Source organism: Sorex fumeus, unplaced genomic scaffold (assembly GCF_029834395.1).
Source record: "Sorex fumeus unplaced genomic scaffold, SorFum_2.1 ptg000125l, whole genome shotgun sequence".
Lineage (NCBI taxonomy): Eukaryota > Metazoa > Chordata > Mammalia > Eulipotyphla > Soricidae > Sorex > Sorex fumeus.
In genome coordinates, this window is record NW_026606182.1 from 3795103 (window position 1) to 4371818 (window position 576716).

Below are 576716 nucleotides of genomic sequence, written 5' to 3' on the forward strand. Positions count from 1 at the left end.
TGGAGCGATAGCACAGCGGGGAGGGTGTTTGCCTTGCACGCGGCCGACCTGGGTTCGATTCTCAGCATCCCATATGGTCCCCTGAGCACTGCCAGGAGTAATTCCTGAGTGCAAAGCCAGGAGTAACCCCTTTGCATCGCCAGGTGAGACCCAAAAAGAAAAAAAGAAAAAGGCAGAAGAGGAGACCTCCCCCCATCTTCCTGTGCTTCCTGGAAGCCTGGCAGTCATGCCCACAAACTGCCTCTGGCACCATAAAAGCTCATTAACAGCTGTGATCCAGAAGCTCAGAAATAAATCTCTTGGAAGGGAATAATGCCGCAGCGATGCCTCCGGACCCCAGAATCACATCCAGTTTTAAAAAAAATTTAAATTTCACTCAGCTGTATCACTGTATTTAAAACTTTAGAATCCACATCTCATACTCCCCACCACGGATGTGCCGAGACAAGGGCTTACTGCCTCCAGGGTGCAACACAACATCCCTCACACACTGTCCTTTAAGGAAACTTTGGGGATCATTTTTAGCAGATCATTCAGAACAAGCAATATAAGGGGTGGAGCCAATAGTACAGCGGGTATTGTGTTTGCCTTGCACATGACCGACCCAGTTTCGATTCCCAGTATCTCATATGGTTCTCCCAAGCACCGCCAGGAGTAATTCCTCAGTGCAAAGCCAGGAGTAACCTTTGATCACCGGGTGTGACCCAAAAGGAAAAAAAAAAAAGAAAGAAAGAAAAAAATCCAAAAAACAAAAACCAAAACAAAAAAATAAGCAAAATAAATAAATTTATTTTATAAATAATAATAACAATACAATCACTGTCACTGTCCTCCCATTGTTCATCGATTTGCTCAAGCGGGCCCAGTAACATTGTGAGACAATAATAAGAATAACAATAATAATAGTACAATAATAACAATACAAAATAAATCATTATTTAGTAAATAAAGTCCTGCTTTGGGGGCAGACTTTGAGGGGGTTGTTGGAAACATTCGAAATATGGTGGTGGGAAGGTGGAATGGTGCTGGATTGGTGTTGGGATATTAAAGGTAGCAAATTATTGTGAAAAACTTAAAAATAAATTTTTTTTAAATTAAAAAAAAATAAAGGGGCTGGAGCAACAGCACAGCGGGTAGAGCGTTTGCCTTGCACGTGGCTGACCTGGGGTTCAATTCTCAGCATCCTATATGGTCCCCCAAGCACCACCAGGAGTAATTTCTGAGTGTAGGACCAGGAGCAACCCCTGTGCATGGCCGGCTGTGACCCAAAAAGAAAAAGAAAAAAAAATAAAGGTGGAGGGGTCTGGGACAGCCTGCCAGTGCCTCAGTTTCCCCATCCAGAAAACAGTGAGTGGGAAAATTACCAGGTGCCCTGCATTTGCCCCCGCGGTGCACTGGAACAGACAAGTCATCGTTCCCACGTCTTGGGAGCCCCGCGGGTTGGCCCAGTGCCGTGGCTTCGCCTTCTGCCAAAAGAGGCCCTTTCAGGAAGCGAGGTAGAAGAGACAGTGAGAAGCGGCGGTCACAAGGGTGTCATTGCACAAGAAACAGCCACCCGACACATGCTAGAGGCCGAGACATGGCCTCTCTGATCAGCAACCTCTGGGAGGTGCCCCAGTGCCAGCTCTCGGCCTGGCCACACCTTGTGACGGTGTTTGCTCTCAGCGGCCCTGCCTCGGGGACCTGGGCAGGCCCTCCCCATGGCTGTGGGTTAGTGGGACCGGAGATGGCTTTGCAAACATCCCCAAAGCTCTCCCGACAATTAGGGGCCAGTGCAAAGGGTGGCAGATATCCATAGAGGTAGGGCCGGTCCAACCGGCTGCCTGACCCCAAACCTGGGTCAGAATTGTTCGCAGAATTGTTCGCAGAAGGTGCACTGGATATTGTCCAGGCCAGTGCATTTGGCAGGGCGGAGAGCACTTTGGGTCGCCGCCCACCAGCCACTAAACGTGGCTCCCACCACCAGCAGTAAGCCAAGTGTATAGAACACCACAGTGTCTAAGAAAAGCATAGTGTGGGCCAGAATGATAGTACAGGATGCAGGGCTTTTGCCTTGTATGCGGGTTCGATCCCCGGCATCCCATAGGGTGCCCCCAGCACCGCCAGGAGTAATTCCTGAGTGCAGAGCCAGGAGTGACCTTGAGCATCGCTGGGTGTGACTCAAAAAGAAAAAAAAATAGCATAGCATTCTGGGATCAGACCTGCCAATGAGCACACTGTCACCACAAGTGTTCTGACGCTCAAAACTGGGAACCAACTACTACTATTACTACTACTAAATCCTGCCCAGGTTGCCGAGAGCAAACAAGGAAGCAAATGCCTCCGCTTCATCACACACCCACCTCGGTTGCCTTTAAGATGTGGATTGGCTACGCAGCCCCCAGAGCAGCCCTGTAAAGCCCAGGCTGTGAGCCAGCAGATCCTCTCCCCCCTGAACCCCCACCCCAGTTCACAGACTCCATCCTCACACCAGGCTGGGCATGCCCCGAAGGTGAGTCACAGGTGGCCACTTGTCATCAGCACCCCTGGGGATGTGGAATCCTTACCCTCCAGTGCCTGGCTGACCTACTGGATCCTTCCCGGATGTGTATCGAGGGAGGCAGCTTCTGTCCGGACTGCACCGGAGCAACTCCATGTGGTTGGGGGTGCAGAACTTGGTTGCATGCCCAGACTCCGGAAGGTGTGTCCTGTGAGGTGCTTGGACCGGCAGCAAGATCAGTGAGCACTCTTTCTACTTTAAAACTGCACAGACTGGGAACTGGAGTGATAGTACAACGGGTAGAGTGTTTGCCTTGCACGCGGCCGACCCGGGTTCGATTCCCAGCATCCCATATGGTCCCCTGAGCACCACTAGGGGTAATTCCTGAGTGCAGAGCCAGGAGTAACCCCTGTGTATGACCCAAAAAGGAAAAAAAAAACTGCACAAGAATGGTGGTGCTTAGGGGACCATGTGCGGTGCTGGGGATTGAACCTGGGTCTGCTGCCTGCAAAGCAAGTGCCTTACCCACGGTACTATCCCTCAGACCCTCCGGGACGTTTTATCAAATATTCAATGCAGACAAACACATATCAAACCATTATGCTGCATGCTTTAAGTGTGGGACATTTTTTCAGTTATGTCTCAATAAATCTGGAAATCCATAGTACATATGAAAAAAATGCTACTCCTTCACACACAAATCCAAATTAATAAATATTCTAGTACTTACCCCAAAAAAAGCAAAAGAAAACAGAAGTGGAGTGATAGCATGGCGGGTTGAGCGCTTCCCTTGCACACAGCCAACCCAGTTTGATCCCCAGCACCCCATAGGGTCCCCCAAGTCCTGCCTGGAGGTGATTACTAAGCACAGGGCCAGGAGTAAGCCCTGAGCACAGCCGGATGTGGTCAAGAAATAAATAAACCAAAAATAAAAATCTCTGCATTGCATGGGATGAAATCTTCGCTCAAGGTTGGTTTCATGATCAAAATAACTGCCTTTTTTTTTATGGAAATGAGCTTCCTGTTCTCCAGTACCCAAACATAGACTGCTGAGACTCTTCTAAAGAAAAAAAAAATAATAAAGCTTATAATGGGGACAGGCTTTGGTGGCTCTGGATTACTTCTATGTTCTGTCAACTCTGCAGGTCACCCCACCTTGTGAGTCCCACTGTTTGTCCTCAGCCCCAACTACAGGCGGCCCAGCCTCTGGAACTGTCACCATTTCTGTCCCTGTTGACTACTCCCCACCAGACTGAGGTCTCCAACGGCATGGCGGCTTCTTAGGTCACTTGTGTAGCCCTTGTACCTTGGAAATCATTTCTAGGTTTCCAAGTTTCCTAAGGGCTGGAGGGCTGGAGGGCTGGGGATAAGACTCAGTGGTAGAATCAGTGCCTAGCATGAGTGAGGCCCTGAGTTTGGTCCCTGCCTGCCGGTTCCCCCAGCTCAACCCAGCGTGACTCTGTATAACCTGTATTTACTGACTTATGTTTGGGCCTCTGGAGTGATGCTCAGGACGCCTGGGGATCCTCCCAGGAACTCAGCAGGTGGAACGGAAACGCTGTTTGAGGGCTGGAGGATTTGGTGTTTGGGGGCCCCTGTGATGCCAGGGATTACCCATGCTACCCTGGTGTGCTCAGGAGGCTTCAGGGCCACCCCAGCAGTGCTCAGGGCCCCCAGGACTGCACCCTGTGATGCTTGGGGGACCATATGATGCCAGGGAACTAAGCAGCATGGCTCACATACGAGGCTTGCTCGCATTTTAACCCCTGTACTATCTGTCCAACCCATATATATATGTATATATATATGTATATATGTATATATTTTTATAGGGCTGGAGTGATAGCACAGCGGTAGGGTGTTTGCCTTGCACGCAGCCAACATGGCCGACCCGAGTTCGATTTCTCCACCCCTCTCGGAGAGCCTGGCAAGCTACCAAGAGTATCTCGCCCACACGGCAGAGCCTGGCAAGCTACCCATGATGTATTCTATATGCCAAACACAGTAACAATGAAATATCCAATGGAGATGTTACTGGGCCCGCTCGAGGAAATCGATGAACAACGGGAGGACAGTGACAGACTGACAGATATATATATATATATATATATATATATATATATATATCACTGTGTCACTGTCCTCCCGTTGTTCATCGATTTCCTCGAGCGGGTGCCAGCAATGTCTCCATTCGTCCCTGTCTTGTGCCAGTGTAGCCCGATGGCGTATTGGGGGACTCTTTCAGGGTCAGGGGAATGAGGACTGTCATTGTTACTGTTTTTAGCATATCAAACACGCCACAGGTAGCTTGCCAGGCTCTGTCATGCAGGCGGGATACTCTCGGTAGCTTGCCGGGCTCTTCAAACTTGTACCTCCACAGCAGATTTTCCAGATTACCTTCTTCCTCATGGATTTCTTCACTGCAAACTCCTGGCTGGCTCGCCAAGTACTGATGTCAGTGGACCCCACAGGTGGCTCACATGATTCCGGAGGAGAAAGACAGTCACTTTCTCCCAATCCGCCTCTGCCACCTAGAAACCAGGGTTACTGGATTCTTATATCGCTCGCAGAAAAGAATTTCAGGAGTAGACAAGCAGTGAAGTGAAACAGATTTTATTTGGACGTTTTTGAAGGAAAGAAGGGATAGAAAGTGGGAGAGAGTGGAGAGGAAGAGAGACAAAGTAACGCGCTCAAGAGACACATGGGCTTCTCCAAAGGCGGAGAGAGCTCCTACACACACCCCAGCATTAGATAGGAAAGCATAAAAGTACACATCTCAAGAGGGGAGATGTGGGCGACACATGTGCTCTGCCACGCGGGCACAAGCAGCACACGAACTCGGGCAGCATATGTGCCATATATATATAATATGATATTTACTGAATATTTTGGGACTTTCTGTAATCAGAGCAATTCAGAAGCACAAAAATGAGCAAGGCGCCATTTGTTTTCCAGGAACTTACAACTGATTTGGGAGACAGACGAGTCCAACAATGCACCCAGCTCTAGCCTAAGGGGTGATGACGAAGAGCCAGCCAACCAACCAACTCAAAATGTAGCTGGAAGGTTTGGGATTAAGATCTATTTCTCATCCATTGTGTTCGCTCTTTCAGAAACCCCTCATGCTGGACAGTCATTGTGGGGTGACGTGCCTGTCACTGTCAGCATGCAGGCTCCCCGGTCACACGCCACTCCTGATAGGTCCTTCTGCTGGCAGTTGCCCTAGAAAATACCTGCCACTTACTCCTAATTGATGTTTGTGACACGCTGTCCCGTCCTCAATTGAAAGGCTGTAAATGCTGAGCGGTGACAGCGGTTGTTTTATTATTAAAGCAGCGCGAAGGAGGTTACACAACAGCGGGGATCAGGAAGGAAACAAGGGCGGCCATCCCGCTGAGGCGGCAGGGATCGGGGACTGGAGATGGTAAAATGTTAATTACCCGAGTTGGAATTCAGGCTGGAGTCCAGGCCCCCGCTCTGCACATCATTTCAGTCCCGAAGGCTCTGGAGAGCTGGTTCTCTGGCAGCGGGGCCTAAGCATTCTGCCCTCCCCTGGCTGGAATGCTGGATTCTCTTCCCTGAAGCCTGCCACAGAGAAAGAATCCAAGGATGGCTAGGAGCCCGGAGGAGGAGGCATCTTTCACAGTCTCCAGGGCTACTCTGGGCCTGGTCCAGGAGCCCAAGGGCCGGTCCATTTGCATGCAATAAATAATTTAATTTTAAAGAGATGTGTTCCTTATTTCTATTTCTTAGGCTTTCTTTCTCCTGGTTTCCGGTAGGCACTTGAGGACGCTCTCCAAAGGGGGAAGCTGGGGATGGATGGGTTGGGTTGGGGGGAGCTAGGCTTGGCACTCAAGGATAAAGGTCTATTTATAAAGTCGAGAAAATGAACAAAGCGGCAGATAGGCTTCTGTTGAGAGGGGGAAAAAATAAAAAAATCTCATCCTGTCTCAGGGAGGACGGGGAGGAATGGGTGCTAGAAGGGATTTGGAGACAATGACCTCACTATGGCCTTAGCCCCATACACTGTCACTGCCAGAGGAGCGCGGGTCCTTGAATGAAACGCTCCTAAGATTCTGGCTGACAGTGCTCTGGGCTACTAAGCATAATGAAAATTTGCGGAGCTCTGAAGTCTGAGAGCCCTGACTCCCGGCGACGACCCTGAATGACCTTGGGCAGGTTTCCTAAACTGTCCCCTAAAATTGCAGAGGTTGGGAAACGCACAGGTTGACCCAGCATAACACCTATAAAGAATTCAGCACAGCAGCTGGGGAGCAAATTAGGAAGACAGTATAAACGGTGTTTTTATTACCGTCGACCACTAACAGGCCCAGCGACCAGACGCACCCAAACCGTCTGGCGAACAATTAACATTTGCAAACCCACAGCTCACGGAGGCGCCCACTCGCCCAATCGAGGGCGAGGTAAGAGCTCAGTGGAGGGCAGCCAATGGCAGTCGCCCTTGTTGCGGGGCGGGCTCTCCGGCGGCTCCGCCAATCGCGTGAAGACTCGAGTCGCGAGTGACATCCGGGCCGCCCAATGAGGCGCCAGCAGCCCACACTCAGCCCTTCGGAGGGGATAAATCAAGCAGCCGGCACGTATAGATTCCGTTATTAGGCAGTCCTGGGTGGAGAGAGCAGCGGAGGGTCAACAGCTCGAGGGCGAGGCACTCGTGAACTGAAAAAAAAAAACCAGAAAGAAAAAAAAAAGACCATGGTTGCGCCGAGTGAGCTCGGCCGCCATCATGCTCTAGTTTCCCCTTCGCCTCTCCGGGTCCGCGACCGAGGAAGCGGCCTCTGGGATGCTGAGGGGGTGTGTCCCCGGGTGATTGGCGCAGGCGGCGCAGCCAATCGGCGCTCGTCCAACGGGAAGCGCTGGGCCAATGACCGGCGACGGCAGCAGCGCGGCCTCGGAGGGGCGGAACCGCAGCTTGACGGGCACCCGAGGCAGCCAGTGAAAGCCGGCGGCATCTTCCCCGCGGCCAATGGCGTGGGGGCCGGGGCGGGCGCTCGAGTGTTTGTGTTGTGGTTTTGGGGGAGGGAGGCGGAGGGGAAAGTTTGTTTATTTTGTTTTTAGTTTCTGGGGTCCCCGTGTTTCTGGGCGGCGAAGCGGGCGGGAGTGACCCTCGGCGCCCCTCAGTCCCCTCGCTACGTCGCCTCCTCGGGCCTGCGGAGAAGCGGGGGACCGCGCGCGCATCGCCTCGCCTCCCAGCGGACCGCCGCGCGCCGGGAGCCGAGCCGGCTCGGCGGTGAGTTGAGGCGCCGCGGCCGTGGCCGCCCTCGCCGCGCCCCCGCGCCGAGGGCCCGTCAGAGCGGGGCGGCCGGGTGGGCGAGGACGCGGCGGGCGGCGGGCGCGCGCGGCGCGGGCCGGCCTGTCAAGGCTGAGGCGCCGCGTGTGCGTGTCCCCGCGAGGGAGGGAGCGCGCACGGGCGCGCGCGCTCGCGGCGGGCCGAGGGCCGGGAGCGGCGGGCGCGCGCGCGGGGGCGGCGGCGGCGGCGGCGGGCGGAGGGCGGGCGGGCGCGCGCTCCCGCCGGGGCCGGGGCTGGGCCGGGGGCCGGGGCCGGGAGGGACGCGGCGGGCACGCGCCGCCCCGGCGTCACGCACCGGCAGGTGTGAGCCCGGGGAGGCCTTCCGGGGGCCTCGGCGCGGTTGCCCCGCGACCCGGCGTCAGCTGCGGGCCTGCTCGTGCACCGTGGTCGCCGAGCCCCGCATCCCCCCAGAAGGCAGCCAGCCCCCCGCCGCACGCTGCAGGACCGGCCCGGCCTTGGTTCTCTGGGCAACAGGGTGCCTGTCCGGGGCTCCGCGGGCTCCGTGCATTCTCGAGGCTTCTGGGTCTATTGCGTAGGTGTGGCTGTCACATATGTAACGTGCATATTAGCCGGTTCGGCTCTTCCAGTCCCGTGCTCCGTGCCAGGTAGGGATGGAGCGAGGGATCCGGCGCCGTTCGGAGGGGCCATTTATTTGCCTTACCATGGAGCCAGATGACAGAGTACTACTCCATTTGGCCAGCGAGATATATATATATATATATATATTTTTTTTTTCCCCCCGTGGCCCGTACAGGAAACGTCATGCGTGCCTCCTCCGCAGCTGAGCCTCCAAAAATCAGGGGTAGAAAGAAAATCTTGCAGCCAGTGAAAGTTTCCGTGTCTCCGGAGGTCATCACCTTCGGCGGTCTGTTGGGGGGGGGGGGGCGGTGGCTGGCAGAATTTCAGGCTGGCTTGTTGGATGGAGCATCAGTGATCTGGGCTTGGAGATGGGTCGGTGTTATGTAAATGGCTTGAAGAGGCACAACTTTCAGCCCATGGTCTGGTGTGTGTGTGTGTGTGTGTGTGTGTGTGCATGTGCAGCCTATGGTCTGGTGTGTGTGTTTGTGTGTGTGTGCATGTGCAGCCCATGGTCTGGGGTATGTGTGTATGCAGCACATGGTCTGGGGTGTGTGTGTGTGTGAAGCTTGTGGTCTGTGTGTGTGTGTGTGTGTGTGCAGCCCATTGTCGTGTGTGTGTTGTGTGCAGCCCATGGTCTGGGGTATGTGTGTGTTGCAGCCCATTGTCTGGTGTGTGTGTGTAGCCCATGGTCTGGGGTGTGTGTGTGTGTATGCAGCCCATTGTCTAGTATGTGTGTGTGGTGTGCAGCCCACTGGTGTGTGTGTGTGTGTCTGTCTGTCTGTCTGTCTGTCCATGTGTATCCCGTGGGCGGCAGGCAGGTAGGTAGCAGGGGGGACGGGAAGGTAGCTGGAGCCAGGGCTTAGATCCGAAGGGTTTGCCCCACTGGGAGGCAGCGATGATTCAAACAAGCGAAGCGACCAGGCAGCCCTGTGCCTTTAGAGGCTCTGGGCTCTTGGCCTTTCTTAAGTGCTTGTCCTCGGGACTTGAGCGGAGAGATTTCCGAGAGGAATGCAAGTGGAGAAGAAAGAAATTCCCACACTGCTCTTCTGAGAGACCGTGTAAATGTCATATCCTTGAAGGAAAGGCGTGACCCCCCCCCAACCCATTCGGATGGAACCGTTCGGTTTGGCCATGGGAAGCAAAAAGTTGCGATTTCCCTGGGTGAAATGTGGAGCAGGTAGAAAGAACCTCTGAGAGCCACGACTAGGAAGTTCAAGGTCTTAAGTTCGTAAATTTAGGCTCATGTCTGTCTGGTCCCAAAGGCAGTGCTGCTTCCGTTTTGCCTCAACTTTCCAGAGGAAGAATGGAGGAAAGGCCAGTGAAAAGTTGAGAGAACCGAGACGGGCAGTGCCACTGGTGATGCCGTTGTCCATGCCCAAGGGAAGAACTGAAGCGGCTCACTATTGTTTTTTTAGAAATTGAAAACTTTTTTTTTTTTAAACAAAAACACATCCAAGGGCTGGAGCGATAGTTCAGCCAGTAGGTGTTTCAGCCTGGCACGCGGCTGACGCGGGTTTGATCATGGGAACCCCTATGTTCCCCCCTGAGCCATGCCAGGAATGATCCCTTGAGAGCAGAGTCAGGAGTATGTCCTGAGCCCTGCTGGGTGTCACCCAAAATCAAAACCAAAAAAAAAAAATCAATAAAATCTAAGCTTTGTTTTTATTTGTTTGGTTTTTGGGCCACACCTGGTGGTGCTCAGGGCTTACTCCTGGCTCTGTGTTCAGAAATCAGTCCTGGCTCAGGTACTATATGGAGTGCCTGGAATGGAACCCGGGCCAGCCACGTACAAGGCAAGCGCCCTTGTCTATTCTAGCTCTAAGGCCCAGCTTTGCTTTATTTCTTTCCAGTTTTTTTTTTTTTTTGACAGCAGGTGAATTTATTGAGTTGGTTGGGGAGGGGTGCTGTACAGGGACCCGGGGCAGGTCCGAAGCTCTCACCATTTGTCCAGAGGTTCATGATGAGGGATCTGAATCATCCCACACAGTGACAAGCTGCTTTCAACCACTCTGTCGTAAGATGTTCCCACGTTGAACTTGGTAAAGCCCAGCTTCTTGGAGCCGTGGGTGGCTGGTGGTCTGAGCGGAGCTGCAGTCACAAGCACCTGATTCTGCAGTTCAGTGTGGATGGACATGACTCCTTGGCCCTGCCCACTGTGGCGGGGGGCTTTCTGATGGAACCTGAGAGTGGGGATAGCGTGAGAGTACATATGAATGTCGACCCCAAATAGCTGTCTCCAACCTCCCATAGGGCAGCCTGTCCATACTACGGGGTAGTCAGGCTGTCGCAGAGGCCGCTGTTTGCAGCCACTGTCCATGGGTGCCCGTGGCGTGGATCTCTGTTCCTTTACCTCGATATCAAGGTAAATTCTGATCAGTGCTGTGCCTCCCAGGGACCAGGCATCATATGCGTGTGTACCTAATACATTGGATAGGATTATGCCTGTTAATGTCAGTTAACTAAGGAGCGGAGTTTACACTGTAATGACATCAGACTCCTCCCTCCTTTTAATAGTGGAATTACGTGACTTAGATTAATGGGACAGAAAGTGAGTCGTTGGTTCGTGTGTCAGATGCCTGTGTGTTCTGGGAGAATGCTCCCCGCGGTATTGTGAATATAGCCAGTATCCTGTGTCTGAGAGGAGTCACTCGCGGGGGCTTGGGGCTGGTTTCCCAGTGTCTCAGTCTTCAGTTCTCCCCTGTGTTTGCTGCTCTGCTGCCTGTTTCCTTTCCGAGAAGACACACGGCGCTCAGCCTGCCCGCTCCTCGGCTCAGTCGCTTGTCCCTGGCAGTCTGGCGCCCAGCCTCCCCGCTTCCTCCCCCAGGCTGCCCCCAGGATTGCCAAATACCTGATGGTAACGTTTTCCGAGCATCCTTTCAGGCTGGTGTCATTCTCCCTCCCTGTCAGTGTCTTTGGCTGCCCTCTTCCCATGAAATGCAAGCCCCCCCCCCCCTTTTTGCTTTTCGGTTCCAAGGATGGAACCCAGGCTCACCCCATGTGAGGCTTGCGTCTCCATCCAGCTTACCCAGCCCCGCCTCCTCTCCTATATTCCTTTGTTTTGCTTTGGGCCACGCCTGGGAAAGCTTCCTGGCTCTATTGCTTGGGACTGCCCCCCCCCCCCCATGTGTGGTGGCAGGGAGTGAACCGGGGTGGTGACTGCTGCGGCAAAGCAAGTACCCTGTTTTTCGTCCCATCTCTCTGGCCCCTGTTGTTTCTTTTTTTTTTCTTTTTGGGTCACACCCGGCAACGCACAGGGGTTACTCCTGGCTCTGCACTCAGGAATTACCCCTGGCAGTGCTCGGGGGACCCTATGGGATGCTGGGAATCGAACCCGGGTCGGCCACATGCAAGGCAAACACCCTGCCCGCTGTGATATCACTCCAGCCCCCTCCTTTTCACCTTTTTCTACTCCTTGAATGTTCACTTTGGGAAGGACTTAAATGATCTCCCAACCCACTTGTAACCTTCATATATATATATATATATATATCAGACCTCTCATTACATCCCCCCTCCCCCAATTCCTATTTACCTACTGGGCTTCTTCATACCGCCTTCATGTTCATTGTTTAACTTACGAGGCGAGTCCTTGGAATCCCTGGTCATGTGACTTCCCACTGACCGCAGCAGGTTTGGGATCTGTTTGGTTTTGTTTGGGGGCTGGGTGGAGGGGGCACCCAGGGTTGCTGCGGGCTGACTCCTGGCTCAGTGCTGAGGGATCACTCCTGGTGCTGCTCGGGGAACCACATGTGATGCCGAGGATTGAAATCAAGTCGCCAGCGTGCAGCCTTCCCCGCTGTACCGTCTCGCCCACCCAGGTGTGGGGTTTTGCTGTTCCTCCCTTGGGTAAGGCTCGGCTGGTCTCCGCGGGCCTTTGCAACTTCTCGAGCTGCCAACCTCCCTGCCATTCCGAGGCACCGTCTTGCTTTCAGTTCTTGAACTGCCCTTCCTTCCAGCCTGGAGGTTTTGGTGTTGAGGTCTCAGACCTGGGCTGCTCCCCACTTCCTGCCGTCCTCACCCACCTCAATGAAAGGGTTTAGGGTAAACTGCTACTTCCTCAGCGAGGCTGGCTTGTGACCTGTCCTGCTGTCCCCACCCTCGTCAGTGAGGTCCCTCCGAGTTCCTGTTCTTATTTCCTAACCCTCACCGCAGTTGTGATTCAGGACGGTGACTGTTTTGTTCCCCGGTGTCTCCAGAGCCTCGCTGAGTGTCAGACCCAGCCAGTCTCTCAGGAAATGTCTGTTGGCTGTGCGGAGTCTGGGCTTCGGGGTGGTTTCTGGTACCCGGGCCTATCCCTACCTTCCCTGAGGCCGGGTGAGCACGCGCGAGAGACAGAGACCAGGGTGGGTATGCATCCCACCCAGGTTCCAGAGGCCCCCCAGCACCCCAGACGGCCCCTGTGAGGCCCCCAGAAGGGATCCTGTGCACAGAGCCAGGAGCAAGGCCTGAGCCCTGGTGGGTGTGGCCCCCAGCGAAACAAAACAAATCCAAGAAGAAGGGAGAATCCACGGAGGAGGGCACAGATGCAGTTCTTTTGAACAGCCCTTCCCAGGCCGGCTGGATCTCCCCTGGCCCGGGTCTGCGCTTGCTGGGGTATCTCCGTCATCCGGGCCGGGGCCAGAGCGTGCAGCTGTTCCTCTCCCTCAGCTCACCCAGCCCCAGCCTGGAAAGACCTTGTGTACCGTCCAGGGAGTCTGTTTACCCTCTGGCGCTGCCCGGCCAACTGGCTTGACTTCTGCCTCCGGAGTCTTGACCCTCCCGGTGTTCCCCACGCTGATTTTCCTGAGAAAATCAGGGTTGGGTGTTCCCTCTTCCCCTCCCCAAATCCAGCAATGGCACAGAAGTTTGAAGACCTTCTATGGTGTTCTTCAACTAGAGGGCTTCAAGCGGCAGTCAGTTAGTTATGGAAGCCTTCGTCCGGGCTAGTCCAGCAGAAGTAGGCTGCAAGCTTCAAATATGAGCCCATCGTGGCATTTTCTATCGTCTGGTAGCCAGGTTTAAAACAGTAGAAAGGGTGGGGCTGGAGTGATAGCACAGTGGGTAGGGCGTTTGCCTTGCACGCGGCCGACCTGGGTTCAATTCCCAGCATCCCATATGGTCCTCTGAGCACTGCCAGGAGTAATTCCTGAGTGCAGAGCCAGGTGTGACCCCCCCCCCCTCCAAAAAAAAAAAAGTAGAAAGGGGTGAAATTGTCTTTTTTTTTTTTACTTCATTGTATTACAAAAATCAGCACTCCCCTTCCTCCCCACTAGGGAAGAGAGCTCAGGGCTAATACGATTTCCCTGGTGTGGTTTCACCCTCTCTGGGGGCAGCCCTCAAGCAGTGAACCTGGGGTAGCCCCCAAGCACTGCCAGGGGTCCACCCCCACTAAGAAAAAAGCAAAACAATGTGTTTAAAACATTGCTATCTAGGGTGGGAGAGAGTACAGAGGGTAAGGGTTTTACCTTGCATGTGGTCAACTTGGGGTTGATCCCCAGCACCCCATATGGTCCCGTGAGCATTGAGCCCAAAATAGCCCCTGAGCAATCGGTGTGGTCCCAAATCCCAAAAAACAAAACCAACAAATTACTATTTAGACATGTAATCAGTTATAAAAATATATTCAAGTATTTTATATTCTTTTTTTATCTTTTTATGTTCATGTTCAGTCTGAAATCTGGAGTGTATTTTTCTCTTACTGTATCTCAGCGTAGACCACTACCTTTGTGTCAGATTTTGTTCTTATGTGCAAGGAATTGAGTTCAGGGCCTGATTGATGTATGTGATACATCTGCCTGCCTGGTCCCACCATTTCCCAGAAATAGAACCAGCTCCGTTATCCAAATACCTGAAGCTTTTTTTCTGAGGAACCCTGGGGATTTTAAGACCACACCTAAACATCAGTTCTCACCATCTCCTCTAAATCCTTTCACATTAATTTGTTTGCATCTTTTAAAAATATAGCGATTATTTAATATTTGCGTTATAATTAGGGGTCACTATAACTGTTCTCCCGTTGTTCATGTTCATCGATTTGGTCAAACGGGCCCAGTAATGTCTCCATCGTGACACTTGTTACTGTGTTTGGCATATCAAATACGTCATGGGGAGCTTGCCAGGCTTTGCTGTGCAGGCAAGATACTCTCGGTAGCTTGCCGGGCTCTCTAAGAGGGGCGGAGGAATCGAACTCGGGTCAGCCATGTCGGCCGCGTTAAAGGCAAACTCCCTACCCGCTGTGCTATTGCTCCAGCCAGACAGTGCTATAATTAGGGGTAATATTAAGGTATTTATCAGTTCGCCCTCCCCTGCCTGAGGGGTCATGTTTTGTCCATTTCCCCCACTGGGCTGTTAGTTCCTTGAAAGCAGCCTTTCCTTTGACTCATTTTGCCTCCTTAAAACAGCTGCTGGGGGCTGGAGTGATAGCACAGCAGGTAGGGCGTTTGCCTTGTACCAGACGGACCAGGGTTCAATTCCCAGCATCCCATATGGTCTCCTGAGCACTGCCAGAACTAATTCTTGGGTGCATGAGCCAGGAGTAACCCCTGTGCATCGCCGGGTATGACCCAAAAAAGAAAAAAAATAAATAAAATAAATAAAACAAACAAACAGTGCTACCCTGTATTTTATTTTATTCTTTTTATCATGTTCGGTTTTATCTTTTCAATTAGAAACTAAATTATAAGCCCGTTGAGGACAGAGATCATGAATTATGAAGAGATATGACATATTTTCTTGGATTGTCTCCTTAGGAGCGTGTCTTCTGAATGAAGACTTGCTTTAAAAAAAATAATATAACAGTTTCAATATTGTTTTGGGTTTTTAGGCTGGTTTGGTTTAACTTAATGAGACTTAATTTCTTCTGTGGTTTGCCAGTCAGCTGTGAAAGCAGCTTCAAAAGAAGAGATCCTAGGAATTAATGCTTCCAGAATGAGGAACATTGTTGGTTACTGGAAAGGCCTCGGATTGGAAGTCAGAAGTCCTTGGGGGGGTTGTATTGCATTTGCTTGAATATATTTCTAGTTCCAAGAAGAGGCAAGATTGAGAATTCAGAGACGCTCGTAGTATGAAAACACCCCCCCTTGTCACAGGTGAGCCGACGGATTCTTTGTGTGGTTGGTCTCTTCCCCTCTGCCAGCTTCTGCATAGCTCCCTCTGTGGGTGGGCTGCCCTCTGTCCTGTTCCAGGGTCTGTCTCCCCAGGATAGTGAGTTTAAGAGAAGGACCACATTGCTGCCGTCTCTCCCTTGCTTTGCCTGCCATCTTTTTTTTTAAAAATTTTATAAGGTGGTTCATAATATTTGATTACAGTTAATTTTCAAACACCAATCCCACCACCAAATTTGGGATGTTTCCATCCCATGCCCCTATCCCTGTCCCAAAGCAAAACCGAAATAATATATTTTGTATGGTCTGTTATGGAAAACCGCGGAAAATGCTACAAAAAAGTGTCCATAAAGGAGACAGTGTGAAGATTGTTCTATTTTGGCAGGGACCATTAAGACAGTCTTTAAAACATCACTAATATGTTGTTAAAGGTTGAGTGATGTAAGCTTTCGTATATATATATATATATATATATATATATATGTAAAAGGTAAAGGCCCTCCCGTTGTTCATCGATTTTCTCGAGCGGGCCCAGTAATGTCTCCATTGGAGATTTTGTTGTTACTGTGTTTGGCATATCGAATACATAACGGGTGGCTTGCCAGGCTCTGCCATGCGGGCAAGATACTCTCGGTAGCTTGCCGGGCTCTCCGAGAGGAGCAGAGAAATCGAACTCGGGTCGATCATGTTGGCTGCGTGCAAGGCAAACGCCCTACTGCTGTGCTATCGCTCCAGCCCTCATATATATATCTGAAACTATGTATATATGCATATATGTATTTGTTTCCCTCTATGATTTGTTGCCTATTATTTGAACATTCCTCCCCCCCACCCGTCCCGGGCTGGAGCGGTAGCACAGCAGGTAGGGCGTTTGCCTTGCACGTGGCCAAACCAGGTTCAATTCCTTCTTCTGTCTTGGAAAGCCCAGCAAGTCACTGAGGGTATCCCACCCGCATGGCAGAGCCTGGCAAGCTCCTCGTGGTGTATTCGATATGCCAAAAACAGTAACAATAAGTCTCACAATGGAGATGTTACTGGTGCCCGCTCAAGCAAATCGATGGGCAATGGGGAGGACAGTGACAGTGATTTGAACCCCATCAAATGTGGTGTGGTACTTATGGAGAATGGGTAGGGAGTATTTTATGATGTGTCACGCAGCCGCAAATGTGGCTGTGCGGTCCAGGAGTACATTCAGGCATACAGAAATGCCTGCCATCTTGGAGGGACTGAAAAGTGTGTGTAATAACTAACCTCAGTGTAATGAATTTGCAGAGCTTTAGTTTTTCTTTTGCGGCAAGAGTGTTCTCTGCCTGCCTCGGGAGCTGAGGGGCAGCGGGCTTCTTTAAGGACCACGTGTCCAAGTTATGAGGGGGGCTGAGACCCAGAAGCGACTCTGCATACAAGAGCCTGGGTTACATCCTGAATCACACAGTCCCCTGAACATTGCTGGGAGTGATGCCTGCGCCGCCCCCCCCCCCCCCCACCACCAAGCAGCACCTTGTCTTCGGGCCTCACATTGAACCATTGACCCAGTTGACTATGATCACAGGGCTTCAGAGGCTGGTGAGCCTGCCCTCTTCACCAAAAAAAATTAAAATTAAATAAAAAAGGAAATTTGGTAATTCGAATGATTTAAATACATTAAACAGAAGGCCTTAGGGAGGGGCTTTCTTTTTTACATGGCTTTTTGGGTCACACCTGGAGATGCTTAGGGGTTACTCCTGGGTCTGCACTCAGAAATTATTCTTGGCGGTGCTTGGGACACCATTTGGGATGCCGGGAATCGAACCTGGGTCTGCTTAGTGGAAAGCAAATGCCCAGGCCTTTTTACTATAGCTCTGACCTCAGCCTTTCTTTATAAGTTGCTCCAGGCTCTGTTTTTTCCCTTCGTTTCTACTTGTTATGGCAAGTTTTTTAGGAATACTGAAATAACATTATAATGAAAATGTTTAATTTGTCAGAAAATTTGACTTAGTTATTGTAGCATTTAATGGATATTCTTTTCTTATTAGTAGAAAGAATCAGAATGTGGTTATTGCTTTAAAAATCAGTTATGGTGGGGCTGGAGCAATAGCACAGCGGGTAGGGCGTTTGCCTTGCACGCGGCCGACCCGGGTTCGATTCCCAGCATCCCATATGGTCCCCTGAGCACTGCCAGGGGTAATTCCTGAGCACAGAGCCAGGAGTAAGCCCTGTGCACCGCCGGGTGTGACCCAAAAAGAAAAAAAAATCAATTATGGTGGGGGTCTTTGGACTGAAACTCTGGGCATTCTAGGAGTGGGGACAAGCCCCTTGCCCCACTGCCTACGCCCCAACACCCACAACCCACACCCCACAGCCTCCAGCATATAAACAGCCGAGCTTCACAGCTTCATGACTGATCTCAGGAGACATCAAGCCAAAGAATCATCCTGGTCTACAGCTCCTGGGTTGTGCAGCCACAATAGCGGCCACATGACACCGCCAAATTCCACAGTACGACAGCCCAGTTGGAGCACAGCAGATTAGATGAGAGAGTCCCATAGAAGTCCACTGAGCTCAGTAAGTGAAAATAATAACACAGAAGGTTTAACCAGCAACACACAGCTCAATAGCCCCTCAGTCAATGACTTTCACACACCGTTGTGAGAGAGAACAGTTTTCACATTTTTTCTTTCCAGTGACAACTTTTTGATAATTCCACTTACCATTTTATTGTAACAAGCAATATAAATTATTTCATGCCTGCTAAGCGGGGGGAGGTGGGAAATGGGATGTTGGTGGAAATTGGTGTTGAATTTCATTCACTGGTGGTGGGATTGGTGTTGAAAACTCGAATGATTGAAACAAGTGTATTGTAAACAACTTAGTAAACCATGGCATTCAAATAAAGTTAAAAAGAGAGAGCTGTTATGGTGAACACAGCTGGGTGTGACCTTAAAGACAAACAAAATCTGTTTATGGAAGGCTGGAATGGCAGAGCAGTTGCTAGGGGACTTGCCTTGCGTGCAGTCAGTGCAGGTTGGATCCCCAGCCCCTCATGAGGACCCCCAAGCCCTGCTAGGAATGCTATCTGAGCTGAGAGCCAGGAGTAAGCCCTGAGCCGTGCTGGGTATGTCCCCCAAACAAAATAAAATCTTGGGGGCTGGAGCGATAGCACAGCGGGTAGGGTGTTTGCCTTGCACGCAGCCAACATGGCCGACACAGGTTCAATTCCCAGCACCCCATATGGTCCCCTGAGCACCGCCAGGAGCAATTCCTGAGTGCATTAGCCAGGAGTAACCCCTGAGCAACGCCGGGTGTGACCGAAAATGCAAAAAATAAATAAATAAATATAAAATCTTAAGAGTATGGCTCGTCCTTCCAGCCCCCATAAGGCCTAGTCTGTATGCTTTGCATGTGAGAGGCTTCTGGTTCAATCTCCCGCACCACAGAGACCCCGACCACTACTGGGTGTGGCCCCCAAGCCAATGGAAAAAAAAAGAAAATTAAAATCTGTTAAGTCCTTGGCAGCCTACATTATTACAGTCTCACAGAACCTTTGAGTGTGTCATGGATTGAGGGCCGTATCAGAAGCTGGGAGCCCAGCTTAAGGGGATCCTTGTTCCCAAGGGGTACCCGGTGGGTCGTGATGCCTGTGGGTCGAGAGGGGTGCTGTTTGCTCTACCAGGGATGGGGAGGGGCGCAGCTGGAGGGTGAGATGGATAGCCTTTTCGGGGCACTGTGGCCTGGGGGAGCCCTGGTCCTGAACTGTAGGCAGGCCTCTAGGGTGGGAAAGAGGAAAAGTGCCGGGCATCTCTGCAAAGCCAGTCTGTCATGGGTGATGAGCATTAGGGCCCGGAGCTAGCTTCCAGCCTAACTGTGACCTCCCAGGCTCAGATTCTTGGCTGCCTCTTCATTTTAGAACTGGAAATGGCCATCAAAATAATGATGCGATGCAATTATATTTGAGTTCCTAAACAGCGTTCTCGAAGAAGATCAAGAAAGACCATCGTAAACCAGAATGGTGCTCGTCACCTGCGGCTAATGTGCGGACTTGAGGGTGCAGTACAATGCGAATCCAGGTGTCGCTGGAAAGCGGTGACTCATTGAAGCTTATCTGTAGGAAGTGACCTCTGGTTCACCTGAGGCGAGTGCCCAGGGCTGGCGGACAATGAGCCAGTGAAAGGGATGAAATCAAAGGATTACCCGGAGGATTTCTGCAGCTTGAAGATCTTTATATATCTCTAACACTCTAAGTAGTTCACCGGATGCGCATTCATTTAGCTTGATGCGGCCACCAGAATTGAAAGCAGACTCATTGACTGGAAATCGAACCCATTTCCCTTCCTCCTGCTCCTCTTCGGTTCCTGCAGCGCCTTGATCTCCTGGCTCTGTTTCAGCCTTCTGGGTCCTGTTGCTTTCTGGGGCAGTGCGTGCTGTGCCCTCTCTGCCCTCCCTCTTGCCACCTTGCCGTGGAGGGTTGCTGACTTGTTCCCAACACAGTTAGGAGTGCCTGTGCCTTACTGGCTCATCCGCGTTTCCCAGGTGGAGGTTGGTGGTTTGGGAAGGCGTTTGCAAAACGTTTTTTGCCACGGGCAGGAGGGACTCAGGGCTTTGCTTGGCCCGGCACTCAGATGTTGCCCTCGGCAGTGCTCACTTCGGTCTCCTGCACGCCAGCAAAGCATAGTCAGCTTCTAACCCCTATTTCTCAGTTTCTTATATTGAGATTTTGATGGTTTTTTTTTTCTCACTAAAATGAGAGGTGATTAAGTTTTGGTAGCGCTGCTCACACTCAGAAGATGCAAATGGACTCATTGTAATGGCAGTGAAAACAAATTCTTGATATTCCTTTATTGACTGAGATGACACAGGCTGAGGAAATCATGATGATGGAAATGATTGCAGTGAGTGATTTATTTTGAGATTTGTTGTTTTTAGGGGTTTTTTTTTGGGGGGGGAGGTTGGTGGGACTTTTTGTTGTTGTTTGTTTTTGTTTTGGCAGTGCTTAGAGGTTACTTCTGGCTCTGCATTCAGGAATCACTCCTGGCGATGCCCGGGGGACCATATGGGATGCTGGGGATGGAACTTGGGTTGGCTCCTACAAGGCAAGTGCCTTCTCTGATGTACTATCACTCCAGCCCCTATTTTGAGATCTTTAGGGAAAAAAGGAAGGGAAAAAACAGGTCGAGAAGCATCTTCCCATCCTTTTTGGGGTGGTGGCATGTCATAAGTCTACCAAGTAGGAAGCGCCAGGAAGAGGGGAGTTTATTATTTTTTAAATTTTAAAGAAAATCTGAGGGAAGGCGTATTGTCAGGACAATTGAAGCTGTCTGAATAGTGATTGTAGCAGGTGACCCCCGGCTCCGACCAGAGGCACCGCTGGGATGACCGTCCGTGGAGGCTGAGGCGAGTGTTAAGTCAGGGCATCTCATTTTGAGCACAGAACAAGTTGATAGAACTTTGGTTTTTTTCCTCCAGCATCCAGCAGAGTAGTTTGCACAGAGCCAGCATAAACAGGTACGTTTACAAGCCTGCAAGATAACGGCCTGCAGCTGTGAGCGCGCGCGGTGTTCATCTACAGAGCATGTTATCTGTGGCTGGTGATAACCTGACTCGGGGCTGGGTGGGGAGACCATGCCATGCTGGACTGAGCCCAGGCCTCCTGCGTGCAGAGCATATGTGCTCCAGCCTGCTGAACTGTCTTTCCAGTCCCCCCCCGCCCCATGTTTATTAATTCTATAATCTCATTTTATTTGTGCGTGGGACATACCCAGCAGTGCTCAGGGCTCACTCCTGGCATTGCCAAGGGTTTACATGCAGGGTTTTGGGGATCAAGTTGGGGTCAACTCCATGCAAGGTAAATACCTGCTATTTTCTTTTTACTAACCCCGGAACACATTTTGTTTTTTAAACGCCACCTTGGCGTGCCTAAGTTAAAAACATACATACTGAAAACCATTGGAGATGGAGCTGGCTTAAGGCTTTCTAACTTAGGCTCAGGACAGTATAGCGAGGGAGCTGTCCTGTACTATACCCACTGGATCGATGCTAGGGTGGACGAAGGAGAGACGGAGTAAATGATGAAACTGGAGTCCTCTGGGGAGCTGGGCGTTTTTCCCTGCTGTGGAAATGTTGCTGATGGTGCACTTACTAGCGTTCTATTTATGAAGAGATGGTTTGCCCAGATGTGTATCTCTGTAAGACTTCTGGTGTCATTTCTCCATGGGCAGCAGATTTTAAATTCTTTTCTTCCACCTATTTTTCTCCAGTTCTTCTCTCCACCTTTCTGCAAAAAAAAAAAAAAAAAGTTTTTCTGTGTGTATTTTATGTGTTTATACTAAAGTCTTTCAGCTTTATGATATTTTTATTTTGCAGTTTGACCCATAAACAGCAGGACAACCTCATGACTGATTTGCGTTTGTTAAGTTTGGTTTTCGGGCCGTACTTGCCATGGCTTGGGAACTGCTCCCAGCAAGGTGCTCAGAGGACAGGACGCTCCTCACCCACATACAGAGTACTGTTACTCCTTTGAGCCAGGCCCACAGCGCAGGACATCACAATGCAGTTGCAGCCCTGCACGCACTTTTAAGCCACACCGCACAGCCTAAGTGCAGGGCCAGGCTCAGCACGCACGTTGGAGGCAGGAGCTCTCGACGCTTACTCACACTTCCTCGAAAGGTGCCTTTCGGGCTGGAGAGACAGTCCAGGAGGGAAGACACTTATATCGCATGTGGTTGTGGTGGCCGTGACCCTGGTTCAAATCCCCAGCGCCACATCTGCTCCCCTGGGCACCAGCGGGGCTCACTTCTGAGCACAAAGCCAGGAATAGTCCCTGAGCATTTCTGGGTGTGGCTGCTAAATTTAAATATTTTTCCACCTGTTTTTCCCTGACCCCCTCCAAATAACACTCTCCCCCCCAGGAAGAAATGTGTATTTAGGTGCGACATAGAGATAGCTCAGCGGGCTCAAGCACACGCTTTGTATGCGGGAGCTCTGAGTTCAGTCCCCAGCATGCATGGTTTCCTGAGCACCCTAGGAATGCGCCCTAGCACTGAGCCAGGAATAACACCTGAGCACCACTGCATGTGAGCCCCAAACAAACTGCCATTTTTTCTTATTTTTCTTTTCTTTTTTTTTTTTCCTTTTTGGGTCACACCGGGCGATGCACAGGGGTTACTCCTGGTGGCTCATACACTCAGAAATTAGTCCTAAAAGTGCTCGGGGGACCATATGGGATGCTGGGAATTAAACCCAGGTTTGGCAAATGCCCCTACCGGCTGTGCTATGGCTCCAGCCCCCCCTCTTCTTTTTCTTTAACGTACTTTTGAGACCTTGGGTGGCTGAGGGTGCTTTTCAGAAGCCAAGTGCAGGGTCTGAGGACAGGCCTCTCTTCGCTTCCCTTCCAGTAGTTGAGTTGCTGAGTGCCGTCGTTGGTGACCAAACCGGAAGCTTGAGCGCCTGCAATGGAGTTGTGAAACTCTGCCACAAGCTTTCACTCTTCTTCCCTCTGTGACTTCCGGGCCCTGGGCCTCTCATTTTTGTGTCCTTGCCCCCTTCCTGATGCTAAGTCGTTCTCAGGCTGTCAGAGTGAATAAAATAGCTTCTCATCTTTGTCCTCCTCCTGGTTCCTCCCCAGGAAAGATGACCTACATATGCTTTCCTTCCCCTGCCATCCTGTGCTTTCTTATTTATTTTCCTTTTATGGGTGGGGGGTCACACCCGGTGATGCACAGGGGTTACTCCTGGCTCTGCACTCAGGAGTTACTCCTGGCGGTGCTCAGGGGACACTATGGGATGCTGGGAATTGAACCTGGGTCGGCCGTGTGCGAGGCAAACGCCCTAGCCACTGTGCTATTGCTCCAGCCCCAAATCCTGTGCTTTTTTTTTTTACTCTCTGAAATCCCAGTACCCGTGTCTTCATCACACTTCTTCACATTTTCCATCGAGGGCTGGTTTATCGGGGGAGCCGCGTGGTCCTGGGGGTGGAGCCTGGGATCTCTGCCTGTTGTGCCTGTCTTCCAGCCCTTGGGCTGTTCCTCTGATTCCTCTTCCTGCAGCCTTCTCTTGGAGCGTTTTCTCACTTTCCTTGGGATACTCTTCTTGTTCCCATGTTTATAAGGGATCTATCAGGCAGAATCTTTTCCTTCTGACTGCTGAGCTGTTTTTTCCCTTCCCATTCAGGAACCCCTTTCTAAATTTGTCTTCCCGAAAGTCTTTATTAAATCCTTCTTCATTTGGGAGAGAGTTTATGTAATTGTGGCCACAGTGATCTAAATAAGTCAACTTTGCTAATTTCATTGTTTCTAGTGGGCTACTTAAGAAAACTTTTTATTCGAACACTGAGATTTACAGAGTTGTTCATAATATGGTTGTATAGGACATACAGTGCTCCAGCATCAATCCCACCAACCTTTTTTGACCTTCTCTCCACCAGTATCCCCAATTTCCCACCCAGCCCTCAAGTCCGCCACCTTAGCAGGCAAAAAAAAAATTTTTCCCCTTTTTGGGTCACACCCAGTGATGCTCAAGGGTTACTCCTGGCTCATGCACTCAGGAATTTCCTGGCAGTACTCAGGGGACCATATGGGATGCTGGGAATTCAACCTGGGTTGGCCGCATGTAAGGCAAATGCCCTACCGGTTATGTTATTGTTCCAGCCCTGGAAAAAACAATTTTAACTCAACAAAGTGGCAGATGAAATTATAAAAAAAAAATTACATCAATGAAAGTCAGTTATTGGGGCCGGAGTGATAGTACTGTGGATAAGGTGTTTGCCTTGCATGCAACTTACCCGGGTTCGATCAGTTTATTTATTTTCCTTTTATGGGGGGGTGTCACACCCGGTGGTGCACATCCTTCCCCTGCCGGAAGGGGGCATCCTGTTTGGTCCCCCGAGCACTGTCAGGAGTAGTTTTTTGAGTGCAGAGTCAAGAGTAACCCCTGAGCATTGTCCTGGGTGTGACCCGAAAAGCCTAAAACAAACAAAAAAAGTCAGTTGTAAAAATTATTGTATTTCATAGTGGTGTTACTACGGTCATTGAGGGTTTCCTGAGCTATAGTTGGTGCAAACTGAACCATCTGTGGTACTGTTTTTGCTCATTGAGCCTGGTGGGCTTCTGTGCAACTTTCCCATTAAGTCTGCCGTGTTCTGACTGGTCTGTCGCACTGTGAAGTTAGGGGGTGTCTCCGCTCTTGGAGTACTGTTTAAGGTGAGGCGCGCTTGTACTCACTGTTACTCTTCATCTTCCCAGCCAGTGCAAGTTTTGCTTTGATTTTATTTTTTAAAGCGTCTGAGGAATTATTCAGGAGTTACTTCTAGAGAATGAAGATATTCTTTGGAATTTCCGTGGGGGAAAGTCTTCATTCTTTCACGGTGAATTTGATTTTGGGGAGCAACCAAGACTCTGTTTTCCGGCCTGGTTAAATGATTTGCCTGAGTAATACTGTTTGGGGTTCAAGAGGAGTTCCAAGTAATGAGGCAGATTTCCTTATAAGATCTGGAAAGTGGTTTGGAAGCGCAGTAGGAGTTAGAAAGTGTTTTTTTCAGTCATGGCAGCCGAGTTGGGACAAATAATAAAGTGTCTTTGGGAGTATGGTAGAAAATCATTTCTTTCAGATTGTTTCAGTATATTCATTGACTTTTTTTACGTGGAGGGGCGTTGTGGGGTCTTTGGGCCTTGGCAGTGGTGCTCAGGGCTTTCTCCTGCTCTGTTCAGGCCTCACTTCTGACCTGGCTCAGGGCACTTTATGGGGTACCAGAAACCAACCTAGGTCGTCTGTCTGCCATGCTGTCACCGTGCCACTCCCAGCCATTATCATTGCACCGTAGCACTGTCCTCCGGTTGTTCATTGATTTTCTCGAGCAGACACCAGTAACGTCTCCATCGTGAAACGTGTTGTTACTGTGATTGGCATATCGAATACGTCACAGGTAGCTAGCCAGGCTCTGCCATGAGGGCGGAATACTCTCAGTAGCTTGCCGGGCTCTCCGAGAGGGGTGGAGGAATCGAACCCAGGTTGGCCTCGTGCAAGGCAAACGCCCTACCTGCTATGCTATGGCTCCGGCCCGCCGTTATTATTAGAGAATGATAATAGAAGTAATCTCTCCAGCCCCTGTTTTACCTTTCTAACACTAATGTTAGGTTACCGCTGTTAGCTTCAGAAAATAAAACCCGCTTTCCCTTTTTTTTTTTTTTTCAGTCAACAGGATATGAGATTAAATCTGTTCTCCACGGGCTAGTTAATAGAAATGAGGACACCTCTTCACCAAGAGTGCCACCTTAGGTGGCTGGCACTGGTGTGTGACATTCACCTTGCTGGCTTCTGTCAAGAATCTCCGAGTTCCCTTCTGTTTCATTCTCCTTTCCCAAGTGCACTGTGCTAATAGTAAGGGGACATATTTCAAAATGTGCGATACTTCCCATAAAATACACCCCTGCCTGCCGGAGTCAGGTTTCAGAAGGAGCAGATGCTGTCTTCGGATAGCCCTTTCCTGCTGTTAGTGAAACAGGAGAGCTTAGGGGCAGGAGAGAGAGCACGGCGGGCAGGTGAGGTGCTTGCCCTGCACGCAGCCAACCCGGATTTCATCCCCTGGCACCTCATAGGGTCCCCCGAGCCCCACCAGGAGTTTGATCCCTGAGTTCAGAGCCACGAGTAAGCTCAAAAACTGCCAATATAGGGGCTGGAGAGATAGCGCAGCGGGTAGGGCGTTTGCCTTGCACGCAGCCAACTGGGGTTCGATTCCCAGCATCCCGTATGGTCCCCTGAGCACTGCCAGGAGTAACTCCTGAGTGCAGAGCCAGGAGTAACCCCTGTACATCGCCAGGTGTGACCCCCCCCAAAAAAAGTGATAGCCTAAAAACAAATCTTTGTAAGCAGAAGCACATATTTATGGCGAAATAAAAATTCACATGGTAAAAAGTATAAATAAAAAGTAGAGGGACCGGAACAATAGTACAGCAGATAGGGCTTTTGCCTGCATGTGGCTGACCTGAGTTCGATCCCCAGCGCCACATACTGCACCCTGAGCACTACCAGGAGTGATTTCCTGAGTACAGAGCTAGGAATAAGCCCTGAGCATTGCTGGGTGTGGCCCCCACCAACAAAATAAAACAAAAAAGAATATTCCCAGGGTTAAAAGGAAGTAAGGGTGGGGGCGGGGGATGTGCTGTAAAGAGGTATTTTGGTATTTTCTAATTATAAACTGCTTAATTTCTTTTTTTTTGTTTATTTTGGGGCCACTCCTGACAGTGCTTGGACTTACTTCTGGCTCTGTGCTCAGGGACCACTCCTGGCCGGGCTTGGGGGACCATATGGGAGGTCATGGATTGAGCCCGGGTCAACTGCATGCAAGGCAAACACTGTGCTATCTCTCCAGCCCAGGCTCGATTTTTTTTTCTTTTTGGGTCACACCCGGCGGTGCAGAGGGGTTAGTCCTGGCTCACGCACTCAGGAATTACCCCTGGCGGTGCTTGGGGGACCCTCTGGGATGCTGGGAATTGAACCCGGGTCGGCCACGTGCAAGGCAAGCGCCCTACCTGCTGTGCTATCACTCCAGCCCCGCAGGCTCAATTTCTTAAGAAGGCATATCACTCCTAAATGTGAATATAATTAATTACAAAGTACGTGAGGTAGGAGGAGCTGGGGGCCTCGGCTCCATCCCCAACACCACATGTCCCTCAGCATGACCAAGAATGACCCCTGAGCACTGAGCAAACCAAAAGGGGGAAAAAGGGACTGAAAGGTAAAACAGACAAATCCACAGTTAGAGTTGAAAATGCCACCGTTTCTCTCAGAAGTTGATACGGAGAACGAAAATAAGAAAAGAGTAGAAAGACCTGAACAGCACCCACAACCGACATGACTTCCAGTAAGAGCTCGCTGCTCCAGAAGGACAGACACGCGTCCTGTCTCACCGCTGCCCTTTCTTAGAGAAGATGGGGACCAGAGCGATGGTACGGCAGGTCGGGCATGTTCCTTACACACGGCCGTCCCAGGTTCGAATCCCCGGCAGGTGTGATTCCTGAGTGCAGAACCAGGAGTAACCCCCAGGCATCGCCGGTGTGACCCAGAGAGCCAAAAATAAATTTAAAAAAATAAGGAAATAAGGTCCACACAGAAGTACTGGAGAGGGGCCAGGCCACTCCTTTGGGTGCCTGGACTCAGTACTGCGAGAGGGGCCACTGGTGACACCCAGTGACATGCTGGGGCCACACTCGGAGCCATGTGTATGCATGCTCTCCCTTTAGAGAGCCCAGTTGGAGCTGGCACTTCGTTTTGTTTGAAATTCAGTCTTTCCATCTTGGCTTTGTAATTGAGGTGTTTAGACCATTTACGTTTATGTCATTTTCAATATGGTCGGGTTTCAGTCTGCCATTTTGCTATTTGTTTTCTATTTATCCCATCTGTTTTCTATTCTTTCCTCTTTTCCTGGCTTCTTTTATTACTTTTTTTTTAACTGTTCCATTTCCTCTATTGGCCTATTAAGCAATAAATCTGTTTTATTTTTATAGTTGTTACTCTGGATTTTAAAATATGCATCTTTAATACTGTGTGCCTTCAGATCACGTGCCACTTTATTTACAGAGTAAAAACCTTAGGAAGTTTTCGCTTTCCTTACATTTTAAGTTTTTGGTTGTCTCTTCCTTTCCCTTTCACATGCTTTAAGCCTGTCGACTGCTTGGTACTGCTTTTGTTTTGTAATGAGTTTTAGAGACTGGAAAGCAGGCCGGCTTTTATATTCGTGCTTGGCCCCCAGTGGTCCTCATTCCTTTGTTTAGAGCTGCACTACCATCTGCATTACTTTTCTTTTAGTCTGTAAAGCTTAAACATTTCTTGTCGGGAAAAATATGCTGACGGTGAATTCTCATGGAAAAATCCCTTCATTTCTTCTCCATCTCTGAAAGCCATGTTTGCCGGATCTTAAATTTTGTGTGGACCAGTTTCTGTCTTTTAGCACTGTGGGAGAACTTTCTATGGGTTGAGATGGCCAGTCAGAGCTGCCTTCTTTACTGGCGTGTGTGGAATGTGCTTTCTTACTCCGACTGCTTCAGAACATTTTCTGGCACTGGTTTTCAGCAGTTTGATGATGTCATTGTGCTTTGGGGTGGTTTGTCTTGTGACTGTTGGGACCATAGGCGTAGGATTTTCAACACACTTGGACAACTTTTTGCTTCCTGCTTACCTCCTTTCCTCCCTCTTTCCTCTCTCGTTTTTTGGGACAGGCCAGGCAGGTGCTGTCAGGAATGGAACCCCGGGCTCTTGCATGCCGAGCCTGAGCTCGCTCTCTCCTCCAGACTTGATTTCTTAAATAATTCCCTCCCTTCGGACATACTTTTTTTTTCTTTTGCTTCTGGGTCACACCCGGCGATGCACAGGGGTTCCTCCTGGTTCTGCACTCAGGAATTACTTCTGGCGGTGCTTGGGGGACCCTCTGGGATGCTGGGAATCATACCCGGGTTGGCCGCTTGCAAGGCAAACGCCCTACCTGCTGTGCTAGCGCTCCAGCCCCTCCGACATACTTCTTTAAGGTCTTAAATTGCAAAGACTATTGACACTCTTCTACAGGTCACTGAGTATTTGCTCATTTTCTTGATGCCTGGGTGTTTTTCGTCTCAGGTCTGTCATGCTGTTAGGTTTATTTATTTGTTTTTAATTGAATCACCATGAAATACAGTTACAAAGCTTTCATGCTTGAGTTTTAGTCATTCAGTGATTGAACACCCATCCCTCTTCCAGTGCACATTTACCACCACCACTGTCCCCAGTATCCTCCACCCCCCTTTCCAACCCTCCCCCTGCCTCTATGGCAGACAGTTTCCCCCATACTCTCTCTCTACTTTGGGGCATTATGATTTGCAATACAGGTACTGAGAGGCCATCATGTTTGGTCCTTTATCTACTTTCACACACGTCTCCCATCCCGAGCGATCCCTCCAACCATCCTTGCCTTAGTGATCCCTTCTCTATCCCAGCTGCTTCTCCCCCAGCTCATGAGGCAGGCTTCCAACCGTGGTGTGCTCTTAGGTTTAGACTGTAGCACACTGTAGCACTGTCCTCCCGTTGTTCATCGATTTGCTCAAGCGGGCCCAGTAACTTCTCCATTGTGAGACTTGTTGTTGCTGTGTTTGGCATATCGAATATGTCACGGGGAGCTTGCCAGGCTTTGCTGTGCGGGCAGGATACTCTTGGTAGCTTGCCGGGCTCTCTGAGAGGGGTGGAGGAATCGAACCCGGCTTGGCCGGACTGGCTGCATGCAAGGCAAATGCCCTACCGCTGTGCTGTCGCTCCAGCCCAAGGTTTAGACATGAAATTGTATTTCATGAACTGTGTCTTCCATCTCTAGGAGTAGTGTTGCTTGTCTGTAGAAGCATATGCATAATAACGACATGGTGCCTGGGACTTACTCCTGGCTCTGTGCTCCGGGAAGGACTTGGGGGACTTTTGGTGACTCTGGGAATAGAACCCTGGTAGGCCATGTACAAGGCAAGTATCCTACTCGCTGTGCTATCGCTCCAGCGCTAGGTACCTTTTAAAACTTGTAGTCATCTACTAACTTCATTACTACCACTAGTTACTACTAATTCTATAAATTTTCTACCTATTTGCCAGCTAATCATTTTCTTTTGTCAGACTTATACTGTGAATGTTAACATTGTTCAGTATCTTGATTTGTTGTCTTTCTTTAGAGGGTTGACTTTGGACTGGGCAAGCAATTAAGTCCTTTGTGAGATCGATTCTTGGATTCTTGGCTAGTTTTGTTCATTTGTTTGTTCTGGTGGGGGGACGCTGGTGGTGTTCAGGGCTTGCTCCTGGCTCAGCAGTTAGGGATCACTCATGGGAGTGCTCAGAGGACTATTTGGGGATGAGGGGGCACCAGGGATTAAACTTCGGTCACATGCAAGGCCAAGTGCCTTACCTGTCATGTCATGCTATCTCCAATCCAGCAGTGTTCCGTTCCAGATTTTCAGGTTGTCTCTCTTTTGTGGTGGAGGTGCTGGGGTCAAGTCCTCACCTGGGGACACATTCCCCAAGCCCCTTAGTCATTGTTGCTAGGGAGCTTGCATAGTGTAGCCTTCTAGTTTCCCCCTACAGATTGGTACTTTCCAGGGACTGCGATCTTCAGAGGCATTTCTGTGCTGTAACTCCTGCCTCGCTTGCACTCTGCCCTGAAGATTCTGGCCGCCTCAGCCTCCCCAGACCCTCTTCCCTCGAGTCACACAGCTCGGCTATGCGATGCTCAGCCCTGCCTCTGGGCAGGTATCGTCAAGCAGGAACCCGAAGGCTCCTGGGAGCGGCCAGCCTCTGTAGCTGGGGTCTCTGGGGTCACAGTGCCAGCTCGAGCTCAGTACCTGTTGCTCCATCGCCGTCTGAAGCAGAAGTCAAGAGGTTGGTGTTTGCTCGTTGATGGTGCGGGCCGGGGGCATGCATTCTCCAGTGCCCCCAACCAGAAGGTGCTGGAGAGAAGCTCGCAGACCTGTGCCTCGTGTGCAGGAGTCGCTGCCCACACGGTCCCCTGAGCACCAAGCGGGGGTAATCCCTGAGCACCAGAGGAATACCCCCAAAAAACAAAACCTAACAAAAGCAAAAACATGTGAGAGCCATTTTTAGCTAGTAGGTCATTGCAAAGACATCATGGGCAATTTTTTGTCTGTGTTCTGATAGTTTCCTCAGTTTAAGACTCTGGGCAAGGGCTGGAGCGATAGCACAGTGGGTAGGGCGTTTGCCTTGCACGCGGCCAACCCGGGTTCGATTCCCAGCATCCCATATGGTTCCCCGAGCACCGCTAGGGTTAATTCCTGAGTGCATGATCCAGGAGTAACCCCTGAGCATCGCCGGTGTGACCCAAAAAGAAAAAAAATAAAAGACTCTGGGCAGTGTCTTAACACTTGGGATTTTCCTGCCGAAACATTAACATATATTCTCTGTTGTATCACTTTGAGTCTCGCTAACAAGATTTAGTAGTCTGCTGCCGGCTTGGGACAAGCATATTTTTATTTCCATTTTTCAGTGAAGAGACCGTGGCCTGAAGAGATTAGTTCTGCATCTAGCCCTCTGCGAGCCACCCACCCCCCGCAACACCTGATGCTGTCCCCTGCACCTGTAAGACTGACAGAGTAGCCAATTTGATTTTTAAAAAACATGCTAAGTTGGGGCCAGAATGATAGTACAGCAGCCGGGTGGGCATTTGTCTTGCAAGCGGCCGACCTGGGCTCGATCCCCAGCAACCCATATGGTCCCCCAAGCACTGCCAGGAGTAATTCCTGAGTGCAGAGCCAGGAGTAAACCCTGTGCATTGCCAAAAAGAAAAAAAATAGTAATGCTAAGATAGGAATGGTTCCTAATGGCTTCATGTGTTTCTCATTCACGAGAATTGCAGAATCCTAGGCCTCCAGGCAGGAAGCTTCAGACATTCAAGATACCAAATCCTGATTCTGGCCAGAGTTGGAATCCCGCCGCCAGCAGCTTGTCCTTGACCTTGTAGGCCATGCTGCTTTCATCTAAGGGCCACCGGTTTTGTTGGTAGCCACTGGTTTTGTTTTTATTTTTGTTTTTAATTGAATCACTGTGAATTACGAAGTCATGAAGTTATTGGAGGTTGAATTACAGGCACACGGTGTTTCAACGCCAGTCTTTCCACCTACTATGTGTTTTCCTCCTACTATGTTTCTTTAAATCAGCAAGTGTGTGTGTGTGTGTGTGTGTGTGTGTATGTGTGTGAGAGAGAGAGAGAGAGAGAGAGAGAGATCGTGTCCCCTCCCTCTTAACTTCAGTCAACGTGGGACTCTCCAGCTGCATCCACAGAGCTGCAAGCTGGTGACTTCATCTTTTCTTACACTCCAGTAGTGTTCCATCGTGTGTATGTAGCATGGTTTCTTGAGCCACTCATCTGTCTTCAGGCTTTCGGTTGCGCCTGTTGTGATTTTGGTAATTGTGAACAGTGCTGCAGTGAACATAGGAGTGTGGATGTCTTTTCCGCATTGTGCTTTTGGGCCTTTGGGGTAAATTCTCAGGAGTGGAATTGTTGGGTCCTGTGGAATCTCAATTCCTAGTTTTTTGCGGAATGCCCGTATTGTTTTCCAGAACATCCGGATCAGTTGACATTTCCACTGGAAGTGAATGAGGGTCCTTTTTTTTTTTTTTTTCCCCAACTCCGGCACTGGTTTTTGTTCTTGATGTGTAGCCATTAGTGTTGGTCTTGCCTTCTGGAATGACCCAGAACAAGGCTGTTATCTGCATGAAACTTCTTTTTTTATATCCTCAACCCTTTTGGCGTTAACCAGCAATTTCCCAGCGTTTCTTATAAAACTGACTTCTTCTGTTTTTTTTTGTTTTGTTTTGTTTTGTTTTGTTTTTTGGGTCACACCCAGCAATGCACAGGGGTTACTCCTGGTTCATGCACTCAGGAATTACTCCTGGCAGTGCTTGGGGGACCATATGGGATGCTGGGAATCGAACCCGGGTTGACCGGGTGCAAGGCAAACGCCCTACCCACTGTGCTATCATTCCAGCCCTAAAACTGACTTCTGATCCCCCTCCTGGCCTGTTCTCCTTTCCCTTGTCTCAGTTTACCAGTGGTTGTGACATGTGTGTGCTTACTCAGAATAAGGGTGTAGGGGGCAGAGATGCATGGCAGTGAAGCTGAACCCCCAAACTGTGGTGACTGAAAGAAACTAGAGGATGCAGACGAAGGACATGCAGAGTGAGTCCATTTGTAAGGAACTGTGAAAAAGAAACGTCTTCATTGACAGAAGGAAATCAGTGCTCACTGGGGGCCAGATCTGGGGTGAGCAGAATTGACTAAGGGGGAGCACAGGAAATTCTCAGCGTGATGCAAGTGTTTGCTATCCTCATGGTGATGGTGTTTTACATGGGTGTATAAACTTGTCAGGTTTGATACGAACATTTCACTGCAGACAGATATTAATAAAGTTGATTAAAAATATAGAAGTGAAGGGGTATGGTGCCGCCAGCAGGTGAGTCTGTACCTGTGAGGTGAGTGCATCAGCAGCCTCTTGGCACCTTCAGGCTTCCAGATACCCCAAAATTGCTGCTGTGCCTTTGGCCAGACCCCAAAAACTTGGGGCAAAGTTTACCAAGAAAGTAAACGGCCAAAAATTAGGTATGTGGGAAACACACCCACAAACCACCTCTGGCTCAGCTATATAATTAGAGGCATGGCCTCTCTTGTTCATGATTGAACTGCTTAATGGCCATGATCCCTGAGACTCAGAAACAAATCTCGAAACCCAGTGGCTTTTGGCAGAAATGCGTCCGGTCCCTGCAGTAGGTTACCGGTGCTGGGCCCACCCAGGTGGGAATAGGTTTTGTACCTTGGCCTGTTCCCCTGGGCGGCCCAGTGGCCGCCATCCTTCAGAAGCCACTGGACAGTTAGGTTTGGGCCCCCAGTGATGAGACACGCAGGGCCTCATGGGATGTGGGGGGAGCCGGACCTGTCCTCCCCACCCCAGCGAGACCCCAAGTCATCGCCCACGAACAGCCTCTCTGGCTCCTGATCAAGCTGCTTAATGGCCATGATCCTAGAGACTCAGAAACAAATCTTGAAACCCAGTGGCTTTTGGCAGAAATGCATCCGGACCCCACAGAATGTTACTGTCGCCAGGCCACCCCAGGGAGGAAAGGTTGTTGTCACTCCGCCTGTTCCCCCTTGGCGGTTCAGTGGCCGTCATCCTCCAGAGGCCATTGGACAGTCAGGCTTGGGCCCGCAGTGATGAAACTTGTTGGGCCTCACGAAATTGGCGGGGGGGAGCCGGGCCTGTCCTCCCCACCCCAACGAGACCCCAAGTCTTCGCCCACAAATGGCCTCTCTGGCTCCTGATCAAGCTGCTTAATGGCCATGATCCTAGAGACTCAGAAACAAATCTCGAAACCCAGCGGCTTTTGGCAGAAATGCGGCTGGACCCTGCAGTAGGTTACTGTCGCTGGGCCACCCCAGGGGGGATAGGGTGCTATCCCTCTGCCTGCTTCCCCCTGGCGGCTCGGTGGCCATCATCCTCCAGAGGCCATTGGACAGTCAGGCTTGGGCCTGCAGTAACAAAACTTGTTGGGCCTCACGGGATGGGGGTGGAGCCGGGCCTGTACTCCCCACCCCAACGAGACCCCAAGTCATCGCCCACGAACAGCCTCTCTGGCTCCCGATCAAGCTGCTCAATGGCCATGATCCCAGAGACTCAGGAGCAAATCTCGAAACCCAGTGGTTTTTGGCAGAAATCCCTCCAGATTTAAGTGTTAAAATTTCGGAATTTGAAAATCACATGGCCCTACTGCAGCCACAGACATCATATGTTATTCATAACCAGCAATAGAACACAAATTGTCTGTTGTTGCCTTTTCAGCAGATCTGAGTGTTAGGGTAAAATCTCAAATAATAATGGTGGGTCTGGTGTCAAAATACTGAATGTGACCACCAAAGTAGAGAGTAATGTGGAAATCATCTGCCCCACAGGTAGGGGGAGGGCAGGGAATGGGGGTATACTGGGGTTTTTGGTGGTGGAGAATGGGCACTGGTGAAGGTATGGGTGTTTCATTGTATGACCGAGACTTAGACCCAAAAGCTTTGTAACTGCTCTCATGGTGATTCAATAAATAAAAGTATAAAAAATGAAAAACAAATATAGAAGTGAATGTGGAACTATAGCTGTGGTTTTACTTGTATAAAACATAATAGAATTATTACTTCTCTCCTTCTGAATTACCTACTAGTAACTTGCCTGTTGTAAGGAACACCATCTTGTTGATTCACATTAAAACAATGTTTCAGGGCCAGGGTGATAGCTCCAAGGACTAGAGTGCATGCCCTGCGTGCAGAAATCTTGGATTCTAACCATAGCACCACCGAAAGGATCCCTAATCACTAAGCTAGGAGTGGCCCCCAAATACCATGAAGGGTAGTCCTCCCCCAAACATGGTATTTCTCTAAAACTTGATTCAAATGTGTTAGTATCATCCCAGATAAAACTCCTTTTCATGTACAGTTGATTGCGAAATACATTTTCTGGGTTCCTAGAGCACTTCATTAACTTAGTCTTGTGATAATAGCACTAGGCTTATTTTGTTGTGATGTTTTTGTTTCTCTGCCTCTCCGATTAGATGGAGCCCCTTTGTCACCTTGGATCCTGTTTAGTAATTGGGTGCCATAGACACTCAGTAAATGTTTGGTTGAATACTAATGAATATGGAATGAAATGCACTCTTCCAAACCCATCTCAAATAAATTTCCTCCACCTAGTGTTTTCTGAGAACTCGAGCTTATTCGCCAACGTGGCTTGGCGCAGGCCTCAGGGAACCGCAAACGAACGTCTGAACTTGCAAAGCAGTGCAGAGAAGTGATAAAGGAAGACCTCAAAGAAGAGCAGCAGTGCTGGCAGATGTGGCAGAAGCCGAGAAAAGCATTCGCAACGTCCGCCTCTCCTTCGCCAAATACAAGACCAAGATGACCGCCCTCCGATGTCCTGATGGATCTGTCACATGTTCCAGAAGGGCAATGGAGAAGATTGTCCATGACTTCTACTCGGATCTCTTCAATAGCCACGTCCACCTGCCCACATACCAAATTCTGCAGGATGGATATGTCGTTCCCAACGTTCTCCCTTCCAAAATCCGACACGTCATTTCGTCGGTAAAGAAGAAAAAAGAACCTGGCCCAGACAAGATCAGACCCGAACACCTGAAGAATCTGCCATCGGTACTCGTCAATACACTGGCTCAGCTCTTCACACGCTACCTGTCTGAATGGAAGGTTCTGTCCCAATGGAAAACCAGCAGGATTGTACTACTGTACAAGAAGGGAGACATCCACAACATTGGCAACTATCGCCCGATCTGCCTATTGTCTGTCGTCTACAAGCTGTTCACTTGAGTCACCCTGAGTAGGATTGGCAGAACACTAGATGAAGGACAACCATGCGAGCAAGCTGGGTTCCAAAAAGGATTCAGCACCATTGACCATATCCACAGGACACCCAAGCTCATTGAGGTTTTTCGGGAGTTCAAGATGCCACTCTGTCTAACGTTCATTGATTTAAAGAAGGCCTTTGATTCTGTTGAGACGGAAGCAGTCATCAAAGCCCTAGCCAAACAGGGCATTCAAACTCAATACATCAGGATCCTCTGTGAGCTGTATTATGGATTCACTACCAGGATCTCATCATTCTACAAAGAAGTGATCATCCATGTCAAGAGAGGGTTCGGCAGGGTGATACCATTTCACAGAAACTCTTCAGTGCCACCCTCGAGAATGTCATGCGATGACTGGAATGGGAAGGAATGAGAGTGAAGATTGACGGTCGGCAACTACACCACCTCTGCTTTGCTGATGACATCGTTCTAATAACACCACACGTTAGCCAAGCAGCACAAATGCTGGCCGACTTCGACTGTGAGTGTGGAAAGGTCGGACTACAGCTGAATCTCATGAAGACAATGTTTATGAGAAACAGTCTTGTTCCTGGTGTTCCATTTGCTCTCAAAGGAACAAATATCTCTGGGTGCAACAGTTATGTGTTCCTAGGTCGAGAAGTCAATATGACGAATGACCTGGCAACTGAGTTGTGCAGGAGGAAGAGAGCAGCTTGGAACGCCTTCAAGAGTGTCGAAGAAATAGCTAAGAGGACGAAAAACCTCTGGCTCCGGGCACATCTCTTTGCTTCTACTGTTCTTCCTGCGTTAACATACACCTCAGAGACCTGGGCACTACGAAAACAGTATGAGAATGTTATTAGGGTCTCCCAAAGAGGAATTGAAAGAGCTATGCTTGGAGTATCACGCTTCACTCAAATGAGAGAAAGAATTCGGAGTTCCGACCTTCATTGAAGGTCAAGAATCAGGGACGCTCTCGTTTGCCATGGTGTCTAAAATCAAATGGGCTGGACACGTAATGAGATTTGGAGATGACCGCTGGACTAGAGCCGTTACCGACTGGATTCCATGGGATGTCAAAAGATTGTGTGGCCACCCACCTATGAGATGGTCAGACTTTTTCGTCAAGACCCTGAGCAATTGGTTTGAGGCTGTTCATGTTCTTAGAACTAGCAGACATCATTGGACTACACTAGCATGTGACAGGGATGAATGGAGACCTTACTGGTGCCCACTCGAGAAAATCGATGAGTAACAGGGATGTCAAGTGATCAAGTGTTTTCTGATTTTCTACTTTTTAAAGCTAGGTTAGATGTTTACCCTTGTTATGTCACTCACACGCTATGCTTATCTCTCACCATCTATTACAGTTTTCATACCCAGAGATACTCACTGAACTATTGTGATAGTATAAAACAGGAAACAACTGACCTGCCCAACAGCAGGATGGTTAAGTTGCGATTCACGGGCCAGAAAGATAGTACAGGGCTTAAGGCGCTTGCCTTGAATGCAGGCAACCCCAGTTCAGTTCCCAGCCTTGTGTATGGGCCTCGGAACACTGCCAGAAGTGGCCTCTGAACACCACGGGGTATGCCCCAGCCACACACCAATTATGATTCATCTTAACAGTGGAATGTGTGGTGTCATGAAAAAAATATTTCTTGGCTTTTTGGGTCACACCTGCTGATGCTCAGGGGTTACTCCTGCCTCTGCACTCAAAGAATTACTCCTGGTGGTGCTTGGGGGACCATATGAATGCTACAGATTGAATCCTGGTCAGCTGTGTGCAAGGCAGATGCCCTCCCCACTGTACTAGTGCGCCGGCCCCATGAAAATATTCTTAAACAAATTTTCTAAATACAGAAAAAATGGTTCTGAAACTAACAAGAGAAAAAAAATGCAGACTATATAATCTTGGTTTTAAAGAAAATGGAGAATACACATGGAAAACAACCAGTCCATCATAGGTGTAGGAGTGCTTATCTTTTCTTCGTAGGGAATTATCAGAGATTTTATTTTTCCCTTTTCTCCTCTTAAAATTTTGTTTGGCTCTTAAAAAAATGTGTTACTATGAGCTGGGGGGGGGGGGCGGAATACTTCTTAAAGTACATAAAGGAGATGACAATGAAATGTAACGTGGGAGTTCTGAAATCGAAAGCACATTCATGCAGAAACTGGGCAAGTTAGATAACTGACTGCAGCCGGCGTCTGTAGCAATCTTAATGTCCTCATTTCACTGGCAGTGCCACCGGTCTATCTGTATATGTCTAAAGAGCGTACTTACGGGAAAGATGCATGAGTAGGATAATCTTTGTCACTTTTCTGTCTAAAATTATATAAAAAAGTTAAAAATTAGGGGCTGGAGAGACAGGACTTCGGTTAGGGTGTTTGCCTTGCAATGCAGCCAATCTGAATTTGTTCCTTGCCCGCCATATAGTCCCTGAGCCCTGCCAGGAGTGATCCCCGAGCTCAGAGCCAGGAGTAAGCCCTGATAAGCCCTGAGTTTCGAGGGTGTGCCCCTTCCCCCCCCCCAAAAAAAAATAAGAGACTTATACACAAAATATTATGGAGGTGGAGAGAAGATAGAGGATATGCCACTCTGGAAAATTGAAGAATGCTTATTGAAGAGAAGTGCCTGCTGTGGGGGAGATGGGGGGGGGGTTGAAGGAGGGAAACTGAGGCCATTTGGGAACTGTACACTGGTGAAGAGATGGGTGTTGGAACATTGTATGATTGAAACCCAATCACGAGCAACTTTGTAACTGTGTCTCACAGATCGGTGGTTCCAAGGTTCGGTAAATAAATAAAAAATACACCACACACACACACACACACACAAACACCACAAACACACAATGCTTATCCAAAGGAATTTATGGTAGTAAAATTCTCCCACAAGAATGGTGAATCAATTTGAAAAGAGGAAATCTTACATTGTCTTGGGTTGGACAGACTGGGCCAGCTTCTTAGTGGTTCTGAAAGTGAGCATGAGGAGAGGAGAGGAGAGGTGGACGGCGTCCAGAAGAGCAGAGTGGCCTTTCCCCGAAGACTCCGTTCCTGCCCTGCTGTGTCTCTGAGAAGCAGAGACTTGACGGTTACAGATTCTCAGATGTCAATCTGTATTCTAGTGGCTATTGTAACTGAAATCGTTGGGCTATTTCAGAGTGCGCGCATACATATGCATTCATAGTTATTTATACTTACTGTATGTGGCATATTCATTGACTCATTCCGCAAGTATTTACTGAGCGGTTTGCAAAGGAAGATGATGTCATTCCCTCCTGTGGCAGACGCCCCGAAGGAGAGGATCCTGGATTAGCACCGTGCTCCGAGTGCAGTAACTAAATGAAAAGTTGGAGCCCCACAGGTCTGAGGTAGTTTCTGAAAACCCAGGCGTGCCTCCTCCCGTCGAGCGCCCCTCTTAGGCTCTGTAGAAGATACTTTGCTGAACTCACGTTTCTGTGAGTGCAGTGAAAGTCTCAGCAGTCCCGCGCTGTGAACAGAGGAACTTATCAGAGGTGAAAGCAAGGGAGTAATTCCTTCCCGAGAGGAAGCGCTCCGGTCCCTCACTCCAGCCCGTGAGGGAAGCAACTGTCCACTGACCTTTCCCCGACATAAGGCTTCTTGGACGAGTAGAGATTTTCAGTTTTGAATCATGCATCTGTGATTCAGTACTTGGCATTTGCCAGTGGCAAGAATCCACTGCTTTTATTTTGTGTGATGGGAACTGGAAACAGATAGCAACTTTTTATGACACCAATAACAAGTTTTAGCACACAAATAATATCGTCGACAAACTCAGGATAGATGCATTTCTGAGGATTTCTGTAGACCTATCACACTGCTAACATTTGGGGGGGGGGATCTTTCTTCTAAAATAGTTGTTTTGTGTGTTTATGATTTGGGCTCCACCCAGTGATGCTCAGGGCTTACTGTTGGCTCAGTGCTCGGGCATCACTCCTGGTGGGGCTTGGGGGACCATATGGGGTGCCAGGGATTGAACACAAGGATCAACTATTTGCAAGGCAAGTACCTTCTCTGCTGCATTACTCACTGTGGCCTCTCTCTCTCTCTCTCTCTATATATATATATATATATATATTCATCACTGTATTACTGTCCTCCTGTTGTTCATCGATTTGCTCGAGCAGGCCCAGTAACGTCTCCATTGGAGACTTTGTTGTTACTGTGTCTGGCATATCGAATACGTCACGGGGAGCTTGCCAGGCTCTGCCGTGCAGGCGAGATCCTCTCGGTAGCTTGCCGGGCTCTCCGAGAGGGGCGGAGGAATCGAACTCGGGTCAGCCATGTTGGCTGCGTGCAAATATATGTATGTATATAGTTTATCTGGATATTTTAACGAGGGCCAGAGATTCAGTATGGGGTTTAGAGTTCTTGTTTTCCACGCAGCTGGCTCTGCTTTGATACCCAGGACCACATGCCATCCCTGGAGCACCACCAGGGATAACCCCCTTGATATTTTTTTTTCTCTTTACCAAAACGAAGGGAGCACTCTCCGTTTTTTCTCCAGATGGGTCGTCAGTTATCCCTGTGGCACTCACCAGTGTCTCCTTTCTGCACCAACCAGATCTCCGTCAGATCTCCATCTCTGTGTCCGTGTCTGTTTCTGGGATATGTTCAGTTCTATGTTAATCTGTGTGCGCACAGCTGTTGGTGTGGGGTTTATTTTAGTTGTTGTTGTTTTCGTGGGGGAGGGCACACCTGGTGGTGGCCTGAACTACCAGGCCGCACCCAGCAGCATTAAACATTTCCAGCGTTAGGGGCTGGAGCGATAGCACAGCGGGTAGGGCATTTGCCTTGCACGCGGCCAACCCGGGTTCGATTCCCAGCATCCCATATGGTCCCCCAAGTAATGTCTGGTCCCACGTGGTCCCCCATTTTCAACGTTAAAGTCCCCACCCCATTTTTTTTTGTTTTTGTTTTGGGGCCACACCCAGCGGTATCCAGGGGCCACTCCTGGCTCAGTGCTCAGGGAGCCATATGCATGACGGCGCTGGGTGGAGCCAGCATTGACTGCGTGCAAGGCAAGTACCTTGTCTCCTGTACTACCTCTGCACCCCTAAACCTAGACTCCACATTACATATGTGTACCCCCCCACCCGCTTGATTTCCCCAAGTCTGATGGCATCCAGCCCTAGCTATTCTCTGAGTGTTTCTTGCATAATCCAGCCCTCCCCCTCGCTTTTGTGCAAAACCCCCATTACTTACCTGTCTCACGCTCCAGTGCGCCTGTCTTGACTTTGAGAATTCAGTGTTGGTTTCTCTTGTCTGTGAGGCGTTCTTAGTTTTCTGAGCGCTGCACAAGAAACACTCTCCCGCAGGGCATCAGGGAACTAGTACAGGGGGTGAGGCGCTCTCCTTGCCCGCAGCTGACCCGGATTTGATCCTGGCACCACCTGGTCCCCTGAGCATCCCCCGTTGCAGTCCTGGGTGTGGTCCAGAAGCTCCTGAGCACTGCACGGGTGGCACGGAAAATCCTTGGTACTGCAGGAGCCAGCTGCACCCTGTCCCCATCAGCTCAGTGACCCCCAACCCGGAGATGCTGCTTTCCCAGCACCAGTTGGGGGGACCACCCCTTGCCTCCCCCCAAAAGGGGGAAATCCTCCTTCTCGCCTGGTACTTCACGCATAGCTTTCTCCTCGCGCCTCATCTGTTGTCTGGCGTCCACAACTTCTAGTGCTGTGCTACTCATTCCGCAGTTTTTTTAAAAAATCGGGGATTCTTCGAAGTATCCTAGGTGCACAAGTCATACTTGATGCTACATCGCGTCCCTACGCACTTTTTCCCCCTCCACATACGATTTTTTTCCGACTCCATTGCTCAGTGGTTTCCTGCTTCGATTTCAGGCCGTGTTTGGGGCTCACCCCTGCAGGCGCCTCGCTGTGCCTGCTGGGTCCTGATGTTCCTCAGCCAGCCGAGACTGTCCTGGAGAGAGGCAGCCCCGCCTGGCGAGGACTGAGCGTTCGTTGGAGCGTCGCGTCTGCGGTTCAGGAACCGAACTTCTCAACCTGGCGATGATGCTTTCTGGCTTTGTGGACTGTTGCCATTTAACCTCCTAAGCCTCAGAGTCTTGAGGGATAAAATGGAGATAATAGTAGCTTCATCAGGGGCTGGAACGATCGCACAGCGGGCAGGGCGTTTGCCTTGCACGCGGTCGACCCGGGTTTGATTCCCAGCATCCCATAGGGTCCCCTGAGCACCGCCAGGAGTCATTCCTGAGTGCAGAGCCAGGAGTAAACCCTGTGCATCGCCGGGTGTGACCCCAAAAGCAAAAAAAACAAAACAAAACAAAGAAAGCTTCATCAGCCTGATGAGCCTCACAGGGTCTCGGACCAGTTGGACCACACCTCCCCGCCTCTCAGGGGCCCTGCCTCGGATCCAGAACATACCTGACCCTCACCAGCTATCACGCTCGCCTCATCTCTCTCCTCGAGGCTTGCAGACGACTCTCACTTATCTCTGAAACCCAATACTTGGCGCAGAGCCTGGCAGGGAGAAAACTGATGAATAAATCACCACCTGCCCTCAAAACTCTCCCCTGTGTCTCTGCTCTCCACCGCCTTCCTGTCCTTTGCTCTAGCGTCCTCTTTGACTTCTCACTAAAAACAAAGCCGGAAAAAAAATTATCGAGTGCTTATCACAGGTCCCAAGTGAAGAAGAGAAAAATGATGCAGTCTGGGTCCGTTTGGGCTTGGAGCACAGCAGCGGAAGTAGTTTAAAAAGGAAGTTACAAAAAAAAAATCTGTCTGCTCACTAGACTGCTTGCTCTCCCTTTTGTTTATGTTTGTGAATTTGCATTTTGGATGCTAGGGATAGGCAACCCTTACCTATGCAGAGCCATCTCCTCAGAGCCTTCGCCCAAATTATTTTCTTTTCTGGGTCTCCCCAGCAGTGCCAGGGAGACTGTGTAGTGCCAACTGCTGAGTCCAGGGCCTTGTGCGTGCCAGCCATGCCCTTGCCCTGTGAGCCATCTCCTTGCCCCTCTCCCAGAAGGTTTTTAAATAGAGGGATGGATAATTATGAAATGCCAAGTACTGTGAAGGAATTATTGAAGGGTGATCTTAGAAACCTCTAGGAAGAAACATCATAGATTTAAAAAAAAATGGTCTGAGGATGGGGTCGAGAGAGATCGATTAGTGGGTAGGGCTCTTGCCTTGCATATGGCCGGCCTGAGTTCCACCCCCAGCACCCCAGGAGTGATTTCTGAGTACAGAGCCAGGAATGTCCCCTGAGCATCGCTGGGTGTGGTCCCAAACCAAGCCAAACCGAAAAGGTCTGGGGAGTTGTGTTTTTGTTTTTGTCTTTTTGGGTCATACCCAGCGATGTTCAAGGGTTCCTCCTGGCTCTGCACTCAAGAATTCCTCCTGGCCGTGCTTGGGGGACCATACGGGATGCCGGGGATCAAACTCAGGTTGGCCGCGTGCAAGGCAAATGCCCTCCCCACTGTACTGTCACTCCGGCCCCTGGTCTGAGGAGTTTACATCTAAAGCCAAGCCTGGAGATGAGAAGGGTGTCAGCAGAGGGGAAGGTGTGCTTGGCCTGCGCTGGGCCCAGAGGGAGAGCGGGTGTTAGCGTCAGCAAACTGGGGGTTCCGCGGGCTGTAAGGCAGTGTGGAGGGGCGATGCTGAAGAGCAGATAAGCACAGCCTGGATCGCTTACAGCCGTGAAGACAGCGGCGTTCAGATTTTATTCCTGCACAGGGTAAGGGTATTGGAGACTTATGGGCAGGAAGGGCCTTGTGGAATTAACTGTGTTTTAAAGGTGTGTGTCAGGAAGATCAGGGGAGACAAGGATGGAACAGGGAGGTCAGCTGGGAAGCTCTTTGCAGTCGTGTGGGCAGGATAGGGGGGAGGCAATGGATAGGAAAGACTGAACACACTTGAGATACAACTTCAAGATAGCTCGGAGGGACTTGGAATAGAAGGGCGGGGGGGAGGCGGAATCCAGCATATGGTGTCAGAGCTTTACACTGTCTGTGCTGTTTGCCAAGATTCAGCAAAGCAGGGGAGCCTGGGGAGAAAGAGCGAGTGAGGATTTATTAGGCTAAGTTTGAGGGGCCTTAAGGCACCCGGTGGGAAGTGGCTGATAAATTATGGTATCGATACAGAAAAATCACAGTTCCAAGGAAACCTCCAGGATATAGCTATACATTTCAAAGTCTGCATTATAGGGTAGTTGTTAGCACCATGAAAACGGGTGGTTCATTTAGGGGGAGAGTCAAGAAGAGGGTTTTGGCGTTAGACTCGGAAATAGAGATGCTTAGAGGAGGCGAAGGACGAAGGGAGCGGATTCAGAAGCAGAAGGAAAACCAGCCGAGTGATGTGTCATGGAAGCCTGTTTGCCCATGGCAGGGTCTGGCCGGGACTCAGGTTTCGCAGCCTGGCTCAGAAAGAAACACACACACACAGACACACACACACACACACACACACACACACACACACACACACACCCTGACTCAGAAAGAAACACACACACACACACACACCCTGACTCAGAAAGAAACACGCGCACATATACACCCTGACTCAGAAAGAAACACACACACACACACACCCTGACTCAGAAAGAAACACATGCACACACACACACACCCCGACTCAGAAAGAAACACACGCACACACACACCCTGACTCAAAAAGAAACACACGCGCGCACACACACACACCCTGACTCAGAAACACACGCACACACACACACCCTGACTCAGAAAGAAACACACGCACACACACACACACACACCCCGACTCAGAAAGAAACACGCGCACACACACACACACCCTGACTCAGAAAGAAACACACGCGCACACACACACACACACACACACTAAGGATTGATCATGAGAGTTTAGTGCTGCCGAGGGGTGGTGAGAAATGGGCATGAGGTAGGCATTAGACTTGCAGCCTGGCCATGGCAGGCAGTGGTGGGCAAGAGTCATTGGAACGGATCGAGCAGAGTGTGCAAGGGAGATGAGAGAGAACAGCAAGTGTTTGCTGTGTATTTGCTTTTTTTCCCCGTTAATAATGGCTGGGGAGGACCTAGAGCAGAGGAGTAGGAGTACGAGCCGAGGAAGCACAGAGGTGGAAAAATAAGTTTTGTTTGTTTGAATGTACGAAGATGGGCATGACCTAGGAAAGAGTCGATGGTGGTTATGGGGGATTGGAAAAGGAATGATTACCAGATTGGAATTTGTGAGTCGGAAAGAAGTGGTCAGATCCGGAGTGTGAGGGGAGAAATTGATTATTCCGAAAGAAGGCGGAGGGTCAAGTCTGTTGAGAGGGGAGAGGAGGTCTGGGCGGAAAGTACAGCAGCAGGTAAGGCGCTTGCCCTGCATGCAGCTGAGCTGGGTTCGATCCCCGAGATCTCATACGGTTCCCTGAGCCCGTCAGGCAGTTCCCTGGGAGCTCAGCACCAGGAGTAAGCGCCATTGACTGTGGCCTCAAGACAAAACGAAAACGAACAGGCAGGGGGGAAAAAATACAAGCAGGTTTAGTAGCATGTGTATTAGAAGACGGCCAACTTCTAGTTTTATTTTTAGGGTTTTTTAGTTCTCAGTGAGGAATCAAGAACTCGCAAATGCAGGGCTAGAGCGATAGCACAGTGGGTTGGTTGTTTGCCTTGTACGGTGCTGGTCCAGGTTCAATCCCCATCATCCCATATGGTCCACCGAACACCGCCAGGAGTAATTCCTGAGTGCATGAACCAGGAGTAACTCCTGTGCATCGCTGGGTGTGACTCAAAAATTTAAAAAAAATAAATAAAAAGAAAAAGGACACTGAAATGGAAGAGGTAAGTTTAGAAGAAATAAAGATGGATGAGAAATAGGACTGGAGATGTTGTCCTGTGAGCTGAATGACCCCTGGCACCGCAGGGGGCGGCCCCTAAGCACAGAGGGAGTAGTCCCCGAGCACTGCTGGCTGAGGGAAGGAGGGAGAGAGGGAGGAAGGAAACAACCTTCGAGAAGAGAGGAATGAGAAGGGCACTAGTAGAAATTGACAGTGAAGATCGAAAGCCCTTTTAGGACCTTGCATTCATGGTGAAAATAATCCGCTTAGATCCTTTCCTATCAGTGCTCTTGGCATGGAGGATGCAGTTTCTCAGGAAATGAGATACAGGAGGGAAGGTGCTTGCCAAGCCTGCAGCCAACCTCGGGTTCCGAGCACCACTAGGGGGCACTCCCGAGCACTCACGGGCACCCATACCTCACTCCCCCTCTTCCCCACCACGAAATGGGAAGATGGGAGTCTAATTATTTGAATAATACGTGAAAATTGGAAGATTTTTTTTCCCACTCCCAGCTCTCTTCAGGGCTAGCGGGACCCCAACAGACGGCGCAGGGAGCGAGCTGTGTGGTGAGATTAAGCCGTGGCCGGCCCGCCACGCTCCCGCCCAGCCCTGGGCCTCACGGGGGCCTTCTGAAGAAAGAGACCTTGCGAGACAGTTAAGGAATCTTGCAGAGGGTTGATTGTGATTATCAACCAGGATGTTTTAGTTTAATAATGAAAAACTGAGGAGACGGATGGGAAGACTCGGAGGACTGAAGAATTTCTGTCCGTTGCGAATTTAAGTTGTTTTTACGGGTCTCCTTGGTCTGGAAGGATTGGGCAACGGGTAGTTTGGAAAGATGCAAGATGGACCAAGTTTGGCGAGTCTGAGGCCAAGTGAAGGGAGAAAGTGCCCGGAAGTCGAGCGGTTGAAGATTTGAGAGGTTCAGGGGCTGGAGAAAGAGGACACCAGGTGGTGGGTCCGATCCCCCACGCCCTGTAGGGTTCCCCCAAGCCCTGCTGCACTGTTGGGTGCAGTCCCCAAACAAAACAAAACGGAAAGAACCGAGAGGCCCAGCCGTTGGCTCCGTTACCCGTTTGGGTGTTGGAGTTGGGTTGAGCGTGGTGACTAATTGTGCTAGAGAGTTTAGCACCAAGCCAGTGTGCTGAAATAACAAATAGTGAGAAGTGTTTTGCGAAGAATTAAAATTAGGCTCAGAAACCATAATGCACAAAAGGAGAGAGAGAGAGGGAGAAGAAAAATGCCTGCTATAGGCAGGCGGGGGGGGGGGGCATGTTGGGGGATGGTGGGGGGACATGGGTGATGGGAAATTTACACTGGTGGAGGGATGGATGTTGGATCTTTGTATGACTGAAGCCCAGTCACGAACAGCTTTGTAATGCTCTATCTCACGGTGGTGCAGTGACAATTTTTTTAAAATCAAATTAGGCTCTGGGATAGAAGGGGGGTAGCCGAGGGGCTGGAGATACAGTTAAGCAGGCGGGGTTCTTGCCTTGCACGCTTGCCTTGAGTTCAGGGGGCAAAGAAAAGTTTGGGGGGAGTGACTCCTTCAAACTGTGTGGCCTGCCCCCGGCCCCTGGCATCTGAAATGGTTTTATATAGTCTTGGTTTTTGAGACAGCAAGATGTCTGGGGTTCTCTTTAACATTTTCTGTCCCAGTCCTGAGTCATGATTTCTTCAGAGTGACTCAACTTTTCCAGTCTGAAACCTACAGACCAAACCTCAGGTGTTTGGTCTCGTGTAGCAGATTTTAAAGTAAATATTGATGAAAGTCGGTGTCAGGAGTGGGGCGGGCACTTGCCTCGCGTGCGGCCAACTCAGGTTTTATCCCTGGCACCTCATACTGTCCTCAAGCCCGCCAGGAGTAAGCCCTGAGCAGCGCTGGCTGGGGCCCAGAAACAAACAAGAACATCTGAGTAAGTTACAGGAGATCCTTTTATGGACTGGGAATGTGGCTTGTGTGCTTTGTGGATGTGAGGTCCTGGTTTGGTCCCCTAGTTCTCCATCCCCCCCCAACACACACACACACACACACACACACACACACACACACACACACTCCCAGCACTACCAGAAGTGGGGCCCTGGCACTTCACCGGACCCCCCACCCTGTTCCCCGTCTATTTGCTGCGTGTATTGACTGCCCCTCTGTGATGGGGGCACGTCCACGCTGACTGAGGTGGATGGACCTGCCCACTGGGGGGCTCTGCTCACCCAGCTTCCACACTTGCTCCCTGAGGCCACCTGGAGTCCCCATGCTCACCAGGGCGCGCTCTCGCGTTCCCGTGTGCTTCCTGGGGACTGCGCTCCAGACCACAGAGTTTGAACCTTGGTGGAGTGAAGGGAGGGTTGACCCACACGCACAGTGCTCAGGGGATGCTCCCACTCAGGGCTCAGGGGTCACTCCCAACAGCGGTCAGGGGACCCTGAGGTGCTGGAGCTAGAACATGGGCTCCAGCCCTTCGAAATGAAAGCTTTATAGGGAAAAAAGGAAAATGAGGTTTTAATTCCCCCTTCAGATGAAGTGTCTTCTGTCTGCCACACAGGATTCACTGCGTCCAGTTGAGGTAAACGTGGAGGGACCTGAGAGATAATACAGTGGGTAGGGCATTTGCCTTGCATGCTGCTGGAGCGATAGCACAGCGGTAGGGCGTTCGCCTTACAAGCGGCCAACATGGCCGACCCGAGTTCGATTCCTCCGCCCCTCTCAGAGAGCCCGGCAAGCTACCGAGAGTATTCGATATGCCAGACACAGTAACAACAAAGTCTCCAATGGAGACGTTACTGGGCCCGCTCGAGCAAATCGACGATCAACGGGAGGGCTGCTGACCCAGTTTCGATCCCCAGCATCCCAAATAGTCCCCTGAGCACTGATTGCCAGGAGTAATTTTTGAGTGCAGAGCCAGGAGTAAGCCCTGAGCATTGCCAGGTGTGGTATACCTTCTTCCCTGACCCCCCCCCCCCAAAGATAAATGAGCATTTCTGGTGATGCAAATGTCAGGTAGTGTTCAAAGATAGTTATGGGGGGCGTGGTGGAGAGATAGTACAGCAGGCAAGACGCCTGCCTCGCTCATGTCTCCCAGGTCTGACATCTTACGTCCCACCCAGCACCCATATAGGCTCCGCCAGGAATGATCCCTGAGCACAGAGCTGGGAGTAAGTTCTGGGCATCACCTGAGTACCATTGGGTATGCGCCCCCCCCCCCCCACCAGCCAAACAAAAAAAGTTTTTTAAAGGATGGCATTTCATTTCTGTTTAAAGTCCCTGCATCTGAGTTCCCCACCCCCGGAGGTTTCTCACCCTTACCAATGCCTTCTTGGCCTTTTTTTTGTTGTTGTTCACACCCATTGGCTCTGTGCTCAGGGGAGTGTGTGGGCTACTGGGGGTTTAAACCAGGGCTGTGGCCGACCTTGATACCGCTTCCTCCCCCTCCCCCTCTTCCTGTCCCTCCCCCCTCCCTTCCTGGCATTTTGAGAGGGAAGACACTTCATTTGAAAAACGTTGGGTCTGTCATCATACCCTCTGTCTGTGTGTATCACGAGCAAGAAATGTTTCTGTGACGGGCATGAGGAAACCCTGTTTCTGGAAAGTTTGATCCCTGAAATTTACTTACTGTGAGAGGATGAGAACGCTATTCAGGTCTCCCAAAGAAGAATAGAAAGAGCTATGCTTGGAATATCACGTTACACTCAAATGAGAGAACGAATCCGGAGTTCCGACATCCATCGACGATCAAGAATCAGGGACGCTGTCTTGTTTGCCAAGGTGTCGAAAATCAGATGGGCTGGTCACGTAATGAGATTTAAAGACGACCGCTGGACTAGAGCCGTTACCGACTGGATTCCACGGGATGTCAAAAGGCCGCGTGGCCGCCCACCTACCAGATGGTCAGACTTCTTCGTCAAGATCATGAACGATCGGTTTGAGGCCCTTCATGTTCCCGGAGCGAACAGATGCCATTGGGCTACACTAGCACGCGACAGGGACAAATGGAGATGTTACTGGCGCCCGCTCGAGCAAATCGCCGACTAATGGGAAGTTAAGTGATTAAGTGATAAGAGAGGGAGTTATACAACTAGCGTGGTTATATATTCAAATTATAAACCAACTTGGAGGAGAATGGAATATTGCCCCCTTAGGGGAAGACTTTAAAGTTGGGCATTTTAAATACTTCTCCCCAATTTGCCATTCCGGGGCTCCAACCCAGGTCCCCCACAAGCGGACACGCACTCTGCCACGAGCCACATCAACAGCCCCATCTTTTCAGTACTGACAACCTGATCTTCCCCACCTTCCTAGTATTTGAGATTCAGTTTTATATCTGACACACTAAGCGTTTTTACACATTCATTTATTCATTGAGTACTTAATGAGCATCTATTTATATCAGGCAAGGGCTCGGAAGTGGAGATAAAGAAATAAACAGAACCCGAGTTGACCTCCACCAGGGAAATGTTTATCTGTGAGAGAAAGACAGATCAAGGAGTCGCGTGAATACGTGTTTCACTGGTGGCAACCTGAATTCTGGAATGTGGGAAGAGCTCAGAGGTGGAGTCTGTGCTTTGCAAGCGTGAGGCTGTGTTCAATTCCTGGCTCCACAAAAAGGCAAAGATCTGAGTTGGGAGGCTCACAGCGGATCAAGAGAGAGAAACGCTTGTTAGAGCCACTGGCAGAAAAAGGCCCCAAGCAAGAGTGGCCAGAGAAGAACGGCAGACGCCACCAAGGCTCGGGGCTGACTTGGAAGCGAGTAAGCAGAGTGCAGTGCTGAGAGAACGGGAACCGGCTTCCCGGAGTGAAGGCGCCATCACAGCACGTTGAAAACCGTTTGGATGATGATGGAGGGGACTGTAGAGTGTTTTTGAGTCTTTAGTCGTCATGTCAGACTGAAGGGCTCAGCTGTGGAGCCAGTTTGGGTTCGACGGTCACTTAAGTCGTTTCACTTCCCGGGTTGGGCTTCTCCTCCGTGGAATGGGATTGCAGTAGTACCTTTTTTTCATGGGATATTTTAATAACTAGATAACTTTTTTGGGGGGGTGGGGGGGCTTTTTGGTTCATACCTGGTGATGCTCGGGAGTTACTCCTAACTCTGCACTCAGGAATTACTCCTGGCTTTGCTCGGGGGACCAAGAGGGATGCTGGAGATCGAACCTGGGTCGGCCTCGTGCAGAGCAAACACCCTCCCTTGCTGTACTATCTCTCCAGCCCCAATAACGTCTGTGTGGGGGGTGTGTGGGGGAGGGGGGCCGTGTATACTGGGTGATGCTCAGGGTTTACTCCTGGCTCTACACTTAGGAATTACTCCTGGTGATCTTGGGGAGCCATTCCTTGAGGTGCTGGGGATTGAACTCGGGTTGGCTACATGCAAGGCAAATGCCCCACCCACGGTACTAGTGCTCCAGCCCCTAACTAGATAATTCATTACATATATCGTGGTATGACCGGCTCATAATATGCATGCAGTAACTATCAGAGGAGTGGGGAGAGAGCTGGGGGGAGGGGGCTGGAATTCTTGCCTTAGATGCTGCAGCCCCGGGTTCAGTCCCTGGTGCGATAAGTACCCCAAGTGCCACAGGGCCAATGGTGACCCCCCCCCCCGTATACTAGGTATTACTATCATTATATTTTATTTATTTATTTTCTGCCAGGGGTTGAAAACAGGGCTTCACACATGCACGGAAAATGCTCTGCCACTAAGCCACATCCCTGGCCTACTGTTGCCATGTTTTATTGGGCTTAAGAATCACTGATTATAACACATCATTGTTTTATGCTCCGTTAAGAAAGAATGCTTGCCAGGGAATTGTGATGTGTAAGATGGCTTTGATTGCAAAAGAATTTTAATCTCTTGTCATCTTACACCAGTGAAGATGGCATGTGTCAGAAATACTGGGAGCAGTCTCTTTTGGCGGGGGGTGGTGAGAAGGAGCCCTCGTCCACTGCTAGGGGGAGGGCTGTCCTTTCCAGCCCCTCTGGAAAACGGCACTGAGAGCACTCAGTAAGCTCAGAATTGAGCCTCCACATGGCCCAGCAATTCCGCTTTGGGGTATCTATTGTCAGCACAGAAAAACCTTCATTAAAAAAAGACAAAACACAACGTAGGCACTGTGACCATTATTCATCGAAGCACTTGGTGCAACAGCTAAGATTTCGACTCAGCCTAATATCAGTAATAATCCTTGTGGAGTCCATGTCCAATTCAGTCAGCCTAATCAATGATTGAATAAGTAGCAATACTCCTACATTAAGATAAAAAATAATCCAACGACAGATGAGTGGATCGTGAAGGTGCCATAGATGTACACAGTGGAATACTACACAGGTGTTATGAATGATGAAGGCAGGCAGTTCACAGCAGTGTGGATGGAGGTGGAAGACGTTGTGTTAAATGACAGAAGCCAAAAGAAGGATAAACACAGGATGATACTTTTATATGTGGTATTGAGAGTAACCAGATGAGGGAACGCAGTAATTCAGCAACCCTGAAATCAAGAGACCCAAACGTTACCAACCAAACTTCGAGAGGGGCCTGTCAAGAGGGCGGCCAGGGGCGTGGGTGGGGCAGATGTGGGAACAGATATGGGAGGGAACCTGAAACTTTGATGGAGAGAAGTTGATACTGATGGTGTGACCAGTACTGCGATATTGTATGTCTAAAACTCAACTATGAATAACTTTCTAAATCACAGGGCTTTAATAAGAAAACATGGGGAAAAAATTTAGATCTCTTAATTTCAGAGAATTTAACATGTAAAGAAAAAAAAATAACACAAGATGAATATTTTGATAGCAAATACACATCCAGTCCAGGTGACAGTTTCTAAGACATTATGAAGAAAACACCAAAAGGAGCCAGAGTGATAGTACAGTGGGGAGGGCATTTGCCTTGCTGGTGGCCGACCTGGGTTCGATCCTTGGCATCCCATATGGTCCCTCGAGCACCGCCAGGAGTAATTCCTGAGTGCATGAGCCAGGATTAACCCCTGAGCATCGCTGGGTGTGTCCCCAAAATAAAAAAAAAGAAAACTCCCCCCAAACACATTTTAGGGGGACTGGAGTGGTAGCACAACGGGTAGGGCATTTGCCTTGCATGCGCCTGACCCTGGTTCGATTCCCAGCATCCCATATGGTTCCCTGAGCACCACCAGGAGTAATTCCTGAGTGCATGAGCCAGAAATAACCCCTGTGCATCTCTGAAGGAATCTGCAATCTTTTTGCTTTACTGGATTCCTCTCACTGGAGATTTTTATACATAGAAGATTGGAGGTTAAGGCCATTTTACTTCCATTCTGTCTATGTTTGGCAGGTAGGGGCCACATCTCTTATTTTTCAGGGGCTCCTTCCGCCCTCATGCTGTGGGGTCACTCTGCCCAATGCCTGGAGAACTGTGTCACGATGTGGGGATTGAACTGTGTCACTTGCGAGCCTGTATGCATGCCTGCGCCCAGCCTGTTCAGCCGTCATCTCCCCCTCTCATTCCTTTGGAAATGAGCGTGAACAATCAAACAACCCTTGAGAGAAATCAGAGTTTTCCAGGGGCAGAGGCAGGCGCTGTGGAAAGACAGGTTTTGCCTATGGAGCATTCCAAATCAAGTAGAAATTCAATAATAAGAGAGCTGGATGCATGGTAATAATGTACTCATAAAACTGATCATTACAGCCAGAGTAGTTGCATCCTTCACTGGTGATTTTGGAAATGTTTGGAATTTTCTTTTCTGGTCTGGATTTTGGTGGTTGCTTTCATGTAGTTGCGAGATTATATGTGTCCTTGGAGTCCTTCTGTTTTGGTGGGTCTCACTGCTGAAGGTACTGCAATATTCTCGTGCATTGGAAGCATCAGACCCTCCAGACATCTCATCGTTTCTGAGCGGCTAAGGAGGGTCCCGTCAGTTAATGCAGTGCACTGTAGAAATCTTTGCAGTCGCATTTTCACAGAGGAAAAGAGTACGCTCATTTAGTTATTAGGGGAAAATGGCTTTTTTGTTATTACAGTAACAGTGTGACTCTTCCTCTGGCTGTTATGGGCTATTATCAATTAGAAATAAATTAGACTACACGAAATGGAAAAACTCAACTTTGTTTTTACCAAATCAAGACTGAATTTTTTTTTTTCCTTACACAACAGAAATGGAGTAACCCCTTGTTGCTGTCTCTGCGGTGCTAGTGTCTGCGATCCTTCTGTCTGTCCTTAGAGGTCTCGCTCTTCGTGGTGGTGGCAGGATTGGTTCTTGCCGCCCGCCAACACCACCCACTCCCGTGGAAAGAAGGGAATGTACAGCGGGCTTCATCTCATAGTGTGTTTCATTGGCCAGAGCGGGGGCCGGGCCACCTTCAGTCACGAGAACAGTGGGTACTATGTTAAGTGGAGTCAGACGGAGAAAGACAAATAGCACTTTTATGTCACTCCTATGCAGAAGAGAAGGGAGCAAAACAAACCAACAAGCAGAACACAACAAAAAATAGGGGCCGGAGTGAGAGCACAGCGGGAAGGGCATTTGCCTCGCATGCGGGCGACCCGGGTTCGATCCCCAGCATCCCACAGGGTCCCCCGAGCATCGCCAGGAGTGATTCCTGAGTGCAGAGCCAAGAGTGACTCCCGAGCATCGCTGGGTGTGAGCCAAGAAGCCAAAAGTGAATAAATCAAGAAATCTCTTCGACTGTAAGAACAAAACGGTGGTTATCAGAAGGGGAATAAGGGGTGGGGGATAAATCCGTTTGGAGGGGTCAGGTGTGTGTGGAAATCAGACCTTCAGTAGTGAACATGTATGTATGTAGATGTCAGATTATAATATCATACACCTGAAATCAATTATGTTAGAAACCAGTATCATTTTGGTTAGAAAAAGAATGGTTGGTGGGGCTGGAGTGATAGCACAGTGGGTAGGGGGTTTGCCTTGCATGCGCCCAACCTCGGTTATATTCCCAGCATCCCATATGGTCCCCCGAGTACTGCCAGGAGTAATTCTGGAGCGCAGAGCCAGGAGGAACCCCTGTGCATCACCAGGTGTGACCCAAAAAGCAAAAAAAAAATCATATGAGGGGTTCAGGCAATGGACCTGGGTCAGTTATGTGCAAGGCTTAGCCAAGTACTCTCTCTCACTCCCCCGTTTTGTTTTTTAAGTGTCAGATTTACATAGACCTTAATTTTTGTGTATCAAATATAAAATACGGATATGGCTTTCTACTCTGAACTCTTGCAATGTCCTACCAGTTCTTTCAGAGTCATTTCTTAAATAAATAGTTTCTTTTCTTCACTGATTTGCAGAATCCCGTTAATGATGATTTACCATATCCCTTCTGTGTGTTTTTTCTCCTCGGCTGTCTCGAAGCCCAGCTGTGGACTCAGTAAGATTAGTATTTTAGAGAAGGTCGGGGGGAGGGGAAATGGAATTAAGTTTAGTTAGAGGGCTGTGGATCAGAAATGAGTAACACGTGGAAGAGGTTTGGAGCAAAGTCCCTCTGGATAGGTGGGGCTGGAGAGGGGAGGAACATTATGGTTGAGATTCCTAGCAGATCCCCAGATTCTGTCCTCATTTTTGCTCATTCCTTCCTCTTCTCAGTAAACCACTAATTCCGAAACTTTAGACTGCAGCAGAAGCCCCCAGGCGCTGGCTAAACACAGTTTCCTGAGAAACTGCACTCCTGTGGATGTCGGGGCAGGCCGCAGTGAGAAGGGCTCCTGGGACACTAAGCTTCCCGGGCTGGCCTCGGTGTATGTGGGGCTGTGAAAAATCTGGGTCTGGTGAAAGATTTCCGAATGGGCTGCAGCCCAAAACTAACTCAGAATCGAGCGCCTGGGGACCCCGACGGGTGTGGCAGCGCTTGCCGGGATGAAGGCTTTACTAGTGGGGAAGAAGCAGCTTCCTGTGAGATCGGAGTGGTAGTACAGTGGAGAGGGCATTTGCCTTGCATGCAGCCGACCTGAGTTCAATCCCTGGCATCCCATACGGCCCCCCCGAGCACTGCCAGGAGTAAGCCCTGAGCATTGCTGGGTGTGGCCCCCACCCCAAATGAAAAGCAACGCCCCCCTGAAAAAGCAGCTCCTGGTTAGAGAAATGACGCCGGCACTTCACCTTCAGGACAGGTTTGGGGTTAGTTTTGGCTTTGAGTTAGTTTTTGGTCACCGAGGCCACATGCTTTCCCCAATTAGGCAACCCCAGGTTGGGTGACGAAGCAGTTTAAGAAGCTGCATATAGGGGCTGGAGCGATAGCACAGCGGGTAGGGCGTTTGCCTTGCACGCAGCAGGCCCGGGTTCAATTCTCAGCATCCCTTATGGTCCCCCAAGCACCGCCAGGAGTGATTCCTGAGTGCAGAGCTAGGAGTGAGCCTTGAGCCTCGCTGGGTGTGACCCCAAAAAAAGCAACAACAACAACAACAAAAAAGCTGCACGTAGAGTTGGCACCTCGGACTTTGCTCTGTGGTCACGCCATTGACCTCGAGTTTGCCTTCAGTGCCAGTTTTCTTGTCCTTTAAACAGGCCAGGCCTGCCGGGGTGAGGGTGAGGAGAAGAGAGCGGGTGGGACCAGGAAGGTGCAGGAAGCAGGAGAGACATTTCCTCAGCATCCTCGCCGACTCTGTCTCCTGAAAACCCTCTTGCTTCTCACACGTGCCCTCCCGGAGCATCTCAGTGATAGGCATCTAAAGCGAGATTGATTGGTACAGGAAACAGCTGGCGGTGACGCCCGAGCCGTGCGGTTTCTCCTGTTCCGTCCAAGTGGAATCTCATTATGACAAATGGCTTTGCAAGTAGATTTCTGCGTTCCCAAAGACTTCCAGGCCTGAGCCGGTGACCTACTTTTAGCAATCGTCAATTTAACAATTCCAGTTCAGCAGACGAACTTGAACAGCATTTTAGGACGCGCAGAATTTAATCTGAAGTGCATTTGTGTAAAGAACCGTCCGTTTCAAAAAAGCCCTAGTTAGGAAGCCTTGTTCGTTGCATGTATTTTATGATCCTTTTATCTCCCGAAACGGCGCGCTGTCTGTATTTACCTTTTTCTTGCTCTAGCTGCTTGGCAAAACAAAGGGCAGGGACGTGGTGCCAGGCCTGAGCGCGTGCGATTACAGATGCAGATGAGACCCGCGTGGGCATTGTGCAGGTGGGATGAAATAAAGCAGACGACAGTGACGCCTGCTTATCAAGATCAGTGCTTATTGCTTCTGGGTTGGAAAACAAGTATCGAGATGGGCTTTGGGTTTTCAAGATGTGTAGTATGTGCCATTTCAGTGTTTTTTTTTTCTTTTTTAAAGCTGGCTTTTCTTGATATGCTTTATTCTTATGCGATCTGTCTTGTGGATGGGTGAGACTTGGGAGATGTGGGAATTATAGCTAGCTGGGTCTAAGAAGTGTCAAGTAATTGTGTTTTTTTAAAAAAATATGTTTATTGAGGTATAATTCCTATATTATAAAAATATCCTATTTAGGTGTGCAGTTAGGCACTTTTTAGTAAATTTACATAGCTTTGTAATGATCACAGCCCCTTTTAGCACTTCTTCCATCATCCCAGAGAGATCTTTCTTCATCCACATTCACTGTCAGTCCTTATTCCCATTCCTTGTTCTGGGATAATCTACTTCCTGTCTCTGGATGGGCCTTGGCTGAACTTTCATGGAAATGGTATCATGTAGTGTGTCCTCTCTCCGTGAGTCGCTTCTGTCACTGCACGTGATGCTGCTGCAGTTCATTCGTGTTGTAGAGATCACATTTTTTTTGCAGTCCTTTTTAAGGGGGTAGTTTTGGAGGTGTTGGGGCCCTTCCCAGCTGGCCGTCAGGCCGACTCTCACAGCTCAAGGTTTGGCGTTGCTCCTAGCAGTGCTCAGCGACTGTGTGGTGCCAGCAATGGAATCTGGGCCTCAGACATGCTGCAGTTCTTTCTCGGGGCGGGGGCGAGGAGGCCCACATGCAGCTGTGCCCGGCGCTTACTCCTGGCTCCGTACTCAGTGATCAGGCCTGGCGGCACTCGGGACCATATGTGATGCTGGGGATCAAACCCGAGTTGGCTGCTTGCAGGGCAAGCAGCCTCCTCACTGTATTGTCTCTCTGGTCCTCACTGTAAAATATTTTGGCTGTAAAATAAAAAAATCTTAGATGCCGTAGGATGACATCTTAAAATTAAGATGTCATCTTAAAATTGTATTAGTCCTATATTACCCCTTAAAGCCCTTTTTAGACCTGAGCCCAAACAATAATTCTGTAGCTTTCGGTTGACTTGGGGGCCACTTCCCAGGGCTCAGGGCCACCCTTGGCTCCTTTCCTTTGGTCTCCTCCAGTGCAGCTCGGGGAAGAATGTGCTGCTGGGGTTGACCCAGGGGCTTCTGAGTGTAAACTCCCGCTCTGACCCTTTGAGCTGGCTCCCTGGCTCCAGTTCTGTCCTATAAAGGCAGTGAAGCTCCGGGAGTCGAGTTTCCCGGTTTCTCAAACAATGCTGCCCGCTTCCGCTCCGTCTGTTGTGGTGTTGCTGTCTCTAGGAGTCACGCACTTGATGTGGTGCTCAGCAGCTTGCAGCCGTGCCGGGGTGCTGGCCGCGGGTTCCACACGAGCTGAGTCAGAGATCAAACACCCGTGGCGGCGGCAGGAGTCCCAGCAACCGTGCACCAGGGTCAGACCCCGTGATCTGGGAGTCGTTTGGGGATCTAGTTCATCACCCTCCAGCTGCAGGACAGGCGCTCCGTTGAGCCTCATGTCTGAACACCCCTTCCGCCCACTTTCCTGGGGTGGGGTATTTGGGGCCACGCCTGGTGAGGCTCAGGGGTTACTCCTGGCAGTGCACTCCGGAATTACTCCTGGCAGACCTTATGGGATTGTGGGGATCAAACACGGGTTTGGCATGTGCAAGGTAATGCTGGTCTGCCCCCCACCCCGATATTTTTTTTTCGGGGAGAGCCACACTTGGCAGTGCTCAAGGCTTACTTCCGGCTCTGTGCTTAGGGCTCACTCCTACTAGGGGTAACTACTCTTATCAGGGGCCCCCTATTAGTGCCAGGGATTGAACCAAATCGACTACATAAAGCCACGCGCCTTAGCACTTAGCAGGCCCGCAGTCTGAGGGACTTGCTGCCCAAGTCTCGCCAGGGCTGGGCTTCCTCTGCGACGCCTCAGGAGAGGCAGCACCATAAGCATCCATGCGGGAAGGACATGGGTGTGGGCCGTGTGGGGAGCGCCGTCACGCTGCAGACGGTCACCGGCCAGGCCAGGGCTGGGTGTTCGACGTTGAGGCTTGGAAGATTTCGCCTAGCACTGAATGGATTTCAGGGAAAATAAATGATGACACTGGTCCCCGGAAACCCAAGAGAAGAAAATCTGCCTGGAGGAGTTGAGGCCAGTGGGGGGCAGTTAGCAGAGAGTGTCAGAAATCATATTGGCTACTAGGCAGCTACTGGCAATACTAGGTGGGAACACGGATCGCCACTGGGCCAGCGATAGCTCGGTAGTATCAAGGACCTACAGCCAAGTCTTCGCTCTGGCCCGGCACATTCCAACCATTTTGCCCATTTTTCCTCCTTTCTTCTTCACGGCAAACCAGCGGGGCAGGTGTTGTTTGTCCTGTTGCAGACAAGGAAGCTAGGGAACTTTTCGTGGTCGCCCAGCTGGTCAGCTGGGGACAATGCCAGCGTGGCTGCCACGGCTGTCCCCTGTGAAGGTTGAGACTGTCGGCACTCGGCGCGGCGTTGTCATGATTGGGCGGTGACTTCATGGATTTCTGCGTGGGAACTGCTGCCAGGAAGGGCCGGGAAGCCCACGGCCTGGGCACGGAGACTGCGGGCGTGGCAGGTGGACAGCAGGAGCTGCCCAAATAGGACGGGACGGGAATGCCATCCTGGGACCTGATTTGTTTTCCACAGTGCCGGGCCTCGGAGCAAGCCCTGCATCTTCGCCGCTGTCTCCAGCCTCGTGAGCCAATTTTGTAAGAAGTTACACCAAAGACAGCCCCTTTTTCTTTGATTTTAGTTTTGTTTTGCTTCAATTATTTATTTTCATTGGGTGGGGGGGGGGCGCTTGGGGTCACACCTGGCAGGGCTGGGGGGCCATATCAGGTGCTGGGTATCGAACCCAGGAAGGCCACATGCAAGGCAGGCACCCTGCCCGTTGTGCTACTGCTCTGGCTCCATCGTGACTTTTTAATCAGGTCGTGAGGCCGGAGAGCTGGCCCAGGGGTTAAAGGTGCTGGCTTGCGCGTGGTTGACCCTGGTTTGGTCCCCAGCAGCCGTAGATGGCCCCCAACACTGTCGGGAATGATCCCTGGTGGACTCCCGAGCACAGAGGCGTAAGTAGCCCCTTAAGCCACACCTGGTGGGGTCCCCGAAATGATGAAATCACCAGCAGTCATGTGCTATGTAGTCTTTCATCATCTGTTCACTGTGTTTGTGACATTCCTTGTGTGTAACTGCTCCTTCCCATGCCCTGCATGTGCTCATCCGCTTGATGAAGATGTCAGAATGTATTTATCCAGTCTGTTGCTGAGAATACATGAGGCCTGTTGTGAAGAGTGCTGCACTGAGTATTTGCGCCCCTGTCTTTCGCTGAGTATGTGCAGGGATTCTGTGGGATATACCTGGGAGTGGGATCCTTGTGTCAGGAGGAATTCTGCCCAACCGTCTCCCTAAGTGAATTTACCCATTTATATTTAGAGAAGTAAGAGTACAAGAGTTTCCGTCATTCCCCATCCTCAGCAACGTTTCATGTTTTAAGACTTTTTCTGTTTTATCCATCTTCATATAGAAAGATGCGTAATTAATTCAGAGCAGTGTCCTTTTTGTATAGACACAGGAACAGATACATTGAGCTCTCTTGGGGACATCTCGCTGTAGATCTCAGACTACAGTGCTCAGGCTGTATTAATCTCTCCTAACCCTAGCAGGGTCCTACCCTAGTTGTTACTTTTTGAATCATGACAGAATTTGTCCATGACCATGCTCTTAACTTATAGTTAAGCATTATGGTGCTTTGGCCTGGCCCATTTCGATGCCAGGGTAGCTCACTGCTTGCCCTGGGTCCATCCAGTCCCTTGTTGGGGCCCTGCTTTTGGGTGCTAGGAAGTCGGGGCAACTGAGGCTTAAGTTGAGAGAACAGATGCCCCGTGGTGACTATCATTCAGAGTCAATTAACTCCCAAGTTACAAAAATACAGCATTAACTGGCTTCCTGTGTCTGTACAAAAAGGACATTGCTCTGAATTAATTACGCAAAGGACTTAAGGAGAAGAGAAAAGCAATATGTATAAGTTAACAGCACAAAGAGGTTACAAATAAACACAAAGGAATGGGAGCACTGTGATGGGAGTAATCCCATAAACCTAAGCTCCCTGTGGCAAGGCAGAAAGGACAAACCAATGTTATCCTACAATACACCATTATGACTTGCCTTCACATTTCTTTGAAGTAAGACACTTTTTCATTATGGGTTTTTTTTTTTTGTCATTTAAGTTATATTTTTTTTAGTTTTTTCAGGTTTTTGTTTTTCATTTCACTTGACTTTCCAAAATGATATGTTCTGCTCTTAAAAAGGACAATAATTAATATATTTACTAAAAATAGTGAAAAACTAGATATATGGTTGTTTCTAATTTTGAATATTTAAAAAATTTTAGATACCAGAAAGAAGTTTATTTCTTCTGAGTGTCTTTCAGCTACAGAGTACTCTTAGATAACTTGAAGTTTACATTAAATGAATGGTTGTATTTAGTGCCAGATCATTTTTGTTTGTTGTTTTGGGGTCACACCTGGTCGTGCTCCGGGCTTACTCCTGGCTCTAGGCTCAAGGATCACTTCCGGTGCAACTCAGGGACCATACGGGGTTTGGGTGATCAAAGCCAGGTTTGCAAGGCAAACACCCCGCCCACTGTACTAGCTATTCGGCTCAACCAGATTTTGGAACTTTTATTATGAGAAAATTTTATATTAGAAATACTCTCTGGGGCTTGAGCGATAGCACAACGGGTAGGGCGTTTGCCTTGCACGCGGCCGACCCGGGTTCGATTCCCAGCATCCCATAGGGTCCCCTGAGCACCGCCAGGAGTAATTCCTGAGTGCAGAGCCAGGAGGAACCCCTGTGCATTTCCTGGTGTGACCCAAAAAGCAAAAAAAAAAAAAGAAAGAAAGAAAAGAAATACTCTCTGGCATTGATTTAACGCTGGTGACAGCCGCCCCGACCCTCCCCATTTCTCCATACACTCGAACCTTCTCTGTAGGCCAGGGATGGGGCATGCAGGCGCGTCCCGAGCGACTCGGTGTGCGTCACAGACCGGCGGCCTCGCCCAGGACCGACGATGCCCCAGGAACTGTTTTTACAGTGCCCAAGAGGCACGGGGACGGAAGAGCGAACTCGCATGGTCATTGGCAAGAAAACACTGGCTGTGTGGCCGACGCTGCGTTTGCTCCAGATCAGGAAATGTCTGCAGAGCTGTGAGCAGCAGCGCGCAGACACGGCCCGGGAGGCCGCGGCCAGGCAGCTTCTCTCCAGCCACTTGCAGCCTCTCAGAGGAGCACACGGCGTAGGCGCCAGAGAGGAAAACCTGACGTGGCCTCCGGGGAGGGTTGCCAGGGGGAGGAGAGCCTCTCCCTCGACGTGCACCCGCACACATATGCACACACGCACATGCACACGCACATGCTTGCACACGCATGCACACACACCCACGCCCGCACACACATGAACACACATCCGCGCGCACATTCGCACAATGCAGGCATACCCACATGCACACGCACGAACATACATATATGCACACATACATGAACACACACATACACCCACATGCACGCACATGCATGAACACATACCCACCTGCACACACATGCACATATCTACACCCACGTGTACACACACAAACACACGCATACAGATACCCAGCTTGCTCGACCAGGCCCGGCTGTTGCTGTCCGAGAGATGGACAGTGGGGTGAGGCAGACTGGGGTTCAGCCCAGAGAGGGGTGGGGGCAGCAGGGAGGGCCGGAGGGAGCACATACCCCACTCCCACCCCATCCAAGACCCCTTCCAGCGGTCCTTGGAGTCACAACTATTTTCATAATCCCAAAATGACCTGTGCCCTCTTAACTGTTCTCTGGGGAAAGCAGGTGTTAGAATACAATGTATTTTCTTAAGAAGCTAAAGATGTCTACAGAAATGTTAAAGCACTAACAATTTTCTCCAAACGGGGGAGTATCACACCCAGCCGTGCCACACCCAGCTGTACTCCTGGCTCTGTTCTCAGGGATTCTTTACCCGGGTACTTGGGGAACTGTATGTTCTGGGCATCTCACTGGGGCCAGCTACGTGCAGGGCAAGTGCCTTTACCCTATACTGTCGCTCCAATCACGGATTATTTGGGGGGAGAGGGGCCACATCTCGCAGTGCTCAGAGCTCACTCCTGGCTCTGTGCAGGGATTCCTCCTGACAGGGCTCAGAAACCACATTCAGTGCCAGAGGTGGAACCCAGCTCCACCGAGTGCCCGGCAGGCATCCTCTAGGCCACACTAACCCGATGGTGCTGGTGACTGAGCCACACCTTGCAGTGCTCAGAGCTCACTTCTGGCTCTGTGCTCAGGGATCATTCCTGGCAGGGCTCAGGGGACCACCCGAGGAACTGGGGACTGTGCCCAGGTTGGCCGTGGTGAGGCAGGCCCCTTACTTACTGTAGATCTCTTTAGCAATGAACACCCATTCGTGGGAGGCCTTAATGATTTTCACTGACCGCGCGTGGAAGCCCATGGATGCACTGGAACCCTCATCTCTCCGAGAACCCACTGCCCCTCGCTTTCTCTCCTCAACACAGCTCTGGGCTCCATCTTTGTGGAACTGCTCAGCTTTGCTCCTGACTAATAGGTACCACATCTCTGGGGACAGGAGTAGTATCTTTTTTAAATTTTGTTTTGTTTTGGTGCCACCGTGGCGGTGCTCAGTGGCTGTGGCTGGCTCAGTGTTGGGGGTCATTTCTGGCAATGCTCAAGGGACTGTATGATGCTTGGGATTGAATCTAGGTCTCCCATGTGTGAGGCATTGCATGGCCCTTCAAGCTACCTCCCTGGCCCACGGATTGTGTTTGTTTTGTTTTTGCTTTTTGGGTCACACCCGGTGCTGCACAAGGGTTACTCCTGGCTTTGCTCTCAGGAGTTACTCCTGGTGGTGCTGGTGGAGCATACGGGATGCTGGGAATGGAACTTGGGTCGGCCACATGCGAGGGAAACACCCTACCCTCTGTACTATCACTCCAGCCCCCGGATTGTTTGTTCTGTGAGAGTTTTCCAAGCTCCTCATGATGTACAGTGCTGATATAGTGTGTCCAGTTGTTAATGGTTACTCATAATATTACTGTCTCCAATATCGATATTAAAATTGCCCTCATTACTGGTTTATGGAAGAACCAATTTGTGTTTAAAATTTCATGAACCGGAATAGGAATAGCTATTTGATCTTAAGAAATGACATCAAATTAATATATAATACGAATGAGTAATGAAGGCTTTTAACCATAAATTGTCAATGGGGTATTCTTTGAAAACTGGACATGTTAATCTACTTCATTGTGATGTGACCAACAATTGCATTAAAACCCAGCCATAGGCCCTCGCTATGAAAATCGTGAGCTTCGTGCCGAGTGCTTGGTCAGCGTTCGGTAACGTTGGTGGAGCGGAATCTGCAGTTTCAGTCACTGTCTCAGTAGCAGTTTTCCATCTGCTGTTCCCAGCCCACGGCCGTTATTCCCAGCCGGCTGCCCCTCCCGCCACGTGACTTGCTGTCTGTGTTTTAGATGTGCAGAAGTTAGTCTCTGTTCCTGAGATTCTGTTCGTTAAGAGAATTGGCAGATTCGGGAGGAGGCGGAGTGGGGTCAAGTGGGTGCCTAGCATATGTGAGACTCTGAGTCTGACCCCTGGTACCATAGGGTCACTGAGCATCTCCAAGTGTGGCCCTGGTGGCCCCCCAGCACCACGGGATCCAGCATTGTCTGTGAGTCCCATGTCACCAGTCCCTCGGGTCCACAGCACCACTGGGGAGGGCCCTATGCCCTTGCCAAAGAATGGGCAGGTCATCCTCCGCTAGGCTCAAGGGTCCTTGGTGAGTTGGCCTGAGTCAACTGTTAGTTATCTCTGCTCCAGACCCACTTAGGGACCCTTTGTGGCTTACAGGCTAGGGGAAGGGCACCCATTCCCTGCTGTCCGGATCACAGCCTGTGGTGTATGCGCTCTCTCTCTCTCTCTCTCTCTCTCTCTCTCTCTCTCTCTCACACACACACACACACACACCCTTACCTCTTTCCCTCTCCCTGCTCTTTCTCTAACATTTTTCTAAATAAAACTTTTTTATCCCCCCTCCCCCCGTACGTATAGATCCAAAAATGTGTTCGCATCGAGAGAGAGAGTGTGGGAATTAGGGCTCCTGCCTGGCCTGTGGCCTCCCCTGGTTAGGTCTCCGGGCCATATGTGCTCCCTGAGCATGGCTAGGAGAGACCCCCGAGCACAGTTTGGGTGTGGCCCCCAAACCAACCAAATCATCAAAAAGTCATAAAAGAGGTAATACAGAGGTGAAGGCACTCGCCTGGCGTGCAGCCACCCCTGTCAGAGGTTCAGCACCCCCGTGGTCCCCTGAGCGCAGAGCTAGGCATGCCCCTTCCCAAGACAAGCTCCCACCCACTGTACTATCTCCTAGGCCTCATCTTGCGCTTGCATGCTCTCTCTCTGTCTCTCGCTTTCTCTCCCTCTCTTTCACTCCCTCCCTCCCTCCCCCTCTTCTCTCCCCCCTCTTCCTCTTCCCCTCTCTCTCTCTCTCTCTCTCTCTCTCTCTCTCTCTCTCTCTCTCTCTCTCTCTCAGCTTCTCTTCTGCAGTTTCCCTGCATGTCCCACATGCGATCCTGTCAGTCGAGAGCCAGGGAGATCAGCCCCTGGTCCAGCCAGGAGACCAAGAACGGCAACCGGGGGCACCTGGCCCGGGAACTAGGTCTGCAGAAACCATAAGCCAAAGACAGGGAAGGGGCTGCCGGCGACAGAGCTCAGGCCGGGCCGCTTTCTGCTGCACACATGCTGAAGAGAAGAGAATGCCAAACAGTTGAACAATGTTCGTTGTATTTAACAACGGGATCGATTGGAAACAAATCAAATTCCGATGCTCGATTAGTGAATGGGGCCCCGTCTGGCTCCATGCTGAGGGGATTTGGCCTCTCGTGACTGCGGTCTCCTGCGGGCAGTGCCGTGGCCTCTTGTCTTTCAGGTAGGCCTGATCAAGGGCCCATTCTTAGGGACACGAGGTCTGGGACCTGTTGACAAAAGTTTCAGACTAACTGGGGTAGAAGTGCTGTACAGGCTTTAGATGTTGATGTCAATTAGAGGGGCCCCTTCTCGTCCTGGGTGCCCCGATTCTAGGGCTGGGCACGTGGTACCTTCCTGTCTGCCACGCGTGTCCTGGCGTCCGTGCCTGCCCCGCAGGCGAGCGTCCCAGCCCTCTTCCCTGTGTCTTCTGCTCCCCGCGTCTGCTGCCTCCCTGCAGGGGCCTCTTCCGGATGCCGGGCTTGAAGTTGGGCCAGTCGCCAAGGGCAGTCAGGGTTTTCCGTTTTATTTATGACTCAGACGTTCAGAGCATAGCCTCGGCGTCTGCATCCCAAGAGTTACGCCGAGAGCAAACCTGTAACAGGGGCGATTCCTGGGGCGGCCAGGGTGGGGCAAGGGGCCAGAGAGAAAGGACCGTGGACAGGACATTTGCCTTACACGTGGCCAAACTGAGTTCGATTCCTGGCACCTCATATGTTCCCTCAAGCACAGCTAGGAGTGATCCCTGAGCACAGGGCCAGATGTACACCCTGCGCACTGCTAGGTGTGACCCCAAAACAACAATAACAAATCAGAATGTGCATGAGGGGACAACAGTAGAGGGCCTCGTCATATAACTTCTTTTCTTGTGTGTGTGGGGGGCGGGGCCTGGCCCATGCCTGGCAGTGCTCAGGGCTTGTTCCTGGCTCTGTGCTCAGGGATCACTCCTGGTAGGGCTCAGCGGGCACCATGGGGTTCTGGGGATTAAATATGGGTTAGCCACATGCTGGACCAGCACCCCAGCCGCCATATTATTACTCCAGCCCCCGGCCCCTTCCATTATTTAGATGAGAGAAGTGAATTTAAAAGTATCATGTTGAGGGGCTGGAGTGATAGCACATCGGGTAGGGCGTTTGCCTTGCACGCGGCCAACCCAGGTTCGATTCCCAGCATCCCATATGGTCCCCCGAGCACCGCCACGAGTAACTCCTGAGTGCAGAGCCAGGAGGAACCCCAGAGCATCGCCAGGTTTGACCCCAAAAGCAGCAAATAAATAAATAAAAGAATCATGTTGAATGATCACATTTGAAAATTACAATCGAAATCGTAGTTTTGATGGCCCGCCATCCGGAAGGTACATGGAGTACTTACGGCTTCCTGAGTGAGCGTTTCTCTCCCCTTGCCAAACTTCCTCACAGAGACTGAGTTGGCTCCGTGTAGGTAGTGCTTGGCTGTGAGGAAGCTCCTGGTCTCTGCCGCAGGTTATATCCGGGCCTGGGGGATGGTTTCACCTTCTGTCTTCCTGTCCCTGTGGCTGTTGTTTGGATGTGGGGAAGCTGCGGGGGTCCACACCACAGGTAGGGGTCATGTGTCAGGCTGACAGCGGAGATGCAGGCTCGCGTTGGCTGTGAGCTAAGGGAACGGAACCTAGGGCCTCATGCATACAGGGCGGGTCTGAATCCCTGTGCCAGGCCCCAGCTGAGTCTTGTCTGAGATCTACTGTGCCTTCCCCTTTGTGCGAATGTGAAGATCAGCCGTGGCCCGTGGCAGGCTAGGTCGTAGCTTCGCAGCGCAGTTCTGAGCGTTTCCGAACGGGCATTTCTGTCAGAACAGCTGGTTTGGATCAGGCTTTTATCTTTTGAGTCAGACTGTTTAGGGACTGCGCCTGACTCAGTGCTTGGGAACTTGCTTCTGGAGTTGTCGGGGGTCAGTGGGTTGCCAGGAGTGGGATGCTGGACTTCTGGGGGCTCCGGGGACCACGCAGGGTGCCGGGAGATCGAACCCAGGTGGGCTGCATGCAAGACGAGGGCCCCACCCGCGGAGCTGTCTCTCCAAGCGCTTCCTTTTCTTTGGCAAGTCTCTGGGACCCGCTGCCGAGCAGGCGAAGGATGCATCTGGCCACGGTGACCTCTCAGCAGGTCCAGACAGGGTCTGGAGTCACGGGCTACTTGGTGGAGTCAGTGCCGCCTCAGCCTGCCCGGAAGTGTGCAGAAATCCTATTTAACCTGGGCAGGAGCTGATCAGGATGGAGAATGATTCACATAGCTCTCCGGATCGTTCATGGTTGGCAGAATACTGACAGAATTCAGTCTTTCCCTGACGAGCCCACTCGGCTTCCAAGTTCTGTGAGAATTCTCCCGGTTTGGGACCTGCCGCTGGCGTCTCAGCCTGTGCCCCAGCCCCCACCAGGCCACGTGGCGACTGGTCCGTGTCAGGACTCCAGTCAGCTTCCAGAAAATAGGTCAGTAGACAAGAACGTCCCCGAAGGCCCCGAGTTTCATACACACTGGCGTGCACACACGGCGTGGAGAGAGGAGAAGGAGGCCCGGATCGGGGGGGACGAGGACCGCTCAGGGCAGGTTTCATCTAACATGCTTGATTAGACATCCAGGGGTCAGGCGGGGAAGTGGCAAGGTCAGCTCGGGTCTAGGTCCTCTTCCATGTCGGCGTTTTTGAGCAAATGAGGTAAAATAGATCACAGAGGCTGCAGGGTGGTTTTGATGTCTCTCTGGGAGGTTTTTCACGCTGAGGATGTGGCGGGTGGTAAAGCAGCCGCCTCCCATGTGTGGGGCTCTGGGTTCGCGCCCCGATGCCCGTTGCGGGAGGGGAGTGCTGCTCAGGTTATTGATGACCACGTGCCTGTCCTGAGCCCGGCCTTGAGTTGTTGGATGTGTGTCTTTCACCTGAATTCCAAAGAGCCCTTTGAGAAGACGCTGTTTGGGGTTTGGTTTTGGGGTGGGGGTGGGCAGACTCCTTGGGGGTGTGCGGGGGGGCCGTGGGTCTGACATTGCTGCTGGGGCCCCCCGAGTCGCAGCTGCTGGTGTTGGGGGAGAGGGAGAGATGAGGTGCCAGGGCCCAGACTCAGGCCTCCTGCACTCCAGCCCTGCAATCATCCCCTTTGTCCCCGCTAAAGAGACTGTTTCTGACCCTGATGTTGCACGAGGAAGCCGAGACTCGAGCGGTCGGGCTGCTGGCCGCCCCCAGCCATTAGCTGGAAGGTGGATGGACGGGAGACGCGGCTTCCGGGGCGCCTTGCCGTGGAGGCGCCGCTCACTGTCACTTCTCTCTCTTTTCAGGCTCTCGGGTTTTTTTGCACTGAATGTAGCCTAGACTCCTCCTCAAGGGCTTGTGTTGCCCCCAGCGTACTGTCGAAGGTAAGCCGGGGAAGTCGCGCCCCCTGGACCGGAGGCGGCCCGGGAGCCTCTGGCAAAAATAAAAAAAAGGGGGGGGGGACAGGGGACCGTGACCCCGCTTTGCGCTCTGCCAGCCCACTTGTGTCCTTGCTTCAGCAGCTCCTCACAAGGCCCGAAGCAAGAGCCAAGAGCGAGGCCTGGGCTGGATCCCAGTGCTGCACGGTCCCCGAGCACTGTCCAAGAGGCAGACGTAATGACAGAACAAAAGCTCGCCTCGTTGGGCCGCAGCTGCAGCCCAGCGGAGGAGCTCTCGGCCTCGGGCTGAGGCCCTGAGCCCCAGCTGGGAAATTCGCACCAGGAAGCGGGGCTCTCTCCTTGCCCCACACCCCGACCGAGGGAGGGACCCTGGTGGTGCTGGGGACCATGTGTGGTGGGTGTCGGGGACCCAACTGGAATTGGCTGCATGCGAGGCAGGCGCTGTAATCTTCGTGCATGCTCTCTCTCACGTGCTCTCTCTCTCGCTCTCTCGCTCTCTCTCACGCTCTTGCTCTCTTGTTCTCATGCTCTCTCTCTCTCTCTCTCTCTCTCTCTCTCTCTCTCTCTCTGAAGGCTGGATATTTCAAACACAGCTTGCGTTTCGCAAAGTTTAGAGCTTTGTAACAGTGGCCGCTGGTAGCCAGTTCCTATGCTGCCTGGACAGGGTTCCTCCCTCCCTCCCGCTCCTCTTTCCTTCCTTCCTTCCTTCCTTGTGCCTAGGATCGTCTTCATTTCCGTTTCCCCAGCGAGTTGCCTGGCACAGCAGGTTGAACAGGGAGCTTCCCCGGTTCTGTTCTGCGTCTTTGAGATTCACTGCCTTGAGGCTTACACATCACGAATAAATCCTCCCAAGAGTCTGAAAGGGCTGCATGAGGGAAGTCTTTGCCACTGGCCGTTACCAGGCCTGCCGGATCAGGGTCAGGGGACAGCAGCCCGGCATGCCACTGACCTTCAGAGAGGCTTCAGGACCGTTGTCACCCCCTGATCCCATGACCGTGACTTCCTCCCTCGCTGGCACTGGCAGACCCACAAACCTTGTCTGAGACTCCGGTGCCTGAAGCGTGCAGCCCTTTCTCCATAGAAACAGCCCCTTAACCAGTCGGTGGATTGACCAAAATAACAGTCATCCCTGGCCCTGGGGGCAGCGGAGCCGTTAGGGCAGACGCCTCGCTCGCACACAGCCCAGGTTCCATCCCTGGCACTGTAAGGTCCCCCGGCATCACGGGGTACAGCCCTGGGCACCTGCCCCCGCCCCGCACAGTGCCCTGCAGTGGCTCCCAGCCCCACAGGGCCTGAGCGGCACTGCGTCCTGGACTGCTGTCCGCATGGTCGGCAACACCGGGGAGAGCCCGAAGGATAAACAGGAAGGAAGCAAAGTCACCCCTCGGTCAGGCTGGGGTGCGGGTGACGGTTTCTGAGCTTCTAGTTCAGCCTCAGGGGTTCAAAGTTCATGCACAACTGCCTCAGCTCCCGGCCTGAGAGAAGCCTTCGCAGAGCCCAAACCCTTGGCCCGGAGTCTGGACCCCCACAGGAGGCCTGGAAATTCCACATCTCCCTCCCTCCCCCAGGTTACACTCTGTGTCTCTTCACCAAGAAGCTCACCAGAAATGACGTGGAGGGATGGTGGGACTCAGGGCAGGACACAGTTGTATACCCCTAGACACATGAGCAGCAGTGTGAGGGGCCTGTCACCAGATGTTTACGTCTTTGAGAGACCCAGTAATTGGCACACTTCCCCCTGGTGGACATCTGTACTGAGGAATAAAGTAAGGATCATGTCAGTGATGGTTCAGTGGATATGGTCCCCTGTACACCCCCAGGAGTGATTTCTGAGTGCAGAGTCAGGAGTAACCCCTGAGCATCGCCGAATGTGACCCCTCCCCTCAAAAAAGTCATGTCACTTTGTAGACCATAAATATTAATACAAAATTTTTTTTCTTTTTTTTTTATACTTTTTGGGTCACACCCAGCGATGCTCAGGGGTTATTCCTGGCTCTGCACTCAGGAATTACTCCTGGCGGTGCTTGGTGGACCATATGGGATGCCGGGGATCGAGCCCAGGTTGGCCTCATGAAAGGCAAATGCCCTACCCGCTGTGCTATCGCTCTGGCCCAATAAAATTTTTTTTTCTTTTTGGGTCACACCCGGTGATGCACAGGAGTTACTCCTGGTTCATGCACTCAGGAATTACTCCTGGCGGTGCTCGGGGGACCATATGGGATGCTGGGAATCGAACCTAGGTTGGCTGCATGCAAGGCACACGCCCTACGCGCTGTGCTATTGCTCCAGCCCCCCAATACAAAATTTTTGGTTGAAAATTTTTAAATAGAAGCCAGGGCGATAGTACAGCAGGAACTTGCCTTATACACGGCTGATCTGGGTTTGATTCCCAGCACCTCCTAAGGTCCCCAAACTCACCAGGAGTGATTCAGCCAGGTTGGTATGGTCAATAAAGAAAAGAAAAGAAAAACTTTCTGATTGGAAAAAAAGAATAGCTAATTTTAAAAAAGTAAGTCTTGCATTTGGGAGATGAGGATTTCAGATCCACTTCTAACAAAGTTGGGAATGTAACATCTGCAGACACATAGCTTTGATTTGGGGGTGTCCTCATCTGTATGAGGGCCACTGTCACCTTTGCCAAAACTGTACAATTATAGGTATCTTGAATCTTAATGTTTCAAGCCTTTTTCCCCCGGCTTTTGGGCCATGTCTGGCGATGCTCAGGGATTACTCCTGACTCTGCACTCGGGAACCGCTCCTGGTGGGCTCGGAAGACCATATGGGATGCTGGGGATCAAACCCAGGTTGACTGTGTGCAAGGCAAATGCCTTCCCTGCTGTTCTCTCCCTCCTGGCCATCAGTGTCTTAAATCATTTTTAACTCTCTTGTTCCCCTAAGATGGAGAAAATTTCCTACCTCTCTCCTTTCTTCCTTACCTGAGATAAATTTTTCTATGTGTGCACACAGAACACATATGTGTGAACATACTCATTCATGCATACATGTACGCTCCCCAGAGTCACTGTTTCACGGCATACACACACACACACACACACACACACACACACAACACACACACCCCACACACACACTCCCTGTATGGAATTTTATTTTAAATCTTGGCACATGCATACACCCTATGTGTGACAGGTTTTCATTTTAAATCTTTGAAAGCACAAATATACCCATTGCTTATATAATTTTCCCCCTTTTACCTATTTTAGGCAGTATTTGCGTGTTCCTGCAGAGTTTTGCACAAAGTCTGTTCCCATGCAAACCAATGAGGGAGAAGTGTCTGAAGAAAGCAGCTCCAAGGTCAGTGCGGAACTCAGGGTGTGAATGTTGCGAGGAGAAATGAAACGGTCCATGCTGTGGGGAGGAGAGTGGGTGTTTTATTCTAGGTGAGTTTAGACATCACATTGAAATTGGAACCTAACTTCCTGCCAAGAAGATTATTTTTCTTTTCAATATACATGTTTGTTATACCTGATGCCAAGTTTAAAATAGATTTTACTGAACTTAAAAGTTCATGATTCTCTTCAGAATCTTTTCAAATTTCACTCAGTTACGTACACATTATTTTTTTAATGAAAAAATTTTTTCAACTAAAGTAGAAAAGTAAAAACCATGTTGCTAGTATACAGTTAATAATTTTTCTCTATGTAGTATTGTAATTTATTTTGGGTGGGCCACAGGTAGTGCTCAGGGCTTGCTCCTGGCTCTGCTCAGACCCTAACGCAGTGCTGGGGACCTCACCGGGGCTGGCCTCCGGGAGGACGAGCCTCTTCGCCCTGTGTTGCCGTGTGGGGGGAAGGCAGATGCCACTTCCTGTCACCCCTGGGCCGGCCTCCTCACAGGCCCTGAGCAGCTGAGTTTGGTCGGGTCTTGTGCGCTGGCGGGACTCTCCCATCCCGGGAGATTTTCCAGCCAGTGTGATTGACCAACATACCTTGGACCGAAAGTGTTCGTTTCACTTGGCTTTTCTCTTTTGTTCTTGTCAGGTGAGGTATGGAAAAAAAAATACACGTTTATAGTCATTCTGTTCATTGTCGAATTTCACAAACACCGAAAAGGTGCAGGGAGCCTCTGTCTGCTGCTGTTCAGGGTCTCCTGTCCAGGGTTTCCTTTGGGACCTTCTGACACAGTTGTGAGAGGTCGCAGCCCACATGGACCCTGGAAAGGGCTTTAATTTGTGCTGATGTTACTTGATCAGAATAGTGAGATCTGGGGCTGGAGTGATCGTACAGTGGGGAGGGTGTTTGCCTTGCACGTGGCCAACCCGGGTTCGATTCCCAGCATCCCGTATGATCCCCCATGCACCACCAGGAGTGATTCTTGAGTGCAAAGCCAGGAGTAACCCCTGTGCATCGCCGGGTGTGACCCAAAAAGCAATAAATAAATAAATAAATAAATGAACAGTAAGGTCTTTTTGGAAAGAAGCGCTTCTTTGAGGAGGCCAACATTGAGGGGCTGAAGACATAGCACAGCAGGGAGGGCGTGTGCCTTGCACATGGCTCACCCAGATTTGATCCTCATATGGTCCCCCAAGCAGTGCCGAGAATAATTGCTGAGTGCAGAGACCAGGAGTAATCCCTGAGCCTCGCTGGGGGTGTCCCCCCAGTCCCCCCAAATAAAATCACTATCACTATCACCCCCTTGTTCACCGATTCGAGTGGGCCCAGTAAGTCTATTGTAGCCCGATGACATATTGGGGGCTCCTTCAGGATCAGGGAAATGAGGACCATTCATTGTTACTGTTTTTGACATATCGAGTACGCCACGGTTAGCTTGTCAGGCTCTGCTGTGCGGGCGGGATACTCTCGGTAGCTTTCCAGGCTCTCCGAGAGGGATGGAAGCTTTCGAGGCAACCTCTAATCACCTTTATAGGTTTTCCTAGTCAGGCATATAGGCGGGTATGATACTCTCAGTAGCCTGCCGGGTTCTCTGAGTGTGAGAACTAGAGAATAAACTTTCAGGAGCTTGGTTTTAGAGTCTCTGGATCCTGGCCGTTGATGGGATTACACAGCAGTTGGTGGGTGTAACTGTCTAGCTACTGGAGGGTGGAGGAGGCCCAGTCCCGAACCGAGCAGGCTTGGAGATCTCAGCCCCCGGTCCTGCACACCTGGGTTCCTCTGCCGGTTCCTCATCTAAGCGCATGGAGAGTGGTCTCAGCATGGTTTTGGTTGGGTCCCTGAGGTCTTCAGTTGTCGGGGCTCTGCTGAGGGCAGAGAAGGAAATTCAACCGCCCTCCTCCAAGGGGCTCCGATGAGGACAGCCAGGCGCGGGGGCAGGAGACTCTGCCTTGTAAATAGAAAAATAAATAAATAAAAATAAATATACCCTAAATAAAAAAGGTTTCCAAATAATTGGTGTGACCACTCCAGCCTCAAGGATGTGGCACTGTGGAGCTCAGTCACCTCCATGGCACCTGGTGCCGGCGTGAAGCCTGACTGTCCTGGGGAAAGCTACAGTCCTGACGGTGACATGGCACAGTGGGCTTCACTCCCCACACACTACCCTGTGTCATCTGGGCACAGGTCAGGTCCCCATCCCAGGAGAGGGGTCCCACCAACTCCATGCCCTGTTTTCTTGAAGGCTGGCAAGGACCAATAAGAAACGTGTGAGAAACTGTCCTGGCCCAAGGGTTGTGAGATGTGACAACCCACTGTCAGTATGATCTCCTGGACGAGATCCTGGCAGGAGAGAGGGACGGTGGGGACAAGTCCATGAGAAGCCAGTCAAGTGTGAGTCTTCACATGTTAGAACATGTCAGTGTTGGTTCATTACTTGTGACAAGGTACTAAGCTTAAATGTTCACGATACAAGACACCGGTTTAGAATGCTGAAGCTCCCCCCTGTAATTTTTAGGTTACTCTAAACCTGATCTAAAGCACAAAGGAACATATGTACATGGTTCACTTTCGAACAGCGCAGGGCTTAGGCAGGAAGGTGGCCACTCGAGGCCCGCGCGGTGGAGCCGTCTGCGGATAATTTCCAGCTACTCTATTCATCCTCGGACCCAGCCAGCCTCCAGTCGGGCTTGGTCAGCTCTGTGAATGGGAAACTGCAGGTAGAAAGAAATCCTTGGGGCTGGAGCGATAGTATAGCAGGGAGGGCGTTTGCCTTGCACACGGCTGACCCGGGTTCGATTCCCAGCATCCCATATGGTCTTCTGAGCACCACCAGGAGTAATTCCTGAGTGCAGAGCCAGGAGTAACCCCTGCGCATCACCGAGTATGACCCAAAAAGAAAAAATAAAAAATCTGTGTAGGGGCTTGAGAGATAGTCTCGGGCGGGTTTAAGGCACTCGCCTTGCTCCCAGACAGCCTGGTTTGATCCCTGGCACCAGCTGTGATTCCTTTAGCCCCTGAGTCCCTGAGTGCAGAGCCAGGAGTTAAGCTCTGAGCACCACTGGGAGTGGCCCCTCCTCACAGAAAAACAGAATATGACTAGCCAGTATGAAAAACTGAAAAGGGTAAAAAAGTGAAGAAAGAAAAAGAGGGTCATTGTGGTGTGGACAGTGACGGTCATATGTATGGACGGTGTGGTACAGCGTGATGCCCGTGTAACTGCAGCCTCTGGAGAAGAGGGAGCTGGGGCTGAAATACACCCCCCCCCCAAAAAAAATGACCCTCCATGTTTCAGAATTTGAGACTGTGAAGTAGTGCATCCAAGATAGTTGTGTCAGAAGAAACTCAAAGAGACCAGGGCAGAGCGCATACCGTTGACTGCTCGGCCAGTTCCCGGGAAAATCTTAGAAGCAGTGGGAAGGTAACACTATTAACAGAAGCACACCTAAGGAGTTTTCCATTAGAAATACTGCAAACAGGGTGGGTAGTACAGGCTTGCAGCAGACAGCTCTGGTTCGAGACCCGGCTCCTCACAGGGGCCCCAGGCCCTTCTAGTAGTGCCTCTGAGCGCAGATCCAGGAGTAATCCCTGAACATAGCAGGGTATGTTCAGAGAGAGAGAGACAGAGAGAGAGACAGAGAGAGAGACAAGAGAGAGACAGAGACAGAGATGGAGTGAGAGGAGAGAGTGGGGAGGGAAAGGTGGAGAGAGAAAGAGAGAGGAAAGAGACGAGAGGGAGAGAGGAGAAGAGGGAGGCAGAGAGAGAGAGAGGAGAGCACCAACAGGAAGACAGTGGAGCGGTATCTTTAGACCACTGGGTGTTGGGGTGTACTGGGGGTACCTTTCACAGCCAGTTAAGGTCTCTGAAGAGGGAAGGCTGGGGCTGAGGGCTGCTCTGTGGGCTGGCGTCAGGCTTTGCACAAGGAGGCCCGGGTTCATTCCACACCGCTGCGTAGGGCCCCCTGAGCACCGCCAGGAGCGACCTCCGAGCGGCCAGCTGGGATAGCCTCCGAGCACTGCCAGATGTGCCTCTCCCCACGCACAACAGGCTAAATTATGTTCCAGATGCACGAACTCCGCTGTCATTAATCACCAGTGTCCCGCGCAGCACAGGAAACGTTGAGGCAGAGCGGGAGGGAAGGGGCGGGGGAACACAGCCAGATGGAAACGTGAGTCGACCCCCGAGCACAGAGTCCAGGAAACGGAGACGACGCAGGTGAATAGATGAGTCCCTTAGCGTTAGTTAAGGGCTCTGAGCGGATGGACCGCTGCAGTGGGAACCTCCAGGTGGGGTCCGGAAGGAACAGCGCCGTGGCCTGTGGCCCGCCTGCGAGCACACGGTCTGTGTCAAAGTCACCCAGCGCCCGGCGCGGTTCTCACTGCTCTGCCCAATAATGCTGCTGGCTGCCCTCTCAGGCCACGCGTGACTCCCCCCAAACCTCAGCCTGGTGGGCGCATGACGAGACAGACATGGACCCGTGCAAAGATTTCTTTGGTAACAGAAAAAACACATCCATTACATTTTTTAAATTGGGGGCTGGAGCAATAGCACAGCGGGGAGGGCATTTGCCTTGCACGCAGCCGACCCGAGTTCGATTTCCAGCATCCCATAGGGTCTCCTGAGCACCTCCACGAGTAATTCCTGAGTGCAGAGCCAGGAGGAACCCCTGTGCATTGCCTGGTGTGACCTGAAAAGCAAAAAAAAAGAAAAAAATTTTAAATAGTATTAAAATGAAACCTTCTGTGCTCTTTTTTTTTTTTTTTTTTTTTTTTGCTTTTCGGGTCACAACTGGTGATGCTCAGGGGTCACTCCTGGCTTTGCATTCAGAAATCACTCCTGGCAGTGCTCAAGGGACCATATGGGATGCTGGGAATCGAACCCTGGTTGGCCGCGTGCGAGGCAAACAGCCTACCCGCTGTGCTATCACTCCAGTCCCAACCTTCTGTGCTTTGAAAATACTTTGTGGGGAATGGAAAGGTAAGTCACTGTCTGGAAGGAACCATTAAGAGCATAGATCTGACTAAGGGTGTGTCTCTAGCTTATAAGGAATCTTAAAACAAAACAAAACCAAAAAACTTGGTAAAAACAACAAAAAAACGCACATAACCTAAGTAAAAATAAAATGGGCAAAGGATTAGAAATAGACTTTTTCGAACAAAAGCAACTGATGCTGGCGTGGATGTGGCGAGAAAGGGACACTCCTTCACTGTTGGTGGGAATGTCGACTGGTTCAGCCCTTCTGGAAAACAGTATGGACGATTCTCAAAAAATTAGAAATTGAGCTCCCACTTGACCCAGCAATACCACTCCTGGGAATATATCCCAGAGAGGCAAAAATGTATAGTCGAAGTGACATCTGCACTTGTTTGTTCATTGCAGCACTCTTTACAATAGCCAGAAACTGGAAGAAACCTGAATGCCCAAGAACAGATGACTGGTTAAAGAAACTTTGGTACATCTACACAATGGAGTACTATGTAGCTGTTAGAAAAGATGAAGTCATGACATTTACATACAAGTGGTACAATATGGAAAGTATCATGCTAAGCGAAATGAGTCAGAAAGAGAGGGATAGACATAGAAAGATTGCATTCATCTGGGGGATATAAAGTAACAAAATATGAGATTAATACCCAAGAATAGCTGAGATCAGCACCAGGAAGATTACTCCGTAGCTTAGAGGCCAGCCAGGCATTCTAGGGGAAAGGGCAGCTCAGATAGAGAAGGGAGCACCAAATAAAGGATGTTTGGAGGATCCTCCCAGGAGGGAAGATGCATGTTGAAAGTAGACTATGGACTGAACATGTTTGCCACTCAAAGCCTCTTTTGCAGACCACAACACCCAAAAGGAGAGAGAGAACACAAGGGATCGCCCTGCCACAGAGGCAGGGTGGGATGGGAGGGATGGGGGTGGGAGGGATATTATCCATGGTGGTGGAAAATGGGCACTGGTGGAGGGATGGGTATCTGATCATTGTATAATCTAAACCCAAGCACAAAAAATTGTAAATCTACAACTGTACCTCATGGTGTTTAAAAAAAAATTCGTAATTTCAAAATCACGTGGCCCTACTGCAGCCACGCGTCATCATGTTATTCATAACCAGAAATAGAACACAAATTGTCTACTGTTGCCTTTTCAGCAGATCTGAGTGTTGGGGTAAAATCTCAAATAATAATAGTGAGTTTGGTGTCAAAATATTGAATGTGATCAAAGTAGAGAGAGAGTAATGTGGAAATCATCTGCCCCACAGGTAGGGGGAGGGCGGGGAATGGGGGTATACTGGGGTTTTTGGTGGTGGAGAATGGGCACTGGTGAAGGTACGGGTGTTTCATTGTATGACCGAGACTTAGACCCGAAGGCTTTGTAACTGCTCTCACGGTGATTCAATAAATAAAATTACAAAAAAAAAAAAAAGAAATAGACTTTTTCGGGGCCAAAGCAATAGGACAGCAGATAGGATATTTGCTTTGCCCACTGCCGACCCAGGTTTGAGCCCCAGCTTCCACATACGGTCCCCTGAGCACCGCCAGGCATGATTCCTGAGTGCAGAGCCAGGAGTAACCCCTGAGCATCACCAGGTGTAACCCAAAACAACAGCAAAACAACAACAACAACAGCAACAACAACAAAACCCCAAAAGAAGAAAGAAACAGATGTCTTTCCAAAGAAGATCTACAAATGGCAAATGAGCACACATGAAAAGAGGCTTAGCGGGGCTCGAATGGTAGGACAGCGAGCGGGGAGGGCATTTGCCTTGCACTCAGCCAACCCGGGCTCGATTCCCAGCATCCCATAGGGTCCCCTGAGCACCACCAGGAGTGATTCCTGAGTGCAGCGCCAGAAGTAACCCCTGAGCATCACCGGGTGTGGCCCAAAAAGCAAAAAAAAAAAAAAAAAAAAAACTTAGCACCATTAGTCGGCGAAACTAAAACCAAAAGCAGCGACACTAACAAGAGCTGGTGAGGACATGGGTTGATGGGAACCCTGGGCGTTGCAGGTGGGGATGTAGAATGGTTCTGGCGAACAGCTGGGCATTCTCCAGAAAGTTCAAGCATCGGGTGTGGAGAGGTTGCAAAGGGCTGGAGCGCCTGCAGAGGGGGCCGAGGACCCAAGCGCCTGCACCACTGTCTCCCAGGCACTGAGCACCAACCTGCGAGTAGCCCCGGAGCACCATTTGGTGTGGCCCCACGCCTCCTAATCAGAAACAGAACAAGAATAGACAAGAGCTGCTCTGTGGTCCGGCGGTTTTACTCCAGATCGTGCCCGTGAGAAATGAGTGCCTGTCTTCACACAGACTTGGTTCCAGAATGGTCTCCGCATATGGAGGACATGACGAAGCACATCAGGGGAGTGACTGACACCCGTGGAGGTGGAGAGCAGGAGGGCCGGCACTTAGGGGCCAGTCAGGAAAGGGCCCTCTGCGGCAGCAATGGGCGGGGCTGTCTCCCTGGACGGGACTGGGTGCTGAACGGAGGGGAAGTGGCATGCGTGAGGCCCATCGGTGACAGGCCTGTCAAGCGCAGTGCGCAGGAGGGGCTGGGGAGGGGGCAGTGGGGCAGGGAAACTGAGGCAGCCTGGGGGGACGCTGGGGAAGGGATGGGCCTTGCAACATTGCACGCCTGAAACTCAATCGCGAATAACTTTCGGAACTCTCATTCAAGGTGCTTCAATTAAAAATCTTAAAACTTGTGGGGCCAGAGCGATAGTGCAGCCGGGAGGGTGTTTGCCTTACAAGTAGCCGACCTGCGTCCAATCCCTGGCATCCCTTATGGTGCCCCGAGCACTGCCAGAAGTGATTCCTGAGTGCAGAGACAGGAGGAACCCCTGAGCATCGCCAGGTGTGACCCAAAAAAGCCAAAACAAAAACAAAACAACTTATTTATAGCAGCATCATTTGTAATTGCCAAGGTGTAGAGACAGTGCAACTGTCCAGCCGCTGAGGATTGATAACCCTAACTTGGCATCTCCATGTAGCGCTGTACTGTAGCACTGTCCTCCCGTTGTTCATCGTTTTGCTCGAGCGGGCACCAGTAACGTCTCCATGGTGAGACTTGTTGTTACTGTTTCTGGCGTATCGAATTTGCCACGGGGTGCTTACCAGGCTTTGCCGTGCGGGCGGGATACTCTCGGTAGCTTGCCGGGCTCTCTGAGAGGGGCAGAGGAATCGAACCCGGGTCGGCCGCGTGCAAGGCAAACGCCCTACCCACTGATGCTATTGCTCCAGCCCAGCATCTTGATGTAATGGGGCGATATTCCGGCAGTTCTGACAGATGCACAAACCGGCCGAGACTGCTCCTTCCTGGCTTCTGGGTTCTCGGGTACGGCGGGTGAGAGAAGGGGCTAGCCACGGGCCACAGCTCTATTCCCAGCTTGCTGGTGGGCAGCAGCCAACTGTGTAAAGCAGGGCCTTGGCCGCTCCGTCTCTGCAGCTCCCCGACCAGTGACAGACTCCAGCAGTGACAGACTCCAGCAGTGGCTTCTTTGCCTTCCAGGATTGCCCTGTCCGCCAGTAGCCCCGCGCCCGGTGCTCACTCACTCGACTCGCCACGCCCCTGCTCTCTGATTGGCTATGCTTGATATTAACAAGAACCTGTTGAACAACCAATCAGATCACCTAGAGAGAGTCCAGCTGGGCATCTTATATGGTTCCTGAGCACCCGAGGAGTAATTCCTGAATTCAGAGCCCACCATTACCCCCAAACAAAAAGCAAAACACAAAACAAGGGGCTGGAGCGATAGTACAGCTGGTAGGGCGTTTGCCTTGCATGCGGCCGACCCGGGTTCGATCCCCAGCATCCCATATGGTCCCCCAGCACTGCCAGGAGTGATTCCTGAGTGCATGAGCCAGGAGTAACCCCTGAGCATCGCTGGGTGTGACCCTAAAAAGACAAAAAAAAACCCCACAAAACAAAAGAAGTCCAATCAGTGTCACCTCTTAGACACACCATCCAGATGGCACATAGAGCAGTGCTCACCTCCTTCATTGCCTTTTTTTTTTTTTTTGCTTTTTGGGGTCACACCCGGCGATGCTCAGGGGTTACTCCTGGCTCATGCACTCAGGAATTGCTCCTGGCGGTGCTTGGGGGACCATATGGGATGCTGGGAATCGAACCTGTGTCGGCCATGTTGGCAGCGTGCAAGGCAAACGCCTTACCCGCTGTGCTATCGCTCCAGCCCCTCATTGCCGTTTTAAAAATATATATCTATTTCTGGGCCACACCTGTCTGTGCTCAAGGCTTACTATTGGCTCTGTGCTTAGGGATCCCTCTTGGCAGTGCTCGGGGGATCAGATGGGGTGCCGGGGATCCAACCCAGGTGGGCTGCGTGCAAGACAAGCACCCCACCTGCAGGACTCTCTCTCTGGCCCTTTCCTCCTTCATTTCCGTTGTAACATTACCACGTGGCTGAAATTGAAAAGGTTAATGCCAAGGGAATGAAGAAATTTCTCAACTGCTACACAATTACATGATGCTCTTTTTATATAAAATGTTCATATTAGTCAAATTCGTAGAGATAAGAAGTAGATTAGTGGTTCTGTGCTGCTAGGAAGACTGATAAAAGAAGGGCAGAATGGGGAGTAATTTGGCAGTAACCACATGATTTCTTTTTTGTGTTGGTGAAAATGTTGTCAAGTTGGATTTTTATGATGGGGGGGTGGAGAAGTAGTAAAGTGGGTAAGGTGCTTCCCTTGCACACAGCCAACCCTGGTTCAATCATAGGCATCATGTATGATCTCTGCCAGGAGTCAGGAGTGATCCCTGAGCACAGAGCCAGGAGTAAGCCTTGAACACCAATGGATATGGAGTATGAATATATTTCACCGTCACTGTCCGTCACTGTCCTCCCGTTGTTCATCGATTTGCTCGAGCGGGCCCAGTAACGTCTCCATTGGAGACTTTGTTGTGACTGTGTTTGGCATATCGAATACGTCACGGGGAGCTTGCCAGGCTCTGCCGTGCGGGCGAGATACTCTCTGTAGCTTGCCATGCTCTCCGAGAGGGACGGAGGGATCGAACTCGGGTCGACCATGTTGGCTGCGTGCAAGGCAAACGCCCTACCCACTGTGCTATCGCTCCAGCCCTCGGAGAGCACAGCAAGCTACCGAGAGTATCTCGCCTGCATGGCAGAGCCTGGCAAGCTACCCATGACATATTCGATATGCCAAACACAGTAACAACAAGTCTCACGATGGAGATGTTACTGGGCCCACTCGAACGAAAATTGATATTTCACCACGGTGGGAAAAACTAGATTATGGATGAGACCAGAGAGAGATGATACAAGTGACTCTGATTTGATTCCTGGAAGCCCATCTGGTCCCTTGAGCTCCTCCAAGGGTGATTCCTAAGTGCAGGGTCAGACACTCATCTGAGTGTGGCCCAAAAATGAAGCAAAAATCAAGATATTTTTAACAGCACAATCTTTCAGAGAATGCATAGCGAAGCAGCTTATTAAAGGCTCACCAGAGGGTCCGGGTAGATAGAACAGCAGGAAGGGGTCTCGGTTTTCACTTAGCTGACAGCCAGTTCAGTGGCAGGCACTGCACATGGTCTCCCAAGCACTGCCAGGAGTGATGCCTTGGGCTTGGCCCCCAAAACAAAAATAAAACAGAAGCTCATCATCAGTGCAATAACCAGAAGTAGGAAGGGGTTGGGGATGAGCTCACGTGGTAGATCACATGCCCCACATTTCTGAGGCTTTGAACTCAGTCCCTTAAGTCAACATGGTCCCTGAGCACTGCAGGGAGTGATTCTGGGTCCTTGAATACCACCAGGGGTGTTATTTAGAAAAACCCAAAACTGGGCCAGAGGGATCTGTAGCAGGGAGGATATTTGCCTTGCACGTGTCTGACCCATGTTCGATCCTTGACATCCCATATGGTCCTCTGAGTCTGCCAGGAGTATTCCCTGAGCTTATAGCCAGGAGTAAGCCCTGAGTACCATAAGGAATGGCCCCCAAACAAACAACAACTCCCCCTCCCCCCCAAAAATCTTCAAATTTCTAAAGGTAAAGGTAAGGTAAAGGCCCTCCTGTTGATCGTCGATTTGCTCGAGCGGGCCCAGTAACGTCTCCATTGGAGACTTTGTTGTTACTGTGTCTGGCATATCAGATACTCTCGGTAGCTTGCCGGGCTCTCCGAGAGGGGCGGAGGAATCGAACTCGGGTTGGCCATGTTGGCCGCTTGTAAGGCGAACGCCCTACCCGCTGTGCTATCAGCGGGTAAGGCGTTTGCCTTGCACACGGCTGACATAGCCGACCCGGGTTCGATTCCAAATTTCTAAAATTAAAAAGAAACTCACTCACTCTCGCCCCTGTAAAGAAAGATTTGGGTTGCATAGATAGTTCAACAGGCTGAGCATATATCTTGAAGGTAGGAGCCTGGGTTCAATCCCTCCTCCCATATGGTCCCCTGAGCACTTCCAGGAGTGACCCCCAACACCGCTGAGTATAGCCCCCAAAACGAAGCCAAACCAAAATGACCAACTGACTGTTCCAAGTCAGGGCCTTTGCCTTGCCCACAGGTGTGGCCAGCTAATCAGCCGAACAAGCGAAAAAGTAAAACAAGTCTTGGCGAGGTGGACGGCGGGAGCCCTCCCGGAAGGTAGTCACTTGGCCTTTTATTCTTTTCTTGCCATCTTTTGGGAGAAGATTCGAGCCCAGCCTGGGTGCTTGGGACCTGCTCTTGGCTCTGTGCCGCGCTGCCACGCAGGCTATGCCGGGCACAGTCTTCTCCTTGGGTACCGTGCCCCCTTCCTCATCCTTCTCTCCTGCTCAGGACCCTCCAGGCAGCCACTGGGTGCTTGAACTGCAGTTTAACGCGCTTTCCAGAGCTCGCACACGTGCAGTCACTCAGATGCGCTCCTGTTCTTCTTTCATTCAGTATGATTATTATGAGATTCAAGGGGTTTCGTGGGTCTGTCATTCATTTTCATTTTATCCCAGTGCTTAAGTACTGTATTATACTGAATATATCACAACTTTTTTCTTGCCCGTTTAGGTTTGGAATGGGAGGTGGGTGGGTGCCTGGGATTGAACCTGCTTCTGGGGGGTGCAGGGGGCCATATGGGGTGCTGGGGGTCTAAACTGGGTCAACAACGTTCAAGGTAGGCACTCTACACGCTGTTTTCTCTCTCTCTCTCTCTCTCTCTCTCTCTTTCTCCAAGAAAAAGTGGGGAGAAAATTGAAGTGAGAGCAATTGGAAGTAGAGTTGAGAGAATTTTCCAGAAAACAGAATCAGAAGTCAAAAAGAGAACAATAAGAGACAGATGAAAGTGGCTCGCAGTCCCATAGATTCAGCCTTAGAGAATTCCACTCCTGAAGGAGAACAGACGAAATCGGAAGATACGGCATTATCAAATAATCAAAAGAAAATTCTCCAAACCTTAAGAACTTGAATTTTAAGGTAGCAGGTGTCTATCCGGCTCTTTCAGTATGTGAAGGCAAGGAAGCAAACATAGAAAACTCCAGAATCTTGGGCTGGAGTGATAGCACAGTGGGTAGGGCGTTTGCCTTGAACGCAGCCGACCCGGGTTCAATTCCCAGCATCTCATATGGTCCCACGGGCACTGCCAGGGGTAAATCCTGAGTGCATGAGCCAGGAGTAACCCCTGTGCATCGTCGGGTGTGACCCAAAAAGCAGGAAAAAAAAAAAAAGAAACCAACTCCAGAATCTTAATAGTTTGGAATTTTAGAAAGTTAAGACAAAATCGATCTTAAACGTTTCTAAAGGACGAAGAGATGATTCACGGGGCTAGAGCCCAGGCCTGGCATGCAGACAACCCCAGTTCCATCGCTGACACTGTGTGGTCCCCTGAGCACTACTGGGAGTGACCCCCTTAAGCACTGAACAAGGAATTGTGCCTGAGCCCTGCTTGGGTGTGATGTACCCCCCCAAAATAAATCTCTAACGAAGGAACAAATCACAGAACATTAGGTTTTAGGGGCTGGAGAGTAGAAGGATGGGGTAGGTACTTGCCTTGCACACGGCCCGCCAGAGTTCGGTCCCCAGCATCCCATATGCACCCCCCAAGCACTGCCAGGAGTGATCCGTGAGCATTGATGGGTGTAGCCCCAAAACAAAACAGAGAACAACAACAACAACAAAAGCCCACCAGCGTCCTGTGGTCCTTCTCTATAACTCTGGGAGCTAGAACGTAATGGCTTATGGCCTCAGAACTTTGGAGGAAAGAGTGTTTTCTAACTTGGACTTTTACACTTGAACATATGGGTAAGAAGTACCTACCTATGCCAGAGACAGGCATGAAGGAAATTAAAGGAATTTTAATCTTTCACGATCTCTCTCAACTCCCCACATTCCTCTGGAAGTCACGGGAATAATACGCTCCACCTTCCCGGGGAGTTAGTCGTGGGGTGGGAGAGAGGGGTCTGGAGCCTGCTCAGCCGGGCCGAGCGAGCAAGAACTCCGGAGGAAGCCCAGGAACGGCCCTGGCAAAATGTCAGAGATTTAGCAGCTGAGAGAGCAGATAGGCTAGGCTGGAACGGGAGGAAATCCCTGCGGAATATTTCCAAGACCGGAGTGAAATTGATAGATTACCTGAAGTGTTTGGATTTATTAAGAGGGGACTTAGAGCGCCGTTGGAGAGCTGAGGGTGGAAAAGGCATAATAAAGGCTAACCCCCTAAAAACGCAAAGAAAAGAAAGTGGGGCCAGAGAGAGGAGGCGATGAGCAGAACACTCGCTTTGCATGCAGCCAGCCCGGATTCAATCTCCGGCTTCCCCATATGGGCTCTCAGAGCATCGCCAGGAGGATCCCTGAGTGCAGAGCCAGGAATGAGCACCTCCGGGTGTGGCCCCCAAGCAAAAACAAAACAATAGGGGGGAGGAGGGCGGGTCAGTCGTAGTGGTCAGTATCTCAAACAATGCAAACTCCTAAGTGGTTGGAGAGATGGCGGGAAGTTGAGCACTCGCCTTGCATGTGTGAGGTCCTGTGTTGCATCCCTTACACACACACACACACACACACACACACACCACACACACACACACTCACACTCACATGCACGCACACGCACACGCACGTGCGTCCGCGCGCATGCGTGTCTTCCTAGGAAGGGAATTTCATTCCTCTGCTCCATAGGAGTAGGCTGCCTTAGTTGTTTAGTAATAGACCTGTTGGTGCTGACTGGAATACTCATGAGACCTGCTGTGGGAGGGAGAGAAAAGGGAGGCGCCCGCCACCGTGTGTGGGAGCGGGTGGACAGAGGGGAAAGTGCTCCTTTCCTCACAGGTTGTAGTCTTGATGCTTCAAATGATAAGCCTGCATTTGTATAGATCAGATCAGTTCTGGGATGTTGGAATTAGGGAGGTGAACCATTTATTGTTATTGTTACTATTATTATTTTGCTTTGGGGCTCATACTGGGTTGTGCTCAGGGATCACTTCTGGCAGGGCTCACGGGACCTTCTGGGATGCCGGGGATCGAACCCGGGTCAGCCGCGTGCAAGGCAAGCGCCCTCCCTGCTGTGCTATTGCTCTGGTTCCCCCATTTATTCCCCCCCCCTTTCCTCTCCCCATGCCCATTTATTCTTTTAGGAATTTGGGTAGTAAAAGGAATGGCGCAGACAGGGACGTTTGGAGACTAGAGCGAAGCCCAACACGTGTTTCAGAACGGAGGAGATGCTAACGTGTTCGCAGGGCGAGAAAGGGAGGGAGAAGGGCTTCTCGGCCAGGAAGGTCCAGGGAGCTGGTGGAGGAGAGGCCACGAGTTTATAATTCCGGAGGGAAGTCAGGAGAGGGGGAAGAGGCGTGACGCCTGGTGGTTCTGAGAAGGGAGATGGGGGCCTTCTGGCGAGAGACTCACAAGGACAGCAGGCGTGAAAGCCAGAAGCAATGCCAGGTGGCTGGGTGCAGAGCTGAGGGGAGGAGAGAAGCTACCGGATGAGAGGAAGTGAGGCACTGAGTTAGTCATTCAGTGCTTTCTGAGTCCCTCAGAAGGTGCGCTGAGTGCATGGAAGGTTCTGGAACACCTGCCGGGGGTCCCTGTCACCCAGCAGGGAGAAGGGCAGCAGCGAACTCTGCGGAGCAGAAGTGCCGAAAGGTGGAAAACCAGAGTTTGGGCAAATGTGTCCTTGGAACCCGGTACTAAAGGCTGGCTAAAAGTTCACTCAAGGGACTGGAGCATTTGTACAGCGGGGAGGACATTTGCCTTGCACGCGGCCGACCCGGGTTCAATTCCCAGCATCCCAGATGATTCCCCTGAGCACCGCCAGGAGTAATTCCTGAGTGCAGAGCCAGGAGGAACCCCGGAGCATTGCCGGGTGTGACCCAAAAAAGCCAAAAAGAAAAAAAAAAGTTGACACAAAGGATGAAGAACCTTCCAGGCCTGAGGAGCAGAGGCTCGGAGTAGACGCGGGAGTGAGTTGGATGCGTTGGAGAAGGAACCAGTTTTGTGGCTTTCTCTGGCTGCAGGCAGCACTGCAGGCGCAGGGCACGGTGAGGGATTAGCCCAGCGGGAGTGTCCACGGAGGAGGCCGAGCAGGTTCGTGAGGGGAGAGTCCCCGACTCTGTGATGGGGAGGGGCCCCGTGGGGGTTTCCCCGCTTCCCGGCTGACAGGGAGAGCCAAGGGGCCGGCGGGGTGATGGAAGGAGCCAGGGGCCAGGCCTCGACCTAGCCTGGCCCATTCTCCGCCTTCTCGTCTCGCCCTGCGCCCGTTCCCCTCCTGTCCGGACCGTCTTCTCGGTCTTCGCAGCCTTCTGAGGTGTTGGGGCGCGAGCGAAGGCTCGGGACCCCGCGAAGAAAAGAGCGTTGTCTGGGGCAGAGCTTGGGATCTAAGGAAATAGGTGGAGACTCAGCTTGTGCAGGCCCAGGAGCTCCTGTGGCCCAGGGGCCTTCGCCACCAAGGGCCCGCGGGCGTGTGGCAGTAGAGGTCTTGAGTGGGTGCGCCAGGCGGGGAAGCAGGGAAAGTTGCTTTGGCGGCTGCCCCTCTGGAGAGGTTGTGAAGCGCCACCCGAGACGGCTGAGGAGAGCGCTGGGAGCAAATTTGCATTTCACCCAAGGTGCTTGATGGTCCGAGGTGGACCCTTAGCACATGGACCAGTGAAAAGGCTTTTGTAGCTGGGAGGGGTGGGAGGGGCGCTTTGCCTGAGGCCTGGACGGCAGCAGGAGGGTGAGGGTGGTGAGAGTGTTTGAGTGTTTGGGGGTGAAGAGGAAGTTTCCAGGAAGAACGTCCTGTCCGACACCGGGTTTCCTATTCAGGGGTCTTGAAGAATGAGGGTCACAGTCTAGATACAGGGGCTGTGAAAGGGGGCATATTTTAAGGGCAAGGGTGACGTGACGTTTGGGACCATCCCAATCATCTAAAACTTATGTGCATCATATGGGGACTAGATTGTTGGGTTTTTTTTTTTTTTTTGCTTTTGGGTCACACCCGGTGGTGCACAAGGGTTACTCCTGACTCAGGAATTACTACTGGCGGTGTTCAGGGGACCCTATGGGATGCTGGGGATCGAACCCAGCTTGGCCGCATGCAAAGCAAACGCCCTACCCGCTGTGCTATTGCTCCAGCCGCAGTTCGAGAGATTGTTGAAGGTGTTGCTTATCACTGCTGTTTCTCATTATTGGGCTTGATTAGAAATGGATTAAACCGGGGGGGGGGGGGGGTGAGGAAGGACAGCTAATGAGCAGAGACTAGGGCCCACGATTTTAATTTGAGAGGAGTTTTAAAAAGCAATTTATTGAAGGACTGGGATTTACAGTGCTGCTAATTGGACTTCCCACAGCTCTAGCGTCCTAACACCACACCCATCGCTAGAGTACCTGCATCTCCCGCCCAGCACCCCAAGGGCTCTCCCGAACACCCGCTCCCATGTTCCATGGGAAAAAATTTTGAGAGGATTTCTTTATTTTTTTTTTTTAGAAAAAAAAGTACAAATTTTTAATAATACCTTTGCTACTCAAACTTTGATTTTATATGTTTACCAATTTTTTTGCACACTTTGAACAGATTGCCTCTAACTAAAATTTTATTTCTCTCCTTTCACATCTCACTTTCTCATACTTCCCCCAAATAGTTAAGCTTTTTAGAAAAATAACTATCACTTTCCTGTATAGTTAAATGTACCAGTATCTAAGTAATTTATATATATGTATACGTCAAGTTTTTACAAAAAGAAATTCATTTAGTCATTGAAACAGTTTTGGTTTTTGTGTGAACTTAACAGCTTAAGCTGTTAAGTTACAACAGTTTAAAATTTACACAAAAATTTTGCAAACATGACTGAGACCTAAACCTGAAAGCTTTGTAACCTTTCCCATGGTGATTCAATAAATTAAAAAAAAAAAATTTTGCAAACGCAGTACAGAGAGTTTCCATGTATTTCATAATCAGGGAATAGTATTTTCATTGATAATGAGAAGATTTCAACTGGAAGGATCAAGAGAGTTTTTCAGGGGCGGCCAGAAGGAAACTGGGGACATTGGTGATGAGAAGTGGACACGGTAGAGGGATGGGTGTTGGATCATTCTATGACTGAAACCCGATCTTAAACAGCTTTGTAACTGTATATCTCACGGTCACACTGTAGCACAGTCCTCCTTTCATTGATTTGATTGAGTGGGCCCAGTAACATCTCCATTGTGAGACTCGTTAATCGAATACATCACGGGTAGCTTGCCAGGCTTTCCCGTGGGGGCAAGATACTCTCAGTAGTTTGCCAGGCTCTTCGAGACGGGCTGAGGAATGGAACCCGGGTCCGGCCGAGTTGGCCGCCTGCAAGGCAAACGCCCTACCATTGTGCTATCACATCTCACGGTGACTCAATTAAAAAAAAAAAATAAAGAAGGAAAAACAAAGGAAATTTTTTTTAGTATAAATAAAAGGAAGAATAGTTATGTACTGTCTTGAAAAAAAATGAGTTAGTCTGGAGGTTCCAAGGAATTTTAATTACTTCTAAGAAATTTGTCACTGCCTCCCCTCCCCCCCCCAAATCAGGGCATAGCGTGTGTGCGATTAAGTGTGGAAAATGCATAGCTCGGTGGTTTTTTTCAATGTGCGCATGTGTACGCTGACAGCCACACCCAGTCCAGATTATCTGTAGCACCTCCTTAAGTTCCTTCCCCCCTCTGTCACGGTGACGCTCTTTTATTTCAGGGGTTTAGATCACCGTGTGAACCTGGGTGTTGGCAGCAGAAGCAAGCAGAACCTCAGAGAAGGGTAGAGGTCATGCCACATTGTGTGACTTTTCTAATTTTTGCTTAACACGTCTTCCACTTTTGTGGGGGGCCACGTGCCCTGGGGTTTGGGGGGGTCACTTGTATCGTGGTTTTGATAGGACTGACCCCAGTTCCTTCTGTGGCTGTAGGTCTAGCGCTGTCCCTCGTCCTCACCGATGGCCAGTAAACCCTCTGGAATACTAAAACTTCCCTCCTTGAAAACCTGGATTAAGAAGCAAATCACACTTAGAAAAGAAAATAATAGACGGTTAAGAGAATATATAGTGACTGTCCCATACCTACTACGTGGGCCAGGAAGTACACCACCATCGTGTCCTAAATTTTGTTCACTGTTCCCCTTTCTTTAGCACAGCGGGTAGGGCGTTCGCCTTACAAGCGGCCAACATGGCCGACCCGAGTTCGATTCCTCCACCCCTCTCGGAGAGCCCGGCAAGCTACCGAGAGTATTCGATATGCCAGACACAGTAACAACAAAGTCTCCAGTGGAGACGTTACTGGGCCCACTCGAGCAAATCGACGATCAACGGGAGGGCCTTTACCTTTACCTTTACCCTTTCTGTATAGAGTTTACACACCAGATCGGCGTCTATGTTTCTATTCACTCACGTAGAAATTGTACTGTAGATGTCTACTTATTTGGGAGAGGGGTTAAGCTTCAGGGTAGTGGTGCTCAGGGGTTACTCCTAACTCTGTGCTCAGGGGTCATTCCTGGCAGTGCTCGGGGGATCCTATGGGATGCTGGGGATTGAATCCAGTTCAGCCGCATGCAAGGCAAATGCCCTGCTCACCGTGCTCTCTCTCCAGCCCAGGTTTATAGAAATTCTTTTTTTTTTTTAATTGAATCACCATGAGCTACAGATACAAAACTTTCATGCTTAAGCGTCAGCCATACAATAATCGAACACCCATTCCTCCACCGGTGCACATTTTCCACCACTGACATCCCCAGTACCCCCCTCCACACACACACACCATCCCAGTCCTCACCCTGCCTCAATGGCAGACAATTTCCCCAGTACTTGGTTTAGAGGAGTTCTTGATTCTATTTTGTATGCTCACCCTTTGTCACAGTTATGGCAATTGTAAGTAAACATTCTCCCCCCCCCCCCTTTGTTTTTGGCCCATACCTGGTGGTGTTTGGCGACCATTCCTGCCTCAGGCTTGGGAGTCATCCCCAGAGGTTCTCGGGGTGTGCAGTGCCTGAAACCAACCCCGCTGACCCTTGTGCTAAGCACGCTTTCAGCCCACGGAGCCATCTCCCTGTCCCAGAGGACTTCCTTTGAGTTGGGCAGTTGTAGCCCCCCAAGGAGGGATGCAGGAACCTGAGTGGAGAGGGGGGGTGCGTGGACGCGGGCCGCGGTGGCGGGGTGGTTCTTCCGAGGGACCCTCGCGCGCGCTCTCTGCAGAGTTGCGGAGTTGCGTCTTATTGACGACTGCTGACCTGAGGCGCTTTCCTTTTCAGGTGGAACAGGAGGATTTTGTAATGGAAGGGCATGGCAAGACTCCACCTCCTGGTGAAGAAAGCAAACAGTGAGTCACGGTTTATTTAAAAAGGATCCTATTACAGCTCCTGAGAAGTGCCGGGTGCAGGGCGCTGGGTGCCTGTTCCAGGGGCCGGCAGACGTTGGGCATCTTGTGATTCTCACCGGTTGTTCTGGTGGCGCTAATGCGTCGCGTCTATGTATAGATGGACTGTGAACTGGAGGGACCAGAAACTATGGCTTCATAGTTTTTCCACGCTTGAGTAATCAAAATTTATGTTATATGTTAGCAAAGGCTTTTTTTTTTTCTTTTTGGGTCACACCCGGCGATGCACAGGTGTTCCTCCTTGCTCTGCACTCAGGAATCACTCCTGCTGGTGGTGCTCTGGGAACCATATGGGATGCTGGGAATCGAACCCAGGTTGGCTGTGTGCAAGGCAAACGCCCTACCCGCTGTGCTATCGCTCCAGCCCCATAGTAAAAGCTTTTAAGGCTCCGGGTGTTCTAAACTGAACCTAAGTCTGGTCGACTTCCACAGGAAGTGGAAAGGAATTGCGTAGACTTTTCTTCGAGTGTCGTTACAAAGTGAACTCATTTAATACCTGCCCTTCATCCCAAGTGCGAATTTATTTGACTAGTCCTTCCTGAAATTTATTCCATTTAGTTGTTTATACTTAGGATCTTTGTTAAAACAACAAATCTTTGTTTCTCTAAAGGAATAGGAAGTATAAAAAGTATAACTTAGCTAACTTGTTAAATAATTCAAGAGTCTCTCAACTTCTTAAAGAGTGATAAGTTTTAAATTTCTTGTAGCCTTTTGGTGGCAGGGAGTATTTTTTTTTTCACTCCCTCATCTCAGAACTTGAAAAATTGTGTTTCAGAGTACAGTGGTGTCTCAGATGCCCTTTTAAAGGAAAAACTGCAAAGACTGGCTTTATAGACTGACATAACTACAGCTTTTTATTCAGACGGTGGTCTCCTAAGTTGAACGGGACAGCGATCGTGCAATGTACCGATCACCAATAGAGAGAAACTCCTTGCTGGCCTCTCCTCCGCCAGAAAATACTTTGGTTTTGTTCTGTCTTATGAAAATGATATCTCTGAAGACTTTAGGCTTGAGTTATGCAGAATATGCTAAGCTGCCGTGAGACCAGCTTCGGTAAAGGAGAACGTTTGTCTTGTATTTGTTGTGAATGGAAACTGGGATATTTTCGCAGCTGGCTTAATTTACTAACCAGGCAGTTTTAAAAATAGCTTACAATATCAGTCCTGACTTCGCTGTATTCTGTCAGCTGCACTTACGTGCTTCACGGACAGGTGAAACCAGTTTCCCTTTGGTGAATCGGCGCGCTCGAGGCTTGGCCCACTGGAGTCGCTGGAGCACTTCAGGGGCTTCCCCTAGCCCTCGAGCTCGCTCTCTCCCCTCTGCAAGGTCTAACTCCACTCGACCGAGGGATTTCGGGGGGCTGGGGAAGTGACTCCGAGTGGAGGGCGCGTTTGCGTGTGTGAGGCCTGGGTTCAGCCCCTGGCACCGCAAAACCAACCAACCCACCCGCCCTAGCTCCCATTTTACACGGGTTTTCTGTGCAGAAAAACCCCAACTTTGTTTCCACGCCGCGTGTGTATTTCCGCTCAGTACAATGTCCCCTTTCTACTCCGGGCCCAGGGCTGCGAACTCGCCCATGCGAATGCAGCTTGAAGTGGAAGTTAGGATTTCAACCCAGATCTTTCTGACTTTCAAGTGTTTTACAACAGCTCTTGAACCCAAATCCCTTTCCAATCTTGGGAGCTATGTTTCCTGAAAAGGATTCAGTGAGCAAAACGACAGTTGTCAAGATCAAAGTCTGGGGGGCGGGGGGGGGATAAGGGGAAGGTGGGAAACAGTGAATAGGGCTTAAGCCTATTTTATTTTATTTATGGATTGATTTATTGATTTCTTGTGGTGGGGGTGGGTAGGGGTCTTAAGCCTATTTTAAAACCAGAGTTGACAGTACTGGTCTCTCCAGGAGAGACCCACTTCCCCAGCAATCCTACCTTTATCTTTTTTTTTTTTTTTTTTTTTTTTGCTTTTTGGGTCACACCCGGTGATGCACAGAGGTCATTCCTGGCTCTACACTCAGGAGTTACTCCTGGCGGTGCTCGGGGGACCCTATGGGATGCTGGGAATCGAACCCGGGTCGGCCGCATGCAAGGCAAACTCCCTCCCCGCTGTGCTGTTTCTCCAGCCCCCACCTTTATCTTTTGAAGCTACTCTAGTGACCCTGATCCTGAATCTGAGCCCTTAATTATTTGGGAAACACTGCAGGGGCGGGCAGATTCCCCCCTCCCGGTTTGCATTATGCTTCTCAGAGGGCTGCAGAGAGCCCCAGCCACCAGAAGGTCGGGTGCACCCTCGCGTTAGCCCGTGCTCCCCGACCTCATGACCGCATCAGGCCTTTCCAGAAAGGAATCCTGATTTTTGCTTTTTTTTGGGGGGTGGGACTTGTTTGTTTTGGGTGAGACCTGATGGTGATGGGGACTCCCAGGGATGCTTGGGGATCGTGCAGTGCTGGGGATCAAACCCGGGGTCTCCAGCGTATCGAGTGTGTGCTCTGGCCCTTTGGACCCCCTCTCGCAGGGCCTGACCCTCACCTGACCCCCGCTACCCTGGAGCAGAAATGATTCTGCTCTAGACTGCGCCAGCACACAGCCCGCCGCGGAGTGGGTGAGGAGCTCAGGTGCGCTGTCCCCCCCCCCCTCCCCTGCTTGAAGCAACAGACACGAAAAGGTTAAAAACTTAAAGAAAAAAACAAACCCTCAGCATAGAACGACTACACTCACTTGGGGAATATAAAGTAACAGAATGGGAGACTAACACCAAGGATAATAGAGACAAGGGCCAGGAGGATCGCTCCACGGCTTGGAAGCCGGCCTCACATGCCGGGGGGAAAGGCAGCTGGGATGGAGAAGGGAGCACTAAGTGAATGATGCTTGGGGGGCTCGCTCGGGATGGGAGATGCGTGCTGAAAGTAGACTATAGACCAAACATGATGGCCACTTACTACCTGTATTGCAAACCATAACACCCAAAAGGAGAGAGAGAGAGAGAGAGAGAGAGAGAGAGAGAGAGTAAAAGGGTATGTGCCTACCACAGAGGCGGGAGGATGGGGGGTGGGGAGGGGAAGGGATCCTGGGAACATTGGTGGTGGAGAAAGAGCACTGGATGGGTACTTGATCACTGTATGACTGAAACCTAATCATGAAAGTTTGTAGGTCTGTAACTGGATCTCACGGTGATTCATTAAAAAATATATGGGGGAGAAAAAGTAGCTTTTAAAAATGTAAAAACCAAACCAAACCAAAATAACTCTCAAAACCGGAGTTAGCAAAGGCTGATTGAGTGCCGTGCCGGAGCCCCAGGAACTAAACATTTGCAACCCTGAAAGCCATGCGTGGCTGAGTGATTTAGGAAACGCTTTTCACTCTTTCATTTGTTTAATTACAAAGTAATCCAATTGCTCAGAACGCACTCAGTGTTGTTATATAGAAATAAAATGAGGCCTTTTTTTATTCCCCCCCCAACCCGGTAAACCCCTCTGCCCCTCCTAATCTTTCTAAACATTTTCTGTATTTTAAAGCAACACCTAGGTCTTTTTTCCCCCCATGGGATTCTCCAGACTTGCTTTTTTAAATTTGGCATCTTTGGCACTCGATTTCGTTTCTGCAACATCTGCAAACGCTCTGTGAAATGTAAATGTGGGAATGATTCTCCAGGAACAGCGTTTCTCCACCGGAGGCCGGAAGGACCCCGTGGGCCCCCAGCGTGTTCAGCTGGACCACGCGTGAGAGCTGAAGGGCCTTGGCAAGAGACGAGGGGCCCAGCCAGTAGGATGGGGGGCTGCGCAGGAAGGAAGCAGGTTTGGCCTGGGGCCACGCTGGGGAAAGGTTGCAGAGCATTGCTCTGTCGCTCTGCGGTGACCCTCACATCTTTGATGACCTGTAAGTTTTTACTGCACCTTATTTTTCTTCCAACGGCCAAGATCCAGAGACTATAAAACCAAGCTCCCAGAAGAGAACAAAGCAGAGTCTCCTGCCCTCGGGCCTGGCTGTCCTCACTGGGGCTCCTTGGAGGGGGGTCGGGTTGAGTTTCCCTCCCCGCCCCGAGCAGAGCCCCGGCAGCTGAAGACCTCCTGAACCAGCCACAGCCATGCTTAAGACCACTCTCCGCACGTTCAGATGAGCCTCACACATGAAGGAACTGGCAGAGGAACCCAGGTGTGCAGGACCCTGGGCGTAGATCTCCAAGCCTGCTTGGATCGGGACTGGGCCTCTTCCACCCAGATCCCCCATCTTTCAGTAGCTAGACGGTTACACTCACCAACTGCTGTGTAATCCCACCAAGGGCCAAGACTCAGAGACAATAAAACCAAGCTCCCGGAAGCATGCGGCCGCATTTGCAGCTGTGTGACCTCTTATTGTCTAGTTTTTGCTCTCAGAGAACCTGGCAGGCTACCGAAAGTATACCTGGCCGGGGCCACCTATAAAGGTGATCAGAAGCTGCCCCAAAAGCCTCCATCCCTCTTGGAGAGCCCGGCAAGCTACTGAGAATATCCAACCTGCATGGCAGAGCTTGGCAAGCTACCCGTGGTGTACTCAATATGCCAAAAACAGTAACAATGATGGTCCTCATTCCCCTGACCCTGAAAGAGCCCCCAGTATGCCATCAGTCTACACTAGCACGTGACAGGGATGAATGGAGACGTTACTGGTGCCCGCTCAAGCAAATCAATGAACAACGGCATGACAGTGATACAGTGATATTTTTCTTGCTTTTTTTTTTTTTTTTTTTTTTTGCTTTTTGAGTCACACTGGCGGACCAGATAGGATGCCGGGGATTGAACCCGGGTTGGTCATGTGCAAGGCAAATGCCCTCCCCTCTGGACTGTCGCTCCGGCCCTTTCTTGCCTTTTATACACGTGTATTTCCACCGAATTGCTTTCTAGAAGTGGAGCTGTGTGATTTGCTCACAGGGAGGCATCTGCCCCCTACATCCCTTTCAACAGAGACGTTCCAGTGTTGTCTTTGCCCTCAGTCTTCGGAGTGTTCTCATTTCCTTACACCTCTAAGGACAATAAAATTTCCTCTCTCTTTTGGCAGTCATGGGGGGGGGTGTGCTTCTGGTGCTGGGAATTAAGCCCAAGGCTGTGCATGCAGAGCTGTTGTCCATTGAGATGTTTGCCTGGCCCTAACACTCTTTCCCTTTAAATGTATGCCACTTTAGAATTTTTCTGTTTTAATGTTTTTTCTTTTTGGGTCACACCCAGCAGTGCTCAGGGGTTCCTCCTGGCTCTGCGCTCAGGAAATTACTCCTGGCAGTGCTTGGGGGACCATATGGGATGCTGGGAATCGAACCCGGTTTGGCCGCGTGCAAGGCAAACACCCTCCCCGCTGTACTATAGCTCCAGCCCTCTATTTTAATTTGTACTGTTCTGCTTATTAATGAGACACATTGTCTGTTATTCGTCTGCCAGTTATTGAGTTTTGTTTCATGTATCACCTGTTTGCTTGTGCTCCAGCCCTGATTTGGTTGGTTGGCTGGTTGGTTGGTTGGCTTGGGGCTACGCCCAGAAGTGCTCAGGAACTCTGTGCTCCAGGGTCCCTCCTGGCATTGTTTGGGGTAATTATTTGTGGTGCAAGGGATTGATCCGGAGTTGGTCACGAGTGCTCCTATTTTTGAGTTTTTGTGTAACAAGTCTCACAAGGTTATTGGGCCCGTTTGAGCAAATCGATGAACAACGGGAGGACAGTGACAGTGACCGTTTGTTGGGGGCGGTGGGACGCACTAAGCAGTGCTCAGGGCTTACTCCTGGCTCTGCACTCAGGGATCACTCCCGGCAGTGCTAGGGTACCATATGCGTGGCTAGGATTGGACCCGGTTGGCCGAGTGCTAGGCAAGCGCCCTTCCTGCTATATTATCTCTCTAGCCCCTCCTCATTTAACATTTATATCATTGGTCCTAGAAGTTGTGAAATTACTTAATTTTGTGATATGTATACCAGTAAGCTGAAATCGAACAGGCTGATTAAAGTTGCTCTGCGTGTGGATGTTTTCTTGAAAAGTAGTTGTCTTGGGGCCGGAGCGATAGTACAGGGGGAGAACGTTTGCCTTGCATGCAGCCAGCCTGGGTTCAATCCCTGGCATCCCATAGGGTTCCCCGAGCACTGTCAGGAGTAATTCCTGAATGCAGGGCCGGAAGTAGTCCCTGAGCATTGCAGGGTGTGACCCAAAAAGCCAAAAAAAAAGTGGTTGTCTTTTGATATTGAGGAATATCTATGCCGAATGATATTTAAATCAGTTGTACTGACTTCAGGTGTGTGTGTGTGTGAATAAGATTTTATTGAGAGTAATATAATTTTAAATATGTGTTCTCTATGTATTTCATTGTTTCAATACCATTGCTTCCTAATGAGGATTATTTACTCTTACTATATCTAATCATTTTTTTTTCTGGGGATATTTACTAGCTACTGTGGCAAATAAGACAAGCTGAGTTTATTGCCATATAATTACTTCATTAAACTTATCCAGCATTAATCACACGATGTATCTTATATGGGCAAATATTAAAAGCTCTCCAGAAAGCAGTTTGAGCACATTCTTCCTTATGGTTATTGAAAGCTCTTTCCAGATAAAAGTCTTGCTAACCAGGTAAGCTTTGATTTGGTTGTATTTATGGTGTAGGTGATGGTCTAGATGTTTGTGGTTGTTTATTTGTTGTAAATTATTTTGAAGCTAAATATATTTTTGATTTATGGAAAGATCATATTCAATATTCCAAACACAGTAACAACAAGTCTCAAAATGGGGACGTTACTGGACCCGCTCGAGCAAATCTATGAACAACGGGAGGACAGTGACAGACAGTGACAGTGAAAAGATTGACTTGAGCTCTTTTTTGGTTAGGGTTAGGATTAGGGTTAGGACAGTGTTGGATTTTATCCAATGGTTAGGGTTAGGGGTTAAGGTTAGGGATTAGGGTTAGGGGTTAGGGTTAGGGTTAAGGTTAGGGTTAGGACAGTGTTGGATTTTATCCAGTGGTTAGGGTTAGGGTTAGGGTTAAGGTTAGGGTTAGGACAGTGTTGGGTTTTATCCAGTGGTTAGGGTTAGGGTTAGGGTTATGGCTTAGGGTTAGGGTTAGGGGTTAGGGTTATGGTTAAGGTTAGGGTTAGGACAGTGTTGGATTTTATCCAGTGGTTAGGGTTAGGGTTAGGGTTAGGGGTTAAGGTTAGGGATTAGGGTTAGGGGTTAGGGTTAGGACAGTGTTGGTTATCCAGTGGTTAGGGTTAGGGTTAGGGGTTAAGGTGAGGTTTAGGGTTAGGGTTAGGGGTTAGTTTTAGGGCAGTGTTCGATTTTATCCAGTGGTGCTCAGGTGCTGTTCCTGGCTCTACCCAGCAGTGACCCCATGGCCTTTCCCGGGGACCACATGCAGTACCTGGGGGTGAACCAGCTTCTGGCCTCGTTGCAGCACAAGAACTTTACGGTGCCCGGAGCTCCCTATGCTCTGTGGCCTCTGATTTTTTTCCTTAAGAAAAATAAAATAAATTCCGAATACAAAACCAGGTACAAAGGTAGGTATGTATTGACAGTGAGGAAATAAGGCACAGAAATGGTAACTTGAAAAGAATTCATAAGAAGGGACCAGGGAGAGAGCTCAGAGACCTGGCGCATCTACACGGCCTGTGGGAGCCCTACATTCTGTCTGGACACCTGATGTGCCTCCAAGTGTTGTGTGCCATGATCACCTCCGGAGTGGCCTCCTCAGCCTCAGCTGAGATGGTCCCCAAACAAACAAACAAACAAAAAACCAAACAAACATGAAAAAGGAAGTTCACAAATACCACACAAGTTTTTTTTTAAAACTCAATATTTGTATTAATTGACTGCCTAGTGAAAATTTTCCCCTACATATTTCAGCCCTATTCTTTTTGTCCTTCCCTATTACAACAATTCTGTGATGTTTTGTAAAAAAGAGAAAAGAGATAATTCAGTGTTTTCAGTAGAGTGGTTGGCCAAATATGGTTTTAGTTTGATAATTACAAACATTTCCTCTTATCCTCACAGCTCGTTTTTGGCGGCCTGGTCTGAGTTCGTAGGCTTATTGCGCGCTTTGGGGAAACCTCTCTGAAGTGTCTTTCAGAGGGAGCTGGCGGAGGGTGGCTTCGTTCTTCCTTGTGTATTGACTCCTTCAAATGCCCTTTGAATTGACAAATCACACGTGACATCTGCAGCATTTGTTATTTTCGTAACGGCTCTTGAGGTTATTTCTCTGGTAATAGCTCTTTTCCAGGGCTGGAGCAGTAGTGTAGCTGGGAGGGCGTTTGCCTTGCATGCGGCCGACTCAAGTTGGATCCCCAGCATCCCAAATGGTCTCCTAAGCACTGCCAGGGGTAATTTCTCAGTGCAGAGCCAGGAGGAACCCCTGAGCATTGCTGGGTGTGACCCCAAAAGAAGAAGAAATAACACCTCTTTTCCTTGAATATCATTCATTTTATTTAATCTTCAGAATCCGCAGTTAATAATGCCCCCTGCCCTTCTTTAGCCCTTATGATACTAATGAGCTTTCTTTTTTGTATTGATAAGATTTTCTAGAGATTATCTGTTTTAATTTATTCATTTATGGGGAGGGGGTGTTTGGGCTACACCTGGAAATGCTCATTCCCGGCAGTTCTCTGGGGACCGTGTGTTGCTAGGGCACGAGCTGGGGTAGGCTCTATGTCCTCTGCACCATCTCTCTCACCCTTCAACCTGGCTTTTAAATAAAAAGCATCATTGGGCTGGGGCGGGAGTGAGCTCGATGGAGTGCACAGGCTCTGCACGTAGGGTCCCCACATTCCATCCCTGGCACTGCATGGTCCCTGAGCACCGAGCTGGGAGCAGCCCCTGAATGGCACTAGGTATGATGCCCCCAAAAGGGGAGGGGAGAATTGCAAAGCCAGGAATAGAGCTGAGTGGTAGAGTACTTGCTTTGCACATGTGAGACCCTGGAGTTTATCTCTGGCAACACACACACACACACACACACACACAAACACACACACATACACACACGTTGCAGGAGTATGGTATTTCCTAAGCTACCAATTATGTTTTATTCGGAGGGTTGACAGCCTCCACACTGGGCTCCCCCCATGTTGCTGCGGAGGCTATGAGGGGCTGCAGACTGGCCCCTGAGCCCTGTGCTTGACGGGCATGTTCTAGCCTTTGACCTGTGTCTCCTGCTTTTCCAAATTAAAATCTCAAAAGGTAACATGCATTGGAGTATCTAAGTTCTGGCATACTTCTTTAAAAAGGCGTCTAGGGCAGGGTATTTTGAGAGCTCAGCAGGCTGAGTGCAGGCTTTGTGTGCACGGGTCCTGGGGTCAGTCGTTAGCACTGCATGGCCCTCTGAGCCAATAGGAGTGACCCCCCCCAAGTCCAGAGCCCCCTGAGTACTGCTTAGTGTGACCTAAAAAACAATAAATTAAAAAGGAAAAGCAAGTGAGAACATCTTACTTTGCAATTGAACCTTGTAATGATAAAAAATGTAAGGCATGTTGTTGTTACTGTACAGCCAGTGCTGCTAAGGGGGTTACTCCTGGCTCAGTGCTCAGGGAGCACTCTTAGCAGGGCTCTGAGGGCAATACAGGGTGCTGGGGATTGAGCTGAGGCTGGCTTCCTGCAGGGCAAGTGCCTGTCCCCCTGGACTCTCTCTGGTGTCTAAAATAGTAATGGTTGGATCCGGAGCAGTAGTACAGCAGGTAGGGTGTTTGCCTTGCACACGGCGGGTTTGATCCCAGTATCCCATATGGTCCCCCGAGCTCTGCCAGAAGTAGTTCCTGAGCGCAGAGCCAGGATTAGAACCTGAGCATTGCAGGGTGTGACCAAAAAAGCACCCCCCCCCCAAAAAAAATATAGTAATGATGAGACCATAGTGTTTGGAAACACAGATCCTCAGGAGTTACTTCTGGCACTACACTAAGGAATTACTCCTGGTGGTGCTCAGGGCACCCTATGGGATGCTGTCGGGGATTGAACTCAGTTGGCTGCTTGCAAGGTAAATTCCCTCCCCACTGTACTATTGTTCCAGCCCCAATTATTTTTTTTTTCCGATGAATAATTGAAGCAATTTAAATTAGAGATTTTGCACAAATTGGTTGTGAAGTTTTTAGTGTCTGGAAACTGAAGAAAAATACTGATCGTATTATTTTTAAATAGAGCTAATATTTTTTGGCACTTTAAAATATTTTAAAATGTTTTCTGATTTTTTTAACAGCATGTTATTTCACGTTTACTAGGTAACACATACACACTTTTATGCAATATTTTTTTCTGTTTAGGGAATTGAAAACTAGCAGAATTTATTTTTATAAAGAGACCATGTCTATCAAATTAAAACAAGGCCCCTGTGCGGTCCACGAGCGTTTTAACGTGTCCAGCATGTTCCACTGAGAAGTGAGCTTCCCGTAACTCATCTGGAAGGTATTGGAGGATAAAAATAGACCAAATATTCAGAATTTCCATCCTCAGAGTTTCCTGCTTTTGCCTGCATCTCAATTGTCAGGCCAGGTGCTGGTTCTTGCTCCGCCCAGCGCTGGATGTGTTTTATGCCATAAAAATTCAGGCTGCCAGATCGAATAGACATTGGTCTCTGCTTGCCCTGAAATAGCTCCTTTCCTGCTCTTTAACCAACTTGAAAAAACCAAGGAAGGCAGCTCTAGAAGGATCCAGAAACCGGGGTGGCAGATATGCCAGATTCAAAGGCGGTGGTTCCCCTGAGTCTCACCAGGGCAGGCTGGGCTTCCAGAAAATCGACGGCGCCACTTTCCTGCTCGCTGGCGTGTCAGGTCAAACAGACTGCAGAGATGTCAGCCAGCCAGTCTGTGTGGGAGACTCCCACCTTTCCAGGAACGAAAGAGGAAAGAGGGCAGTCCCGCTCCCTTTCTCAAAGCACCCTCGAAGCAAAGGCCAGTTTCTGCAAATGGGAGACTTCCATGTGGGCGACAGCTTTCCTCCTCCTCTTCAGCCCAGCTCTTCGAGTGGAGGGCCAGGTCATTGGTGTGTCCCTTGTCCCTTGTTCTGCGGGGGGGGGGTGCTGTGAGTGAGACAGTGAAGGAAGGGGGAGCTGTCCCCCACACCTCCAAGTGGCAGCCCTGGCCAGCACTGCGGAGAGCAAGCCAAGGATGCGATGACGGGAGTGTCTGAATTTCCCCAGACGTCCTTGTCTAGACAGGAGGGTCAGGGAAGGCTCATGCCTTTGGGACAGCAGTCAGGGGTAAGATGACCATCACGGACAGAAAGCACCCGCATGCCAAGTCTTAGAACTTAAACCAGCGGAGAGCCTCTGGCCAGGCCTGGCTTTTGAAGGAGGAGATAAACAAGATAAGCAAGAGGAGAAGGGGTGGGGGTCTCTGCAGGGTTGGGGGTGGGCCCAGTGTGGGTTCCTTAGCCTGGCATTGATGACATGAGGGAGAGAAGCAACACTTGCGGTTGGGGTGGAACAGGTGTCTCCCCGGGGCTCCACCGGGGCAGCTGAATTGCAAGTGCCCTCAGTCAACATGGGGTTCTCTGGGGGGAGCTCGGGGTTCGACTTGGGAAGCCCTGCCACTGTGTGATTTGGCAGAAGACACTGACTTACCCTCTGAGTGCCCATTCACCGAGTCTTCTTCTCCTCCTTTTGTATTTTTGTGTTTTTTTCTTCCCTTTGGAGGCTAGTTAGAGATCACTTTAGATTTCACTTTAATGTTTAAACACTAAAGTCTCTGGGGAGGGGGAGCATGATTTAAGCGCCCCCCCCCCCCGCTTGCCCATATGTCTCAGGAATAACCCGGGGTGGGGGTGGGGGGAACCCCGGGATCTGCAAGGGGCCCGTTAGCAACCGAGCCCGTTTCTAGAAACCAATAAAAAGTTTTTAATATTCCGCTCCTCTGTCACCCCGATGCCGGTGCCACTTTTCACAGTCCCCGGCGCGTGGGCGGGGAATGTGTGCCGAGAGAAGAGACACACACACACTCACACACGCGCGCGCACACACAGCCTTCCGCCAACGAAGGAGCGCGGGAAAGGGGGCCGCGGTCCCTTTAAGGCGGGCTCCGCCTCCCCCCGCGCCCGCCCCCTGCCCTGATTGACAGCCCGGCCCGGAGTCACATGACCCGCCTCTATTTGAAGGTCACAAAAAGCTGCTTCCTTTAGAGACAGAGGGGGAGAGCGCGAGCTGGAGGGAGCGGGAGCGAGAGAGAGAGAGTTCACGCCAAAATGGCCGACAGAGTCTCTGCTGGCTTCTGAATATTTAAAATACAAAAAACCAGACAGACAAAAAGAAAGCATTTTTTGGACCTTTTTGCATTTCCATTTCTACCTTGTATGCCTCAATTTGCTGGATTTAAGCACTGCTGCACTTTATGAGGTTGGTAATATTTTCCATTTTTTTTTTAAAAAAAAAACCAATTGATTTATTGGGATCTTGTCTTAACCGTTTTCACTGGTGCTGTTGCAAAAAAGAAAAAAATCGACATTTGTCTAGCATGGGAGACTGGCTTCAGGCATTTCGTGAATCTGTGTATAAGCCAGACCCGTTGATGTATATACTTGGGCTCGGCATTTTTAGAAATGGAAAAGCCCGAGTTAAAAAAAATATATGTATGTGTATATATACTTGAATTTTGAAGCGATCGGATTGCACTTTGGAGGTATATGCAGGTTTTCATCATTGTTTCTATCTTGCAAATAAACGAAGCGGCGAGTAATTGGAGATTCGATCTTTAGGAAGAGGTATATTTTTTTTAAAAAAAAAAAGCACAGACCTCTCCCCCCCTCCTAAATCTGCTGCAAAAATTTGCATAAATATAACCGGGTTTGCATTCTTTCGGCTGCTCAGGCCGACAAAGGGGCGAGCAGGGCGAGCACTCCGCGGGGGAAAGGCTGTGAAGATGATCCCTGGCGGCGGGGCCCTCCTTCCTAGAGAGAGGGACGCCCGGGAGGGAGCCAGGCTTGCAGTGGGGACCCCCGGGCCGGGCTGGGCAGGGCCGGGCTGGGCTCGGCTCGGCGGGTGCCGGTGCTGGGAGCCCGCGGCGCCGCGAGCGCCCCTGGGAGGTGCCGCCAGATGCGCCTTCCTGTGCGGGCGGTGTGGCCCGCCGCGCGGGCGCGGGGCTGGGCTGCCCCCGGCCCGGGGCTCCCTGGCCTTCCTGCCGGGTGGATGCACCCGAGGGGGCGGGGGGCGGCGGGGTGGGGGGCGCTGGGGGGTCTTTGCAGCCTCGATTCCGCACCTGGGCGCCGGGCCGGGGGCCCATTGTGATGGGGGTCCTTTAAGACGGGCCCCCCGCGCGCGGCAGCGGCGGGGCGGGGGGTGCGGGTGGGTCGGCCGCCCCCCCTCCCCCCCCGATTCCCGGGCGGGCAGCCCCAGGCCCCCCTGAAGTTAAATTCCAGGACTCGGCTGCTCGCAGCCCCCGGGAGCGGGCGGAGGAGAAAGCCGAGCGCTGGCCCCCTCGCAGCCGCCTCCCCCGGGCCCCGCGAAGGCGTGATGTAATGCAGGCTCGGGCGGGCGGGCCGCGGGCTGGAGTCGGGGATGCGGCGGGTCGGTGGCCCCCAGCCCCGGGTACATTCCCCCACGCCCCTCGGCCGAGATCTGCCCGTGCGAGGCCTGGCTTTTCCTTTCTCCAACCCTCCCCTCCCCAATTTGTAAGCCTCCTGATTTATGCCCAGGCGTCTGGGCAGGAGCGAGACCCGGCTTCTAAATCTGTTACAAAGTATACTTTAGAAAAAGGCACTTAAAATATGCAAATGGGCCGAATGGTCATAGTTTCCGCCCCCCCCTCCCGTCATTAAATATGTGGACATGGGTTAAAGCTAATTAAGCATAAATGGAATAATTTTCATCAAGAGGGAGCAGTGTTTTTTGTTGTTTCTCTTTTCAATTAACCTAATTACAAGATGCTTGCTGGGTCTGAAAGTGTTAAAAAAAATTTTGGGGGGAAAAAAATGCTGGACCATTTTGAAGATTTGACAGTCAGGAAGAGGGTGTGTAGTGCTTTCAAAAGCTTTATTCACTGTTAAAATGGATTGGCCTCTTGTGCTGAAATGGCCTATTTCTTTGGGCCAATTGTGTGTAGATGAAGGGACTTTCACGCTAATTTAACAAAAAGACTTTCCGTTTGAATATATAAAGAAAATTAAAACTCTTGTGTCTCTAAAGAGCAAGGATCTGATTATTTTCCTTTAATGAACGTTATTGGTAATGGAAATGAGCAGAGAAGTGCCGGGTTGCTAGCCTGTGTACAAATGTTGGTGCTGTAAGTTCAGCTTTTGTGTAAGAAGGATTGCAAACTGGAAAGAGCTCGACTGGGACAGATTTATCTCTAATTTTTTTTTTTTTAAACCCATCATGAGTTGGAAGGAAAAGACATAGAAATTGCCATGTGCAAGGGAGTCTTGCTTTGTGGTGGGCCTCCGGAAAATTAGAGCTCTGATTTTTGTTGTGTTTTCTGAAAATGAAAGCCCTCATTTGGGGCTTTGCTTGTGAGGTGATTCATCTGACGCCCTTTTTCTGAGTTGGCCTTACCGAAGAGGAGGAGAACCTGGGCTGTCGGTGTTTTGCCGTCAGCTTGTATGTGCGGGCCGTGTAAACATGTGAATGGCAGATGAATTCAGTTCACAGAGCCCAGGAACCAGAAGCAGGGGGCCGGCTCTGTTAGGCCAACGGGGAGACTCAGACAATAACGCACATCCACAGAGTGCCGTCTTGATTCTGTGAGAACAGAAAAAAAAATTTTTTTTAAATGTTATTTTCCCGGGGATGGGACGAGCCGCGAGGTAACTGAGACCTGGCGTCACGTCTGCTAAGCGTTCTGGCTCGGGTGAGTTTGAGCTCACCAGCTGCCATTTTGGATGTTAAGTTCCCGCAGAGCCCATCCTTCTTGGCTCACCAAAACTATGGCAGTTCAGAAGTAAATAAAAATGAGTAATAAATCAAGTGTGCAGCTGGATGGCGTTTTATTTGTGCCTTTTGTTGAAGCTTGTTCTTGTGGGGGTGGGGGGGAGGGGTGGGCCGCGGTGGGAAATTAGATTTTTCGGGACTTCGGAGCCGAGGGCCAGGCCGAGGAGCAGAACTCGAGTCCTGGAGAAATTGAATAGACCCCGTACCCGACCCCGAGCCGCGCGTTCTTCTTCTTCTGGCTCTGCCGACGGTATTTTAGCAGTGTCATTATACACAGGGCTTCCTGTCTCAGAGCGAAATGTCCCGGGTTCATTTTTCAGATCTTAACTGAGCCATCACAGAAACGGACAGTATCAGAAGCAGTTTCATTCGTTAAGTGTTTTTTCAGTCCGCGTTTGTGGGTGGAGAAGCGGCCTCAGCAGCTTTGATAGATGGTGAGCCGGGCCTTGGGATGACCGTGCGTTATTGTCTGTCGCCCCTTGGGTATGCCTTAAAAAACGAGCTCTGAGCAATGGATTGAGACTCCTCAGGTGTGTCTGACTCTTCAGCTCTGTAAGAGACCTTGGAGGAGGAGAGGTGTGGGCTGGTGAGACTCCTGGGTTCTGCAGGAGCAGGAAACAGTGCCCGGGTGGGGTGGACTCCCCCCTCCCCCCACTGCCTCATGAATAAATGAGGGGGACCTATGAGGCTGCAGGGAACTGAGAAATCTGGAGAAATCTCTTGGTCGCCAAGTGCTCCTTGACTTTCTGCCGTTTAAACTGGACAAGACCTCTGAGACACCATGGAGAATGCACTTTGTCCCCAACCTCAGAGAGGACCTAGGTAGCCAGGGTAATACTTGGTAGGGTTTTGGGAGGCCAAAGCAGTTGAGAGAGAGCGGAGCTTGGAGGCGACTCTCAACTGAACTGCTCAGGGGACTGTTTGGTGTTGGACTCGAACCCAGATCTCTTGCCTGCAGAGCTCGGGCCCAGCCCTTGAGTTCTCCCCAACCCTGCAAGCGTCGACTGGGGTGAAGAGGGGGTTCTCATCAGGGTGGAGCTTTGTGAGCGGGACTTAGAACCAGAACTGGCGACAGAAGTTTTCTGAAGAGGGGATCAGAATTAGGAGAACCCTTGTTTCTAGACGCCAAAGCAAGGAGTCCTTGCTAACTTTCAGGCGTCCTTTGAACATCAGCAATTTTTTTTTTTGGCTTTTTGAGTCACACCCAGCGATGCTCAGGGGTTACTCCTGGCGGTGCTTGGAGGACCGTAAGGGTTGCCGGAGATTGAACCTGGGTTGGCCGCTTGCAAGGCAAGCGCCCTCCCTGCTGTGCTATTGCTAGGGCCCAGAGCATGAGCTTTTCAGCGGAGCTTGGGATGGCCTTTCTGACCCTGGCTGGGGTCTCGGGGCTGCACACGCCCCTTGTTCCTTAGTTCGGTGTCGTTGGTGGATCCACACTCGTCTAACTCCCCTCACCTGTTTTTGGTGTGATTAAGGCATGGTGGAGGGGATAGAAGCCGCTGGGCCCGAGATGGGATCTAGCCCATGTTCTGCCAGATTCTGCTTCCTTCCCGCCAAGTCTTCCTGCAACAAGGATTTGTTAGGCCTTGGCGTGTCGTCGGTCCTTGCTGTGGGGACTGGAAGACGCTGCGTGGTGCCTGTGGACTGCCCTCTGTTCCCAGAGAAGCCCCCTGGCCCCGACGGCCTCCTGGGTTCTGATGGGGGTGTGCTTCTCTTCTGGTAGCGGCTTGCTGAGAATCGGGTGATTTTCGCTCCTGGTAGTTCTGGAGATTTCCGTGCATGGTTCGGCAGCGTGGTCACGTTCCTCGTTTTTCTCAGGCCTGCACAAGGATCTTCTCTGGTACCTTCTGGATGACAATCTCAGATCCCTGCAGCCTTGCAGGTCCCCCTCTGTGCTGTCACTGCTCTCAGCCTGACACTTTATTTACTTTTTTTTCCTTTTTGGGTCACACCTGGCAATGCAAGGGGTTAGTCCTGGCTCTGCACTCAGGAGTTACTCCTGGCAGTGCTCAGAGGACCATATGGGATGCTGGGAATCGAACCCGGGTCAGCCGCATGCAAGGCAAGCGCCCTACCCGCTGTGTGCTATCTCTCCAGCCCCTCGGCCTGACACTTCAAAACGTCCCTCAGTTGCCGGCCCTTGGGATCATGTGACTCATGTTCCGGTGCCTCTCTCCCTACGAAGCTCCGAGTTTTCCCAATTGAGACTCTTTTGCTCAGTGCTCATTTCCCAGCCCCGAGCACAGGACTAGGCAGAGCTTGGTGCTCGTCACTCACGTGCTTGGGGAGACCAGATCGTAGAGCAGCTGTGGGAGCGGACAGGACCGGCCGGGGCCCAGTGCTCCCTTCCCTCTTGCTGTTTGTTAAATAACCCGGAAAGATGCTTTGGCGCCTCCAGACGGCCCCAGCCTTTCCCTGAGCTCCCTGGGCCCCGGGGTAGCAGGAGTTGGGCCTCTCTCTGCTCTTTCTTTTTATTCGAGTCTCTGCATTCCTATGGTCTGATGTCATCTCTCCCTGCGCTTCAGTTTGCTTCAGTTTCCTCCAGGCTCGGCCCTTGTGATGCGTCCACATTTGCTTGGCTGCTTTTCATACATTCTGTGTTTTGCATCAAAAGGTTCTCGGCAAGCTTCACATGAACTGGTCTTAGCGTTTACAAGGCAAAGGAGAACATAAAATGCAGCGTTTCCCCCCCGAATTTTGATTATTCTGAGCCCACCCTTGTAGATTCTGTTTACTTAAGGAAACCACTTATAGTTTGGCCCCGACGACATAAAAATTGAGGTCAATTGCACGCTTTCAACGGTGTTGTCGAATTAATGCAGATGACATAAGCTTGCATTATGGTCATTGGCCTTAGAATTTGTGTTTTAAAACACCTGAATATTATTAGCAATTTAGACATTTAGCAAATAGTTATTGGTATCTATTACTTGCCAATTATTAGGATAAGGAGGATAAGGAGGAGCCTGTTTTTTTTTTTTTTTCCTCTAGGCCCTGTGCCCATATTCGAGGCCTGTAAGTGCCAGGAGCCCAGGCTCTGGGTGCTGGTTCGCTTCAGGAGAGGGATGTCCTTCCCTGGTCAAGGGAATGGCTTGTGCAAAGGCCCTGCGCTGCGGCAGGAAGGACTGGAGCATCTGGAGGCCTGCATCTTGAGTGCTTTGGCCACACTTGGACAGAGAAGAGATGGTCATAGGGAAGCGAAGCTGTGAGCCTGGGCTTGGGTCCTTACGCTCTGTTTGGAAGTCTCTTTCTGAGGAAAGGTTGAAGGCTGCACCATGGGGCTGGCCCCATTCAGACTGGATCTGTGTGTCTGGCTGCTCCGGCAGTGCTCAGGGGACCGTGTTGCTTTGGGGAGCAAACACAGGCCTTCTGCCAGCTGAATGGTCTCCTGGCCCTTAGCTGGACCCTCTGGAAGGCAATTCTAGTTGTCCAGTAGAACAGTGGCTGGGGGGTTGAGACCAGAATGCACAGTGTGGTCCATTGGGCCAAGGCTGGGAAGGTTTCAGAGGGCCTCATCCTTGAGTGTGTGTAGGTGAGGTTTCAGGGAATGAAAGGTGACACCTGTCCCTGGTGGCCTTCTGGCGGGGTGGATGATGGTACTTCCGCTCAGCGTCCGCGTAGACGAGAAGTGCGTGGGGTTGAGACAGTGAGCTCGGCTTTGGAATGTTGGCCCTCCACACGAAGGGCAGGACAGCGATGCAGGTTTGAGAGTCATCAGCCCCGTTTGGTCACTGTTGCCCACCAGATGTCCCGAGGGCTTCTGCTGGGTGCCGTTAGAAAAGATCAGACCGGCTAGCACAGTGTAGGCCGAGAGAAATAGTCAGGGATGTGAAGGAGAAAAACTAACTTGCCGGGTCATCAGCAGAGGCCTTGTGAGGTATTTGCATTTGAGCAGAGCTCAGGGATTGGACAGTCCAGGTGAAGCAAACCCAGGGAACTGTCAAACTTGCGCCGGGGTCCAGGGACCATGCTGGGCCCTTGGGTTTATCACCATGACACCATGAACAGTGGGGACCAGTTGAAAAAAGAAAGAAAATTTGAGGGTGTGGGAACACTGGGCTGTGCTCAGGGGATCATGTGTGGTGCCGGGGATCGATCCTGGCCCAGCCGCGTGCAAGGTAAGTGCCTCAGCCACTGGACTGTCTCTCTGGCCCTTACAGTTTTGGTTTGGGGCCACCCCAGGAGGGCTGGTTCATGGGCAGCCGCAGCACGACCCTCTGGGAGCTTGTGAGAGGTCAGGAGTGGAGGTGAAGAACCGAGCGGTCCACAATAAAGTAAGAGTTGGAGCTGAGTGGCTGAGGTCACTGCAGAGGTGCAGAGAGTGGGGAGGGAGGAAGTTGAACGGCGTTTGGGGACAGCGAGAAAGAGGCCTGTGGGGGGGCCAGAGCGATGGTACAGCGAGTAGGGCGTTTGCCTTGCATGCGACCGACCCGGGTTCGATCCCTGGCATCCCAGGAGTGATTATTGAGTGCAGAGCCAGGAGTAACCCCTGAACATTGCTGGGTGTGACCCAAAAAGCAAAAAAACAAAACAAACAAAAAAACAAAAAAAAAGAGGCCTGGGAAGGGATTCCCAGGATCATGGATGTGGACTCAGAGGGCAGGGGGGTTTATGGTCTCAGGTGTGACCAGCAGTTCTGATGCACACAGGAAGTCCGGTGTCTGTTTCTGGCATGAGCCTGACTCTGGCAGTAGGAGTTCTGTGGTGAGAAAAGGCTTGGGAATCACTAGGAGAGGGGCTGGAGAGATTGGACAGCGTGTACCACCAGCAGAGACCCCCAGCACAGAGCCAGGAGGAAGCCTGAGCACCCCCGGGCATGGCTCAGAAACAAAAACAATAAACAAATGTGGGGGGTGAGTTATTTTAATGTGGGGGGCTTTTGTTTTTGTGTCACACCCAACAGTGCACAGGGCTTACCTGGGTCTGTACTTGGGAATCATGCCTGGCTGTTCTTGGGGGATCGAACTTGGGTCAGCTGCGTGCAAGGCAAGCGCCCTCCCCGCTGTGCTATTGCTCTGGCCCCCAATTTTAATGCATTAATGAGATAGCCTTTTTTCATACCTAGTCTTCAAAACCTACATATCTTACATTTACAATGGTCTCAGTTTTGGACATGAGAATTTTCATTGCGGGTCTTAGAGATGGCCGAAGAGATGAGGTTAGACACATGCTTGACTTTCCCGCGATGCCTCCTGCCCCAGGTTCTAAGCCCAGGCACCATTTATCGCCCCCCCGAGCACCACCAGGGGTGACCCCAAAACCCAAATAAATAATTTTTTTTCAAGCGAAAATACCTGCTCTGTTGAGGGCACATAGACAAGTCCTTCCCACATAGACCGGAGGTCTTCAGTAATGAAAGGAAGCATCCAGCTAACATTTGAAATTTATTTTAAATCCAAATAAAACGAGAAATTTACTTTCTCGGCGCTAGCCTCATTATAAGCACGCCCCGAGCTCTCTGTCACCGCCCGACAACTCTGGGCTCGGGAGAGTGAAGGGCAGGCAGCTAATGTGTGCTCTGGAAATGTCAGGCGCACCGCACACTGTTTGTTTTTTATGGGTTTGTGGGCCACACCTAGCGGTGCTCAGGGTTACTCCAGGTTACCCCAAGGTGCTCAGGATTTGCTTTCTCACGGTACCAAGGATTGAACCCAAGGCTTCCCCCATGCCAGCCCTCTGGGCTGTGCCTCCGGGGGCCTCCCCACAGAGTTCTTGATTCTTGCCAGGCCGTTCGCAGCAGCCGTGACATTTAGAACATGTTGGCTTATGCTGGGCTGGAGCGATAGCACAGCGGGTAGGGCGTTTGCCTTGCATACGGCCGACCGGGCCAACCCGAGTTCAATTCCTCCGCCCCTCTCGGAGAACCCCGCAAGCTGCCGAGAGTATCTTGTCCGCACGGCAAAGCCTGGCAAGCTACCTCTGACGTATTCAATAGGCCGAACACAGTAACAACAAGTCTTGCAATGGAGACGTTACTGGGCCTGCTCGAGCGAATCGATGATCAACGGGAGGACAGTGACAGTGACAGTGGCTTATGCCAAGAGAATGTAGAAGGGGAGAGTTCAGGCCCTCATTCAGCATGCAGGGAGGTGAACTTCGGCGAGAGTGCACAAACTAAAACGTAGAACAGGAATTGCGAGGTTGTCCCAGCTCCCACCAGCCAGATGGTGCAAAGTGAGAGACGCTTCCTCCGCGCCCTGTCGCACCGTGTGAGCAGGAGGGCTGTGGGGGGCTGGCCCCGGTCCCCCGTTTGAGGGAGAGGCCGGAGAAGAGTTTTCTGGTGGCTTGTGCTGCATTTGGGGCGCATTAGACCACTGACTATCTGTCCTCATTTTGTACGATCGTCCTGGCTGGGTGAACGGATATTTACTGAACGTGGGTGGTTTCTGAACAGCGGGCCCGAGCTCTTGGGTTTATTATCATTATTATTTTTATTATCATTTTTCAGTTATGCTGTTTATTTTTCTTATTTTTGACTTTACTAATTAGGCCTTCGAAATAATAGCCAGGAAGGGTAGGAAAGATCGTGAATTGTGTTTCGAACAGAAGTTGTTCATAGCGGAGAATCGGCGTCGGCTCTTGGTGGTTGTAGTTCGACTTGCGTTGGCAGGGAAGTCCACTTTCCTAGGAAGTGCCCGTCGGGAGTTGGGGGCATCACCTCTCTGTGGGGCCCTCTTCGTCTCTCTTTTCCTATTTGACTCGCTTTGGAAGGACGGGGAAGAGGGCTCGGGCAGCACCCTGAGTTCAGTCCCCAGCTCTGAGCCAGGATCGTGTGTCTCCCAAACCCGAAGTTAAAGGCAAAACCGAGCCCGTCTCGGCAGTGAATTGAGCCCAAGCACTTTCTTAGCCCTCCCAGGCCCGTGAGTGGCCCCTTGCACTCCTGCATTCCTTCATTTCTTTGCCCTTTGCTTGCCACACAATAATTGCCTCTCTGTTTTTAAGTCAAAAGTTCTTTTTTTAAAAAATTTTTTTAAAAGTTTATTTTATTATTATTATTATTTTTCTTTTTGGGTCACACCCGGCGATGCTCAGGGGGTCACTCCTGGCTCTGCGCTCAGAAATTACCCCTGGTGGTGCTCAGGGGACCATATGGGATGCTGGGAATCGAGCCCAGATCGGCCGTGTGCAAGGCAAACGCCCTACCCGCTGTGCTATTGCTCCAGCCCCTATCTTATTGTATTTTTGAAAATTTAATGTAAGAGTACTGCTATTTATTCAGCCATTGATTAAGCTGATCGAATTGGGCACGAATGACACATTACTTTAAAAAATTTTTTTAAATTGAACATCCATGAGATAGACCATAACAAAACTGTTCATAGTTGGGTTTCGGTCATAGAATGATCCAGCACCCATCCCTCCCCCAGTGTACATTTCATACCACCAATGTGCCCCATTTCCCTCCCACCATCCCCCAACACCCTGCCCCCCCGACCCCCAGCCTCCCTATGGGAGGTACTTTCCTTCTCTCTCTCTCTCTCTCTCTCTCTCTCTCTCTCTCTCTCTCTCTCTCTCTCTCTCTTTCTCTCTTTCTCTCTCCCCCCCCCCCCCCCCTTTGGCACATTACAGTTTGTAGTTCAGGTGCTGAGAGGTCATGATGTTTGTTCAGGGCATTCGGTATTTTTATCGGGATGGTAAGGCTGGAATAGCTTTTCAATTGGGTGGCCGCTTTGGGGTGTGGGTGTGACTGCTGAGGCTTCTGGATGTGTAGGGAGGTGTGTGTGGGGGGGTAGCCCATCCCAACTCGGAGAAAGCCTGGAGATTTCAGCCACAAAACCCGTATATCCTAATTTTCAGCAGATTATATCTTGGTGAGGTCCGTCCTGAGATGGTGGAATCAGCCCGGGGAGACGGCTGAGATTTTGGGTTGTGGAAGCAAGTGGCTGCCGGGGGGCTCTGCTTGGGCGGGCGCCAGGCCAACCTGCCCCCTTCCGGTTTACCCCAGTCTGTTCAGCCATGCGCGGGTCCGAGCTTAACTGTGACTTTTTCTCTCTTTCGAGATTTATTTATGGGTCTCTGAAGCAAGGCTGGTAGTGGAGTTGACATGGTGGCCCTGGAGTTGGTTCCTAGGGGTGACTGCCAGTGCTTCCAGGAGTATCGGGAAGTGGGGGGAGGTTGCCCATCCCAACTTCGAGAAAGCCTGGAAATTTCAGTCACAAAACCCGCATTCCCAAATTTTCAGCAGATTGTATCTTGGTGAGGTCCATCCTGAGACGATGGAGTCAGGCTGGGGGAACGGTGGTGATTTTGGATTGTGAAAGCAGGTGGCTGCTGGGGACTCTGCTTGGGCAGGCACCAGCCTAACCTGTCCCCCTCTGACTTAGCCCTGTCTGTTCAGCCACGTGCAGGTGCGAGATTAACGGCGACTTTTGCTCTCCTTTGAGATTTACTTATGGGTCTCTGAAATAGCTGAGCCTGGAGTTGGTTTGTGGGTGTGTCTCCCACATACCTAACTTTTGGCTGATTGATTTCTTGGTAAACTTGGCCCCAAGTTATTGGGGTCCGGCCAAAGGCACAGTGGCAGTTTTGGGGTATCAGGAAGCCTGAAGTGGTGCCCTCAGACTGCTGCAGGTACAAGTTGACCTGTTGGCGGCACCATACCTCCAGAAGTTCTTGTTTTTAAGTCGAGGTTTGATAATTGGCTAGAACAGTGCCTTTTAACTTTCGGATCTAATTTGCACTTAGAATATACGTGGAGATCCTGTGTGTACCCGAATGTATATGCTGAAACGAAAGTGCCCCCCCCCTCTTTTTGTTTTGGGGCTGATTGATGGAGCTTGAGAGCTCCTCCCGGCTTAGTGCTTGGGGGTTCTGGGGCTGGTGTCTGGTTTTTCTGCATGGAGAACTGAACTCGGTTCAGCTTGCTAGGAAAGAAGACTCAAACTGAAACAAGGCCAAACCCAAACAAACCCTCAAGTAAACACAAAGTGTCCACCTTTCTGACACTGTGACTATAATTCTCATAATTGAATCAAGTCCAGTCCGGGAGAAAAAAAACAAAGGCTTCTCCTGACTCACCAACAGGACTCTGTGGTCTGCCGAAGATGGTCCCATCAAGGCTTGTGAGTTTTAGGGAACCGGTGAGGAGTTATATTACAGGATATGATCCCCAGTTTCTCCTGTCTCGAGAACCAAATTGGTTAGTCCAGACATTTATCACAGGAATCAAATTGAGACACTTTTTAAAACTTGTTATTTTGTTTATCTCAGTATGTGGGAACTGGATACTTTTGTGACAGTCTTCTTGCTGGCCAGAGAAGTCCATTCTGGTCAGAGAAGTAGACTGGCCATCTATCTATCCATATTGAAGTGTGGCTCTTTTTTTTTTTTTTTTTTGGATTGTTAGTTTTTGGGCCATATCCAGCTGTGCTGAGGGCTTTCTCCTGGCTCTGCTCAGAGATCACTCCTGGTGGGGCCCAGGGGACTGTATCGTGCCAGGGATCAACCCGGGTCCGCCCCGCTGGGCTCTCTTTCTGACACTTGTTTCTCTGTGTGTGTTACCTTGCTCGCTGGTGCTTATGATCTGTGCCAGCACCTCCCCGAGTTGAGAGAAACAAGTCCAAATCCCATTTTCTGTTACTAGATAATGTATTCTCTCTGGAAAACCCCCACAGACAGCACAGCCCCTACCCTCTTCTTGGAGGAAGTAGATGGTTCTGCACTTTGCCGGCCTTGGTGAAGATGCATCTCCTCTATTCACACATTCGGTTTTCAGACACATTTGGATGTTTGATCAGCTCAGCGTTTCCCTCTGTTTGTCGGACGTGGGTAGGTTTTTCCGCAGAAAGAGAAGAAATGGTTTCTTTCCCGATTAAGCTGCATTAAACTGGTCTTTGCTTAGGACCTTTGAGATGCTACTATACACAGGGAATCATAAGTGATGTTTATATATAAAACCTTAAAGTATCAAGAGGAAAAAAAATCCTTGTCTTCTGTTTCTTAGGCTCACTTCGGGGAAAATGCATTGAGAACTTCTCATTTCAGGTTATTTTACTTATTTTTTTTCTGGATCATTCCTTTCTGAAAGCAGTTTGCAATCCAAGGTGAGTTGCCAGTTTAAATTTGCCTAGTAAAGACACTTGGAGAAAATGCATCGCTTACTATCGCGATTTCGAAGAAAAAAAACTTTTTGTGTGGGGAGGGCCAGACCCTGCAGTGCTCAGGAGTGATCTCAGCCCTGTGCTCTGGAGTCATTCCAGGTAGTGCCGGAACCGGGGGCATACCCTCGGCCCATGGGGCTTCTCTGGTCAAGAAGAAACATTTTTTTCTTTAAAATAGAACGGAGGGGGCTGGAGCAATAGCACAGCGGGTAGGGCGTTAGCCTTGCATGCGGCCGACCCGGGTTCGATTCCCAGCATCCCATATGGTCCCCTGAGCACCGCCAAGGGTAATTCCTGAGCACAGCACCAGGAGTAACCCCCGTGCATTGCCAGGTGTGACCCAAAAAGCAAAAAAAATAAAAAAATAAAAAGTAAAGTAGAACGGAAAGCTGAGAATGAATTAAATTTAGTTTCATAGGAAATGTAGCTCAGACAGGGACAGGTACCAGTAAGCTCAGTGTTCCGGGAACCACATCCTGTCTCTTCCCATGTGTTACCAGTCACTGTGTACATGCCCCTTTTTTTTTTCTTTTTTTTTTTTTGCTCCTTTTAAAAATTTTTTTTGTTGTTCTTGAATTACCATGAGCTACAGTTACAGAACAATTTTTTAAATTTCTTTTTTTATTGAATCACAGTGAGACACAGTTGCAAAGCTTTCTCGTTTGAGTTTCAGTCATACAATGATCGAACACCCATTCCCTCCACCAGTGTACATTTTTCACCATCAGTGTCCCCAGTATTATCCCCCCCCCCACCCCATCACACCCCTCTCCTTGTCTCTACGGCGGACAATTTCCCTGTTTCTCTCTACTTACGGGCATTATGGTTTGCAATACAGATACTGAGAGACTGTCTCCATGTTTGTTTTTTATTGGAATAAAATAAAACAGTCACAGGAATAAAATTTACTTTTAGAAATTCTGGATCCTTACTGTCCTACCGTCTTTCACTGACCAGCTGCAGTGACGGGCTCGTTAGCTCACATTTTGGAAGACGTGACTGTCCCCTCTGAATATTCTGTGAACGGCTACCACTGTACTTCCCGTCAGAAGAAGGAAAAAAAAAAGACATTAACTTTGTCAGGGCCTGGGAGCTTGTAGAACCTAGAATAATCATCAAAACCTGTGGCAACACTTAGCCCGCGTAATGAGGTGAGCTAGAGCGATTGTGCGAAAGTGGCAAGTAGGTCACTGAAGCTAAGCGAATGTTCTTACGTATGTCTTCGCCCGCATCATGGTGCTTGATGAGTTCGGAATAATGACAGCAGCCAAATTTTGGTCATCTTCGTGTGCATTTTAATTTTGATGTCCACCACCCTCCCGCTCCTTATGTTAAGGGACAGAGACCTGATAATCTGTCAGCCCCATATCAAGGCCCTCTTGGGTTCCCGGAGAGAACCTGAGTCTCAGACGCTCTTTTACCCTGCAGGCAGGAAGAGCCTGCTGGTGCTGTGATAACGCTATCAGCTGCATGCGGGGCCCAGAGCCCTCAAGGGTGAGACTGGGGTAGGGACAGGAGAGAAACGGAGGTGGGTAGCGTCGGGGTTTGGGAGTGGGAGCGTGCTGGGTAGACTTGTGTTTCCCGACCCGGAGAATTTGTGTGTGACGGGAGTGTGTATCTTGGTGCTGGCAGTGCAGAGATAAGAGAGACCCGTCTTTCATCTTGGGAATTCCACGGAGGTCAAATTAGCAGGCCGAGGGGTCCTGGCGGACAGCGACCTGCCTAGGGCGTTTGTTTCCAGCCTTTTCAGACCTGCTGGTCTGCGGGCCTGCGCGTTGAAAACCAGTTGTTTTAAGTGGCAGTCCCTTTATGTGCACTGGCAGGGCATTTCTGCAGGCCGGTGCTGACCCCTGGAAACCACCGGCTTGGGCGACTGGAGAAGTTTTCCCCCACAGACAGAGCATGGGAGTTGGGGTTTAACGTGCTGATGCCAGCGCGTACCACCCGTGGCTCACACCTGACTCCGTGCAGCCCTGGCGCCGGCATGCTGCGGTACTCCCTTTGGGTGCATGCAATGCTCCTTGGCCTTCCCACTGGCACAGCGGGCGAACGGTGCCCACTTTAAAGAGGTGTTACGAGGTTTGAGTGGTAATTTGTGAGAAGTGTTCAGCATGTGGCTTGGAGTCTGTATTAGCTCTTGTTTTTGATATTTTCATTTATTGTTTTGCAGTGCTAGGTATTGAACCCAGGACCTTAAATTACTCATCAGGCCACGTGCTCTGCTTCATTGTTTTGCAGTGCCAGGCATCGAACCCAGGACCTTACTCATCAGGCCACATGCTCTACTGCTAAGCTACATCCTGGCCCTGAATCGTCTTCTGATGCTTCTTCTGTTTCTTCTTCTGATGCTTCTTCTTCTTCTTCTTCCTCCACCTCCCCCCTCTGTCTTCCTTCCTCCCTCCGTTCTTCTTAGCTCTTTTGGGTCACTTGGGCAGTGCTCAGGGGCTCATATGTGGTGTCTGGGTTGGGGCCCAGGCTGGCTATGTGAAAGTCCAGCCCCTCGCCCCCTATACTATCTCTCCATCCCACTTTTTGGCCTTTTTTTTTTTTATATGAGTGTTTCAAGCAGAGGAAATACTGTAAACAAAGGCATGGAGTTGGGCGCGAGGGATTCTGGGAAGTAGGTCATGATAGTGGGACCCAAGCGAGGGCTTTGTGGAGGAGCGTGGAAGGGTCAGCTGGGTTTTTGTTTTTTACGACACTTGGATTTTATCACATGGAAATTCTTTGTAAGTCACCTGGCTTCTGCTGGGCAGGAGCACTGTGATTATCACTGTCCTCCCGTTGTTCGTCGACTTGCTCGAGCGGGCCCAGTAATGTCTCCATTGTGAGACTTATTATTACTGTGTTTGGCTTTGCCGTGCAGGCGAGATACTCTCGGTAGCTTGCTGGGCTCTCCGAGAGGGGTGGAGGAATCGAACCTGGCTTGGCCGGGCTGCACGCAAGGCAAACGCCCTACCGCTGTGCTGTCGCTCCATCCCACTGGGCAGGAGACAGAATAATAATCCAGGCGTTCAGATACCGACGCTGCGTGTGGATGACCCCGGTTCCATCCCGGCTCTGCACATGGTCCCTCAGCCCCACCGAGGAGTAAACCCAGAGCTCCGCGGGGTATAGCTTCCGAGCAGACAGACGAAAGTCAGTTCACTTCAGCTGATCTGTGTCTGTCTAAGCAAGAGGTCACGAGGGAACGTGCTGAGTAGCTTAGGGCAGAGCGCGTGCTTTGCACCTAAAGCACATAAAACCCCACAGCTATTGGAGTAACCCCCGAAAAAGAACCGAACCCAGGTTTCAGCGACACCTTGCAAGCGAAACCCACGGTCTGTGGAGAGAATGACGCTCGCGAATGGGGGGAGCACCTGCATCAGGGCTTGACCTTGAGTGCTTCCGCTGCCACACCTGGCCCACCTGCTGGTCCCTGTTTTCACCGGGGATGTTTCCAGGAGGGGTCCTCGGGCGTGTCACGGCCGGGCTCCTGTCTGGAGGCCAACACTGGATGCACAGGGCGGGTTGGGCGTGAGCCTTGGATGGTTGAGTCCGAGGGGGCTTGAGTCAGCGCTTCAGGTATTTAGGGGTGCGGGTATGTTTCAGGAGCTCGGCTGGTCTCTGGGTTTAAGCGGTGAGCAGTGGAGATAAAACTTTGTGCCCCTGTGGGCCTTACTGTTCTCAAGTGACACCAGGAAGGCAGAGTGGCGGGAAGAGGGGCCGGGACTGAAGCTTGCAGAGATGAGTTCTCTCTCCCGGGTGCTTCCTCAGGAGCCACCTGCTGAGGGAACTCGGAAACGGCGAGGAGGCCCTGGGAAGGGTTCCCCTGAATGACCGTTGCCCGAGCAGCTCTGAGGGATGGCCCAAGGCGGCAGTGCCCGTCCCGGAAGCAGGAGTCCCTCCAGGACTGCTGGAGCCACCCCCCACCCCCTAAGAAATAGAAATATTTTATTTTTAAAATTTTACTTATTTGGCCTTTGGGGCCACACCCGGCAATGCTCAGGGGTTCCTCACACAGGAATCACTCCTGGTGGTGCTCGGGGGGGACCCTGTGGGATGCCGGGGATCGAACCCGGGTCGGCCGCGTGCAGGGCAAAAACACCCTCCCTTGCTGTACTGTCTCTCTAGCCCCTAAAAATCTAAATGTTTTATTTATTTATTTAATGTAGGAGTACTGCTATTTGTTCAGCTATTGATGAAGCTGATGGAACTGGGCGTGAAAATCTAAATATTGTAAACACACCCCCTTCCCCAAAGAAAAAGGAAAACACCGCCAAAGAAAAAAAATGCCCTCTCCCCCCAAAAAAGGGAAAAATGCCCTCAAAACAAAAGAACCACGTGCTGTTTCCCAGCAGTGCCTGGTGAAGGACGCGGCCGCTGGGCTTAGCTGACCGTGTCGGCCCTGTTGGGGGGAGCATTGGGTCACGGGGGTGCCACCGGTGAGAGGGTCCTGGCTGGAGCAGGAGCAGAGCAGCAGCGGGGTCTGGCTGGGGGACGTGAGCGCCCGTGGGTCGGCAGGGAGGGCGCAGGCCGCATCCGACCTTCCTCCGTGGAGCGGGCCTGGCACCTGTTTCGCCCGCGCTGCCCACTGCCCCTCCTGACTCGGTGCTAGCACAGAGAGGTGAAGTAGGAAGCGGCCCAGACGCTTCCCCCGCTGTTGAGCCCGGCTGTGTTCCGGGAGGAAGAGGTGGAAAGGTGCTGTGGACTGTCCCCTTCTCCCTGTACGGAAGTCTGTCCGGGCGGCTGTATTGACAGCGGGATTCGGAAATTTGTGTGTGTGTGTGTGTGTGTGTGTGTGTGTGTGTGTGTGTGTCCGCCTTATTCATGATGGAATGTTATTTTATTTTATTTCATTATTAGTTTGGCTTTCTGGGTCACACCCAGAGATGCTCCGAGGTGATTCCTGGCTCATGTACTCAGGATTCACTCCTGGCGATGCTCAGGGGACCCTATGGGATGCTGGAGATCGAACCAGGTTCGCCTGTGTGCAGGGCAAATGCCCTCCCCGCTGTGCAATTGCTCCGGCCCTGGAATGTCATTTTAATGGGAAGCAGAAGAATCTCGCGTAGAGAGGCAGCCTTTCAAGGCCATTCTGGGAGTTCTGGGGGCTGTAGCATCTACTCACCTGCCTTTACCCCCCAGCCCCACCCCCATTTCCCTCAGAGCAGACAAGCCAAATTCAGTGTCATGTGCATGGCACTCCTTGTATGACATCCCTTGTGCAGGACGGGGAGGAAAGCATGGTGGATGGGTGCATCTGCGGTGGTTGGGGGTGGGGTGGGGGAGGCAGCTCTCCTGCATAACTCCTGGCCCCCGCTGGAAGCGGGGTTGGGGGGTTCCTCCCCTCCTGGGGGCCAGTAGGCAGCAGGGCAGCTCTGCTGAGTGCGCCTGTAAACAGCTCCCTCCTCTCCTGGAGGAAAACAACGTTTGCAGAGGCTGCTGGTTGTTTTCACGGGCCCTGCGCTTTCTGCTGTTATTCTTCTGCTATCTGGCTTCTTGAGTCAGCTTTGAAGGAATGCTCCCGTTGCTGCCATCCTTTCCACGTAAACACATTTTCATGGTTTTAAAAGAAAGGACACACTAAAACCCGCAGAATTCTACCTGCCAGAAGGCTTCGGTGGTTCTGATATTGACAATACAGAGCAAATAGACCTTCCCCCACGGCTTCCTGACGGTTTCCTTCGCTGAATTCTTGTGTTTGGCAAGTGCCTTACCCCCCATACTGTCTCTTCGGCTGGCGTTTCTTAATCACTGGGTTAAAACATGGGTTTTTATGCATCACATTTTTAACACCTTCGTTTTTAAAAATGGCTTACCTCTGATGGACATATATTTTTTAAAGCCGTATTCTTTATTTTATTAATATTAAGTGCTAGGGGCCAGAGCGATAGTCCAGGGGGGAGGGTGGTTGCCTTGCACGCGGCCAACCCTGGTTCTATACCCAGCATCCCCAAGCACTGCCAGTAGTTCCTGAGTGCAGAGCCGGGAGGAACCCCTGAGCATCACCGGGTGTCACCCAAAAAAACAAAACAAAACAAAAATCTTCATTGATTGGAGCCGGTTGTTTTGTGGGGGAGGGGCATTCGTCATAGCACACAGCGGGCCTGGCGATGATGGCATGATGGCGCACAGATCAGGTCTTGGGGCTGCCCCCCCCACCTCCAGTTACTCTGAAAGGCGTCCTCCTCCCCTTGCTCTTCCTTCTTTTTCTTCTCACTTACACCAGGGATTGACCCCAGAGCCTCGTGTTGCAATGCCTGAGCTGCACCCCTGAGCGACATCTCTGCCCACTCAGGGTGTGGTTTTATGTGGTGGGGGGGGGGGCTGAGCCTCACAGTACTGGGGTACCAGGGCTTGCTTCTGGCAGGGCCTTGGGGACTGGGTGATACCGGGGATCGAACCTTCTGGGCGCATGCCCGCCCCGCCCAGCCTTCACCTTTCCCTGCAGTGTGAGAGAGGAACTAAAAATGAAGAAATCAGGGCTGGAGAGATGGCATGCGGCCAGGCCAGGTTCAGTTCCCAGCACCCCCTGTGGGGGTCCTGAGCACCCCCGGGAATGATCCCGGAATGCAGTGCCAGGAGTAAGCCCTGGGCACGGTCAGTCGTGGCTGGGTTCAACCCCACCTTTCCTGCCCCCTGCCATCGCTCAGCGATTAAAAATATTATTTCTGGTGATTAATTGAAAAGTCAAATTAATAAAGGTTTTTAAAAAAAAAAATAAAAGGATCTTAACTACCAAATTTAAGTGGTAATTCTTAAACTGTAATCAAGGAGGGCTTATCAAAGCCATAATGAAGAAAATAGAAATCATTTGTAATTAGACAATAATTAAAGGCAAGTACATGCCCAGTGATTTTAAAGTGCTTGAAAACAATTAGTTTTCTTAAGTAGGTTAAACATCTGGGTTACGAGCTTGTTTATGCTATTAATTTACTTAGCAAACCTGTTCTTCATAGATGATACAAAAGTGAACTTTACCCTGGTGGTTTGAATGTTTGAATTAGCGCGTCACCATTTAGTATTGGGCTGGAGCGATAGCACAGCGAGTAGGGCGTTTGCCTTGCCCGTGGCCGACCTGGGTTCGATCCCTTCGCCCCTCTCAGAGAGCCCGGCAAGCTACCAAGAGTATCCTGCCCGCACGGCAAAGCCTGGCAAGCTCCCCGTGACGTATTCGATATGCCAAACACAGTAACAGCAAGTCGCACAATGGAGAAATTACTGGTGCCCGCTCGAGCAAATCGATGAACAACAGGAGGACAGTGCTACATTTAATACTAACACTTTGCAGAGGGTCTGAGGGGCGGTATGTGGAGGATCTAACCCTGGGGCCTGTGGGTTAGCTCTCTGCCTGAACTGGACAGCCTCAGTGCCTGCTTTTGGGGGGCAGGGCAAAGGTGCTTGGCTGCACCCAGCTCTGCTCAAAGTCTGCTGCCGGCTCTGTGCTGGGACAGAGATGAGACGGGCGTCAGCTGCGTGTCAGTGAGTGCCTCAGTTCCTGTGCTGAACTTTCTGGATCCCTTCAGTCCCTTCTTTAAGGGGGGGGGGGGGGAGAACCTATACTTTTTTTTTTTTTAAGCATCATTCTTTTCTCTCTTCTTGAATAATTCACCGAAGTCGTTTCAAATTAGACAGGAGCAGGTGGTCAGGCAGGAGCTCAGGGGGAGGCTGGTGAGGAGGCCCAGACCCGAAGGTTGTTTAGGCACCTGGAGGGTGGGCTGGATTGAAGGCTGGGGAGGGCACTCCCACTGCCCGAGAAGGAGTCGTAGCCCCAAGGGAGAAGCCACGATGGATTCCCATGTGTTAGGTTTGAATGAGAAATATGGGTGTGTAAGGGATTGGATTTCAGTGAAGTATTGGTAAATACAAGTATAAATGGCATGCATGCATGCATGTACACACACACACACACACACACGTCCTCCCTTAGCTCTGTCTACAGAGGGGTAGCACACACACACACACACACACACACACACCCGCCTTAGCTCTGTCCACAGAGGGTAGCTGAGTGCACACACACATACACATTCTGCCTTACACACACACACACCCTGCCTTACACACACACACACACACACACACACACACACACACACACACCCTGCCTTAGCTCTGACCACAGAGGGGTAGCTGAGTCTGTGAAGCCAGGTCGTGGCCCCGAGATGCCATTTTCTGTATAAAGGATCTCTTGTTTCCTGGAGAAATGACCGAGAGGGTTAGGGCAGAAACATCGAAGATGAATCTAGAATAACATGTTAGAAAGGTAAGAAGTCGTAAAATTATGACCGGCTTCGAAGAAGGACACAAAAGCCATTTTGAAGGAGGCCCGCGGGCCCAGTCTCGGATAATAAAAACCTCAGAATTCAATAGATGAACAAATGATAGCCCTGGCCAGGGACGATGGTTGAAGGCCTGGGGAGGGGAGCCGGCAGGGGTACCTCTAGGTTTTATTCCCAGCACCCCATGAACCCCACTCGTGCCGGGTCTGGCTCTAGAGCGTAACCATGCCCATCACCATTATAATAAAACCTATGAATAAAATGAGAGTTTGAGCATAGTTTGGAGTCCTGGATCCAAAGCGGGGAGAAGATGCTTGCCGGCGCCTCCTCAGCCAGCTCTGAGGGACCATCCCGGCAGCGACGCAGATTGAAATGGTCCTGTCAGATCTCCCCTGGTAGGACAGGAGAACAGGGTCTTTCCAGTAATATTCCCGCCGGAATCCAGTGGAGAGAAACGTCAGGCAAACCCAATTTGAGGGCCGTTCTATGCCTTTAATGGCCTGTACATCATCTTCAAAAGTTCCGGGGTCATGACGTCACAGCAAGACCGAGTAGCAATTTCAGACTGACTGAGCTCAGAGTGCACTGATAGTGGCCGCTGTGAGCCGCCAGGGCTGTGGCCCGGTGGTAAAGCACGTGTGACGTCCCAGGTTTCGTTCCTGGCACCGACAGAATGAAAGGGGAGGGGACAGGGGCCATCACTGAGACTAGTGGTGAGCCTTGCCGTGATGGATATAAAGTAGCGGGCGTGAACCAGCTGGTTTTCTGACTTTCCAGCTGTATTATAATTGTATCATTCTTTTCTTTCTTTCTTTCTTTCTTTCTTTCTTTCTTTCTTTCTTTCTTTCTTTTTTGGCTTTTTGGGTCACACCCAGCAATGCACAGGGGTTCCTCCTGGCTCTGTACTCAGGAATTACTCCTGGTGGTGCTCGGGGACCCTATGGGATGCTGGGACTCGAACCCGGGTCGGCCATGTGCAAGGCAAACGCCCTCCCCGCTGTGCTATTGCTCCAGCCTCCTTGTATCATTTCTTAAGTTAAAAAAATTGTGTGGGGGAGGGGCGCTGTTTGGGCCGTATTTGGGGGGAACTTGGTGGAACTCAGGCTATATTAGGCTTAGTGTTGGCGGGTTACTTAGAGGACCTTGAGTCGGGGGGTCAGGCCCAGGCACCCCTCATGCTCAGGCCCGGGATGATTCTCTAAACAGCAGGAACGTTGAAGGGCCAGAGAGAGAGAGTCCAGGCCTTAAAGCACAGGCCTGGTGTGACATCTGCCCTGGTCTGTTCCCCCTGTCACCCCCTGCTCCCCCAGCATCACCAGGTACCATCCTGGAGGCCTCACCAAGCACCGCTGGGGCGGCCCAGGTAATCCCCAACACCGCACTGCAACCTCAGGCGTCCCACCGAGGCAGGGCTGACTCAGGGGTTCCGGGAAAGCCACCAAGTGCTTCCTGCTACGACACACGCAACTTCCCTATGATTTTGCGATCGTTTCAGAGTTCAGAGAAAGAATTTAAGGAAATATACGCCCCTCAGGTCATGTGAAGTGCGTGTAAGTCCTGCATTTCTCCTTCGCCCCCACCTCAGTGTCCGCGAGGACGTTCTTCCCTTGTTTGTTGTGCTTGGGGGCCACCCCCGAAGGGCTCTGGGGTGCTCTTGGTGGTGCTTGTGGAACCAGTGTGGTTCTGGGGATCGAACCCAGGGCTCCCGCATGCTGGGCTTATGCCCTTGCCTTTTCAGTTCTCTTCCCGGCCTTCTGAAGTTCATGCCGTGGATGACGGATGTTGTCCGTTGGAATTATAGCCGGTGTGTGTGTTGAATCTCTGCTCTCCTAGCAGTTCCTGTGCTCGGCAAACAGGAGGCATCATTTGATCCCCAGTAGAACTGGTGTCCTCAGGAGGGACCGTTGGGGCGGAGGGTGCCTCTTGGGTCACACCCAGTGATGCTCAGGGGTTACTCCTGGTTCTGTACTGAGAAACTGCTTCTGGCGGTGCTTGTGGGGGGGACTCTATGGGATGCCGGGGATTAAACTGGGGTCGGCCAGTTGCAAGGCAAATGCCCTCCCTGCTAGACTAGCGCTCTGGCCCTCTACTGTGTATATCACCTCAACTGTTTCATTTCTTGCTTTGAGAGGTGGATGCCCAGTGTTGGGTCCCCCTGACAGCACTGTGGAGACCACAGTATTCCACGGGGCGCTGGCCTGGGTGGGTCCCGTGCCGTGTGGAGGGGCTCATCTCGAGTAGGCAGTAGGCTGAGGACAGCTCACGGCAGCCACAGGGAACCCTGACCCGCCATCTGAGTCCCGGCAGCCTTGCGCCATCTGTCCTTCCACACTGTCATTTTTCTGTCAGCCTCTTTCTCCATGCCCAAGTTCTCAGTGACGTTTTGATCTGTCGCCCTTGAATGGCGTGAGCAGGACGTCAGACTTACTGCTGGGCCTGAGCAACTTTCCAGTGGGGAGGGTGTTTGCATGCGGCTGACCCAAGTTCAATCCCTGTGGCATCTGATAGGGTCCCCCGAGCACTGCCAGGAGTAAATTCCTGAGTGCATGAGCCAGGAGAAACCCCTGAGCATCAAGCAACCCCCCCAAAAAACAACAACAACAACAAAGATTGCTGAGATGCTGAGGAGGTGCCGAGGTCTCCTGCATGGCTCTCAGCTTTGCAGTTCAGCCTTAGCTTAATAACAGCAGGATTTGGGCTGGAGCGATAGCACAGCAGGTAGGGCGTTTTCCTTGCAAGCGGCCGACCCGGGTTTGATTCCCAGCATCCCATCGGGTCCCCTGAGCACTGCCAGGAGTAATTCCTGAGTGCATGAGCCAGGAGGAACCCCTGTGCGTTGCTGGATGTGACCGCAAAATACTGTACCGTAGCACTGTCCTCCCGTTGTTCATCGATTTGCTCGAGCGGGCCCAGTAACATCTCCATTGTGATACTTGTTGTTACTGTGTTTGGCATATCAAATATGCCATGGGGAGCTTGCCAGGCTTTGCCGTGCGGGCAATATACTTTCGATAACTTGCCGGGCTCTCCGAGAGGGGCGGAGGAATTGAACCTGGCTCGGCCGGGCCGGCTTTGTGCAAGGCAGACGCCCTCCCGACCCAAAAATAATTAAAAAAAAAAATAATGGCAGGATTCACAAGCATTCTGGCCACCGCCCTGTCTTGTTGATTGTGTCCGAGGGAGCCGATTCCTTGGTGTTGAGCTGACACGCTTCTTTGGTCCCTCCAAACGCAGCCCAGTCCTGAGCTGCTGGGGCCCAGTGAGGTGGCACTCTCACTCATGGCATCACAAAGGCCGCCCCCGTCACAGTAGGCGCCGTCCCGGCCACTGGCTGACTTTCACCAGGACTGCTTCTGGCTGGCTGACCCACCTTCCTCGTTCCATCCACGCACGTTCCACCTCTTGCCTTTCTCTGCCAGAAGTCAGCTGCATGAGAATACTTCTTGCTGCTTCTTTAATCTCTTTCAGGTATGTTGTAAGAACAGAAAACTGTGCCAAGGAGTGGTGAAATAAAACGGGGAAATTAGCCCAGCGCACAGTTCTTAGTTTGAAAATTCGACCTAGGGAGAAAAGCAACTTTTTGCCTATGTGAGAATGTGGGACTCTGCGCCATGCTGTTTTCACCTGGGGCACCCCAGAGGGGGACGAGTGGGGGCCCTTCCCACCCCAAGGGACCCAGCCCCGGCAGCCGGCCTCCACTACCCAATTGCCGCCATGCTCCAGGCCGCTTTCCACATCATAAGACACTTCCTACCCATTTTCCATAATTACCATGTTTGATGGGGTTCAGACAGTAGGTAACAAATCATAGAAATATATGTATATACATATATACATATATATGTGTATATATATATATATCTGAGAGCCCGGCAAGCTACCGAGAGTATCCTGCCTGCATAGGCAGAGCCTGGCAAGCTCCCTGTGGTATATTCGATATGCCAAAACCAGTAACTATAACAGGTCTCATTCCCCTGACCCTGAAAGAGCCTCCAATCTTTGGGAAAGACGAGGAAGGAGAGGCTGCTAAAATCTCAGGTTTGGGACGAATAGAGACGTTACTGGTGCCTGCTCGAGTAAATCCAATGGGATGACAGTGATGACCGTGATGATGATGACAGTGAGAATGTACTCCTTAAGATAAAGATTTAAAACCAAATACTTCTTTTGGTGCCTTTTTTTTTTTTTCGCTTTTTGGGTCACACCCTGTGATGCTCAGGAATTCATCCTGGCGGTGGTCGGGGGACCATACGGGATGCCAAGGATTGAACTCAGGTTGACCGCATGAAGGGCAAACACCCTCCCCACTGTGTTATCACTCCGGCCCCATAAAACCAAATGCTGCTTTATTTGTGTAGTGTCAGGTTCAGTGGGTCCAGCCTCGTGTGGCGCGAGGCCTCTGCTTCTGTGCTTCTGTTGGGTTTTGTTCCCAGGGCCTGCCACAGGGCAGGTACAGCTGAGAAGGTAGAAACTTCGGGAAGTTCTGGGCCTGTCTTTCTGGGGGTGGGGGTGCAGTGATCTAGAGTCCGGGTTTGCTGCCGGCCGAGGGGGGCTGGTGGCTGGCTCCCCCCACGGCCAGCGGCTCTCGGTTGCCCTTCTCCACGCTTATCTCTGTTTTCCTCCCAGCGGTTTTCTTTCTGGTCCTCTTCCCATCCCCGTGGCATTGCCCTTGTCAGCCCCTCTGTTCGTCCCTGGGTAAATGAAAGGACACCTAGAAGAAAGGGAAGAGAAAAAATACTCAGTTAAGAACAAGGTGCTTGGCTCTGCATCTGCCTGTGTGGCCACGTCAGTGGGGGGGGGGGGTGGCATTCAGCCCGTGCTGGGGGTCGTCTGGCTCGGGAAGCTACTCCTGGTCGCGTCTGGGATGGTCCCGGGCTCAGTCTTAGGCCTCCCGTGGATGAAGTACTCCAGGCCCCACACCTTCTCTCTGACCCTCTCTTTAAAATCTTTTCGTTTCTTTACTTATTTTTGCTTTCTGGGGTCACACCCAGCGATGCTCAGGGGTTCCTCCTGGCTCTGCACTCCAGGAGTAACTCCTGGCATTGCTCAGGGGACCTTAGGGGATGCCGGGGATCGAACCCAGGTTGGTGGATATGTAAGGCAAATGCCCTCCCCACTGCACGATCGCTCCAGCCTCCTCTCTTTCAAATCTTAAAGGAGAAGAATGTTGTTTATTTATTTATTTTTAAATCATCAGCTCTCTCCATGTTATTTAGATTTGGTTCTTTATTATTGAGTTACGAGAAAGCCTGGGAGGACCTTTTTATGTACTTGTGAATTATGCTTGTCTGTGAAATGTTACGAGTCTACTATTATTAGAATGATTAGTCACTTGGGGGGGGTCACACCTGGGAGTTCTCAGGGGCTCCTCTCGGCTCTGTGTGCAGGGGCGACTTTGTTGGTGCTCAAGGAACTGCTTGCAGTGCTGGAGACATAACGGGGGTTGACGCAGGTGGGGCACGTGCCTGACCTCCGGTCCTGTCTCTCTGACCCGGGAGACCAGTACTTACTCAGAGCCAGAGGGAAACTGGGCGGCGCCCCTGGCCCTCCCCCGTGGGCATGCTTGGGACAAGGCCCGGGTAGTTTCCGTTTCCCGGCTATGGATCGGCCCTTGTGCTTCCTCTCTCCTGTTGTCACAAAGTGCCACCGGGTAGCTCGGCAAGGACTGAGCAACTAGACTGAAGTTCCGTGTGGTACAGGACCGGGGGTGCAATTTCAATTTTGTCTGGGTCTGCGGTGCTGGTGTTCGAACCCAGGCACCCTTTCGTGTGAGAGGCGTGTTCTCCTGCCCAGCCCTTGGGAAGCGGGTTTTATTTTCATTTCTTGTTTGGGGTTTGGGGACTGTAATAACACTGTCCTCCCATTGTTCATCGATTTGTTCGAGCGGGCCCAGTAACGTCTCCATTGTGAGACTTCTTGTTACTGTGTTTGGCATATTGAATACATCACAGGTAGCTTGCCAGGCTCTCCGAGAGGGGCGGAGGAATCGAACCCGCTCTGAGCCCAAGGCTGCGCGCAAGGCAAATGCCCTACTGCTGTGATACCCAGCTGTGTTTAGAGGCCACCCCTTGTGGCTGGAGTGAAAGTGGAGGGGTGGGGTGGGGGGGTTTGCCTTGCATGCCCCACCCCCGTGTTCGATTCCGGGTTCGATTCCCAGCATCCCATGGGATCCCCTGAGCACCACCAGGAGTAATTCCTGAGTGCATGAACCAGGAGTAACCCCTGAGCTTCGCTAAGTGTGACCCAAAAAGCAAAAAAAAAAAAAAATAGAGGTCATGACGCCTTTTGGTGCTTGGGGAGTGTACGTAGTGGTGAGGGCGGGGCTGGCTGGGCAGCCTCGAGCCTCTGGGCTGTGTGCAGCCCGGGACGTGGCGTTTTCATGCCCCTGCGCTCTGAGTGTGTGCGCGACCCGGGAGCTGAGGGCCAGGCCCCGCCGACGCACAGCGCAGAGCTCTCCAGAACCACTCGCCACCACCTCGCAGCCGCCTCTCTCCGCCAGCAGCCACTTCTGCCCTGAAGTTGCCAATTACTGGGGCTCTGTGATGATACCAATGGTTCGCTGGAGCTGGCACGGGGGAAAAAGAACCGTCTTGGCTTTCTGATCATTGTTTTCATTTATCCAGTGAAATTGCTTCTATCTCCGCCGTTGTTAGTTTAACATGTTGACACCGGGCGCTCAATTTGTGTTAATTAAACCACATTCAAGTGTGAGCCACCGGTGGAGTGCGCCAGCTCCGATGTGTTAAGAGTAGTAAAGCGTTTCCTGTCTTCCTAAACAGCGCCGCTCGCTTTGCCCGTTTGGAAAACACGGGGCTTGAGCCAAGGGGGCTCTCCCTCACATTCATTTGGATGCGTGTTCATGTCAGATGCGCTGTAATAAGTTGACCGGCTGTTCCCAGTGTCCTCCGCGCCCCCTGCGTGTGCTGAGCCCTCCTAGTTTCATTTTCTCGGTTTGATCCCATAAGGGAAATTTTTCTTTTGTCAGCTTTGATCATTGTTGTCCTCCAGAAACTTGGGGGGGGGGGGTTAATATTTATTGCATCCTCGAGAGCAGACAAATGCAATTGAATTACTGGATTCTAGCCGCAGATGACTCACTAAGACAAAGGTGGGATGGGAAGTGTTTCTGTTTTTATGCCCCAATACTGAAAACGGACCGGAGATCACAAGGGTACTGGAAGCCGAGCAGTTGTTGGATGAACGTGGACATGACAAAGTGTGCAAGTCACCTGCCTACCTCTTGCGCCGTGACACCTGTCCACCTCTTGTTCTCTGATGTCCACGTTGGAACTAGGATGGATCTTGGAGATTGTCTGAAAGGCGCTGGCATGGCTTTAAGAGAAGATAATGAAATTGCAGCCAGAGGACAAGTTTTGTTTTGTTTTGTTTTTTAACTTGATGACTGTGTAGTCATCTGTGTCTTTTTTGTTTTGTTTTGTTTTGTTTTTAACTTGATGATCTGTGTCTGGTTGTGCTGGAAGGACAGAACGGGCTAAGACAGACAGGCGGAAATCCGGAGAGAGATGAATGGTGAAGTGGCTGCAAAGGCAGAACGTGTTCGAGAGTTAAATGATGAAATTGGTAAATTTTGGCTTCTGAAGGCATGTGGAGGAATCCCAGAGACTAATGGATGAGTTCGAGAAAGCGCTGGTCAGAAAGAGAAGCAGGGGCGTGTCCGGTAGCAGGAACTCTCTGGCTCAGTGGTGGCGGCTCTGCCTGCCTGTCCAGGTCTCCAAGATGATGACCAGCCACTAGCTGATCCGAGGTGGGGGGGGGGGAGCTGCAGCTGGGACTTCCTGGAGACAGAGAGAAGCATGGAGACTGAGTTAGTAGCTGAGAAGCAGGAGAGAAACCAGGAGAGCCTGAAATGCAGAGGAGAGAGGGCGGTGCTGAGGACTCAGGGCCCGGCAGACCCAGACCCAGAGGGCGCCTTCAGCGTTGGGCTTGCTGATCACGTGATCAGGACAAGCATCCCCACCGTCCCTGCAGGCTGCCCCAGCTCAGCCTCCAGAGAAGCAGGCACAGTCTCAAGACGGAAGCCGAGGAAGAGGCAGGAGGAATACTGAGGCCCGAGAGAGGACACCGTCTCCCCTTATGGTGTAGGTTGGCGGCCTTGGGCCGGGACTCGCATGTGGTAATGTGCACATTTGTGTGTGGGTGTGTGACACTCCCCCCAACTACACAGGTAGTTTATAAGGAATATACCGAGGAACCAGAATGTACACGGGTTATTGCTGTCTTTTGCTGAGTGTGTCTTGGATAAAAGTATTTGAAGGGCTGGAGTGATAGCACAGGGGGCAGGGCGTTTGCCTTGCATGCGGCCGACCGGGTTCGATTCCCAGCATCCCATATGGTCCCCTGAGCACCGCCAGGAGTAATTCCTGAGTGCATAAGCCAGGAATAACCCCTCTACATCGCCGGGTGTGATCCAAAAATCAAAAATAAATAAAAGTGTTTGATGGGCAAGTAATTTTCGGTATCAGTATTTAGAATTTTTCAGTATGTATGGACCAATAATTTTGGTTCTAGGAAGTTCTCATTTAAAGAATTGTTTAACCTTGAGGGGATAATCCTGTGACTAATATATTAAGAAATACTCGAAATATATAACATAATCACCAAAACCATGAGATTAGTCAAATTTGGTTTGCTACAAAGACAGTAATGATCGAGTAGAAACTTTAGGGTCTGGGTGAAGTCCGTTATGAATCGTGAAAGTACCTAATACCATTTGAAATTTGGCATTTACGTAAGCTTTGAGAATTGTCAGAAAAACTAAATTCTGAGAAACATAACTAACTTCTTGGCATTCTTGATTTATTACCTAACTGGTTATTACATGTCATGGTTAAAGATGTTAGTCATCTATAGAACAGTTTTTTTTTTCCAAGTCAGAAATAGTAGTTTTGAATAAATGCAGTTTCAGTCCAGTTTCAATATGGAAAGCCCATCCAGTGAATTTCGGCAATCAGGGGATTTGGATGATTAGACCATCGTCATCCTCAGATTCTGAAGTGAAGGTAGATTTCATTCTCGGTGTCTGTCACATGATACACAGGGAAGAGACGGTTGTATTTAAGAGATCATGCACTGTGACCAAATAGTCTTTTTGCTTCAAGAGCTACCTGGGGATTGGGGCTGTTCCACCTAGTACTGAGGGCCATGGGCCACTTGTTGATTCTCAACCAACAGTGCTCGGCCCTGGCCTTGCACCCTGCTGGGTCCGCTGGGATGACAGCCTGGGAGGCTTGGGAGGTGCTGCGGGTTGAAGCCGTGTCTTTGTCCCTGTGCCCCTGAGCTTGTCCCTGGCCCCTGACTCTTTGATTCTTTCAAGCCAAGGTCAAGGTTTGGTAACAATAAGGGGGAGTGATCGTTCTAGTGGGCGTGTCATTTACAGGCACTACTTTGGGAAATAATGAGAGGTTTTTAGTGAAGTTGGGAACAGGGGTGCCCCGTGACCTAGTCTTGGACGTGGTTTGTTTGTTTTTGGGTCACACCGGTGATGCTCAGGGGTTATTCCTGGCTCTGCACTCAGGAATTACTCCTGGCGGTGCTCTGGGGACCATATGGGATGCTGTGGATGGAACCCGGGTTGGCAAGACAAACGCCCTCCTCGCTGGGCTATCGCTCCAGCCCAAGTGGTTGGCAGGAACCTGAGGAGACAGGAACTGTGGTTTCATCGTAGTCAAATAGTGGAACCCGAACTGTTCGTCAGGAGCATCTGTTGGGGCCGTAACAGGGGAACTGCAGCATTTACGGAGTGAGCGCTAACAGCAGGTGTGAGGAGAGCACGCCAGAGCAGAGCAACAGTGTGGTTCCGTGCATGGCATTCAGATGCGCGTGACAGGACTCTGGGTTACGAGGCCTCGTCTGTCAGGCCAAGGGGATTCTTAGTATTCCGCTGGGAGAGGTGGGACAATAGAGGGGTTCTGGCTATGGAAGTGGCCTCGTCCAGCCGAGCAGTAGGTCATGGGAGTTCCTCTGAATGCATTAACTACAAGATAAGTTGCTTATGGGGAGACAGGGTCAAGGTGCGGGTATATATTAACGATGATTAGAAGATGCTGTATGGGGTCAAGGTTGATTCCCGGGGCCACCTGTCCCCTCTGCCATCCCTGGGGGCAACCCTGGAGGCCCCCAGCAACCCTGAGGTGGCCCAGGGGTCCTGGGCACCGCAGACCCCAACTAGCAGGCCCTTTACCTGAGCTGAGAGCTGCTGGTGGGGTTCCTCTTGGGAGACCGACTTCGAAACAAAACAGAGAAATTCCTCCCAGTTTTCCTGCTTTGTTTTTGCTGTTTGGACCGCACTCGGCAATGCCCGGGGTATTCCTGCCTCGCACTCAGCGATCACTTCAGGTGGTGCTCAGGGGGGCCCATCTGGGTTGCCGGCAGTTGAACCCTCCCCTCTGTACTCACGCTCCAGCCCCAGTTTTACTGCCTTTTTTTTTTTTTAAAGAATTGAAAAATAACGAATACTAAATTTCCATCCCAAAAAGTAATTCAGGGATCAGATACTTACATGTGCTTTTGACTTCTTAATGAAGGAGGGATTCGAGGACCAGGGCTAATGGGAAGCCCAGTCCATGATGCTTGCGTGTGTCTTGAGAGTTGGCTGACGGGGGGACTGGCGCTTCCTGTGAAGGCAGAGTCACATTTTCAGCCAGGCCGGGGCAGTCTGCCCTTCTCTGGTGCGTTGCATAAATCCTTAGCAGCCGTCGAAGTGATTGAGCCAGATGGGGAATATTTTCTTCTTCAGCTTGGTGGCCATTAAATGCTACCGTCCCCAATTTCTTCCGTCTAAGACCAGAGTGTGAGTGGTCGACTGAGAGAGCCCCCATGATTCTAATCAAGTGGTCGTGAGCTCTTCTTGGGCACAGCCTTTGAATATCTACTTTCCTACAGGTTCTTTGGCACAGTCTTCGGCGGCAGTTCATGTGTGCTTGCCCTTGCCATTCAAATCAGAAGCCTCACGGGGAGCACGGAAATGACCGTAACCAGCCTTTACTGTGCTCATTGGGTTCAGGCACGCGACCTCTGATGCACAGCTGGAGAAGGGCGAACCTTTATCTTACAAAGCAGCGTGGAAAATTCACTATAAAGCAGAGGCAAAGGAATAAAGTCAGAATATGGGCGGGACCATTAGGTCTGCCTCAGCTCTGCCTCTGACTGATATGTAAAACTCCCAGCTTGGACATGACATGTAAACGCTTCTTTTCCCACTTTCCCACGGAAATGATAATACTTCCAACTTGATAATTTGAGGATTAAAGGACTAGTGCAGGTTAAGTACATGATGGTTGCTGCGATAATTGGATAGGTCCTAGTTTTTTTCTTTTCTTGGGTCATCCTCGGTGGTGCTCAGGGGTCACTCCTGACTCTGTGTTCTGAGTCGCTGGTCTGGGGGCCATGTGGGGTGCCAGGGATTGAACCTGGGTTGGCCGTGTGCAAGGTGAGTGCCCTTCAGGCTGTCTGGCCGCCAGAGCCCCTTGTTCCGGCTTGTCACCAACGCAGTGTCTTGCCATGAAATCACCTAAAGGTCCCTGGCTTGGACAGGCCGCGTGGAACGGGTGGCATTTGGGTCTGGCGTTAGCGTCCTTTCTAGGTAGAGGAGTCGATGCCGGGTCTCCCAACAGAGTGAGGCGTCCGGACTCTGTCACCACTGTCGCTTCTGGAATTCCACTCCATGGGGCTGTGCGCTGTGGGGGCCAAGACTGACCTGGCTCCTGCTGGCCGGGTCAGCGCCCCGTGTTCTGACACCTGCCGTGGACCCTCGCCCTGACACCCCTCGTGCCCCTGTTCTCTTGCTGTTAACCCCATTCTCTACCAGTCACCTGGCAGGTGTCCTTGACCAGAGCATCTAAACTCTGGGGTGGCCGGCTGTGCCCAGCTGGGTGGGGGGGCCACCTGTTGAAAATGACTGTGAGCTTTCTCTCTTCTCAGGAGTTCCCCAACCCTTACCAGCTGCTTCCTGTGTGGCTTTCTGGGATCTTGTTTCTCTTTGTCCTTATTGGAACCTTAGTTCAGAGTCTCATCTTTTTTGTGTGTGTATGGGGGTGCTTTTTGGGTCACACCCGGCGATGCTCAGGGGTTACTCCTGGCTCTGCACTCAGGAATTATTCCTGGCGGTGCTCGGGGGACCCTATGGGATGCTGGGGATCGAACCCGGGTCGGCTGCATGCAAGGCAAATGCCCCCTCTGCTGTGCTATTACTCCAGCCCTAGATTCTCTCCTCTGACCTGTTTCCGTGTGCTGAGAGCATCCTGTGCGTTGAGTATCTGACGTGAGTGAGACACCACACTTGGGGCTTTATGCGCCGGCCATGTAACCATTACCACAAAATTACCGCGGGGTCAGGATTCGATCCCCCCAGTCCCGCTGAAACCTCTAAAACGAGGAAGGAACTTCCTGGACTTAAAGCCTGACCCGCCCTTCTGTCTGTTCCCCTGCGACAGACTTTTCCTGCCCGGCAACTGGAGACCCCTGGCCCCTGGCTCTGTGCTCCCGCAGGTGGCCTCCCAGGAGGGTCAGCTGAGCCCAGGGTTACTTGCAGGGTCACTGGCCAAATCCCGCCACCAGCGCCTTTTTACTTACGCCCTTGCCTAGTCCTTCTGCGGGCGAGCTTCACCTCAGAGATGACCTTTCAAAGGATCTGTTGGTTGTTCGGTGACTTTGTGGAGGTTCCTCACCAAGAGAAAGTCCGTGTTCAACCTGATCGACAGAGCTTTGTACTGCCCCACTTCCTTTAAACGCGCTGGAACGGCAGCCGTCGCTTCCCTAGCTGTGCCGAGGGCTCAGCTCCCATCCGCTCCCCTCCGCCTCATGGGACGGACGGGACGGGTCTGAGCCTGTCGCCCTCACAGGAGAGACCTGTTGGCCTCTTAGCGTCTCTGCCTCAGCCCTGCACCAGTGCTGTGGCGCTCACGGACATCCTTGCTGCCTGCGTTTATTACTTTTTCAAAGCCTGCCTTTGGGAACAGATTAGCTTAGTTTTGTGGCCTTCGGGGGTGGACACAGGCCCAGTTTGGGGTCCTGCACCGGGTTTCTCCGTGCTTCTCGTATGCATCAGCTGCTCTTGTGGCTTTGCTCCTGCCCGGCCCAAGGCAGCGTTCACACCCCTTGGAGGTGTGGGGACCCGCAGAGAGAAGAGCCCATCACTCGGGGAGTCTCTCCCCGTTCCGGGCTTCACAGCTCAGGAGTAGTAGCCTGAAGCTAGTACAATACCGCGTTCCTAAATCACTCCTTAAACACAGGCAAAGAACAGTTTATTTGCTAAAATTAACAGTTTATTTGATAAAATTAAAGGTTAAAAAAAGAAACTGTATAGAGTAGGTTTCCCTTGAAACGCCTAATATTTTTCTTTTATCTGGATGTTTCCAAGTTTTTTTATTTTTAATTGAAATTACTTGTTTTGATGAAATTAACATGTTTGCCAAGGGGATTGGAGTGATACTACAGCGGGGAGGGCATTTGCCCTGCATGTGACCAACCTGTGTTCCATCCCCGGCATCCTATAGGGTCCCTCCAAGCACCACCAGGAGTAATTCCTGAGTGCAGAGCCAGGAGGAACCTCTGAGCATCGCTGAGTGTCACCCCAAAAGTCGAATAAATAAACATCATCTTGCTAAAGACTATTTAGCTGTTTTGCCAATTTAGAGGCTTTTTTTCCTGGGGGGGGGTGAGATTTGGGGTCACAGTTGGCAGTGTTTTGCAGGGGATGGAACCCTGCACGCGAAGGCGTGCGCCAGTCCTCTGACCCCAGGCCTACTTCCTCCCTCTCCCCATTTGTCATCTTTGAAAGAAGGTTCCAGAGACCTCGACATATAGCCGGCGTGATTGGCAGCTGTCTCTTACCAGCACCAAACCTGTGGTGGCAAGATTGGGGACAGTCACTGGTCTCTGCGATTTGATACTTTGAATCAGCGAGTCATTTGGCCAAATTGGAAAAGAGCATTTTTGGCTGGTGAATATTTTATTCGATGCGTTTTGTGTGATTTCCCAGCGATGAGACACGCCCTGAGCTGTCTCGCTGGCCCCGGGAACAGTCATGTTGTAATCTAAAGTGTTTTGAGGAAGAGAGTCTTGGTGTGTATTCAGTGTATTCGATTACTCCAATAAAAATAGGAACCAGAAACCAAATCCTGAGAAAATTCTCTCTTTAAGCTAGAAGCTGTGCTGTATGAAACGCCTGCCCTCGAGGGCTGAGAGACAGCTAGGAAGGCGCCATCCCTGCTACCCTATATGGTTTCCTGAGCTCTGCCAGGAGTCATCCCTGAGCACGGAGCCAGGAGCAATTCCTGAGTATCACTGGGTATGGCCCCTAAACGAAATTAAACACCCCCTCCAAATACAACCAATAAAAACAAAACAAAACTCCCCAGTTTCCTGCCTTCAGTGTGATATTTAGATTAGCTAACAATATGACAACTGTAGTGTCCTGTTTGAATCTCAATGGTCAGTTCTCTCTCTCTCTCTCTCTCACCACTCCTTTCTTGAAAGGCTACACAAAACCACAAAACTTTCCAACCTCTTTTTTTTTTTTTTTGCTATTTGGGTCACACCCAGTGATGCTCGGGGGTTCCTCCTGGCTCTGCACTCAGGAATTACTCCTGACAGTGCTTGGGGGACCATATGGGATGCTGGGAATCGAACCTGGGTTGGCTGCATGCAAGGCAAACGCCCTACCCGCTGTGCTATTGCTCCAGCCCCCCCCCCCCCCAAACCTCTTTTCTCGTTGGGGTTGTGTCTTGTCTCCAGTCCAGGATTCTGCAGTAGCATGAGCCCACAGAACGTGATACTCTCTGCCCGCCCTGGAATCGCTGTCTCCTCTGCCCTCTGCAGCCCCTGCCCCCCTTCCGAGCCCACTTGCCTCGGTGGTTTCAGACTGACCGGAGCAGGTGGCCTCATACACCGCCCCCTCAGCTACCAAGATGTTAACTCGCTGCCAGGCAGTTACCTGACTCAGACGAACCATTTTTTTTTTCCTTTTTTGCTTTTTGGGTCACACCCAGCAATGCACAGGGGTTCCTTCTGGCTCATGCACTCAGGAATTACTCCTGGCGGTGCTCAGGGGACCATATGGGATGCTGGGAATCAAACCCCGGTCGGCCGGGTGCAAGGGAAATGCCCTAGCCACTGAGCTATTGCTCCAGCCCCAGGGGAACCATTTTTTGTCGCAAGGACCCCTTCTGCAGAAACTGCTGGGGGCTTCCACTCGCTGAGGGGGACCGGCCATCTGAGCATCTCTGGAAAGATGGGAGTCGGGCGAGAACGGGGAGGAGCGAGGCTGTTGTGTCCGCAGGAGGTGCTCCCCGCCGGCCTGTTGGGGAATGCGGGCAGGAGGCGGCCACTTCCTGCAGGAAGCCCTTTGGCCACCCCGGCAGGTGCTGGCCCCTCTCGGGTCTCATGGCAGCATTCTCCGCATTCTCCTGCAAACCCAGAAGGCTTCTGTGTCCCTGCCCTGCAGACTGGCTGCTCGGGGAGCCTTTGAGCCTGGTTCTACCCCCAAACACCCCCCCCCGCACCGGCATTGTCTCAGCCCATGTCCCCCTGCCTCCCCCCCCCCCCCCCACCTCTCAGTAGCCTTTTCTCCCTTGATCCAAAGACATGTACTCTCCCCTCTGCATTCTGTCCCGTTAGCTGTCGTGTTCGTTTTCTTCATGGTAGACGTCGCTCCCAAGGTCGTGTTGTTCGGGGTCTTCCTCACTTCCTCCCTGGGGTGCAAGTGCAGCTTCTGCCTTTTCCCCAGCAGCTGAAGAACGTGCAGCCTGCGGGAGCATCAGTGGACGTGGGAGGTGGGGGTATCTGTAAGAGGGAGACCCTTTGGTTTGGGTTTGGGGGCCACACCTGATTTTGCTTCAGGCTAACCCTGGCTCTGTGCTCAGAGATCACTCCTGGGGCGGGGGTGGGGGAGGGGAGGGTCCATATGCAGGGAAAGGGCCTGGGTTGGCCATGTGCAAGGCAAGTGCCCTGCCCCCTTGTACCACCTCTCCAGCCCAGGAAGACCCTCTGCCGTGCTCAGGGCTTGCTCCTGACTCTGCGCTCAGGGATCACTCCTGGTGGGGCTCAGGGGACTGTATGGGGTGCCGGGGATCGAACCCAGTTCTGCCGCATGCAAACCCACCGGCTGTAGTATGACTCCAGCCACACAGAACCTGTGTTTTCGAAGAATCATCTGTCTACTTTGAAACAAAATACTCAGCTCCAAATGACAGTGCAGCTCACCGCTAGTGTGAGAGAACTTGAGTGCTCCTGGGGGGTGGGTCTGAAGGGAGCCCTGGCGTGCCCCCCAGAAGTGCCCTGGGCGCCCAGATGGTGTGCGGGAGAACGCTTACTGGCCCTCATTAGGACTTCAGGCACCTGCCCAGGGTCCCCGGGGGCTGAGCCCCCCTGCAGGCAGTGAAGAGTGGGCATGTGCTACTGATGTTTAGGTGTTGGCTTGAAATCATTTTCTCACCCTGGCCCATTTTGGAGGGGGATGGTGGTGGGGATCACACCCGGCAATGCTCACGGATTCCTCCTGGCTCTGCACTCAGGAATCATTCCTGGTGGTACTTGGGGGACCATATGGGATGCTGGGATTTGAACCTGGATCGGCCTCGTGCAAAACAGATCTCCAACCGGATACACTACCACACCGGCCCCACTCTGGCAATTTTTTTGGTTTTTGGTTAATACCTTATCAGTTTAATTTGGTCGTCAGTGTTTTTGTTTCTTTTTCCCTTTCACTAAAAAAAAAAAAAAAAAAAAAAAAAGTAAGCAAAAGCTGTACATGCAATAGTGGAATTGCTTAACTATGGGAGCTAAGTCAGCCAGAAGGTTTGGCAGGCCTGGTGAATGTACATTTCTTTCTTCACCTTCCTTTCCCTTTTAAAGCCTTTGTTTTAGGGAAAAGGAAATTGGTGTGTTTGGAGAGCGGTTGTTAGCTTTTCAAGACTGGACTCGTTGGTCTAATTTGGTAAGGGCCCAGAGCATGTCAGATATGCCTGGAAAGGCCCAATAAAGCAGGCATGTAGGGAAAGCAGACAGCCATATATTTGTATTTGTTTTTTATTTTCTGTAGTCATAGGTGAATTACAAAGTTATTCATGATTGGGTTCAGGAATACAATGTTTCAACATCAGTTCCCTCGCCAGTGTCTACCTCCCCCCACTGATCCCTTCCCGGGAGAGGCCTGAGAGGCACAGCGGTGCTGTGGTTTAGTCCTGTCGCTAAGGGTCTTGTGCAGAACACATAGCTGTCTTTCAGCGCCTCCTCTTCCTCCCGCTTGGACACTTCCCTTCACCTTTCAGTCCGTCCCCAACCCCTCCAAGAGGCATGCTTCCTGCTGAAGACCAGCTCTCGTGTTCCTTCTTCCCGTTGTCTTTGGGCGTTGTTTCTTCATATCCCAGGAGAGCGCCTGTGTCCACTTCTCTCCCTCTAACTTCGCCCTGCACGATACCCTCCAGGTCCATCCACGTAGCTGCAAACGGCATGATTTTCTCTTTTTTCCGACCGAGTACTGTTCCGCTGTGTAGACATACCACAGTTTCTCGGTCCATTCGTCCGTTCTCAGACCCGCGGGTTGCTTCCAGAATCCGGCTGCTGCGGCAATTGCTGCGTGGGACATAGGGGCGCAAGTGTCTTTTCTCCCTACTGTGCTTTTGGTTCCTAGGGTTATATTCTGAGAAGTGGAATTGTCGGGTCCAAGGGAAGCCCGATTCCTAGTTTTTTTGAGGAATGTCCATACTGTTTTCCAGAAGGCCGGGATAGTCGGCAATCCCGCCAGCAGGGAAGGAGAGTCCCTTTCTCCCGCATCCGTGCCAGCACTGGTTGTTCTTGTTATGTTTGATGTGTGCCAGTCTCTGTGGTGTGAGGTTGTTTTGATTTGCATTTCCCTGATGATTACTGGAGCAATAGCACGGCGTTTGCCTTGTGTGCAGCCAGCCCAGCCGAGCCGGGTTCGATTTCTCCACCCCTCTCAGAGAGCCCGGCAAGCTACCGAGAGTATCTCACCCGCGCTGCAGAGCCTGGCAAGCTACCTGTGACGTATTCGATATGCCAAACACAGTAACAACAGAGTCTCACAAATGGAGACGTTACTGGGCCCACTCGAGCAAATCGATGAACAACGGGAGGACAGTGACAGTGATGATTCCTGATGCAGAGCATTTTTTTTTCCCCCATTCATCTTTTGGCCATTTGTTTGTCTTCTTGGAGGAAGTTTCTGTTCCTCTCCCCATTTTTTGAGGGGCTTGGATTTTTTTTTTAATAGTTCTATCAGTGCCTTATAGATCTTGGATAGCACTGTACTGTCCTTGCGTTGTTCATTGATTTGCTCGAGCAGGCTCAGTAACGTCTCTATCGTGAGACTTGTTGTTACTGTGTTTGGCATATCGAGTATGTCACGGGGAGCTTGCCAGACTTTGCCGTGCGGGCAAGATAGTCTCGGTAGCTTGCCGGGCTCTCCGAGAGGGGCGGAAGAATCGAACTCGGGTTGGCCGTGTGGGCCACATGCGAGGCAAACGCCCTACCCGTTGTGCTTTCACTCCAGCCCCCCAGGTGCAGAAGCTTCTTAATGTCCCGTCTGTTTATCTTTGACCAGTGGCATTGACTCCTTGAAGTGACTCTGGCTTCAGCATTGTGAAGAGTTCTATCGATATTTTCCTCAACGTAAGTTATGAATTCAGGTTTGATTTCATTTTGATTTGACTTTCATGCGTGGAGTTCATCTTTTGGTATGTAGCCAGCCAGTTTCTCCAGCACCAGTTGTAAATTTTAACCCCAGAGCTCCCACCTTGACACACTTGGCAAAAAAGGCTTGACTCTTTCTGGGGGGCCTTTGTTTTCTGAGGGTTCTCATATCCCAGCTCTTGTATTCCCTCACCCCAGGACTGTTGCATTCCTGTAGCGTTCTGTCTCACATCTGGGTACCTTGGCATGTAGGAGATTCCTCTTCATCCCTGCTCTGTGTTGTGATGGCGTGGACCACTTCTCTCTATGTGGGACACAGTAGTTTTCTTCTTTGGCCAGGTGAATTGTGTGACAGGAGAGAGTGTTTCCCTGTTTTGTTTTTTTTTTAATTTTTAAATTTTTATTAGCGAGACATCATGAGGTACAGTTGTAGACTTACAAATTTTTGTGCCTGGATTTCAATTATATGGTGATCAAATACCCATTCCTCCACCAGTGCCCATTTCCCACCACCAGGGATCCCAGTATCCCTCCCACCCCCCATCCCCGCCCATCCCACCCTGCCTTTTGTTCTCTCTCTCCTTTTGGGTGTTGTGGTTTGTAAAAGAGGCATTGAGTGGCAATCATGTTTGGTCTATAGTCTACTTTCAGGATGCTTCTCCCATCCTGGGAGGATCCTCCCAACACCCTTTATTTGGTGCTCCCTTCTCTATCTGAGCTCCCTTTCCCCCTAGTTCCCTGTGTTTTTAAGAACAGCTCCATGCCTTTCCCGTGTCTGAGCCTTGTTCCTACACTAAGTTAGTGTTCCGAAGATAAGGGAATACAGATTTGTTCTGCTATATCCCTTGGCCGTGGTGCAATTCCATGTGATCCCGACTCCTGGTCATGATGCAGTTCTATGTGACCCGGGCTCCTGGCCACGGTGCAGTTCTGTGCGACTTGGTGCAGTTCAGTGTGACCCTGATTCCTCTCTCTCTCTCTCTCTCTCTCTCTCTCTCTCTCATTATTGACTGCCAGCAACTCCTAGCTTCTCTTTGCTCTGAGACTGTCCTGCTGGACATTTATTAGAACTGGGTAGTTGATGAGCTTGGAATCAATGTAAAGCTGGTTTTAATACCTGGTGTCTTGAGGTTGAGGTGTTCTTGGTCTCTGTCTTATTTTTCCATTTTAAGTAAAGCTAGCGATAGCACAGGATAGGAGCGATAGCACAGTGGTAGGGCGTTTGCCTTGCACGCGGCCAACATGACCGACCCGAGTTCGATTCCTCCGCCCCTCTCGGAGAGCCCGGCAAGCTACCGAGAGTATCTCGCCCGCACGGCAAAGCCTGGCAAGCTCCCCGTGACGTATTCGATATGCCAAACACAGTAACAACAAAGTCTCCAATGGAGACGTTACTGGGCCTGCTCGAGCAAATCGATGATCAACGGGAGGGCCTTTACTTTACTTTACTTTACTTTTAAGTATAGCTAGGGGGCAGAATGACTCACAGGTGGTCCTGGGCCCTCAGGGCCTGGACTCAGATTTCAGAACTAATGCTTGTTCTTTAGAATCTTCCTGACCTACGAAAGATGGTCTTCAGTCCGCATGTCTGTTCATGCCTTCCCATCGCTTCTCACGGGGAGATTTGTGGGGGGCTACACTGACTCCTGGCTCTGCACGCAGGGGTCACTCCTGCTGGGGCCTGGGGGGGGGGGGCCACAGGTGGTGCCAGGGAGTGAGCCCGGGTTGGCCGAGTGCAAGGCAACACCGTCCCTGCTGTTCGGTCACTCCAGCCCTGCAGCTTGATTCTTAAGTTCAGAAATATACTGTGGACCCATCTTCATCAGCTCATTAAAAACTCCCTTTTATAATTGTATAGTCTTTGCTTGTGTGGATAAACTATTGTTTATTTAACCAGTCTCCTGATGGATGGGCTGTTTGTCCTTCCAGATACTCAGTCTGAACACGGTTGCCACGAACCTCTTCCAGGTACATTTTCTCTCAGGGGTGTTGTGTCTCTCATGTGGCGGATTCCACCAGGGAGGTGCCTGGGTCCGAGACGAGACTGTGGCTTAATGTTGATAGTAGCCGTTCAATTGTCCCGAAGAGAGATCCTGCCGGTTTATATTCTGATCAGCAAAATAAATGTGAGTGCTTTTCTTGACACTTTTTTTTTTTTGGCTTTTTGGCGATGCACAGGGGCTACTCCTGGCTTTGCATTCGGGAATGACTCCTGGCCATGCTGGGGGACCCTATGGGAGGCTGGAAATCAAACCCGGCTCGGCCACGTGTACGGACGGCAATGCCCTACCCACTGACTATCGCTCCAGCCCCTTTCTGACACCTTTGACTCTGTGTGTGTGTGTGTGTGTGTGTGTGTGTGTGTGTTAGATCAGATGTAGTCTTTGACAGTTTGTAAGTGGTGAGTGGCTTCTCGGTGTAGTGTCAGTGTGCTGTGTGCCATCGGGCGAACAGCAGTGAGCTCCTGTGCAGTGAGCACTCCGTGTCCTTCTCTGGGAGCTATTTCCTTTACCTGCTTTTCTGTGGATCTTTTCCGTATTGGTTGGAAGGGGTTCTTTATTGTAGAATTGCGGTCATAAAAATTTCTAATCATGGCGCTGGAGAGATAGCACAGTGGGTAGGGCGTTTGCCTTGCACGCGGCCAACCCGCGTTCGACTCCCAGCATCCCATAGGGTCCCCTGAGCACCGCCAGGAGTAACTCCTGAGTGCAGAGCCAGGAGTAACCCCTGTGCATCGCCGGGTGTGACCCAAGAAGAAAAAAAAATTTCTAATCATGTCCCCATTCAGTACTGATTTTTATTCCTGGTGAGTTTTACCTAAATAATTGTTTTTAAAAGCTCTTATTATCATGTATAAATGGGGGGGGGGGCGCCTGTGCTCGCGGCTTACTCCTGGCTTTGCACTCAGGGATCATTCCGGGGGGGGGCACGGAGAACCATATGGGGTCTGGGGATCAAGCCCAGGTCTGCTGCATGCAAGCAAGCCCCCTCCTCACTGTTCTATTGCTCCAGTCCCATCTACATCGTGTCCATGTAATTAATGCAGCTTTATCTGTCATTTGTTTTAAATTTTTATAGTTTTGGTAACATGCTCACTGTAGTGTTTTAAGTGTATAGTGTTGGTCTAAACAGTAGTTTTGGGGTGGAGTTTACAGCATAGTTAGGAAGTTTTCGTTCACTCTGTAATCAGGGAAGGAAAAATCGACTACACTTTCTTCCACTGGCTTCCTCCCTTGTTTCTGTTCACTTTTTTTTTCTGTTGTTGTTTTTGCTTTTTGGGGTCACCCCTGGCGATGTTTAGGGGTTACTTCTGACTCTGCACTCAGGAATTACTCCTAGCGGGCTTGGGGGACCCTATGGGATGCTGGGATCGAACTCGGGTCAGCCACGGGCAAGGCAACTGCCCTCCCCGCTGTGCTGTCGCTCCAGCCTCTCTGTTCACTTTTTGAAATAAATCTCTCTGGAGTTGTCTTTTCCTGGAAGGTGTGAACCGGTTGGGGTGTCGTTTCCTCGAGAGAGTCGCATGTCCCTTCGCACTCCTCATCCTTTCCCCTTCTCAGTGTTCCCAGCACCCTGGAGCCTGATGCAGCCACCGCCCACGTGCTGAGCACTGTGGCCTGGAGCTGCCATCAGATTAGCAGTGGAATGCCTCCTGGGTGCTACATTCATATCAGTGGGAAACCTGTTTGATCTCTAGCCTGACCCTTTGCCTCCTTCTCTGTCTGCATTGCAGGAGGGTGGGGGGGAAGGGTGCACTGGTAAAAGGCTTAGCTGGCATCCTTGACCTTGCTTGAATGCAGGGTTCTGGGAGGGGAACAGAAGAGAGCTTGGAAGAATATCCTGGAAAGGGTGCCTTGAAACAAACACAGAAATCCCGCACGTGCATGATAGCAGAGACCCAGACTCAGTTGATTTACTCAAGAGTGGGGGGGGGGGGGGGAAATAAAAAAAATATATATATATATATATTCTTGAGAGCTTAGGGGCACCTTGAGCGTTTTCACAGAGAAACCTTGTCTGCATACACAGCTGATGCGGGGATGACTTCTTGAAGATCACAGTGACAGAGACGAAGTACAAACCTGTGTGTCTAGAGACTCGAATCTGAACTTAAATGGAAGTAGACGAGCTCTGTCTGATCCTGAGTAGTTCAAGACAGTAGTTATTAGCTAAGTTGCTACCAACGGTTGTGTCGGAATCCGTTTAAATTTTTGAGTCATTTTCCCACTGGCGTCTAATTTTAGTTGGAAGAGCCAGGTCATGTAAGTTCAGTAGTTAGCTTTCCTCAGTCGCTGGTTACTTATTAACATTAAACATGCTTATCTTTCAGAAATATACATTTCCCTCAAGGTAATTCAATTATTAGCATTCAGCTTGCAGAATTTAAGTGACAACGGCTGGCACCCGGAACCCGCCTTTCCATTTTTACCGTTCTGAAAATAGAACACAAATTAAGAGCGTTGAGAAGTAGGGTACGACTGTCACCTGTGGAATCCCGAATTCAGAGTTGGTTTCCTTCTCTGCTAGTGTTTTTTTCTCTCAGTAACAGGGTAACTGTCACAAATAGCACCTTCCTCAGAGCAGCTCCCGAATAAGAACCACAGGCTCCGCCTGAATAAAACAGAAGTGACGCGGCATCATTCAGGAGTGTCCGCGTGCCCGTCCCATTCTCTCTCTGCCCCGGGAACACCCGGATCTCTTTCCCGCTGCCGTGTTCGTGCTCAAGCTGGGCGAGCACAGCGGGGAGGGCGCTTGCCGTCCAGGCAGCCCCCCAGGCTTGATCCCCGGCAGCACTGCATGTGGTTCCCGAGCCCAGCCGGGTGTGGTCCCCAAGCCAAAAATAAATTTCAAAAAACTCGGATGAGGGGCCAGAGAAGTAGTGCAGTGGGTAGCGCACTTGGCTTGCATGCAGCCGACCCAGGTTCGTTCCCCGGCTTCCCGTAGGGTCCCCTGAGCCCCGCCAGGAGTAATTCCTGAGTGCAGAGCCAGGAGGGACCCCCGAGCACCACCAGGTGTGGCCCCCAAATCAGAACCAAAAAGAAAACCAAAAAAAAAAAACCTGGATTTTATTTATTCACTATATATATATATTTTTTTTTTTCCCTGCTTCCCCCCCCCCTAAAGTTGGGTCTAGGAATGAGTCCCAAATGACTTTCCTTGGTGTCTTGAAGTGCAGTGTGGCCCCCGCACCCTGGGTCCTTGGAGAGCCGGCATAGCGTCATTGGAACTCTCCTCTTTTATTCCGTACGTTTGAGCACTGCTATTAAGATTTTTCAGGCATATTGTTTTGTCATCTTTCCTCCACCCCCTTTTTATTGAATCACCATCAGATACGCTGTTACAGAGTTGTTCTTGTTCGTGATGGGGTTTCAGTCATACCGTGTTCCAGCAAACCCAGCCCCTCATCCGTGTACATGTCCTGCCACCAGTGCCCCCAGTTTCCCTTCTGCCGTTACCTCACCCCAACCCCCAGCCTGCCTCTGTGGCAGGTACTTTTCTTTTCTCTCTCTCTCTCTCTCTCTCTCTCTCATTCCCTCCCTCCCTCCTTCCCTCCCTCCCTCCCTACTACCTTCCTCTCTCTCCTTCCCCCCTCTGCAGATGCTGAAAGGTCCCTGTTAACCCTTTACTTCCTTCGCCTCCATTTAGCACCCCGTTCTTGGCCAGAGTGGTCGCTCCTGACTCTCGTCAGAGTGGTCACATCCGACTGTCGTCGTCGTCCCAGTCCCGTCTCTGTCCTCAGTGCATCGTCTCTCTTGTGTGCGCAAGTGGCTCCCCAGGAGAGAACATGGTCCTGCGAGTGAGAGGAGGAGGGGCCAGGTCCTGAGGGTCACGGCTCCCCGTGGAGGGCACAGGCTGCCTTAAATCTTTGCCCACGTCTAGATGGGCAGACGAACCTTCCAGAACTTTTCACCGAGCGTGTGCACAGGCCTAAACCTCAGGCCAAGGCTTCCAAGTCAGCATCATCAGTGAACAGACATGACTCCAGCATTTGCGACATTTTCCTGTCCAACCGCAGACTCGTGGGTCCATATGCCACATGTGCTCTTGGTCACTCTTCATGCATTCATTGCTTTAAAACTGCATTTTTTTTCTTTTCGGGTCACACCCGACAAGGCACCGAGGGTTACTCCTGCCTCTGCACTCAGGAATTACTCCTAGTGTTGCTCCAGGGACCATATGGGATGCCGGGGATCGAACCTTGGCCAGCTGCATGTAAGGCAAATGCCCTCTCCCCTGTACTGTCTCTCCGGTCCCGAAAGCTGCATTTTAGTTTAGTTTAGTTTAGTTTTTTGCTTTTTGGGTCACACCTGGCAATGCACAGGGGTTACTCCTGGCTTATGCACTCAGGAATTACTCCTGGCCGTGCTCAGGGGACCATATGGGATGCTGGGAATTGAACCTGGGTAAACCGCGTGCAAGGCAAATGCCCTACCTGCTGTGCTATTGCTCCAGCTCCTAAAGCTGCATTTATTTATTTATTTATTTTTAATGTTTTTAATTTTTTAAAATTTTTTAATTTTTTTTTACTATTTTATTATTTATTTTATTTTATTTTTTATTTTTAAATTTTGATAGCACAGCGGGTAGGGCGTTCGCCTTACACGCGGCCAACATGGCCGACCCGAGTTCAATTCCTCCGCCCCTCTCGGAGAGCCCGGCAAGCTACCGAGAGTATTCGATATGCCAGACACAGTAACAACAAAGTCTCCAATGGAGACGTTACTGGGCCCGCTCGAGCAAATCGACGATCAACGGGAGGGCCTTTACCTTTACCTTTACCTTTATTAGTGAGACATCATGAGGTACAGTTGTAGACTTACAAATTTTTGTGCTTGGGTTTCAGTTATACAATGATCAAATACCCATCCCTCTACCAGTGCCCATTTCCCACCACCACAGATCCCACAGTATCCCTCCCACCCACCATCCCCCCCCATCCCACCCTGCCTCTGTGGCAGGGCATTCCCTTTTGTTCTCTCTCTCCTCTTGGGTGTTGTGGTTTGCAAGAGAGGCATTGAGTGGCAATCATGTTTGGTCTATAGTCTACTTTCAGCATGCTTCTCCCATCCTGGGAGGATCCTCCCAACACCTTTACTTGGTGCTCCCTTCTCTATCTGAGCTGCCTTTACCCCTAGCATGCGTGGCTGGCCTCCAAGCCATGGAGCAAACCTCCTGGTACTAATCTCGGCCATTCTTGGGTGTTAGTCTCCTATTTTGTTACTTTATGTTCCCCAGATGAATGCAATCTTTCTATGCCTGTCCCTCTCTTTCTGGCTCATTTCGCTTAACATGATACTTTCCACGTGGTACCACTTGTATGTAAATTTCATGACTTCATCTTTTCTAACGTAAAGCTGCATTTTAAATGATGTTTCATTTACTGAAATTTTGGTATTGCTCACTCACAGTGTTGTGGATTACAAGGGTCGATTATTATTTACCTTGTAGTAAAATAACTGCTGTATGCACCACACATAGGGGAGGGGATGCGAGTTAAAAATAAAAGCCCCGGGTGTGCTTGGCTTGCACGCGAGAGCCCCAGGTTTGATCCCTGGTACTGCACGGTCCCTGAGCACTGAGTTGGATGTGCCCACCCCCTCCCTCACGCCCCCAAAGAAAACCTGCCTCAGTGTTTATGAAAGCAGCCCCACTATTCAGTGTTATAAGTTGTCTTCTGTTCTCGGGAATAAGAAGTGCCTCGCTCCCGTGAAGTCTCCTGTGTGACCCCTTTTCTGCGGGGGGGCCGAACATCAGTTCACTGCGTTCCAGAGTGAATAGCGCTCCTGAAGCCTGGCGGGGCCTCCCGCGCCTCGTTTGTTTTCCTTTTCTTTGCTGCTGAGTGCTGAGGGTAGAGTACTTTTCTGGCTTTTGTGGGCATGTCTGGCCCTCAAGGCTTAAACACAGTTTTTAGTGACTCTGGGATATAAATGTTAGAGTCTGGGATCTAGGCCTCCTCCTTGCCGCTGCTCCTCAGCATGTTGTAAAGCGGCTGCTAATTTCTGTCTCTGGAGGAGACTGCAGTGTATGGGCGAGTACTGCCAGGAGTCAGACGGGAGCTGGTGTTAACGAAGCCTCAGTCACCAAACCTTTGGGCTTGCAGCAGCTCTGAGGAGGCCAAGCAGAACCCACAAGACGGTGGGAGACGGAGCAGACCTTACTCGGCGTTCGAAAATTCTAACCGAAACGACCTGCAGGTCTTCCCAATGGAATAGCAAAAGCACCCAGCGGAGGCCGGTGGCTTGCACCAACCCGGAGTACAGCAGCAAGACCGCAGTGAGGAGGGCAGGGGCTCGTCTGGGAGTTTCCTTGCTGGGAGGCAGTTCCACAACTTACACCAAAAGTGGCCGGTCACATACCTTCTCCATTCAGACTCTCTGTGGACGGGGTTGCCGTCTTCAGCAACGGCAAGGCTCCACTTGGCGCCAGTCAAAACTGTTAGGAATAGCGGGCCGAGCCTCGTTCTCGATATCCTGGAGGGAAGATCTTTCTCCCCGCACCCCCCTGTTTTTGTTTTGTTTTGTTTTGTTTTGTTTTGTTTTTGCTTTTTGGGCCACACCAAGCAATGCTCAGGGGTTCCTCCTGGCCCTGCACTCAGGAATTACTCCTGGTGGTGCTTGGGCGACCATATGGGATGCCTGGGATCGAACCCGGGTCGGCCACGTGCAAGGCAAATGCCCTCCCTGCTGTGCTATCCCTCCGGCCCCTATAACTGACTTCGTAAGCTGCTTCTGTTTGAGATGGGCCACATACCCGATGTCATGACGGTGACAATATTCTTTATTCCTCCCAGTCTCTTGCTGTCCATTGTCCCGTCTTCTCTCCCACCCTTCCCTGCCCTGCCCAGCCCCCAGGTAATGCCCGATTAGCCTTAATCACTTTCGAACAGTTTCTGGAATTTTATATTTCCTACCAGTGGAGTGTACCGTTGTTTTGAGGTTTGCCCATGTTTTGTACGTTTAACTCTTACTATTGAGCAGTGTTTTATTATAATGCTAAGCCTTATTTTACCTGTCCCGCTACTAATGCACATCTGAGTCATTTCTCGTTTTCACCCACTCTGTATTTTCATTTAGAAATCTTCGTATTGAACCCGCCTTTTCTCTTCTCCAGACGTGGGGTGGCCGGGTCGTATGGTAGGTTGTATGTTTCGCTTTGTCAGGCTGCCTCGCCGAGGTAGTTGGGCTATCGAACATTATAACTCAGAATGAGTTCCAAAACTTGGTATGCTCAGTCATTTTAATTGTGGATATTCTGACATGTGATGGCATGTCATCCTGGCTCAGTTGGGTTCTCTTTTTTCCTTTAATGGCTGATGATGTTGAGTATCTTTATACATGCTTTCTTTCCTTTAGTGTATCTCTTTTGTTGTTGTTCATGATGTGCCTGTTGAGATCTGTTGCCCATCTGAAAATTGAGTTTTCTTACTGAGTCTGAGACTCTGTAAACCTGGACACAAGGGGCCAGAGCGGTAGGACAGCAGGTAGGACATTTGCCTTGTACGTGGCCAATCTGGGTTCAATTTCCGGCATCCCATATGGTCCCCTGAGCACCGCCAGGAGTAATTCTTGAGTGCAGAGCCAGGAGTAACCCCTGAGCATTGCTGGGTGTGACCCCCCAAAGACCAAAATAAATAAACAAACCTGGACACAGGACATTTAACATTTTCTCACAGTCTGCAGCTCTTTAGAGTCTTAAGATATTGAAGACAAGAGTTGTCCATTTTGCGGGGGCAGAGGATGCCACACCTGGCTGTATTCAGGGCTTTATTATTCCTGGCAAGCTCTGGGGACCATATGGGGCTCCAGGAATTGAACCTGAACCTTCTGCGTGCCAAGCAAACATTTTTAGCCGCTGTGCTATCATTCTGGCCCCTAGTGGTTGTCACTCCAAATTTTTGTTTGTTTTTTTTTGGGTCACGCCCGGCTATGCACAGGGATTACTCCTAGTTCTGCACTCAGGAATCACTCCTGGTGATGCTCGGAGGGCCATACGGGATGTTGGGAATCGAACCGGGTCAGCCGCCTGCAAGGCAAATGTCCTACCTGCTGTGCTATTGCTCCAACCTCAGTTGTCACTTTCAGTGAGTCAGACTCATCAGCTTGTTCTCTTCTCCTTTTTGTGGTGGTGGAAAGAATTCGCCTAACCCCTGCTTACCAGATTTTCTCCCGTGTTTTCTATTAGTTTGAGTTTTCCCCTTAGGTCTATGATTCATTGTGAATGAGCTTTTGCATATACTGCAAGGAAAAGATTAAGATTTTTGTTTTTTCTTCCATACGGCTGTCCAGTTGCTTCATTGCCATTTGCTGGAAAGACTCCCTTTCTCCACTGAACCGCCTTTGCCCCTTTTGTTTGCTTTTTGTTTGGGGGCCATACCTGGTCATGCTCAGGGACCGCTCCTGGCTCGGTGCTCCAGAGTCCATGTGGTGTCTAGGATGAAACCCAGGCCGCTCACACGCAGAGCCTGTGTCCCAGCTCTTCGGACTTTCACTCTACCCCTGCACGATTTTGAAAATCATTGTCTACACCTGAGATGCTCTTATTTTACCATGTTCTGGTCTCTGAAACTGTCGCACCTGATGCCAGTGACACCTTACCATGATGCTGTTGCTTGAATTCTGGGTCTCAGATTGTATGAGTCCTCCAGCTTGGTTCTTGTCAGCTGTCCTGTGTCCTCCTGAATGGTGGATGGAGCTTGTCAAGCTCTACCACAAAAGTTGTGGCAGGGTTGAGTTAAATCTCTAGCTGGATCTTGGTAGAGTTGACATCGTAAAAACCTTGAGATTCCCAATCTCTGAACACAGCAGCACCCCGACAATTATTTCTCTGTTTTTCTCTCTGCCGTGTTCTAGAGATGTCGGCGGGCAGGGAAAGTACTTCATAAGTTTGGATGCTACTTTACATAGGATTTTGTTTTTTAAAAGTTTCTGATTATTTGGGAGATGGAGAGGAGAGGAGAGTGGGTAGGGCGCTTACCTTGCATGCAGCTGACGCAGATTCAATCCCCAGCACCGTATAAGGTCCCCTGCGCCCTGTCAGGAGTGATCCCTGAGCACTGACCCAAAAGTTATTCTTGAGCATTGCTGGGTGTGGCCCCAAAGCAAAGACAGAAGCGAAATTTCTGATTGTTAGTATATTGATGAATAAGATGGAATTTTATCTATTCATCTCATGTCCTTTAACCTGCTTAACCTTATTTATTAACTATGGTGACTTTATAGAATCAGTGTCCTTCCTTCCTTCCTTCCTTCCTTCCTTCCTTCCTTCCTTCCTGTTTTGGGGCCACACCCAGTGATGCTCAGGGGTTACTTCTGGCTCTGCATTCAGGATTTGCTCCTGGCAATGCTTGGGGTACCATATAGGATGCTGGGATCAAACCCAGGTCGGCCGTGTGCAAGACAAGCACCTTCCCTGCTGGATTGTCACTCCGGCCCCAAATAACTGTATTTTCAAGGGAAAATTTTTAAGATAGGGGATTAAAGGCTGACAGAACATTAGTAAATCTGGGGGCCTGGATACCAGGGAAATTGCCGTTACCGTTGTTGAAAGAGGACTGGAGTGATAGCTCAGCCCGTAGGGTGTTTGCCTTGCACGCGGCCAACCCGGGTTCGATTCCTCTGCCCCTCTCTGAGAGCCTGGCAAGCTACCAAGAGTGTCCCGCTCGCACGGCAAAGCCTGGCAAGCTACCTGTGGCTTATTCGATATGCCAAAAACAGTAACAAGTCTCACAATGGAGACGCTACCGGTGCCCGCTCAAACAAATCGATGAACAACAGTAGGACAGTGCTACAGTGCTACAGTTGATGAAACTAGTGCCCGCTGTGCCCAGGAAGCTATGGCCTTAGCTGCTTGCAGAGCCGTGCGTCAGAGCTAAGGCCTGTCTGTGTGGGCTTGCTGTGGTTTTCAGCGTGCTTTGACTCCTCCCTGCCTTCCAAACTGTAAGCGCCGCTTCGTGGAGAACAGGATTCTGGGAAATGCAGTTCCAGACTTCTCACTGCAATGCAGTGAAGACTGAAAGAGGTGATGTTGGCAGAAAATCTGGCACAAAGGACATGAGAGGAGATCCATGAAAGGTCCTGAATTTGCTTGCAGAGGAGTGACTTTAGCTGCCCTGTGCTGAGTAGGGTGGTGGTAGCTGTAACAGAGTGAGAGGTGACTTCCAAGGCCAGTGGCACCTTGACAGTGCTGGCTGTGCTGTGCTGTCCGGGAAGGAAGTGGCAAAGCAGTTCTATCTGGCGCAAATAATTGGATGTGTAGACATGCGGGAGCAGGTTGAAGGACCAAGGACCCCAGTGATGAGGGGAGAGAAAATCCAGGCCCGTGTAGACTGTCTGAAGGAACTGAGAATGCCTTGGGGACGCATCCTGGATGGCTCCAAGTATTTAGACTTCTTCGCTGCAGACTGGAAAGGTGGCTTCGTTAGGGCAGTGGGCGGAAGCTATAAGGAGATGATATTTTTAAGGCATACGAAGAACTTCCTCCACACTGTGCTAAGATTGAATTGAAGGCCGGCATTTCCTCTGTTAGTGAGGGCTGGCAGGAGCATGCTATATCTTTTCCTCAGGCGTCATTCTAATCCTGTAATTCTTTGCAGGGGGAAAAAAAAACCAATTGATTGCTTACTTTTTTTTTTTTTTGTTCTTTTTTTTTTTCTCCTTTGGGTTTTTGAAAGTGAACGCAGGTCCTTTTAAATAGATAGATTATCTTTATTTGGTTTGAAACAAGTACATTCCTGGGCCAGGTTGATAACTCCGAGGGCTGGAAACATCTGCATTGAGTGCTCAAGGTTTTAGATTTGATAACCAGGGGGGATGTGGTTCCTAGAGCACTTGTGGCCCCTCGTCCCCAGGGGCGCCCCACACATTGCTTGTGACCCCTGCCCAAAAGGAAAAGGGTGGGTGACCTTGTGTATTTCTCAAGATCTGTAATAGAGGAAATTTGCTAGACGCTTAGAATCAAAATTCTCTTCTTGCCGCAAATTCTTCACAGATGTATTGAATCCCAAACACATTCATTTACAAGTTGACACCTGGAATTTTAGATGCCGTCGGTGGCACCCTCCAGCTATTAATATTTGCTTCCATCCGGATTTGGGGGTGTTGTGGTTCCTAGTATCATCAGTACCCTTGTGTTCCATATGTAATTGGGACTTCAGGGGGAGTTTGATAGCATTTTGATATATCTCCGTAAAGAATACGCTCTCAGTTTTGCACTGAAGCACAAAATGGAATATCGGCATACAAGGAATAGCATGTACAGTGATGTGGTGAAATGAATATTTATCCATGGAGAAATGAATACAATTCTGTATTTTCTTAGAAACAAACACGTGCGGAGCTGGAGTGATAGCACAGCGGGTAGAGCGTTTGCCTTGCACGCGGCCGACCCAGGTTCGATTCCCAGCATCCCATATCCCATATCCCTGAGCGCCGCCAGGAATAATTCCTGAGTGCAAAGCCAGGAGTAACCCCTGAGCATCACTGGGTGTGACCCAAAAAGCAAAAAAAGAAAAAGGAAGAAAGAAACTCATGCACTCTGCATGTGATAGTCAAAGTAAGGTCCAGAGGGCCAGCAAGTTTTTAAAAATGGGTGTGACTCACGCAGCGAACACAGCCGACTCGGGTTCGATTCCCAGCATCCCATATGGTCCCCCGAGCACCGCCAGGAGTAATTCCTGAGTTCATGAGCCAGGAGTAACCCCTGAGCATCGCCGGGTGTGACCCAAAAATCAAGAAAAAAAAAAGGGTGTGACTCAGGTGGCTGAGCTGTGCTTGAATTCAGTTCCTTGACACTCCTTGGTTCCCTGATCACTAGAGATGTGGCAGACATAGGTGGCCCCGTCCCATGGGCCACAGAGAGTATCCACTGGACTGAGTGCATGCTTTGTGTATGGGAGAACCTATTGTTCAACCCCCAGCACCGCATGGTACCCCAGACACAGAGGTGGGAATCAACCCCAGGTACTGCTGGATGTGGCCCCCAAACAAACAGGAAGACATAAAAATGGAGAATTGCAAACCTCATTCTCTACCTGATAGGAATCGACACTTGTATGAGATTCTCTTGAAAGTTTGAGCAATCTGACATTACGTAGCCTCACTGAGGAAGGTGACCCAAGTGTAGGAGGAGCAGGGTTAAATTTTGTTGCTGACATGCTAGAAAAGGCAGCTCAGATAGAGAAGGGAGCACCAGGTAAATGGTGTTGGGAGGATCCTCCCAGGATGGGAGATGCATGCTGAAAGTAGACTATAGACCGAACATGATTGCCACTCAATGCCTCTTTTGCAAACCACAACACCCAAAAGGAGAGAGAGAACAAAGGGGAATGTCCTGCCACAGAGGCAGGGTGGGATGAGGGGGATGGGGGTGGGAGGGATTCTGGGATCCATGGTGGTGAAAAATGGGCACTGGTGGAGGGATGGGTATTTATTTGATCATTGTATAATTAAAACCCAAGCACAAAAATTTCTAAGTCTACAACTGTACCTCATGGTGTTTCACTAATACAAATTAAAAAAAATTTTTTTGTTGTTGTTGCTGACTTTCCAGTGACGCAGCTGAAAACCAGAGAAACGCCTCTTCATTCTAAGTTAATGAAAAACGCACTTACCTTCATTTTTATGGATTTAATATTGCTGTTTCCTGTTAGCTGTTCAGTATTTAGAATGATTATTACGCTCCTTGGCCTCATACACTAATTTTACGATTATGTATAAGTTATATTAGCATCCCATTCAATTTGTCAGATCCAGCAAATGAATGGAAAAACGTTAAGAGCAAACCTAACATGCTTCTATTTGGAGGACCTTACTCTGCAATTTCGGCTGCCTGAATAGAGTCCAAGTTCTGTTTTTATTGTGTTTGCGTGCATGTGCACACACACATTTTTATGGAAAAACACAGTTCCACTTCTTGGCATCTACCCCAAGGACACAAAAACGTGAATTTGAGACAAGTGTATATATATACACCTATGTCCGTTGCAGTGCTAAGTCCACTAGCCAGGATATGGGAGTAATTCAGATGTCCAGCAACACGAGTGGATAAAAACCGTATCCAGTGGAATGCCCCTCCGCTCTAAGCAAAGGGGAGATCCTGCAGTTTTCTGAGATGGAATCCGGGGATACCGTGTTCAGTGAAATCAGTCCCAGGGACAAGGACAAATACGGCATGATCTCACTCATCTGTAATATATACAGAAGCAAAACAAGGGATTAGACAGTTTTAACTGATGACAAACCCTTGGCCTTTGATTATGAAAACCGAGATTACCAAGAGTGTGTGAGTGTGTGTGTGTGTGTGTGTGTGTGTGTGTGAGTGTGTGAGTGAGGTGCCCTCAGGGATGGAGGGAGGACAGGTGGAAGAGGCGAGAGAGGGACATAGGGCAGTGGGTCATTGTCATATTGTTCTATAAATTGCCAGGAGTGTCTTTTTTTTTTTTTAAACGAAATAAATGTTTAGAACAAGTTTTTGTTTCAGATATATTTTGAGAAGCTCCATAGAGCCAAACAATAGGTTGTATTATGGTTGTGTCACTATAATTATCCATAGAAGAATTGCATTATGAACCACTGGCAATGGAATGTTTTGGGGGGATCAGCCTACATTGGGGCTGTTCCCGTCTACCCGGGGGTCCCTCGGCAGTGTAGGAGGACCGTGTAGTGCCAGGGAGCTAGGCAGGGTCAGCCCTACGCAGGACAGGCTCTTGGACACTCAGACTTTCTCTCCGGTCCCCAGAGGAACATTTTAGTGATACTCCGTGGTGTCATAGTTCTTGTACTTGATATACGGTAAGGAACCTCAGTTGAGAAAAATGTAACATTTTGAACAAATTAGGGCATAGGTTTGAGAATATTTTTGGAGATGCATTTCTCTGAATATGGACAAAATGATTAAAATTGCTTATGTACTTTTAGATTATTTGTAAGAAACTAAACAGATGACTGAAAGATGAGTTAATGTTGGAGTCTTTTCTTTTTTTTCCAAATTAAATGTCTTGCTGAGATCTGTAGGTTCATCTGGATTTTTTTTTTTTGTTTTTCACTCAGTTTCTACTGATTTTTTTTCCTTTTAGTTTATAGATATCCATTTGCTGAATCTAACAAAAATTTAATGGGATGCAAATATAATTTGTACGAATCACGAATCACGACCATCCTGTTATTCGTCGATTGGCTCGAGCAGGCCCCAGTAACGTCTCCTTCATCCTAGCCCTGAGATTATATTCAAGGCTCTTTAGGAGAATGAGACCCATCATCGTTACTGGTATTTGGCATATTGGGTACGCCACGGGGAGTTTGCCAGACTCTGCCGTGTGGGCAGGCTACTTTCGGTAGCCTGCCAGTTTGTCCAAAGAAGGAATGAGATAATAAGATGTACATGACAGATAATAATTTGTACATGATAGTAAAATTAATGTGTGAGGCCAAAGAATATAATAATCATTCTCATACTAAACAGTTCACAGGAAACAGTAGCGTTAATATCATGGCCAAGGTATTAAATGTTGTCAAAAAATACATTTGTGTTATTTAGATTTTCCAGGCTTACCTGAGCTTATGGGCTAGAGCGATAGCACAGTGGGTAGGGCGTTAGCCTTGCAAGTGGCCAACGTGGCCGACCCGAGTTCGATTCCTCCTCCTCTCTTGGAGAGCCCGGCAAGCTACCAAGAGTATCTCACCCTCACGGCAAAGCCTGGCAAGCTCCCCGTGACGTATTCGATACGCCAAACACAGTGACAGCAAGTCTCATGATGGAGATGTTACTGGGCCTGCTCGAGCAAATCGATGCACAACGGGAGGACAGTGACAGTGACAGTGACCTGAGCTTATTAGTTATATGTGGTGTTTTGTTCTATACAGTATTACCTCACTTACATTTGTGTCTCCACTGACACTGAACAATTGACCAACACAAGACCACACTCCCCCCCGACCCTTTATAAAATCTGCAGCTGCCTCACCCATCCTCCTTCCAGCCCCTGACAACTTGTTATTTCAGAAACGTTACATAAATGGAATCCTACCGCATGTCACCGTCGGGAGTGGCTTTTGTCAGAGCGTCATTCTCGGGAGCGGGGATACTGCAAGCTGTCGTGGTGTTTATTGTTCCCTCCTCTGGCAGCACGGGCTTGCTTCTGGTGTCTCGCTTGCTCCGAGGGGCCGTGCTCAGGGCCGGGCGGAGGCTGTTCTAGGCTGGCCGTCACACCCCAGGGTGCCTCCACCTTCGCGCTCCCTCTTTCTCTCCTGCTCTGACCTGCTAGCCAGTTCTCTGAGTCTGGTGTCACCCCTTTACATGGCTCTTTCTGGAACATTCTCTGCCAGCTCCCCACATGTTCCTTCCCCTCGGTGGGTCTCCGAGTGGCCTTTGCTAGTCACTTCCTGCCTGCCTGATTCTGGGTCTTTCAGCTGAGGGTTTCCTGGCTCTGTTCAGGGATCATCCCGGGCAGTACCATCTGGGGTGTTGGGATCGAACCTGGGTCAGCCGTGTGCAAGGCAGGCGCCCTGAATTTCACGTGTGTTGGCTCATGTGTGTGTGGTGTGTCTGCCTGGCTTGTTGCCTCTCTCCCACTGGAGCGTACATCTGGCTGAGGGTGGGGCTGGGGTTTTGTCTGGGCCTGAGTTTCTTCTGCAGTTGCATCTGACATGTTTGGAGATGGGAACATGAATGTGTTCTGGAAGCCATTGATGGTACACTGGGACCCATCCAGCCACCTGCCGTTTGTATTTGATTGTTCCATGAGAGGTTTGAGATATGCGTGTTTTAATGTGCGGCCATCTTCAGCACACGGATGTAGAGCCTGGCCCAGCCATAGGGGCACCGTGTCAGGAATCTGGAGATTCCTGTGTAGATTACTAAGGAATTTGGTGTGCTGCCTCAGTAATGCATTTGAGCTTTAGACAAAACGTTGAGATTGGGGTGAAAGGTTCAATGGCACTTCATTTCTTGAGATTTTAAGTCTAAAATGCTAACTTGGGTGCTGGAGCGATAGCACAGCGGGTAGAGTTTTTTCCTTGCCCGTGGCTGACCCGGGTTCGATTCCCAGCATCCCATCAGGTCCCCCGAGCACTGCCAGGAGTAATTCCTGAGTGCAGAGCCAGGAGGAACCCCCGTGCATCTCCGGGTGTGACGCCAAAAAGCAAAAAATAAAAATAAAATGCTGACCTGACATCATTAACTCTTTAGCTGTCCCCGTTACTTACTGTGCCTCTAGAACACAGCACATGCACCAAAAATCTAAGAACTCACACATCCATGCTACCACATGGCTGCAGCCCCGTCACCCCAAATGGCCTTCTTGTCCCTGGACCCCACGGGTTGCATTTGGTGGCTGTGTCTTGGCCATCACTTCCAGTTGCTGGACTCTTCATGGTTTTGAAAGCTGGAAAGATTGCAGAACGGGTTTTTGGTTTTTTTGTTTTTGGTTTTGGTTTTGTTTTTGTTTTTTTGCAGAGCTGTTATTTTGTAAGGTGCCTCCCACCCCCGCCAGCCTCCTCTGTCTCAGTGACGTCTCAGCCTCCATTCCTCCGTTCGTTACCCTTTTCCTAGGCCGTCCATGGGGGGAACGTGAGCGCGTGAGTGCGGAGTCCTCATCCCTTACAATCAGGAAGGCTTTTTTTGTTTGTTTGTTTGTTTTTTCTTTTGCTTTTTGGGTCATACCTGGCGATGCCCAGGGATTCCTCCTGGCTCTGCACTCAGGAATCACTCCTGACGGTGCTCGGGGGACCCTATGAGATGCTGGAGATTGAACCCGGGTTGGCTGCGTGCAAGGCCAACGCCCTCCCTACTGTGCTATCTTTCTGGCCGCCAGGAGTAATTTTTTATGCTTTAAAACGAAACATTTCATTTTCCTCACTTAACAGTTTTCCTTATTTCCTCATTGCCATCCCTGTGTGATAACAGTGTTTGATGATCTCTCCCTCATTCCTTGTATGCTCCTGTTGTCTCAGACTGACCTTTCTGGAGCCTTCACCCTGGCTCCGTCACCAGGAGCGGGCCTGTGTATCGCTGAGGGTCACCTCCCGGTAAACTCTGTCTCCGTCCGTTCTGTACTTGCCCTGTCCTTCCTAATGGACCCTTCTTGTTCACCACGCGCTGAGGGTCTTCCTGAGGAACAGCGTTCAGGAAGAGTAGTGGCGGTGGTGGCAGGCTTGGGGTGGGGGGTCCCGAGGATGAGGCCGTTTCCAAACACAAACCCCAAACCGCAAGTGGGAGCCGGCCGTGTTAGAGGCGTGTTTCCAGCCCCGGGATGGGGCGCTCAGTCCCCCCAGCTCCGGCTGCACGAGGGAGTCGACACCTGTGCTTAGGACGTTCTGTTTATTTTCACACAACAACGTGCGCGGTCCTTAACATACGTTCACAAAGCATATGTTTGTCACGTGAGCTTCTTCGGTGTGGGAAAGGCGTGCGTTCCCATAAGCCAGTCTGCACGGACAGCAGTGTTCACCTGCATTTCTCCGTCCCACTTACGCCCTTTCCCCCCAGCCAGCGCCCACCCTCATCCTTTCTTAACGCATGCGTGCTTGGCTCACGCTCTGGACGCAGCAGACACCCCCCCCCACCACCACCACCACCAGCGCCCTGGGAAATCCCCTGGGGCTCCCTGTCCTCCTCCCAGCCCGGCTGTGACTCAGCATGGGGGCATGTGGCAGGCCCAGTGCAGGGCCTCCCTGAGTCGCTTTTCCATTCCTCAGGGAGTGACCGGCTGGCTTAGAAAGCGGGGCTGGTCCCTTCCTAAGGAAGCAGGATGCAGAGCAACTGTCCCAACAGTCACCGGACGGGCTGAAAGCAGTGCTTGTCTCCTGGAAAGCTCTGAAAAAATATTTGTTTTGGAAATTCGCTTGTTGTGAACATGAATCTTAAGCCTGTTCCCCGAATTACCTGTTTATAAGGGGGCGGGGAAAGATGTTCGAAAAGGTTATTGGAGCGATTGGAGTAATAGCACAGCAGGTAGGACATTTGCCTTGCACACGGCTGACCCGGGTTCGATTCCCCAGCATCCCATATGGTCCCCTGAGCACCGCCAGGAGTAATTTCTGAGTGCAGAGCCAGGAGTAACCCCTGTGCATTGCCGGGTGTGACCCGAAAAGAAAAAAGAAAGGCCTATTGGATTCTTTTTTTAAGAGGATATCTCATAAAGACGTGGCTCATATTTGGACATCTCATTTTCAAGTAAACTTAATTTGAGAATAGATTTAGGAAAAAAAATTGCAGTTTGACGCTGTTTTATGAAGCCATCAAATATTGGGAACGGGAGCTTCTTCCGTCTGCGGTCGCTCTTTTTCTTTAGTCGGTTGCACTTTAAAAAATGGAAACCAAGTTCGAGTAACTGGGTCATGAGGAACCTCATCTTCTCTTTCCACTTGGAGCTGGAGGAAGCCAGCCCTCGGGAGGCCAAATATAACAGGATCTGCGGCCAGCCTACCTTAGATGGTCAACAGCCCTCTGGCCAGATTTTGTAAATCCGTTTTCTTGAGGTCCGGCGCTGCTGCGAGTGGATTTTTGCCAAGCGCCTCACACAGCAACTGGTGTGCACAGCCCGACCGTGAAGAAACTCGACTGGAAATCGAAGGAAACTTCAACAGTCTGACTTGCTTTTTTTACTTTGGGTTTTCCCGGGAGTTGCCTGCTGTAGGCTGCAGTTGCCGGCGTCAGACTTTCCTTTGTGAAGGAAAGAGAGGTCCCTGTGTGCGCATGCGGCGCGGACACGCGACTCGAGGGGGATGCATTTCTCGTGGGTCGCGCTCCTGCCCTCCGTGTGGGGCGTCCCGTCATGAGAGCACGTCTCCCCTGCTTGAGTGATGCTTAGTCCCTTTCCTTGAGACCTCAGGGGACCGCCTCTGATTGCTGCCGCATCTGCAAGCCTTTACTTCACTCAAAGTCAGTCTGTCTGACTTTCAGCCGAGCCTGTTTCTCGAGACTATGGAGGCCATAGGTCTGATGTGTTCTGTCTACCCTAAAGTCACAAACGCCCTAGGCGGAGTCTACTCCGAACTTGCTGAGCTAGAGACCCCATCCCCCTCTCTTTTTCTAGCTCTGACACTCAGCGAGTGAGCGTGGCGTCTGGGGTTTTCTGCCCTCGCTTTGAAATGATAACCAGCGGTTGCTTAGGCATTTTTCTTGGAGAAAGTTGGCTGTGCTCTTTATTTTATTAGTCTACGAGGACATATATCAGAATATATTACATGTTAGACTAAAGGTTGCATCTTAAATTTATTCTTTTCAAGTGTGATTTATAAGTTCCACTCGTTTCTTAAGATTGATTTTATATTATTGGGTCGATAAAAAGAGTGACTTTATTTCTTGAAGACGATTTCTTTAGGGGCTGGAATGATAGGTCCGTGGGTAGGGCACTTGCTTTGCCTGCGGTCGACCTGGGTTTGATCCCTGGCATCCCATATGGTCCCCAAGTCCTGCCAGCAATGATTCCTGAACATTCAGACCCTGAAAAATAACCCCTGCCTCCCCCCCTCCCCAAATCCTAATATTTTCAGTATTTTAATTAGGATAGCAAAGCCATTTTCATTCAGGCGCGTGGGGAGATGCCAACTAACTCACCCAAGAAAGGGAATGTGGCTAGGCTTTGCTTGCTTGGGGCCATACCTGGTGACTCTCAGGGCTCAGCCCTGGCTCTGCACCCAGGGGTCCCTCCTGCTGGGTTTGGGGGACCATATGGGGTGCCGGGGATCAGACTTGGGTTAGCCAAGTCTGTACTGACTGTACTGTCTCTCCAGCCCCAGGAATGTAGGGGTTCGGGTGCACTCTGTACTTACATTAAAAACTCAATGGAGGGCTGGAGTGATAGCACAGCGAGTAGGGCATTTGCCTTGCACACAGCCAACATGGCTGACCCTGGTTCGATTCCCAGCATCCCATATGGTCCCCCGAGCACCGCCAGGAGTAATTCCTGAGTGCATGAGCCAGAAGTAACCCCTGAGCATCGCCGGGTGTGACCCAAAAAGAAAAAAAAAAACCCACAATGGAAACCATGCAGCATCAATAATGGAGAAGATCAAGTCTCTATTTTAGAATAGCTCTAAATATTATGCCTCTTGGAGAGCCTGGCAAGCTCCCTGTGGCATATTCGATATGCCAAATACAATAACGACAACAGGTCTCATTCCCCTGACCCTGAAGAGAGCCTCCAATCGTTAGGAAAAGACGAGTAAGAAGAGGTTGCTAAAATCTCAGAGCTGGAGGAATAGAGAAGTTACTGGCACCGCTCGAGTAATTAGACGACCAACGGGATGACAGTAATGATGATGATTTTAGAATAGAGTTGTATAATCATCACTGAGGGTTATTATTATTTTTTTTTTTCAAATAGGGGTCACCCCCAGGGATGTCCAAAGGTTTTGCAGTGCTTGGGGGCAGAATCTTTGCTGGGCAGAAATATGTGTTTTTCAAGATGTTATTCAAAGACGCCCTTGAATGGACTTCTTTGAAACCATACCTAAACTCACGTTTCTCCAAAAAAAAGGGTAACAAAGCCAAATAGGGGGGAATCGCTCAATGTAGTGAGCTTTATAGAAAACCCTCTGTCCTGCGCCCCCCTCCCCCCCCCCCCCCCCGCAGGGAGAGAAATGTCGCCCGTGTGTTGTCTCAAGCCAACTGCCGACAGCTCCTAACCTTTGTGCTTGATCTTACTTTAACAGAGAGAAGGAGCAAGAAAGGGAAGAACAGTTAATGGAAGACAAGAAAAGGAAGAAAGAGGATAAAAAGAAAAAAGAAGCCACTCAGAAGGTGGGTCCAGAGAACGTGCTGCGGCTGGTGGCGTGGGCGCCACTTGGGCCGCCGAGAAGCCGGGGCGAGTGGGACGGGCTCGGCTCTTGCCACCTCCTTCTCCAGCCGGGGAACGCCTGGCCCTGGCGCCCGCCCGTCTCTCCCCTGCCTCCGCTGTCCTTTGTCTGAAGGTGTCTTGGGAATTCCCTCTCCCGGGAGGGACCCAGGGACGTGCTGGTGGGCTGAAGAATTGGCTGGGGGAGGGAAGAGCGCAGAGCTGACTGACAGCTGTCAGCTGTCTCCGCTTAGCTGAAGGAAGTGTCAGGATGGCGAGGTGCGTGCGGGCATGGTGGGACCCACCTGCTCCCGCCCTCGCCCGCTCAGCCTCGCCTCTGGCCCGGCCCTGTGGGTCTCCTTTCCCGTCTCTGCCACACTTGCAAGTCCCAGGCACTGATGGGCAGGGTGGCTCCGGTGCCATCTTTGGGGGACAGAAATGACTGGCTTTGTTTCATTTCCGCGAGCCGAGGCCCTTGGGAGGGCTGTGGGGACTCTGAGCCGCTCAGCGGGCACGTGAGCCCAGCCAGGGGACAGGGTGGCTCTCCTTGGCGTTATAGATATACGAGAAGTCGGATGTCCGAGCGACCATCTGTGAGGGCCGCTGTTCCTGCTCTTGATCGCCTGTCTCCTATGCCACATTAGAAATGTGAGATGTTCTTTCCTTCCTCCTCACGCCGTGCATGTGTGCACGGACATAGGATGCTGACCCTGTGTCCTGTGTCCCCAGAGGGGCCTGCACCGTTCTGCAGGGTTCTGCTCTGCTCCGACTAGTTTCTCCATCAGGGCGGGGGCGGCTGCCACACTTCCACCCCATGAGGACACTTGCTCCTCAGCGCACCCGATCCTCCTTGTCTCAGTTGATTAGAGTAGGTCTAAAGTAACAGTGGGGACCCGAGCGATAGCACAGATGGGAGGGCATTTGCCTTGCACGCGGCCGACCCAGGTTCGATTCCCAGCATCCCTTATGGTCCCCTGAGCACTGCCAGGAGTAATTCCTGAGTGCAGAGCTAGGAGGAAACTCTGTGCATCGCCGGGTGTGACCCACAAATAAAAAATAAATAAATAGTGACAGTGAAGAATCGAAAAATGTCAGACAACAACCTAGAGGCTTCTGAAAGACCTCCAGGACACAGGGACCCTCCAGTCACTGCCATCAGCAGGGCTGACCCGCCAGCTATGAGGTGTTGTGGCTGCCCTGTGCCCCAAGGGATGGGAGGAGGAAACACTCCTGCCTTCAGGCATCCAGCTTATCTCCAGAGGTGAACAGTCAGTCCTTCCCCTCCCTGGGTTAATCGCCTGGGCCCACAGGGTGGAGCCCAAGCTGGGGGCCCACAGAGGCCCAGCGGTAGTCATTGGAGGCCAAAGGCAGCCCCCAGCCACTCTCTAAACGTCTTGGTGTCTTTACGTGGTCAGTGAGCTGTGTCTCCGGAAGCCTTCACTGAGGCTTCCACTCAGTGGAAACTGGTTTTAAAGATGGCAAGGTTTACTCAAGAGCGAGTCGGGATCCTTTGTGCAGAGACCTTCGTTTTGTACAACTGGAGAGTGCTCCCGAGTGCCTGTATCTGCATTGAGACGTGGCGGTAAAGTAGCGGCAAAGAGGACGGTCACCATGAGCTTTGAGAGTGGCTAATTAGGAACAGTAATACAGCTCAGTTATTTTGTTCAAAAATATTCTAGTTTGGCAAGCGAGGATTGGGACCCACTTTGTGGTCTTTATTCTTTTTACTGATCCATCGGGTGAATTTCATTTTGAAATTCTGATTTTTTTTAATACGTCTTATTGGATCACCGTGAGATACAGACACAAACTTGCATGATTGCGTTTCAGTCACACAATGTTCGAGCACCCATCCCTCCACCAGTGCACATTTTCCACCACTATTGTTCCCAGTGTCCCACCCGCCACCCCCATTACCAGTGTAAGGGGAGAGCACATTTACCCTCTGGGGGCTGGAGAGATGCCTAGCACGCGGCCAAACCCACGTTTGAACCTTGGCACCCCATCTGATCCCCTGAGCACTGTAAGAGTGATCCTTGAGCATCACCTGGTGTCACCCCCAAATCAGCACTCACCCCCCCGCAGCCCATCAACTACTCACCATGTGGATATCTATGTTTTTTTTTTTTCGGTCATATTTAGAACCACAGCCTCAACTAGGCGGCCTGAAAAACGCACCGAAGTGAAGGTCGTAGAGAAGGTGCTGGAGGGCCGGTGGTTCTCGGCCAGCCAGCAGACGTCTGAGGGGGCCCTTCTCAGTGACTCTCCAAGCCTCTCCATTTATTTTCCCATTGCACTGGAATTCTCTCGGGCTTTCATTCATGTTTGTGTTTCCAGTAACAAGGGCAGGGCCTGGTGTGTAAGAGTCATTCAAAAAATGTTTGCTTAGTAAGTGAACAGTCAGGAGTGAGTGATGGCCAGGCCGTTTTCTTGAAGAGTTGACTGCGTTAATCCCAGATGAGGTGATCTCCACGCAGAAATTAAACACAAGCTCTCCCCCATTGTGTTCCAGCGTGGTGACCTTTGGCTCTTGGGAGAGCCATCGCAGGATCAGGCGTGAGGGCTTTCCGAAAAGTCATGGGAAGGTGTCAAAGAAGCCGATTCACACGCAGTAGCTGATGCAGTTAGAGTACCATTGTTCAGCAAAGGCAGAGCACAGTCTCTGATCATTTAGCTTTTCCTTGTGTGGGGGGGAGGGTATCCTTTCAATGGCACCCGCATTATAAGATGCATAAGATGCATTTAGCACCTGGCGGGGGAAGACATTGACTTGCTGGATAACTGGTTCTAGCGACTGGGGAGATAGTATTGCGGGTAGGACACTTGCCTTGAGCATGGCTGGCCAGGGTTCAATCCCTGAGCCATCTATAATCACCTGGACACGTCCTGAGTGCCCCCTGCCCCCCTCAAAAAAACAAACAAAAGGTAGAATGATATTCTAAAAAACATTTAGCAGGATGTAAAATTTCTGTTGCCTGAAATGGGTAGGTGGATACAAAGTCTGTTCGTTCCTGAATAAAGGGGGGTTATAGAAAAATTAGACAGTGAAATTGAGTTCTCCACAGTATTGAGAAACACATCCGCTTTAAGATGCTCTCTGCTGGGGCTGGAGCAATAGCACAGTGGGTAGGGTGTTTGCCTTGCACGCAACCAACCGGTGTTCGATTCCCAGCATTCCATATGGTCCCCTGAGCACCGCCAGGGGGGTAATTCCTGAGTGCAGAGCCAGGAGTAACTCCTGTGCATCGCCAGGTGTTGTGATTTCCCCCCCTCCCCCCCAAAAAAAAAGCAAAAACAAAAATGCTCTCTGCCATGAATTCATAACAGAATTCGCTTGTTTATTAAATGCAAGGATGTAAGAAACACTCCAGGAGATCACAGAAGTCAGTGGTTTAATTGTTTCAGACTCAGCGTCTGACAGGGGCGGGCTGGAACCCGCTGTGTAAGTGGGCTGCAGCCGCAGGACAGACCCCCTAGGGATGCTTATCCTTTCCCATCACAAACATCCGTGGCAGTGACTTTGCATGATTACTGGCCACGAAAATCAGATGTCCTCTCTTTTGGGGGGAGTGAATGTTTTTACTATAAACATCTGAGAACCAGTATGAAAGTGGCTTGGACGATTAGCGTTTGGGGAAAGGGGGTCACACTCACTTAAGGTCTCAGGACTGTAATGTAAATAATCCCTGTTGAAATTCTGGCTTTTTTCTCTGGGACGTTTTCTTGCACGTGACCTTTCATGGCTTTGTCTCAGGGTTGCGGTGTGTGTAACTTGGCGTCCTTTGGTTTCTAGTAGAAGGAGCGATTTTCTGTCACTCCGTCATTTCAATCTGATTGCTGTCTGTCTGCTATTTTGCGTAGACTCAGATAGCAGCAAACAGTTTGTCCAGGTTTGGCACGAGCAATCTGATAGAAGCCTTACAACCGTCTTCATTTATCAGGTAGGGAGTTGAGATTCACCCAGTCGGGCGATGGCATGGATTGGTTCAAACCCCACGTGCCCACGTAGAACTCTGACGTGGGGCCCCAGAGCAGAAGTGTTGGAGATTTGGATCGAGGGTTGGAGCTCACATTTACAGGGGGAGACTTTCTGTCTTGAGTTTCTGGGTTCGGGTTATTTGCGGTTGCTGGCCACGGTGACCAAGTGGCAGACAGCCCTCTGGCATGGCGACCTCGTCCCTCGGTGTGAGAGGAAGGCTTTGTGTTTTCATTGTACTCTTCCTTGGTGAGGATGGTGGTGGCAGTTACAGTTTCCTCTTCTGCCTTTCAACTCCGCCTGTGTATCTGACAGCTTGAGTGACTTGGCACTGTTCGATTTCAAGTAGTCTTGCAACGCTGATTTAGAAAGTGACTCATTTACCTATGTCTGTTTGTCTTGCAGGTCACGGAACAAAAAACCAAAGGTAAGATCTTTTTCTCTTCAAGTTGTTGGAACTTTTGTTTCTGGGTGTTGCATCCTTGCTGACTCAGCCTCCTGTCTACCTGATAAGCGAGTGGGTGCTGTGCGCCCTCGTTGACACGCCCTTGCTGACACTCCGTGGCTGGAAAACAAAAAACAAAAACAAAAGGTACAGATTAGAAGAAGTGCTGCTTTGTTTTGAAAGGATGAGGGGTCAGAGTCTTTAACTGAACCTTTTGAAACTTTTAGGGGAAATAAAAGGAGAGTTTGCTAACCCCTAATTTACAGATGGTCCTGCAAAGTCCTTTTTGGTCTTGCTCTGTGGCGTTCACTGAATCTGAAATGGAGAATTAATATCTAGGGTGGGAAATTTCCTGGGCGAGGGCCTGGATTCCGATTTTTGTTGTTTCCTTCCTTCCTTCCTTCCTTCCTTCCTTCCTTCCTTCCTTCCTTCCTTCCTTCCCTCCCTCCCTCCCTCCCTCCCTCCCTCCCTCCCTCCCTGTTTTGGTTTTTGCAGCAGCTCAGGCCATCATGCATGCCAGATGTATGTGCTCTGCCACTGAGCTCTGACATTTGCTCTGGAGGAGGCGGATACACTCTGCCACTGAACTATGTCATTTCCTCTGAACAGGTGTATATGCTCTGCCACTGATCTCTGTTATTTGCTCTGGATCAGTTGTATGTGCCGTGCCACTGAGCTATGTCATTTGCTCTGGAATGCGTCACCAAAAAACAAATGCACTTTGGACAGGGAGGTGGCCCAAAGCAAATGGGAGCCCTCGGTTCCTTCTCCAGCACCCCACAGTGTCCCAGGCACCACTGGGACACTTTAAGGTCCCTCGCCCTGATTATCTCCCTTGAGCATTGCTGGGTGTAACAAAAGAGCTTTTTTTATAAGATAGTGATACTGGGGAATAGAGGCTGGCGTCCCCCAGGTCATGCTCAACCTAATGGTTCTTTGTTTCCTGTTGGTTTTAATCACAGTCTTGTGAGTTTTGGTCGGTTCCCCTGAAGAGCAGACTTGGGGCCAGACTGACTCCATTGGTGAAATGCACACACTGCACACCCTATGTGCAATCCCAAGACCCCTGGGTTAGATCCCAGGCATCGCTCAGGGAAGACCCCTGAGCTCTACCAGCTACGGTCTCACAACAGGGTTTTTTTAATTTAATTTTATTTTTATTTATTTAATTTTTATTTATTTATTTTGGAGAATGCAGAGCTTAATTCCTTAAGATTGATGTCTATCTCTGTCCTTGTCCTCTTAAAAAAAAATGTGATTCTCAACAAGGGAATTGCTAAGCCTAGGCCTCCCGCATCATGGCCCCAGGCTTCAGCTCTTGCAGTTCTGTTTTATAAAGCTCTGTGGGCGACCCAGTGTGTGTCCTGAGTTGAAACCCTTGCCCTGAATAAAGGAACTGCTAATGACTAGGTGGTAGATCCTACTGGTGTAGCATGGTCCTGGCGTAATAGAAAAATCTCTCACTGTTTTTCATCAAAGTTGTCTTCCGCTTCACTGCCAGGCCAACATTTGCCACGCAGTGATGGAAGAAAGAGTAATGACGGCATTGCTGGTTTCCTTGGAAATGTGATGGTACAAAAATTCTCAAATGACAAAACGCTACTGTACTTTGTCAGCCCTGTCCTCCCGTTGTTCATCGATTTGCTCGAGCGGACACCAGTAACGTCTCCATTGTGAGACTTGTTACTGTGTTTGGCATATCGAATATGCCACGAGGACCTTGCCAGGCTCACCCAGAGGGGCGGAGGAGTCAAACCCAGGTCGGCTGTGTGCAAGGCAAATGCCCTACCCGCTGAGCTATTGCTCCAGCCCACTGTACTATGTGTGTTTTTTTGTTTTGTTTTAATTTTTTTCCCTCTTTTTGAGGAGGGGGGCCCACATCCAGGGCTCCTCCCTGTGGTGCTCCAGGACGTTCTCCAGATGCCGGAGAACATGCCCATGGCCCCCGCACGCCACGCTGGTCCTCTTGACTCTCTCTGGCCCGCGCTCTGCTCTGACAGATCTCTGGTCACTTGCACCCTGGACACTGCTCACACGTAGCCCACCTTGAGCTCCCCCTTTCCCACACCCCCTCAGCTAAAGCATGTCAAGCGAGAATGGAGTCTGGAACTTAGCGGTGATTTATTAAGTAAGCTGAGAGCCCATTATTATTTTTAATTATCTCAGCAAAAATAATGTTTGTGATTTTTTTTTTTTTTTAAATTTCAGCTAGCTTCCATCCCGGGAGTAGGCTTGATTTTTGGAAGTGTTCCGGACGTTAATTGTTTGAGATGGAAACTGTACTAGGTTACTATGGAGACAGTTGTTGATAGAGCCGCTGTCCGTATTTTCAAAACGAACATACTGTCTAGGAAAGTATATTCGGGCACCTCCGTATTTATATTGGTACGCTGTTTCCGTGATTCACACGGGCAACAGAGGACAAAATTGTCATTTCCTTGGCCAGTCCGGCCTTGCGGCTGTCAGACTCCAAACCTTGGTTCCTGGACCGCTTCGGCTCAGCGGCGGTGCTCTGCGGCCCAGGGCCAGTTGGGCTGGAGAAACGTGCTGCCGTGTATGGGGACTGGTGTTGCTTTTGGAAAAACCGAAGCTCAGCAGGCATTCTTTCTCACATTTTTTCTTTCTTTTTATCCTTTCTGGCGGGGCAGCAGTGATACTGGATCTGTTTTCAGAAACATATTCCTTTTTCCCTCTCCCCAGAGTCTGAAAAAAAAAAAAAAAGAATCAGACTTCCTTTTCAACTCATGGCTGGATTTTCCTTCCCAGTAGGGTTTTTCTCATATTTAATACAGAATGGAACACGAAGCCTCACAGTTTCCAAACTTTCCCCACCTCGCCTCCCCCATCAAAAATTAAAGTAAAATAATCATAAGCGGAGCTGAGAGCTATTTTTTGAGTCCTTAAGGATTTAATTGTTAGATGAAACGGTCTTTTCTGGGATATGTTTGCCTGTAAGTAGAGAGAGCCCTTTTTTGTGGGAGGGAGCAGGACACACACGCACACATGCACACACACACACACGCACGCACGCACACATGCACGCACGCACGCACACATGCACGCACGCACGCATGCCCAGCAGTGCTCAGGGCTTACTCCTGACTCTGCTTAGGGGTCGCTCCTGGCAAAGCTCAGGGGATCCTAGTGGGACCTGGGGATCGAACCTGGGTTGGCCACGTGCACGGCAAACTCCCTACCCACTGTACTGTCGCTCTGGTGCCTTACTTTGGTTTTGTCTTTAGTCGGGATACTTGTTTTTGTTCCCAAGAGCTTCCCAGACACCCTGATTGAAGCTCAGCCCTCTTTTCTCCCTTTAGCTGACGGTTCTGGGTTCTCTTCTTCCCCCAAACGATGCCCTTCTCAAGCAGTCTTCCTATATTTTTGTGATTTTTTTTTGGGGGGGGTGGGTTTGGTTGGTTGGTTTCTTTTCTTGGGCTCTGAGCCATCTTTGACAGTGATCAGGAGCCACTTCCGGCTCTGTGCCGGGGATGGAACCCGGGTCTCCTGCATGAGGCCTTTGGTCTGTCCACTGAGCTCTCTGTGGCACGAGGTGATCCCCCCTACATTCTGAATTCCCGCCTTACCTCCACGGGCCGCTCTCTGACTGTTCAGAGGACCCAAGTAATTTGCCCGTGTTGTCTGTGTTTTTGATAAAAAGTAGATTCATGGCATGTTCTTCCTCTTACCGTCCATCACTTCCTTCAGACAGAGAGTTCTGGAGCCAGTCAGCGGGGTTGGAAGTGGAGGTACGAGCCGGGGCCAGGGCTGCTGTGCAGCTCACAGATAACAGGGAGCAAGACCAATCGCCGGCTTTGCTGGCTGTTAGATTCAGAATGAAAACAGTTCCCGGGATGGATGTAATTAGACCTTCGGTAGAGATGTAATATCCTTCAGTAGAGATGAAGGATAAGGCGAGGATTAGAATGATAGTAAATAGTGGAGAATTTGGACATAATGTTTGGCCTTGTTAAAGTGATACTAAAATAACAGGGACTTACAGGTAAATGACAGATCCACACAAGCTAAAGTTCACACGACCTCACGCTGCATTAATGCGCGTGGAGTATCTCGGAAGGGATCTGCTGCATCTGTGATGAATGTCATTTCAGAAAGGAACGGGACACGGAGCTGGGGTGGCTTGGCCAAGGAACTCGGGGAGGCCCCCCCGCTGGAACACTGAGGCAGTGGGGGACCCTTGTTAATGGTATGGGGAGGGTCAGGTACCTGCCCCCCCACGTCACGGGCGCTGGTGTCTGACACGTAATGGTTCCTTGGTAAGTATCTGTCAGATATTTTGTTCTGTGACACCTGCTTTGATTCCAGAAGACTCGATGATGAGTCAAAGCAACAGGGAACAGCTTCCGGCTGAGTCCAAGTCAAAGCCGGGTAGGTATTGTTTCCAGGGTAATATTCAGAGCCTTGACCACACTGGGACATGACCGAGTGGCAGCGGGGTGGACAGGCTGTCACAGCCCATTGGTCACCACTGTCCACCTCTTTAGGTGTGCTCTACACACACACACACACACACACACCTGTCGCTCTGGGGAGGGGACACCTGCAGGTCTGCTCTACACACACACACACACATACACACACACGGCTCTGCACTCAGGGATCACTCCTGACGGGGCTCATGGGACCATATGGGATGCTGGGGATTGAACTCGGCTCAGCTACATGCAAGACAAACACTCTTCCTGCTGTGCTACCGCACAAGCCATAATAAATATATATATATATATGTATTTTATGAGAGAGCGAGAGTGCGTTCTGTGCCTCTCTCATTTTGACTAACTTCACTCAGCATGATACTTCCCAGATCCTTCCACACAGCAGAGAATTGCACCGTTTTTGCAAATTTTGCAAACAATCATAAAGTTTCATCTTTTCTTACAGCTCTGTGGTATTCCATTGTGTGTATGTACCATAGTTTTCTTTGTCCAGTCATCTGGTCTTGGGCACTTGGGTTGTTTCCAGATTTTGAGTATTACAAATAGTGCTACAGTGTACATAGGAGTGCAGATGTCTTTTCTGGAGAGATGGAGTAGATTAGATGCCAAGAAGTGGAATTGCATCTTGGGGTAGATGCCAAGAAGTGGGATTGCATTGAAAGCATAATACCCCCCCCAACCTTTTATTACTTTTTTTTCCCAAGAAGCTTTCATATTGTTTTCCAAAAGGGCTGGACCCACTGGCATCCCCAGCAGCAGTGGGTGAGATTCAGCACCTTTAGATTATGTGCTCTGCAGCTTGGAACCACACTCAGCGGCCGGTGACAGCTCTGATGAGGGGTGCCACAGAGCCACGGCCCTTCACACGTCCATGTCCCCGTGTTTCTGTACTGCCCCTGAGCTAAGACCTGCTTCATAGATTTTAAGTGTTGGAAAAAAAATCAAAATATTTTATGGTAGGTGAGGATGATATGGAAACCATCTTTTCAAAAGGTTTCTCTGGTGGGCCAGTGAGATGGTACAGTGAGCCGGGCACTCACCTTGCACGTGGCCCACCCAGATTCCATCCTTGGCACCTCACATGGTCACTCCCCCCAACACACACCACCACCACCATCAGGTTAACAAAAATCCCCCCTACAAACAATGTGAGTAAATAAGCCAGTCAGAGCTGCAGATGGAGAACATTACCACACTTGGCAGAAACCCCTGTTCAACTTCTTCCCAAAGTCGGAGAGCTGACAGATTGGGTGTGCTCACGCGTCTCCTCAAATAGCTTACGGAGGCCTTTGGACAGTGGGGAGGGCACTTGCCTTGCGCATGGCCAATCTGGGTTCGATCCCCAGCACCCCATATGGTCCCCTGAGTCCCACCAGAAGCAATTTCTAAGCTCAGAGCCAGGAGTCACCCCCGAGCATTGCTGGGTGTGCCCCCAAACAGACCAGAAAGCAACCAACCAAGTGTGACCTGGAAGGAGACACACTCTCTTCTTAAAAACCTGGAGGTTCTTGCGCAACTTTTTCTAACGAAGAACTGCTCAAAATATGAGCATAATTTCTCACTTTCCTATGGCTTGAATGAAACATGATCTCTGTCAAACAGAAATAACTATTCTGGGAAATGCTGGCCATACTATTTTCTGTTTATTTACACTCCCCCCCCCACCACCACCATACACACACGCACACATTGAACTACTCTAATGACTAGAGTTTCTAAATTGTATATGGTCGCTGTCACTGTCACTCTCCTCGCATTTTTCATTGATTTGCTTGAGCGGGCCCAGTAACATTGTGAGACTTGTTACTGTGTTTGACATATCGAATACATCACGGGTACCTTGCCAGGCTTTGCCTTGCGGGCGAAATACTCTCAGTAGCTTGCCGGGCTCTCCGAGAGGGGCGGAGGAATCGAACTCAGGTTGGCCATGTTGGCCGTGTGCAAGGCAAAGGCCCTACCCGCTGTGCTATCGCTCCAGCCCCTTGTATATGGTGACTTTTTAAGAACTTCATCCGTTCTTTCACTTTCATTTATTTTCACTCCTGGCTCTGTGCTCGGGGATCACTCCCGGAGGGACTCAGGGGGGCCATGTATGATGCCAGGGATTGAACCGGGCTGGCCATGTGCAACGCCTGTGCCCTACCTGTTCTACCATGTCTCTGGCCTCCGGCACTGTCCCAGGGGACCAAGCAGTACCCGCTCGGGCCCACCGAGCTATCTCCCCAACCCATAGCCACGTAATCATTGGCTTTCTTTTTACTTTACATATATTTTCTAATTTATTTTTGTGGTTTTGGGCCACAACTATGCTGTCCACGGGTTCCTCCTGGTTCTTCACTCAGGAATCACTCCTGGCGGTGCTCAGGGGACTTTCGGGATGCCGGGGATCGAACTGTGCTTGGCAGCATCAGGGCAAGTGCCCTGCCCACTGTCCTCTCGCTCTGACCCCTATTGTACTTTTATTTTTATGCTCAGGTCACAGGGCCCTGGGTTCTGGCCCTGGAATCACTTGTCTTCCCTAGCGCTGCTCCCGCAAAGCTCCCACCGAGAACAACAGCAACAAAAACAGCCCTGCGGGCTCTTTTTTTTTTTTTTTTTTTTAAATTTTTATTAGTGAGACACCTGGGCTGGAGCGATAGCACAGCGGGTAGGGCGTTTGCCTTGCACATGGCCCACTCGGCCGACCCGAGTTCGATTCCTCTGCCCCTCTCGGAGAGCCCGGTAAGCTACCAAGAGTATCTTGCCCACACGGCAAAGCTTGGCAAGCTACCCATGATGTATTCTACATGCCAAACACAGTAACGACAAGTCTCATAATGGAGATGTTACCGGGCAAGCTTGAGCAAATCAGTGAACAACAACGGGAGGACAGTGCGACAGTGAGACACTATGAGGTACAGTTGTAGACTTACAAATTTTTGTGCTTGGGTTTCAATTATACAGTGATCAAATACCCATCCCTCCACCAGTGCCCATTTCCTACCACCACGGATCGCAGTATCCCTCCCACCCCCCATCCCCCCATCCCACCCTGCCTCTGTGGCAGGGCATTTGTTCTCTTTCTCCTTTTGGGTGTTGTGGTTTGCAAAAGAGGCCATGAGTGGGCAATCATGTTTGGTCTATAGTCTACTTTCAGGCTCTTTTATTTTTTCCGAAGAATTTTGGACACGCACAGTCTCCAGGCGAGTCAGTGCCGGGAGGAAAGTGGCCCTGAGTGAGCCCGGCTTTACAGTGACTTGCTAATTTATGGTCCTCTGTGATGCGATGATGGAAAAATGCCCCGAGGAAGTTCTGCAGGGAACCTTGCACAATATGGGACCGGACGGGACGCCGTCCAGATCTCTCGGTGGTGGCGGGAGTCTGGTCAAGTCAGCCACGCCGGAGGCCGAGCCCTCAGTTCTGTGGCGTCTCATCTTCTGTCTTGACTCCGTTTTAGAGAAATGAGCCTTGGCCTGTAACTAGCAGAATTAAAGTAAGGTGTCAGGGTGGCACGGCAGTACAGCGGGGAGGGTGCTGGCCTGGCACACAGCCCACCCAGGTTCAGTCCCCGGCACCCCAGAGGGTCCCCCCGAGCCCCAACCAGGAATCGACCGTGATTACAGCTGGGTATGGCCAAATACCATTCCCCCCATATAATTATAATAATAATAATAAAGTGAGGGGCCCTGCTCTGGGAAGAATCCCGTTTCCACCTCACCCCACCCTGACCTTTGCCAGCAGATGATTCCTTCTCCCTCGAGTACCACCTGGAGTAATTCCTGAGCATATGAGGGGACAGGGAATGAAAGCCTCATGTTCTCAGATTCTCACTGCTCGTGTCCGAAAGTGAGTCACTCAGCAGTCCATCTTCATCCTTCATTTATCCCTTATTTATCCACTGGCCGTTCGGGTCAAGCTGAGGGTGTTGGCTAACCAGGCGTCAGCCAGCACGCTGGCCATCGGCACAGGGACTCCCCGGCCTCCCTGCTGTCAGGGCCAGCGCTGCCTTGTGGTTCGCTTGTCAGACCCAGGGGTTGCCTTCTGGAAGCTTCTCTTTTCTCTTGCTCAGAGTGCTAGGCAGTGCCCCATGGGGATGGACGGGGCCCCTGAATTCTGATGATGCACGGAGCTTCTGTGAGTCACGGGCCAGCTCAGCGGCGTCCCAGCAGTCAGCGCGGCCCGGGCCTCTAGAGCTGGTGTGGGGGTGTCGGGCTTGAGGCTCTTTCTGTAGTCCCAGCAGGTCCCGTGCCAGGGAGTGGACAGCAGGGGCCAGGATGGTGAGGCCAAATGCAGATGCATCTCAGAGGGGCCCTGCCCATAGCCTCATAGTCACCCCCACCTCCCACCCTTCCCTCTTAGCTGTTTTTAAAGCAAGGCGTGGCATTAAATGATTTCAAGTAAATCAGGGGGCTGGAGTGTTAGCACAGTGGGGGAGGGCGTCTGCCTTGCATGCAGCCAAATCCGGGTTCAATCCCTGGCATCCCATAGGGTCTCCTGAGCACCACCAGGAGTAATTCCTGAGCGCAGAGCCAGGAGTAACCCCTGAGCATTGCCGGTTGTGACCCTAAAAGCCCCCCCCAAAAAAAGTCCTAAAGTAAATCAGAAAATCATCTAATTTGGGCCATTGGGGGGAGAGCTTTTTTTTTTTTCTTTTTGGGCCACACCCAGTGGTGTTGGGGCTATTCCTGGCTCTGGTCAGACCTCACACCTCGTGGGGTTCGGGGGACATACGGGGTGCCAGGGATTGAACCTGGGTCAGCCATATATATAGAAGGCAGCTGTTGTACTTGCTGTATGATTTGATTTTGAAATTTTTAAGTAAGGAATTGGGGTAGGGGATCACAATCGAAAAATTTCTTTTGACACAAACACCACATTTCAGATACTTTACACAGTGAATCACACACCGTCTCTGAGTTCCGGGGATGGTGGAAACCCAAACCAAATGGACTCTAGGATTCTTTTGGCCCAAGGGTTGCTGGGGGGGTCTGTCTGCTCCACCGGGACTGTGGCACAAAAGATGAAGGTGCTCGGAGGGTCGAGGGGCGTGCAAAGGGAGTGCTCGGCGTCACGGCAGCTTTCCACGCAGAGGGCCCTGGACCGAGGGTGCCAGGAGCACTGCTGGGAGGAGTTCCTCAGAGGACTGGGGTGTTTATGGGTGTGGGTGATGCCAGGCTGCTGTGCACGGGTGCCCGGGGCCAACCCCTGGCTCAGCCTGGATGGATGGAATGTGGGTAAAGAGAAGAAGAAGGCTCTTGGTGGTCGCCCCTCCTCGTGCCTCAGGGAAAGTGATTCCAAGGGGGTCTCACCTTCTTCCCCAAGGTGCTGGTGGGGAGGGGGGTGTTGGAAGGACCTTGCCCCCCTAGACTAGGATGGCGGACACAACGCTTTTCGTGGGGCTCATTTCTCGATCTGATCTTCAGAAAAATCAATGGACCTAATTTTATTTTTTTCCTTTTTATTTATTTTTCTTTTTATTAGTGAGACATCATGAGATACAGTTGTAGACTTACAAATTTTTGTGCTTGGGTTTCAGTTATACAATGATCAAATACCCCTCCCTCCACCAGTGCCCATTTCCCACCACCACGGATCCCAGTATCCCTCCCACCCACCATCCCCCCCATCCCACCCTGCCTCTGTGGCAGGGCATTCCCTTTTGTTCTCTCTCTCTTATTGGGTCTTGTGGTTTGCAAAAGAGGCAATGAGTGACAATCATGTTTGAATGGACCTGATTTTAAAGGCGATTTCCCAATCTCTCTCTCTCTCTCTCTCTCTCTCTCTCTCTCTCTCTCTCTCTCTCTCTCTCTCTCTCTCTCTTCTCTTCTCTTTCAGTGCCCGAAGTGACGAAACCAAGTTTAAGCCAACCAGCGGCCGCCAGCCCCATTGGCAGCTCTCCATCGCCACCAATCAATGGTGGCAACAATGCCAAAAGGGTGGCAGTGCCGAACGGACAACCGCCCAGCGCCGCCCGCTACATGCCCCGGGAGGTGCCGCCGCGATTCCGTTGCCAGCAGGACCACAAAGTGTTACTGAAACGCGGGCAGCCGCCGCCGCCGTCGTGCATGCTCCTCGGGGGCGGGGCGGGGCCTCCTCTCCCCACCGCACCCGGAGCGAACCCCAGCACCGCGCCGGGCACCCCGGGGACCCCGGGCACCGGGACGTTGCTGCCGAACGAGGGCGGGGCTGCACCAGGTGAGGCCTGGAGACCCCCCCACACCCACCCACCCCTTCCCACACTGACCTGAGAGGCCAGAGTGTGGGCACACGCCACGGAGGCTGGGGGCGCTGCTGTGTGGCCCCGTTCTTGGGCCTCCCCGCCCCGCCTGTGGCAGACAGGAGCATTAGGAAACGGAACCTGGAGGAGGGTGTGTGTGGAGGGCGTGGGGTAGGGAGGCCGCCAGGTGGCGGGGTCTGAATGTGATGTTTCCAGAGTACTTGGAGTACAAAGTGCTCCTTAGAATCCCGGGAGAATACCAAATAGGACCTTCCTATTAGAACTTTTTTTTGCTTTTTGCTTTTTGGGTCACACCGGTGATGCTCAGGGCTGACTCCTGGCTCTGCACTCAGGAATTACTCCTGGTGGTGCTCGGGGGACCCTATGGGGTGCTGGGAATCGAACCCAGGTCAGCGGCATGCAAGGCAAACACCCTACCCGCTGTGCTATCGCTCCGACCCCCCTATTAGATTTTTATTAGCATTTTCTGAGCCAATATTTCTGTAGAGTCCTCTGCATTTTTAAGCTTTATTGAAAACTTCATGTGGCTGCTGGGGACCTTTTGCTGAAGTCCTTGAGTACTAGAGTTACTTGCTCTAGTAAACGCTTTGGAGAGCATTTACTAGAGGAAGATTTAAGTGAGCAGCTGAGAACTTCCAAACACCCTCTGGGTCTTTTAGCTAATTAAAAGATTGCAGCTCACCTCTCAGTGTTTCTGGGGGGACCAGAGAACTAGGAGAAGCGGGGGGGGGGAGGGGACTTGCTCTGCCGGCAGCTGACCCAGCGTCAGCCCCCAGCTCCACATATGGTCCCCTGAGCACCACAAGGGGTCACCCTGAGCACAGAATCAGGAGTAAGCTCTGAGCACCAGGGGGTGCAAAACAAACAAAAAATAATGCTTCTTGAGATTCTTACACATTCAGAGCTTGGATCCCAGCAAGGATGATGGTATGATAGTGAAGGGTCAAATCTTTTTACTTAGTTCTCAGTTTGAACAGAGCCGCCTAGAACGTTCTGTCAGTATCTCATGTACTGAGCCAAGATGGGAAGAAGCCTGGTGTTGACAGCGGGCTCAGGCAGAGATGAAGCCGTCCTCAGGAGGTTTCCGCACGGTGACCACCGGGCTGGGCCCAGGGTTGACCCCGTAAGACTGCAGAGCCCTTGGGCTGGAGAGACAGCACAGCGGGTAGGGCGTTTGCCTTGCACGCGGCCGACCCGAGTTCGATTCCCAGCATCTCTGAGCACTGCCAGGAGTGACTCCTGAGTGCATGAGCCAGGAGTAACCCCTGTGCATCACCAGGTGTGACCCGAAAAGAAAAGAAAAAAAAAAAAAGACCTCAAAGCCCTTAATTGTGGCCCCTCAACAACAAGTTGTGAAAGGAAGAGTTTGAGGGGAGGTTGTGTCTCCTGCTGCCGGAGACATGGGTCCGAGATGAGTCAGAATCACCCGATGTGCCCTTGAAACCAAGGAGGCCCCTAAATCTCGTGATTTTTGAGTCCCCTTCTTTTTATAGCATTCTGTATGCACATTGTTTTTCACATTTTATTGATTTAATACTGCTTAGAGTAGCCACAGGAGGTTTTCAAATAAATCGTGGGGGTGAAGAAAATAAATTCTGGGGTTGAATATGTCGTGATTTCCCCACCAAATGTGGCCAGTCGTGTGCTCAGTCAGAACGCTCAGCTCAGGCCTCTTGAGGACGGTGGTCTCTGAGCAGCAGAGCCCCGGCCCCCCCGTGTGAGAAGCAAGAAGGGTCTCAGGGGCAGACGAAGGGGGAGAGGAGGTGCGTGTGGTAGGGCAGAGCAGCGTGACCCTAGAGAGAAAGATAAAGGTTGTAGGTGATGCACTAAAAAAAAACAAAAACCTTCCTGTTAGTTAATGACATTTGACCTTGGCCCAGGAAGGCGGGTAAATTTCGGTCCGAGCACTCGGGAGGGGAAAAGCAGTTCGGAGGCCATGGGGACCGGTGCCAGGCGAGAGGCCACGGCTGCGAGCCGTCCGGCGTGCGGGATGTAGACAACTGCCTAGTGACAGGTGACACCCAGGTGCAGCTGCTCCCAGACATGAAACGGCTCGATCAAATGCTAGGCCAGAGAGTTTAGCTGTGTCTCCTCACACAGCCAAGGTCCAGACGCCACTGCCCTCTCTCTCGCACTGGTATGGTCAGAGGAGGGCCTTAGCCAAAGCACTTCAGCCAACGGGTGTTTAGATTAGAGTCACAGAACAAGCTCCCGGTGTCATCACGGAGTCTCACGTGACAGATAGGCTCCGTGTTAAGAGCTGTGGCAGGGCCGGAGCCATGGCACAGTGGGGACTGCGTTGACCTTGCACGCGGCCGACCTGGGTTCGATCCATGGCATCCCATAGGGTCCCTCGAGCACCACCAGGAGTAATTCCTGAGTGCAGAGCCAGGAGGATTCCCCCTGAGCATCGCCGGGTGTGACCCAAAAAGCCAAAAAAAAAGAAAAAGTCGTGGCAAGCAGGTGTCTCAGAGAGACATCGTGGAGTTAGACTTAACACATATAGAGAGGGGCCGGAAGGAGTCAGGGATTCGGGGACATCCCTGGCTGGTAGCCAGATCCCCGTTCAGTCCCCAGCACCCAAGCACCGCCAGGTGCATCCCCAGGGACCCTGAGCAGCGCTGGGGTGCACGGGGTGATACTGATCCTTTTGGGCCATGAATCCCGGGGCAGGCCCCCGGGTCTCCCTAGAACTGCCCAGCGCAGGATCCGGGGAGCAAAACTGAGCGGCGGGCAGAGGGGCCGGAGGCAGCCGTGACTGACGCGACCCTCTCTTCGCAGAGTCCACCCTTGGAGGTGCTGCTGCTTCAAATTATGCAAATTCCACTTGGGGACCGGGAGCCTCCAACAGCGGCGCCTCCCCCAACCCGACTCACATCTGGGACAAGGTGATTGTAGACGGGTCCGACATGGAAGAGTGGCCTTGCATCGCCAGCAGAGACACCGAGTCTTCTTCCGAAAACACCGCCGAGAACAACAGTGCCTCAACCCCTGGCTCCGAGAAGAGCACTGTGCCAGGGAGCACCACTAGTAACAAAGGAAAAGGAAGCCAGTGCCAGTCTGCAAGTCCCGGGAACGAATGTAACCTCGGGGTCTGGAAGTCGGACCCCAAGGCTAAGTCTGTTCAATCTTCCAGCTCTCCGACAGAGAATAGCGGTGGACTAGGAAATTGGAGGAATGTGAGTGGGCAGGATAGACTCGGACCCGCTTCCGGCTTCAGCAACTTTAACCCAAATAGCAACCCATCTGCCTGGCCAGCACTGGTCCAAGAAGGAAATTCCCGAAAGGGGCCGCTGGAGGCCGAGAACAGCAATTCCAGTGCCCAGGTCACCGCCGTCGGTCAGGCGTCCAGGGAACAGCAGTCAAAGATGGAAAATGCGGGTGTTAATTTTGTTGTCTCGGGCAGAGAGCAGGCTCAACTTCATAACACTGATGGACCAAAAAATGGAAACACTAACTCCTTGAACTTAAGTTCACCAAACCCTCTGGAGAATAAGGGAATGGCCTTCGGCCTGGGCTTGGGGAACGCCTCCAGGGGCACTGATACCCCTTCGCAAAGCACTGGAGATCGAAAGACTGGGAGCGTTGGATCTTGGGGTGCAGCTAGGGGGCCTTCTGGAACTGACACAACCTCTGGACAAAGCAATTCTGGAAACAGTGGGAACAATGGAAAGGAGAGAGAGGACTCCTGGAAGGGGGGATCTGTTCAGAAGGCGAGTGGGTCAAAAAACGATTCTTGGGACAACAATAACAGGTCTACGGGTGGGTCCTGGAACTTTGGCCCGCAGGACGCGAGCGACAGCAAATGGGGTGAAGGGAACAAAATGACATCTGGGGTCTCTCAGGGAGAATGGAAACAGCTGACTGGGTCTGACGAGTTGAAAATTGGAGAATGGAGTGGTCCAAACCAACCAAATTCTAGCACTGGAGCATGGGACAATCAAAAGGGCCACCCCCTCCCTGAAAACCAAGGCAATGCCCAGGCTCCCTGCTGGGGACGATCTTCCAGCTCCACAGGAAGTGAGGTTGGAGGTCAAAGCACTGGAAGCAACCACAAAGCAGGAAGTAGCGACAGCCACAATTCCGGCCGTCGGTCGTACCGGCCCGCACATCCCGATTGTCAGGCTGTCTTGCAGACTCTCTTGAGCCGAACTGATTTGGACCCCAGGGTGCTCTCCAACACGGGCTGGGGCCAGACGCAAATCAAGCAGGAGACCGTGTGGGACATCGAAGAGGCGCCGCGGCCCGAGGGCAAGTCGGACAAGGGGACTGAGGGGTGGGAGAGCGCTGCCACACAGACCAAGAACTCAGGGGGCTGGGGGGACGCACCTAGCCAAAGCAATCAAATGAAGTCTGGATGGGGAGAGCTCTCCGCCCCGACAGAGTGGAAAGACCCCAAGAGCACGGGCGGCTGGACCGACTACAAGAACAGCAACTCCTCCGGCTGGGGAGGGGGCCGGGCGGACGAGAAGGCCGCCTCCTCGTGGAACGAGAACCCGGGCAAGGAGCAGGGCTGGGGGGGCGGACGCCAGCCCGGCCAAGGGTGGGCTTCCGGGAAGAACGGCTGGGGCGAGGACGTCGATCCGGCCAAGGGCAGCAACTGGGACAGCTCGGCCGGCAAACCCGTGTCGGGGTGGGGCGAAGGCGGGCAAAGTGAGATCGGGACCTGGGGCAACGGGGGCGGCGCCGGCCTGACCTCCAAAGGCGGCTGGGAAGACTGTAAGCGCTCGCCAGCCTGGACCGAGACCGGCAGACAGCCCAGTTCCTGGAACAAACAGCACCAACAGCCGCCACCGCCCCAGCAGCCGCCGCCGCAGCCACAGCCGCAGCCGGAGCCTTCGAGTTCCTGGGGAGGCCCCCCGCCGCCCCCTGCGGGCAACGGGAGACCGGCGAGCTCCAGCTGGGGCAGTGGACCGCCGCCGGGAGCCCCCAAGGACGAGGAGCCCAGCGGCTGGGAAGAGCCGTCCCCGCAGTCAATTAGCCGGAAAATGGACATTGATGACGGCACTTCGGCGTGGGGCGACCCCAACAGTTACAACTACAAGAATGTGAATCTCTGGGATAAGAATTCCCAAGGGGGCCCAGCACCTCGAGAACCAAACCTGCCTACCCCGATGACCAGTAAATCAGCATCAGGTAAGCAGGTGCCGGTGCGGACGAGAAATCCCAAAGCCAGCAGGGCACGTTACCCTTGTTCGGTGGCGGGGCTCGCTAGCGCGTTCTTGCTTCCGGGCGGGACTCTGTTCCTGCAGGGATCTTACCGCACACGCTCTTTCGGGAGAACCGTAGCCGTAACGGATGCGGGAAGTCCATTTTAATGTTCTTTCTTGGCAGAAAGTTTCCAAAGAGGGCAGCCTGGCAGCTGGCCCCCCTCAGGGGAGTTTTTGGTGACTGTATTATTGGTCTGCAGAATCCGAAGGATTTATACCTTTCTAAACAAACCACGCTCTAGACTTAAAAAAAAAAAACGAAATAGCAGCAGGAAACCCGATTTCCTTTCTGACTTTCCCCGCAGAAGCTTTCTCCGTAGGTATTTCTCTGCTCTGCCCGGCCCACTCCCTCCAGCACCCCGCCCCCATCCCGTGAAAGGGACCTGGTTATTTTGTGTTGTCTGTAGGGTGTTGTAGCAAAGCTGGAACCTGGGGATTTTCAGCCACTTTCTAGGTCATTTTGAGTGATTGTCTCTAGGTGTCAACTAAAATTAATTATGGCCTTTTAAAATGATTCCCTTTAATTAGTTGTTCCCCTACGATCATCAAGATTACTTATTTTTTTTCATGAGGAAAAAAAGATATATATATTTTACCTAGTACACATCTCCAAATGTAGAGAAAAGCAAAAGGTGATGAAACACTCCACGTTTCTACCTACAGTTTCCCTGTGTTTTAGAAGTTTTTCATTCAGAAAAATCTGTTCTTGGGGCGGGAGTGATAGTACAGCAGGTAAGACCCCTGCCTTGCACGCAGCTGAGAGTCCAATCTCCAGCGTCCCATGTGGTCCTCGAGCCCACCAGGAGTGATCCCTGAGCACAGAGCCAGAAGTCAGTCCTGAGTACCATGAAGCGTGGCCTAAAAACAGGGAGGGAGGGAGTCTGTGCTTGTAGCAAAATAGTCTTTAAAAGCTTTACGTGGTGAACGGGAGAGTTAGCTGAAAGGGCTGGAACGCTTGCTTTGCATGTGGGGGACTGAGCTTCGAGCTCACCTCATGGTGTATCCCCCTCGCCCCCCCAGCACTACCCAAAAAAAACAAAAAGTAAAAAGGAAACGCTCTGTACAGAAGGAACGTCCAAGCCGTTCTCTGTGTCTGATCGCTACTGCTCAGTCGCCTTTTTGCTGTTGAGGCCATCAGAGCTTTCCCGGTCAGAGTTTTCCTACCCGTGATGCCACACGTGGCCACGGCCGTCCACATAGGCACACCTGTGTTTGCAGGTGTTAACCCCTAGTGTGATTTCCTAGCAGTGGAGTCTCTGGCTCACAAGTTATTCATCAGACTTGGTTTTTTTTTCTCCCCTTTTTTAAATGGCACTATCAGGGCTGGAGTGATACTCCAGCGGGGAGGGCATTGGCCTTGCATGCGGCCGACCCGGGTTCGATCCCCGGCATCCCATAGGGTCCCCAGAGCATCGCCGGGTGGGACCCAAAAAAGGGAAAAACAGGCCTTGTCAACTCCGTGAAGGAAGAAGCCTCTTCCCGCCCTCTGCAGCCACCTGCACCCCTCCCCCACGTCTCTGCTGATTTTTCCTTGAATAAATGGCTCTTAGACACGTCTCCTTTCCTTACAGTCTGGAGCAAAAGCACACCGCCTGCTCCAGATAATGGCACTTCAGCCTGGGGAGAGCCAAACGAGAGCAGTCCTGGGTGGGGCGAGCTGGAGGAGCCGGGCGCGTCGACCACAGGCTGGGGGCCTGCACCCTCCAACGCTCCAAATGCCATGAAACCCAGTAAGTAACCAGTGTTTCCTTTTTTTTTTTTTTTTTTTTTTTGGTTTTTGGGCCACACCCGGCGGTGCTGGGGCGTCGCTCCAGGGATCAGGCCGCACCCCCCCCCCCAGATGCAAAGCATGCCCTCCAGTCCTCGCCTGCTCTTCCCAGCCCAGTGTTTTGAGGGATTTTTCTAGGAAAACGAGGATTCCGTTTGGATGAGGGTCATTTTAATGCTTGGACTGTTATTTGAGTGGGACTCAGGACACGGACCTTAAATCGGTCGTGCTGGCTAGAACTGAAATTTTGATGTGACACCCCCCCTTTTTTTTTTAATCTACCATACCTATTGTGCAATGTCGTTCTCCTGTTAATGTCATTTAAAATGAGACTTTCCTGGCTCCTAGCGTGGAGCCTGGTCTCCGCTGCCCAGTGACTTCATCTTTCTGCTGCTCCTTCTCCCATTGTGTCTCTGCTCACACATCCGCCCACGCAGGCACATGTAAGGTCTCCTGAAAGCCAACAAAGATTTCTTCGCTTAAATATATTTTAAACAACGCACGTCACCGTTATTCCGAACTGCTGAAGTCTAAGCTATATTTGATCCAGCTGGCGCAGGGTAGTCTCCGTAATTGCAAAATTTTGTAAATTGATGCTATGGAATGTCGCCCTGGATATTCTTCAATTGAAAAAATTCGATTTTTTTTTTCAGAGCCGAGTTTCACTGGTTTTAGTTTTCTTGCAAAGTGCTCCAACCTCCTTTTTTCTACCACGTTGCATATCTAATGAATTGTCTTTCGAATTTTTTTTTTTTCTAAAAACCCGTGGGTGCACCAAATATTTAGAACTCAAAGAAGAAAGGAGGACGCACTGTTGAGTCTATTGTGTTCCGTTTGGGAACCGTGTCACGTGCAGGAATCGGTCTGGGTTTCGGCGTTTTTCAGAGCTCTCTGGCCTGTGTAACTTGGCTGCATTTGTAAAAAGCGTGACTCTTCACCTTTATCGAAATAGCTTTATACAGGCCCTGTTTTCATCACGGTTTCCACTGTAAAATCAGTTACATCGTCGTGGGAAATCGCGTGTGCACTTGACATAGATCCAGAACGCTGTTGCAAGACGTTAACCAGACCCTTGGCGCGAGGAGGTACTTCAGTGGCACTTCAGGATTTTTGAGTTTCCCAGCACTAGAGAGAATCACCTTCTCCCATTGCCAAACCCTCCCTCCCCGCCCGGCTCTCGAAACCTGTGGTGGCCAGGGTCAGATGGAGAGTTCTCAAATGACCATTTGAGTGGCTAGTATGGACGGAGAGGTTAGGTCATCATACTCACGCTGGTCGTTAGCCTGTGGCCCACCGATCCGCTCTCGTCTGTAGAATCTGAAGCCTGGGACTGTGGGCCCTTTGGTGATATTCCTGTGTCTAAAAAGGAGAACTTGAGGGGCTGGAGTGATAGCACAGCGGGTAGGGCATTTGCCTTGCACACAGGCAACCCGGGTTCGATTCCTAGCATCCCATATGGTCCCCCGAGCACCGGTAGGAGTGATTCCTGAGTGCAGAGTCAGGAGTAACCCCTGTGCATCACTGGGTGTGACCCAAAAAGCAAAAAAAAAAAAAAAAAAAAAAGGAAAAAAAATCTTTCCTATAAGATTATTAACAATTCACCTTGGGGCCAGAGAAATAGTCCAGTGGGTAGGGCGCTTGCAAGACCAACCCTGGCTTGATCCCCTGCGGGAGCCCATATGGTCCCCTGAGCACTCCAGGCGTGAGCCCTGAACACTGCAGCACCAGTAAGGCCTGAGCACCGCTGGGCGCGCCACCCTGCACCAAGAGAAAACCCTTTATATGGAAGAATGGCAGATGGATATTTACATTTTTAGGAGGCGACCAGTCTGCTGTTTATTTTGCATTTGTTGTTGCTGCCAGCAGTGCCCAGGTGCCAGGCTCTGTGCTGGGGGTAACCTTCGGGTGTGCCCCAGGGGCCATGTGGTTCCTTGGGGTCCAGCTCTGGCACCCGTCCTTCAAGGCCTGACCTCAGCCTGTCCAACGCTCTCTCTGGCCCTGTTTCACAGTCCTGCACGTTTCACTTAATTTACTCTGTGATTTACGGTGGTGTGTGTGATAGTTTCTTATGCATACGACAGTTTGGTACTGCCCACTCCCCCAGGGTGAGGTCACTATCACCCCCGCCCCCTGCCCCACCCTCCCCTCCCTGTGGTAGCATTTTGAATTCTTTCTTGCTCCCCAGGGGATGCCTTATAGAAGGTGTTTAAGTGGTGATTCTGACAGCAGGAATAGCTCCCTCGGGCTGGAGAGGGTACAGGAAGGAAGCTGTGCCAGGGTGTGGCACGCCCCGGTTTGAACCCCAGCACCGGTTTGAACCCCAGCACCATATACGCTCCCCCCACCCACCCCCAACTGCCCCGTGTGGCCTTTACACCCTTATCTCCAGCTGAATCCTGGAAAGCCACTTCCGTGGCTCCGGGCTCTTCAGATGAAGCCGTGGGTCTCGGATAACTCCCCCTGCCACAGGAGTCACGTCATCTGGGGACAGTCTCGCGGGGGCTGGCCAGCACGATAACCTCATCGGCCTTTTCCATCATTTCATAGCACGTCATTACCACAAAGTGTGTCCTGCAGCGTTTTCAGAGAGAAAGCGAGGCCCTATCTCAATGGCCAAGTTCCAGATCTTTGTTTGGAAGGAGATAAGATGCTGGAGTGACCCCTGGGGCCTCCTCCCACCGCAGTGGGACCCCTCAGCTCTCCCTTCCCCGTCTCCTCTCCCTTCCCTGTTTCTCCACTGCACGTTCCCTCCTCCTGTCTCTGACAAAACCCAAAACCGTCACCTGATGTCCCCATGTCGAAGCTTGTTAGGATCTAATGTCCTTCAAGTCAGTATTAATGAGTTTCAAGCTTTCACGCTTATAGGTCAGTTTCCTTTCTCCCGTCATAACTTTGACATCTAAAATACTAAAAAAAAACTTTCTGTTTTCTTTTCTTTGTGCACCTTTCTCCCTTCACCTCGCCCGATTTGGGCTGAGCGATAGTACAGCGGGGAGGGCACTTACCTTGCAGGCAGCCGACCCAGGTTCCATCCCCGGCATCCCATAGGGTCCCCCAAGCTCACCAGGAGTGAGTTCCTGAGTTGCAAAGCCAGGAGTAATCCCTGAGCACTGTCGGGTGTGACCCCCAAACAGAAAGACCTCTCACGCCTCATATTAGTAACGTTTATGATGAGTAATAGCACAGCGGTAGGGCGTTCGCCTTACAAGCGGCCAACATGGCCGACCCGAGTTCGGTTCCTCCGCCCCTCTCGGAGAGCCCGGCAAGCTACCGAGAGTATTCGATACGCCAGACACAGTAACAACAAAGTCTCCAATGGAGACGTTACTGGGCCCGCTCGAGCAAATCGACGATCAACGGGAGGGCCTTTACCTTTACTTTACTTATGATGAGTAAAAGTATCGGTCCTTTTAAGACTTTCAAAAACCAATCTCTAGAGGCCGGGGCCATATAGCCCAGCAGGGAGGACATTATCTTGCATGCGGCTGCCCCGGGTTCAATTCCCAGCATCCCGTTTGGTCCCCCGAGCCCTGCCAGGAGTGATTACTGAGCGCAGAGCCAGGAGTAACCCCTGAGCCTCCTTCGGTAAAAGGAACCGATTTCTCTTCCTTGGGATTTGAAACTTGGTAACAGAAGTGATGTTCTTTCCTGTTTGGAATGTTTGTCAGCCAGGTAGGGGGAAGGTCTGCCCTCTTGATGCTATGTCATTGAACCTTGACGGGTTTCAGTTTCCTTTCCTCTAAGTGTCATTAATATTTCCTTGCTGCTTAAATGGAGTAGATAAAATTACCGTTCGACTCGAAAGCTGTGCGTGCACGCCGCGGTTATTAGGGCAACTGTTGGCTCGCGCCTCCATTTGATTCTTTCTTTTCTTCAAGATTCCAAATCTATGCAAGACGGCTGGGGGGAGAGTGACGGGCCAGTGACAGGAACTCGCCATCCCAGCTGGGAAGAGGAGGACGATGGAGGAGTCTGGAACACCGCCGGCTCTCAGGGAAGCGCTTCCTCCCACAACTCAGCAAGCTGGGGACAAGGAGGGAAGAAACAAATGAAGGTAGGCTGCTTTGAAGACCTTGGCGCTGGCGTCATCTCTCTGTGTGTGTGTACCTGTGTGTTGTGAGAGAGCGTGTGTTTGTAAGAGAGTACGAGAGGGAGTATATGTGTGTGTGTGTGTGTGAGAGAGAGTAAGAGAGTGTGTGAGTGTGTGAGAGAATGTGAGAGCGTGTGTGAGTGTGTGTGTTGCAGGTAGGCTGCTTTGAAGACGTTTGAACTTGCATAATCTGTGTGTGTGAGAATGTGTGTATGAGAGTATGTGTGAGAGAAAGAGCGTGTGGGAGAGAGAGAGAGAGTGTGTGTGTGTGTGTGTGTGTGTGGGTGAGGGTGTGAGTGAGAGAGCGTATGTGTGAGAGTATGTGTGCGTTGAAGGTAAGCTGCTTTGAAGACGTTGGCGCTGGCGTAATCTGTGTGTGTGTGTGTGTGTACCTGTGTGTTGTGAGAGAGCGTGTGTGTGTAAGAGAGTACGAGAGGGAGTATGTGTGTGTGTGTGAGAGAGAGAGAGTGTGTGTGTGTGAGAGAATGTGAGAGCGTGTGTGTGTGAGAGAGAGTGTGTGAGTGTGTTTGTTGCAGGTAGGCTTCTTTGAAGACGTTTGAACTTGCATAATCTGTGTGTGTGAGAGTGTGTGTATGAGAATATGTGTGAGAGAAAGAGCGCGTGTGTGAATGTGTGAGAGTGTGTGTGTGAGAGTGAGTGTGTGAGAGAGAGTGTATGTGTGTGAGTGTGTGTGTGTTGAAGGTAGGCTGCTTTGAAGATGTTTGAGCTTACTTTTATTCTCTCTGTATGTGTGTGTGGGGGGGGGGGGAGAGAGCGAGCGCTCTTTTCTTTTTGCTTATTTTTTTGTAGATGGTAGAACTGAGAACCTTTTCATCTAGAGACTAGGGCAGCTGAGGTCCCTGAGGCCCCAAGTAAAGGTGGAATATTTTTGCTTCAGATCTAAAGACTTCCTCTTTTCCCTTCATCTTTCTTTTCTGTGACCTTGAAATGCAGAACCGTTCCTTTGGGTAAAATGGGAATTTTGAAGGTATATTTTATTGTGTTTTTTGGTTGTTTTTCTTTGACTTTGGTTTCCGTATTATGATTAGTCCTTGGAAGCTCTCAATTAACTTTTACACTTTCACATTCTAAAGCCAAGGAAGTCCGTAGAGTAAGTCCCCATGAATATGTAAGAAGAGCAGCCAAGGCAAGACCCGTCCTCTGAGGCCACGGGCATGACCGGATTTGAGTGGATTCGGGAATTCCAGGGGCTCGAACCCTTCTCCTCGCAAAACGAGCTGCCCCTGAGTGTCTGCCCCGGCCTGCCAGGTGCCTCATTTACATCCTCTTCGTGGGGCTCCAAACTTGCCATTAGCTTGTCTTGGAACGATCCCGTTTCTCGGCTTTGCATAATTTGCTGTGGATTCACGCTTAATCTAGAACAGAAGTCTTTGGGTCTTTTCTCGTTTACGGATACGTTGGTGGAATTAGACGCGGCAGCTGTCGGAGCCTCAGCCCGGCATCTGGCCGCCCAAGGCAATGCTCCTGCTCGCCAAGGTTTCACGTGCCGGGTACCCCGAGGTCTGGTCCTGGGCCCGGATTCCAGTGCTCACCCGCGCGATCCATCTGAGGTGTGTGGAGCACAGAGGCTCCTCCCGGCTAACACGCTGCCGTCAAACCCCTTTTCTTTTCTCCTTAAACAAAAGCCAGGTTACAAAAGATAATCCCAAGAGAAAGTACTATCCTGCAAAAGTTAGGTCTCGGGAATTCTCAGAGTGACCATGAAGTTGAAAACACCGACCGTGCCCGGGGCAGGGGGTAGGGGATAGCACGGCTGTAGAACACTCGTCCCCGGGGCCAGAAAGACGGTACAGCGGGGAGGGCATTTACCATCCACGTGGCTGGCCCAGATTCGATCCCCCGGCATCCCATAGGGTGCCCCGAACACCACCAGGAGTAATTCCTGAGTGCAAAGCCAGGAGTAACCCCTGAGCAGCGCTGGGTGCGATCCAAAAACAAAACAAAACAAAAAAAAAGGCATGCTTGAGGCACTGGGTTCCATCCTGGGCACAGCAAAAAGAACAAAGTCGTCTTCAATGGGCAGCAGCTCCAAGGGTTGGAGCACATGCTTAGCGTGTTCGAGACCCCAAGTTGGTTCCCTAAGACTACATGGGACTCGGTGCCCCCCCACCCCCCCCCCCCCCCCCCAGCACCGTCATGCCCATACATCAGTCCCAGGACCTGCCCGGAGATGTCCCCTCGTTTCCTTACTATTCCCCACCCCCACCCCAACCAAACCAAGGCAAAAGCAGCTGACCGCCTATTTCTCTGGTTCCTTCTCATTCCGTGTGGTGAGTAAAAGAAGAAAAGAAAACCAAGAAGACTCTAACTAAGGCCTCTCAGTCTTGGTGACGTAGAAAATACCAAAATCGTCTTAAAAAGGAATACTTAGTTCAAACGGTAAATTCCTGGTTCTGCGTTTTCAACCCGTACTTCTGCAATTCAGAAGTGATTTTTTTTTCTCTGTTCTGCAGTGCTCACTGAAGGGAGGAAACAATGATTCGTGGATGAATCCTCTTGCCAAACAGTTTTCAAATATGGGGTTGCTGGTAAGTTCTGTTATTTCATACGTGTAATGTGCCCCGACTTTGATGGTGCATGCATATCTTACGGCTACGTGTTTACTTACCCCGAATGATAAATCGAGAAACTAAAACTGCTCAAGCAGTATTTGTTCTCTATTTTTTTCTATTTGTTTTGGGGCCACATCTGACTGTGCTCAGAGCTTACTCCTGGCTCTGTGCTCAGGGATCACTCCTGGTGAGGATCAGGGGACCATCTAGGGTTACTGAGGATGATACCCTGGGTGGGTTGCATGCAAGGCAAGGGCCCTCCCCGCCGCGCTATCACTCTAGCCCCTTTCTATTTTATTTTTAATGAAAGACTCCAGTATTTAATGATTATAGCTTTTAAATTAGACACACCTTTTCTTGGGGGTTGGGGGAGATAGATATTTGAAATTCATATAATTTCTCCTGAAAACACTATTGCGCCAATTTTCACGTAATTTTATTTTATTTTATTTTTGCGTTTTTTGGGTCACACTTGGCGTTGCACAGGGGTTAGTCTTGGCTCATCCATTCAGGAATCACTCCTGCCTGTGTTCCGGGGGATCATATGGGATGCTGGGAATTGAACCCGGGTCAGCCGCGTGCAAGGCAAACGCCCTACCTGCTGTGCTATCACTCCAGCCCCTTGCGTGATTTTAGTGTTATTTTAGTGTGATGATCGCAGCGGCAAAATAACTGGAGAAGCGTACTGTTGTTTTCTTGCAGAATTTATTTTATCTAGAGAAACGGGGGGAAAAAAACGTTTGCGATTAATTGTATAGGGAATTCTGGTGGAGCTTTTGGTCATTGTTATCTCCCGGGACAGTGTGGGGATCCCCTACCCCTAGTGCCAAAACACAAATGACTTGACTGCACATTGTAGATTTGGTGACCTAACAAATCACGAGAAGTTGTTGTCATCATTTGGCTGACACTCGTGAAATTTGATCCTGAGCCGGCTGGAACTTGAGGACAGGGCTTTACTTCTCCCAAGCCGTTGTTTTAGAACTGTTGCTCTGCCCGTAGATTTATGGAAGCTAATTTCGTGTAAAAATTAAATTGCAGGCACTAGGCATCAGTAGCAATCGACTTAGTTGTATTAAAATTGTCATTAGCAGGACTGGAGAGGGCTCAAAGGGCTGAGCCCGCGCTTTGCACTTGGGAATCCCTGGGTACTGCCAGAAACAGGCTGGAAGCACTGAGTAAGGGGTAACCCCGAGCACTGCAGGTTATGGCCCCAGATAAAAAAGGTTCCTGTCCCGGAGCCTGAGAGATAGGATAGCAGGCAGGGTGCTTGCCTCACATGCAGCCAGTCCCACTCTGATCTCTGGCACCTGAGATGGTCCCCTGAGCACCGCCAGGTGCAGTCCAAAGGCAAAACCAAACCAAAACAAACAAGCAAAAAAGTCACTGTGTTGATTCCAGTGTAGCCTTATTTCTAAAGACCTTGTAGAGGAGACTAGAGCCATAGTGCAACAGGTTAGGACGGTTGATTCACATGCAGAAGACCCAGGTTCGATCCCAGGCACCCCATATTATCATCCAAGTGCACCCACAAGGAGTAAGCTCTCAGCAACACCGGGTGTGTCCAAGCCCTCCCACCCAACCCTCCAAAAAGAACCCCCCCCCCCAAAAAAAAACACCCTTCAAGTATTCTGTGGCTGTCATCTTGCTAGTGCCATTTCCTCTCTCATTCATCTGACTCCAGCCTTAACCCCTTCCTCACTGTTCTTCATTTTTTCAGAGTCAAACTGAAGATAATCCAAGCAGCAAAATGGATTTGTCTGTAGGTGTGTATCCCAGGGTGGTGGGCGGTGACTGATTCCCCGCCGGGATGCCGGGGTCGCTCTGAGGTAGACCAGGCGCAGGTCCTAAAGGCGGGGACCGACCCCCAGTCACTCAGGGGATGCACTAGGGCTCAGCAAATCAGGTGACTGGGAGCACCAGCTGAGTGTGGTCAGCAAGTGACTCACATTTGGCCAGCTGTGAGGACAGGAGAGCAGGAGCGAGTTTGCCAGGTCCCGGCGTTCAGAGCGAGGCTAGAATTCTGCTCCTGTCCCAGTCCCCAGATGTTTAGACATTGGAGTATGTGGACTGGAAATTGGTTTTCCATGTGGCTAAGTAAAACCAGTGGCCCTGCTGCCTGGTTGCCCGTCCTGTCTGCCGTGGACGCACTTCACTGACGCTTGTCACAAGTGCTGCGGTCAGTGTCGGCCTCTCGCCTGAGCACTCTCCCCGCCAAGGGAATGGTCTCTGAGCTGCAATGTTTAAAAAATACGAGAGAATACGCTTTCAGGAGCACTGAGCTTTGTCAGTGAGTAGTAGTGAGCTCAAAGATCTCTGAAGGAGAAGTGGAGGAAGTCACGGCTGGGGTGTGGCTCAGTCGGGGAGCTCATGCCCTGCGTGGGCAAGGCCTTTGGGTTACATCTCGGGCACCTTCAGCCGTGCCAAGTTGGGCCCCTCCCTCCAAACTCTTCCGGGCAGCCCCTGAGTACCTCCTGGGGTGCTCCCAGCACTATGGCAGCTACCACAAAAAAAAAAAAAAGTGGGGAAAATCCTTGCACCTAGGAGGTGCACCGGGCAAGGTGTGGCCATCATCTTGCATATCCAGGTCTAAGTTCTGAATTTCAGGGCCATGGTGATGCCATGGGTTTTTGGTCTTTTTCTTCCCAGGATTATTGTCTTACAACTCTTATTATTTATCTAATATATGCTCGAAGAGTAAAATGACAAAATGCCTCGTGAAGGACATTTGAGTTTGTGAGTGGTATTCCTCACACAAGGAAGCCTGAACTCCTGAAGAGTTTTGTGGGGTTTTATGTCCAGACATTGGAAGGAGCTAGTATTTGAGGGAGAGCATAGTGGGGCCCCCGGAAATACACATTACTCATGGTGGTGACTTGGGTTCTTGAAATTTTTCCCTCTGCCCGTGCTGCTTTTCAGGGAGCCTTCCAGACAAAAAATTTGATGTGGACAAGCGAGCAATGAATCTCGGGGATTTTAATGATATCATGAGGAAGGATCGATCTGGGTTCCGTCCACCTAATTCCAAAGACATGGGAACCACAGATAGTGGGCCTTATTTCGAGAAGGTGAGTGGAGCCGTTGTTCGAAGATCATTCTCCAGAACCGTTTGGGTTCCTGTTTATCTTTTGATACTTGATTTCAGGAGAAAGCCTAGAACTAAGTACTGAATTGGACTCGTGAGCATAGGCAAACAGCGCCTGCGTTGAAAACAAGGAACGGTTGATGGGAGGTGATTGGGCAGGCGTAGAACCCTCACCTGGGATGTGAGTTTCGTAAAGAAGGTGTAAATTTTGAAAAATACACGAGGTTTGAAGGGGGAAAATGCTTTGACGCGAAGGGAAATAAATATCTGTTCCAAATCTGTAGAAGGAATCTCAGAGGTAATTTTATTCTGAACTCTCTTCTGCTATTCTGCACTTACAAATGAGATTTTTGGGGACCATAGGCAAATTTTACGCTTCTTTGAGACCTTGTCTTCTGTTTCTGTCAAGACAACCCAGACTTTTTCTTTTGCTGAACCTCAGACAATTCACCTTTCTCCTCTTCCCTAGAGATCTGTGTCTAGTTCTGACGGTATGTGCCTTTTAAAATTCCCCAGCTACTGGATACAAATGAGTCATTTAAGTCTCTTTTTTGACAACTAAACATCTCCAGTGGAGGAGGTTATTTTCTGGATTCAGAAATACCAATTTGCAGTGTTCCTACTCTCCAAAAAAAAAGCAGTTAAAAATCAAAGTTAGCGCTAGCACATTTTCCTCTCCCCGGGTGCAGCCCAGATAGCACCACTCGCCCGGGATTACTCTGGCTTCTGTTAACGCCGCCGGGGAGCGTCATCCCGATAAAGCGTAATCTGCAGAAAGACGTGCCTGGAAACGCCTGTCTTAGTGCAACGGGCAGCGCGTGTCATTAACGTCGAGGGTGAGGAGGATTCTAGATCAAAGAGGGTGACGGATGGTGTCTGCCGGGCCAAGTGTGATGTTATCAGATCCGAACTCTGTCCTCGGTGATGGCTGTTGCACTTTAACCGTGTTCATTCCTGGTGTCTCTCTCTCCCCCCCTCCCCCTTGCGTGCTGTTGCTTTGCTCACCGACACGCACTGTGACTGGCTAACTCCTACTGCTTTTCAGCTGACTTTGCCTTTCTCCAATCAAGACGGGTGCCTTGGGGATGAGGCTCCCTGCTCTTCCTTCTCCCCTTCTCCCAGCTACAAGCTGTCTCCCTCTGGTTCCACACTACCCAACGTCAGCCTTGGAGCAATCGGCACAGGGCTCAACCCCCAAAACTTCGCTGCTAGACAAGTAAGGAGGCCTCTGACCTTTCTGCCTGCGCGGCTGCGGCCCGGCCGTGGGCCCTGCGCCGCAGTTTGGTTGCGTCATTTGTCTGTCGCGGGAAATCGGTTGATTATTGAATGCGCAGAACGATACTCCGTGTAAGCGTTAGCTGCCCAGCCCCTAGAAGCCATCTCTCTTCATGGTTCTCCACATGATTTTTTTGTTGTTGTTGTTGTTGTTTTCCAAGCCTTTTTCCTTCTCATTTTTTTTTTTTGGTCATAAAATTTCATAGTTAAGAAGTTAAGAGCTAGCTTAGAAAAATGCAAAAGAAGTAGCACCCACACCTTTTAGACTATCATTTGGCGGTACATTGAGGCCAGTTTGGAACGGGAGATTGAATGGCAAGTAATAACTTTTGAGGTCTTTGAATTGAGGGAAACTGCTGATGTGAAAGATAATAAAACCACTACGAAATCTGTATGGCTGACGGCCTTGGAATCGTGCCGCTGAGTGAAACGCTTACCCAGAGAAAGGGCGCGTCTGTAGACCCCACAGCGCTGGCGGGACATGCGTGATGTCCACGGACCCGAGTCTCGCCTCCTCTCCTGGTGAGGGCTGGCAGGACGTGTTACCCCTTGGCATCCTGGCTTCCCACAGACCTGTAGCTCCGTGGTCCTGTGGGCAGCGGACCCTGCAGATCAGGACCGGCAGTCCTCCTGGCCGTCACTCCAGTGATGATATTTCCTTAACTAGTTTCACGGCCGGCCTCTACCTCAGGATAGCGCAGCAGGACACTCAGCCACCAGTGGTTGCCGTTCCTGTTTTCACACGAAAACTTTCACATACAAATGAAAGGTCAATGGACGGTGTCTCTCCACAGCCACCGTTGATTGTGGCTCTGGTGAGCTGTGGCACTCAAGGCCCAAGCAGCTTCCAGGGTCCTTCACAGGAGGGCCAGAACCTCTGGGAGTGGCCCCTGAGCCCGCTGAGCGAAGCTGGGGAGCCCCCTTTTTCCCCCCATACAAACCACCTCATGTATCAGGCTCGGCCTGAACACGGGTGTCGCTGCGCTTTCTGACTGTTGCCTTAGCACACGGCAAAGACAGATCACAGGGCCTGGGCATGTGCTCGGAGGTGACATCCCCGCGTCACAGGGTCCCGAGAGCTCAGCCCAGGATAGCCCCTGGGCACCGCCAGGTGGGGCCCAGTGTCTGAGAGAATTCTAGAATAGCCGCGTGTTCTGCTAGGTTCTCTTTGGATGGGGCGTTGCTCAAAAGTTTTTTTGTTTTGTTTTTTCTTTATAGTCACTATTTTTCGTTATATTACTACTGAGGACATGGGTACATATTGCATAAGTAAAAAAAGCTATTGGATTTTTTGGGTGGAGATGCAGAAAATAGGAAACGGTCATGACATCCTTGGTGAAAGGTTGTTTTAAACATGCTTCCGGGATCGCATGGTTGGTCCAGGCAGAGGCACTGTGTGTCTGGTTCCCAGAGGACTTTCCTTTCGGTGTTGGGTCCGTTGTTAATCCAGGTGATCTCCGCGGCCTTCTCAGGCCATTTCCATGTAGATTTAGGGTACTTTATAATTAGTAAGTTCCTGGAAGGGCTGGGGAAAGTACTGAGTGCTTCCCAGTACCCCAGCTTTCCGGGGTTTACAACCCTGTGGTGTCCTCCAAGCACTGTCAGGGGTGGTCCCTGGCCTCCCAGCCTCTGCCGGTGACCCCTGTTTTTCAAAGTACATAAAATTTAAGAATTTTCTTTGCAAATCACAGTCAGCTTATTCATGTTTTGTATTGTTCCTGTTTGGGGGCAATATATACCCAGGGGTGCTCAGGGTCACTCCTAGCGGTCCTCAGGGGACCAAATAGTGCCAGGTATCAAATCCAGGCCCTCCAGAATGTTCTTCAGCCCTTGGAGCTATCTCCCCAGCCCGAGTATGTAAGTGTTCTTTATTTAAATTTTGGGGTCACACCCAGCGATGCTCAGGGGTTTCTACTGGCTCTACACTCAGGAATTACTCCTGGTAGTGTTTAGGGGACCCTGTGGAATGCCGAGGATCAAACCTGGGTTGGCCGTGTGCAAGGTAAACACCCTCCCCACTGTATTGCTCTGGCCCCTCTTTATTTATTTTTATGAATTAGACACTGTAATTAAGACAGAGAGCACCAGTAGCTGAAAACTCAGGTTTCTTTAACACTTAAAATGATAAAGTTTTAGAAATAGCCTAGATAAAACCTACTCTTAATACATCTATCTACATTTAATCTACTCTATTATCAGTAAATACTGAACCTGTACGCTTGCAATAAGTATATCTCTGTAAATGACCTGCCCACTTAGGATGCCAGGGATCCTTGTAAAAAGTCTGGGATGGCATTTTTGATAAATCACTCTTAATTTGTTGTACTGTTATCCAGTCAGGCATACCCAAGAGCACACATGACCTTTTTTTTTTTTCTTTTTGGGTCACACCTGGTGTTGCACAGGGGTTCCTCCTGGCCCTGCACTCAGGAATCACTCCTGGCGGTGCTCAGGGGACCATATGGGGTGCTGGGATTCAAACCCGGGTCGGCCGCATGCAGGGCAAGCGCCCTCCCCGCTGTGCTATGCTTCCAGCCCCAAGCACACATGACTTTAAAAACATTTGATAATGAAAACCTAAAACAGGTGGTAGGACTGGAACAGCTAGTGGGAATAGGGGGTGGGACTTGATTTTACAGAAATTCATAAGGGCAAATTCCTTTGAACATACCGTTCTGAAAGAGAGGTCAGAGTGAAAAATTGCCCTTCATCAGTAGTTCTGGGGCTTCCAAACTGTGGGTCCTGCGGCCACCAGAATCCCCACTATTCACAGAATCCAGTCTAGGAGTAAATAACATGGAACGGCAAGGTTACTAGTGTCACAGCTGCGAGAGTGATTTTAGCAGGATGTTCTCAGTGAGTCGAATGCCCCTTTTTCTGGGAAAGCTACTGACACGCTTAGGAAAATTAGAAGCGTCAAGCCATTTCGCCTTAGAGTAGTGTGATTAGCGAGGCAGGAGACGCAGAGGCAGTAGAATTTCCAGAGTTAAAAGGTCTTTTCGTGTTTAAACAGCCCTTTGGGAGATTAAAAATTAGTGGTCAATCTCTTTGTTTTCTGCCATGAGATAGACAACGAGTTTAACTGCCATTTCCACTTTTATGTTGATAATCGTTTTTATTTTGAAGACTTTTAAGTTCATTAATTTCCCTGTAGCAGTCCCTTAATCTGTTTTTGAATCATTACACCATAGGAATATCTTTAGTGCTCTAGAACTTGGTGATGCCATTACAAAAGTCTTCTTCGAAACTTCCTTGACCCCCAGGATTGCGGGGATAAGGTGACAATGACTGCAGAGAACATGGAGTGGGGGCAGTTGCCTTCACTGTCCCGTTGGGTGGGACTCACTGAGAGTCTGAATCAGTGAGTCCTAGCGGTGCCCGCCCTCCAGACCAGGAGTCTTCGGGTTCCACGCACCCACGGCAGCGTGGTTAGACTGGTAGTGGGACGACAGAGGGGGATGGAGCTACCGTATGATTTGATGATGAATGCCGAGAGTTTTACGGTGTTGGGGGGGGGTGTAAAATGGGGGTCCGTTAATTTGGGTGTGAAATGAGGAAAGTTTTGGGGAAGGCTTCCAGACGGGAGGGTGGGCCCAGCCCGAGGCCTTAGAGAAGCTGGGGAAAGCTGATGTCGAACAGCACCCAGTATCAAACATAGTTCCTCTGCAGGAGGACTTATTTTCACCCAAAAAATCCAAAAGGAGAGCCAGAGTTCTGTGATTCTTGGATGACGTTAGTCTAGATGTGCACCCGTGAGTGGGTCCTTCCGAAATCAGGGAGTTAAGCTTCTCTCGAGAAACTGATACTCAAATATTTGAATAAAAAGTTACAGGTGAGTAATACTTTGTGGTCCCTGGAATCGTGGCTCACTTTCCCCCTTTCTTCCCTCTGTATCCAGCACAGTCCCCCCCTACTGAAGAAGCGGGTCTGGTTGGATCAGGGTCTCACAGAGACACGCCCGTCACTGGGTGGGGCTGGTTCACGATCCAGCCATCCAATGGTGTTCTGTCACTAATGTCATTCAGAAGCCTGCATTTGTGCTCGGGTGTCCTTGTAAGATGGATCTTAAGTCCCAAGGCTGGAGAGTAAATTTGGTAAAAAAAAAAAAAAAACTAGGGTGTCTTTAAAAACACCCTAGTCGAAGTAAATATTTTATTGCCTGTACTTCTAAGTCTGGAGGAAAAAACGCTGAGTGCGAGCAAAACTTGGCTGCACTCGGACCTTGTGGTCAGGGCGGGCGTCGGATGGCATGAGTGGTGATGACGTGAGCCCCCAGATTGATCCGAATCATCCCCCCAGCATCCAAGACAAAGATCAGGAACTTTTCCCTGAAACCCCTCCGTTCTGCAGAGCACGGGATAGGGTTCTTCAGAGAGACACAAAGCCTGAACTGTTTGCTTTTGCGGTTTCCTTCATTCCCTGCATTTCTCACACGGTTGTTCTGTTTGCAGGGTGGCAATCACGGTCTGTTTGGAAATAGCACAGCACAATCGAGAGGTATGCACACACCAGTGCAGCCGCTAAATTCTTCCCCTAATCTCCGGGCGCAAGTGCCTCCCCAGTTTATTTCTCCCCAGGTAAGCAGCTTGTGTTTCCACAATTCCAAAGGGTAAAGTGCGTTCAATTAACATCTGGCGGATTCTGTGGTTGTAGATGGAACTACGAGTCACTGATCTTAAAATATGTGAAATCCAGGGAGCAGGATTATCAAGATTCTGGGGCTGGAGTGGTAACACAACGGGTAGGGCGTTTGCCTTGCACACGGCCAACACGGTTCGATCCCCGGCATCCCATAGGATCCCCCAAGCACCACCAGGAGTAATTCCTGAGTCAAGAGTCAGGCATAACCCCTGTGCATTGCCAGGTATGACCCAAAAAGCAAAAAAAAAAAAAAAGCATCAAGATTCTTTGAGAAAATATTAAATCACATTTTCGATTGTATCCTGCACATAGATGCTTTTGCATGAAATTCGTCGATTGCCTCGAGCAGGCCCCAGTAACGTCTTTTTCATCCTAGCCCTGAGATTATATTCAAGGCTCTTTAGGAGAATGAGACCCATCATTGTTACTGGTATTTGGCATATTTGGTACGCCACCGGGAGTTTGCCAGACTCTGCCCTGTGGGCAGGCTACATTCGATAGCCTGCAAGTTTGTCCAAAGTAGGAATGAGACAATAAGATGTCATAAAAAAAAAAAAGTTCTGATAAGATGCATGAAAAGCATTATGATTATATTCCTTAAGTAACCTATAGATTGCTCTAATATTATGTTTTATAATTGCATGTATTTAAAATTACTGTATAAATCCTGCTTTGTTGACATTACTGTATAAATCCTGCTTTGTTGACATTTAAAAATTGATTTCTCTGAAGGATTCACACACACGTAAATGACAATTTCCAAGTTCTTGTTAATTCTGGAGAGCTTTTGTTTGCGGTGCCGGGGGTCGAGCCCAGGGCCTGCAGCTGCAGTGCATTCCCTGTTCTGAAGCGTCTTAGATTAAACGGAACTACTGCCGGGGTACTCGAAAGTGCGTTTTAGAACCAACAGAGGTGCCAGGAGGGTGGCTCAGAGGTCTGTGGCATACCTCAGCCCTGAGATAACCCCTCGGGCACCACAAACAAACAGACAAGAAACAATTAATGGGGAGCAATAGCACAGCGGGTAGGGCGTTTGCCTTGCATGCAGCCGACCCGGGTTTGATCCCCACCATCCCAGATGGTCCCCCGGAGCACCGCCAGGAGTAATTCCTGAGTGCATGAGCCAGGAGTAACCCCTGAGCATCGCCGGGTGTGACCCAAAAAGCACTGTAGCACTGTCCTCCCGTTGTTCATCGATTTGCTCGAGCGGGCCCAGTAACCTCTCCATTGTGAGACTTGTTGTTACTGTGTTTAGCATATCAACTATGTCACGGGTAGCTTTCCAGGCTTTGGCGTGTTGGCGAGATACTCTCTGTAGCTTGCCGGGCTCTTTGAGAGGGGTGGAGGAATCAAACCTGGCTTGGCTGGGCCGGCCGCACACAAGGCAAAAGCCCTACCACTATGCTATCGCTCCAGCCCTGTGACCCAGAAAAGCAAAAAAAAAAAAAAAAAAAATACCAACCCAACTAATGACTAGTAGATTTGTGTCCGGAGCATCTCTGTACCGCAAGCCTTTTGGCTGCTTGGGCAGCCCTTGGGTGAGTTGTTTTGGGAGATCCAGGCGAGAGCTTGTGCCAACCTACCAGATTCTGCCCCTTGTCGGTCTTGGTGAGAAACGGGATCGAGGGGCAGAGTGAGCACTGGTGAGCTATGTGCAAGGGGCCTTCTGGATCCAGCCAGCAGGTGGGGACGGGTCAAGTTCCGTTGCTTGCTTTGTTTCCGAAAGACTCTCCAAATAGGGCCTTAAAATGTATTTTTGAAACTAGAATCTTTAGATGTTAAATGCTATATTTGACTTTGTGTCCGTCATGATGTAGGTGCACATGTGAGTCCCTAGCCCGCCTGCGCACGTCTAATGTGCCTGGGAGTCCCCTCGGGGTGGCTTCCCCTCCCTTCCCTTCCTCTTAAGTTCCAGGTAGGGACCTTCTACTTCCTGGGCCATGGCATGTCCCTGACACAGAGCAATTCCAGCTTCTCTGCCTCGCACTGTAAATGTGGCATCTTCTTCTCTCTGGGAGCACTTTTCAACTTCCCATGGAACTAGTCCACAGCTAGCAAATGCCCTCAGTGTGCCCAACAGTATGTTGGCCATGGACGGCGCTCCTCTCCCCCAGCCCGCTGGAGCTCGTGGTGGGGGTCTCAAGTGTGATCAGTAGGGCTAGAAGTGCATCACACACAGTAGAGCTAGAAGTGCTCCACGCACAGTAGGGCTAGAAGTGCTTCACACAGTAGGGCTAGGAATGCTTCACACACAATAGGGCTAGGAATGTTTCAAGCACAGTCTGGGACCTGGGAGAGGCCCAGCCCCAGCAGCGACCTTTAAGCTGGTGTTACCGGAGAGCGAGTCTGAGCCCGCCTGGCTGGAGATGCCTCGTGGGCAGCAGGAGGCGCAGGAGCAAGGACCAAGGGTCGTATTTGGAAGCACATGTAGGTTTGGGGAGATGCTGTGTAAAGCTTAGAGCTTCGTTTGGAGTGGAAACTGAAGCAGCCAGGCAGGAAGTGTGGCACCACGTCTGAAGGCACTTTGCCTCGCTGTGGGGTTTGGGCTCTGCTCTTCCTTCCACCGGCATGAGGTATCGTCTTTTCTGGACTGCTGCTCCAGAATAGGCCCGGGACAGGATCCTAGGCCCCTGGGTCTAGTCAGCACATGGTCTTATTTAGAGGTGTGTCATGGGGGACATGCCTCCTGGTGCCCAGGGTCACTCCTGATGATGCTCAGGTGACCCTTGATGATCACCACCATCACACCAACGTGGCCTGCACTCAGGGCAAGCACGCACGTACTTCTCCTGGGCAGCTTCCTGTCGGGTCAGATTCCCCAGCACCGTCCAGGCCAATGTGCCACGTGGACAGTGTAGAGTTGGAGCAGTTCTGTCCTGGTGGCAGTCGAGGCGGCTCATGTGTCCACCGGGCAGTTTCCGTCCAGCTCACCCCTGTGGTCCCGAGGCTCTCGGTGGGCTTCCCGGGCGGTGAGAGTCTCAGACTGCAGGGCCCCGTTTCAGGCCCAGTCTGTGTGTGGGTTCGTTATTATTATTTTCTTTTTTCTTTTTGGGTCACACCCGGTGATGCTCAGGGGTTCCTCCTGGCTCATGCACTCAGAAATCACTCCTGGCGGTGCTCGGGGGACCCTATGGGATGCTGGAAATCTAACCCGGGTCGGCTGTGTGCAAGGCAAACGACCTCCCGGCTGTGCTATCGCTCCAGCCCTGTGTGTGGATTCTTGATCGAGACAGTGGAACTGTCAGACGGGCGTGGGGCACTGCAGTGAAGAGATGGAAGGGTGGCTGACCTCCTGTGGCTGCAGTGTCACCTCTGTAGGGGAAGGGACCTGTGTTTCCTTCTGCATTTTCAGAATTGCTCAGCTTCGTGTGCCGGGCCAGAGAGATGGCCCAGTGGTCAGATGCAGCCTCCCGTGGGAGCAACCCTGGGTTTGGCCCCCAGCTGTCCCCAAATCCCCAGATAATCTGCTTAATCTTTATTTAAAGCAGAATAGCAGACAATGGAAATTTGCTTTTTTTTTTTTTTCCGACTGGAGCAGGAAGCGATATGGGCTGGAGTGATAGCACAGCGGTAGGACGTTTGCCTGCACGCAGCCAACATGGCCGACCTGAGTTCGATTCCTCCGCCCCTCTCGGAGAGCCCGGCAAGCTACCGAGAGTATCTCGCCCGCACAGCAGAGCCTGGCAAGCTCTCCGTGACGTATTCGATATGCCAGACACAGTAACAACAAAGTCTCCAATGGAGACGTTACTGGGCCCGCTTGAGCAAATCGATGATCAACGGGAGGGCCTTTATTATTTCCCGACATGCATATATATATATATATATATATATATATATGTGTGTGTAGGTTTGAGGGCCACACCTGGCGGTGCTCAGGGCTTTCCCCTGGTTCTATGCTTAGGGATCGCTCCTGGTGGTGCTCGAAGCACCCTTTGGGGTGCCAGGGAATGAATCCAGGTTGGCAGTGTGCAAGGCAAACACCCTGCCCATTGTACTCTCTCTCTCACTCTGACCTGAACGTGCTCATCTATTTTATTTCACTTTATTTTGGGTTTGGGGCCATACCCACAGTGCTCCGGGGCTACTAGTTGACTCTGTGCTCAGGAGGGACCCTTGGTGGTGCTCAGGGCATCATATGTGGTTCCAGGGATTGGCCACATGCAAGCAGGCTAGCGTTATTGTCTCCTCAACCCCTGACGTGACAAAGCAGGGGGGTAGCTATCTCTAGATCTTTACTTATGCACATACATGTTTACATGTATGCCCATTGAAAGTAAACACTATGGAGTGATCACACTGAAAATTGGATAGTGAGGGGAAAAAAAATTTTTTTTTTTCCCCAGAAACCAGCCCCCTGCCTCCACCCCATGCCATAGCGGATTATTTTCACACAGTCCCCTATTCAGACTTTGTTCATGTATGGGCATGCTTAATTGCATTCCTGGTCATAGCGTCCTGATGCTTGAATTGACACGGGGTCATGGGATTGGCCCCTCTCTTCGTGTCGATCATTCTTGGGGCCAGAGGGGACGGGCAGGGTTGTGTGTGTGTGTCATGGCTGAAACTGAGGGTGTCACCCATGCAAGGCAAGCACTCTCCCACGGCGCTCCATGCCTGACCCTGAAGATTGTTCTAGTAAGGGCGAACTATGGCAGCACAGGTTTAGCTCTGATTGACTCATCGCTGGGCGTTGTTACTGACTTCTACTGTAGAAGCCCTTCCATGTTGATCTCTGCCCCCATCATTTTGAAATTTGTTTCTTCAACATGAAATTTCTGGGTCAAAGCACATGAACATTTGAAAATGCCAACAGTACCGAATTGTTTGTTTGTTTGAACTGCTTTTTTTAAGGATACTACCGAATTTTATACTCTAATTACTTTCGAGGGGCCTGCAGTGCTTTGCTGAACAAAGGAAGAGGATTCAAACGTATCTTTAAGATTTGCTACAAATGCCCCAGGCTGTGGGTTTTTACCTTGCGGGTTCCCTCTGGTTAACTTAGGTGTTCAGAGAGCGCGGTTCGATCCAGGATTTTCCCTTGGCTGTTTGCATCATCTGCCTTGCTCTTTTCTCTTTTTGGGGGGGGGGGGGCGGGTGTCACACCCGGCGATGCACAGGTGCACAGGGGTTACTCCTGGTGGTGCTCAGGGGACCCTAGGGGATGCTGGGAATTGAACCCAGGTCGGCTGCGTGCAAGGCAGATGCCCTCCCCGCTGTGCTGTCGCTCCAGCCTTTGTCTGCTTCTTTACATCCCATCCTGACTCTGTCTGGATCCCACTTTCTCCAACCCCACTGACAATGGAAGGGCTTTTTCAAGCCAGAATAGTGAACTCCCCTCTACGGCCAGGTGCACACTTGCACTTCAGTTACTCTGCAGCCCAGGTATGGACAACCGTTTGCCAGAGCGGGTGGCCCTCCTCTCTATTCCTTTTTGCTTGCTTGTGTTTTTTTTGTTTTGTTTTGTTTTGGGGCCACACCTGATAATGCTCAGGGGTTCCTCCTGGCTCTGCACTCGGGGATCGAACCTGATTGGCTGCGTGCTACTCTCCGGCTCCTGTCTGATCCTTTTTCATTCCGAGGACAGGCCATGTGCACCGTGAAGAAGGAAGTTGAGGGGTGCTAGGGCGGAAGTCTTCGAAGGAACTCCACATCCTTCATCACCCAATTACGGAACCTGAGGTGCTGGCATTTAACTTCAATTGAAAGTATAAAAATGCCCCAGTTGGCATTTCCTGTTTTTGTTTTCTTTTATAGACTCTCTGTATCTGTTTTAAGCAAAATCATTTTGCCCTTTTTTTTTCATGTTGTGATTTATGGAATCGTGATGTCTAGTCTTCCGTGATTTTCTGTTGTTATTGTTGGTGGTGCCCGGGCTTGAACCCAAGACATCATGTATGAGATGTGGGTGCTCTGTTGCTAAGTCATTCCCAGTTCCCTTCCCTCCTCTGACTTTTGCCCCCTTTTGATCTGGGCAGTCGGAAACGCGTTCCTATTATATTCGTGGTGCCATAGTTTTGGTGCTGGCATTTTGCTAGTACGAGCTGTGCCTCTGAGTGTTCTTAGATGTGTCGCCTTGGGTGGATTTCTTTAGGGCTCAGCTGGGTCCTGGCATGTGTTTTGCCGGCAGGTCTCTTTGGCTAATTTTGAGTGGTAGGAATAGTAAGCACGGGAGCAGTAGTGGGCTTTTGGCAAGGGTTAGCAAACGTTCTTGAGATGGAGGAGCGGTGGATTGATCCGGAGACCAGGTGAGCTGTTTGGTAAAACTATTTAAAAACTGAATGAAGAAGGAGCTAGAAACGCAAGCTGGGATAATGGCTATTTTGGAGGCAAATCGTGTGTGAAATAAAAGAACCGAATTCACTGTGGCTCGTAGGAGAAAGCTTTGGGGAGCGAGTGAGATGCAGAGCTGCTGTTCCCAGAGTAGCTGTCTGGCAGAAATACAGGAAGTCATTGGCTGTAGTGGCTTTCAGCTTTTTTTCTCGCTTTGTTTCGGGACCATACCCAGCGGTGCTTGGGGCCACTTCCTACTCTTCCTGGTGGACCAGGCCGGCTGGGGGCTCGAACCAGAACTCCTGTACACAAAGCACGCACGCCAGCCTTCCTCCCCTCCGGCCATCTCCTCGGCTTTAATTTCTCATCTGCAGGCTGGACCTTTGGTTGAAACCACTGATTCACTGTTTTCAGTAGCCACATATAAGAGGAGAGAAAGAAACGGGTAAACGACATGTGGATACTCCATGTTCTTTAACCCCGTGTATCTAACTAATTACCATTTCAAACACTAATTGGCACTCATTTCTGAAATGTTTCCTCTCCTTTCGTAAAATACCAAGTCTTGGGGCCAGAGTGGATAGTAGAGCAGGTGGGCACGTGCACGACCCAGGTTCAATCCCCGGGACAAATGGTCCCCCGAGCCCCCCCAGGAGTGATCCCTGAGCACAGAGTCAGGAGTACTGCCAGTGTGGCCAAAGATAAGATAAATAAATCACGGTATCACGGTCCTCCCGTTATTCATCGATTTGCTCAAGTGGACCCAGTAACATCTCCATCATGAGACTTGTTGTTACTGTGTTTGGCATATTGAATACATCACGGGGAGCTTGCCAGGCTTTGCCGTACAGGCAAGATACTCTCGATAGCTTGCCAGGCTCTCCGAGAGGGGCGGAGGAATCGAACCCAGCTCAGCCGGGCCGGCTGTGCACAAGGCAAACACCCTACCGCTGTGCTATCGCTCCAGCCCTGATAAATAAAAAGAATTAAAAAATAAAATAAGATCCCAAGTCTTAGCTTCTGGAGTGTTTTTGACACTTCAGGGACACCCCATGGAGATGGGTGTAGGGCGGGTGCCCCAACGCCCCACGCCCCCATCCCCGCCCCGACCAGCAGGTTACCAGGTGCAGTTAATGCCGGCCTCGTTCCCGGTGCTACATACAAGGAACAGCATAAAACGAAGGAAGATTGTTCTCTCCCAGATTGGGAGAGTAGAAGTCCCAGAACTGAGGCTCTGCCCAGAAGACAGTTCCAGGCCTCCCTCCCTTTGTCCTTCTCTCCCTCTCTCCATCTCTCTCTCTCTTTTCCCTCTCCCTCCCCCTCCCTCTTCCTCTCTCTTTCCCTCCCCCCTCTCTTTTTCCTTCCCTCCCTCCCTCTTCCACTTCATCTCCCTCTCCACGCTCCTCCCCCGCCCCACGGGTCCAGACTGCCCCCTTGATGAGGAGACCAGTTCCTGGGCCAGAACCTACTCTAACCTGGAATGACGTCATCTTTAAACTTGGTTCTATCCACAAGAACTCTTGGTTCCAAGTACAGGCGTGTTCTGTGGCTCCCAGCGGGCAGGATTTGTGCAGAACTGTAACTCAGTTCACGATTCACACTGAAGTGGGCCGGAGAGATGGTCCAGGGGGTCGGGCACTTGCCTTGCATGTGGCTAACCCTGGTACAATCCCAGCATCGCAGAGCCCCCCCCTCAAGCACCACCAGGAGTCCCCTCTGAGCATAGAGCCTGGAGTAGCCCCTGAACACCACTGGGGGTGGCCCCAGCTTGCCTGTGCCCACCCCCAAGGAAGGGGTCGCAGGGGAGGCCTGCCTGGGATCAGTTGGGGGGGGGTGACTGGGGGGTGTGGGAGTCGGTGACCTTCCTTTTCCTGTTCAAATTTTGAATTTATAAGATGAAATACAAAGGCTCCGCAGGTCACAACATCCCCCTTGACCGCAGAAAACCCAGAATCCGACCCCCACCCGGCCCCCCGGAAGTCAGGGTTCTCGCTGCTGCAAGCCCGGGGTGGGAGCAGTCAGAGCAGATGACCGTCTCGTTTGGGGTTTGGGGCAGAAATGGGGAAGAGTTGCCTTTCCCCTTCAAGGAAGCAAAGGAGTGGGGATTTGAAAGAACACTGTCGCACTGCACTGTCCTCCCACTGTTCATCAATTTGCTCGAGCGGGCACCAGTAGTGTCTGCATTGTGAGACTTGTTACAGTTTTTTGGCATATCGAATATGCCACGGGGAGCTTGCCAGACTCTGCCTTGAAAGAACAAGGAGAATATAAAAAAAAAAATTGGTGGTACTTCCAAGCAGGATCCTAGACTAAAATCCGGTGCTTAATTCTTACCTCGGGGAATAAAACAGTGAAAAAGACTGTGGAGGGGCTGGAGCGATAGCACAGCGGGTAGGGCGTTTGCCTTGCACACAGCCGACCCGGGTTCGATTCCCAGCATCCCATATGGTCCCCTGTGCACCACCAGGTGTGACCAAAAAATAAATAAATAAAATAAAAAATAAAAAACAAAATTAAAAAAAAAAAAAAGACTGTGGAGCCAGGTGACACAGTGTGCATCTGAACAGGTGTCAGGATTGCCTGTCACCACTGGCGGTCCCCTGAGCCCCAGCAGGAGTGATCCCTGAGCACTGTCTGATGTAGGACCCCCCAGGCAGACAGAAGATTGTCGGGGTTTTTTGTTTGTTTGCTTGCTTTTTGGGTCACACCCCGCAATGCACAGGGGTCACTCCTGGCTCATGCACTCAGGAATTACTCCTGGTGGTGCTCAGGGGAACATATAGGATGCTGGGGATCGAACCCGGGTTGACTGTGTGCAAGGCAAATGCCCTCCCCGCTGTACTCTTACCCTGGCCCTTATTCTTATTTTTGTAATGTTTTATATATATATACATATATATATATATATATATTTTTTTTTTTTTTTGCTGTGTCAGGGATCAGATCCAGGACCTTTCTCCTGTAAGGCAGTTTGAATTTTTATAGACGTGTTTCCTTTTTGACATACAAAATGAGAGTATAATTACAAAGGAAAGGCATGTAAGATAATTACAAAGAAAAGTCATGTAAGATGAAGCATCAGGATCAGAAGTATCAGGCAGTGTGTGTGTGGGGGGGAAGATGCAGAAAGATTCCAAACAGAACTAGTGTGGATCGCATATGAAAAATCAGCATGTGATTTCGTGAGTTTTGGGCAAGTGGAAGAACGGAGACAGGAGACAGGAGTCAGAGTCTCGTTCCCAGACTTTGCTGGAAGAGATTTTTGTTCTAGGCGAGAGTTGGGCTGTGGTGAAATAAGTTCATATTGCATGAGCGCTCTGCAGAATAACGATGACTGTACAGAACAGAAACAAAGGCACGGCTATTCAAAGTCACTGGTGTAGACAGAAATGTAGGCCGGGTTTAGAAAGATGCCAAGTCTTAGAAAGTGTCACAGGGCCGGAGAGCTGATTCCAGAGGCTGGAGCACGTGCTTTGCAGGCGGGAACTCCATCACCCCACAGCACCCCCACCACCACCACCACCAGGAACTCTCCCCACCCCCACCCCGAGTCCTAAAAGTAAAAGAAAATGGTTTGGCGAGGCCTTGCCATTTGTATAACTTCCGGCCTTTGTGCAGGACGCGTTCAACACAGAGAGTAGAAAACTCCAGCGAAAAATTTGACAACTTCCTGCTCTTTGAAAAAAAACAGAACAGAGCATAAAATAAGAGCAAGTGCACATAGACTGGAGGGCTTCGGTAATTAGAGCATCGGGAAGAAAGGATAGTAGGAAAGCTGTAACCGTTTTTGAGTGTAAGTCATGCCTAAATGATCCGTCAGATGCACGGGATCAGTAAAGCATGCAGTGAGGGATAGAAGAACTGAGCTAGGCCAGAAAGACCACCCTGAGCATGAGAGCGTAGGGACCCAGCCTCAACCCCCAGCACGCTAGGTGTGGCCGAAATAGCAAACACTCCCTAGACCCCTAAAAGAAAGAACTGAACAGAAATTTGAGCTCTACTAAAGAGAGACTGCAGTGTGTGTGAGTCCGGTAAAGTTAAAATCTGAAGATAGGGGCTGGAGAGATCGTACAGGGGTTAAGGTACTTACCGTAAATTCCACCCACCCCGGTTCAAATCCTGAGCACAGAGCCAGGATGAGCCCCTGAGCACCCACAGGTATAATCCACCGCCCCCAACCAAGGAGAAAAACATCAAAATAAAGAAGTGAAATAGAACCCAAGGGCTCAGAATAGAATATATAAAAAAAACCTGGTATGTGATCCAGAATTCTTCAGCAAAAGAATTAGGATAGCATGATGACTGTGTCAGAAAATCAGCCCTTGGAGACACATGAGCTAGGTGTCTCAAAGGAAGGGCTGATGCACATGCTTTGCTTACACGAGTTCTGGATGTGATTCCGAGCACCACTGGGGTTCAGCCCTGAGCACTGGGCTGAAAGTAACCCCGATTTACTGCCAGGCCCAGCCTCAGATCAAAAATTCAGTATAAGGGGCTGGAGCAGTAGTACAGTGGGCAGGGCGTTTGCCTTGCACACGGCCGCCCCGGGTTCGATTCCCAGCATTCCATGTCGTCCCTGAGCACTGCCAGGAGTACTTCCTGAGTGCAGAGCCAGGAGTAACCCCTGTGCATCTCTGGGTATGACCCAAAAAGCAAAAATTTTTTTAAAAATTCAGTATAAGCCGACCCTGATAGGCGCCAAATGTTGAATTGAACAGAGTAATGTCAGACGTTTTATAAGCACCTTCAACAATGAAATGGAAAATATGCTAATCATAGGTAAATCTATTTGAAATCTCAGCACTAGAAAGTGCCAGATATAAATCTTGGAACTGAAAATGAGAGGGCCGGAGAGAGGCAGTACAGCAGGGAGAGCACTCACTTGCCGCCCTACCAGGAGTGACCCGAGTCAAGGGGTTAGGAGTAAACCCTGAGCACCCAAACACAAAGCAACAAACCAAAAATAGGAAATGATAATATCTGAAGTGTAAAATATTTTCAAAACTTAACAGAACAGTGATAATAAGAATTTGGCCAGCTTAAGAGAAAAAAAAGAGGAATCCCGTGATTACTCTCCTCTCCCACATTATATCTTAGTACTGTTTTCTTTTAATTTCTATAAAGCTGTTCAATAATTCTTTACAATCAATATTCCTACGCCTTAACCCACCACCATTATCTCGAATTTTCCCAACCACCACCCAAGCCTGTCCCAATAACAGGCCCTAAATAATTAACTTCGTATTGCTTGTTAGGAGTAATTCTCTAAAAATGACCAAAACATGTTTCCTTAGAAAAAAGTGTGTGAAGATTGTTATATCTCACCCTGAAACTATTGAGCCCTTGTACAAGAGATTACGAAGATGCTGTAATAGACTGAGCCTTGTGTGGCATTATTTTTTTTTAATTGAGGCTGATTGCCATCCACCCTATCCGACGTGTGCTGCTTCTGCCACATCAGTGGTATAGACTATGAAATGTTGCACGGCTGCAAATGTGGCTAGGAATTCCAAAATTTCAAAGAAGGTGGTGATACAGCCGGAGTTAAATTTTTTAACTAGATGGTGACTTGGGGATCTGAAGCTTCTCTGCAGCTTGTTGTTCTGTTCTGTGATTTATTGTGTGTGTCTCTGGATCATGGCTGATTAATGAGCTTCTATGGCGCCAGAGGCAGTTCTTGGGCATGACTGCCAGGCTCTCAGAAGGATAGGGAGATGGGGGGAGGTCGCCCATCCCCAACTCCTTGAGAACCTGGAGATTTCGGTCACAAAATCTGCATTCATGAGTTTTTCAGTAGTTCATTCATGGATGAGGCTCGTTCGAGCTTGTGGAGATGGGCGTGAGCATGACGGCTATTGGGTTCTGGAGGTTTTCACCTTCCGGGGCTCTGTTATGGTGGATGATGGGACTTACCCGCCCGCCTCCGGGGTGCCCCCGATATGAGATTCAGTCTGGCAAGTGGTCTTGAGGCGTCTTTACAGCTTGCTGAACTCTTCCGAAATTTATTTGAGTCTCCGGTATCTTGGTACTTTCAAGCGGGGTTTCTTTTTTCCTTCTCTAGCACCCCTTAACTATTTCTTGGAGGAGACTCACAGGGCAGGAAGGCGTGCCCAGGTTTGAGCCCTCGCACATGAAGTGCCCTGAACATCTCTGGGTGAGGCAGTACCCACGCAGAGGCTGTGGGTCAGTTCCACTCCAGGTCGAGTTGCACACAGGTCATGGTTGGGGGGGGGGGGGGGCATCGCTGCCGCAGTGCATGCCTCACGGCTCCCCCTGGGCCATCCCTCCGGGCTGTGTGACACTTGCATGGTCTTTTGGTGACAGCCCTCACTTGTGTGTGTCAGGTGCTTAACACACTTGACTGCAGTGTGGCTGGAAATCCGCGTGTGGCCCTGGGACCACAGATGGTGGGGGTTGAACCCATCACCACAGGCTTGCTGGGCTCTCTCCGCCACAGGACAGTTCCTCTGCGCCCTGCCGGTGTTAAACGTAGCTGTTGTTTGTCTGAAAAGGTCCTTGCACCTCCCTTCAAATCCAACCGGGTTGTCATTCTTTTTCCTTCACTACTTTGTCTACATCATGCCTTTTTGGACTCTGGGGGGAGAAATCCGCTGATAGTTTTACTTGAGTTTCCTTGTGTATGATTCTGCTCTTGTCTTGCTTTAGTTCGTTTAGAGGCCATCATCGGTGGTGTGCTCAGGGCTTTCTCCTAGTTTACTCCTGACTCTGCTTAGGGATCACCTCTGATGAGCTCAGGAGACCATAGGGGGTGCCGGGGATCGAACCTGCGTCAGCTGTGTGTAAGGCAGGCACCTTACTCACTGTACTGTCTCTGCAGCCCCTTATCTTGCTGTTTCGAAGATTCTCTCTGAAGGGCTGGAGAAATATCGCGGAAGTTGAGGTCCTTGTTTTGCATGTGGCTGAGCCTGGTGTATCTCCTTCTCCACGGAGGGTCTCATCCTGAGCATTGCCTGGTGTGACCCTCATAACCCAGCAACACACAAGAAGGATTTTCTCTTAACTTAGAATTTTGCCATTTTATTAAAATAGCAACTGTTTGGGCTTATTTTGTTTGGAACTCTTTCAGCTTCTTGAATCTTGCTATTTCACTCCTCTCCTGGCCTGGGTAGATTCTCAGCTGTTACTCAAACAAGAATTCTGCCTCTGGGCTGGGAAGGTGGAATAGTGGATAACTCTTTTTTTTTTTCTTTTTTTTCTTTGGGTCACACCTGGCGATGCACAGGGCTGGTTACTCCTGCTTCTGCACTCAGGAATCACCCCTGGCAGTGCTCAGGGGACCGTATGGGATGCTGGGAATCGAACCAGGGTTGGCTGTGTGCAAGGCAAACACCCTCCCCGCTGTGCTATTGCGCCAACCGTAGGGGATAACTCTTGACTTGCTTGCAGCTGACTGGGGTTTGATTCCTGCCACCCCATATGGTTCCCTGAGCACCGTGAGGAGTGATCCTTGAGTGCAGAGCCAGGAGTAAGGCCTGAGCATTTCCAGATGTGGTCCCAAAATAAAAAGCCGGAGGGGGGAAAAAAAAAACACAATTTAAAGTTCTGCCTCTTTGAGGCTTGGGAAGTAACTCAAAGGGCCAGTGTACATACTTTGCTGGGGAGGGATGCTTGGGGTTCACCCCTTAACTTTTGGGGAGGTTTTGGGCCACACCCAGCAGTGCTCAGAGAACCGTTGTTGCCGGGGATTAGACCCAGGGCTCCTGCATGCAGAGGGAAAATCCATGGGTGCTGGCTCTTTGACCCTTGCCCCTTATTTTTATTTATTTATTTATTTATTTATTTTGCTTTTTGGGTCACACCCAGCAATGCGCAGGGGTTCCTCCTGGCTCTGCACTCAGGAATCACCCCTGGCGGTGCTCAGAGGACCATATGGGATGCTGGGAATTGAACCCGGGTTGGCCACGTGCAAGGCAAATGCCCTACCCGCAGTGCTATTGCTCAAGCCCCCTGCCCCTTATCTTTAAAATATTTTCATAGTTTTATATCAAAGGAACTAGTGCTTCCTTTCTATTAAAAGTTCTTTCCACAGATGATTTTTTTTTAAAAAAAAACTTTAAAAATTAGTTCTGAAGTCATGAAATTTGCATATAAGTGGATGGACATGGAGAGTATCATGCTAAGTGAAATGAGTCAGAAAGAGAGTGACAGACATAGGATGACTGCACTCATTTGTGGAATATAAAGTAACGTGATAGGAAACTAACGCCTAAGGATAGTAGAGATAAGGGCTGGGAGGATCACTCCTTGGTTTAGAAGCTGCCTCATGTGCTGGGGGAAAAGGCAGTTGGGATGGAGAAGGGACCACTAAGCCAATGACAGTTGGAGGCATCGCTCAGGATGGGAGATGTGTGCTGAAAGTAGACAGAGGACCAAACATGATGGCCTCTCACTGTTTGTACTGCAAACAACAATGCCCAAAAATAAAGCGTAAGAAGGAAGGTGCCTGCCACAGAGGCAGGGGGTGGGGTGGGATGGGGGTGGCGGGAGGGGTACTGGGGACATTGGTGGTGGCAGATGCCCACTGGAGGAGGGGTGGGTGCTCAATCATTGTATAACTGCACCATAATCATGAAAGTTTGTAACCGCATCTCACGGTGCTTCAATTCAAAAAATAAATCAGTGCTGACGTTGTCTTCCTGTCTTCCTTCTCCTTCTGGCCAGGTTTCTGCCTCAATGCTCAAACAGTTTCCCAACAGTGGCCTGAATCCAGGTCTTTTCAACGTGGGGCCCCAGTTATCTCCTCAACAAATTGCCATGCTGAGCCAGCTTCCACAGATCCCCCAGTTCCAGTTGGTGAGTGGGAGCCGCGTCTCCTGGGGGAAGGGGCCGTTGGCGTGGGGGGGCCTCCCCGCGTTGCCGGCCGGGGCAGCCCGCTGAGGGACGTCTCTCCCGCCCGCCCGTAGGCATGCCAGCTCCTCTTGCAGCAGCAGCAGCAGCAGCAGCAGCTGCTCCAGAACCAGAGGAAGATCTCCCAGGCCGTGCGCCAGCAGCAGGAGCAGCAGGTAGGTGGGCGGGGCGGGGCGGGGTGGGGCGGGGGGCCCCCCAAGCGTGAGTGCGCAGGCCGGGGCGCTTTTCTGCCTGGCCGGGCCCTGCCCTGACGGCGCCCTGTGTCCCCGCGCCCGTAGCTGGCCCGGATGGTGAGCGCGCTGCAGCAGCAGCAGAGGCAGCCGAGCATGAAGCACTCGCCGTCGCATCCCGTGGGGCCCAAGCCGCACCTGGACAACATGGTCCCCAGCACGCTGAACGTGGGGCTCCCAGACCTGCAGAGCAAAGGGCCGATCCCCGGATACGGTTCTGGTGAGTTGTCCTGAAAACTACCATGGGGGGGGGGGGGTGATGTGTGTGTGTGTGTGTGTGTGTTGTCCTGAAAACTACCGTGTGTGTGTGTGTGTCGTGTGTTGTGTGTGTGTGTGTGTCTGTGTGTGTGTGTGTGTGTGTCTGTGTGTGTGTGTGTGTGTGTCGTGTGTGTGTGTGTGTGTGTGTGTGTGTGTGTGTGTGTGTGTGTGTGTGTGTAATCTCCCGGTCACATTTGAACATCACCACAGCGGTCTGGGATGGACCTTCTTGATGTTTCCACAAGAGCCTTGCAGAGTCGATCAGAATTCATCTTCCTTTCTTACAAGTGAGGTATCTGAGTTATCTCAGTATTCTAGAGTTTTCAGTGACTTTCCAAAGCACCACATAATCAGTAAATCAATGGAGCAGGGTTTCAACTTGGTTCACTCAGTTTTTTTTTTGGGGGGGGGGTCACACCCAGTGATGCACAGGGGTTACTCCTGGCTTTGTACTCAGGAATCCGTCCTGGCGGTGCTCAGGGGGACAATATGGAATGCCAAGAATCAAATCTGGGTCAGCTTCATGCAAGGCAAATGCCCCCCCTGCTGTACTATTGCTCCTGTCCCCTCCCTCCCCCACCACCAAAGTCTTTCACTTCTTCACAGTGGCAGATTATCTGCTTGTCCTGAAGACATGGAGAACTAAAATTAACATTATAAACCTAATGGAGAAAATTCTTCTGATATTGGTGCCTCATCTGATTTAAGTAGAATTAGTACAAGTAAGGTTAGACCGTTGACATTCATCAAAACCTTGTTGGCAGACAAATTGTACCTCTTCCCAAATAGGGGACGTGTGGTAAGCAAAAATCCAATCTGTGAGGCCACTGTAACTTACAAAATAAAATCTAATCACCGAAATGTCACTTCGTATCTAGTGGGTTTCTTCTCATACTGATGACATTTCAGGACAGTCCTGTTCTGTACAAACTCAAAGAGAGATTTGGGGAGAAGCCCCCCAGAAATCCATGCCCCAGGTGATAGACTAACCCCGTCCCAACAGCCTTGGTGCTTTGGTTTAGTTGCGGAGAGTTCCCATGTGGGTTGGGTACTCACCTCTTGTTTTGGGGGTGACCACCTGTACAGACAAGGTTTTAAGGACCCCTTGATCCTGGATAGTTTCAGGGGCATTCGCTTCCAGATCTTCTTCTACCAACTATTCTTTTAAACATGATCTGAGAGGTTAGTTGAGGTCCAAGTCGCCTTTCCTCCAGCTGGCCTCAGGGAAGAGCAGGCTTGTTCCTGCTGTCTCACTCCCACGTGCTGCTGCCCACAGGGCCTGGACCCCAGACTGCCCAGCAGGGGGGCAGCCTCCCGCAGTGACCGAGGAAGGGGGCAGTGCTCCTGGGTGCAATCTCTGGATCATGGCCAGTTAATGAGCCGATTTGGTGCCAGAGGCAGTTTGTGGGCGTGACTGCCAGACTCCCGGAAGGACAGGGAGATGGGAGGGAGGTCACCCATCCCCGACTTTGTGAGAGCCCCGAGATTTCAGTCATAAAACTCTCATACCTGAGTTTTTCAACAAATTCAACAGATTCAGGGCCACTTCCACCAATACTCAGACGAGATGAGGCTTGTCCGAGCCTGTGGAGTCCAGCCATGAGCGTGGCTGCCATTGGGTTCTGGAGGTTTTCAGTTGCCGGGGTTGTTTGGGCAGTGGAGGGCTCACCTCCCCCCTCCAGAATGCCCTGGTTATGAGACTCAGCCTGGTGCAGGATCTGACGGCATCTTTGCAGATTTTTTTTAAAAGCTTTTTTAAAAAAATCCATTTCACAAGTAACTTATAAATGTAACTGTTCATACAATTAATATTCCAGAATGAGTAAATGGTATACTAAATTGACATATACTTATTTATTATACAATTATAGGGCGTTCGCCTTACAAGCGGCCAACATGGCCGACCCGAGTTCGATTCCTCCGCCCCTCTCGGAGAGCCCGGCAAGCTATCGAGAGTATTCGATATGCCAGACACAGTAACAACAAAGTCTCCAATGGAGACGTTACTGGGCCCGCTCGAGCAAATCGATGATCAACAGGAGGGCCTTTACCTTTTACCTTATACAATTATTATTATTATCACAGTAACTTACTAACATCTGCTAAGTTATTAAATGAATGGTGGGTAAATACATCTTACTAATTCTCTTTTTCTTCTTGTGTGTGTTTGGGCCACACCCCTTTGTGCGCAAGCCTGGCTCTCAGCTCTGTGCTCAGGGATCACTCCTGCTGGGGCTCCGGGCTTCCCTGTGGCCTGCCAGTGGATGAGACCTGAGTCCGCTGCATGCTGGGAGGAGGCTGGCTCTGTGCCCGCTGTAGTTTCTCTCTGACCCTTGACGGTGGAGGGAGAAGGGCAGGGCCGCTGCCACCAATGCTCAGCCTTTTGGGCCCAGCTGTGATTGGCGGAGGGCACTGGCTGCTGTCCAGGGGGTCAGACTTGGCGCCTCACACACCCTAGGCCCCTGGTCTCCCACCCGAGCTTTCTTCTGCAGCTCAGTCCGAAGTATTTTAATTACGCCCTGACCACTTTTTATCTGCTTTCTAAGGTGTGTATAAACATTTAATTTCATGGTGATCATGGTCACGGTCACGGTCCTCCCATTGTTCATCAATTTGCTTGAGCGGGCCCAGTAACGTCTCCTTCGTGAGACTTGGTGTTACTGTGTTTAGCATATTGAATATGTCACGGGGAGCTTGCCGGGCTCTCCGAGAGGGGCGGAGGAATCGAACTCAGGTCAGCCACGTTGGCTGCGTGCAAGGCAAACGCCCTACCCGCTGTGCTATCACTCCAGCCCTTGGTGATCATTTTCCTCAATTCATATATCATATTTAAATTGGAATATATATATATATATATGGAGAACTGTAAATCAGTCTCATTTGGCCGTTTGTTTTAAACAAAGCATATCTTGTAACTCTTAAGATTTTGAAAATATATTACTCAGTACAGAGATTAAAACATGCCCAGGGGTGCTTGAGGGATTGTGCTGGGGACAGGGGGCTTGCCTTGCACGCAGCAGATCCAGATTTGATCTTCATCTCTCTGAGACTCCATTTATATGAGGGTTGTTTTAGGGGTCAGAGCCGTAGTATAGTGGGGAGGGCTCTTGCCTCACACACGGCTGACCCAGGTTCGATCCCTGACATCCCATATGGTCCCCTGAGCACCGCCAGGAGTAATTCCTGAGTGCAAAACCAGGAGTGACCCCTGAGCATCGCCTGGTATGGCCCCCAAACAAAAAAAAAATTGTTCTAGTGCTTTATGTGTACTAAAAAAATGAAGAAAAGAGGAATCGTGTGGGCTTGACCTCGTTTCTGCTTAGTCATTTCTGGGCCTTTGAACTAATTAAAAAGCAAAGTCACTGCGCGCAGGGATGGGGCCCAGTGGTGAAGCCCTTGCCTGGCCTGTGTGAGACCGAGAGCTTGGAACTGGGCACCTCGTGCCCCCAGGTTGGGAGTACACAGCTGCTGAACACCACGGGTATTGCCCAGAAAGCAGGGAGGGGGAGTCACTCTCATTGCAAATGCATTTCCAGCAAAATCTTCCTTGAAATTCATCATCGTTTATATTTATGTGGGATTCCGTGAGAAGGGTTAGAGGTTGCTTAAGCACATTCAGGGTTAAAGCGAGCGGCATAAAACTAACCTGCGTAGAGCCGGAGAGACAGTTCTTGTACAGTAAGTAGGGTTCCTGTCTCGAACACAGCCCAGCCGGGTTCAGTCTCAGGAATCCCCCCTGGTCTCCTGAACAGAGCTAGGAGTGACCCCTGAGTGCGAAGTGGTAGGGGCCAAAACAAACAGAATAAGATAAGATAATTTCTCGGGTCCATCCTGTAATGAGACTGCGTCCATGTCACATGTGCTTATCAATACGGATTTGGACAGTGAATGGGGGCATTAATGTGGGCATGGTGATGGCATTTATGGGTTTGGTTTGGTTTTGAATCATACCTAGCCGTGCTTGAGAAGTCGGGCCAACTCCTTGTCTAGTGCTGGGGATTGCCAAGACACACTCGGCCCTTCGTACTATCTCCCTCGTCCAAGCCATAATTTATTCCTTAATTATTATTAAGGTAGTTTGTATTTTGATGCACAACCAAGGGCTGATAGAAAATAAATTACTCATTCGATGTACTTAACCGACTCTTCATAGTGGGGTGTGCGGGGCAGGGGGATCGGTGAAGGCCGTTTGTGTGGGGGAATTTGAGACATTTTCCTCCAGAAGTTAAGCCCTGAGCCAAGAGGGAGTCTTGAGCGGAGGAAGAAGTGAGGCGTGTGGAGGAGGAGAAAGTGATTCTCCCCAGGCAGATGAGGTGGGCGGAAAGGTTGTATTTGTAAGCATGAGATAAGGTGCCTGAGAGCTGCTGAGTCAATCCTGGGGTCATATCTTATCTCTGTTTATTCAACCTTAATCCCTAAATCCCTAAGGCAGAGCCAGGCCCAGGGAAGACTTGTTCATTCAACCAAACTGTCAGGCTTTTTTTGTTTGTTTTTTTATTCAAACTTGTGTTTGTGTTGGTGAGCTGGAGAAACACGGAGGCCACTTGCTGGAATGAGGTTCTGAGGACCAAGTCTGCCCCGTGACGTCAGTATTTCCCTGGGTTAAGAGCCCGAGCATTCTTAAGTAGCCCCTGGAGCACAGTGGGCTACCATGGCCTCCGTCCGGGCCCCCAGCAGTCTGCATGCCACGGTCTAGTCTCCTTACGTGCATTTTCCTCTTCTTTCTTGAGGGAGTGTAGACAGAAGCTCTCAGTGCTCCTTTTGACTGGGGAAGAGTTGGGGGGGGGGGAGCGCTTGGGCTATTCCTAATGCTCCGGGTCTATACCAGCACGTTCTCAGAGGACCGTGGGGCACCGGGATGGAACCCCTGTCTCCAGCACACGCCCACCAGCTCTTGGGCCTGCTCCCCCTCGCTCCCTGCGGACACTTGTTTATCTCCTTGTTTTCTCTTACTTCCTCTGTTTTATATTGTCCCCCAGACACCAGCTGGGTATTTCGTTATGATGCCGCCGTGTTTTGAGATGGCGTTCGATTCCCAGGTTTTTCTCGAGACGCACAGGGAGCTGTGCCCCCTGTCCTAGAACCCGCTAGTTTGGTGGGTTTAGTGTCCTTGTTCCAGTGGAACCCCGAGCAGCGGGAATGAAATGACTCACTTGCTCTAGCTTCAAAGAAACGTCGCACAGATTTCTCAAGGAAATTCAACTCCGGGGGACTGTTCTCCATCTTCACGCGGGCTCTCGGGTTCTTTGCCAGAATCCTAGGTTGTTTGCAGAAGCCTGTGTTCATTGAGTGCAGCTGAGCGCCAGGTGCCTTAGGATCTGAGGCCCTAGGGCTGGTTCTCTGTCACAGGCAAAGGTCAGCTGTGCCCGAGGAAAAGCCTGCTCAGTCCTTGCAGGCTGATGTCGGAGAGAGTCTCCGTTGCTTCCAGCTTCCGTGCCTTGCTTCATTTCAGCTACATGGGACAGAAGAACAAAACGTCTAGAACTCTCCCCTCCTCCCCCTCATTTAATTTGAACCGTTTCCAGCTCATTCCAAAGATGTCTGCTTCCCACCCTCTCTCTCCCTCCCAAGCACAGCTGCCGGGACTAGTAAAGTCAGACAGTGTGAAGGACCCTCGCGCCTTGTGTGAGAAACAGTGTGTGAACCTGAGGGCAGGAAGCGCCGGAGCAGGGCTGGAGCGGTAGCGCAGCAGGGCGGGCGTTTGCCTTGCACATGGCCGACCTGGGTTCAATCCCAGACGTCCCATAGAGTCCCCCGAGCACCGCCAGGAGTAATTCTCAAGTGCAGAACCAGGAGAAACCCCTGAGCATTGCTGGGTGTGACCCAGAAAGGGAAAATAAAAGAAAAAGGAAGGGAGGGAGGGAGGGAAGGAAGGAAGGAAGGAAGGAAGGAAGGAAGGAAGGAAGGAAGGAAGAAGGAAGAGGAAAAGAAGGAAGGAAGGAAGGAAGGAAGATCCTGGGTGCTGGGGAGGTAGTTCAAAGAGCTGGAGCTGTAGTCCACAAGGGCGGGCATTTGCCTTGCCTGTGGCCAACCTGGGTTCAATCCCTGGCATCCTGTATGGCCCCTCGAGTACTGCCAGGAGTGATTCCTGAGTGCAGAGCATGAATAAACCCTTGAGTATTGCTAGATGTGTCCCCTGACACCAAAAAAAAAAAGAAAAATCTGGAGCCTGTGCTTTGCTTATTAAAGTGCCCCCAGGCTTGAGTCTAGTACCTTGTGGTCCCCGAGTTCCCCAAAACCTACAAGTAAAATGGGGCTGGGGTGATTTTTCCAGGACTTACGAAACTGACCTTGCCGACTGAGACAGGAGAGAGAACTGTAAACCAGGGCCCTCGGCGGGATTTGGGTGAGTGGGATGTGATGGGTCAGGAGCCTCGGGGGCGCAGTGTGGAGCTGGCCGGCTTGGTTTGTGTAGCTTGGTCTGAGAATAGGGGTCCCAAACTTACCTGCCGCCTCCTCCCCCAATTCTAGGAGACATTAACCAACCGCTCAGGGCGCCCTGGGATCTCCCTTTGCCCAGTGAACAGACAGAAACGGTCCCCAATTGCATCTGGGGCTGCCAGCCCTGCACCTCGGGGAACCCTGGCGAGCGCCTCCACCCGCCGTTGGCGTTAGTCCTGTGTTCTCCCTTCAGCCGGTTAGTCTGAAGAAGCATTGAGTCTCTCTCTTGCTCTTTTTTCTTGCGGTCCACACCTAGTGATCCTCGGCTTACTCCTGGCTGGGCTCCGGGGGCCTTGTGGGGTGCTGGGAAGTCGAACCCGGGTCTTCCCCATGCAGGGCTGGCGCCCTTCCTGCGACCACTGTGCTCTCCCTCTGGCCACGGGGCACTGAGTCTCTTGACCCTGATGGAGGGGATTGAGTGTGACTTTCCTCAAGTTTCTGTGTGGAGCTTTTTCTTGTACCATGCAGCAGAGAGGAAACGTTTCTCCCGGAACTCTTGCTAAGAGCCTCTGATACCCAGTGGGCAGAGTAAACTGAACATCATGCACTGCCTGTTCGAGTGGGGTGGGGAGTGGGTGTGGGGGGGGGGTCTTGGTCATTGCCTAAGAACTTTCCCAGTTGCTTGCTCAGATCTGGTCCTTTTTGCCGCCTGTTTTCTCTCCAACACAAGCCCTCAGTATGTCTCTCATTTTGCTTAAAAAAATTCATTATCTCCCATCTTAGGGGGAAAAAAGGTCCAAACCCCTTGAGCTAAAAACCTTCCTCATGGGAACTGGGTCTTTATTTCTTCCAGTTCCTACAGGATCCCATTGAGCCCTGAGTCCGTCCTTAAATATGTGTGTCATTGCTCAGAACGTGACTCGGTCAGTGCCCCACCTAGATGAAATGCCCTCGGACAGCCCTCACCTGATGGGCATGACCTGGTCACTGCACCCGATGGCTTTGCCTGTGAATGCGTCTCAGTGGGAGACACACTGCCTACCTGTCACCAAGCCCCTGTTCTGCCTGGCACGGCTGTTAGGAGTGGTGCTGGTCTCGGTTCAGTGGCAGTAGATACACGTTTTTCTTTATGGGGTTTTTTGTTGTTTTTGGGGTCACACCCAGTGATGCTCAGGGGCTACTTCTGGCTCTGCACTCAGGAATCATGCCTGGTGGTGCTCAGGGGACCCAGTGGGATGCCAGAGATCGAATGCAGATCGGCCGCATGCAAAACAATCAATCCGATATACTGTCGCTCCGGCCCTTAGTACACATTTTTTCTACCTCCACGAAGAGTCATCACACTTTCAGCAGTCAAGAACAGAAGTCACAAAGGCAGGGGGGTACAGGGGGAGAGAAAAGAAAAGAAAAGGGCATACCATCGTGGGCATAGCAGGACGGGTGGAGGGCGGGAGGGAAAACGGGGACCCTTGGTGGTGGGAAAAATACACTCGTGGAGGGACGGGTGTTGGAACATTGTATGACTGAAATCCAGTCATGAACAGCTTTGTAAATGTATTTGTTACTGTGAGTCAATTAAAAATAAAAAAGAGAAAACAAATGAAAAAGGACGAAGGTCAGTGTTTCAAACCAGTTCGATTCTGTGCAGTGACACAGACTTCAAATGATAAGGCGTTCATGGTGGGTTCTGCCCCAGAGCTCCTGGGTCCCGAGACGTGGACAGAAAGATCTAAAGTGGGTTTCTCTGTTTCAGGGTTCAGCTCCGGCGGCATAGACTACGGCATGGTCGGTGGGAAGGAGGCTGGGACCGAGTCTCGCTTTAAACAGTGGACCTCTATGATGGAGGGACTGCCCTCTGTAGCCACACAAGAAGCCAATATGCACAAAAATGGTAAGAGCAAGAAAATGTCCCGTTGGAATGGTTCCGACCCTTGCGGGATCTGAAGCCATGTCTTAGAAATCAATTTGAAGGATGGTTCTTCAGCTCTTTGATGTTTTCTTGTGACCACCACCACCTCTTGCCCCAGACTCTTCCCCCTCACTAACCATCTTAACCTCACCTAGGACAGAGATTTGGACAGTTACGTAAGTGCAAGTTTGAAGAAAGTTGGAGTGGTGGTCTCTGAAGAGCAAAGCTTCTGTCTGGGAGAGTGGCATTGAACTTGAGAACCGTTAGGGCAAAGCCCCCATAAATTAGCAAGGAGATCTCATTCCGGTGGTTGTTTTTATTTTTTTTATTATTATTATTGTGGGCTGGAGCGATAGCACAGCGGTAGGGTGTTTGCCTTGCACGCAGCCAACCTGGCTGACCCGAGTTCGATTCCTCCGCCCCTCTCGGAGAGCCCGGCAAGCTACCGAGAGTATCTCGCCCGCACGGCAGAGCCTGGCAAGCTCCCCGTGACGCATTCGATATGCCAAACACAGTAACAACAAAGTCTCCAATGGAGATGTTACTGGGCCCGCTCGAGCAAATCGATGATCAACGGGAGGGCCTTTTATTATTATTATTATTATTTTTTGGCTTTTGGGGTCACACCTGGTGATGCTCAGGGGTTACTCCTGGCTCTGCACTCAGAAATTATGGCTGGCAGTGCTCGGGGGACCATATGGGATGCTGGGGATCGGACCTGGGTTGGCCACATTCAAGGCAAACGCTCACCACTATACTATGGCTCTGGCCCCTCCTGCACTTCTAAGTGCAGGAGATCACAGTGAATATGTTTCATCCTGATTGTTTAAACTCTCTAATCTCCAAAAGGTGGCTAATAGCTCCGTGCCTGATATTTCCAGAAAGCCGTCTTGTTCTTCATGCAAGACGTCAGTTGTGGCTTTGACTGTGAATAAATGCCAACCCTGGCCCCTCATCACCGACTGTCTCCAGAGAGCGTCTCCATTTCCTTATAGAACAGCTGAAAAGTTCTCAGAACTTCCCTTCAGCCCCTGTGTCAGTGTTTGTTCCACTGACAGTGGATCTCTTTGGACCCCACTGGGTCCTTGATGGCCATGGGTCCGACATGGTTGGGCTGCTCCTATGGCAGCGTCCAGCCTCAGCCCTCCGTCAGCCTGAGCCTTTCAGGGGGGCCGTTATTAGCCTCTCTGCACGCAGCAGCCCAGGGTCTGGCGAAGTACCCACACGGCTCTCTCCGCCTGCAACGGCTAAGCCCTGTGGTTTGCTCACGCCATGAAACCAAGAGTGATGGATCCAGACTGTAAAATCTTGGGGCTGAGTAATGCAAGCCCAGCCTCTGTAGCTTTAGTCACTTGTACCGCTTCCTTTGGCCAATGAGTCACCAAGTCCCCAGGTCCCCAAAGGCATGGTGGGTGCACGGGAATAAACGCAGGATGGCAGGAGGGAGCGTAGCCGGAAGCTAAAACGTCTGATTGCCTAGAGCCGCCATCGTCCTCGTTTCCTTAGCAGACCCCAAGGTAATGGGGCTTTTCGTTTTCTCCTGCTTGGCTAGGTGCTGTTGCGTATCTGTGTGTGTGTGTGTGTGTGTGTGTGTGTGTGTGTGTGTGTGTATCACCCGCACCAGAAATAAAACGGTGCTTTCACTGAACAGGAAGATAATTTTGATGATATTCTTACGAGGCTGGACGAGACAGATTGTTTTCATCAGTATCTTCACAAATATTTAATAATTATTCTGGAAAAGAGTCTTCTCTCTTTATAAGCAGCATCATAAAAAAAAGAAAGTAGATCGGATGATACCATAGAACGTAAAATTCATTGAAATAAGTAAAATAAATAAAATCCATGGGAAATAAGTAGAGACGTCTCATGGAGGCCGACAATTTTCATAGGAAGGTGTGTGTGTGTGTGTGTGTGTGTGTAAGTTAAAGAGAATATTAAGTCTTTTCCTGCCTCACAGCATAGAAAATGCACCAACAATTTTCATAGAAAATGTGTGTGTGTGTGTATGTACAATTTTCATAGGAAGGGGCGTGTGTGTGTGTGTGTGTGTGTGTGTGTGTGTGTGTGCTTAAGTTGAAGGGAATTTTAAATCTTTTCCTGCCTCACAGCATAGAAAATGCACCAACAATTTTCATAGAAAATGTGTGTCTGTGTGTATGTACAATTTTCATAGGAAGGGTGTGTGTGTGTGTGTGTGTGTGTGTTTAAGTTGAAGGGAATTTTAAGTCTTTTCCTGCCTCACAGCATAGAAAATGCACCGAGCAGGCACCGACCAAACCGCCGAAACGTTCTCAGGGAAGCAGGAACAAAGGATTTGCTGTTCTCCGTGTGGGGCCCCGGAGCTCAGCGCCGCCGAGTTCAGTGCTGGCACGGACCCCAGGCCGGCATTCCATCTCAGTGCTTTGGAATTTAAAGCAATTGCAGATGCTTTTTGCTTTGCGCTCTCTCTCTGGCCTTGCTGCTGTCCTGAGCCTCAGCAGCACTTCAGGCCTCGGGCGTCTTCCTCTCTCCTCTCTGGAGTCGGCCGTCTGGGGCCAGAGAGGATAATGACACGCACGGGCCTTCGTTTATCAAAGTTGCGTTCATTTCCTCAGACTGGGGAATTTTAAACGTGAGTGATGGGTTTCAGAGCAAGCGTGCCAGGGCTTAGGAAGGGGAAGGAGTTACAGTCCCCGTGCCTGTTAATCACCTGCTGGTCTCCAGGGCAGCCCCTCGGCCTCCCCACACTCTGTGCATCAGCTTCGCTGTCTTGAATTTCTTTCAGTTCTTCTGGATTGGGGGAAAAAAAAGAAAAAAGGAAAGGTTTACAGGAGTTCCTTCTGGATAGAATTTAACTTCCTTTCTCCCTCCTCAGGCGCTATCGTGGCCCCCGGTAAGGCCCGAGGAGGGTCACCGTACAACCAGTTCGATATCATCCAGGGCGACACGCTGGGTGGCCACACGGGTCCTGCTGGTGATAGCTGGTTACCTGCCAAATCTCCACCAACAAATAAAATCGGAAGTAAATCCAGCAATGCCAGTTGGCCTCCAGGTATTGTCCAGAAAACACTTTCATTTCTGGGGGTTATCTATTGTTTTTTTTGGGGTGGGGGGCTCTTCATTCCGGGTTCTGGGCTTCTTCCTTCCGCCCCCACCCGTCCGAGGCCCATCTTTCAGTCTGGCGTTCAGTGATGACGTTCAAGGCGCAGGGAGGGCCGGGAAGGCGGGAAGTTCTCCTTGGATAGCTCTGCTGGTCTGTGGAAGGGGCTCGGGAAGATGTGGGCAGTGTTCACCTTAAAGGTCACTTTTTATGTGGTGGACACGGCAGCATGCGGAGGAAAGTCACAGGAGTAGAATAATCACAGTGGCCAGGCCTTGCCGTCCATCTCAGGCCTGTGCCCGCTGCCTGGATTTAGTTGTTAAGCCAGTACCAAGCATTTCTCCCCCCAGTATTCCTCATCAATGAGTCCAGGTAGACTCTTGGTTCCCTTCTTCCTTCTTTTCTCTCCTTGTTTCAAACATAAGCAGTTTCCGTTGTTGAAAGTGTCAAGTGATAATCGAGTACTTTGACACGTGCCCTTTGAAGCCGTCCTGTGTAGGCATATTTGCCACGCTACTGTGTATAGTTCATTCTGTTATGGATCGTATGGTATGTTGTTCATGTTAATACATATTATTTTTCTCGTGGTTAGGAAAATGAAATTTTTTTCTTTTTTTTGGAAGGGGGGTGCTCTTTGGGTCACATCTGGCTCTGCACTCAGGAATTCCTCCTGGCAGTACTCAGGGGACCATTTGGGATGCCTGGGATCGAACCTGGGTCGACATGTGTGTAAGGCAAATGCCCTCCCCGATGTACTATCGCTCTGGCCCCAGAAGTGAAATTTCATGTGCTACCTACCTTCGATGTGGTTGAAAATGAGCCAGAAGCTCCTGCCATAGACCTGTGGTCTGTTCGGGCAGTCGGCTGACCCTCAGTGAGGTGGCCAGCAGAAGCCCCTCTCTCTAGCTGTGGGTTTTCTCCCCTTTCCTGTCCTAGTAGTATCCCAGGTCCTTACCTACCCCAGGCCGCCCCTCCCTGCTGCGGACGTGGGTTTCCCTGCAGAGTGGGTGCTGCTCTCCAGCGCTGGGCTCTGATCAGGGTCCAGCCAGTGGACCGCTCATGTGAGAACAGAGTATAGTTTTCTATTTAATTTTTTCTTTAAATGGTGACAATCTGAGGTTAAATAGATTCCAAAACTAAACTTCACAGAAGTATTTCTTCAATCAGAAAAATGGCTTAATGGGCCAGAGTGGTAGCACAGCAGGTAGGTCGTTTACCTTGCATGCGGCCGTCCTGAGTTCAATCCCCAGAATCCCATAGGGTTCCCTGAATACTGCCAGGAGTGATTCCTGAGTGCAGAGCCAGGAGGAACCCCTGAGCATCGCTGGGTATGACCCCAAAAAGCAAAAAAAAAAAAAAAAAAAAAGAAAGAAAGAAAGAAAAGAAAAGAAGGAAAGAAAGGGAAAATGGCTTAATTAATTTTTTTTTTTAAGACAACCTCCTGTTTCTAACAACAGTTCTCCTTGTCTCAGAATTTCAACCAGGAGTGCCATGGAAAGGTATCCAAAATATTGACCCTGAATCTGACCCCTACGTCACCCCAGGAAGTGTGCTGGGGGGTACAGCCACATCTCCCATTGTAGATACTGACCACCAACTTCTGCGGGATAACACCACAGGTAAGGAAGCCGAGTCATCCTTCCCACTACTTCAGCGCCCAGCTCGGCACAGTTGTCACCTGGAGGTTTGATTGCCCTGGGCAGTATTTGATCCTTTACATCAAAAAGCGGAAGAATGGAGGGGGTGGGGCGGCTGAGAGGGAGCCAGGTGCTGTACCTCCAGGCTGTGGATCGCCAGATGTGGCCCCAGGTAAAATCAGAAACAAGGACAGAATGAAGAATGTGTCCAGACTGGGCGACGCGTGAGTGGCAGCCTCCCAAGTTTGGTCCCGGCGCACACGTCAGCTGTGTTCTAGGTCTTCACTCAGGGCTTGTCCCCTATTTAAAAGAATAAAAAATAATAATAATAATAATAATAACAGCAGGGGCTGGAGCGATAGTACAGCGGGGAGGGCGTTTGCCTTGCACGCGGCCAACCCAGGCTCAGTTCCCAGCATCCCATAGGGTTCCCCGAGCACTGTCAGGAGTAATTCCTGAGTGCAGAGCCAGGATCTGCATCGCCGGGTGTAACCCAAAAAGAAAAAAAAAAACAGGAAACTTTCTGTTTGTTTGGGGCCCACACCTGGCTACGCTCAGAGCTTACTCCTGGCTCTGTGCTCAGGGATCCCTCTCGGTGGGCTCAGGGAATCGGATATGGTGCCAGGGCTCGAGCCCAGGTCAGAAGCTTGCAAGGCAAGCGCCTTTCCCAATGTACTATTTCTCTGACCCCAAAAGAATAGGAAGCATTTTTGCATTTATTTTCTTTTTATTTGGTGGGGTGTTAGCAGGGCTGGAACCCAGGGCTTAATGCTTGTTCTCCGCCCCTGAGCCCCCGCTCAGGCCTCATGTGTCTTTGGAAAGATCTATGGTTTGCTCTTGCGTTAAGGATTGAGTACGGATCTTGAGGGCTCACCGGCTCTGCTGACACCCACAATGTTTTCTTCCCCTTGTCCACCCCCAGGGTCTAACTCTTCCCTCAACACCTCGCTGCCTTCACCTGGTGCCTGGCCCTATAGTGCCTCTGACAACTCCTTTACCAACGTCCATAGCACTTCAGGTAGGCATTCGGCTTGCGTCTTCCCGGAGCGTGACTCCTCCCCTTCCCCCAGGAACTGCATGATCTCTGGAGAGCTGGCAGGGGAGTCACACCTCGCCCGTGAGTTGAGTTTCGTTCTCCAGGAAGCTCCGGGCAGGTGGTGACCTCGCCGTGGGCAGCTGCAGGATGTTGAAAGGGCTGAGGCTCAGTCTCGATGACACGAGGGCGTTTCTCTTAACCAGTCTGCCAGGAGAATCCAGGAATCCAGGAAGAGCCAATTAAGTGCAGGTGGTTCTTCAGACGGCAGCCAATTATAACTTGCTTTTCTCTGAAAACACTTCCACTTACAAAGGCCCGTGGGCAGATGGCCAAGAGGAAAGGAGGCCCTTAATTAATCCTACCGACAACGTTTGTTGAAGTACCTGTGTTTTTAAGAGGACAGTCGAGAATGAGAAAGCTCGTGGGCATAATAAAGCCATTGGAGGTGTGCGTGCGGCGTCCCTGCTAATTGGCACTTTGGCCTTCACAAAAGTTGAACCTCGCGCCACTAAAAGCATGCTGGCTTCTGCTCTTTATCCAGGCAAAAACAAATAAAATCAACTGTGCCTACTATACCGCCGCAGGTTAATGGCCTTTTCGGGCCGGCCGTGTCCTTTTCTCCCATCTCTGCGTCCTGCCCAGAGTTCAGCCAGCCCTGCCATCACTCGGAGGCCCCTAGCCTTCAGCCCGTGTGTAGACGGAGAGACTGGGATTCGAGAGCTCAGACGTTTCTGGGCTGTGGGTGAATGGGAAAAGCACCAGCTCAGTATTCCACGGTTTTTTTGTTTTGTCTTGTTTTGGGGTCACACCTGGCTGTGCTCAGGAGTTACTCCTGGCTCTGCAGTCTGTCTGGAATCACTCCTGGCGGTGTTCAGGGGACTATATCGGATGCGGGGGATCGGACCAGGCATTTGCTTTTTGTTTTATTTGCATGCCCATTGTACTCCCGCTCCTTTCTCTCTCCCTCCCTCCCTCCTTTCCTTCCTTCCTTCCTTCCTTCCTTCCTTCCTGTCCCTTTCTTCCTTTTCCTTCCTTCCCTCCCTCCCTCCCTCCTTTCCTTCCTTCCTTCCTTCCTTCCTGTCCCTTTTTTTCTTTTCCTTCCCTCTTTCCCTCCTTCCCTCCCTCCCTTCCTCCCTTCCTCCCTTCATCCCTCTGTCTTTTTTAAAAACTTTTTTTTTTTAATGGAATCACTGTGAGATAGTTATAAAGCGTTTGTGATTGGGCTTTGCTCATACGATGTTCCAGCACCCATCCCTCCACCAGAGGACATTTCTCACCACCAGTATCCCCCATATCCCTCCTGCCGCCACCACCACGCCCCCATTCCACATGTCTAACCTCCACCCTCCACTCTGCATTCATTCGCACGCCTGCCTCTTTCACCTCGAGAGCCTCTTGCGTTCGTCCCTTTCTGCTGATTGTCTGTATCTCGTATTGTTTTCTGCTTTACCTGTGAGTGACCAAGAGTCACCCCACAGTTGTCCAAAACTAAACATAGACTCCCTCCCACCCCCTGCCGTTGCACCCAAAATCTTTCTTTCCTAACCTGATTTTTCCTAATGATGTTCTACTGTGTCATTCAGACCCAAAATTTCTCCCTCTTCCCCCCTCTCCCTTGCTCCCGGGAGCCATCTCCTGGGGGGCTTGTTCCATTTCCTCCGGTTCTTTCTGTTCGCAAGATTAACCACCTCACTCTGAATGAATAGACCCTGCAAACCCCTTGCCCACGCTCCTGCCCTCCCTCCTTACCTGTCCCTCCCTGTCAGATGTTCTGCCGAAGCTCAGGAGAACTCTGGGAGCGGAGGGTGCCGGGCCCATCGAGTCCTGGTTCTTTTTCTGTTTGGTTCTTTTTCTTCCTCTCTGCCTGCCCATTCTCGGAGACCTGGCTCTGCGGAGCCTGTGCTGACCGCCTGGCATCAGCCGTGTGCGGAGCTTGTGAGATGCTGCCTGCGGTGCCCGGTTCTGTTGCTCACCTGCTCTGTCTCCCCATCTGAACTAGAGCTTCACCTGCAGCGAGATGTACTGTTGCCTTAACGCAGAGTGAACATTAGTGATCCCTCTATTTTTTTGGAATTTTTTGTTTGTTTGTTTGGGTTGGTTTTGGTTTGGGGGCCGCACCCGGTGGTGCTCAGGTGTTAGTTACTCCTGGCCATGCACTTGGTGCTCAGGAGACCACATGAGATGTCGGGGATTGAACATGGGTCGGCCATGTACAAGGCAAATACGCTCCCCACTATCCTGTCGCTGTAGCCCCCGAATGCTCTTTTTTTTTTTAATTTTTTTTTTTGGGGGGTCACACCCGGAGGGGTTCCTCCTGGCTCTGCACTCAGGAATTACTCCTGGCGGTGCTCAGGGGACCATATGGGATATTGGGAATCGAACCCAGGTTGGCCACGTGCAAGGCAAATGCCCTCTCTGCTGTGCTATCGCTCCAGCCCCTGAATGCTCTTTTTAAAACATGTTGAATATTGATTTCTCGTGTTCCAAGCCAAGAACTGTACGCCTTTCCAGGGCACTCATTTCTTCACAGCGTGTTTATAGATATTTGAGTTCTGCTGGGCTGGAGCGATAGCACAGCGGGTAGGGCGTTTGCCTTGCACGCAGCCAACATGGCCGACCCAAGTTTGATTCTTCTGCCCCTCTCGGGGAGCCCGGCAAGCTATTGAGAGTATCTCGCCCGCATGGCAAAGCCTGGCAAGCTCCCCGTGACGTATTCGATATGCCAAACACAGTAACAGCAAAGTCTCACAATGGAGACGTTACTGGGCCTGCGCGAGAAAATCGATGAACAACGGGAGGACAGTGACAGTGAGTTCTACTAGCATGTGCGTTGCGTTATCTGTTACATTAATGACATTAGGAATAAAACCTTTCTTGGGGGGCTGGAGCGATAGCACAATGGGGAGGGCGTTTGCCTTGCACACGACCGACCCGGGTTTGATTCCCAGCATTCCATGTGGTCCCCCAAGCACTGCCAGGAGCATCGCTGGGTGTGGCCCCAAAACAAACAAACAAACAAAAAAAAACCTTTCTCTTGTAACCCCCCCTCCCTCCCTTCCCCCTCCCCCCCCCCCCCCCCCCCACACACACACACACACACGGCTCCTTTATCAAGAATCAAGAAAGCAGTTGAGAATTGGGATTTTGTTTTTTGACCAGGGATGGGACACACCCAGTGGTGCTCAGGGTCCCTCCTGGAGGGGCCCAGGGAGCAGACCCAGGCCTCCTGCCTGTGACGCCCATGTCCTAGCCCACTGAGCTCTCTGCAACCCCAGAGTTCATTTTATTACGTCGTTTTATTACGTCTTCGAGTCCTGGGTGCATTTGTCAAGAGTGACAGTCCCCTGCGTGAGCGGACGGGCCTCAGCCCTTTCTTCTCTCCTCACAGCAAAGTTCCCTGACTATAAATCAACATGGTCCCCGGATCCCATCGGACACAACCCCACTCATCTCTCCAACAAGATGTGGAAAAACCATCTTTCCTCAAGGAACACTACCCCGCTGCCCCGCCCCCCGCCCGGCCTGACCACCCCCAAACCGTCCTCTCCCTGGAGCAGCACAGCACCCCGATCGGTCAGGGGCTGGGGGACACAGGACTCGCGGCTCGCCTCAGGTGAGAGCACCCCCGGCCAGGCACCGAGTCGGCGCATGCCGGAGGCCGCAACGCGGTGACCCGTGACAGGCCAGGCGTCTCTGGCGGAAAGCGATAGTGTGAGACGCAGGCCCCCAAGGACTCCCCGGGGACAGGAGGAGGCTGGGACAGGGCTCAGCGAAGGTCCAGCCCTTGTCTTGAACATGTGAGGCCGCTAGCATCACCAGAAAAAGCAAAGAAGCAGAAAAGACAAACGGCAGCAAAACGCTGAGGGGCCACAGCGGGGAGGGCGTTTGCCTTGCACGCGGCCGACCCGGGTTCGATTCCCAGCATCCCATAGGGTCCCCCGAGCACCGCCAGGAGTGATTCCTGAGTGCAGAGCCAGGAGGAACCCCTGAGCATCGCCGGGTGTGACCCAAAAAGCCAAAACCAAAAATGCCGATGTGGCCTTTGCGTAAGGCGTGCTGGGGAGGGTTAGCAGGGCCCGGGTGGCCAACCACACGGTCATGATGCAGTGAGGAGGAGAGAGAAACCCCCTTCCTCAGAGGAGTGCAGAGCCCCGGGGGCCTCGTACGCTTGTGTCACGCCGGCGAACTTCAGGCGGCTTTGGAGGGTTCTGACCGTCTCTCCTGGTGCTTGCAGCCTCGACCTGGAGTGACGGCGGCTCAGTTCGTCCGAGTTACTGGCTGGTCCTTCACAATCTCACTCCACAGGTAATCCCCAGGCAGTGCGCCTAGGAGCGGGTGCGGGGGTGGGCTGGGTGGTCCTCAGAGACTCAGGGGGGCCTCTCCTGTCCCTCCCTGCGGGGGGCCAGCCAGCCGGGTGGGTGTCCATGCGGGTGGGGTGTTGCTGTGGCTGAGGGGACAGCGGTCACTGCGGGTGGCTGCCTCGGCGGTGACACCATGTGGGTGCTGCTCGTTTCCACCTGAGTCTGTTTTTCTGCTGGTCGGTTCTGCTCGCAGGGAACGTAGCCTCTGGGTGGGGTTTGGCTCACGCCGGCTCTCCTCCCTTTTCCTAAAACTTCCTCGCGTAACGGACGCGTTTGTGGTACCTTAAAGTGGGACGTTCAGGTATGAGTTAAGTGAGCCTGCTGATACTCTGGGCTTATTACTCCTGGCTCTGCACTCAGGGCTCATTCCTGGTGAAGCTTGGGGAACCAGCCGGGGCAGCAGGGATCCAGCCCCGGGCGCGGACCAGCACCTAGACTTCCTAGCACAAACTTCACAACCGTTGGCTCAGAGAAATCGGTTTTACCTCACGCCCTTCCACACACCGGTTGGGCTGCGTAGCATTTAATTCATCAATTAATTCCCGCACACTTTACCAAGCCAGCCTTTTCCGAAGTGTTCCCAGGGGACAGTAATAGGTCTCTGGCCTAATTTAATGTTTGGAGTTTGTACTTAATTAAAATTAAGCAGGCTGCTTCCCTGAGACTTCTTAGGCACTTCAAGATGTAGCCATATCTGACGGTTCTCTGTGGGGAAATTGTTCCTCCTAAACTTGTGTGTGTGGGGGGGGGGGGGGTTCTTTTTGATGTTATGTTTGTTTCGTGGGCGTCACTTAGCAGTGTTTGGGGGCTGTTCCTGCTGAATGCTCAGGGGTCACTCTTGACAGTGCTTGGGGACCATGTGGGACCGAGAGTTGAACGTGGGCCTCCTCCCACACGAAAAGCACACCTTTCGCTGGCTCCCCAGCCCACGCCGAAATGTGTGTGCCGACTGAACTCATTTGCAGGAGTAAACCTTGGGTTGCATTTCAGGGTACATGTTGAAAACGCCCATTCTAAATGAAAGAGTGAGTCTGGGGGGGGGGGGCTGGAGCAATAGCACAGCAGGTAGGGCGTTCGCCTTGCATGTGGCCAACCCGGGTTCGATTCCCAGCATCCCGTATGGTCCCCTGAGCACCGCCAGGAGTAATTCCTGAGTGCCGACCGGGAATAACCAATGTGCATTGCCGGGTATGACCCAAAAAGCGAAGAGAGAGAGAGAGAGAGAGAGTCTGAATCTGCTCGTGACCTCCTTAACTGCTTGCTTCAGCCAAATGTCTTGCTATTTTTTTGACCCATAGTTGGCTGAAGTAACTTATATAAGTTTTATATCAGTATCCTCAGGGGCCGGAGAACTACCAGTTAGGTGCTTAACTTGCATGAGTCAACCCCAGTTCTGTCCCTGGCCCCGAGTACCACTTTCCTTTATTCTTTTTGCCTGGTGGGGTTGTGCATCCCTTCCGGTGTCAGGGCTTACTCCTGGCTCTGAACTTGGGTCATTCCCACACACGGGAGCACTCAGTCCGTGTGTCCCCGTCCTCGCGGCTGCCCCCGCTCACCAGGCTTCCCTCTGGTTGCAGCCAGGCAGCGGCTCGCGTGGCTGCGTGTCTCTCCTGCATCGTGTGAACGTAGGCCACAGCTTCTTGGCACTGGCCCGTAGTTGACCATTTGGGGTTTTCCCATATCTCGGCTGCTTCGCCCCAGTTCCGCAGAGAACACAGGTGAACGGGTTAGCGCCATGGAGGTGTTGCTGGGGCTGGCAGGGACTCCTGGTCGTTTTTGAGAACTCCGCGAGGTGAAAGCAACATTTTGATCAGCGGGGAAGGAGTCTTCCCCTTTTTGGCCACATCTATGCCAACATGGCTTATTTCCAGACTTTTTGAGATAAGCCTTTCACACTGGTGAGTGATGACAGTGTTTACATCTCATTGTTGTGTTCATTTCCATTTCTGTAATAATACTAAGTGTCTCTTCATCTCCTCTCCCCATTTAAAAAAGTTTTTAAAAACTATTTTCATAAAGTTGTTCATGATAATGTATTACATTCCATATTCCAACATCAGTCCCACCACCATTACCCGCAATTTTCCCCACCACCACTCAGGCCTGCCCCACTAACAGGTCCTGAATAGGTTTTTTTTTTTTTTTTTTGCTTGTTATGATTAGTTTGCTAAAAATGATCAAAAAAGGTTTCCTTAGAAGAAAGTGTGTGAAGATTGTTGTATCTCACCATCTCACCCTGGAGCCATTAAGCCTTTGCATAAGAGATTACTTGTTGGGGCTGGAGATACAGCACAGCGGGTTGGGTGTTTGCCTTGCACGCAGCTGACCCGGGTTCTATTCCCAGCATCCCATATGGCCCCCTGAGCACTGCCAGGGGTAATTCCTGAGTGCAGAGCCAGGAGTAACTCCTGTGCATCGCCCGGTGTAACCCAAAAAGCAGAAGAAAAAAAAAAGAGATTACTTGTTATAGGCTAAGACTTGTTTGTTAGTATTTTTTTAATCAAGACTGGTCGCCTTCTCCTGTACATCCCATCCAGTGTGGTGTGCTACTTCCTCTATATCAGTGGTGCAAAGTTTGAGATGTCACTGAAAATTTTGAATGGGATGGCACAGGTGGAGTTAAATTTTTAGCTGGATGCTGACTTCGGGGTCTGGGAGCATCTCTGCAGCTTGTCTGTCTCTTTCAAGATTTATTTGAGTCTCTGGGTCATGGGCATGACTGCCAGGCTCCCAGAAGGATAGGGAGATGGGGGGAGGTCACCCATCCCCAATTCCATGAGAGCCTAGAGATTTCTGTCACAAAACCCACATATACCTGAGTTTTTCAACAGATCAATTTCTGGATGAGGTTTGTCCCAAGCAGTGGAGTCTCAGGGTTTTTTATTTTTCCCCTTGTGGAACTTTTTTGTGTATTTTTTTGTTTTTGTTTTTGGCCTGCACCCCTGGGTGCTGAGGACTTACTCTTTAGGCTCTGTGTTCCAGAATCGCTCCTGGTGGGGCTTGGGACATATGGGGTCACAGGGATAGAACTTGGGCTGGTCGTCTGCAAGGCAAGCGCCCTGACAGATGTGCTATAGCTCTGGCCCCTAAGTGTGTGTTACAGTCATCCTTTATCTGGTGCATTGTATGCAAATATTTTCCTCAGAATTTAATTTTTCATTTCTGTTTTCTGTTGCTGGGCCATTCCTGGCAGTGCTCGGGAGCTCCCTCCTGGCTCTGGTCTCAGGAGTGCATAGCATGGCGGGGGCCAGTCTAGGCCTCATAGAAGTCTCAGGGGCGTGGTGGGGGGCATACATGGTACAGGGACTTGAGCCCAGGGCCTGGTACCTCAGATCTGTGCCCGGGACTCCTGAACTCATGTCCCTAGCCCCTAAATTCTTCACCTTTCACTGCCTCAAATTTGTTTAGAAGAGATCTAAACAAGGACAGTCACATATACTGACATGCTTCGAGCATGGGTTGTCACCTCAAACGTGGGCCCGCAGTTTCTCCAGGCGTTTTCTTCAGAGAACTAGGGTGGTACTGCCAGTTTTCTGCCTGCCCGTTTTTATGGCCAAACCACAGAATGTTTCCACTTGTGGCTGCCAGCAGCGCGACTTCAGGCTGTCCCAGGAGGATTTGTCTCCCTCCGGAGAAATGAACTGACATCCACGCAAAGCCGAGCCACTCAGCCTCAGGACTGAGGGCAGCAGAGCCCGCGGAGAAGTGGGTAAAGTGAGTCTCGCCTGAGTTGGCGGAAGTGAGGGTAAGAGACAGCGTAGTCTGAGCCGAGTTGGCACCAGCATTTCAGATCGTCAGATGGTGGGCCGGGCTGTCTTCTTGAGATCCTTAGCTGGGCAGTGAGGGCCGGACGCTGGGAACTGCATTTTCTCACGTTCTTATTCGGGTGCCATCTTAATTCTGCGTTGTGAGACTTTATATGTCAATCTGCCTTCACCTATGGATCTCTTGAGGAAAATTGACCTGGGGTTACCTTTGTCTTGAGCTGCGTTTGTACCAACTGTTTCCTTTGTGAAATGGGCACCTTGGACCTCTCGGCCCCCTGCCTTGAGCATCCTGAAATCTGCTTTTAAGACCACTGGTTTCAGACCGGAGCGATAACACAGTGGGTAGGGCATTGGCCTAGCACGTGGCCGACCCGGGTTCAATCCTCGGCATCCCACATGGTCCATCCAGCACCACCAGGAAGAATTCCTGAGTGCAGAGCCAGGAGAAACCCCTGAGCATTGCGAGGCGTGACCCAAAAAGAAAAAGAAAAAAGTCCACTGATTTCACTGCATTCTCTTACGACTTCCTGTTCGCGTTCGTCTCCCCAAGACTTACCTTGGCCAGCCCAGTGATGCTCAGGTCAGAAGTCCTTCTGCAGGGAAGGGCACGTCCTTCTCACGCCCTGCCCGTCTCCCTCCTCTCTTAGATTGATGGGTCAACCTTGAGAACCATCTGCATGCAGCATGGCCCTCTGCTGACATTCCACCTGAACCTAACCCAGGGCACCGCCCTGATCCGATACAGCACCAAACAGGAGGCGGCCAAGGCCCAGACTGCGCTGCACATGTGAGTACCCGGCCCCGCTGCCCGAGCCCGAGAGTGGCCCGGGAACTGCACCTGGCGGCATGATGTCGTCAGCAGTCACCAAGCTGCTGCAGCCCCGGATCTCCTCTGTGGTCTCGTGTGCGTCAGAGGCCGATCATCAGCGTTCCGGCAGTAAGGGATTTGTGAAGCTGGCGTTTGTAGTCCCAGGAAACAAAGCCAGTATTGATGAAACCGTGGAGCCCCGTCATTTTATCATCATTGAAGCTAGACACTTTCTTTGACCTCTGGGTGGGTGTGTGGTGTGAGGGGGGAGGGAATGATGAAATGCTGTTGTTTCTAAGTTGCGGGGGGGCGGGGTGTCTAGATGAGATGGTGCCCTCCCCCCACTTCATAACCAGCAGTGGAGCAGGTGCCAAGGTTGGACTTGGCATGCAGCGCAGGGGTCCCGCAGAGGCCGCGAGCCCCAGTCAGCGCCCCCTCCTCTCTCTCTCTCTCTCCAGGTGCGTGTTGGGAAACACTACCATCCTGGCCGAGTTCGCCACCGATGATGAAGTTAGCCGCTTTCTGGCGCAAGCGCAGCCCCCGACGCCCGCAGCCACCCCGAGCGCGCCTGCCGCCGGCTGGCAGTCGCTGGAGACCGGCCAGACCCCGTCCGACCCCGTGGGACCCGCGCTGAATCTGTTTGGTGGGTCCACGGGTCTCGGGCAGTGGAGCAGCGGCGCTGGCGGCAGCGGGGCCGATCTCGCCGGCGCCTCCTTGTGGGGCCCCCCAAACTATTCTTCTAGCTTGTGGGGCGTCCCCCCCGTGGAAGACCCCCATAGGATGGGCAGTCCTGCTCCTTTACTACCTGGCGACCTTCTGGGAGGAGGGTCCGATTCAATCTGAACTTAGAACTTTCAACTCTGACCTCGTGACCTTTTTTGGAACAGCAGCAGCACTAACTTGACCTTTTCGTTTTTTTTTTCAACTTGCAATAAATACATTTTTAAAAGGAAAAAAGAAAACGGAGAGAGAGAAAAAAAAAAAGGTGGGTCACTGACAGACTGAGCACATAGTTGCCTCCCTTCTAACTTCAGTTTTTTCGTTTGGAATATGAATCCAAAAAGAGAACATATCACTCTTGAAATACTTGAATCATGAACGCCAACCTAGAAAGACAATGTGAAGCAAGTACACATACCATTTAAATTTAAACACAAAAAAAATTAAAAAAATTAGTTTCTAGTTTTTCACTTTTTTCATGTTATATGGAAGTTGTTGCTAAGAAACATATATACTGAAAAAAAAAATAGCTTTTTAACTTTGTTTGCACTGGGTGTGTTTCCGTCCTTAGGTCTACCATGTTTGGGAGGGAGGGGAATTCAAAAGAATTGTTGGGGTGGGGGGAGGGAAGACTTGACGGAGCCTCACTTTAAAAACAAAAACACAAAAAACCTAAAAAAACAAAAAAAAAAAGAAAGAAAAAAATTTGTGATTGGCTGGTCGATAAATACCAGTGTGTTCCGGCGCACGTGACTGCCCAGGCATGCGCGTTCGTGTATGTGTGTGCACGTGTGTTCATGTGCATCCGCGTGCATCCTTTCTGTCCGTATGTGTGTGTGTGTGCGCACGCGCGCGCCTGTGTCCACCCCCCCCCTCGCCCCCCCCTCAGAAAGCTGCATCACTCACGAGTCTGCAGGCTGGCTGGCCGGCCATCTGCTTTTTATTCTGAATTCTTTTTTTTTTTTAAACGATGAGAACACACAAGCACACCAGTTGCTGCCTCAAAGCAGCTCCTCTGGGGAGCACGGGGATGAGCAAGTGCTTTTTCCTGATCCCAGCAGGGAGCTCCTTGGCATTTGCAAATAGCCTCAAAAGATTATTTTTTTTTTTTTCCTTTTGACCCAGCAGTAGCGTGGAGCCACTGCCATGTGGAAAAAACTGAGAGCAGGAGGGACCTCTTGGAGCAACTGTGTGTTTATTTATTTATGGGTGTTTTTTTTTTAAAGGCAAGTGGCCACTTAGGCTCACCTGAGTATCTGCGGGCGGTCCCTCCCTCCTCCTCATCACTTTTGAGTGGAGACGGGGGGATCAGAGACCCTTTGTCGTCAAGGGGTGTCTCCAGAGCAGAAAAAGCCACGCTCCCCCTCTCTGGGGTAAATCAGGTATGGGAGATTTCATCATCATTGAATTCATCAGAATTCAATATTCCTATGAGTTCTCTCTTTCATTGTGTGAAAACAGGAAAAAAAAAAGTTGTTTGCAAGCAGCCTCCTGAGAGCTGTCAGCGCCCCTCCTCCACCCCCTTGGCCTCGCTTGCTGAGTGCTCCCTGTGCCAGGCCGCCGCGTGTTCCAGCACCAGGCCATCACTGACAGAAACGTTTACTTAACGAATGTTCTTAAACCAGTGTGTACTTCACGCGTCTCCTCTCGTCTCTCTGTGTTGTGTATTTCCTGTGTATGTGGTTTTGCTTAGGCAGGTATAACTTAGCAAAGACTTTTAAGTATTGCACCTTTTATTTTTGGTTTTGACCTCTTTCATTTTCCCCCTCCCCCCTTTGTAATGTTGCTTTTTTTTTTTTAATTTCGGTATTTAAATACTATTTTTTTTTAAAGCATCATGTAGTAGTACTCTGGGCTGAATAGGGGGGCAACTTTTAATCCACAGTTATCACCAACATGTATGTACTTAAGTTGGAATCAAAATGTATCAAACGGCTTTCTATTTTTTTTTCTTTTTGTTTGTGAAGAGAGTTCCAGCAGACCTAAAGGGGAACCCGCGTTTCTACAAAGTGGAGGGCTGGCGGGCGGGCGGGGTGGGGGGGAGGGGGGCTGTGTGCCGGTAATGTGCTAGCACTTGTGTGGACTTTGCGGTCTGCATTATACTGTTTAACATAAAGTGCCGACATTCTGAACCAGCAAATACCTGCCCATTCCAACCCTTGGTGGGAGCATTTCTCTCCTGTCCTCCGTAACTTGCTGCTAGTGAGGACAAAGGAGTCTTTTTTTTTCTTTCTTTCTTTAGCATCTTCAGTGACAGATACAACGATGCCTGATGTATTTGACTCTTAGCTTGTGTCTGTGTGTCGGTGGGTGGGTGTGTCTAGGGAAAAAAGGAAAAAAAAAAGGCAAAACTGAGTTGTTTGCATCTAAGTGGTTCTGTGAGACAGAGAACGCGAACTCTGCAGGCCTCTCGGCTTCTCCTGTCGACCATGTCCCCTCGCCTCAAGAGATTGGCGCGCGTCGTCCACGGGGGCCTTCACCCCAAGCCCTCTCGGTGACCCCCTGGGTGGGGAGGTGGTCAGAACTTGTGTGGTCCCGTCGGATGCCTTGTCGAAAACGTAACTGTGCCCTCCTTCCGCTCTCCGGTTCTCATCACCGCCATGCCCCGTCCACCTCTGCCCGGGGAGGCTGGACCCGTCTCCCTCCAGCCCCCTCCGACCGCGCCGTGTGCAGTGCAGAACCCCCACTGTGTGTGCGGCGACCTCGGCGGGCCCCCACACCTGCGGAAGGCAAGATCCTTGGTGTCCCTGGGCCAGGAGCACATCCCCAGGCTCCCCTGAGCCAGCGGTGACCCTGTCCACTGCCACTCTCGGTTTCCTGTCGTGCCCTGTCCCTCCTCCTCCTCCTCCTCCTCTGCCTGTTGGTTCCTTGACCTGCACTATGGGTTAGTTGAGTTCCTTACGATACTACGGTGAAAGCCGGGTGCTAGAGCCCCTCTTGTTTACAAGACATAATGAGGGATTTGAAATATGTAAAAAAAAAAATACAAAAAACAAAAAAAAAAACAAAAAAACAAAAAAAAAAGAAACCATGAGAAGCTAAAATGTTCTTCCATCATAAGCTTAAAGGGAAAAAAATGTAAAACTTAAAAAAAAAGACCAAAAAAGTGCGTGTGTATATATATATGTATATATATATACACACACACCCATATGTATATGTATATACACACACACATAAATATATATTTTAGATGAAGACTAACTCTGGGAGCATTTAACAGTGTTTTTTGTTTTTGTTTTTAACATTTGTTTTCCTGCTTTAAAATTTGCAAGCATTCTCAGGAATTCTAGGGTAGGAAGCCAGTTTTTTGATGATGGTTTATTTAACCGTATCTTATCCTAGATAGACGGCTGTTTCTTTCCTGTTAATAAACTTTTACAAGTTCCTGAAACTTCAAAAAGTTTAAACAATTTTTACTTCAAAAAAAATGTAAAAACAAAAGTCTCCAAACATTATTGTCATACTGGGGATCACACATTTTAAAACATGTAGAAATATTTTTTAAAAATTATCAATTTAGCAGCAACAGGTAAATTCATTATCCAAAAAAAGTGTGGGAGAAGGATTAAGCTTTATATTCCATGGATTTATTTGCAACTGTGTGTAATTTACTGGGAGATTGTTTGGTATGTTTAAATGGGAATGCCATCACTTCGTTCCTTTCCATTTAAGAGTGAACTGAAATCTCCCCTTAATAATTTATTTTTCTGAAAGGAACCCTTCTCCATAATTCCCCCAACTCTAGCTACAGAAGGAAGGAAAAAAAGAAACAACAGCTTAAAAAAAAAAAGCAAACTCTAATCTGTAAAATAGTACAGTTTGATTGCTGAGAATCTATGTAAAAAGTTAGGAGATATAGGTTCATACTTTTTTGGAACAAATTTTAAATATAGGCATTACTAGAGGAAAAATATATGGACTGTTCTATTAATGAAGAATGTCTGCCTTTCCTCCGTTTGTTATGGGAGGAGATGAAAAAGAATAGAATCTAATAAGGAACAAGTGATTTTACTTTTTTTTTTTTTTTTTTTTTTTTTTAGCTCCCAGCTACTGTTGTGCTCATTTTAATTGCTGTTTTGAAAATCTGCTGCTTAACGATCCCCGTCCCTCAGCCGGAGATGTGGAGTATTTTCCTTTCGGTTTTTGGTGATGTAGAATCCTCCGTTTGTGTTCCCTCCCGGGGCCAGGGGTCAGAATTCCCAAGCACGAACACAGCTTCTTCTCGACATCTAAGCTTCCTCACGGGGACGAGCACTCCAGCTTGACAGGTGGAGGGAGTGGGTGCAGTTGCTGCCTGCGATTTCTCGAAAACCGCTTTAGTGCCTTCATACATACACCCAGACATCCCGAGAAGCAGGGGGGCGCGCCGTGCGCCCATTCCACAGACTGCCCACACGCTTGCCCGTCGAGAGCATTGGAATCGGTCAGGCCCCAAAGGCGGCGGGCTAGACTCAGAGCAACACAGATGAAGGAAGTGGGGCGGGTCCGTGGACTGTGGCATGCCGGTGTCCTTCCTTGGGTGGCTCCATCGCTGTGGTCCCCCCCACCCCCCCCCCTCTGCCAGGCGTGTCATGCTGACAACGGCCGGGACGCGAGAAGTCAGAGTCTCCTTGCGCGGGGCCAGTGGAAAGAGGTTTTTGTTCCTATTTCTCTGCTCTTGTCCTCTCTGCCTCTGTTCCCTCCCCACTTCCCTCCATCCCGTCATTTTGCCGGAATCTTGGCTTGATTGGTTGGCAGTGACCTAAGAATAGGAGGTAGCAGTGCTGTAAGAGAAGGGAAACTCTCTTCCCCTGGTGTGGTGTGGTGTAGTGTGGTGGGAGCCATCTCCGAGAGCGGGAGGTGTCCTCAGCACACACACACAGACACACACACACACACACACGGGAAGCAGCTCTGGGCGCGTGCTGCCATGCAGACGGAGGCTTGCTGGTCACCCTCATGTCTTAGGTCGCACACATTTCCTCGTGAGCTCTCCACGACTTTCTTCCAGTTTTGCAGACCCCCGATTACTAGTGGTAGCGTTGATCTCTCAAAGGGTCACCGACTGGGGCTCTCTTACCACACGAGTAGCCAAAATGAAGACGAAGCCCCTTGTAACAGAAGGTGCGTCTTCGATCAGACCTCAGCGAGCAGTTGAGACCCACTGCCGTGACCTGATTTTAGGTTTGTTTGTTTCTGTTTTTTTTTAATAAAACAGCCAAATCAAGATCTTTAAGGCACTGAAGAAATGAATACCCCGTCTTTGATCCCTCAGAGTCCGGCCTTGATATTTTTCCTTTGCAGCATTCCTAGACGTGACTCTGCGTTGCTGCAAGTGGTTTGCAAACCAAATCCTTTCTTTCGTGTCCCCCGGTAACTCGACATTGTCCGCGACTGTCCTGCGGTTTTCATTGGTAGCAGCTTGGTTTTCTGTTACTGTGGCTCCTGCTCTAAGAACTTTTCCACCTCTTCTGACATGAATGTAGCATAAATTAGCAAATGGTTCTTCCAAGTTCATATGTTTAAGCAGAAACTTAAATTTCATGGGCTATTAACCTGTTGCAAATATTCACTCTCACTTTTACCACTGTTTTTAGGGGCGGGGGGGAGAGACAGTTTTTGTAGGGTTAACAGCCAGATTCCATATCGACCTCAGATGCTGTGTACTTTTTTATTTTCATATTTGCCATCTTGACCCTTAAACAAAAAGGAGACGTTTGTGCACTGAAAAACAAAACAAAACAAAAAAAAAAGACGCTTAAGCCAAGCTTGTGCTTCTCTGTAATATAAATGAGATGTTTTCAGCAGACTTGGCTGTAACAGTCACCTCTCGGATTAGGGAACAATTGAGTCCAGGTGTAGAAGGGTCCCCATTTCTTCCCTCAGAGTTCAGAGTCAACACGGAATGCTTCATAGGTTATTATTTGGGATTTTTTTTTTCTTATGTTTTTAAGACTCTATAGGGTCCTTAGGAGTTGGTACATTTTTATTTTAAAGTGGTTAATAAAAGCCTTCCCTCCTCCAGTGTTTTTTGAACAAGTTTTGTCAGTTTGATGTTCTATGCATTAACTATACTTCTTAGTGTTAACTGCAAAAAGAAATACTGCTCTTTGATTTGATTTCCTTCCTGTGAGTGTGCAGCCAAAGTCACATGGCAGGTGCAGATGGGTGAGTCTAGCTGTGTGCTGACAGTCGCCAGCTCTCCACAGTCACCCAGAAAATAGAGGACCAGCACCCACTGCACACCCCACCCCACCCCCGCCTTCCTGTCGGCAAGGCTCAGAACAGGCAAATAAGACGTTGTCTCATCCAGGTCGTTGTCAGCCTGTTAGAGAGAGAACCTACTCAGGTCCGGAGTTAATGCACACCCTGTAACACCCCGACAGTTCTGGCCAGTGCCAAAGGTGTGTGCATTTGCTGAGATGCGCCCTGGTTCGCACTGACGGTGTTTTCTCGCATTTCACAAAGGAGGTCGTGGGCATCCCTCCACCCCGAGACTCCAAAGCACAGTAGTGATACAATGGAACAGTGGCGCTTCCCAATGCTCACGCCTCTTCTAACTTTCTTTATGCACCACCAAAGGAAAGAGGCCGTGGACATGTGCAGGCTGGTGACAGGAACACTGGTCAGGGAGGGGAACGAGTCGTCCCGGCTGGCCATGTGCCAGCAGTCACCCGGTTCACATCTGGACTCGCCACCAAGTATTCTAACAAGCAAGTAGCTTGCCAGTGGTCAATATCCTGGACCAGCCTCTATTATCACCAAAAAGGAATAGCAAAAGTGAATAGAATCTGCAAGTGTTTGTCTCATAGAATTGAAATAGTTCCCTTTTTTACATAGGCAGTAGCCTGCTTTTTTTTTTTTTTTTTGGCTTTTTGGACCACACCCAGTGATGCACAGGGGTTATTCCTGGCTCTGCACTCAGGAATCACTCCTGGCGGTGCTCGGGGGGACCCTATGGGATGCTGGAAATCGAACCCAGGTTGGCCGCGTGCAAGGCAAACGCCCTACTCGGCTCTGTGCTATTGCTCCAGCCTCCTGCATTTTTTTTTTAAACCATCAACTATGCACATCAGGAAAATGGTACTGCCCTGTCCACAGAGTCCCCACAAGATTCAGCCACTGCTTCATCTCAGCGTTCCTTGTTCTGTTCACGGGAGGGGAAAGGTCAGATCAGGTGAGAAGGGTTCTGATTTATTTAAAAAAAAAATGAAAGGCATTTTTCCTAAAAGCATTTCGTGCCTCGATTTCCTTCTCAAACCGTCTAAAACCACTGCTTTGGAAATAAGTTACCAATCGCAGTTGATCCGTTTCTGTCCAATATTAGTAAGTTGGTTGTATTTGGGGTTCTGTTTTTCTTTTTCCTTTTAAAAAGTGAAAGTCACCTGACTGCTAAAAAAAAGTGAGCAGTAGAAGGGAAGTTGTCGAGGTTCCAGAGAGCAGCCGAGCTGTGAAGTGAAGCTCGATTGGGCCCAGCTTCTCCCCCGGTGCAGTTCTCAGGGCTGGGCTGGAGTGGCCTGATGCAGGACTCGCCTGTCTGATGCTCTGGGCGGGGAAGACAGTCGGTCCAAAAATCAAGGGAGAGGGGGCGGTTCCTCCAGAAAAAAAAAAAAAAAAACACCTCTCGGGCCCCTGTCAGGAGCGGCATGCCTTTTAAAGGTAATTGAGTTTCTCACCAAGTGATGTATTCAGTGTGACACTTTGCCAGAGATTGCAGGATGAGTTAGAACGCGTGTTGAAAACACCACCCCTAGCCCCGTTTTTAATGCGTCCAAGAAATTGATGACTTCGAGTGTAGTATTTCTGAATGTGCCTTTGTGAGTCCAGAGACCGCCCGTCTCTGGGGGAAGGTGTCAGGGGGCTCAGACAGCGGGAAAAGCGTCAGCTCCACCTTGTGGGAAACAGTGGCTCCTCCCCTGGCAGCCCCCAGGGGAGACTGTTGGCATCAATATTGCACAGGGCAGTGGGGTGTCGGGGAAGAAGGTCTGAGACCTGGGGAGAAGCGAGGAGCCCCAAGGTGATGGTTAACGGCACACAATGACCCAGGTTAGGGGGTGCACAAGTGGCCAGGTTAGTTCAAGGGTGCAGGTGGTATTTCTCTGCATTGCTGAGTTTTCTGCGTGTGCGCATGCGTGGCTCTCGCATCTTTCGTTTTTCTGTAAGCACTGGAGAGTGGGGAGATGGTGACGTTTGTGCCTGTCAAGGAGGTGGCGAGCTTCCGCCACGGGGCAGGCACCCCGAGTCCCAGCCTCACAGGGAAGGCACCTCTTGCCCCATGTGGAAGTCATGTCGCGTTCCTGCAAACAGGGTATTGCACGCCAGGAAAAAGATTTGGGAAGCGAAAGATGGAAGTGTTTGAGAAAGCAGACAAAAAAATAAATTCGAAGTCGTACTTTGTTTCTTCAGAACTCTTCGAGTTACTTGCAGTGTCTCTTCACGTGTTTATTTCTGTGTGTTTCCAACGATTACACCTCTTCTCCCCACTCCCCGATCTCCTAAAGAAATACCAAGTCAATGCTAAGGGCCATTTCCAGAATTCCTCAGAACTCCCCAAGGAGGAAAGCGACCCCTCCCTCCCTCCCCCCTGGGAGATTCCTTGGGCCTCATTCAGGAAGGCGAGACTGTGGCTGTTTCACTCCCATTCCTCTCTCACGGCCTTGAAATGTATTATTATGCAAATGTGAATTTTGATACTGAATTTAAGAAGAGGTTATTGGAGTTTTTTTTTGTTTTTTTAAAGTCCCATATGTGGTCATCCTTGCTTCTTAATTTTGTCATGTGAATTGTAACTATGCATTCTGCACAGGGGGGGCGGGGCGGGCGGGCAGAGGGATTGCATCACGCATCCTTCTACAGTTTCTGTGTCCATGGTGTCCCCAGGTCCTGGCGGGGAAGGGGTGAGCAGGAGTGGGCAGCAGGGTGGGCACAGTGAGGTGGAGGGAGGCTCCCATCACCCAGTCAGGTCCAGGCGCGCAGTGTTACCCCCCCCTTGCCGGCCACCCCCCTCCCGTGCCCTGCGCCTCCTTCCGTCCCTGCAGTCAGAGCCCTGTCGAGCTCAGGAAGCCAGGCCTGCCCTGTGCTGACCTTCAGGTTCACCTTCCCACAGCTCCTCTTCTGCTCTCCTTTTCCATTTGTCTCTCTTCAGCCATTTCGGAAGTGAACTTGGTTATCCGGAAACGGCCTTGCCCCCTGGGGAGGGGGACGTGGCTTGGCGGGCCGGGAGGGGATCCTCTTCTCCATGTGCTCTCCTCTCCGCTCCTTGGCGGTGATGCTTTAGCTGTTGGTAAACTCGCAGGAAATGAGGCGTTTGCTTCCCCCACCCCCACCCCCACCCCCACCCCTCCTCGAAAGGCTGCGGCCTCCTCTTTGCCCAAACAGAATTCCCCGGTCGATCTTGCCTCCGAGGCCTGACACTTGCCTTGCTTTGCGACAGAGGCATTCTTCGCGACACAGTATCGTCCCCCAGAGGTGGCTCTGCCCGAATTCAGTGTTTCCACGCAGCATCTTTGTCGTTGGCGTTCACAGTACTGTAAGGAGGAACCGACTCAGCCGTGGGGCGCACGGTCCTTATCAGGGTTCCCGGGGGGCAGATGGCCTTTCCACAAACCAACACGAAAACAGAATCCTAAATGTCTCAGCTGTCTCACACAAACCAATACCTCGAGGTACACTTCCCCCCGACCGCCCCTCTCCGTGTCTGACACCCGCGGGTTTTCCTTTTTGAAATATGAATGTGTAAATAGGATACTTTTTACAAATTTTTTTTTCTTTGCTGTGAAAGTAACCCCATAATATGATGTCCCCTCTCCCCTTTTTTGGTTTTCTTCTTAAGCCATCATAAGTTTCAGCTCTTAAGTTTGCATGAATTAGGAAGAGAAAGCAGGTCAGGGAGTGGATTTGGCTCTCGTTGCCTCTGGTACACTGGGGACGGCGGCCCCGGGTCCAGGAAATGTCCAGCCACAGGTGGGGCTCTGCTGCTCTGCTGACGCTTGCTCTTCTCAAAGTTCCAGACCGTTTCTGATGGGAAACCCTGAGCACTCTTTCTTGGTTCAGAGTCTCTCTCTCTCTCTCTCTCTCTCTCTCTCTCCCTCTCCCCCCCCCCCCCCACGGAACCTAGAAGCATTGGGTAGTTCACCAAGGCAATTAGTCCCTGACCATAGTAGAACTCGTCGCCTTGTCCCTTGGTGATAACGCTGGACAGGAACCGATTTCTCTCACAGACGGAGCCTATCTAAGGCGATGCACCAGTGTCCGCCACGCTCGTCTGTGAAACGGGCATCAGGGCGAAGGAAACACAGTTCACAAGAGATGCCTGCTGGGCTCTGTCGGCTTCCGCTCGGCTGTCTACCGGCAGTCAGGGGCAGGGTCCAAAGGGACCGTTGGGGATCGCTCCTCCTTCACGAAATCTTCCTGCTTCTCGAAGTTGAACCCTCCTTGAGCCTCAGCCAGTGCCCAGATCTTACACGGTGACGACTTCCTTTGCAGGGAAGAAGCTTGATCCTAGATGCGTCCCTTATCCACTCCCCACCTTCTGACGGGGATGCTCTCCAGCCCGGGGCTTGACTTTTGGGGGTTGCTGGAGCAGCCCCTGGTCCGTTTCCTTTCTCTGACCCCTCCTCAGTTCTTCCTGGCCTTGTATGACTCTGACGCTCCCAAAGGGCTTTGCTGATCTCTGCACTTCTTCCCCGGGACACTTTCCCCTTTGCACACACCAGTGACCAAAGTGTGTCCAGTGATCTTACAGAAGACATCAAAAATGGTGCATGCACCGTGAATGTGCTCACAGAGACACGTGCACAAGATTCTGCACCCTTGGCCTTAACCTCAGTATGACTTAAGGTGCAGGAACATTTTTAACAGGTTTAAAAAAAAAATTAAAAAAAAAAAAAGAAACCCTTCTGGGAGGGGGATTAAAAAAAAAAGCAGACAAAACAGCTCGACTGTGCCCATTCCTCTCTCTCTGTTTGCTTCTAACTTCTCATTTTGGGCCCACCCCGCCCCACCCATTTTGAGTAACCAAAAAAAAAAAAAAACCACAAAAAAAAAAAAAGACAGACAACAAAAGCAACCTGAGGAGAGGTTTCTGGACTATTTTATCTTTCTCCATTTGGATGGAGATATAAATGCTGCTTTGGGTTCCACGATCCTAGGGGGCTATGTTTACAAGTCAAATACATCCTACCAAATCAGGAAACTGAATCACAGGGGGCCCTTCAGTGCGAGGGAGGGACGCAGGTACGGGGAGAGGCAGGCAGGCATGGGCAGCTCCCTTCCTCTTCCTCCCTTCACTTTTCTCCGCGCCCCCTTCTAACAGAGGTGCAGAGACGGGCATAGGAACAGGCAGCTTTCCAACTTTGCACGCAGACAGGTAAAGGAAGGTACCGCAGAAACCCCCCTCAACCTGGAACATTCTCCGCAGCCCCCGGTCCCGCCAGTGGCCCCGTAGCTGCACGGACTGATGCGCTCTGCAAGTTACCTAGAAGTGTTTTGTTTTTCTTATACTTGAAATAGCTTTTACAATATTATTTGGATGGCTTTCTTCTCTCTCTTCTGGTGGGCAACAGAGAAAGTGGATGAGGGGGTGCCGAGAAGTGTGAGGGGGAGAAAAGGGAGGACGTGGCATTGTTTGGTTCTCACCCCCACCCCCCTTTAAACATAGAGGTTTAATCCAACTCCCATATGTCGAAATTGCTCCTCATGTTACTGGTTTTACATGGACACAGAAACTAGGCACTTTAGAGGTGCACTTGCATGGCAGGCTGGCCCCCTTTTCTATATTTTATTTTACTTTTTTTAGTATAGTGGTACTTAAAATCACTGGTTCACTTAAAAAAAACAATAAAATGTTAAACTCTACTAATGTACAAATAAGCTGAAAAATTGCATTTTATGTGTATTTTTTGCCATAGCAGGTACTGTATTTCTCATGCTGGATTTCAAAAAAAAAAAAATCAAAACAAAAAAAAAAACAACTAAAGGGTGGTGTTTTATTGGATTGTGACAGGTTGAATATAAGGAAGTCGTCGTCATTTCATTAAACCTGAGAGATGATGTAATGCATATGTAAGAGTTTTCTGAAGGGTTTTTTTGGGCTTTTAAGCAGCTTATTTTTGTTTTTGTTTAGTTTTTTATTTTATTTTGGAAAGATATGATTGTATTATGTGCAACTCAGTTGCTTACATTATAACTACAAAATATTTTTGGGTTCCTGGAAAAAAAAAAAAGAAAAAAGACTAATAAATGTGTTTGGCTGCTAAGCACTTCTTGTAGTTTCCAGTTTTATTCGCCATTTAGTTCGTTCAGTTTCCGACAGCGTTCTCCTCTACCGTTTTTCCTCTCCCGCTCCACATGAAAGATCAACTAGAAATCCAGTGTCAGAACTTGGGTCTCAACGCCGGGATTCTCATCTCATCACTTCTGTGGCTGGGATAGCCATTGTCATTGGCCAGTTGGTTTGCACTGCGTGTCGGGGGACAGATTCCAGAAGCTCTGCAAGAGATGAGTGTTGTCCTGTCTAACCTGGGGGTGCACCTGCGGGGAGCCTCCAACCCAGCCTTGAGCTCTGGCACTCCGAGGAACAGCCGCACCTCACCCTGGAGGCCAAGTGTCCTCTCCGAACAGGTCCTTACTTGTCACCTGCCAAGTTAGAAGCTTGTTAATACATGTAATCATGCTGGAGCAATAGCACAGCGGGTAGGGCGTTTTCCTTGCACACGGCCAACCCGGGTTCGATTCCCAGCATCCCATATGGTCCCCTGAGCACCACTAGGGGTAATTCCTGAGCACAGAGCCAGGAGTAACCTCTGTGCATCGCTGGGTGTGACCCAAAAAGAAAAAACAAAACAAAACATGTAATCAAGAATGGCAAGGGGGAGGCTGGAGTGATAGCATAGCAGGTAGGGCATTTGCCCTGCATGCAGCTGACCCGTGTTCAATCCCTAGCATCCCATATGGTCCCCCAAACACTGCCAGGAGTGATTCCTGAGTACAGAGCCAGGAGTAACCCCTGAGTATTGCTGGGTGTGACTCCGCCCCCCAAAAAAGAATGGTTGGGGCTGGAGCAATAGCACAGTGGGTAGGGCATTTGCCTTGCATGTGGCTGACCTGGGTTCAATCCCCAGCATCCCATAGGGTCCCCCAAGCACCGCCAGGAGTCATTACTGAGTGCGTGAGCCAGGACTAACCCCTGAGCATCGCCGGGTGTGACCCAAAAAGACAAAAGAATGGCAAAGGAAGGCCCGAGCACAGAGCCAGGAATAACCGCAAGAATGGCAGAAGGGAGGAATGGAAGGAAAATGTTTCCCCATTTCTAGGAACTGCAGTGACTTAGTTCTCAGAGTGCTGTGTGGGGAGCAGAGGGAGGGGAGCGAGAGAGAGAACTGCAGCTCAGAACAAGGTTTCGCCAGCGGCAGTGATGGAGTGAGTGGTGACTCACCATACCAAGGCCGGCTTCGAAGCATCCACGTATATCCAACTCTGGTAGTTGAAACTTGTCTGTCACCGGTGCAACCACGTAGGATCCCAGACACCACTGGGGAGAGTCACTGTGGGTCCAGAGAGCGCTCAAGGGGCAGGATGCCTGGGTTTGACCCCCCAGCACTGCATAGTCCTCCAAGCACTGCCAAGACTGACTCCTGAGCACAGTCAGGAGTAGCTCCTGAGTACCACTAGGTGTGGCCCCTAAAACCAAGTCTCACTGGGCTAAGCAAGGACTCGATGTGGATATAACTGGCAAGCAAAGGCATCTTGACAGGACACATACCAGCCAAGAGAGGGCGCTGTCCTGATCACACCACGGGTGCGGTTCCTCCAGTGCAGGCCCATTCTCTGTGGCCCCTTCTCCCCTGGTGAAAGCCCTCCTCAGGGCTAGAGCAATAGTATAGCGGGTGTAGGGCATTTGCCTTGCACGCGGCCGACCCAAGTTCAATTCCCAGCATCCCATATGGTTTCCTGAGCACTGCCAGGGGTGATTCTTGAGTGCAGAGCCAGGAGTAACCTCTGTGCATCACCAGGTTGACCCAAAAAGAAAAAAAGAAAAAACCCTCTTGTGTGCACAGGCCTGCCCCTGCCTCCCTCTGGAGAGTTCTCTCCTGATCTGCTTTCTGCTTCTACCATCAGAACCACTAGAATATCGAACCCCAGTCTATCCCCAGCACCACATACGGTTCCTGAGCACAGCTGGGTATGGTTCCCCCCCCTCCCCACAAAATAAAACAAACTTCTTGGGCCAGAGTAATAGTACAACGAGTAGGGTGCTTGCTTGCGTCTGGCCTATCTGAATTTAGTCCCCTAGACTACCTATGGTCCCCAAGCCCCACCTGAAGGAAGTCCTGAGCACAGCTGGGTGTGGCCCTAAAAATCAAAGAAAAAAGGAAAACTTCCTATTCCGGTGAGCGTGGCCGTTTGCCTCTAAGTAATGCAACTCCACATCTGTGCTCTGTTACGTTACTTAAAAGTAAAAAAGTAAAGGCCCTCCCGTTGATCATCGATTTGCTCGAGCGTGCCCAGTAACGTCTCCATTGGAGACTGTTGTTACTGTGTTTGGCATATCGAATACGTCACGGGGAGCTTGCCAGGCTCTGCCGTGCAGGCGAGATACTCTCGGCAGCTTGCCGGGTTCTCCGAGAGGGGCGGAGGAATCGAACTCAGGTCGGCCATGTTGGCTGCGTGCAAGGCAAACACCCTACCGCTGTGCTATTGCTCCATCCCTTGTATGTTACTTATCATTTGCCTTTCCTATCCTTTATCTGCTTAATTTTGGGCCACACCTGGCTGTGTCAGCGATTATTCCTGGCAGGACTTGGGACCATCTGGGGTGCTGGAGATTGAATCCAGGCCAGCTGTGTGCAAGGCAAATGCCCTACCTGCTCTGGTCCACAGGCCAGACCTTGCAATACTGGATTTCATTAGTGCGTAAAGCCAGGCCCTCCTCTGTTCTGTGTTCGAGTCTCACTAGACAGCGATACCCACCCTCAACGCCACTTTTACTCTCCTCTTTCCTCTGATCTTTCCATGATGGAGGGCCGCCCCTGGGGGTAAGTTTTGTTTCCTAGGCCCGCTGCATCTTCTGAATGGTTTCAACTAACCAACCTCATGCGTGTCACTGTCCTCCCTGGTGCTGTTTACAAGCTTTCGCCATCGACTTTGTCCCACAGTCAGACGGTAAGTCAAATGGGCCCTTCCATGTCAAACCACCTTCCCCAACCTCCCACCCCAGTAAATGGTTCTATCTAATAATTCACCCTCACTGCCTCACCATGATTTAACCCAGCAGGAAGTCCTGCCATCTGCAAATGGTATATACCTTAACCATTTCGCCACCACCAGGGCCCATCCGCCCTATGACCAGTGAGGCCCTAGTAATTCTGTCCCCTTCCCCTAACCCTGCCTGTGGTCTCTATTCAGGTCACTCCCCTCTGGTATTTCTTACCATTAAAATCCAAAGTCAATATTAGGTCAGCAAACTCCACTCCTGAGCACATTCCCTCTCTCAATCTTATATCACCACTATATGTTTTCTTTTTACTTCTTGTTTATGTTGTGTGCTCGTGACTCTGCTCAGGGGTGCTCCCAGAGCATGAGTGCTGGGATGGACCCCTGGCTCCTGCACACAAAGCATGCACTCGGGCTGGAGTGATAGTACAACGGGTTGGGCATTTGCCTTGCAGGCGGTTGATCTGGCTTCGATCCCCAGAAACCCGTATGTCCCCGGAGCACTTCCAAGAGTGATTCCTGAGTGCAGAGTCAAGAGTAACCTCTGAGCATCACTGGGTATGACCCAAAAAGGAAAAAAAAAATGCATTCGGTCCTTTGAGCTATCTCTTTGGCCCCAACTTTTTTTTTTTTCTTAAGAATACCACGTGGGGCTGGGTAGATAGGACAGAGATTAAGGTATTTGCTTTGCACCCTGGTTCAAGGCCTGAGCACCAGCTATGGTCCCCAAGACACCGCCAGGAGGCATCCCTGAGCACCACTGGGTGTGGCCCCAAACACAGACCATCACCACTCATGCCCACCTTATGGCTTTTGTATTTCGTTTCTCTCTGCATCTTTATAGTCTGATCAAATGTGAAGTCTTACCTAATATTTTTTTAAAAAAAAGTTCCCAGTGACTTTGATAAGATCATTGTGAGAGAGCACTGCCCTCCCATTGTTCATTGATTTGCTTGAGTGGGCACCAGTAACGTCTCACAACAAATTGTAAACTTGTTACTGGTTCTGGCATATTGAATACATCACAGGTACCTTGCCAGGCTTTGCTGTGAGGGCAAGAAACTCTCGGTAGCTTGCCGGGCTCTCTGAGAGGGACAGAGGAATCAAACCCCGGTTGGCCGTGTGCAAGGCAAACGCCCTACTCGCTGTGCTATTGCTCCAGCCCATGAGACAAGAGCAATTTTCACAAATTTACTGAACTATTTTTTGCTAATTCCAGTTGCTATTTTGTTGCAACGAACAAGACTGTGTGTGTGTGGGGGGGGGGATTGGGGGGGCCACACCCGGAGATTCCCCGGGCGGGGTGGGGGTGGGGGGTATTACTCCTGGTGGTGCTTGGGGTGACCACACGGGCCAGCCCCGTGCAAGGCTGATGCCCTCCGATTTAGGCTTCAGCACGGTCACGTGGGTAGAGCTGTTTCTGTCTGCTCCGTGGGAAGTCCCCCATAAACACTGGAGGCCTTTGTTATGACCGATCAACCACAGGACATTTTTGCGGGCCGGGAGGGCGTGTGCTGGGAGCTGCCCCCAGCATCACGGGTGCAGAACCGCGGCCCTGCTCTTCGGAGGACTCAAGCCCAGCTGCCCCGCACCGGGAGCGTAGCAATGCACTGCCCACAGCCCGGGCGCATCTTCGCGACTGCGCAGGCGCGAGTCGGGCTCGCCCTCCCCCCCCCCCCTTCCCCGCCTACCCCCACCCCGCGCCGTGCTCGCCTCGGCCGCGCGCAGCCGCAGCGCCCCCGCCGCGGCGCCCGGAACCCGGGGGGCGGGGTTGTCTTGGGCCCCGCCCCTCCGCTTCCGCTTCCGCTCCCGCCCTCGCCGCGGCTGGGACCATGGCGGCGGCGGCGGGTGACCAGTGTGCGGCGGTGGCCTCGTGCGGCCAGGACAGCTACCGCTCGCCGCTGGCCTCCCGCTACGCCAGCCCGGAGATGTGCTTCGTGTTCAGCGACAGGTTCAAGTTCCGCACGTGGCGGCAGCTCTGGCTGTGGCTGGCGGAGGCCGAGCAGGTAACGCGCCTGGACCCCCGCGCCCGGGAGCGGAGGAGCCGCCCCTTGCACGTGTCCTCTCTTGCACCTGACCCCTCTTGCACGTGACGTGTCCTCTCTTGCACCTGCCCCCTCTTGCACGTGTGCACCCCCTTGCACCTGCCCCCCGTCTTGCACGTGTCCTCCCTTGCCCGCGTCCCCCCCCCCCGTGTTTGCCCCCCTTTGCACCTGTCGCCCCCCGTCTTGCACCCGTCCCCCTCTTGCACGTGCTGGGCGCCGGTGGCTTCTCCGCCCGCCGTGATTCAGAAATAGCCTCAGACGAGTCGAGGTGACCCAGGCGGCTATCGCGTTTCAGAGGCAAATGCCACTGCGGCCACTCTGCCCACTGCAGGCGGCAGGGCGGTGACCTCAAGTACCGGGAACTCCGATCGCTGGGGCAGTTAAGGCTCCTCTCCCGCCCAACACCCCCCCCCAGCCCCCAAGAAAAAGAAACTTTCACCCTAGATGTAACCTCCTCCCCCATCACTGTGCCCAGGGAAAGTACAGTGATGCCCTGATAGTTCGCAATGATTGATTTGGTGCCCGCACCGCACAGTAATAGCTCAGGGTTTTATTACTGTTAATAAACCATTGTTATCACTATTAATAGTAATAAAACCCTCAGACCAGCCCCTTATGATGGCGTGCTCGTGCAGATGATGGGAGTGGGGAGAGAGAGAGAGAGAGGAGAGAGAGAGAGAGTTCAGAAATTGGACTCAGGTACCAGTGAGAGGTAAAGGACAGTAGTACGGGCTGGAGCATGGTACAGTGGGTAAGGTGTTGCCTTGTAAGTGGACCTGGACCTGGTGCTGCAAATGACCCCTGAGCACCATCAGGTGTGGCCCCACAACCAACAGAAGACAGCCATAGTATGCTTTATTAGGAGCTTGAGCCCTGATTTTCTTTTCTTTTTTTTTTTTTTTGCTTTTTGGGTCACACCTGGCGATGCTCAGGGGTTACTCCTGGCTCTGCACTCAGGAGTTACTCCTGGCAGTGCTCAGGGGACCATATGGGATGCTGGGAATTGAACCTGAGTTGCAAACGCCCTACCCACTGTGCTATCTCTCAAGCCCCCCCCTTTTTTTTTTAATGTAGGAGTATTGCTATTTATTCAGCCACTGATTAGCTGATTGAATTGGTGCCCTGATTTTCTCTCTGCCTGTTTTGTCACATGCAGGAGGGGGGAATGGCACCCAAAACTTGACCCAGGCCGTTGCTGGGAGTGAAAAGCCCTCCCGCTGTTAACTGAAAGACAAGCTCTGCCTTTGCTGGGTCTCCACACTGCCGAGAGGATGCGGATTTTGACCCTTCTGGGGGCCGTCACACCCGCTGATGCTCAGGGGTTCCTTCCTTGCTCTGCACTCAGGAATTACTCCTGGCAGTGCCCAGGGGACCATAAGGGGTGCCGGGGATCGAACCCTGGTCAGCCACGTGCAAGGCAAACACCCACTGTGCCACTGCTCTGGCCCCAGGATGCGGATTTTGAGCGCCTCTCTGGGGGATGGGGGGGGGGGGCGTGTTCCCCGAGGTCCGCTGACCCGTGTGCTCTGCCCACAGGCCCTGGGGCTGCCCATCACGGAGGAGCAGCTCCAGGAGATGCGGGCCAACCTGGACAACATCGACTTTGCCCTGGCGGCCGAGGAGGAGCAGCGGCTGCGGCATGACGTTATGGCGCACGTGCACACGTTCGGCCGCTGCTGCCCGAAGGCCGCGGGCATCATCCACCTGGGCGCCACCTCCTGCTACGTGGGCGACAACACCGTAAGGGCATCATCTCGGGCTTGTGGGGGAGGAGTCTCGGAGCGCGGGAATTTTCTGGGTTTTTTTTGGGGGGGCGGGGAATCCTTCCCACGGAACCCAAGTCCTGGCGACCCTCGTGAGATGGGTGGGCAGAGGTGCCCGGCCCTGACCGAAGACTGCGCTGGCCTTTCTTTGTGGGTTGGGGCCACTGCCGGCTGTGCCCAGGTGGCTCCTGGTTCTGTGCTGGGATCAGACCCAGAACTCCGGCATGCAAAGCCTGCTCTGAGCCCCTTCTCTAGCCAAACCCAGGGTGCTCAGGGTTTACTCCTGGCTACTGGGGGGGACTATATAGGGTATGGGGGAGGGAGGTCGAACCCTGATTGGCTGCATGCACGGCAAGTGCCCAACCACTAAACTACCTTTCCACCTCCAGACACGCCTTCTGAGCCTAAGCAGTAGCTCAGTGATCGAATGTTTATTACCTTGCATGTGTGGGGCCCTGGGTTTGGTCCCTGGCACCAGGGGGTTGGAGGGGGTTACAGTGTCAAACATGCTTCTGGGAAGGTAGAGATTTCTTTGACCCCAAACAGGTGCTCTGCGTTGGGAGTTGAGCACCTGCACCATTGCGTTTTCCACTTATTTTGGGTCCCTCGGGACTGGAGCTTTGTGGCTCTGAAGGGATTGTTGCTTCCAGCGCCTGGTGATATCTCTTTCTGAGGTGGCGTTTTCTGCCTTGTACAGTGAGAAGTTAATTGTAGGAAAGACAACTCGCTGAAGGACTGAGTTTGTGATCGCCCAAAAAAGCATGAGGTAATTCTGAGCAAAGCTATTTAATAACGCAGGATTATTGCTTTTTCTTGTTTGCAGGACCTGATTATTCTTAGAAATGCTTTTGACCTGCTTCTGCCAAAGGTGAGGATTGGAAGAGGCCTGAGGTCGCCTGTGATAGGAAATGGCGCCGCTCATGAGTAAATCAACACCATGTAAATAGGTGATCACCTTAGGGAATAGCTCTACGTCTGATGCGTAGGACCAGTTTTCTCTTGCTGGGTTAACATGCTGGCAGTGGGTGCTTTTCTTATGTTGTTTTTTTGGCCATGCCCCAGGGTACTTAGGGTTTATGCCTGGCTCTGCACTCAAGAATCTCTCCAGGGGGTTGGAGTGATAGCACAGTGTGGATAGGGCATTTGTCTTGCACGCGGACAGCCCAGGTTCGATTCCCAGCATCCCATATGGTCCCCTGAGCACCGTCAGGGGTAACCCCTGTGCATCGCCAGGTGTGACCCAAAAAGAAAAGAAAAAAAAAAAAGAAACCTCTCCAGGTGGACTTGGAGAACCACACAGAGTGTCAGGTTAAACTTGGGTCAGCTGCGTGCAAGGCAAATTCCCTGCCCCCTGTACTATTAGTCTTGACCCTGGAAGTGACCACTTTAAAGTGAAATGAACTATAGCCACGTACACGTGAAATACCTGGCTCAGGTGTATGACTTTGTTCTCTCCCTGACAGGCATGCCAGTTAAATAGAAAAGCGACTGGTTTTGGTTAGCTGGGTTTTGTTTTTTTGTTCTTTTGTCTTTTTGTTGTTGTTTGTTTTGTGGCCATATCCAGCTGTGCCCAGGGATCACTCCTGGTGGACTTGGGGACCATATGGAGTGCCAAGGATCGAACCCGGGTCCGCTGCATGCGAGGTGCCGAAGTGCCCTACCCACTGTACTCTATCCACTCCTGTCTGTTTTTTCAGGTGCCAACTCTGTTTTCAAGCATTGGTTGCCCTGGTGGCACTTGAAAATGCAAAGTTGGAGGGACACTTTGTCCGCTGTCCTCTGTCTTTCACAAGCCGGAGGTGTGACTTTGTGTAAAAATCACCTGAGGGGTCTGTTCGGGGCTGTGTCGCGGTCCCCTTCCCACCATGCTCTCTTCCGTAGCTCGCCAGAGTCATCTCTCGACTTGCTGATTTTGCCAAAGAACGAGCCGACCTGCCCACGTTGGGCTTCACGCATTTTCAGTGAGTGACGTGCCCCTCCCTGGGCTTGTGTGGGTGTATCTGGCTTTTCTTTGTGTTTTTTATTGTTGTTGTTGTTTTTTGTTTTGTTTTTGTTTTATTGCATCTAACTTTACAACTGAAACCCAAAGCTTGTTGAATCTCAGCCCTTTGCTTAAGCTCATTGGGGTGGTGTTGCTCAGGGGTCACTCCTGGAGGTGCCGGGGAGACCTGATGGTGCCAGGAACTGGGCTCAGCCGTGTTGAATCCCTGCTGAAAGCATTCATGACACAGCACTGTGCTAACAGAACCGTACAGGTTCTGTCTCCTTTAGTTAGGGAAACCTGTTGAGTTAATGGCATTGATCGTAGAAACCTAAGGAAATTGTTTCTGAAGCCTGAGGGCTGGCTCAGAGGTTAAGGTACTTGACTTGTGCACACCCGACCCCCACTGGGATCCCTGGCACCACATACTGTCCCCCCTGAGCACCGCCAGGGGCCGCTCCCGCCCCGTTCTGGGTTGGAGTCAGCTGTCATGGGTGTGTTTGGCTGACTCTGCCGGCTTCCTGGGTCCCTGGGTGCCCACTGTCACAGCCGATCACATGGGCATGGCAGTTTCCTGTTTGCGGGTATCTTTCAGGCCTGCCCAGCTGACCACCGTTGGCAAACGTTGCTGCCTTTGGATCCAGGATCTCTGCATGGACCTGCAGGGCCTGAAGCGGGTCCGGGAGGAGCTGCGCTTCCGGGGCGTGAAGGGTACCACGGGCACGCAGGCCAGCTTCCTGCAGCTCTTCGAAGGAGACCACCAGAAGGTACGCAGGCGGGCTGGAGCGATAGCACAGCGGGTAGAGCGTTTGCCTTACATGCGGCCGACCTGGGTTCGATCCCAGGCATCCCATATGGTCCCCCAAGCACTGTCAGGAGTGATTCCTGAGTGCAGAGCCAGGAATGACCCCTGAGCATAGCTGGGTGCGACCCAAAAAAGAAAAAAAAAAAAAGGTACGCAGAGCACTCCGGGCATCCAGGCTGGCCGGGTGGGGCTCGGCTGGAGTCACGTGTGTCTCTCTCTCCCAGGTAGAGCAGCTTGACAGGATGGTGACGGAGAAGGCGGGATTCAAGAGGTAGGTGAAGGGCGGGGAAAGGCCTGAGGGTCACCTCAGGGGACTGTCTTCCTTTATTCCTCACAGCCCTTAACTCCTGTCTCTGACCCGGCTCTTATTGTCTTAATGTCTGGATTCTATTTTTGCTGGCAAGGAGATTTGAGGTTTGGGTGCCCAGGGGCTACTCCTAGCCCCGTGCTCAGGGGTCACCCACGCTGTTGGCGACTTCCAGTTGGCCCGTGTGAAGCTGACCCTTTCCTCTGAGGGCCATTAAAGCCACGCGCTGGCTCCTCACGGCCGCCTTGTGAAGGTGTGTCAGGAACTGGGCACCCGGGACCATGTGTCCCCGGGCTAGGGCAGCTGCCCACGCCTCAGTGGAAGGGAAGGGAGGAGTGTTGACTGGCGAGCCAGTGGCCAGTGAACCGGACTCGGGGTGCCTTGTCGATCAGAAGGCCAAGCTCTGATTCACCGGAGTTTCTGCCTCTGTCTGACACACTGGAATATTTCCCAGGGCGTTCATCATCACGGGCCAGACGTACACCCGGAAAGTGGATATTGAGGTGCTGTCCGTGCTGGCGAGCCTGGGGGCTTCCGTACACAAGGTGAGTACCAGCAGCGTGGGGACACATGGTTCAGGCTGGGGACCCAGTCGCTACAGATCAGTTGAACATCGCGGGCTCGGGAGTAAGGCCTTGTGTTGCTCTGGTGATTCGTTGTGTGTACACGCTTGAGCGTGCATATGGTTTGGTAGACGATTAAACCCAAGGCCTCACTCGCACATGCAAAGTGTGTGCTGTGCCAGGGAGCGACGTCCTGGCCCGGAACCGTTTCCTGGGTGCGTGCACAGTCCCAGGGGTCAAAGCCGGGTGCCATGCAGGCAAGCGCCCCAGTGCTGGGCCAAATCCCCCCAGAAGCATTGAGGTGGTTTCAGGGAGAGACCACGACGGGCGTTCTCCTTCCGTTTCATCTGGCCACCGTCTGCCCACGTCTCTCTCTTGTTGTTCTGTTTGGGGGCCACGCCTGGCTCTGTACTCAGGGATCAGCCCCGGAGGCGCTTAGTGACCACGTGCAGGGACGGGTGCGAGTGGAGTCGCATGCCCATGGTCCCATGCCAGGCCAGTGCCTGTGCCCGCGTGCTCTCGCCCATCCTCTGCCTGGTTTCCTGAGCGCTGCTCCACATTTGCATTCCCACGCCTCTGATTCTGTCGCCCCCGGCTCTTTGGGAGAAAGGAGATTCCTCCGGGGCGCTGGGCTGTGCAGGTGGTCCCTGAGCACGCCAGTCCCTGGGCATGGGGTGATGCTTGTGCCTTCTCTTCCCCCAGATCTGCACCGACATCCGACTCCTGGCCAACCTCAAGGAGATGGAGGAGCCCTTTGAAAAACAGCAGATCGGTGAGTGGGGCCCATGGGAGGATCCTGTGCTCGTGGTGCAAAAGGCAGCGGGAGTGTCGGACGATTGTTAAATTCAGGCACATTGAAGTTTGGAGGCTGGGCGAGGTTCAGGATTACTGGGCTTGGGGTTAGGGCTCGGGCTTGTATAGGGCTTAGGTGTTAGATTCTACTGTGTCCAGGGCTAAAAGTGGAAGTGAATATTGGGCTGTTTTAAATTTAGGCTAATTTGTAGGTTTATGCTTTAGTGTAAAGGGTTAGCGTAGGGTTCGGGTTGAAGCTGAGGGTAGGGTTGCATTGGTGAAGGCTCAGATGTTGGGTTTGGCTGTGTGTGGATTTAAAGGGAAAGCACAGGAGACGGTGAGGTTCAGGGTAATTGGTAGTTTTTGGCATAGGCAAATGTCAGGTTTGGCCAAGGACTAGGGCGAGGTTAGGTGTCTGAGGGGTTAGGTTTTGCTGTTTCCAAAATTAAATCTGCAAGGTCAGTATAGGGTGCTTGTTAAATTTAGGCTATTTGGAAGTTCTAAGCCTATTCTGGGTTTCCTATCGGGTTAGATTAGGTTAGGTCTAGGGCTGGAGTTAGGTTTGTGCAGGGACTAGATGTTAGGTTTGGATTTAAATTTAGAAATGAAAGGGGCTAGTGTGATAGCATAGCAGGTAGGGCATTTGCCTTGTACGAGGCCAACCCCGGTTCGATTCCCAGCATCCCATAGGGTCCCCTGAGCACCGCCAGGAGTAATTCCTGAGTGCAGAGCCAGGAGTAACCCCTGTGCACCGCCGGTTGTGACCCAAAAGGCAAAAAAAAAATATATATATATATATATATATATGTATATATATATGGCAGTTGTTAAATTTAAGTTGATGGGTAATTGTAGGCATAATCTGCCATCACAGTAAGCATGGGGTTAGGTAAGGATTGGGGTTAAGGTTAAGTTTTCTCTTCATAGTTTTCAATGCAAGCTAGTATAAGGAAGTTGTTAAATTCAGGCTAATTGGAAGTGATGAGTCTAGGCTAGGTTCAGGTTTACTCTAGGTTAGGATCCAAGATTTTGTAGGGCTATGTGTTTGGTTTTTCTGTGTTTAACTCAACAATGCAAGAATGGGTCGACTGTTAAATTTAGACTAATTCTTAGGTTTAGGCCTAGGGTGCAATCAGGTGCTGTACAGGGTTAGTGTTATGGTTAGGATTGGGGCTGGGGTTAGGTGTGTGCAAGTGTTAAGTGTTAGGATTTTTTTGTCTTCCTATTTCAAAATGCCAGTTAAGTATGACTTGATTGTTTAATCTAGACTGATGGAAGAGTTTAGGCTAGATTAGGAATAGGGCTGTGGTTAGTGTTCTTGTTAGTATTGAGGTTCTGTGTTAGGTTTTGCTGTTGTTCAAATTAAAATATTAAGTATTTCACAACTGCTAAATTTAGGCTAGTTGAAACTTACAAACCTAGGCTAGATTCAGGCTTATTCTAGGTTAGGATTAGGTAGGGGCCGGGTTAGGTTTGTGTAGGTGTTAGTTTTGATGTTTAAACTTAAACCTTGGGCCTGAGAGATGGTACAGTGAGTAGGGTGTTTGCCTTGCACGTGGCCGACCCGGGTTCAGTCCCTGGCATTCCATAGTGTCCCCCCAGCACTGCCAGGAATAATTCCTGAGTGTTGAGCCAGGAGTAACCCCTGAACATTGCTTGGGTGTGACCCAAAAAGCAAATAATAATAAACCTTTACAAAACCTGGCCCTAGCCTATTTCTTAATCCACCAGTAAAATTTAATAATCTCTATACTTTTATTCCTGGGCTGGAGCGATAGCACAACGGGTAGGACGTTTGACTTGCAAGCGGCCAACATGGCCAACCCGGGTTCGATTCCTCCGCCCCTCTCGGAGAGCCCGGCAAGCTGCCGAGAGTATCTTGCCTGCACGGCAAAGCCTGGCAAGCTACTCGTGATGTATTCAATATGCCAAACACAGTAACAACAAAGTCTCACGATGGAGACGTTACTGGGCCCGCTCGAAAATCGATGAACACTGGGAGGACAGTGACAGTGACATACTTTTATTCCTAAATATGAAATAGACAAACCTAACACCTAACCTTGACTGTGCCATTAGCCTAAATTTAACAGTTGTCCAATACTAGGGTTTTCAGCTTTGAACACAGTAACCCTAAGCCTCACCCCGATACGTAAACCTGAATCCTACCCTGGCTGTGGCTCGATCCCCACCTTTCCCGTAGCCGTGTGCTCGCACTGCCTTAGCCGTGCCCGGTCCTGCCCCCGGCCCCTGAAGCCCGTCTCTGCTCGTCCCGGCAGGCTCCAGCGCGATGCCCTACAAGCGGAACCCCATGCGCTCCGAGCGCTGCTGCAGCCTGGCCCGGCACCTCATGGCGCTGCTCATGGACCCGCTGCAGACGGCCGCCGTGCAGTGGTTTGAACGCACGCTGGACGACAGTGCCAACCGGTCAGTGCTGGCCCTCCCTGCAGAGAGCTGCGGACGGGAGCAGAGGCTCATCCTGAGCGGCTCTTGGTTCCGTCCCTGTTCCCAAGGGCCTGACGGCAAGCGGGGCACAGGGGTGGAGCATGGTAGGCAGTGTCGGGGTGAAGCGTGATCACCCACGGGAGTGTAGGGGTGAAGCGTGATCACTCATGGGAGTGTCGAGGTGAAGCGTGTTCACTCATGGGGAGTGCCGAGGAGGGAGACCAGAAGGTCCGGGGAAGCTTCCCAGTGTGGGGGCCACTTTGAGGCTTAGAACCCTTGTCTCGGTTTCTTCATAGCCTGGATGGCATTTGGGGCCCCAGGGGCACATCTAGAGGACTTGGTGCATGCGGTGCGGCGGGTGGTGCCTAGGGCCTGGTGTGTGCGCTGCACCCTTGTTCCAGGTTTGCTTTTGTTTGGGGCTTTTGGCTCTCTGTACTCAGGCTTAATCCTGACTGCACTCGGTCTGGGGACTCTAAGGGGTGCCGGGGATGGCAGTCAGGCGGCTGCGTGGAGGCGAGTGCCTTTCCCTCCTTACTGCTTCTCAGGCTCTGGAAAGACCGAGCTTCACCTTGCACTCAGCCCCAAGAGCCGCAGGCCGCATGCGTACGACGCCAGGGGAGAGCCTGCAGCCGTGCGAGGGAGAGAGGGTGTGGGCGCAGCGCCAGTGGCTGCCTGGAGCCACTGTTCAGCTTAGCATTGGGGTGATGGTGCCTCTCGAGAGGGACCAGGAGGGTCCGGTCAGTGTGCGTGCTGCGGTGAACTGTGACCGATTCAGAGTCAGGCTTGAGGTGCCCTTGGACCAGCAGGGGGCGCTGTCGGGTTGGGTGCGTATTTGCTCTTGGGGTCACGGTCTGGCAAAACCGGGTGAATTTGAGGATCCTCGGATATTGTTGGAAAGTGACGAAGGACGTTGTCTGCAGAGACTCCGGCAGGAGCCATGAGCGGGCAGGGATGTCCCTGGGTGTGTGAGCCCAGGGCTCAGTCCCTGGCCTACACCTGGGCCATAGGACACACCTGCTTCTCACGGTAATTGTTTACAGCATAACTGAGGTGGCTGTTTGTTTTCTAGACGGATCTGTTTGGCGGAGGCCTTTCTCACTGCAGATACTATATTGAACACACTGCAAAACATTTCTGAAGGATTGGTGGTGTACCCCAAAGTAAGAGCCTCAGTTATGTTTCTTGCTGGGCTATTGCTTTTGTGCTGCGGCTAGACCTCGGGGCCTTGCCCAGGCCAGGCACGCCGCACGACACACCTGACCCAAGAACCTGGGTTAAAAAGCAAAATAGTAAAACACTGAGTTCAACTACTCACAGTGCATTGCTCCCAGCCCCCTCAACAGCCAGGCACAGCCCTACAGCGTTAATAATAGTAGCAGTAGAGAGAAGACAGTCTGGGGCTGTAGGGTGGCGGTGTCGCGGTTTCTGCTCCGGAGTGAGCTGGACACTGTTCTGGTCAGTGGCTCTTCCCAACTCAAGCTCGTTCTTGGGCTTGTAACCTAACTTCCGTGGGGTCCACAAACACGTTAACAGAAAGGGGGACAGTCGAATCAGCTTCAGCCGTGTGCCCGCCTGAGTCAAAAAAAAAATCAAAATAATTACAAGTTTGTAAAGTAAAGTTTGTAAGAAAACTGAAAAACTCAGACGCGAAACGCTCTTTCTTTCTCGCTATGGTGGTCCGCATCTCTGCGGGGTCCTTTGCTGCCCGGAGGTTACACCCTACTCCTGACTGTGATTTGTCACCGTCCTCTCTGGCCCTCATCCGTTCCCACAGGTCATCGAGCGGCGCATCCGGCAGGAGCTGCCCTTCATGGCCACGGAGAACATCATCATGGCCATGGTGAAGGCGGGGGCCAGCCGCCAGGTGCGAAGCCCCGAAGGCCCGCGCGCTCCATCCTCCGCAGCGGGGGTGGCTTGTGACCTGCGTCACCCGGGCGGCGGGGGAGGGGTGTGCTCCGGTGAGAGCATGTGTCCTTTGCATGTGTGGATGCCAAAGATTCAGGCCTCAGCATCCCCTCTCCCGCCCCACCCCCAACACGTGATTCAATCACTGGGAGAAAAGGTTCACTTGGGCCTCAGAGCACAGGGGTTCGGGCTCTTGCCTAGCGTGCAGCCAGCCCTGCTGCCAGTCCCTGGCACCGTCCATGGTCTCTTGAGCCAGCAGGGGTGATTCCTGAGCATGGGAGCCAGGAGTGGGGCCCTAGACTCCTCCTCACCCCCCCCCCCCCCGCCCGCAGGGCTGTAGCAATAGCACAGCAGGTAGGGCATCTGCCTTGCACACGGCCGACCCGGGTTCGATTCCCAGCATCCCATAGGGTCCCCCGAGCACCGCCAGGAGTAATTCCTGAGTGCAGCCAGGAGTTACCCTGTGCATCGCCGGTGTGACCCCAAAAAAGAGAAAAAAAAGCAGGCTCCTCTCTGAAGGAACGGCCCCGTCACTGGACGTGGGTAGAAAATGCGAGGCCCGGGGCGTCCAGAGCAGATGGTCTCCACGTCAGTCTCCCCCCAGAATGTGGTCAGTCCAGGTCTTGGGGGTCCGACTGTGAGGCTGCTCACCTTCGCCTGGGGGTCCACAGGGGCGTGAGGTGTGGGTTCACTTGGGGCACCAGGGCACCTCGCGAGCATCTCAGCATGGCTGCACTCTCTTGCAGGACTGTCACGAGAAAATCAGGGTGCTGTCCCAGCAGGCCGCTGCCGTGGTCAAGCAGGAAGGGGGTGACAATGACCTCATCCAGCGGATCCAGGCCGATGCCTACTTCAGTCCCATCCACTCCCAGCTGGACCACTTGCTGGACCCGTCCTCCTTCACTGGCCGGTCCTCCCAGCAGGTAATCGTCAGGGCAGCCTTCAGGGGCCGCGGGGCCAGAATCCAGTGCCGTGAGACGGCAGCTGGAAGGTGACGATCGAGGTGGAGATTTGAGCTGGCCGTGGATTTCTCTGGTTTCTTCGCGTCTAGAGCAGAGATGCCCCAGCTGCTCTGATCTGCTGCCCCCTTTGCCCTCTGAAGTCTCTCTTAGCTCTGAGTGAACAGGCAGAAAGTGCCCCACCCGCAGCCAGGGCTTCTGCTATGTCCCTCAATCTGCCCAACGCCCCGGGCAGTGGTCAAAGGGTATGGGGGTTGGCCACTGCCCACCTGGGGAAACTTGTCTAGAGCACAAGGTGTCAGCCCAAGGGCGGGTTCTGCTCTCAGGGAATTCTGGATTCAGTTCTGCCACTGGCTCGTTGGATAAAAGCACGTTTCGCCCCGGGTGGTTTTGATTGAGCCGCCTGGCTGGCTCGGTGCACTCCTGGGAAGTAATGCTTATCACTTTCTTCCGGGCCTTTTGAAAGTCTGCAAAGTTGAACGCAGAAACATTTACCAGGGGCTGGATAAAGAGCTCAGCGGTGAGGCTGGAGCGATAGCGCAGTGGGGAGGGCGTTTGCCTTGCACGCTGCCAACCCAGGTTCAATTCCCGGCATCCCATAGGGTCCCTCGAGCCCACCAAGAATGATTCCGGAGTGCAGAGCCAGGTGTAACCCCTGAGCACCACCGGCTGTGGCCCCCAAACCAAAATAAATGTATAAATAAAATGCACGCAGGTAGTTGGATTTGAGCCCTGAACACCCCTCGGTGTGCCGTGTGTTCCTGTCCCTCCCTGCTTCCACAATAAAAAAATGCAGGGTGTCCCTCCCTCTCCCCCCGCCCCCCAGGAAATAAAAAATTCCACAGTGTGCAGACTAGTTGATCAGGTACTGTGTTTAATTCTGGGGTTTTAAAGACGAAGAGATTTGGGGCCAGAATGATAGTACAATGGAGTGGGTGTTTGCCTTGCACACGGCCGACATGGGTTCAATCCCCGGCCTCCCTTATGGTCCCCCAAGCACCACCAGGTGTAATTCCTGAGTGCAGAGTCAGAAGTGAGCCCTGAGCAGCATTGCTGTTGTGGCCCAAAAACCGAAAGGAAAAAAAATCTCACTTTAGGTTTCAGTAGTGTGGACTGACATTGGAGGGAAAAAGCATTATCCAAATTCAACTTTTCTTCGCTTTGCTTTCCTCTTTGACAGGTTCAGAGGTTCTTAGAAGAGGAGGTATATCCCCTGTTGAAACCATACGAGAGTGTAATGACGGTGAAAGCAGAGTTACGTCTTTAGAGCTGGAAGAGAATTAAACAGAATCATTGTGACTTTGTTAACTTTTCAGCAGTGTCTCATCTTACCTCAAGAATTGTTATCTTCTTCGGGGGCTGGAGCAATAGCACAGGGTAGGGCATTTGCCTTGCACGTGGCCGATCCGGGTTTGATTCCCAGCATCCCATAGGGTCCCCCGAGCACTGCCAGGAGTCATTCCTGAGTGCAGAGCCAGGAGTAACCCCTATGCATCGCCAAAAAAAATTGTTATCTTCAGGGGCTGGAGCAATAGCACAGTGGGTAGGGCATTTGCCTTGCACGCAGCCCAACCCGGGTTCGATTCCCAGCATCCCATAGGGTCCCCTGAACACTGCCAGGAGTAATTACTGAGTGCATGAGCCAGGAGTAACCCCTGTGCATCGCCGGATATGACACAAAAAGAGAAAAAAAGAAAGAAGAATTGTTACATTCAGTTAATACATTTTTTTTTCCTTCCATGGTACTTTCACGTTTCTTCAGGTTTACCACACAGAAACGGCACACGAGGTGGGCTCTGGCTGTAGCAGCGTTGGTTTCCGTGGCAGACAGCCAGGGGTGGCTCTGTTTTCTCAGCAGTTTCCCAGCAAGGCAAGGCCTTTCACACTTGCCTTTACGGCCTTCTGAGGTAGTAAGCAAATCCCTGGTCCTCTCTTCTGAGGATGAATTTAATGCGGATTAGCAGAACCACCTGAACTCAATCCATTGTAGTTGAATGCCTTTGTTTCGGTTCCGTTTGGCTAAAATGCACCAGGAAACTTGGCACTACAGGAAGTTCTCAAAGTAACTGATAAGATTATTGGACCTGCTCAGCCTAACTTGAGTCTCTCTTCACGGGTCATTTGATAAGGCTTGATATCAAGGAAATGCTAATTGGGTTTCTCAGTCACATTCAGGCAGCGGGTGACAACAGACTGACCCACTGTAGTCAGTGATGATAGAGATTCCCCAGTGGGAGAGAGCAGGGGAGTTACGCCACGGGCTCCGTCTTGAGTCCTATCTCGCTGTGTTTTTTATTTCTGCGGAGGTGAAGGCTGGCTGGGGTGGGTTGAGCAGGTTGAGTGCTTGAGGCTGGCCCGGGCTTCAATCTCCAAACACACACACACACACTCACAACACACACACAAAATTTGGCACCATACATATAAATAAATGAGATTGGCTAATATATTTCTTTGGTAAATAAGATTTCATCTAACCTAAGTGGATTGAAACTTCGTTTCCACCACTGGGGGCGTTGGGAGGGAGGGAGGCCTTGAACTACGTCTGCAACCTGAAATGTCCGCCGTTTCGGGGCCATTAAAGGTGCTTTTGTGTCTTGGGGAGCCGGGCTCTGGCCCACACTCTGACTTTAGGTTGTATTTTGGAGGCTCAGCCTGAAAAGCTGGGAGAAATCAGTCACGGCCTCCACAGAGGGGGGCGAGAGGAAAGGTAGGGTGGTTTGAGCTGGGGGAGAAAGTTTTTCATGGACACTTCCCAGTACTGACAAGGACGTACCCAGCCGCATATGCAGCTGAGCCCATGCACAAGGGGGGGGGGGGGTGGTTGACCCCCTCCAGGAGCTGCGCCCCCAGCATTGAGTGAGGGGGTACAGGAGCAGTCTCGCTCTGACTCCCATTTAGACATGTGGTCCCCAGGTTTGGGTGATTTTGCGGAGTTTTCTTCCTTGGTTATTTTGAATGGGTGTTTCTATCCTTTTAATCCTTTTTTCATATCTTCTGTTTCCATATTTATGTGCGAGGGGACCTTAAGCGTAGGGTATTTTTTAATCTTGCAAACTCCTGACTTTTTTAAATTTTATTTTCATAAAGTTGTTCACAATAATGAATCACATTCAGTATTTCAACACCGATCCCACCACCATTATTTCGAATTTTCCCCGCAACCACTCAAGTCTGCCCTACAGGGCAGATGCTAGATAATTTATTTTGTATTGCTTGTTGTGAATAGCATGAGATGTCACGCGTTCCTGGAATTCTAAAATTTTAGATGATTAGTATCCAGAGAAATCTCTGCAGCAAGCTGCTCCATCCCGAGATTCATTTGTGAGTCTGGATGATGGCCGTTAATGCGCTTAAGTGGCCCCAGAAGTAGTTCGCGGGCGTGACAGCCAGGACCCTGAAGGAGCAGGAAGATGGGAAGGAGCGGCTCGTCTCTGATCCTTTGAGGCCTGGAGTTTGCAGTCACTGGTCCCATGTACCTGTGTTTTTCATTGGGTTTTGGAGGTTTACAGCCGCTGGGATTCATTTGGGGCAGGTGGAGGGTCGACGCCTGCTCCCGTCTGAGGCATCCCAGTGAAATCGGCTGGCGCAAGGCCCGGAGGCATCTCTGCAGCAAGCTACTCGGTTCCGAGATTCATTCATTTGTGAGTTTTAGGAGAGTTTTTATCTCTTTTTCCCATTTGACGTTTTTATTAAAGGCATGGATGGAAGAGGACTGCGGCTTGACTGGTAAAGCGCTCATGCTTTAGTTCTGTGAACACAGCTAGGAGTCGCCTCTTAGCACTGCCAGTCATGGCCCAATTCCCCTTCCCTACCCCCAGAAAAAAAAAAAATCTGAGCTGGAGAGGTAGGCTGGGCCCCAAGGGTGCTGCTGTGGGTCTGGTTTGTCTGCATAGAATGAAGGATTCAAGTGTGCTCTGGACTCAGACTGACCAGTTTGCTGGGAAGGTCTCAGCTGGAGCCGTAGATGATACAGCCAGTGGCGTGTTTGTTTGCCTTGCATGCAGCTCACGCAGGTTCACTCGCTGCCCCATAGGGTCCCCCGAGCCCACCAGGAGTGATGCCTGAGCATTGAGCCAGGAATAAGTCCTGACCACCGCCAGTTGTGGCTAAAAGCAGAAAGAACACCTGGGGCTGAGTGAACATTCTAAAATTGTAGAATGGTTTGAAATTTAAAGAAAATTGCTAGTACACAGGAGTCAGGGAGCTTGCCTTGTGTGCAGGTGGTCCAAGTTGGATCCCAACATCACACAATCTCCTGGGCATCACTAGGTGTGACCCAAAGGGCACGCTTCCCCCTTAAAAATATATAAGCCTCAAACTGAGCTAGCTCTCCAAACACACATGACAAAGGATCAGGTGACCTCTTGGGGACTCAGGTCAGATGAAGTTTCAGGAGCAGCTAAGAGCGAGCCCTTAGGTCATTAACAAGGACTGGCCCCAGAGAAGCAGTGTGTCCTGCCTACTCCAGCTCTGAGGCCTTCTACCCTCAGAGGGGGACGCTGCCTTCCTGTCCCGCACTGGGTTAGGATGTTGACCAAAGCTTGGCCCCAGGAAGCCGCCATCTGAAGCGTGGCAAGGGCCCAGAGCAGGTGTCCCCAGCCTTTCTCTTCCTTTGATTTCAGTTTTAGGTCAAACCCAGCTGGTGCCCAGGGGCAGCTAACTAGCCACAGTGTTAGGGGGAATCACCCTGTTGTGCTGGGGTCATGTCGTGCTGGAGATTAACCCCAGGCCTCCTCCACTGAAGTTTGCACCCCCACCCTGCCCTGTCTGTAGAATCCTGTACAGCCCTTGCTGATGTTTCATAAAATTGCTTGTCTGTCATTCCTTGAAAGGAACTTCATGCTTTTTTTGCCACTGGGACCCCAACCCTAGTATTTCTTTCTGCCAAGTTTTTCACTTGGGTACTAGGGGGAGGGCTAGAAGTTTTTCTCCCTTTTTGAAGCCGGGGGGTTGGGAGGGGGGAGACTTTTGTCTTTTGTCAGGGGCCGGGCCACACCTGGGGATAATCAAGGCCCATTCCTGGCTCTGTGCTCAGGGATCACTCCTGATAGGTCTTAGTGAACCTTAATGGGTGCCAGGAATTGAACCTAGGTCAGCCATATGCAAGGCAGTGCCTTACCTGCCTTTTTTTGGGGGGGGGTCACACCTGGCAATACACAGGGGTTACTCCTGGCTCATGCACTCAGGAATTACTCCTGGCAGTGCTCAGGGGATCATATGGGATACTGGGAATTGAATCTGGGTTGGCCGCTTGCAAGGCAAACACCCTCCCCCTCCAGCTGTGCTATCGCTCCAGCCCCGGAAGTTTTTTTTTTTTTTCTTTTTGGGTCACACCCAGTGATGCTCAGGGGTTACTGCTGGCTCTGCACTCAGGAATTACTCCTGGCGGTGCTTGTGGGATTATATGGGACACCAGGAATCGAACCCAAGCCTGCCACATGCAAGGCAAGCGCCCTACCCACTGTGCTATCGCTCTGCCCCACCCACCTCCGGAAGTTCTTCTTTAATTTTATTCTTGAGCCAGATCAAGCTTGGTGCTTGGAGGACCATGGGAAGCTGGGGATGGAACCCAAGCCTCTAGCATCCCAGGCATGCCTACTACCCCTCCTGGCCCTTCGAGCTTTGTCCCGGGCCCTGGGAACTATTGGGCTAGAGACTCGAGCTATGAAGTCTGCACTGGAAGTCGGCAGAAATGAAATGCCGCTGGCTGAGTGCAGAAACCTGTGCTGAAATTAGTGCTGGTAAGCCCCTAGGTTAAGACCTTCTGCTTACTTTATAATTCTCTCAAGAAATTTGTGTTTTTTCATAAAGTTTAAGCATACCTTGCAAGTTGTAAGATGAAAGGCTGGCATTCATTCATTGCCGGAAGGAAAAAAGTTAAGGGAGGAATTTCATTTTATTTTTAGTTTGGGGCCACACCTGGCTCAGGCTCACTCCTAGGGGGACCTTAGCAGGTGCCAGGGATCAAACCTAGGTCAACTGTATGCAAGTAAGGTGGTTGTGATTGGGAGGAGCATGAGCGAAGTGAAAGAAACACAAGATTTGTGTCACTGCCCCCTGGCACTTGCCAGGTCCTCTGTACAATGTTAAGAACTCCTGCCCAATCCCCCAGCGTCTAGCACTGGAGGGGTGCAAAAAATGTACGGGTGCTGCAGGGACTGTAGATCACCACTGACATAAAGGTTAGACTCTTGGAACATTGTTGCAACCTTTAAATGTAAAGGAAATCAAGCGGGTAAAAGATGGAGTGCTGGGTAGTGAGCAGGAAAGGGGTGGGGAGGCTACCTACCTGTGCTCTTTGCCTGCTGTTCCCTCTGGAGCCGGGCAGCGCCACCTTGGAACACAATTCCGAAACCGTTTAGGTTAATAAGCAGTGGGCCGGAGCAATAGCACAGCGGGGAGAGCGTTTGCCTTACACGCAGCCCATCCGGGTTCGATTCCCAGCATCCCATATGGTCCCCTGAGCACCACCAGGAATGATTCCTGAGTGCAGAGCCAGGAGTAACCCCTGAGCATCACCAAGTGTGATACAAAAAAGGGAAAAAAAAAAAAAAGAACCCGGGGGAGGAGGGAACCCACAGCCTGCGGCGCTCAGGGGCTGTACTGGGGGACCAGGCCAGAAGGTGCTTTGACCTCTGTACTCTTTTTTGCTTTTTGGCTCACACCCAGCGATGCACAGAGGTTACTCTTGGTGCTGGCCTGCACGCGGCTGACCCGGGTTCCTTAGGAGTGCTTCCAGAATCCTGAGCGCGGAGCTGGAGCTAGGAGATGCTCAGGCGCAGTCCAAACACTGGAAGAAGAAAGAAAAGAAAAAAAAAAAAACATCAGGAGCAATAATTGGGAGCATCACGGAGTCTGGGCCTAGCATCTCTCTCCCCCAAAGTAAGAGACTAGATCGGACAGGCCAGGACCGGTTCTGCATCGTGGAAAGGAAGTAGCGCTGGAGAGGGAACTCTCAAAGGACTAGACGATAGGCGTTGGGTGCGCAAAGCCCGAATTTGATCTGCACCCCCTCGGTTTTCCTCGGTAGCAATGCAGGAACTTAAAATACTATCGGGCCTCGGGGCTGGAGCAATAGTACAGCGGGTTGGGCGTTTGCCTTGCACGCAGCCGACCCGGGTTCGTATTCCCAGCATCCCGTATAGTCCCCTGAGCACGGCCAGGGGTAATTCCTGAGTGCAGAGCCAAGATTGCATCGCCGGGTGTGACCCAAAAAGCAAAAGCAAAAAAAAAAAACTATCGGTCCTCACCGGACCTAGCTCTCCGGCCCAGGTCAGGGTCTGAACAAACGCTCCGAAACCTTGGCGGGTCTTTGTCCCCTCATCAATATTATAATAAAGCCACGGGGGGGCTTGCAGAGTGGAGGAGGCGGGCGTCGAGTGAGCGCCTCACCTTAGGTTCCCCGGCTGCCGTGCAGAGCTCGTCCCGCGGCCTCCTCCGGGACTACAACCCCCAGCATGCCCCGCGCGCGGCCGACCCCCCTCCCGGGGGGGGGTCACCCCGGCGCGCATGCGCTGTGAGCGCCGCCGCGCTCTGACTGGGTCTCAGCTGAGGAGCTGCGAAGCCGAGGGACTCGACGCGGCTTGTCGCTGAGGTGGCGCCGGCCCGGGACGGCGGGGAAGCGCGACACCCCCCGACACGACACACACACACACACACACAGCCCGCGGTGGCTCGGCCTGCAAGGTGGGTGCGAGAAGAGCAGGGTGTGTGGGGGGGGGCGCTGGGGACTCGACTCGCGGGGGTCCCGGCGTCCCCTCACGCCCCTCGGGCGGGCCGCCCCGGCTGAGGCACGGGCCGCGCGGCCGGGGAAAACGGGGCCGCGGCGCGGCGCGTGGCCGTGGGGAGGACCCGGCGCGGGTGGCGGGGTACGCGCGACGCCCCCCCCCCCCCCCCCGGTAAACACGCGCCGGCGCCGCCTCAGCCCCGCCGCGTCGCTCGCGCGCGGGAGACGCGGGTCGGGGTCGGGGTCGGGGCGCGCGATTCGCGTTGCGTTGCCACTCGCGGGGGAAACGGAGGCACGAGCAGAGAGAGAAGCCACGGTCGCCCGCTGCGGTCGGGGCTGGGACGTTGGCGGGGACCCTCGGCACCTCCTCAGCGAGGCTGTTTTTTTTTCTTTTCCTCCTTTTTCCCGGGGGTCTGGGGGTGGCCCAAGTTGCTTGGTTTTTTTTTTTTTTACCTCCTCCCCTCAGTGACAAATGACGGGGTCGTCGCCTTTTCCCCTGTCTTGCTGCGCGTTCAGGCTTTCTTGGGGGTGGGGGAGGGGTCGTGGGGGGTCTGCCGGTTCTCTGCTTTCTCGTCCTGGAGTATGCCTGACCCTTCTTTCTGGGTGTAAATTCACTTAAATTAGTTAAATTAGTCCTTCGTGGGCCGCGTTTTTTTTTTTTTAAGGAAATGGATTTGCAGCGTGGACTCGCTTGCGCTGCTCGCGACGGGACGTGAGTTTCTTGGGGGGCCGTGGAAGCCCCGCTCCGTCGTCCCCGTCGTCGGTCCGTTCTGTCCCCCGCTCGCTCTCAGGGAGGCACTTACCTCTTCTCGGTTTCACCTGTTTAATCTCACCTGTTTGTGTCTCTTCCGCCCGGGTTCGTGTGCAGGTGATTCTGAATAGCCCACAGGGCTGCCGTTCCACCAGTTATTTCCGGGGGGCTCCCCCTTGGCCAGCTGTGATCCCCCAAACAACACACATACACACAAAAATGGGGGCAAAGTACCTTTTCCGCCTGTCCTTGAATCATCCTCACAGCCGCACTCACCTCTGTGGGTTATTTTTTTCCCCCCCTTTTGTAGCGTGGAGAGAGAGAGGTGTGTGTGACCTGAGGCAGAGGGGAGGGGTGAAGCGTTGCTGCTGCCCGTCAGATATGGGTAACAGGTGGACAGAACCCACAGGCAGAGCGTTGGAAGCAGCTGTGAGCTCAGAAAGCTCCTGCCCACCTGGATCTGGGAACTTGTCAGGTTGACAGAAGTCCGGGAACTGTAGTAGTGCCTCACAGTAGTACTTCACCTCACAGGGTGAAGTATTAAGGAGGGAACTCGGAGCAGGTTCATCTGTGGGGGCTGGAGAGAGCGCGCCAAGTGCCTGGAATGCATCGCTGCTGTTAGGGTCCCTGAGCAATGCCGAGCAATGCCCTCTCCCCAAACCAAAAAATAAATCTTTCATCATACAGCCATTCTCCTATTGAGGGACCACAAAGTGGCTTAGAAACTTTGTGTCCTACGTTGTTTGTGTTGTTTGTGTTACAGCTTTTCTCTTCCTAGTTCTGACTGGCTCTCTTGGCAGGGATCCAGAATCTTGCTCATTTGATCATTTCACATCAGTTTCATCTGTTTGTTCTCCACTGCGCGTCTGTTCCTCGCCTGGTGACGTCAGTAATTTTCCACAGCAGCCATTCATGAGCTCACGCAGATTGTCACAAGGAAGTGGAATAGCACAGACGGTGGGATGCCCAGTAGGAATAAGGCTGCTGTTCTGTTGCCACTGCGCATTCCACACAGACAGGCAGGAAATGTGGACTGAGGCCCCAAGTTGGGCTGGAGGGATCAGGGCACTGGCGTCCACAGGCACCAACAAATCACTGGCAGTGTTTTTAATGTCTTATTTGCCAGGTGCTTGCCTTTCTCATTTTACGTATATGGATGTCGAAGTTCGGAAGTTAAGTGATTTGCCTACTTGGTAGACTTAGTAAAGGCCAGGCCAGGTACCTCTGTTCACGTCACTCAGTCTTGGAGAACTGCAAGGCTCATTGAGGATTACATTTCAGACTGCCACCTTTTATTCACATTTCCGTTTCTAGACTTATCTCACGAAGGCAAATCCTATGCCAATCTTTATTTGACACTTTCATTCACTACAATACTATGGAAATAGCTCTCAAGAGCTCCATTTAGACCTTTTGTCGGGGGCAGGGGGAGGTTGGTTTCAGGATCCCACCCAGCAGAGTCATATTTGGGAGGTGGTGCTCCAAAAACCAGTAGTGCCAGACCTGTGAACCAAGCCTTCTGCATGTAAAGCATGTGTCCCATCTGTTGAGCTATTTCCCCCACTGGACATGTAGTGAATACCTACTGCAGGTACCCTCTTCTAGGGTTAGAGAAACTGACATGGATTTTGCCCCATTTCATGCTTATCAGTATGTGTTCTAAAGCACTGTATTTGCTCTTGAGTTAGGGGGAGGAACTCTTGCCTAGGAAAATGATATTGCACTGCCAAAGAAACCCCGCATGCCTAGATGTGGACTTTTAGAAGTAGAAGTGTCACTTGCTGGAAGACATTGTAGTCAGAAGCTGAGTAGGAGGGGCCTTACCCCTGGTAGAACTCAGGACTTACTCCTGGCTCTGTTCTCAGGATCATAGACCCTTTGTACCAGGGATTCAACCGGAGTTAGCTGCATGCAAGGCAAGCACCTTATTTATTTTTTGGAGAGTGGGCCATGCCCAGCAATGCTCAGAGGTTTCTCCTGGCTCTGAATTACTCAGGGATTACTCCTGGTGATGCTCAGGGGACCATATAGAATGCCAGGGATCAAACCCGGGACATGTACTACCCACAGTACCAGGCCCCAAGGCAAGCACCTTAATCCCTACACTGTCTCTCCAGCCCCTGAATCTTTAGATAGATTTATCATTAGAAATGATATTGAAAGCACCAATTCAGTTATCAGACATCTTATTCTTGTCAAGGGCCTGATTTTCAGAGCTATGATTATTTTTTTAACCAAATAATATGACTGTTTGCAGACCTCTCTAGATGTATAGTTAGCTTAGCTAACATTCTAAAGACATAAAACAACAGATCATTTCCTCCTTCTGGTGTTTGAGTTTCATTTGTAAATATCCTTCATTTGTGTGACTTGAGAATAGGGTTAAAGTCCAAGTACCACTCCACTTTATATATATATTTTAAAATTTTGGCAGTAATTGGGAGCACCTGCAACAAAGTTCAGATTTTTGGCTCTACCACTTGAATGTTGCGAATTTAATACAGGTGATATAACTTCCCAATGCCTCATTTTCCTCAGCTTTAAAAGTGGAATAATTACTCAGCTACCATCACATGCTATAATAGCCAATGTTTATTGGGTGCCTACTATATTATCTTGATGTTTTGAGATTTTACTTAGCACAGTCTTCACCATAACATAGATGTTTCTCTGGTCTTATATCTACTTTGGTGAAGAAATGATATCAGAATGGTAAGGAATTATTCAAGGACACACAAGTGGTGGAGTCAGGATTTGAACAGATGTAGTGAGCCTGCAGTTTGTGCTCATTTCACTTGAGTGTTATTTTGAAGATTAGAATAATCTACACAAAGTTTCTACCGCAGGCATTCAGTACCACAACTAGCCATGAGTTTATAAGCATCTCACATATGTTTTTCTTGTTTGTTCTTCATAAGAACAACAAAATGTTGTCACTGTCACCATCTTAGAACAGAAGCCCTAGTTGGTCACTTGCTCAGGGCCAAACCAGAAGTTCTGTTTTGGGGGAACAATTCCTGATCAAGAAGGTAATAGGAGTGTGAGCCAGTAGATGATAGAGGTGCAGATAGAGGTGCATCTTTTTGAGTTGGAGTCTGAGGTAGAATGACGCAGTAACAAATAGTTGGATTTCCATCACTGTAAACAAGGGTTAATTCTGAGAGAGAGACAGAGAGGGAGGGAGGGTAGGAAGGAGAGGAGAGAGAGGGAGAGGGAGAAGCTGCTACACCCAGCAGTGCTCAGGGCTTACTCAGGGGACCATATGTGGTGCCAGGGATTGAACTTGAGTCAACTACATGCAGAGCTGGTCTCAGGGTTTAATATTTTAGTTTTGATCTTGTTTCTGGTCCATACCTGGCAGTGCTCAGGGAATACTTCCTAGAGGGGATCACGATCATGACCATCCTGTTGTTCGTCGATTGCCTCAAGCAGGCCCCAGTAATGTCTCCTACGTCCTAGCCCTGAGATTTTTAAAAAGTGCCATATTCGAGGCTCTTTCAGGCTTAGGAGAATGAGACCCATCATTGTTACTGGTATTTGGCATATTGGGTACACCACGGGGAGTTTGCCAGTCCCTGCCGTGTGGGCAGGTTACATTCGGTAGCCTGCCGGGTTTGTCCAAAGTAAGAATGAGATAAGATGTCGCGTGCTTCCAGGAGCTGGGTTTTATAGTCTCTGTGTCTTGTCCGTTGATGGGATTACACGGCGCCAGGGGGCCAGTTGGTGGGTGTGACCCCTGCCTACTGGAAGGTAGAGGATCTGGGTGGAGGATGCTCAACCCCGATTCGAGCAGGCTTGGAGATCTCAGCCCTGGGACCTGCATGCCTTTGTTCCTCTGCTGGTACCTTCATGCGTGTGGAGAGTGGTCTCAGTATGGTGGTGGCTGGTTCTGGAGGTCTTTGGCTGCCGGAGCTCTGGTCAGGGTGGGGAGGGAAACGACCCGCCCCACTCCAAGGGGCCCTAGCGAGGACAGCCAGACTCACCTAGAGGGGATCAGCGGACAATATGGGATATTGGAGATCAAACTCAGGTTGGCCACATATAAGATAAGTGCCCTACTCTCTATCACTTTAGCTCTGGGTTAATTCTTTTTTTTTTTAATTTTACTTATTGAGTCACTGTGAGAAAAGTTACAAAGCTTTCAGGTTTAAGTCTCGGTCATGCAATGATCAAACACCCCTCCCCTCACCAGTAATTATTTTTTCACCACCAAGAACCCCAATATACGCCCCCTCCTCCCACCCCTCCTGATGCCTGTGAGGCAGATGATTTCTACTTAACTCTTTCTCTACTTTGAATACATTCATTATTTCGACAAAAGATGCACCATTGTTTGTAATTTCCCCCCAACAATCAGAACTGCTGAAAAGGCATTGTGAAATAATTTGTTTTCTATTGCTGGTTATGAAAACCATATGATGATTTTGGATTTCTGATATTTTATTAATTAAGTCTGGAGGGATTTCTGCCAAGAGCCGGATAATTACAAGATTGGTTTCTATGTGTCTGGTACCATGGCCGTGCCGGAGAACCGCTCGTGGGGGGCAACTCATGGCCTTAGTTGGGCGTGAAGGACGAGCCGGTTCCACCCCCCCTTCCCATGAGGCTGCAGTTGCCCCCTCACCGCCAGCTCATACCTGGCTTTCCAATAAGCTCTGAGGCGGCAGCCATCATGCTGCCGGGGGTAGGTGGGGGGAGTAGAAGAGACAGACACCCTTTCTCTCCTGGGGGGCATGGCGCCAGAGTTTAATGCATAGTTTTGGGTTAATTCTTAATATGTAGATGCTTGGAGCTTCTCTGTTCTCAAGGCTGTGATTCTTTATCTTGTCCCCATTCTGATGCCCACCTGGTAACCTTCCAGTACATTCCTGTGTTGCATAATTTAAGGTACCCAAAATCTGGCTTCTTGATATGAGGACTTGTCACTTAGAAGATGAAATAACTGGTTACTTTCACTGGAAAAGAGAAACCTCAGAACACCCGAAGATTATCTTCTAAAGTCTGAATCTGGGGCCAGGAAGGGTAAGGTGTTTGCCTTAGCGTGCAATCTACCCTAGTAATATTGGCAGTACTCCCAGCACCCTGAGTACCATTAGGTGCTCAGATACCAAAGAAAAAAAATAAAACAGGGCCAAGATGGTAGTGTTTAAGGCACTTACCTGGCACACAGCCGACTCAGGTTCCATCCCTGGCACTGCAGTTTGATCTTCCTAGCCCTGTCTACAGTTCCCCCAGAGCTCAGTTCCAGGAGTGAGCCTGCCTACTGGAGAAGAGAAACTCAACACCTGAGCATCACCTTTAGGTAATCACTTCAGAAGTAAATGCCTCTGCAGCACGCAGCCCCTCGTCTTCAAGGGGCTTCACCTTCTCAGTAAGCTTTCCCTGACCATTTGATTCGAAACAGCTTGACTGGAGCAATAACTCAAAGGGCTGAGGGCATGTTTTGCCTATGGGAGGCATGGCTTCCATCCTCAGCAGCACATGGTCAGGAGTAGTACCCAAGCAGTGTCAGGTGAGATCCAACTCTCCTCCCACTGCCAGTGGCATCTGGGGGTCAGGAAGGTGGCTTAAAAGGCTTGAGTACACCCCAGGGGGGAAAGGGTGTTGTCTCTCCACCTGCTCCCCCTTGGCGGCTCAGTGACTGCCATCTGCCGGAGACCATTGGACAGTCAGGTTTGGGCCCGCAGTGACAAGACACTTGGGGCCTCATGGGATGGGGGTGGAGCTGGCCCTTTCCTCCCCACCCCAATGAGACCATGAGTTGCCGCCCACGAACGGCCTTTCTGGCTCCTGATCAAGCTGCTTAATGGCCATGATCCCAGAGACTCCAGAACAGATCTCGGAACCTAGCAGGTTGTGAAAGGAAATCTCTCCAGATTTAATTGTTAAAATTTTAGAATTTCAAAATTGCGCAGCCACTACTGCAACCACGCAACATCATATATTATTCATGACCAGCAATAGAAAACAAATTGTCTGCTGTTCCCTTTTTGGCAGATCTGAGTATTGGGGTAAAATCCCAAATAATAATGGTGAGTGTGGTGTTGAAATGTTGAATGTGATCAAAGTATGGAGAGAGTGATTTGGAAATCATCTGCCCCACAGGTAGGGGGAGGGTGTGGGATGGGGGTGGTGGAGGAAAGTGGGCACTGGTGAAGGTACGGGTGTTTCATTGTATGACTGAGACTTAAACCCGAAAGCTTTATAACTGCTCTCACGGTGATTCAATAAATAAAATTATAGAAAATGGGCCCAGTAATGGGCTGGAGCGATAGCACAGCAGGTAGGGCGTTCGCCTTACAAGCGGCCAACATGGCCGACCCGAGTTCGATTCCTCCGCCCCTCTCGGAGAGCCCGGCAAGCTACCAAGAGTATTCGATATGCCAGACACAGTAACAACAAAGTCTCCAATGGAGACGTTACTGGGCCCACTCGAGCAAATCGACGATCAACGGGAGGGCCTTTACCTTTACCTTTACCTATAGAAAATGGGAGGAAAAAAAGTAAGGTGGAGTTCATGCAAAATTCAATCAGCCTAACCAGTGGCTGAATAAATAGCAGTACTCCTACATTAAAAAAAAAAAAAGGCTAGGGTACATACTTTGCAGATAGGAGACCCAGGTTTGGTTCCTGGATCCCTATGGTCCCTTGAGCAACCACCAGGTGTGGCCCCAAAACAAATAGCATTTCCCTGAAATTGCCAATCCCTTTTTCCTGCTTGGTATATGCTATAGCTCTATTTGTCATCTGTCATAAAATGTAATTTCATTGTCATTTTTGCATTCTTTGGAGAGGGAGGGCACACCTAACAGTACACGGAGGCTTACATGGAGGCTACCCTCTTTGTGTTTGGGGCTCACTCTTGATAGTGCCCAAGGAACTGTACAGTGCCTGGGATGAAACCTGGACCACCTGCATGCAAAGCGTGTGCTCAAACCTTTGATCCATCTCTTTGGCCTTTTTTTTTTCCTTTTATGTTTTTGGGCCACATCAGCGGTCCTCCATGATTACTCCTGCTCTGTGCTCAAGAATCATTCCTGATGGGCTCAGTGGACCATATGGGGTGCTGGGGATCAACCCCAGGTCAGCTGTGTGCAAGGCAAATACCCCACCTTCTTTACTGTTGCTTTGGCCATGTGACCTTTACTTATTTCTTCATTGCTTGTTTCTCCTTTACAATCTTGGTATCTTTAGAAAGGAGGGGTTTTATCTGCCATATCCCTACAAATTCACAGTACCTGGCAAGTAGGCACTCAGTAAATAATGGTTGAACCGATGAATATTTCCTTCACCCAGTCACCACCATTTTGTCTCCAAAAAAGACAGAGCCAACTTGCTTTGAGCGCTTCAGTGTTTCCCAAAGTGGGTGATACCATATGCCTATCCCCACCCCCCACCCCAGGGTACACTGGAGCATCCAGGGGCAGTAGTATCCCCGACTGTGACTGGTGGGTGTTTTCTGTTTATTTAAGGTAGATTTTCAGGGAGAGTATAGCCAGTGACACACTTGCCTTGCATGCAGTCAACCTAGGTTAGATTTCTGGCACTACTTACCTCTGAGCACCACACCATAAGGTACCACAAAACAACAAAAGAAAGTCAGTTCCTGTGAGGCACTGAGAGACTGTATTTCTGAGAGAGGGTAGTAGGCCACATAAATTCAGGACCTCTGTCCTCATTAATGACAGAAGTGGGGAGCACGAGTGACTGGCCCTTGGTTGGTCTCTTCGTTAAACCTTGGTGTCCTTAAAGCAGGGAATGTGCATATCCAGTCCTAAGAGTTACCAGGCCACTGAATAACAACTCTGTCTCCTTCATGCAGCCTTTCCACATCACCCTGTAGTTATCTACTCATTTATTTCAGCTCTGGTAGTATTTGTATTCTGCCTCATTATTAATCAACCTTGGCGGCTTGCCACTGGATGTGTCTTATATTTGCCTGCTCCGTGAAATTGTATTCCCTCCAGATGCACAAGTGGGTATGTGGAACCTGGTTTAGGGCAGTATTGGAAACCACTGACCACAAATATGTACGGCATGATTGCCGACCTTTCCCTTCTATGCTGTGTGTGAAAGCATACAGCCACTAAGCACTCTTATTTCCAATGCCAGGAATTTATTTATTCATAGTAAAATTCATAGCTCTTCCCCAAGAATATCTCTTGACATTTTATAATCACAGGAAATATTAGTGGATTTGTATGAGCAGCTTTTGGTTTGTGTTTCGGATTTTTCTTGTGAGAATCAAAAATAGGCTGAAAATGCTATCAAGTGATAGATTTTGAAAGAAAATTAAATTTTATTTTGTTTGTGTTTGTTTTGGGCTTACCTGGCTGTGTTCCGGACTTACTCCTAACTCGGCACTCAGGGATCAGTCCTGGCAGACTCAGGGGGTCATATCGGGTGCCAGGGATTGAACCCAGGTCAGCCACCTGCAAGCAAGTGTACCTGCTTTACTATCACTCTGGCCCTGAAATTTCATTCTTTTATAGATGTTCATGGTCACAATATATTTAATGAAGTATATATATTCTCAAAAAATTTCTGTAACTACTTGGGGGGTTGCATATCTGATGGTATTTAGGGCTTACTCATACTTCCGCACTCGCTTCTGAGTGCAGAAGGGATCACTTTTGATAGGGCTCAGGGGCCATGTGGGGTGCCAGGGATTGACCCTGGTCTGCCGTGAGCAACACAAGCACTCTAACCTGCTTTATTATCTCTCTGGCCCCTGCAAGTTTATTTTTGTAAATTGTATTTTCTTCCTGCATATATATTCACATATATAATCACGTCAATTTGCTCGAGCAGGCCCAGTAACGTCTCCATTGGAGACTTCGTTGTTACTGTGTCTGGCATATCGAATACTCTCGGTAGCTTGCCGGGCTCTCCGAGAGGGGCGGAGGAATCGAACTCAGGTCGGCCATGTTGGCCGCTTGTAAGGCGAACGCCCTACCTGCTGTGCTATAGGGCTGGAGCGATAGCACAGCTGTAGGGCATTTGCCTTACAAGCAGCCAACATGGCCGACCCGAGTTCGATTCCTCCGCCCCTCTCGGAGAGCCCGGCAAGCTACCGAGAGTATTCGATATGCCAGACACAGTAACAACAAAGTCTCCAATGGAGATGTTACTGGGCCCGCTCGAGCAAATCGACGATCAACGGGAGGGCCTTTACCTTTACCTTTACCTATATAATCACATTGCATATATGTGTGTGTGTGTATTTTAGTTTATGTGGGGGTGAGGAAGAGGAGCCTCCCGCACGCCAGGCATGCAATCTCACCCTTTGTGTTATCTTTGTGGCCCCATAAGCAGTGTTTTAGTGTTATGTTCATACTGAGAAGGAACGTATCAGGGAGAAATGACTGAAGGAGTTTGCTAATCTTTGCAAACCCTCACAAAAGAGGCACAAGTGTTTTAGGAATGCAAAAATAATGCTGGAACTGAAAAACTATAAACTAAAATATATTTGTTTTACTAAATTTAAAAGGCAAATCTGGAAACTCAGTGAAATTTTAAAAACCCAAATTACTTGGGTAAAGTGAACGAGTATGGCCTAATGAGGAAAATTTTCTGTTTTACTAAGTTTTATTAATTTATATAATGGGTTTATTTGATGATCTACATGACTAGAATAAAAACTTAACCTAATATGGGCTAGAGAGCTAGTACAGAGGGTAAGGTGTTTGCCTTACAAGTGGCTGACTCTGGTTAGAGTTCCCAGCACCTCATATGTCCTCAGAGCACAGCCAGTGATGATTCCTGAGCACATAGCCAGAAGTAAACTCTGAGCATCATTGGGTATGTCCACCCAACACTCCCCCCCCAAAAAAAAATGCTTCACACAATAGAGGTTCTTTTTTTGGTGATGGTGGTTTTATTTTGTATGTGTGTTTATTTGGGGGTCTCACCCAGTTGTGCTCAGCACTTGTTTCTGACTCTCTGCTCAGGGATCATTCCTCATGGGCTTGGGGACCATATGGAACACCAGGGGTTGAACCCAGGTTGACTGCTTGCAAGGCAAGTGCCTTACCCACTGTACTATATATCCAGCTCCTGTTTTTTAGATTTTTAAAATTTAATTTGTCATTGACTTACATTTTTATAGTATTTCAGGGAGTTGGTTTATGGAGGCACACCTTGCCCTGTACTCAGTCAAAAGACCATATGCAGTACCAGAATGTGAACCATTGTAGCTGCTGAAGCTGCATGCAAGGCAATAATCTTAACGCTGTTCTATGTCTCTGGTCAAAGGGTTTGGTTTTTATTCATGTCATATGAGCATCTGGAACCAGGTCTGACCCAGAGCAAGCACTGAGTGATGCCAGTCAAAAGAAAGGGGACTGCACTGAGGCATCAGAGTGAAAGGATGAGGGGGTTCTCAGTCTGAAAAGGAAGAGGTGGAAGGAGACTGAAGTTTAAAATGGCATTATAGGGGCCGGAGAGAGAATAGAGGGGGTAAGGCACTGCCTTCCATGCATTTGACCCTTTTCAATATCCAGCCCCACATGTGGTTATCTGAGCACTGCCAGGAGTGAACCCTGAGGGCTGCTGTGTATGGCCCAGAAACCCTAATCTCCCACTCCCGAAGTAATGATGAAGAGGATTCAGCCTTTTAAAAAAGTAACCTGTTGGGGCTGGAGCGATAGTACAGCAGGTTGTTTGCCTTGCACGCGGTCGACCTGGGTTCGATTCCCAGCATCCCATATGGTCCCTGAAGCACTGCCAGGAGTAATTCCTGAGAGCAAAGCCAGGAGTAACCCCTGTGCATTGCCAGGTGTGACCCACAAAGCAAAAATAAATAAATAAGTAACCTGTTAGGAAAGAATCCAACTATTTAAAGAGATCAGTATATATTTGTGGCATTGCATAGGTACAAGTGAATATTGAAAGGATTAGGGAAAGCTTCACAGGAATGGCACTTGATCTGAGCCCTAAAAGATGGCCAGGATTTGAACATTGAGAAATGAGAGGCAGCTTTCCGAGCAAATGAAAGGATACGCATGACGGTGTGGAACATATTGAGATGGTGAATTGACAGAAGGGAAAGCTTACTGGCGTCTGAAGGCAGGTAGGTATGGAATCCGAGCTACGTTTTTAGAAATAGTGATCCGGTGTTTATTTCACATGAACAGAAGGATAGTCCAGTGGTGTCGAAACCTTTCAGAGGAGCTTTACTGTGAGCCAGAAAGATCACAGTGAGGGAGGTCAGGATGAAAGGCACTAGAAATACAGGCATTTAGAGATAGTTGGAGGAGAAATCAGGCTTTGCAAGTGATTGTGAAAATAAGAGAAAATTCAGAGCTAGAAACTATCCTAGAGTTTAGAATCTGATTATTGTGAGGGACTGGAACATTAGTACAGCTGGTAGTGTGCGTACCTTGCATGTGGTCGATCTGGGTTCCATCCCCTGAGCACTGCCAGGAATAATTCCTGAGTGCAGAGCCAGGAGTAACCCATGAGAACAGCCAGGTATGACTATATATATATATATATATATATATATATATATATAGTGGAATATTGTGGATACCGTGGAAAAGGAAATAAGGTGGGGATGGGGGGTTAGGTGGCAGTCATCTGGGATAGAAGAAAAATAGATTCACTTGAGAAATGAGACTTTTCTTTATAGGGGCTTCCCTGTGGTGCTTGGGAACTGAAAGGGGCTCTCTAGAAATCCAGACCACCCAGGTGCCGGGAGGGCATGCAGAGCTGGGGATGGACCTGAAGGCTTGCAAGCACTCCATTTCTTGAGCTCTCTCCTGGCCAGCATAGATTTTGATGTGTTGTGGGGTAAATCAGCTGAAGCTGTACAACAGGAAGTTGGTTCTACTAAGTATTTTTATGATTAGAGTGATTTGTGAGATACCATTGAGCAGTGAGAGCTAAATCTTCATTAGGAATCCATTAGGAGTAGAATACATTGAAGACTGATGTGCAGAATATTTATGGCAACAGGAGGAAGATGTGGGCAGAAACACAGTTACCATACAGAAGGAAAAACTAGTGTAGTCAGGGCATGGTGTTGTAGGCACATGTTCCAGAAACCCAGGTAAGTCCTCAGTCAGATGCTCGTGGGCGAGGATGTTCAGGAAATGAGGCCAACGAGGATTCCTTATGGTGACAAGAAAGTACTAGAGATCTCAGAGTTCGGGTGGTGAGAGGAGACGTGAAGTCAAAAATGCTTCCAAGTGAGTTGATTGATGCCGCCTATGTGCAGAATTCTACTCTGCAGTTGAAGAACTCAGCAATAAAGCAGAGGAGGACGGGGTCGATCAGCTTGAGTGGGTTCGGGACTAATGGCTTTCTTTTGGCTTGTTCCCAGGCCCCTTGCTCTGTTTTAGGTTGAAATAGTGGGAATGGGGCTGGAGAGAGTACAAAGGGCACATGCTTTAAATGCAGAAACCCTGGGTTTGATACCCCTGACTCGCTTCCCCAGGCACTGAGATGGTAGTAACCACAAAACAAAAAACAGATGGGGGGAAAAAATGGAAATAGGAGCTAGTAGTCTGGTCTGGCTGTGATAACTACTTTCTGTTGACTTTAAGTTCATCTTCTGGCCTATTTGCTCTTTTGCGCGGGGGTGGGGGCAGTTGGGCTGTACCAGGTTTACTTTTGGCTCTGTGCTTATTACAGATCACTGCTGTGGGACTGCTGACCATTTGCAGTGCTGGGAATCAAACCAGAGTAGACCACATGTGAGGGAAGCATGTGAGCCTCTGTATCTCTCCACTCCCTCCCCCTCCCCCTCCCCCATTTTTAAGTGAGAGGGAGAAAATTCCAAAGTTGTCTTTCACAACTCTGATCTAAGTGACTTTGTCCTTTTCCTCCCTGTACAGAAGACGCCAGTGAGCTCTTAACTGTAGGTTCAGGTCTACTAGAGAAATTCATTTGCTCTTGTAATATGGGATTTCTCTCCTAATTTATCTTTGGAAATTTTCCCTCAAGCTGCTCTTTTCCTGACAGTGTTTGGTGCTAGGAATCAAACCCAGGCTTCTTGCATGCAAAACACATTCCTTTGAACTGTCTCTCTGGTGCAAAATCCTTTTTAATTTAGTATTTTGTGGTATGTTTTGTGGAGTTTTTGTTTGTTTGTATTTGGGGGCAACACCTAGTGTTGCTCAGGTCTGTCTCCTGAAAGAGCTTAGGGGATTGAAACCAGGTTGGCCACATGCAAGCGAGTGCCCTACCTACTGTACCTGCTCCAGACCTTGCTATGTTTCTATGCTGGCTGGCTCAGCCAGGCTTGCTAACCCAGATTCTCTCACACAGGTAGCCCCATGGTCTTCTTTGGAAATTGTGCTGTGACCTGAACAGGGACCCTTGGAGTTAGTGAGGGACAGCTTAGGAGTAGTTCTGGCTTTTTTTTTTGGGGGGGGGGGCGGGGAGGTCACATCCAGCAATGCACAGGGGTTACTCCTGGCTCTGCACTCAGGAATTACTCCTGGTGGTGCTGAGGGACCATATGGGATGCTGGGAATCGAACATGGGTAGGCCGCATGCAAGGCAAACACCCTACCTGCCGCGCTATTGCTCCAGCCCCTAGGAGTAGTTCTGAATGTGACAGAATGATGCTCAATCTTGGACCAGAGGGAGCTCAAGAGGCTGAGCATATACTTTGTCTGCAGGAGACCCATGTTCGATCTCCAAACACCACAGAGCTGGGAGTGACCCTGATCACTGATGGGTCACTGTACCTACCTCAAAAAATGATACTTGGGGCTGGAGCACAGCGGGTAGGGTGTTTGCCTTGCACGCAGCTGACCCGGGTTCCATTCCCAGCATCCCATATGGTCCCCTGAGCACCACCAGGAGTAATTCCTGAGTGCATGAACCAGGAGTAACCCCTGTGCATCTCTGGGTGTGACCAAAAAAAAAAAAAGAAAAGATACTTAATTTCTCTGAGCCCACATTTTCTCTGCTGTAAAATGAGAAGTTCCTAGCAATATGGTGAATGCTCAGTATTATTATTTTTTCTTCATCGGCACTTCCTATCTGACCTCTCCATCTACTAATTTCCACAGTGAAAGATTGAAAATTTATCATATTCTGGTGCTCTTATATGTTTGCATATCTGCACATAAAAACTTCCTTTACCTTTACCTTTTATCTGCCTTTACCTTTTATCTGCCTTTACCTTTTATCTGCACATAAAAACTTCCCAGTAATTATATAGATGGTATAGTCAATAAAGGACTTAAAGAGAGTCTGTTGACCTCTCTTGCTTAATTATATGAGGAACAGGTGCTCTGTAATGCCCGCTTTGTGAGGTAGGGACCCCCAAGGAGGGAAGCTTATGAGGGAGACTGCCGTAGGGCAGGGGTGTGAAAAATGGAACCCTGGATTCTGATTAGGAGCATCAGCACTGGGCTGGTCTCTTAGATCAGAGAATCCTAAACTTACCTGGCTTCTGCCCCTTTCCAGGAAAAATAAAGATCACGCAGTGCTGCTTGATATCTACCTTTGTTTAAGGAAACTGCTCCCCAGTCAGACCCAAGGCTACTAGACCCTCTTCTTGTTGGCTCTGCACCCCATGGTCTGCACCTCGTGCACTCCTTTGTACCTGCTTTGACAAAGGCTACTTTAGACAGACCAAGCATGTGCTAGGGATGCAATTATGTTTTTCCTTGTAGTTGTGACGACCAGAGGCCACACTCACTTGGTTTTGTGCTTAGCAGGGGCCACACATTTGGCTGTGGCCCTCTCTGGGAGTCAGACACATTTTACTCTAACCCTCTCAGGGGGTCAGACACATTTGGCTGTGGCACCAGAGATCCCAAGAGGCTGTGCATCTGAGATCACACCTGGAGGTGTTGTGACTGTTGGCACTTGTGGGGCAGTGCTGAGGATTGAACACAGAGCATCACTGGAAAGGTAGTTGCTTGCCACTGAGTTCTCCCTACCTATCACAGGTAGCTTTTTTTTTTTTCTTTTAGGCCACACCAGTTGATGCTCAAGGGTTACTCTTGGCTCTGTACTCAGGAATCACTCCTGACAGTGCTTGGGGGACCATATGGGATGCTAGAGATTCAACCAAGATTGGAGTTATGGCCACAGTTCTCATTTGGACTATAGAGAAAACTTAGGGGACAGAGACACAGTTCTGTCAAAACAGATTTAAAAGAACCATTTCTCCCCCTTAAGAGTGTATCTTGCAAATTGCCGTGCTTTTCTAGTCTCCCAGTTTATAATAATGTTTTTTGCTTCAAACAACTTCTAGTTGATGTTGCTTTAGGTAAAGTATTTTGCTTCATTTTCGTTGGAAGAAGCTGCAACACCCAGTGGGAAGGCAGACACCAGGGACTTAGTTTAGTCTTTAAAACAACAACTGAAAGAGGAGGCTTGGAAACATCTTTCTCAAGGGACTGTTTAGACATTAGGGGGGAATCTTGTTACAGTAACTTGAAAAATGACAGACTTTGCCTTTTAGCAGTTTAGGAAGTTCTTGACTTCACAGGTTGCTAAGATGTCAGATTCATGCTAAGGAGTGTTAGTAAAGTGTTAGTTACACTTGAGAGAGAAAGCCATCCTCTTCACAGTTATAGGCAAACGATTTCTAATAGTTTGCACCTTTTCTTTTCACTTTTGCTTTCTCTGGTGTAGTATAAACATCAAATCCCCATGGAAATGGGTACTTGAGGTCATAGGAAATTGCTCCTGCAAAGAAACAGAGGATCTCAGGGCACTGTGATCAGTGTGATCATGGGCTGTGTTCAGCTGCAGCCTCTGGAAAGCACTCTCCTTCACCCCCAGTATCAGTGACGTGCAGAAATCACCCAAGCTGAAGCTGACAGACCTACTCACTGTCTTCTGTATCCATTACCCTCTGATTCTAATTTCATCACCCCCAATTAAACCCATTATCAGACATTCCTTATTTCCCCCTTCTTCCTGCCCCAGCAATCATGAATTCATTTCCTGTTTCTGTGCACTTGTCTCTTTGGGCCTTAAGTGTACATGAAAACTTTACATGAATTTCATATGAATATAATCACATACATGGTCTTTTATGACTGGGTCCTTTCATCAACCTAGTGTTCATCAGTACTTCCTTTTTAGGCTCCTATTCCGTTGTATTGATACACACATTTTGATTATGCACCTGGGTTGTTTCTACTTTTGGGGCTTTTATAAAAATGTTGCTGTGAAGGGCCGGAGAGAAAAGTACAGTGGATAGGACCTTGCTCACAGCCAATGTGGGTTTGCTCCCGGGCCCCACATATGCCCGCCCCACTGAGGTTCGCGAGGCATGATCCCTGGTAGTGCATGGGACTGTGCAGTGCTGGGACTGAGTCTTCCTCTTCCCGCATGCAAAGCATGTGCTCCATCCAGCCCTTTGAGCTAGCTCCCTGGTCCCATAGGAGGGTTTCATGTGAAATCATTATTTTTAAATATAATTCCTGTACTTTAAAAAAAAAAAGTATTGGGGCTGAAACAGTAGTATAGTGGGTGGGGCACTTGCCTTGCATGCAGCAGACCAGATTCAATCCCTGGCATCCCATATGAACCCCAAGCCCCTCCAGGAGTGATCCCTGGGTGCAGAGTCAGGAGTAATCCCCGAGCACCACCAGGTGTAGCCCAAAAAATCACCCCTTCCCAAAATTATAAACACCTCTACCTAACCGTTCATAGTCACTATACTGTCTCTTACAAGAGACACATGTATTTTATGTATGGTAATATGTTTGACTTCATGAACAACCAGAGCACAAAAGGCTGAGAGCATTCCTAGTCATTAGTAGCATCTGTCAGATATATTGCAGTAATTGGGTAGTTTTTCATTAGTCAGTACAATATGCTTTGTATTCCTGCCTCAAGTTTATTTTTGTAACTAGTGCAGGATGACACCCTCACAAGCAGAGAGCGGTTGTCCCATGGACGGGGCCTCTCTTCTGGAGTCTCTGTGGGGGCCTGAGCACTTCGGGGCTGGGTGGGGGCGGCGCTGAGTTGGTGGTGGTGCCACAAGCTCCCCTCATCTGGGGCCTTGGCACTGGAGAGGGGGGCACATTTCCTGAGTACAGTGGGCTTGTTGCCGAGCCTGTGACTGCGGTAGATATGTTGGCCTTGGCCTCCCTGGACTGCACAAGAGTTTTGAGATCTCAGCACACCAACTGGGCATCGTTGGTCTATGTCTTCCAGCCCTTCTTGCTGTGACCCTTGGCAGAGTGCATGCTCCTCTGGAACTCGGGGCCTCTCCCTCAGGAGAGTTATAGCTTTGTGATCGGGATTTCTTGGTTGTTGAGGAACAGTTATCCCCAACATGCCCACACACATTCACACACATTGCGCGCCGAGTCCGGGCAGGAGCCTAGCTGTGGGGCGAAGGAGGACGAGTGCAGAGAAACCCCTCTGGGAGCAGTTGATCACAGCTCACTTTATTGCCAAGTACACACATTCTTATAGAGAGTCTTGGCTTACAGGAGAGCTTAATCACGTTAGAGCGTAACACTCTCGGGCTATCTCTTTCTCCTCTCTGCTTTGCCCCTGGTCCAGTCCCCTTCAAGGCTATATGTTGCGGTTAGAATGACTTGCTTAAGGCGTCCGTGATGATTTCTGCATTTTCGGCATATGTGACTGGAGATTGAGTGAGGCTCAAGGCTGGACACAAGATGTAGGCACCCTATTGTACTATCTCTGCCCAATTACTCCCCCTTGTGAGGTTTCACTTCAGGGCACCTTGCAAGGTCGGTTTTTTCCTGCTCCAGTTGGTGCCATTTCTGTCTCATTTTGGGGACTGGTCTTGTGTGGTATGACTAGGACTTACTGCACCAAATCCTGCAGTTCCCCAAACACTGGAACTGGAAGGAAAAGTGCCTTGATTTTCAGCATTGAGTAAAGCTTGTATTTCCAAGACAAATCTGACTTGGGCAAGCCCCACTTGTTACTTTAACATATTGTGAAACTTTTTGGCATAAAGTGGTTCACAATCTTTTCTTGTTACCCTTAAATACCTTGAGGATATGTAGTCGTTCCAGATATTGGCAAACCCTGTCTTCTCAGTGTTTTTCCTGTTCTATCTGATCAGAGTTACTGATTTTCTTGATCCTCTCAGAGAAATAGATTTTGGTGTCATTGATTCCTCTCTTTTGTTTTCCATTTATTTCATTGGTTTTGTTATTTTTTACTTTTTGTTCTTCTGCACACGTTTTTGGGGGGTTTATTATTGGGGGAGTGTTTTTGGGTTACACCAGATGGTACTCAGAGCTTACTTCTGCCTTTGTGCTTAGGGATTGTTCTAGTAGTCCTCGCCATGTGATGCTGGGTTGAAGCCCAGGTTGGCCATAGGCAAGGCCTTACCTGCTGCACTAGATCTCTTGCCCTATTTTGGGAGGTGGGGGTTGTGAGGTATGGTGGAAGGCTTAACCAGTTGTGCTTAGGGTCTGCTCCTGGCTCTGTACTTAGGAATTGCTCCTGGTGGTGCTCAGGGAACTGTGTGGTGCCAGGCATGGAATCTGGGTTACTGCATTCAAGGCATTGAACTGTCTTCCTGGCCCTCTTCTGCCTACTTTGAATTAAATTTATTGACAAGTTCAGTAACTTAAAATCAAGGAAATTCTTAAAAGCATAAAAACTACCAATGTTCCTTTAAGAAAAGATCATATGAATAGTCTTCTCTCTACTAAAGAAACTAAATTGTTAGTTGCAAAGGTTCCACAAAGAAAACTGTAGGCACAGAAGGCTTCGTTACTGACTTCTGCCCAATGCCTAGAGAAGAAATGCTAATTTCTGTACAGACCCTTCTTGAAAATTATAGAGGAAGGAATGCTCCCCAGTTTACTTTATAAAGCATACATTATTCTGATATCAGAAGCAGAAAAAGGCTTGAGAGGAAAACAACAGCTCAAATATCTTTCATGAACACAGATGCAGATGTTTTAATAAGGGCCAGAGAGATAGTTTAGGGGCTAAGGCACTTGCCTTGCATGCAGCACACCTGATTTGAATCCCAGCACCACACCTGATTTGAATCTCCTAAGCACCACAGGTATCACTCCTGACACAGACTCAGGAGTAATCCCTGAACACCACTAGGGGTCTGGCACAAAAACAAGTGTCTTAATACATTTCAGAAGTTTTCATTCCACACAGAAAAGATCACAGTCACCAGTGGGGAATTTAAGGGGTGGTTGTTCCTTTCAAGGAGTTCTTCCCCAGTTTCCTTAGACACAAACTTTGACCAGGATACAGAAGTTTGGGGTACCCTAGAACTCTCTGTGAAGCTGTCTTGGGTACTGTTTGACAGCCTTATGCTGTTTGGGCCTCCTGTCTCAGCACTGTCTCCTCAACCCTCCTGGGCTTACTCCTCACACTGTGGGATGGAAATTCACTCCATGTGGCTGGAGGGGCGGGCAGGAGTACGGCCTGGAGGGGGGGGGCGGGTGTCATAGGGCCCATGTCCCTTGTTTTCCCTTAGGTTCACTGTCATGTGAAGCCTGTTATTCAGTGTGTTCATGTTTGTTTTGCTTTTTGGGCCATACTCAGTGATGCTCAGGGGTTACTCTTGGCTCTGCCCCCCAGGAATTACTCCTGTCGGGGATGGAAGTGTGGTCAGCTGTATGCAAGGCAAACACCCTCCCCACTGTACTATCTAGCCCCTGTTTTGTTTTTTTTTTCTTTTTCTGGTTTTTAAGTTGTTCAGGTTGAAAAAGTTAATCTAGTTCCTTCCATTTGGGCCAGATTCAGATATTCAGAGTTAGATTCTAAAATGATTGAATACCCTTTGTTCAATTGGGTCACATTTTATTATGTCTACATAGTTGGCTGGAGCGATAGCACAGCGGGTAGGGCGTTCGCCTTACAAGCAGCCAACATGGCCGACCCGAGTTCGATTCCTCCACCCCTCTCGGAGAGCCCGGCAAGCTACCGAGAGTATTCGATATGCCAGACACAGTAACAACAAAGTCTCCAATGGAGACGTTACTGGGCCCGCTCGAGCAAATCGACGATCAACGGGAGGGCCTTTACCTTTACCTTTACCTTAGTTGATGAAATACTTAATATTTAACACTAAAATTATTTTCAAGTCCCCCCCCCCCAGGATGGGGGAGGGGTTACACACATGACCGTGCTGAGGACTTATTCTTGACTCTGCATTCAGGAATTATTCCTGGTATTGCTTGGGGGATCATATGGGATGGCAGGGATTGAGCCCGGGTCAGTCATGTGCAAGATAAGTGCCCAATCCACTGCACTGTTTTCTTTGACCCGCATGTACAAACCTTGTAACTCTACTGAAATCAACATTTTGATCCATTTAGTTATTGGATCAAAACACGGTCCTCCCGTTGTTCATTGATTTGCTTGAGCGGGCCCAGTAACGTCTTCATCATGAGACTTGTTGTTACTGTGTTTGGCATGTCAAATACGTCACGGGTAGCTTGCCAGGCTCTGCCGTGCAGGCGAGAGACTCTCGGTAGCTTGCCGGGTTCTCCGAGAGGGGCGGAGGAATCGAACTCGGGTCGGCCACTTGTAAGGCAAACGCCCTACCACTGTGCTATCGCTCCTCCTATTTTAAGGGGCCAAGTAGCTCAGCTGGTAAAGCACCAGACTTTCAACCTGAGGGTCCAGAGTTCAACTCCCTGTTCTGGCAGTCTATTGGATCAAAGTGTATGAAAATATATGACTATCACATTCACAAGGAAATATAGCGTTGATGCAGCATTTCACATTTTTACCACAAAAATTAGTTTTTACCAGCATTTGACATCTGTTAGTGTGGCATGGGGATTTATTTGTTTTTGTCTTTTGATTATTGGGCAATACCTGGCTGTGCTCAGAGACTACTTTTGATTTGGTACTCAGGTCGCTCCTGACTATGCTGCTGGGACTATGTTGTCCCAGGGGTCAGCCCCCAGGTCTCCCGCATGCAAAACATGTGCTTAGCCATTGAGCTGTCTCCCTAGCCCAAGATTTTTTTGTTGCTCTGCATCCTTGCCAGCATAAATGGTTGGAGGCCACACAAAGCAGTGTTCAGGAGCCACTTCTGGTAATGCTTGGCGACCCATGTGGTCTAAGTATCGAACCCAGGGCTCTCGTTTGCAAATCATGTGCTCCAGTCCTTGAGCCATCCTCTGGGCCCTGCACGCTGGACAGATATGCTGATGGAGAGGCCAGGCATGAAGCCTGTGAGAATCCCAATACTTTGGAGCCCTTGCCTTGGATAAAGGATTCATAGACCTTTATTTTCCAGCAAAATGCTTATATTCCTTTGAATATGATTTTGTTTTTGGGTCGGGGCACACCCAACTGTGCTGGAGGCTACTTCAGGCTCAGTGCTTGAGGAGAAGCATTGGTCCTGACAGTGCTCAGGGGACCATGTGGCTCCCTCATAAACAAGTCCTCCCTCCCTGACCTTATTTTACTGTTTAAGCACCTGTAGTCTCCACATTGCCGCCAGCCTGCAGCCTTTCTCCCTCTCACTGGCCTCGGGCTGTTCTCTACCCACTAGTGCTTCAGGGCCTGCGTTTCCCTGTAGAGGAATCCCGCTCAGAAGCCCCTTAGAGCACTTGGCTCCGGCCTCCTCTGGGGCCGTGTGGCCACTGTGGTATTGTCAAGAACAGTAGGTAACAGGATAGAGGTCAAGAGTGTGGGCCTGAGTCTGGGTCTCCTAGTTCTGTTAACAGGCAGCACCTCACCACAGTGGACATCTGCACAAGGACATCTGAAGCTTGGTGAGCAGACCTCGAGGCAGAGGGCCAAGCAGAGAGAGAAAAGACACACCTTCAAGCATGTAAACTGAAATTTAAAATGTCCCATTAGACTTAAGTGATAGTACAGCAGGTTGGGTGTTTGCCTTGTATGCACCTGACCCATGTTCGATTCCCAGCATCCCATATGATCTCCTAAGCATCCCCAGGAGTGATTCCTGAGTGCAGAGTCAGGAGTGACCCAAAAATAAAATAATAATATTAAATAAGAATATCCCATTAGGAGCACCCATCTTTTTTCATTTTGGGGTCACAACTGGTAGTGCTCATGGCTTACTCCTAGCTCTGTGCTAAAGGTTTACTACTGGCAGGGCTCAGAGTGCCATGTGGGGTGCTGGGGTTTAAATTTGGTTCGGGCGCGCACAAGGCAAGTGCCCTACCCGCTTTACAATTGCTCCAGCCCCAGGAGCACCCATCTTCTTTCTTCAAAAGTTTCTGTCACTCAGTCCCTTTGTGAACAGGGCAGCCTCAATGAGGGGAGACCAGGCTGACGTGGCTAGTTCCGCCTCTACCAAGCGTTTCATGGCAACCAGGGGCAGGAAAAACCTGCCTGCCAGCTTTAAAAGGTCATCTCTGGCTCCTTAGGAAAGAGGGAGATGCCAGGGCAGCCAGTGGGAGAGGTGGACACTGTGTGTGTGTGTGTGTGTGTGTGTGTGTGTGTATGTATGTGTGTCCTCCCAGGATGCCTGGCTTGTGTGAAAGTCTCGACATTGCTCTTCCTGGCCTCTGGATCACTTTTCCCTCCGAGAGTCTCTTACTTGACCTCACTTCCTTTTTTTTGTCCAGCTGTCACCTGAGCATCAGTGTGTTTCCTGACCACTCTGTGTGTGTGGCCACTATCCCGACCCCCCTTCACCTTTATTGTTGTCACCTTTTCTCTCAGTCCCACAGTTACGACTACTGACATGCATTGTCTGGTTCTCTTCTGTGATGGCTGCTCTTATGCTTGTCACGCCACATCCCGTCCAGTCCTGTCCACTCAGTAATTGTGGAATAAATGAGGGTGAGCTGGAGGGGTGCTTTTGAGACCCTCCCGTCCCCCCACCCCTCATTCACACACACCTGCCTCCCTCTCCTCTGCCGAAGGGAAACTCCTGGGTTGTCCACAGTGAAGGGTCTTTCTCAGGTTCCCAGCTAACACCTGTCATGCTGAATCAAATGAAATTGCCATTTTCATGGGTGAACTGGGGGACATCAGCAGAAGCCTCCGGTTTACAGTATTCCTGCATGTAGAAGGCCAGTCCTACCAGGCACTTTGTAGAAATTGTTAGCACTACTACTGCTCCTACTTGCCTGGGTACCACCCACGGACTTGCTCTCTGTCAGGCAGCCTGTGAGGGGCCTCATTGGCATTTTCACTTAGTTGCCGTAACCCTTGTTACTGTTTCATTGTAAGAAAGCAGGGTGCAGTGAGCATGTGGGGAGCTGCATGGGGCAGTGCAGAGGCTGTGGTGTGAGCACGCCGTGTTCCATCATTTCTCAGGATGGAGGGGGTCGTGGGAAGCATGGTGATACGGGGGGAGGCATCTGTTTTGGAGTCCCGAGTGAAAGCTTGGCATTGGTCTAGGCTTGTTTCTTTGTGTGTGTGTGGGGGGGGGGGGGGGGGGGCGATTTAAATACACAGAGGTTTAATGTTTTTAAGAAAAGCTAAGATATTCCTTTAATGTAGATAAAAACCACAATTGTTGGTACAGTTTTAGAGCTGAAATTGACTAGCTAACAAAGCTCCAGTATTAAAATCAGTTCGTCAATTGCCTCGAGCAGGCCCCAGTAACATCTCCTTTGTCCTAGCCCTGAGATTTTAAAAAGTGCCATATTCAAGGCTCTTTCAGGGTTAGGAGAATGAGACCCATCATTGTTACTGGTATTTGGCATATTGGGTACGCCATGGGGAGTTTGCCAGACTCTGCCGTGTGGGCAGGTTACATTCGGTAGCCTGTCAGGTTGTCCAAAGCAAGAATGAGATAATAAGATGTCGCGCAGCTGCTGCCACGCGCTTCCGGGAGCTGGGTTTTATATTCTCTGGGTCTTGGCCGTCAACGGGATTACACGGCGCTGGGGGTCAATTGGTGCGTGTGACCCCTGCCTACTGGAAGATGGAGGATCTGGGTGGAGGATGCTCAGCCCTGATCCGAGCAGGCTTGGAGATCTCAGCCCCGGGACCCGCATGCCTTTGTTCCTCTGCTGGTACCTTCATGCGTGTGGAGGGTGGTCTCAGCTCGGTTGTGGCTGGTTCTGGAAGTCTTTGGCTGCCGGAGCTCTGTGAGTTTAAAAATCAATAAGTTTAAAAATCAATTTTTTAAGTGTGAACATTGTTACATGGGGTTAAGTACTTGTCTAAAGATTTACTAAGCTGTTGGTTGCTAGTTGAGCCTCCCGTGATGTTTGTGATTGTTTAGTTTACTTCTGTGTTACTTTCCCACCTAATTTGATGTATTCCTACTGGAATTTCAGTATTGAGGAATTTGGGGGTGTCCATGACTTCAGGATCTGTGGTTTGGGCCAGTAAGTTGACATGGTGGTGGGTGTGGCTGCCAGGGCTTCTGGAAGTCGGGGGAGGCTGCCCGTCCTTACTTAGAGAGGACATCAGAGTTTACAGCCTGGATCCCGGGTACCTGAATTTTTTCTGCAGTTCTGTTCTATGCAGAGTATTAGTGAAGCGATGGAGTTGGGCTGTTGGTGTGGCTGCAGCAGTGGGGTGTGGGTGACTTTAGTAGGGCAGGGACTCTGCCTGCCCCCTCCTCAGGGCGTCCCAGAGTTTTCAGCCCAGGAGACTGGAGTGTCCCTGAATTTAGCGTCTTGGCTTGCCTCTCAGAGATTTAGTTTCATTGGTGGGGCAGGGCAGATGGATGAGTCAACATGGTGATTGCTGTGGGAAGTCGGGATTTAAATACATTTCAGATGTGTCCCAAAGGCCACTCAGTTCTTGGGAAGCCATGTGGTCTGGCCATCAGATCGGAGTGGGCCAGGTGCAAGACCTGTGCCTGACGCCCTGCACCACCCCCCCTCCCCTGTACATGCATACATGTGCGAGGTGTCAGGGGTCTCAGCAGAACCGCCATACCTGGATCATGCTGGGCACCTTTGGGGGCACTGAGGCTCCTTACAGAGCAGGCATTCTGAGCCACTGAGACTATTCCTTGACTGGTGCCACCCCCCAGGTTCCTGAAGAAGTTTTTGCCTAATCCCAGAGTGTCGGGAAGTCTGAGTCCCTCTTTTTTCTTTTCTGGATCTTGGGCCGTACCTGGCTATGTGCATGGCTTACTTATGGCTCTACACTCAGGGATCACTCCTGGAAGTTTGGGGGGAATCTATGGGGTGCTGGGGTCAAACCCGGGTCAGCTGTGTGCAAGGCAAGCACCCTACCTGCTGCATTGCCTCTCTGGCTCCCAGAGTCCGTCCTTTCTTAACAAGCACATGAGTAGTCAGGTCCTGTGGTATGAGGAGCTGCGGAGGCCATCAGTGTCCTCTCATGAAGTGTCTGAACTAGAGACTTTCTCTGTTAGGTGAGACCTTCCCCTCCCCATGGCCACGGCTGCTTGAGGGCGCTTTTCCCTTTGCTCCCAGAACAGGACAGATGTTTCTGTACCAGATGAAGCCTGAGGCCCTTCCAGCCGGGAGACCCTAGCACAGGGAAACGCCTCCGTGGACCTGCAGAAGCTTCGCCTGGCATTCCCAGCCTCCACCATGTCAGGTAGGAGGAGGAGGAGGGGCCCTCCCAGGGGAAGGAGCAGCTGTTTCCTGTTCATTGGTAGTCCAGCCCATGGAGAGGCGGAGGGGCTGCATCATTTCTGATTCTGTTGTTCCCGATTCCTCCAGCAGCCTGCGCCCCTCTCTCTGGTGGAGGAAGAGCCCCAGGCGTCCCACTTTGTTGTTCTGGGGATCAAAGCCAGGGCTCCCCCATGCAAGGCCTGTGCTCTGCCTCCTGGCCACCCACCCAGCCCTTTGTCCTGTGCAGTCTCTGGAAGCAGTGGCTGAGATGGCCCAGCCTGAACTGTCCTGCTGAGTTCTCTGCATTTCCTCCCTTTCTCCTCCTTGATTTTAGGGAGTCACATACCTTCTGCCAGTGGCCCCTTCTCGGCTCTGACGCCAAGCATGTGGCCCCAGGAGATCCTGGCCAAGTACACACAGGTATGACTCGCAGCTCTGAGGAGACGCCACTGCAGGCTGCTCCTGTGGGTGGGGCCCACTGACCCCGCACAGGGTGGGGTCCCCACCGGAGAAGCAATCTCGCTCCACCACCTTTCTGGCATTAGGTTGGAGCTAAAGGTTAAAATTAAATTAAATTAAAATTAAAGCATTAGGTTGGTGCAGAACTGCACCGAACATTTCTCATCTGATCGCTCTCTTCTCTGACCTTTGAAGAGAACAAGGGAAGTGCCAGAATTCAGAGCATGGGTGGGTACCTGGAGCTGAGCGACTGCTCGGCTGGATTGCCTAGACACAGTGTGGGTGGGTCCAGGTCTAAGGCCGCCAGAGGTAGCTTTCTCTCCTGACCGTGTTTCTAGAAGGAGGAGCCTGTAGAGCAACCAGAGTTCTACTACGATGAATTTGGTTTCCGCATGAACAAGGAAGGTAAGAGGGAGCCCCCGTGGCCTGAGGGGGAGGGTGTGGCTTTAGCTTGTGACCGCCTGTAGCTGCAGTCTGCATGCTGGAGAATACAGCCGGATCTGCAGCCAAGGGTACTGCTACGTGTCCTAGACTACTGGGGGTCTTCAACTAATTTTATTCATCTTAATCTGATAATAATGGTCATTTGGAAAAAGTTGAAAGAGGAAAGAAGTATGAAGGTTATAATAAACTAGGCTGGAGCATCAGTTGTGGCCCTAAAACCACAACAAAAGCAGCTTACAACAGGTGACCCGTGGTCCCAAGGCCAGGGATAACACTCTCCTTAGTTATTTTATACCATCTTAGTTATTTTTCATAACTAAGATGGTGTACACATTTTTGTATTGTTACATCTCTTCTCTTTATACCAGAAGCATTTTCCCCTGTCACTTAAGACAGCTTTAAAATGACCAAAAAGAGCTCAAAGAGTGGCACCTCTCTTTGGTTCTGGCACTGCGAGGCCTCTTTGGGCACCAAGGCAGGAGAAGCCCCCAAGCTTCTCCCCCTCCCCCAGCAAAGACTGCTTTTGAAGCTTATATTTTAGGGGATGAAGAGAAAGGGCAGTGGGTAGGGTGCTTGCTTGCTTCCAATCCCAAGCTGGGGGCTTCCAATCCCATATGGGTCCCTGAGTACTGCCAGGTGTGGCACAAAAGCCAAAAAATAAAAGTATATTTTTCAGTGGCTGCAAAATACCTCATAATGGGTTTATCATAGTAAGTAGGCCTCTAGGCCACTCCTTTTGTTAGCCACCTGTTAGTTCCCAAGTTACGGGTGGAAAGCCATGTGCCAGCCCCAGGGTAGAGCTGCAGCTGCGTGGTGATTGGGTACTTGACTCTGGGTCCTGACTAAGGGTCTGTACTGTCTGGTTTCTAGGGAAATATTTGGACGTTTTAAAAGCAGGGCCTGAAAAATCAAGGAAAAAGTTCAGCATGGTGGGGACAGTGCTGGAACATCGGTCACTTGCCACCCAGCGCAGTGTACAGTTAGTGTGTGAGTCACTAAAGGTGCCTCATTGACTGCTGAGTGAGGCGCATTAGGCAGCCCAAGTGTGGCTGTCCCCTCTCCAGGGCTGCTGCAGCTCAGGGTCTGGCTCTCAGCCAAAGGCCATCAAGACCAGGGATTTCCGGACACCAGTGCCTGTGATTCTGTGAAACACCGAGGCTAGGAGTGGGCTTGGCCACACCCAGACAGTGCCACTTGATCTGACTTGTTTGTATCTCAGCCATCGTGAAGCTAAGGACAGGGCAGGGTTTGCAGGTTGGGGGTAAGAGCCGGCTGGCCCTTGGGGGTGTCCAGGGCCCTGACCTAAAGCTTCCCTGTACTCTCTGGGCAGACGGAACTGACCCCAGTTCCAGCCAGCTGCCGGGGGCATCCATGCTGGAGGACCCTGCGCAGCGGCTGCGGTGGCAGGCCCACCTGGAGTTCACCCACAACCACGATGTGGGGGACCTCACCTGGGACAAGATCGCTGTGTCCCTCCCCTGCTCTGAGAAGCTCCGCTCCCTGGTGCTGGCCGGCATCCCGCACAGCATGCGGCCACAGGTGAGGCCCCCCCAGAACCTCCAGGCACGTGCCCACGTCCCGTCGCGTGGGACACTGACGCTGTGCCAACCCCCCCAGCTGTGGATGCGGCTCTCGGGGGCCCTGCAGAAGAAGAGGAACTCGGAGCTGTCGTACCGAGAGGCGGTGAAGAACAGTTCCAACGACGAGACCATCGCTGCCAAGCAGGTGAGGCGGGTGCGCCTGGACGGTGACTGCTCTGGCATAGATCCCCAGTCCTGGGGGCTGGGGCAGCACTGGGGCCCACAGCTGTGCCTCAGACCCTCATTGTGTGTGTGGGGGGGGGGGGCAGATCGAGAAGGACCTGCTCCGCACCATGCCCAGCAACGCCTGCTTTGCCAACGTGAGCAGCATCGGGGTGCCCCGTCTGCGCCGGGTTCTCCGAGCACTGGCCTGGCTCTACCCCGAGATTGGCTACTGCCAGGGCACAGGCATGGTGAGTCCAGCCCAGAGGGTCCCCCCGCCTCTAAGAAGGGGGTTCCTCTTCTCCTCCAAGACCTGGCTAGAGGCTCCTGTCCCTGCCTGGCCAGGTGGCTGCCTGCCTGCTGCTCTTCCTGGAGGAGGAGGACGCCTTCTGGATGATGTGTGCCATCATCGAGGACCTGCTCCCCGCCTCCTACTTCAGCACCACGCTGCTGGGGGTGCAGACAGACCAGAGGGTGCTGCGCCACCTCATCGTGCAGTACCTGCCTCGCTTGGACAAGCTACTCCAGGAGCACGACATCGGTGAGCACCTCTCGGGGGCTGCCTCCTCCCCAGCCCGGGTGCGGGAATGGCCTCCCGCAGGGGGTGCCGCCATGGGCTCCGTCTGTGCCTGCAGAGCTGTCGCTGATCACGCTGCACTGGTTCCTCACGGCCTTCGCCAGCGTCGTGCACATCAGGCTGCTGCTGCGCCTCTGGGACCTGTTCTTCTACGAGGGCTCCCTGGTGCTCTTCCAGACCACGCTGGGCATGCTGCGCCTCAAGGTGCCCCCGTGCCCCCGCGCCCCCACCCGGGCAGCTGCGGGCAGGAACCAACCTGCCTGCCCCTGTCTCCCGCCTGGCGCAGGAGGAGGAACTGATCCAGTCCGAGAACTCGGCCTCCATCTTCAATACCCTGTCCGACATCCCGGCGCAGATGGAGGACGCCGAGCTGCTGCTGGGGGAGGCCATGCGGCTGGCCGGCTCCCTCACCGACATGGCCGTGGAGACCCAGCGCCGCAAGCACCTGGCCTACCTCATCGCAGACCAGGGCCAGCTCCTGGGGACCAGCGCCACCACCAACCTCTCTCAGGTGGGCGTGGGGACACCCTTGAGGATGCCCCAAGTGAGGGAGGCTGGGGGGAGTGACTCCTGCCTGCCCACCGCCTCGCTTCCCTATAGTGACTCACCATTTTTGGGGGGTGGGGGGTCACACCTGGCTTTGCTCACAGGTTACTTCTGGCTCTGCACTCAGGAAGTACTCCTGGCGGTGCTTGTAAGACCATGTGGGATGCCGGGAATAGAACCTGGGACTGCCACGTACAAGGCAAACGCCCAACCTGCCGTATTACCGCTCTGGCCCCAGTGACTCATCTTCTTTGGGTCTACCTTCTTTTGGAGATCACCTGATGGGGCTCAGGGGAACCGTGTGTGGTGCTGGAGGTCAAATCTGGGTTGTCTGCTCACAAGGTTTTACCCACCTTACTGTCCTAAACCCAGCTTTGAACTGGCAAGCAGTAAAGTTCTCACTTCAGGGGTCACCCCTCCCAGAAGGTTCTGGGAGTTTCCACCTATTCCAGGCGCCCCCTGCTGCCCTGCTGGGCTGGACCGGGGCTGTGGCTGACCTGCTCGCTCCCTTCCCCTCTCCCCAACAGGTGGTGCGCCGCCGGACCCAGCGCCGGAAGTCAGGCATCACCTCCCTGCTCTTTGGTGAGAACGTGGAGCCGGCTGGGCGCGCTGCTGGGAGCTCCTGGCTCCTTGGAGCTGGCCACCACCACTCTCTGCCTTCCAGGAGAGGACGACCTGGAGGTGCTCAAGGCCAAGAACATCAAGCAGACCGAGCTGGTAGCTGACCTCCGGGAAGCCATCCTGCGCGTGGCGCGCCACTTCCAGTGCACAGACCCCAAAAATGGCAGTGTGGTGAGTCTCCGGCACCCAGCCTGTGCACAGAGGCCTGATTTGGGGACTTCCGTGACCCACCCTGAGTGGCAACGTGCAGCTGTGGGGAACTGGGCCTTTCTGTTCGCCGGGGCAGGAGCTGACCCCAGACTACAGCATGGAGAGCCACCAGCGCGACCACGAGAACTACGTGGCCTGCTCACGCAGCCACCGGCGCCGGGCCAAGGCCTTGCTGGACTTTGAGCGGCATGACGATGACGAGCTGGGCTTCCGCAAGAATGACATCATCACGGTGGGGCCCAGGGGTGTCCGGGAGGTGGCCCACTGGCTCTCTCCTCACCACCAAAAGTGCAGACCCCGGTGACCCAGGCTTTGCTGTCCATGCAGATTGTCTCCCAGAAGGACGAGCACTGCTGGGTGGGGGAGCTGAATGGCCTACGAGGTGAGTTGGAGGGAGTGGGGGGACGGTGACCACGCGCCCTTTGCCCCCTCCCACCCTGGCCTTACCCACAGGGCTCTGCTGCCCCCACAGGCTGGTTTCCAGCCAAGTTCGTGGAAGTCCTGGACGAGCGGAGCAAGGAGGTGAGGGGGTGCTGCTGGGAGGGAGGCTGCGGTCTCCCCACGGGCCTGGGGCTTCTCACCCCTCCTCTCCCCATCAGTACTCCATCGCAGGGGATGACACTGTGACAGAGGGGGTCACAGATCTCGTGAGAGGGACCCTTTGCCCAGCCCTCAAGGCCCTGTTTGAACATGGACTCAAGAAGCCATCTCTGCTCGGGGGAGCCTGCCACCCCTGGATGTTCATCGAGGAGGTAACTTGGGGCCAGGACCCCAGGAAGTTGGCAGTGTGGCTCTGGCAGGCCTGGGCAGACCCCGTGTCCCTCTCTCCCCACCCCCCCAGGCAGCGGGCCGGGAAGTAGAGAGAGACTTTGACTCGGTGTACTCCCGCCTGGTGCTCTGTAAGACCTACAGGTACCACTGTGGCCCTGGGGGGTGGGGGGGGGGCAGGCACGGGGCCAGGACAGCACTGGCAGCTTTGGTCCCTTAGGTTGGATGAAGATGGCAAAGTCCTGACTCCCGAGGAGCTGCTGTACCGGGTAAGCAGGGCCAGGGTCTAGGGGTGGGGACAGGGGTGTCAGGCGGCAGGGGCACCTCCATGACACTCTGCCCTGCAGGCAGTACAGTCGGTGAATGTGACTCACGACGCCGCACATGCACAGATGGACGTCAAGCTCCGTTCCCTCATCTGTGTAGGGCTCAAGTGAGTGGTTACCCTGGGGTGTGTGAAACCGATTTTTTTGGAGGAGGCTTTTGGGTCACACCAGCAGTGCTCAGGATTTACTCCTGGTGGGGCTCAACAGACCATCTGGGGTGCTGGGGTGGAACCCAGGTTGGCCGTGTGCAAGGCAGGCACATGAGCCCCCTAAAGCAGATTTCTTAAGCTGCTAAGCCCCGAAATGAGCCACAGCACGCTGAACCCGGTTGTGTCTCAGAGCAGACAGGATGAGAACTGCAGGGCGGGTGGGGCAGGCTGGGAGGATAGGGCCCCGCCCCAGCTCCCCTGCCTGCTGTCCAGCGAGCAGGTCCTGCACCTGTGGCTGGAGGTGCTGTGCTCCAGCCTGCAGACGGTGGAGAAGTGGTACCAGCCCTGGTCATTCCTGCGCAGCCCGGGCTGGGTCCAGATCAAGTGTGAGCTCCGGTGAGTATTAGGTGGGGCAGGGCTAGGGGTGGGGGCAGCCTGCCGGAAGGCCACTGACTATGTCCCTTCCTCACCACCAGTGTCCTCTGCTGCTTTGCCTTCAGCCTCTCCCAGGATTGGGAACTGCCTGCCAAGAGAGAGGTGGGTGACTGGGTGGTTGAGGCAGGGCCTGGTGGGACCCTGATGCCGGCTTCATCCCCCTGCCTGTCTGTGCAGGAGGAGAAGCAGCCCCTGAAGGAGGGTGTGCAGGACATGCTAGTGAAGCACCACCTCTTCAGCTGGGACATAGATGGCTGACTGTCCTCGTCACTCTGCCCCCCAAGCAGCACCGCCTTCCTTAGTGGACACAGAAGTGCCCGGTCAGTCTTGGGCCTGCATCTCTTCCAGACTGATATGAGGAAAGGAGAAAGGCCTGAACTGGTTGAACCTAGAAACTGCGTTCCAGCCAAACTTGGGAGAGCCACGGCTGTTCAGTTGCATTTTGCTCAGGAAGAGGATGGCGCAAGGTACCTTGGGCCTCTCTGATTTGTAAATAAATTGTGTCTGAGCAAGTGGCGCCTGTCTTCTGTCCTTCCTGGTGTGGAAGTCACCACCAGGCTGGACAGGGGGACAGACGTTCCCTGCCCAAACCACCCATCCCCACATGGACTGAACAAGGACTGACCAGCCAGTGTTTTTGTTTTTATTTTAAAAAGTTCACACAGCTCCCCCCAGCCAGCACTGCTATTGGTGATGCCATCTCTAATTTGCTGTAACGGGGCAAGGCCAGGAGGAGCCATGGCTGGAGGGCCGGTCCTGGCGGCACCTCTGCCCTCATGGCACTGATAAGGAGCAGGAAGCAGGACGGGTGGGGTACAGGCTGTGGCCTGGTGTCTATATGTCAAACACACGTGATGGGTGGGGTGTGCTGTGTCCACCTCCCGCTCCCAAAAATATATGTGTGTGTATATATATGTGTGTATGTACGGCGATATATAATATATGTATGTACAACTGTACAGAAAAAATGTTTGCTACCAACCTCTAAATGGTCATACTTTACCAAGATCCTAATTAATGGCAGGGAATGGGGAGGTAGAGGCCTAGCTTCTTCCCTTGCAAAAAAAGTGGGGAAAAGGAAAGAGATTCGGCCTGGGTCTCACCTGCTTGAGCCAAACTGCAGGTCGCGCCCGACCTCTCAAAAGGAGGTCAACTAGAAATGGGCCCGTCCAGGCCTCCAAAGCCCCAGGGTGGTTCCCAGAGCTGCTGCTTGGTAGCATCCCGCCCTCTGCCCTCAGTTCCCAGGGAGGGGGACAGCAGGGCCTGTGATTGTCAGGACTCACGACCACATGGAGGCAGGCGTTCCTGAGGCTCCCCAACTGCCAGCCCCCAAGAGCTACAAGCAGGAGTCCCAGTGTAGCTGCAAATCATGGCCGTCCAGAAAGTCCGTGGAGAAGAGGCTGGGTGCTGTGGTGCTGAGCGGGGCCAGACTCAGCACAGGACCACCCGACGACAGCTCCAGCCAGTCCATGCTGTCCAGGTGGCCATCACCTAGGTCCAGGCCTACACCGCTAGGCTCAGGGGCAAAGTGCAATTCCGAGGTGTCCATGGGTGAGGGGGGATGGTCCAGAATGGCTGAGCTGCTCAGCATCTGACTGTGGAGTTCGTCAATGAGGGACTCCGGCCCCTCATGCCCAGCAGTCAGCAGGGGCAGCCCCGTGCTGCTCTCTAGGAAGTCCTCCAGACGGCCAGGGAAGCTGGACCAGCCCGATGGCGGTGGGATGGCCTGGGATTGCTCAGCAGCAGATGTGGACTGGGCATCCAGGGGGGAACTGCAGGCATCTGTGGAGGTGGCTTTCTCTTTCCCTGGCTCCTTGAAATCTGCTGAAATCTCTGCCAATCAAGAAAGTGTATCAGCATCAGAAACCAGGTCTGAGTAGGATCCAAGATTAGACCCTACCATATGTATACAGGCTCCAAAACATCAAGTTGGTCATAAATACCTCCCCTAAATTTTGAGCATCAAAGAATACTACTATTGGGCCTGGAGCAGTAGTATAGCAGGTAGGGCGCTTGCCTTGCAAACAGCAGACCTGGGTTTGATCCCAGGCATCCCATATGTTCCTCAGCACTACTGGGTGTGCTACAAAAAGGTATTACTATAAAGAGTAAAAAAGACAACTGATTGATCGAAAATACTTAAATACAATCCAACACCAGACTGAAAATGGGCAAGGAAATGTTATTTCTCCAGTAGAAGATAAACAAATTGACTATCACAAGACAAGACGCTTAATGATATTCGTCGTACAGAAAACGAAAACTAGCCACAATAAGAGAACACTTAATACCCACTCAAATAGCTATTCAAGTGTTAGGGAGAATCTGGAGAAATAGGAACCTTTGTGCATTCTGAGTATAACTGAAGACGGTGCAGCTGCCATGCAGAACAGTTCTGTGGTTCCTCCAGAAGTTAAAAATAGAATTAGCACATGAACCAGCAGTTCCATCTGGGCCCATTCCCAAAAGATGAAAACTAGGCAGATGCTTGTACCCCACGTAACAGCATTATAGGAGCCAAAAGGTACAAGCAGTCCCAGTTTCTATGCGCAGAGGACCACACTGGGATCTCTCACTACAATGGAATACTGCTCTGACACGTGGATGAGGCCTAGACACAGCTGAGGGAAACGACCCAGAAACAAATGCAGCATCGCTGTAGGGTACCACTTAGAGGTGGCACCTAAAAGAATTCAGAGAAAGTAGAACGCAGCCGAAGAGAACGGAATTGAGAGTTCCCTTCAGATGGTTCTGTAGAGGAAGATGGAAAGTTCTAGAAAGGCTGATGGCCAGCTAAACAACACTGTGGTTGTACAATTAAGAATAGCAAATGTTGTTATATTAAAGAAAAAAAATTCAAAGCCAAGGGTTGCTCCCTGACCCTCTCGCTTCTGTCAACCTGATTAGCTGGGAATGCTGGGGAACCCTTCTCTAGGCCACTCCCTCTGCTCCCACAACATCTCATCTCCACTGGAGTCCCCCTCAACAGTGAAAATGCTCATGCTCTCCTAGGAAGTGCGCCTCAGGCCTCCTCAGTGACACACTGGAGGGATTGTCCCCACAGGCCAGGACTGTGACCAGGAAGTAACTTCCGCTATGAAGATCCTTCTGTTACTTGAGAAGTCACTGAGGAGGAAAACCGGGGCTGGAGGGTTGAATCCAGGTGCAAAGCAAGCACCTTACCCCTGTCTCTGTCTCCTAAGCACAGCCATATGAGGCCCAAATATGTTGGGGGATTCCATGATTGAGCTCCTGCTTTCCTTGTTTCATTTCCTTTAACCAGACAAGTGCTCAGGAGAACATTCATGTTCTGCATCCACCTTAGGCCCTATGCTCTCCCCTGAACTCCCCCAAATCAGACCCTGGTCTCTGCTCCGTCACAGGAAACCCTCCGACCTGCACTGTGGTCTCACCAGCTACATGATACAGCTGCCTCAGGTTTTGGTCACTGTCTTCCTGGTCTTCCTCTTGGTAGCCCACACCCTGGTAACAGGCAGAAGGCCTTAGTGACCCTCTTGCTTTCGCGCAACCTACACAGTCCATGTGGCCCTCCCTCCAAATAGCCCCAGACCCCAGGTCTTCTCCTGCCCGTCCTGGAACTATCTTCTCCCCAACAGCTTGCTCCTCCAACACCCCAGCATACCACTGGTCAGTCCCAGCTGTTCACCCAAGACTCTTCCCTCCCTCCTGACACCACAGACCCCCCACACAGGCGTTCTTTATTGTCGCCCTCCCGAGCCAGATAGGGAGCCAGATACAAGCAAAGGACTCCTTAGCTCCCGGCTCGGCCCAGGCCATTTGCTACCCTGTCCCCTAGGTATTTGGGCCAGCCCTCACAGCCCTGACTGCAGCCAGAGTACAAGGCCCACAGCTCACTAAGTGTCCAGTAAGCAACACCTGGCAAATGGACCAATCCAGGGCTGACAGGAAGTTGGAGAGACAGCAGGGGTGGGGAGGGCGCTGCACTTTACCTCCGCTCTGAATGAGAATATCAAACAGGTCGTCCATCTGCTGGCTTGAGGAGCCGTTTTCCTGTGAGGCAAAAAAAGATGCAAACCTAAGATAAAGGGCACCTGGCGCCACAGCCTGCACCCCTGCCCAGCTCCTGTCCCCTGCTGGCCTGGCGTGTGGTAGCCCAGCCCAGCCTTAGCTGCACTTCCCAACCAGGCCCCAGACTACCTTCTTCACCTGCTGTCGGGGTTGTTGGCTCACAGCTTCCTCATAGCCAGGTGGCTCCTTCTTTAGCAGAGAAGTGGGGGTCCCAAAGAGGGGCTGTGGTGGGTGCTCCAGGTCCATCTGGGCTGGTGGGCCAGGGGCTGGGGACCCGGGCTGGGACAAAGGCTGGGCAGAAGATGAGAGCAAAAGAGGGTGAGAAAAGCAGGCCCGGCCCTGCATGTTGCGGAAGGACGTGAGGTGCGACAGCTTCCATGAACGCTACCGGGGGAGAATGAACAGGGAGGGGAGGCCCCAACCTGCCAAGGACAAGTCAGCACAGAGGAACTGGCTTCTGAGGGTGACACCAGCTAATCCTCCCCGTGAAAGCCTGCACCTGTCACTGCACCCTCCCCAGACCCCAACTCTACAGGAGAGGCCATGCCAGGCTGGGTCAGCCTCACTCTGGAGCAGGCTAAGGAAGCCAGCAGACCCCCCAAGGCGGTGGCCAGGAACTACCCAGACAAGTGGACCACCCTCTCCAAGAGGGCTGCCAGGAGCCTTTTGCTTAGGTAAAGAAATGTTCTGATGCCAACAGCCTAAGCAGTGGGCACACTTCCCCTTGAGACCGTAGGTCTGTTAATCTCCCCAAATCTCATGCCCTCCGTGGTGACATGTGTCCTCATTTTGGAGGACTCAAGGGAAGACCAAGGGGAGCAGGGGGCACCTGGTAAGTGGGCACTGTCATTAAAATTGGGACCCTCCAACTGGCCCCTGCCCCCCACCAAACCCAGTACCTGCTGGGAGGGCCCGCCGGGGGGTCCAGGGCTGTCTGCATCCTTACAGGTCACAGTGAGGACCAGGTGGGTCCCTGTGGAGTCAGTGAGGATGGGGGGAGGTGGGACCCCCTTGCCAAGGCTGGTGCCCTGTGAGCCCAGAATCAGCTGGGGGGCAGGGGCAGGGGCGGGCTCAGAGTCAGGCAGCACTGCTTCTTGCTTCACCACCACAGCCGGGGGGCCTCCGGTGTGAGCATCTGAGGGGTGGGCGGTGGGGGCCCCCAGGCCGGGGCTGAAAGGGTGCGCAGGGCCCGGCGGCTGCTGGCTCAGCTGGCAGCTGGAGAAGCTGTTCTCCTGCTTCACTGCGGGGCTGGCCGGGGCTGGGGCCGGGGCCGGGGCCGGGGCCGGCTGCTGTGCCCGCTTCTCCTGCTCCAGCTGCAGCCGGAGCCACTCCACCAGCTGCTGCTTCTGCCGGAGCATGCGCGTCAGCTCCTCGATCTGTTTGTCCTTCTCCTGCAGCATCTGGTCCTTGTCGCGCCCCTCCAGCTCGGCGCGTGCCCCGGGGCTCAGGCAGCACGACCCGGCCCGGGGCCCCTCCTCTTTCACCAGGATCTGGAGTGGGGAGGCCTGCAGGGTGAGCTGGGTCAGGGGGGATGTCACCATCTCCCCAAAGGTGTCCCCTGGCGTGGAGTTCTCGTCACCCGTGCTGAGCAGGGAGCGCTCTGACGGGGTGGGAGACATGGGGGGCGTGGAGCCCGTGCTGCCAAACTTCACCACACCGTTGCTCGTCACCGTGGCCACCACCACCTCGGCTGAAGCCAGGCCTGTGGACACCAGGGCAGGCCCGGTGCCTAGCCGTGCCGCCGGGAAGGCTACCACCACCTCGCCAGCCTTGGGCAGGATGGAGGTGGCGGCAGGCGCTTTGGGGGCCCCAGAGGCAGGGCCGACTTGGTCTTGATAGGCACGCAGGCGCTCAATCAGGTCCGTCTTGGTGCCCGAGACGGGAAGGGACCGCAGCTTCAGCTCCTGCTTCAGCTCTGCCACCTGCAGGGGTTGAGAGTCAGGGCAGCAGGGGACAGAACTGGGTCCAGGAGAGGGAATGAGCTTGCTGTCACTTAGGCCTGCCACCTCCCGGCACTGGCTCCTCCTTGTTCCATCCTCCCCACAGGGCGCCTGGTTCAAATGCCCCCTTACTCTGCGGTGGCGCAGATGCTCTAAGCTACCCCCAGTGCCGGAACAATCCCCGACACCCAATAAATTCATATTTAAGCCAACTGGACTTTCCTGATGAGAAAATGGAGCTTGTGAAAGCAAGTGACTTCCAGAGCATGGTGAGCAGGTCCCCAAAGAGTGGGGTACACTCCTCTCAAGCAATGTCGCTGGGGTGCTCTGGGGCAAAGTGGAAGGGGTGGGAGTATGGAAGCAGATGCCAGGTCTTGTCAACAAGCCTCTGCACCTCAGTGCCTCCACTGGCTCAAAAGGGCCACAGTCCCCAGGCTCACCCTGTCCAGGGGACACCTGCAAGCCTGAAGCTAGTAGATGTGGCCCAGGTGTTAATGGTGCTGGTCCGGAGGCTAAGGCTGGGAAAAGCCCAGAACAACCACACAGCCTATGACCGCCAGGCCCTCGGGCCCCTAGGGCACCACCCACCTTCATGTCATCGAGGTTGGCGGGCAGGGCACCCGGTTTGGCAGTCAGTGAACTGCTGTTCTGACGGGCCAGCCCACTGGGCCCGGGGGCCCCGGAACTGGAGGTGCTGTTGGTGGCCGAGAGGCTGCGCACGGCAGCAGGGGCCTCGGCCGCTGGCCTGTGGAGACGAAAGGAGAGCTGAGCGGGGGCCGGCAGCACCACGAGCTCCGAGCCCGGTCCGGGGGGGGGGGGGGGCGCCTACTTTGGGGGGGCGGGCAGGATGGTCTGGTAGTTGTAGTGCTGCTGCTGCTGCTGGTTGAGGATCTGGAGCTGCAGGAAGAGCTGCTGCTGCTGCAGGATCTTGGCATACGAGGAGTCCATGGGGGGTGCCCCCTTATCCTGCTTCTGGTCCGGGGGGATGTACTGGTGGTACTTGAGCTTCTTCACCTTTGGCTTCAGCTCCTTGGCTTTCTTGCTGCGCTGAGACTTCTCGCTGGCAGTCTTGGGTTGGCTTTGCTGAGGCACAGGGACAGAACGTGCCTTCAGGGGCGCCCACAGCCTCCCGCTCCTGCCCCTCCCACAGGCAGAGGCCTCCCCAGGGCCCCGGAGTGGCCAGGGAGGGGCCAGAGCCCACGGGGCCTCTCAAAGAAGCTTGGAGGGCCAGGGAGATCGCTCAAAGGGCTGGGGCACAAGTTCACAGGTAGAAACCCCAGGTTTGCTCCCCAGGACCGCAAAGTCTTCCCAGCATCACTGGGGAGTGACCCCTGAGCACTTCCGGGTGGCCCCCAGGTGACAAACTCTGGGGAGCACCTGCCATCCTAGAGCTGGCTCTCGAGGCTCTGCTCCACAAACAAGACCGTCGAGGCATGAACCGGTGTGTATGCCTCTGTGGAGTAACTGGCCCAGGTGGCACAGGGACCCTGATCCCAGACTCGAAGGCCACCCGTCACCAGGGGGCTCAGAGCATGCTCCCGCTGCAGGAGTGCCAGTGGCCTGGCCTGCTGAAAGTTCCAATGCCCACAGTGCCAGCGAAGGACTGCAGGAGGTCCAGAGGGGAGATCTGTTCGATTGGGTGTTTTTTTGTTATTTTTTTTTTTTTGGTGGAATTTTGGGCCTGATGGTGCTCAAGGTTTGCTCCCGGTTCTGTGCTCTGGTTTCACTCCTGGAGGTGCCTGGGAAACCATATGCAGTTCTGAGGTCGTATCGGGGTCAGACAGAAGCAAAGCAAGTGCCTTCATCTCTGTACTATCTCTCTGGCCCTGGAAGGAAAAGACTTGAAGCAGGATGAGCTGGGGTCTCTACCAGGTGGCGGGGACACTGACGGGAAGTCTGGGTAGAGCTGACAGCCCTGTGGAGCAGGTCCAAGGGTTAATTTTGAGCTTCAGTCACTGTGGGAAAGGCCCCTTTATGGTAGTCCTGGAGGATGGAAGCAAGAGGCGGAGCAGCTGAGACGCCCCCAATGGAGTCCCAGTGAAGAAGCTGGCCTGGGAGCGGCAAAGGATGCATCTGTACCGGGGACATCCCACGAGAGGGCCGTGAAGGCACAGGGGAGCGCCGAGGTAGGGGGGGTCAGGAGGGACCCCTGAAGGGCATTACTGGGAAAGAGGAAGAGTGGGAAATACCTACAATCGTTCATGTGTGGGGCCAGGGAACCCCGACCTGCAAGGAGGAGCAAGTCTGAGGGCGCAATCGGCGGGGGAAGCTCTGACACCTGTGGCTGTTTGCAAGTCAGCTGCAGCAGCGAGAGTTTCCAGCTGGTGAGGGCGGCACAGCCACCAGGGCGGCTGGCTACCACAGGACCCAGAGGACCCCTGGGACTTCCGAGAGAGTAAAGGCCTCCCGGAAACGGGGGGGAAGGAAGGGAGGGAGGAGCGACAGGTCAGGCCCGAGGGAGCAGCAGGGAGGTGGAGCAGGCAGGAAGGGCAGCAGTCAGGACAGGATGAGGAGCGGGTGCTGGTCCCTCAGACACCCACAGGGCAGAGCAGCCCCAGAGAAGGCCGCGGTGGGTGTCCGGCCCGGCCCAGCCTCTGAAAGGGAAGAACAAATGCTGCTGGCTCAGTGTCACTGTAACCTGCACCGCGACCACCACAGGGAGGTGGCGGGGTGCAGCACGTCTCATGGTGAGGATGTGAAGGTGTGAGTGACCGTCCCCAGAGACAACAGGAGGAACCCCACGTCGCCTCAGGGACCTGGGATGACCCCAGGTGGCCCCTGCAGAGGCTCAGGAGGGACCATCAGGGGCTGGAGGACTGTACCTTGATGAGTGTGGGGGTGGGCTTGGCAGTGGGGACAGTGGTTCCGGTTCCGGTTCCATTGGTGAGGCTGGGCGGCAGAGGCGGCTGCTCGGCCAGGAAGAGCGTTTCTCCGGATTCTGGGCCCACTGGGAGTTGAGAGACGACCTGAGAGAAGCAAGGAGAGGTGAGCACCCCACTCGCGGTGGCCCCCGACAGCGTAGGCATCTTCAGCTGACCTCGTCCTGCCCAGCGGGGAGCACTTCACCTCGGATGCCACCTCTGTGAAGAGCAGCCCCGGGCCAAGAGGGCGACAGTGTGGTGGGAGATCCCAGGGAGGAGCCTGAGATGGCCAGGACCAAGCCAAAGGCCACACTGCCCAGCGGAAATGGGCCCCACCGACCTCCCTCCACGGGGGACACGGGACCTGCTCCTGGTGGCGCAAGGGCCGCTGTGGTCAACCAGCACACTCGCCTGAGTGGGGGGTGAGGACGCAGCACTGGGCAGTGGCTCGCTGGCTCGGGCTTCCAGCGGGGATGGCGCCGAGCCCTGGGACTCGTGGCTGGCAGGCTGCTCGGGCGATAAAGCGTCACTGCTGTCCTCGTCAAAGGAAGAGCTGTCCGCGACTTTCGGGTAGTTCACCTGGCCCTCTGCAAGGAAGACAGACCCCCCTCAGAATGAGGTTGGCCCCCCGCCCGCCAACTGGCCTTTCGTGCATCTCCGTCCACAGCCAAGGCCGAGTCCCCGTGTGAGGTGAGAGGCCCGCGCTGGTGTCTCTGTTTGGGGGCTACGCCTGGGGGTCGCAAATTCAAGTCTCTCACATGTGAAGCCTGTGCGCCAGCCCCGACCTCTTCCTGCCCACACCCTGCAGGTGATCAAACTGAGGCCAGTGGGATCCCCAACAAACACAGCCATGCCTCCCTCCGGCGGCTGCCTCCTCTCACCCCATATGTTGTGGCCCCATGACAAGAGCAGGAGTAACAGCTCCCGGTGCAGCCCTGCCCCAGGTGCTCGGGACTCTGGTAGGAGCGTCCTGGCAAAGGGGTGCCAGCCGGCAGAGGTGAAACCCACTCCAGGCGGCATGAGGGCTGCGAGAAGGAAGCCATCCTGCTGGCTGCCCAAAGCCCACCTGGCCCCCGGACTCCAGCAGTCACCGGACCATGCCGAGAGGGGCAGGGGTAGGGGGTCTCTGAGGGTACGAAGCAGGGGACAACAGACCATGTCCCCCTGGCGCCCACAGCTGTTGGGGAAGCGGCTGTCCACACAGGAGGAAGTGAGCAGGGGTCAGCACGGTGGTGAGCGGCCGCGGGAGGAGAAATGTGTGTGTGGGGACCACAGACAGGGAACAGGAACATGCAGGGAGCTCTCGGGCCACGGCTGGGGCTTTCTCTCCACCGGGTTTGGCACTCTTGTCCCCTACCTGGTCAGTGGGGTGACGGGCTGAACCCAGGGGGCAGCAAGGCAGGCTCTCACGCTGCCCCTGATCTGTCCCAGCAGTGACTGTGAGGAGGGCGAGGAGGGCACAGACCAGCGGGTTCGCCAGCCAAGCCCTCATCTAAGGTGTCCTGAGGCTGCCACAGCAGCCAGCCACAGCAATGCCAGCCCCCCCCCCCACCCCAGCTCAGTCCGGAGCAGAAGTGCTGCTCCGACCAGAGAAGGCCTAGGAGAGGCACAGCAGTGCTCCTACACCATCACTCCTCACCCCTCCACCCTGCCTCGAGCCTCCTCCCTAACTCTCTTTGCTTTTTTCTCTCCCCATTTCTTATTGTTTTGGGCCACACCCAACTGTGCTCAGGGTTCACAGCTGGCAGGACTCAGGCTTTTTTTGGTTTGGGGCCACACCCAGCGATGCTCAGGGGTTACTCCCGGAGGTGGGTGAGGCATCATAAGGGATGCCCAGAAGAGAACCTGGGTTGGCAGCATGCAAGGCAAGCACCTTACCACTGTCCACTCTCTGGCCCGGGACACAGGTTTCTACATGCAGTGCCAGGGACCCAGGTGGGCTGTGTGCAGGGCAAGCGCCTCGCCATTCTTCTCTTCCCCTGACACGCCTGTGTTTGCTCTCACCACTCCCTGAGTCCCTCTCATTCCTCAGCCCATGCTCTGGTCTGGGAACAATGACCTCACAACCACTTCCGCTTCCCCACTAGCCTTGCTCTCTAGGCCACTGCCCATGCTGTTCCTTCTGCGCTGAATGGCCTGAACCCCTTCCACTTGGCTAGACTGACCTGGCCTTCAGGGTGCTCTCAAAGGGTGCTCATGGTTTGCGGTACCTCCCCAGCCTGACCTGAGAAGCTGTCCCTGCCATGCTTTGGCCATTCTGTCTGCACATACCCAATATGCCGTTCCCTGCAACAGTTAACTGTCACACCTCTTCAAGGGACAGGGCTGACCACCAGCCCAACACTGCAGGGGGGTCTCTAGGGACCAAGCTCTGTGCGGGTCCTTGATGCCACCGATGCGAGCCTGATGACCGTGGCTGGGCCTGGCCTCTCTACATGGCTGGGAGCCGGCCTAGGCCAAATTCTTTAGAAACAACAGGTGTGTCCCCTTGGTAATGGCACAGAGGGCCTGGCATGCTATCAACTCTCAGCAACCATTTATCAGACTTCGACTGACCTGAGAGTCAAGAACTGACCTTGGCTCAAACACTGGCCGGGAAATAAGCCCCCCTGTGGAGTCCGATAAAGATCTGAGCAGGAACACACAGACACGGCAGGAGGAAGGGTGGGGCCAAAAGGTGAGTTAAAAGTGTTCCCACACAGATACAGAATGACTGCATTCATTTGTGGGATTAAAAAAAAATAGTATGAGACTAATATCCAAAGCCAGGAAAAACGGGGGCCAGGAGGGAAAGACGGAACACTAATGCTGGGAACTTACACTGGTGGAGGAACAGGTATTGGAACATTGTATGACTGAAACCCAATCATGGACAGTTTTGTAATGCTCTATCTCACGGTGACTCAATTGGAAAAAAAGTATGAGGGCCTGGGCTGTGGCTTAGCTGCACAGCACATGCCTGGCATATGTAAGGCGCCCTATGTTTGATCCTCAGCACAAAAAAATGGGGGGAGTGGCAACTCTCCCCAAATGGGAAGAGAGTCTCCGTCCTCCAGAGCAGAGGTGCTCCCTAAGCCACAGCCCCTCTGCGCAGGGCTCCACGCCCAGGTCAGCACGCAGTGGGGTCTATTCGCGTGGTGGCCTCTGGTGGCTGGAAGGACAGCTGAGTCTTGTCCAGAAAGCCTGGGGCTGCCGCAGTGAAGGAGACAAGTCCGCACCAGCAATGACCAAACTCGACAGGAATCACAGCACGCGGCGCTGGGAACACCAAGGGCTAGGCAGGCCGACGCTGTGCGGGAGCACACAGCCTTTGTCTGGCAATCACTTGACTTATTTTGATTTGTTTTGGAGCTTCACCCAGTGGTGCTCAGGGGCTCCTCCTGGCTCAGTGCTCAGGAAATCACAGTCCTTCCTCTAGCAGCTGTCTCCTATGGGCTTAATTCCTTCCTTCTCCTGTGACCCCCTGTGCCAGCCTCCACATGACCTTCGTGTGTGCTTCCCCCAGCACAGCTTGTCAGCCTCCCTGCCTGTCCATGCTCCCGTGTGAGCCCCTGAGGACGAGGGGCGTGGGTTCCCAGAAGCAACCCTAGCACACTAAGCCAGGCCCTGCCCACCCCCCAGACCCCCCACTCCCCGACAGCCGAGTACAGAACAACACATAGAGGAAAACCCAGAAATAAAGGTTTTACAACTATTCTTTTTGTCTTGGATCCATACCATGCTGTGCTCAGGGCTTACTTCTGACTCTGTGCTCAGGGCTCTTTGGCAGTGCTTGGGGGACCTTAAGGGGCACCGGGCTGAAGCCAGGTTGGTTGTGTGTATGGGCGATGTACACTTGCAATCAGCTACTCCAGCATCGAGCTGATCCCCGGGGCCCCTGGCCCTCTCCCAAGTGCACACAACTTGCTTCCAGGGCTTTCCTGCACCTTGGCTCCCCAGGAAGCCCAGAGCCCTTCTTCCTGCCAGGCCCAGTCTGCAAGTCCTGGTGTGCGGCTGGCGTGAGCTCACCTATGATAGCTTCCTTCAAGCTGGACTCCACAGGCAGAATGTTCTTCTCGACCAGTTCCATGGGGCCAGGCCTCTGCGCGATCTTCTCGTTGAGGTCATCGGCCAGCCTGGCTCTCTTCAACTTCAGCTGCTTGGCCTGGAGGGAAGGCTCAGCCGAGGTCTCTGTTCAGGGGAGAAGACGTGGTATGGGTGTGGTTCTGCCCCGGGGATTCTGAAGACTGTCAGAATAAAGCATTTGGGCAGAGGAAGGTGGCTCTGGTCAAAATTTCACAGGAAGGGTTCAGGCACAGGCCAAGCCATACGATTTTCTGAGCCAGAGCCAGAGCCAAAAGATCCCAGATGAGGGAACAGTCTCCACTCTCCCTCAGTCTCACCGTTGCCAGGAAACTCCGCCTCCCTGCTCCCTGCCTCCATCTGCAAAAACGGGGGGCGCAGACTAACACAGTTCTTGTCCAGTGCCAAAGGTGGCACAAAATGGAAAAGAAATGGATAGACTGGCACTACTTTTACTGCAAATGTAGGAGGCGAGTGTGGTGCTGGTCAGAGAACATCTAGGAAGCTCCAATAAATTCAGCATGAATGGATAAAAAGAGTGCGTGAAAATAGAGTGGAATTTTTTTTTTTCCTTTTGCGGGCTGGGTGAGATGCTAAGTATCAAATCTAGGGTTTTACACACGCAAGGCAGGTGCTCTACCACTAGATTTTGGAGGCAAGAATTTTACACCAGATGATGAGATACAAGACTACTAACTGGCCACAAGTCACCCAAGACCGTTTCTTTAGGGATTCCAGTAGCAACTACAATATACCTATGTTCTACTATATTAAGGCTCTGGTTTCCCCACTGCCAGCAGAAATGGGGGCAGAGTGAGAAAAAAGAGGGAAAAAGGGGTCTGGGGAGACGACACAAAGGGTTGGAGCACATGCTTGGTACACAGGATGCTCCATCATCAGTACCACATGGTGGGTACCGCGGTGAAAACACATAGGAAGAGTTTTGTTTGTTGCGAGGGCTTGAACCCAAAACCTCACACGCAAGGCAAGTGCTCTACTGCTAAGCTACTCCCAAGCCCTGAGAACAGGAGTTCAGATGAGGAATTCGCAATCAAACGTACCTTCCAAAATGTGCATCCTGACCAATTCTGATCTCTCTGGCCGGGAACGAATCTTCCTTTTCAGATAGTCTTCTGTCTATTAAAACAAACAAGCAAGAAACTGTCAGATCCAGGTTACAAGCTTACGGAATAAACAGTGTCACAAAAGTGGCCTTAGGTATAGCTCCTGCTCCTGGTCACACCTATAGCTTTGTGACCTAAACTACAGAACTTAACGCTGTGAGGAAGACGAGAGGCCTGAGAAGGACACACCTGCTTCCAACATACCCGTCAAGAGCACCATCTGCCTCTGGGGGGAGGGGGGAGGGAAGGAGAAGAGAGGAGCAGGGAAGAGAGGAGCAGAGGGAGAGGGAGGGAGAGAAAGGGAGATGAGATAGGAAAGGGAGAAGAGGGAGGGAGAGAAGGAGGGGGAAGAAAAAGAGAAAGGAGAGAGAGGTGGGTAGTGTGTTTGCCCTGCATGCAGCTGACCCGGGTTCTATTCCCAGCATCCCATATGGTCTCCCAAGCACCGCCAGGAGTGATTCACAAGTTGAGGGTCAAGAGTAACCCCTGAGCATCGCTGGGTATGACCCAAAAAGCAAAAAGGAAAAAAAAAAAGAGAAAGAGTGAGAGCAAGCTTAATCTATTTCACTCACAAAAATAACATACAATATAAGTATACTTAGAAAAATAGAAAGTACAATAATAAAAATTTAATCCCCCACTCGTATTGATGTATTCCTAACCATTCTCCAAAACAGAAGGTGAATCCAATTTTGCAAAACTACAATCAGACTGAATTTTGTTGTTATTGTTTCTTTTGGGGGGAGGGGCCAGAGAGACACACCTGGCAGTGCTCAGGGCTTGTTCCTAATTCTGCTTAGTGATCATTCATGGCATTGCTTGGGGGACCATAGATGGTGCTAGAAACTAGCCCCAGATGACTGTCTGTAAGGCACCTTACCTGCTGCACTCTCTGGCCCCTGAATAGAATTTTGTAGTTTGCTCCACCCCTCTCGGAGAGCCCGGCAAGCTACCGAGAGTATTCGATATGCCAAACACAGTAACAACAAAGTCTCCAATGGAGACGTTACTGGGCCCGCTCGAGCAAATCGACGATCAACGGGAGGGGCTCCAAAATGTTCAACACTGAATGATTTCATAAGTACTTCCCACTCATGAGTACTAAACACTAACAAATGTGATACAATTTTTTTGGTTTGTTTTCTGGGCCAAAACTGCTAGTGTTTGGGGGCGTTGATCCCAAAGCTCCAGCATGCAAAGCAAATGTGTCAGCCCTGGGCACCATCTCCCGCACCCTGAAATGCTAACTTTGTCTTTGGTTTTTGGGTCACACCAGTTCAGGTACTCTTTGTGGCTCTGAGTTCAAGAATGACCCTTGACTGTGCTCAGACACTATATGCCACAGATAGAACCAAAGTTGACAACATGTAAGGCAAGTGCTTTAGCACCTTTCTCTCTAGCGCTGGTGCTCTGATTTTAACGTGTGGTATCAAAGCTCTTGTTCCTTACATCCCGGCATCTATATTTCTGCCCTCCACTGCACAGCACTGCCAGTGTGACACATGACTCCAGGTGTGTCTGTACGTTGTCCCAGCAGTTTTCAAACCCTAAGCCTAAACAAGCAGTCAAAACCAGCACAGGGTGGGCCCAGGCCGGGAGGAGCAGAGTGGTAAATATCAGAGCATACCACACACCAAGCTTTGGTCCTCGCCCTCCAAGACTGCTGCTGAGGCAGCCCCGTGCTAGCCCGGGGAAGTGCCGAGCTCTCCTGGAGATGGTGGGAAGTAGCTGGGGATCTGGCTCTGTCATCCATCTGCCAGCAGGCACGGTACTGCCGAGGCTGTTTCCGAAGGTGGTGAGAAAGAGCTGGTCTTCCCGGCCATCAGAAGACCTAGTCCTAATTTGCCTAAAGTCCCAAACAGCAATCAAGGCAAGGCAGAATACAGCACTATTTAAAAAATAAAATAGCTGGAGAGCACTTGCCTTGCACAGGCTGACCTGGATTCCATTTGGACACCCCAACTGGTCCCCCAAGCACTGCCAGGAGTGACCCTTGAGTGCAGAGCCAAGAGTAAGCCCTGTGCACCAGAGGGTGTGGCCCCCAAACCAAACCAAACCAAATCAAAAGAAAATAGCCTGAATCCACAAACCGAAATTTGAGTCCCTGCGTTACCACTTACACACTTACTAGCCTTATTAGCCTCTCTTAGCTTCATCTGTAAAATAAGGAGCCCAACACCTAATTCACAAGAACCGATGCTTACAGAAACAAGAGCTGAACGTGCTCAGGAAAACAGTCACTGCTTCAAGTAGTTCAGGCAGATTCCTTGTCTCCTTGAGCACAGTGTAGGAAACGACACCCTATCCCATGACGGGCCGGGCCCTGGCACAGCCACGCCTGTCTCCCTGTTCTGTTCTCCGGCACTCAAACTGAAATTAGGGTTTTTGCTATGTGTTTGTTCCCAGCATCCATGACCTCATACTTCCTATTCACTAGTATTTTCTTTTAGGGTAAAAAAAAATTAAATAAAAGTAAAGGACTATGAAAAGGTTTGGGCTGGATCAGTCTCTGTAATGCTACAGGTCCCGGAGTCTTGGTCTCTGAGTGTCCATTTGGGGAGCTGCTCTCACACGAAGGGAAGAAAGTGAAGTACCGGGGTAGGAGGGGAAAACATGTTCAAGTAACTTCCCCAAAACTGTTCACCAAAAATCACATACACCCCCGCACCCCCCAGTTCTGAGGGAAGTAAAACCTAGAAGAGGACAGGAAACCAAGCAAGGTGTCGCGACATGAACCTGGGCTTGGACTGGGGGCCCGACTTCTGCTCTCAGGCCTCGTGAGGTCCAGAAACCAGTGAGATTTCCTGCCCCTTGGAAGGTTCACGCTGAGAAGGGGTCAACAGTGCAGCCACAGACATGGGGGAGGGGGGCCACCACTCAGAAAGCTATTCCATGACTGATGCAGAGTCCTAACGCCTTCAAAGGTTAAGTGGAATGAAAGACCGGGGAAATTGAGGTGCAGGGAGGGCAGATAGTGATCACTCTATGCCATGAAATGCGCCGAAGGGGAGAAGGCGCTCTCACCACGGTAAAGGATTGGGCAGAGCAAGGACTGTGCCGGAGGCATGCTAGGATGGACAGACAGACCAAGTAACACCAGGGGCTCTACAAAGGTGCACTGGAGGTCCCTCGGAGAGGAACAGTACCTTACCCTGGCCCGCTCCAAGCTCCTTCTCTGCTCATGAAATGCAGCTGGACTTTTCAAAGCTGTTGGGAGAAAAATCACAGAAAACTTAATTACTTCATAGTGAGTTTGTCCACAGTTATAATTTACATTGAAGGAGGTGCCATCAATTCCAGTTAATTTTAGCAATACGTTAATATCAGCTAAACAGAACAAGAAAATGGCACCTTGTGAAGCATTCTCTTTATGGTTCAGTGACGCCATTAAAACTGGGCCGAAGAGATAGTATAGTAGATAAGGCACTTGCCTTGCACATGGCCAACCCAAGCCCAATCCCCAGCATCCCTGATGATCCCCTAAGCACTCCCATATGCAGAGTCAGGAGTAGCCCCTAAGCATTGCCAGGTGTGGCCTCCAAAACCAAAAACTATTAAAACTAATTTTGGGGACCAGAGACAGCACAGCTAGTTGGGTGCTTGCCTTGCATGCAGCCAACCTTGATTGAATCTCTTTATGGTCCCCTGAGCCCTGCCAGAAGTGATCCCTGAGTGCAAAGCCAGAAGTAAGTCCTGAGCACTGCCGGGACTTACAATTCCAAACCAATCCAAAACAACTATTTTGGTATCTTTATTCCTACTGAGAACAATCACAGCTTGATAACAATAAACTTGATCTCTACAAAGTCACCCGATGGAATATAAACTTTAAAACATACTGAACTTGTTACAAACAGTCACCACATACTCTGATCAATCTGCCAGCATCCAAGGTCACCTGCTGGGGAGTCAGGGACACAGGAGGAACAGAGCTGCATTCTGTGGCCATCTGATCTTTTCAATCTCCTTGGTAAAATTAACAAAGTGACCAAACTGTTTGGGGCAGTTAAACCAAAAAGGCTTACTTGGGTGCCATTTCCTTCTTCACTTCAGCTCTATTAATAGTGCTGCTAAAATTAACTTGAATTTCATCTCTAGGGCAAAAAGAACTTCTTGGTGATTGTATGGCTGACCCTGGTGCACAAAGCCAGCAGAAGGTGTGAAGGGCTCCCGGCAGCCCCTCTCAAGTCTCCCTCTACTCTGGGGTTGGCACCACTCCGACCAGAGCACTCCTCTGTCACACAACGCTGAGGACAGGAGGGGTCAAAACCTGGGTCCCTTTATAAAGGTGGCACTAAGAAGTTGTTTGCTAGTAATTCAGCTATGAGAGAGAGAGCACGCACAGTGGGTAAAGCACTTGCACTGCACACAGCCAACCCAGGTTTGATCATTGTATATGATCCCAAGTCCTGATCGCTGGCAGGTGTGGCTCCCCAAAATTTAGCTATGACAAATGATGTTTGGGACACCGTGAGGACAAGCCAGAGAAAGGTCCTGATCCCTTCCAGCGGGGAAGTACAGCAATAAGGGAGACATTTACACGCAGTGGTCAGTTTCGCTTCTGTCTACTAGAATTTCAGAACAGCTGTGAGACTGTGTGGAGAGATAACTTGCAAGGCTGCTGGCTGCGGCCGAGAGCAGCGGCAGGGAGACTAAAAGTAGAAAGAGCAGAGATATGACCTATCCTGTCTGGCCCTCGTGTTTCCTCCCTCGGGGCTGGGCTTCACCAACAGCCTCCCAGAAGAAAGCACCGAAGATCCGGGCTGTGCTTAGTGTTGAAAAAAAAACAAAAAACAAAACAACAACAGATCAGGATTAAAAGAAAAGGAATTGTTTATGATCATTTCAGTGCTTGCCCCATTTCCAAACAGCAGGGGGAGCTCTAGATTTAACAAATAATTGAAAACTGGTGGCCCATTCCGACACTGGGCAGGCTAACCTAGCTTGAATTTGGAGCTCTCCTGGGCATCTCAGTGGCTATATCAACGAAGTCCGCTGGTTAAGCTGGTTCCTCTCCAAAATAAGTCTTCCAAAGCCTGGACTTTGGGCTGGGGATGTCAAGCACTTAACTACATGTGTGAGGCCGTGGGCTTGTTCCCAGCCCTGATTTGTAGGAGTAAGTACCAGCTAAGGGGGTATGGGGGGGGGGGGGGGGGAGACAGGACACACATAAGCCCTTGGAGTTGTGTAACCTGTCACGTGACTTACAGACAAAGACTCAAAGAGAATACTTAGGCCTGCCCTGCTGAGCCTCCTTTCTGCCTTGTTTCTCTACAGCTGACCTTTGGGCGGGGGAGCGTGGGGTTTTGGGGCCACGCCCAGCAGTGCTCAGGAGCTACTCCTGGCTCTGTGCTTAGGAGTCACTCCCAGTAGTGCTCAGGGCATCATATGTGAGGTTGGGTATCGAACGGGGGTTGGCTGCAGGTTAAGTCAAACACCACATTTGTCTCTGCCCACACCTGACATCCTTTACAGTAGCATTTCCTTCTTTCTTACTTGATTACTGCCATTATACCATTAGGATAAGTTCCACTAGGGCACTGCAGGAATTTTGTCTACTTCCTTCATTTCTGTTACTCAGCATTCATTCATTCATTCATATTTAATGAATATTCTGTAAGAAATGACTACAAAGTGTTTCCGAGTGCCAGACGATTAGATGGCAAACTGGGCTTCCTCCATCTGGACAGTCACGATGACGACCCTCGTCTGAAGTGAGCTCTTCACAGAAGTCCTGCCCAGGACATCAGGCATGTGTGCTCCAATCTTGGCTTTGAAGATGACGGATGTGACTGGGGCTCTGTCAGTCTGAAGAATGGGAATCTGGCCCCTTCCCCCAATCCTGGGTGCCAGGGACTGAAGCAAGCAGTGCACTCACCAACACAGTTAAGGGACGCATTTGGGGGCATCGTGGGTTCCATTCCCAGCAGCTCCTACACCACAGTCACAGAATATGTCTCAAATCCCACCAGCTTGCTGCCTCAGTAACTTATGCTGGACACCCCAGGGCTGAAGTACAACTCCAATTTCTGAACAAACAACCCACAAAGCACAGGATTTCTTTTTTTCTTCATTTGGGAGTTGTGTCCAACAGTGCTCAGGGACTCCCCCCAGAGTGCTGATTGGGGTCGTTCTGGGAAGCGGAGGGACAAAGTGGCATCAGGGGTCAAAGCAGGGGCCTCTATATGCGGACCTTCCCAACAAGGGGGAACAGCCCCTTTGAGGATAAGGATGCTCTGGCCAAGGGCTGAGGGGAAAGCAAACCGGTGAGCATACAAAGAGTCCCAAGAGGTCCACAGTGTATGGACACTGTCCACAGCAGCAGAGAAGAAACTTGCCTTTACGTGAGCAAGACTCAGGGAGTAAGCATTCTTCCACAGTTTTTGTTGCTTTACTTTTGGGTTACCCGCAGCTCGGTATTTTGAGGTCACTCCTGGCAGAGCTGAGGGGTTCATGCAGCACGTGGATGGAACCTAGGCTCCTGAAGGCAAACACGCATGCCAGGCTCCGGCGTTGTCTGCCTCCCAGGCCCTCCTTCCAGATATTTCAAACAACATCTACGCTGATATTCTTTTTTTTTTTTTTTTTTTGCTTTTTTGGTCACACCTGGCAATGCACAGGGGTTACTCCTGGCTCTGCACTTAGGAATTACCCCTGGCAGTGCTCAGGGAACCATATGGGATGCTGGAATTGAACCCAGGTTGGCTGTGTGCAAGGCAAACGCCCTATCCTCTGTGCTATTGCTCCAGCCCCTACGCTGATATTCTTAATGATTCTATGTGGGGGTACACCACATTTTACAGGGGGGAAAGGCTCAAAAAAGCTGGGGAAAGTCAGGAAATGGGAGTTAGGAGTACAGCTGTCTTGGGGCTAAGAGTGCTTTCCTTGCACACAGTCTGTCTGGGTTTGATCCTGGCACCCCATATGGTCCCCTGAGCACTGCCAGGAGTAAATCCTGAGAACAGAGCCAGGAGTAATTTGAGTATTGCCAGTTGTGGCCCAAAAACCAGAAGAAGAAAAAATCCAAGCTCCCTCTCAAGTCACAGCTCTTTCTGGCGGTGGAGGTTGGGGCCCACCCCAGCAGCTCACAGGAGCTACTCCAGGAGCTCAAACCTGGCCTCCCACGTGTAAAACACACAGTCATTTTGACTCATCTCTCAGGCCCTCAAGTTAAAGTTCTTTCCATTCCTCTACGCTGGCTCCTCTCATGCCCCCCCACCATTTTTGTGGTGCTAGAGGCTGAATCATTCGCACATGTGCCGCAGGCTCTCTACTCGACCATATCCCTGGTCTGCTCTGGGTGGAATTTTTTTAACTTTACTGGGTTGAAGAGATAGTCTAACGCACTGGAGAACATGCTTTTGATTTTGGTTCCCAGCACTGCATGATTCCCGAGTACTGTGATCCATGAGCACTGAACAGGAGTAGTCTATAAACATTCTGCCCTGAACAAGACTGACCTGAATCAGGAGAAGCCCCCAAGTACCACCACAACAGAAAAGTAGAAAAGAACCACGCTATCGAAAATGTGGAGGTTAGACGGGGGGCAGTCAACACAGAAAGGTCAGTTTGACCACAGTACCAGTGAATCGATGTGAGCAGACTCAAGAGAGGCTCCAAGTGACCACAGGTACAGAAAGCCAGAGTTTGAAACCTGGGGTTGACCAGGAGGAAATGGCAGCCTTTCCACTGATGGCCGTGAACAAGCCAAGAGGGAACGAGAAGACCAGAGGAATTATTACCTGCTCAGGGCGCTCTCAAAAGAACCAAAAATGGGGCCAGAGAGATAATGCAAAGTTTAAGACGCCAGCCTAGCACAGTGCTGTGCCTAACACAACTCTGGTCTGAATCCAGGAATTGCAAATGGTTCCCGAGCACCACCAGGAGAGATCCCTGAACACAGAGCCAGCTGTAGCCCTAAGAACCACTGGGTGTGGCCGCAAAACCACAAAAAGGAAAGAGAAAGAGAGAGAGAAAACAACAACAAAAATTTCAAGATCTACCCCAAAGGACTGTTTGGGGCCGGAGCTATAGTACAGCAGGTAGGCCTTGATCCCCAGCATCCCATATGGTCCTCTGAGCTGTGCCAGGAGTAATTCCTGAGTGCAGAGCCAAGAGTAACCCTGAGCATCACCGGGGGTGGCCCCCAAACAATAAGAAGACTACTTCATCTTACAGCATTATTCTAGCTTCATCAAATCTGCTGAACAATGCATGAAGTAGGGCCATTAGGCCAGTCTCGAGTACAGATGGGACACCTGAGCTGCCATCTCAGTGGTGGCCTCCAGCCCCGGCCAAGATCTGCCTTGTCCTTCATCTAAACCAAACTTGAGTTAATGCACAACTGCTTTTTGGGAAAGAAGTTTTTCTGCATCCCCTTCTTCAAGCTAACACAGAAGAGTGCCCACCAACTGTACCCAAAGACACACGGCCCCCGGGTTGTTTTCCCGGGCTTCTCCCTGGGAATACCGGCCTAATCCTCTATACCTTCCCACGGGTCTGCGAGACTCTCTTCAGTCACCTTGCGCTGCTCTTTCCCCATTGCTAGTTCGCGTCTCAGATAGCAAGTGCAGCAACTTCAAGCACTACTCTGAAGAGGTGAGAGGAGCAGGGAAGAGAGGCCCCACATCCTCTCTTCTCTGTCAGCACTCTTGTAAGATGCTTCTCAGTGGGACAGGCAGTGGCCTCAGTGCCTTGGGGTTAGTAGCTAAGAGGACACTCCTAGCTGTCCAACGAACTTGGTTCAGAGCCACACAAGGAGATGGTACAGTAGGTAAGGCCCTTGCCTCGCACGTGGCTGACCTGAGTTCTATCCCCAGAACCACATACGGTGCCCTGAGCACCGCTGGGTGTGACCCCAAAGCAACCAAGAGCCACAGTGGGGAGTGTAACAGAGGAGAATTGGTGATGCAGCTAAGTCCTGGGCTGTCCTCGTCATCTTTTTTATATTTTATTTTTAAGAGTCGGGCTGGAGTGATAGCGTAGTGGGTAGGGCATTTGCCTTGCATGAGGCTGACCTGCGTTCAATTCCTCCGCCCCTCTCGGAGAGCCCAGCAAGCTACCAAGAGTATTCCGCCCGCACAGCAGAACCTGACAAACTACTGTGGCATGTTCAATATGCCAAAAACAGTAACAACAAGTCTCACAGTGGAGATGTTACTGGTGCCCGCTCGGGCAAATCGATGAACAACAGGAGCACAGTGCTACACTGCTATTTTTAAGAGTCGGGGAGATGGCTCAAAGGGCTGAGTGCATGCTTTGTATGCAGGATGCCCAGGTTCTATTCCTGGTAGCACATGGGGCCCTGAGCACTGCAGGGAGTAACCCCCAGCACCAAGCAGGGAGTAGCCCCTGAATCGTGTCAGGTGTGATCCAGTATTAACACATCAAAATCTGACAGTGTTCAGGACCACACCTAGTGGTGATGAGTTTGCCGTTCTCACAGGCAAAGCATGTGTTGCGGGCTTTGCCAAGCCCCTAACATTCTGGGTTTTCTGGAGGTGGTGGGAGTTGCACACATTACAGTGTACAACACAGAGTCAAAATCACTTCCTGCTTTTATGCTAAGGTAGGCCTGGGTCCAGAGTCAAGTTAACCCATAGAGAATGTCTGGTCCTGAGCCTCTAGCTCCCTTCCTATGTTGCCCTAATCACTTTACCAGAGAGCCAAGGTACTGCTCACAAAGAAATTTCATTATCTCAGATACTCCTAGAATGCGGTTTCTGGAAAAAGCAGCCTTGAGAAGCCAATCCAAGACCAGGGGGCTGTGTATAAGAAGACACAGCCTACGTGTTGGAGGGCAGGGCGGGACCGTGGTCCCACAGGAACATTTCTACTGTGAACAAAGGGAACTGCACAGCAGGGGCCCAAAGGCCAGAACAAGCTCCCTACTGCAATCCGAAGAACAGAAGCCGCAGGAGGGGTAGTGTTATGAATCACAGTTTCAGTTCTAGATGTGGGTCCGCCCCTGACTGCTACTGCCACCTACTATGAGCAGATGCCCCCTCTAGGGCCCATTTTCCCCCTCCCCGCCGCCCTTACATGTTGACTGCTTTAATCAAATGAGGAAAATCGTGAATTAAAGGAAAACTTGGGGGAAGGATATGGCTCAGTGGTAAAGTATGTGGCAGTGGGGAGAAGAAGGGGGAGAAGAAGAGCTGGAGGAGGAGAGAAGGAAAGAGAGGAGGGGAGGAGGAGGGAATCGAAAGGGGGAGGGAGGAGCTGTTCCAATACACAGCTACACGCGCACACCGCCACCCACTTCCAATGCAGCAGCACTGGGCGCTGGGGCTCACCATGCAGGAGCACTGGAACCAACCAGTCGGATTTCAGTGAGAACTGAAGAGTCAGTACAAGGACCCTTTGCATGAATGGGAACACTGAATCAGTGCTTTGCTAGATTCCCATACGCATGTAAGCAAGCGGAAGCTTTCTAAGCTCCATGAAGCAGCAGTTCTGACCATGCATCAGGGGAAGGAATGACAGCCATCAGCCATTAAATTCACTGCCTCATTATTATCCAGAGGGAATATTTAATATAGGTCCCTGGGACTGAATGTCTTTGTTAGGTGCTAACATAATAAAGACAGTGATTCACATCCTTGAGAAGAAGTTATGAGAAACTCATCACCATTTCTGTGCTCTGAGGAACTCCAAGGTGATGAACACAGAATCACTGACAGAGGTCAAGGGCGTGCCCTGCTCTGAGGAGTCTTTCAGCTGGGGGTATATGTGCACAGGAACAAACTCCCTCCCCCCAAGAGGTTAGACTAACTCCCTCCCCAACACTCCAGCATATATGAGGCAACATCAGAGCTGGCCTGGTGAAGAGTAGGGACCTTCTCCCAGCCATAACCTGGTACATTTTCTAAGTAGAAGAAATTCGAATTACTCTCTTACATAGCTGGAATACCTTTCTTATACTGATAAAAGTTAAAAATTCAATAATAAAATCTAACAGTCCACATTCGAATTTCTTCAATTGTCCCCCAATGTCAGTATCTTCATTCCCTTCTGGGGGTGCCACACCTGGTGGTGCTCAAGAACTCTCCTGCCATGGCTTGGGGAAGGGACCCTATGGGGTGCTGAGGATCAAACCTGGCTTGGCTTCATACAAGGCGAGTGCCTACCTCTCTGTACTCTCTCTCAGGCCCACCCGAAATGTTTCTTACATCTGACTGAACATCCTCCCTACACCAGCCAATGCAAGATTCACTGCTTTATTTTTTTTCGGGGGTGGGGGGGAGGGAATCAAACTCAGCGATGCTTAGGGGTCTCTGCATGCAGGTATTACTCCAGTGCTCAGGTGACCATATGGGATGCCAGGGATCAAACCAGGGTCGACAGCATACAAGGCCCTCCCCACCGGACTATCACTCTGGACCAGTCAATTCAAGACTTAATTAAGAATTAATGATTCTTAATTAGTAGCATTAGTTTGCTACTACCTCTTTTTTTTTTTTTTTTTTTGCTTTTTGGGTCACACCCAGCGGAATGTCCTCTATTCTGAATTTGTTTCCTCATGATTGGATTCTGGGAAGGTAGATTACCCACGTACTCCTACTATCATTACAATCAGGAGATTCATGAAACTGCTATCAACCACTGACCAGGCTATAGTGCCGAAAGATGTCTACATCTTAAAAGCAGCATTTCCCTCTTGTAATTAATATGTGAAGTGTAGGGTAACATTTTGAGACCTCATGAGAGTACTGTTCCCTAAGCACCATTAGTCTAATGCAGTGCTTCCCCCAAGTGGGCTATACTGCCATCCCCTCCCCTGAGGAGGGATCAATCCAGAGAGGCCTCAGGTACAAATGGGAGACACTTCTTGTTTGTTCCCTCAAAGGTAGATTTCAAGGGGAGTGCAGCACTAATTCATTCTTTTTTCAAAAAGAGGGCAGTAGGTCAAGGAACCTCTAATCTAAATACTTGTAAGTATCTATTAATAATTTCCACACAGGAAATTGCAAAATACTAGACATTGCTTTCTGGACCACAACTACAAAACTGGGGGTTACTCCTGGCTTGTCGTTGCTTGGAGGTTCATCCTGGCAGTGCTCAGGGTACCATATGATGCCAAGGATCAAGTAGGACCTCCTTCATGCAAAGCATGCACTCCAACCATTGAGCCCACCCCTGGGAACTGTGCTTTTACAAGATTACTTTGGTAGTAAGAGGCTACTCTGAGAAAAATAAAACAGGGTAATTGGGCAAGTGGTTGCATATTAACATGGGATACAAGAGAAGTAAGCTCATATAGGGTGAAACTGATCAATTTGGTTCAGGGAGAACATGGAGCTAATTGGGAGACATCTAAAGGAGAGATGCTCAGTGGGGTGTCAGAGCGTGTGTCACTGTGGGTATGTGTGTAAGAGAGATACACAAGAGTCAGAGACACAGAGAGACAGATACATTATCTACTTTCCAGATTGAATCTTAAGGAAAGGATGGGAGTCTGGGAAAGGAGACCGAGGAGGCCCAGGGATGGCATGAGCAGAGCTGATCTCCAGGGCCAGTCTTAACAAAAGAGGATGAGGAGACGGGAAAAGGATGGGAATAGTGGACAGGACGGGCAAACTCAGGGTCCAGAGAATCATGTGTACATAGGGCACATGGGCCAGAGGCTTGGTGGAGGCAGAAACTTCAACAAATAGAGGAGTTACAAGGTGAAGCCATGCAGTAGAGATTTATGTGTCCCAAGAGGTTAAGATGTGTTGACAGGCCGGAGAGATAGTACAGTGGGTACTTGTCTTTCAGGCAGCTGACCTGGGTTCAAACCTCAGCAATCTATATGGTGCCCTGAGCCCCACCAGGAGTGATCCCTGAGCACAGAGCCAGGAGCCAGTCCTGAGCACGGCTAGATGTACCCCAACATTCCTTCCACACCCGCAGTGTTTCAACAGTTACTTCTCATCGCAACCAAAATTGTCCACATTGCCACAGCTTGTTCTGGTTCTGGGAAATCCACACTCTGGCAACTCACACTCTTGGAAGAAAAACAGATCACATAAACATAACGCGGCGGGGGTGCTGCTCTGAAGGAACAGAACACGCGGTAGGGGGGATGGAGAGTGCTGGCGCATTTTACAGAGTGGTCAGGGAAAGACTCTCTAATAAGGTGACAAAGCTGAGTAGAGAAGAGCCCTCCAGAAGACAGGAGAAAGAACCGAGAGTGGGAGGAGACAGGTAACAGGGGATGCAAGAGCTGTGAGATAGGGTGGGTGGACATGGGCCTCATAGGCATTGTCACCTGCTGACCCGAAACCATACTAAAGTACGACTATGGCTATAAAGCTTGCCACTGGCTCCAGGGGGTAACACAAAAAAGATTTTAGAAAATGGTATGTTTTCACTCTGGCAAATGCATAGTTTAATAAGTACCATCTACTTGAGCTTCTTGATATTTATTTCTACGTTTCATTTTCCACATTTCCACATGCCTGAAATCACATCCAAATTAACTACAGAATGAAGACCAGGCTATTTTTTTCCTGCTCCCCCGGATTCCAATTTCATTTCCGTACATTTCTGTATGAAAGAGGTGGGGGCCATGGTGGCGGCAGAGAAAGGCTACACCCCTGATAATCCCCCTCCCAAACAATGGCTTAATGACTTTAAGCTGCTCTCTCATACATCCTTGTCCTCCTCTACTCACTCTTCCCTTAGGAAGAAGGGCTGCCATGTCACCGTTCTAGTGCTGGCAATGGGAGAGAGGGAGCACTTCTGATGGAATCTCAGAAATATCAGAGGTGAACAGCTCAGATTCCTCTTCCTATCAGCACAGCAGAAAGGGAACATTGTATCATCAAATTTTTCCCAAAGCACACTAAGCCTTCTGCCATATCCCTCATTCCTTAGCCCTACACTGACATTTGTCACATAGCTCCAAGCAATTTATTATGAACCCTACCAGACTAATAACTGGGTCATAAGGTCAGCAGGTAAAGGAGAGACCTTAGTGCTGCCAGGAGTAAGTTCTGAGCACTGCCCTCTTCCCCCCAAAAGAGGGAGGTGAGACAGGTTCTTCCCAACCTTGGAGCATAAACTGTGGTTACCACATCATCTTATATGCAGAAGCCTCACCTGTCTTAGAAGGCTGCCAAATCTTGTCCCCTGTGGATAGGACTATCCTCTAATTCTAAAACTCTGCCAGAAGGAGAAAATAAGGATGTTCTATGCTATCACTGAAAATGAAAAGGGCAAAGAGAGCAGCAGCCCCTGGCCCTTCGTTTATCCACGTGTGGCTCAAGAACCATCCTGGAGTGCAAGAACTGTTTTGAAATGCAGGTTCCCAGACCTTAATCTCTGTTTCTCTGGTTGCACCAAAAATCAAAGACCTACCCACATTTCCCTAGTGCACAAGGTGAGAAAGGGTCTTTATTTGTTCATCTTCACCATCAGGGGCTAAGTGACTAAAAAGACACAACTCATCAAGTCTTAGTAACTTTTCTCAAGACCTTAATTCAAAATTTTAACTCTGCTGACTGTTTCGGTGCCACTACCTGGTAGAGACTTAACTGAAGGTTTATTATGACTGACATGAGAAGCCTCTTAAGCAGCAGACAAGAGCAGCATCCTGGAAACAGTTTTACTATAGTTTAGTTTAAAAATGAAGAAGTGACTTACTTAACCAACTTTCACCTTACTTCACTGATACTGATTTGCTCTTTTCAATTTTCGGTATTTTTAAAGCTGAAATTCTGGTGAAAACACTGGGTGGGGGGAGGAGGAGGGCAAAAATAAAACAGTCACCACAAGATTCTTGTGTCAATAATTTCCATTAGACTACAGTCCTTCAGAAACGAGACAGGGCCTCTTAGAGACCTGCTCCCCATTCTCAGCAGTGAGCGAGTCATATGAGCCTCTGAGCCCAGGCCCTCCTGTGTAAAACGCAGCAGACAGCAGGACTGAGGAGAGCAAGCACTGCATAAAGTGAAAGCACTCTGCCCTCTGGAGAGGCACTGTGATCCCTGCTCACATTTCCCCTATGCCATCCCCCTTCTGAAGGAGACAGTTTGTGTGCGGAGTGAAAAGCTGAGAGTAAAAGGCTGTTGAATTTGACTTCTATATTTTGTCTTCGCTACTAGACCAAAATGCCTATAAAAAAATCTCGAAACACAGACCATTAGCCAACAGCTTTGTCAACAGTTCCAGGGAAAATGTCAATGGAAACCAGAATGGAGTTCATGTGACTCACAGAGAGAGCCTGGGTGGTAGAATGTGGGGAAGGGACCACACATTATGGGGCAAATAAGAATCCAAATGAATGGTGAGAAAATATGCTTCATACACACCCTGTTTTGGTACTCCAGCTTGCCACCAACCCTGTTTTGGCACCTGGACTATCATCCCCACCCAAACCAGCAGGCAAGCCAAGAATGAGTGTGGGGCCAGGGAGAAGGCTCGCATGGTGAGTACAGATGCTTTGTGTTCAGGAGGCCTAGTTCAACCCTCAGCACCACAGGGTCCCCAAAGCACCCCCGGGACTGACCTACAGTGCACCCGGAGTAGCCTCAGTACTGCTGGCATTGCCATAAACCAAAACAAAGGAAGGGAAGAAGTGAACTCAAGGATGCTAAAGCTCTTCTTACAAATGCAAGCTTCCGAGAATACAAGTTCTTGACCTAATGAAGGTAAAAAGACTCCAAACTTGGAGGAAAGGTTACACATCTGATACAACATGAATATCAATAGGCACAGTGACTCCAAAATGCTAAGCTATGAGGAGTCAAAAAAAATTGGGGGGTTAGGCAGGGCCCACACCCTGCAGTGCTCAGGCTTACTCCTCATTCTCCACGTAAGGATTATTCCTGGCAGGCTCAGGGGACCTTAAGGGATGCTGGGAATTGAACTCGGGCATATGCCCTACCTGCTGTACTATCACTCCGGCCTGAGGGGTCAGATATTTTGAACTTAAGCATCTCTCTGATACACACGTCTACCCTACTTATGTCTAACACACACCACACCCATCTAATGATCTAATAGAGAGTCAATTATCATTTTATTATATAGTACTTGGTGAAACATACAACCAAATGCTACACCCGCTTCTGAAGTCCCGAGTCTCCTCTCCCACAAATTTGTTCTTTAAGTACCCAAAGCCAACTTTTTAGGACAATAAATGAAGTGAAAAAAGGTATCTAGGAAGCCAGGATGGATATCTGATTATACAGTGACTTATAGTTCTTCAGTCTTGAAGGGAATTTGAAGCTTGTATCTATAAACAAATTAGTTAGGCATTATAATTATGGGGCCTCAGAAAGAGGTGGTGGCATTTGTTTGTTCATTAAGTCACACTGACTTCAAAGTGGCAGAGGAAGATCTAAAACTCTGCTTTCTAACACAACAGTCACTGGTCACACAATTAAAATGAAAAATTCAGCTTTTCACTCAATTCAGCCATATTCCTTTTTGGGGGGAGGGGTCACACCTGAGGATGCTCAGGGGTTACTCCTGGCACTGCACTCAGGAATCATTCCTGGTGGTGCTCAGGGGACCATATCGGATGCAGGGGATCGAGCCCAAGTTGGCCACACGCAAGGCAAGCGCCTTACGCACTGTACTCTCACTCAGCCATATTCCAAATGCTCAACAACACAAGAGTGGGGAGTTAATAGAAGATTTCTATTAACACTAAACGTGCCATTAGAGAGGATTAGCTTAGAGGCTACTTCTTTGAATTCACAGTAACTTGAGGGAAAGATGGCACTATATCCCGGTTATTTAGTAACAATCACCTGAAAGTGACAAAGTTAAACTACAGACTCTTAAGAAATTGAGGCCTTATCAGAGGATTATCAGAGGCTCCAGACTAAATATTAGGTTTAAGAGTTTTATCAAAATGGACATGAATCAGATGTATTCAGGAAAGAGTATCTTGAAAATCAATTCATACATCTGATGAAAAATAGCAAGATTTTAAAACAGCGATAAATAACAATTTCCCAGTTACAAAAGACAAAAATTTAATGAGAAAAAGTTTAGCTTCAGAGAAAAATGAAATAATAGTAATCAATTCTGATACCTGCAGTCATCAAAAACTCTTTGTCAGGGTTTAGAAGAAATTTCTTCTTGATGTAGACATTGCTTTAGATAAACAGGAGATACTCAGACAAACTGGGAAGCAGTAAGATGACAGATTATGAGGACCATATTGTGTATGCAGATTACCTAGTTAACACCACCTGGGAAAAGGTAATAAAGGAATCCACCAGGAGAACTGAAGGGTGAGGGAGTCTAGATGTGACAAAGGTTATTCAAAATACAGAACTGTTAGAACTCAATCTTTATTTTGGAGCCGCACCTGGCAATGCTCAGGGGTTCCTCCTGGCTCTGTACTCAGGGATTAATCCTGGCAGTGCTTGGAGCGGGGGGGACCACACGGGATGCCGGGGATTGAACCCGGGTCAGCTACATATAAGGCAAAAGCTCTATCTGCTGTACTATCACTCCTGCCCCCTAGAACCCATTAGTTTCTGTTCAAATGGGAAATGGGGGGGTGGGTGGGGGTAGTATGGTGCCGCCAGTAGGTCAATCTGTACCTGTGAGATGAGTGCATCAGCAGCCTGATGGCACCTTCAGACTTCCAGATACCCCCAAATTGCTGCTGTGTCTTTGGTCAGACCCCAAAAACTTGGGGCAAAGTTTACCAAGAAAGTAAACGGCCAAAAGTTAGATATGTGGGAGACACACCCACAAACCACCTTCGGCTTAGCTCTATAATTGGAGGCATGACCTCTCTGGTTCCTGATCAGACTGCCTAACAGACATAATCCCAGAGACTCAGAAACGAATCTCAGAACCCAAAAGCTTTTGGCAGAAATGCATCCGGTTCCTGCAGTAGGTTACTAGCGCTGGGCCACCCAAGGTGGGAATAGGTTTCGTGCCTTGGCCTGCTCCCCCTAGCAGCCCAGTGGCCATCATCCTCCAGGGGCCACTGGACAGTCAGGTTTGGGCCCGCAGTGATGAGACACGTGGGGCCTCATGGGATAGGGGTGGAGCTGGTCCTTTCCTCCCCATCCCAACGAGACCCTGAGTCGCTGCCCATGAATGGCCACTCTGGCTCCTGATCAAGCTGCTTAATGGCCAAGATCCAAGAGACTCAGAAACAAATCTTGAAACCCAGCAGCTTTTGGCAGAAATGCGTCCAGACCCCGCAGTAGGTTACTGTCGCCGGGTCACCCCCTGGGGGAAAGAGTGCTGTCCCTCCGCCTGCACCTCCTAAGCGGCTCGGTGGCTGCCATCTTCCAGAGGCCATTGGACAGTCAGGTTTGGGCCCACAGTGACAAGACAAGCGGGGCCTCATGGGATGGGGATGGAGCCGGCCCTTTCCTCCCCACCCCAGCAAGACCCTGTGTCGCCACCGATGAACAGCCTCTTTGGCTCCTGATCAAGCCGCTTAATGGCCATGATCCCAGAGATTCAGAAACAAATCTCAGAACCCAGTGGCTTTTTGCAGAAATGCATCCGGTCCCTGCAGTAGATTACTGGCGATGGGTCACCCCAGGTGGGAATAGGTTTCATGTTTGGCCTGTTCTCCCTGGTGGCCCAGTGACTGACATCCTCCACAGGCCATTGGACAGTCAGGATTGGGCCTGCAGTGACGAGACATGCAGGACCTCACAGGATGGGGGTGGAGCTGACCCTTTCCTCCCCGTCCCAACGAGGCCCCAAGGTGCCTCCCATGAACGGCCTCTCTGGCTCCTGATCAAGCTGCTTAATAGCCATGATACTAGAGACTCAGAAACAAATCTTGAAACCCATGGCTTTTAGCAGAAATGTGTCTGGACCCTGAAGTAGGTTACTGTCGCCAGGCCACTCCAGGGGGGAAAAGATGCTGTCCCTCCACCAGAGGGGAAAAGATGCTCCCTCTTGGCGGCTCGGTGGCTGCCATCCGCCAAAGGCCATTGGACAGTCATGTTTGGGCCCACAGTGACAAGACACGTGGGGCCTTATGGGATGGGGGTGGAGCCGGCCCTTTCCTCCCCATCCCAATGAGACCCTGAGTCACCGCCCACGATCGGCCTCTCTGGCTCCTGATCAAGCTGCTTAACAGCCATGATCCCAGAGACTCAGGAACAAATCTCTGAACCCAGCAGGTTTTGGCAGAAATCCCTCCAGATTCAATTGTTAAAATTTCAAAATTTCAAAATCGCGCAGCCACTACTGCAGCTGCGTGACATCATATGTTATTCATAACAAGCAACAGAAAACAAATTTTCTACTGTTGCCTTTTCGGCAGATCTGAGTGTTGGGGTAAAATCCCAAATAATAATGGTGGGTCTGGTGTCAAAATACTGAATGTGATCAAAGTAGAGAGAGAGTAATGTGGAGGTCATCTGCCCCACAGGTAGGGGGAGGGTGTGGATGGGGGTATACTGGGGTTTTTGGTGGTGGAGAATGGGCACTGGTAAAGGGACGGGTGTTTCACTGTATGACGGAGACTTAGACCCGAAGGCTTTGTAACTGCTCTCGCGGTGATTCAATAAATAAAATTATAAAAAGGTAAAGGCCCTCCCGTTGATCGTCGATTTGCTCGAGCGGGCCCAGTAACGTCTCCATTGGAGACTTTGTTGTTACTGTGTCTGGCATATCGAATACTCTCGGTAGCTTGCCGGGCTCTCCGAGAGGGGCGGAGGAATCAAACTCGGGTTGGCCATGTTGGCTGCTTGTAAGGCGAAAAAACAAATGGGAAATAGGCATCATCTACTTATAGTTTATGAGCCAGTCGAAACTAGTGGTTCATCTGTTAATTTTTCCACTCAGCTACATGATTGAGTACCTTTTGGGGTAAGTAGTTTGAGAGGCCACTGGACTGCCTCTACCTTTCTGCCTCTCTGATTTGTTTTGTCCTCATATGCTTAGAATTCTCCCAACTATTCTGAGGCAAGTGTCACTGTGACAGAAGGGGAAGGGAAGGAGGGATAACAGATAATCTAGTTAATTTAATTGGTCCTTTTAAATCTTGCCCAATGAAGAGGCAGCCAGTCAAAAAGATCATGGAAGCGGCTGGGGGTGGGAAACAGGAAGATATAAAAGGGAGAGCTGGCTGGGTAACTTCCTCTTTGACTCCTCATCTGTGCCCAGCAGACAGCAGGAAAGCAGTAATTCTCACCCATGCACACAGGGCCTGTGAACAAAGGAAAGGCAATGGGAAAAAAAGTTGGGCTACAAGCCTTGAGAGGCAGAACACAGAGCCCCAGTGGCCGACTCAGACACAAGCGAGAAACCAGAGAGACAGTGATGGATTTCAAGAGACAGACCAGTATGGACTCAGAGGCAATGAGAGACTGGTGTTGACCTCAAGGAAAAAACCAGCAAGAGGATGGCATACCAGAAGGAACTAGAAGGAACAGCATGAACACAAAACACCGAGAACCCAAAACCAATTTTCTAAAAGCTATTAAATAACCAAAGCTTCACTAAGCACCTGCAGTTTTGTGTGCAGATCTTACATACAATACTCAAGGACACACAACTCAAGAACTAGTCTAGTTTCATGGTAACATCACCAAGGTACAGGCCGAACGCACAGAAATTCTATTTAAAATGAAAAGACCATAGAGCCAGTGACCTCAACAGGCTGAGTGTATGCTTTGCCTGTAGGAAGCCTGGGTTTGATTGCTGTATGATTCCCCCAGCACCAACAGCAATGACTCTGAGCACTGTGACAGTATAACTCCAAAACAAAGAAAGAAAAGGAAGAAACAAGGGCCAGGTGTTCAATTGTTAAGAGTACATACCTTGCATGTGTGAGGCCCGGGGTTTGATCCCTGGCAACCACAGCCTCCAATACACCACTGGGTATGACCTTGGGGGCCCCCAAGCACCATCACGCCTGAACAGCACCAAGCATGTCACCCCACTAACAATGAAATTAACAAATTAAATTTTAAAAATAACACCACAGAAGAAATGACGTTCTTCAAGAACCTGCAAGATAATGATTAATTCATGTGCTTGTGATGGTGCCAAGGTAACCTAGTGCATGTGGGGCAATCATGATCAGAGGGTTAAATGTAGCATCCAAAACATATCAGTCAGGGCCAGAGTGATAGTACAGTGGGTTGGGCACTTGCCTTGCATGCGACCGACTGGGTTCAATCCCCAGCACTCCGTAAGGTCCCCCAAGCCCTCCAGGAGCGAGCACTGAGGGCAGAGTCAGGAAAAGCCCTGAGTACTGGCTGGGTGTGCCCCCAAAGCAAAATGAAACAAGCAGACAAAAAATAGAAACACACTCTCAAGGAGTCACTAATAACAAAAGGCTGAGAAGGAAGAGACAAATAAGGTCTTTAGTCTCAGATCCAGAAAGATTATAAGAGACAGCTCTGGGTCAAGGGAACTTCCACATTTTCCTTTAAAAGGCTATTTCTCTGCAGCAGCTCTCATTGCCAGAATATTTTTCTTAATTTTCATCTTAACCCTTTGACCCCGTATATCTTTAAATGTCAGAAAGAAAGGCTGTGGGGGAGGTTTTGTTTGAGAACAAAGTGTACCAGGTATAACCCCTCTCTTCTATTAGTCTTCATCCTGGATACAGCGGTATTCCTGGCTTAATATTTGTATTTAAACATCAGCTTCCTATCTATGTCGTCTCTCCTCTCCCTCAAGATATGCAGAGCCTCCGACACCATTAAAGAAAGCTTAAGGTCTGGAATATGTAAACCTCTGCTATCTGGCACTTTGTATTTGGTAGTGTTAAATTTGAGGCATATGTTTATACGATGTGAATGGGAGGATTCTGGGAAATGATTCTGTTTAAAAACACATCAAAAAGCAACTTCTGTACCCCACAGTTAAGATGCCATGAACGGGGGGGGGGGGGGAGAGAGAGAGACAAAGAGAGAGAGACAGAGAGTCTTTGATTGCCCGAGATTAATAGCCCAAATTCAGAATGATGTACAGAAGCACAAACCCCAAAGGCAAAGAAGCTCTTGAAGGCATCAGGTCCTACTCGGATGTTAGAACAAGAAGTCAGGCTAACTTAGGAACTGTGTATAAATATGGAAATGGGATAGGTGGGTTTGTCTTCTCAGATCTAGAATAAGAACTGGCAAAACATAAATGCACAAACAGACGGTATAAATACAGTGACTATACAGTTCCTCTCCCCTAGCTCGAAGGCCCCGACTGCATCTTCTAAGTTGTTTGACTAGCAAATAAAATTCACTTCTCTGAAACTCCTTAGGACAACAAGATGGGAAGAGAAATAAAAACTTCAAACCAGGTATTTTTTTTTCTTTTTGGCTTTTAGGGCCATACCTGGCGATGCTCAGGTGTTACTCTTGGCAGTGCTCATATGGGATGCCAGGCATGAAACTCTGGGTCGGTCATGTGCAAGGCAAGTACCTTACCAAGCACCTGTACTACTGTTCTGGCCCCAAGATATATCTTTCAAAGTCTCCAAATCTCTAATAATTAATAATAATGTGCCGATCTTTTATTATTTTCTCCAAAGCTTCTTATATTCTTTTTCTTTCTTTTTGGGTCACACCCGGCAATGCACAGGGGTTACTCCTGGCCCTGCACTCAGGAATTACTCCTGGCGGTGCTCAGGAGACCATATGGAATGCCGGGGATCGAACCAGGGTTGGCCGCGTGCAAGGCAAATGCCCTACCCGCTGTGTTATCACTCCAGCCCTTATTCTCTTTAAAAAGTATGGAGTAAAATGGAATTGGCAGTGATGGGCCGGGGGGGGGGGGGTGAGTGCAGCGGGAAGGGGTCATTCAACAAGCCAACAAGCTCACTCAACAACTCACTCTATAGGCTGTTGAGTGAGCACAGGGTATGAGGAGGAGGAAAAGCTTCTCACAAAGTAGAAAACTCACCAAAAAAAGAGCAGCCTCGCCCTTTGGGAACCAGGACCTTATCTGCTTATCCCTGTGTATACACACACAGGGAACATAATACCTGAGTACTCCCAGACTTCAGTATTCTCTCTCAAACTCTAAGCCAGGACCCTATCTGCTTATCCCCGTGTATACACGCACAGGAAATGTAATACCCAAGTACTTCCAGACTTCAGTATTCTCTCTCAAACTCAGAGAGTTTGCTACCTACTTTATTTATTTGTTCTCGCGGGGGGGATGGGTTGAAATCAACTTAGCTGGGTGCAAGACAAGCAACCTACACGCTGTACTATCTCTCCTGCCACTTTCTATCTCTACCTACTTTCTTCACAAGAAACCTGGAAACTAAGACTGTGCAGAGCTGAAGGTGGCTCCTGGTATGAGGGGAGAGACTGCGTTTCTCAGAGCAGGTATGCCCATTCCTCCTACAGAAGGGCAGCGATTCTCACCTCACAGCCTTAGAGACCAACCCAGAATACACAATTAGATATTTCGAATGTTTTTTAATGTTTCTGGGATTGGGGCCACACCCTGTGATGCCCAGGGCTTACTCCTGGCATTGCATTCAGGAATCATTTCGAGAGCGTAGGGAGACCATATCAGGTGCTGGGGATCAAACCTGGGCTGATCGTGTACAAGCAAGCACTCCACCTGTTGTACTATCTCCAGCTCCCATTCAGAACATTTTAGAACCTGGGCTCCTGACAGAACAGGAATATCGTTTCAAATTTCACACCTCAAGTTCCAACAAGTTCACAACAGAGTGGGATCTGCACCCTCTGTCAGATACATATACCCTCCCACCTACCCCCCTTACAACTGGCTGTCTCATTCATTCACTACCAGGCACTGGGTACAGAAATATCCTGAACACGTTACAGATCTTGAGAAGCAGCATTACGCTCTCCAACTAGTGCTGTAATTACAGTGAATTACTAATTACTGGTATTGTAATTACAGTAAGCACCCCACTGATCTCTACTGAATTGCTCTTTATTTTGTGTCTGGGTTAAATTTCACCTAATCAGAGTTAAATGTCTGAGGACAGGTATCAGATCTTTTATTTCCTTAACCCCGGTAGCATCTAGGACTATCCTGGGTATAATGTAGATGCTGCACACGTGGTGTTCTTGGTGTCTGGGACAGGTAGATGAGAGCTTGGGAGGCCAGTTCCTTAGCAAAGATTTGTAGATGGGCAGATCTGTAATGTTTTAGTACCACAGTGCCCTACCTGATCACATTCCTGATGTACTGCAGAAGCCAGCTGCTCTACCTGACACTATTGCGCAGGCGTGGGGAACCTTCACAGAGGCAAGACAGCATCATGTGGATAAATAATCATGAGAAACAAAAAACAATGAATTTGAGACTTAAATCCTTGGATGATGCTAAGGACAGAGACAGACCTCAGACTCCTATATTCACTCTACGGTGCTAGCTCTCACAAATCAAAGTCATGATAAAATAAACCCCGTCTTCATTTGCTCAAAAGCCTTCGATGGCTTCCCAGCCTTCTTGAAAATTCACTGCCCCCAAAGACTGAAAATGTTCTCACTATGTCACCCCCCACCCCCATGCTCAGGTTACCAGACGTGGTGCTAGGGACTTGAACCAGGGTCGCTGCTGCTGCTGTCACTTAGAAGGCCCGCACCTTGTCCCTTACCTCCTATACTATCCCTCAACCCCTCTCTTGTTTTGAAGCATGTCTGTCGCTAGGCCTTCATACCGGCTTTTTTTTTCTCCCTTTTTTCTCTTTTCTCCTGCTGAATGGCTAACTGCGCCTCACCCTTCAGCTCTCAGGTCAAATATTTACTCTTCAGGAAGACCTTTTTTAATTGTCTGATCCACAGAGATACCCTGTCATCCCGATTCTTACCACACCCATCAATGACTTGACCTTCCTAACACTTTCTATGATGTGAAATGATGTTGTTTGTTTCTTTGCCTCCTTGTTTATTAATAGTCTTCTTCTAAATATAAAACTCCTGAGAGCAGGAGCCAGATTTATCTTGCTGTATCAATGGCACAAATCATTCAGATATTTTGAAAGAATATTTATGCAAAGGAGAACTAGGAGAATGCAGTGACAATAGGTGAGCAAACACTGAGTTAAAGTGAAAAACTTCAGTTCCCCCACTTTGAAATTAGAAGTTGCTGTATGACATTATTTTCACTTCATTAGGGTGTATCCAAGTAACAAAGTAACAAAACTCTTTACAAAGAGTAAAGAAAGAAGAGGAAGGGACTAAGCTTTCATATGATGACAAAAAGAAATGTCAAAAGGAGCAAAATCTTGCTGGTTTTAGCTTCCTCACTCAATTTACACTGCTGTATTAAAAGCAACTTTCTAAAACTGTTCATAAAATTCCAAAGTTGGTTTCATTTCTCCCTAGGTGATATGGTTCTGGTTCCTACTAAGTTTGTGGTCCCCAATAAGTCCAGTCCTGTGGGGCTGGAGTGATAGCACAGTTCGCAGGGCATTTGCCTTGCATGCAGCTGACCTGGGTTCGATTCTTGGCATCCCATATGGTTCACCTGTGCACTGCCAGTAGTAACCCCTGAGCATAACTGGGTATGATCCAAAAAATTAAAAAAAAAAAAAAAGGTCCAGTCCTCAGAGAAGAAAAGCAACTGCCAGAGAGGCAGGGCGGGGGGGGAGGGGGCTGATGGGAGGAGAGAAGTTGGGGACACTGGCTGGGAAGTGTACACTGGTGGAGGGATGGGTGTTGGAATGCTGCATGGCTGAAACCTAATCATGAACAGCTTTGTAAAGGTGTATCGTACAGTGATTCATTAAAAAGCAAAATAAGTTTTTTAAAAAGGCCAGTCCTGTGATAACTTTAATGATTTAATAGCTTTAATAATTCCATTAATATACATTCACACCCACTCCAGCTTCAGGGTATTGGGGGATCTCAATGGAGGCTGTTCTTATACCAAGTGGAAAGGTATTTTCTCGTCCCAAACTCTTGAACACTAGGGCTAAACATGTCAGTTAGCACTTCTTTACAATATCCCAGTTTAAGATCTAGTCCGTCCACAAAAAGCAGTGTAAAGGGCATAGAAACCCTTAAAAGGTACAATTCAAAAGTGAAGGATGATTCAACAGTACTTTTTAACCTAATGCTGTTTATTTCACTGAACTCATCAGTTAAGGCCAATCAATTAACTATTAGTGACTGAGAATCGATGAAATATAGTGAAAGTATGAGAGTAAAACAAGAAACCTGACATTCCTGTTCTCTACTAGATGCTTCTTGTAGAGAACCACGACACACAACTATGTCCAAACAATCTCAAGGAGAGAGAACAGTACTTACGAGGCATGATCCCTTGGCTCACCAGTTCTTCCCGTGTCCGACGCTGCTGAAGCTTCAACTGCAGCACTGCAAGGCAGCAAAGAGAGAGGGGAGATGAAGGCTCAGTTTGGCATTCCACCATAAAGAACACATTTTTGTTTAAATACAAGAAAGTCTCAAGACTGAAGGGTGGAGAGTGAAAGGAGGATCTCCTTTAATTGAGACTGTCTGTAATTGCAGAAGTTGCCTGATACAGCAGGGTTTCCGTATTCTGCTGTGGGCGGCAGGAGGAAGTTGCAAAGGGTCTTGCAGAGTGATAACAATCCACAAAGTACCAAAGTCTTTCCTAACGCTCAAAACCTCCTACAACACTGTGTCCTCCTCCTAAGACTAGAAAAATTAAAAAACCCAAGATCAAATTCTTAAAGGTAAAAAGTGTTCTAGTTGCTCTAAATTTCCTTTTGAGGGAGCAATATATTAATTAATAATACAGATCAGAACCAATTAATTATGTGTAAAATCTTCTGTATCTAAAAATTATATGCATTCTCCCCAAGCAGTGCATTTCTTTAGATCAGAAAATGCTTCACCATTAATTCATCTCTTTTCTTCCTCTTCCTCTTCACTCAGAGCCGTTTTCTAAGGTGAAAAACCCTGCTTGATGATTCAGAGCACATCCGGGCAAGGGGAGGGTGAAGGGTGTTTCTCCTGTTTCTACTCTAGCAATACCACTTGATGAAACAGGCATTTATTTTTTAAGTGAAAAGTCAATTATCAGGGACTGAGGATGTGGCTCAGTGGTAGAGCATCTGCCCTGCATGTGTGAGGTGCCGGGTTCGGTCTCATGCACTGTAAAAAACAAAGAGTTTAAGATTTGTGGGGCTAAGAAGAGAGTGCCAAGGGCTGAAAGCCATGTTTTGCATATTGGAGTCCCAGGTTTATCCCTGGCTCCCCAACTCCCCGTAGTGCTAGGAAATGAAGCAGGAGTAGCCCCCAGCACCATTAGGTGGGTCCCTTTAAAAATAACAACAGTGTATAATATTGTCTTCGGGCAGGGTGGGGTGAATTTTTCAAAAGTTTGCATATTAGAGAGTTAGAGAGTTACAGCAGGCAGGACGCTTGCCTTGCATGTGGCAGACTAGGATTGATCCCCAGCACCCCTTATGGTTGTCTGAATCCACCAAGAGTGGTCCCTGGGTGCAGAGCCAGAAGTAAGTTCTGAGAACCTCTGAGTTTGGCCCAACAACCCCCCTACCCCTTCTCCCCACCAAAAAAAAAATGTTGTATATTGCTCTAACATAGTGCCAGTTTAATAACTGCTATTCTGATGATCTGATGATTCAGAGCACATCCGGGCAAGGGGAGGATGAAGGGTGTTTCTCCTGTTTCTACTCGAGCAATACCACTTGATGAAACAGGCATTTATTTTTTAAGTGAAAAGTCAATTATCAGGGACTTTTACAACCATGTCCAAACAATCTCAAGGAGATTCAACTTATTTTTAATTGGGAAATTAAACATGTCACTCCCTGACTCCACCCACCCACCCACCCAACATACACTCATGACCTACTAGGGTTGGCTCTAGTGGCTCCAAACACCAGTGAGACAGAGAACTAAACTGTTTCTCAACACGCCACTTGGGCGAAGCTTCACCAGGGGTGGCTCTTGGCCCCCTGTGCACTGCTGGCGGTAGCTAGCCCTATAAAACACAAAAACCATGTCCCATTCTCATTCATGCTACCAATTACAGATGTACCAGGCAGACTTAATGACCAATAAACAGTAAGTAGCCTTCTGGGGCCAGAGAGAGGGCTCAAAAGACCAGAGAACATGTTTTGCACATGGAAGGCCCAGGTTCTATCTTCAGCACCTGAGCTCTGAGAGCACCCCCAGCAACATCCCAGTGGTGGCCCCCAAGTGAAACACTGACAAAAAGGAACCTTTCTTTTGGGAGCCACCTTGCCCTTGGGAATGTGGCACAGTGCAGAGTGCGTGCCTTGCATATGTGAGACCACCCCAGATTTGTTCTCTGGTGCCGCAAACTTGAAAAATAAAATAACAACATAACATCTTTTCATGCATACTGAACAACAATTCCATCTTTAATGGGAGGGAGGAGCTGTAGTCTGTGCCACACCCAGCAGTGCTCAAGGGCCACTTCTAGCAGTGCTCAGAGGACCATATGTGGTACTAGGGATCAAATCAAGCTCAGCCTTCATCCTCACCCTGTGACCTATGCCAATTTTTATTTCTTGAGTTAAAACATTTTTTTCCCCTGCACGATGGCCCGGAAGTTCATTGACACTGCAAGGCTGGAATAACAGCACATCCTTGAGCACCTATAGTGAGCTCTCTGGCCTGGCTGGGAATGTGCCCTGAACACTCAGGGACTGCCCCCTAACTCCCAAACACCCTCTGCATAGCTTGGAAAGCACCCCTTAAAAAAAAAAGTTCTCCTTTCCTTTCTTTTTTTGTTTTGTGGCCAGACCCGGCAATACCTGATCAAGGTTTACTCCTGGCTATGCACTCAGGAATTACTCCTGGTGGTTCTCAGGAGACCATATAGGGCTCGAACCTGGTTTTGCAGAATAAGGCAAATGCCCTACACACTGGGCTGTTGCTCTGGCCCCACCTTTTTCCTTTGTTGTTATGGAAGTGCTAAGGGCCAACACACTGGACTGCAGGCCAGAGATCACAGGGCCTGGGGTGATGCTGGGGTCTCCACCTTAAGAGTACAAAGCAAGCACTTTATACTGAGTATCATCCCTCAGCCCCAAATTAAAATTGTTTCACTTATTTATAAAATTTATTTATTTACATAGCACCAGAGACTGAGTCCAGGACCTCACAGGCAAGGAAAATTTTTGTTTTAAATTTGCTTGAAAAGCTGTGAGAGAATTTATTTTCTAACACTCTTTCACCAAAAAAAAAAAAAAAATCCCTTGTCACCTATCTCTTAAGTTATGTCAAAGGCAGGAAAGTGGCTCAAAAACCCAGTAAGAAGAGAAAATGTCTTCTATCTAGGTTTATTTCTGTGGCTAGTGCGATAGTACAATGGGTAGGGTGCTTGCCTAGCATGTGGCCATCCCTGGTTTAATCCCTGGCACCCCATATGGTCCCACAAACACACCAGAAGTAATCCCACAAATTACTCCTGGCGATGCTCGGGGGACCATATGAGATGCTGGGGATTGAACCTGGGTCGGCCATGTGTAGGGCAAATGGCTTACCCGCTGTACTATTGCTCCAGCCCCACCAGGAATAAGTTCAGAGCACCACTGGGGATGGTCCAAAAAGCAAACAAAAATAAAAAATTTCTGTGCGATTTGTATATGATCTGAATGCATGTGCTATCATGCAATTTCTTCTAAGTACTCATAGATACAGCAAACAAATTTAGACAGTACATTCTTACTATAAATTCTGTTCCTTCCATAAATTCCCAAAATTCTGATCTAAAAATTCACACATTCCCTCCCATCCCATTAATCTTTTGATGCCAGTTTCAGAATAATCAACTATAGGAGCTGAAATGTAGCTCAGTGATAGAAAACATGCTTTGTATGTGCGAGATTCTAGACGGGAGCCCTAGAACAAGAAGAAATAAAAGCCAATAAAATTCTATTTAGCAATTCAATTTAACTCATTTCAGACTGGAGAATGTATGTTACAAGGAGATGAGAAAAAGAACAGCTGACTAAGCATGTACTGATAGAAGATTCTTCTTCGCTGGACTGAATTATATCTATTTTAGGTGTATATTATACTTAATTGCATATGCCTGAAAAAATATTCAGTGATACCCAAATTTAAAAACCTCTTTTCTTGTGGCCAGAGTCATACAGGGGGTAGGACACTTGCCTTGCCTGAAGCCTACTTGGGTTCATTCTATCCTAGGCATCCCATATGGTCCCCAGAGCCCTGCCAGGAATGATGCCTGGGCGCACAGCCAGAAGTAAGACCAAAAACAAACAAACCAACCCTCACAATACCTTATCTCTCAGAAGTAAAGACTATTCTCTAATTTCCCATTCATTTCACTCTTAAAGCATACCATTAAAAGTAGGTGAAGGGTACTGATCTCAATAAAAATAAATCAGCAAAAGGACATCTCCAGGGAGATTTCTTGTGTTCTGCTGCCTGGTGATTCTTGTGATTTTAATAGCATTGCCCCAACATAGGGATTCGGGGTCAGGATAGGGAGACATTTTTCTCCATTTGTTCTCTCTTCACCTAACAAATGTTTACTAAACAACTAACATTCATTACATGTTGTGATAGGAAGTGAATATACCTATAGTCTGGGCTCTGCTGGTATAAAGTTTTCAGTCCAGAGGGAAACACATCAAATCATGTATAAATTATTAGTGACCTATGTTTTACAAGAATAAGGGAAATCAGAATGACAATATTATGGCGTCTTCAGTATCTCTTCCTTTAATGTTTGGTGACACTAACTCTTTATACTTCCTCTCTCTTGTTATTTAGTCAACAGATTTTGAAACTCTGAAAAACAGAGACAGGAAATATTAAAATAAATAAAGATTCATGGGTTGGAGCAATACTACAGTAGGGCGGGTGTTTGCCTTGCACAGGGTCGACCCAGGTTCAATCGCCAGCATCCCAGATGGTCCCCCAAGTCTTGCCAAGGAGTGATCCCTGTGCACAGAACCAGGAGTAAGTCCTGAGCATCACTGTCCACTCCCCCCCCCCCCCCCGCCACCAAAACAAAAGATCCAGAGTGTCATTTATTCATTTTAAGCTTATTTGCTGTTCCTTTAAGGTTGAAGTTCTAATTGGTCAGTGTATCTGTATTCACCTCATATTCCTACCTTACTCATTCTTCCTTTGTTCCTTACCAAATCTTTTCTTAGACAATCACTTAAGGAACATGAGGGTCCAGTACTGGGATCCTGGCCCGGGAGTAGAGCACTTAGTTGTGTAAGGCCCTGCGTGACCAGCACTGTTGAAAAGTAACGCCAGAAATGAGTATCTCCCACACAGTGCTTGCTGCTAGTTAGCCAGACAAATTGAGCCCCTATTTCAATGGTGTTTACATGTCCATGTAAAGGGAAATACAATCATCAAATAAGCATTGACAAAAGCGAGAACTATTCTTAAAGAAAGCAGACACCACATCTCAACTAAGTGGCCTGACTGTTCCCATGGTTCACTCAATGGATGCATTCAAACATTTTTATCTTCGAATTCTCCAGGAGAGGGGTACTAGAAGCATAGGTAGTGAGAACAAACTATGGTCTGAAGTTCGTGGGAATTTGTTCCCCCCCTGAGGTTTTTGGGCCACCCTGAGTGGTGCCTGGTGGCTCCTTCTGGCAGTGCTCAGGGGATCAACCTCCTGGAATTCTTGGTCAGAGGGGTAGTGGTAGTTTGGGGCCACATCCAGCAATGCTCAGGGCTTCCTGGCAGGGCTCAGGGGATAATATGTGCAACTGGGGATAAATCACAGAATTTCTTTGGGGGACGGGGGGACGGGAGTAGAGCCCTCGCTCATAGTGCTCAGAGCTAACTCCTGGCTCTGTGCTCAGGATCAATCCTGGTGGAGCTCAGGGGATCACATGGAGTTCCAGGAATTGAATCCTGGTCAGCCATGTGAAGACAAGAGCCATACCTGCTGTACTATCTCTCCAGACCTGAACTTTTTTTTTTTGTGAAGCAAGATAGTAAGTAAGTAAAGTAAGTAAAGGCCCTCCCGTTGATCGTCGATTTGCTCGAGCGGGCCCAGTAACGTCTCCATTGGAGACTTTGTTGTTACTGTGTCTGGCATATCGAATACTCTCGGTAGCTTGCCGGGCTCTCCGAGAGGGGCGGAGGAATCGAACTCGGGTCGGCCATGTTGGCCGCTTGTAAGGCGAACGCCCTACCCGCTGTGCTATCGCTCCAGCCCAAGCAAGATAGTCTTTATTAAAATTTATTTATGAAGATGTGAGGATAGAGAAAGAGGGGAAATGTTCAAGAAGACAGGCAGCAAAGAAACAGAGACATGCAAACGAGACATAAGTTCAAGGGAGAACATGGGCTTGAAGAGCGAGCCAAGCCCTGAAATTCTTACATCTAATGGGAAAGGGAGACGCAAATTCCAAAATCATGAAGCTATATAAGAGCTTTATATCTATATATTATACGTATAAAATTCTGTACATAATTTTTACTTTGAAAGTGACAGGAGGGGGCCAAGAGATAGCTCAAAGGGCTGGAGTGCTTGCTTTCCCTGTGCAAGGTCCCAGGTTTGATACGTAGCACAAGGTCCCTACGGCACGCAGGGTTGGCCTAAGCATGGAACTATCAACAGTGCATAGATTTAGTATCCCTGGAGTGTCCACTGTGGCCCTGAGCACTGCTTGGGGGGCCTCCCACCAAAAAGGAAAACGCAACTTTACACAGCACACGTGCCCTACTATTAAGGGTCTTTGTTACCCACGATGCAACAAATTCAAGTTATCTTAGATCACACATGTACATAATTGATTTCAGTGTTGACTTTTTAAAATAAAAGTTCAAATAGTTATAAATATGTGTGTATTTTTAGGGGGACGCACGAATATGCTACAGGTCACGTTACTTATCACTGAAAATCACAGATACAGAAGCAAAACCTTTTCTATGTAGAGGAGCACATAAGCCAGGTCTTATAAACATGGAATCCCCAGGGCACAGGGTGTGGCTCAAATGGGAGAGCTAATACCTTCCATGTGCAGGTACTAGGTTCAGCTCAATTCCTGGCACAGAGCTTGATTCAGCTTCTGGTACTTTATGTTCATCCCTCTCCAGCACTGCTGAATGTAGCCCTAGTGGGCACCCATGTACCACTGGGAGTGGTCCGAAAGCAGAAATTAAATTTAACAAAAAATGGATAGTATCCCATATAGTTTGCACTGAAATTTGCATTCCCTGATAATTTGCTATACGCAATACTCCTCTGAGCCCCTACTTATAATTTTCCACAAGTCTGGCTTTCTTTCCTACATCATCATCCTCATCATCATCATCATTATTTAATAATGGTTTTGTTGTCACACTAGCTTTATGCTTAGGGGCCACGCCTGGCAATGCTGGGGGGACTGAGACTGAATCACTGATTTGGCCACAGACACATGCTAAGCAAACACCTTAACCTTTGCATTATTTCTCTGCCCCCCAAAGTCTTTCTTGAACTCTTTCCAGAAAGTGGAAAAAAAAAGAGGTGTCTGTGTTCCCTCATTCCTTTCCTTCACCTCTCTTGCTTTCAGTTTCTTAATCCTTGTCTTATAACATTCCTGGAACTATTTTTTTCTTTTCCTGTTTCTTATTCATAGTTTGCCCAGACTTTCTAAATTCTAAATTTCTCTAGTACTTGTGATTGATTTTCCTTCTTCAATTTGGCAAACTAGGCTGAATGGGTAAGCACAGTGTACACCGCATCAAAAATGTATTTCTGGCTCATGCTTTTATTATAAACAACATATTTCAGAGGCTCAATGCATTCTATAATTAGTCCTCCCCTTAACCACAAAGGGTTCACTGTCAACTATGATTTCTGGGGATAGGGGCAGACAATGTACTTTAGGGTAAGTAAAGTAAGTAAAGTAAAGGCCCTCCCGTAGATCATCGATTTGCTCGAGCGGGCCCAGTAACGTCTCCATTGGAGACTTTGTTGTTACTGTGTCTGGCATATCGAATACTCTCGGTAGCTTGCCGGGCTCTCTGAGAGGGGCGGAGGAATCGAACTCGGGTCGGCCATGTTGGCTGCGTGCAAGGCAAACGCCCTACCTGCTGTGCTATCGGCAATTGGGTAAAAAATATATGGAAATTCCCTCCTACCCATCTGACATACCTCTAAGTCTAAACTTATTCCCAAATTTAAAGATTTGTGAATTTTGCTCCCTTCAGTAGAACTTATAAATTAATAAAATATATAAAGGGACAACCCATATTCTCCCTTGAACATGTATCTTGTGTGCTGGTCTCTATGATTCTTTGCTTGCTTGCTTATTTTCACTCTTTAGATGCCTATGTTCTCTCTCACAAATGTACTTCTCCCTTTCTCTTCCCTCACATCCTTCTAAATAAGTTTCAATAAAAATTATCTTGCTTCACACACACACCAAAAAGAAAAAAAAACTCACCCATAAAAAGGGTCAAGATTTTTTAAATGCCATCTCTCAAACAAAATATTAATTCCTATCATAACAAATGAATCTAATAAATTAAAATAATAAAATGACTTGAGCCATAAGCAAAGTACTACAAGTGGTAAAAACTTAAATTTGGGTGGGTTTTTTTTTCTTTCAGGAGTTACCTCTAGCGGTGCTTGGGGGACTATATGGGATGCTGGGATGTGCAAGGCAAACACCTTCCCTGCTATACTATCACTCCAGCCCCTCAAGACTTGAATTTGGACCCCTCTGCGTTTTAAGATATCAATTTATTCTACTTAATGATATTTCATTATATTGTGGTCACAAAAATGGTATGTTTGTTGAAAATATTATTTTCTAGTACATTCAGTAAAAATATATACAATTAGATGGGGAGTGGGAGGGATACTGGGATCCGTGGTGGTGGGAAATGGGCACCGGTGGAGGGTTGGGCATTTGATCATTGTATAATTGAAACCCAAGCACAAAAATGTGTAAGTCTGCAACTGTACCTCATGATGTCTCACTATTAACATTTTTTTTAATAAAAAAGAATAGTAGCACTGTCCTCCCGTTGTCTATCGATTTGTTCTAGTGGGCACGAGTAACGTCTCCATTGTGAGGCTTGTAACTGTTTTTGGCATATTGAATATTCCATGGGGAGCTTGCCAGGCTTTGCCATATGGGCGAGATACTCTCGGTAGCTCGCTGGGCTTTCCAAGGGGCGGAAGAATCGAACCCGGGATGGCCGCGTGCAAGGCAACCTCCCTACCAACTGAGCTATAGCTCCAGCCCAGAAAGAAAATATAGAATTCATTTTTAAAAATAATACAGTCCTTGGGCCGGAGTGATAGCACAGTGGGAAGGGCGTTTGCCTTATATGAGGATGACCCAGGTTCCTGGCACCCCATATGGTCCCCCAATTCTTCCCTCCCTTCCTACCCTCCAGGAGTGACCACTGAGCGTAGAGGCAGGAGTAAGCCCAGAGCACTACTAGGTGTGGTTTAAAACAAACAAAAATATCAGAAGCCCAGGATGACTCAACAATAGAACACCTGCCTTGCAAAATGAGGCAGGTGAGGTCCCAAGTTTGATTCCCCTCACTGCTCTGCATGCCTAAGTGCAATCCAAGCAGCTCTTCTATTTGGGATACCTGGTGCCAAACAACGCATTGATCTCCAGCAACATTGCAACTAGGCACGTCTAGGCACCAGACTAAACTCTGATCCTCAAAGGAACACTGGAACTAAGTGTGTGAGCACCACAACCAAGTGTAGGAACACCAGGCGAGCAACCAGAACATACACAGGCATGTGAGTAAAATCACACATGCCAAAATCCATCTGGAATGAGATTTCAAATTAAGTTCTATTAGAATTCCCGATCATCACTTAAGCCTTTCCACAACTCCATAAATATCTCTTCCATTTCTATAGCTCTCAAACAACCTGCTTTATAAATCCAAATTTAAAAAAAAAGAAATATCTTCTATTTAATTTAATCATGACCAGGAATACAAAGATGAGGAATCTTCCAGGGTTGATAAAACATGGTCTTCTTAAATGCCTAATCTGGCAACTTACAAGGTCTAGCTGATAAAAACCTAGTTCTGAGCTAATAAAATACGGACAATGAAAGATCTCTGTACTGTGTAATAATCTCACAGAATGGTGAAATCACACTTACATCACTTTATTAGATTCCACAGAGTGAAAGATACCTCTATTAAAACTATTTTACATGTGATGTTAAGCGAAATGACTCAGAAAGAAAGGGATAGACATAGAAAGATTGCATTCATCTGGGGAACATAAAGTAACAAAATAGGAAATTAACACCCAAGAATGGCAGAGATTAGTACCAGGAATTTTACTTAATGACCTGGAGGCCAACCACACATGTTAGGGGAAAAGGGAGCGCAGAAAGAGAAGGGAACACCAAATAAAGGGTGTTGGGAGGATCCTCCCAGGATGGGAGAAACATGCTGAGAGTAGACTTTCGACCAAACATGATTGCCACTCAATGCCTCTTTTGCAAACCACAGCACCCAAAAGGAGAGAGAGGGAAATGCCCTGCCACAGAGGCAGGTTGGGATGGGGGCTGGGGGGTGGGAGGGATACTGGGATCCGTGGTGGTGGGAAATGGGCACTGGTGGAGGGATGGGTGTTTGATCATTGTATAATTGGAACCCAAGCACAAAAATGTATAAGTCTGCAACTGTACCTCATGATGTCTCACTATTAAAAAATAATAATAATAAAAAAATTTAAAAAACCTATTTTACATGTGAGAAAACTGAATATTAGAGATAAAGCAATTTCCCAAAATTATAAATGATAGAGCAGAAACTGGGATCCAGCTGTCTGAATTTGCAGCCAGAGCACTTAGCAATCATTACACATCCATTTCTCTTTTTTCACAAAATGTATCAGTGCCCCATGCTTTACAATGACACTATACTAGTAAGGCATGAGTGTGTGTGTCTGAGTGTGTGATGTGGCTGGGGGAAAATGATCTATAAACTTACTAACCAGGGGGGAAATCCAGGTGATTTCAATGAACATTATATGACATTTCAGAAGTCTAGAATCTCTACAGGCTCCTCACATTCAACTTCCCGGGGAAATAGTAAAACAGGATAACAACAGTGGTCTCACACAAAAGGTATTTAAAGGGGGTTCTCCTAGAGACAGAACTGTTAGGGAGAAAATAAGCAAACTTCACAGCTTAACTTCCCACTTGGCTTCCCCCTCCTCCAGCACATTCCACAGTGCTCAGGGAACCATACGGTTCTGGGGATCAAACCTGGTGGGCCGCATGCAAGGCAAGCACTCTATCTGCTGTACTATCACTCTGCAACTCCCCCCACCCCTCCCACTCTCCCCCCTCACGCCCCCCTCCCCCAACACACACACAGCTTTTAAAAAAGAAACATTTACAGTGAAAAGGCAAAGGTACACACTTCTGGTTCCACTTCCTTCCTGGAATCTTCCAGGCAGTCCTCCCTGGTAGGGGCAAGATTCTAGTTCAATTAATTCATTTACTGAACCTACAATATTCATTCATCATGCCCCTATAATATGCTAGGTACTGTGCTACGTAGTATAGCAATAAAATGGGAAAGATGAGATCCTACTCTCTCAGAGCACATATTCTAGAGTGAGAAACATAATAAAACAGACGCACAAATCCAGGTGGCACATTACAGACAAATAAGAAAACAGACTGGGAGGTGGTAACTTTGGAGTGTAAGAATAGGTCCTCCTGAGGAGAGAGGTGACTCCTAGGCAACAACATAAATAACAGGATAAATTATTAAAAAATCCTGCAGAGTATAGAAATAGAAGATGCAAAGGTGAAGGAAGGGTTATCTGGCGAAGGAAACAGATATAAGAAATATAGTCCCTCATACACTGAACATTATGCAGTCACTGGGCTAGATGCTAGATGTGCTACTAATGAGATGAATAGACACTTGAGATATGTTTTTTAAACTCTATTTTTTTAAAAGAAACAAAAACCAACAATTGAACCTCAAAGAGGTTAAATGACCGCAGAGATAATAAAAACTACTGATGTAGAATGAAAATTCAAAAATGGATTGGCTTGGGCTGGAGTGATAATATAGTGGGTAAGGCACTTGCCTTACACATGGCCCACCTAGGTTTGATTCCCGGCACTCCAAATGGTCACCTGGGCATCACCAGGAGTGATCTCTGAGCACAGAACCCAGAGTAAGCCCTGAGCACCACCAAAAACAAATCAAACAAAAATAGGTTAATAAAAAAGTTTGTGATTTTTGTCCTATGTCACATGAAATGTCAAAGTACCAGCAAAAGACAAAAAACAAAAACACACAGAATGGTGTAAGAATAATTAAACATACATGAACAAATCAAACTCTTTCCGACCTACCCCTTTAAAAATCATGTGAAGAGGGGCCAGATAGTGCATGCCTGCCTTTCATGCAGCTAAGACCAGCTCAACTCCCACCACCACACACGGTTCCATCGCCAAGCTCTGCCATGAGTGACGCCCAGGCACAGAGCTAGGAGGAGCTCCTGAGCACTGCTACTCCCGAAAGAAAACAACCAAGCTGATCATTTCATTTCAAGTCTTAAACCGCCAGCTACTTCAATGCCATTGGTCTCTTTCCTGAAAATCTCAACAGAGCAATGCTCGAACAATTCCCTCTACATTCAGCTGTGAACATAACCTGCACTTGCACCAGAAGTCTGAGTGCAGCGGAGTTAAGATAAATTGGGAATGTGCTTCCTTTAGACTGGCAGGACCATCTGAACAATTCCTTCTACAGTGAAAGGCGGCAGGAACAGCACTTTCCCTGCAGAATTAGTTCTGCACGTTCACTCAGAAGAAAATGTGGGCGCCTGACTCTCACTGACACCCTGCTGGCATTACAAGTGGTGACATTTTGTACCCAACTTTTTTGAGGGCAGGTGACAGGTGAGCAGATTCAAAACTTGGAACAGGGCAGTTAATCCACAGCAGTGATTCTATCAGACTGCTTATTCCGCCCATATTTTTATAACACGTAAGTTTTTGTTCTCTATTAAAATACTTCAAATACTCCTCTCAAAGGTCTTTCCTATTTTGGGTTCTGATAATTCTAAAATTTACTTTGTGTTAATAGTAATATATGAACACTAACATTCTGACAGGAAAAAAATTAATTCTAAAGTACATTTTTTTAATGGAATCAATCTTTATTGAGAACCATCTGTCACTATCACTGTCCTCCTGTTGTTCATCGATTTGCTCGAGCGGGCCCAGTAATATTGTGAGACTTGTTACTATGTTCGGCATATCAAATACGTCACGGGGAGTTGCCAGGCTTTGCCGTGCAGGCATGATACTCTCGGTAGCTTGCTTGGCTCTTCAAGAGGGATGGAGGAATCGAACTCAGGTCGGCCAGGTCAGCTGTGTGCAAGGCAAACACCCTAACCACTGTGCTATTATCGCTCCAGCCCCAAAGTAAATTTTTTAATGAAAAGACAAGTAGTTCCTGAGCACTACCACTTGTGAAAAACTAACAAACAAAACCCTTTCATTATTCATTAAAATTCTAGATGATGAAACTGCGATCTAAGTGGGCAGGGTGCTTGCCTGGGTTCAATCCCCGGCACCCCATATAGTTCCCTGAACCCGGCCAGGAATAATTCCTGAGAGCAAAGCCAGGAAAAGTCCTGAGTACCAATGGATGTGACACAAAACCAAAATTTTTTAAAGAATAAAATCCTAGATGATATAATTTTTTTCTATTTGTCTCTCCCCGAATTAAAGGAATACTTATATCACAAAATATTTAATCAATTTAATAGTTTATATTAAATTTTAAATAATTTATATTAAATTTATATTAAATTACAGCAAAAATTTTTCTGTAAAAAAATAAAATCCAAGGGCTTGAGAGATAGTACAGGGGGCAAAGGGTTTGCCTTGCGCATTACTGAGTAAAGCTTATTTATTTTTTTAATTGAATCATAGTGAGATAGTTACAAAGTTGTTCATGATTGTGTTTCAGTCACATAATGTTCCAAAACCTGTCCCTTCACCAGGTATACATTTCCCAACACCAGTGTCCCCAATTTCCCTCCCTCCTGCCCCCCCAACCTCCACCTGCCTCTATGGCAGGTACTTTTCTTCTCTAAGACTGAGCCCAGTTTGAACCCCAGCACTGTATATAGTGCTGCAAGCACCGTCAGGAATGAGCAACAAGCCAGGACCAAGCTTGGAATACAAGGAAGAAAGGAAGGGAGGGAAGAAGGGAGGGATCCGTAAAATAAAAGTTCATATAGTATATGGAGCGATAGCACAGCGGGTAGGGCGTTCGCCTTACACGCGGCCAACATGGCCGACCCGAGTTCGATTCCTCCGCCCCTCTCGGAGAGCCCGGCAAGCTACCGAGAGTATTCGATATGCCAGACACAGTAACAACAAAGTCTCCAATGGAGACGTTACTGGGCCCGCTCGAGCAAATCGACGATCAACGGGAGGGCCTTTACCTTTACCTTTATAGTATATAAGGTGAGAAAGCAATGTCTATCAGGTAAAACTGATAGAAAGCTGAACATACTCAAGGGAAAAAAAAATACAAAGGTAAGCCAGTCTATATTCTAATTCAGTAACCATTATAATTCATTAAACTATTACAGAAATTTACCCACTCCCCAACTTCTAAGGTTAGCAAAGACATCTTGAAAGCAAATTTATGTGTGACTGTAAAGGACTTCACATTAGGAGAACTCAACTTTGCATTTCCTCAAGTTTGTGTGGTTGAATATGCAAGTGGAACATTAAGGCAGGTTGACACAAAATTTTCTAAACAAACCTTCATAAAGTTAAAGCAGAACTGAAATCAGTGTCTTTTCTGGCCATTTCAGGGATGATTTCCATATATTTTCCTATAACAGAATCTTTTTTTTTTTTTAAATTCGAGATGTTTGGCTCCTTCAACACACCATGGCTGTAAAGGACATTCCAGTTCCAAAATAAAGTAGAATGCAAAGTGATAAACTACCCAGTTAACACCACATACCACAATTTTCTCTCCTAATTCTGAGTGATAGAATGGACACACCTATCAACCGATGCTTATTTTTAAATTTCCCAAGTACTAGCTTGTGGTTTCCCTGCTCCGGCATTTTCAAGGCATACCCGTATTTGCATCCCTAAGAAGTGTCACCCTGTTGTTTCAGAAAAATCCATTAGATGGTCTGGGACACTGTGTGACACAGAAACAAGACCCCTCTGACCCTTTCTGACTGGGATGTTCCACCTCTCCTGGGCACGAAAACAGTCAGAACTACAGCAACAGCTGGGGGGTCATTTTACCCACAGAAATAGCTTAGGGTATTCCTACTGGAGTGTGGGAGTTGGGAGAAACAAAAGTTATGTATCAGATTTTAAAACTCAAAGAGCAGGGCTGGAGAGAGAGTTCAGCAAGTAGGGTGCTTGCCATGCGCAAGGCTAACCCAGGCACAATCCCCAGCACCCTGAGCCTTCCACCCTCACCCCAGGAGTGATCCCTCAGGACAGTCAGGGGTAAGCCCTGAGCACCTCATGGTGCAGCCTAAAAACAAAAACAAAGAAGAAAAAAAAAGTGCAATAGGAAGTGGGGGGGAGGGGGCAAGGTGAGGCCTAAGTCACACCTAAATTTCCTTCTACACAGTCAAGAAAAAGCACTGAAGGGGAAACCTCACTCCCAGGGGTTTAGGCAAACTAAAAATGTGGGTCTGAAGGGAGCTGGGGCATCGCCACGGCTAACCAACCCCATGCTAGAGACAATAGAGAGGAATAACAGAGCTCACGAATCAAGTTCCGAGACTGTACTAGGACGAAGTAGGGGCCACGGGTGTGAGAATATTAGAGAACCCCTAAGAGAACTCAGAGACTAACCCAAGGCATCCTGTCAAGTGGAAGAACCAAATGCTGGATGAAATGCAGACTCTCAGGGGTGCGCATGCCAAAGCACAGCCACACCTCCAAACGTTAGCTGCGTAAGCTCCTAGGCCTCCAAAGGTCCGTACAGGAATGTGCCATCTGCTTGGCTCACTGCCCAAGAGTTTGTTCAGCATATATCTGAATAGCCAAGAGCTTTATTCAGATCACCTCATGACAGTGGGCTTGCATGTCCTGGCGTGTGTCTTAAAGCCTGGTCAGTCCCCAGGTCCTGGGGCACTCTCTATTCCCACACTTGCTAGCTGTCCTTTTCTTTTACCAAAGCCTCTTCCACCAAGGCATTTCTTTGTGAAAAGAAAAACAGGACTGCAGTTTCAGACTATCCCCCACCTGCAAGACTGAAGAGGAAATGATTCGATTGCAGATATTATGACTGCAACGCTCTTTGGCAAGAGAGTTTGGTAACTAAGATTGCAAGAACTTTAGTTGAACATTTTATTTGACACATCTAATGACAGTACAGGAGGCTCTAAACTGATTGTTGTTCTCAACGAAAACCAATCAGTATCCTGCTATACTCTTCTAGGGTTGCTTTTCTTCCAACTCACAAGTTTCTGCATATTTCTAACCTCCCCACCCCCATTTTTGGCTAAATAACTTTAAATTTATTTTCTATAGAACAGTGGGTAGGACACTTGTCTGCCATGTGGCTGACAGGATTCAATCTCTAGAACCCCATCACACCATCCCTCACCCTGCCAAGGCACACCAGGAGAGATCCCTGAGCATAGAGCCAGAAGTGAGCCCTGAGCACTGCCAGGTGTGGCCCCCAAATAAAAACAATGATTTTTCTATAATGAGTCAGAAACCTTACAGTCATTGGCTCATCATATTTTAAATTTGCATTAAAAAGGGTAGAGGACAAGAGTTAAAACTAATTTCATATAAACACACATCTCACATACAGTTCATTTAAGATTACATAACATCAAAAGACCCAGATGCATGAATGTTTAACTGCTGTGACTAAAATTATTCTTCAGTAGGTGCGACTTAAATGGGAATAACTATCAAAATATTACTCATCATCCTGTAACACAGTAATCTTTACTTGTAAAGTAAAAGATTAAATCATAAACATTTACAGCCAAACACTATGCCTTGGTACTAGGTTCAAGGTAGGAACCTCCACCAAAGAGGAAGAGAACACTGTATGGTTGGTTGGTTGGTTTTTGGCTTTTGGGTCACACCCAGCATAACCAGGGATTACCCCTGGCTCTGCATTCAGGATACTCCTGGCAGGTACTCGGGGGGGACTATATGGGATACCAGGGAACAAACCTGGGTGAGCCGCGTGCAAGACAAATGTCCTATCTGCTGTACTATAAATCCAGGCCCAACTCTGTATGTTTATTTAATAATTATGTAATTATTTATCTGATATTATTTACTCATTTAAGTTAGGCCAGCAGAATGAAAAGGCTCCTGCCCTCAATGAATTAATTTGATACCTAATGCTCTGACCACTGTTTCTCAGATGTTTATTCCCAATAAAAATATCACCAATCTTCTGGTCTAATATCATCAGAATCCGATTCAAGAAATGACAAGAAAAGGTTATTAATACTACTGACAAAAGATGTGAGTTCCTTCAGAAGGCTAGAATTATTAGTATGAGACTGAATAAAATTGCATTAAGGATAGTGGCTCAAAATACATCAGTTACATTTGGGATAAATCCCATGATTTGCTTATGAGCAAGATACTGCCCTCTAGTGCCATGAAGCTTAACAGCCTTAGTAGGCTGAGCTAACTGCATATTAACCACCATCCTACACACTTTGATAACTTTTTGTATCAGTTTTATGGGTCACACTTGATGCTGAGTGGTTGGGTGGGAACCATGAAGTGATGGAGGTTGAAAAAGCAAACCATGCACTCCATCACTCCATCCTGTTGTATTTTCAGCCTACTAATTGTTTTGAAGGAGGAAAAAAAAGAAAAAGAAAAAGACTATCATACATATACAACCACTAAAAACTACTTTTTAATGTGTGCCATCTTTTTTTGTTTTGTTTTGGGGCTACATCAGGTGGTGTTCAGGGATTACTCCTGGTGGGGCTCGGGGGACCATATGGGGCTCCAGGGATAGAATCTGAGTCAGCCACATGCAAGGCAAGAACCGGACCTGCTGTACTTACTGCTTTGGCCCTATAATGTGTGCTGCCTTTTTAAAATCATTTTTTAAACAGGAGAAAAAGAGCTAAGAAAGCTATTAAAAAATAAAAATATTGCAATTAGGATTCATCTATAATAACAAAACATGAAACCGAGATGAGTCATTTCCATTTGGTTTCTTTGGATATTTCAAGGAAGTAGCTCTAGCCTTCAAACACCTACTTCAGTCCAAAAGAACGAACATCAAACATTTTTAACACTTTCATATCTAATATACCACCTAGTTTTGATGTAGCTTACAAAATGGCAGGGTTTGGGGGGAGGGGGGAGCACTGGGCGGCCATACTTAGTGCTGCTCTTGGAGGTACCCAGGAACCCTGAGGGCCCAGGATGAAACCAGATTAGCTGTATGCAAGGTAAACTCCTTAACCCCTGTATTATATCTCTGGTGTAATAGTCATTAAAAACCAAAAAATATGTGTAATTGTAGAAAACATGTGGTTCCTCTTAAGGTTTAGTAAACATACATAATTCTAAACGCACAGTTCTAAGCATGGGTATAAAACCAGAAAAATTAAAGGTGTTACAGGTAGTTATCAAGTCATTCTTCTTAGGGTAAACCCTATTTCCTCTGGGTTTCTACATCTGAAAATATTTCTAATGATCAGATTCGGAATCTGAAACTCTACAATTCTCTGAATTAGAACAAAATCAATAGTTGCAGCCTAAAGCTTTAAATCCTAAGATATCTTCTGTCTCAATGTTGTGTTTCTTTCCAATTCCTTCCCCGCACTTTTTAATATTGCTTCTTTTCCATTAGTCCAGAACACTTCCAGATACTGAAAAAGAAAAATCAGCTGCCTCTCAATCAGTTTTTAAATTCTTCTCTTTGTAAACTGGGCACTGGTAATCACTCATCTCCATTCATAACCAGCTGAAATTCATAATGAATTTCATATACTTGAACCATTTCATCAGACAATTGTTAGTACAGTCCCAAAGGCATTTAAAGGAAACATAAAAGCTTTTAGAAAAGTAAGGCTGGAACAACAGTACAGCAGGTGGGGGACTTGCCTTGCATGCGGTCACCCGGACTCAATCCCCAGTACCCCAGATGGTCCTGAACCCCATCAGGAGTGATCCCTGAATACAGAGCCAAAACTAAATCCTGAACACTGCCAGGTGTGCCCCCCCCCCCAAAAAAGGCAACATTTATGTAGACAAATGTTAGAGCTTATATATAAATCCTGATAATGGATAATAGAGGGTTTAGTGGAGGGTTTTCAAGCTAGGGGAAGAAAAGTGTTGATTCTTTTCCAGTCACCTCAGACAAAATTTGGAGTCCATTCCCATTTTTTGATAACCAAGAACTCTTCAGAAAAAAATTTTTTCAATTTTAACTGAACTTTTCTGTAGCACTCAATTATGTCCATTCTACTTCCAATGTCTTTTCTTCATTTACAGAATGCAAAAGATGGATGTTCAAAACAAAAACCTCTTTTTTCTGCTTTCATATATCTAGATGTAATATAATGCAATTATAGATTTTTAAAAAGGTAAGGTAAATATAAATTGTCTAACTAAAACTAACCAGCAATATAAGTAAAAAGTCTCCCAAGTTTATTTTATTTGTAATTATGATAGCTTACTGTTAAGAGATATTAAGAGATTATCTACTTTCAGTATTAACAGAAGAAAATTAGAGTCATTATTAATAGCTCTTAATTGTGGCCAGAGTATTTTTTGATGAAATCCTGCATTTAACCTTCATAATAGGGAAGAATTTCACCTCAACAAAGAAGAGATTTTCCTTCCCTTCTCCTTCCTGGGTTTGACTCTATGCAAGTCCTTTCCCTGAGTGGAAGGAAAGGAGTAAGAAAGTAAAACATTCTAAACTATATTCCATAAGGTCAGAAAATATACCCGAATATTTAGCTCAATTTTCCATCTATGCTTTAAGAAAAGCCTGAGAGACTCAACCACCCAAAGTCAAAGCTTGGATGGCTACAGAGAAACAGGAAGGGAATAAAAGCAGTAAACTTAGGAGGAAACAAAAGCATGCAAATCCCAGAAGGAGAAATATGCTAACCTTCCCGCAAACTGTGATAAGGGGCCACGCAAAATGCTGAGCAGCTGTCCTTCCCAGGCCTCAAGACAATCCAAGAGAGTGGCAGAATCCTACAGGTGGGCTGATGAATCCTGGTCTTCTCTAGCATGCTGGGGGAGAGAGGAGGCCCCAAAGACCAGTGGTGCAAGAAACCAGTCTTCCTTCCCTCACTCCTACAGGAGGCCATTTTATTATTTGCTGAAGATCTGATGAGCATTGCTTTTTAAGTTAAAGTTACTTCATTTCTTCATGCAAAGGGTTGCAAGAACAACTTGATCCCAAGCTTACTCGGGGAGCGGAGCATTAAAGCAGTGACAGCAGAAGGTCAGAATCAGTAAGACTCCTGGAAAACATTTCTTCCTGTCAGCACTGGGCCTTGACACAGACACCTCCCTCCTCTACTCAAATGCCAAAAAGCAGGACTGGGATGATTTCAATGTGTAGGGCTGGAAGAGAAGAGGGTTCCCTTAGAGAAAATGTTCGTAGCAACCAACCAACCTCATTCACCCAAAATAGTAAACAGTTGGTTTCTCTGCTCAGAACCAAAAGCCTTGTGCCAGACAAGCAGTATCACATGACCACGTCCCTGCTCCCTAGTGCCTCTCTCCCTTCTTGTGCAAAGTCTGCACCAAAGTGGAACAAGGAGCTATAGAACGTGGCACTATTTTATTTCATTTGACATTTGTTTTTTAAATGTTTGGAGATGAAAGATACCAAACTGGGAGGGGTGGGGAAACAGAAGGGAAAACTCAGGGAGAATTTACTTCTTTGTAATTTGGTTTGGTTTGGTCTGGGGAACATACATGGTGGTGCTCAGGGTTACTCCTGACTCTGCGCTAAGGAATTACTCCTGGTGGTGCTCTTGGGACCATATGGGATGCGGGGGATGAAACTCAGGTCAGCCTCATTACCGGATTGGAAAAATTTTCTCTGAAACAACACATACAGGAGTATGTGAAGGGTCCCATAACATTACAGTTATCTGATAAACATGCTAATGACTTCTTTAACATTTTGCTAGAAAGATCTTGCTTAAAAAATATCTCCATGAGGCTGAAGTGATAGCACAGCGGCGAGGGCATTTGTCTTGCACGCGAACAACCTGGGTTCGATTCCCAGCATCCCATATGGTCCCCTGAGCACCACCAGGAGTAATTCCTGAGTGCATGAGCCAGGAGTAACCCTGTGCAATGCCGGGTGTGCCCAAAAAGCAAAGGGAAAAAAAAACCCTCCATGTATGAATTTCTGGGTTCATACTAGGCCAGTCTCAGCATTGGCCAAAAATAAAAATTAAAAATTCCAACAACTATTTGATTATATGATTTATATTTTCAGCAGTGCCAGGAATTGAACCCAGGCCCTCACACACGCAAAACAAGTGCTCTACCAGTAAGCCACAAGCCTTGCTTTCATATGTGATTATAAAAATATTAGACTCTTAGAATGCTCACTACTATATCACTACAACACTGGCACAGCTCACCCTAACTGTGAGATTCACATTCTCATCTATCTATACTTACTCACCATTTGACTTTATTCCTTAGGTTTTCAAAGTTCAATCATTAAAATCACTGGAGAGTAAAAATTTAAGTTTTGAAAAAGGAATCGGAGCAACAATACAGTGGGTAGGACATATGCCTTGCATATGGCTGACCTGGGTTTGATTCCTGGATCCCATATGGTTCCCAAGCACTGCCAGGAGTAATTCCTGAGTTGAGAGCCAGAAGTAACCCCTGACCATCAATGGTTATGACCCGAAACGCAAAATAAATAAATAAATAAATGTGTGGCCCAGAGGTTGAGTGCATGTTTAATCCCTACCATGGGAAATTATGACAATGATAATGATAAGTGGAAGAAGAAAATAATTTTTTAATTCAAGAAAAATGATAAAAGAACGCTGGAGTGATAGTACTGTGGGGAAGGTATCTGTCCTGCATGCAGTAGATCCAGGTTCAATCCCCAACATTCCATATGGTTCCCCCAAGCACCATCAAGACTGATTTCTGAGTGCAGATCACAGATCATCCTGTTATTCGTCGATTGCCTCGAGCAGGCCCCAGTAACGTCTCCTTCATCCTAGCCCTGAGGTTATATTCAAGGCTCTTTAGGAGAATGAGACCCATCATTGTTACTGGTATTTGGCATATTGGGTACGCCACGGGAGTTTGCCAGACTCTGCCATGTGGGCAGGCTACATTCGGTAGCCTGCCAGTTTGTCAAAGTAGGAATGAGATGTCAAAATAAGATGTCGCGCGGCCGCAAATGCGGCCGTGCGGTTCCGAGAGCTGGTTTTTATAGTCTCTGAGTCTTGGCCGCTGATGGGATTACACGGCGCCAGGGGGCCAGATGGTGGGTGTGACCCCCGCCTACTGGAATTTGGAGGATCTAGGTGGAGGATGCTTGACTCCAATCCGAGTGAGTAGGCTTGGAGATCTCGGCCCCGGAACCCACGTGGCTTTGTCCCTCTGCCGGTACCTTCAGGTGTGCGGAGAGTCGTCTCAGCATGGTGGTGGCTGGTCCTGGAGGTCTTTGGCTGCCGGGGCCCTGGTCAGGGCGGGGAGGAAAGCTCAACCCGCTCCCCTCCAAGGGGCCCCGGCAAGGAATAGCCAGGCGCGGGGGCAGGAGACTGAGTGCAGAGCCAGGAGTAAACCCTGAACATTGCTGGGTGTAGCCTCAAAACAAAACACGATCAAAAAATGATTTAAAAAAAAATCACTGAATAAGCAGTCAGGAGGGCTCCTCCAACAGAGCTGAAAAACCCACTCAGTTAATTATGAAATTACTGACTTGTTAATTATGAAAAAAACTGGCATTTTTAACTAAAGAAAGGTTGGTAATACTGGTGGTGGATAGTACAGCTGGATCCAGATGTGTCACCCTGTTCTTCTGCCCATAAGATTTCCTGAAAGCTGAGTAAGGAATGTAGTGTAGACATGGAAACAGGATACAACAACAACAACAACAAATCTATGCTTAGGAATTGGTTCCAGCAACAAAGTGAAAATACAAGAATCAATTGTCTGATAGCACCATGATCTGCTATCACTCCTCTCCTAGAACCATCCACGGTACTTTCAGAGCACAATTGCTCATTCCCACCTACCCCATTTCCACTGAAAAAGGCCCAATAAATATTTGCAAAATGGAAAAAAAAAAGTTACCAAAAAGTTACCAAAAGTACAGCAGGTAAGGGACTTGTCTTGCATGCACCCAATGTGGGTTAGTCCCCAGAGCACAGTCAAAAGCAATCCTTGAGCACAGAACCATAGTTAGTCATGAGTATGGCTGGATATGATGGGCCAAACACTGAAATAAAAACAAACAAACAAAAAATATGCTGGGGATGGAGCAATAGCACAGCGGGTAGGGCATTTGCCTTGCATGTGGCCGACCCAGGTTCGATTCCCAGCATCCCATATGGTCCCCTGAGCACTGCCAGGGGTAATTCCTGAGTGCAGAGCCAGTAATAAACCCTGTGCATCGCCAGGTGTGACCCAAAAAGAAAAAAAAAAGCTTCACTTCAGTAATACCTTTTCTCAACATGACCATGTGGAGTTAATTATTTCACTAGTGTCATAATATAAATATTACCAATAAATAATTTGCAGGTAACAAAACCTCTGACATCACTGGGAAGAATGCGAAAGGATAATGCTACTTTAGAAAATAGTTTGGAAACTTTATTTTTTTTAATTGAATTACCGTAAGGGAGACCATTATAAAGCTGTTTATTATTGCCAGGAGTAATTCCTGAGTGCAGAGCCAGGAGTAATCCTTGACCCCAAAAGCCAAATAATAATAAACTTCTTCTGCCACATTGGTCAGCTCTGGTAGCTCTATCAGCTTCAGAGCCCACGTGGGCACTGCGAACCATCTGCACAAGGCCTACTCTTGCCAGTTGTCTGCTGTGGGCACAAGTTTGGTTCCACTTAAAGTTACTCTTTGAGAGAAAATATTTAAAGGGCACTTACAGTCATTTCACACAGAAATTTTATGACTCCATTGGCTTCCCTGTTCAGAGCACTGAGAATGCCGCCACTCTGCCAGTTCTCCCACCCGCTGCCACGCCACCACCATCTTCTTCTGGAAGCTCCTTATCAGCTAAACTTACATTTAACTCTACAACCATACCTAAATATTCAAGCAAAAGAAATAGATATATATGTCTACATAAGTGGCTACAGGTGAATGAATATTTGTAACAACTTCAGTGGCTCAACACTAAAAACAACCCAAATGTCCTTCAACTTGTGAATGGAATTTTAAATTTTGGTATATCCATATAAACTATAGATATAAGCACCAAAATGTATAAATCTCAGAAACTATCACACTGAAAGAAGACAAATACAAGGGAGTGACTGAATTTATGTAAAATTCAGGAAAAGGCAAAACTCTAAGGGTAGAAACAAGATGAACTGCTGCCAGGAGTTGAGAAGAGGAAAAGGAAACTTTCTACAAAGAAGCACAGTGGACATTTGAAGGAAATATTGTTTTATTTTTTGAGCCACACCCAGAGATGTACAGGACTTACTCCTGACTCTGTGCTCCGGGATCACTCCTGGTGGGCTCAGGGGACCATAAGGACGCCTTACCCCTGTACTATCTATCTGGACCCTAATGAAAACAGTCTATAAATCTTGATTGTGGTGTTTGTTCTTATTTTTTTCTGGGGGGGGGGGAGGATACTAGTACTAGTCCAGGTTCAATGCTCAGGGGTTTCTCCTGGCAGTGCTTGGGGGAATCACAGTTTCAAGGGTTGAACCTGGGGCTCCTACATGCAAAGTATGCACTTCAACCCTTTGAGCTATCTCCTTAGCTTTTGTTCACTTTTTATGAAAATTCACTAAACTATATTACTATAAATGGTGTTGTATGTAAATTGGTCTTTGGACAGGAGAGATAATACAGCAGGTAGGATGCTGGCCCTGCAGCAGCCAACGAAGTTGGATCCCCAACATTCCATATGGTCTCATGAGCATGCTATGCATGATTCTTGAGTGCAGAGCCAGGAGTAATCCCTTAGCATCATGGGGTGTGAACCAAAAATTTTAAAAAATTATTTATTTGGGGCTGGAGTGATAGCACAGCGGGTAGGGCGTTCGCCTTACAAGTGGCCAACATAGCCAACCCGAGTTTGATTCCTCCGCCCCTCTCGGAGAGCCCGGCAAGCTACCGAGAGTATTCGATATGCCAGACATAGTAACAACAAAGTCTCCAATGGAGACGTTACTGGGCCCGCTCGAGCACATCGACGATCAATGGGAGGGCCTTTACCTTTACCTTTATTTGGGGCGGGGTCATACTCAGAGATGTTCAGGGGTTACTCCTGGCTCTACACTCAAGGATCACTCCTTGAGGGAACAAAAGGGAATGCCCTGCCACAGAGGCAGGGGTGGGATGGAGGAGATGGGGGTGGGAGGGATACTGAGATCAGTGGTGGTGGAGAATGGACACTGGTGGAGGGATGGGTCTTCGATCATTGTATAACTGAAACCCAAGCACAGAAATTTGTAAGTTTTACTACATGGTGTTTCACTAATGGTGAAAGTTTCACCTCATGGTGTTTCACTAATAAAAATAAGTAAATAAATAAAAGTTTCGCCTCACGGTGTTTCACTTATAAAAATTTTTAAAAAATAAATTAAAGGATCACTCCTGGCAGTGCTTGCAGGATCATATGCAGTACCAGGAATCAAACCAGGTTGTGATGCAAATGCACTACCTACTGTACTATCACTCTGGTCCTAAGTTACATTTTTTTTGTCTTGTAATTTTGGTCAAACCCGGCAATCCTCAGGGCTAACTCTTGGCTCTCTGTTCAGGAGCTGGCTCTGCAGTCATGACTCCTGGAAGTACTCGGGGACCATATGGGATGCCAGGATCAAACCTGGGCTGACTGCATGCAAGGCAAACACCCTACCTGATACAGTATCACTACACCCCCAATGTCTACAATTTTTAAAAGATGGTTATAAAACATTATCATAGAGTTAGAATCTAATAGTAATTAAGAATCTAGGCTACAAAACACAGTACCCAAAGGAAGAGAGAGAGAACAAGGGGGAATGCCCTGCCACAGAGGCAGAGTGGGACGGGGGGGATGGGGGGTGGGGGGGATGCTAGGACCCGTGGTGGTGGAGGATGGGCACTGGTGGAGGGATGGGTACTTGATCATTGTATAACTGAAACCCAAGCACAAAAATTTATAAGTCTATAACTGTACCTCATGATGTTTCACTAATAAAATTAAAAAAAAAAATTTTAAAAAACTATTTATTAAAAGAGAAAAAAAAAGAATCTAGGCTAGACTGCCAGGGTTCAAATCTTGGCTCAGCAACTAACTAAAAGATACTAACAAATACTTACACTAACATATACTTAACATCTCTATGCCTCTACTTCCTCTTTTGAAAAGTGGGATTAACATAACTCACCTCAAGGGATTGCTGTTTATAAATGAGCTAGTATATATGAAGCATTTAGAGCAGTACCTATCCATCCAGTCAGCAAATACTGGCTGTTGTCATCATATGGATATGGAACATATACATATAAATATCTCCAAGAGAAGAGAGTGAACTGATGGTTAATACAAAGGTGTTGAGAATATGGTTCTATTTTCTTTCTTCCATCTGTTTTTATCTTCTAAATTTTTCCACATGTAAGAACTTTTACCATCCATTATTTTTGTAATAAGCAAAAAAACCAAAAATGGGGAAAGAAACACTTTTTTCTCAAAAAGAAAAAACAAAGAAATAAGATTCTTGCTTTGCTTTTCAGATGTGCTAATTACTTAACTGCAGGACATTAGAGAGTTCCCACCTTTGTTTTAAAGGAGGTTCTGGTGCTGGAACATTGTCCTCGGTTCTCTAAAATTTATGGCTGGGGCTAGGCAAGCTATACTCTATTTTGCTTCCTTTTCCTTTCTACTTGTTGGCTATGTTTCACATATGAGGCACTATGATACAGATAATTGAAACATCCAAGAAACAGTCCTTGTGAATTTTACAATACAGGCTATCCAAATAACTTTTGTCCAACCAATTTCACATCCAGTCAGCACAAGTATTTCAACAGGAACAAAGAAGAGAGGACTTATCTGGTTTGGAGGAATCAAAAAAGAAAACCAAGCCAAGTCCTGCATCTCCCATGCCTCCCAGCTTGGTTTTAGGGTTTTTTGGTTTGCTTTTTGTTTTGGGGACATACCTGGCAATGATCAGAGTCTCTGGCTCTCTGCATTTAAGAATTGCTCCTGGGGTGCCCTGGTGACCATATAAGGATTGAACCCGAGTCGGACACGGGTGCAAGGCAAGCATCTATACTGTTGCTCTGGCCACTGGTTTAGATTTTTTTGGTTTTGAGTTTTTGGGGGTTTTGGTGACTGGGGTCACAAAAGTGATGCTCAGGTGATAATGCAGTATCAGGAATCAAATCCAGGCTTTTTACAAGCAAAATATGCACTCCAAACCTTTGTGCTCTCTCTTTGGCCCTGCTTTTGTTTGCTTATTTCTCGAGATCTCAGGGACCTAGCCTAGTTCTCATGCACGTAAGTCAAGTGATTTATTACTGAGCCACATTTCAGGGCTCCCCCCCACCCCCCGCTTAAAGACAAAAAGATGGGGAAAGAGCATCAGGACCAAAGGGAAAGGAACAACGAAATCAAAGGTTCTGCACACACAATACATTTTCATTGAATCACTGAATATCTGTAATACAGTATGCTAAGCTCTGAGAAAGGTGACACAGAGAGTAAAAATGAACGATCAGCACAACCAGGAGAACCAGAATGTGTGCTCTTCTGCCAAACACCTATGGAATTCTTCAACCGCTCAGAAGCAGGTTGAAGGCAATGTGATACAGGCTGAAAACTTTAATTTGAAACCAGACAGATCTATGTTCAAATTCTTGCTCTAAACTATCTCCCATACTTGGGGATAATATCATCAAATCCATATGTTTTTAGGGTGAATTACCTATTTTATTGTTTTGGAGCTTTGGGCTTTTTTTGGTGGAGGTATGGTGGAGCCTCCCAATTGGTACCCAAGGTCCTTCCTGGCAATTCTGACCAACCAGGCAGTGCTCATGGGGACTTCCAGGGTCACTCTCTGCCATACAGAGGGGGTGGGGGCCTTCAGGGCTGCATCCAGCAAAGCTCAGGGGCTTTGCACTGTCAGCCATCTTAACCCTTGTATTATCGCTCTGGCCCTGTTTAGGGTGAATTTGATGAGATAATCAATAATCAGTATGTCAGATATTCAGAAAATGGCCAGCAAATGGTTCCCCTTCTTTTACTACTTGATTTTCAATTTCGACCTTTAGGACAGTCTATGATCTTCTACCATATATACAAAAGAATATGGCATAGACTATGAGGAGCAAAATATTTTTAAATCTGTATTAACACTACTGAAATCACATCTTAGTGAAGACAAAACTGTTTTATTGTAAAGATGTTATGCTTGGAACTAATTCCTTTAGAATTTCTCAAACTGGTAATATCTGCTTACATTACATGAAAACCATCTCCCCAAACAGGAAGCTGGTCTCAGTCTCTCCTGGGATTCCTTCGTCTGACTCTGACTAACACTGAATCATTCAGACAGCAGAGACAACGCAGATAAGCAGTCTGAGCACAAATGTGGAGCAGGGTTCCAGAGCACAGTACAGGACAACCCCTTTACTGGAAGTAGAACCTTCTAAAGCAGAAAAAATCAAAGTGGAAAATTTTTCTAACAGGCTATGCTACTGAAGAATAGTATCTTACAAGAGAAAAAGAGGTATAACAATTAATCTATTTCACAGCAGCAAACAAGTAAACCCTGCCTCCCTACAGTTACAGACTCAAAAATGTTTTAACTATCTTGTTTAAAATGTTCATTTCCCTGAAATGACTTTAAAAAAATTTAATAATAATTAAAAGTTTTTATAGATAGGATATCACACCTATCACAAAAAAAAATAGCTTCTGAGTGTCTACAGATCCTAAAGGCCAAATACGTTTTATTTCAACTTCCCCCATAAATGTTCCCCTTGTTTCACAGTGAAATAAGTGATACCTCATTCCAAACAGGAAGATTTAAAAAGCAGGTGTGAACCTGGAAAGAATTTTCATGTGTAACCTATAACTTTTAAACTGAAATAAATATCTATGCCTATAAACAAAAAGAATGTCACTGAGTGGTTATACTGTTATAATCTCTTTTACAAAGATAGTCCTTGCAGGCAAGGGATGTGGCTGGTGGTAGCTGACTTGCATATATGAGGTCCTGAATTCAAACCCCAACACAATCCACCCCCCAACAATAAAAAAAGCCATTTAATTTGAATCGGAGGTAGCTCTAAGAGCTGGAGTGCATGCTTTGCATACAGGAAGAGGCCCAAGTTCAGTCCCCAGCCCCGCATGAACCTAGCAACTGGAGAAATAAGGCTTGAGCACCTAGGTAGAAGCAGCCCAAGTTTGCAGTGTGTGGCCTTGCAGGTACAGCCTGAGCTTCCCAGCACCATCACATGCCGAGAGGGATCCCAGACCCTGATGGTTGGATCCTCATTGCCAAAACAAAGTGTGCAATCTCCAGCACGCCACAACCAAGTGTATTCAAGGAATGCACTAATAACTAAAATTTGCTACTCTGCAACCAAGTTCATCACAGCAATAACAGCAAAAAACAGAACAGAAGGGCGAGGGTGGGGTTTAAGGTGGCGTTCTAGAGATAATTATCATGCTTCCAGGTAACCTGGAATTTTTTTCCCCCATGCAGTATCACAGATTTTTTGCTACTCTCATTCACTCTTCTTCTCCCATCACTACTGCACAGGGAAGTCATTAACAAGTGAAGATTCTAAACAACCTCAGCATCTCTGCTGTGCTCCACCCCATCCTGTGGATTACATCCTCCTGGCTGTACCATGTTAGCCAAAGGAACCACCAGAAATCAAAAGGAGGGTCTTTCCTTGAGGTGCAGAGTTAAACACCTGTACACTTGTGTTTCCCCATGACTGCTTGTGGTAGTCTCATGACATAAGACTATTTGTCCTTTTTTGTTGGTCCAGATACTACCTGAGAAGCATGTGTTCCTTATTAAAACTAACAACAAAGTAACAATGCAATTGGGGCTACCATCCACCCCCTGACCCACCCTGGCACTATCCAGTGATGCTAAACTCTATTTGTACTGGCTTTTTTAGAGTAGGGCCTGAGTTATAGAGCCACATCTGGTGGAGCTGAGGGGTGGTTTCTGGTGGTACTCAGGGAACCAAGTGGTGCTAGCTTCAACCTTGCACTCGTCATTCTACTAGTTCTTTCTCATTCCTTCAATGTCTTTGATTCTTTGCATTTTTCAAAGCTGAAAGATGCGAGGGTCCCTCCACTACAGGGCATCTCCCTTCTCACCTCTTCTAAAGAGTAATGCATGTTAATTCTTTTTCAACTCCGGACATTCTCCCTAGAAATCATATCGTCCAGGAACCACTCCCACGCCAGGATTACAAGTTGCACCTCACAGATCCCAATCCAATAGTTTACCAAAAATACTCAAAAGCTACAATGCAAGCACTCTTCATACAAAAAGGTCATCTAACTACTTAGTGTCTGTAATGTGGGAATCAGAAAGGAATTTCAGTTCTTTAGGGTAGTTTTTTGAGCTACATAAAAGATGCTCAGAAAGTCAATTCTATTTTGTAATACTTCATACTTTTTCAAAAGAGAGTTCATCACACATTTTGAAATTCTAATACACACCACTCAACAATTTGTTTGGTTGGCTTCTGGGCTGCCTACAGAGGTGCTTGAGGGACCATGTGGTGCCAAGATCAAAAAGGGCTTCCTGCATGCAAAGTATCTGCTCGGAATCATTTCCCTGACCCAACAATATATTTTCACCAATACATACACGCAGAAGATATGACTATTTCCCAGGATACTTTTTCTCCTTCCCCACGTCCATGTGTGTTGTTTTTTTTTAAAAAAACAACAAGAACAAGGCTGCATGAACCCACTGAAATGATTCAGTTACATTTATTGTTACTGGACTCTAAAGGAATACAGGAACCAAGGTACTTGCCTTGCACACAGCTGATTTGATCCCTGTCACTGTATATTTTCTCCCAAGCACTGCCAGGAGAAATCCCTCCCAACCCTGTGCAAATTCCTGGCAGGATATGGTCTCCCAGGGACCACTAGGGGTCACTCCTGAGCACAAAGCCAGGAAGTCGTGTCCCCAGCCCGGGCTCAGCAATCAGATACCACTCCTAGTTCTGCTTGGGGAACTATATGGGGTGCCAGGGACTGAACCCAGGTTGGCCGCATGCAAGGCAAGCACCCTGCCCACTGTACTATCACTCCGCACCACACCCTCACGCACTTTTATCATAACTATTTGCCTGTCTTCACCAACGCCCTCAGCATCTGGCACAGCCCTCAGCTATATCAGGAGCTGAGAAATGTTTTCACATGGCATGAATTCCTAAACTTCTTCCAAAAGTAATCCATTGTTTCTCTAATATGAAGAACCCTGATCATGTGGTACATATTTTATGCTTCATATTTTGTTTTATCTGCAGCAAAAAGGAGATACATTTTTATGCTTTCCCTGTATGCTTGAGGGGGGCAAAGCAGGTATATCATACACCTCTGTGACCACTAAAAAGAATTCACAAACTTATCAATCAAAAACTGTCAGGGCTGCAGAGATAACTCGAGTGGTAGTGCACAGGCCCTGCGTCCCACACCCTGGCTAGCACTAGCCCTGCATGTCTAACTACCAGAGCACCCCTAGATATGATGCTGAGAGCCCCAAGCACAGCCAGGCTGGCATCACTGGGAGTGAACCAAGTGTAGCTCCCATAAAAAATATTAATTTTTACATAACTGTCATCTGTTGCTCATCGATTTGCTCAAGCAGCACCAGTAACATCTCCATTGTGAGACTTGTTGTTACTGTTTTTGGCATATCAAATATGCCACGGATAGCATGCCAAGCTGTGCCGTGTGGGTGAGATACTCTTGGTAGCTTGTCGGGCTCTCTCCAAGAGGGACAGAGGAATCAAACCCGGGTCAGCTGTATGCAAGGCAAATGCCCTAAGCACACGCAAGATTTTTCTGTATTATTAAAAGTTTTTGGGTTTGGGGGTGTTCTGGGGCTGGTCCCTGCATGTTCAAAAGCTACTACTGGCCTGCCGCTCAGGTTCATTTCTGCTGCTGTCAAAAATCGAATATGAACCTCCAATGCACAAAGCATCTATGCACTAGCCCTTGAAGTCATCTCTCTCTATATTACTTCCTGTGACTATCTAGAATCTACAATCATTAACAAAAAATTCAACTTAGGGGCTGGAGACATTGGGTAGGGCGCTTGCTTTGCATGACATTGACCCAAGTTTGATTCTCAGCAACCTATATAGTCTCCCTGAGCACTGCCAGGAATAATTCCTGCGTGCAGAGCCAGGAGTAATCCCTGAGATCTCTGGGTGTGGTCAAACGCCCCTCTCTCTCCCTCATCAAATCAGTTTAAAAAGCAATTACCAGGGGCTGGAGAGATGGTACAATGGGTAAGGTCTGGCTTGTGGCTGACACTGGCTCGATCCCTGGTTCCATATATTCTACCCTGAGTCCCATCAGGAGTAAGCCATGAGCACTGTCAGATATGGCCCCAAAACAACAAACAGTACTTGCTGAAAGAAGTGTATTGATTAACAAAATCATTAATTACTCAAGAGCTACCATGGTCCTCAGTAACCGAGCTTCTTATTTCTATTCAACCTAATCTCCCAACTATCCCACACTTTCTATTTTAATCAAGGTAAAAACTTAACTCATCCTTAGATATCATGCCTAGTTTCCAGATCTTTCCTTAGGATACATGTCCTATCTGAATGTCATCTGATTCAACCCTTTCCTCCTCTGACTCTTCTTGCTTATTCAAATTGCAATTGCCTTCTTGAAGTCCAGCATTTCTGATCTTACCCACACTGTGAAACTTTCTGGTATACATTTCTCTTTTTAGTTAGGATCTTGGGTAATTTCTGCATCTCCAACAAGAATATATATTTTTTGAGTCTCAGAACCTGTTTTCTTCTCGGGAATCTCCCTAAGTGCTACTAGAGCGTTAAGTACACAATAAATAATTAAAATACACTTGCTGAAAGAGAAGCATCACATTAGCCATGTATATTATTAAACCTCAACCATCCATGCTAACAGGAGAGCATAGAAAGAAAAACCTCCACTGCACAGAAAGACACCTGCTAGATCCATCCAATCAACTTTCAGAGAGGACAGGAATGCCTCTGTTTATGTTCAGTATGGAGTAGTTTCCAATTTTCCAGGAAGTCACAAAGCTGCCACAAATGGTCGACCACACAATTCCTCCCTTGTCAGGACCCAGAGTCTACTTTAGTTTATCACACTGTACTGGCAAACAACTGTATGATTTTTCCTCATCTGTGACACAAAGATAAAAATAAGCAGAGGTAGTCATATTCTAAACATTTACTGTGTTCACACCTTCTCCTAATAGGGAGACCATTGTTTGGGCACAAAAGATCATCTGTTCTGGCTCTTACTGGGCAAATATCTTGTTTGTATCAACTAAGTGCTTTTGTAAATAGAATATAGTGACAATATCAGTAAGAATTTGAAAGAGAGATTTGCCAAAGTAAATCCCTGTGATGATCCACTCTTAGGATAATCCAGAATTGATAAAAAGCCAAATTCTTCCCATAGTCCACAGAGAGTTTCCTTGGCCTACAGCTATTTTCCCCCAAGTTTCTAAGCTCCTAAAACTCTCTGGTTAACATTTCTTATGGTCAAAATTTTCTTATAACAACATAGAACACAGCTGAAAAGAGAGTTCTTAATCTGAATTTTTGCTTTATACCTGGTAGAAGATACAGCTTTCTCTCAAAAGGATTTCAAACTGCCTTAATTTATCTCCCCCCAAACTCTACAAATACTTCCATGTAATCCAATGGCAACAACTTTACTACTAAATAATTTCTTAACATCTTCCTGTTTTGGCAGGTCCTGCTGAAATCCCCCTCCCCAGAAGGGGAAATCTGTGTAAAAACACTGCCAGCTTCAAGTTCCCTTAGGCAAATTTCCAACCCAGTGCAAGGTCATGAGGTTAAACATTTCTCAATGACGCAGGCGCCCTCCAAGGGAGGAACAAGGAAAAAAAAAGAAAAAGGGGCTTATTCTTCCCAGTGCAGTAAATCAAATGATAGCAGTCCAGTCCTAAAAAATAAAATCTGAGTGAGCTGCTTCTACTGCTAGAAGCACAAAAACTGTAGGAAAGAAAAGGTACTTGAGGAACAAGTAATATAGTCAAATTGACAGACGGTGCTCTAGGTTTTCTCAAGAATGTCGAGGCGATTAGTAACAGCTATTTTCATATACTGCTTGATATAAAATGCATAACTTACAATAACTAGTGCAGAGTAGTGGTTGTGGGGTAAGAAAACCAGTAGCATGAAGCCAATCTCTTAGGATTATACAAAACAAAGTCAGAAAGACAGACAACAAACACCATTTGATTTCACTCATAGGTAGAACACACAGAAGCAAAACAAAAACCCAGACTGACAACAAAATGGTGACTAACAGAGGCTATGAAATGAGAGGTGGCTACAAGAATGTGGGGGGGGTGCACAATAATTAATAATAGTGGATTTTAACTAGATCAGAGATTCCTAAGCTTATTTGATCTAACACCCTGTTTTCAGAGGAAAAAAAAAATCAACATCTCCCTGGAAATCTACCTTCTTTCAGTGATCAAACAGAAAGAGCCTCTCACATCTGCACCATGTCTACTATTCCACTCCCCTTTCAACCACGACCGCAACTGGGAGGGGAACAGCCCAATGGGAAAAACAGAACATGAGCTTTATTTATTTATTTTTTTGCTTTTTTTTTGGGGGGGGGGGGATAACCCCTGGCGGTGCTCAGGGGACCATCTGGGATGCTGGGAATTGAACCTGGGTCGGCCATACCGTGACCTTTAATGGCAGGAATAGTGTGGCGTATACACTGACTGAGGGTGTGAAGTACTCCTGAAACATAGACAGTGTTGCAAATTAATGTAACCTCAAGTTTGTAAATGTGTAGTAGGTAGAAGATTGAGAAAAAAAAAAAGGAAAGTTCATATTTAAGTTCTTAGGGAACGAGATTAAGGTGCAGATCTCAGAGAATGAAAACTCATCTATAGATGTGGTAAAAATCCTGGACAGCGTGTAGGGCGTTTGCCTTACATGCAGCCAACCTGGGTTCCATTCCTGGCATCCCATATGTTCTCCTGTGCATGGCAAGGAGTAATTCCTGAGTGCAGAGTGAGGATCGACTCCTGAGCATCACTGGATGTGACCCAAAAAGCTCCTCCCCTCCAAAAAAAAGAAAAGGAACTCCTGGATCTCTAGTCACTTGTATAGAGGAAAGAATTAAATAAATATGACTTATTCCCTGGACAATTTATAGCTCACAGAAGTTTAGAATGAGAAAGTCTCCAATGCTTACGAGATATTTCAGTGATGAAAATATTGTTATACATTTATAGTGTTTCATTTCTCAAAGTGCTTTCATTCAATTAGCTCTTTTTTTTTTACTTTTTAAATTTATTTATTTATTTTTTTTATTAGTGAAGCACCATGAGGTACAGTTGTAGATTTACAAATCTTTGTGCTTGGGTTTCGGTCACACAATTATCAAATACCCATCCCTCCACCAGTGCCCATTTCCCCCCACCCCCCCTCCCACCCTGCCTCCGTGGCAGGGCATTCCCCTTTGTTCTCTCCTTTTGGGTGTTGTGGTCTGCAAAAGAGGCATTGAGTGGCAATCATGTTCAGTCCATAGTCTACTTTCAACATGCATTTCCCCTCCTGGGAGGATCCTCCAAACACCCTTTATTTGGTGCTCCCTTCTCTATCTGAACTGCCCTTTCCCCTAGAATACCTGGCTGGCCTCTAAGCTATGGGGTAATCCTCCTGGTGTTGATCTCAGCTATTCTTGGGTATTAATCTCATATTTTGTTACTTTATATCCCCAGATGAATGTAATCTTTCTATGTCTATCCCTCTCTTTCTGACTCATTTCACTTAGCATGATACTTTCCATATTTTACCACTTGTATGTAAATTTCATGACTTCATCTTTTCTAAGAGCTACAGAGTACTCCATTGTGTAGATGTACCAAAGTTTATTTAACCAGTCATCTGTTCTTGGGCATTCAGGTTTCTTCCAGTTTCTGGCTATTGTAAAGAGTGCTGCAATGAACAAACAAGTGCAGATGTCACTTCGACTACACATTTTTGCCTCTCTGGGGTATATTCCCAGGAGTGGTATCACTGGGTCAAAAGTAAAAGTAAAGTAAAGGCCCTCCCGTTGATCGTCGATTTGCTCGAGCGGGCCCAGTAACGTCTCCATTGGAGACTTTGTTGTTACTGTGTCTGGCATATCGAATACTCTCGGTAGCTTGCCGGGCTCTCCGGGAGGGGCGGAGGAATCGAACTCGGGTCGGCCATGTTGGCCGCTTGTAAGGCGAACGCCCTACCGCTGTGCTATCGCTCCAGCACTGGGTCAAATGGGAGCTCAATTTCTAATTTTTTGAGAAACGTCCATACTGTTTTCCAAAAGGGCTGAACTAGTCGGCATTCCCACCAACAGTGAAGGAGTGTCCCTTTCTCGCCACATCCGCGCCAGCATCGGTTGCTTTTGTTCTTTTGAATGTGGGCCAGACTCTGAGGTGTGAGATGGTATCTCATTGTGGTTTTGATCTGCATCTCCCTGATGATTAATGATGTAGAGCATTTTCTCATGTGCTTTTTTGCCATTCGGATTTCTTCTTTGAGAAAGTTTCTGTTCATTTCATTGCCCCATTTTTTGATGGGATTGGATGTTTTCTTCCTGTGGAGTTCCACCAGTCAATTAGCTCTTAATATAAATTATTTTGTACCTGCTATAATGCCAAGAACTGGAGGCACAGAAAAAAAGACACCATCCATGCATTCAAGAGACCTCTTTCTAGTGATAATACTGCCAGGAATAAAAATGTAACAAAGCAATCAACCGGTCATTTTACCAGGGCAGGGAGAAAACAGGAGTTCCTTGGTCTAGAATCAAAACATGCATTTCAGAAGATCCCTTGAGCTGGGTCTTAAAAGATGAGTAAAAGTAGGATAGCAAGTAGCCAGAGAAAGACTCAAGGCAGGAGGAAAATTATATGCAAAAGAACAGAATATAAGAAGGGCACAGATGATTCTGTAAAATAAAAACAGCTCAGCATTACTGGAAACTGGGAAGATGGAAATGATTGGAGATAATCAAATAATGAGTCAGAAGCAGAACAGACAGAGAGATTTTATTTCATCCATAAGAAGCTGAAGACAACTGGGGATACAGTGGTGGGACACTTGGCTGCATGTGTTGGGCACTAAGTTCAACCCCCAGCATAGCAAAAAACAAACAAACAAACAAACAAACAAAAAACCCCACTTTAAAAAAAAAAGAATTCTGAACAAGAAAATGAGAATGATTAAAACTGTTAGAAAAAGTATCTTGGCAGCTGTATGAAGTAAAATCAGAGTCAGACTAGAGAAGGAAGACAGATAGAAGGCTGCTGAAATCATGGTGAGAAACAGTAACAGTCAAATCAAAGGCAGTGAGATAAAACAGGAGAGGTGAAAGTAGATAGGCTGGAGGCGGGGGTGGGGAAAGGGAGGAAAACTGGGGACACTGGTAGTGGGAAATGCACACAGGTAGAGGAATGGATACTGGAACATTGTATGACTGAAACCCAACCATGAACAGCTCTATGACTATGCATCTTATGGTGATTCACTGCACTGCATTGCACTGCACTGTCCTCCCGTTGTTCATTGATTTGCTCGAGTGGGCCCAGTAACGTCTCCTTTGTGAGACTTTGTTGTTACTGTGTTTGACATATCAAATATGCCATGGGCAGTTTGCCAGGCTTTGCCGTGCAGGCAAGACACTCTCAGTAGCTTGCCGGGCTCTCCGAGAGGGGCAGAGGAATCGAACTCGGGTTGGCCAGGTCGGCCATGTGCAAGGCAAACACCCTAGTGCTATGCTATCGCTCCAACCCATGGAGATTCAATTGAGAGAGAGAGAGAGAGAGAGAGAGAGAAAGAAAGAGAGAGAGAGAGAGAGAAAGAAAGAGAGAGAGAGAGAGATCAAGTCTAGAGGTCAAGTCTATATTACTCAGAGAGCAAATCATTGTCAGGAATTTAAGAAAGAAGCAGCTGAGAACAAGAATCCTAATTTTCTGGGTAAGCCAAGAATGGTACCAAGTTAGGGAATACAAAAATGGTTGTCACAGGGAACAGCAATAGTTTTAAATGAAGTTCCTAAGAATTACCTCGATGTGCAAGTAGGAACAATTAGTGGATTAGGTGAACCCAGGAACTAGGAAATGACAGGGAATAGGATACATATATAAACATCCAGAATAAGTGGGAACTACTAGGGCTAAATGTTGGGATGACTGCTCGAAGGTAAACACATATAGACTGAGAAGAAGAAAAGTTTAGGGACTAACTCTGAGAAATAATAATAGTTAAGGGAAAGGAAGAAAACTACTCAAGAAACTGAATAGGGGCTGGAGCAATAGCACAGCGGATAGGGGATTTGCCTTGCACGAGGCTGACCCAGGTTCGATTCCTAGCATCCCATATGGTCCCCTGAGCACCGCCAGGAGTAATTCCTGAGTGCAGAGCCAGGAGGAACCCCTGTGCATCGCTGGGCATGACCCAAAAAGCCAAAAAAAGAAAAAAAAAAGAAAAAGTAAAAGAAACCGAATAGTAGAAGAAAGGTAAGGAGGCAAATTGGAGAGAGAAAGTTTACAGCTAAGGAGCCCAGGAACTAATTCTTTCTTAGGTGTGGGCAAATTCTATGATAGTGGGAAAGCAGGTCTCTCTTTCCCTACTACAGAAGCTGAAAAGAAACAAATAGTTTAACAACCTGCATCAAGCTCACAAACAGAACTCAATTTCAGCCAGACAGATCCTTCCATTTACTACTCTGAATAGAGGGAGAATTACCCAAAAGTGTAAATTACAATTTGCATTTATTCACAGCACTGTGGCAGTAAATGTCTACCGGCTGCAGAGCCAATAGTAGCAAGCATCCATCGGAATCCAGACCAAGAGCAGTGGCAGAGAAATGCCATTCATGGTGTGGTCTGCACTAGAAGTGCCTTGCTCTGTTTCTGCTCATCTACCCAGTATTCTTACCAAGAGTTGGACATTTCAGATACTCTTTCAAAGGTTTATTTTATGTGTAGGCTAACTAGAACATATGAAGACTTCGGGTAGAACAAACTGAGGAAAGGGTATCAAATAGTACACAAAGGTCAGATAAGAAGAATGATGATGAAGGACCGGAGAGATAGTATGGGGGTAGGACACTTGCCTTGCACATAGCCCACCCAGGTTCAATCCTGGGCATCCACTCAGGTTCCCCAAATTCACCAGAAGTGATCCCTGAGCACAAAGCCCGGAGTAAGTTCTAAGCACCACTGGGTGTGGTAAAAACATGGGTGGGAGGGTGGAAGGAGGGATGGTGATAAGAAGTCAGTGATGATCTTGGTAAAACTATTCATACGTGTATCTCATCCCATACTTTAACTTCTGGAGACAATTTAGTAAATACGATATCTTTATTTTAAGGATAAAAAAAATTGGTCTGAGCCTAGGGAGAGAGCAAAAAGGCTGGAGCATATGCTTTGCATGCAGGAGGCCTGGGTTTGATCTCTAGCACTGCATGGTCCCTCCAGCCCCCAAACCATCCGGGGAGGATCCCTTCCCACCTCAGCAAAGCCCTGGGATTATTACCAGAGTACCACTGAATGGGACCTAAAATAAAAACAAATAGAAGAAAATAATTGAGTCTAAAAGAGATTATGAGGACTGCAAGAGTTACAGAGTTCTTTTAACTATCCAAGGTTTACTCCACAAGAAAGCAAGAAAGTGTGTGATTTTACAGACACTCAAGGAAGGTGTTAAATCTATCTATTCTAATCCTGACACCAAATGTGTATTGACAGAAACAATGACCACATATGGCTCCCAATCCTAGTCTTTCATCATCTTAAATTTTGGTAGTAAAATATTTTCAGTAGGATCTTAACAAAAATACTGGAATTGGGCCTGAGATACAGCTCAGGGATAGAGAACACTTGACTCTCTTGTGTGAAGCCTGGGTTCAGTCCCCAGGCACGGCGGGGAGGAGGACGGGGAAGTACAATGACCCAGGAAAGCCCCTCATGAGGTTCCTTGTCCTCCGCACTCCCTGGCCCAGGGTGGCTTGGTCACTACCTCAAGACTACATCATCAACTACAAGGGCTCCGCCAGTGGAAGAAAGGATCTTCCAAACCTGACCATGAGAACCACTGTGGGAATGAGAGGTTGGGAGCTTTCAAAAGAAGAGGATTGTTTCTCAACTTCATTCCTTTGGGATATGTCACAGCAAGGAAGGAGAAATTGGAAAAAGCAGCTTTCACAAGCTGCCAAATCCATGGCTTAGTCCCAGGGGATAATTAGCCAATGGGATTTTGTGGAGTTGATGTAATGTTGGCAGAGGCTAACATTTTAGGTTGAGCATGTAGCCTCTTGATATTTAGCTACAGGGCTAAAAAGGATGACATCCTGAAAGCCAAAAAACTCATACCCATAACACAACCACTTAGCAATTTGCATCTTAAAATTTGTAAATGTTAACTGATCCATCTTTACCATGAGTAGTTTACCACAGCATCTGTTAAACTATAAATTTTCTAAATCTTATCTAACATAAAAACTCTTGCTAGAAAAAGAAAATCTTAAAGCACTTCCAAAGAATAAAAACAATTAGTAAGCTTAAAGTAATAAAAGGAAGAAATTAAAAGGGAAGTTTTCCAAGGAATAACATGTTTATGGTACTTTAATCCCAGCACTAGCACACTAAGTTTAAAACTGTCTGACATCCTTATGAAAACAAATTTTGAAACTGAGTATACTAAGCCAAGAGTTTTCATGAGCACTACATATCTCACAAAAACGGTCTATCTTCACCTTAAAAGTACTGTGAGATGCAGGAGGCAAGAAATCAGTGAGTAAGAAACTGAAATATTCATGTGCTACCACTCCTGGTTTGAGCTCAAGATATAAAATTTCATAATAAACCTTGTCATTTTAATAAGGATGAAGACCCTTGACTTAAATATGCTACCAAAAGCTGGAGATAAAGTACATTTAAATATATATATGTCACTGTCACTGTCCTCCCGTTGTTCATCGATTTTCTCGAGCGGGCCAGTAACGTCTCCATTGGAGACTTTGTTGTTACTGTGTTTGGCATATCGAATACATCACGGGGAGCTTGCCAGGCTCTGCCGTGCGGACGAGATACTCTCAGTAATTTGCCGGGCTCTCCGAGAGGAGCGGAGGAATCGAACTCGGGTCGGCCATGTTGGCTGCATGCAAGGCAAATGCCCTACCGCTGTGCTATCGCTCCAGCCCAAATATATATATATATATATATATATATATATATATATATATAAAAATATCTAAATATGTGTGTGTGTGTGTATATATATATATATATAAAACTCTCTAGGCTCGCTCTTCAAGTTCACATTCTCCCTTGTTTGTCTCTGTTTCTTTGCTTGCCTATTTCTACTCTGGAGAAACCTTTGTTTTCTCTTGACTATATACACTTCTCAAAAATAAAACAAAACAAAAACCCAACTACTCTCTAGTTAATAAGCATAAACTATTCAGCAATTTCAAATATGTGCTAGTTCCTTACCTGAGAGAAAATTTATGGTTCCATCCTGGGTAGAAATATATCTAGGAACAAATACTAATACTCCATAGCTTACGTATCTTGATAATTTCACAAAGAAATTAAGAATCACAACTCTCAAAATGAGTGAGAGGGAAAAACAGTTTCAAAGGAGAGTTTTTAAAAATATACCTTCTTGGGGCTGGAGCAATAGTACAGCAGGAAGGGTGCTTGCTTTGTATGATGGTCTTCCCTGGTTCAATTCCCAGCACCCCACATGGTTTACCATGCCACGCTATAAGCCATCTCTGAGTGCAGAGTCATTACTAAGCCCTGAGCACCACCAAAAATATTTTCTGGGGTCAGTATAACAGGTAAAGTGCTTGCCTGGCATGCAGCTGACCCAGGTTTGACCTCCCCAGCACTTCCTAGGGTTCCCAAAGCACTGCCAGGAGTGATCCCTGAGCTCAGAGCCAGGAGTAAGCCCTGAACACATCTGGGTGCGGCCTATACACCAAAATATAAAATAAATCTTTTACACATAAAGAAACTAAACAGACATCTTTGGTAGGAGGGCTTGTTTGCTCAGTTAGGTTGGGGACCTACATGCTGAATTTTCCCCATTTGTCTTCCCAATCTTGCCAGTATTTCATGTTCACTTCACTCATTCATTAACATACATTTATTCAGCATCTACTATGCTATAGTGATGTATCAAAATGGTTAAACAGGAGCCAGAGTGATAGTACAGCAGGCAGCAGTGGGTAGGGCTCTCGCCTTGCACATGGCTAACCCGGGGTTCAAGTCCCAGCACCCTATATGGTCCCCCAAGCGTGCAAGGAGTGATCCTGGGGTGCAGAGCCAGGAGTAAGCCCTGAGCACCACCAAGTGTGACGCCCAAACCAAAAAAAAAAAAAAAAAACAGGCGGAGGGAAAGGGGGGAGCTAAAACATAATTCATAGTAAGATAGAAGTGTCTTCATAAACTTTATAACATATCTTCTAGATAGGTTATATGTAGAAGATAGAATAAGAATAGAAAATAAAAAGTATCCCCAAAACATATTGCAAAGAATCAATACACAAGGAGGATAAGGAAAGGGAAAGGAAAGGGAAAGGGAAAGGGAAAGGGAAGGGGAAGGGGAAGGGGAAGGGGAAAGGGAAGGGGAAGGGGAAGGGGAAGGGGAAGGGGAAGGGGAAGGGGAAGGGGAAGGGGAAGGGGAAGGGGAAGGGGAAGGGGAAGGGGAAGGGGAAGGGAAGAGAAAAGAAAAGAGAAAAGAAAAGGGTCAGAGAGATATAATACAGAGATTAAGGCACTTGTCTTGGACACAGTCGAGACCAATTTGAATCCCAGCACTCCGTAAAGTCCCCAAGCAAGGCCAGGAATGAGTCTGAAGCACAGAGGCAGAAGTTAGCTCTGAACACAGCTGGGTGTGGTCCAAACCTCTCTCCCCCATAAAATGAAAATAATCAGAAATGATGGAAATTGTCTGAGACCTGAAGGATGAGTAGGTATAAAGCAAGATGGAAACAGGAAAGGATTAGAATCGAAAGAGCAAAAGAAAAAAGAAGTTGGTAAAGCTGGAGAGGAAGATAGGAACCAATAAAAGGGAAATACGCACAATGGGAAACTGGCCTACTATTCGTAAGTACAAATAATGACCTCATATTTAAAATATGAAGATATTATCTGAGCTTTTATTCCCAACTATCTAAACTAGAATCTAACACCTATTCAGGTAAGGATGTTTTTCAAGTTTCTCAAAAACTTTTTTGGGGTTTGTTTTTGTTCTGGGGCTACACCCAGCAGTGATCAGGGCTCTGATCACTCCTGGCAGGGCTTGGGGGACACGATGGGGTGCCACAAATTGAACCCAGGCCAGCTGCATGCCCACTGTACTATTGCTCCAGCCCTCTCAAAAGTTTTTCATGTGAAAGACTAGTAAAATAATTGAGATTATCAAAAAAATATTTTGTCAAGACTTGTATTTCCACTGTTGCTGGAATAAAACATCTAAAACTAATTAAAAACAGGCTGGAGAGATAGTACAAGGATTAAGGGGCTTGTTTTGCACACAGCGGACCTTGCCACCCACTCCACTTCAATCCCCCGCACCACATATGGTTCTCCAAGCACCACTAGGAGTGACTCCTGAGCACGCATCTATTGGATCCACTTGGCAGATACACAACTCAACCTTAAGTTCCTGAAAATTCTGTACTACAGTACTGAAAAGGGGGAAGAAGGCAAGGATACATTTTTCTTTACCAGAGCTTCTAGCAAGAACCTTCAAACTGAAAATGTTCCTATTCTAAAGATACACAGGTTTAAATTTACTTACTACCCACAGAAAGTATTTGCTTCATCGGAAAAAATTTCTAATACACGTTTATGGCAAGCCACTTGAGAGGTTCTACTTAGTTTCAAACATATGACGCAGCTTTTGGCCACGAGTCAGGATGCAGCTTTTGGCCATGATGTAGAGTCAGAAATCTTACTACATTGTAATTCAAAATAGCATCCTTTGAATCTCTGATAACAAGTACAAAACTACTGTTTAAAAAAAAAAAAAAGGGGGTGGGGATGAGGGCTTGAGATAGTCTAGCACATAGGGCACCTGCAGTGTACAGAGTCAACCCAGGTTTGATCTCTGGCCATTTTCCATATGTGTATATGGTGCTCAGGAGATCATATGTAGTGCCAGGGATGGAAATGGGGTTTGCTGCATGCAAAATAAGCCTGTAACTCCTGAACCATCTCTCCTGCCAGGGACAGAATTTTAAATAGAAAACACTCTACTTCTGGGATGAGGCATGGTCAAAAAGAAAACTGAAATCATCTACATGGCTTATTTTTTAAAGTTAGAGATAAATCTCTCAAGCTGTTCTTCAAATCTTGGAGATTTTGGGTAATAGAGCATATTTCCTGCTAAGAGATCAGGGGCTGAAGATCAGGAGTTGAAGACAGAAGTGATATGTGGGAAAGTAGTTCCATGATTTTTAGTATAACCTAGCAATTCAACATTTGCTCACTTCCTTTAAAAATCCTTTAAACTCCAACTTTCTGGTGCCCAAAGTAGCTTGGGGTACTCTATAAAGGAGGTGAAAGGCAATTAATCTGGTATGTTATACCAAATGGAACCAGTATAAGTTGTACATAAAAGGGAAAAAGTAATGAGTCAATAAAATGGTCCATAAACAAACAAAAAAAATCAAATCACCTCCACTGATGGGTTTTAAAAAATACAGTATCCAGACAGCAGCAGACTTGCCCTAGTTCAAAAGAAGCATAGTCCTCTTTTTAAATTTTTGAATAATATTCCACAGCCTGTTGGCACCTTTTGGGGCGGGGGCAGGATGGAGAGGGGGGAGGTAGTTGGTGTATATGTGTGTGTATGTAGGGTACATGGGCAAATATCCCACTGTGCTCAGGGCTTACTCCTGGGTCTGTGCTCAGGTTCACTCCTGGTGGTGCTCAGGGAACTCTATGCAGTGGTAGGAATCATACCCAGGCCTGCTTTGTACATGGCAAGCACCTTAACCTTGGTACTATCTGTCTGGTGCTTGCTGTTTCTTTTTGCTTAAAAAAACAAAAAACAAAACAAAAAAAAAAAAAACTTGGGATTGAAACTAAGATGTCACACATGCAAGGCAAGAATTCTACTGCAGCACTAAATCCCCAAGCCTCTCATGCCTGAATTTTCAAGAAGATCACATAAGCAGAGATGCCTCCAGACCCCACTCCAGGCTGAGCCTCATCCGGGACATGCTGGAGGGGGAGGGGAAGTCTCTACACCTGTCCCAACAAAGCCTGCCCCAGCAGATGAACATTCAGCTTGTTTTAAAAATGTATCCAAAAAGCAAAAAAAAGAACCATTTAGTTGTTGAGTGTTGCCATAGTTTGTTATCTTTATTGCTAGAGGTTTTTCCACTTTATGAATGTACTACCACTGTTACCCACTCACCCACTGATGGTTATCTAGGTCAGTTTTAATTTGGTGTCATTAACAAAAATGCTGACATTAACCTTTGTGTATAAACGTGAATACATGCATCCATTTCAGTAAAAAGTAATAGGAGGTGGAGAGACAATAAAAGATTTATGAACCAGCACTGCATATGGTCCTCCAGGACCACCAGGCGTGACCTCTGCGCATGGAGCCCCTGAACTTGCCACGTGTGACCCAAACTCTCCTCCAAAAAAAAAAACCCAAAAATCAGTAATAGGATTAGGATCATTAAACCATATGGTAAATAAGCTTAAGTTTATGAGAAATGCCAAATTTTTTCCAAAAAGTTGTGCAATATTATAGTCCACCATTAGTAAATGAATTATTGTTGCTTCTTAACCTTGCCAACACTTGGTACTGTCTTTTAAATTAAAAAAATTTTTTTAAGAAATGTATACTAGTGGAGATATAGTGGTTTTAATTTATAGTAGTTTTAATTTGCATTTCCCTGATGTTCAATGATATTTTCATGTGCCTAATAAACTCTTTTCCCATTTTTATTTTTAATTTTTGGGCAACACCCAGCCAAGCTCCGTGCTTACTCCAGGTTCTGTGATCAGGAATCACTCCCAGTGGAGTTCGGGGGACCATGTGTGGTGCCGGGGATGGGACCAGGTCAACTACATGCAAGGCTTATATACTATACTGTCACTCCAGCCCCTTTTCCCATTTTTATTAGATTATCTTATTGGATTTTAAGAGTTCTTTAAGTATCTTATATGTCAGCTAGACTATAACTTTTAGTTGCACTAACAACTTGTTTTTTGACTATTGAGACATTTTTCTCAGCTAAGTGTCCAAAAATGGAAAATATGTTTGAATTTGATAATTTTTTTCAGATATTTTCCTTACAATATATATTTTGGGTGTCTTTTAGCTTAGATTTATGACTACAAGCCATTTTGAGAGAATTTTTGTATAGAATACAAAGAACCAATTGGGTGGAGAGTAACAGAGAATGCTAGTTCCTTCAGCATTTTCGTGGAACATTTTCTTTTACTGATTCATAAACTTTTATTTAAACCATGTATGGCAAAGCCTGGCAGGCTCCCTGTGATGTATTTCATATGCCAGGCTCCCTGTGATGTATTTCATATGCCAAATACAGTAACAACAAGTCTCACAATATTACTGGGCCCACTCGAGCAAATCGATGAACAACAGGAGGACAGTGATACAGTGCTACAAAAAAACCTAACATAACACTACTTCTAAATACTCAAAACCATTGCCATTTTAACAGGACAGAAAACTCTCACACCCTTGCAGGAACACCCTTGGGTTCACTGAAGTAGCAGCTTAATTTCCAAACATCAATAAATATCTTTTACTGAAGCTATTACGAGTTCACATAAAAGGTAAAGGAGAGAATAAGCAAGAGTTATGGTCTCATAACTGCCCACGATGAGTTCAAGCTATATTAACAAAAACAACTAACAATGAGATTGGCAACAAAGGAGGTACAAGAGGCAATATTTTGAAAACCAAGACAAAGGAAGTTCTAGATAAATGACCTGAGGTGTCACTCAGCATGCTTAATTTCAAATTTGTCCATCTGTATAAGATTTTCCATCAGGTAACCTCTAAGACCCATCTCCAATTAGATGTTCTAAAATTACAAGAAAAATCCCATTTGTTCTTCCTTCCAAAAGTTAAGAAAAATGGCTCAAATATTATCAAAGTGTGACGTATATCAAAATCAAATACTGTTATAGGAAAACATTTTGTTTCATATTTCATCCAATGATTGCACACTAAATAATTTTTCCAACTATTATATTCACATCTTGAGTTTTTAAATGATTTTTCAAGCACTGCTTACCGCTCAACAACAAATTTTTATTCCAACTGTTCCCATCAAAAATAGTCAACAAAAAGATAGTTATCTGTTAGAACAGTGCTTTTCAACTTAAATGAGCAACCGAGGACCTTATCAAAATGTTGATGATGGGGACAGCAGGGAAGTACATGCTTTGCATGTGAGAGATCCCCAGTACCACCATCAGCAATAACAAAAAAGCAGAATCTGATGCTGCACATGTCGGGTAGAATCTGCAACTGCATATCCAACAAACTCATGGGTGATATAGATGCTGCTGGTCCTTGTCTGGCAAGATGTCAAAAGACTGGGATTGTATTTGTTTGCTAGCCTAATTAATATTAACATCCCAGGTTTTTCAATACCCTATACAACAAATTACCTTAAAATCTGTCTTATGGCACTATTTGGGGAACAAAATCAAATGGATTCTTGAGATATCATGGTTCAGATAGCCAAGGGGAATTTAATTTACATTTTAATTTTTCAATATAAGTGCTCTAGGTCCTATTTCCCTCAAAGACGAGGCAATAAGAGTTTTGGTTTTCTGATAAAGAGCAGACAAACTGTACAAGACTGTTCACACCTGAGACCAGGAGATAGCAGAGAGGCTAGACCTGGGTTCGGGCGCCAGCACCACATGGCCTCCCGAGCACTGATGGATGTAGCCCAATTGGTCCCCAGCACCAAAGGGACCAAGCAGCACTGCATTCTCAGGCCCTACTACTAAACCAGCCCAGCTGGTTATCACCAAAAGTGGCCCTTGGGACACTTGGTAGGCCCAGAGAAACAGAATTTTCATACCTATCCTGGGATAAAAGAAATTATAGAATGTACATTCAGATACAAGCAGAGCCTGGCAAGCTACCTGTGACATATTCGATATGCCAAAAACAGTAATAATAACAGGTCTCATTCCCCTGACCCTGAAAAAGCCTCCAATCAATGGGCAAGACGAATAAGGAGAAGCTGCTAAAATCTGGGGGCTGGGATAAATGGAAACATTACTGGAGCCTGCTCAAGTAAATCCATAAACAACAGGATGACAATGATACTTTCAGAAACTTGAAACATTGTATACTAATGTCACTATTTTATGCCTAACTCAGATTTTTTTTCTTTTTGGCTTTTGGATCACACCAACACTGCTAAGGGGACTATGCAGTACAAAGGATAAAATTCAGGCCTTCAATGTGCAAAGCATGCACTCAGCCCACTGAACTATCTCTTTGGCCCTCAGATTATTTTTCCCCACCAAAACTAAAATAATGGTGTTGTATTTTGCACTAGAGGCACTGAGTGGCCATTGTGTCCGATCCATAGTCTACATTTGGCTCGCATCTCCCAACCCGAGCTGGTCCTCCAAATACCCTTTACTTGGTGTTCCCTTCTCTATCTGATCTGCCTTTTCCCCAGCAAGGAAAGAGAGAACAAAAGGGAATGCCCTGCCTCAGAGGCGGGGTGGGGTGGGGGGTTAGGGGGTGGGAAGGATACTGGGATCATTGGTGGTAGAGAATGGGCTCTGGTAGAGGGATGGGTACTTGATCACTGTATGACTGAAATACAAGCATGAAAGTTTGTAAGTCTGTGACTGTACCTCACGGTGATTCACTAATCAAAATTTAAAAAAAAAAACTAAAATAATGGTATGTTTTTATTTATAAAAACTTCTAGAAGATGGTGTAATAGTACAGCGGGTACGGACATGTGCCTTGCACACAGTGAACTCGGGTTTAACTCCCGACACCCCATATGGTCCCCTCACACACTGCCAGGAGTAATTACTGAGTGGAGAACCAGAAGTGGTCCTGAGAATCTTTGGGTATACTCCCCCCTCCCAAAAAAACCTTCTAAAAAGTTTAGCAAATTATTAAGTTAGCTAGAGCTCTGCCAAGAACATAGTCTAATAAAAACACTGTAGAGAGGAATTTCGATAAATCTTACAAAATAGAAACATAGGCAAAAATGTAAAAAGGATCAATATAAACTAGACTGGTCAGCAGGAATAATTAAATGGAACAGAGTGCATCCTTATCACACACTGGTCAGTGGAATGCTTTGGCTTATAGAGGTCCATATTAACAATTCTAGCTCCTAATCTAAGTTTTCCTCTCATACTGCTAAGGTCTCAGGGAAACCCAAGGGATATCCTAGAACAAGCTCTTGAGAATCACTGCCCTATACAACATTGCCTCTCTAGACACTCTATACATAATTGGTGAAAGGCAATCTTAGGAATATAACTGCCTAGAACACAGCACTGCAGCACTGTCCTCCCGTTGTTCATCAATTTGCTCAACTGGACACCAGTAACGTCTCCATTGTGAGACTTGTTGTTACTGTTTTTGGCATAGCAATTACACCATGGGGAGCTTGCCAGGCTCTGCCGTGCAGGTGGGATACTCTCAGTAGCTTGCTGGGCTCTCCAAGAGGGATGGAGGAATGGAACTCTGATCAGCCACGTGCAAGGCAAATGCCACAACCACTGTACTATTGCTCCAGCCCCAGAAACTAGTTACTAAAGCCAAAAGGGCTCTTCTTAGCCACTTGGTTTTAAAGTGACTCACTTTTCTTTTCTTCAGCAAGAAGGCCTGAATGAAGCTGGTCTGAAATTCTAGCAGGAATGTCTGAAATTCTTAAAACTTTCACCAAGGCACAATGCTATGGCTTCAGACTATCAGGCTGACATCTGAGATTAGCCTATGATAGCTCTGCTAAGGAGCTCTAGAAATTTTAGTTACCAAAAGTCTCAGAGATCAAATAAAACACTAGAACATACTGCATTTATTTTTGTACATTTTTTTTTCCTGCTTTTTGGGTCATACCTGGCGATGCACAGGCGTTACTCCTGGCTCTGCACTCAGGAATTACTCCTGGCAGTGCTTCAGGGACCTTATGGGATGCTGAGAATTGAACCCAGGTTGGCAGCGTGCAAATGCCCAAATGCCCTGCTACTGCTCCAGCTCTTTTTTTACATTCTTTAATGCAGAATTATTATTAAGCATGTACTATGTACCAGGTACCACAACAGATACTGGAAATTCAATAGAGAAAAATTAAAAAATGCCCCCTCCTACTAGATATTTTAGTAGGCAGAGATGAGATGGCAGTAACATGAATGAACAAACAAATCTTGCATTCTGTCAAATCCTAAGTAGCATGAGGGACAAACCAACAGTATTTTAAAGAACAACGTGTGAAAGCCTGAGAAAATATTTAAACCAATATCTGGAAAAGGTAAGGGAGCAAAATACTAGACTACCATAGGAAGAGTATTTCTAGTGGAGAATAGCAACAAAAGGCTAGAGGTAGGCGTCCTCCCAAAGGTGTGCAAAGACAGTGCAGAGGCAAAGAAGGTTGCAGCAGAGTAAGTAAGGGAAGAAGACGAAGACATGCAGTTTGAAGGGTACTGGGACTGGAGAAGACATCAAGTACCGGACCAAACCCTTCCACTATCAGAACTTAAACCTTTTTGGTGAATGAGTACCACTGGCAGGGTCTGAGTGAGGAGAAATAGAACCTAACATTCATTTTAAATAGATTGTGTAAATAAATGTCTAAAGCAACTTAAACTATTTGATCTCTTATGGTGTGTCCGGAGGACTCTGTGTATCTTTGTCTGTTTAAATGAAGACACAGATACTTCAAAGAGCTACTGTGAAAAATCAAATAATATAAATGCCTGGGGTGGGGGCAGTGCCAGAGATGGAAGACAGGGCCTCACACAGGCAAATCAAGTGCTCTACCACTGAGCTACGTCCCAGCCCCAGCATATATATATTTTTTAAACCTACTCCTCTTCTGTAGGATGTAAGCCTTCAGAAGACTCAATATATGGAGGAACAGTACAGTGTGTAAGGCACTTGCCTTTCAGATGGCTGACCCTGGTTTGATTCCTAGCATCTCATATGGTTCCCTGAGTATCACCAAAAGTGATCTGTGAGCAGAGCCAGGAGCTGCCCTTGAGCACCACTGGTGTGGCCCAAAAACAAACAAAAAGATTCAATACACTGAAATGAAAAAATATAAATTGATGGTTAAAAATCGGCTATAGTAGAATAATCAAAATTATTTGTATATCTGGGAGATAATCCCAGGGTTAGAATGCTATGAGAGGCCTGGGTTTAATCTCCAACAATTCAAGGTCCCCTGAGAATCAACAGAAAGAGCAAAAAATTAAAATAATAAACATTTTTACATGATGACACTGAAATTACTCTACATTATTTTCACTATATAATAGCCAAGTATTTCTCTTTTTTAGATTCTCTGTACTTCCCCGAAATGCTAACACCACCTGATTTATGTGACTCTGTTGTAAGATTAAAGATGCCCCAAATCCCTGACATCATGAGTTCAGCCTGATAGTGACCTTCAGTTTGTTGAGAATAAGCAGAGAATGTTTCTGTTTTGTTGATGGCAGAGGAGAAATTTTTAGTATTTTTCCCTTGTTATTATAAAGAAAATTCTTTCAGAAATAATGCATGTGGTAATCATAAAAGTGAAGCTCCAAAGAAAACAAGACTGCATGAAACTCATCTTTATTTAATCTGGCACTGTTTTAATAAAACTAAAACTGTGGTTCATGGTCTTGACAGCTAGCTTCATCCAAAAAGAAACAAAAGGGACTGGGGAAAAGACAGAGACAGATGATTTCAAATGCTTTTGATCTGGGTCCTAACTCTAAGGAGACCCCAGATAAATCAGTGAGTCAGAGAAAGGGCACAGTTAAGATGTAATCCAGAACACTGACGACAACAGCGGCCTGTCTGCCTACCTGCCTTCTGAGATCATCTCCCGGCCGAGCAGGCAGGCCCTGTGGAGGGAGGCCCATCAGAGAACCACGTTGCCAGCAGCGTCTGACTGCTCCGGGCAGGAGGTGAACTCCCAGGCACTGGTTTTTATCTCTACCTCTGAAGATGTGAGTCAGCCTGAGTAGTGACAGAAACTCGCAATGGAAAAACCCAAGGAAAATCAAAATATCCAGGGAAAATTATAAACAATCTTATACATCAAAGGCCTCTGATGGTTTCTTTATAAGTAGGTTAGAGCAGAAAGAGCAATGGCATGGGAATAAGGAAAAGAAACCTCCATCCATTTTTGCCTCTAATTACGTGACTAAATATATGCCACTAAATAAATTAACCCCAGTGGGCCAATTTCCTAATCTTAAATAAGGGTGAGGACAAGAGAACACCAAGGGTTTTCTTCATACTCTGAAATTCCTTGAAATACAATTTCACCTTTCTCTAATCTATACTAGTCTAAGAGATATAGTTCAAAGCAAACTAATAATCACAGAATTAGAAGTTAAAGAAATGATTAACTATAAGCAGTGATTAACTATATAAATATATCATGGGAGTAATAAGGAAACATTTTAAATTCTTAATTGAATAATAAATATTTCTAAATACGTAGCATGCCCGTAGTAAAAACACAAACAATTCAAAAGGTACATAGAGTAAAAAGCAAACAGTTTCCCAAGGAATAAACCACAAACAGTACTTGGTGAACTTTAGTACATATTGTGCTCTATTTCTGAGCCAAAGAAGTGGGTCTTTGCTTTTTATGTTGCAGTAATAATATGATACTCTATATATTATTTTGCTTTCATCAAATGTCCACAATCATAATAAACTTAAACGAAAACTCAATTGGGGTAAGAATATAACTCACTGTTTAGGCAAGTGCCTCACACAGAAGGAAGGGGAGGAGGGAGGAAGAGAGAGAAAGAAGAGTGAGAAAGAAGGGGGAATGAAAAAAGGGAAGAGGGAGAAAATGGAGGACAGAGAGAGGGAGGGGGAAAGGATGAGAGGGGGAGAGAGAGGGAGAAAGGAGGAGAGAGAGGGAGAGAGAAAGAGAGAGAGAGAGAGCACTCAACTGTTTCATGAAACATAATGACTCTTCCTTCCCAATTCCTCAATGTTCAACCCTTCTCCCCCGCTTTAGATAAGTCGCCAGTTTCTTACAGTCCTTCCAGAGTACCTTCTGCAAGGGGAAGGGGGAAGAGTTTGTGTATGTGGGTAGAGAGGTGGGTGGGTACATGCACACATCTGCGAGAGAGACTAAGTGAAAACAGTAAACTGAGCCTCATCCACATCAGGTGTACGCCATGAAAACAAAGCATAGCTCAGGGATTGCTTCAGTCTTCTCCTCTCTCCTACTCGCCCACTGCTGTAGATATAACTAATAAGACTACACTAGCCAGATGCAGGTACAGGGCCTGGCTGGCCAGACAGCTGAGCCCTGGCACTCCTCCACCCTAAAACATAAGGAATCAATGCAGTGCTCCAATACACCTTTGGTCAGTCTCAGAAATGCCAATGTCCATTTAAGATCACTGCTTTTCTAATCACAAAGTTTTCACACTGGTGACAGGTCCTTTACTACCCTTAACTGGGGCTTGATCAGAACAGTTAGATTTAATAACACATCACAGGACGACAGCATGTATTATACATCCTGATTGATGGGGAAGTTTTAATATTAAAAGCACCTGCTTTGAGCTGGGAGAGCTGGTACAGGGGTTAAGACAAAAGGCACGTGGCCAACCTCCACTGGATACGCAGCAGGTGGTGCCCCCAAGCAGTGCTGGGATGGCTTGCTGGACTACCGAGAAGCACCACATCCTGTAGCCCTGTTAGCTGAGAATTGCTGGGAGAGGCCCATAGGTTTCCTACACAACTCCTGGGATCTGCCTCCCGCTCCCCATCCCATCCCGCAAATAAACGTGCCTGCTTTAGATGACAGGAATCAACTAAAGATGATGATCACAGGGCTGATTTTTAGGGGTGGTAGTGGTGTTTTGGGGACACATCTAGCATGTCTATGGGTTATTCCTGCCTCTGGATTCAGGAATTACTCCTGGTGGGCTCAGGAGACTGTATGGGATGCCAGGGATTGAATGCCAACTGGCTGCATGCAACACTATCTGCTGTACTATCTGCCCTATCTGCTGTACTCTTTGGCCCCTTATCTTTTTTAAAAGAAAAGTTTCAGTTAATGAAAACAAATCTAGAAATGACAGACGATTAAAACTGGATATTAATGTTTTTAAATACGGAAACACAATGAAGAAACATAATATGAAAAAACCGAAGTCAAACTTTTGAGATGAAAAACAGTATCTGAAATGAACAGACCGGCTAGGATCAAAAGTTAGGCACAATGACAATAAAGACAGCAAAAGATGCTACCACAAATGAAGTCACTGTCAAACACTGTCCTCCCGTTGTTCATCGAGCTGCTCGAGCGGGCCCAGTAACATCTCCATTGGAGACTTTGTTGTTACTGTGTTTGGCATATCGAATACATCACGGGGAGCTTGCCAGGCTCTGCGTGCGGGCGAGGAGCGATAGCACAGCGGTACAAATGAAGTATACAGACAAAAATGATGACAATAAAAGTGAACTGATCTGAGATACATTTCAGGATGCCTTACATGGAGAACTGATATGCAAGCAAGTTGAGAAGAAGGCAAAAATATTTAAGGAATAATGGTGAAGTCTTTGTCCAAATCTAAAGGAAATGAAGCCAGACCCCAAAATATGAAAATACCTAGGAGGTAAAACAAACCCACAATAATACATATTATAGTTGAAAAAAATTAAAAACCACTGAAAATGAGAAAACTGTCGTAGGAAAAAAGGCACTTTGTCTTTGTTTTGTTTTGTTGGACCAGAACTGGTGATGCTCAGGGGCTACAGCCAGCTCAGTACTGAGGGGTAGGGGGCTGCTCTTGGCAGTGCTCAGAAATCAGTGTGATGCAAGGGATAGAACTAGGGCCTCCTGCATGCAAAGCATGCAGAAGATTAATTTATAAATGCTGAGAGTAAGTCTCAGAACACTTTGATAAAATCATGATTTAAGATTTATTCTAGGGTTGGAGAGACAGCTCAGTATGCTGGCTAAAGCTTTGCAATCCCCAGCATCACACAGTCCCTCTCAGGCACCACCAGGAGCGACTCTGAGCACAGAGCCGAGAGTAGCCCCTGGAACTATCAACTGTGACCCAAAAGAAATGTGCTTATTTATTAGGAAAGCATATCAAGCCAGATTTCTTTCCTCAAAAAAATTCACTTAAAAAAAAAAACTTAAAAATACACTCTTACTGATGTCTACCATATGCCAATGTTAGGCACCAATAAACAGGCAAATATATTACCTTCGAGACACTAAGAATCTAATAATATAATTAAGGAGGCTGGTAAAAGTGAGAATGTCTAGGGTCAAATAAATGGCTCAAAGGATTTAAGCATATGTTTGCATGAGAGAGTCCTGAGTTCTACTCCAGCAACGTTACAAGCACAACCAGGTATCTGTCCGCCCCCACCCCCACCCCCCTCAACAGATAAAGTCAGGGGCTGGAGTGACAGCAAATGGGGAGGGCATTTGCCTCACACGTGGCAGACCCAGGTTTATCCCTGGCATCCCATATGGTCTCCTGAGCCTGCCAGGACTGAGTCCTGAGTTCAGAGCTATGAGTAGTCACTGAGCACTGCCAGGTGTGGCCCAGAAACAAGTAAAGGCCCTCCCGTTGATCATCGATTTGCTCGAGTGGGCCCACTAACGTCTCCATTGGAGACTTTGTTGTTACTGTGTCTGGCATATCGAATACTCTCGGTAGCTTGCCGGGCTCTCCGAGAGGGGCAGAGGAATCGAACTCGGGTCGGCCATGTTGGCTGAGTGCAAGGCAGACGCCCTACCCGCTGTGCTATCGCTTCATCTTAAATATTTTATTTATTCTTGGTTTGTAGGCCATACCCATTATTTTCAGGGCTATTCCTCGCTGCATGCTGAGGGGTCATCTTTGGTGGTGCTTTAAAAGGTACAGCACCAGGGACCAAACCCAGGGCCTACTGCATGCAAAGCTTGCACTCTAGTCCATTGAGCTGTTTCTCTGTCCCTTATAATCTATGTTATAAAAGTGGCAATTTCGGAACACAGAAGAGAAAGCGTTGATTGTGTAGAGGGATTTCACAACATTCATCTGAACCAGGATTTCAAAGTGTCAATATAAGACCATCATCAGTCAGGATGATGAATATCTTTATATGTAAGTATGTCTTACCAAAACCTCCTCACTCCAAATAGTAAAAAACAAATATACTAGGTACCTGGGACTACACTATGAAATTAAGTGTCCTTAAGTTTAATTTAGGATGAAGGTTTTACAATTTGGATCTTATTAAAATGGTTGAATTACTTTTAAAATCTCATTTAACAGTAATGAGATTAACTCCTACAAAGCTTATATTCACAACAGTCCAGATATTTTATTGCTAAAAAACTGATGGCTTGCACGGATAGGTCCACATGTCTTGACTCTTAAAAAGTCATTTTTTAAGGTTGGCTTTTAACTTATTTAGATTCTTAAGATTTCACTGCTGTTTTTTTTTTTCATTTCCTATCACAGTCATAGTATTTGGGAGGGGGGAGGTGAGGGAATTGGACCACACCCAGCTGTACTCAGGGATCATTCCTGGCAAGGCTTGGGGGGACTCTAAGTGGTGTGGGGAACTGTATATGTTTTGGCCACTTGCAAGACAAGCAACCCACCTGCTATGCTATCACTCTATCCCTAGCTACCTTATTATTGTTGCAATATAGTTTAACGGTCAGAGCTTCAAAAGAAAACAAACCATTTCACAAAATGAATGCATTTAAGTTTTGTTGGGTTTTCTTCCCCCCATTTGTTTTTTAACATAGAACATCCCCACAAGAACTAGAGAAATCTGTTTGTTGTTACTCATTCTTTCTCTGCTACTCACTAAGGTGGGTCCCTTTCTCTACTTTTATGCATAAGGGCAAGAAGAAAGAAGTCAACACGTGTTATCCTATGAGATTTTTGATTCTATCATTTCCACCACTCCTGTCAGTCTCATCCAAATTTATCTTACAGATCTTTTGAAAGTTTTATGAAGTAGCAGGTTCAACAGATGGGTGGTTAGCCCTGCTAAACATATGTCTCAGAGGGGAAAAAAAAAACAGCTTTTTGGAAGACAAGGAACTATTAAGTCCCTTTCCCTTATTTCACTGGGAATACTGAGAAAACAGGGAAAGCAATTACTCTTTTAATTTTTAAGTAAAAAGGTGATCAAAAAGAGATCATTCAAATAAATTCTAAGGTCTATCCTTTAAGAAAAAAATACACACTTGCTCACACATAGGCAACTAGAATACAGAGGAAGTGAAAATCTTAGTTTAACTGGGAACAATTTCATCCAAGACAGGTGCTCTATAACAGTGGTTCTCAGTCTTTTTCCCACAGTGGCTCCTTTCCATCCTTGTTTCCCTTGTGTAGTTCCCTGTCCTATCAATTGGCCCCTATTCCCATTCAGTGGTTCCCCACTCCCCATTTATGTGAGTGTCACCTGTGGCCCCCTTGGAATATCGTGGGAGCCACTGGGAACCCAGTGCTCTCCCACATACACTGAAAAACACTGCTCTACATTATCTTGTTTAGAACACAATACCTGAAAGGGCTGTGGTAAGAAATGGAGAGACAACCAGTAACACAGAGCATGTATTCAAAGAAAAGGTCAACTAAAAAATTTATCATAGTCTTACTTTGTAAAATGAGAAAAAATAGAATGGGAACAGTCTGTTTTCCTCTTTGCCCCTTTCCCTGTCCGTGAAGCTTAACCTGATAGCATCTGATCGTGTCTTCCAATGGATCGCTTTATCTTTCAACATACTATCTAAGCACTCCCAAAGGAGAACTGTGAGGCCAATTCTGCTAGAGAATCCGCCAGAACCCAGGATTCTCATTCTCCTTTGAGCAAAAGCCAATGGATGTGAAGTGGTCCCCAAATGCTGCTTGTATGAATCTTTCAAGATAAGTTCTGGAACAGGAAAACATTACAGGCTACATTTTAGCAGAAGTCTAAAAATAACAAAAGAACATTCCCTATTTTTAGATAGCTAATGTACAAGTGTAAAAGCACTAAAAGTAAAAGAAACCACTAAAAACAAACTGAATTTTTAAATAGTTTAAAGGAAACTTTGGACTGTACACACTGTTTCTTGAGATAGAATTTCAAATTTTTTGCATTCTTTCTGTTGACTGCCTTGCTCTAACTTCCTCATCCCTGCATTCAGATTTCCAATCCTATGGGTTATCAAGAACACTTTCAAGCAGTCAAAACATTAAAAAGATGAGAAAAAAAAAGCTAAGGAAAAAATTTAAAACATGTTTCCATAGGAGCACATAAAAATAGAGTGGATTAGTGATCAAAACGGCAATTTATAAAACAACAATTTAATTATCATTCATTAAAAGCAGTATCAAAGATGGTAATAAAATACTCAAATTAAAGTAGCAGTTCTTTTTCTTATATAGATCTTCCCATTAAATTGTCTTAAGGTCAGCAAGCATCTCACTCAAAACTATGAGTACTAGCATATGCAATTCAAAATATATATTATTACAATAAACCTGAAAATGTACATTCACTGGACAATATGCTTAACCCCCTCTCTTTTTCACCCCCTGGACAGTATGCTTACCCCCCTCTCTTTTTCTATGCAATCTTAACACAAATAAGCCCATGTCTATTACAAGTAAAATTTGCAGGAAGTACGGCTCTACCTGACTGGACAGCCATCATTAACATCTCAGGTTCCAGTAGAGTCATGACAGGCTTCTCAGAAACAACAGTCCACAAATACAGTAAAAATTTCAAAGTCACGGCAGAAAGATGTCTTCATAAGCGACTGAAAGCTTTCATAAATTCAATCTCATGCCTTTTGCTCCAAACAGACTGTGAGAACTCACTCCCCTTTGCAGCGCAGTTACCAGTTTATCCGCCCTTCAGGCAAGTCAAGATGGCACAGAGTTGAATTACTGCCGACAGGAAACCAAAAAGCGCTCAAGTTAAGACATATGAAGTGTGGTTAGCACAGTGAGTGAGCTCCTCCCCTAGCTATTCGGCTCTGGGGGAGTGGAGAGACATACAAAAAAGACTTTCAGAAAATAGATCAACTGCTTTTTCCTGTTCAAGAAGATGAAGCTTTGTTCAAAACCTTACTAAGACTCTGCTACTAATGCAGTTTAGAGCAACAGATTAAACACGATTCAAACAACACAATCTTGTGAAAGAAACAGCCTAATTTTGATCCATTCATAGGTGGGGAGTGAGGATTAGGTACTCATCAACACATAATATAAATAATTATGTATGGTGATTTAGTTTTCTGAAAAACATTTTCAGAAACTTTTTCATCTGCGATATTTATAGATAACAGGCTGAGGAAGTTGAACTTTTAACTGCAGAAGCTGAACTATTTCTCCACCCCCACTCCAATTAAAATATCTGTTTCAGAAAGTCATCTAAATACATTCCGAAGCTGTAATCTGTCTTTCAGATCTGCCAATCCCCTCGACAGAGCCCCCTTACTGTGCCTATGTAAGATATGTGATATGTGAATAGACAGCTTACAAATGTTACTGGATTTACTGAATGTATAGAACACACAGTTCAAATATAACAAAAGTTCTCCTTTCTTGATTAAAAACAAAACCCTTCATTTCTTGTTTTACTACCACAGTGCTGACGCTTCTGAATATGACAGAACATGGGCATTTTACCTTCCACTGGAAAAAAAAAATAAAAACAAACTGGATTCCTTTCAAATTATCACAATTTTCCTACTTCCAAAATTAAAAGCTCATTCATTCCCTTTACAGTTGTCTTTACTGACATTCACCATAAAGAATAACGTGGGAGTCTTTTAACATATTTGATTTCATTTTAAATAGCGAAAAACTAGAAATCCATGTTTGGTATGTTTACTGAGAATTCCTCAATTATTCTGGTTCAGTAGCAGCATGACTTAAAAGTCAACTACTGCAAACTCTGCCCAGTGAATGTCTAAATGCTTACAAATTCAGGCAAACAAATGATAAATGAAAGCACTAAAGGACCTTAAAAGAGAAAATTGACTCAGAATGATAGAATGATTGAGGGCAATACTCAGTTATTAGTTAAGAGGAAGCAATGCAGATTTGGGGTGGGAGAGAGTCTGTGTGGCAGGGGGGAGTGGGGGGAGAGAAAAAAGCGAACTTCTCTTCTTTCTACTCCAAGAACATCATGTTTAAAAGAAAAGCCAGAAAAGCTCTATATAGAACTGTGGGAATGACTCAACAGGCAATGAAGTGGCAGCCAGTGTAAGCTAAATAGCTGCTTTGGGAAGAAAAGCATTCTCATTGGCCCCTTCTGGCAAAAAAGCTCTCAAACTATCTTATGAAAATGGGATAAAGTTTAACTCTTAAGACTACGAAAAAGCCCTGTCAGAGCACCTAGAGGAGAAGCATCCCTAAAAGGTTGAGTCATTCCTTTGTCCCAATGTGGGTGGCACAATTGCTGTGTGGGTTGTTTTTTTTTTTTTTCAAATGAAACAAATTCTCACAGTTCTGTTCTTACAAGAAAAGAAATATAAATTATAAGATTCCTACTCAGATGATGGTAAGAGCTGAGGGGTGTTTTCCTCCTTTCAAAGCTTCTTTTTTGCACAAGAAGAGTGATTAGAAGAGTGTAGACAAGGCAACAATTCAACATGGTAACTTTTAGGAAGTTTTCACAACTTTGAAAGCTGAACTCCTATGGCATTTCAAATCCATGAATTTTTGTGCAAAAATTTTTCACAGAAAAGGAACTGAAGTAACTTGACAAGGTCTCTGAAAAGTCAAAATGCTTTTCAAATTAATGGCACCAAAGAAATGAAGGCTAATGATTTTTTTTTAAACGGGAGTAGGGGAGTGGGGTTAAGGAGCAGGCATACCTGGTGATGCTCAGGGCTTACTCCTAGCTCTGCATTCAGAAACTACTCATAGCAATGTTCAGGGGATCATAAGGGGACCACATAGAATGCCAGCCACATGTAAAGCAGACGCCCTACCTGCTATACTATCTATCTCTCTAGTCCCCCAAGTGATCTTAATTTATAATAAAGTGAACACTCTTTTGCTTTTAGCAAATCCACACGTATTTAATAGGGTTAACAGTCCACTTTAAAGTGAAATGAGACAAGAATTGAGTGTTGAAAGTAGGTAAAGGGATATACATGATAACCTTTCAGTACCTGTATTGCAAACCACAATGCTCAAAAGGGGGTGGGGGAAGAGGAGGGGAGAAGGAGGGAGGGAGAGAGATAAGGAAAGTGCCCTGCCACAGAGCGGGGTGGGGGGGGGGTGGCTGGAGGGAAACTGGGGACATTGGTGGTGGGAAATGTACACTGGTGAAGGGAGGGATATTTGAACAGTATGCAACTGAAATCCAATCATGAACAACCTTGTATCTGTATGTCTGACTGTGATTCTGTAAAAAAAAATAAAGTGAAGTAATACTTCAGGATATCAATATAGTTTATTCACAAAATTTTCCCATCCTAGCCCCTAAGAAACCATCCAAATATTTTTAATGTTCATAATGAAGAGAAATTAGACAAGTTCTTATCTTACTTAATCTTACTATTTGGTTTGTCATAGTCTCCATATTCTTCTTAAAACGGCCTATTTCCCAAGAATAGATAACTGAATTTAAAAAACTATGATACATATACACAATGAAATATCACTTGGTCATAAAAAGAAAATTCATGAAATTTGCTGCTATATGAAGGGACCTGGAGAGTATCATGCTGAGTCAATTTTATCAAAGGGAGAGAGACTGAGACAGAAAGACCTCTCTCATATGCAGGATACAAAGAAACTGATGGTGTAATAATGCCCCAAATCAATGGAAACAAAGAACATGAGAATTGGTATTCAGTAGGAAACATGCCACTCACATGCCACTCGAGGGGGCTGGGGGACAGAACAGGGAGGAGACAATGTTAGTGGCAGAGAGAGGTGTTCAGCCAGAGGAGTAGGTGGTGCTTGTGCGTGTGTTATGTATGAAAACCTATCAGCAACAATACTATAAACCACAGTGTGAAAACTTATTTTTTAAAAAAGTGCCCAGGCAGGGCTGGAGCGATAGCACAGCGGGTAGGGCTGTTGCCTTGCACACGGCCGACCCGTGTTCCATTCCTCCATCCCTCTCCGACAGCCCGGCAAGCTACTGAGAGTATCCTGCCCACGTGGCAGAGCCTGGCATGCTCCCCGTGGCATATTCAGTATGCCAAAAACAGTAACTAGTCTCACAATGGAGATGTTACTGGGCCCGCTTGAGCAAATCGATGAACAAAGGGAGGACAGTGCTACAATCAAAATGGCCAATTCCCCTGATTATCTTTTTTCTTTCTTTCTACTAGTCAATCATGATATGATTTATAGGTAATACTTAAAAACATTTTGAAAGCTTTAAAAATGAATCCACTATTACACATGGTTATCACGTGTATTATTAAAATAACATCGGAAAACTACATTTTATGTTAAACATTAATAGTAATTATTCCTGAAATCAAGTTTCCTTTTTATTCTTTTAAACACTTCAATTTTTATTTAGACATTGTGATTTCTATTACTATGAATAGCAATGTTTCAGCATACGATGTTTCAACACCATACCAATACTAGACTGTCACACCCTACCTCCACCAGTGTCTCAAGGTTCCCTCCCAAGCACCCCCCTCCCACCCACTCATCAAGCACAACAATGAGGTATCACCTCACACCAGTGAGAATGGTATACATCAAATGGAGTACACCCAGTGCTGGTGGGGATGGGGGTCTAGGGAGAAGGAACCCTCATCCACCGATAATGGGAATGTTGCCTAGTTCAGCTTTTATGGTAAACTGTATGGAGACTTCTCAAACTACTAAGAATTACTGAGCTTCCATTCAAGCCATCAATTCTACTTTTTGATATCTAATCCAAGTTCCAGAAATGTCAATTTGAAAAGATGGTGGCACTCCTATGATCACTGCCACATTATTTATAATAGCCAAGATCTGGCTATTATAATAGCCAAGTGCCCAAGAACAGATGCATGGATAAGGAAACTGTGGTACATATACAATGGAATCCTACTCAGCTATTTAAAAAAAAAAAGAAAGAAAGATAAAATCCTGCAGTGAGATGATACATGAATGGAACTGGAGGACATCATGCCGAGCAAAGTGAGCCAAAAGTAGAGCAACAAAGAACTATTTCATTCATATGTGGAATAAAAGAAACACCGTGGGGGCTGGAGCGATAGCACAGCTGGCAGGGCGTTTGCCTTGCACACAGCCGATCTGGGTTTGATTCCCAGCATCCCATATGGCCCCCTGAGCACCACCAGGAGTAGTTCCTTAGTGCATGAGCCAGGACTAACTCCTGTGCAGCATCGCTGGGTGTGACTCAAAATGGAAGGAAGGAAGGAAGGAAGGAAGGAAGGAAGGAAGGAAGGAAGGAAGGAAGGAAGGAAGGAAGGAAGGAAGGAAGGAAAGAAGACAGTGAGGAAAATAAAAACAGCCAATTGTTCCCAGCATCCCATATGGCCCCCTGAGCACCACCAGGAGTAGTTCCTTAGTGCATGAGCCAGGACTAACCCCTGTGCAGCATCGCTGGGTGTGACTCAAAATGGAAGGAAGGAAGGAAGGAAGGAAGGAAGGAAGGAAGGAAGGAAGGAAGGAAGGAAGGAAGGAAGGAAGACAGTGAGGAAAATAAAAACAGCCAATTGGGCTGGAGCGACAGTGCAGCATAGGGTATTTGCCTTGCACAGGGCTGACTCCGATTTGATCCCCCGTAACCCATAAGGTCCCTTGAGCCCCACTAGGAGTGATCCTTGAGTGCAGAGCTAGAAGTAAGCCCTGAGCACCATTAGTGTGGCTCCAAATAACAAACAAAATACCAGCCAATCATAACAGACACTAAATGTCTGTCTATAGAAATGATTTTTCTTAAAAATCCTATTTTCTCCCTTCTCTGTCTTTCCTCTCAGAGTCCAAAATAATTCCTTTCTTAACTTCTCAAGGGTACCCCTTCCCTCTTTTACATAATCCCTTGGGCAAAATCCTCTCAAGATTTTTACTACCACCTACATACAGATCCATATCTAGATCTGACCTCACCTGTAAGCTACCAAGTATGCATCTCTATCTAGCTATCTTAAATTCAGTACATCTGAAGCAAACTTCCAAAATCATCACCCATACCAACCCTTTGAATACACAGCTACCATTTTTCCTATCTTAGGTTATGGCATGCAAGTCCTATCACAAACGTTTTTGTTTGGAGAGGATTCCTCCAGTTCCAAACATCTACATACAACCAAATTGCCACCGATTTCTCAAATCCATCCTTTTTGCTCCATAAGTATAAACAGAGCATTATTTATTTCAGGTGTGTAGCAACAGTTACACACACACACACACACACACACACACACCTTTTTTGCTTTCTTATCAACATCTTAAAAACACTGAGAGACTCAAATATATGCAAAGGTATGCGAGGTTCAAATCCATGCAAAGACAAAAAGAATGCTGTTGTGCTAAAGAGATAGTTCAAAAAGATGAGTAAGTTTTTGCATGCAGGAAGCCTCAGGTCCATTCCCAGTACCAGATGGCCCCCTTGAGCGTATCCAGGAGCAACCACTGACCAAAGAATTGCTATTCTGGGCATAACTGCTGAGAATTGCTGTGTGTGCCCTCCTCAAAAAAGAATGACGTAATAAGCACTTGTGTACCTCATCACTTAGCTTCAAAAATTCTTCAACACAAAGCAAAACATACTTCATCTGTTCTATTTCCCCTCCTCCTATCCCCAAGACTGAATCACTGTGAAATAGTCTACATCTCATCTAATTTCATTTTTATTCTACAAATGTAAAAAAATAGTTTAAATATAACTACAATGCTATGACCACACATACTTTTAAAAATCCCTTAGTATCATCAAGTATTCAATGTTAAAATTTTTCCAACTGTCTCATAAATATTTTAGAGCTGATTGCTGAAATCAGAGTCCAACAGGAATAATATATTGCATTCATTGATGTGCTTATTATTTAAATATTTTTCTACCTCCCCACATAGGTTTTATTTTGTTTTCTTAATGTGTAGCTTCCTCTCTCCTCTGTTCTGTTTTTATTTTTTTTTAATTTTTGAGCCACATCCAACAAGTGCTCAAGGGTTACACCCAGTTCAGTGGGGGGGGGGGGGGGGGGAAGGTGCTCCTGGCAGTGCTTTCAGAAACCATGTGGCACCAGGGATTGAACCAGAGCCTCCTACATGCAAAGAATGTGCTCCAGTTCACTGAGCTATTTCTCCAGCCTCTCTGTTCTTTTATTTTTTGAAGAAGCAAAATTGCTTTCCCCACATTTCGAATTTTGCTAACTGTATAACAATGGTGTAATTTAACATGCTGTTCTCTCCCCTATAATTCCAGCAAATTAACAGTTAGATACAAGGCTTGATACAATTCAGATTAAAATTCTTTACGAGAGTATTATACGGGTAATATAAGTACTTCAGCAATAGCTTCTTAACTGTGCTCCTTCTCTCTAGCCTTGCCTCAACTAAAACCATTCTCATAACCAACTGATTCTTATACATCCTTAAAAAGCCATCTTAACAGCAGTTAACAACAACTTAACCTCCCTTGAACTGGCACCCTCCCCACCTTCTTCATACACTCCATGGACCAAATAACTTCCATGAATGAAAAGTCACTCATGCTTCCAGAGACTCAACCCACCTGTACCACTGCTCTTTCCACAAGGTTTAATGCCTCTGTATTAACTGACTTAGCATAGAGTGTGACATGTAATAGCATTAGAAATGCATGACAAAATGGAATTTTAAAAGTCCATCTTCTTGCAGGAAATTCTAACCTAACAGGAAAACATCTAACAGCAAAAGAACCCTTACAAACACACAGAAAGGCAGGTAATCTGCTATAATTTCTATTAGAACATATGCTGGGCTGGAGCGATAGCACAGCGGGTAAGGCGTTTGCCTTGCAAGCGGCCAATATGGCCGACCCAAATTCGATTCCTCCGCCCCTCTCAGAGAGCCCAGCAAGCTACCGAGAGTATCTTGCCCGCACGGCAAAGCCTGGCAAGCTCCCCGTGACGTATTCAATATGCCAAAACACAGTAACAACAAGTCTCACGATGGAGATGTTACTGGGCCCGCTCGAGCAAATCGATGAATAACGGGAGGACCGTGACCGTAAGAACATATGCTAAAGGTATTATATAATAAAAACTATATGAAGGCTAAAATTATCCACATTCCTGAAGTATAGGGTTAACTATAAGGATAGTTAAATAAGGACTACCACAATATACACTTAGGAATGAATATTAATTGCTAACGGTAACGAAAATGCCAAAACATAGGGAATGAAAGAAGCCAAAGATATACAGTTTGACTCACTTACAAAATCATTAATCTTTTATCAAAAGCTGTCAATCTAAAAGCAACATTCTTCAATGGCAAATGATACATATAGATACAAACAAAATAACATATGCCATTTTAAAATCTATGGAATTTCAAGCACTGAGATGTAATTTTAATCCTTATGTTCATTTTTGCTTGACGTTCTCACATGTGCATGCATGAGTTTATGGAAGTGCAAATCTACAAGTATCTAATTAGCATATTGAAATTTTACAGGTTCCAACCAGTTAAGTTTCTCCCAACACCTGGTATTGGGCGAAGAGAAACACCCAAGAGGTAACAGAACCCAGCACCCAGGCAAGTGCCCACAGGTCCAAGTTGTGGTTTCCTGCAACCACAACTTACTATAGATTAAAAAAAATTTTTTTAAAGAGGTCAAGAAAACCATTCTGAAAGAATGACACACTACAACAGGTACTCCTTGGCCTCAGAATAGACAAGGACTTCATGTTCAGTTAAATTTTCAAAGTATAGTAAATGTTAAATGCCATAATAGTGATGAATAAAAATGGCAAACTCATACACATTGAATGTCTAAAATTTTGTCTCAATGCACAGTGCCAATATCAATGGGGACAAGTATCAACCAGACTAACACTGCCTCCACACTGTCACTTAACACAAGGGTAGAAAATCTCTAAACTAGGAGGAGGGAAAAAAAAAAGAAATGAAAATCTCTAAGTCACAAGGTAACAAAGAAAAACAAAAATATGAAATGCTAAATATGAGTATAAACACTAGGCAAATAAATGTAAAAGCAGCAGTAACTTGTTTTAATTACATGAGATTTGGATTGCTCTTAGGAGGAGGATGAAAGCCAGCTCTACCAAGGTATCAAATTTTAACTGTTTCTTTTTAAAATTTCCAACTCTACACACTTGTCTACCCATGAATCATAAGATGACAAAGTCAAAAGAAAGTTTTCTTGATTAATTCAGTCCCCTATCCAAAGTTCTGAAAGTGAAAACAAGAAAACTCACAAATTCCTGACTAGTGATCACGGTCACGGTCCTCCCGTTGTTCATCGATTTGCTCGAGCGGGCCCAGTAACGTCTCCAGATTGTTACTAGAGATTTGTTGGAGATTTTTGTTGTTACTGTGTTTGGCATATCGAATACGTCACGGGTAGCTTGCCAGGCTCTGCCGTACGGGCGAGATACTCTCAGTAGCTTGCTGGGCTCTCCGAGAGGGGTGGAGAAATCGAACTCGGGTCAGTCATGTTGGCCGTTTGTAAGGCAAACGCCCTACCGCTGTACTATTGCTCCAACTTATTAGACTACTAGAAGAAACCTTCAAAACAATGGTTAAGTGGGAAAGGATATAACTGAATGGTCAATAATGATAAACATCCACTGGCCACAAAACATTTGGGAAGGACTGGAAAGATAGTACAGCGGGGAGGGTGTTTGCCTTGCAATCGGCCGACCTAGGTTCAATCCCTAGCATCCTATATGGTCCCCTGAGCAACGTCAGGAGTAATTCCTAAGTGCAGAGCCAGAAGTAACCTCTGAGCAATGTTGAATGTGACCCAAAAAGTTATCTCCTGCCCCCCAAAAAAAAGTTTTGGGAAAGTATCTTCCAGACTAGTGTTCAAAGAAATACATACTGAGGCATTAGAGAGTATGGGATTAAGGTGCTCATCTTGTACACAGGTGACATTGATTCGATCACCAGCACCGCATTTGGTCCCTCAAGCACCACCAGAAGTGATCAGTGAGCACTGCCAGGTATCAGCCAGAAAACATCACACACACACACACACACAGACACACACACAGAGACACAATACAATGTAAAATAAAAATATCTCTATCATATTTGTGAAGTCTTTTACAAGTCAGACTCTCAATGCCAAGAAGTGACCTGGGAGGCTGGTGAGATAGTACAGTGGGTAGAGTGATTGATTGCCTTGCACATAGCCGACCTGGGTTTGATCTCCTGCATCCCATAGGAACCCAGAAGTAAGCCCTGAGCATCACAGGGTGTGGCCCCAAAAGAGGAAAGCCAAAAATTGATCTGGACACTCCTTTAGAGGTAACAGAAGTATAAACTGGTAGACCACATTTGAATGGAATGGGCCGGTCTACTTGGCCAAGAACTTCAATTCTTATCAAAACTAAGAAGGCCTAGGCCTGAAACAACAGGACAGCAGATAGGGCGCTTGCCTTGCTGTCAGTCAACCCAGGTTCCATCTCCATATGGTCCCTTGAACCTGCCAGGAGTGATTCCTGAATACAGAACCAGGGGTAAGCACTGAACTGCCAGGTGTGCTCCCACACACACTGGGGGGGGGAAAAAAAAAGGTAGTATAGACTGTAAATATGAAAAAAATAAACAGGAAGAAAAAAAATAGTCATTACGTAAACTAAGTCTTGTTTTGTTTTTTATTTCGTTTTTGGGTCACATCTGGCTATGTTGGGAAATCCAACTGGGGTTAGCCATGTGCAAGGCATGCACCTTAATCCCTGTACTATCTCTCTGGCCCCTCTTTTCTAAATTTTGTTTGCAATGCCTTCTGAGTAATCCCCGAGCAGAGTCCTGGCAGCTGAAGACCTCCGGTTCCAGCCACAGCCATGCTTAAGACCACTCTCCACACATTCGGACGAGCCTCACACAGGAAGGAACCGGCAGAGGAACCCAGGTGTGAGGGACTCCGGGTGTAGATCTCCAAGACTGCTCGGATTGGGACTGGGGCCTCCTCCACCCAGATCCCCTACCTTCCAGTATGTAGGCGTTACACCCACCAACTGCCCCCGGTGCTGTGTAATTCCAGCAACGGCCAAGATCCAGAGACTATAAAACCCTGCTCCCGGAAGAAAACAGTGCAGAGTCTCCTGCCTCTGCACCTGGCTATCCTCATTGGGGCCCCTTGGAGGAGGGTGCGTTGAGCTTCCGTCCCCACCCTGAGCAGAGCCCCGGCAGCTGAAGACCTCCGGTTCCAGCCAAAGCCATGCTTAAGACTACTCTCCACACGTTCGGAAGAGCCTCATGCATGAAGGAACTGGCAGAGGAACCCAGGTGTGCGGGACGCGGGGCATAGATCTCCAAGCCTGCTCGGATTGGGACTGGGGCCTCCTCCACTCAGATCCCCCACCTTCCAGTATGTAGGCGTTACACCCACCAACTGCCCCCGGGCGCTGTGTAATCCCATCAATAGCCAAAACCCAGAGACTATAAAACCCTGCTCCCGGAAGCGCGAGGCCACATTTGCAGCTGAGCAACATCTAATTATCTAGTTCTTACTCTGGAGAACCTGGCAGGCTACCAAAAGTATCCTGTCCACACAGTAGAGTCTGGCAAACTCCCCGTGGCTTATTCAATATACCAAAAACCAGTAACAATGATGGGTCTTATTCTCCTGACCCTGAAAGAGTCTCGAATGTGGCACTTTTTAAAATCTCAAGGCTAGGACGAAGGAGAAGTTACTGGGGCCTGCTCGAGACAATCGATGAACAACAGGATGACAGTGATACAGTCTTAAATCTGTAATTCTAAACACTGAGAGGAATATATCTTAGAATGTAAGCAAGTTGCCAACAAATGGATTATATACTCTTAAAATTCCTTTAAAATGTGAAAATTTGGAACATGGATGGCATCTTCCCATAGAAATTATGAAATACGAATGATGGAAAAATTAGCAGGGATGCTTACAGAAGTCTATAAAATAGCTGAGATGCAAAAAGTTTGCTGTTAGAGAAAAAAAGCAACAATATTTCAGATGACATCCTAGAAATCCTGAAATAGGACTATGTAGTCTGATTCAGTTCTAAAACACGTATACTTTAAAGATTAATGACAGATTAGTATAAACAAGAGATGGATCTGTGAGAAAAAGAAGTGAAAGACTGTTCTGCCATTAAAGGAATGCAGAATTTAAATTTTCCATAATTATTTAATATATGTCAAAATTCCTTTAGTTGGAGTCCAAGAGGTTAGATCTTCCCTACTATTTCCAATTAGGCCAATAAGGGCTGAGTTCACCAAAAGCACCTCTTCTCATTAGGGGTCCAATTTCCCTGGGTTAGGAGCCCGGCAAACTACCGAGAGTATCTCACTCGCATGGCAAAGCCTGGCAAACTACCCATGACATATTCGATATGCCAAAAACAGTAACAAGTCTTACAATTTGTTGTGAGACATTACTGGTGCCCACTCGAGCAAATCGATGAACAACGGGAGGACAGTGCTATTGTGTAGTGCTACAGGAAATAAAGGTATCAATGAGACTCTGACAGCCTGATACCTGGAGGATCTGTGCTAACTCACTGAAATTCTAAGTACAACAGGCTTCTCAATGAAACAGACCCAGGAAGTAAATTTCAAGACTCTCTCCTTTCAATAATGGGCTCTGGTGGAGGGATGGGTATTTGATCATTGTATAACTAAAACCCAAGCACAAAAATTTGTAAGTCTACAACTGTACCTCATGGTGTTTCACTAATAAAAATTTAAAAACAAACAAACAAACAAAAAAAACAACTCTCTCCTTTCAGCACAACACACCACCCCTGAAAAAGTACTTCCTTCAACTCCAAATTTAGTCTGTTCTTGAATGCCAGACTTTAATTCCACAATCATTTCAGGGATTTTCCATTTCTATTTTTTTAGGGATGGGGAGGTGGGATGTGGAAGGGAGTTTTCCTGAAATTTGCATGGTTCGGTGCAAGGGCCTAAGGATACAGCGCTGCTCAGGCCCTACCATGCCAGGGACCGTGAGGAGCACTCTCAACAGCGCTCAGGTGAAAGCTGTGCTACACCCAGTGGTGCGTAGGGGGTTATATGATGCCACGGATCAAACCAGGGTTGAGCATACCCCTGTTCTATCTCCCCTCCACTTCTACTCCTACCTTTAATTTCCCTATAAATTACCATGCAAAGAGATCTAGCCTAAAATATAATGATTTTCTTCATAGTGTATCCTGTTTCATTCCTTTTTTCATTCCTTCATTCCTTTTTTCATAAGAACTATGATGCATAAACAGAAGATCCAAGTAGGATCAAAAAATTTTTGCAACTAAAGAAGAGAGAGAGAAAGAAGAAAAGTGCCTGCCATAGAGGCCGGCTTGGAGAGGGATGAGGGGTGGGGGGTTGGTAAGAGGGAAACTGGGGACACTGGTGGTGGGAAATGCACACAGGTGGAGGGAGGATGGGTGTTGGAACGTTGTATGGCTGAAACCCAAGCATGAACAGCTTTGTAACTGTATCTCACAGTGATTTTTTAATTGTTTTAAATAAAATTTTTTAAAAAAAGAAAAAATTCCTTGCAACTAGACCAAACTGCCCCCCCCCCGCCAAAACATTCACATGATGTCTATGATTTTTAAAAAGTCAATAAAATACCAGTAAAGTAAATCTAGAATACATACAACAAAAACTATGGTCAAATAGAATTTTTTTCAGAAATTTAAGGACAGTTCAATATCTAAATATCTACAAAGCAATCCACAGTAACAAAATGAAGGATAAAACTCATATGATTAAGCTGGAAAGATAGTACAGGGGTTTAGGCACTTGCCTGCATGCATCTGACCCCAGTTCAATCCCTGACACCACATATGATCCTCTGGGCATCAATGAGTGTGGCCCAAAAACAAACTAAAAATATGCATCAATAAGTGCATAATAAAACATCAATGAATGTTGACAATTCAACATTCATTTATGTTAAAAAATTTCAACAAAATGGGTGCAAGAAAAATATCTCAAAATAATAAAGGCCATATATGACAACCCCAAAATTAATATACTCAACAGCAAAATGCTGAAAGCTTTTTTCATAAGGAAAAAAGACAAGGAACACTTTCATTCCACACAGTATTCAAAGTCCTAGTAAGAGCAATTATAAGAAATAAAAAGCATTCAAACTGAAAAACAGTAAACAAAATTGTCACTATTTGCATGATATTTTCATGTCAATAAGCAGATACTTCACCAAAAACAACTCAAACAATAATAATTCATGATACAAAAGTTACATAAAAATTCTTTTGCACTTCTCTATAAAAGGATAGCACAGAGGATAATTAAGAAGGTAATCTGGGCCCAGGAGATACTCAAAGAGTTGGAGTGCATGTTTTGCTTGTTGAGAGCCCAGGTTCCCCAACACTCCATGGTTCCCTGAGTACTAGTAGCCCCAAAACAAACAAAAAATAAAATCCCTTTTACAATTGCATCGGAAATTACTACGCTTAGGAATAACTTTAGCTTAGAAGGCAAAATACTTACAAGTAAATGGAATTGGAAGAATACATATTGTTTAAAATGTCCATTTTACCAAAAACAATCTATAAATTTGATGCAATTCCTATAAATTTCCAATGAAATTTTTCAAATAAAACAATCCTATGATTTGTATGGAACTATGAAAGACTCTGAATAGTTGACGCAATCTTGAAAAAGAACAGAAAAACTGAAGGCATCACATCCCCTAATTTCAAACTACATCACAAAGCTACAGAAATCGAAACAGTATGTTTAACATAAAAGAGCCACAAAGATCAGTGCAACAATAGGTCAAAATGAACATCAACTAGTCAAACAAGTAAATAATTATGCATATGATTTTTTGGAAGAAAGCTCAAAGAGCAAACCCCTACTGAGGATGATGTCCTAGAGGAAGCAGTATACTCCCCTAATTCTTGACAAAAGAGGGGGAAAGTCTGTAGAAGAAAGAAAGCAATTCCAGAAGAGGAAATAGGACATGAAATGTAACTGAGATGTAGATGTGTCTCTTGAGGGAAATCCCAAATCATTTAGTGTGTTAAGAGAAGAGAGTGTGACAGAAGCTGACTGCGCTGGATCTGGGTTGCCATTCCGAGGAGTAAGTGGGGTCACACTAAACGATTTCAAGAAGAAACTACATTCACGGTTTAGAATGATCACACTGGTGACCATAGGGGAAAAATTAGAAAAAAATGATTAGAAAGCCATCAATACAATAATCCAAGTAAAACATTAGTAAGACTTGAACTAAGAGATTTCTATAATGGCAACAATAAGAGCCTGAGCTGGCAGGGTGTTTGCCTTGAACAGGATCGATCTGAATTCAATCCCCAGTATCCCATATAGTCCCCTAAGCCCACCCAGAGTGATTCCCGAGTATAGAGTCAGTAGTAAGCCCAGAGCACCACTGCGTGTGGCCAAACAAAAGTCAAGAACATCTCAAATTCAATAGACATGAATACTACAGAATCTACAAAAAGTGATGATTGATGGCTGGGAAGAAAAGAGGGAGCAAAAGGAGGATAAATTAATTTCAAGGATTAGGGCAATTACTTCCAGACTCAGGGCAGGAGTGCATGCTCTGCAAAAGGGAGGCCAGGGTCGATTCCTGGCACTGCATGATCCCATCCCCTCTCTCTCTAAAGCACCACTGGAAGTCATTCCCTAAACACAGTGACTCAATAACAAAAACAATTTACTGCAAAAAACCTGTATGTTATTGACTTCCGTGAGGGATAACTTGAAAATGGCAACTTTCAAAATATTTAAGGGGCCAGAAGAAGGCTGGAGTGTGTGAGCTGTATGTGTAAAGCAAAGATCAGATTCACAGGGCTGGATCAATAGTACAGCGGGTAGGGTGTTTGCCTTGCACTCGGCGGACCTGGCATCCCATATAGTCCCCTGTGCACCACCAGGAATAATTCCTGAGTGCAGAGCCAGAAAGGAGTAAACCCTATGCATCACCGGGTGTGACCCAAAAAGTCAAAAAGTAAAAAAAAAAAAAAAAATCAGATTTGCTGCATATGATCATATGATCCCTGGAGCACCAATGGGAGCAACCTTCCAAACAGGCAAAGTGTAGCCCAAGTCTGTTTCTCGACTCCTCCCCATACCCCTAACACCCCCAATGAAGACTTCTAGAATATCTGGAAGACAGTTTAGAGCCTTCAAGCACTTTCCCAGCAAGTGCAGGATCATGAATTCAAACCCCAGTGCAGTTTCATGTGCTTATCAACACAGTTCATATACTGCACGGTTACCTAGGGCCTAGGCAATCCTGTCTGCCCAAAGGTCTGGGGTTCTTAGCAAGGATGGGAGGTGGGGGGGTTAAAACTTCGTACACAGAGCTGGCAATGTGGCTCAGTGGCAAAGCATCTGCCTTTGACGTGTGACCCTGAATTCAAGTTCCAGAACATTTTTTTTGTTGTTTTTGGGGGGTCATACCTAGCGATGTTCAGGAGTTATTCCTGGCTCTACACTCAGGAATCATTCCTGGTAGTACTCTGGGGATCATACAGGATGCCAGGGATTGAACTCAGGTCAGCTGTGTACAAGGCAATGCCCTACCTGCTGTACTATCGCTCCGGCTCTCAAGTCCCAGAACTTAAAAACAAAATCTGAATGTTAAACCAGAGATGTAGCTCAGCAATGCTGCAGCAGCATTTATCTTGTATATCTGAAGCCCTGAGTTTAATCCCTGGCATTGTAGCACTGTTGCATTGTCCTCCCGTTGCTCATTGATTTGCTCGAAAGGGCACCAGTAACATCTCCATTGTGAGACTTGTTACTGTTTTTGGCATATCAAATACATCACGGGGTACAAATATGTGTGTGTGTGTGTGTGTGTGTGTGTGTAATGCACAAATATGATACTTGGGTGAACAAAGGAGAAAATAATTTTTGTTGTTATTGTTCTTTTTTTCTCTCTCTTGGGAAATTTATTTTATGTGAATATCTTTTCATCTAGTTCTGGGATCTTGTCTAACAGTTCTTTGTACAGAAACATGGAAAGGTACTTATTGCGGTATTATGCAAAACATGAAAATATTAAGACAAACAATTTGGGTGCACACCCAGCCGTACTCAGGAGCTATTCCTGGCTCTGTGCTCAGGAGTAACCCCTGGCAGTGGTCAGAGAACTATTTGCAGTTCCAGGGATTTGAACCAGGGTCAACCACATACAAGACAAGCACATTAACTTCTTACTGATTCTCCAGCCCAAATACCAAAATAATGTAAGGGTCTCATGATAGGAACTGAATAAATGTTGTATATATAAAATTCAAATAATAAGTATAGCAAAATGCTGAGCCAAGTGATATAGGAAAATCTCATTGAATAATATTAAAAGAAGGTGCTAGAGCGATAGTACAGTGAGTAGGACGTTTGCCTTGCACGCAGCAGACCCGGGTTCAATCCCCAGCATCCCATATGGTCCCCCGAGCACCGCTAGGAGTAATTAATTCCTGAGTGCAGAGCCAGGATATCACCTGTGCATCACCAGGTATGACCAAAAATAAATAAATAAATAAATAAAAAGAACAAATCAAAACAGTATTAACTGATGTCACTGGCTGCCATTAAAGACATCATTTATGAGGGAACTTCTACTTCATTATCTTCTATGTTTATCTCACTATAGCACTGTAGCACTGTCCTTCCGTTGTACATCGATTTTCTCGAGCAGGGACCAGTAATGTCTCCATTGTGAAACTTGTTTTCGCATATCGAATACATCACGGGTAGCTGGCCAGGTTTTGCTGTGCAGGCAGAATACTCTCGGTAGCTTGCTGGGCTCTCTGAGAGGGGCAGAGGAATCTACCCCAGATTAGCCATGTGCAAGGAAAACGCCCTACCCGCTGTGCTATCCCTCCAGCCCAATCTCACTATAGTACTGTAGCACTGTTCCCATTGTTCATTGATTTGCTCGAGCGGGCACCAGTAACGTCTCCATTGTGAGACTTGTTACTGTGTTTGGCATATCGAATACGCCATGGGGAGCTTGCCAGGCTCTACCGTGCGGGCAGGATACTCTCGGTAGCTTGCCAGGCTCTCCGAGAGGGACAGAGAAATCGAACCCGGGACGGCCACGTGCAAGGCAAATGCCCTAAGCACTATGCTATCGCTCCGACCCAATCTCACTATAAAACAATCAAATTACAAAATTAATGAAATTTCTGTATTTTCATTTAGAAAAAAAACAAATGGCACAAACCTCTGGTTTGAAGATCTGGGTAGAGGATGGTGCTAATGCCAAAAAAATGGAGAACTCAGTAGGAACTCAGGTGAGGGGGTGACAGGTTAAACTCTGAGCAGACTGAATACACAGCAAATGCAGTAAAAGGTGCAGCGGACAGCCACTGCTGAGACTGGAGCTCAGAGAAGTAAAGTTGGCTGGCATAAGAATAGCAGAGAATGGGGAAAATCACTAAAGCTTAAGATAAAGTAAGAAGTAGAACACACACTAGGGAGTCATTAAAGTTAAGAAGTGGGTAAAGATAGGAAAGGGTCTAATGGTTGGAAAGGTGGTGGATTTCTGTTGTTATTGTTATTGTTGTTTCGTTTTGGGGCCATCTCTGGCAATGTCAGGGATTACATGTGGCTCAGTGTTCAGGGATCACTCTGGCAGGGCTGGGGAGAAAATATGGGGTGCCAGGAGCTGTATGCTAGGCAAGTGCCCTACTTGCTATATTACAGCCATGGCCCCCAAAAGACCAAATTTTTATGCCAGGAAAGGGAAGAAGCGTACTGGTTCACAGAGCTAGAGCACATGCTTTCCAGGTGGGAGCCCAGGATCTAATCCCCAGCACCACATGGTCCCCCAAACACTACTGGGTATGGCACCCTCTCCCCACAAAAAAATAAAATAAAATAAAGGGTCAAGAATGTGTTTCATGTGGTAAAGCATATGTCTTGCATGTACGATTTCCTGGGTTTGATTCCCAATGCCGCCAGATGTAGCATCACAACAATATTATGTTTAACTGAAGAAAGAGGGACCAGAGATAGTACACCAGGTAAGGCACTTATTTTCATGCAGCCAAGCTGCATGTGATCCTCAACACCCCATACTATCCCCCAAACCCCACCAGGAATGGTCCCTGAGCACAGCCAGTGCAATCCAAACTCCCCCCCCACCGCCCCTTCCCCCTAAAAAAAGAACTAAGAAAGAATAATGTAACAGATACCAGAAACAGGGTAGAGAAAGTGGCCAACCATGAGAAGTGTGACAGAAGTTCAAACAGGATTTGCCTATCTGATTTACAACTAAAAGAACGCTAATCATAGTTCAAAAGGTCAGAGCAAGAGTTTTGCACATAGAAGTCCCTGTTCAACCTCCCCGCCCCCCACAATGAGAACTACAAAATAACCCACAAAGATAGGGTGAGAAACAGAAAGACAGATAACTCTGGAACATGGGAAAGGAGAGACAAACTATGAACTGTTTCAGGAACTCGCATACAAAGGGAAGGTAAGGGGGCTGGAGAGATAACACTGCAGGTAGGGCATTTGCCTTGCACGTGGTCGACCAGGGTTCGATTTCCAGCATCCCATATGGTCCCCTGAGCACTGCCAGGAGTGATTCCTGATGTAGAGCCAGGAGTAACCCCTGAGCATCGCCGGGTGTGACCCAAAAAGAAAAAAAAAAGAGAAAGCAAAGGGAAGATAATAGTGGTATTATTCAACTGACGGATAGGCCAAGAGAAAAGCTGAAGACGAGCCAACTCACCTCTGCCCAACAGCAACAGCTGCCTTTCTCCTCCAGAGAGCCCATCACAACTGTCAGCACCAATTTTCTCCACTTCTGCCCCAAGATATTGGAGGATTGTTGTTTGCTGTCTGTCATCATCTTCATTATCACTCCCCCTACCTCAGAAGGATTCCAGTCCCTTCTCCTGCTCAAGGCAGAGCCAGAACCTTCAGATCCCGTCCTCTACCTCCACAGGAAACTTTCTCAGTTAGACTCTTTGGTTTTTCTGTCTTCAGCACTTCCCTCCAGATCAGTGTTGCCCAAAATGTGCAGTATCACCCTCTCCAAGGAACACTGAATGCTAGCAGTGGAGGTGGTATAGTAAATGCAATTGGGATGGGGGTGGTGGGATGGTTCTGCTTTCAGTTTGTTCCCTGAAAGGTAGGTAGTTTTCTAGGCCTGTGAGAGATAGTTCAGTAGGTAAGGTGCTTCTTGCCTTGCAAACCACCAACCTGGGTTTGATCCCTGGCATCCCATATGGTAACCCTGACCCATAAGGAATGATCACCACATCAAGCTACAAAGCCAGGAATAAGGTCTGAGCATCAGGTGTGGCAAAAAAATAAAACAATGAAAGTAGGTTTACAGAGTGACAACAAGTAATTCTTTTCCTGAAAGGGGGGATGGGGAGGTGATAAGGCCAAATTAGTTTAGGAACCTCTATTCTAGATTCTTTTCTCTCAGAATATAAGTTGAAATTGTCACCTTCTGGGAAGCATGGGGGTGGCATGGGAACATAAGTTAGAAATGAAAAAGCATGCACGCATGCATGTACACACACCCTCTTTAAGTGTCCTCTATTGGAACAGGGGCAAGAATAGTTTAAGTTTGTTCCATTTCCGATCCTGGGAGAAAAAAATGAGAAGCAATCTACTCATGCAACAAGTCTTTATTGGGTATCCACTAGTCCACTATTTACCATGAATCAGATATAATTTCCAGCAGACAAAATAAGATTTCTGGCTTCATATGGTATACATCAAAGCAGGGGGAATACAGACAATAGAAACACACAAATCAGCAGGGAAGGTCTCCCTGAGGAAAGACATTTGTGCAGGAGCCATTCAGTAACGCACAACTACAAAGGTCCTGGGAGAGGATCACACTTGGTATGTTCACGAAATAGCAAGAGGGAGATCGGAGGGATAGTACAGCGGGTAGGCATTTGCCTTGCACACAGCTGACCCGGGTTCAATCCCCACATCCCACATGGATCCCTAAGAACTAGCAGGAAAAATTCCTGAGTGCAGAGCCAGGAGTAACCTCTAAGTATCATCAGGTGTGACCCCAAAAGACTAAATAAATAAAGTTTAAAAAAGAAATAGCAAGAGGGAGAAGGGAGGAAAACAGGGACATTGGTGAAGGAAAGGGGAAACTCAATTATGAATAAATCTGTAACTTTGTAATAATTCATGGTGATTCAACCAATTAAAAATTAAAATTAAACATCTGAAAGTAACTAATATCAAAAAAACGTGGCTGAAACAGAGGAGAGAAAACTAGGAGACAAAGAAAAAAGGTCAAAGATGGGTCAAAAACGGTCACATTGTAAGAACCATGATTCTGAAATATCTCTAAGAGCTGCGAAGCAGCTGAATCATCCCAGGTAGACCCATCCCTGAGCTGAGAATTCTAGGGCCTTCTCAGAATGGGGGTGAGCCGATTCCCTGCCCAGTCCAAAGGGTCAGCAGCACTCATCCCCACCCAACATCCTCTGGCACATAAAAGGCCCAACTCCACAACTAACCTCAAAGACATACCAAGCCACTGAATCTTTCTAGCTCCTTGGTTCCTGCAGCACAGGGCCACAGACATCTCCAAATTTCAAAGTACTGACAGCCCAGCAAGGAGCTATGCAAATTTAATGCGAAAGCTGCATAAAAGCCCACCAAGCTCAATGAGACAAACAATAACATAGAAGGCTCAGCTAGGACCAACTACAGCTCAAGAAACCCTCAATGACTTTAGTAACTCCACTGTAAGACATAACAATTTTCACAACTTTTCTTTTACTGAAACACTTTTTGATAATTCCATTTGCCATTTTGTTGTAACAGCAATATAAATTATTTTGTGCTAAGGAGGCAGGCTTAGGGTGCGGGTACTGGGGGGAATCAGGGACACAGGTGGAGGGAAGATCACACTGGTGGTAGAATTGGTGTGGAAACACTGAATGCCTGAAATAACTGCACTATGAACAACTTTATAAATCATAGTAAAGTTTCAAACATTAAAAAAGAAAGTAGTAATATGGTCACTGTTACTGTCCTCCCATTGTTCATCAATTTGCTCGAGCAGGCCCAGTAACATTGTGAGACTTGTTACTGTGTTTGGCATATCAAATACGCCAGGTAGCTTGCCAGGCTTTGCCGTGCGGGCAAGATACTCTCAGTAGCTTGCCGGGCTCTCCAAGAGGGGCGGAGGAATTGAACTTGGGTCAACCATGTTGGCCGCGTGCAAAGCAAACACCCTACCCACTGTGCTATCACTCCAGCAATATGGTAATACATTTTTTAAAAACATGATTTTATCACGAGTCTAAGAGGAAGATACTTCAAGATTTGAAAAGAGTTTAGCAATGTCTGACTTCAGTTTTCAAGACTCACTCAGGCAAGCTACCCGTGACGTATTCGATATGCCAAACACAGTAACAACAAGTCTCACAATGGAGACGTTATTGGGCCCGCTCGAGCAAATCAATGAACAACGGGAGGACCGTGACCGTGACTCATGTTAGTGAAGAATTTCAATTACAATATAGGGTGATGAAGCATCATGATAAAAGGCAAACCAAAACAGGGACATCTAACACTGTGAGTTCAAATAGGCTTCACATAGGGTTTGACGCCTGAACAGAACACTAAGAAAGTAACAACAGTTGGGTTGAGGGGGACAGGGCAACCCAAAAAGAGGACAGACATGTAGAAACATCACAGCGGGGGTTGAGAAGATCTAGTTTTTCTGTACCAAGGTATAAAGAGAAAATATTTTATAAAAATATGGGAAATGGGTGTTATGGTGATAACTCAGTGGCCAAAGTACCTGCCTTGCAAGCCTTAGTAAGGGGAATCCATAAGTTCAAGGCCTGGCACCCACTCACACGCCTGAATGTGATCTGAGCACCCTAGCAGTCCTACCACCCCCCGGCCCCCACCCAAGAAAGTACCCAGGAAAAACCCTAATGGAATATTTGAACAACCTTTCTGAAGAAAATTATAAAAGTGGGTGAACAGACATTTGAAAAGGTCTACTTAGGGGCTGGAGAGACAGAGTACAGGAGTTAGCAGTCTTGCAGCCAGCCCTGGATCAATCCTTAACACTGCATGATTCCTTGCGCACTGTCCACCAGTATCTACTCCTGAGCACCGAACCAGGAGCAGCCCTGCAACATTGCCTGGGGTTTTTTTTTGGGGGGGGGTCTTCTCCCCCCTCCCAAAAATGTTTTTAACTAAAAAAACCCCTCTATTTAGCCAAAGAGATTAAATTAGTTAATGATAAGGAAAACTCACTATTTAAGTGGGTTTTCTCCACACAGACTTATTTCAATAAAAAAATCTCAACATGTATACCAGACACAGACATATAAGAACTTCAGAGCAACATGATTCATAACAGCTTCAAATAAAACAAGAAAACAGTGTTACATGATGTTGCTTAGGAATACATTTATGTGTAAAAAAATACAACATTTGGCAATAAAATACAAATTTAGAGTTACTTCTGAAGATAGACGGGGATTCACAGAGACTACAGGAATCAGATGGCAGGTTCATAGGTATGCAGGTATTTACTATCTTATTCTTTATGCATTTCTTGAAAACTTTATATATTTCACTGTCACTGTCCTCCTGTTGTTCATCGATTTGCTCGAGCGGGCCCAGTAAGGTCTCCATTCTGAGACTTGGTTGTTACTGTGTTTGGCATATCGAATACGCCACGGGGAGCTTGCCAGGCTTTGCCGTGCAGGCGAGATACTCTCGGTAGCTTGCCAGGCTCTCCGAGAGGGACAGAGGAATCGAACTCGGGGCAGCCATGTTGGCCGCTTGCAAGGCAAATGCCTTACCTGCTGTGCTATCGCTCCAGCCCTGATGTATTTCATATAAAAAAAATTCCAATTTTTTTTAAATGTGTGGTGACTGCCACATTAAAGCCAATGGGATTAGCACCTTCGACTCTATCCTGGGGGTTGGTCACAAGGAATGAAACAGTTGCTATGGCTTGTCCAGGTAGCAAGCTAGCCTCGGGAGCCCAAGCAAAGGGCTCCGTGGCCTTTTTATCTGATATAACCTCTATTTTCCTCCTCCCTCTTGTCACATACACTATTCGTAATGGGTGAGTACACAGAACAAAAAATAAACTGTTAGTGAAGCAGTGGGCATGGGATAGATAAGCCTTGGGAATATGGGAATGCTCTGCTCCTCTTGGCAGGACTCTCCCTGCCAGGCTGTTAAGGCCCTGTAAGTCTGTCTAAGCCTGTTCTCTCCCTAGCAGGACATTTCCCACTTAGGCCCACACTTTCCCTGGCAGGCTGTTTCCTGCGTAGGCCAGTGCTTTCCTTTAAGCTTGCTTAACTCAGGATACTGCCCATATCTTTGGGCCTGCATGTATGGGGCAATTTCCCACAAAAATTAACATTTTGAGAAGCACAAGGTTGGTAAGAGGCAGTAACTAGGAACGGGGAAATATCAAGAGGAAAGCTAAAAGAACAAAAAGGGAACACATACTGCAAAGTTTTGCAAAACATATCCAGCAATGTTAGTTTACTGTTTATCCCACAGGGCAGTCACTGAGAATATTAAGCTACAGAGTTCTAGAAGATTACTATGCCAAAACTATCACTATCACTGTCCTCCCGTTGTTCATCGATTTGCTCGAGTGCGCCCAGTAACGTCTCCATTTTGAGACGTCTTGTTACTGTGTTTGGCATATTGAATACATCACGGGTAGCTTGTCAGGCTTACAGAATAAAGTTTCCTAATGACAGAGGCTTATTTGCCATTGAGGAGTGGTTTGGAGCCACACCAGGAAACTCTCAGAGGCTACTCCTGGCTCTGTGCTCAGGGGTCACTACTGGTGGTACTCAGAGAACCATAAATGGTGCCAACGATCTAAACCAGAGTAGACAGCATAGAATGTAAGTGCCTTGACTGTATTCAAGGGAAGTGTCTTAACCTCTGTATTCTTTTTCCACCCCCCTTATTTACCACTTAATCCCTAATCCTAAAACTATAATACAATGCTCAATAAATATTTACCTAATTGCTGACATTATGGTAAGAATGGGGGAAGAGATGCAGAGAGTACAAAGATAATTTAGAAAGCGACTGTGAGAGCCAAAGAAACAGTACAGGAGGTAAGGCTCTTATTGTGCATGTGGTTGCAGCAGCTATGACCTAGTTCAAATCCTCGGCACCACACATGTTCCCTTGAGCACTGCCAGGGGTCACTCCTAAGCACAGAGCCAAGAATAGGCTCTGAGCACCATCAGTATGTGACCACCCCCACCATTTAAAAATAAATTAAAATAAGCAATTATATTAATTCGCGTGAGAAATGTTAGATCTACAAGGATCATATGCACTAACTCTTGCCTACTATGTAAGAAGTAACATGAAACTTTCCAGAGTCATGGTATATGTAAGATTCTAAAACATAATCAGGAAGTTCCTGATTCAAATCTGGCAACATAACAGTTCCAAATCCACTCACCATTTTTCCTCTCACTAAGCGGAGGCAAATTGGGGTTCCGGCCAGGGTGGAGGCCCAGCGTCAGCTCGGGCTGCAAGGAGAGCTCCTGCAATTCATTGGCAACAGCTTCGCTCTGGGGACTGGGGGCCGCAGACAGGGACACAAGAACTGGTTCGTCATCATTTTCACCAGCCCCTCCTCCGTCGAGCCCATTCACAGCAATGACGGAAGGGGGCAGGCACACTACACTGGAGAAATCCACTTTGGCTTTCGTGATGGCAACCTGGAAGTAAGAGAAACAAAAAGTTTAGGTATCACTGTAAGAGACTGTTACACGGGGTCTATGCAGAATATTGTAGCACTGTAGCACTGTCCTCCTGTTGTTCATAGATTTGCTCCAGCGGGCCCAGTAACATCTCCATTATGAGACTTTTTACTGTGTTTGGCATATCAAATACATCACGAGTAGCTTGCCAGGCTTTAATGTGCGGGAAAGATACTCTCAGTAGCTTGCCTGGCTCGCCGAGAGGGGCGGAGGAATCGAACCCGGGTCACCCGGGTCAGCCGCATGCAAGGCAAACATCCTACCCACTGTGCAGACTATTAAGGTAAAAGTAAAGGCCCTCTAGATCTAGAGATAGCTACCCCCCTGCTTTGTCACGTCAGGGGTTGAAGAGACAATAACGCTAGCCTGCTTGCATGTGGCCAATCCCTGGAACCACATATGATGCCCTGAGCACCACCAAGGGTCCCTCCTGAGCACAGAGTCAACTAGTAGCCCCGGAGCACTGTGGGTATGGCCCCAAACCCAAAATAAAGTGAAATAAAATAGATGAGCACGTTCAGGTCAGAGTGAGAGAGAGAGTACAATGGGCAGGGTGTTTGCCTTGCACACTGCCAACCTGGATTCATTCCCTGGCACCCCAAAGGGTGCTTCGAGCACCACCAGGAGCGATCCCTAAGCATAGAACCAGGGGAAAGCCCTGAGCACCGCCAGGTGTGGCCCTCAAACCTACATATATATATATATATATATATATATATATATATGCATGTCGGGAAATAATAAAGGCCCTCCCGTTGATCATCGATTTGCTCAAGCGGGCCCAGTAACGTCTCCATTGGAGACTTTGTTGTTACTGTGTCTGGCATATCGAATACGTCACGGAGAGCTTGCCAGGCTCTGCTGTGCGGGCGAGATACTCTCGGTAGCTTGCCGGGCTCTCCGAGAGGGGCGGAGGAATCGAACTCAGGTCAGCTATGTTGGCTGTGTGCAAGGCAAATGCTCTACCACTGTGCTATCGCTCCAGCCCATTAATACTATATAAATTATACTATAGGGAAGCTACCTTTATTTTTCATTATTATAAGCTTTTCATAAGTTTCGCATCATTATTAATGTTTACCATGTTCAAAGAATGTATAAGATTTCAAGTCTGATATTATCCTCGACTACGTTACTTAAGGTAACAGGGTCATACACCTCAGCAGGTCCACCTCCACTTAAGTTTCATTTAAGTACTCCAGTTAAAGTAGTCCAGAGTCAATAGTTTCATATAAAAGTTCTTAACCAAATAATAAAATCCCATTATTGCAGACCTAAGTGTATTATGATATTATAACATAGTCATAGATTATCTAAAATGTTATGCTGCTTTAAAAAGTGTCGAAGAGGTGGGGAGGGATGGGGGAGGGGGGGTGATACTGGGATCATTGGTGGCGGAGAATGGGCACTGGTGGAAGGGATGGGTACTTGATCATTGTATAACTGAAACCCAAGCACAAAAAATTGTAAGTCTACAACTGTACCTCACAGTGTTTCACTAATAAAAAATAAATAATAAATAAATATAAAAGCATCCTAATTTCAAGGTAGCAAAAAAATGTGTTGAATAAAAGTGCTGTTAATTTTATAGTATTTATTGGATTAGGTGAAAAACTAAATTACTGGCTCTTAAGTATAATTCAATAAATAATTACTTAAAAGACTAACACTTTCACTATTTTCACTGTTAATAGTTCATTTCAAACTGTCATTTCAAGTACTGTCATTTCTAACTACTTAGGTATTCCCCCACCACCAATTAAAAATGACCTACCAATAACGGTTTTGTTTACTGAGTACAGAATTTGAGTTCTGGGGCCAGGGTAAGAGCTCCTAAGAGCACTGCAAGCGAGTGTGAGACTTCCCACCCTCCACCCTAGGACATCACAACAGCAACAAAAGGGAAATAAGGGGAAAAAAACTAAGCTAACTCATATTCTCCATTGTTTTTGAGGGAGTAATCTTCTATTCTTTAAAATGTTCTTTAGAGTCACAGACATGTGACTCAGTGGTAAAGTACACGTGTTGCATGCATGAGACTCTGCACTGAATATAAAATTTTTAATTAAAAAGGAAGTCCTTTAATTGATTTTCACTAACTTGAAAGACATGCCCTCCTGGAATTACTCAATATTATTACTGTATCTGATATATTTATTATTATTACGGGATTCACAGATTTGGCACTCACAAGTGTTAATGCTCCCAAGATTCTTACATGACATGATTTTTCTACTGAAGAATAAACCTTTTGAGTCTCTAATTCTGATATGCACTTAACATACATTAACCAGTACTTCTAGAAAAAGACTTTTTATTTGGTGGGCCTCCAAGTAGAGGTTGAGCAGTCAGATGGTTCAATGTTAATGAGGTCCAGGGGTAGAAGTGGCCATCAGAGACACCAAACCAGTGTTCAGGAGCCATGTGGTGATGGTGATTGACTCAGGCCCTTCCAGATGCAAAACATACACCCTTGATTCCAAGCTATCTGCCCAAACCTTAGAAAGTGTTTTTTTGTTTGCTTTGTTTGGAGGGTCACACCTAGCAGTGCTCAGAGCCTACTCCTGGCTTTGCATTCAGAAATCACTCCTGGAGAGGCTTTGGGGAAACACATGGGGTTCTGGGGACTGCACCACCCAGGTCAGTTACATGTAAGGCAAACACCCTACCCTCTGTGCAATCTCTCCAACCCTTAGAAAGTAGTTGTTTTTTGTTTTTTGTTTTCAAAGAAACTTTAGGAGGGAAAAAAAAACTGCAGAAGAAAGTCAAGTTAGGTATAAAGAGAAAAAATAAGGCGGCTTAAAAAGCAACGTTTGGGGGATGCTTGCTTTGTACATAACCAATGTGAGTGTGTGCGTGGAGGGCAGGAGGGTTCTGAGCCATAGACAGCTCTATGTGCTGAGTACAGGCCAGAGGTTTAGATACAATCCCAGCACCACAAGGTCCCTGATCATCTCTGGAAGCAATAGCTGAGCATCACCAGATATGGAGCAAAATAACAAATAAAAGAATAATGTTTCTTCAAATATATGTTTTGCAATAAAGAGAGAAGTGTCAAATTCTGCAGTATCTTGGCCCACTTCTCCCTTAAAAAATGCGCGTTGATAAAAATTTAAAAACCTGAAACAAAATTGGTAACTGCTAAAGTCGGGTACTGAGTTTATAGAACTAATCACACTACTTCTTTCCCTACATTTGTATGTTTCTCCTTTTTTTGGGGGGTGGGGGGGTAGGAGCCACACCCAGCTAAGCTCAGGACTTAATCCTGGCTCTGTACTCAATGACGACTCCTGGCAGGGTTTGGGGGACTTTATAGGGTGCTGGAGATCTAGCCCAGGTCAGCCGCATGCACGACAAATGCCTTATCCACTGTACTATTACTCTGGCTCCTGATGTTCTATTTTAAATAGGACTTGTCCCAAAGAACAAAGAGAAGGGCTGTGAAACTTCAAGGAACTTTTCCTTAATCTTGACCTTAGGAAATATGCCAAAAGTGAAATACAAACAATGGCAGAAGAGAATACTTTAACATAAGATCCATCAGAAAGACTGACTTCTCTAGCAAACACTACTTTCTATGCTTTGAAAATACAAACTTTCTTTTACTCTTTTTTTTAATTCTTCAATTATTTTTCTTTTTTTTTAATTTTTATTACTGAAACACCATGAGGTACAGTTGTAGACTTACAAATTTTTGTGCTTGGGTTTCAGTTATACAATGATCAAGTACCCATCCCTCCACCAGTACCCATTTTCCACCACCACGGGTCCCAATATCCTTCCCACTCCCCATCCCCCCTATCCCACCCTGCCTCTGTGGCAGGGCATTCCCTTTTGTTCTCTCTCCTTTTGGGTGTTGTGGTTTGCAAAACAGGCATTGAGTGGCAATCATGTTTGGTCTATAGTCTACTTTCAGCATGCTTCTCCCATCCTGGGAGGATCCTCCCAACACCCTTTATTTGGTGCTCCCTTCTCTATCTGAGCTCCCTTTTCCCCTAGCATGTGTGACTGGCCTCCAACCCATGGAGCAAAATTCCTGGTACTAATCTCGGCCACTCTTGGGTGTTAGTCTCCTATTTTGTTACTTTATGTTCCCCAGATGAATGCAATCTTTCTATGTCTATCCCTCTCTTTCTGACTCATTTCGCTTAACATGATACTTTCCATGTAGTACCACTTGTATGTAAATTTCATGACTTCATCTTTTCTAACAGCTACATAACAAAATATATTTTCTACTCATTTTAAATAGCCCATAGAAGAGAAGGCCTCAGAAAACTTTCGAAACTTAGACAATAGCCAAAAATGTTGAAGTCCAGCCATCATGGATTTAGTCTCCAATACCAATTCTTTAATACTCCTAAAAATTTACTTTATGTAAAACTTAAGAAAATCTAAGGGTAATACTTATCTCAGATCATAGGAAACATAGTACTTTAGAAAAAATTTTTTTTCTGATTTTGGGGCCACACCCAATGGTGCCCTGGGGCGATGCTGGCGCTGTACTCAGGAGTGACTCCTCATGCTACTTGGGGGACCATATGCAGTATCAGGGATTCCAACCTGGGTGTAAGACTAGTATGTAAAACAAGCACCTGTGGGAGCTGGAGCAATAGCACAGTGGGTAGGGTGTTTGCCTTGCACGTGGCCGACCCGGGTTCGATTCCCAGCATCCCATATGGACCCCCGAGGAGTAACAAGGAGTCATTTGTGAGTGCATGAGCCAGGAGTAACCCCTGTGCATCGCCGGGTGTGATCCAAAAAGCAGAAACAAAACAAAACAAAGACAAGCACCTGAACCCTTCACACAGAAAAACTAGGTCTCAAAATATGAAATGTCTCAAAGGGAAAAATAAGTATCTGCATCATGCTTTTGAGCCTTAAACCAATAATTTTGAAGAGTCAAAGAGCAGACTTTCAAAATTATTCATAACACAATCATCAACTCCAACTTCGTGGCTGCTGATTCCCATACGATCAGCAACAGTCAGAACAAAACAACATGGGGGCAGGGTCATTTCCCACGGCCCATCTGTTTCCCTCTTTCACTGGCCTGATTCCACCAGATCTTTTCTCCACCCCAGCCTCCTTTTGGGCTGCAGCCTTCTGCTGGTGCCAAGTGGCATATGTAACTAGAAGGAAAAGCACAAAATGTGTTAGAGAAAAATGGAAGAACAAGGGCAGATAGCTGATAGCGCTAAAGGTTAATTATGACCCATGACAAGGAGTTGGTTTCATAAAACCAAATGATATAGTTCTTCTAAAAATATTTTTCTATAAAAAAACTACTTGGGGGGAGAGGGAGGGACGCCCTGGAAGAACCATGCCCATGGGTGTTCAGAAGTTACAGGAGGCTCTGTGCTCATGAGTGACCCCTGGTGGTACCCAGAATTTGAACCAGGGTCAGGCACATATAAGGTAAGTGCCTTTCCTCCTGTAGTATAACTCTGGCTCCCAAAATTTGTTTTAATCAGTTGTTGACACACAGTAATTTGGTGATAACTATTTTCTTTTCTTCTTTTTTTTTGGCTTTTTTGGGTCACACTCGGCTATGTACAGGGGTTACTCCTGGCTCTGCACTCAGGAATTATCCCTGGCGGTGCTCAGGGGACCATATGGGATGCTGGGAATTGAACCCAGGTCAGCCATGTGCAAGGTAAATGTCCTACCTGCTGTGCTCTTGGTCCAGCCCCTGGAGACAACTATTTTCTAAGGCTTGCTACATCTGTTCTAGATATTGCCTCTAGGTCCTACAGAATAAGGTAAAGAAAATAAGACATTTTTAGCTTTTCTTACTGCCAGCCCATAATCTTCAGATATATATATGAATTAAATAAATTTTATTTCACTAACAAAATTTCACTAAAGGCAAGAGAAAAGGCAACATGTTCAAGAGAGAACAATGGTTCCTCCTGAGAAAAGAGAGCCAAGAAATAAAGAAAGAAAAGGAATTACATACTCCAGGCCAAGGATGTAGCTCAGCAGTAGAGCGCTTCGTCTGTTTTATGTGTGAGGCCCTTGGTTTGATCCCTTATACAAAGGAAGGAAGGAAGGAAGGAGGGAGGGAGGGAGGGAGGGAGGGAGGGAGGGAGGGAGGGAGGGAAGGAAGGAAGGAAGGAAGGAAGGAAGGAAGGAAGGAAGGAAGGAAGGGAGGGCATGAGAGAGGGATTGCTTTGACTTCCCCTTTTTAGAAATCATTCAAAATCAAGGAGTATAAGAAACAGTAAAATATATACTCTACATTCAAACAATAGAAAGCACATACATGGAAAAGTGGTGTTAAATTTAACACCATTAAAGAAGACGCAAATTCTGACATTTCTTCTCATTAATATGAGCAATCTTTTTTCCCTCCCCTGGAATCTGAGCTAGCATGTTATGCCTTAACCAATGAAGTACTGTGAATACGGTGTTACAGCAGTTGTGCATCTAAACCAATGGTTCCCAAAAGGGTACTGGAACCATCCTGGGGAAGGGATGACAGAAGTCTCAGGTGCAACTGGGGGGTGCTTTTCGACTGTTCATTTTTAAAAGGTAGATTTCAAGGGGGCACAGAGTAATTTTTCTGAAAAATGGGGCCACCTAAGTTTGGGAATCTCTTGTCTAGACTTTAAGAGGGGTGGGAGTGGGGCCAGAGAGATAGTATGGGTGGGGGGAGTCAGGGCATTTGCCTTGCATATGGCTGACCTGGGTTCCAAATCCGGTTTCCCTTAAGGCCCCTCTAAGCACCAACAGGAGCAATCCTGACAGAGTAAGGTGAGATCCTTGAACATCATCAAGTGTGGCCCAAAAACCAAAAATTAAAAATAAAAGGGTAGAGCTTTTTACTTTGATCTACTGGAGCTCTATGTTCCCATATAAGAATTTTAACTACTCTGCTAGAAAGACATTAAAAAGAAGTCTCAAGTGGCCAGTGAGATAGTACAGTGCATAGGATGCTTGCACTGCAGACCCAAATTGGATCCTCAGCACCCCATTTGGCCTCCATGAGTAGTGCCAGGAGTGATCCATGAGCGCAGAACCAGGAGGAAGTCCTGAGCAGTGCTGGGTATAGGTCTCCCCCAACAAAAAAAGTAAGTAAAGTAAGTAAAGGCCCTCCCGTTGATCATTGATTTGCTCGAGCGGGCCCAGTAACGTCTCCATTGGAGACTTTGTTGTTACTGTGTCTGGCATATCGAATACATCACGGGGAGCTTGCCAGGCCCTGCCGTGCAGGCGAGATACTCTCGGTAGCTTGTCGGGCTCTCCGAGAGGGGCGGAGGAACCAAACTCGGGTCGGCCATGTTGGCTGCGTGCAAGGCAAACGCCCTACCGCTATGCTAAAAAGAAGCAGCTTCAAGACTACACTGAGGGGTCAGAGTAGGAGTCAAGGGGGTAGGGTGTTTGCCTTGCATACAGACGACCCAGGTTCAGTTCCCAGCATGCCGTATGGTCCCAGGAGCCTGCCAGGAGTAAGCCACTGCCAAGAACAGTCCAAGCAAAAAGAAAAACCAAAAAAACAAAACAAAAAACCTACACAAAGGAGGAAGAATGTGATTGAGACTAGGCTTTTCAAAGCTGAGACACCACGACCAAGTGTCAGGCAAGAGGAAATGCTATCTTAGAATCTTCGGGTCAGCCCAGTCATTTGCTGAACACTACCACAAGGATTCGAGGATTCGGTTACAGGCACTCCAACAAAGGAGAAAACAATTCCTGGGGTGGGAGGGTGGGAGGAGGCAAAGACAAATACCAACAACACAGCTCAACAATAAGCTAAGAAAGCTACCTGTAACATGACCAAGCTGTATTTTAGAAAAATGATGTGGTTTGTGGAGAAACAACTGATTTGGGCCTGGCGAAGGGTGAGGGGGAATACAAAGACAGGAAAAGTTAAATTAGGCTATGTTTATTAAGCAAAGAATAACATTAAGGTGCCAGAGAGATAGTGTGAGGCTTAATGTACTCGCCTTGCATGTGGTCCACCCCAGTTCAATTCCCAGAACCACATGGTCCCCTGAACCTGCTGGGAGTAGCCCCAGAGCACAGTCAGGTGTGGCCCAATTTCCATCCCACCCCTCCCCCCCAAAAAAAAAACCACAGAAGCATGTTGAGATCTTAAACTAGGGCAGCAGACATAAATGACAGCTGCCACACAATAAAGAATCATAGCTGACACAAAACAGAAATTCGTATTATTGGTGAATTAATGTTGAGTGAACGAAAAAGAATTTATGTAAGATAAAATGTGCTGATTATAGAAGATAAAGGGAAGGGAAGGTCAAAAATGACTACCCAGGTCTTGGGACCAGAGAAACAATCCAGCCAGTAAACACCTGGGTTCACTCCCTAGCACCTCACATGGTTCTGAAGCAGACCAGGAGTGATCCCTTGGGAGTGCAGAGTTAGGAGTAAGCTCTGGGCACAGCTGTGAGTGGTCCTAAAGTCAGAAAACAAAACAAAAACAAAGGCTCCACAGGTCTAAATCAGGATGACTGCTACAACTGCTGATTCTGAAACAGGGAAGAAAGAAGGAATTTCATCATCTGAGGGGGCAATGAATTTGCCCTTAGAAACAGGGTCTAGGAAACAGTAAAACAATAGAAACAAATTCGATTGTTTCCATAAGCACATGAGTAGGAACTCAAAGAAATGAAGGTAGAATGATAGAAACAACAAAAAAAAATTGAAAGATATGAAGAGAGGGTGGGGATTTAGCTCAGTGGTAGAGAGTATGCTTTGCATATGACCCCTAGTTTTAATCCCCTACACACACACACACACACACACACACACACACCCCAAAAACAATAAAAAGAACAACAGAAAAAAACTATAGGGAGAAAGAGGCAGAGTCTGCTTTCAAATCTGACTTAGATTAGATGACACTGGAACTCCCTATTTCAGATTGCTTACTTTGGTTTTCTTTTTTGTTTTTTTTTTTTTGTAACCTATAATTTTTACTTTATTTTTCAATTTTTTTATTGAATCACCGTGAGATTGTTACAAAGCTTTCATGATCGAGTTTCAGTCAAACAATGATCAAACACCCATCCCTCCACCAGTGTACATTTTCCACCACCAATGCCGCCAGTATCCCTCCCACTTCCCCCACCCTTCCCCAACCCACCCACTGCCTCTAAGGCAGATAATTTCCTTCTTACTCTCGCTCTACTTTTGGGCATCGTGGTTTGCAATACTGATACTGAGAGGCATCATGTTTGGTCCTTAGTCTACTTTCAGCACACATCTCCCATCCCGAGCGATCCCTCCAACCATCCTTGACTTAGTGGTCCCTTCTCTATTCCAGCTGCCTTCTCCCCCAGCTCATGAGGCAGGCTTCTAACTGTGGAGCAATCTTCCTGGCCCTTGTCTCTATTACCCTTGAGTGTTAGTCTCAATGTTATTTTATATTTCACAAATGAGTGCAGTCATTCTGTGTCTTTCCCTCTCTTTTTGACTCATTTCACTTAGCATGATACTCTCTATATCCACCCTTTTATACAGATTGCTTACTTTGGGTATTAAATCATTCCTCTGATTCCTAAATTATCTATACAGCTGAGGATCTCATTACATATCCCTCACTATTTTAACTGTAACTTTATAATGCTGAGGGGCAACCAGCTGTTACCAAACTTACAGACACAAGTAAACCCTGGGGCTTATTGAAAAGGACATGAACTTACCAGCTGGAAGTAGCAGAAACAAATAAAAGCAAATGAAATTTTTACACCCTAGGCTCAACTGCTTTATTAATCACTATCTCCTGTTTACACCGGTTTCAACAAACCCCTATCAGATAGACATAGCTTAGAATCATCTTTCCCGATGTGAGCAATACTAACCACTTGAGGGGGTTGTGCTGGAAAAATTGAAGGGAACAGTAGTAAACTCTGGTGCCATAGTGTGCGGGTGACACCTTCTGTCTATTCATTTAAGAAGGCAGACTTCAGGGGGCTGGAGCAATAGCACAGTGGTTAGGGCGTTTGCCTTGCAGGTGGTTGACCCGGGTTCGATTCCCAGCATCCCATATGGTCCCCTGAGTACCACCAGGGGTAATTCCTGAGTGCAGAGCCAGGAGTAACCTCTGTGCATCACCGGGTGTGACCCCCAAAAAAGGGGCAAACTTCAGGGCCAGTAGGGCACTTACTTACCTTGCACCAGCTAACCCAGGTTCAATTCCTGGCACCAAATATGGTGCCACGAGCCTGCCAGGATTGATCCCTGAGCACAGAACCAAGAGTAAGCCCTGAGCATCAACAGGTGTGCCCTCCACAAAAAAAAGAAAAGAGGAGGAGAGGGGAGGGGAGGGGAGAGGAGAGGAGAGGAGAGGAGAGGGTACATTCTACGAAAAACTGGATGTCTGTGCTATGATCTGATCAGCTATGGTGAGTGGTTTTGTTGTTGATTTTGTTTTTTGTTGCTGATGCATTGCAGAGGATGAATACAGGGCCCCATACACGCAAGGCATGCAATCGACCAGAACCACATCCCTGGTCCTTGTCTGATATTTGTTTTTATTTCTTTTTTTCTTAATTTAGGGGGCTGGGGGTTGAAAGCTAGACAGAACAAAATATGGGAGACCACGTGGTACCAGAGATCAAATTCAGGCTCCCATATGCAAAACATGTACTTAGTCCTTTGAACTATTTCTCTGGCACTGACAGGTGGGGTTTTTTGGTGCCAGGGTTGGGGGAGTCACACCATATTGTGCTCAGGGATCACTCTTGGTGGTTCTTCGGGACCATATGAGGTGCCAGAGATTGAACCATAGTCAGCACGTGCAAGGCAAGCACCTAAACCCCCACACTGTCTCTCTGGGTCCCCCGGGTGGGTGTTTTTAGAATATCACTGGTAATTATGTCAAGTACATTACATGAGAACTTGTTCCCCTTGGCTAGCTACCTAACTTTATGTTCGGTATAATTAACCAATCATTCTGACTCCCCCCAGTAACAACTGCAATAACGTGGTTTTAAGGAAAAGTTAGGTAACCGTATCTTTAATACATCACATCACTGCGTTAGTGATGACTGTCAACAAATCGCCTAAAAGAAAAACTGATTCCTAGTCCCTGTTAAAGGAAAGATACTTACAAGAAGTACTCTGGAAAACATGGGAGTTTGACTATAAGATGGTCTTTGTTGAAAATTAAAAATTAAAAGAAGTGTTTACAATATACCTTAATTCCTAAGTCTAGGTCACCCCCTCCCAAGAAAAGGCTGCTTGAAATTTAAGGCACTATGTAGGCAAAATGACTTGGTTATATTTCCTGAACTATATTAGGGACATTACAGATACATACACCTTATGAATCCTTAAACTTTCTTCTACATGGAGTGTTCAACTATGTTGTAACTTTACAATGTACAATTCATGGGGTATGGTGCTGCTAGCAGGTCAATCTGTACCTGATGGCGCCTTCAGACTTCTAAATACATCAAAATTGCTGCCGTGCCTTTGGCCAGATCCCAACAACTTGGAGCCAAGTATACCAAGAGAGTAAATAGCCAAAAGTTAGGTATGTGGGAGACACACCCACAAACCACCCCCCGGCTCAGCTATATAATTGGAGGCAAGGCCTCTCTTCTTCCTGATCAAACTGCTTAACGGCCATGATCCCAATGACTCAGAAACAAATCTCAGAACCCAGCGGCTTTTGGCAGAAATGTGTCTGGTCCCCACAGTAGGTTACTGGTGCTGGACCACCCCAGGTGGGAATAGGTTTCGTGCCTTGGCCTGTTCCCCCTGGTGGCTCAGTGGCCGCCATCCTCTAGAAGCTGTTGGACAGTCAGGTTTGGGCCCGCAGTGATGAGACACACAGGGCCTCAGAGAATGGGGGTGGAGCTGGCCCTTTCCTCCCTATCCCAACAAGACCGCAAGTCGCTATCCATGAACAGCCTCTCTGGCTCCTGATCAAGCTACTTAATGGCCATGATCCCAGAGACTCAGAAACAAATCTTGGAACCCAGCGGCTTATGGCAGAAATGTGTCCGGTCCCTGCAGTAGGTTACCGGTGCCAGGCCATCTCAGGGGGGAAGGGGTGCTGTCCCTCCGACTGCTCCCCCCTGGCAGCCCGGTGGCCATCATCCTCCAGAGGCCACTGGACAGTCAGGTTTGGGCCCGCAGTGACGAGACACGTAGGGCCTCACGGGATGGGGGTGGAGCCGGCCCTTTCCTCTCCGTCCCAACGAGACCCTGAGTCGCCGCCCATGAACGGCCTCTCTGGCTCCTGATCAAGCTGCTTAATGGCCATAATCCAAGAGACTCAGGAACAAATCTCGAAACCCAACATGTTTTGGCTGAAATCCCTCCAGATTTGTTAAAATTTTGGAATTCCAAAATAGTGCGGCCACTACTGCGGCAACATCATGTGTTATTCATAACCAGCAATAGAAAACAAATTGTCTATGGTTGCCTTTTCGGCAGATCTGAGTGTTGGGGTAAAATCCCGAATAATAATGGTGGGTCTGGTGTAGAAATATTGAAGGTGATCAAACTAGACAGAGAGTTAGGTGGAAATCACCTGCCCCACAGGTAGGGGGAGGGTGTAGGATGTGGGGCATACTGGGGGTTTTCGTGGTGGAAATTGGGCACTGGTGAAGAGACGGGTGTTTCATTATTGTATGACCGAGACTTAAACCCAAAAGCTTTGTAATTGCTCTCACGGTGATTCAATAAATAAATTTATAAAAAGAAAAAAAAAGGTGGAGTTCATGCCCAATTCAATCAGCCTAATCAATGGCTGAATAAATAGCAATACTCCTACATTAAAATAAAAATAAATAAAAAATAAAGTAAAATGTAGAATTCTAATTATTCTTAGAAATGTTTTCTCTTACAGAAAGATTGCTTACCCATTCCCACCAATTATGGGAACACCACACTGCTGGGTCTGAACAGTGTCATATCACCAGAACAGAGCACAGAACTATCAAATCCATGCTGCCAGACTGGGTTCACGAGGAAAGAGGCCCTTGCATCTCCAACCACTTCTAGTGAAGTACCCATCCCAAAAACATACACATGCTAAATGTAAAAGACCTGATAAGAGGCTGAGAGACTGCACAACATTGAGCATATGTTCTGCATGCTAAAGGCCCAAGTTCAATCCCCAGCACTGCACAGTCCCTCAAACACTGGCAGGAGTGGCCCCCAAACCAAGTACAGAGTAAACCCTGACCACCAGCAGGTGTGGCCCCATATAAAAGGAGCCAGAGATAATATAGCAGGTAAGGTTGGGGCCTGAGTGATAATACAGTGGAGAAGGCCCTTGTCTTGCACACAGTCAATCCGGGTTCAATCCTCAGCACCACCCTAAGTACCACCAGGAGTGATCTCTGAATGCAGAGTCAGGAGTAAACCCTAAGCACCACTGGGCATGGCTCAAAAACCAGAAGTAGAAACTAAAAATATACAGCAGGTAAGGCAAACTTGCCTTTAACCTGGCTGACCTGTGTTCGATCCCCAGCCTTATATTGGTCGCCTGAACATAGAGGAGTAAGCCTTAAGCACAGCTGGATGTGGCCCAAAAATCAAAAGGCTTGATAAATTTAATCATGATCCGAACATATTTGTATATTCACCTACAAAATTATGTAATTTACACTAGAATTCAAGGATTCTTTGGTCATTTCTGATTTTATTTGTGGGAGAGGTCCCTGCATCCAGCAGTTGCTGGGGGCTACTCCCAGCTCTGTGCTTGAAGGTTACTCCCAGAAGTACTTCTGAAACCAAAAGGTGCCAGGGATGGAACCTGGGCCTCCTCTATGCCAAGTATGTACTCAGCCACTGAGTTCTCTCCCCAGCCCTGGCACTTCCATTCTTACACAAAAACCCTATGTGCTCTAATAAGCCAGGACAACCTGAAACGTTCCCAGGAAACAATATATAAAGTCCGTCATAGTGATCCTGTTCAAGTATGAACAATATGAAAAAAATGAGCTATTTCTTAACACATTACTTTGGAATGAAAAACCTGTTGAGACAAACCTCACCTAGGATGAAGACAGGCAGTTTGGGGAAAGGGAAGACATTTACAGTACTGTGCTTTGTTTTCTCACTACAAAGGAGCATTTAAAGAGAACCCTTATCTTTCAGTGCTTCATATCCCAAAGATGCTCATTGGGAAATGAGAACTCAGTTTTCCAATAAGCTCTCCTAATACTTAGTATGTTTTCTTTTTATAAAATAAAAATATTTTCCTAATTCTTGAATATTTAACAACACTGGGAATGATATATCTTGGTATGTATATATTAGATAAGATAGATATAAACCCAGAAAGTTTATAATTTTATAGAGCTATACAAATACAGCAATCAACACCCAGAAAAAGTATACTCAAAACTAGTATCTCTGGGTCTAGCAGAAAAGATCAGGTTTACAGCTTCTAGGCACCCTTTAATGCAACATGAGGAACCCTCATACCAATGTACACACTTAAGACTGCACTAAAGTAAAGGTAAAGGTAAAGGCCCTCCCGTTGATCGTCGATTTGCTCGAGCGGGCCCAGTAACGTCTCCATTGGAGACTTTGTTGTTACTGTGTCTGGCATATCGAATACTCTCGGTAGCTTGCCGGGCTCTCCGAGAGGGGTGGAGGAATCGAACTCGGGTCGGCCATGTTGGCCGCATGTAAGGCAAACGCCCTACCCGCTGTGCTATCGCTCCAGCCACACTTAAGACTGCACTATAATATTATATTTTAAATACCAAGGTACAGCATGATCATATTCATAAATTATTCTATTATTATAAAAGCTAACACTAATGAAATGAATCTACTCTGGCAAGATCTAGTAATATTAAATAGCAGCAACTCTGCAAAACTGAATGCCATCAAAGTGTTCAGTGTAGTTTGAGTTTAAAATCCATCTTCAGGTCAGGAATAAAGCTCCATGGTAAAATGCATGCTTTGTATATATGAGGTCTTGACTGGCTCTCCGGTAACAACAAAATTGTACTTTCAGCTTTTCATGTGCATTCAAGTTTTCAACCAAGGCAAAACCTCTAGAAATATAATGAACCTCAGCAAATTATTTTATGTTTAATATATTGCTGGGTGGTAAGATTTGCTTCTTCAGTTTCTTCTGTATATCTTGTCAGTGTGTGTGTTGCGGGGGGCAGAGAGGAACCACTTTACTGTTAAGGGTCACAGATGGTGACCTTTAATATCATCTTAATATAAGATTTGCTGCCAAGAATACTACCTCAAGAGAGGAACATAACATACATGGCACTGACTTATTAAAGTGGTAAGAAGTGAGCACTCAAACACACAGTGATAACTGAAAAGCCAGTGATCACTGTTGTGCAATGGCATAACATTTTGTTAAAGCACTGCTTTTAGTAGCTTCAAAGGAACTAATAGGGAAATTTTAGAATGATGCATGTATGAAATTTTCAACAAAATTAAGTCAGAGAACTAAAATTCAGACTAGAGTTAGTCAGGAAGCAGAAATAGAAAGGAATGCATCTCTACTAAGAAAGGTAGAATTTTTTCCTAAGGCCTGCAATCCGGCATCACACAGCACTGCAAGGAGTGACAGCCCTGCCAGCAATAACAAAATAAAGATAATAAAATAAAAATTGTCATGTAGGGGCTGGAGAGAGAAAGAATATAGTAGGTAAGGAGATCATACAGTGGATAGAGCACTTGCTTTGCACCTCACTGACCCAGGGTGCCTGCCTTGTACACAGCTGACCTGGGTTCAATCCCTGGCATCCCATTTGGTCCTGAGCACCAACAGGAGTGATTCCTGAGTGCAGAGTCAGGAGAAACCCCTGAGCATTGCCAGGTATAACCCCAAAACAAATAAACAAAAAATCTGTCATATAAAGCCTGTGAATCAAATTTCCAAAATAGAAGAGGGTAGAATTTAGGAATTCTCTACAAAAGCCTCTAGGGGAGTTTCATGGCTCAAGCTAAGGTGAGACAGAGATGGGCCAGGCTCAGAGACCTCTTAGAGCAAGAACACAGAGCCACAAAGACAAAGATTGTTAGGTTTTGGTGTATTGGGGGAGATGGGAGAGGTGTTGGGGAGATGACTATTTTGTTTCAGTTTGGTTTTGTTTTTTGGGCCAGATTCTGTGGTGCTCAGCTACCCCAGCATAGCTTAATACAGGAATTACTCCTCTGGTAATGAAAGAGTAAATGTTGCACAGTAGCATTTAATAACTGCTGTTGACCAGTGGCTTTTATTTTTACTAATTTCTTCCCCTGCCTGCTTTTATTACTATCATCTTATTTCTACCATATCTACTAATAATATACACTACCATATACATTTCTACCATATACACTAATAATTCTGAGAAGTGTTACCAATTTTTCAGTTATTGGCCCTAAACTGTTTCTAACACAGAAGACTACATATCACACAGATATCCTAGGCTTTGAGATGAATACAATAATCACATGCAATGCCAGAGTAGCACTGAATGAAGTGACTGTGTTGTATATATGAAAAGAATGGGTATATGCATGATTCAAAGGTGCAGTCAGGGGTTGGAGCAATAGCACAGTGGGTAGGGCGTTTGCCTTGCATGCGGCCAACCCGGGTTTGATTCCCAGCATCCCGTATAGTCCCCTGAGCACCGCCAGGAGTAATTCCTGAGTGCATGAGCCAGGAGTAACCCCTGTGCATCGCCGAGTGTGACCCAAAAAGGGGAAAAAAAAAGGTGCAGTCAATAGTGTTTTACTTAATCCTAATTATAGCCTCAAATTATTTCCTTTCTTATCAATAAAGAACTCAGACTAAAATGGCAACCCATGTTAATGACTAGAATTCAGCCTTCCTTAAAAGCTAGGTATAAGCTTGCTCTTCAAGCATGTGTTCTCCCTTGAACATGTCTCTCACTATGTTAACTCTCGAACATGTACTTCTCCCTTTCTCACCTCTCACATATTTCTACTGTTTCAGTAAATAAAGGTTCAATAAAAGCTTGCTTTTTTCACAAAAAAAAAAAACTAGGTATAATTAGAAGTCAGAGACAGTACAGAGGCTAAAGTGTTTACCCTGCACGTGACAGATCTAGGTTCAATCCCCAGCATCCCATATAGTCCCTTGAGCCAACCAGAAGTGATCCCTGAGCACTAAGTTAGGAGAAAGCCCTGAGCACAGCTAAACGTGGCCCCAAACCCCATAAAGACAACTACTTCATACCACTGGGTTCACTAGACCAAAAAGCTGGCTTTTTACAAGTACTGGTGAGTTTATGAATCATATTATATCGCTCTATTCATATAAAAGTCCAGAATTGAAAAATCTATACACAGAAAATAAATTAGTGGTTCTAAAATTGAAAAGTCTGTAGGTGGGAGGAAGAGACTGGGAGATTGTGATAACTAAATGATACAAATTTGCTTTATGTTGATGAAATGTTAGGTATATGTGGTTGCTCCTATCTGTGACTACTAAAAATCACTGAATTATATTGTTCAAATGGGTCAGCTAAAATAAATAAATCAACATGTCAACTTAAGACAAAGATGTGGCTCAAGGGTAGGCAGAGCACTTGCCTTGCATATGTGATCACCTATGTTCAATCCCTAGTACCACATGATTTTCACCTAACAGTCAGAGGTACATTATCTCCTGTGAAGTACTGGGTCCTTAGCACTGTAAAAATAAAAAGATGTTCTGTGATATGTTAGTGATCTCACCGAGTTTGGGATGAATGCTGATAATTTTTTCTCTTTCTTTTTTGTGGTACCTGGGATGGAACTCAGGGTCTCACATATGCAAAGCAAGTGCTCCACTGCTGGGCTACATCAACAGGCCCCTGATAAAAGCTTAATGATATTCGCTTAATGATAATGAATAAAAAAGTTCTCCACATATACTATAAACTTACTTTTCCTAGCTTTTCAAAAGGATAGTCTGAGGGATTCTAAATTATGCATAAATGTGGAGTCACTTAGAATTCCCCCCCCCCCCAGGAAAAGAAACTGAGCTGGAAAGATGGTTCAATAGCCCGAGTCCATGCTTTGTACCACACAAGAACTTACAGGACCAATCAACCCTAGAGCGCTGTAGGTGTGATTCAAAAATCCAGGGGGCCACACCATGTTTCCAAACCAAACTTTGGCTTAAACTTCAAATGATTTCCAAAATTTAAGCAAATTGAACAAATTTCCTTTGCATAATACTGTGTCTCTACCTAAAACGCTTTCAGTACGTCTTTTAAAGTATTTTTTAAAAAGGGGGGCGTGCTGGAAAGATAGTTTAGGGCTCAGGGTCAGCAGTCCTCATCAGGACCAATTGGCCAAGTACTATGTGACGTGACTGAGTACCCCTCAGACCCTTGAGAACTACTTGGGAGGCAGCACCTCCCTAAAAAAAAAAAAAACCCAACCCAATATTAGAAAAAAAAATCTACCACTGGGACTAGAGAGATAGAACAGTGGGTAGGGTGCTTGCCTTTCACACAGCCTACCTGAGTTCAATCCCCAGCACTTTATATAGTCCTCAGAACACCACCAAAAATGATCCCTGAGCACAGAGTCAGGGTAAGCCCTGAGCACTGTCAAATGTGACCCCAAAAACAAAACAAAAAATCCACTAGAGAAAAACTTCAATATAACATTTAACTAAAGTAGTTTGTTTTCTGTCACCATTAAGCAAATTAAACGAGACAGATAACAACAAAGAAATCCAAACATTCCTGACATACTTCCAACTTGAAGTGTCTGGTTTTAGACTAAGGAAAAGAACACTGTTACAGAATGCTATGTACAGAGTGGACATTAGTCATTTTAGTTGATAATGACCAAACACAGCAAAATTAATACATAATAAAGCACTACCTTGGTCTTAAATATAGTGTTTTTGTAAACACTTCTAAACATCTCAGAAGTAGTACCTACCTATCTCTAACAAGTCTTCAAAAGCTAGGCCAAAAAGGAAAGAGCAGGGACAAGAAAAAAAAAAAACTGTCCAAATCAAATTTCATTTGTGAATTACCTACATATTTACCATTCATAATATTTTCAGTAGCACTACTCATCCCCTCCATTCACACCCCAGCTCATAAAACAACAAAATACCACTGGGGCCAGGAAGAAGGCTGTGAATACAAACCCTGGTGCCACACACAAGCACAGACTGTCATCTGACAGTTCTGCTTGTGGGGAGTCCCAGCAACAATGGGTCTGGAAGATCAGCTCAGTGATTTAAGAGCTTAATCCCCACTGCATCAAAGTGACTGTGCCATGATCTGGGGAATATCTAACTTGAAAACTCAGTCAAAAATATAAAGACTCAGGCTGGAGCGATAGCACAGCGGGTAGAGTGTTTTGCCTTGCACGCAGCTGACCAGGTTTGATTCCCAGCATCCCGTATGGTCCCTGGAGCACGGCCAGGAGTAATTCCTGAGTGCATGAGCCAGGAGTAACCCCTGTGCATCGCCGGATGTGATATCAAAAATAAATAAATAAATAAATAAAGACTCAGGGACCTAAGAGAGAGTACAGGGGTCAAGAAGCTATTGGCTTTGAATTCTGCAAACCCTGCTTCAATCACAAGCACTGTATAAGCACTGCAAAGGGGCTCTCCTAAGCAGAAAGCCAGGAATGCCCATGAGGATCATCAGATATGGTCCATTCCACTAATATATATATGTGTGTGTGGATATATATATATATTTTTTAAATATTTTATTTTTTAATGAATCACCAAAAGGTACAGTTACAGACTTACAAGATTCCGTGCTTACATTTCAGTCATAAAATGATCGAGTACCCAATGTGCCTGTGTATTTACAGATAAACTAAACAAAGAATAAAGCGTAAAAATTCAATCATTTCCTTGCAAAAACTGAACAGAAGACTCTCTACACACCAAGGACAACAGACCCTATCTCTTCTTCTGATAAGAGAAAAAGATACAGCTGTTATGAAGATAATATCAGAGTCAAGCCAGTAAATTACAGATAACTAGTAAGGGAGATGGGGAGATGGCTCAAGGTGTGCATGCTGTACATGTTGAAGCCCAAGGTTCTAACTCTGGCAACACATGGTCCAAACTCTCCAATCAACTGCCACCTGAACTATGACCACCAACGCAGGGCAGAGATGTCACACAGTTAACAATGTGTGAATTTACCATTTCCAAGGTCACAAGAAGATCACACATACTCTGCAGGAGGTACATGTTCAATCTCAGACACCACATGATATTCCAAGCAGAGTTAGGGAGTGTGCTCCAGAGCACAGAGTTAGCAGTAGTCCCAAGTATCACCCAGTGCTTCCCTCCCCAAAAAGATCATATACAATCTGAAGTAGGAAAGATATTTGCTTATTTTTTTTATTTCTGGCTAGCACTCAGCAAGAAATAACTGAGTATTATTTTCAAAATAACATGTAACCAAAATAGACAAATAAGGAGGAGGGGGCAATTAGCATATGTATGTTTTAAGTACTTGAAGTAAAAGTATTTGTAAGGGCCAGAGAGATGGCTTAAAGAGTTAGAGCTCCTGCACTGAATGTGGACCAAGCCCCAGGTTTGATTGCTGCTACAATTGTACACACCCTGAACCCGGGTGTGGCCCTAAAATCAATTTAAAAAAAATGAAATTTACATTTCCCCCAAGTTTCATGAAAAATCATGGGACATAAATAGAGAAGACTTTCTAAGATTGCTCGATTTGCTCGAGCGGGCCCAGTAACGTCTCCATTGGAGACTTTGTTGTTACTGTGTCTGGCATATCGAATACTCTCGGTAGCTTGCCGGGCTCTCCGAGAGGGGTGGAGGAATCAAACTCGGGTCGGCCATGTTGGCCACTTGTAAGGCGAACGCCCTACCCGCTGTGCTATCGCTCCAGCCCAAATAATTCTAAGATTATTTCCCTATAATCTTAGGTACAGACTTAAGGAAAAATCACTAATATATAACAACCTTATAATCTGATTGAGAAGAATATGTATGTGTAGAAAAAGTCCAAATGTCTGGTTAAGACTGAGGGAGGCCAAGGAAATGGCCTAAAGAACTGGAGCACATATTTTACATGCTGGAGGCCTGGATTTTATTCCCAGAACCACATGATCCGGAAATTATCTGAACTAAATTATTTACCACAGAGGCAGTGGATGGGGTGGGGTAGGGGTGGCGGGAGGGATACTGGGGACATTGGTGGTGAAAAATGTACACTGGTGGAAGGATGGGTGTTTGATCCTGTCAAAGGGTATATGTACTATTCTTTATTCTGAAATGCCATTTCAGAATAGCATTTCCCAGAAAATAATTCAGGAAACAAAACTCAGGAGTCTTGATATAAACATTATTTAAGGAATTAAATGAGTAACATTCTCTTTGGTTACGCAAGAAAAGAGAAATAAATCAAGAAGCAGAAATCAGGGAATAAGTCAGATCACAGAGATGCAAACCCTATCTTCCTTCCTTCATAAATCAGTACAAACATACTACTGGCAGGAACCTCAACATTACAGTTCTGAAATAAAAGCCCCGAGTACAGAAAACAGTGAGTGTACACTCATCCACCAATAGTGGTGTAGGGTGCTGTAAAGGTAAGGTGCTTACTCACTTCCTGCAAAGTGAATGGCAGGGGCCAAAGAGATAGTACAGCAGGTAGGGTGCTGTAAAGGTAGGGTGCTTACTCACTTCCTGCAAAGTGAGTAATGAACCATTCTTGAGAATGGTAAATGCTTGAAAATCCAAATTGAAAAAAAAGCACGACTTCAGCTGAGATTTGGCTAACAGGAATAAATGAGGGAAAAGGGGAAAAAAGGACAGAAACTAGTGTTTTAAGTGGACTGGGTTAAGTCATATAAGCTATGCTTAAACCTTATCCTGAAAGTTAGAGGAGCCTCTAAGAACGCAGAAGGAGACATACAGTATGATCAAATCTCCATGCCAAAACTTTGTTTAACAGAGATCACTATGGCAAACAAGGTAGAGCATAAGTTAAAAAGGCAACAAGGGGCTGGAGCAATAGCACAGAGGTAGGGCGTTTGCCTTGCATGCAGTCGACCCGGGTTTGATGCCCAGCATTCCATATGGTCCCCAGGGGTAACTCCCGAGTGCAGAGCCAAGAGTAACCCCTGTACATAGCCAGGTGTGACCCAAAAAGGAAAAAAAATAAAGGCAACAAACCTGGGGGCAGTGAAGACCAGCTAAAATTCTGCTAAAGTAATACAGCAGAAACAAAAATATAGGCCTTGATGGACCAGAGAGATAGTGCGATGGGTGAGAGGCTTGCCTTGTATGCAGCCGGCCTGAGTTCACTCCCCAGCATCCCACACGGCTCTCCAAGCACCACCAGGATATTTCTGAGTAGAGCCAGGAATAACTCTGGTCACCACAGGGTGGGTCCAAAAAACAACCCAAAAAATATACAGGCCTTAAAAAACTGTAAGTCTACAACTGTACCACATGGTGTTTCACTAATAAAAATAAATAAATGTAAATATTAAAAATAAATAAATATTATGTGTGTATACAGACTGAAAAAAATATATATATATACAGGCCTTAAGCGTCTATGTGACCTGGCAATTTCACTTCTGGAAATATTCCCCAAAGTTCATAAAGCACAATGTAAAAAAGATATCTGCACTCCTATGTTTATTGCAGCACTATTCACAATAACCAATCTGGAAATAACCCAAATGTCCAAAAGAGATGACTGGACAAAGAAACTATGGTACATATACACAATGGAATAATATTCAGCCGTAAGAAAAGAGGAAGTCAGACAATTTGCTGGTATCATGTTGAGTGAAATCAGTCAGAGGGAGAAGAAAAGACCCAGAACAATCTCTCTCATATGTGGTATAAAAAGAAACTTCCTAGGGGAATATCAAATGTCCGACGGTGATAAAAACGAAGAGCATGAGAACCAGTCTTAAGTAGCAAGAGAATTTCAAGAAAATTAGGTAATTTATATTTATTCTGTTACTCTAATGGAGGTCATACCTGACAATCAGGGCTGGAGTGAGGAGGAAGGAAAGTACACAGTGACAGGAGTCAAACTCAAGGTCTCACAAAAGCACGGTGTGTGCTCTACCATTTAGGCATTATCACCAGTCTAAAAAATTAGTAAATTTTTTTAAAACTCAAATTTATGATATATAGTAATTTCTGGGGTCAGAACAATAGTAGCAGGTAGAGTGTCTAGTCTCACACATGGCCAACCCAGGTTCAATCCCTGCGCCACGAATGATCACCTGAGCCCTGCCAAGAGAGCTTTGAGCTTTGACAGATTTGGCAAAAATAAACAATTTTTTTCCATTTCAGTCCAGTGAAGGGTAATTTTGCATCTCTGAGCAACTCTCTTAGACCTTACTAAAAGCTTACTATCAGAAGAACAGAAATTAAAACAATTTTAATGAAATAAAACATGACAGATTCTTTATAAGCATGATGACAACATTCATTTTCCTCAGCTAGACAAAACATCCAAATGATCTGGGAAGTTGGGAGTCCCAGTCCTGGAACAACGGTGGCTACCACAACCTAGGCTACTACAACCACCACAAACTGGAGTGGTTAGGGGTATTTTTTGAAATTTGCACTTGGATGGAGCAATAAAACAGTGGGTAGGGTGTTTGCCTTGCACGCAGTCCACCCGGGTTCGATTCCTCCATCCCTCTCGGAGAGCCTGGTAAATTACCAAGAGTATCCCACCCGCACAGCAGAGCCTTGCAAGCTCCCCATGGCATATTCAATATGCCAAAAATAGTTAACAACAGTAATGGAGACATTACTGGTGCCTGCACGAGCAAATCGATGAACAACAGGAGGATAGAGATACAGACAGTGCTACAGTGCACTTGGCTCAGGGATTTTTTTCCAAAGTTCCCCCAAACAGTGGTATTATATTTTATTTGTCCCCAAACAGTGGTATTATATTTTATTTATTTGTATGCAAATACAGAGATCAAGCAGAACTGCTCCAACAAACAACCACAACTTACACTGGCTTTACCTCTACCTTACAAAAATATTAACCTACTTTGACCTACCCTACATCAGCTTCCGTGTGGCAAGTCACCACTTCCCAAACAGCCCAGGAGTCTCTACTTTCAGACCCGCTAGTTTCCTCTCTGGCCTCTGACTGGATCAACAGCAAGTTCAGAAAACTTTAAAAAAAAAAAAAAAAGAATGAAAGAAATCTACTAACTCATATAGATATTTCTTTTTCTCCATAAAAGAATGTCCAGGGTCAGGGACACTGTGCAAGGGTTAGGGGTTGGCATACACTCAAGCTGGGTACAATCCCCAGCATCATATAGTCCCCAAGCATGGCTGCATGTGGCCTTAGAGGCCCCCAAGCATCACTAGTTGTAGCCCTGGAAGCACCTGAGTGCTGAGCATCCCTGGCACCAGAGGGCTCAAGCAGCATGGCATCCTCAGGCCCTATCACTGCACTGGCATGTTTAGCCAAGGACCACCAGGAGTGCCCCGACTTTCCTAAACATCACTCGGGAGGCACAAATTCAAAAAATGTATAAGGACACAATAAAATAACATCAGTATATGATTCTATTTCTTCTAAATCATTACAGTAAGGTCAAAGTTGTCTTATCATGAAACAGTTCTTATTACCCAATTTAAAAGAGGAAAGCAGAAAGAAAATAATTTCCTAATTGACCCCCAGATTAGACCCTAAAAATTCAAGTTACTAGAGGATGATGATGATAAAGGAATTCATTTGCAGAAGCTCGAGTTTAATCTATCTACATTGCCTATCTTCTAGACAGGGAGATTAATTGTAGCAATACATTAAACTATTCCTATTCTTGATGAGTCTCAAACCTAAGTGAAGGTGCAGCAAGAAACCAAAGACTGTCATCAGCCTATCACACCCCATGCACAAGAAATCCTCGTTGGAAGGTTGTGCAGTTTATTTGTCTTTTTTTTTTTTTTTTTGGTATTACCAAGTTCCTTCTCCAAGTGATTCAAGTCTCCTACACCAAAGAGCAATGGGGTCTCCACATATCTAAGCTAAACTATGAAAAACTAAACCTACACAAATCAGACTTAGGCCTTAGTTTGGCAGGAAATGTTCTAACAGAAATAGGGTTTCAGGCTATGTGAAGCCACCACTATAGCTCTTCTTGTGGGTATCTGACACGATCAACATATAAATCCAAGTCTGGTATACTTTGTTCAGACTTTGCAGCTTAAGAGAGGAACATAAGAATGTTGCAAATTCAGGGGCCGGAGTGATAGTACAGTGGGTAGGGCGTTTGTCTTGCACTCAGCCGATCCGGGTTGGATCCCTGGCATCCCATATGGTCCCCCAAGCACTGCCAGAAGTAATTCTGGAGTGCAAAGCCAGGAGTAACCTCTGAGCTGAGCATCGTTCAATGTGACCCAAAAAGCAAAAAAAAAAAAAAAAAAAAAACCCGAATGTTGTGTCAATTCAAACTCTAGTGATTACAACTGGATAGATCCTGCCATTTGTAATAAAATATACAATTGCCCTCAAGAGCCAGACTACTGTAAAGACAAGTTTTTTGTTGTATTTAGTCTACCCTTTACCTAATCTACTGATCTTTTTCTCTGCAGGGTTAGGTTTGAAACTGAAGTCCTAATACTCGCAAGACCAGTGAAGCTTCTGAACTTTAGAGTGACCAGCTAGCCTATTCCTACCTCAGGCTGGCTTGCTTAATGGCTCCAATACAAAAATTTCAGTCCTATAAGGACTGTGCCTGTGAATTCATAGATCTGTTCTATAACCACAATTAGAACTTAGTTGTGCTATTTTCTTGCATTTAGTACATTCTAACAAGACTCTAGATGCAATACAACACAGTTGACAAGCATGCTTATAGATTATCATGGGTTTAAGATAAGTGGAACTGCAAAAAAATAGCATTTCCCTAAAGAATTAAATTTAATATATTCTAGTTCAGAATAATAAAAAAACACAAATAAAAACATGAGGAAAGACTAGGTCTAGTTTATAATTCCCACATAGATGAAACTGAATTTCTTATCAACTATACCTTTAGACCACTAAAACACAAAAAGAAAAAGAGGCTTGCTTTTCAGGCCCATGTTCTCCTTTGATCACATCTTTCTTGTCTCTCTGGTTCTTAGCTTGCTTATTTCCACTCCGGAGAAATTTGTGTTCTCTCTCAAACTTGTACTTCTCTCCAAATCTTTCTAGGGGCAAGAGAGACAGTACAGCAAGCACCGCCAGGAGTAATTTCTGAGTGTAGAGTCAAGAGTAACCCCTAAGCATTGACACATATGGCCCCGAAAATGGAGAGCAAGGGTTAATCTCAATCTTTCTAATTAAGTTTCAATTAAAAAAATAAGGACAGACGGAAGGAAGGAAGGAAGGAAGGAAGGAAGGAAGGAAGGAAGGAAGGAAGTTCATGCAGTATGAGCAACTATTCCCCCATTCTGAAAGGTATTTGGTTTCAAGGTAAAAAGTTATCTTTTCTGTCTTCACAACTGCAATTAACTTCTGTAACTGGTAAAACAGCCCAGATAGGTAGAGTTAAATCATAGGTAACACTAATTGAACACTTACTGTAGCCTCTATTTTAAGTTTTTAAGTGTACTAATTAGGTTAATCCTCGAAACAGCCCAATGAGATACTTACTCTAACTCATTTTGTTACCAAGTAACAACTGATTCATGCTTCTGAAAATTGCTCTTCCTGGAAATGGTTTTTAAGTAAATGCAGGTTGGACCAGGAACACATGAAAGCACTGGAGCGCAAGTGTTGCATGTGAGAGGACAGATCTAATCCCAAACACAGCATGGTCCCCCAAACTCTGCTCAAAGTAACAGCCTAGCCCTGAACCAGGAGCCTTGACCATCTGTGAGGTGTGGCACCAAAACCAAATAAATAAATGCAATCTCAACCACTGTAATCTCTTTGGGGGGGGGGGGGGGGTCACACCCAGCAAAGCTCAGGGTTTACTCCTGGCAGTGCTCTGGGAATCATATGGGATGTCGGCAAGCAAACCTGGGTAGGTCACATACAAGCATATGACTTACCCACTGTACTATCGCTCCGGCCCCTCAAGTATTATAATCTTAATGATGACTGTTATCTATCAGTGTTCTCTAAATAGTCATCCATTCATTATTTTGAGTTCCCATAATGTTCTAAGCATTATACAAGCTACCATGGAGGATTAATTCTTTGCCCTTGGGAGTTGAGAAACTAGTTGGGAAAATCAGAGTAAAATGCAAGAAATACCACCAGGAGGGGCCCAAGCACTAGTACAGCAGGTAGAGTGGTTTTTTCCTTGTATGCAGCTGACCCGAGTATTCCAAAGTGCAGAGCCAGGAGTAACCCCTGACCCAAGGAGGAGGAGGAGGAGGAGGGAGGAGGAGGAGGAGGAGGAGGAGAGAGGCGAGAGAAGGGAGGAGGGAGGAGAAGGAGGAAGAGAAGGAGGAAGAGGAGGAGGAGGAGGAGGAGGAGGAGGAGGAGGAGGAGGAGGAGGAGGGAAAAAAAAAAGAAACACCACAAGGACTAACTCCTGAGCATTATTGGGTGTGGTCTCCCAAAAAAGAAAATAAAAGTTCAAAAATTGGAATACCCTACTGTGAGGTACACACCGTTTATACGATGATTCAGTAAAATAGCATCTGGGAGAAGGGAAATAGCTTCATACAGGCCTTAAAGCCGGACCTTAAAAATACGGGATACTTGGAAAAGAAATACTGGAGCAATAGCACAGCGGGTAGGGCATTTGCCTTGCACACGGCCGACCCGGGTTTGATTCCTCCGTCCCTCTCAGAGGGACAAGCTACCGAGAGTATCCTGCCCGCACAGCAGAGCCAGGCAAGCGCCCCGTGGCATATTTGATATGCCAAAAACTTGATCACTTGATCACTTGACTTCCCGTTAATCGTTGATTTGCTTGAGCGGGCACCAGTAATGTCTCCATTTGTCCCTGTCGCATGCTAGTGTAGCCCAATGGCTTCTGTTCGCTCTAGGAACATGAAGAGCCTCAAACCGATCGTTCATGATCTTGAAGAAGTCTGACCATCTGGTAGGTGGGCGGCCACGCAGTCTTTTGACATCCCGTGGAATCCAGTCGGTAACAGCTCTAATCCAGCGGTCATCTTTAAATCTCATTACGTGACCAGCCGATCTGATTTTTGACACCTTGGCAAACGAGACAGCGTCCCTGATCCTTGATCGTCGATGGATGTCGGAACTCCGGATTCTTTCTCTCATTTGAGTGAAACGTGATATTCCAAGCATAGCTCTTTCTATTCTTCTTTGGGAGACCCGAATAGCGTTCTCATCCTGTTTGCATAGGGCCCAGGTCTCTGAGGCATATGTTAATGCAGGAAGAACAGTGGAATCAAAGAGATGTGCCCGGAGCCAGAGGTTCTTCGTCCTCTTAGCTATTTCTTCGACACTCTTGAAGGCATTCCAAGCTGCAGCTCGGGTGCCAGGTCATTTGTCATGTTGACTTCTCGACCTAGGTATACATAGCTGTTGCATTCGGAGATGGTTGTTCCGTTGAGAGCGAATGGGGCGTCAGGAACGAGGCTGTTTCTCATAAACATTGTCTTTGTAAGATTCAGCTGTAGTCCAACCTTTCCACACTCACGGTCGAAGTCGGCCAGCATTTGTGCCGCTTGGCTGGTATTTGGTGTTATTAAAACGTCATCAGCAAAGCAGAGGTGGTGTAGTTGCCGACCATCTATCTTCACTCCCATTCCTTCCCATTCCAGTCGTCGCATGATGTTCTCGAGGGTGGCACTGAAGAGTTTCAGTGAAATGGTATCACTCTGCCGAACCCCTCTCTTGACATCAATGATGCCAAAAACATTAACAACAAATCTCAAAATGGAGACATTACTGGTGCCCGCTTGAGCAACTGGATGAACAATGGGAGGACAGTGCTACTTGGAAAAGAAATTTAAAAACTCTTCAGGCAAAGAAATGAACAAAAACAGAGGGTAGGGTGCCGCCAGCAGGTCAATCTGTACCTGTGAGGTGAGTGTTTCAGCAGACTGATGGCACCGTCAGACTTTCAGATACCCCAACATTGCTGCTGTGCCTTTGGCCAGAACCCCCAAAACTTGGGGCAAAGTTTACCAAGGAAGTAAAGGGCCAAAAGTTAGGTATGTGGGAGACACACCCACAAATCACCTCCGGCTCAGCTATATATTTGGAAGCATGGCCTCTCTGGTTCCTGATGGAACTGCTTAACAGCCATGATCCCAGAGACTCAGAAACGAATCTCGGGACCCAAAGGCTTTTGGCAGAAATGCGTCCTGTTCCTGCAGTAGGTTACTGGCGCTGGGCCACTCCAGGTAGGAATAGGTTTCGTGCCTTGGCCTGTTCCCCCCTGGCGGCCCGGTGACCGCCATATTCCAGAGACCACTGGACAGTCAGGTTTGGTCCTGCAGTGACGAGACACAAGGGGTCTCACCAGATGGGGGTGGAACCGGTCCTTTCCTCCCCATCCCAACGAGACCCCAAGTCGCCGCCTACAAACGGCCTCTCTGGCTCCTGATCAAGCTGATTAACGGCCATGATCCCAGAGACTCAGAAACAAATCTCGAAACCCAGCGGCTTTTGGCAGAAATGCATCTGGACCGCATACAAGGGGGCCGCCACCTCAGAGCTTATAGAAAAGCCAGGTATGAGCCGGTGGTGACGAGGCAACTGCAGTCTCATGGGAAGGAGGGCGGTACCAGCTCATCCTTCACGCCCTACTGAGGTCATGAGTTGCCCCCCACAAGTGGCTCTCCGGCACAGTCATAACACCAGACACACAGAAACCAATCTCGTAATTATCTTGCTCTCTGCAGAAATCCAAAATCATTATATGATTCTCATAACCAGCTATAGAAAACAAAGTATTTCACAATGCCTTTTCAGCAATTTTGATTGTTGGGGGGAAAAATTTAAACAATAATGGTGCATCTTTTGTCAAAATAATGAATGTAATCAATGTAGAGAAAAGTAGAAATCATCTGCCTCACAGGCATTGGGAAGGGTGGGAGGGGGGTATACTGGGGTTCTTGGTGGTGAAAAATGAGTACTGGTGAAGGGAAAGGTGTTTGATCATTGTATGACCGAGACTTAAACCTGAAAGCTTTGTAACTTTTCCCACAGTGATTCAATAAATAAATATAAGAGAACAAAAAAAACAAAGAACAAAATCATGATGGTACAGACAGACAAGGTGTATCCAAGGTCCTTCATACTCTGATCCCACCTAATCAGCCACTGGCCTTGCCACTGATCTCCCTTTTCCTCCCCATTAACTATGATAGATGCATTGCTTCTCCTAGTGCCTTTTTTCCTTGGTGGATAATATTTATTAATCCTAATACACAGTACTCAAGTATAGATGTTAGAAATAATGTCATTATTAAGATACAATCAAACATTTTTCTAATACCTTTTCCAATTCCCTAGAGTCATCCAGTTGCCTCTCTACTACACTGGCATGGTATGATATCTGTCCCTTTCATTAAGGCAGCAAAATGTTTTTATTGTCCCAAGCTTCCTTTTTAGCAAGTTTGAACAGGAACCATCTCCCATACAATTCTTTAACTTCTAAAACCTACTAGTACAGCATCCAGAACATTAGAGGTGCAACTATAGACTTGTTGACTAAAGACACAGTTTGGAAAATCAATTTTATAGAATGAATATCAATAAAACTCTTCTAAAAAGTCAGTTACTTGAGTACATTTTAAAAATTTCATTTGGGGGCTGAACAAACAAAATAGCAGATAAAGTGCCTGCCTTGTATGCAGCCTACCCTTTACCACATAGGGTCCCCCTGATAGGAAGATCCTTAAGCACAGAACCAAAAGTAAGCCCTGAGCTCAGCCAGATGTGGCCCAAAACAACAACAACAACAAAATTCAGTTTTGGAACCAGAGGAATAGTACAGGTGTTAAGTAAGGCATGTGTCTTGCATCCCGCTGACCCCTGCACTTCAGATGGTTCCCCATACCCCGCCAGAAGTCTCTCCTTAGGAACAGAGCCAGGAATAGCCTTTGAGCACCGCCAAGTGTAGCTCAAACCTCCCCCAACCAACAGGGGAAAAACTTTGGGGTCCAAAGAGATAGTACAGGGTTAAAGTGTTTGCCTTGAATGCAGCCAATTGTGGTTTGGTCCCTATATCACAGATGATCCTTTAAGCACCAGGAGTGACTCTTGAGCACAGCCAAGAGTACCTGAGCACCACCAAGGTGGTCCCCCAAACCCCAATGATTAAAAAGTAAAAGATTCAGGAGCCAGAGAGAATGCCATGCATACAGCCAACCCAGGTTTGATCCTGCCAAATGAGACAGAAAAAGGTAACTGAACTCATCAATAATTTAGACATGGTGACCTTTCTCAAAGCATCCTATAGCTTGAATGTAGTATTATGGTTAAATAGGTATTTATATTGGCTTTAGTCATGGATCATGACTAAATTTAGAAATTCAATCATAAATCTAAGATTTATTAATAGAAATTTTCCATATGGTAGGAATTTAGGAAATAAACAGCAGCCTTTTGCTTTGCCGAAAGCAGAGTTCAGCAGAGTGCCAAAGGAACAAACCTTCTCCCAGGCCTGCTCTTGGCAGTTCTGAAAGCAAAGAAATGTGCATGTGCCGTGCTGAAAATCAGTCACCCAAGGGCAGCAGGCATTTTGAATGTCTGTGCTATTCAAGGCTAAAGTATTAATTTTATACATGCCCAAATTCATTTGAAGCATAATTTGTGGCTTGGAACTTTAAAGATGTTCTAAAATGCTAGGCTGTCCACATATCAATCTAGTCAGCCAGGTCTGAACATGCCAGGCTTAAAATACTCTCTAGATTGTTATGCAAAGGTATGAGTTCAACCTTTCATTCTCAGGGAATGGAACTTTGAATGACTAAAGCAATAGTAGTTCAATAAAAGTCACCACAGAAAAAGTCTAATAGTGATGAGTTGTTTTTTGTGTCTTTTTAAAGATCCAAATAGAAATAAGGACCGGCGAGGTGGCTCAAAGGATTAGAGAGCAGGCTTCCATGCTGGAGCACCGGGTTAGACCTCCAGCCCCTCACGGTCCCCCATCACTACTAGAAGTGGGCCCCAAGCACCATAACGAAAGGGATCCTTTGGTACTGCTGGAGGTAGCCCCAAAATATCATGACTTAAAATAGAAAGAAGATACAAGCTAATGGCAAGTTTCTTACAATTATTAATCTCAAAATGACATCTCGGATTTTTAGTTCAAAGTTGTCAGAGAATGGATTTTGTTTTGTTTTGTTTTCTAAATTGCACACATTCCGTGTTTTTCCCCTGTATTTCAAATGTATTTTGAAACTGATTTCTACATGAAGCCATTTTATAAAAAGGTTATTTTAGTCACCCACTAAATCTGTTTAGAATCCAAGTTTAACTTAATATTGAAATATTTTCCTATGAACAGTATTTCAAACAAAGTTCTCTTAATCTTTTAATTTATCAGCTTTAGAGGAATGCCAAGAAAATTTGGAATGACTAAATTTTAATAAGTAAACCTCAGAAGCTCACACACACAACCCTTCATTTTCAATTGGGGAGGCAGAGAAGCAAAGTTCTAATGACTTGATCATAGAAACAGAGGGACCAGAATTTGATTTACTAGTTCAATGTACTTATTCTATTATATTTTACTAAATATATTGCTTTACTAAGACATACGGGCAGGAGCAACAGCACAGCGGGTAGAGCGTTAGCCTTGCAGGCGGCTGACCCAGGTTCGATTCCTCCATCCCTCTCGAAGAGCCCAGCAAGCTACCGAAAGTATTCCACCCGCATGGCAGAGCCTGGCAAGCTCCCCGTGGTGTATTCAATATGCCAAAAACAGTAACAATAAGTCTCACAATGGACACGTTACTGGTGCTCGCTCGAGCAAATCGATGAACAAGGGGAGGACAGTGCTACAGTGCTACTAAGATAGAAAATGTTTTGGAAATACAAAAGAAGAAAATTAAAAACCTACTCCCATTTTCTAACTGAAAAAAATTTAAAAATAAAATATGTATGAACTGAAGATTTGGCAATGCAATCTCTTAAAATGTTGAGAAGTATATCAAAGTCCCCCATTAACAGTACTGTAAATTATGGTGCATTGAATAAAAAATAAATTAAAACTTGGGAAGTAGAAAACTTCATTACTTCTTTTCAAAACTTTTGGTTCACTACATTCTCCCACAGAATCTCTGTTAAAGTTTAGCTTAATAAAGTCTTTCTTACATTTCAAATGGAGTAGGAATAATTTTTATAATCTAAAGAACATTATTCTAATCTTTAAAAAGAAAAAAAAAACAGGGGCTGGAGTGATACACAGCGGGTAGGGCATTTGCCTTGCATGCAGCCAAGCTGGGTCCAATCCCTGGCATCCCATATTGTCCTCTGAGCACTGTCAGGAACAACTTCTGAGTGCAGAGACAGGAGTAATCCTTGAGCATCGCCAGGTGTGACGGGAGAAAGGAAGGAAGGAAGGAAGGAAGGAAGGAAGGAAGGAAGGAAGGAAGGAAGGAAGGAAGGAAGGAAAGAGGGAGGGAGGGAGGGAGGGAGGGAGGGAGGGAGGGAAGGAGGGAAGAAGGAAGGGAGGAAGGAAGGAAAGGAGGAAGGAAGGAAGGAAGGAAAGCATTCCCTGGGTTGGGGAGGAAGACAACATGATGACAACATGATCCCTGTCACGGCATGGCCCGGAAACATTACTGGCTTAGCCCTTCTGGCCCCCATGAGCACAAATGGGCCTGAACATTAAACTGTGGAGCCATTATTATCAATGGGAGTGACATCACGACACCGGAGCATTGGTTGGGAGATCTTCCACTCCTCCCCAATTTTTTTCCTATAATAATGCAATTATCTTATTTTAATTTTGGAGGGGAAAAGATACAAAATAATTAAACAAAAATTAAAGAGAAAAAGGTAAAAGAAAGTCAATACAAAGGACTAATAATTTAGACGAGAGCAGAGAGCCAAGTGAAGCCCCTTATGTATCACCAGGTGTGGTCCAAAATATCTCTCTCTCTCTCTCTCTCTCCAAAAAAGTGGGAAGCAGGAGAAAAAAAATTCAAATTAAAGTGAAACATGAAGCATACCTTTTCTTCCTCCAGTTCCATGAACTGAATCCAGAGCCTCAAAAATACAAGATATATGCTCTATCACTGAGACACATCTCCTGTGCTGAACTGCAGTTTGTTTCGGGTTGGTTTGTTAGGATTTTTTGGGGGGGGGGGGGGTTGTTTTTCATTTTTTTCATTTGTTTGGTCAGTTGGTTTATTGGTTTGGGGGCCACACTTAGTGGTGCTCAGGGCTTACTTTTGGCTCTGCACTCAGGGAACCTCCTGGCAGGCTCAGGGAACTATAGGGGATACCAGGGATTAAACCCACATTGGCCACATGCATGGTAAATGCCTTCCCTCTATCATTCCAGCCCACTGAACTGTTGTTTTAAAAGCTACTAATCATAATAGTATATATTTATTTATTCTACTAAACAGCACATGACTCTTTTTGAGGGGGGTGATGGGGGGAAGCACATACCAAGCTATGCTCAAGGCTTACTGCCTCTCCTCTCAGGGATCACTCCTGGCAGTTCTGAGAGGGGCATATGGGGATTGAGACCAGGTGAGTTGCATGCACGGTAAGCACCTTACCAGTGCACTGTCTCTCCAGCCCACAGCATATAACTACATGCCTCTTCAAAATGAACACTGGGCGCTGGGGAAATAACTCAGTCGGCTGAGAAGAGGCTCTGAATGAGACTAGGTTCAATCCCTGGCACCAAACCAGGGATTACATTGTCCCCCAAGCACCAAGCCAGAGCACTGCTGAGTGTGGGCCAGAACTGACATCTTCCCTGGATGGAGATTTAAATAAATAAATAAATCTTAGGAGAGCCAAAGAGATAGTACATCAAGTAAGGTGCTTTGTCTTGCATGCAGCTAGCTGACCCAAGTTCAATCCCCAGCATCTTATATGGTCCCCCAAGAACCACCAGGAGTGACTGTTGAATGCAGAGCTAGGATTAAACCCTAAGCATCATGAGGTGTGGCCCAAGAACAAAAATAAATAAATGAAATTCAAGGATTGGGCCAGAGCAGTAGTACGGAGAATAGGACACTTGCCTTGCACACAGCTGATCTAAGTTGACCTGGGTTCAATCCCTGGCACCCAATATGGTCCCTCAAAACCCACCAGAAGTGATCCCTGAGCACAGAGCCAGGAATAAACCCAGAGCACCACTGGCTCAAGATACAACAAAAAAAATTTTTTTAATTAAGAACTAAAAAGATAAGATGAAGTTATGAAATTTACATACAAGTGGTACTACATGGAAAGTATCATGTTAAGCGAAATGAGTCAGAAAGAGCGGGATAGACACAGAAAGATTGCATTCATCTGGGGAACATAAAGCAACAAAAAGGGAGACTAACATCCAGGAATGGCTGAGAATAGTACCAGGGATTTTGCTCCATGAATGGAAGGCCAGCCACACGTTCTAGGTGAAAAGGAAGCTCAGATAGAGAAGAGAGCACCAAATGAAGGGTGTTGTGAGGACCCTCCCAGGGTGGGAGAAGCATGCTAAAAGTAGTCTATAGACCAAACATGATTGCCACTCAATGCCTCTTTTGCAAAACACAGTACCCAAAAGAAGAGAGAGAGAACAAGGGGGAATACCCTGCCACAGAGGCAGGATGGGACGGGGGGGGATGGGGGGTGGGGGGGATGCTGGGACCCGTGGTGATGGATAACGGGCACTGGTGGAGGGATGGGCACTTGATCATTGTATAACTGAAACCCAAGCACAAAATTTGTAAGCCTATAGCTGTACCTCATGGTGTTTCACTAATAAAAAAAGAAAAAAAAAGAATTAAAAAGATAGCTCAAAGGGCTGAGTGCATGCTTTGCATGCAGGAGGCCAGGGTTCAGCCCCTGGCACCACATGGCTCCCCCACCTGCACTGTCACAAACAGCCAAAAGCTATTTCTGACTGCACAGCAACCAGGTGCTTGCAAGCACTGCAATGAAAGGAACGTGGCCTCCAGCAGCGCCTTATTCAGGCTATCACCTCAATCTGAGGGAGGACTCTGAGCAATACAACTAAACACGTGAGGATCATGTGTGTGCAACCCCATGTCATCACAAAAAGCATCTCCCCTCCATGTGGTGGAGAGAAAGAGGAGAGGGGAAGAAAGGGAAAGAAATGGGAAGGTAATTTTTTTTTTAAATCAGGATAAAGAAATGTAGTAAAGCATATGCCTCATATGTGAGACCCTGGTTTGCATCCCAGACACAGCACAATCAAAAAAAGAATCAAATAATAAATAAGGAACTATTAGAGGTACCCTGAAGATGGCTTAATGGCTTAAGATGCCTGCCTGGCAAGCACAAGTTTGTGAGTCCAAGCCCCAGAGCACACTCACACATCAACTAAAGAGATTCTGATTTTTGCTGTGAAGATCTCCAGAGAAAGTGTCCAGAGGATGGCAGAGTAACTTAGAAAGCGCCCAGGGCAAGCATGAGGTCCTGAGTCTAATCTCTGGTGTCACATATGCTCCTAGGCAATGCTACCTACTACCGCACCTCTGAGATGTCCAACAAGGGAGGTGGGAGAAGCAATACATAAAAAATGGGTCTCTCCCACCCCAGTCCTCCTGCAATCCTTTCCAGAAATAATTTCTAGTTCCTATTTGTTTCCTTAATGAATCAGTTTCCTATGCTTACTTACAATGAGGCTTGCAAGAGAGGATGCTTAATGACTCAGGTGGTTATTACAAAACCAAAGAAAGCACATTTTCACCACTGCTGAAATCTAAGCATCTGTGCCAAGGAACTGTCTTCTGCGTGGTTTGGCATCCCCCTTAGAGCACGCATGCACATGCACACACACACATATACACACACACAAAATAAATAAATAAAAGTATTCTAGTGGGAGAGAGGAATAAAATATACACTGCACTGTAGCACTGTTCTCCCACTGTTCGATTTGCTCGAGCGGGCACCAGTAACGTCTCCATTTGTGAGACTTGTTGTTACTGTTTCTGGCATATCGAATACACCACGCGAGCTTGCCAGGCTCTGCCGTATGCGCGGGATATTCTCGGTAGCTTGCCAGGCTCTCCAAAAGGGATGGAGGAATGAAACTTGGGTCGGCCGCGTGCAAGGCAAATGCCCTACCCGCTGTGCTATCACTCCAGCCCAAAATATACATTATATAAAAGTTACCATTCCAAGCACTTTCAAGTGTAAAGCCAATGGCATTATGTATATTCTCAATGCTGCTAACCAATTTCCAACTCTCCTCTTCATTTTTTCATCAAACCTAACTGAAACTATGTACCAATTAAACAATAAGTCCTCATTTCCTCTTTTCCTAACCTCTGATATCTATTTTTTCTGTCTCTATGAGTTTGCCTATTCTAGGTAATGCATTACGTTACACTACCTGCCTTTTTTTTTTATGTATATGCAACAAAAATTCTGTTGTTTTTCTAGAGTTAGGGATGCCCAAGATAACGGCTGTGGCAGATTTAGTCCATGAGATTCAACTGTTAGCTATGGTGACCTCAAATGGCAGAATGCATAAAAGTATGAGTTTATTTTATATAGGGACTAAGTCCATTGGGTTCCTCAACCACCTCCCAAAGACCCCATGTCCAAATACTTTTCATCACCTGTATCTTTGTGTCTGACTTCTTTCACTTTGAATTGTCTTCAAGATTCATCCATGTGATGTAGTATCAGAATTTCATATCACATTTTATTTTCCCATTTAGCAGTGGAAGAATATCTGAGTTCCACCTTTGGCTATTATGAATAATGCTACTGTGAAAGTTGGTGTACAAGTACTTATTTACGTCACATCCTTCAGTTCTTTCAGGAGTATGAATCCTAATTTCAGTGAGAGACTGGAATTGTGAATCCCATGGCAATTCTATTTTTCACAGTGGTTGCGCATTTCTCACAGGTGATAATATACAAGAATCCATGTTTCTCAGTTTTGACACGACCATCCCAGTGAATGTGAAGAGGTTTATCACTGTGGTTTTCATTTGCAGTCTAAGGTGAGCTTTCCTGTTGACAGCTTCAAAGCATTTTGTATTTGAAGGGATTCCTGTTGTAAAGGTTTATCTCCACCCCATAAAGAAATATATTATCTGCATCGCACTCATACCTTGACTTTCCCCAGTAAGACTGATACTGACTTCTGACCAGCAGAATGTAATACAGTTGGGAAGGTGGATAAAGACCAGTAGGTTTGACACCATCACAGCCCGCCCAAGCACATGGATATGGCCTCACTGTACAAGGAAGAAGAGAACAAGAACACCAAAGTATTTTACATCAAGTACAGCTGAATCCTCCACAGGAGAACCCAGTGTTCCTGTTTATATAGGCACCTGGGCTATGATTTAGATTACCAGGTGTTCCCACCAGGTTTCACAGAAGCTGTGCTAGAACCAACTCACTAGACTCCAGAGCTTCAGGACTATGGACTCTAAAAGAAACACCCTTTCATTGTGTTTAATTATTAAAAAAAAAAAAGTCTACCCCTCATTCACTGATAGCCATTTCGATTCTATCCACTATGAATACCACTGTACCCTCTGCTTCTTTGCTTTTACAAATCCTTTCACCTATGATACATCTTTCTTCTAAAAACAAGTTCTTCTAAAAAAAAAGTTCTTCTAAAAAAAGTTCTGTTTATAATCAGACATTGCCAGATTGATCAACACCCCCTTCAACTCTGAAAGAATGAACTACGCAGAGCACTTATGACATGTAAAATCTTCTCTAGAATTGTCAACAATGCTCAGAAGTTCTAAGACATGAAACTAGAAAGATAGTGCAGCTGGTAGGGCACTTGCCTTGCATGCACTTCATATGATCCTGAGTCCTAGCAGGAGTAAGTCCTGAATGCAAAGCCAGATTGATAGTACAGCCAGGAGTGCCTTTTCCTTGCACATGGCTGACCTGGGTTTGATCCCCAGCATCCTAAATGATCCCGCGAGCACCATTAGGAGTAATTCCTGAGTGCAGCGCCAAGAGTAACTCCTGAACACTGTTGATGTGGCCAAAGAAACAAAAACAATGCCCCAACCCCCCCCCCCCCCCCAAAAAAAGCCAGTCAGATTACAATTCTTTCAGGGCTGAATCTTGCAGAATTAGAGTCTGGTTCCCTTATGTAAGTGGTTCAAGGAATTAAAAGTAGTTATGATCATTTCCATTCATTCATTTCTAGCAAAAAAAAAAGTAGGATCAAAAGAAAATACCATTCTAGTCCAACCATTCACTCTATGCCAGTCTCCAAACTTTCTAAGATCGTACTTAAAGGACGAGAGCAATAGTCCAACAGGGAAGGCATTTGCCTTGCACATGCCCAACCCAGGTTTGATCTCCAACATCCCATATGGTCCCTAAGCACCACCAAGAGTAAGTAATTCCTGAATGCAAACCCAGGAGTAACCCCTGAGCATCGCCAATGTGACCCAAAAAGCAATAAATTAATATTTATTGAAAGTATTAATGCCTCCTCTTCCTTCTAAAAACCTAGACTATTTATTTGGAGGGAGGAGGGGAGTTGGGCCATACCTGGTAGTACTCAGGTTTTACTCTTTGCTCTATGCTCAAGGGTAGCCCCTGGCAGTGCTTGGAAAACCAAATGCATTGCCAAGGATGGAACCAGGGTCGGCTGCGTGCAACCGTGTACTATCTCTCTGACTTATTTAGAGAGATCTAAATTACATCTTTAACTTCTAAAATAAAACAATCACAATAACTTCCAATGTCATCTGACTTTTCCTCTAGCCTAAGTTCTAAGCCAAGGCATAGGAGACAGCACTTGAGCTTTCTGGAACCCTTACTTTCATTTTACTGCTAATTGTGACTTTCAGAAATTCACACACAAGAAAATTACAGGAATTTATGGTATTAATCCATAAACCAGATTTCCATTTCATTTACAAACAAAATCTTAAAGGTTTATAACACAACACCTCAAAAAGTGTCATCCGAGTCAGGTCTTGCAAGCAACCAACCCAGGTTCGAGCCCCAGCACTACATATGGTCCCTTGAAACTGCCATGATTAGTTCCTAAGTGCAGAATCAGGAATAAGCCCTGAACACCACCGGGCATGACCCCAAAAACTAAAAGAAAAAAAGAAGTATCATCTGTCATCTGTCTTTATACAGCACACACAAAAACCTTATCTCTGATATATGTTTTTACTTACTAATAGCTTCTCACTCTCCAAAAAACACATTGTTAACTACCATAACATATTTTAGCAAACTGCTGCTCTCTCAGCAATTACAATGGAATATATGCTTACAAGTGAGTCAGGCCTTGGAAGTGGTTTAGCACATGGAAATTCACCAGTTGGCATCTACAACTAGATTCAAGAAGAAAAACAGAACTTTTGAACCAAGTTCTTCCATAGTTAACAAGTTCTCAAACGTATACCTATCTGATGTATTTACAGATGAAATGATAAAATATCTAGGATTTACTTAAAATACTGAGAAGGAAGATTAAGCAGATTGGTCATGTTTTAAAAGCTGGGTGATAGGTTCAAGATAGTGGTTCATTTTATTATTCTATTTTTATACATGTTTGAAATTTTCCACAATACAGTGGTAGTGTTGCTTTTAACTTATGTCATGATCCACTGAACCTGAAAAACAAAGAACAAAGTTAAGGCATTTGCCTTATATGAAGCCCACTGCTGTTAAGATTCCCAGCCCAGCCAGGGGTCACTCCTGGGGGACCAGAACAGTTCATGAGCATCTCAGGGCTGCAGCAAAAAGAGAGTAAGAGAGAGTGCACACAAAGCGATTCTTAGGACTAATGTGTTTTATACTCTACAAAATTACAGCAAACCATTTCTTAAGATAGCTATATGCACACCTGTGTTCACTGCAGCAGCACTATTTAAAATAAACCAGTTATGGTAACAACCCCAGTACGTTAAAAAAGATGAAATTTTGCTCTTGCAGCACTAGCAGAATGGAGTTATGCTAAAGTAAACTAAGTCAAGAGAAAGTGGACTACTAGATGATCTGACTAATACATGAAATACAGAGGAAGTAAAAGAAGGGAACAAACAAACCAAATCCATGGGGGCCAGTGCAATAGTACAGCGGGTAGGGAGACCACCTTGCATACAGCTGACCTGGGTTCAATCCCCAGCAACCCATATGGTTCCTCAAGCATGCCAGAAGTAAGCTCTGAGCACCATAGGGTGTCGCCCCCCAAAAAACACCATGGTTTCAGACTACAGAACAAATGTTATCGGTGGGGAGGGGAGAGGGAAAACCACAAACGCAGGAGGGACTGTGGTTAAAGGTGTGCAAGATAATGAATTTTGACGTGTAAACTGTATCCTAAACATATACAGCCATGTAATGTTACTTAAAAAAAAAGAAACATATATTCCCTGACTGTATTTATTTTCCACTAAACAAATATTTGTTGAGCACAATTACCATATGCCAGGCATCAAACTGAAAACAAAACAAAACAAAAAGATAAACTAAATTCTCTCTTCCTGAAGGAATCAAATACGGAATCTGCTGTTACGAAAGAGGCTAGCATATGGTATCACATACTAGACAAGAGGAAGGACTAATTCAACTCTAGCCAATCAATAAAGGCATCTCAGATACCATCTAAATTAATTCTGAAACATTCAACCCAAAGAAGTAATTTTTTTGCCAACACAGACCTTTTATCATTTTACAAATGGCCAGATCAACAAGGAAACATGTTTCTACATAAAGTAGCCATTTTTCAGGACCAGAGCAATAGTACAGTGGGCAGAATATTTGCCTTTCATGTAGTTGACCTGGGTTCAATCCCCAGCACCCATATGGTCCCCCAAGCACTGCCAGGAATGATCCCTGAACACAGAGCCAAGAGCAAATCCTGAGCACTTATCGATGTGGCCCCAAAACCAAAATTAATAATAAGTTATTAATTTCTCTATTATGCACAAAGTATCAAATTATCTTTCACTCAACAAATATGTATTAAATACCTACCAAAACCTGCCCATGACATACTCAAAAGGATAAAACATGGTCTCTAAAGATAAACAAGGGGTTTACAATCTGGGTGCATAGGAATACAAAAAGAACAAGCCATCAAACAGAAAACTAATCACAAACTTCTTCAAATTATAAGAGATACAAAAAGAACTTTGTGGGCAACCAAGTATCTACTTTTTAGATATGATGATAAGAAAAGTTGAAAGAACTAAAGACCAAGGGAATGATAATGCAACTGACTAAATGGAAAAGAGAAACAGAGGAAGTGGGGAGATCAGCACAGATAAAGCGTGCAAAAAAATCTAGGTCATGGAGAGAAATCTAGATTTTGTTCTAAAGGAAATGTGAAACACTGGTGGTTGTTTTACATAAATAAGGGATATGATTTTGTTGGATTTTGGAGAGGGTAATGGGGGCCTCCAGTTCCTAATGGTCACTCCCAACCCAGCAACACAGGTCTGAAAATTCTGTGCTTGGGCCAAAGATGGAATGCTAGGGACCCTCAGGGCTATACATGGCAGTATTTGGGAGCCACCAGGGTTCACCCAGCAGTGTTCAGGAGAAATATGCCAGGAATAGAAATTAAGACCTCCGTATGCAAGGCATGTGTTCCAGTCCTCTAAGCTATCTCCAATCCCAGGCTTATGATTTTAAGATCATTCCTGCTATTCTGGAGCAAATGGGCTGATAGAATAATAAAAATGGTCAATGGTGCTGTGTGTTTCCCCTCCCTACCACCCCCTCCTCCCCCCACCATTCCTACTTTATTGTTATTCGTAATGTCCAGAGTCACAGTGCCTCATCGCAATTGCACTCAGCGGTGGACTGGTAACAGGAGGCCTAAATTTACAGCCTCACTTTAAAGTAGGCAATGTACCACTGAGCCACATCCCTGGCCGAGAATATTCATTTTTATCAAGAGAAATTTCAGATGAGTAAAACCAAAACACCAAAATTAATTTTTGCCAGTCTTCACTCTGCATTCCTTTACCAACCTAAGTTCTTTTATACTGCCCTAATATTTAGCCCAAGTTTCACCTGCAGTTTATTTCAGTTTGGTTTCTTAAATTTTCTTAAATGTTTATAACCAGTAGGTCATTACCTCTAAGGAGATCTCTGGTAAACTAAAGCAAGGCAAGATTCTTCTCATTCTCCAATTGCCAAGGTCAGATTAATTTTCATTTACTCATCTCCTGTTCCACAATCAGTTTCTTGACCGAAATAGAGTAAGGAACTTCCTCAAGTTTTTGAGGCAACAATATACTTAACTGAAAATCTGAATAAGAATGTGATTATATAACCTTTCTTCTTATTACCAACTACCTTCCAGTTGGGAACTCCTATAAAAGCAATTCTAATCTTCCTAAATTCACCAGCTCTCAAGAAAGCTGCCTAAAGCAAACTCATTTAATTCCATTTAAAATGCTTCCTCATTCCAAGGTCTGAACAAGAATAAATTTCTAATAGCATTTGTAATTGATCAGGAAAGAAAAATAAATTCTATTGTCAATCCTGAAACATGTGGCTAAGCTATCTGAATAAAGGCACCAAGTTATGCTCAAATTTTACTCAACTATTTGAAAGACAGAATGAAAGGAAGAGAGTCTGCAACAACACTTATCAAATAAGCATTAGCTTTACTACATTATTTCCCTAAATGTAAATAATTCAGCATATACCTATTTTACATACATCAACACTAGCTCCAGAACACACAACTACTGAATTGCTTCCAGGACCCATACTCATCATTATTATACTGCCACAGATCAAAACAAGGTCGCATGCATGAAAGACCTGTGTTTTATCAATTGAGTCACATCCCAAACACTCCATACTCTTCCCACCAGAATTCCACATGACCAATAGATATACACCTGTTTCATCTAATCATCAATTCTAGTATTTCTCAGCAGGAAAGAGTTCAGCATGCATACTTAGAAACTTCAGACCACAGAAAGCACTTCTGATTAGGAAGTTTTGTGGCAAAGGTTTAGGGGGTCAACTTACCTGCTTCTTTTTTAGAGGCCTTCCCCAGCAGGGTTCAGGAGATCTGAGAAAACTCTGGGACATACCCACAAGCTTTATGGGTCGGATGGGTTCATGCTTGAGCCCAGCAGTCCAGGGGGCCACCAGGACTATACCCAAGCAGTGGTCAGGGGCTTTGTAGTGTTGGGGATCAAATAGGCATGCACTCCAGCCCTCTGAGATATGTTCCTGCCCCGGCTTATTTGCTCTTAATGAAGTCAAAAGTTCCTCCTTGACAGCAATAAACTGTTGTACGAGGTATCAAACTTATAGCCTGACCCTTATAAGGCAGGCGCTATGCCACTTAGCTATCCTCCCCTTCTCCCCAAATGAGAAATTTCTAATTCCATGCTTACTGATGCCCCACTAGTCAACTGACCTGTCTCTAATAATAGCTGACATCAACTATATAACAATTACAATGTGCCAGGTGCATTGAGTTTTACATGTGTTCTCATTTAATCTCACCACAACACTACGAAGGTGGCACTAATCAAACTTATTCTGTGAAAACCTGAAAATCAGCATTGGTCAAGATGTGGCGAAACTGCAACCACTGTGCATTGTTGGTAGGAAAGTAAAATGAAAGCAAAACTTCACCTTAAACAGTGAAAACTATTATACAAGATTCTGAACCCATCAAAGATAGCACATTCTGGTTTTTTGGGTTGTTTCTTGTTTGGTTATTTTTGGCCACACAGGTTGTGCTCAAAGGACCAAGCAGCGCTAGGAATCGAACCCATCACCAGGTATCCTGCATGTACTCAGCCCACTGAACTCTCTCTCCAGTTCAAAGGACTCGATTCTGAAAGGCAGATAAAATTATGTATTGTTTCTTGATATTAATTCTAGCTTGGGCATAAGTAGAAACAATTATAATCAGAGAAACCTGTCAAAGAGGATAATAGATTTTTCCAAATTAAACAATCAAGATCACATACATGCTTCCCCTGAGCACCGAAATAAGCCAGGAAGTAACCCCTAAGTATCATGTGGCCCAAAAACTAAAACTATTAAAATAATAGTAAATTTCCTCTAATGGTCAAGCACAGAAGACAAACTCTACCTACTGGACAGATAAATGCAGTTCATTAAACCCTTACGCTGGACTCAGATTGCTGCTGTGGGAACTGCCTCCTCTTAAATTTCTGGGCTGTTATCAGAAGCAGCTCTTAATCTCTTTGGCAGCCTTTTCAGGGAAATGTGCCAACAAAAGGCAGAGGAGAAAAGAGCTAGGTTCACAGTTATCTAAATTGCTATAATTTTATCCATTATGGACTCTGAACTGCGTGTTATTCAGCTTCACCTAGAATGTAGCATCAATCTTTATTTACTAAGCCTGCATGGTTTAGTTCTATTAGATACATGAAAGGAAATAGGGTTTTTTGGTTTGTTTTGGGTATCAGTTATTTGGTTTTTGGCCCACACCCAGCTATACTCAAGGCTTACTCCTGGCTGTACACTCAGGGATCACTCCTGGCTGGGCTAAGGGGATCAAAGAGGGGGCTGGAGATGAAACCTGGGATGGCTGCATGCAAGGCAAGTACCCTACCTGCTGTGCTCTTCAGGCTCCGAGACAATATTAGGGAACAGCTAGTACCTGATGAGGTACAGCCACTACTCACCAACGAATTATTATTTTAGTAGAAAGGGTCATGGAGAAAAATAAAAGAAAAAAATTAAAGAGTAACAAAACAAGTTTGATGAAATGACTCATTTGTGTCAATCAAAGAAAGTTGTTCTGTAAAATAGTTAACCTCAAGCTAACTTTAAAAATAGGCAAAGACAAAGTTTGAGGACAGGGAGAAAAGCAATTCTTTGGAGAATTAAGGACAGCATCAAAATCAGGGAAGTTAACAATTAGTACAGAATAGTAAGCAATGCTTTTACAAAGCTGACATTTAAAAGCACAATTATGTTTGATCGAATATGAGAGTATACATTAGGACTGGAGAGACAGGACAAGGATTAAGTGTTTGCCTTGCATGTGGCCAATCCCAGTTTCATCCCAGGCAACATTTGCTCTCCTGAGCAGTGCCCATTACCAACACTGCCCACACTGGGGGCCAGATAGCTCAAGGGTCTGAAGCAGGAACTTCGCAAGCAGAAGGTCTGGGTCCCCCAAGCCTTGCAAGCAGTTGACCTCATCCTAGGTTCAATAACCAGCACCGAATATGGTCCCCCTGGGCAATCAAGGGTCCTTCCTGAGCAGAGCCATGAAGAGCCCCTGACCACCTCAGGTATGAACTAAACCCCTCCACTCACAAAAACCAAAGAAAAGCAGATCAAAAAGTGGATGTAGTATTTCATTCCCATACAACAAACTATGAGAACTAAGAAATGGTTACTCTCTGTTTCGGGGATTTTTGTTTTGTTTTTGGATCATACCCAAGCAGTGTTCAGTACCTACTCCTGGCTCTCTGCTTGGGATCACTCCTGGCAGGGCTCAGGGAACCCTATGGAATGCTGGGGATCAACCCCAGTCTGCTGCGTTTAAGGCAAGCACCCAACCCACTGTACTATTTATTGCTCCTTCCCTCTCCTCCAATTTGTCACACTTCCCACCACTTCTTATTCAAATTCCTGATCCTGGAACCTGGTTCAATCCTCAGCACCACCCCACATGCTGAGTTTGACCTCAGCGGCACTGGTTTGAGATCCTGGATACCTTAACCCCCATCATTATAAAAGGTTAAGGGTGGTGGTGAGAGAAATCCCTGATCTGCTGCCAAATTCTTTCATTAGAGGGGTTGGAAAGATAAGCAGGTAGGACACCTGCCTTGCACTCGGCCAACCAAGGTTCAATCCCTGGTATCCCACATGGTGCCTCACGCCCCGTCCCACCCCACCCCACCCCACCCCACTCCTGCACCACAAGGAGTAATTTCTGAGTGCAGAACCAAAAGTAAGCACTGAGCATCACTGGGTATGACCAAACTCTTCCTCCCCCCAAAAAATTTTTATGATCATAGCCTTAGAGTCTATAGACAGTGAAAAGCTTAGAGGAAAAAACTTGAGTATAACATGATTAACTGCTTTTTATAGGCGTTCCCATGGACATTTTGTTTTGTTTCAGGGGACACACTGAAAAGTCCTGAGGATGGTGGATTGTTACTCCTGGATCAGTGCTCCAGGGTCATTCTTGGCAGTGGTCAGTCATGCAGCGCAAGGGTTAAACCCTGGGTTACACATGCAAAGTATTAGTCCTATTACCAGCTCCTGAACAATTGCCCAGACTCCTAGATTTGTATTTTAAAACTCCAGTTTTGGTGTAGAAAATTAGTCAAGATCACTGGGGTAAAGGGAAGTAATTAAAAATTTACTGGAGGGAGCTGGAGCAATAGCACAGCAGGTAGGGCTTTTGCCTTGCACGCAGCCAACATGGCCGACCCTGGTTCAATTCCCAGCATCTCATATGGTCCCCCGAGCACCGCCACAAGTAATTCCTGAGTGCATGAGCCAGGAGTAACCCCTGAGCATCGCCGGGTGTGACCCAAAAAGCAAAAAAAAAAAAAAAAGAAGAAGAAAAAAAATTTACTGAAAATCTGGAGAGATATTGCAGTAGGCAGGGCACTGTCTTTGCACACAACCAGCTCAGTTCAATCCCCAGCACCACACAGGGTCCTCTGAGCCCCACCAGGAGTGATCCCTAAATGCAGAGCCAGGAGTAAGTCCTGAGCACAAACAAGTGGCCCCCAAAAACAAAACAAACAAAAAAAAGGAGGAAAGGTGATTCTTTTAATGGCAAAAAGGAAAAAAGAAAGGAAACCTTATCTGAATCGTGTACCACCTTGTGTAAAAGCAGAATTTATAAATAAATCTTAATATTTAAAGAGAATTCCAAGCAATATATTTAAGATACAGTCTGACTTCTTCTTGCTAATAGTAAAATACCAGAGGAAAGATAAATTAATGGGTAAGGGCCAGGGATATAGCACAAAGGGTTGAACACATATTTTGCATGCTGGAGACCCAGGTTCAATTTCAAGTACAACATGGTCCCCTGAGCACTGACAGAACTCCCAAACCAGAGTCAATAGTAGCCTCTGAGCAATGCCAGAAAATCCGCCAAATAATCCCCCCCAATATAGGACAAGTAAATCAGATCTTAATGATTTTGAAAATTTACATTTATCTAGATCACAACAATAACAACAATAAGATGCATTTTGAGCTGTGAGTCTTCTAAGCAGTGCTCGGGATGCCCAGTTGTCCCTCTCAGTGATTCTCAAACAGAGCAAGCGGTTCAATGCAAGGACCCAAGGATGCCCTTCTGCTTGAAACCCTGCAGTGCATGAGACCATGGAGGCCTCGCTGGCTGTGCTGGGGAACCTCCAGGGCCAACCACAGGAGCATTCAGGAGTCTCCAGGGCTGCACCTACTCAGAGGACCTATAGTGTTGGGGATCCAACCAGGGTCAGCAGCATCAAGACATGCAACTTAATCCCTGCACCATCTCTCCAACCCAGGAAATGTATTATTAAGATAGTACTGCAAAATACAGCTCAGTGATAGCCTGTATGCCTCACATGTACAAGACCCAGGTTCAATCCCTGATACCCTCCCCGCAAAGATGCATTATTGTGAAGAGGAGCCAAGAATGTGGATTAAAAAATCTTTCAGTAATGAGCAAATTGTGTATATAATTTAGGGATTTTCCACACTGGATATCTAAGCACAAACTAGGAATAACATGAGATTATCCAGAAAATATTGATAGAGAACCCTCTCTGTCTAAAGACAAGAATTCACCAAGCTAAAGATATAGCTCAATGGTAGAGGACTTGTTTTGCATAAGAAACCCTGTGTTTGGGGACTGGAGCGTTAGTACAAAGGGTAGGGTGTTTGCCTTGCACACAAGTTCAATTCCCAGAATCCTATATGGTTCCCCAAGCACTGCCAGAGTGATTCCTAAGTGCAGAGCCAGGAGTAACCCCTGAGCACAGCTGGGTGTGGCCCAAAAAGAAAAAAAAAGAAAGAAAGAAAAGAAAAAGTTCCGGGTTTGATTCAAAACTGTGGGGAAAAAATCTAATATACCCATAAGATTTCTAAAAATGTATCAGTAAAACCACTGCCACCTCAGGTTGAAAGGATAGAGAAATAAATTCTACAGAAAAGAAACACGCTAACAGATATGCCACTTGCAAACATATGCTACCCTTCAAGGGAAAAAATCAGAGTAATTCCAAGAGGTCGACTCTCAGGCCCAGAAACCAGTGTCATGGGGCAAAAGTCACAGTTACAGGCCTAGAGGGCAGTCTCCTGTCACAAAGCACTGTTCCCAAGCTTTTCAGTCTAATGAAAACTTCCCTGCTCCATTTTTAAATTGCTTGGGACCAATGAAATTTCCTCAGTCCTTGCATTGTTCCTTTTGGAAAAAAGGATGTCTACAATAACCAGACTTTGCCTGTCTCATCACTGTCTCCCAGAATAACTTGTTTTCTAGTTCTATAGATTCAGAGCTTGAAAATAATTTTACACCAAGAGAGCTGATAACTCAGTCTCATTATGTCTAATATGGATTTTTTTCCAGTGCCAAGGATCAAATGAGTCTCATATATACAAGATTAGTGCTCTATCACAGAGTTGCATCCCCAAGCAGTTTTAGATGAATTTTTATGATGAGACTTGGACTTTTGAGTTGATGACACCTAGATGAGATTTTAAACTGGAATTAATGCTGCAATCAGGTGAGATTTCAGGAATATTAAAATGGAGTACATGTATTTTGCATGTGGGACGGGTTTTAGACACTGTGGGCCAAAAAAAGGGGGGAGCCCTCAAAATAGCCACATTCTTCTCATCTTAATCCCTAGAATTTATGAATGTTACTTTGGCAAACAAAAAAAAAGGGGGTTAGGGCAGTGGTCAGGAGCTGTGATTAAGGAACCTGAGATAGGGAGATTACCCTTGATTATCCAATTGAACTTTAAGTACAATCACATGTTTTAATAAAAGGACGGCAAAGAGATATAGAGAAGGAAGTCTGAAAGAGGAAACCTTGAAAATGGAAGTAAAACTATCACAAGTCAAGGAATGCTGGCAGCCACCAGAAGCTGAAAGAAATGAGGGAGGAACAGACTTTCCCAAAGCCTCTGGTAGGAGTGCAGTTCTGCTACTGCACCTTGATTTCAGCCTGTAAACGCTGATGAACTGGCAGTCAACACCTGGGCCTTCAAACTGTAAGAAAATAAATAAGCATTGTTTGAAACCATCACCTTGTTTTTGTTTGGGGGGTCACATCCAGCAATGCTCAGGGCTTACACCTGCCTATGCACTCAGGATTTACTTCTAGTGGTGCTCAGAGGATTACTGGAACGACAGGGATCAAACCCCGGTGAGCCGCATACAAGGCAAACATCCTAGTTGCTGCTGTAGTATGTTCCAGTCCCTAAACCACCATTCTTGTGACAACTTGTTAAGAAACTAAAACAGATAGTTGAGATTGGGTCATTATAATGGAAGTGGAAAGAGTTGATCAGATTATAGATAGTTACTGAAGACAGCACTAACAGGATTTACTGATGATAAATAGAACTGGAAAAACTGAGTTACTAAAAGAGCTACCACTCTACGAAGTGAAGGACATCCCACTGATTGGAAAACATACAAGCCACAGGTTGTCTCCCTGAAGGATGTTTTGGTTAAAATTTAGGACTGGAGGGCGTTTGCCTTGCACGTAGTTGACCCAGGTTCGATTCCCAGCATCCCATATGGTCCCCTGAGCACCGCCAGGGATAATTCCTCAGCACAGAGCCAGGAGTAACCCCTGTGCATCGCCGGGTATAACCCTAAAAGAAAAAAAAAAAAAAAACCTGGGATACCCGATTAAAGACAGCGAGAAAACCTAGAGTACTGAGATTTTTGTTTTATTTTGTTTGTTTTTTTTTGTTTTTGTGGAGGATTTTTTTTTTTTTGGTTTTGGTTTTACTGTTGTTAATTTTGGTTTCTGAGCCACACCAGTGATGCTCAGTGGTTACTCCTGGTTCTGCACTCAGGAACTAGTCCTTCCAGAATTTATTCCTCAGGGGCACCATATGAAATGCCAGGAATCAAATCCAAGTAGGCATCATGCACAGTAAGCACCCTACCCCCTATACTACTGCTTTAGCCTGTTTTCTGTTTGGGGGGCCAAACCCACTGATGCTCAGGGGTTATTCCTGGTGGTGCTCAGGGTACCATATGGGATGCAGGGGATGGAATTAACCTGGATCGGCATATGAAAGGCAAGCACTTTATCCACTGTACTACCTCTCTGGAGCGATAGCACAGCGGGTAGAGCGTTCGCCTTACAAGCGGCCAACATGGCCGACCCGAGTTCGATTCCTCCGCCCCTCTCGGAGAGCCCGGCAAGCTACCGAGAGTATTCGATATGCCAGACACAGTAACAACAAAGTCTCCAATGGAGACGTTACTGGGCCCGCTCGAGCAAATCGACGATCAACGGGAGGGCCTTTACCTTTTACCTTTACTACCTCTCTAGCCCCCAGAGTACTGATTTTATAATACTAATTTACTTTGCATACTGCTCTACTTTTTCTGACTGGCTTCCAGGATCTCACGAAAGCAAAGCAATTAATCCACAGCTGTGCGATAGATCAATCTCTCTGGTTGTTTGTCACCTGCCCACTGAACTCCCCATTTCTTACATCCAAGCATTACTGTACCATAGCTAAATAATATATTTACTAATTCCCAAAGGAACCAAAGGTTTTAAGAATCCCTGCTCTAGGAAGTGTCTTCTAAATTCACTCAATGAAGGTGAATTTTGGATGGTATTCAAAAATTCCTTAACACTCTCCAAATAGAACAAAAGGTTACACTAAAATTAACTCAGCTTTATTAAGGCACCAAACAGGTTATTAAACACACCAAAAATGAAATACCTTGAATAGTTTATCGCAATTATTCTGGTTATGCCAAGTTTCAGACATGTTGTTTTTGCCAGGTTCTCTTTCTGAATCAATTTTCAGGTAAAAGTTTAACTAAAAAGTCACTGACTCAATGTATACAAAAATCCATGACAAATATCCCACAAGTCAGTCAAAATAAATCTGAACAGAAAGGAAATATCAAAATGATAGAAAATGATTCACTCATTTATAAAATACAATGTAAAATATCATAAAATCTTTGCCTTCAATGCTACAATGTTGGGATATTATCTGGAACATTAGAATTAGCACTGCACTGTCACTGTCCTCCCATTGTTCATCGATTTGCTCGAGTGGGCACCACGAACATCTCCATTGTGAGACTTGTTGTTACTGTTTTTTGCGTATCAAATACGTCACGGGTAGCTTGCAAGGCTTTGCTGTGCAGGCGGAATACTCTCGGTAGCTTGCCGGGCTCTCCAAGAGGGGCGGAGAAATCAAACCCAGGTCAGCCGCGTGCAAGGCAAATGCCCTACCCGCTATGCTATCGCTCAAATAAAAACTAAATAAAATAAATTTAAATAAATAAAAACTAAATTAAATAAATAAAAATAAATAAATAAAAACCCACCAACTGCTATGTAACCCCATCAACAGCCAAGATCCAGAGATTAGAAAACCAAGCTTAGTTCTCACTCTCAGAGAACCCGGCAGGCTACCAAGAATACCTTTCCCACACATATGCCTAACTGGGAACACCTGTAAAGGTGATTAGAGGCTGCCCCAAAAGCCTCCATCCCTCTCAGAGAGCTTGGCAAACTACCGAGAGTATCTCGCCCACACGGCAGAGCCTGGCAAGCTACCCATGGAGTACTCGATATGCCAAAAACAGTAATGATGATGGTCCTCATTCCCCTGACCCTGAAAGAGCCCCCAATATGCCATCGGGCTACACTAGCACGTGACAGGGACGAATGGAGACGTTACTTGTGCCCGCTCAAGCAAGTCTATGAACGGGGTGATAGTGATGATAGTGATACTGAAAAACTTCTGAATGAAAACTTTAGTTCAAGTTATTTGGGGGGGGGGGAAGGTAGGGGAGGGGAGGCACACCTTTTAGTGTTTATGGTTATATCCGGCTCAGTGCTTCAAGGCTGCTCCTGGCATTGCTTTAGGAGCCCAGACCCAGACTCCTGCATGCAAGCCTGTGCTCAGCCCACTAAGCTATCTCTTTGGCTTAAGAGATTTTTTTTTTTTATAAAAAGGGATTACCACATGTATAAAGGATAAGAAAGAAAATTCCCTTGTTTTAATTTCTAAAGCGTTTCCCAAGGAACCCAAGGATAGCTCAGTGGCAAAAGCACTTGCCTTGCAAGTATAAGGCCAAGCTCCACCCATGTGCACCTAACATGGTCCCAGCAACCAAGCTGTTTGGAATTCCCAGCACACAACAAAGCGTGCGATCTGTAGCTCACCACAACCAGGTATGTGGGAACACCCCAATTAAAGGATATAGCCTGGGCAGGCACTGCAGCTAAAACAGTGGGAGTACTATGTCCATGTGTGCAATTTTTGGGCAGTAGTATTGTTGCTGCTGTTATTATTCGTTGTTGTCGCAGCTGGGGCCCCTTGGAGGGGAGCGGGTTGAGCTTTCCTCCCCGCCCCGACCAGGGCTCCAGCAGCCAAAGACCTCCAGGACCAGCCACCACCATGCTGAGACCACTCTCCGCACACATGAAGGTACTGGCAGAGGGACAAAGTCACGCGGGTTCCGGGGCCAAGATCTCCACGCCTACTCGGATTTGGGGCGAACATCCTCCACCCAGATCCTCCAAATTCCAGTAGGCGGGGGTCACACCCACCAACTGACCCCCTGGCGCCGTGTAATCCCATCAACGGCCAAGACTCAGAGACTATAAAAACCAGCTCCCGGAACCGCATTTGCGGCTGCGCGACATCCTATTATGACATCTTATTATCTCATTCCTACTTTGGACAAACTGGCAGGTTACCGAATGTAGCCTGCCCACATGGCAGAGTCTGGCAAACTCCCTGTGTCGTACCCAATATGCCAAATACCAGTAACAATGATGGGTCTCATTCTCCTAAAGAGCCTTGAATATAATCTCAGGGCTAGGATGAAGGAGACGTTACTGGGGCCTGCTCGAGGCAATCGACGATTAACAGGATGATTTGTGATTTGATTGTGATTGTGAGTATAAGCACCACAACAAAAAATGTGGGACCCCTGGTAAGCTCCATACCCAGAATGTTTAAGAGCGTAACTAAAGAATGTGACACCCCCTTGCAAGTGTGCAATATGAGAACTAATGTGAGCAACCCCAGAGGAACACTACATCGAAAAGTGAGAGCACTGCAACCGAGTGCCACGCCCAGGGAGCACTACTACAACGAAGCGTGTGTGACCACCAGTTATCAGAACTCAGCAAAAGCAAAAGGGGAAGGAAAGGAGAATTAAATAAAATTACCCCATCTCTAGACTTAAAAGAAAAAAAGCAAGACAACTGGTACATGCAGTTAAAGACAAACAGGATGGGCAGAAGAGATAGTACAGCAAACTGGTACATGCCTTGCATGCAGCCAACCAGGGCTGCATCCCCAGCAACCCATATATCCCCTAATTCCTGCCAGGAATGTGATCCCTGAGCACAGGGCCAGAAATAAGCCCTTGAGAACAACAAGGTGTGGCCCAAAAACTGAAAGAAAAAGATGATAATTAGGGACCAGAATTTAGCTCAGGAGGAAGAGTGTATACCTTGCATGAAAAATGAGGCCCTAGGTTTGATCCCCAGCACCATAAAAATAAAAGTAAAAACCTTTTAAACTTAAAGACTAAATATAACCACCATGTAATATGAACTCAATGATAAAGCATGTTTCACCCATGATAATCCCACTCTAATGCCAAAATGCAACACAATGTGCCCTAAGGTATAAAGTGCAAACAACTTTCCAAGTTCCTATAAATTTTGTGGTAGTGAAAACTATGTACAAATTAGTCACAATTAAGAAACTCTGGCATGACTTACAACATTTATTATTAACTCCATTAACTGAAACAATGACATTTTTTAAATTTGAACAAGACAGTATGCCCTTATTTAGTTAGTAAGAATTTATTGAGCAACTGCAGATGTGAAGTCACTATTACAATTTTCCATTTCAGAAATGGCAACAAGATACATATAAGGAATATTGCAAAGAATAGTTTGAGAGCTACAACACCTTGATCACTACCATAAATTCTCACTGCACTGACATTTCTACTAACTGAAAAATCAAGAAAGAGAGACATTTCTGAAGGCAAAGTTTGGCACTTCACATTGTGCTCTTCATGAAAAGTTGGCATCTTTTAATTCAAAGACAGATATGGGGGGCCAGAATGATAGTACAGTGGGTAGGGTATTTGCTTTGCATGCAGCCTACTCGGGTTTAATCCCCCAGCAGCCCATATGGTCTCCCAAGTATCACCAGAAATAATTCTTAAGTGCAAGAGCTGGGAGTAATCCCTGAGCATTGCTGGATGTGACCCAAAAAGCAAAAATTCAAAAAAAAAAAATTTTTTTTAAAAAGACAGATATGGATTCAAATCCTGACTGTAGTCTCCCTAAATTAGCTCATCTTGCACTAACCTTCTGTTTCTTCATCTGCAAAAAAGTTCAGTCACTAATTTCACAGAGCTGGTATGAGAATTAATGAGGTAGCACAATGACTAATAAAATACATGTCACTGTTACTTCTCTTTATATTTCTCCATAATTTTTTAATGACATAATGCTGTAAGAATTATTAACTCAATTTTACAGATGAAGAAACAAAGTCAAATGCAGGTTAAGTAGTGAGCCTGTGGTGAAACAGCTGATAATTTTCAGTTTCAAACCCTGTTCATGGCCGTAAGTTTTATGTTACTTCACTAATTATTTTACTTTCTCATACTGTTTCAAATTTATTTATCTTTTGTTTGGGGGCCAGAACACAGCAGAACTTGGGGACTACTCTTGACTCTATGCTCAAGGGAACTCTGCAGTGCCAGGAATTGAACCTGGACTTCCAACATGCAAAGCACGCACTGCAGCCAGCTGAGCTATCTCTCTGGTTCAAGATTTTTTTCTTTTTTTGCTTGCTTGTTTTTAGTTTTTGCTCCACACTCACCAGTGTTCAGGAGCTACTACTAGTTCAGTGCTTGGGGATCTCTCCCAGCCATACTTAGGGGATCATGCAGTGCCAGGTATCAAATCTAAACCTCCCACATGCAAAGTATGCACTCCAGTCCTCTGAGCCATGTCCCTAGCCCCAGAACAAAGTTTAAAAATAGAAAAAAAAATCATCATAATTCCCCATGTTCAATCCCCGGCACCCCATGTGGTTCCCCGAGCACAACCAGGTGTAATCCCTAAGCACAGACAGAAGTAAGCCCCAAGCACGGACAAGTATGCCCCCCCAAAAAACCCATAATTCCCAATTCTTCTTTTGCTTTTTTTTGGGGGGGGTCACATCAGCGATGCAAAGGGGTTACTCCTGGCTCTGCACTCAGGAATTACTCCTGGTGGTGCTCAGGGGAGCATATGAGATGCCCATATGGGATGCTGGTAATTGAACCTGGGTTGGCAGCATGCAAGGCAAATGCCCTACACACTGTGCTATGGTTTCACCCCTCCCATTACAATTTAGAGGTCAAAATCCTGTAAGTAGTACCCTATCTTCAATTAGTAAGAGATTAAATCAGACTTTGATAATACCAGATTTCAAAATTACTTTTTCCCAGAACTCATTTTATACGGAAGATGATTTATAAATGCACAGTAAAAGGGAAAGCAGAACACAAAATGATATGATATCTGAAGTCTTCACAATACTGTCTTCTCCAGACTTTGCAAATCTCTTACTACTACATAAGCTATTTTATTTTGGGGGCAAGGGAGAATTTGGGGTCACGCCCAGCTATACTCAGGGCTTACTCCTAGCTCTATTATCAAGGATCATTTCTGATGAACTTGGGGGACAATATGGGATGCAAAGATTGAACCCAGTGCCCACTCTCTAGCCCTATGTAAGCTAGTCATAAACACACAGTGAGGAACTGGCCCAAGCTCAACCACTAGACTCTTGTGGAACTGCAAACCATTTCTCACGCCTCCAGAGCTGGAACTGAGTCACTGAACCCCCGAACTAAAGGCAACCAAAGCAATTTGCTAGCCTCACCCAAGGCACCCTGGCAGATCAACCAATTTGTTTCAACAGTTGCAATAACATGAATTTTAATGATCTTGCCTCTTATAGAAGTGATATAAACAGTATATTTAAAAATTTCAGAGGATTCTTCTGTGACCCAGTCACAGAACATTTCTCATTCTAGGTATTTTTACCATTAGTCCAAGTTCCATACTAAGCTCTTGTTGAAACATTACACCTTTAAGTACTGCTTCTTGTTAACCCACTCTGTAGACAAAGGGCCCACTATTTCAAAGAACACAGAAGAGTATGCGACAGCATTAATAGGCAATTCCTGAAGTCTTGTGGAGTTTTTTGGGGGGGAGTGGTGGGCTGGGTCACACCTGGTTATGCTCAGAGGAATCACTTTGGTCAATGCTCAGGGGACCATTATGTAGTCCCACGAATCAAACTGGAGTTGGCCACATACAACGTGAGTGACTTAATCCTTGTAACTATCTCTCCAGCCTGCCTAAAGTCTTTAAGTGTGGAGTGAAGCTAAATAAAATCAAAACAGGCACCATTATTATTCCCATATTATAGTCAATGAATCACTATGCAGCAAGAGGATTCAAACCCAGGTCAGGAAGAGAGGTCTGCTGCCAGGGATCAGGCAAGCATGCATATTTCAAGGGATGATGGTAAGTGCTCAACTGCTGAGAGAGCAGGGGTGTGTGTGTGTGTGTGTGTGTGTGTGTGTGTGTGCACGTACGCGCTCAACTGCCGAGAGTGTGTGTGTTGCCAAGTGCTTTACTGTAGAGCTATATCCCCACCCTTGGCTCCGGTAAACTCTTTACTTAAATTCTATAACTACTTGTCCATCAATTGTTACTGTTCTCTTCAATATTAAAAAATCACTTCACCCTCACCTTACACACAGTTATCAAATATTTGTCCTCAGTGTCAATTCTGACCAATAGATTACTTAAAATAATTCTTGTGACCTTATTTAATGTCTACTACCACATATTAGCCTACTATGTGGAATAATGCACACATTTGAGAGTATCTGTTGAAAAAAAAAATCTGGGGACCAGAGTGACAACAGAGAGTATGGAACTTGCCTTGCACACGGATGACCTGGGTTCGCTCTCTCGCATCCCATATGGTCTCCCAAGCACTTCCAAGAGTGATTCCTGAGTGCAGAGCCAGGAGTAAACCCTGAGCACTGCTGGGTGTGTGAAAACCACCCCCCCCAAAAAAAGAAATAAATAAAACTGGTCCATTCCACTCTAGAATTACATCCCAAACTAGAGTGTATAATTTATTTTACTTATATTATGAGGTTTCCTCTTTTCTCTCTTCTCTCTCATACTTCCTAATTTACTCTCCTCCCGCCTCCCCCACCCCGCCCCAGAAATAAATCTCCCAATGCCTTTCTCTTCCAAAAAGAAGAGTTTCCCTCTTCTGAATCCTTCCCTGTGCCCAAGACTTTGTACCTTCTTTCAACACTAACCAATCTCCAAGAACATCTACAGTGAACCTTAGGTGGTATTCATATCTTCCAATCATCTCTTCCACATGTGTGTACAGAATACTGGAGAATGATAATGACTTCTGAAGCTAGTTCAAAGAAGACAATACAACCTGATCTGTGGTATTACTTGTACTGAGAGAAGCCACCAGTCATGCCAGAGAGACATTCAAGCAACCCTAAGAAGAATCCCACTGGAAAGAAGCCAAGACCTCCAATAACCTCCATTAACCTTAGAGAAGGATCCACCAGCCTCAGTGATGTCTTCAGATGACTGCCATCCCAGCTGACATACTATGGCAATCCTTTTTTAAAAAATAGGAACCACCTCCAATAGTGTTAGGGGACTCCTGGGTCATCCACGGTGGCATTCTGAGAGTCATGTGGTACTGGAGATTGGACTGAGGATCTTCAACATGCCAGGCTTATGCTCTACCACTTTATCCCATCTTCCAGGGCCCTATTGTTCAGCCAGACTATTACTGACTTTCTGACATTTGAAAGCTCAAAGTGTTGTCATAGACATTAACTTTGGGGTGATATGTTATACAGCAACAAATAGCTAATACACCTACTCACTAAAACTGCAAGTTCCTTGAGAGCAGAGGCCTGTTTCCTATTAAGGGGGCCAGAAAGATTAAGAGTTAAGGTTCTTGCTAACAGGAAAGGTCCCCCAGGCTTCCTGGGCACTGCTTGGGAGTTCCAATATAAACAACGCTTGGATTCTGTGTATAGAGTCTGTGGGTCATTCCCCTTGCCCAATGTTCCTTTTCTTTCTAAATCTATCCATTTATAAACTACTCTCTATTACCCATACCACTTCATCTTCTTTTAACTCATCCTTTCCCTCTTTCAGAGATCTTCCAAAATAGAACCTTCTGAGCAAAGATTTTTCTCAGTTGAAAATGTTCCTTATTTTGGGCTGGAAAGACGGTATAGGAGTTAAGGCACTTGCCTTTTTTTACCCTGGTCCTAGTTCAAATCTCAAGCACTGCCAGGGGCCACTCCTGAGCACAGAGTCAGGAATAGCCACTCAATACAGCCAGTTGTGTGCCCCTCCCCCACCAAAAAGGAAAATCCTATGTCAATAATTTTCGTAACCCTAGCACATGCGCACACACACACACACACAAATCACTCACTGTAATATATACTGTCACATTTATCTTTTATTCTATAAATATTTACTAAGCATCTATTATATCCCTAGAATTACTCTTGAAGCTAGAAATATCACTGACTTTGTGAAGATGCAATTAAATATACTTTTGGTCTCTCTAAATATAATATTTTAGGGGTTAAGGGGACATACCTAGCAGTGCTTAGGACTTATTCCTACCTCTGTGATCAGAGCTTATTCCTGACTCTATGCACAGGTATCACTCCTGGCAGTGTTCAGGAGACCATACATGGTTCTGGGGACTGAATCTGGGTCAAATGCATGCAAGACAAGTGACTAACCTGCTATACTATCTTTTCAGCTCAATATAATCTTTGTTAATATGACTTCAAAATTCTAATTTCTCCTTTGTAAATTACCCAAAACTATTTTACCCTTTGTTTACTCAACTGGTCATATGTCAGTATAGCCTTTTCTTTATGAACTGGAGAGGGGGAAGGTTTGGGGCACATCCAGAGGTACTCAGAAGATAACTGGCTCTATGCTCTGGGGACCACAGATCATAGGGGTGGCAGGGATTCGAAACAGTGTCTTAGACACCACAGCTACATGTAAAGCAAGTACCTCACCTCCTGTACTATCTCTCCAGTCTTCCTTCATAAATTTTAAGCTACATTCTCAAGAAAAGTCCACACTTATTTAACAATTTTGTAGATGCCGCGTACAATCTGTATGAATTGATGTCCTCTTTCTTTTTTAAGACAGGAGCTCCTAAGTAATGCTCAGGGAACCCTCTCCCCATGATACTTGGCCAGATCAGTGGAGGTTGCAGGTATAAAAAGGTTGCAAATCACAAGCCTACTGCTGATACATGAACTGGTATGCAGTCTGGTGCCAGTCCTCAGATATGAAAAGGTTGAAAGTAAATGGGCTAGATGGTTCAATGCTTAGGCTCAGAAATGCTCTGGCTACCAGGACCACCCTGGTGCTGCTCAGGGCTACACCAGAAGTGCATCAGGTAGTGGTACCAGGGACTCTCAAGAATACAAGAAATGGGGTCTTTGAGTTATCTCCCTTACCCTCAGTGTCCTCATTTTCACTGAACAAATTTGTGGACCACATTTCTTGGCAAATTCATGTCTATAAAAGATAAATATCATTTGATAAAGATCGCTTATTTATTATAAAGCCTCAGTGACTCTAAATATAAAAATTATTTCACAGAACCACTTGTAAATGGTGAAAAGATGCAGTAAAATGATATGCAAGCAAAACTTTCTCCCCTCATTTATATTTACTGTACATAGTGTGAAAAGAAAAGGTATGCAAAGGTATGCTACACTTTTTTTGGGGGGGGACAGGGGGGAGGGGAGGAAGGGCATAGGGAGGTGGGGGGTTGAGGGGGGACCACACCCAGCTGTACTCAGGGTTTACTCCCAGTTCTAGTAGATCTAGTAAATGGATCACACCTGTGCTCAGGGTTTACTCCCAGTTCTAGCAGATCTAGTAAATGGATCACACCTGGTGGGGCTCAAGAGACCATAGGGCATGTGGGGGATCGAACCAGGGTTGGATGAGTGCAAGGCAAGTGCCTTACCCTCTGTACTATCATTCTGGCTCCTATATTTCACTTGAAATCAGATTCAACTCGGGGCTCTGTCCCTATGCAACCTCAGACTAGTTATTTAATTATCCCACACCTCAGTTTCCCTGACCTACACTGGAGATAAATCTATCTCCAAAAGTTGTTAATGAGGATTGCAATAATAACTTACTTTAATATGTTATCAAGGAAGGCAAGGAATATCCATTTTCTGCCTCTTTCTGGGGGGTTATTCGTGTTCTCAGATTTGTCAGAAAATCTTTGCAGGCAGTTATTTTTGTATGAAATTATTATCCTCCCCATCTAAAGAGTTAAGATTCAATTTAAGGAGTCAGAGCAATTGTACAGCAGATAGGCTGCTTGTCTTGCACATGGCTGACCAGGGTTGGATCCCGTAAGGTCCCCCAAGCACCACCAGAGAAATTCCTGAATGCAGAGAAGGGAGTAACTCCTGAGCACTGCTTAGTGTGGTTCAAAACTAAAACAAAGTGTCATTTCTTTAAAAAAAAAAAAAAAAACTTTCCCATTTGGTTCTGAGTTTCTAACTTTGGGCTGTGCTCTTCAAGTGATTAGTGTATTTCAATATGTTACAATTTTCTGCCACTTTCTGCTTCTCCCTATCTCTGAGTACCTTATGAGCAGAGATCATATGCTTTTCTTGATATCCTCAGGCATTCAAAAACAACCTTGCTGGAGCCAAGAGATAGTAGGAGAGGTATGGCACTTGCCTTGCATGCAGCTGACCCTGGTTTGATCCCCAGCACCCAATATGATCTCCAAAGCCCGCCAATAATGATCCCTAAGCATAGAGCCAGAAATAAGTCCTGAGAACAGTCAAGTGTCGCCCCAAAACAAAACAAAACCAAACACCACCTTGTGCTTTACTGGTAGGGAACAAAAAGTGTGTTGAAGAGTAAATGAGTAAGAGAAATGGTACAGGAGGCAGGCACTTACCTTGCACGTGGCCAACCCAGGTTGTCCCCAGAACCCAATAGAGTCTTCTAAGTACTGCCAGGAGTGACCCCCTAAGTACAAGAGGCTGGAGCACCACTGGGTATGCCTCCCCGTCCCCCCCCCCAAAAAAGAATAAATGAATAAAAACCTTAATACCCAAAATCACTACTGAGTGACTCAAACTTATGGTTTTACCCTTATGGCCAAGATGTTGTTTTATACTTCTGAATCCCTTCCCCAAAGCACTAAGACACAACTATAGGAAATAAGGTAAAGGTAAAGGTAAAGGCCCTCCCGTTGATCGTCGATTTGCTCGAGCGGGCCCAGTAACATCTCCATTGGAGACTTTGTTGTTACTGTGTTTGGCATATCGAAGACTCTCGGTAGCTTGCCGGACTCTCTGAGAGGGGCGGAAGAATCGAACTCAGGTCGGCCATGTTGGCCGCTTGTAAGGCGAACGCCCTACCCGCTGTGCTATCGCTCCCTTTTGAATTGTTTGATGTATATTCTTCTTCCACTTCATATGATTTTAACTCAACTTTAAAAAGTTAAAATGGATGGTGTTTTTAGAAGCTTTTTTAAACAGAAGCTTTTTTTTTTTTTTAACCAGATCAACAACTTTCTTGAAAAGGCTGGGAAACTGAGCCCTCCCTCTCTGGGGGGGTCTGTGGTGGTCTCAGACCCAGAAATTCCAGGAGTGCTGTAGCCCCTGCACAAGGGGGTTTCTTTCAACAGTTACTGGCAAAGAACTAAAACAAATGCTAGAACTAGATTACAATCAGATTCTCTTTGCATGTGTTTTTGAAAACAGCAGTAAAGGTTTGCATCTTTCTAAATCATTTCATTAAACTGAGTACCATTACAGCCCTGGGATGTGCTGTGAAAAAAAAAATGAAAATGACATTAGGCAAAACTTAGTTTAATAGCTTTCAGCCCAAGGTTCCCCACCCTGCGGTCATGAGGCTGTGGGCCAGCTGGCTGTACCACCTCACCCTGGGAGGCGGCTGCTTCTCAACAGTAAAACTGCATTAAGTGAAATTTAGAGTTCTTTGGGGTCTTCCAAAATAAAACAAATAAACGACTCATTAGAAGAGATTCTTTTACAGGCTATGGCTTCGGCTAGGGAAGAGCCAGAAAAGATCTCAAGAACATTTCAGACATCTTCTGGATTTAAAAAAATAAAAAATAAAAAAAACAGGTAAAAAACACACAAAGCAAAGGGCCAGACAGATGGCTCAAGGGGCCGAGTCCATGCCTTGCACGCAGGAGGCCCAATCAGATCCTCCACACCACAAAGGTCCCCTCAGCCCCTCAGGGAGTGACCCGAGTGCACTGGGCTAGGAGTGGCTGCCCCAAACACAGCCACCACCACCACCACAAACACACACACACACACACACGAAGAGTGGTGCTCACTGCTGCATCGCGGGGAAGTATTTCACACACACACACACACGGAGAGAGGTGCCCATTGCTGCTAGGAGTGGCTGCCCCAAACACAGCCACCACCACCACCCCCGCAAACACACACACACACACACACGGAGAGAGGTGCTCACTGCTGCATCGCGGCATAGTATTTCTCACACACACACACACACACACACACACGGAGAGAGGTGCCCACTGCTGCTAGGAGTGCTGCCCCACACACAACCACCACCACCACCCCCGCAAACACACACGCAAACACACACAATCGGAGAGAGGTGCTCGTTGCTGCATCGCGGCAAAGTATTTGTCTCACACACATTCACACTCATTCACACACACACACACACACACAGATGCTCATTGCTGCATCGCGGCGAAGTATCTCCCATTCCCGTCTACACACACACACACACACACACACACACACACACGTCACGCCCAGTTCAGTCTGGGAAGCGGCGACCCGTCCACCAAACCGTCCTTCCTTTATGCTTCCCCACAGGGAGGAAACCGAAACCCGGACGACGTCGAGGTGGGCTGCGGGGGGTTTCTAAACCGCACACTGCGGGTGGAGGGTGGGGGTGGGGGTCCACCCGCAACCGACACCCGCTCGCGAACCCCCCGCCCGCGCCCCCCACCCTCACCCTCACCCCCTCACCCCGGGCCGAGCGCGTCCCCGCGGGGCGGGCGCCCTCCCGAGCCCCACCTCTCAGGTGAGCTGCCCGAGGGGCCCCGGGTCGCCCGGCGCGCAGCCCCCCGCCGAGAATCTCTGGCGGGTGGGGAGGGGGCGGTGTCCCCGGAGCCCCGACACACACCGACGACGAGGGTAAAGTTCGCGGCCGCGTGCAGTTGCCAGCCCGCCAGGACCTTCCTTCCACCTGGCGGCCCGGGAGGGTGTGGGGGGACCCGAGACCCCCCTGGAGCAGGCGCCCGGGAGCCCCACACACGCCCCGGCCGCCGCCGCCAACGCCGCCGCCGCCGCGGGGGCGGGACCCTCCGCGTCTCCCCACGGGCCGGGCGGCGCCCAGGTGCGCGGCCCAGCCCCGCCACCCGCGCGGGGCTCCGCGACCCCCGGGCCCTGGCCCCCCGCGGCCGGGGGGCGCGGAGAAAGGATGCTCGGGGCGGGGCGCGGTGGGGGAGGGGTCCGCGCCCGGACTCCCACTCACCGCCTCGCGCTCCTCCCGGCCCGGGCTCCGCCAGCGGTTTTCCCCCTCAGCGGGCTCTCAGGACGCGCGTCTTCTCCCGCGCCTCGCCGGCCGGCCGCTGCCACAGCGCGCGGTGCAGGCGAGAAGGCGTCGCGCGCGGACGGTCGTGTGTGTGTGTGTGTGTGTGTGTGTGTGTGTGTGTGGCGCGCGGAGCCGGGGAGAGTTGGACAGGCTGGACCGGGCAGGCTCGCCGTCGCCGCGTCCACCTCAGACACGGCCGCCGCCGGCTCCTCTCAGCCGCGGAAGCTGCGGGCCCGCCCACCCCGCCCGCCTCCTGCCGCTTGCGCCGCCCCGCTCGGAGGAGTGACAGCGGCGCCGACCAATCAGAGCCCCGGCCCGGCGATCGCCGGGGCGGGCGAGCCCGGAGAGATTTTTAGGAAAGCCCGGACGGCGGCGGGACTTCCTGTGACTGACGGCCCCGGGCAGCCAATCGGAAGCTGGGAGATGACCTCATCGCCGAGGGAGCGCTGGAACTGGCCGAGCGACTGGGAGGAGACGGGAGGAGGTCGGCGACGAGCCGGAGGCGGGGCGCTGGGCTCTTAAAGAGGCCGCCGCCCTTTGGACACCCCTGTCAGGGGAAGGCGGCCGGCTGCTTGGACCTCGCCAAGTTCCCCCGGCTCCAATGCAGCGCGCCTTGGTATTGCATGAATGCATCTCCTCACTTTACCAGTGATCCTTCCCGACCTCACCCCCGTCCCAATCTAGGGGGCTGCCGGGGACCCGCCGTCGGTCGGTACTGCACTTTCACGCTCCCCCAACTGCAGACAATTAAATTCCGCCCCGGCCCGGAGCCCAGAATTCCCGTTACAGCCCCCGCCCCAGCGCGGCCCTCCGCCTGGTTGTCTCTGAGTCAGTCTCCCCAACGGTAAACGGGCGGCTCCTCGCCCCTCCTCTCCCTACCTGCCTCGAATGCTAGAAGGTTGAGGTCATGCCCCAGCCGAGAGCCCGGGGCTGCAAGGAGCCCGGAGTGGGCATCGGGGGGACTCCCGGGGAGAGCATCTCCCGACCGCCCCGCCGTTCTAGCACCCGGGGCCGCGGGGGTCCTCCTCTCTCTGCCCGCCCCGCTCGGACCGCGGGGATGCGTGGGGGCGGGGGGCTCCCGCAGGGAGGGGGACGTGCTCCCCGCCTGCCCCCCAGGAGGGGTGGAGGCCGGAGCCGGGGAAGGAGGAACGCGCCCAGGTTGGCGCGGGCGCGCGTTGGGAGCGCCCGGGCTGCAGCGGGGCGGGCGGGAGCCGGGGGTGGGGGGGGCGCGGGCGCTCCTCCAGCTTCGGGGAGGGGCGCTGCGATTCGGGCACAAAGGCCGGATAAGGGGGCACCCCGCTCCGCTCCCCCGCGCGGTTCTCACGGTGCTCCCCAGGCTCCCCCGCAGAGGCCTCCGGGTGGGGCGGGGGTGGCTGGAGGGGAGAGGGAGGAGGGGGGAGCGGAGCCCTCGGGGTCCTGGGGAGTCCCAGAGATTCTTCCAGAAGCCCGCCTCAGTTCCTAGCACTGGGGACAGTGGGATCCCTGCGGCTCCTGAGTCACACAGCCCGCCCCCGCGCCAGCCCCCGCGCCCGCCCCCGCGGGGATCCTCCGCAAACCCTGATGGAAGCATTAACCCTGCAAATATTTCTGGAGTAGACGCATCAGCACCTCGGGGGGGAGGGTGGGTGGGTGCTTTCACTGCCAGAGGAGGGCGGGAGGAACGAAGCCAGGCGCTGAAGGGTGACTTCAGCTAAGCAGCCCGTTGCTCCGTGCCATGACTAACCCGAGGCTGCAGAGGAGAAAGTGCTCCGGGTTGGAGGAGCTGGGGTGTGACCGGGTCTCCAGACCAGACTGGCTTGGGCCATTCCAAAGAGCGCCCCCTAGACACCGCCCTGGAAGAAAGCCAAGCGAGAGGGGGCCCAGGACTGGGGGTCTGGGTTCCCCCTCACCCCTTCCCGCCTCCCCGAAAAGCCCGAACTCCTTTTTTTTTTCTTTTTGGGTCACACCCCGCGATGCTCAGGGTTTACTTCTGGCTCATGCACTCAGGAATTACTCCTGGCGGTGCTCAGGGGACCCTATGGGATGCTGGGAATCGAACCCGGGTTGGTCGCATGCAAAGCAAACGCCCTATCCTCTGTACTATCACTCCAGCCCCACTTCTTTTTTTTTTCTGACCACTTAATTATTTGTGTATACATACCACATAAAGTGTTTACATCTGTTAGGGGGTTGTTCTTCTTTGTGGGGGGCTACATCCTGCAATGCTCAGGGATCACTGTGGTGCCTTAACCCCTGCACTATCTCTCAAGTCCCATATCTAGCTCTAGTGGGTAATCTGCCTCCCTCTGATCTCTGCCTCTCCATCCTAATGATACCCCCTAAAGCTTCACACAATACCCCAGCAGGGCAACATTCCAAATACTTGCAGATAACAACCAGCCCTTTCCCACATTCTCTAAGCATCTCCCAAAACAAGTGAGGATAAAGTGCCTTTCTCTTCGCCATCGACTAGTCTAATAACATTCTCGAGTTTGTCTGGATGTGCAGGTGATGTGGATTATTGCTCTCTTTTCCTGCAAACATTATCTTTCTTCTGGCCCGGGGCTCTGACTTTCTCTGGAGAATCCCTTCTCCCCACTCTGCACTTGGCTGCCACCAGGATGGCTTTAGCTACTCGCCATTGGGTGGGGTTGGGTGGGGTGTGAACATGCAGACCAGTCCTGGCCAATCAAAGCACTGCTCCTCAGCCATCACATACACCATTCGTCATGACTGGTTAAGGGAGAGGCATGTGACCCCAGGCAGTCCAATCAGAATGAGTTCTGGGACCCTTTGCTGGAACTTCTGAGACAAGTTCTCTTTTGCACTGGGGCTGCTGAACTGTCCAATAATTCACCTAAATCTGACAAGGCAGACACGAGACAGAACTATCAGTTCGTTTATTTATTTACTAAATTATAAAGGGATTGAATTCAGGTCTCCTGCATGCTAAGCATTCACTTTACCACTAAGTTTTGCCCTTGATCAAACGTTATTTTTATTTCTTAGGCATCCTAGGTCAGAGTTCTTAGAAAAAGGTTGTAAGAAAGATCCCATGAATGGCATTTGTCTTGCTTTGACCTGATTGACAGGAACTCTCTGGAGACAAACACACAGACAACACACACACACACACACACACACACACAATGGACAGTTATTTCCCCGCCCCACCCCCACCCCAGTTATCTATCAGTCAGTCATTAGCTTTGGACTGTGAGGAAGTTAAGGTCCTCAGAGCTGCTCCTTTCAGCTGAGGGCATTTCTCTGGAATTTCTGGCATCTGGAAACCCTTAACTGTCCACACTCACAGCAGCTGAGGATAGATGCGCCATCTGGAAGGAACACCACAGAAATCTGCCCCTCTGGGCCAATGCATTCCCCTCCCAGTGGGGCTTCTTTTTCTTCCAAACAAAGCGTCACTACATAAGGGACCCCCCCCACCCCTCAGAAGCGCAGGAGGCCTCAGTCTTCCTCAACACTAATACAGACAATTGAATCAGCAAACTCAGAGGCTGCCCTGACCCTCAAAACTGACTCTACAACCCATTCTCCCACCCTCCTTCCTTTCAAGCTTCACCCCACCACCACCACCACCACCACCACCAAACTGGTATTAAACCAAATTCAGTTGTTTTCTGTACTGGAGCGATAGCACAGCGGTAGGGCGTTTGCCTTACAAGCGGCCAACATGGCCGACCCGAGTTCGATTCCTCCGCCCCTCTCGGAGAGCCCGGCAAGCTACCGAGAGTATTCGATATGCCAGACACAGTAACAACAAAGTCTCCAATGGAGACGTTACTGGGCCCGCTCGAGCAAATCGATGATCAACGGGAGGGCCTTTACCTTTTACCTTTTTTCTGTACTGGTATAACTAATACTCTTAACACAAATGCAGACTTGTATTCTCAAACCTATTAATAATTCGTTTCCAGGGGCTGGAGCGATAGCACAGCGGGTAGGGTATTTGCCTTGCACGCAGCCAACATGGCCGACACAGGTTCGATTCCCAGCATCCCATATGGTCCCCGGAGCACCGCCAGAAGCAATTCCTGAGTGCATGAGCCAGGAGTAACCCCTGAGCATCGCCGGGTATGACCCAAAAAGAAAAAAAAATTCGTTTCCAGCTATCATTTTATTTCCACCCCTTACCACAACTTGTTAGCAATAAATGTCCTTCATCACACTGGCCACACTTCTCCATCTGTGTCTAGGTTGAAAGTGGCAGAGCTGATGAGACCAAACCAGTAGAGATGCATTTCATTCTCTTGGAAAAGTTACTCAGGTGTCTTTCTTTGCTCAGGAGTTTCTCATTATGTTTTTTTTTTTTCCATTTGTTTCAGGTGCCAGCGATGGAATCCAGGGCCTCGTACATGCAATGCAAATGCTCCAGTGTTTTGCCACATAAAAAAAAAAAAGACATCATTTTCTTTTCTCATTTCTTTCCTTTTCTTGGGAGATAAGGAGGTTTGGGCCACAGCTGGTGATGTTCAGGGCTTACTCCTGGCTCTGTGCTCAGGGATCACACCTGGTAGTGCTCAAGAGATCATATGGGGGAGCCAGGGGTCAAACCTGGGACAACTGCACGCAAGGCAAGTGTCCTCCCCACTATACTTTCACTTCAGTCCTCCCATTTCGTGACTACCCTTATCCTCTGCTTAACCTTCTTATTCCTATTGCTTTTTGTTTGTTTGTTGTTTGTTTGTTTGTTTGGAAACCATACCCAATGATGCTGAAGGCTTACTTCTGGCTCTGTGCCCAGGGATCACTTTTGGCCATGCTCAGAATCACATATGATGCTGGAGATAGAAGCTGGGTGGGCAACATGCAAGACAAGCACCATACCCACTGTACGATCTCTCTCACCTTCCTGTTTCTGCTTGAGTCTTTATTTCAGTTAGTTCTCTTTTATCTGTATTCAGATCCCAGCTCACCTCCTCCAGGAAGTCCTCCACTGTCCTTCCTGTTTCTGTGGATCTCTTCCTTCTCTGATAAGTCCTAGATCCTCTTATGCCAAGAGGGCTGCACAGTCTAAGTGCATCTTCTTATTTCATCTGGTGGTAACCCCAAGGTGGGTGGTGTTATGGTCCCTGTTTTCACTATGAAAACAACAGGGGTGGTCGACACTACTATCCCCCACACTAGAATGTGGTTTAATTACAAGCACTGTGACAACATATTAAAAAAAAAACCTTAATATCACACAGATGAAAACTGCATTCAGGGTCCCCAGCTTTGACTTTCCCAAGCAGTAAGCTGTGAGTAGAACCTTTGGGTGTAACCCACCTGCCCGGGGGGGAGCGAGGGGGGACAGTAACAACAGCCAAAACTAACATGTCAGGGTATGAGTAGCACTGTAGCACTGTCCTTCCATTGTTCACCTATTTTGCTCAAGCGGGCACCAGTAACGTCTCCATTGTGAGACTTGCTGTTACTGTTTTTGGCATATCGAATACGTCATGGTAGCTTGCCAGGCTCTGCTGTGCGGGTAGGATACTCTTGGTAGCTTGCCGGGCTCTCCAAGAGGGATGGAGGAATCGAACCCGGGTCAGCCGCCGCGTGCAAGGCAAAAAAAAAAAAAAGCCCTACCCACTATGCTATCGCTCCAACCCGCTGTGCTGTGCTCACTTCGGCAGCAGATATACTAAAATCGGAACAATACAGAGATTAGCATGACCCCTGCGCAAGGATGACACGCAGGGTATGGGTACTAAAACAAAATTTCTGGATGCATTTCAAGAAACATCTGTTGACTGTCTACAAGGCAAGAGAACAAATGAAAAGGGCAAACTAGATAGTTCTTACCCACGATCAAGACCGGGTCCCTCTGTGACAGGCAGCGGCAGGAGCAGCACCCTGAGCCCAGGAGGAAGGGAAGAAGAGGCGGACCTGCAGGAAGGCCATGAGGAGTCTGTCTGGAAGGCAGGAACAAGGCGGGGCTCCAGGAACACTGTGTGCAGGTGTGAGGGAAGGAAAGCATGGGGCTGTTTGAGCAAGGAAGCTGTCTGCCCTGACTCAGAGATTAGCTGGAAAGTCTGGATGGAGAAGGAAAGACTGTCAAGGCGAGGCAGGACTCAGGCTGCTGGAGAGAGAGCTGGTTCAGCCGGCTAGTAACTGCACAGCTTCGAGCAGGAGCTCCTGCCTCTGCATGCAGGCGCCCGGGGCCACCCCCAGCACCACCTGGCCCCTGAGCACTGAGGAGAGTCCTTTCCCCGACCTCATTTTCTAAAACACAAAAGCAAACAAACAAAAACCTGCCTGGTAGGTGAGCTCATGGGAGTGAAAGTAGAGTGAAATGAGGTTGGGGGGTGAGTCAGGACACCCTAGCTGCTACCCAGCCAGGGGAAGGAAGGACCTCGAAGGGCTGGGACTTGGTTTATGTATTATGCCCACCTCTGACCTGTTTCTCATCCCCAGAAGATTATAACATCCCCTGGGCACTTTGGTAATCGTGGTGGTTCTGTGGCAACTTTGTGTGCCAAAAACATAATCTGCAACATGATTGTAAACTCTGTTACTTCAGTAATAATTTAAATCATGGGGGGGGGGGGGGAGAGAGAGCTGGAGCAATAATACAATGGGTAGGAGATTTGCCTTGTACAATGACTACCCAGGTTCAATCCCTGGCACCCCATATGGTCCCCTGAGCCCTGCCAGGGAGATCCCTGAATGCAGAGCCAGAAATAAGTCCTGAGCAATGCCCAAAACCTAGAAAATGAAAAATGCACACTGAAACAAAAACTTTAAGGATCATGACATCCTTGAGAGGCATCCATCTTTATTTTTTTATTTCTGATTTCCCTTTGCCTTTGATGACAGAGGGGAGGGGTGCTGTCCAGTCTTACTTGTGGTGCTTGTGGGAGCCCCACGCAATTTCAATTTTTTTGGATTGTGTGCAGAAGGCCCAGGTTCAATCCCTGGCACTGCCTGGTCCCTCACACAGAGCCAGGGAGGCTGCCCAAACACAAGTGTGATTCCAAAGCACACCACCCCTTCTTCCCCCCCCCCCAAAAAAATATGTTTATAACCTAGAACACTAACAGATTTTTGTTATGTAACAAGCACTCGACAAAAACATTTTATTATTGTGAGGCCTTATCAGCAGCACTGGGGATGCGGTGCCATCTGACTGACACTGGCAATTCAGCCCAGGGCCTCCCTCTGTCACTTGAGCCACACCTGGAGCACACTATTCTGGAATTGAACTGAAACCATGATGAGGGGGATTTTAAAAAAATAAATAAAATAAAAGGATGAAACTCTGGTTAACAGGTATTAGAGGAGGGGCCATAGAAATAGTACAGCAGGGAGGGCATTTGCCTTGCACATGGCTGACCTGAGTTTGATCCCCGGCATCCCACAAGGCCCCCTGAGCACTACCAGGATTAATGCCTGAGTGCAAAGCCAGGAGTAACCCCTAAATGTTGCCAGGTGTGGCACAAAAACAAAACAAACATGGGGATGGAGCAACAGCAGAATGGGTAGGGCATTTGCCTTGTATGCAGTCGACCTGGGTTCAATTCCCAGCATCCCATATGGTCCCCTGAGCACCACCAGGGATAATTCCTGAGTGCAGAGCCAGGAGGAACCCCTGTGCATCACCAGGTGTGACCCAAAAAGCAATAAATAAAAATTAAAAATAAACAAACAAAACCCATCATGTAGTGCTGGGGGTGGAACCCAGCTGCTTGCATGCAAAACATGTGTTTCAGCAGTGTTCTGGGGTTCTCCCATCTCGGGGGCATGCAGTGCCAGGAACCCAGTCAGGGTCGCTATGTGAGGCGAGGACCTTACTATTTCTCTGGTTCCTAAAAAAAATTGCTTATTTATATATGCATGCATAAACAAAAAAATGTATATTTTCTTTTCTGGTTTTGGAACCGTACCTGGCAATGACCAGGGGTTCCTTCTGGCTCAGCACTCAGGAATCACTACTGGCAGTGTTTGGGGAACCATATGGGATGCTAGGGATTGAACCTGGGTCAGTGAGTGCAAGGTAAGCGCCCTACCTGTGTACTATCGCTCCAAAGCCACCCCCCAAAATATTGTGTTGGATAATATTTTGCAGATAGCAAATAGCAGATGGCAATACTTTAGCTATATAGCAGAGAGCAATACTTTGCAGATAGCATTCAAACCTATCTTAACCAGAATTTGGTTCCTATATTTGGAGCCGAGTTGAAGTGGAGCCTATGGAGAGACAAAGAACCACAAAATGGATTGTTTTTGTGGTTTTTTTTTTTTTTTTTTTTTTTGCTTTGTTTTGGTTGGGTTTTGTCTTGTCGGAGTAAAGGAATCCAGGCTGGGGAAGTCTCAAGGCACCGCGGCGGGAAGGTTTGGCTCTATTAGCTGTTCTTTGACGCCCCCTAGTGTTGGACATTTGTAACTTTTTTACTCCCTGGCTTTAATGACTTTAAAGCATCATTTGGTAGGTGGAAAGGAACTCAGTTCTTCTTGGGGTATCTGAAGAAATTGTCTTTTTTTATTTTGGGGGGGACACACAGAGCTTGACGATGTTTAGGGTGTGGTTCTTCGGGGTCGTGAAGTGCCAGGGATCAAACCTGGGCCTCCTGCAAGCAAAGCATGAACACCAACCTTTGAGCTATTCATGTGGCCCTAAAAAATGTCTTTCTTCTTTTCCTTTTTTTTTTCATCTTTTTTAAATTTTTATTGTGTACCACATGCAGTTGTGCCCAGGGGATATTCTTAGGGGACAACAAGGTGCTGGGGATTGAACCCAGAGCTCCTACGTGTGGAACATAAGCTCCAGCCCTTTTCACTATCTCTCCAGCCCGTTTTCCTCCTTGGTGCACATGGAATACGACATAAGATATTTTAAAAGCGACTCAAGTCGCTGGAAATGAGGCTATAGAAATAAGCACAGCAGGGAGGGCACTTGCCTTGTTCTTAGCTACCTGGAGTTCATTCCCTGGCACCCCTATGGTCACCTGAGACAGCCAAGAGTGATCCCTGAGTGCAGAGCCAGGAATAAGCTCTAAGCCCTGTCGAGTGTGACCCCAAAACCACAACAACACCAAATCTGTGCTATTCTCTACAGACAAATTTGTGACAAGATTTTTCTTTTTTGCTTTTTGGGAGTGTGTTTTGGGCCACTCCTGACTCTGTGTTTGGGATTACTCCTACAGGTGCCGGGGATACTGTGCAGTGTTGGAGATCTGCTCAGTTGCATGCAAGGTAATTGCACAATCCCTGTACTGTCTCTCTGATCCCCATAGCAAGACATGTGCAGGCTGCCCATGCAGGTGTGCTTTCAGTGGGTCGAGCACACTTGCGTCGGAAGAAATATTCTAAGGCATAAAAATATTCTGTCTTTCAGCTGCATGTACATGCAGTCACCTCTGCTGGGAGTGGAGGTGCCAGGAAGTCATCCTTTCAGCATTACTGTTCACAACCAATTAGTTCCTGAATTTAGTTGTAGTGATTTATACTCGGTGAAGGTAACTGTGGCTTCCACCCTTGTGGGAAACTTCATGTAAGTGTGTGTGTGTGTGTGTGTGTGTGTGTGTGTGAGTGTGTGTGTTGGTGCCAGAGATCAAACCCTGAGTGTCGCACAAACAGTTTAATTGTAAGGGCCAGAGAGATAGTACAGTGGTCATAACACTTGCTGTGCCTGATGATGACTTGGATTTGCTCCCCAGCATCCTGCATGATTCCCAGAGCCCACCAGGAGTGGTCCCTGAGCGCGGAGTCAGGACTAAGCCCTGAGCATCCCTGGGTCTGACCCAAATACAAAACTGAAGAAAGCTAAGTTAAACCAGACCGGTATGAGGCCTGTGGTTTGGGGCACCTGAGGTCTGCTCCTTGGAAGAAGTCACCTTGTTAACTATTTCAGTCATGATTGCACCAAGAAAGAGTGATGCTATTTGGGGGTACATCAGAATGGAGGACAGTAAGGCCAGCAACTGGACCCTTTGGGGCAGGTTACACTGGCTCCTTTGACTGGCTGTCTGGCAATCTGCTGAGTGGCCGTGGGGGAGGGGACGGAGTACATGGGGAGCCCAGTGGTGGCCAGGAAAGACACCAGGCCCCTGCAGGACAAAATGTGCTGTGAGGTGGGTGACCAAGCCCTTCCTAGCCCCAGGAGCAGAGCCACTCAGGGTTTGATCCCACCACCACTGGGCTCCCCCCTCCCCCACAGCCACTCAGAACCAGCATGTGCAGTCTGCAGAACACTCTTGGGAGCAAAGGGGGCTGGGGGGCTCTCAGCAGGACTAACAGCTGACAGGTGTGAAGGCTTCCATTATCCTTTAGCCCATGTGTGAGGCTTTCAGGTCCACCTTGTCTAAAAAACTTCTGGAGCAAGCATACATTTACACATGTGTCATACACACACACACACAATCACACAGATACACACACTCACACACACATACACATACTCACACATACTCTCACACACACAGATACACAGATGCATACACTACACACACACAGACACATACATACACACAGACACACTCACACACTCTTACACAGACACACACTCACACACTCACACATACTCACACACTCACATACATACACTCACACACGCACACATACTCTCACACAGACACATCTCTCACACACACACACACACTCCTCCTAAGATTAAACCTTCATTCTTAGAGTCGGGTCTGTTTCAAGGACATTTTGCATAAGAAACTTCTGCAGTGGGGCTGGAGCAATAGCACAGCGGGTAGGGCATTTGCCTTGCACGCGGCCGACCCAGGTTCGATTCCCAGCATCCCATATGGTCCCCCGAGCACTGCCAGGAGTGATTCCTGAGGGCAAAGCCAGGAGTAACCCCTGAGCATCGCTGGGTATGACCCAAAAAGCAAAAAAGAAAAAGAAGAAACTTCTGCAGCAAGCATGTGCATGCGCGCGCACACACACACACACACACACACACACAAACACACACCCCTAAAATCAAGCTTGAACTCTTAAAAAATTGTTCAAGTCTATAAGAAAATCACTGACAAGTTGTCAACTTTTGCAAAGTGACTCTCCCCGCACCATCCATGTTAGCTCCCTTCATAAACTCTCCTGACTCCACACAGTGCCCCTTAGAATGGCAGAGAAAGGGGAGCCCAAGCTGGGGGCATACTTACAGAGCTCCGCAATCAGTGCTCCAAGGCTGTGTCGATGCCAGGGAGAATGCTGGGAGGATAAACTGACCAACACTTGACAGAGGAGGGCTGAGGAGCTGCACTGCCCCTTCCTGAAACACAGAGCACAGAAGGAGACATGGCCACGTCTGCACAGGAAGGGAAGCAAGGACCTCCTCAGGAATCCCGGTGCTGTGACGTCACTGTCACAGTCTCACAATGGCAAACGCCTGCTTAGCATAGATCACACACCAGTCGTGGTTCTGGCTGTTACATGGTCCTGGAATCACAGGTTAGGGGGTCGGGGGTAGTACAAGGTGCAAGGCAGCTGCCCTCGCAAGTGGCAAACCCTGGTTTGATTCCTAGCACAGCCATGATGCCCTAAACACAGAGTCAGGAGTAGGCCCCAATAACTCCAGGTGTGGCCCGAACCATCTCCCCAAATACTTTATAGGTTAACCTGTGAGTCTCCATAGGTGCTGCTAGAGACGGAAGCACAAACTAAGGTGTTTAGCTGAGGTCACACCCCACCAGCGGCAGAGCTAACAGCTGGGCCCCAGCCACCCGCTCCACGCCTGATGGCTGAGCAATGATGCCCCCTGGCAGCGGCGGGGAGCTATTAGGTGGGGCTGACCTCTTACAGTTGTGAGACCCCACTCAGCTTTAATCTATTCCTTCCTTTGCTCTTTCAATGGGTGTTTGTTACAACACTTCATGCAGCCAGGTGCTGGTTGAGGTAGCTGGGTTTCATCCACAGACGAGGACAAAAGCCACAAGGAGGGGCTGGAGCGATAGCACAGCGGGTAGGGCGTTTGCCTTGCACGAAGACAACATGGCCAACCCTGGTTCGATTCTCAGCATCCCATATGGTCCCCCGAGCACCGCCAGGAGTAATTCCTGAGTGCATGAGCCAGGAGTAACCCCTGAGCATCGCCGGGTGTGACCCAAAAAGCAAAAAAAAAAAAAAAAAAAAAAGAAAGAAAAGCCACAAGGAGCTTGCACTAACTGGGGGAAGGTGGACAAGGGTGGGCCAGGCAACAGATAATAAGTCACAGCATGGCAGGACTCGGAAACCATGCCTGCCAAAGGCAATTCACAAAACTGGGCAACACACACTTGATGTCTTTTCAGAGGGATAGAAGGACTGAGAAGGAAGAGAGGAATTACTGGGCCACGAGATGCGGGTCGTTCATGTGTTCATCATTTGACTGAGATTGACTTATAAAACAAATAAACAAAAACAAACAAACACTGTCTCCTGTTGTCCATCGATTTGCTTGAGCGGGTCCAGTAACATCTCCATTTTTTGAGACTTGTTGTTACTGTGTCTGGCACATTGAATACGTCATGGGTAGCTTGCCAGGCTTTGCCATGCGGGCGAGATACTCTCAGTAGCTTGCCGGGCTCTCGAGAGGGGCAGAGGAATCGAACCTGGCTCGACCAGGCTGGCTGAGCGCAAGGCAAACACCCTACTGCTATGCTATTGCTATAAACAAATAAAATAGTACAGTAGATCATCGTCATGAGAACTTTTAGATCTACTCTTGGCAATGGTATCAGAGAGAATATTGTATTGATAACTGTATCACCACACGCCTCTACATTGGTGGGATTTGTTTATGCCTCTAATATTTGTGAGATTTGCTTATATTATGACTGGAAATTGGCACTTTTTTTTTGCTTTTTGGATCACACCTGGCGATGCACAGGGGTTACTCCTGGCTCTGCACTCAGGAATTACCCCTGGCAGTGCTCAGGGGACCATATGGGATGCTGGGAATCGAACCCGGGTCGGCCGCATGCAAGGCAAACACCCTACCCGCTGTGCTATCGCTCCACCCCCAAGAAATTGGCACTTTTTATCCTTCATCCATTTCACTCACTGGCAGTCCACCTCCGGGAACCAATGACTTCTCTGTTTTATTGGGAGGGGGTGTTTGTTTTTTTTCAGGGGAGGGTACAGGCCACACTTGGTGGTGCTCAGGGCTGATTCCCGGCTCTGCACTCAGGAATCACTCCTGGCTGGGCTTAGGGAGCCACACCGGCTTTACTATCTCTCTGCTCCCCCATTTTTAAGGAGATTTTGTTCTTCCTTTTATTTCCTTTTTTTATCCCACTCACCCCAGGGTTGAACCGGCTCCTGCATGCAAAGATAAGTTCCAGTCCACTGAGTTTTCTCTCCTGCCTCTAATCTTCAATTTTGTAACAGCAGGGGTTAGATGGTTACATTAGTATCAAACATATATTGTACAAAGTTACTGGATGCCACCACCACGGAAGATATTCTCCTACCCCTAATTCTCAGATAAACTTCTAGGGACCAGAAAGTATGGGATAAGGCGCTAGCTTGTCTTGCGTACTGCTACCCCTATTTTCACAGCCAGCACCACAAACACAGGCTCCCCAAACACAGCCAGAGTCGCTCCTCTGAGTTTAGGGTCAAGGATAACCCCTCAGTACTGTCAGGTGTGACTCAACTCCCACCTCCACAAAACAAAACAAAAAAACAGATACATGACTAACATGAAAAATGTTCAAGTGTGGGGTAAATGTTATTAACTCTGAACTGCAAGTAACAAAACTCAATAGACTGAATAAAGCAAAGAAGGTTTATTGAACCCCAGATGTCCAAGACTGGAATACTGCAACTTCAGGTGTGGCTGGATCAGGGCTCCAAGACATAATCAGGACTCAGTTTAACCCCATTTCACTCTCACAGGGTTGGCTTCTTTCTCAGGTATCCCCTGAGAAGGAGCTAGGAACCACGACATCCCCTATAGTTTCATGTCCAGCAAAAAAGGAATTTTCTTTTTCCAGGGCTAGGAATCCAACTGCATATACAGGAGCCCCGATCCAGCCACACCTGAAGCTGCAGTATTACAGTGTCGGACTTCTGGGGTTCAGTATATTTCCTTTGCTTTATTACATTTCATTGCTGCCCCATATCCCTGGTCCTGTCTCAGGATTTTTGTATTGCTCGGGGGCCACGCCTGGCAGTGTTCAGGGCTTACTTCTGGCTCTACACTCAGGGATCACTCCTGGTGGGGCACAGGGACCATATATGGTGCCCAAAATCGAACTGGGCAGGCAAGCTCCCTACCCACTAGACTAACTCTCAGGCCCCCGTGCATCACTGACTCTCATTGGCTCGGACAGGTCACGTGTCCAGTGACAATGGGGGCGGGGGCACCCTGGTCAGTTGCTCTACCTTCCACGAAGCCTCAGGGTTGCAGGGTCTCCAAGGGGAAGAGGAATGAACTGGGGGCGGGCAAGAGCAATAAGTGGGGTTGACATTAGCTGCGAGGAACTGGGGGCTGGGGGAGCAGGCGACGAGCCCAGAGTGTCTCCCTGAGAGATGCAGCAGCTCCCTCTGAGTCAGCTGGGCACAGCCTTCCTCCAGCTTGCTGGGCCGGCCCTGACTCAGCGCCTGCGTGAGCTGGAAGCAGTCTGGAAAGTTAATCAGCCTTGGAGCCAGAGATCCCTCCCGCGAGTGGGCGGGAATGAATGGAGAGTGGGAGCGCACTGAGGACGTGAAGGAGCACAGAGCCAGGAGGGCTGAAGTCAAGAGCTGCAGATGAAAGCAGCCGCCCACTGAGGCCGTGGGTGGTCTCCACTGATGGCCCCCTGCAGCTCAGGTCGCAGGGAGGGGCTCCCCAGACACTCTCCAACCCCCAAGCAGCCCTGAGCACTGTCTTCCAGCTCTGCCAAGCTCAAACTTGAGTTTGCGGGAAGCTATATGAGGGGCAGGGGTGTGTGGGGTGTGTGTGTGTGTGTGTGTGTGTGTGTGTGTGTGTGTGCGCGTGTGCGTGCGTGTGTGTGTGTGTGCGCATGTGTGTGTATGTCCTGTCTCTTTGTCACCTGGTGGCTTGGGGAGGGCCAGACATCCTGGAGGTGAGATTAGGGGATCCCAGAGTAGCTGAGAGGAGGGTGAGAGCCAGAAGGGTGATGCAGAATGGTCCATGGCAAGAGCCAGGAGAGTGGGCACCAGGATGCCAGGCCTTGTCTTGGGGAGCACTATCTGGCGTGGGAAGCCATGAGAAAACGTTCATGACCAAAGAGGGTGATGGGTGCTGGGCTTAGTGGGGTGGGGGGAAATACCCTGGCGAGGAGAATTCAGCATGGGAAGAGCGGGCGCCACTCAGCTGGGGCTCTTGGGGATAACTCACCTGATGGAGGAAGGCGGGTGGGAAGGGGGACTCTGAGGCTGGTGGGAGGGGGGTGGACTGGAAAGAGCAGGAAGAGAGCTGGGAGGACTTCCTGGAGGAGACAGACACTCTGCCAAACCCCGAAGGTCAAATAAGGTGAAACACAATGGAAGAGCAGAGGGTATAAGCGACAGAGGGGCATACAGCCATTCTGGGGGTGCTGGAGGCCTTGAATGAGGCGGGGAGATGTAGGCAGCGGGCGGGCTGGGGCCTGGTCACGGAAGGGTCCATGTGGCATCCGACACAAGCAGATGATCCTTCTGAAAGAAACTGGGGTGTGGAAGAGCTCATGCCTAACGTGGAAGGTCCTGGGTTCCACCGTTGGCATGCATGCACATGCATGTGCACACACACACACACACGCACACAAAGGGGGGGGTTCTCCTTCGACCACCACTCAGGTCTTTGCATAAGCACTTACCCGCTGTCTCTGCACGGCTGGCCCAGCCAGCTCCATTTGGGGACATCAGGGCCGGGCCAGACGCCCCCACAACGGAAGCAGGATAGGGCCGGGCCACCTGTGAGCAGGGGCAAAGGGTCAGACAGAGGAGCCAGCCAGAAGCAGGGCACTGGGTGGAGAGTCACTGGGAGTTAGAGGCTTCTCTTGACATCAGGGTCTTGCAAGTAGAAAGTTCCCCCCCACCACTCCACCCCAAAACTTGCGTAAAGGACACAGTTTGGAGTCAGAGATGCAGAGGTCTTAGCTTGTGGTCTGTGTCAGCTGGAAGGCTCTGGAAAGTCATTCAGTGCAGCCAGACTCTGGTTCCACCTCTGTCACGCAGGATCCTCTCAGTCCCATGGGGTCAGCCAAGAGGAGGCACAAAGAGCTGCACAACTATGAGTTTCTCTCATTTTGCCTCAAAACCAACCCGGCCCCAAACAACCCAGGGCCAGGAGAACCCCAGGCGAAGCTCAGGGCATTCCAGCCACCACCACCAGCTTGGCAGTGTTCCCTGTGCCACAGAGAGTCGGCAGCGAAGCCAAGAGTCAGTCCTCTGGGCTGCTGGCCCCAGCCTGGTCAGCAGAATCTGCTGGACCCAACCTACACGGCAGAACGGATGTCGAGGGGCTCCGAGGAAGCCCTGTCCGGCAAAGCTGGCGTCAGATGGTTCCCGACGGACAGCCCCTGAGTCCTCCAAATGCTTGGCAAGATGCAGCCGGGAGAGGTTCCTGGGAGAGGGTAAGAAGGGAGAGAAGGTGTGGCTGCCCACCCCTGAGAATCAGAGAGGAACCTGGTGCCTCAGCTCCACAGTGCTCTGCCCCCACCTTGGAAAGCACAGAGATATCATTCACATACGAGCTCATCCATCCTTTGAGAGACAGCTAGTTTTATTTTATTTTTGGTTTGGGGGGGCCACACCTGGTGGTGTCTCGGAGGCTAATCCCAGCCCGGTGCTTGGGAGTCGCCCCTAGTAGTGCTCACAGTACAAAGTGGTGCCAGGGATCAAACCCAGGCGTCCTGGGGCTGGAGTGATAGCATGGTGGGTAGGGCGTTTGCCTTGTACGCGGCCAACCCGGGTTTGATTCCCAGCATCCCATATGGTCCCCTAAGCACCACCAGGAGTAATTCCTGAGTGCATGAGCCAGGAGTAATCCCTGTGCATCGCCGAGTGTGACCCAAAAAGAAAAACAAAAACAAAAAAAAGCAGGTCTCCTGATTTCTGCCCACTGAGCTCTCTTAGGCCCCAACAGGCAATGTTTTTTAGTACATTCACAGAGTAGGGTAATGATGACAACAAGGCTTTTTCCCCCCCTTTTTGGGTCACACCCGACAATGCCCAGGGGTTACTCCTGGTTCTGCACTCAGGAATTACTCCTGGCAGTGCTCGGAGGATCATATGGGATGCTGAGGATAGAACCCAGGTTGGCCACGTGCAAGGCAAACGCCCTACCCGCTGTGCTATTGCTCCAGCCCCAACGAGGCATTTAAGAGTAGCTCTATCACCCCATAAAAGATCTCTGACTGGGATCCCATGAAGTCCCAGCATTCTTGGTGGAAGGGTACTCACCCCGGAGCCCTGTTCTCAGCAAGCCCACCCACCAGGAAGTTTCCCTGGAAGCAGGTGTGGTGTGGGAACATTACACCCCTAAAATTAAACATTTTACTTTGGAAGGGGGCTATATCCAGCTGTGGTCAGGTCTTACGCATGGCTCTGCACTCAGGGATAATTCCTGGGGGGGCTTAGGGGGCCATATGAGTTGGTGGGGATCAAACCCAGTCAGCTGATGCCAAGGCAAGTGTCCTACCTGATATGATATTTACCCCAAAACGTTTATACTGTCTTATTACTTTTAAATTGAGATGACATTGACTTACAAATCACATCTCTGGGCCCTACCGTTATTGTAATGATGCTGTCATAGCTCTCCTGATAGGTATAAAGTAGATTTCATCATGTTTATCGTTTGGAGGAGGGGTCTTCTGAGTCTTCTGAGAGGGGAGCCTGGGGGGCCCACTTACAGTCCTGCTTGGGTCCAGCTTTGTTTTGGGGCTACACCCAGGCTTATTCCTGGCTCTGTGATCAGGACTCACTCCTGGCAGTGCTCAAGGGACCATACAGGGTACTGGGGATCAAACTGGTGGGGGCCTTCCCCCTGCTTTACCTTTCCAGCCCTCAGTCAACCTTTATTGAATGCCCACCAGGTGCCCAGGGGACTGTGCTTGGCACAGGAGATCAGCCTCCAGGGAGTCGGAGGACCTAGCGTGGGAAAGCCACGTGTCAATAAGCACGGACTTGGTGGTCACAGATGCAAGGAAGGACAGAGCAGGGCACAGTGGAAACTCAAAGCTGGTGGTGGGTGGCAGTGCCCAGCTGGAGCAATGGGCAGATTCTCTGTGCTCGGCATCAGTGCAGTAGCCATAAGGGTGGGGGGAAGGGTACAGTTAGCGCCAATGCTCGGGGCACGCAGGCTGCCCAGACCTGAGAGGGCGGTGGCCTGGGTGCCCCTTGGTTTCACAGTCCCAGAATCACTCTGCTCTTCACCTGTCCCCTTGACAGGACACGTGTCTCGGACAGGGTGTCACCCATCCTACCGCTTATGTCTCCTGACACAGGCTGGACACTGGTCACAAGAGTAAATCTCGGGTGACCGAGTCTGGCCCTCAGCACCTCTGCTGGACACCATCCCTCCCTGTGTGAAGTTGGCAAGGGGCACAGGGACGCACAGGGGCAAGGCTGAGAAGCGGAGGGAAGCAGAGGTGAGAAAGGGCAGGCAGAGCACGCGGACTCGGAATGAGTCCTCGATGACAATCCCAGGGGACCCCTGAGCCACTAGAGTACTACCATGCCCTGAGCTGCCTTTAAATTCTTTCTGGGGCTCGAGCGATAGGACAGCGGGGAGGGCCTTTGCTTTGCACGAAGCTGACCTGGGTTCGATCCTCGGCATCCCTTATGATCCCCTGAGCACCACTGGGAGTAATTCCTGAGTGCAGAGCCAGGAGTAACTCCTGAGCATCGCCAGGTATGACCCAAAAAGCAAAACAAATAAATCCTTAAAAAAATAAATTCTTGGGGACTGAAGTGGTAGCACAGCAGGTAGGACATTTGCCTTGCACGCGGTTGACCTGGGTTCGATTCCCAGCATCACATATGGTCCCCTGAGCACCGCCAGGAGTAACCCCTGTGCATCGCTGAGTGTGACACCCCTCCCCAATTTTTTTTTCTGTATGTCCATTCTGGGGCCACAGAGATAGTACAATGGGCAGGGCACTTTCCTTTCAGCCAGCTGACCCAGGTTCACACCTCATGGGGTCCCCTGAGGAGTGATCCCTGAGCACAGATGGATGTGACCCCCAAATAAACAACAGCCATGTAAATCCGTCTTAATTTCCCTGGGCTGCTTCCACCAATGACCACAATTCAATCAGCTTAAAATGACAGAAATGTTTTTCTCTCCAAGATCTGGACGTCACGGGCAGGAGAAAACACTCAACAGGGTAAGTGCCTGCTTTGCAGGTAAGAGGCCCAGATTTCCACCACATGAGGTCCCCTGAGCACTGTTGGGAGTGACCCTGGAGCACAGAGCCAGGAGCAGCACCTGAGCACTGTCGGGTGTGGCCCCACTTATGGCGGCCCAAAGCCTGACAGCAAGATGCCATCCTCCCTGAGGGCTCTCGGGATGAGCCCTCCTCACCGCTTCCAGGTTTGGGTTTGTACTGACCTGTATCCTCGGTCTGGGTCCCTCTGCACCAGGCTCCCTCCTGCTTCCAGATCTCTTAGAGCAGTGATTGGACTCAGGGCTCACCCAAAGAAGGCTGATCTCGTCTCAAGATCTCGTCTCAAGAGCTCTAACTCCATCACCTCTGCTCAGACCCTGTCTCCAAATTGGGCTGTTGCCACAGGAACCAGGGATTAGCAGACATCTCAGACATCAATCTCTTTGGCGGACGTGGCTCAATTTGCAGTACACTCTGGAAATACAAAGAAATGTGTGCAAACTGCTCTGGAGCATATAGTGAGTCCTATAATATCAGCAACTAGGGAAAATTCTTTCTTTCTTTCTGGATTTGGGGGGTAACACCCTGGGATGCTCAGGGGTTACTCCTGGCTCTGCACTCAGGAATTACTCCTGGTGGTGCTCAGGGGACCCTATGGGATGCCGGGGAATGAACCAGGGTGGGCTGCATGCAAGGCAAACACCCTCCCCACTGTGCTATCGCTCTGGGTCCAGCAACTTTGGAAAATTCAAAGTGACATGGAACTACAGCAAAGCACCATCTTTGTCTTTTGTTTTGGTCTATAACCTCAGCACCTTGAAAGTGCCTGGCCCAGGCTGGATACGCCCAGTAAATGAGTATGGGCTGAAAGAACGTTTGCTAGACCTCTGTTTCAGGCATGGGGTCCTAGTCAGCCCTTCCTGGGGTGTGTGTGTGTGTGTGTGTGTGTGTGTGTGTGTGTGTGTGTGTGAAGGATATGGGCATCAGGGAAACCTTCACTGACAAGAGACTCTTGAAACTGTTTGAAAACAGCTGCTGGAGCGAAACAGCTGGCTCAGTGGGCTGAGTGCAGGCTTTGGTGCCAGAGGACTCACTTGGATCCCTGAATGCTGGAACTGGGTCCCAAGCACAGAGCCAGGAATGTCCCCCCAAACACTGCCCACTGCCACCACACACACACACACAAACACACACACACACACACACACACACACACACACACACGAAATTGTTCTCAAAAAACGAATAGACAGGAAGTGTCTGGGTAGTTCAGTGGCAGAAAGTGCCGATCTTGCAAGCACAAGATTGGGGCGGCAGGCTGAGGTGGCCCCTGCTCCATGGCTTGTTAGGGTTCCCCGGAACCTCAACTAAGAGTGTGACCTCGGGCAGCTCATGGGCGTATCCGCGCTTGAGCATGTCCCTGCCTGCTGGGCAAGGGCTGCAGCGGAGTCACTGCAGCAACACACTGACACTCTCCACATCGAGGCGCTTGTGTCTTCCTAGCATCACTTCACGATGCTCCAGTGATGATGGGGTACACACAATGTGCCCAACCAGTAGGGTTGGGTCAGCGTTTCTCACCCCAGGATAATCCAACCGGAAATGACCGAAGGGGGAGCCACAGCATGAGACTAGAGGACAACTTGTGGGATGGGGGCCCATAGGAAAGAAGCAAAGCGGGGGTGGGCACAGTCAGAGAAATGTGGCGAAACGCTGCCTAGGTTCTCCCATACAGCGACATGTGCAGGAGACCGCGCTGTGGAGATTTATGTGAGAGCTCGATATTCACACAGTGACAGCATCGCCACATGGCTCCGCTCTCGAACTAAATTCCATTATGCAGTGCATGACTGTATTCATTACAAGAAATTGGCTTGGCGTAGTCCCTGCTGCCCTTGAATGTACTCGTGTGTGTGTGTGTGTGTGTCTCTCTCTCTCTCCCTTTGACTTTTCTTACCATTTTTCTAAATAAAAGGAAGGAAGGAAAGAAGGAAAGAAAGGGGAGGCTATATGGAAGCCCAGAAGTCTGGACCTGCTCTCTGCAAGCTGAGACCCCTGAAAGTGGTTCAAAGTGAGTCTGAAGGGCTAAGAACTAAGAGGTGCTAACGGTGTCATTTCCCATTTGAGAGCAGGAAGATAGATGTCCCGGCTCAGGTCGTCAGGCAGTGAGAATCAATTTCCCCTTCCTCTACCACTTGGCTTTATTCAACCCTGAATGGAAGCGATGGTGGCCAGTCTTTCCACTTTAGTCAGCCAGCCGATGCAGAAGTTCATCTGACCAGAAACGCCCTCACAGGCCCGCAGAAATCAAGCTTAGCTGAACACCTGGGGCTTGCGCACCCCGATCAGGTGGATCTAAAATGAGCCATCAAGAAACATGGCTCTGTCACTCCCTCTGGACACTGGATGCTGCCACCACCAGTGGTCGGACAGTTCTCTTCCTCTCTGTTCGGGCCACTTCACTGCGGTTTCAAAGTCTTTTTTTTCTTTTTGGGTCACACCCAGCGATGCACAGGGGTTACCCCTGGCTCATGCACTCAGGAATTACTCCTGGAGGTGCTCAGGGGACTATATGGGATGCTGGGAATCGAACCTGGGTCGGCCGTGTGCAAGGCAAATGCCCTACCCACTGTGCTATCACTCCAGTCCCTCAAAGTCTTAAGAGATGCAACTAATTGGTGAAACCTAATATGAATTATTATTATTACTGTTGTTGTTGTTGCCATTTGTTTGGGGGCTACATCCAGTGGTGCTCATGGCTTACTTTTGGCTCTGTGCTCAGGGGTGTTAGATGATGAGAAAAGTGACTATCAGACCTCTTTAGTTTCTTTCAGTTTGAAGAGGGGGACTTACCTCACACCTGGTGGACAAATCCCCAAACACAGGCTGTGGTTCAGGAAGATTGATCGAGAAGTCCTGGGGTAGGTGCCAGAGAACTGATGACCCCGACAAACACAAGCAGGGCCTCTGGGACAGAGAGAAAAGGCATTTATTTGCCAGATCAATTACTGCATACCAGGTGCCAGGGCTGTGCTGATTCTTCCAGCAATACCATATCTGAAATAGCAGCTGCCGCCAGAGTCGCCCCGTAATGAAGCCTGTGGCAAACCACTGTCATTTGACTGTCTCCACGGGCCAGACGGCGGAGTGGAGCGGGAAAGTGGTGAAATTACCTCGCTGGCCTCCTAAAAGACTTTGATAGTCGTATTCATCTTTTTGGTTCCCCAGGGGGACAGTATTGCTTCTAGCGCACGACTTTGGAAGGGAGGGATTTGCACGGACCCTTCTTTGCACCACTTCCTTAAACTGCCAATCCAAGCACAAACACAGTTATTCTGCCGACGGCTGGGTTAATGTCACCAAGCCATAAAATCAGGGACGGGGGTAGGGGGGAGTAGGTTTATGCTCCTTGATATCAATCACTGGATAGGTATTCTTCATTTCTTCCATAGCCTGATACATAGAGGGGTTCAAAACTGGAGATAGTATAGGGGGGCAGAGTGTTTGCCTTGCAGTTGGCCAACCAGGATTTAATCCCCAGCACCCCCAGTTTCCCTAAGTCCCACCAAGAGGGGTCCTTGAGTGAAGAGCCCAGAGTCAGTCCTAGTGCGGGCATCGCAGGAAGGGGCATGACCTCCAGCGGGCACTGCTATGTATGGCCCAAAATACAAATAAATAAAATAAATAATAAAAGGCCCTCCCGTTGATCGTCGATTTGCTCGAGCGGGCCCAGTAACGTCTCCATTGGAGACTTTGTTGTTACTGTGTCTGGCATATCGAATACTCTCGGTAGCTTGCCGGGCTCTCCGAGAGGGGCGGAGGAATCGAACTCGGGTCGGCCATGTTGGCCGCGTGTAAGGCGAACGCCCTACCGCTGTGCTATCACTCCAGCCCGAATACAAAAGAGGGAAAAAAATGAAAGAATACCTTTCTGGATGGATGGAGGGAGGGATGGATGGAGGGATGGAGGGAGGGATGAAAGGGGCAAAATACTGAGTAAGGACCCAATCCTCCGAACACTGCTATCTGTAGCATTCCCAAGGTGAGCTCCAGTGCCATCAGCTTAACCCCCTGTCTCCGGGACTGGCCTCCGCCTTGAACTGCTGACTCATGCAACTGCCACCACCATGTCCAATCAGATGCTAACAATCATCTCAAACGACACACACCCAGATCAGAACTCTGTGAATCTTCTCCAAATCTCCTCCCACAGACTCTCATATTAAAAAAAAAAAAAGACACCATCATTTTTTGTTTGCTTGGGTCAAAAACCTAGGGTGCAGACCTGATGCCTCTGGTACATTTCTTCTTTTTTTAAAAAAAAATACTCTTTTTTTTTACATTCCCCCCCCAGTCTTGTACATTTCTTTAAAAAAATATTTGGGGGCTGGAGCAATAGCACAGAGGGTAGGGCATTTGCCTTGCACACGGCTGACCCGGGTTCGATTTCCAGCATCCCATATGGTCCCCTGGGCACTGCCAGGAGTGATTCCTGAGTGCATGATGCCAGGAGTGATTCCTGAGTGCATGAGCCAGGAGTAACCCCTGTGCATTGCCAGGTGTGACCCAAAGCAAAAAAAAAAAAAACACCTTTATTTTTTCTGCAAGAACACCCTGATGTGCAGTGTTGCTCCTCCAAGCTCAGTAGCTCAGTGCTCAGGGCTTGTGCTGGCAATGCTCAGGAGACTATGTACTAGGGACCGAACCCCGGGTCTCCTGCATGCAAAGCAGCTGCTCCCACCCTTTGAGGCATCTCTCTGTCTCCTAAAACACCTTCCTGTTTCTCTTGCTGCACAGCAGCGGGCTAATCCTCTGAAGAATGTCTGCTCCAGCCTGTCCAAAGTTGCAAACTCTCTGGGGATCATAACCCCCCAAAGGAACCGTCTAAGTCCTTCCAGTGATGGCCAGTCCAGGCTCCTGCTGTTTCCTCTCTGAAGCCGCCATCGGCACTCCCCTGGGCTTCATCAGAACCAGACAGTTCTTCTAAGACTGTCCTCCCTCAGGGACTCCCGCCGCCCACAGTGCGCCTCCCCCAGAGAGTCCCCAGATACTTCTTCACCACGAAACACTGCTTAGGCTCAGAGGAACCAGAGGCCTGAGGCGAGGGCTCAGGGCACCGGCCCTGCTCTCGTCTAGTTACAGACTCAAATCCAAGGGTCCCACGTGTGCTGACACCATCCCACTGCCAGCCCCACACCCAAAGTGATCCCTGGCTGCACCACGGCCAGGCCAGTGCGGGCATCGCAGGAAGGGGCATGACCTCCAGCGGGCACCCCACTGCCCCGAGGACGCCCTCTTGGTGAGCAAGCCTGTGGCATGGTGGGCGCACTTGTGTGCTTCAGCTCAGAGTGTGGCCCCTGGGAGTGCACGGAGCTCGAGGAGCACTGTGTAAGCACTGTGGTCGACTGTGTGAGCACTGCAGCCTGAGCAACAGGACCCCGTGAGCACTGTGGCTAAATGTGTGAGCCCAGCTAAGTGTGTATGCAATAGCGATACCACAACAGGGAAGGGGCGGGGGATGGGGAGAATCACAGGCAAATTATCAAACAACACTTCTGAGAAAGGCCTCCTGAGTAACAAAGCAGCCTCCCCCACCCTTGCCGGCGTCTATGTTGGCTCACTCTGCTTTAAGTGGTCTTTTTTCCTTCCCTTTCCCCCTCCTTCCTTCCCAATATCACAATCTGTCCTTACTTTGTATATTTACACACACACACACACACACACACACACACACACCAACTTGATAGTAATCTCTGTGAGGACAGAGACTCAGGGTCTTTGTTTTTTACTTACAGAAGTGCTAGGCAAGTAGTATGTGCTCAATAAACATTTTGTGGGGGCTGAAGCAAATACATAAAGACGCAAGGGACTGGGGATGTGGCTTCAGTGGTCAAAGCACGTGCTGCCTCAGAGGTGTGAGGTCCTGGAGATAGAGTTTCTCATGTTTCTCTAACCCCCAATATCGCCCAGGCACACGGTTCACTAGGCACCAGCACCTGAGCCTCTGAGGGAGCCAAGAGTGCCTTCCCCAACCGTAAACCGCCTGCAGGAGACAGAGGCATGGGGTTGGTTGGGGGCTGCCTGGCCTGAGGGACCCCAGGGGAAGAGCAGGAGACCTCCCCAGAGGCTGTCTCTGTTTGATGATCTCTTTTGGGAGGGATTTGAGAGGGGAGTTGAGATTGTGGTATTTGCTACTTGGAGTCCACAGTGAACGCCTCAAAAACTATTGCATGTGCAGGGAGCACAGGCTTTGCATGTGGGCGGCTGGGTTCAATCCCCTGCACCACATGGTCCCCCAAGTACTGCAGGAATGTGGCCCAGTTCCCGCCCCCTCCACCACACACACACACACACACACACACACACACACACACACACACAGAAAACCAAACCAAAAGCCAAACCTCAAGGACATCAAACATTTGGGAATGGAAGACTTCTGCCAGCCTGTCCCCTTTCTGGCTCCCAAGGACTTGGCTTGTCACCAGCCAGCCGGTTGCTCTGTCCTGGACAGTTCCTGGGCTTCTGAAAGACACTGGCAGTCTCACCAGTTAGCTGGAATCCGGGTACAGGGGCGCTGGGGAGGGCTGACGCGGGAGGAGGGGGTGGGTGAGACCCTTGGATTTTCCGCAGTCACCTGTGTCCCCTCCGCCCGCCCTGGGCTCGCCCCCCATCGCCCCCGTTCCCCCCAAGGAGGCAGCCCTCGCGCCTCCAGAGACCGGGACCCTCCCTTGCAGCCTGCGGCAGTCCCGGGGCGTCCCGAGCCCCGCTCTGCGGGCGGTCTGCGGCGGCGCGGGCGCGAAGAGGTTAACGCGCATCCGCTCGGCATGTTAATGTGTCTAGGTGATGTCAGTGGGAGCCGGGAAGGAGGGAGCGGGGAGGCGTCAGCGGCGCCGGGCGGCCGAGGGAGACCCCCCTCCTGGAGGGCGGCGGGACGCGGGTGCCGGGACGTGCGGGCGGGCGCCGGGCGCTGCGGCAGCCGGCGGGGGCGGACGCGCGGGCAGGCGGGCGCGGGCCGAGCCGCCGGCCACGATGGACCTGGAAGCCTCGATGCTGCCGCCCCCCGGCCCCAATGTCAGCAACGCTTCGGATGGGCCGGATAACCTCACCTTGGCGGGTGAGTCCCCCGGAGGTGGAGGGGGCGAGAGGGAAGGGGGTGCTCCCTCCTCTGCTCTGGGGGTGGGCGGTGGAAGCGTCCCCCTCGCAGCCCAAGTGCTTTTGGGAAACTTTGGGACAGTTCTTGGGGACGAGCTCTGCAGTCCGCTGCAGGATGGGGCAGGGGCCTAGAGGCAGGGGTGGGGCCGGCGGGAGGCGGCCCAGGGCAGGGGCGCCCTATGAAGTGTGAAGGGGCAGCGGCGAGTCCCAGGCAGGCTTGGCAGGGGAAAAAAAAAATCACAGAGGAGAAGGTGGAGGGCTGGATGTGGGGAGACAGCCCCGGGGGCTCTGGCTTTTCGCTCCTACCAGGACTGAGGGATTCTCAGGCGCTGAGTGCTCCCTGGGCAAGGCCCCTGCAAAGCCGGGAACTCCCGGGTTTCCAGGGGGAATAACTTTCCAGGGGCAGGGAGCGCTGCCCGGCATTCCCGGAGCCCAGGTGCCCTGGATTTCTAGCTTGGAAGAAAAAGAGGAGGAGAAGCAAGAAAGGGAAGAGGCTGGTGTGGAAATAATTTCCAGGTGGCCGGACTGCGGAGCCCAGCTTGGGTCCCCAGCTTAGGTCCCCATGACAGGGGGTGAGGGAGTGGGAAGTGGGGAGGGAGTGGGGGTAGAGGGGGCCCTGGGACCAAGGAGATCCCTCATGGGAAGCAGGAGCCGGAAGGGCTGTGGAGGAAGCGAGGAAGCGGTGGGCACAAGCCATAAGACAGTCACCCACAGAGATGCCCTGCAGTGGAGGCACACACAGCTCCCAACCAACAGCTGCCACAGGGAAAAACAAGCGGGGCTGCAAATAGAAGAAAACTCAGCCCCTGTGTGCCGGCATGCAGGCACGCACACACGTACACACACACACACAAACACACACACATACACACACACGTGTGTGTGTATACACGTGATGTACACTCTCATGCGGACAACACACATATACTTGTGTGTACATGCAGGCAGGCATGCACACACACGTGTGCCCTTCTAGGTATTTCCACAGACTGCCCGTGAAGCCCGGTGAAGTGCTCTGCTGTGGTGCTCTGAGTCCGGCCTGCTGAGAGGCGGCCACAGGCAAGGGACTAGGCCCTTCAGCAAACAGGTGGTATGAGAGAGTCTGGTCGAATTGCCCAGGGGACCCATGGGGAAGGCCAGGGCACAGGGCTGGCACCCGGCTGGCAGGGTCGCTGGGCTCAGAGCTCAGAGCGCTGGCGAGGGGACCCGGATCCCATGGGGGCGCTTGCTCCTTCCGTCTCGTCCCCAGGCCTGCGTCCCCGCTCCGGGAGCGTCTCCTATGTCAACATCATCATGCCGTCCGTGTTCGGCACCATCTGCCTGCTGGGCATCGTGGGCAACTCCACCGTCATCTTCGCCGTGGTGAAGAAGTCGAAGCTGCACTGGTGCAGCAACGTGCCTGACATCTTCATCATCAACCTCTCGGTGGTGGACCTCCTCTTCCTCCTGGGGATGCCATTCATGATCCACCAGCTCATGGGCAACGGCGTGTGGCACTTCGGAGAGACCATGTGCACGCTCATCACCGCCATGGACGCCAACAGCCAGTTCACCAGCACCTACATCCTGACGGCCATGGCCATCGACCGCTACCTGGCCACTGTGCACCCCATCTCCTCCACCAAGTTCCGGAAGCCGTCCGTGGCCACCCTGGTCATCTGCCTCCTGTGGGCACTGTCCTTCGTCAGCATCACCCCGGTGTGGCTCTACGCCAGGCTCATCCCCTTCCCAGGGGGCGCCGTGGGCTGCGGCATCCGCCTTCCCAGGCCGGATACTGACCTCTACTGGTTCACCCTGTACCAGTTCTTCCTGGCCTTCGCCCTGCCCTTCGTGGTCATCACGGCCGCCTACGTGAGGATCCTGCAGCGCATGGCGTCCTCGGTGGCCCCCGCCTCGCAACGCAGCATCCGACTGCGGACCAAGAGGGTGACCCGCACGGCCATCGCCATCTGCCTGGTCTTCTTCGTGTGCTGGGCGCCCTACTACGTGCTCCAGCTGACGCAGCTGTCCATCAGCCGCCCGACGCTCACCTTCGTCTACCTGTACAACGCGGCCATCAGCCTCGGCTATGCCAACAGCTGCCTCAACCCCTTCGTGTACATCGTGCTCTGTGAGACCTTCCGCAAACGCCTGGTCCTGTCGGTGAAGCCCGCAGCCGTGGGGCAACTGCGCACGGTCAGCACAGCCCAGACCGTTGATGAGGAGCGGACAGAGAGCAAGGGCACCTGACGCGCCGCCGGCCACCCTGAGTCACCGCACGGCGGCGGCGGCGACGACAGCCCGCCACGGGGAGAGCTGCCCGACCAAAGCCCGGGCCCCTCTGGGAGGATGCTGGGACGCTGGCTGGCGGGGGGGGGGGGGGTCGCTGCGACTAGAATCCCACCCCAGGGCCCTTGCACGGCAGGGGAGGCATGCAGCCAGCTCTGAGGGGGCTTCTGACATTGGATTTCCCTTGGCAGTGCAGTACAAACTCTTCGGGGAGGGGAGAAAGAGCAAGAACATTCTGGTTGGGAAGTCGGGTGGAGCGCAGTCTGGCACCCAATCTGCTGCCAGAGGTGACTTTTGGAGGGGCCTGTTGGAAGTGGGGGTGCTGCGGGGGTGGGCCTGCCTTCTCCCACAAGGCCTTTCTCCCACGCCAGGGTGCTGGGGAGGGCGGAAGCATGCTGTGCAGGCGCCAGGTCCGTTCCTCCTCATCTCTCGGGGGTGCATGTCTATAGGTGGGGGGCAGCTTGAGGTCACAGGGCAGAAAAGCCCCATTTGCTAGGAGAGCCGTTTTACGGGGGGACCCACGGGACAAAGTGAGGCAGGCCACCGGGGGTGCGGGGTGGGGGCCTAGAAGTGAAAGGAAGTGGAAAGGGCTTGGGGTGGGGAGCTTTTGCAGTCGTGAGGACATTGTCTGTGTGGGGCACGTCTGTCCATCCCCGGTCCCCCTGAGGCAGTGCCCATTCGTGTCCCGAACCAGCTGGGCTCCCCTGAAAGCCTGGCACCATCTGTCTGATCCTGCTCTTCCTGCTCCCCCTCCCGCTCCCCCCGAAAGATAAATAAAGGACAAACTTGCCTTGCACGCGGCTGATCCCTGGCTGATCCCTGGCACCTCAGGGAGCGACCTCTGAGCACGGAGTTTGGAGACGCCCCTGGGTGTGGCCCCCAAAATAATAAAGTTCAATCTCCACAATCTGGACACCAGTTGGAGGCGGGGTGGGGGGAGAGGGAGGGCCTGGGGAAGAAAGAAGCGGGGTCCCCGTTGGCAGGGTCTGGATATCGGTTCAGGCTGCATTTTAGGGAGCAAGAAACAGGGGTCCACTGGCCTAAAGCCACGAGGAGGGGATTCGGTGATGCCAGCAGAGGGTGAGCCGTTCGGATGGCATTTGTGCTGAGGCTCGCTCCGGGGCTGGGCTTCTCAGCTCTCCTCGGAAGCCAGTGTCAGGCCCCGGGTCCCGTGTCCACCCCCCAACTCCCCCACCCCCGGCTGAATCACCCCCGCAGTGGCAGCTTCTCGGTGTGCCGGGATCTGCCAGAGCCAGGTTGGGCAGGAAGATTACAGATGGGGCCGCTGGGCGGCGGCCAAAGCTGCTGCTTTTCGCGTCTTCGCCGCCAGGGGCCGGCGCCAGGAGTCCCGCACAAGGCCCGTGGGCCGGGCATGGGGGAGCTGCGGGGAGCAGCCGAGAGCCTGGCGAGCCCAGAGCCACCCTCGGGGCACGTGACTCTGGGGGGAATTTTTCACTGCACATTGGCGGCAGGGGGCCTTTGTACAGAACTTTGGGATCAGGGAGCTCATTTTCTGCCCGTTAGCAGGCGGCTCTCAACCCCGACAGGTTGGCTCTCTCGGCTGCTCAGAAGCTGGGTCTGGACTGCCACATGGGGGACTCCAGGGCTGTTTTAGATGTGCACCCACAAAAGCCTGAAGGTCCTTGGGTGAAGGGCCGGGGGGCGGGAGGGGGGCAGCACTCTTACCCATGGGGGTTCCCGAAGAATCTTCGGCAGCTGTTTGCCCGCGAAAGGCCTCCCAAGTGTCATGGCCGCTGTCCCCTCTCCATTCTGGGAGGAATCTGGGAGACACGGGCCTCTCCCAGGAAGTGCCAGGGACCAAGTCTACAGCTGGCCTAGACAGCCCTTCCTGCGGCTTTCAGAGCCTGAGTGAGAAGTAACCGGAAGCAGGAAAGTGAACGGTGCCAGGAGCACAACAGTGGGGGAGAGAGAAGAGGTGAGGGAAAGGGGAGTGGGAGCAGAGAGCTTTAAAGGAGGGGAGGCAGCCGGGGAGGCGGTGCAGAGGGCTGGAGCCCCTGCATTGCACAGGAGGCCCCAAGTCCAGTCCTGGCACCACATGCACAATTCAAGCACAGCCGGGAGCACCCTGGGCTCCGCAGCATTGCCACGGCAGCCCCCTAAAGCATAAAGTTAAGCCGGGGGGGGGGGGGGGAGATGATTATGCAGTGGGGTGGAGGGCCGGCCGCTGTCTTCAGCACACTGTCCACAGAGGCTGAGAGGAGCTGCACACGGGCAGGGTGTAGCCCAGCGGGAGCACTCAACCCAGCGGGAGCACGTGTGTGTGTGCCCAGGGTGTAGCCCAGTGGGGAGCACTCAGTCTGTGTGTGTGTGTATGTGTGTATACCCAAGGGTGTAGCCCAGCGGGGAGCACTCAGCCTGCGTGTGTGTGAGTGTGTGTGTGTGTGCGCGCGCACACGTGTCCAGGGTGTAACCCCAGTGGGGAGCACTCAGCCTATGTGTATGTGTGTATATGCCCAGAGTGTGGCCCATTGGGGAGCACTTCATCTGCGTGTGTGTGTGTGTGTGTGTGTGTGTGTAATTCCCAGGATGTGATCCGGCAGGGAGCACTCAGTCTACGTGCGCGCGTGTGTGCGCATGTGCACCCAGGGTGTAGCCCAGATGGGGCAGAGTCAGTCTGCATGTGTGTGTGTTATGTGTGTGTGTGTGCAACCCAGGGTGTAGCCCAGAAGGGAGCACTCAGACTGTGTGTGTGTGTATGTGTGTGTGTGTGTGTGTGTGTGTGTGTGGACCCAGAGTGTGGCCCACTGGGAAGCACTCAACCTATGCATGTGTGTGTGGGAGGGGGAAGGGTATGGTTCAGTGAGGAGCACTCAGTCTGCGCGCGCGTGCGCGTGTGTGTGTGTGTGTGTGTGTGTGCGCGCGCCCAGGGTATAGCCCAGCGGGGAGCACTCAGCCTGCCTGTGTGTTTGTGTGTGTGGAGGGGGAGGGTGTGGGCCCAGAGTGAAGCACTCAACCTGCACATGTGTGTGTGTGTGTGGGGGGGGACAGCGTATGGCCCAACGGGGAGCACTCAGCCTGCATTTGTGCAGGGGAGCGTGGCCCGAGGAGAGCACTCAGCCTGTTGGTTTTCTGTCCTGGGTCCCCTCCCAGCAGAATCCTAAGTAAATAAACAACCAAGTGTGGGAGAGCCTGGGGAGGAGCCCGGGAAGAACCAGGAGGAGGGTGAGGCGGACGGGGTGGCGTGGGGCAGCTGTGAGATACACTATTGCTGCACCTCACCTGGGGTCCCATCTCCCCAAGGCCCCCGACTGCTCCCTCACGTGCACCCCCAGAACACATCTCCCCAGTTGTGAGAATGACGGCCTTAGAATCACCTGTGGCGGCAGAACTCTAGCACGAAAGATGAATGGCCTCACAGTGAGCCAAACAGGGTGCAGGGGTGCAGGGCGGGGGTGTGGATCAGATTGTGCCTGGGATTAAAGCTGGTGCTCCCATATGCGAAGCATGTGCTCCAGCCCTTTGTGTCTTCCCTCTCCCTGTACTCCGCTCACTAGAGAAACAGGGTCGGCGCCATCTAACTTATTTGGTGGTCGCTGTATTTTCTCTGCTGCAAGTGCCGTTCTAATTTCTCTCTTCTTGGTTTGTTTTGTTTTTGTTTATGTTTTTTTTTGGATCCCACCTGGCAATGCTCAGGGGTTATTCCTAACTCTGCACTCAGGAATCACTCCTGGTTGCCCACGGGGGACAACATGGGGTACCAGGGATTGAACCCAGGTTAGCCACATGTAAGGCAAAAGCCCTCCCCGCTGTGCTATCTGGCTCGGGCCCCTGGCATCATTCTATTTCCTCTCTCTACAAACTCCTCTCCTCTAGGAAACTCACTCAGACACGGGAACCTGGAGATTTTGTCTTTTTGTGCCAGCCTACTTCGATTAGCATCATATCTTTAAGGTGTATCCACTCTGAAGTAAATCTCAAAATTCACTCCTCTGGGGCCTGGTGGGCTGTGGTACAAAAGCAAATGCCTCCAAAAGGCCGTTTATTTCACCCCCAAATGGCCCAGCACAGCGAGGCGTGGCCCCGACAACAACCTTAGTTTTTTTTCATTCCTTTTGTTTTTCATGATTTCCTCCTCCCTCTCCCTTTCCATCCTGGTAACTGTTGCAGGTGTTATTGCTGTTTCTGATGGGAATGCCAAGGGGTTATACTCAAGCCTTCCTATTAAAAAAAAAAATTGACGATGCGGGGCTTTGAAACCAGGCCTCTACCCATCTCCCCGCCCCCATGGGACCCTGGATATCACACCCGCAAGCTGCCTCCAGCGACTATTTAAGCTCATTAACCACCATGATCCAGAGACACACAAAAGAATCTCCGAACCGAGCAGCTCACTTCAGAGATTTCTCTAGACCCTAATTATCTAAAATTTTAGATTTCTTGGCGCGCGGCCGCTGTGTGACATCCTATGTTATTCCTAGCGGGCAATACAAATAAATTATCTAGCATCTGCCTGTTGGGCAGGTTTGAGTTGTAGAGGGAAACTCAAAATATTGGTGGTGGGCAGGTGTGATGGTGGTGGCACTGGTGTCGAAATATTGAATGTAATCCAGTATTGTGAACAACTTTATGAAAAAAATTTTAAAAAGGTGATGGTGGGGGAAGAAATCAGGCCTTTTTCACACATGCATGGCAAATGCCCCACCAATGGGCTTCTGCCAAACACTCCACTCCTCCCTTTTGTCTATTTTTAAATTGTTTATTTTTGTTAGCCATAATGAAATCAACTCAAATTAATAATAATCTAGTCACTTTGTCATTAAAAAATATTATTAGTATTGGGCTAGAGAGATAGTACAGCAGGTAGGACGCTTGCCTTGGACTCACCTGACCCAGATTTGACACCTGGCATCACAATATGTTCCCCTGAGCCCCATCTGGAGTGATCCCTGAGGCCAGAGACAGTAGTAAACCATGAACACTGCTCCGTGTAGCCCCAAAACCAAACAAATTGAACCCCCCAGAAAGGATTAGCATTACTGTTTACAATAGCCAGAATCTGGAAAAAACCCGAGTGCCCAAGAACAGATGACTGGTTAAAGAAACTTTGGTACATCTACACAATGGAATACTATGCAGCTGTCATGAACTTTGCATATAGGTGGATCAACATGGAAAGTATCATACTAAGTGAAATGAGTAAAAAAGAGAGAGGGACAGACATAGAAAGACTGCACTCACCTGTGGAATATAAAGTAACAGAATGGGAGACTAGCACCCAAGAATAGTAGAGATAAGTACCAGGAGGTTTGCTTCATGGCTTGGAAGCTGGCCTCACATGCTGGAGGAAAAGGCAGCTCAGATAGAGAAGGGAACACCAAGTAAAGTGTGGTTAGAGGACCCACTTGAGATGGGAGATGCGTGCTGAAAGTAGACTATAGACTGAATATGATGGTCGCTCAATACCTCTATTAAGGTAAAGGTAAGGTAAAGGCCCTCCCGTTGATCGTCGATTTGCTCGAGCGGGCCCAGTAACGTCTCCATTGGAGACTTTGTTGTTACTGTGTCTGGCATATCGAATACTCTCGGTAGCTTGCCGGGCTCTCCGAGAGGGGCGGAGGAATCGAACTCGGGTCGGCCATGTTGGCCGCTTGTAAGGCGAACGCCCTACCCGCTGTACTATCGCTCCACAAACCACAATACCCAAAAGGAGAGAGATCAAAAGGGAATGCCCTGCCACAGAGGCAGGGTGGGGTGGGGGGGATGAGGTGGGAGTGGGTGGGAGGGATACTGGGATTATCAGTGGTGGAGAATGGGCACTGGTAGAGGGATGGGTACTCAAACATTGTATGACTGATACACAAGCACGAAAGTTTATAAGTCTGTAACTGTACCTCACGGTGATTCACTAATAAAAATTTTTTTTAAAAAAGGATTAGCATTAATGGTGGGGAGATTACCAGCTGGGCTGGATGGCTCCGGTCCAGAAATGTTTCAGGGGGGCCTTGGTGGGCCATAAAGTACCAGAGATCAAACGCAGGGCCTAGCACCTGCCTCCAGAACGCTGAGCTATTTCTCCACCCCAGGAAGAACATTCTGGACCAGTGTTTCTCTAAGTGGATAATACTGTCCCAGTGATCGAGCGGGGGTGGGAGGTAGTAGACTCTGTCTGGCACAAGGGGTAGTGGAGCTTTCTGTTCCTTTAAAGAAAGTAGATATGGGGGGGGGTGAGGGTGATGGGAGGGAACCCAGGGACACTGGTGCTGGGAAATGTACACTGGTGGAGGGATGGGTGTTGGAACACTGCATGACTGAAATCCAATCATGAACAGTTTTGTTAAAAAAAAAAAAGAAGAAGAAGAAAAGTACATTGGGATTTATTAAGACCATATTTTATAGTCTCATAAAATACTTTTACCATAAAAAAGGAAAGAGAATGAAAAAGGAGCCAAGCTTATAAACGCTGAAAAAATATTAATAAATTTAAACAAAAAATAAAGAATTAAAAAGTCATTAAAAAGGGGCTGGAACGATAACACAGCGGGTAGGGCATTTTGCCTTGCATGCGGCCGACCCAGGTTCGATTCCCAGCATCCCATATAATCCCCTGGGCACTGCCAGGAGTAATTCCTGAGTGCAGAGCCAGGAGTTTCCCCTGTGAATTGCCGGGTGTGACCCCCCAAAAAAGTCATTAAAAAAAAAAGAAGGGAGGGGGCTGGAGAGATAGCACAGCAGGGAGGGCATTTGCCTTGCACACGGCTGACCCGGGTTTGATTCTCAGCACCCCATATGGTCCCCTGAGGACCGCCAGGAGTAATTCCTGAGTGCATGAGGCAGGAGTAACCCCTGTGTGTCTCTGGGTGTGACCCAAAAATAAAAAAAAAAAAGAAGGTAGACATGGGGGGCAGGGCAGCGCTGAGTGATTCTTTTCTGTAAAGGAGTCCACAGAGCAAATAAGTCTGGAGACGTCTGTGCTAGGTTGCCAGAGATCAGATGGACTTACTGTCTGCCAGGCCGGCCTCTCTACGGATGTGAGCAGTGGTGAGCCCTGAGAACTCAGAAAGGAGACTTCCGGAGCTAAAAAAGAAAAAATTTTAAAAAAGAGTGGGCTGGAGAGGACAGAGGGTGAAGTGAGCACCTTGCATGCAAGTGCTGGTATAGTATGGCCAACCTCAGTTTAATCCCGGCATCACATGTGGTCCCCCAAACACTGTCGGGGTTCACTCCTGAGCATAGAGCAAAGATAGGCTGTGAGCACTGCCAGGCTTGATTCCCGAAACCCTCCCCCGCAAAGAGAGAAAGGAAAGGAAATAAGTAATTTTTATTTTAGATCATTCTTATTCCAAGTACTCTATTTTTCAGTAGTTCATCTGAAATGAACTGCCAGTGGCATTTGGGGCCAGGTGCCCTCTCTGCCCACTTTATAGAGGAGTCTCTCGGGACTCAGAGGTCAACTGACCTGCTCCAGCTGCCTTCACATCCCACCCTACTCTGCAAACTGGCCTCAGAACCCCCAAGAGCCGCCCACCCCATTCTCCTGCCCATCCCATCACATCTGGACCTCACTTCCGGCCTCTGTCCAGTTCCCTGGTCTGATAAACCCTTTCTCTTCAGTCCTGGGTGGAATCAATTTTTTTTTTTTCTGAATGAAACTCTTGCTTGTTCTCCTCAACCCCCACCAAAAGAAGATCTTCTGGATCCTAACATCAGATGCTCTAGAATGTGACCCTGTTTGAAAAATAAGGTCTTGGGGCTGGAGCGATAGTTCAGCGAGAAGGATGTTTGCCTGGCATGCGGCCAACTTGAGTTCACTCTCATCCCATGTGGTCCCCTGAGCACCACCAGAAGTAATTCCTGAGTGCAGAGCCAGGAGAAACCCCTGAGCATCACTGGTGTGACCCAACAATCATGATCACGATCATCCTATTGTTCGTCGATTGCCTTGAGCAGGCACCAGTAACGTCTCCTTCATCCTAGCCCTGAGATTCTGAAAAGTGCTACATTCAAGGCTCTTTCAGAGTTAGGACCCCCCCCAAAAAAAACCACAAAAATTAAGGAAAAAATTTTAAAAAAAGAAAAATAAGGTCTTGTGGGAGCGCCGAGTGTGTCCCCTGCCCAGTTCCAATGAGGACTGTGAGGTGAGCTGAAATACCTTATGACTGGAGTCATTTTATTTGGGGGCCACACATAGAGATGCTCAGGATAATCGGGGTTCACTGCTGACGGTGCTGAGGATAGAACCCCGGTCTCCTGCAAGCACAGCCTGTGCTCTGCCCACTGAGCCACCTCTCGGGCCCTGTGTCTGGTGACTGTTTGGACCCGGGGACGGGTCCCACAGAGAAGAGGAGAGCATGCAGGGAGAAGGCAGGGTAGGTCAGCAGCTGGGGAATTCTATTCGTCCAGGGTGCCAGGGTTGGCCAGCTGCTAGGAGAGAGAAACTCACAGAAGATGCTTCCTCGCACCTGAAGGGAGTGGGGTCTCACTGACCCCCTGGGTTGTGGACTCCCAGACTCCAGAAACATGAGACCAAAAATCTGCTATCGCCCAGTTGATGGCGGTCCCATGTTGAGGAGAGGCGGCAGCCCCAGGAAACAGATGCATCTGCCACTTCCCTCCTATGTGGTCCCCTCTGAGGGCACTTGGACCTCGGAGGGGAGAAGTTCCTGAGTCCTTGGCCGAGACCCCAGGGTTCTGCCCAGGCCCCCTTGAGCCCCTCGCAGATTTCCTCTCCATGCGTTCCCCTCCTTCTAGAAGCCAGGGCATCCCGGGCAAGGACTGTGCAACACATTCTTGTTTGCATTGGGGGCGCCACACCCGAGCGGTGCTCGGGGCCAGCTTCTGACAGTGCTCCAGGTTGATATGACACTGGGGATTGAACCCCGGCCTCCCGTGACGCAGAGCGCCGAGTGTCTCCCCTGCCCTGTTTCATTCGCCCGTGGATCTCTCAAACCTCACCTCTCCACTGAGCACCAACTCCCTCCAAAAGCGAGTATTTCTAAAACAAACACACCATTCACAGCAAACGTCACGGGACCCCCGGGGTTGGCAGGTGATCAAACAGTCCGGGAACGGGACTGGAGAGAAAAGGCGGTGGAGAGGGCATCTGCCTTGCACACGGCTGACCCGGGTTTGTTCCCTGGACACCTCAGAGGGTCCCCAGAGTTCCACCAGGAATAAACCCTGAGCACCGCCAGGTGTGGCCCCAAATCAAGAAAGTAAAAAATAGTCTGGAGGCGCGGGAGAAGGCCTTCGGCGGAGGACGCCTCTGACTCACACTCCGGCCCACACAAAGCAGGTTTGCGTTCAGGTCTATTTCCAGCACTTTCCTTTCAGATCTCTCTCTTCAGAAGTAGGCGCAGCCTCCTCTCCCTGGAAGGCCCAGGCGGAGAAACTCTAAACTCCGGGGACTCCAGCACTCAGGAGCCCAGGGCCTTGACAACTGGCCTCCTCTCTGGAAACTTCCACAGTTTCCTGTCGGTAAATGGAGGACAGCGCGGACCCCTCCGGCGTGGGGCTGTGGGGACAGTGGGATAAGGAGGTGCAGGGGCAAATCCAAGGGTTCAGGGCTACCCACTGAGAGACCCTGGGAGCCCACGGAGGCCCCTAGGCCAGGCAGACCAAGGCATCTGCGAAGACCTCTATGTGGGTCTGGGCAGGTCGTGGGGGTCACAGACTGTGTGTCACCTCAGCATGGCCCTCACCATCTTGTCAAGCTGCTCCAGTTCCCCGCGGGAAGGCGGACACCCCTGCACCCCAGGCAGCCAGAGCTGTGAAAGTGGGGTTCAGGGCTCACCAGAGCGGGGTTGAGGAGAGGTGGAGCACAGCGATGCCAAGGAAGCGGGTCCCGGAAGGCCTGGTCTTGGAATGGGGAAAGGGGACACGGGAGGAGAGCTCAGGCCATGACCCCACGAGCGCGTGCAGAGCCCTTCGTGCCAAGAACAGACCCTCTGAGTCTCTGCAGGGCTGTGGGTCCACGCTCGCTCCCCCAGGGAAAAGGAATGGAGAGACACTTTGTCTTAGCAAGCCCCATCCACAAGCCCTTTATAAACACTTCGCAAACAGAAGCATCAAGAGAAATTCTGTCTACGGTCCTCAGAGAAGAAGCCAGAAGCCAGCCCTTTGGCTGTGTTTGACTCATAGATGTGACGGGTTTTGTTTTTTGTTTGTGTTTTTTTTTAATATATACATATATATATATTTCTGGTATGAGATTTTTTAAAAGTTTATGATTTAATTTGCCAGCCTTTCTTTTTTTTAGATTTTTGGGTTACACCCAACAATGGACAAGGGTTACTCCTGGCTCTGCACTCAGGAATTACTCCTGGTGGTGCTCGGGGGACCCTATTGGATGCTGGGAATTGAACCCGGGTTGGCTGTGTGCAAGGCAAATGCCCTACCCACCGTACTATTGCTCTAGTCCTAAGTTTCCTGCTTTTGAGGTTATAAATCTACTTAAAAATCTTGGGGTCTGTCTGAAGGAGGCCAATGTGCTTTGCACAAAGGAGACCTGGTTAGCACCCCAGCACTGCATGGTTCCCTGAGCCACGAATAGCTGCTGGGCACCGCTGATTGTTGCAACCAATCCCAACCCAACCCAACCCAACCCAACCCAACCCAACCCAACCAAACCATCAGGGTCTGAGAGACCAGACAAAGGTGAAGGTACTTGCTTAACTGTGGCCACCAGTCTGGTTCAAATCCTAGCACCCCAAACAGTCCCCCAAACACTGCCATGTGGTGGTCCCTGAGCACTGTGGGCGGGATCCCCTCAAAACAAAACAAAAGAAAGGACCCGAGTAATGAAGCTTGGAACAGAGCAGCACACCGCAGAGATGCCTCCAGACCCCAAATATATTTTTTAAAAAGTTTAGAATTCCAGGAGTGCTTGGCCACTTTTGTGGCCACATGACAACTCATGCTATTCATAATAAGCAATACAAAATGAATTATTTAGCATCTGCCTGTGGGGCAGGCTTGAGTGGTGGTGGGAAAATTTGAAATAATGGTGGTGGGAGGGTGCAATGGTGGTGGAATTAGTGTTGGAATATTGAATATAAACAATTATTGTGAACAACTTTATGAAAATAAACTTTTACATTTTTTTTAAAAAAGAGTATTGTGGAGTTCATGCCCGCTTCAGTAAGTTTAATCAGTGTCTGAATAAATAGCAGTACTCCTACATTAAAAAGGAAAGGACACGATGGTATGGCTCTGTGGCAGAGCTCCTGCAGGGCGGTGGTTCCATCCCTGGCATCACCCCACATCACCCAGTGCGACCCCCCAGCAACACCCCAGATGAGCCCTGCCCCTAAGCGCACTGTTGTGATGACAACCATCACCAGGAGGCCTGTTTCTCCCCAAACTACAGAAAAAAAGAAAAATATCGAACACCCTGAACAAACAACATGACCTCTTAACATCTATATTGCAAGCATAATGCACAAAAGGAGAGAGAGAGAGAGAGAGAGAGAGGGAAGAGAGAGAGAGGGAGAAGAGAGAGAGAGAGAGAGAAGAAAGGTGCCTCTATGGGGGGAGGTACGGTGGAGGGAACTGGGGTCACTGGTGGTGGAAAATAAGTACTGGGGAAGGCATAGGTGTTCGAACATTGTATGACTGAAACCCAATCATGAACTGCTTTGTGATTCGTGATGATATATAGTGATTCAATTTATTTATTCTTATTTTTTTATTTTTTGCTTTTTGAGTCACACCTGGCAATGCACAGGAGTTACTCCTGGCGGTGCTCAGGGGGCCATATGGGATGCTGGGAATAGAACCCGGGTTGGCAAGGCAAATGCCCTACCCGCTGTGCTATCTCTCCAGTCCCATATAGTGATTCAACTTTTTTTTAAAAAAAAAAAAGAAAGAAAGAAAAGAAAGAACAAGAAAAGAATTTTCTGAAGAGCTGGCTCTGAGCACCCCCCTTCCCAAATGCCAACATCTGTGAATTACCATAGAAAGGTTTTAAACATGTCAAGTGAGGGCTGTAGAGAGCCTCCCTGGGCTGTAACATATGTACAGCCTGTAGGAAGTTCAATTCAACACCACATGGGCCGTGAGCACTGAGCACTGAGTCTCCAGCACCACTGCGTGTGGTCCCAAAGTCAAAATAACAACAACAACAACAACAACAACAAGCTTAGAAACAACTTGATCATATATTTTTTAAAATTTTTATCTTTTGGTTTTTGGGTCACACCTAGAGATGCTCAGGGCTTACTCCTGGCTCTGCACTCAGGGATCTCACCTGGCGGTGCTCAGGAGACCATAAAGAATTGAGCCTGGTCAGTCTCGTGCAAGGCAAATGCCCTCCCTGCTGTACTATCTCTCTAGCTCCCAATCAGATTTTATTTTAGAATCTGTTGCCAAGTTGCTAGTTCGGTTTTGACAGCGCCAGGAATGGAGCTCAGGGGCTTCACACACCAGCTAAGTGCTCTAGTGCTGAGTTCCTCCCCCGGGTACTAGAGGCAGCATCCTGGCTTCTGCAGAGAGAACAGAGCAGGAGTGGGTGAGGAACGGAAATGAAGGGAGTGTCTATGGCGCCTCCTCGGGCCAGAGGTGGAGATGCCCGGGTCAAGGCCACAGCGGTGGAGGCAGAGAGATGGAGAGAGTTGAGAGAGATGGGTAAAGCCACGGGAGATGGAACCGGGCAACGCATGTGTTCTCCGGATGGGGAGAGAGTGAGTGCAGACACAGAAGAGGTTTGAAGCCCCCCAGGTGGTGGCTGAACAGAGGGGACATGGTCCAGCCAACAGAGAAACAAGAGGGAGGAAGGAGGGAAGGTGGGAGGAAGAAAACCACGGAAGGGTGGAATCGTGGAGGCCAGGAAAGATGGGTTAGGGAGAAGCCCCCGACTGGACCTGGGTAGGCAGTCTGCCAGGACATGGAAGGACCCTTCTGTTTGAGTGTGGTGGGACCGCAACACCTCCACAGACCCAAGGTGAGAGCAGGAGCTCCTTTAAAGGAAGAAAATGTGGCACCCTTTGCCAAGAGTCCCCACCACTCCCTACCGTCTAACACTTGGCCGGGGTCTCTTTACTTTGCCTGAGTCCCAGTGGCATTTGTGCTTGTGACCTTTGCTCTGGAGCAGTTAAGTACTGCTGAGTGTTATGAGTATTAGAAGTATTAAAAAAAAAAACAGATAGTTTAAGGCCGGGGCGATAGTACAGGGGACTTGCACGCGGCTGACGTAGGCTGGATCCCAGCATCCCATATGGTCCCCTGAGTATCTCCAGGAGTAATTCACAGGAGGAACCCCTGAGCATTGCTGGGCATGACCCAAAAAGCAATACACACACACACACACACACACACACACACACACACACACACAGAGTAAGGAGAGACTGCTAAAATCTCAGGGCTGGGATGAATGCAGATGTTACTGGTGCCTGCTCGAGTAAATCGATGAACAATGAGATGACAGTGATACAGTGACGGTGAGATCTTTCTTTCTATTAAACACAGAGAGCAGGCCACGGAAATCGTACAGTGGGTCGGCACTTGCCTTGTCTGCAGCTGATCTAGGTTTGATCTCTGGCATCCCATATGGTCCCCAGAACCTGCCAGGAGTGATTCCTGAGTGCAGAGTCAGAGGCAAGGCCAGAGCATGACTCGGTATGACCAATCCCCCCCGCCCCCAACTAAGCCCAGAGCATGACTCGGTATGACCAATCCCCCTGCCCCCAACCACCTAAATAAATAAATAATGAACACAGAAAGCACTTCAAACTATGCCTAGCATTTGACTATTGTCATTAATGGTATCATACTGTTCTTGTCCTTTATGCTGCTAACCTTCGTGGGATGCTCTGGAATCTCTTCCTTCTTCTTCACTGGTTGCTGGCCAGTGATGAAGTGCCCTCCCTTGGCCCTCTGGTCACCCCACCCCGCCTTGCCCTCCCTCACCTGTGCTTGCCTCTATTCCGTGGCTGCTTCCCGCCTGTCCGTGCAGTTTCCCCGCCCCCAAGGAGCTGCTCACGGTCTGGACGAAATAAAGCTGCCTAGCGGGGTCACTTATGAGATGATTAATCTTGCTCTTTGCAGAGACTTAGTCACTTGAATTATTGCTTGATCTCTCTGACGAGGCTGAAAGCTTGTAGCTATAGAGGTAGATCTATTTTTCTTTTCTTTTTTAGTGGGTAGGAGTCCTCCCAAGCGGTTTGCAAGAGGCTTGGGGGCCACGCCCAAGGGCCCTGCAGCGTGGACAATCACCCAGGCCACCCAGCTGTATTAGGGCCCCCCAGGGCCACACCCAGCGATACTCAGGGACTAAACCCAGGTTCCCAGCATCACAGCACACCCTGGGCACATTGAGCTCTTTCTATGGGCCTGCCATTTTTTTTTATTTAGTTTTTGGGCTGGAGGCATAGCATAGCGGGTATGGCGTTTGCCTTGCACATGGCTGGCCCGGGTTCGATTCTTCCGCTCCTCTCGGAGAGCCCGGCAAGCTATCAAGAATATTCCGCCCTCACAGCAAAGCTTGGCAAGCTACCCGTGATGTATTTGATATGCCAAAAACAGTAACAACAAGTCTCACAATAGAGACGTTACTGGTGCCCGCTCGAGCAAATCGATGAACGACGGGATGGCAGTTGCTACAGTGCAGTTTTTGGGCCACACCCAGCAATGCTCAGGGGTTTCTCCTTGCTCTGCACTTAGGAATCACTCCTGGTGGTGCTTGGGGAACCATATGGGATGTCGGGAATCGAACCTGGGTCAGCTGTGTGCAAGGCAAATGCCCGCCCCGCTGTGCCATTGCTCCGGCCTGGTCCTGCCATTCTTGTCACTGCTGGGAGAGCAGATCCCACTTTACTGGGCTGTACAAAGGACCAGCTGAGGATGCGCAAACTTCATGCCTGGTACAAATTCTGAACACAGGGAACAGGTGGAAATTGATTGGGGTGAGGGAAGGCCACATCTGGAGGTGCGTGGGGTCACCAGGGTGGGTTCTGGGGGAGCTGGGGAGATTCAAGGTTGAACCCGGGGCCTTGGGTGTGCTAGCCATGTGTTCTACCCCTTAAGTCACCCCCACCCCCACCGGAAACGTTTCATTTTGCCTGTCTGCTGCCGCCACACAGCTCTGCTCTTCGGCATGCCGGGGTGAAACGCCTGAAGGTAAGAGCCAAGTGACTCGGGCTGGTTAGAGACCACCTTGGGGGAGAACCAAAAGGACATCCAGTGTCCGTGGATCCGTCACGTCAGTGTTCTAGGAGGGACATCAGGTCCACAGTGTGGCCGCCAGGGGACATCTGAGAGTCGCACCGTGTGGGTGATGGGCGGGGGGGGGGGGGGGGTGTCACAGTGGGAAACTGCTCTGAGCCCAGTGAGAGGATGCTGAGGACCCGGCACTGGCCTCGCAGGGGGGACGGCCTGTGTTCATCCCTGTCACCCCCCAGTCCCTCCCCGTACACGTCCAGGGAGAACAAAGAAAGGAAAGATGCCAGTCTCTCTCTCCCTCTGCCTCTCTTTCACTTGCTCTCTTTCCCTCTCTCCCTCTCTTCTTCTCGCTCCCTCACTCTCTCCCTTCTCTTCCTCTCTCTCTCCCTCTCTCTTTCTCTCCCTCTATCTTCCTTTCCATCTCTCTCCCTTTCCCTCTCTTTCTGTCTATCTCTTCTCCCTCTCTCCCTCTCTCCTTCTCTCTCCCTCTCCCTCTCTCTCCCTTTCCCACTCTCTCTCTTCCGCTCCCTCTCTCACCCTTTCTCCCTCCTTCTCTCCCTCTCCCTCTCTCCTTCTCTCTCTCCCTCTCTCCCTTTCCCACTCTCTCCCTCTCTTCCTCTCCCTCTCTCACCCTTTCTCCCTCCTTCTCTCCCTCTCCCTATCTCCCTCTCTCCTTCTCTCTCTCCCTGTCCCTCTCTTCTCTCCCTCCCTCTCCTCCTCCTCCTCTCTCTCCCTCCGTCTCCTTCTCTCTCCTCTCTCTCTCTCTCTCTCTCTCTCTCTCTCTCTCTCTCTCAGGTGCTGCTGAAGGAGAGGAGTTCCTGCCAGGCACCAAAGAAAAGAAGAAAGCCCACTCTTGGCAGCAGGGGAATCAGGTCGCCATGGCAACAAGCTGCTTCCCCGTCCACTCATTACAGGCTTTGAGGCAGACAGCCTCTGGGGTAAACACGAGCAGCCCCCTCACCCCTACCCGTGTGCCACCCGCTCACCTCCCGCAACTCTCCCCGGGACACCCACGCTCAGAAAGGCTGACACACTCACAAAGGAGGTCACCAGCCAGCTCTGCCTGTCCCCGGCACAGGACAGGAGCGACCTGGAGGACGAAGCCGGGTCGGGTCGTGTGCGTGCAGGAAAAGGCGCTTCTGCAGCCCCTGCAACTTCCCGGGCAGCAAGCGCATCTTCCTTGCGGTCTGACCTGCCCCTTCAAAGGGGCACCGGGGACGGGGGGCCGCGGAGGGAAAGCACACACATGACATGTATGAGGCCTTGAGTTCGAACCGCCTGCCACACGGCTGAGAACTGTGACGCTCGGGACACACAGCATTGCTGGGAACAGCAAGAACTGTTCCCAGAGGTGGGGAGAGAGGGAGAGAAGGAGAGAAGGAGAGAGAGAGGTAGAGGAAGAGAGGGAAAAGGAGAGAGAGGGAGGAGAGACAGAGGAAGAGAACGAGAGGAAGAGAGAGGAAGAGAGAAAAAAAGAGGAGGGGAGAGAGAGGGAGAGAGAGAAAGAGAGGAAGAGAGAAAAAAAGAGGGGGGAAGAGAGTGAGGCTGGAATCTTTCCCATGTGCCCCGCTGGACTCTGACCCCCCAGCACCCCATATGGTCCCCTGAGCCCGCCAGGAGTGGGCCCTGAGTACGGAGCCAGGAACAAGCCACGCGTGGTCCCCAAAGCAAAGCAATGCAACCAACAAAACAACCTGCTCAAAAGGCCAGTGCAGGGTTGGGGTACTGGCCCTGCGGGCACCTGATCACCCCAGCACCACGGGGCCTCCCAAGAGCGCGGCAGGGAGCAGCCAGAGGCCCTGAGCACTGCTGGGCATGGCTCCAGAGACCGTCCACGTTCTTGGACCCTCCATCTGCCCTCCTGGTTGGCTGAGTATCATGAGAAATAGCTCCGGGAGACCTGGTCTTGGAAGCCACCTGCCCCCCCTCCCCCACCCCCGGCCAACACACACACCAGACAAAATGGTTCCAACTCATTTCACAAGGCAGACGTTCTGAAGATGGTTTGACGGTGAAAAGGACACACTAGCCCAGGCTGAACTCGGCTCACACCCAGGCAAGGAGGGTGAGCTTATGGTGAGCGCATTTTGCCATGGCTCTGAGGAAAAGCACTTTGGGGTTGGAGCGATAGCACAGTGGGTAGGGTGTTTGCCTGGCACATGGCCGACCCAGGTTCAATCCCTGGCATCCCATAGGGTCCCCCGAGCACTGCCAAGAGTGATTCCTGAGTTCGGAGCAAGGAATAACCCCTGAACATTTCTTGGATGTGACCCATGGTCATGGTCATGGTCCTCCCGTTGTTCATCGATTTGCTCTTGTGGGCCCAGTAACATCTGTATCATGAGACTTGTTGTTGCTGTGTTTGGCATATCGAATACGTCACGGGTAGCTTGCCAGGCTCTGCCGTGTGGGCGAGATACTCTCGGTAGCTTGCCGGGCTCTCCGAGAGGGGTGGAGGAATCAAACTCCGGTCGGCCATGCTGGCTACGTGCAAGGCAAACGCCCTACCACTGTGCTATTGCTCCAGACCGGATGTGACCCATAAAGAAAAAAAAAAAAAAAGGAAACACTTTGCAGAATGGAATACTTAGTGTGGTATTATTTGACTTGATGGAGGAAGAGAGAGAGAGAGAGACTTTTCTTTTCATTCCTTTCTGCAGTGTTTAAAAAGGATAAACATAAGGTCAGAGAGAAAACACAGCAGTTAAAGCACTTGCCTCGTACGAGTTCCATCCCCAGCACCCCACACGGTCTCATAGCCCAAGTGAGAGCGAGGGAGAGAGAGGGATCCCTGAGCACAGAGCCAGGAGTGAGCCCTGAGCACCGCCAGCTGAGGCCCTACCTCACTCCCTTATATAATTAGCATCTATTGTCCTATAGCATCATCGGCAGTGCTGGGGAGCTCTTCCTGGCTCTGCGCTCAGGAATGTGGGTACTGCTAATCCCCACCCCAGTCAGGGCCGTGTGGAGAACCGCAGGCGGGTGCCTCACCTCCCTGGCACTATGCCTATCACTCCCGTCAGTCAATACAGAGCACAGCATCCTGCCGAGACTGTGTAAGGCTCCGGCCTCGCCTGGTGAGGTCAGGGATGGAGTCAGAGGCAGGCCCGTCCCTGCTGTCCCTGCTGTCCCTGCCATATGGGGTTTAACCTCCCTCACGTCCCGGGGCCGAGGAGAGGCTGGGGCTGTGAGCAGATGCTGGCGGGCTAGGGCCTGCCTTCTCCGAGAGCTGCTCCCTCTCCTTCCTCTGATGACATTTAAGCTACGAGCTAAGGATGAGAGGAAGCGGCGAAGGCAGGGCGGGCAAAGGGCAGAGGTGCAGAAGGAGAGAAAGCCAAGGCCCAGCCCCCGTGAGCCTGGGCAGGAGCCAGGAGCACGGAGAGGCGGGTGGGCGGCCAGAGGAGGCCAGGGATGGCCGGGGGCAGCTGCCAGGCCCCGAGGGAGAGGCCAAGCCGGGATTTCTTTTCTTTCTTGAAAGATCACTGCCGGAGAAGGAGTGCAGAGAAAGGGGTGATGGAAACAGACAGACAGGATAGACAGGAAGCTAATAGCTTCCTCAGAAGGACGTCAGGAGGCTTTTGCTTCCAGACAGAGAAAAGAGAGTCAGGACGAGGATGAAGGACGTAGTGGCCGACCCTGTACTCAGCCCACAGGGTCTTTGGACACTGTGGGGCCTGGCCTTGGGGGCCCTTAAGCACCCTGGCCATGTGATCCCGGGGACACTGGAGACCCCTCTTACTGCAGTAATTTCTGAAAGAGGTCAGGACAGTGTACTTTTAAAAAAAAAATTTTTTTTTATTTTTTGGGTCACACCCGGCGATGCACAGGGGTTACGCCTGGCTTTTGCACTTAGGAATTACTCCTGGTGGTGCTCGGGGGACCATATGGGATGCTGGGAATTGAACCCGGGTCAGCCGTATGCAAGGCAAATGCCCTACCCGCTGTGCTATTGCTCCAGCCCCGACAGTGTACTTTTTCAGGGGGATTTTTGTTTACCAGCTTGTTTTGGGGTCACACCTGGTGATGCTCAGTGGTTACTCCTGACTCTGCACTCAGGAATCACTCCTGGTGGTGCTCAGGGGGACCATATTGGATACCAGGGATTGAATCCAGTTTGGCTATGTGCAAGGCAAGCGCCCTCCCTGCTGTCTTATCGCTCCAGCCCCCAACTGTAATTTTTAAAGGACTCTCTTGGGGGCTGGGCAGATAGTGGAGCAGATAAGGCTCTTGCCTTGCATGCACCCCACCCAGGCTCATTCCCCGGCATCCCATACGGTCCCCCGAGCACCGCCAAGAGTAATTAAGTACAGAGCCAGGAAGAACCCCTGAGCATCACCCGACTGTGAGCCCCAAACAAAACAAAATAAAAATAACAACAAAAACAATTAAACAACAACAACAACAACAAAACGCTTTAAAAGACTGCAGAAACACACAAAACAGGAGACACTTTTCTTAGCTGGGAATGGATGAGGAGGAAAGTGTCGCCCCCGCTTTTTAGGCTCTGAGGGATTATGAGTCAGTGGGAGCCTATTAAATGTAGACTGTGACTTAGCAGTGAGGGGGCGAGAGGGGCCTGGGATGCTGAATTTCTCTTTTTCTTTTTTTAAATTTTGGTTTTTTTTTTTTTTTTTTGCTTTTTGGGCACACCCGGCGATGCTCAGGGGTTACTCCTGGCTCTGCACTCAGGAAATACTCCTGGCGGTGCTCAGGGGACCATATGGGATGCTGGGAATCGAACCCAGGTTAGCTGCACGCAGGGCAAACATCCTCCCTGCCGTACTATCGTTCCAGCCCAGGGATTCTGAATTCCTGACAAGTTCCCAGGTGATACAGAAAGTAGAATGGAGAGGTCCCGACAGGTAATGTATCAGGTAAGGCACACAACTTGCCTGGGCTCCATCCCCGCCACCCCAGATGGTCTGGGAAGAGTGATCCCTGAGCGCAGAGACAGCAGTTAGACCTGACCACAGCCTGGTGTGGCCCCAAAACAAAATCAACCAAAGTAAAGGAAGTAGGAAGCTCATGGAGAGAGTAGCAGGCTAAAAAATGGACACCCTTAGAACATCCTGACCCTGCGCCAGGCAGTCTTCACCAGAGCAACTTGGAGGGGGTCGTGTTGAGTTTCCCTCCCTGCCCCAGCAGAGACCTGGCAGCCAAAAACCTCCAGAACCCAAGTACAACCATGCCCAAGGCCACTCTTCACAGGCTCGGACGGGCCTTAACCATGAGGGAAAGTGTAGAAAAAAACAGGTATGCAGGACCCACGACTGAGATCCCCAAACTTGCTCATAATGGAACTGGGCCTCCTCCCCCCAGTTCCCCAATTTTTCCAGTAGCTTGGCAGTTACACCCACAGACTGCCTTCAGTGCCATATAATCTCATCAACGGCCAAGAAGGCCAACATAGGTCTTGAGTGACTCTGCTCTATAATCATATTCAAAATTTCAGAATTTCTGGAGTGATCTCTCATACTCTGCCCCACTGATGCAAAAGTAGCTCACATTTGTTTGGGTTTGACATGCATGCTTGTACTCTCTTACACAAGGGTTTCATGGCTCCAGGATGAAATACAACAATCTTCACACACTTTTCTCTTACGGTGGTGGGAAGGTACAATGGTGGTGGGATTAGTGTTTGAATATTAAATGTAATGAATTATTGTGAACAACTTTATAAAAATAAAATTAAATTTAAAAAAAACCAAATGGACACCCATGGCTTGTACTGTTACAATTTTATATGCAAACAAGAAACTAGAAGAGAAAAAAAATATTTTGTTAAAGAATTTATAGTTGTGTCCAAAAATTGCAAATACCTAGGAATCAACTCTTTTGCTTTGTTTTGGGGCCCTCACAGTGGTGCTCAGGGGACATTAAATCTGGGTCCCTCCTGGCTGTGCTTGGGGGACCATGTAGTGCTGAAGATTAAAGCCAGGCCTCCTCCTTGCAAAGCTTGTTGAATTCATTTCTCTGAGTCCCCAAGGAATCAGCTTCTCAAGGGAAATGAGAGACTTACACTTTGAAACTGTAAGTCACTATTAAAAGAAATAGAAGAGGCTACAAGGAAATGTAAAAATAATCCACGCTCATGGCATGGAAGAAATTGGCATTGTTAAAACGACCACCCCGGAGCTGGAGCAATAGTACAGCTGGTAGGGCATTTGCCTTGCACACAGCTGACCCGGGTTTGATTCCCAGCATCCCATATGGTCTCCCAAGCATCTCCAGGAGTAATTCCTGAGTGCAGAGCCAGGAGTAATCCCTGTGCATCGCCGGGTGTGACCCAAAAAGCAAACAACAACAACAACAACAAAATGGCCATCCCATCCAACTATATAGATTCAATGCAATCTCTATTAAAAATCCATGGCCGTCCTCAAGGACATACAACAAAAATGAATAAAATTTGTATGGACCCCAAACACTCCCCCAAAAAGCAACTCAGAAAAATGAAGATGGGTTTGCACTCCCCAAGTTAAACGACACTAAAAACGTCATAATAGTCAAATCATGTGATACTGAAATTAAAAAAAAACCCACCTTCAGACCAATGGAATACAACTGAGAGCCAGAAGTAAACCCTCAGACATATGGGCAGTTCATTTATAGCTAAGTGCACTAAGTGGAGCAAGAAAAGCCTCTTCAACAAATTGGGATGGGAAAACTGGTCAGCCACATGCAAAAAAAAAAAAAAATATGACCTCCATGTCCCAGGCTCCCAAATGGTAAAATGTGGGTGCAATTTATCATAATTTTAAAGAAAGGCAGTTTTCAAAAAACACACGTGGGATCGCTGATAATGGAAGATTTCATTTTCAAGCTGCCACACTCTTCAAACCCCTTTTTTAAAAGCATGATTTGCTTTTATGCTAGGGGAAAAAAAAAACTCAATTATAAGGATATTTTGGGGACTTGGGATGTGACTCAGTGGTAGAGCACTTGCCTTGCATGTAATGAGGCCCTTGGTTTGAGCCCTGATGTGGGGGAACAAAATCAAATAAAGGTATTTTTAAAGAGTCCTGGTAGTAGCTTGCTTGAGACATAAATAGACACTCTGGCCCAGACCACCAGGAGGAAGGTGAGGTTACCTAGCAATGCGTTTGCCGCCTCCCAGGGGACTTGCACAAGTCCAGTGCCAGATGGAGAAGTATCTCCCAGGAAACATGGAGCTCAGGTCAGAGTTCAAACTACTGTGAGGTGTGGGTGTGGGGAGTCGCTGCACCCAAGGGGGCAACCCACAGTCTTTGGCAGAGAGTGGTAAACTGAGCCCAAGGTGGGTGGGAGACATCTCTCGGAGTTGCCAGAGGCTCCCCACCTTGCAAAGGTGAGTATTGGAGAACGCCCAATGGTCTGAGCTTAACTGAACATTATGGCCCCTTCTAAAAATTTCTGAAGTACATTTATTTATGACTAATTACCAGCAAATGTTTGATTTGTATATTTTGGGTTTTTTTTTTTGGGGGGGGGGGAGGCAAGGGTAGACACAATGCTCAGGGGACCATGCTGGAATGTGCAGGGAAATGCTTTAATGTCTGTACACTTATTTTATAAACCTGAGCGCCCAAGGTCATGCCAGAGGCGGCTGGGTTGAGAGGGGCTTTGAGTAGAAAAGCTGAAGGTCTGTCCTAGACTACTTCTGAGAAGGCCACCTCCCAACAGCGTGGCCTCTGCAAGGGCCACCTCTGCAAGGGCCACCTCTTGACCTCTGGCAAGCTCTCACCTCCTGGAGAGCTGTCCCAGACACCGGCTGGGGGCGCCCCACAACACAGCAATGAGCTCCACTGTGATGGGGAGTCTTCCAGTGCTCACTGTGGGAGGGTCTCTGCAGACAACTTCCGGGACCCCTGTGCCCTCAGGCACAGACTCCGGGGCCAAATTATCTGGGTTCAAATCTCAGTTCCGAGGCTGGCGATGTGGTACCCATGCTTTGCATGTACAAGGTCCTGGGCTCAAACCCCAGGACCACAGGAGTCCCTGAGCGCCACTGGGAGTAGACCTGAGTCTGGGCTGAGGAAGAAACAAAACAAAACAAAACAAAACAAAACAAAACAAATCTGGACCAGAGAGACAGTGTGGCCAGCAGACCAGGGCTCAAACCCCTGAGCCCTACCAGGAGTGATCCCTGAGTGCAGAGCCAGGAGGAAGCCCTGAGCACCACCGGGCTGTGGCCCCCAAAGCAAAAAGTAATCTGTGAATTAAAACAAGTCTCAGCCCTGGCCCTCGTCAGCTGTGCATGGACATAGGCAAACCTTTCGGCTCTCTGCGCTAGAATTTCCCCTCCTGAAATGCAGGCTGAGGAGACGTGGGGTGGCAGGACACATCACAGGTGTTGTAATGAGGGCCTTTCAGACACGGCCACTGTCACACGTCCTTGGGTTAATCCCCATTCTGCAGGAAAGGACACTGGGACTGCTCAGATCCAGATCAGACCTGGGCCCTGGGAATCTCCGCTCTGGCGGCGTAAGGAGAAGCTCTGGGAGAGCATGGCAGTGGTGGGGGTGGGGGTGGGCGCCGGGGGCAGGGCAGCGTGCCAAGGCCAAGAATTCTCTCCACTTCTCTTTTGCTGCCCCCCTTCCCCGTGACCCTTCACCCCTGCTCCCAGTGAACTGGTTTTTTTTTGTTTGTTTTTTTGGAGTTTTTGAGCGCTTTTGTTGTTGTTGTTGATGTTGTTTGTTTAACAATAACTCACATAGCACAGCGGTAGGGCGTTTGCCTTGCACGCAGCCAACATGGCCGACCCGAGTTCGATTCCTCCGCCCTCTCGGAGAGCCCGGCAAGCTACCGAGAGTATCTCGCCTGCAGGGCAGAGTCTGGCAAACTTCCCGTGACGTATTCGATATGCCAGACACAGTAACAACAAAGTCTCCAATGGAGACGTTACTGGGCCCGCTCGAGCAAATCGATGATCATCAACGGGAGGGATGTTGTTTGTGTGTGTGTGTGTGTGTGTATGTATGCTTTTTGTTTTTGTTTTGTTTGCTTTTTGGGTCACACCCAGCGATGCTCAGGGGTTACTCCTGGCTCTGCACTCAGGAATTACTCCTGGTAGTGCTCTGGGGACCAAATGGGATGCTGGGAATTGAACCCGGTTCAGCCGCGTGCCAGGCACATGCCCTCCCTGCTGGACTGTCACTCCAGCCCCCCAGTAAAGGTTTTAACAGAGTGCGGGAGCCCAAAGACTTGGCCTTTGTCTGGGGGCAGCCGCATTTTGCGTCTGGCCGCATTTTGATGAGTGTGTGTCTAGCAAGTGGGCGCCAGGGCTTCAGTCCCACTGCAGTCTGGAGGGCGCCCACCAATGCCCCCAGGAGGGCCGGCACCACGTATACCTCCAGGCAGGGTGAGCTGAAGAGAGGCCAAGTCTGTCTCTGGGCACTTGACTCAAATTCCCATTTTATTTATGCATGCTGGATATATTAATAGATGGACGCATTTATTTATACCCACTTCATTACACAAAGAACGGAGAGGACTTACAAAAAACGCGCTCAATGCCAAGGAACAAAATAGCTTTGGAAACAAAAGAGTGAAGGGAAACTAAGGGGAAGGCAAATATTAAAACAGGAGCAAGTGTTCCTGAGTGCACAAGAAGCTGCCGTGAGGCTGTTCTTAAGGCCCACCAACTTGGGACAGAGCCACGGGGCCATACAAAATAAGAAAAACAGCGAAACATGTGACTATATGGAACAGGACAGATAGCACAATGGGTAGGGCACTTGCCTTGCACCCCAGCTCAATCCCTGGCACCCCACATGGTCCCCGAGCCCTCAGCTGGAGTGATCCCTGAGTGCACAGCCTAAAACAGGTCCTGAGCACTAAAACCAATATATTCCTTTGTCTCCCAAGACAAAGTGCTCAAATCCCTGAGCTCAGAGCCAGGAGTAAGCCCTAAGAACTGCTAGATGTGGCAAAAAGAAACAAAACAAAACAAAAAACTGACTTGAGGAAGAGTAATCTATCCCTGAAAGAGAGGGGGGGGGCGGGGGGGAGGCGGAGGGGAGTACAGGCTTCCACACCTGGTCTCTGAGCAGGGACCAGGTGACTGGCAGAAGGGCATGGGGCAGGTGGAGAACTACCCCGTTCTTCCATGTGTGAGCCCTGCAGGGCATGCGGGAGGGTGTGAGCGGGTGGGACCAGGCTGCTGTCAGGCCATCCCCATCCTCACTTCCCTCACCAGTGAGCTGGGAGCAAAACCTGACGGGCTTCCCAGATCCTGGGAGCACCCAAAAAAGGCAAGAGCAGATGAACAGTCAAGGAACAAAGCCCGTCCGGATGAGACCTGCGGGCCGGGACCACAGAGGGATCGGCCTGGCTTGGAATGATGGCGGGGGCAGAGGGGTAGTTCACAGGCAAGGCACCTGCCTGGCATGCAGCCATGCTTGATCCAATCTTCAATACCACACAGAGGCCCCTCCTGGCACCACCCCAAGTGACTCCTGAGCACTGAGCTATGGGTAAGCCCTGGGCACTGCCAAGTGTGACCCCAAAATAAAACCACAAAATTCTAACCATGCTGCCAGACGCCTCCCCCCCACACATACGCAAATCAGTCTCCCCAAGGCAACGCTCTGCACCCAGAAGCTCCCCACAACCAGCTCCAGCTGCGCCCCTCGCGCAGGAAGAGAAAGAGTTTCAGCGCATTTCATTCACCGTGGAGGAACCAATGTGGGCCTTGATCGGTTCCTATTATTTTTCGTTGGTTTTGTGTTTGGATCACATCTGGTGGTGCTAGGGGGCCACTCCCAGACTGTTCCTTGCTCCTGGCAGTCCTCAAGGGGCGGTGTGGGGTGGGGAGTTTGGGCCACCCCTGGTGATACTTAAGGCTTGCTTCTGCCTCTCGGCCAGGAGGTCCTAAGCTAGCCCATCAGTGTAAACTAAAGAAAAATTACGCAGGGCCTAAGAGGTAGTGCGAGGCATTCGGTGTTGTCCTTGCACATGGTTGACCCTGATTTGATCTACTTGAGGGACCGAGTGGTGCCAGAGATCAAATCATGGGTATCTACATGCAAAGCAAGTGCCTTAACTGCTCTGCTATCTCCCCGGTGCCTTGATTTGGGGGTGGGAGGATTGAGGGGTGGCCTGGGCACACCCAGCGGGCTCTGTGCTCAGAAATCATTTCTGGCGCTATTCAAGGGACCATGTGCAGGGCCAGGGATCAAACCAGGGTCAACCAAGTGAAAGGCCAACACCGAATGCCTCACACTACCTCTTGGGCCCTACTTAATTTTTCTTTAGTTTACACTGAAGGGCTAGCTTAGGACCTCCTGGCCGAGAGGCAGAAGCAAGCCTTGAGCATCACCAGGGGTGGAAAAAAATTAGGCTGTTTTAGAAACAACAGAGATACAGAAAAGTGGATAGGGAGTTGTTTGCCTTGCACGTGACTGACCGGGTTCGATTCCTCTGCCCCTTTCGGAGAGCCTGGCAAGCTACCGAGAGTATCTCGCTCGCACGGCAAAGCCTGGCAAGCTCCCCGTGACATATTCGATATGTCAAAAACAGTAACAAGTCTCACAATGGAGACGTTACTGGTGCCCGCTTGAGCAAGTCGATGAACAACGGGAGGACAGTGCTACAGTGCTACACTGAAGGGCTAGCTTACGCCCTTCTGTATCCACGTACAGAATCCACCAGGCTGCCCTGTTTGCGTGTACGGGACCCGCTGGCTCATCTCACCACAGACTTCTCTTTTCCTGATTTTTTTTTTGGCTTTTTGGGCCACAGCTGATGATGCTCAGGGGTTTCTCCTGGCTCCGCACTCAGAAATCACTCCTGGCGGTGCTCGAGGGACCCTATGAGATGCCAGGGATCGAACCCGGGTCAGCCGTGTGCAAGGTGAACGCCCTCCCCACTGTGCTATCGCTCCGGCCCCAAACTTCTCTTTTTCCCTCCCTGGCCCAGCTTCCCTCTGGAAGCCACCAAGATATTCACTGGAGTCTAGGAGCCGATTTGGCTTTGTCATTGTTTTACTGTAGTTATTTCTATTGGCTTGGGATGTTTCGTTTCTTGAGCCAGGGGGCTGAGGAGGAGGAGGGAACCCACGAATGTGACCTAAGCACCCCTGGATCCTCCTGATTTCTTGAGAAAACACATGCTCATTAACTGATCCCCAAAATTGTAATGGCAGATCTGAGCTCAGCCCAACTTCTGCTCAAATAATGAGCTGCAGAGGAGGATGGAGCCAAAGGCTGCGTGCTGCTCTCGGAACAGCGATCATTAGGCGATGAGAATCTGCCTCCCCACCTTTCCCGACTCCCCCACAGTCCCGGCAGACAAAGAAGAGACGCCCCTTCCCTGCCAGCCGGCTCTCCCTGCCACGGGAGCAGCCTGGTGCCAAGGGGCACCGAGCCAGGCCACGCTCACCTGACCCACTGAGCGGGCACTGTGTGTGCGTGTCTGTGTGTGTGTGTGTGTGTGTCCCCACTGAGTGGGTGATGTGTGTGTGTGAAGATTGGTGTATAGCGTGTGTATGCTCCTACTAACCGAGTGTTGTGTGTGTGTGTGTGAGGGTTGGTGCATAGTGTGTGTACTCCTATTGAATAGGTGTTATGTGTGTGTGTGAGGGTTGTGTGTAGTGTGTGTACTCCTACTGAGCAGGTGTTATGTGTGTGTTTGTGTATGTGTGTGAGGGTTGTGTATAGTGTGTGTGTGCTCCTACTGAGCGGGTATTATGTGGGTGTTTGTATGTGTGTGTGAGGGTTGGTGTGAAGTGTGTGTGCTCCTACTGAGCGGGTGTTATGTGTGTGTTTGTGTGTGTTTGAGGGTTGTGTGTAGTATGTGTGTGCTCCTGCTGAGCGGGTGTTATGTGGGTATTTGTATGTGTGTTGGGGATCTACCAGGCCTGCTCCCTGGGATTATACCCCCTGTGGCTGCTGCTCAGACCAGCACCCTCCCCTCCCCTGGCCAAGCAGGTGACAAGGGAGGGTGTACCCGGGGATTGAACCCTCACTGCTGGGGAAGCATCTCTGTGGGGTGCTTCACTCACATTCCCCAGGGGGTCAGGCTGAAACCATCCCTTTCCACAGCATCTGCCATCCTGTGAGCCCCCTCACACGACCCCATAGCAGACCCTGTGCCTGAGAGCTGTCTCTGGCTCCCAAACTCGCTGGGCCTCCTTGGGCCGTCGGGGCAGTCCTGCCTTGCCTGCAGCTCCCTGCTCCGTCCTGGAAGAACTCAGGGTAGCCGGGAACTCTTTCTCTCCCGTTTTGCTTTTGGGCCACACCAGAGTGTTCAGGGCTCTCACTCCCCGCCCCCTGTGATCAGGGACCCCTCCTGGAGGGGTGCAGGGGGCCATACACGGGGCCCTCACCCTGCACTGTGTCACAGAGCCTGTGTGGGGTCTGTAGCAGGTGGGTGAAGCTGCCCCCTGGGGACTGTCTAATGGGTCTTCCCTGCTAGTAGCCGCTTCCCGCCCGTCATGCGTCTCCCGTATGCGTCACCTCGGAAAGACAGCAGTCTTCTCCAAGAAAGGACTCAGCCTGGCCCGGTCTGACTTCATCTGAAATCAGAACACGTGCAAGCTTTGTCCAGACTTCAACCTGAATTTTGTACAGGGAGGGATATAGAGGGTGCGGGGTCTCAAGTCAGCCCACTGCACCATTTGATGGTTGGGGGGGGTGCCATGAGTCGGGCCACCTGTCTGTTTCAGCTTCCTCAGGGGCAGGAAGGAGAAGTCCAGGGAGATGCGGGAATCCCGTGCCTCTCACCCCCTCCTTGGTGCCCCCTGGGATGTGGGGGCAGACGGTCAGCAAATAGAGATTTTGCTGACCCCCTCCGGGGTATGTTCTCTGGTACCCGGTGGCTGCCACTACAGTGCCCCACCCACCCCCCTCCCATCCTGCCAGGCATCGTCCCCCCAGGACGGCTTAGTGCTTCCCTGGACATCTATTTGTATCCATGAACGATTACTGCCCGCCTTTCAGGAAGCGGGCGTTGGCTCCGTTATTCAAGTGCCACTGACTCAGGCTGCTTGATGAGCAACAGGAGTGCTAAGAATACATCAACCTGGGTGAGTCAAGCAGGCACAAAAGGCTTGGGTGGAGCAGTGACTTTGCAGTCTGTGCAAATCAATCTTCCTCCGGCGATTTTCTGCGGCCGGGATGGGGCAGACTCCTCCCCGCCTCCCTCCGCTGTCCTCCCTCCCGCTGGGCTCCCACAAAGGGCTGGGTGTTCCGCTGTGGCAGGTACTCTACTGACACCACCTGACATCTGTCTGCCTGACTCATGGGGCACAGCAGTGACCTGACACATGCTTGGCTGTTTCCAGGATTATCTGTTCCCTTCCGGATTGAACTCTGAGAGCCAGTATTGATTTTTCTCCCAGCCCCGGACGGGGAGGGGATTTTACCGGTGTCTGGCATCTCGACGCCACCCCCACCCTTTACTCACCCTAGAGAAGACCAGAAACACTCTGGCTTGGGATTTTGTGGCTCATGCCCTCTCACTAGGCAGAAGTTTGAACCGAGCAGTCAGCCGCACTTCCTGAATTTTAAGGTGCGAAACCACCTGGGGAATCTTACTGAATGCAAATAACGAGTGGAAGTCTAGGTGAAGTCGGAATTCCGGCCTGTCTGTCTGGTCCGCAGAACCACCCAGGGGAGCTTAGGGGGCGATTCCGGGCTCTGTGCTCAAGGATTGTTCCCAATGGGGTTCCCAGGACCTTGAGGTTCAAACCCAGGCTTCTCTCATGCAAAGCATCAGCTCAGCCCAAGTGCTCTCCAAGCTCCACCATGTTCTGAACAGGGCAGCAGGGACGTGACATGTGACAGAAGCGACATGTGACAGGCTTGCTTCATAGAGGAGGAGGGACAGACGCATCCATCCAGGGGAGTCAGAGGAGAGACAGATGCATCTATCCAGGGGAGTCAGAGGAACCTCCCAGTGACTCTGTGTGTGTGTGTGTGTGTGTGTGTGAGAGAGAGAGAGAGAGAGAGAGAGAGAGAGAAAGAGAGAGAGAGACAGAGACAGAGAGACAGAGAGAGAGAGAGAGAGAGATATCCGAAATGATTTTTTTTTTTTGCTTTTTGGGTCACACCCAGCGATGCTCAGGGGTTACTCCTGGCTCTGCACTCAGGAATTACTCCTGGCGGTACTCAGGGGACCCTATGGGATGCTGGGAATCAAACCCGGGTCGGCTACCTGCAAGACAAATGCCCTAACTGCTGTGCTATCACTTCAGTCCCTGGAATGGTTCTTGAAGGATTTCTCTGGGTGTGGAACATGGGAAGGAGGCTGAGGCATGGAGATTCTGAGAAGGCTGTTGCAATAATCGAGACAGGGAATGACAAGGTCTGAGCGGGAGAGAAGCAGAGGGGCTGGAGAGGACCCCGGAGAGCCCTGCAGTGGGCAGAGAAAAGGGGCCTGGTGAACTGAACATGGATGCGGACGTGATGGAGGAGGAGGCTGTGAAACCCAGACTCACACCTCTGGGTCTGACAGGTGTGGGGGGAAGGAAAAATAAGCGTGGGGAAGGTGGTGCCCCCAGGGCCAAGCAGGGAGAAGGGAGGATCTGCAGGCAGGATGAGGAGGGCCGTGGACATGGACCCCCCATTGCACAAGCTCCAGCGAGGAGCAGTCCAACCAGGAAGGATCTGAGGGTGGAATGGATGAGTAACAGGGAACGCTCTGGGGGTAGAGTGGGTGAGTAACGGGACACTCCTGCTGGGGGTGCAGCCACTGCAGAGTCAGCACGGCATGTGCTGGGGCTCAGCAGGGGAGGCCCCAAATTCATCTCTTTTTGCTTTTGTCATGTTTTGAGGTCTCCCCAGTGCTTCTGGGGACCACCAGAGCTACACACAGCAGTGTCTGGTAAGTCATTGTAAAGTTGGCAATCAACTGCCAGGCACTATGAATTCTCAGGGCTCTCCCTAGGCCCCCCCCCCAATGTAGCTTTTTCTTTTTTTTCTGTTTTGGCTTTTAGGGTACATCCCGCAGTGCTTAGCAGGGCTTACCTCTCGCTCTGTACTCAGGGAATCACACCTGGTAGTGCTGGGGGGACCATGTGAGGTGCGGGGGTTGGAACCAGTACACGGTCAAGCGCACCCTCCCCACTGGGCTATCACTCCAGCTCCTCAAAAGGTATCTTTTTCACTTCGAAGTTGATGTTTTTGGGAGGAGCCGATTCACGGAACTATGCCGAGACTGTCTGACTGCCTCTTGTGCAGTTGACCTTTGAGGATGTTCCCGAGTCCTGGAATGTATGCCTGTTCCCTTGTCCTGGTGGAATGTTCTACATCTCCATTCATGTGCTCAACAAATGACTGTTTGCTCTGTACCGAGCACTGCTCTAGGTAAGAGGCTTACGGCAGAAAAGAAAATAATCAAAACAAGAACTGTGTGCAAGCCCATAAATCTAGCAGCTTACTTGTATGGCAGGCGTTCTTCTGAATGCTTTCTTTATGAAAAAAAAAAAAAGAAAGAAAGAAATCAAGAGTCTGCCAGTTGCTCTAGACAGGGACCCTTGTTCTTATCTTGTTCTTCCCTCCACAGGCCTAAAATAAAGGCTAGACTGAACCCTCGACCTTGATTTAGGCTTGCAGATAAAACAAACAAACACTGTCCTCCCGTTGTTCATCGATTTGCTCGAGCGGGCCCAGTAAAATCTCCATTTTGAGACTTGTTACTGTATTTGGCATATTGAATACATCACGGGTAGCTTACCAGGCTTTGCCGTGCGGGCGAGATACTCTCAGTAGCTTGCCAGGCTCTCCGAGAGGGGCGGAGGAATCGAACCCGGCTCGGCCAGACTGGCTGCTTGCGAGGCAAAAGCCCTACCACTGTGCTATCGCTCCAGCCCTGGTATGTATTCCTGGGACCAGCCCTGGTGGGGATTTATTGAGCACTCTGGCACTCACCAATTTGCAACCCACCCACCCTTCTTAACATGGCGCTTTCTCTAAAAGGACCACTTCTTGGGGCTGGAGAGATAACCCAGCAGTCAAGATGCTTGCATTAAAGGTGGCCAACCCAGGATCAATCCCCGGTACCACATATGTCCACGGAGTCCCACCAGAGTGAACTCTGAGCACAGAGCCAGGAGTCATCCCTAAGCACTGCTGGCTATGGCCCAAGGAACAAAATGGAACCACTTCTTGTCACCGTGAAGGGCAGATAGCGACTTTGATTGCAGGAGTCTCCCAACTGCTTTGTTGCCAACAAAGTTCTTTCTTGACATGCCACCGTGTCTCATGAGTAATTGGCTGAAGTTTACGTGGATTCATCATCCCTCATAACTACCCTACAGAAGAGGGACCTCCTTATCCTCCCCGTTTCAGGGCTGATTTTATCATCAGCCAAATGACATCATTTGGCCAAATAACTGTCAGGGCTAGGATCCAAATCTAGGCTGGAGAGCAGTTTATGAGAGTCAGAATGTACAGCAACCACCGATAAAATATTAAAACACTTGGAGTCCTTTTCTCTCAGAAGGGAGCAAAAAACGACTCACGCCATAATCATGCTGCCAGACCCTGGGCCAGGCTGCTTCATTCGGGGCACCCTGGAGTGGGGTGAGTGAGGCCCCTCCCCGCCCCAAGGGACCCAGTCCCAGCAGCTGAAAACCTCCACAACTCAACCGCTGCCACACTCACAGCCGCTCTCTGCATGCTTGTGCCGAGCCTCACCCATGAATAAACTTATTCCTGGACAACTCGTGCCTTACCCACAAGTAAACCTATCCCTGGACATCTATACCTCACACCACTCGTATTCCAAGAGTCGTGCACCACATTTGATAGGGTTTAAAGGAGAGGACAACGAATCTTAGAGGGAAATATATTTCCCAGACACATATATGACATACATATAAGCACATAAGGCTCAACCCTTAACAACATATTAATAATCTCTTATAGAAGGGCTTATTTTTCCCCTGGGTGAAATATAACAATCTTCACACACTCTTCTAGAAGGAAAGTTTTTTCTTTTGGAGCATTTTCAGTGGTTTCTTCATAACAAACAATACAAAATAAATTATTTTGGTTCTCTTTTGGGGCAGGAGTTGGGGTTTGGGATGGAAACATCCAAAATATAATGGAGGGAAGGTGTCATGGTGGTGAGATTGGCGTTCAAATATTAAATGTAATCAAATATTGTGAACTACTTTATAAAAATCAAATTATATATATATATATATAAAGAAGGCAGAATCTCCTGCCCCCACGCCAGGCTATCTTCACCACCTCAGAGGGGGGTGAGTTGAGTTTCCCTCCCTGCCCCAAGCAGAGCCCTGGCAGCTGAAAACCTCTAGAACCCAGCCACAGCCATCCTCAAGACCACTCTCCACACGCTCAGATGAGCCTCACCCATGAGGGAACCAATAGAGGAACCCAGGTATGCGGGACCTGTGGCTGAGCTCTCCAAGCCTGCTCAGATTGGGACTGGGCCACCTTCACCCACATCCCCAGTTTTCCAGTAGCTTGGCAGTCATACCCACAAACTGCCCCCCCGCACCATGTAATCCCATCAATGGCCAAGATCCAGAGACTATAAAACAAAGCTTCCAGAAGAAAGCAACACAGCTTTTCCTGGAGCGCATGGCCACAAATCTTATACTCTAGCCCACTGATGTACCTGAAGCAGCACACATGTGTTTGGTTTTAACATACTTGCTTGTATTCTCTTATATACAGGCTTAGAGGGCCCCAGAATGAAATCAACAACCTTTACACACTTCCCTCTTCTTGTGGTCGGAAGATGTTTACTGGTTGGGTTGGGTGGGTGTTTGAATATTATCTGTAATGAACTATTTTGCATTACTTTATGAAAATGAAAAGTATGAAAATTGCAAAAAAGAAAAAGAATATTAAAACATTTGGGAAGAGGCAGCGGAACAGCTCACTGGGCTGAGTGCATGCTTTGCATGCAGGAGGCCCGAGTTCCTTCTCCTGCCTTTCAAGTCCCAAGAGTGATTCCCGAGCACAGAGCCAGGAGTAGGTCCTGAGCATCACCGGGTGTGACCTCCAAATGAAAACAAGAGCAAACATCTTTTTTTCCTCACTTATTTCCAGTATTGCCTATGAATAGCCACGGGTGGCTCCTTCCCTTAGGAAATCTAATTTCATAACTCAGAGTCTCCCTCCAGCCAGGCCAGGGGAGATCCAAAGACTCAATTTTGCAAACCAGAGAAGTTTGAGAAGCAGGTGGACCTGTCCTTTTCTCCTTCCCCACTGACTCGCCGGAAAGAGAGTGGAAGCAAAGCATACCATCATAATTCAAGACGAGCGCACCTGGAGATTAAACTACAGGGCTGGGGGCAGGAGCTGTAGTCCAGCAGGGAAGGCGTTCACCTAGCACACAGCTGACCTGGGTTCGATCCCTGGATCTCATATGGTCCCCAAGCACCACTAGGAGTAATTCCTGAGTGCAGAGCCAGGAGTAACACCTGTAACTCCTGAGTATTTCCAGGTGTGACCCCAAAAGCAGTAAATAAATAAATAAGTAGCCGAAATAGCTCAGTTGGGAGAGCGTTAGACTGAAGATCTAAAATAAGTAAATAAATAAATAAATACAAACTACAGGGTTGCCTTTCATACAGATGTCCCAGATTTGATCCCCAGCACCTCATATGCTTCCCCAAGCACCACCAGGAGTGATCCCTGACCACTGCCATCCCCACTCCATACAAAGAAGAAAGGAAGAAAGAAAGAAAGAAAGGAAGGAAGGAAGGAAGGAAGGAAGGAAGAGATGAAGGAAATAAGGAAGGGAGAAAGGAAGAGAGGAAGAAAGAAAGAAAGAAAGAAAGAAAGAAAGAAAGAAAGAAAGAAAGAAAGAAAGAAAGAAAGAGATGAAGGAAAGAACGAAGGAGAAAGGAAGGAAGGAAGGAAGGAAGGAAGGAAGGAAGGAAGGAAGGAAGGAAGGAAGAAAGAAACAAAGAAAGAGATGAAGGAAAGAAGGAAGGGAGGGAGGAAGGAAGGAAGGAAGGAAGAAGAAAAAGGAAGGAAAGAAAGAAGGAAGGACTAGAAAGAAAGAAATAAAGAAAGAAAAAACAAGCTTTGTAGCCAGTAGTTTGCGACATTCCTCCCTAATTAAAAAAAAAAAAATCAGGCATGCTCTGAGGTCCAGCTGTCCTAGCAAATGAGATTCTTGCTGAAATTGCCAGTGCCTGCAGGAGGACAGCCCTAAGTGGGAGAGCCCCGGTGCCTTTCAGAGCTGATCATTAAGCTGAGGCCTATTACATTGCTTTGAAGCAAGGCAGACAATTGCTGCTTTGTAAAAATCCCAAAACAGACCAAACAAACGTTCTCATTGAAATCTGGGAAACAGGTTCATCAGAGGGTTCCTTAAACCAACAAGCTCCCTTCTCCCAGGATATTGTTGTTTATATTTTAATGTAGGAGTACTGCTATTTCTTCCACCATCGATTAAGCTGACTGAATTCCCAGGATATTGTTGACCACGAACCAAACACACAAACACCTGTCCAAGACAAAAACAATTGTTTTGAAGATGAGTTACATTATTTATACTCTGAAATAAGAACATCAGGAGGAAGACAAGAGGAAGATGATCCCTGGAAGGCAGAGTGTTTATCTGCTCTTCAGTTCAGTCAGGTTCCTTGTCTCTCTGTTCAGCTAATGGCTGGGACTTTTGACCTTTCTGAGCATGAAGTGATCTAATGAGATCTCACAGGGTTAGGTTCAGATGTTTCTGGGTGACACTGCCCCAAAATTATGGACTTCAAAGCATAACAAGGTGAATAAATCATAAGTAATAAAATTAATAAAATCTAAGAAGCAACAGAATAGCACTCATTGCCATGAAGAAGTAGCAACTAGGGCCAAAGAGATAGTCCCGGGGTTACAATGCATGCCTTGCAAGGCGCTGACCCTGATTCAATCCCCACAAATGGTCCTTTGAGCACTTTCAAGGAGTGATCCCTGAGCAAGAGCCAGGAGCAAGCCCTAAACACAGCTGGGTATGAATACAATCAACCTCCCTCTGCCCCCGCAAGCCCCCCACCACACACAAACAAGAAAAGTAGCATTCTAATAAGAGAAGAACTTAAAAAAAAAAAAGGAAAGAGGACATAACGATACTACACATTATGAGGGCAGAGTCTCCTGCCCCCGTGCCTGGCTATCCTCATCGGGGCCCCTTGGAGGGGGGCGGGTGGAGTTTCCCTCCCTGTCCCAAGCAGAGCTCCGGCAGCCGAAGACCTCCAGAACCAGCCACAACCATGCTGAGACCACTCTCCACACGCATGAAGGTACCGGCAGAGGAACAAAGGCATGCGGGTCCCGGGGCTGAGATCTCCAAGCCTGCTCGGATCGGGGCTGAGCATCCTCCACCCAGATCCTCCATCTTCCAGTAGGCAGGGGTCACACCCACCAACTGCCCCCCTGGCGCCATGTAATCCCATCAATGGCCCAGACCCAGAGACTATAAAACCCAGCTCCCGGAATGCAGCCGCGCGACATCTTATTATCTCATTCTTGCTTTGGACAACCTGGCAGGCTACCGAATGTAACCTGCCCACACGGCAGAGTCTGGCAAACTCCCCATGGCGTACCCAATATGCCAAATAACAGTAACAATGATGGATCTCATTCTCCTAACCCTGAAAGAGCCTTGAATATGGCACTTTTTAAAATCTCAGGGCTAGGACCAAGGAGACGTTACTGGTGCCTGCTCAAGGCAATTGATGAACAACAGGATGATCGTGATCGTGATCGTGACATCACAAATCACAAATCACAAATCATCCTGTTATTCGTCGATTGCCTCGAGCAGGCCCCAGTAACGTCTCCTTCATCCTAGCCCTGAGATTATATTCAAGGCTCTTTAGGAGAATGAGACCGATCGTGACATAATGATGAAAAATTGAAAAGAACTATATAGCTATAACGATGCATGATTTGCATTTAGGAGGCCTAGGTGTGACCTCCCTCACCCCCCCCCCCAAATAACAAACAGAATACACAATGACTGAATGACTACCACACATCTGTCTCCTGCTTTCTACACACAAGCACTATTCAACATGCTGGCATGTTCCTGTTCACTCATTTAATCCGAGTCAAACAACTGTCCAGATCTAGAAACTGAGGCAGAAAGAGTTTAAGTGATTTGCTGCAAGTCACACAGTCAGGTCAGCATGGAACCGAGGCCGCACGGCTGGTGCCCGGGAGAACTAGGGGGGAGGCACGGAAGGAAGTTCACACATTCGCAGACAACAACATCAATATTTCTCCACGCCTCCTGATCAGTGTTCTAGCCTCCTGGGGCTGCTGTGAAAATGACCTGACGCACAGTGTTAAACAACAAAGATGCGCGCCCGAGAGGTAGCTCCACGCTGGGCACACGCTGTGCCTGGAGAGGCCCAGGTTCAATCCCTAGCAACGCACCGTCCCCACCCCCGTCCCGGGCCACAGAGCTCAGAGCAGCCCTTAAGCACAGCCACGTGTGCCCCCCCCCCTTCCCCACCAACATCAAAACACTAATAATGATACAAAACAACCGGCTTAATTTATTCTCTTAAATTCTCAAGGCCAGAGTCCAAGCCGAGGAGCGAGCAGAGCCAAGCTCTCTCCGATGGCTCTGGGGAGACTGCCCTTGCCTCTTCTAGCTCTGCTGGCTCTGCACCCATTTGACCACAGCTCAAATCTCTCTCCCTGATGCGGCTCTTATTGCGCTTAGCACCACCTAGAGAATCCAGGATCTTCTCAAGATCTCTAATCACATCTGTCAAACACCTTGGTTAGAACCAAAGTGCAGCCATTTCAGTTGTCAGGAGCCGTTTTTTGTGCTTTATATGTTTAGTAACTGACAGCTGAACTAGCTGTGTCCTGGAACACGCCCTGGAGAGAGGAATAGGAATAGAGGAAGAATAACTGGGGTAACTCCTGGCAAGACTGATATGAAGTAGCAGTCAATCAGCAGAGGGGTGCAAATAACCTAGTAGTCAGCCAAGAATGTGGTTGGGGGTACTTAAACCCTTCCCCACGGTTGGAGGGGGTCATACCCCGACTGCCTTTCTATGGCGTGCGGTCCTGGCCGGTCAGCTTGTAACAACTCTAATAAAAATCTTTAAACTCCCCCTGGGTGTCTTGTATTCGAATCGTGGAACCTCACACCTTTTTTTTTCAAATGAGGACACATTCGCAGCTTTTCGGGGTTAAAGGGTGGACATATCTTTGGAGGATGGATACCATTCACTCTACGACAATCAATTTGGATTTTATGATGGTATAAGACTCAAAAATGATCATTCAAAACTGAGTTTGTGGACAGAGGGATGTTACAGGAGTTAAGACACTTGCCTTGCGTGCAGTTAAATCCATTTTTATCCCCTAAGCACCACCAGGAGTGTGATCCCTGAGCACAAAACCAGGAGTAAGCCCTGAGCACCACTGGGTGTGGCCCAGAAAACAAAACTAAATAAAAACAACAACAAGAATAACAATAAAACTCACCGCAAATGTATGTATGTGTGTGTGTGTGTGTGGGAGGGGGGTTGAGGAGTGCAGCTCAGTAGTGGAACATTCGCCTTGCATATGTGAAGACACTGCCCTGAGCGATGATGACTTTGCCCAGTAGCTTGTTGAGCTCCTTATCATTGCGATGGCCAGCTGCAGGTGGCGCGGAATGATGCGGGACTCCGCGCCAGGCTGTTTTCACTCGGGGCGCCTCAGACGGGGGCGGGGGAGAGCCCTCCCTGCCCCAAGGGACCCAGCCCCGGCAGTCGACCTCCACTATCCAACCGCCGCCACACTCCAGGCCGCTTTCCACATCATAAGACACTTCCTACCCATTTTCCATAATTACTACACCATGTTTGATGGGGTTCAGACAGTAGGAAACAAATCATAGAGAGAGTAAAGTAAAGGCCCTCCCGTGGATCATTGATTTGCTCGAGCAGGCCCAGTAACGTCTCCATTGGAGACTTTGTTGTTACTGTGTCTGGCATATCGAATATGTCACGGGGAGCTTGCCAGGCTCTGCCGTGCGGGCGAGATACTCTCGGTAGCTTGCCGGGCTCTCCGAGAGGGGCGAAGGAATCGAACTCGGGTCGGCGATGTTGGTTGCATGCAAGGCAAACGCCCTACCGCTGTGCTATCGCTATATATATATATATACATATATATATATATATACATATATATATGTATATATATGCCTCTCAGAGAGCCCGGCAAGCTACCAAGAGTCTCCCACCCACACGGGCAGAACCTGGCAAGCTCCCTGTGGTGTATTCAATATGCCAAAACCAGTAACTATAACAGGTCTCATTCCCCTGGCCCTGAAAGAGCCTCCAATCGTTGGGAAAGATGAGTAAGGAGAGGCTGCTAAAATCTCAGAGCTGGGAGGAATAGAGATGTTACTGTTGCCCGCTCCAGTAAATCAACGAACAATGGGATGACAGTGATACAGTGATGTGAAGTCCTGGTTGATTCCCAGGACTGCCAAAAGAAACAAACAAACAAAAACCCAAACAAACATAAAAGAGAGACTGAAGTTACCAAGAGTGAATGGCTCCCTCGATGAGACAATTCAGGGGGAGATCAAAATCTCAAAATCTCTTTCTCCCTCTTCTGTGTGCGTACGCCTCCTACCTTATCCTCAGTTCCTGCCTCCCATAGGCAGAAGCAGGGTTGAAACTTGGCTCTGCTGGACTCCAAGCCTCTCCTGCCAGTGGCATCATGGCCCCTCTCCTGTCTTAAAAGAACCCTCGGCTATTCCTCCTGGAGCTCTGCCAGGGTGCGTAAGTGTGGATCAGTTGAAAAGAAAAGAAAGGGCGGTAGAGATAGCACAGCGGGGAGGGCAATTGCCTTGCACATGGCCGACCCAGGTTTGGTTGCCAGCATCCCATATGGTCCCCCGAGCACTGCCAGGAGTAATTCCTGAGTGCAGAGCCAGGAGTAACTCCTGTGGATCGCTGGGTGTGACTCAAAAAGAAAAAAAAAAAGGGAAATTACCACCATCGGATATCTCTCCAGGGAATGCATAGAAGGATCAAAGGAAAAAGGTGAGGTCAACTCAAAAATGAAATACTAACTTACCTCACACAATCAGCTGAAGGGCTCTGGACGCTTTCATTCCCAAATCGTGTCTGCCCGTGTTCTGCGAACCTTGGCTGGAAAGTGATATTCGATATATTCACTTAGTCTCTTCCCTTTGCATCTGTGAGAAGATTAATTCTCTTCTGGCCCCAGACTCCGGTGTAAGGGTCATTGTCCCAACAGAGACATTTTCGGCACTGCTGGGTCGCAGAAGAGTAACAGAGTCTGGCCCTGGGGTAGGAACAGTTAGCACCGAGAAATTGTAGTTTTTATAAAGTCATAACACCTGGGGCCAGAGAGGTAATACAGAGATGAAGGCGCTTCCCTTCCATTCAGCTAGCTCTAATTCCATCCCTGATGTGATGTACAGTGTCCCGAGCAATGCCAGGAGCACAGACGCAGGAGCAGTCCCTGCTGGGTGTGCCCCCCAAACCCCAAAGTAAAGTAAAGTAAAGGCCCTCCCGTTGATCATCGATTTGCTCGAGCGGCCCAGTAACGTCTCCATTAGAGACTTTGTTGTTACTGTGTCTGGCATATCGAATACGTCACAGGGAGCTTGCCAGGCTCTGCCGTGCGGGCGAGATACTCTCGGTAGCTTGCCGGGCTCTCCGAGAAGGGCGGAGGAATCGAACTCGGGTCGGCCATGTTGGCTGCGTGCAAGGCAAACGCCCTACCGCTGTGCTATCGCTCCAGCCCTATAAAGTCGTTCACAATATGGGCTGGAGCAATAGCACAGCAAGTAAGGCATTTGCCTTGCACGTGGCCGACCTGAGTTCGATTCCTCCGCCCCTCTCAGAGAGCCCGGCAAGCTACCAAGAGTATCCCACCCGCATGGCAAAGCCTGGCAAGGTCCCCGTGACTTATTCGATAATGCCAAACACTGTACAACAAGTCTCACAATGGAGATGTTACTAGTGCCCACTCCAGCAAATCAACGAATAATGAGAGGACAGTGCTACAGTGCTACAGTTCACAATATTTGATTACATTTAATATTTGAATACCAATCCCAACACCATTACACCTTCCCACCACCATATTTTGGATGTTTCCATCCCCAACCCCAACCGTACCCCAAAGCAAACTGAAATAATTTATTTTGTATTGTTTGTTATGAGGGCTGGAGCGATAGCACAGCGGTAGGGCGTTTGCCTTGCGTGCAGCCAGCCCAGCCGAGCCGGGTTCGATTCCTCCGCCCCTCTCAGAGAGCCTGGCAAGCTACTGAGAGTATCTTGCCCGCATGGCAAAGCCTGGCAAGCTATCAATATGCCAAACACAGTAACAACGAGTCTCAAAATGGAGATGTTACTGAGCCCGCTTGAGAAAATCGATGAACAACGGGAGGACAGTGTTTGTGTTTGTTATGAATAAACTGCTGAAAATGTTCCAAAAAGGTTTCCTTAGAGGAAAATCTGGGAAGATTGTTCTATTTCACCCAGGGGCCATTAAGCCCTTCTATAAGAAATATGTTTCCCTCTAAGATTGGTTGACTTCTACTTTATTTTTTTTTTAATTTATTTATTTTTTTCTTTCTGGGTCACAACCGGCGATACTCAGGGGTTATTCCTGTCTCTGCACTCAGGAATGAATCCTGGCGGTGCTCAGGGGACCATATGGGATGCTGAGAATCAAACCCGGGTTGGCAGCATGCAAGGCAAATGCCCTACCCGCTGTGCTATCGCTCCAGCCCCTGCCTTCTACTTTAAACCCAATCAAATGTGGTGTGCTACTCTTGGAGTATGAGTAATGTGAGGTATGAGATGTCCATGGATATGTTTACTCGTCATGGGTGAGGCTCGGCCTGAGCGTGTGGAGTGTTGCTGTGAGTATGGTGGTGGTTGAGTTCTAAAGGTTTTCGGCTGCTGGGGCTGGGTCCTTTGGGGTGGGGAGGAGCCTCATCCACCCCCCACCCCAGGGTGCCCCGAATAAAACAGCCTGGCGCGGGCTCCGGCGGCATGGCTATGGCGTGTCGTTTTATGTCTCTTCCAAGAGATTTATAATGAGTCTCTCCCCAAATATTTTATAATTAAATAACATTTAATATACAATGAAAATAAAATGACAGTAGCTATTATTCTGTCTTGCCATTCATTCCTTCCTCCCTACAGGGGCCCTTCTGCTTGGTGCGTGTGCCTCTGTGTTCTGAGCAGGGCACGGATGAGACGTTCGATCAAAGCCTGTCGATCAAAGCCTGTCGGATGAAGGAGAAGGAGACACCTGTTCTAGTGCCTGCTAACCCATCAGGTGACAGGGCTGGGTTTGCGCATTCCACACTAAACAATGTAAGGCCTCTGGGGTGTGGTGCTGCCAGCAGGTCAACCTGTACCTGCAGGGCGAGTGCATCAGCAGCCTGATGGTGCCTTCAGACTTCCTGATACCCCCAAATTGCTGCTGTGCTTCTGGCCAGACCCCAACAACTTGGGACCAAGTTTCCCGAGAAATTAACCAGTCAAAGTTAGGTATGGGTGCTGGAGTGAGAGCACAGTGGGTAGGGCATTTGCCTTGCACGTGGCCGACCAGGTTTGATTCCCAGCCCCCCATATGGCTCCCCACCACCGCCAGGAGTAATTCCTGAGTGAAAAGCCAGGAGTAACCCCTGTGCATTGCCAGGTGTGACTCAAAAAAGAAAAAAAAAGTTATGTATGTGGGAGCCATGCCCACAAACCACCTTGGGCTCAGCTATACAAGCTCATTTATCAGCTCGCTTCAGAGACCCATAAATAAATCTTGAAAGAGATCAAAAGCAGGCCATTTAGTTGGGGGTATGGTGCCGCCAGCAGGTCAATCTGTACCTGTGAGGCGAGTGCATCAGCAGCCTGATGGCGCCTTCAGACTTCCAGATACCCCAAAATTGTTGCTGTTCCTTTGGCCAGACCCAAAAACTTGAGGCAAGGTTTACCAAGAAAGTAAATGACCAAAAGTTAGGTATGTGGGAGACACACCCACAAACCACCTCCGGCTCAGCTATATAATTGGAGGCAAGGCCTCTCTGGTTTCTGATTGAACTGCTTAACAGCATGATCCCAGAGATTCAGAAACAAATCTCGAAACCCAACAGCTTTTGGCAGAAATGCGTCCGGTCCCTGCAATAGGTTACCATTGCTGGGCCAACCCAGGTGGGAATAGGTTTTGTGCCTTGACCTGTTCCCCCAGCAGCCTGGTGGCCGCCATCCTCCAGAGCCAATGGACAGTCAGGTTTGAGCCTGCAGTGATGAGACACGCGGAGCCTCACGGGATGGGGGTGGAGCTGGCCCTTTCCTCCTCACCCCATCGAGACCCCGAGTCGCCACCCACGAATGGCCTCTCTGGCTCCTGATCAAGCTGCTTAACGGCCATGATTCCAGAGACTCAGAAACAGATCTCGGGACCCAGTGGCTTTTGGCAGAAATGCATCCAGACCTGCAGTAGGTTACTATCACCAGGCCACCCCAGGGGGGAAAGGGTGTTGTCCCTCCACCTGCTTCCCCTAGGTGGCTCGGTGGCTGCCACCCTCCAGAGGCCATTGGACACGTTGGGCCTCACGGGATAGGGGTGGAGCTGGCCCTTTCCTCCCCACCCCAACGAGACCCCAAGTCGTCGCCCACGAACGGCCTCTCTGGTTCCTGATCAAGCTGCTTAACGGCCATGATCCCAGAGACTCAGGTACAAATATAGAAACCCAGCAGTTTTTGGCAGAAATCCCTTCGATTTAAGTGTTAAAATTTCAGAAATTCAAAATCATGTGGCCACTACTGCAACCACGCGACATCATATGTTATTCTTAACCAGCAATAGAAAACAAATTGTCTACTGTTGCCTTTTCAGCAGATCTGAGTATTTGGGTAAAATCCCAAATAATAATGGTGGGTCTCGTGTCAAAATATTAAATGTGATCAAAGTAGAGAGAGAGTAATGTGGAAATCATCTGCCCCACAGGTGGGGGGTTGAGGGTGTGGGATGGGGGTATACTGGGGTTTTTGGGGTGGAGAATGAGCACAGGTGAAGGTACAGGTGTTTCATTGTATGACTGAGACTTAAACCTGAAAGTTTTGTAACTGCTCTCATGGCGATTCAATAAATAAAATTATAAAAAATGGCGAAAAAAGCAGGCCATTTAAGCACATTAACAGCCATGATTTAGAGACTCACAAATGAATCTCGGAAGAGAGCAGCACGCTGCAGTGATGCCTTCAGACCTCAAATATTTAAAAAACTTTAGAATTTTTTAAATTCTAGGAGCACTTGGCCACTTTCACGGCTGCATGACATCTTATGCTATTCATAACAAGCAATACCAAATAAATTATTTAGCATCTGCTTATGGGCAGGCTTGAGTGGTAGTGGGAAAATTCGAAATAATGATGGTGAGAAGGTGTAATGGTAGGCAAATGCCCTACACACTGTATTTTCAGTCCAGTGCCCTAAAATACTTTTTAATGAATCACTGTGAGATTCAGTTACAAAGGCTTCATGATTGAGTTTCAGTTACACAATGAACGAACATCCATCCCTCCACCAGTGTACATTTCCCACCACCAATGATCCCAGACACTACTTCCACTACCCAGCCGTCGCCACACTCCAGGACGCTTTCCGGACCCGCGTGGCTGCAAGCGGCCGTGCAACACATCATAAGACACTAAATACCCATCTTCCAGAATTGTCGTACCATATTTGATAGGGTTCAAATATGGTAACACCTACAAGGGTGATTAGAGGTTGCCCCAAAAGCCTCTATCCCTCTCGGAAAGACTGGCAAGCTACCGAGAGTATTCTGCCCGCACGGAAGAGCCTGGCAAGCTATCCGCTGTGTATTTGATATGCCAAAACCAGTAACTACAACTGGTCTCATTCACCTGACCCTGAAGGCTTCACCGACATAGCAGCACTGAGAAGGATGAGAAAGGAGAGGCCGACAAAATCTCAAGGCCGACGTAGACTGCCACAACGAAGGAAGACAAAAATGATTGTCTGTACTTTCAATGCACGTACGCTAGCATCAGATGCATCCATCGAGGACCTGATGGTACAAGCGCGAATGATCAAGTACGACATCATTGGTCTGACCGAGACAAGAAGGCACGAATCTCACCATGCTGTTTTCGACACTGGAGAAGAATTGTTCCTCGGAACATGCGATAAAAGAGGTGTTGGAGGCGTCGGTGTCCTTGTCAACACAAACTTGGCCAAGAGCATTGATTCATTCGAATGCCTAACAACCCGAATCGGACGTTTACATTTGAATAGATGTGGCTCACTGCCTGCAGTTTCTATCTTCGTTGTCTACGCACCAAC

At 48.8% G+C, this 576716-nt stretch overlaps 5 protein-coding genes and 1 non-coding gene across 12 annotated transcripts; 5 read left to right on the forward strand and 1 right to left on the reverse strand.

The window, feature by feature from the left end:
- The first annotated feature begins 7079 nt into the window (after positions 1–7079).
- Positions 7080–244806, forward strand: TNRC6B (trinucleotide repeat containing adaptor 6B). Of its 6 annotated transcripts, XM_056137430.1 has the most exons (26): positions 7080–7727; positions 69405–69482; positions 72722–72812; positions 92508–92575; positions 167159–167246; positions 171662–171683; positions 181970–182329; positions 185154–187508; positions 189154–189312; positions 193229–193404; positions 195915–195989; positions 197734–197779; positions 198933–199081; positions 200144–200314; positions 204825–204950; positions 219970–220101; positions 220212–220310; positions 220434–220605; positions 228778–228915; positions 231791–231967; positions 233488–233634; positions 234575–234670; positions 238077–238301; positions 238923–238993; positions 243464–243603; positions 244083–244806. In XM_056137430.1, the coding sequence occupies exons 3-26, from the start codon at positions 72768–72770 to the stop codon at positions 244465–244467; spliced, it is 5622 nt and encodes a 1873-aa protein (XP_055993405.1). In that variant the 5' UTR covers positions 7080–7727; positions 69405–69482; positions 72722–72767; the 3' UTR covers positions 244468–244806. The 6 variants fall into 6 exon arrangements, with proteins under 6 accessions (XP_055993405.1, XP_055993407.1, XP_055993410.1 ...); XM_056137432.1 differs by lacking the exon at positions 189154–189312; XM_056137433.1 differs by lacking the exon at positions 200144–200314 and having other exon boundaries at positions 7081–7727.
- A 16565-nt stretch (positions 244807–261371) lies between these two features.
- Positions 261372–275452, forward strand: ADSL (adenylosuccinate lyase). The gene is made up of 13 exons (XM_056137439.1): positions 261372–261545; positions 263121–263324; positions 264171–264215; positions 265229–265308; positions 265924–266095; positions 266358–266404; positions 266895–266985; positions 267706–267775; positions 270075–270222; positions 271310–271400; positions 272015–272104; positions 272892–273068; positions 274285–275452. The coding sequence occupies exons 1-13, from the start codon at positions 261372–261374 to the stop codon at positions 274369–274371; spliced, it is 1476 nt and encodes a 491-aa protein (XP_055993414.1). The 3' UTR covers positions 274372–275452.
- A 5243-nt stretch (positions 275453–280695) lies between these two features.
- On the forward strand, positions 280696–313925 carry SGSM3 (small G protein signaling modulator 3). Of its 2 annotated transcripts, none has more exons than XM_056137438.1 (22): positions 280696–280793; positions 306859–306985; positions 307337–307422; positions 307800–307866; positions 309236–309444; positions 309523–309630; positions 309755–309898; positions 309993–310188; positions 310283–310428; positions 310511–310735; positions 311298–311352; positions 311435–311562; positions 311678–311833; positions 311929–311983; positions 312074–312123; positions 312201–312353; positions 312443–312513; positions 312590–312638; positions 312717–312802; positions 313125–313240; positions 313321–313381; positions 313457–313925. In XM_056137438.1, the coding sequence occupies exons 2-22, from the start codon at positions 306979–306981 to the stop codon at positions 313473–313475; spliced, it is 2187 nt and encodes a 728-aa protein (XP_055993413.1). In that variant the 5' UTR covers positions 280696–280793; positions 306859–306978; the 3' UTR covers positions 313476–313925. The 2 variants fall into 2 exon arrangements, with proteins under 2 accessions (XP_055993413.1, XP_055993412.1); XM_056137437.1 differs by having other exon boundaries at positions 280699–280793; positions 313118–313240.
- MRTFA (myocardin related transcription factor A) lies at positions 313901–442767 on the reverse strand. The gene is made up of 14 exons (XM_056137475.1): positions 442636–442767; positions 437446–437707; positions 353491–353556; positions 330468–330523; positions 327254–327329; positions 326139–326300; positions 322542–322717; positions 322092–322235; positions 320099–320352; positions 319858–320014; positions 318229–319251; positions 317459–317620; positions 317251–317311; positions 313901–315112 (listed from the first exon to the last, which is right to left on the reverse strand). Exons 1-14 carry the CDS (start codon positions 442765–442767, stop codon positions 314616–314618), a joined length of 3228 nt encoding a protein of 1075 aa, XP_055993450.1. The 3' UTR covers positions 313901–314615.
- Positions 442768–508274: 65507 nt separating this feature from the next.
- LOC130044940 (U6 spliceosomal RNA) lies at positions 508275–508379 on the forward strand. Its single transcript, XR_008795505.1, has one exon. It is a non-coding gene; the product is annotated as a U6 spliceosomal RNA (small nuclear RNA).
- A 20133-nt stretch (positions 508380–528512) lies between these two features.
- Positions 528513–531368, forward strand: MCHR1 (melanin concentrating hormone receptor 1). Its single transcript, XM_056137509.1, has 2 exons — positions 528513–529024; positions 530312–531368. Exons 1-2 carry the CDS (start codon positions 528754–528756, stop codon positions 531289–531291), a joined length of 1251 nt encoding a protein of 416 aa, XP_055993484.1. The 5' UTR covers positions 528513–528753; the 3' UTR covers positions 531292–531368.
- The last annotated feature ends 45348 nt before the right edge of the window (positions 531369–576716 follow it).

Excerpts from the sequence above, each read along its gene's own strand:
- TNRC6B (XM_056137430.1), top strand. The coding sequence starts at position 72,768 with ATGCAAACCAATGAGGGAGAAGTGTCTGAAGAAAGCAGCTCCAAG. Across the intron at positions 200,315-204,824 it reads AAAACTTCGCTGCTAGACAA|GGTGGCAATCACGGTCTGTT; the intron begins GTAAGGAGGCCT and ends TTCTGTTTGCAG. Across the intron at positions 228,916-231,790 it reads AGCCAATATGCACAAAAATG|GCGCTATCGTGGCCCCCGGT; the intron begins GTAAGAGCAAGA and ends CTCCCTCCTCAG.
- ADSL (XM_056137439.1), top strand. The coding sequence starts at position 261,372 with ATGGCGGCGGCGGCGGGTGACCAGTGTGCGGCGGTGGCCTCGTGCGGC. Across the intron at positions 261,546-263,120 it reads GGCTGGCGGAGGCCGAGCAG|GCCCTGGGGCTGCCCATCAC; the intron begins GTAACGCGCCTG and ends CTCTGCCCACAG. Across the intron at positions 271,401-272,014 it reads GATTGGTGGTGTACCCCAAA|GTCATCGAGCGGCGCATCCG; the intron begins GTAAGAGCCTCA and ends CCGTTCCCACAG.
- SGSM3 (XM_056137437.1), top strand. Across the intron at positions 309,445-309,522 it reads CGCACAGCATGCGGCCACAG|CTGTGGATGCGGCTCTCGGG; the intron begins GTGAGGCCCCCC and ends CAACCCCCCCAG. Across the intron at positions 310,429-310,510 it reads TGGGCATGCTGCGCCTCAAG|GAGGAGGAACTGATCCAGTC; the intron begins GTGCCCCCGTGC and ends CGCCTGGCGCAG.
- MRTFA (XM_056137475.1), bottom strand. The coding sequence starts at position 442,767 with ATGACCCTGCCCCCATGTTGTTTTGTTCTGACTGTTGCTGATCGTATG. Across the intron at positions 326,301-327,253 it reads CAGGATGCACATTTTGGAAG|AGACCTCGGCTGAGCCTTCC; the intron begins GTACGTTTGATT and ends TCCCCTGAACAG. Across the intron at positions 319,252-319,857 it reads CCAACCTCGATGACATGAAG|GTGGCAGAGCTGAAGCAGGA; the intron begins GTGGGTGGTGCC and ends CAACCCCTGCAG.
- MCHR1 (XM_056137509.1), top strand. The coding sequence starts at position 528,754 with ATGTCAGTGGGAGCCGGGAAGGAGGGAGCGGGGAGGCGTCAGCGGCGC. Across the intron at positions 529,025-530,311 it reads GGATAACCTCACCTTGGCGG|GCCTGCGTCCCCGCTCCGGG; the intron begins GTGAGTCCCCCG and ends TCTCGTCCCCAG.